We start from the raw sequence: 576,716 nt of genomic DNA, 5'->3' as shown, positions 1-576,716 counted from the left end.
CTTGACTTGTGACTTGACTTGCCCAAGAAAAAAATACTTGGGACTTACTTGGGACTTGAAGGTGAAGACTTGAGACTTACTTGAGACTTGCACATGTGTGACTTGGTCCCATGTCTGACTAAAAGTCATCTGGTTGTGGAGTTATATCTTATTTATTGTTCGGTAGACCCCTGGCATACTGCGGCCGTGGCTTAGAATGGTTTCACTTTACGTTGTGGAATTCGATGGGTTATTTTCCGACCCCTCTTTACGGCATTTTGCCCACTATGTGAAATCAGCAACTTATTTTATATAAACTTGACAGTGTTGTGCTATTGGTTCGCATCATATATAGATGTTAGTTTGCTGTTGGTTTATATTGTATCATGGCATCATGAGAAAAAAATAAATAAATAAATAAATACAATTATATATATATATATATATATATATATCACTTATAGTGTTATTTAGTCATACGCATGTATATTGCATATAAGTAGTACTTACTTAATATATAAATTTAATGATGATGTACCAGGGATTTGAAACACATTATAAACCTATGGTAAGGTTTTCTATACCCCGCTATATTGCAATTTTATTTTGCGCTTGCAAAATCAGAACAGATTGTTGTTGTATACCAGGGGTGTACTGTTTTATTAATGTTGCAGCTAAAAACTCACCTCAGCAAACTACCACCACCCATCTCTTCATCAAGGTCCAACTCGAGGGCTCCTTCTTTTTCAGAAAGCATGTTAAGTGCCTGAAAGACAAGAGCTGTCAAAACTATTTAAGACTCATCCATTCATTCATTTTGTTGATTTGAGAGACTTGTCTGGCACTTTTAACTTGTTGTACAAGCTCTACTCCTAATCAAAAACTGAAACTGAAAAATTTCCTTTAGAAGTGTAATTGAAAAATACACAAGTATTCAACCCTGATCTTCTCCTGCTGCTCTTTCATTCCCACATTCAATTTCTGATCCTGGGAAATTAGATTTAGAATATAAGGCGTATTCAATCCCAAATTGATATCGAGCGTTTTTCAAAATGAAGCACCACATTGAAGACACTCGCCAAAGCTGCAAATTGTATACTTTACCTCCTTCATGCAAGGGAACCTCTTCTCGCTATCCAGCCTGCAGGGAGGTGGAACCTCCAGACCAGCAAGGGGGTCCAATGAAAGAGCATCCAGGAACGGGCTTTCCGTTGGAGTTCTCAGCCTCATAGCAGCAGCCCCTACTTGCTCTGCCAGCACAGTGTCTGAATCCGAAAGGGACCGGATTGGCGGCAGCACAATCGGTACGGAAGACCGTGGTGAACGTGGTGATCTCGGTGAACGTGGTGAACGGGCACCGGAGCATGAACCATTGTCTTCTGTACCCTCGCCTTGGCGGCAGCTCAGGTCCCTCTGCAGCTGACATAGGGAAAAAAGTACTGTTGAATATAATTTTCTTGTCACCAATATTCAACATAAAAGGCTAATGCTAACAAGTGGCAGAAAAATTACATTATCATAAATGAATTACTCAATGTTACATAGCTTCTTTTGGGCTTCAAATAGTTTTATAAATACAGTACCCACAACTTAAATTACTGTATTAATGAAATACAGGATGTATCCAAATGAGTACAGTAGACCCCCGGGATATGATATTGATCATTATGAGGTGGGAATCACAAAGTAAAACCGCTGTATAGCGAAGGATTGTCATGGCCCTTAAAGATTTCCATGCCTTAATTGCTTCCTTATTTAAATATAATCTAGATCGTCAATTGATTACTGTCATAACTTTTTACTGTATGTAATAATGAGTAGACCTTTATATTTTTTGCTAATTCCAAGCTTCGTTTCCATGGTTGTCATGTTTCTGCTTCTCCTTTTAGCATCACTGCGAAGATTGTCATGCCCTTTGAAGACTTAGGGATCGGCGATTGGTTACGGCCATGTAACTTAGTGAAGGTAGCCATTTGTGTGCCTTCTTCGTATTCCTTGATAATTGCTTGCTCCGTATTTCAGCCAATAGAATATTGGCATTTTCATGAGGACGTGATGCAAGCCAATAAGGGACCAGCTATTTAATGACATCAACCAGTAGCAAACAGGCATCTTAGAGACATAAATCATACGCACAAACGCCGCAAAGTTCGAGTTTTAACTTCCCAACTTGTGCAATTTCTTTGTATATTTTGCTAACCACAAGCCTTGCTTCCAATGTTATATTTTTGCTTTTCTTTTTAGCATCACTGCAAGCCTTGAGACCTATCGCGAATACATTCAGTACAAAAAAAACATATTGTATCACCGACTTGCAAAGTCTTTATGAAGCATACAATATTAGATAGATAGATAGATACTTTATTCATCCCCGAAGGGAAATTCACTTTTCCAGCAGCATCCCTAAGCTGAGAACAATCGAAAATAACTGAGAACAATCGAAAATAACACGGGAGCTGCTGGAGTGGCTGCCATTCGTGACGGCGCCGGAGAAACGATTCAATTTGAATCATGTACAAACAAACAAATGAATCATGTACAAGAAACGATTCAATCTGAATCATGTACAAACAAACAAACAATTGAATCATGTACAACAAACAAAATATTTATGTTTCAATAAGTGGAGTGTTAATAAAATGGGGGGAAAATAATTTCTGATACTGATATAACCACGTAAAACTAATTTTAAGTTACCTGTCCAAATGAATGTTGTGCCATCTCACCTTTCCCACTCTCTCTGCTCGCTCCTGAAACTTTATCAAATAGTCCAAAATTTTACCTCATCTTCTCCGCTCACCTCGTCGTCCTCTTCTCCTTCCACTTCGCACTACAGAGACTTATGCTACACGTGCAAATTTCCTCTGTAGTGTTCCAAATTCTGATAATCTCAAAGTCAAGATTGGTGCGTGCATAGCCTAAGCAATGCTGATAATATAAGGTGTCACACCAACACACCCTGTTTTGGCTGCATGTTGCCAAGGAGTCCTTAATATGGAAGCTCATTTAATAATGTATGTTCACTGTTGAGACACTCTATAAGAAAACCCACAGAACCAAGTGACACACAGTGAAATGAAATGCACATAAACATGAGATTTGAGCCAGTTTAGAAGTTTTGATGAATTTATTATATAGAGAATGAAAAAAGAAAGACATTGTGGGAGGTAGTTCAGCCAATAGCATATCGGCATTTTTATGTTGATGACAAAACCAATACCAGACCAGCATTTTATGACTTCAACAAACAACAGGCATTTTAGAAATGTGAATCCACTTACTGTAAGTACAAACACTGTAAAGTTTTAATTTGTTTTGGATGTTTTTGGATATGCGAAATAATTTGTTTTTGATTTTGTATGGTGGAAAAAACGTTAAGAACGTTAAAAAATTAAAATGTCGTATCCAGGGAGTCTACTGTTTAAAAAAAATAGATAAAATACCGCAATCTTTAAAGATCTTATGTAAGACCACGACAATTCAATTCAAAAAACTAAGTTGCCGAAAAACTATTTACCCTCTCCATCTTGTGGTGTAGCTCTCTGGTACCACCATCCCACTCCTGCTTTTGCCGCTCAAACTGTTCCAGGAGCTCGGCCCTCTCGCGACTCCATCGCTTCTCCCCGTGCTGTAACCGCCAGCGGAGGTCCAGCGAGGTGTTGTTGCTCTCGGCAAGAAGCCGCCGGTGCTCCTCACGCTCCTGCTTCAGGGCACAGTCGGGGTCCCGGGACAATGTCTCGCCTTCGCCGCCCTGGGCCTGCCCCCGCGGGCTTCCTCGGGCTTCTTCCTCCACCTGCACGGTACATACTATTATTGTACAGCTTCTGTAAGCATTTTCATTAAGTTCTAAACATAATAATCTAGCGCTTACTCTGAAAAAAAGAGTTAAGGGAAACATACAGTTTAACAGGGAAATTAGGTTTGGATTAGTACGGCAGGGTGTCTGAATGAAAACGACTTTTTTCTGAATTTGACCAGTTTTTAATGTCACATTCTCCCTCGGTGACATACTCTTGATAACGTTTTTTTCACCAGTGCCTTCACTGAAATAAACTGATTTTGGATTTTTTTGTATTTGGGTAAAAAAAATGTAAAATTTACATTATTTTAGGTTGTTTTAACTAGAAAACGTGAAAAATAACACAATTAGCAATATTATCTACGGATGTTCCTCTTTTTACATTAAAGTTTTCGGTAGAAATACATTGGGGATGATATTTAGTATTATATGAGTATATTAGCTGGTTATTTACATTTTAAGTTTAATAATTCTTATTTGACTATATTTTCACTCGTTTTTAGTAAAATAGGAGACACAACACTGAGCAAAACAATCTTATATGGCAGACAGAAGAGGATTTTATTTTTTGGGTATATATATATATATATATATATATATATATATATATGGGCAGCACGGCGGCGCAGTGGTTAGCGCTTGTGCGGCACAGTTCATGTCATGGGAACCTGTCGTGGGTTCAAATCCAGCTCCAGACTTCCTGTGCGGACTTTGCATGTTCTCCCCGTGCCTGCGTTGGTTTCCTCCGGGCACTCCGGTTTCCTCCCACGTTCCAAAAACATGCATTTCAGGTGAATTGGCCGGTCCAAATTGTCCCTAGGTGTGAATGAGCGAATGAGTTGTCTGTCCCTGTGTGCCCTGCGATTGGCTGGCAACCAGTTCAGGGTGTCCCCTGCCCACTGCCCGGAGATGGCTGGGATGGGCTCCAGCCCCCCCGCGACCCTAATGAGGATAAGCGGTACGGCTAATGAGATGAGATATGATATATATATATCATTAGCTGTACCGCTTATCCTTATTAGGGTCGCGGGGGGCTGGAGCCCATCCCAGCCATCTCCGGGCAGGGGACACCCTGAACTGGTTGCCAGCCAATCGCAGGGCACACGGGGACTCACTCGCTCAGTCACACCTAGGGACAATTCGGACCGGCCAATTCACCTGAAATGCATGTCTTTGGAACGTGGGAGGAAACCGGAGTGCCCGGAGGAAACCCATGCAAGGACGGGGAAAACATACAAACTTCGCACAGTAAGGCAGGTAGCTGGATTTGAACCCACGCAGGAGGGTCCCACGACCTCAGAACTGTGCCTCACACGCACTAACCACTGCGCCGCCCATATATATATATATATATATATATATATATATATATATATATATATAGGGATGTGATTTGACCAAAGTGAAATTATCTGAAAATTAGGCGGGGATCTAGCGGGCACCCAACTAGGTCCAGGGCAGTGCCCTGGTGGGGGGACAAGTGGGGCGAAGCCCCCCGGAGCTCATGGGATTTCCGTGTTTTTAAGTACTTTCAATGCACTCAGATGACAAAGAAATAGACAAAAAAACAGCATAAATTTTCAATGTATTTTGAACCATCCCATATAAAATTAAAGTTTAAGTCAACTCAAAATCAGTCACATTAAAAAACATTGGACTGCCTTTGCTTTTAAAAACTATCACTGAGAATATCATCATATCTAACTCATGTGATTACTAAGTTAACACATAAATCATGTTGAAGAGTTCAAATTTCATGAACAAATAATTGTATCATGACCAAATGAAAAGTAACTCATATTAGAACATACCACAAATGTCTTTGTTATAGCAGAAGATGTTATCTATAAATGAAAGTACTGTAGTGGGTTGTACATAATTCACCCACGGAACCATTGTTTAGATAGCGAGTTCCTAGGGGGACTCTTAATTCGGCCGGTTCTAGCCACTCTCGTGTTTGTTTTGTTATTGCCAGTTTAAATGTCATTAAAGCAGCTTTCGTTGGCACCTTTGTTTGACACTCCGCCTACGACTCCCGTCTCTACTCGCTACATTGGATCACGTCGGGGTCACCAACATTTGTAGATAATTCCTTCTCTAACCAGTCCGATTGAAACTTGTTTTTTACGATCTTAGCAATTTCTTTAACTCGCGGAGCATCTTTGCGTTCGATCTCGGACATCTTTCTTTAAACACTCGGCAAAAACGTGTGTGAAATGAACAATGGCATACTCCTACGCCTTTATAACAAGCGCGTTTATTGGTCAACACAGGGACTTCAACCATTCGCAAGTACGTTTCATTTCAGTTACGGAAACACTAAAATGGAATGCTGTCGAGACGAAATCGTTTTTTTTACCAATTAAAAAATCGGAAATTTTAAAATTTTATTTTTGGAGATAAAAAAAGCGGAATTCCGCGAATTAGCGGAAAAATCACACCCCTGATATATATATATATTATATAAATTCTTTTTAATTTAGCAAACCTTTTTATTTCATGATTTGGTAAAAAAGATTTGTTAAAATAGAATAGAACTTATTTTCATTGCAACATGTCAAATGCACAACAAATTAAAAAGTGCCATCCTCATAAGAGGGGAGAGCTCAAAAATATATTTTAGTTTTCCTTTGGGTGATGTAACTTGAGCTGGTACATTGGAGGTAGCAGGTGGATGCAGAAGGGGGCTGGTGACAGCAGATTAAAATCGAAACTGATTTTAAAAGTTTAAGCCTGTGGTGTCACAGGAGATTGCATACAGGTCAAATTTTGATGGAAATGTGAACCATCTCAGAAAAACAGGATTTCACCCAAAAATGAGGTAAGTTATAGGTATGACTGGGTCAAGGCTCGAACCTGTGACCTCCCAGTCCCGGGGCGGGCACCCGACCTTACGTCTGCCACTTTACATCACAAACAGTGCGCACCGCATAATCGGGCGCACCACACAATTTGAAGAAAATCTGAAGACTTTTGTGTGCGCCTTAAAGCCGTGAAAATACGGTAATTAAAATGGATAAAATAGTCCTCAATATGACATTTTTTTCATACCTTTATTCCGAACGGCAATCTCAGTAAATATACTCCGACATCATTAACGTCAACATGTTCACTGTTGCTTTGTGGTATTGGGTTCCTGCGGGGTCAAGCCTGGCTGAGCGGCCATCTGCACGTACCTGAGCGAGCTGGCACTTCATCTCGGCCCATTTCATTTCCCACGTGGCTTTGTCGTTGGCATAGGCCCGCTGCAGTTGGCAGCGCCGCGCCTCTTCCTCACGCAATTCCTCGCGAAACTGCTCCGGCAGAGTGCGGAGTGCCTGCAGCATTCGCCTGTTCTCCGCAAACTGCAAAGAGGTTGGCTGTCAGTTCAAGCTTTAAGTCAGGTTAGCTGCATTAGTCAGTAAGTAATACTTATGCATTCATTCAGTGTTTTTTTTTTCTTACACTGGTTTGTTTTTTAATTTCTCTGTCTTCAGTTTTTGGGATTACCTGTTGCTGGTATTGCAGGTGTCCATCAGGCGAAGGCAAAGCGGACCCGCCGTCATCCTCTGCCTGTTGTATTATACCGCCCAGCTCAGCGGTGCTTGACACCTTCTCCACCTGAATAAAAAGGAACATCCCACCATTAGAATACTGCAAAATAGTTATGACTGTAGCTTTCCTTTCCGACATGCAAGGACAGCGCTATTGTGGCATGAGTTGCATGTTACAGGTTATAGCGTCCCTATTTTATGATATTTTCAATTTTCGATGTGTAATGCGATGTTTTTCAGTCCTTCGTTGCAGCATTTTTCCAACCATACGACATCAACAACAAAATAATTTGCGTGCCCAAAATCCTTGCGTGTTTTTGCATATTTTGTCTCTAGGATGCCTGTTTGCTATTGGTTGACATCATACAAGATACAGATCTGCTATTGGTTGTCACAGCTTCATGGAGAGGCCAATATGCTATAGGCTGAACTCCCTCCCACAATGCCTTTGTCGATTTCGTTCTATTCAAAGTCTCATGCAACAAACTTGATTTTTCATTTTTTTTTTATAAATGAATCTTGCAGTGATGAAAATGGTAGTTATGATAACCATGGAAACAGATCTTGAGATTATCAAGAAATATGAAGAAGGCTCAGGCATCGTTACCCTCGCTAAGGAATATGGCTGTAACCGATCGACTATCAGACAGTTATTAAGAATAAGGAGGCGATTAAACAAAGTCTTCTAAGATCAGTGCAATTCTCGCAAGTAGAAGTTTTAAACTCGTTTTTTTTTTAGTCCGCTGCCTCTTCCTCCCCTCTGCATCCACCCACTCACCCCACTGTACCAGATCAAGTCAAATGTCAGTTTTCCTCTACATGAATTAATAATTTTATTAAAACATTTACATAGACATTACATACAAGTAGTACTTACTATATACGGGTAGTACTTTTTTTCTATGGTTTGATGTCAAGGTTCCTAGAGATTAAGGCAAGTTAAGTCAAGTCAAGTCATTTTTATTTGTATAGCCCTAAATCACGAAGAGTCTCAAAGGGCTTCACAGATTATTACACTATATTACACAGACTATTTTCAACCGACAAGAAGAGTAAGTTATTCATATGCAATGGAGTAGAAGTGAGTTTTAAGTTTAGATTTAAACATTTCCACTGAGGTTGCAGATCGGATCTCAGGGGGAAGAGCATTCCACAGCACCGGTGCCCGGATGGAGAACGCTCTCGAACCAGCAGAACACTTCTTTGCTCTCTGGATCATCAGACGACCGGCACTCTCAGATCGTAAGCTTCGGACCGGGACATAGGGGCAGATCAGATCTGCAACACCGCCACCCCTTTTTAACGTGCGTGCTATATGACTACTCTCGTAGTCTAGGGGAGAAGCATAATTTAGCGCTAAGTACTCATCCGGGCGTAACCACGTTTCACAAAGACCAATACAGTTAAGATTATAATCACGAATAATGTTATCAACAAGTAAAGCTTTTGGAGCAAGCGATCTAATATTTAACAGACCAAATTTCAGCTTTGCTGAATCATTTGACTTAGCTGAACTCTTTGTAGTCTTTGTCGAGATCTTCAAAAGCTGCCGCTGTTGTGGCTTTTCGTGTGGGTTGTCCGGCGAGGAATGAATGGTGGAATTAGTTACATCCTCGCGTCCATCTTGCTGCTTAGACTTCACACGCTTCACACATCTACCTGCACGGCAACCACGCTTCTGTTTTCTGTCCTTACGGTGCCGTTTTGGTCGTTTATTAAGAGGAATAGCCGTCCACGAGGATGCCGGGTCTCTTTGAAGTTCGCTCGGTATATCATAGGCGGTATAAAAATTGCCCGAAAAGTCGAAATTTAGACGCCCACCCAACCGAATAAGTTCGTCCCTACTGTAAGTTTTTCTGGCCGCCATGTTGAATATGTATCAAGTTAAATTCAAAACTTTTTAAGACTTGTTTAAAGCCTTTTGAAATCAAATTTAAGACCAAGTTGACATAAAACACAATCGAAACAGACAAAAAAACTTGTTGTCGGACAGCTACTTCTCATTAAATGTACACTTTCCGGGCATGGTCCAAAGTAAACGTCTCTGTCCGAAGTTGCCATGTGTGTTGTGGGTAGACCTAAGACATGAGTCTGCTCTCATAGGCCCGACTGAAACCACATCATTGTTTCGATAGTTCCGCTATTGTGGTCACACAATCGGGGGTCATCAGTAATTGATTTTTGGAAAAAAAATACATATTTAAGTGCGAAAAAGCAAGGCCAATCAATGGGTATTTATTGGATTTCTAGCCATTAATTGGTAATTTAATGGTTTTTTCGGGAAACGGTTGAAGGTGACGACAGGAAATTTTCTATCGATCCAGGATTGGATGACTCCTGCTTCTTTGCGTCACTTTCTTTCTTCAAGTGCTGACTTTTAATGTGGCTTTCCAAATTGCTCCAACCGGTGTTGCGCGACATCAATCTGCGTGAAGTACTCTCTAACCATTTTTTCCTTCCGTCCCATAACCGTGCGAAGACTAGAATCAATACAGCGTAGTAGTAGTGGTGTACAACGTGTGCGTATGTGCATCCACGACGTACGTGCTTGAGGCAAAACGTGAGCCAATCAACAAGCCCGATTTTTGTCCCGACCAATAAAAAGCTGCTTTGCAACCACACTACGTACGTACAGCTACCGTGTTTCCCCGAATATAAGGCCGGCCTTACTTCAAAATCGTCAAAAATTGAGGTTTTGAAATAAAAATATGTGCGAAACTAATAAATTTTCGCTAAAAATTTCTTAGAAAAGCATTGCCGTTGTTAAATAACGTTGATATTTACGGTTTTCATAGGTAATATGAGCCTCTTATTTGCAGGAAGGTTGAATTTCATTTCTCATAAAAAGCTGGGCCTTATATTCAGGGTGGGTCTTATAATGGGGGAAACACGGTAGCTTACGCGTATGCATGCACTGTCCCGATTGTGCGTGTATGTGACCTTGACCGCATACGAAATGTTCGCGCGGCGTGAAAATTTGCACGTTTGTTGACGCAATCGACTAACAAAAAACCCGAATATTTTCGCAATTAATGGGTCGCAATAATTGATAATTATTTAAATTTTGCAATAAATGGATTTATGAGTTTAAGCAACCATTCCATTAATTGTTCGCAATTAATGGCATTAATTTTTCACCAATCATTTATTGCTGACCCCTGCACACAATGTGCCACAAGAGTAAATTATTAAAAAAGACAATTGATACATGTTACTAAATCTTTCTAGTTCAAACAAACCTAAATCTTATTAATGTGTTGACACTTTTATACATTTTAATGCCAATTAAGGCCTTATTTTTTAGAATAGTAAATTCAATTCCTTTTAAGACTTTTCAAGGATCCGCAGGAACCCTGAATCAGTATGTACAGACAATTATAATGTTTGGAAAACTGCTGCCCAATGAGAATTTAACCTTCTGATCCTCAAAAACAGTTTAAAGTCCTATCCTTTGAGTCAACTGTACTTGTAAGTGCCCCGACGGATCACCACCTTATCGTGGTGGGGCACTTTGTGCGTCTCAATGACCCCTAGAGCTATGTCGGCGGGAGTCTCGTACTCCTGGCAGGGTTACCCAAGCCGAACAGGTCGAAGGGTAGAGTCCAGACTAAGAGTGATCCCAAAAGCTGGTGGCGGCACGCTTTGAGGTGGTTTCCCACAGACCTGGATCCCGGCAGCCGCCTGCAGTTGTAGGAAGATGCCGGTCGTCTAGGGTCTCCCTTGCCACTGGAACCGTCTTCTCTACAATCAAGATAGTGGCGTTGGGGAAAGCGCACCCCTTACGCCACTTTAAAAACCATCATTGCGCAGGTATCTTCTTTTACCTGAGTCCCCGATCACAAAAGTCTGGCGGCGATGGAGTATCCAGTGACGGGAGCAGGTTTGAATGAGCTGGAAGCTCTTAGCTGGACCTCTGCACGTCAGCGGCACAGGGCAAGGGTCGTTAGCAGCTGGGATTGAGTGGCAGCTGTTTCCGGCAGACCCCTGTGCGTCTGAGCAGCACTATTTAGTGGCCGCACTGCTCACCCCAATTGGGGAAAGGCCTAGAAAAGGTGGCCTAAAGATTGCCCACTCAGCACAGTACCCGGACAGGAAACCGCGCCTGTCGGGACATTCCACTATGCGGTCGAAAAACAATAGCATTTAGAATTGCAGCATGGAACATAAGGACACTCCTGGATACCAGTCTGGACAGACCACAGCGCAGAACAGCACTCATTGCCAACGAGCTGAAGCGATATAATGTGGATGTGGCAGCGCTCAGCGAGACCAGACTCCTTGAGGAAGGCTCACTCAATGAAGAGGGGGAGGGTTATACATTCTTTTGGAAGGGATACCCCATGGGCGGACACCATCTTCACGGAGTTGGTTTTGCAATTAAGAACACCCTACTGCTGAAGCTCACAGAGTCACCAGTGGGTGTCAGTGAAAGACTAATGACTCTTCGCATCCCACTTGCAAAATGCAGACATGTCACATTAGTTAGTGCCTATGCACCAACACTGCCATCGAATGATGAAGAGAAGGATCGCTTCTACCAGGAACTCGATGACATCCTCAGTCACATCCCGAGGAATGACAAAATCATGCTGCTTGGTGATTTCAATGCAAGAGTCGGAAAGAACTTGCAAAACTGGGATGGTGTGATAGGTGCCCATGGCATTGGAAAAGTTAATTCCAATGGCATGAGACTTCTTAGTCTGTGCGCGGAACATAACCTTACCATCACAAACACCATCTTCCAACAAAAGAATAAATATAAGGCATCCTGGATGCATCCCAGGTCCAAACACTGGCATCTGATCGACTACGCGATCGTGAGGAGGGCTGACCTGAAGGACGTACTCATTACAAGAGCTATGCGTGGGGCAGACTGTTGGACCGACCACCGCATGATTCTGACAAAGGTCAGAATGCATGTCCGGCCCCTAGCACGTCAGGGTGGTTCAAAGAGGAAGACACTCAACTGTGCCAAACTCTCCAGTAGCGACACCCTTGACAACTTCCGTTGCTCTCTAGCAGAGAGGCTGGCAAACATTGAGCAGCTGGTCATGTCAGAGGCTGGGATGGATGAGAAGTGGACCTATATATCTACCACCCTCTTTGACACTGCAGCCCAAACCGTTGGTTTTAAAACTAAAAAACACCAGGACTGGTTTGACCAGAATGCCGGAGAGATCTCAACCCTCCTGGACAGAATGCACAAGGCACACAGAGCCACCCTGAACAACCCACAATCTCAATTCCATAAAAAGCTATGGCAAGCCCTTCGTTCCGAGGCCCAGAGAACGCTCAGAAAACTGCAAAATGAGTGGTGGATCTCAAAAGCCAATGAAATCCAGTCTCACGCTGATAGAAGCGATATGCACAGTTTCTATGATGCAGTAAAAACCATCTATGGCCCCAGACACTGCTCACTGGCACCTGTTAGATCTGCTGATGGAACATCTCTAATCAAGGATCAGGCTATGATAGTGGAGCGGTGGGCTGAGCATTTCAACACCCTGCTCAACCAGCCCACCCCAGTGGACCCAACTGTCCTTTCAGAACTCCCTGAACATCCTACATTGCCAGACCTCGACCTCCCGCCAACTTTCAATGAAATCCTGCATGCAGTCAAAACCCTGAAAAACAATAAATCCCCTGGACCTGACAACATCCCAGCTGAACTTCTCAAGGTAGGAGGCTACCTCTGTACACGGACACTGTTTCAATATATTTCAGAGGTGTGGAGACGAGAGTGTGTCCCGCAACTGTGGAAAGATGCGAACATTGTGACCATCTTTAAGAATAAAGGAGATAAATCCATCTGCTCCAACAGTAGGGGTATCTCTTTGTTGGCCACTGCTGGAAAGGTCCTTGCCAAGGTCATGCTCCGCAGACTCATCTCTAAAATATCGGAACGCGTCATCCCAGAGTCACAGTGTGGTTTTCGAAAGGACAGAGGAACAGTCGACATGATCTTTGTGACTCGTCAGCTCCAAGAGAAATGCCGGGAGCAGCACAAGGACTTGTTCATCGCCTTTGTCGATCTTTCAAAGGCATTTGACACAGTGAACAGGGACCTACTGTGGCAAGTCCTGAAGAGATTTGGGTGTCCACCCAAGTTTCTCACCATTCTTGCACAGTTCCATTCAGGGATGACGGCCAGAGTGGTAGTTGGAAGACACAGCTCAGAGCCCTTTGGCGTCGAAACTGGAGTGAGGCAAGGCTGTGTGCTGGCTCCAGTTCTCTTCAACATCTTCCTCGTCTGTGTTACAACACTGCTACGTAGAAGGATGGAGGAGCAGGCTGGAGTTACCATCAACTTCAGGGCTGATGGTAACCTGTTTAACATCAGGAGGCTACAGGCAACTACCAAACTGACTTCAGAGACCATCATTGAGCTACAGTATGCTGATGACTGTGCCCTGGTTGCCCATACACCGGAGGCTCTGCAAAACATTCTCTCGGCAGCTGTAACTGCATACACCAGAATGGGACTGACGATCAACACCCAGAAGACAGAGGTACTCTGTCAGTCCAGTGCTGACCTCTTACCAAACCCAATAACCCTCACAGCAGCAGGGCAACACCTGCTCATGGTGCCCACCTTTAAATATCTGGGGAGCATAGTGTCTGACACCTGCTCATTGGATGATGAGATCCAGAGCCGTCTCAAGCAAGCATCAGCATCTTTCGGTCGACTAAGGATAAGGGTCTTTCAAAACAACAACCTTAGACTCCACACCAAAATGCTGGTCTACAGAGCTGTATGCATCACGACATTACTGTATGGATGTGAGGCATGGACTATCTACAGCCGCCATCTGAAGAGCCTCGAGACCTTCCATGTAAGATGTCTTCAGAAGATCCTTGGCATCACATGGAGGGACAGAGTGCCGCACACAGAGGTGTTGGAGAGGGCAGGCAGCTGCAGCATGGAATCCATTATGGCCCAACGCCAACTTAGGTGGCTGGGGCATGTTGTTCGAATGCCCAGCCACAGACTGCCACGCCGTATCCTCTATGGTCAGTTACATCTAGGCCAACGCAGTGCTGGTGGGCAGAAGAAGCGGTTCAAAGACCAAATGAAGAACATCCTGAAGAGATGTCGGATAAACCCCTCCTCACTGGAGGAACTTGCTTCCTGCCGAGACCTCTGGCGCTCCCACTGCTCACATGGAGTGGATTACATGGAGGAACAGCGCATGCAACACCGTGCAGCAAAGCGTGCAAAGAGACATGCTCGCCAGGCCACCCTTGCTCCCCCCAGCACCCCCTTCACATGCTCTGTCTGTAACCGCATCTGTGGATCCAGGATCGGACTCTTCAAACATCAGCAGACTCACAATTAAAAGAAGATGGTCATCATCGAATCGATGGACAACCTCAAGCAAGCACTTGTAACCAAAATGCTCTATTCTTGTTCAGGAAATAAGGCTTTTAAATCGGTTTTGACAAAACAAAAATAACTCAATTTTATAAATAAATTCAAAATTATAAAAGCTTTTGGCAATGAAAAAAAATTAACAAGAGGAATTGTCATGTTACTCCTATATCAAACCAATATTATACAGAACGTATGAAAATTTCAAAGACACATTTGTGCACGGCGGCGCAGTGGTTAACGCATGTGCGGCACAGATCATGAACCTCCTGCGTGGGTTCAAATCCAGCTCCAGACTCCCTGTGCGGAGTTTGTATGTTCTCCCCGTGCTTGCGTGGGTTTCCTCCGGGCACTCCGGTTTCCTCCCACATTCCAAAAACATGCATTTTCAGGTGAATTGGCCGGTCCAAATTGTCCCTAGGTGTGAATGAGCGAGTGAGTTGTCTGTCCCCGTGTGCCCTGCGATTGACTGGCAACCAGTTCAGGGTGTCCCCTGCCCACTGCCCGGAGATGGCTGGGATGGGCTCCAGCCCCCCCGCGACCCTAATGAGGATAAGCGGTACGGCTAATGAGATGAGATATATATATATATATATATATATATATATATCATTAGCTGTACCGCTTATCCTTATTAGGGTCGCGGGGGGCTGGAGCCCATCCCAGCCATCTCCGGGCAGGGGACACCCTGAACTGGTTGCCAGTTCCCCTGTCCACTGCTCGATGATTGCTGGGATGGGCTCCAGCACCCCCGCGACCCTACTGAGGATAAGCGGTGTAGCTGATGAGATGAGGTGAGATGGACATTTGTGTTACAAAAGTCAATTGTAAACTTAAAATGAGTGATTTATTAGATTTGCCAACAACAGATAATTCATGCTGTATGAAGTAATGTCCATGATAGTTTACCTCAGGTTTTTCATCAGTATCGGGCAACGCACTGTCCCTGATTCTAAGCCTCCAATGTGCCAGGATGGACTTGAGCTTCATGTAAAAGATGGCCGTGGTGCGTCGAAAGAGGCAGATTTCTTGCTGCAGAGCGTTTCGCTCTTGAGCCCAAGAAGCTTCCGGACCCTTGAGGAGGCCCGGCAGCTCCAGACGAGGACGCTGAGCCTTTGGGTTTGTGCGCTTATCTTCCTGCTAAAACAAATAGCTAAGTGGTATAAACCATGTGCTAATAGAAAATTGCTTGGAACATGATAAAATCTTTCTACTGGAGCTCAGAGTTCCGCTTATTTGGTTAGCAACAGAATTGGACTGCCTTTAACTTGTTATTGTCAGTATGTAAACCTATAGCAAAATAAATACACTAGACCCTTGGGATACGGCGTCCCCACCTTACGAGATTTTCACTTTACGGTGTGAAATACAATATTTTTTCGACCCCTCTTTATGGCCTTTTTCCCACTATAGGGCAACAACTACAAATTCTTTCAGTGCCCAAAATTCTGAAAAATCTAACTTTGTGGTCTTCCTATGAATGACAGGTTATGTCTCTAAGATGCATGTCTGCTATTGGTTGACGTCATAGAGGATGCTCGTGTGCGAATGATGAAAATGCTAATATACTATTGGCTGAAATACCTCCCACAATGCTTTTGTCTATCCTTATTCACATAAGAATCTCATGTGCTTCGTAAAGACTGTGTATTGGTGAAAACACATGTATTCTTCTGCTGTACTTATTTGCTATGGGTCACAAGGTCTGTAGTGATGCTAAAGGAAGAAGCAAAAAAATGATAACTTTATAAATGAAACTTGGGATAATCAGGAATTCGAAGAAAGCACGAAAATCTCTGCCTCCCGCCAAGAATAAGGGGACATTTAAAGCAAGGGCATATTCTAAAAGCACGACAGTCCTCTGCATCCGCCCAAGACTCCACCTTAGCTCAAGTCACGTCACACTAAAGGTAAATAAAATATTTTTTTTCTTAAAATGTACATTATAATGCCATTTATATATTACACATAGTTAGTGCTTATTTTATACTATTCAGTTATTTTTATGAAGTGGTCTAGGGTACAGAGGGTTCAGAGTTAATTACCAATGGTTTCTATCCCCCCTGCTATATGTCATTTTCACTTTGCGATCCCTACACAGTACAGATTAATGTCGTATCCTGGGGGTCTACTGTTACCTGTTGGTTGAAGTTAATACTGCTATACAAGAAAACAAATTTCTATACAACATAATCCTTTTTTCATACCTGAGGCAAAGAGACGACCGGAGCGTCCCGTTCGTCCGTCGTGACTCTCGTTCTTCGTTCATTATCAAGACGAAGCTGAATATCGAGCGAAGGTGCCTCCCGTTGCTGGGCTCAATAAAGGTGAGAAAAAGGCAAGATGTTGGTTTGTCACATGGGAATATACAGAACTTTTTGGAAAAGGCTTCCAACTCTATGGATGAATTTGTTTGAAATATGTACATTTAGTATTTAACACTTAGAACAAAACAATCCAATTTCATACCAGTAAAACAAAAAGAGGACATATCTTTCTTGTTTTGGGCTAGTAACCATAACCATTGCCACTGGTTGTGTAAACCATGGAAACATTTTGGGTGAGTGGTGGTAACTAACAAGCATACATGCAAGGATCCTGTATGTTCAGGTTAACATTCAACCTAGCCACATTTTGACTGTTTAATCAAAAGGCGGCCATGCATTCGCAGATGTAATCTCCACATTAGGTCTCCACTTCTGGGATTACGAAAGGAGCATATGCATATTTGCAGTCTTTTGTAGACATTCATATTTTGAAATGATGAAGAAACAATAGCTCATTACATAGAGATATGTTATATATTTGTCATTAAAATAATACTCAAGGTCAAGTGTCTATTATTGGTAAGTCATTTATTGATTAATACATACAGTACAATACTGGAATACGGCGTCCCCGCCGTACAATGTTTTCACTTTTGGTGTGGAATAAGATGTTTTTAAGACCCACATAATGGCTTTTTCCTACGATACAGCATAAACCTATTTTAAGTGCCCAAAAACATAAAATTCAATTTTTGGAGTGTTCGTGCGTCTGATTGACATTATATAGCATGCCGGTCTGCTTTTGGTTTGCGTCACGGCATTAAGGAAATGCCAATATTGGCTGAATTACCTCCTACAATGTATTTTTCTTCATTCAGTTAAGAATCTTCTGTAAACGGAGAGAAACAGTTCTTTATTTTTGCACTTTATTAATTCGCTCTGGATCCCAAGCCTTGTAGTGATGCTAAATGGAGAAGCAAAACTATGATAACCATAGAAATTAATCTTGCAATTATTTCGAGATTAAAATGAATTCTATAAATTGAATGGCCCTATCATCATAAATAAGGAGGCGATTAAAGGATGGAAATCTTTTAAAGGTTTGGCAATCCGTGTAAGTGGAAGTTTTAAAATCAGTTTTATTTTTAATTTACTGTTGCCACATCCACCTGATACTCCACTTAACCAAGTCACGTCACACCAATGGTAATTAAGAATTCATATTTCCTTCACATGTATATTACTTTATCTTATACACGTGTATTACACATAACCAGTACTTATATAGTATTTTATATTTTCATATGGTGTAACAGGGTTCTATATGTATTAGCTACCATTTGTTTCTATCCCCCGCTACATGGCAATTTCACTTTTTGATCCCCACCTAAGAACAGACCATGTTTAATCTTGTATCCCAGGATTCTACTGTACTTAAAACATACTTTAAAATGTGTCTTAGGGGGGTGGAAAAATGTTTTCAAAGAGTAATAATGATTTGATGTAACAGTCCAAATGCCCGCAGAGTCCCACAGGTAGAAAAGGGAGGGTTAGTGGAGATAGAATCGGGTAGTGGGGGTCACTGACCTCTGCTCTTAAAACCAGGGACCTGTGGCACCTAGCCAGTCCCGCAGCACCTCCCCTGCTCTGGTTGTTGGGCTCCAGGCCTCGTTCCTGTCTTACGCACCACTCCAGCTCATCCCTCTGACTGGACTGTGAGTGAGGAGGGGTGGGTGGGGTTCCGGGAAGTGGAAAGAAACGGGAATGGGGAATGAGGAGATGGTGGAGGAGATTGTGGTGATGAGGCAGGTGGACAAAAAAGACAAGAGGACAACAAAGCGGGTGAGGAAGAAAGATCTCAAGCGGGACATGTAAAGAAAAATACAATGAATGTCTGATGAATAACAGCAAAAAAAAAGAATAGTAGGGGCAGGGGGCAAAAAAAATACAAAATCGAAAAAGACTACAGTAGAAGAAATAGCGCAAAGAGGAAGACCAACTTAAAGATGACTGCGTATGACAGAGATGAGAAGAGGACAAGAATGAGGATGAATAAAATGGCGGGCTGGAACATCTGAAGGGGTGAAGTTGAGAAGGAAGGGGTCAAGGAGTTTAAGGTGGTTTGGGGGTGGAAAGAATGCAAAAGACTCGTTATGAAGCGCATGCAATGACGGGCGCATGAGTCCAAACCAAAGCAGCGGACTTGAGAAGTAACCATGGAAAAAAATTAAAAGTGCAGTGCGACAAGCGAGCCCACCAATAAGAACAACAAAATGGCCGCTTAACATGCTCATGTAGTGTGGAGCTAGTTAGCATCCGAGTTATCAAGGTATTCATAACCATTAAAAAGCATTTGAAAACTTCAAACTTGGATATCTTAACCCTTCTAAAACTCCCCCACACTTACAATTGAAACTTTACAACAACTTTTAGCTGAAATTTTGTATCTATTTTTTGTCGCATCTTAAGAACACCGCTTTGTGAATAGTAATGCTTTATAATGCTTTATATTCACTAGCGTTACCCACACAGACCAGTCAACTTGATAGTGTAGCATCAAAAAGGAAACGGCATAAGCTCGTCTGATGTCATCCAGGAGGAAATCGGACACGCTGACTGGAGAGGAAATAAAGCTTTGTTGACTCAGCTCAAGTAGATTGGAAGGAGATTTTATTCTTAATCATAATGCTGCCAGTGATTGGACCATTGTCTCTCAGCACGCTTGTCTCTTTCACTTCCCCGGATTAAGTGTTGTAACTGCCTCTGTGGGCCATCCCACAACTTGGAGGGTGAGGGAAAATCCGCCTCAAAGTGTCAATTTCACATTTTCTCTTTGCCTCAAACCGCCCATTTGGAAATATAGATATTAAATATTAAATTGCAGTGGAAAAAAATACAGAGGGGACAGGTAGGCAGAAAGCAGATTGGTAAACTCCTCAAGATAGTCGAGAGAAAAGTTACGGGTTGCTAAAAGAATAGATCAAAATTAACTGATGTTCAGGTGGTAACATTGGTAAAAAATATTGTGTATTTACTGCAAAATTAACTAAAGTCCTTTTTCAAGTTTTTAGGGTTACATTAATTGTTTTTCTGCCTCCAAATCTTTGAAATATGTATCATTAGATAGAGCAGCAAAGAGATAAAAAAAGAAACTGAACTTTCGAGGAAAATTCCTTCTCGAGAAGTTTCATCGTTGGCCCCTATAGAAGCTAAATGGTCTTTTGCCTCTAATCTGAAATTAGCAAACTAACACAAATATTAAGTTGCTGATCCATAATTTATTTCATGAGCCACAATAAAAAAGCATCCACCTCTCCCCACACAAAATAAGTCTTATATCCTGGAACCAGGAAGTGAGCTATCAAATGAATCAACGAGAAAATGATAGAACAAATAATTGCTTTGACTACATTAGTTCAATAATTTTAACTCGACATCTTTTCAGTCATGATGGAATCATAGAACACTATGATGGAAATCCCCTCCAACACTAGAAGACAAACACTGGGACACAATGTACCCCGTGAGCTAACAAACAGGATACTGTATTCTGATTACTTTATATTGTGGTATGAATTGTCCTTTTATTCTCATTTTACTCATAATGTAATTGTTTTGCTTTGCCCATGGAACCAAAATAATACCACCCCATAGCCACTTCCACATATTGTTATCATTAAGAAGTGCCTAAAAGAGACGCAAACAAATACACAAGGCCCCTGGGATACGACCCACCTTACAAAGTTTTCACATTACGAAGTGGAATACAATTACAGTATATTTCCGGACCCTATTTAAGGCATTTTCCCCACTTTATAACATCAACAACCAATTGTATTGTGTGGCCGAAAACCTCCCTGTCTGCTATTGATCACTCATAATATGCTGGTTGGCTATTGGTTTGCTTCACAACATCACGTGTCACCGATCTGAATCACCTGTGCCCGCTCCTTTGGCGTGAACTGCTTCGGACTCCCTGTCCCTATTTAAACCCACGCCTAACTGTCCCCTTTGGTCAATCCATCTGCAAACCTCAGTTCACACTAGGCAAGCCTTTTTCGACCCTGACTCCCACCCTTTTTTTACTCCTGTCTGTCCCCGGCTTTGACCCGTTTTTGATCCTGACCACGTCTACTCTCCCGTCCCGGCTTTCGACCTCTTTTTGCCCCCGACCAAGTCTACTCTCCTTTCCTGGTTTATGATTCGCTTCCTACCCCAACCATGTTTTGCTCTCCTGTTCCGGCTACTGACCCATTTTTCTGTTTCCGACACCGCCATCGCTCGCCACGGAAGAGCCACTTTTGCGTTGGGAGCAACCTGCTTCCCGCGTCCAGCAATCACCCGATTCTGGGCGCAATCCTTTCTCTTTCTTCCAATAAAACTTGTGAGAAACGCAACGCAAGTGGGTCCTGTCTTCGTTCTGATTTTGACATCATGATATTCCATAGTCTGAAATATCTCCTAAAAAGCTTTTCTCTAGCTTCATTAAGTTCAAAACGTTGTTTGCTCCGTAAATACTTTACCAGATACCATTTTTTGGTACCCTTTTTATTTGCTATGGGCCCCAAGCCTTGTAGTTATGCTAAAGGAGAAAGCAAAACATAATAGCCATGAAACAAAGTTTTGATTACCAAGAAATACAAGTACAAGGAAGACAAATCGCCACCCTCGCTATAATGCATGGCCGTAACAGGTCAGTGGGCCTGTCTTTTGAAACAAGGTGATTATAGCAAGGAAATATCCTAAGGGCATGCCAATCCTCGCAGTTTCACAATCAGTTAAATTTTTAATCTGCAGATGCATTCCCCTTGACCCCTTTGCATCCACCTGCTCCTCCACTCAACCAGTTAGTCATGTCACACAAAAGGTAAATACAATTTCATTTTTCCCCTACATGTATATTTATTTATAATGTAATTTGACCATATTCACATATATTAGACATGAGGAGTACATACAATGTACTATTTTGTTATTTTAAAGTTTTTATCTAGATACTGGGGGTTTGGACTGCCTTTACTATGAATTATCATAGGTTTGTATGGAAATTTCACTTAGCGCTCCCCACTTGAAGAGATAGGTAATATAAGCATTTGCGTCTTACACCCCTTTTCAAACATATTACGTAACGTTATTTTGTTGTTGAGTTATTGTTTTTGTTCTGTTTTTATTTTGATGTTCGAATAAAGTTTTCATTCGATCATTCACTTTTTGATGTTTTAATGTAGTATCCCAGGGTCTACTGTACATTATGATCAATCGAGTTACCTTCTCTTGTTCTCAATTAACTCATAACAGTTAACAATTAACTCATTTCCTTTGCCCATGGAATAAAAAGGATTCAGCTGGTAGCCTCACCTTTTTTTTAATCAAAGTGCGTCCAGCCGAATGCAGGCTGACTAAAGCTTGCTTTAGAACTACAAGAGCTGATAGTACAGAATCCACCCAGCTCCACCGGGACCCAGCCAGTGAGCTCCGTGGGAAGCGGGAGGCAATGAGAGCAGCTTTTCCTCTCGTTCTGGGCTGTCGATGAACATTCCAGAAAGCAAACAAGCTCCCTTCATCCTGCAACCTCGCTTTCAAGCCTTTTTGTTTGACGGCACACAATGTTTGTCTCCTTGGTGACGAGGCACACACAAAACAGTGACGCCCGTTAAGAGCCACAAAGATAAGAGGCAGGCCTGTGGAGAAGCCATCCACCATGCAGTCAAAGTTCAAAGATGTTCGGATCGTGGCCAAGTTTGAAAGTGGTGCGTGTGTGCTGCAAGCGAGGCGGCGCTCTATGGGGAGCATGTGCATTGTGCATGGAGATGTAGATGGCGAAGTGGTAGCGGTGGGACGTGATGCGGCAGGGAGGATGGGCAGCGGTGCCAGTGTGGTAGAGCTGGGTGGCTCCTGACAGTCATCTAAATCATAGGTAAGATCTGTCCTCAAAATACCCGACGGTGGCCCGCGGGTATTAAAGTCCGACACAGTCCGAGTGGAGGAGAGGTGATTTGTGATGACAAATTAAAGCCAGGCTTTTGTAACTCAATCTTAGTTAAATAAGACCATATACAAATGTACATCTTTAATATTTCTGTGTCTGCGGTGGTTACATCAGAAATGTCAAACATACCGCCTGCATCCGGATGATTTAATCAGATCTGCCATAATTTCCGAGTCAGTTAAAAATAAAAAAAGCGAGTCCCTAGGTCATTTCTAACTAAAGTTGCGATTTTCTTATAAATGCAAACCAAGTGCCCTCTTAGCCACTAGAGGGCAGTGTTTGATTTTATAGATGGAGAGTATGGTGAGTCTGTTCAGGTGTAAAACTACCTTCACTCATTTGTCAATATAAACCAGTCGTCACATTCAAGGCCAAACGTGAAAATATTGTTTAATTATTGGCTGTGAATAAATGGGTTGTGTTTAAGGCTGCAACTAACGTTTATTTTAATAAACGATTAATCTGACGATTATTATTTCGATTGATCGATGAATCGGATTAAAAAAAAACTATTATGAATTCTTTATTCAAGCATTGAAATTTTGTTGACAATAAGAAAATAATGCACAAAAAAGAATATTTTTCAATATTAAACTTAAAAAACAAATCTGTTTTTGTCAAATAAAAAACAAAATACATACAAATGTATGCTATACACTTGCAAATATATACCTCTTTATTGAGTGCAAAAAAGGCATCTTTGTTGTTTAAATCAATGTTATACACCTGCTAATGTATGAGATAGTCTTTTAAAATGTGCCAGTAGCATGGTTTTCCATATTAACAAGCAAAAAGTGTTGACGTAATTTTGACGGGTTGAAAATTGGGACATGAACCACATCAGCAGTATGTCCTTAAGAATCTAGCGCAGCACTTTAAGAGCGAGAGAGGCAGAGGGACAAAAATTAACAATGACAGGTTGATAACAGACAGATACAGGAAGGAGTTCTTTGAATTTAGATTGCAAGAGTTCGGTTTTTTAGTTTAATATCCACACAGTATACTTATTTATTTTTAAAAGAAAGTCAGCAAAAGAGAAGCCCTGCCTGACCTGAACGTAATATGCTAAGCCCGACCGGCGTCGAAATTCGTGTTGGGCTTGGGCTTAAGATCTTACCTCGGATTCAAATGTGGAATCTTCTATAGCAGGGGTCACAAACTCAATTTACAGAGGCGGGGCACAGTAAATGAGGATGGTCTGTATCAAGTTTCAACAGTAGCGTGTGAATATCAAACTCGTGTGGGTTACACTTACACAATTATATAATGGTAGGGACCCCAAACTATCTGCAAAAGGCCAGCGGGCTGCATGTTGGAGACCCTTGCCTGAAAGACTTTGAAGCTAACAACTAACCGAAGCTGATACCTGCTCCCATTAGCCCTCCTTCATGACCAATTCACCACCTGGTTAAGAGCCCTCATTCCACTAACTAGTACAATCCAAATGTGGTCAGAATGGTCATCATTTTTTATATGAAGGGTTCTTTAATATCTGACACACCTTTGTACCCTTTAGTGGCAGCATCACTTCAATAGGAGACAAGAAGTTAAAACCTTTCCACAATTTCCATGCTGTATAGATCAGCTTGATCGGGACTATTGATCTGAATCCCCCACAGTGGAACAAATTGAGTTTTATCGCTCAATGAACATTATAGTTGCCCCCACAGGTCGGAAGATCCTCACACATCTATCTGACTTCCTTAGAAGGGAAATGGACAGTTAATGGAGTGCACGCTTGTGTAATTTTCTAACCCATATCCGTTGAAAGGTTCTGAGGAAAACTTTTCCTGATCCATTTATCTTTAATGCTTATCATACGGACTACAACAACCAAAAGATTGCCTATTTTGTTTTGAACTTCCTATCGGATGCCAGGAAACCCTCTTGGTTGATGTAGTGCCTTTTCTCTGGGCGCAGAAAGTGGTAAAAATCTGTCCTTGCTTTGCATCCACTCGCAGTATCTACATTTGAACAATTCGATCAGCACACCCATTGCCTTGCACCCTTTACCCACCCTCTTCTTCACATCCTCCAAACCACCACCTGCTGCCACATACGAACCCAAATACTTAAGACCATCTACCTCCTGCAACTTTCCACCATTCAACAAAATCTCTCATCGACCTACCTCTGCACCTCTCAAACACCTCTTGTGTAGAGAGAGTGTAGAGAGAGATTGAAAAAAAGGGAGAAAACGTGACATTATATAAGCATAAGTACCAAAAAGGCAGAACTTAAAAGTGTACTTGGGGAGGTGACGCCATCTGATTTTAGGGTATGCCCCCAGAACTTTTTCCATGTCTGCAGGGTAAGTCATGGCCAACATTTGGGAAAGGAGTAATGATAAAGTTGCAAACTCCAAACTGAACTTACCTGGAAGTCTGTCAGGTCCCTCCCAAAATTTCCAATCGGAGAATCCCGGGACATGGACGTGACAGTGGACAGGAAGCTGCTGGACTCAGTGAGGTTCGGCATCGGGGACAGATCATCTGTCCTCTCCCTTAGACCATCACCGACGTGTTCCAGCTTTTCCACAAAGACGTGTAGTTCCGTCCGAAAAGCCTTCATACGGGTATTGATGGTGTCCAGAACGTGTGAATCACCATCCCCCTGCGAAGCCTCTGGCGTCGCCACCAAAAGCCTGCCTTCTAAGATCAGAGAGTCCGTATCGGTGATGAGGTGATCCACTGATTTTCCGAGTCTATCTGCCTCTCTTTTCACGTTGGCTAAGGATTCGCGTTCCTCCCTGCGACGGTTGGAGAGTTCTATGGCGCTGATCCCATCCGGGGGTCGAATACTGCCAAACCCTGAGGTTGTAGCGGTCTTCTCGAAAAGGTCCTCGGAATCACTCTCCCCACCGATCGGGCCTTCGCGTTTGGGTTGGAGTAGAAGGAGTCGCGCAGCCTCCTCATCCTCGGCTGCTTCTCTCCGGCCAGCATCGCTCTCTGCGTCGCTGTCTCGCGGACTGCCGGTTCTAGGTCCCAGATGTGCCGCCAGGTCGCAACGCTGGACATTGGACAGGAGAACCCGGTTCTCGTACTGAAGCTTCATGACTTTTCCACTGAGATCGTTAATCTGCATCCTGGCAGACTTCAGTTCCTCCATAATCACCCCTCCACCATTAGTGGGTTTAAATTGTCCTTCGCCGCTGTCCTCTCCACTGAGCCCAGAATTGAATTTAAAGCGGTTGAGTTCCAAAGTGAGCTGCCGGTTGTGGTCCTCGATCTCTGAGATGGAGCGACGTAGCAGTTCCGCTTCCTCCTCTACAAACTGGAGGTGGCGGCGAAGCTCGGAGCCTGACTCGAGCACATCCCCGCCATAAGGTGACGAAGGCATGCTGGAGAAGGGCTCCCTCCCAAAGCAGTCGCGTTCGTACTGGCATCGGATGTCTTCGTTTTCGGCACGTAGGCTACGGTTTTCGACCTCAAGCTCTACAATTTTCCTCCCGAGAATGTTGGCCTCTTCCTCAACCAGTTTAAGGCGTAATCGGAGCTCAGCCTCCCGGGTAGAAAGAGGGCCTCCGCCGGAGCACTCGGCCAGTGCAAGGGGACTGTCCACGTCTCCGTAGACCGACTTGTATTTCTGGAGCTCCTGTTCCAGTTCGTCTTTTTCCCGGCCCAGTTTGGCCATTTTTTTACGCATTAAGCCCGACTCCTCTTTCGAGAACTGAAGCTGGCACCTGAGATCTGCGCTGTCCTCCTGGTGACAAGAACATTTTAGATATATTTATAAATGCACATGGTAAACAAATTTAGTCTACTGAAAATGTATTAATTACAGTACACCCCCGGGATACAGTGTCCTCACCTTGAACCTTATTGTGTGCAGTAAGATGTTTTTCTGCCCCTCATTAAGGCATATACCTCACTGTATGACGTCAAATTATACCGTGGTATCTGTGCATATGACGACTTACATCTCTAAGATGCCTATCAGCGATTGGTCCACATCATATAAAATGCTGGTCTGTAAATATCAGCTAAACATTGAAAATGAGATTTCAGAGTAGATAAAAATAATTTGCCAATTTTGAAAATGATTACCTAGTAGCATTTAGAACCATTGTTTTTAAATGGGAAGTGGTTCTTGGACAATGTTATTGCTTAAAATCAGACCGCACACCAAACCTGCTGTTACTGTAAGTGTCCATTAGATGGCACTTATGCACCATAAATAACCAAAGAACAATCAACATTATGTATACAGATTTCTTTTTATGTTTATAATTTTTATAGAAAAATGCGTATTTTGGAATTTCCTATTAACTGGCATAGTGAACTAAAGAAGATTCGTAGTATTTGATATCTCGGGAATATTCTATTGGCTCAACTATCTCCAACAATGCCTTTTTCTTCAGTCAGATCAGAATCTTCTGTACTTTGTAAAGACTTTGAGTCGTTGATACAATACAGTAATTTTGAACTGTATTTATTTGCTATGAGTTTCAAGAATTGCAATGATGCTAAAGAGAGAATCAAAAGATGATAACCATGGAAACGAAGCTTGTGATTACACGAATCATTAGCCTAGCTATGTTGCTAGGACGTAACCAAACTATGATCTGAACTGTTAATGAAAAAGGAGGTGATTAAAGCAAGGACATCTTCAAAGGGCATGCCAATCCTTGCAAGTGGAAGTTCTAAAATATGTTTTTTCTTATTCCACAGTCGCCGTTTCTTCCTGCTTGCATTCACCTCCAACTCTACTCGACCCATTCAAGGCACTTCACACTAAAGGTAAATTTTTAAAAAACATTTTTCCTTTACATGTATATTAATTAATAATATTATTTAACTATATGGCTGGATATTGCACATAAGTAGTACTTACCATGAACATTTTTTTTATTTTAATGTTTTTTTCCTGGGGTACTAGTTACCATAGGTTTCTATCCCCACGATACTACAATTTGACTTTGCATGTCGTATCCCGAGGGTTTACTGTGGTTATTATTGTTTACCTGGGCGGTGGATTTCTTGTCCTTAAATGAGCTCCCTCGTCGCCTGGATGCTGCCTGTAAAACACCCGAAAAGACAAAAAGCAAGTCAGAACATTGCACAGAAAACCAATATATTTTACTCCTATTTCGGTATCGACAGGAGGAGCTGAGAGCAAGAGATAACGCTCAGGAACGGAGATCCGCTGTGAGATTTTATCGATAATCCCATAAAAGACGGAAGCAGAGAAACATTAAACCTCGTCTGGGAGCTTGTGCCACGTTTAACATTTCCGTCTCCAGTTCAACGTCTAGTAGTAGATTAATGTATTTAAGTTGAACCGGGGTTGGGTAGGGTTACTTTAACTTGATTACTTTCAATTACTTTTGGATTACTCCAATACCAAATATGCTAATAAAAGACAAAATAAACTAAATATGAATAAAATTACTAAATTTTGTGCAGGCTTGGGGAGTAACGGAATACATGGAACGGCAAAAATGATGTTGGCAAGCCGTTTGGATTTATTTTCATTTCGTTTCTGTCGCATTTTATGTTCGTTTTGCCGGAGATCAAAGAGATCAAAGCCAGGAGAGAAAGCTTACCACGTGTTGTGAGTCATAGTTTTATTCATATTTAGTTTCTTTTGTCTTTTATTAGCATATTTGGTATTAGAGTAATCCAAAAGTAATTGAAAGTAATCAAGTTAAAGTAACCATACCCAACCCTGCATATAACATAGAATGGAAATCAAATCGTGATCTAGTCTAAGAACACATTTTAACCTTCTTTTCAATCGAGTGAAGCAGGTTCAGGACCCACAAATTTTCATTGACGTGCATGTCAAGAGTGTGAATGACAAAAAGGGGAAATGTACTTCTACAGAGAAGAATATTTAAAAGGGTAACAGGAGGGAAAAGCCTGGTTTGTCGTCCATAGTGGGGCAAGAAAAAGGCCTTTACTCAAAGGCTAGCTTGACAAGATGAAGGAGACGCCCTCTTAGCAACAGGACTAAAACACAATTCAATCTGATTTAGGAATTGGACTCATTTTCCCATGAGTCTAATTGAGAATGGATTTTTCATTTTAAAAAATCTTGGTAGTCCTTCCAGCTGAACTGCCATCCCTGACAGAAGAAGCCCTACAATTTCATTCTATAATGTCAGTAAAGTCCATCCATTCATTTAACATGTCTTGCTGTTCAGCTTGACCCCGGGATATGGCACCCCTGTCTTACGTTTTCACTTTACGGCTTGGGATAAGAGTTTTTTTAGGTCCCAGCATTTTTCTCACAATATGAAATCAACAACAAATTATTTGCAACCCAAAACCTTTGCTGTGTTCGTACGGAAATTTTCCAAATTCTCTTAAGTATGCTATTAGTCGATGTCGTACAAAATGCTGGTCTGCTAATAGTTTGCGTCATTGAATCATGATAGTACAGATATGATATTGGCTGAACTAAATTCCACACTCTCTTGTTTTTGCTCATTTCAGATTCTTGTGTGCTTTGGAAAGACTTCACCGGATAGTTATAAACAATACTGTATTTTTGTACTGTATTTATTCCCTATGGATACCAGGGTTTGCAGTGATGCTAAAGGGGAAGCTAAAACAAGATAACCATGGAAACAAAGCTTTCAATTATCAAGAAATACATACAAGGCACAGAAATTGCTACCCTAGCTAAGTTTCATGGTCATAATAAATCAAAAATGGAGACTATTATTTAAAATGAGGAGGTGATTATATTTGCTTTTTAATTCACCACCCCTGTCTCCTCCCACGTCTGCATCCACCAGCTAACCCCACTGTACCAGCTCACGTCAAATCAAACCACAGAAAAACAATATTTCATTTTTTCTTTACATGTATATTGATTCATAATTGAATTTAATCATAAGCACAACTATTACATTTAAGTAAGACTTACCATATATTATTTTCTTCTTTTATATTTTAAATGAGGTAAAAGGGTTCAGAGTGCATTAGCTATTAATCACAATTTTTATTGCCGATGATACAGTAATTTCACTTTGAAATCCCCACCTCAGAACCCATTAATGTCCTATCCCAGGGTCCTAATGTACCCATTTTGCATTGATCGACACTATCCCATCCATTTATCCATTCATCCATCTAACAGACATCTATTCATTTATCCTGCATCAACCCCTTAACCACACCCATTTATCTATAATCCACCATACTAATGCTCCTTGTTTACCCTACAAAGATTTAGTATTTCCTCCACAAGAACACAAACGCTTAAGTGAAGACAGAGTGGGTCACGCGACGGAGTCGTCTCGCCCAAGTTCTGTTCGACACCCTGCTGAGCATCTCCAACAGGGCTACTGTTCTAGTTCTTTGCCATGGTGACACAGATAATCCGTCTGTCTGGGGAGACGGGGATTAGATGAAGCTTCTCAGGACCCCGAATGACACGGGCAATGATGGCATTACAGTTTACAGTAGTCAGCTAGAAATGTGCAAAGCCTGGTAGGAAGGGTAAGGACAGACAGGGGATATATTATGACGAGATTTGGTTGCACATCTCTGAATGGTTTATGCTGAATTCTCTTCATCACTTACTCGGATGGCTATTTCTAAAAGCAAAAAAGGCCACAGGTTGGCAATTGGATCTTTGCTTAACGAGTCACTAGCAACATTATTATATGTTTGAAATGTAATTTTTTTTTTTTGTCATTCCTTTGTGGGGTAAAGTTATGTTTTCTTGTTTTGAATATGTCTTCCCTGCAATTGAAAAATAAATTAAAAATATGTAACAGGGCTGGGGGCAGTACGGCGGCGCAGTGGTTAGCACGTGTGCGGCACAGCTCTGAAGTCGTGAGATCAAACCTTCCTGTGTGGAGTTTGCATGTTCTCCCCGTGCTTGTGTGGGTTTCCTTGGGCACTCCGGTTTCCTCCCACATTCCAAAAAACATGTATGTCAGGTTAATTGGCTGGTCCAAATTGTCCTTATGTGTGAATGAGCGAGTGACTTGTCTGTCACTGTGTGCCCTGCGACTGGCTGGCAACCGGTTCAGGGTGTCCCCTGCCCACTGCCCGAAGATAGCTGAGATGGGCTCCAGCACCCCCGCGACCACACGGGCGGGTCCAATTGGGCGCCATGGCAACCGTGAGATATTGTATTCCTATATTGTGAGAATGTCTTACTTCTATCTATCTATCTACCTTGGTCATATCCCTCAAGAGGGATGACCGACAGCAAGACAAACACATACAATAACAAAGAAAATAAAAGGGAAAAAAATTGCAAAAAGCACACACAACATTTTTTGGACAATGGCCAACCCAATTCCCCAAACAAGTTAGGCACCTCGGCACCTAAGTTGGTCATGCTTTCATCCCTCCAGATGAAATGGGACACCAGAAAGCAGCCGTGTCACTCGGGTCAGGGTGACACAACACACTCTTTTGTTCAACAGCAGGGCCCGACAGCTTTCACTGGTTTACCCCTGCCGCATCATACGGGTGCCAAGCCCATCCTTAAGAACGCGTCCACAATCCCATGGGATTGTAGAATGTCTTACTTAGCCTAGTTAATCTGAATATTGTCAAGAGGTTTGGCACCCCCACTTCAAATGAGTAAAACTAGACAACCCAGAGTTTGTTTGAAATTTAGAAAGTGAACACTTTGTGTGTTTAAAACAATATTGGGTTCTTATTGTCCTCCTAATGTAAACTCAGTGCATATCTTGTCTGCCATGTGAAAGAGAAAACGTTATTTTTGCCCAATAAACTACACAACGTGGTTAAAATTGAAGCACTTTTTGTAGGACTTTGGTTTCCTCCCATTCTTTTTCAAGGTTACATTGTTCATTTATCTTATATTATGGTTATTTTGTCTTTTCCTAGCATTTTTGGTATTGGAGTAATCCCAAGAGCAAAGAAGTGTTCCGCAGGTTCGAGAGCGTTCTCCATCCGGGCACCGGTGTTGTGGAATGCTCTTTCCCCTGAGATCCGATCTGCAACCTCAGTGGAAATGTTTAAATCTAAGCTTAAAACTCACCTCTACTCTATAGCATATGAATAACCTAAAGTGCTTATGTGTAATAACCTGTGAAGCCCTTTGAGACTTTTTGTGATTAAGGGCTATACAAATAAAAATGACTTGACTTGAAACCCTGCAGGTTCATAAAGTAAAAATACCGTAAGGCGGGGTTGCCGTATCCCGAGCATCTATTCTAACAGTTTTCCTGGGTATTTTGTCAGGGTTTAGCTCCAAAAACAGCAGTAAGACGCTGTAGAGGAGACCACTGCAGCAGTAAGAGTGTCGCCTTGCTGCGCTAATAGGATTTATAGGGGGGAGCGCTCCCGAAAGGGGGCGGGATGGCTGCACAAAAGAAGCTTTTGAGGGCGGCTGGATGCAGATAAAGCTCGCCTCCTAACTCGCCCACAACAGGCGAATAAATGTCGCTAGAAATTATTCCGGAGCAGATTAGAAGAGTCAGATGCGGACTCTAATCCATTTCAGAAGATTAATTAATACCGCTCACGCACTTGAGTCAACGTAAACAGGACTCGGATAATTAGGGCCCGAGCATATCGTGTGCTCGTTTTTTCCAAATAATTTGCCACAATAAAAAAAGAGCACAAAATCGAAGCAGATTGTCTATAAGGGTTAACTAACAAAAACATAAGGCGATGTAAAGCTACTGCATATTTCACGGCTCACGTCACGTAGATCTATATTTAGCTTGCAGCAGCGGCACTAAAAGCTTGGAGTATAGAAGACACCTAAATATACTTCCATTAGGGAAAAGATGCAATGTGACGGAAATTCTATGTTTTGACGCAAGCGCGCTTGTGCGAGAAGCTGACTGCAGGTTGTTTGCGAATACACGTTTTTGTCCCCAAACTTGTATCTTTTTCAAGCGAATTAAGTAACCGAATTGTGAGCTATCTTACTAAGTAGCTAAGTGAATAGCAAACAGACCGTTGAACTAAATAAGACATTAATCAGTTCTGAGGGCGGGATTGCAGAGTAAAATTGCTGTATGGCGGGGTATAAAAAAAAAACAGGGTTGGGTAGGGTTACTTTAACTGGATTACTTTCAATTACTTTTGGATTACTCCAATATCACTAGCTAATAAAAGACAAAATAACTAAATATGAATAAAATTACTAAATTTTGTGCAGGCTTGGGGAGAAACGGAATACATGGAACGGCAAAAATGATGTTGGCAAGTTGGATTTATTTTCATTTTGTTTCTGTCGCATTTTATGTTAGTTTTGCCGGAGATCAAAGAGATCATAGCCAGGAGAGAAAGCTTACCACGTGTTGTGAGTCATAATTTTATTCATATTTAGTTTCTTTTGTCTTTTATTTGCATATTTGGTATTGGAGTAATCCAAAAGTAATTGAAAGTAATCCAGTTAAAGTAACCCTACCCAACCCTGAAAAAAACCTATGGTAGTTAGCCAATGCGTTTGAAACCCCTAGTACCCCAGATTAAAAAAAAAACATAAAAATTGCATAATAGTATGCAGTAAATACAATACTTCTAATGTGCAGTATACAGTGTTACCGTATCCTAATGCCATCTCTGATCACTATTTTGTTAAATGTGAGGTGTTGTTTAATGTTTACTGTGATAAGGAAAATATAGGCTTTAGCAGTCGCAATATCCGCCCTAAAACGGTGTTAGCCTTAAAAGAATTATTACCTACGGTAACTGCAGCCTTCCCTTCGTACACTGGGTCTGTTGACTCACTTACAAACAACTTCAATACTGCTTTGGTAAATGTTCTTGATTCTGTGGCGCCCCTAAAGTATAAATTCCGACCCAAGAAGAATACACCTTGGTTTACTGAAGAAACTAGGTTACTCAAACAAAGTTGCAGAAAAATTGAACGAAAATGGCGCACTACTAAGCTGGAGGTTTTTCGACTGGCCTGGTGTGACAGTTTGCTGAAATATAAAGTAGCTCTTGCCTCAGCTAAAGCTTCGTATTTTTCTAAGATTATTGTTGAACATAAGAATAATCCAAAATTTTTATTTCACACAGTGGCGAAACTTACCAGACAACAACTTAACCCAAATGGTTGCACTCATTCTGCTAATGACATTATGGAATTTTTTAATAAAAAGATTCAACTAATCAGGAATGAAATTTTAAAAGAACGCTCTGTTTCCTCCTCCTATATCAAAGATGTGGAGGTGCTAGGTATGGACTGTGTCAGCGGTTGTTTAGAAACATTCTCCAGTTTCAATGAATTGTCCCTTGATAATCTAACACAGATGGTCAGTAGGGCCAAACAAACTACGTGCCTGCTTGATCCGTTTCCAGCTTCACTGGTGAAGGATCTGTTTGAGATCTTAGGACCATCAGTTTTAAATATTATTAATATATCGCTATCCTCGGGTATTGTTCCTGTAGCCTTCAAGTCTGCCGTCATTAAACCCACGCTTAAGCGACCTAACCTTGACCCAGAAAGCCTAGGTAATTATAGGCCAGTGTCAAATCTGCCATTTCTTGCGAAATTACTTGAAAAGGTCGTTGCACAGCAGCTAAATGACTTCATGTCAGAAAATAACCTTTTTGAAACTGTCCAGTCAGCATTTAGAGCAAATCATTCTACTGAGACAGCCCTTGCAAAAGTAACCAATGATCTCCTTTTAACAATAGATTCTGGTGCCTCATCAATGTTACTGCTGCTGGATCTCAGCGCTGCTTTTGATACGGTCGACCACAACATATTATTGATTCGTCTAGAACGCATTGGTATCTCAGGAACTGTACTCTCGTGGTTTAGGTCCTACCTGTCAGACAGGATGCAATGTGTTAACTATGGCAATATGACCTCTAAACAATCTAATGTCCCTTGTGGTGTTCCTCAAGGCTCTGTACTTGGCCCCCTTCTTTTCAGTATTTATATGATCCCGCTTGGTGACATTATCCGCAAGTATAATATTAGTTTCCATTGCTATGCAGATGACACTCAACTGTATGTGCCACTGGAAAAAAATGGACATTTAAGTTTTAGAAATCTGGAGGATTGCCTTACTGAGATTCAAAGATGGATGTCAAATAATTTTTTACGCCTTAACCCAGAAAAAACTGAAATGTTGATTATTGGTCCAGCTCACTGTCGTCATTTGTTTTCAAACATTACCCTGAACCTAGACAAATGTAATATCACCCATAGTGACTCGGTCAAAAATCTAGGTGTTATATTTGATCCTAACCTGTCGTTTCAGTTACATGTGAAAAATATTACTAGAATAGCTTTCTACCACCTCCGTAATATTGCGAAGATTCGTTCAATGCTGTCCCAATCAGATGCAGAGATTTTAATTCATGCGTTTATTACTTCTCGGCTTGATTACTGTAATGTATTGCTTTCTGGTCTCCCGATGTCTAGCATTAAAAGTTTGCAGCTGGTTCAGAATGCGGCAGCTAGACTTTTGACTAAGACTAAAAAGTTTGAGCATATTACACCTGTATTGGCCAACTTGCACTGGCTCCCAGTCCACTTAAGATGTGACTTTAAGGTTCTCTTATTAACATATAAATGTTTGCATGGGCTTGCACCCTCTTATCTCTGCGATTTGATTTCCCCCTATGTTCCTGCACGGAGTCTGCGCTCGGAAAATGCCGGTCTACTTGTGACTCCGAGAGCCAAGAAGTCTGCGGGCTCGAAAGCGTTCTCCATCCGGGCCCCGGTGTTGTGGAACGCCCTGCCTCTGGAGATAAGATCTGCAACCTCAACGGAAGTTTTTAAATTGAGGCTTAAGACACACTTCTATTCCAAAGCATATGATTGATGCCCACCTTGTATTCTGTTTTGTCCTGTCTTTTTCTGAGGCCTGCCTGGCTGATACGAAGGAGAAGGATGATCTGGGATGGGTCAACGGACCGGGGTCTGACCTGCAGCATGTCAACCCCTGCATTTACCAGCTGGCGTCGTCGTTGATGTCATGCTCTTTCCGGACATTTTCAACATCTTACCTCGTGTTTACTATTCTGTGTACAGTAATGCTAATTGTAATTCACCCTGTTCAATCCTGGAAGGGGGATTACCACATGTGAGGTCCTTTCTCAAGGTTTCTCTTTTCTCCTCACACTGAGGTTTTTGAGTTTTTCCTTGCCCGCATGCTGGTTTGCTGGTTTAAGATCAGGTAATTGTGTAATTTTGTAACTGTAATCCTGTGCAGTCCTTTGAGACATTTTTGTGATTAAGGGCTATATAAATAAATTTGACTTGACTTGACTTGACGTATACGTACGTTTGATCAAATAACATCAGAAATAAATAGAGAGTACCGTATTTTCCGCACTATAGGGCACACCGGGTTATAGGGCGCACCCCCAAAAAATAGTTTTTGGTCCTATATCTTCCATAGATAAGGCGCACCGGATTATATGGTGCTACAATGGGAATGTCGACAAAACAGTCAGATGATTCAGTCAAACTGATTACCCCTTAACATCCCCAAAGCTTGCAAAGAAGCAAATACGTGTCGTAGACACGTGCGGATGCGGTGTCCGTACGATGTCACTCAAATGCATCGTTTCAAATATCATTCGGAAGGTTAAAGTCTTGGGATTCAAGAAATGCCAAACATTTCTTAGTTTCTATTTTCTTTTTCGCTCGCAACTTTACCGTGCATATGACAATAAACACTTGGAATTGAGTTTAATTCACTCAACATCAAGATCGTTCTAAAACAAGATACCGGTAAAATATAAAGCCGCATAGCTCACCTAAGTTCTCACGTTCAATAATGATACGCAATCATGGTCTTCTTACAACCGTGAGTGAAGTAAATCCAGGAGAGTAAATTATTTGCAAATACAGACTAATAAAACATGTTTCTTTATGGTGTACTTTAGCAAGCTTAGCAAGCTTGCTACGCCATTGCTAAACTCGGCCAATTGCAGGGTTTGTTTTGGCCATCTAGCCAATCCGAGGCTCCGAATAACTTCAGCCAATAGCGATCGATTTAACGGATGATTGACACATCTTTTTCGGCCAATTGCAGGGTTTGTTTTGGCCCTCTAGCCAATCCGAGGCTCTGAATAACTTCAGCCAATAGCGATCGATTCAACGGATGATTGATACATCTTTTTCGGCCAATTGCAGGGTTTGTTTTGGCGCTCTAGCCAATCAGAGGCTCCGAATAACTTCAGCCAATAGTGATCGATTTAACGGATGATTGACACATCTTTTTCGGCCAATTGCAGGGTTTGTTTCGGCCCTCTAGCCTATCCGAGGCTCCAAATAACTTTAGCCAATAGTGATCGATTCAAATGATGATTGACACATTGGTTAGCCAATGAAACGCCGGTATATAAATCCCAGCATAAACCGCGGACTACTCCACGTTCGGGGGAAAATCGAGTCGGCGGCTGTTGCGTAAGTTGCGAGACCTTGTGATTTAATGTTGATCCATAAATAAGACGCACTGTATTATAAGGCGCATGGTCAGCTTTTGAAAAAGACTTTTAGGTGCGCCTTATAGTGCGGAAAATACGGTATATGTAAATCTGGTTCAGGATGATACATGGAGTGCAGGTGGACTTCTAATGGGCGTCCCCTGCCCACTGCAGGGGACTAACTGGTCTTTCAGGATCAGAATTCTAGATGATACACAGGTGTTCAAATACTTATTTGCAGCTGTATCACACAAATACATTGTTAAAAAAATAATGCGTTGTGATTTCGAGATTTTTCTTTTTAGTTCATGTCAATGCGGCACAGTTCTGAGGTCATGATAGCCTCGTATTTTTCTTTTCTCTTTATTAATCTTGTCGCTTTTCTCTATATTACTTTTCATACCTTGGAGTGACATGTCTAATCTTGTTGCATACAATGTTTCACAACGTTGATATCAGTGACAATAAAGACTATTCTTATTGTAACTAACCAGTCGTCTTAATGGCTGAGTGGTGGAATAGTTAAAAATCTAACTACCTGAACACAAAACTAACTTTTTGGCTAAGTAACCGAACAACATAAATGGCTACGTAATGAGCATACTAAAGAGGGTCTTAGTTCGAAAAATTTGTAAATCAATGTAACAGTGCCTTGTTGACTAACCATTTCACTTAATAAACGGGTGACTAAATCGCTGACCATCATAATTTGTGGAATAAGCAACACTTAATAGACAGAGAGAGAGAGAGAGAGAGAGATAGAGAGAAAAAAAGAGAGCAAGAAAAAGAAAAGAGAGAAAGAAAGTGAAATAAAGAAAGAAAGAGACAAAAAAGAACAAAAATGAGAAAAAATGAAAGAGGGGGGGAAGAGAGAAAAAAGTGAGAGAGAAAAAGAGAGAGATACTACTACATAAACTTTGCTATTTCAACTCCAATTCATTTTTCTCTTGCGCTTCTCTCAGTGTTGTTTAGGGGACCGGATTAAAATCCTTGGCGGGCCTGATTCGGCCCGCGGGCCGCCAGTTTGACGACTCTGGTATAGAACCTTGGTAACAAACCAATTGACTTACTAACTAGTTAAACATCTAGCTACTCAATTAACTAAGTCATCCCTGTGAGGTTTGTCCGTCTTGGCGTATTTCTGTGCGCATCGTGCGAAGCGCATCAAAAACCGTGCGGATTTGTCAGCGTGACAGGCGGGATGCGGCATTCCCCGAGGTCGCTTCAAGGTCAGCCTCCCCTCCTTCCCCCTCGTCTCCCTAAAGGAGGATGCGAGCGCCTCGCAGACGAGACTGATAAAATGCGAAAGCGCATGAAGGTTTTGACGAAGACAAATGATGCAATCCGTCAGACTTTTGGGGTTCGGAGTAGCGCATGAGCGACAGAAGCGATTATGGATGATGCGCCGTTTCACTCGTTAAAAGTACGCCGTTTCTGGAAAAGTGTGTGTGCGTGTGTTGCACCGACACAAGCTATTAAAGCGGCATTGTGGCAGCCTCTGTTGCGTGTCGGTTACCCCGGCCGAGGTCAGCGCCGGCTTAGGGAGGAGAGTTGTACCCTCCGCGCTTCAAACACACGCACAGGCACACAAACAACATTGTGAAGCATAAACGAATGACAACACGCAACAGGACTTTTTGAAATCAATGGAAATGTTCTCGGAAAGAAACCGAAGCTTGTCGGTGATACGAATCTGAATCTGTTTTAGGACATTCTTATTGTCTATTTACCGAAACAAACGTGTGTGTAGGTGTGTATAGTAGAAGAGAAGGATCGCTTCTACCAGGCACTCGATGACATCCTCAGTCACATCCCGAGGAATGACAAAATCATGCTGCTTGGTGATTTCAATGCAAGAGTCGGAAAGAACTTGCAAAACTGGAATGGTGTGATTGGTGCCCATGGCATTGGAAAAGTTAATTCCAATGGCATGAGACTTCTTAGTCTGTGCGCGGAACATAACCTTACTATCACAAACACCATCTTCCAACAAAAGAATAAATATAAGGCATCCTGGATGCATCCCAGGTCCAAACACTGGCACCTGATCGACTACGCGATCGTGAGGAGGGCTGACCTGAAGGACGTCCTCATTACAAGAGCTATGCGTGGGGCAGACTGTTGGACCGACCACCGCATGATTCTGACAAAGGTCAGAATGCATGTCCGGCCCCTAGCACGTCAGGGTGGTTCAAAGAGGAAGACACTCAACTGTGCCAAACTCTCCAGTAGCGACACCCTTGACAACTTCCGTTGCTCTCTAGCTGAGAGGCTGGCAAACATTGAGCAGCTGGTCATGTCAGAGGCTGGGATGGATGAGAAGTGGACCTATATATCTACCACCCTCTTTGACACTGCAGCCCAAACCGTTGGTTTTAAAACTAAAAAACACCAGGACTGGTTTGACCAGAATGCCGGAGAGATCTCAACCCTCCTGGACAGAATGCACAAGGCGCACAGAGCCACCCTGAACAACCCACAATCTCAATTCCATAAAAAGCTATGGCAAGCCCTTGGTTCCGAGGCCCAGAGAACTCTCAGAAAACTGCAAGATGAGTGGTGGATCTCAAAAGCCAATGAAATCCAGTCTCACGCTGATAGAAGCGATATGCACAGTTTCTATGATGCAGTAAAAACCATCTATGGCCCCAGAAACTGCTCCCTGGCACCTGTTAGATCTGCTGATGGAACATCTCTAATCAAGGATCAGGCTATGATAGTGGAGCGGTGGGCTGAGCATTTCAACACCCTGCTCAACCAGCCCACCCCAGTGGACCCAACTGTCCTTTCAGAGCTCCCTGAACATCCTACATTGCCAGACCTCGACCTCCCGCCAACTTTCAATGAAATCCTGCATGCAGTCAAAACCCTGAAAAACAATAAATCCCCTGGACCTGACAACATCCCAGCTGAACTTCTCAAGGTAGGAGGCTACCTCTGTACACGGACACTGTTTCAATACATTTCAGAGGTGTGGAGACGAGAGTGTGTCCCGCAACTGTGGAAAGATGCGAACATTGTGACCATCTTCAAGAATAAAGGAGATAAATCCATCTGCTCCAACAGTAGGGGTATCTCTTTGTTGGCCACTGCTGGAAAGGTCCTTGCCAAGGTCATGCTCCGCAGACTCATCTCCAAAATATCGGAACGCGTCATCCCAGAGTCACAGTGTGGTTTTCGAAAGGACAGGGGAACAGTCGACATGATCTTTGTGACATGTCAGCTCCAAGAGAAATGCCGGGAGCAGCACAAGGACTTGTTCATCGCCTTTGTCGATCTCTCAAAGGCATTTGACACAGTGAACAGGGACCTACTGTGGCAAGTCCTGAAGAGATTTGGGTGTCCACCCAAGTTTCTCACCATTCTTGCACAGTTCCATTCAGGGATGACAGCCAGAGTGGTAGTTGGAAGACACAGCTCAGAGCCCTTTGGCGTCAAAACTGGAGTGAGGCAAGGCTGTGTGCTGGCTCCAGTTCTCTTCAACATCTTCCTCGTCTGTGTTACAACACTGCAACGTAGAAGGATGGAGGAGCAGGCTGGAGTTACCATCAACTTCAGGGCTGATGGTAACCTGTTTAACATCAGGAGGCTACAGGCAACTACCAAACTGACTTCAGAGACCATCATTGAGCTACAGTATGCTGATGACTGTGCCCTGGTTGCCCATACACCGGAGGCTCTGCAAAACATTCTCTCGGCAGCTGTAACTGCATACACCAGAATGGGACTGACGATCAACACCCAGAAGACAGAGGTACTCTGTCAGTCCAGTGCTGACCTCTTACCGAATCCAATAATCCTCACTGCAGCAGGGCAACACCTGCTCATGGTGCCCACCTTCAAATATCTGGGGAGCATAGTGTCTGACACCTGCTCATTGGATGATGAGATCCAGAGCCGTCTCAAGCAAGCATCAGCATCTTTCGGTCGACTAAGGAGAAGGGTCTTTCAAAACAACAACCTTAGACTCCACACCAAAATGCTGGTCTACAGAGCTGTATGCATCACTACATTACTGTATGGATGTGAGGCATGGACTATCTACAGCCGCCATCTGAAGAGCCTCGAGACCTTCCATGTAAGATGTCTTCGAAGATCCTTGGCATCACATGGAGGGACAGAGTGCCGCACACAGAGGTGTTGGAGAGGGCAGGCAGCTGCAGCATGGAATCCATTATGGCCCAACGCCAACTTAGGTGGCTGGGGCATGTTGTTCGAATGCCCAGCCACAGACTGCCACGCCGTATCCTCTATGGTCAGTTACATCTAGGCCAACGTAGTGCTGGTGGGCAGAAGAAGCGGTTCAAAGACCAAATGAAGAACATCCTGAAGAGATGTCGGATAAACCCTTCCTCACTGGAGGAACTTGCTTCCTGCCGAGACCTCTGGCGCTCCCACTGCTCACAGGGAGTGGATTACATGGAGGAACAGCGCATGCAACACCGTGCAGCAAAGCGTGCAAGGAGACATGCTTGCCGGGCCGCCCCTGCTCCCCCCATCACCCCCTTCACATGCTCTGTCTGTGGCCGCATCTGTGGATCCAGGATCGGACTCTTCAAACATCAGCAGACTCACAATTAAAAGAAGATGGTCATCATCGAATCGATGGACAACCCCAAGCAAGCAAGTAGAACCCCAGGATACGGCTCCCCAGCCTTAAGACATTTCCACTTTTCAACCCCTCTTTACCGCAAGAACAATTTATGCCCTGTATCGAAAAACTAGAAAATTCAAACTTTGTTGTTTTCGTGCATACGAATATCTCAGTCTCTAAGATGCTTCTCTATTGTTGGTCGACGAAATATGAATTGCTGGTCAGCAATTGGTTTGGATGATGGCATCCTTAAAATGTGGATATGCTATGGGCTGAACTACCTCCCACAATGCCTTTCGGTCTGTTCATTAAGTTCAAAATCTTGTTTGCTTCATAAAGACTTTGTGAGTCAGCGATAGATTACTTTATTTTTGTACTGTATTTATCCGCTATGAGTGCCAAGACTTGGAAGTGATGCTATAGGGAGAAGCAAAAACACCATGGAAACGAATCTGACGATTTTTAACAGAAATCACTACCTTTGTTAAGAAATGTATTTCTAAACAGAACGACAATTATTAAGAGTAGGAAAGCAACTAAAGCAACAAAGTCTTGTAAGGACATAACTATCCTCCCAAGTGGAAGTTTCTAAATCTTTTCATTCTATTCCAAGACATGCATCTACCCACTAACTCCACTGTACCATCTTAAATGACATAATATCGAAGGTAAATACAATTTCATTTTTGCTTAACATGTATAATGTTGTTTAATCATATAAACGTATATTATACATTAGTAGTACTTCCTACATCAGATTTTTTTATTTTTATGTTTTTAAATAGGGTAGTGGAAGTTTGGAATACATCAGCATTACCATAGGTTCCTATTACCCCGCTATACGCAATTTTACTTTGCAATCCCCACTTTGGAATGGATTATTATCATATTCCTGGGGTCTATTGTACTTTACTTAAGGTTAAGTCTGGGGTTAGGCAATCAGTTTCAATTGTTACGGTTTGAGTGAGGGGATAGGAAAGCTATTGTGTCAATGGAATGGAACTAGGATACAAAACATAACGGTGTGGTGCATATGTATTTTCGGAATCTTATGCTTTCTTCTTCATAAGCAGATACTAAGGATTTTTAATGTTCATTAGGATATCAAAAAAAGTGTTTCAGGGTCTCAAAGTCAAGATGGACTTAAAAGTTGTTAAGCACTAAGTGCCTTGAAGTTTGAGAGCCTTACGTAGCAGGCTAAATCATCTTGATAAGTGAAGACTAAAGAGATATATAAATCCTATCGTTTAATAATGTCTTAAATGGAAAAACCATAGTGACCTAACAATGAACTTCTTATGTTTAGAAGTTAGAACCACCGGAGTGCTACAAATTCTGAAGACGACAGTCTGAGAATCGAAAACAAACGCCAGCCAAGTGTCATCATTTTGTGACATGATGAAATTGCAAGAATCCAAACAGGAAATGACACAAGCTGGTAAGAGTATCACGACAGAACCAGAACCGAAGCTTTTACCCGAGGAATTTTGTCTCTGGAGATTTCATCTCAAGCGTCACTGTGGGCTGTTGTCACGAATGATCATCAGCTGGTGAGTCGTCTTTGCTGAGATTTCAACTCGCGGCTACTGAAGCCGTCCCTTAAAATGTCTAGTGACAACGATATATCTTGTTCAACGCTAACTCTGAGTCACAGATGCCTCCGCAAGAGGTCCATGATCTAATAAATGAAACGACTTACTTTGAAGACATACCATTATTACACCATCCCTGATCTAAAACCTACATGAGGGCAAGGAAAAACTCAAGAACCTCAGCATAAGGAAAATGAAGAAACCTTGCGAAGGGACCGCACATGAGGTCACCCCCCTTCCGGAATGACCAGGCTGCAATAGATGTTGCAAAAACAATTAATACACATATATCGTCAACAGGAAATAGAGGTCATTCGTAAGCTATAGAATAGAAGTGTGTTTTAAGCCTAGATTGAAACAGTTCCACTGAGGTTGCCGATCGAATCTCATTGGGCAGAGCATTTCACAGCACCAGGGCCCGAATGGAGAACCTCTCGAACCTGCTGATCTCTTCTTGGCTCTTGGGATCACTAGTAGACCAGCATTTTTAAAGCAAAGGCTCCTGACCGGAACAGACACTTTTAGAGGTATAGGTGGAGTCAAACCCGAACGATAGAGCGGAAGAAAGTTACTTTCAGAAAAGAGAAAAGTGGACAACCTTTGGACCAAGTTTCCCTGCCCCCCCAAAGTCTATTTACATGTTTGCATGTCCAAAATGTCCAAACAAATAGATGAAAATAATAAGACAATAGAGGGTTACTTGTGCTGTGTGCCTGGACTCAAAAGGTTTCTAGTTTGGGGGGCGTGCGTCAGTGTTTGCTGCATCCAGCTGGATGTTAATGAGGCCGCCTTTGCACCCTTCACAAGCCTCGTGAGAGTCCCTCTGCTCACAATTACTGTAGTCCCTCACGAGGGTGGGGGGGCCTTGCACCATAGAGGATTGTTTTTGGTGTGTTTGCACCAGAGATCCTCAACTGTGTGGCGTTTTCGCCACCTGAGAGACGCCACGGGGGGGCCCAGATTAGCGATGTCAACAACAAACTCTGGGAAACTGCAAAAAACATGCGGCATAGAATGCAACAATTAAAACAAATGTATTAGGTAAACCGCAACTATTGAGAAAAAAAGGCAACTTTTTCTATCATGTTTTATATACCTGTATATATATACACCGCAGCCATATCCCCCTAGTGGGAGGTGGCTAGAGTCATTTTTGACTCGTTTTGGGAGATTGATACAGAGGAGGGGATTCCCAGCCCCCTCGCTCAACCCAACTGCTGTGTTGGGAATCATTAGGTGACCAAACCCCCCAATTCCAACCCCTAATGCCGAGCGCCAAGCAGGGGGGCAATGAGTACCAATGTTGTAAGTCTTAGGTATGACCTGGCCGTGGCTTGAACCAGCGACCTCCCAGTCTCAGGGCAGGCGCCCTTACTCCCAAGGCCACCGAGCTGGTATTACTCGCCGTATTTATCTGAGTATAACGCGCACTCTAAATTTGGACTCAAAATCGGTATAAATTTTAATTTCACTTTTTCTTAGCTCCAACCGAGCATTGTATATGACAAATGTTGTTGAATATGTGCGGCCATGATTAAAATCATTTATTGAAACTGTACACTATGAACACAATACCAACATAAAATGGATAATGTATTTATTTAACATCCTTTAAAGTCAGATTCATCATTCGATAATCCCAAGAGTTGTTTCACATGTTGTGATTTTTTTTTTGCGTTATTTTTATCCATCAGGACTAATTTGATTTATCCAATTTTCTAACATTCATCTCTGGTACTGTGAATAAAAATAGTCTGATAGTGAGGTCAAATTGAATGCCTTTTTGTATGTCATTGGTAGTCCAGCAGTTAGAGATATTTTTCGACAAATACTACCATAATACCTTTTGTATAACGCACACCCAAACTTTGAGGTTTTCTTTTCTATAAAAAAAAAAGTGTGTTATATATACGGTATGTTTTTTTGGCTTACCTATTGCTAAATGTACTTTTATTGGCCTTTCACTGGATTTGTTAAGTAGGCTGTTTTGTTTTAACATGGTTAATATTTTGATTTTGTTTTATATAGCTTATTTTTACATTTATCACAAATTTTGGTGTAAAGTCAAAAACTCCATTGTACAGTACAGTAGATTCCCGCCAAAGATTTCACTTTACTATGTGAAATAAGATGTTTTTCAGCCACTCTTTACAACATTTTCCCCTCTATATGATAAATTATTTTGCATGCCAACGAATCGTTTTTAAGATGCATGTCTGCTATTGGTCAAAGTCATATACAATGCTTTTCTGATATTGGTTTGTGTCATGGCATCAAAAAATGCCGATATGCTATTGACTGAACTACCTCCCACAGTGCCGTTTTTTTAACCTTGTTCAGAATCTCATACGCCTCGTAAAGACTTTGCAAATCAAGGATACACTACTTAATATTTTGTACTTTATTCATAAGGTACAGGTCCTGAGACTTGCAGTGGTGTTTAAAAGGGACGTAAAAGCATGATAACCATGGAAAAAAATTTCAATTATCAAGAAATATGATTACTTTTGCCTAGGTGCATCATGAAAATACAAATATGTTATTGGCTGAACTCCCTAGTGCAAGTATTTATTAAATGCTGTGTTTTTTCTACTGTATTTATTTGCTATGGGTCCCAAATTGTGCATTGATCCTAAAGGAAGAAGCAAAAACATGATAACCATGGAAACAAAGCTTGAGATAATCCAAAATACAAAGAGGCACACGAATTACTCCCTTATTGAGTTGCATGGCCATAGCCAATCGACAATTGGGCCAATTGTTAAATTAAGGTGGGGGTTAAGGCAAGGGAATCCTCTAAGGACATGATAATCTTTGCAAGTGGAAGATTTGAAATAGGTTTCATTTTTAATCCACGTTGCGGTCTCCTATACCCCTCAGCATCCACTTGCTACTTCACTCAACCAGCTCATGGCATTTCATAGCTTGAAAACTATATGAGAGTAAATTGTGGTGTGCTAAATGTAGCATGTAGCAGATATCTCAAATGAATTTTTCCTTTGAATAAATACGGTATGAGGAAGTTTCTTCTGCAAATATCTCAACACATATTTATAAGCATTTTCCATTGGATGTTTGGTTTTCTATGACATGCGTGGATGTAGTAACATTCCTTCAAGTCACTAAATGTCATTTTTGATAGAGGTCGACCTATTATCGGGCGATCCGATTATCGGCACCAATATTTAGGAACTTGTAGGAAAACGGGATCTGCATTTTTTCTCATTCGGCGAGACGATAATTAAGTCTCATGCAGCCGAGACTCTCTCTTTGCTCCGACTCCTCCCTTTCCCTCCTCCTCCCTTCTGCTACCCACCCCACGGCCTTCTGATTGGATAAGCGACCGGAGACAGAGCCACTAAAGCAGGAGAGAGCTGCAGCTCAGTTAACTTGCCCGACACGCCTATGTTCGTGATAGAAAGTCGTGTTTGCAATTAAGAGATATCACAAAAAGTAACTCCTTTTAGGGAGGTACGTTCAGGTGGAGACTGATAAATTAACTCGTCAATCAAGTGTGCTTTTTATTGATAGCGTAAAAAGCTCGCTTAAGTGGAAGTGATGAGCTCTTACCATAACATCAGTTTGTCAGTCTGGCTCTAAAACAGAAGTGCCCACACTTTTTAAATTGCGAGCTCTGTTTTAGGTTGAGACTCGAGTTGTTTACATGTGACGTAGGCCAATACGTCACTGAGGTCTACAGCCAATTCGTATTACGGCCATCTACTGGACTGGGGTGGAACCTTGCAAGTCCCGTCCAATTTCTTAGGGGACAATCTTCACTTTGCACTCCACTCACCGAGGGGACTTTCCTATGGAGGGATCTCACTGGAGGGTTCTCAGGACCAAGTGAGAGGAATGGGATTGGGCCTTAATCTCATTGCACTCTTTGTTTTAAGTTAGTTTAAGTCAGCTTCGGTTGTATTGTATTTTATTTATTTAGGCTATTGTAAAAAGTTTCAGTTTAAGTTTTTATGTACCTTTAGATGAGTTGCTAATTTTATTTCCTGCACTGTTTTTGGTTTAAGTGAAAGATTAGTCATTTTAGTTGTGTTGAATCTCTAATGTATTTCCTGTTAAATGTTTCAGAAAGCTTTTATTTGAGTTTATGACAAATATTTTTGGTTTCTTCCGTATTAGAAAAGTTTTCTTACGCCAATTTTTAAGCTTTTACAGCAAATGAATATTGGAGCCAAATATCGGTTATCCGCCTCCCCTTGATACATAATCGTATCTGCCTTGAAAATCTCATATTGGTAGATCCCTTATATATAGACATCCTCATGATTAACTTTTTCCAGACCGCCGGGACGCAGAACCTTTCAACCTGCCTTGTAAATCCCAGCAAGTCAAACAATACGACCGTTTCTCGAGTCGACTCAACTTTGCGTCATCCCAAACTTCCGTCAACTTCCGAGACAACAGGTTAAGATATCATTAAACATAAAGCAGCTGAAGCCAGTTCAAAGAAAGTCGTGAAAATGTGGCACTGTACTGAATTATGAATGAGCGGCCTGTATTTATGTTGAAAGGGAAGATGCATGCAGGGTATGTGTGCCACTGCGGCAGGGAGTCTCCTCACTCATTGGTGGAGTCTTTGGCGCACGGCAGCACATGTTAACTGGGTCAATGAGATTCCCCCGTGTTCTCTTTTGCAGCTTTCGATCGGCAATACATATTTTTGACATTCCGCCGCACCAGATGTGAGCAAAAGACTGGAAAGATTCAATGGTGATAGGAGTTATAGAAGATTGTTTTCATATATGTGTGGAAAAAAACTTCAGACAATAATTTATCTTTGTTCACAATCTTAACCATTGATAGTAAACAAAACCATGCATGGACTTGCTCCCTCATATCTTTCAGAATTAATATCCCCCTATGTTCCGGTCCGGAGCCTTAGATCTGAAAATGCTGGTCTTCTAATGATCCCAAGAGCCAAGAAGAGATCCGCAAGTTTAAGAGCGTTCTCGATTCGGGCCTCGGTACTGTGGAATGCTCTTCCCTTAGGTTGAAGTTTTTGAGTTTTACCTTGCCCTCATGTAGGTTTTAGATCAGGGGATGGTGTAATAATAGTCTGTGGTTTGCAATAATCTGTGGTCTGTGCAGCCCTTTGAGACTCTTTGTGATTAAGGGCCATACAAATAAACATGACTTGACTTGACTAATCAACGTTGTCAAAGTCAAAGGAACAGAGGCCCAATCCAAAATTTGACTACAAGACGAGGACCTGACTGATGGATATACTGACCTGTATATACTGTCCTTTGTCCCCAGTTGTCATGGTAACCCAATCGCGGGCCAACTGTAAGTAACTTTCTTCAAATTGGGATTTTGGGGCAGCGGTTATCAAATTGCATACAGAAAAAAAGAGTTTACATGCATGACATAAAAAATAAATTAAAACCTGCAATAGACCCTCAGGATACAGCTTCCCTGCTTCATAATGTTTTTTGGACCCCTACTTACAGCATTTGACCACTAAATGACAACCGACTAATTATTTCCCTAAAACTACAAAATTCATACTTTGCAATGTGGATACGTATGATGAGTTACGTCTCTAAGAGTCATGTCCACTTCTGGTCAAGGTCATATAAAATGGATGTCCCCCATTGTCTTGCATCACGGCCTTATGAAAATGTTGATAGGCTATTTGAAGAAGTACCGTCCTTTCCCCCCCTCTGCATCCAACCATGAACTCCATTGTACCAGCTCAAGTCATGCACACTAAAGATAAATACATTTTAATTTTTGTTGTTGCTATTTATTACTCACATGCACGTACATTACACACAAGTAGTACTTTCTTTGTACTACATTGTTATTTTAATACTTTTATCTAGGGTACCAGGTTCAGAAAGCATGGGCTAAATTACCATAGGTTTATTTTCCCCGCTATACAGCAATTTAACTTTGTGATCCCAACCTTAGAAAAAAATAATGTCCTGGGGTCGAGTGTACTTTGCTGGACTGTATTTAGTTTTGACCTGCCAGTTTAGGGGTTTTTCTGACCTCTTTGGCCCGCTCCAGCTCGTTGTGCAGCGCCTGCTTGGAGATCTCCACCTCGATGATTTTCTGGCGCAGTTCCTCGTTCTCGTCCTCGGCACGACTGCGTTTGTCTTCCACGCTCTCCAGCTCGTTGTGCAGGCGCACCGACACGTCTTTGGCCACCTGAGTTAACCAAGGGTAACACACTTATTCTCAAGTGTAGGAAGTTCGATTTCACATCATCTCATGAGTTTTTTCATAGATGTGAACGAAAAATTGATTTTAGAATACAATTGATTTTTTTCATTGATATTGATTACAACTTTGATTGTAGAGTGTTCACAAGATGAGACGTAAAACACTAAAATAAGATTTAAAAAACATTATGAAAGTAAGGCAATATTTACATGGTAGTGCTTCTAGTCTACCCTAAGTTGTAAGTGCGTCAAAACAAAAGTACATTGACATTAGCAGCAACACATTTCCTGAATAAGAGTAGAGACACACAATTTGAATAGATATGGGTTTATCTATATATATATATATATATATATATATATATATATATATATATATATATATGAGAGAGAGAGAGAGGAAAAGAGAGAGAGAGAGAGAGAGAGAGAGAGAGAGAGAGAGAGAGAGATAAATTCCTCCATCTTGTGTACTTGTTTAGGGTGGTGATAGCCTCTGAGCCTATTAGTCTTTATTAAGGGATCTGTAACCTTTACCAGAGGGCAGTAAGAGGTGGTTGCAAGGGTGATATTGGTTCTTTATAACGTCGCCTGTAATAACGTCCAGACTGGGCAGAGAGCCGCCGATGATTTTCACGGATGTGTTGATGACTCGGTGTAAGAATCTGCTGCATGCTGCCGTGCACCCAACATACAAAGACTTTTTTGGGTGCTAATCTGAATGTCATGAGCTACGGGATTCATTCAAATGGCCCTCAACTCAATGAGAATGCAATTTATCTGAAGTGACATATTATCAGAATTGGAGGGTGGCCAATTATTTGATAAAATCGACCAGGATTGAAAAACATTGGAAATTGATTGACTCAGCATTCACTGAATTTGGTTTTCATCCATCAGTGTCTTCTCGGTCTGACTTACTTTTTCTTAGCGGCTTGAGTAAACACACATTTGTGTATATTATACAAAAACTAAAATTTTGTAATTTATTATTTTCTGTGTCTTTAAAGATATTTTCTGAGTTTAATTTGAGTAAGTTTATTCTGTTTTAAATATTAGACAGCTGCAAATGAGATTAAATAGGATGCCAGTCGTAATTTGGACTATTGTATTTCACTGTTGTTCGTCATTTTGACTATTATGCATTGTTGACACAGTTGTCACTATCGGCCATCAATATTGCTGTTTTTCCACTCCCTTAAGGTGGACCTGCTTTTGTAACCTAGGAGATTTAAAGGAATTTGGCATTTTGATGTTTTTCGTGCAGTCCTCTCCTGTTCTCATTGCGAGTGCAAAACTCTCTCCTTATTTTGAGTGCATTTCCAAAATAACAACTGTTATATACTGTCAGAACCAGGACAGGAGGAGGACCCAGATGTGTTTCTCATACAAACTTTATTTTACGGGAATGGGGCCGTCATGCACTTTAACACAAACACCAGTGATTCGGCGATCGCTTGGCGGAAGAAGTAAGGCAGAAGTCTGGCGTGGAACAACAGGAAGCCAGAGGCCGACGAGATCGATAACAGTTACACGAGCAGATACCGGACAGATGGGGTCGATACTGGACACAGTCAAAACACACGTCTTGCGGGTGCAGAGGTTCATTGGCGGACTGACCAAGGGTGATTGAGAGCACTGGGCTTAAATAGGAGGGCAGCCAATCCGTCAACGAGCCGCAGCTGGCGATGCCAATGGGCAATCGTGACAATATACATTATGGATGATATTTAATTATATTAAAAAAGCCACCAAAATACATAAATTAATTTGATAAAATTACTAATACAAAACTAGAGTTATTTTGATGAAGTACAGCACAATTTTTAAAATGTGAAAATAATGTAAGGAAATTGTTGAATTGTCTAAAAAATTCTAATAAAAATGTATATTAACAAAAGTTAGTACATGACACTCATACATTGGCATTTATTTGTAGAATGCTTATTATGAGAGTTAATCGATGTGTCAAACGATCAATTTTCTATGCGACATATCCTAATAAATGGTCACAAGTGCGATGCAGAGATTTTGTACACTGTAGGCCAGGAGTTACCAACCTTTTTGAAGCCCAGCTTTGATATGCTTTATAAACATGAGTTGTCATGTTATTACTAGGTCATTATTATGTTATTATCGTGTTATTACTAGATTTTAATAATTAGAAGTAGGGTTGAAATAAGCCTAATCAACCACACAAACATAATGCCAAATTTACCATAAAATCATTAAGACCCATCTCCACAGTCTACTGAGGTGTTCTCAAGGGGCTACTCCAGACATAGTGACACACAGACACAGACAGACTGACCTTGAGGTCTTGCTCGAGGGCGCGCAGCAGGTCCCCGTCCACGTGGCCGGTCTGGGCGGCACGCAGGCCCTTCTGCTCGGCCTTCCTGAGGCGGTACTGCAGGATGCGGCAGTTCTTGTTGGAGCGCTCGAGCTCGCGCCGGAGCTCCTGCAACTGGTAGACTTCCTCGTCCATGTAAGTGTCGCGAAGCTCTTCCATCTCCGCCCGCAACTCCTCCGCCTCATCCTGCAATCGTAAAGTGTTTTCTGTTGAATACACTTCATAGATTACAGTTAAATACTTACAATAGTTAATTGTTTCCAATTGGGTCTGGTTCATTAAATTTTATGACAGTTACAGTAGAATCCCTGGTTTGCAGTGTCCCTACTTTAAGATGTTTTACGTCACGATGTGGAATAGGACAGTTTTTCAGCTTCTTGTTACAGCATTTTCCCTACCATACGACATCGGGGCTGGTTGCATTGGCTGGCGCCTAGCAGCTGGATTAGAACTTTTGGAGACCAGGGAAATCCAACTATTTTTATTTGACCAAAGCATCGCGAGGGCTCCAGGGAGGGTGTCGATGTTAATTCTGCCCATTGCTCTGAATGTCAAAGTGAAGAAATTAAATAAAGCGCGGGTAGCCAGGGGGAGTAACTATGTGCAGAAAATTAACAAATGATTCCACAATTAAGACGATTGTTTACGTGTCCACATCTTCATCAACTAGCGCAGCATTCAATATTCACAAAACAAAATTTAATGTACTGTGCGGGTACGATCACAGCAGCCTGGACACATGTTGAGCCTTGCAACTGATCTTAAGCTCTCTTATCTCTTGCACTCACGACAAGGGAATGGAAAGGTGACCAAGTATTGCTACTACTACATGAAAAAAAATCATTATGCATGTCGACTGTCATGATGACTGATTAGTTTGACCTGTACCCGCTCGTTGGGGCCAGCCGCTGTGGGCTGCCTGATTGGTTCCCTGTCCTTTTTAAGCCCAGTCCTTTCACCCGCCTGTTGTCAGTCTGGCAGCGAACCTCTGTTTCTACAAGGCAAGCACTTTGACTCTGACTCCCGTCTATCCCGTCTTTCCACCCGTCCGTTCCTGATCTCCCCGTTTTTGACCCCGTCCACGTTTGCTCTCCCGTCCCGGCTTAAGACCCGTTTTTGATCCTGACCACATATTTGCTCTCCTGTCCCAGCTTTCGACCTGTTTTTTTCTGTCCTCGACACCGCCATCTCCCACTCCGGAAGATCAACTTCCGTATTCGGAACACGATCGGTTGTGTGAGCGGCTTGCTTCCCGCGTCCAGCGAGCACCGGATCGCGGGCGCTGCCCTTCCTCTTTCTATCAATAATATCAATTGTGGTTAACGTTACGCATTTGGGTCCTGATTCCGTTACTAAAAAAAGGTAATTTGATCATTATCGGGCTGACAGTTATCAAACTGAAACGAGCCTAATATGACGTCACAGTTTTCAGCCTGATGGGAAAAATATACCGGATAATTACTCACCTGCTGCAACACTATAATATTCCATCAGCTGAAACTACTTGTTAGAAAGATTCTTAAGCATTTTATGTTTTTGTCGCACTCTGTATATGTTTAACTGCCAGTTTAATTAATTAATATTGACTGCTGCACTAGTTGATTATGATTGACAGCTCTGCAAAAGAGTGACTGCTTTTCGTCCCAATGTGTTACTTTTCTACAAGACACTTCCCCGCTGATTTGTCTTAAATCAGGGGTGTCAAACTCATTTTAACTCGGGGGCCACACGATAGAACAAACATACTCTTGGGGGCCGGACTAGTAGATTAAAGAGAAAGAAAAAGAGAGATTAAGAAATAAGAGAAAGAGGGAGGGAAAAGAAGAGAGAGGGCGGGACAAAGAAAGAGAGAGAGGGAGAGAGTGTGAGAAACAAAATAGATGAAAAGAGAAGTCGTGAGAGAGAGGGAAAGAAAGGGAGCGGAAGAATGAAATCCAAAGAGAAATAGAAAGACAGAAGGAGAGAAAAGAGAAAAGAAAGCGCGAAGGGTAGGAAGAGAGAAAGAGAAAAGAGAGAAAAGGAAAAAAGGGAGTTGGAGCAAAAGAAGTTAAAAAGACACAGAGAGAGAAAGAGACAAAGAGCAACAAAGGAAGAGAAAAAGAGAGTGAAAGAGACAGAGACAGCGAGTGGGAGAAAAGGGGTGGAAAAGAGAGAGAGAGAGAGAGAGAGAGAAAGAAATACAAGTACAGTGTCTTGGTTCGAGGCACCTTTCATTGGCAACATTAAGTTGACATATTTCAAACTGCAGCTTGTTTTTCTCTTGCGCTTCTCTGAGTGTTGTCTCGCGGGCCGCCTGTTTGACACCTGTGTCTTAAATGTAAGAAAGGAACGCGAATGAGTTCGTTTTAATGGCTAGCGTGCCACTTGTACAAACGAAAGTTGAATTAGTTACTTAAATTTGCGTTTGAGGCTTTTAACCAGGTGCATAGTCCGGAATTTACCGTATTTACGGTATTTTTTGTACTGCATTTATTCACACGGTTCTCAAGGATTGCAGTGATGCTAAATGGAGAAGCAATACATGATAATCATGGAAACAAAGCAATTGTCAAAAACAATGAAGAAGGCACATGAATCGCAACCCTCGCTATAAAATATGACCATAACTCATCGTCAGGTGGGACTAATATTAAGCATAAGCGGGTGATTAAAGCAACAAAGACTTTTAGATTGCATGACAAACAAAAAAGCGGTTTTAAAATCAGTTTTAATTTGAATCAGTCATCTCCTAGACCCTCTGCATCCACCTGTAACTCCACTTACCCATCTCAGGTTACACCTATATTTGTTCATAATATAATTGAATCATGTGTACCTATATCACACTTGAGTAGTGCTTACTATGTGCAATTCTATTTTTTTTTTCTGGGATACAGGGGCTTGTATCCCCTGCTATACAGCAATTTTGCCTCGGATTGGATTAATTGTCACAACCAGCACACAGGGTAGACCCAATCGCGTAACGTTTTCTCACAATTTTATTGAAAGAAAGAGGAAGGGCAGCGCCCGCGATCCAATGCTCGCTGGATGCGAGGAGCAAGTCGCTCTCGCAATCGGATTGTGATCCAAATACGGAAGTGGATCTTCCATAGCGCGCGATGGCAGTGTCAGGAACGGAAAAACAGGTCGATAGCCGGGACAGGAGAGCAAAAACGTGGTCGGGGTCAGAAACAGGTCGTAAGCCGGGACGGGAGAGCAGATGTGGTCAGGATCGTAGCCGGAGACAGGTGGGAGTCAGGGTCGAAAAAGGCTTGCCTAGTATACACTGAGGTTCGCATACGGACTGACAACAGGGGATTGACAGGACTGGGTTCAAAGAGTGACAGGAAGCCAATCAGAACACGCCGCGGTTGGCGCCAAATGAGCGGGCACAGGTGAGTCACATCAGTAATCATGACATTAATGCTGTATACCAAGGGTTAGCTACATGTTTTTTGTGGCAAATATGATATCATTTCTCCAAATGTTCAATGGTGGAGCAGAATATTTCATCCTCATTTTAAGCCAGTAATTGTATTAGCGGCATACTGCATTCTTTTGTTCACTGTAGAGGTAAGATCAGGTCTAAAAAATTCAGCCTGACCCGACCAGAGTCACTGGTATTTAAACCCGAACCCGCCATAACCTGACGGATGCACTTGATTTAGTAACCGACCCGAAATAAACCTGAAGCTTTAGTTTGCCGCCAAAGTGAACACTTAGCTTTACTTTGGCTGTGCGATCTTCAGCGCTGAACTACGCAGCTTGGGGTTTATTTGTAGCCGAATCCCTCAATGAAAGCGCTTTACAATGTGCTTCACACTTTTCCCTTTTTACACACTAACTAACTGTGTCAGCCATCCAAGGCAACTACCTTCTTATTGGGGGGCATTAGGGATTCCGTGTTTTGCCCAATGTCAGAACCAGAACAGGAGGAGGACCCAGATGCGTAACGTTTTCACACAAGGTTTATTTTACCGGAATAGGGGAGTCATGCGCGTGAACACAAACGCCAGTGATTCGGCGATGGCTGGGCGGAAGAAGTAACACCGAAGTCCGGCGTGAAAAAAAACAGGAAGCCAGAGGTCGAAGAGATCGATACCACATACACGAGCAGATACCGGACAGAAGGGATCGATACTGGACAGGACGAGATAGACGGGATCGATACAAGACACTGGGGACTGCAGTCAGATATCAAACAGGACGAAATAGACGGGATCGATACCCGGTACTGGACACTGGAGTCAGATATCAGACAGGATGAGACAGGCAGGATCGATACCAGACCCTGGGGACTGGAATCAGATATTAAACAGGACGAGATAGACGGGATCGATACCAGACAGAGTCAAAACACACGTCTTGCGGGTGCAGAGGTTGGTTGACAGACTGACACGGGGTGAGTGAGAGCACTGAGCTTAAATAGGAGGGAAGCCAATCTGTCAACGAACCGCAGCTGGTGCCACACGGGCGCGGCCAAGTGAGGGCAATGAGCAACCATGACACCCAAGGATTCTTCGACATATAACACGGAGGAGCAGGGAATCAAATCGGCGACCTCTTGGTCCCAAGACTAGCGCTTTACCTCCTGACCTACTGCCGCCCCAAAGCAAGCGAGTTTCGGCGACGTGCAGCGAACGAAAGTGAAAGTGAACTAACTGGCACCGAAAAGAAAATCTGGAATTAGCAAAGAGTGAAATGTTTGCCCAAAAACCAGGAAGAAAGTTTGTAAAGCAGAAATGATGTCTGCCGTGAGGGAGTTGGAAGAAGGATGTGGTCTTTTACTTTCACACTGAGGATAAAAATGTCTTTGGATCTAGAGATTTAGAGTTAAACTGATAGTTTGGTAAGCATTATCTAAATAATTACTTGAGTAAAAGTAAGAGCATGCTGTGCAGATCCACCACAAAGGAGGAAAAAAATAATAATAACGAGAGAGAAGCCCGACCGGCCCGACTTAATGATTGATTGAATTCCGGGCCGGGTTCAGGCCCTGGCCCAAGATCTTACCTCTACGGTTATCATACATATCTAATTGTGTCTCTTCTCTTGACCCGTTCGTCAACCTTTTGGCCTCGAGCATGTGGCAGCATCTCATAAGATCGTGGTTCACCTCCTACACGAACTCCTGAGCAGTTCTCAAGCTGTCACGTTAAATTACGCATGGGAGAGCGTTTCCATATTGAAAGGAGACATGGAATATTGGAGCGTCCCGCAGAGATAAGACGCTTAGTTACATCATCGCCGGCAACACTATTGGACCTCCTCTATAATCACAAGCGTGTATTAGCATGTAATCCACAAAGGTACGTGCTATTCTAGTCTCCACTAGCTTCATATTCAATTCAAAACTCTCACAGCATTGGCGGAAAATTTTGCTCATTTTAGCTACTATTTGATTCATAACATTTTTTTTAAATAAAAATAAAAAAGTAGTATGAGCAAAATTGTTTCATATGCGGAAGCGAGGACTTTTGCTCATTTTATATACCTATTTCCAGTGTTTATCACGTAGGGTATATTCGAAGAAGAACCTGTGATTGGCAAAATTGCCGAAGTAGAAACAATTATACAATCAAATAGGCGTCACAGCGGCTGGGTGGTTAGCACACAGCCCCACATTGCAGAGGTTCAGGGTTCAAGTAGAGCTACCGCAACCTCCCCGTGGAGTTTGCATGTTCTCTCCGTGCCTGCATGGGTTTCCTCCGGTTACTCCTGTTTCCTCCCACATTCCAAACACATGTATGTCAGGTCAATTGGCCCGAGGTGTGAATGGTTATCTGTCTCTGTGTGCCCTGCGACCGGCTGGCAACCAGTTCAGGGTGTCCCCTGCCCACTGCCCGAAGACAGCTGAGATGGGCTCCAGCACCCCGGCAGCCTTACTGATGACAAGCGGTGCAGATTGTACACTGCAACTGAAGACAAAACTATTTTAATAGGCTCAAACAGTTGTTATAAAGACGTTATAAAGAACCCATATTACCCTTGAAATTACCTCTGGAAGATGTTACAGACCCCTTAAAAAAGACTAATAGGCTCAGGGCTATCACCACCCTAAACAAGCACACAGGACTAAGGAATTTATATAACAGTACTGCATTTTTGACACTACAAGGCCCCAAAACTAGTCTTTTGTGACATATTTTTAATATATAAGGCAGACTGGACTACAAAGCGCATGGAATTGAAACTACAGTAAGAGCTAAGGTTGCATAAAAAAGATAAATTAATACATTTAAATCAAATAATTACTTGCATAGACATAAATTAACATTATGACATCTGGTTTCACCACTAAAGTTAATTTTGCCACAAACATTTAACAGGTATCAACAAGAAAGCACTCAAAGACCACTCTATGTTTCTCAAGGGCAGAACAGTAACCAGCATGAAGTCTCATTTCACAAAAATTAAACAAGATTACGTAAATTTGTAGAAATTGTTACCATAAAGTGTTCATTAAAGCAAGCACAATATGTTTCATACTTACGAACAATTATTGTCCAAAGCTACAACAAAAGAGGTTTTGCAGTGGCGTCTGAGTTGCAGTCAAAGTTTTGCGCTTCTCAATTAACATTTTAACCACAAGAGGGCACTGGAAGACCACTCTATGTTTCTCAAAGGTAGAACAGTTATTGTATGCAGTATCATTTAATTATTACTATGAATTTACAATTGTATCCACTGTATTTTCCAGTATATAAAGCTCACCAGGCTATAAGGCTTACGTTTCACGTTTATTTTAGTTGTTTTTTATTTTTACTATATATAAATATTTTTTTTCTGGTGAAATTTTAATAATTACTTTTATTATTTTTTCAAAAAAATAATTCTTACATTTAGCTTAATTCTTATGCACCTGCTCCATTCTATTTATTGTTCAGATGATTGTGTTTATGTTAGGTATTTTTTATGTTTGCTATATTTTTTATTATTTTTGAATACCATATATATACTGGTGTATATATATATATATATATATATATATACTTTTCTATTTTCTATTAAAAATTTCATTTAAAAAAATACTTAAAATTAGCTTAATTCTTTGGCAGATGCTCTATTCTACAGATACTTGTGTATATTTCAGGGTTTTTTTACGTTCATTATATTTTTAATTATCTTCTAATACCTTCTTATACACTATTTTCTGTTATCTATTAAATTGTCTTTAAAAAAATGTAGTTTACTACTCGGGCATCTGCCAAATTATATTAAATTTTCGTAATTATTTCCCCCCCTGTTTCACTAAAATAGAGATTACAAAATATAGTTATTATTTTAGCAAAAAAAAGCTATAATATAATGCAGTGAAATAATTAACATTTTCTTATGACAAAGATTAAAATTTTACGTTGAATGTGTATGCATAGTTTACCTTATTCAGTATATTTTTGTGCCCCTAAGCACAGTAGCACTTGTAGGACAGTCTAACAATACACACAAACTCCATCTTACTAAAAAGCCTCATGTGTATTGATAATTTCATTGTGTCATTTTGGTTTGATTTTCCAGCCCCATGGCGAACATGCCACAGTTGTATCTGTCCATATATAGTGTAAGTCTTGTTTTTTCTTTCGGCAAGCCACATACAATCATCCTTTGAAAACACGTATATGCCTTATTTGCCGTCTCGAGGCATGTAAACAATTCATTCGGATTGCTCTAGAAATTAGACTTGTGATCCCAGTCGGACTATTGCCTCCATGCAAACGTAGTCAACATTAACATTGTATGATGTGCATTTGTGGGGGGTCTTGGAGGAGGACCAGCTGTCCCTGCAAGAGGACGCTTGATCCCACACATAGGACATTTGAGTCCTCGGGGACAGTGGACGGCTTTAGCGCCGGGAGAAAAGCTGATTAAGCACTCCCAATGTTGTCACCAAGGCCAAGAAACAAACACACGTTGATTAAAGCTACACACACTAATTGCGTAGTTTGAAAACACAGTGACCCCGCGATACGGTGACCCCACTTTACGACATTTTCACTTTACAGTGTAGGATAAGATGTTATTTCCAGCCACCCATTACGACATTTTCCCAACTGTGTGACGTCAACAAGAAATTATTTTGTGTGCCCATAAACTTTTAAAATTCCTACTATGCTGTATTGGTGCTAATGACAAGTTACATTTCTAAGATGCCTGTCTGCTATTGGTCGACGTTATATCAAGTGCTGGTCTGTGATTGGTTTGCGTCACGGCTTTATGACAGACAGACAGACAGACAGACAGACAGACAGACAGACAGACAGACAGACAGACAGACAGACAGACAGACAGACAGACAGACAGATAGACAGATAGATAGATAGATAGATAGATAGATAGATAGATAGATAGATAGATAGTTTATTCATCCCCGTAGGGAAATTCACACTTCCAGCAGTCTACCCCGTTGTTTATTAACAGATGAACATGATGCCCTAGGGGTGCTTGTAGCGAAGTGGATGACGTCACGCCAGTCCAAAAATTCGACATCCCTGCGGCAGATGGAAAACTTTTCTTTGTGAAAATCCAGGGATACACCACCTCGTGTTAGCTAAGTCCGCCTCCTCTCCGATTCCCCCCGGCTTTTGTGTCTCTGTTTAGTGGCGTTGAAGCCGGATTGCTCCGGGTAGCTCCGGGTGGCTACATGTTAGCGTCCAGAATGCTAAACGTGAGCCACGTTTCCGCAAAACTGTGCAAAAATGTCTTTTAGATTGACTGCCATATATAATTACATATATATATATATATATATATATATATATGTATATATATTGACTGTACATAGATTTTAATATATATAATAATTATAAGTAAGTCTTAAACTATTTGAAGCTATAAATACATGACTTAAAGGAAGGCAGCACGGCATTTGAGTGATTAGTGCGTCCGTGATAAGGTTTTGAGGTCATGGGATCAAATCCAGCTACCAGCCTTTCTGTGCAGAGTTTGCATGTTCTCCCCGTGCTTGCGTTGGTTTCCTCCGGGCACTACGGTTTCCTCCCACATTCCAACAACATGCATGTCAGGTTAATTGACCGGTCCAAGTTGGCCCCAACCAGTTCATGGTGTCCCCTGCCCACTGCCATAAGATGGCTGGGACGGGCTCCAGCACCCCCGCTACCCTACTGAAAATAAGTGGAGCAGATAATGGATGGATGCATAGATAACTTAAAGGAAATAATTGTATATCATGTTACACATACTGTAATCCCTCTCTGCGCTTTATACTTCGCAGCCTCAATGGATCTTAGGTAGGAAAATATTCCGCTATTCATTATCACTGAACTTTTGTCAGACTCTGTGGCTCCTTTTTGACATTCTGTCAACCAAAAAGATAGCTGCACTTGTGCAGCCACAATCTATTATCTCCAATCCCATTTTGTTTCTATCGGCAACCTGCAGAAGGCAATCTTTTCAGGAGTTGTGTCGTTCTAGCCCATGTAAAATGAAAAGCATGACTAGCCGCAATGCATTATCTCCAGTTGACTATTGTTGAGAGCAGGGACCGGGAGAACTCACTTTGGTTTTTCCTAAAGTTTTTTTCTTTGCCCTTAATTCTCTCAGAAATGAGCTGCACTTATACGGCTGCCATGCATTATTCCCAGTCCCATATGCATCGACATTTCGTTCTGTATACACGTGTACTAGAATGACAATAAAGTAGATCTGAATCTGAATCTGAATAATGCTGCGAGCGGGTACTGGCAGAATGCATTTGGCCGCGAGACGTGACATTTTAGCCTGCCTAAGAAAATTATACACAAGTCTCAGTTGACTATTACCAAAAGCAGGGTCCGGCAGAACACATTGTTGACTAGGTTTGTCTCTAAAATGTGCCATTGTGGACAACCTAATAGTAACTGCAACGTTTTGGCCAGGTTCCATTATCCTCCATTGAGTATTGCTGAGAGCAGTGGCCTGGGAGGTAGAGCGCTCGTCTTGGGATCAAGAGATCGCAGTTCGAATCCCGCCTCCTCCGTGTTACATGTCGGAGTGTCTTTGGGTAAGACACTGAACCCCTAATAGCCCCATAATGCAGGTTAGCGCCTTACATGGCTGCACGGCCGCTATTGGGAAATGTGAAGCACACTGTAAAGCGCTTTGGGAAGTCTTGACTTGAAAAGCGCTATATAAATGCAGATCATTTCATTTCATAAAGAACGAATGTGTCATGCATAGCAGCTTTTTTTTCTGTTCTCTCCCTCTAGCCGCGATCCGTTAACCACAGTTGACTACTGCTCAGAGCAGGGGCTGACAGAGCACTTTTTGGAATCTGAATGCTGAAGCGCGCTATTGTGGCCTGCCTAAAATGAACTGCACTGTTTTGGTCGTGATCCATTCTCAGTATTGTTGAGAAAGAGCAAATTTGTTTCATGCGTGGTAGTTTTTTTTCCCGATTCTTTAAGCCTAAATCATCCCCGGATGACTTTAGCTGCGAGCAGAGGCCGGCAGGGCACCTGGTAAAAATGAGGGGGGGCTGGAAGTTTGTGGAGTTTCATATATCGCCTGGGGGTGGGGGTTAGTTCTAGTCCCTATTAACCACGATAAACGAGGTATTAGAGTATCATTCAATGTCCTCAGTAGTCACAGTGAATATCCGTGGTTAATTTTTTTTTTTTTTTTTTAAATCCATATCCTGATACCGCGATATTTTTGCTCACTTTCATCATACCGTCAGAAGCTCCTGTGTAATGCGACTTGTTCCTACCTTCAAATAATCATTCTCCGACTTCAGATCTTCGATTTCCCTCAGCAGATCTTCCTCAGTGCCTTTGAGTTTCTTGTCCAGGGCGGTCCGGACCACACACGCGGCACCCTTGGGGGCGGGATTCGGCGCCAGAGTGGCGGTCGTGGCAGGTGCTTTCATCCGAAAAGGAAGCTCTGCCCCGGGGATGTCCTTATCACTTGAGCCGGTACCAGACTCGGCGTCGCTGCTGGCAATAGGCGCCAGCTCGGAAGGGCAGTCCGAAAGATCCGAACTGCTGTCCGTCTGGCCCACCAGACCTGTCGGCACCCGAACCGGAGAACCATGGCCAACTTGGCTGGGGAACACCGGGAGGAGTCTTCCTTTCCTGGTTTTGGCGAATACGGGACTGTTGTTGCTGGGTGCTTTAAGTTCGGTTCCGGGAAGCCTGCCGGGTTTTCTCCCCGGCCCGGTTTTGGCGCTGATTCGGACAACCGGGGCGGGTTTGTCTCTCACCGCGGTGAGGTTGCGCCTGGAGCCCCGGTTCGACGCCGACTGTTTGCCGAGTTTGGGCGATTTGGGCCGGATGGCAGGCGGTTTGGAGGCTCGGGTGTCCTTCAAGAAAGGTCTGGCCGGGGACGGAACACGGTTCGTTCTCTTTTTCTCTGCCTGGTTCGATTTGGTGTCGAGTCCTCCGGAGACACCGGAGCTCTCCATCATACGGGAGGAGGAAGAGGCGGATGTGAGGGAAAAGGCTCGCTGTTCCGGACCGTCTTCCGAGTCCGGTTCGAGATAAGCATCCTGCGCGGTACCGCGTTCACTAGTCGCTCACCGAGGGTGTCATTGTAGTCCCAGCGGAGGTCTACTGCAGTCACGCCGGATTAAGGAGGGGGGAGACAGGCAGGTGGCAGACACCCCGGCGGGTGTGACGCGGCTATCCTCGGCGTCCGTTTGGGTCGCGGTTCTTGGTTTCCATCCTTGCTAGAACACCTCGACTCGGACCCCCAGACGCGTCAGGTCCGCACTCGCTGCGGTTCTGTGACGCCCGAGATTGAATTAATGGCGCACGCGCAGGTCGTTTCCTCGTGGCTTTGGATACGAGCAGGGTTCGTGTTGTGCGCATGCGCCGTTCACTTCATGCGCAACCTACTATAAATATCAGTTTTGTATTTATAAGACTTCCAACCAAGTAGTTTACCGTTTTAGACATGATTTATTCCGAATTATACTTTTAAAATAGGATTGTGTCCAGAACAGGTGTAACCAACATTTTTATCGCCGAGAGCTACTTTTTTTGTAATCAATAAGCGTTAAGGGCTACCAGTTTGTCATGCATTTCTAAAATAACGTATCAAGTCATCATGCTGTTACCAGATTGTGATCAAGACATACCTGTCAACCTGTACGTTTTTGCCGTACAAAGTACATTTATTATGCATTTTAAGACGTGTACGACGTACAAGAAAATCTGTACGGAAAAAAAAGCAAATTTGTGGTAGTTGTGTAGTGAAAGGAAGTCCCTCTATTTTTAGAGAACCGGCTTTTTCGGCTCTCAAACGGCTCACTTGCTTTGATGCATTATATTACGAGTTATTATGTTGTATAAAGAAGTTAATAAAAAAAAGAAGTATGAAAGGAGAAAATGAAAAAAAAACAGGTTTGTGGTTATCCCTTTAATCAGTATTTTACCAACAATAATTTAATGCAGAAAATGAATCAATAATGTGAATAAGAAAATGTATTAGTCTACTCAATAATATTTGCATGTATTTTTTCCTTCTACTGTGAATGTCCAAGCTACTTAATTTTTGAACTTTTTTATAATAAACCTCATTCATGTCGAGCAACTCAGTGTCTCACAACAAAACATTAATTAACAATATATATGATATAACGAAACACATGTACAACATAACATGTTAAACTACATAAATAAACACGTTTGAAATAAAAATATGGTGTTAGATTTTTTTTGTATTTTGTAAGGGAAAATACGACAGTTTGTAAGGGCATGGAGCCCTGGAGCTTGACAGGTATGGACTTCCAACCAAGTAGTTCACCGTTTTAAACATGATTTATTCCGAATTATACTTTTAAAATAGGATTGTGTCCAGAACAGGTGAAACCAACCTTTTTATCGCCGAGAGCTACTTTTTTTTAATTAATAAGAGTTAAGGGCGACTAGTTTGTCATGCATTTCTAAAATAACGAATCAAATCATTATGTTGTTACCAGGTTTTGATTAAGAGAAGGTTTGAATAAGGCTAACTCAACCATTGAACCTGCTTGTTAGAATTAAAGTTTCCAGAAGTCACAATGACCTGTTACTAGTTATCTATTTTCAGGACCAGTCCGCTATCTACTCAGGTGATCTTTGGGAGCTACATTGTGCCCACGTTGGTAACTTCTTTTTAAGTCTATCCAACACAAACCAAATTTAACCCCCCCTCTGAAAAAAGGTCTCAGACAACTAAATTGGTCCAAATATTACCTTGAAGTCTTTATTCTTAGTCTTAAAAATAACATTTATGTTTAATCGAATTAAAAGGTTTTTTAGGACGAAACAATGATGTCTTTTTAACGTCTTTGCATCCCGTTTTTGCTGGGAGTGTCGCACATCATTGGGAATGTTATATTTTTTCCTATGTAACTCCAACCAGAATTTTTTTTGGTTCCACTATTACAGTATACAGAAACTAGCTTAACTGCAAGTCAAAATGTAGCCCCTCTTTTATTCAACTTTAATTTCTCAACCCAAATTAAGGGTTTTTAACTGAATCTTGTTCTTGTCAAACGATTTTTGCTGGGTGAGTCACATATTTCTATTGCAGCGTACAGTGAGTCAATACAAAAGTTGGTCAGACGCCCTCTGGAGGAAAATCAGACACACTGGTTGAAGACGAAATACTATTCCGTTGACTCAAACTCAATTGGGTTGAAAGGACATCGTCTTTCTGCTATGACAAAAGCATGCGAGATTCACTTGACCGTATCTTATAAAAGTGTTGCGTGTGCCCCAATCCAAAGCTAAAAGGGTTCTGAAAAACTGCCATCAATCTGGTAATAAATATAGACATCTTTAATTTCATTAGTCCAACAATGCCACTGGAGTTATAAATAGCAACAAATCCAAATTGCAGAGGGAAGACCGAACCTCTCGAAAGAGCTCAAAATCGTTTCCGATAGAACAAAAAATTCAAAAGGGTTAGTGGCAAAAAATGAACTCTTGTAAGCTTTTTTGGTAGCTGAAAGCAATGTTTTGGGTACTCTGAGGAGAGTGATGAGCAACAAGAGTTTGAGTATGGATGTTAAGAGGGGACTTTATGAGTGTGTGATTGTGCCGACTGTGTTGTATGGTGCAGAGACTTGGAACCTGAATGCAGATTTGAGAAGGAAATTAAATGTTTTTGAGATGAAGTGTTTGAGGAGTATATTATGAGTGACAAGATTGGATGGATTGAGAAATGAAATTATGAGAGACAGAACTGGAGTCGTAGTGGAACTGAGCACGCGTGTGGATAAGAGAGTGCTCGGTTGGTTTGGACACATGGAGAGGAGCGAATGTTGAAGAGGATCTACAGAGCAGAAGTAAATGGAAAGAGACCAAGAGGAAGGCCGTGATTGACGTGGATGGATGGTGATATGAGTGCACTCCAGGAAAGAGGTCTATATATAGTGGAAGCTAAAGCTCTTGTTGGTGATAGGAATGAGTGGAGAGGTGTTGTGAAAGGATAGTGGGATGTTTGGACACGTTCTAAGGGATGGGCAGGGCACCTGTTTGATGCGGAAGGGGTAAACCAGTGAAAGCTGTCGGGCCCTTCTGTTGAACAGAAGAGTGTGTTGGGTCACCCTGACCCGAGTGGCATGGACGCTTTCTTGTTTCCCGTTTCATCTGGAGGGACGAAAGCATGACCAACTTTGGTGCCGAGGTGATTAACTTGTTTGGGTGTTTGAGTATTTGGGTTGGCCATGGTCGCAAACATTTTTGTGTGTATTTTTTGCAACTTTTCCCTTTTTTTATTTTCTTTGTTTTTGTATGTGTTTGTCTTACTGTCAGTCACCCCTCTCGAGGGATATGAGATAGAAAAGAAAAACTTATTTGTGGTGAGATGAATAATATAAATTGAACATGTACCAACTTTACACATCTGAAAACAAAAAATTCCAATTTAAGAGGATTTCGGACTAGTGTTTTTAAGGCTTTGTGCTCTACTTAAGACACAATACATTCTTAAGTGCCTTTAAAGAAATTTCTCATATTTGGTACAAATTTACACTATGTATGTACCCTCCATAACTCGTTTTTGTGTGTGCAAAACCAGGATGCAGGAAACTGATTACAAAAGAACCCAAACAACAAAATAACATAACATTGTAGAATGTGTGCTTATTTGTTTGTATGTTTCTACTAGAGTAAGCAAAAACATTAATAGTGAACATGTCTCACTGTACAAAAAAAAAACAATCTGTCCAATACTAATTTGATATCAACCGCATACCTGCTACGTTTTCATCATTATTACAGCGTTTTAACAACAAAATTGTGCTTTTTTTTTTCAAGCTGATGAACAGGTAAAGCCGAAGCTGAGTATGGAAGAAGCCTTAAATAAATGAGGGAGGAGAAGCGCTTACTACCTCAAAGGCACTTAGTGTATGTGGGTGCTCAGCAAGTGAGGTAGTCGGTGGGGGGATGAAGGTGGAAGCTGTCTGGGGTGCAACATTCGAGTCGCCGCTGCCCCCTTCTGGTCAGTCTCGAACACTGCACGTGTGAGTGGATGCATGTTGGTTGATCGAAATGGGTTAGGTTTGGTGGAGTGGATTTTAGCAGCAGCGTACGCGAGGTGGGGGCAACTCTGGAGGCACTTCCGGTTCTGGCTGCAGGGACAGCAAACTGCCGGAGAGTTCTTTGTTGGGAACCTCGAGCGGCATCTGGAGTTGAGGAAAGCAAACGTGTGGAAAAATAATCAATGTACATTAAAAATAGCAACTGAAACATGAGTTGACACAAGTAGGGATGGGTGAGTACCAATACAGTAGACACCAAAGTTAAGGCGTCCTCTACTTAAGGATATTTTCATGTTACGATGTGGAATATATTGTTTTTGGACCCCTCGTTACAGCATTTTCCCCACCATATGACAAACAAACAAAAAATGAATTATTCGGCTCCAAAAAGTTATAGAAGTCAAACTTTGTGTTTGTGTGTATGAAGAGTAACGCCTCTAGGACTAATGTTTTCTATTAGTTGATGTCATGTGAAATACTAGTTTGCTGTTGGATCGTGTCATCACAAAGCTGCCGGTACACTATTGGCTGAACAACCTCTCAGAATATTCCATTGCTTTTTCAGTTTAGAATCTTGACATCAAATTAGTTTACCCATGTTTCCTAATACTTCTAGTGATGCTACAGAGAAGCAAAACATGATATAGTTACTCTCACTAAAGGAAATGGCTGTAATCTAAATCGACTTCTTCTAAGGGCATGAAAATCCTCAAAAGAGGTTTGAAAATTGGTTTTAATTTTAATCCACCTTTTACCCGATCTGCATCCACCTGTTAACTCCATTGTACCAGCTAAAGTCAAGTAACAACAAACTAAATACAAAATTGTTTTTAGTTTGCATGTATATTTATTAATAATAATATTTAATTACACGCAGGGCGACACGACAGCTGAGTCGTCAACACGTCCGCGGCGCATAGTTCTGAGGTCATGGGTTGAAATCCAGCAACCAGCCTTCCTGTGCGGAGTTTGCATGTTTCCCCATGCTTGTGTGAGTTTCCTCCCACATTCCAAAAACACGTGTGACATGTTAATTGTTACTCCAAATTGTCCCTAGGTGTGAATAAGAGTGAGTTGTCTGTCTCTGTGTGCCCTGGCAACCAGTTCAGGGTGTTCCCTGCCCACTGCCCGAAGATAGCTGGATGGGCTACAGCACCCCCGCCACCCTTCTGAAGATAAGCGGTGAAGATAGGGTGCAAGTGTACAGTGGGACCTCGCTACTTCGAGGTTCCACGTTCCCGGATTCAGAGCGTCGCGGGTCTAAAAAACAATAATAATAATAATTAAAAATAAATAAATAAATAAATTTAAAAACAAATCTTTTTTTTTAAGCATTTTTGAAGGGGCGTCGCTACTTCGCAGATTTTCACTTTTTGCGGGTGGTTTTGGTCCCCATTAGCCGGGTCTAAAAAATAATAATAATAAAATAAAATAATTTTTTAAAAAGACAAAAAAATTTTTAAGCATTTTTGAAGGGGTGTCGCTACTTCGCTGATTTTCACTTTTCGCGGGTGGTTTTGGTCCCCATTAACCGCGATAACCGAGGGATTACTGTATTCATTGGCAAGTCCAGTGCATATAAAATACCACTCCTTCATCCCCATTTTCCTACCTTGCTCAGAATGTCCTCCACGAGTTTAAGGAAGATCTCGTCCACGTTACAGTTGTCCTTTGCGCTCGTCTCGCAGAAACGCATACCACTTATCCGAGAGGTAAACTGTCACACAAACACAAAGTACAACACTGTATAACAGTGTTCATACGTCACTTCGCAGTTCGACTCTTACGTCTTAGTTGAATCGCATATTTCTTTTCCTATTGTAGGTTTCCACAGATAACAAGTATGCGAAATTATGGTAACACTTTAAAAGTCTTTCTAGACACAAACAAATCGAATAACTTCATTTTGATTCCTGGCCGTTTATTGGAGCAATCTGAGTGAATGTTTTCACATTTTAACAAAAATCAACAAATTACTGTGCTTGTTTGCTTCTAAAGCGTTCTCATTGCTGCATCCCATCATTTTATAAACCTGACTCGCACGTGGCTTGCCAGAAGCATGGGCTTACACTATATATGGATGGCTACATCTGTGGACTTACACTTCATATGGATGGCTACAACTGTGGACTTACACTTCATATGGATGGCTACAACTGTGGACTTACATCATATATGGACATTGATATTTTCATCATTGGAAAAAAAATGGAAATGTCCCAGAGAAATCAACCAATACTCATAAAACCTCTTTAGTGAATAAACTGGAGTTTGCTTGACTCATTCGTCTCTTCGAGAAGTCTGGAGTACTTTGCAGCAAAAAAAATATCCTAGATGAGGAAACCTGCAAGTGCGCATTGATGCACAAGAGTAAACTGATTAACTGTGTTACTCTAGGATATACAGTAAATATACATGGTTCATACTTTGCAGAAAAGCTCCTAGTAGAGGTGGTTATAAAACAGATTACCCGCACCATTTGAAGAAATAGTGTACTCAAAAAGACAAAAACAGACATCATTCACCCTTAATGACTCACTCTTTCTCCTTGCTGTCTCGAAATGACCCGATCACTCTCACAGTCCATCTTGTTGCCCACCAAGAGAAGCTCAGCATCCTCTGAGGCGTACTGACATACAAGGCAAATAAGAAAAACTGTTAACAGAGGTCCTAATCGTCGGCCCAGCAGGTCAGAGACCAAAACTGCAGGATTTTAAACCTTTACAACGTGTTAAGATTTGATTGAAGGTGTGATTTATGACCCCAAGTTTAATTTCATTCCACCCACCAAAATCATAACTAAAACTGTAAATATTAACAGAAGAATTTCGCCAAAGGGTAGGTCAAGTCAAGTCATTTTATTTTTGTATAGCTCTAAATCACAAAGAGTGTCAAAGGGCTTTACAGGTTATTACAGGTGCGGATTCATGCTTTTTAACTCTACTCATTTAGGTAAGTGTAATTCCTTGTTCTCTGGATTCCCAAAAAAGAATGTTGCAAGCGATTGCTTTTTATCATTTAAAAAATGATAGCCAGCGTCCACCCATTTCTTTCACAGGGAAAACACAAAGGTGCTGATGGATGCTTGTAATTCCCTGCTCTACGGATTCCCCTAAAAGAATGTCACAAGCGATCGTTTTCTAATCATCTTAATAATATAGCCAGAACCACCCATTTTTCTCTCAAGCAAACACCGAGTTGCTGATGCATGCGTCTATCTTTTTTCGTTAAGAATATTGTAATTCCCAAAAGACTTCCTAATAGTTGCAAATCTCAGCAGCACATGTGGTAACCGGGGTCGGAATAATTACACAGATTACAAAAATTACACCATTTGTACAATCGCTGCATTGGCAGCCCATGTATTTCAGGATCGATTCTAGGGTGATTTTAGTAGTTTTTAAAGGCTTAAATTGTCTTCTTATTGTACATTGGATGTTTTAAACAGCAATCTGAGTTGCATTTTGTTTCCGGAGAAGAAATGTACAAATATATATGGATTTCATTAAAAATGCTAGGCAAGTTTCAACAGGACAACCCCTTTACTAATTCACCTTGTCAATCATCTTCATCCACTTTGGAAGGTCGTCGAAGGTCTCTTGCTTGGTGATGTCGTAGACAAGGACAATCCCTTTGGCGCCTCGGTAATAGGCCGACGTAATGCTGTTGAAGCGCTCCTGGCCCGCTGTGTCCCTTTACGTCAAACAGATAAGTGTGTCATTATTTCATACAGCCCATGAAACCGATTGGCAATCAATAAGTTTCGTGACAATCAAGTTATTTTTGGAATCCCAAGGAGTCGTATTATGTAATTCACACCATATTTTAATAACATGCAGAGCAAAGAATTCTTGATCCATTTTCAGATTATGTTGCTTTAAGTTTTAATATTTTTAACGTGTTTTTCTAAAATAATACATAGTAAAATTGTCTGATATGGAAGATAGTTTTGCGGATGGGAACCACCAGGCTGTACTTGCCCAAGACAGAGCGAGGGAAGCGGTGCCCCTAAAACCCCAGTGTTTAAGAGAAATTATCATTTAAAAATAAATCTCAAAATGAGAACAGTAGAATTAGAACTTACTTTACTGTCCTTGATATCAATGTTGTGAAACATTGTATGCAATGAGATCAGACATCACACTCCAGAGTAAAACATACAATACAAAGACTTTGAAGAGAAAAAAGATAGAACACTAGGCAAAATAAAAATAAAGTAATTACAACATAGTGCATAGAAAAACTGGCCAGGGTTATAATCATAACGTAATGAATAAGAACGGTGCATTGTAACAATAGTGCAATGAAAATAAGTGCAATAACTTTTAACAGCAGAAAATTAAAAAAATCAGAAACAGAACTCACAAGGTATACATGTATAATTATTCATTTTAATCTTCCTTAAAAAAATAGCCAGCAAAACCATTTAAAATACATTACAATAAAAAAAAACTATGTTAAGCTTATCAAAATAACCAAACTAATAACAAAATTATAAATTGAAATAAAAACAAATATTTGGTCAAACTTGTCATTTTTGTAATTGGTTTGTTTTGTTTTTGTTAACATCAACTAACTGGTAAATGGTTGTCTCCCATGTAAAGCATTTATTTGTATTGTTTTTATCGTTTATGCCAATTAGCTCAATGCTAATGCACATTAAGCATTATATTGAGAATGTTTGTTTTTTAATATTTTTTTCATCACATTTCTTATATTGTACTATATTATTGTATTACACAATGAACTTTATAAAATTAATATGCAATGTACACTAACATCAGAAATGTCATACATAAAATTATCAAAGTACTAATGTATTATAGTATATACTTAAATACAAAATATATGATATTATGTCAATAAAAAATGTAAATTTAACATAAATTACTATACTAAAATAAAAAGTAATCTTAAAACGAAAGAATATGGAAAAACACATCTAAAAATGAAATTAAAGTTCATATAAAATTACATAAATAACTATATAAAATATGAAACGAATGTAAATTAAGGTACGAAAATAAGTATACTGAAAATGATCATAATATATAGTAAAATGAGAAAAAGTACATATTTCCAATGAAATCAAAATGAAAACAAAATCAAAGAACATGAATGAATCATATCAATCAATAAGCTCAAAAAAGAAGAGTATAGCTAAAATGATCAATTTTATACACCAAGCGGAATAAACATTTTCTTTGCACAACAAAAATCCATAATGTGTCCACTTGAAAGGTTTAACACTCCCTTTAAGTGTTACTGTACCTGCGTCAAAGACTAGCTGGTGTGGCCATCCCCTAGAGATGGAGATGAAGGTGCAGGTGGAAGTTGCTCGACATGACAGAACACAAATGGAAGGTAGGGAAGGAAGTGGTGCGTGTTAGCTGACAGGGAAAGAGGAGTTAGTGGCACAAAGGTGGAGCTAACATGCATTAAAGTCGTGAGCGTGTGTTAGATCATGTGACACACCAAGCAAACGTGCACCATATTAAACTTTTCCTCACCAGATCTGCAAACGGATCTTCTTTCCCCTCAGCTCCACCGTCTTGATTTTAAAATCGACTCCTACGTAGAAATAAATGACTTATTTTGGTGTGAATCATTCTTCCGGTATTAATACTGCCCTCAGTTTTCAAGGTTGACACAACAAAAGGGCTGAAATGATATGATGCAGTTGCGTTCGTTTCGAAGATAATTTCAAGAAAAACATTTTGAAATTGGTACAATTAAGCTTAAATTGAACAAATGTTTAAAATGAAGTTGTAGCTCAACAGAAGATAATGCCATGGCAGAAAAGGGAGCTTGTCCTGATGGCAGCTGTTAGCATGCGGGAAAACTATTTTGGGATTGCACAACGATGACAGACTACTGAGTTGTTTTGATCCAGACAATCTACCAGGAACAGGAAATTTGCCTGTAAACATCTCCTTTAACCTTGTATAATGATGTTACTTTACACCAGGAGAAGGAAACAGGGTAACACGGTAGAGTTTGTTGAGTTATGCTAGCAACCATTTTCTTCAAATGTAGATTGTAGTATGGGTATCTGTATGGATGACTACCCAAGATTTGAGTATTGGTCTGAAAATAGTGTGGTTTTGAACATACCAAAATATTGACACACACTAAGCAAATAAACATACAGATGCTCCCCTATTTATGACCATTCGACTTACGAAAAACGGTAGAGGCGGAAAAAAAATTCGGGACGTCAAAAAATATCCGGACATTGCTGCAAGTTAGATTTTGTATTGTGTGCACCTTTTTCCGAGTAGAAGACAGTACTGTAGTGCTTCTTTCCGCCGCGTGGACTTGTGAGAGGTTACCCAGCATCCACCCCGAAGAACAAATCCGGCTTCTACTTCCTAGTTCGTGTGTAAACATTCGGTACTGTATCTCCAGCGCGCTGAGAACTGTGACATTTTTATTGTTTAATATCTCGTGCATCCATTCAATATGGTTGGTGTAAAGTGTAAAGAAGAGGTGAGGTGTTTCTTTTGAAATGAAAGTAGAATAAGAAAGCTTGATGCGGTTGAGAAAATGGTTAGATTATTTTTTTTTTCTGCCACTTTCTACCACGGAGGAGGCAATCGCCTAACCTTTGAAGCTGATCTTCCAAAAATAAGTTAAACTTAACTTTATAGAGCATATTATTTTATTAAATGTTTATTTTTTTAATACAAAACAATACAGGTTCCTTATACAAGCCTTAAACATACTTATATAAATCTTAAACATACAAAATATAGCAGTGAAGCAACTTACGAACGATCATCGGGAACCTATCTCGTTCGTAAGGAGGGCACCGTCTGTATTTGAGACTAGGATGCTGCACCAAAGAAACCCGCTTTTACACCGAATATGAGCAGAGTAAAAATCAATTATAATTATGTTTGGTTCAGGCATCATTATCATCAAGCATCTCGGTAGATCGAAGTGCACCTAGTCAAATTAAAACAATTTTAGGACAAATATGTTAAAACAAAAACTGAAAAACGTGTTTGCACTGAATATTATCTGCATCAAAATCTTTTTCGTTTATGTTTTATTCAAACGGTTTCCTTTTTTACAATTATCTTGTATCAGTATTCAACCAAAATTTGGGTATTGGTCTTGAAAATTGTATCTAGTATCCAGAAAGAATGACATGCACCAAGTCACATCAAAGAAATTTGAGACTAGAATGCAACCAATTTTACACTGAATATAATGTGAATTGAAATTGGTTTGATTTGTGTTTTGTTGAAATGTCAAACTGGTTGAAAATGCATTAAAAGGTCGCCAAAGTTTGTTATAATGATACACGGTTCGTATACATTTTTCACAACCAAATTCCAACACTTTTTTAGGACTTTAAAAGCCAATTTTCCAATTTATTAACTACAGTTAAAAGGAAAAAAATCCAGTGTGAATCAGGCATTTTGCAGCGCCACGAACATATGTGATTTACATATGTGATTTTAATCTTGCGTGTGCATTCATCAGGATTTTTAGATGTTGAGTAAATATCAAATAAATGTGTCTATAAGACAAATCTCTCCCCATATAGGTGTTAAGTAAAACTATGTAGCTTACATTAACAGTTGGAAGACGTTATTCCAATTACAATTTACCACTGGGAAACACTACCTTCATTTTGTGCATGGCCCATATTTGATGCGTAATCAGTGCACCAATTCACATTTCATAATGCCCCGTTTATTATACCTTGCATCCGTCCTCTTGGGCGTGACCCGTAGGAGGCGATGATGATTTATAGGACAAAGCCATACACATTAATGCCAGCTGCATTTAATAACAGGGGAAGAAGAATTGCAATGCCAAAGCGAAGCCTCCAGGGGGCAGTGTCTGCATCATTTTAAAGCAGACTTGTTGAGGAACATGGCAACAATTTCAGGCAATACAAGCACCCCAAATTCAAGTACTTTGAATTATTGGAAATACAACAATAAAATTAGAGCATTTTCAAGGATTTCAAGCAACCCTACGTACCCTAAAGAAGTCTTTATCTTTTTAAGTGAAATTTGGCCTGAAATAATTGTTTGGTGACTAAATTTGGATGTCTCATGAGATAAACCAAAAAAGGTTTGAACTGAAATTGGACCGCGTTAGATGAAATGAGCATCATATCAGGATCATATTGAATTAAACAAACATGAAAGGGACAATTTTTTGACTCAATTTTGATCATATTGTCATGGACTTTTTGAACATTTTTCAGGTTTGCGGCGTCGTTGCTGTCATGCACTTTCTGGGGAATTATTTTTTACATCTTACCTATGTTTTTCTTATTGATGTTCACTATGTTTTGTGTATTGTTACCTAATGCAAAATCTATTGCAGATTACCACTTGTGAAGCTCCTTCTCAAGGTTCCTTCACGTTGAAGTTTTGAGGTCCGCATGTTGGTTTAGGATCAGGGGATGGTGTCTTTGTGGTATGTGCAGTCCACGGAGACATTTTGAGATTAAGGGCTATACAAATAAATACAGTGCGACTTGATTCGTGTTGGATGAAACAAAAACGAGAATGACCATTTTTGGAATACATTTTGACAACAACAGTCTTCATAAAACATTTTGAACTCAACTTGGACCACAATGTTGGAAATAAACCAAAATAACTATTTGTAGACTACATTGGGACCACATTGGATGAAATACATGAAAATGACTATATTGTGGACTAAAGTTGGAACGGTTAGGATGAAATAAACACGAAATGACTGTTTTTGGACAAAAGATGGACCCTGAAATAAACAGAAAATCACTAGTTTTGGACTACATTTGGCAAACTTTGGATTAAATTATCATGGATATTACAATTGCCCTGCGACTGCCTAGCAACCAGTTCTGGGTGTCCCCTGCCCACTGCCCGAAGATAGCTGGGATGGGCTCCATTATCCCCGCGACCCTACAAAGGATAAGCGGTGCTGATAATGGATGGATGGATATTACAATTTGTAGAGTAGAATAAGAACACATAGGTCTAAATAAACACGACAACAACTACTTTGGGCTAAATTTGGACAATTTCGAATATAATAGACGAGAATAACTATTGTAGACAATATTTGGAACACATTGGAAGAAATGAACAGAAAAATACAACTATTTTAGCTAGCCACAGTTAGCTAATTAAGAGACGCTAGCTTAACACAATTAGCATCGATGTAAAAACATGATTTATTTTCCTACGACTGTTTTTCAAGAAACAAAAACTTTTTGGAGAAGTCTTTGCTTCCTTAAACAAACGAGTCCCTCAGTTTCCATTGTACGATTCCAGTAAGTAGACGGTTCCCTCGCACAATTTAACGATTCCAAAAACAAAAAGTCCCCCAAAGGTGACTTTTGACTTGTCCCCTCACCTACGGTGGACTTGCAGGCCTCCGAGAAGGTGGCGTCGGTGTAGCGCTCCATGAGGCTCGTTTTGCCGACGCCTCTGGAGCCGATGATGATGATTTGAAGCTTGAAGTCGGCGGGCCTGGGCGGCGTCTTCCTGCGGCGCGACTGAGCTCCCAAAGCGGGTGACGAGTTCGAGGAGCTCCCGCCGCTGACGCCAACAGCCCTCCGTCGGTTGTCATATCGCGGATCCATCAGTGAATCCACATTAGTAGAGTTTGAAAAATATGTAACCAACTTTGAAACTTTTTACTCGTGTTAACTTTGCGTAGTCCCCTGGGAAGTTTGGGCAACTTCCCTTCGAGCTGAGAATTGTTTTTGTCCGGCCATTAGACACCACAGGGTGGTGACGTCATCAGTATATCTTCGTTTCCGCTTCCGTCGTGCGAGGTTAAATTAAAGCGCCAGTGTGTTACATAGCGATCTCTAGTAGTGTAAAAACACTACACACGTTTGAATACAGCACTAATGGTTCAAGTAAAAATGCATGTACCGTCTTACAAAAATAATTTTAAAGACTTGTAAGTTTGTAATTTGATGATTATATTCCAAAACTTGAGACGCCTGTTTTGGCCGCCATCTTACTACAATGGAAGCCCAAATGATCATTTCGCGACAGTAACTAGTGCCTCTAGCACTTAACAGCCAAACACCACAACCTGTCCTCTGTTTCCTCCTCTAGCCACCAATGAAAGCCATATAAGAACATAATGACAACTATAAGATTAAAGATATGTAACATAGATTGAGTTTGTCTATTTATATAGCCGGCTCCTAATAGAGATTTCTGTAACTAAGTGATAAGATTGGAATGAAAAATAGTTGAATAAAAGGGATGGGAGAAAAATGACACAACTTGCTAAAGTATGTTTTATCTGTTTGTTTTGTATGCCTCTTTATATGAAGAACATATTTGTTGTTTATTTGTTTCTGTAGCTGAGTTATCGTGAGGAACGGGGCAGGGCATATAAGACTAGTCTTTCTCCTTTTTTTTTCACTAAGTGATTATTTATGATAAAATAAACCGTTCAAAAGAACAAAACAAATCCTTATTTTTACAGGCAGCTATGCAATTTAGCGAGGCCAGCGATTCGTTTGGCATCTGTGTTTCTTAATCATCGCAAGCTTTGATTCAATGGTTATCATGATTTTGCTTCTTCTTTTAGCATTACTGCAAGCCTTAGAACCCATAGGGCAGGGGTGTGATACTAATTTTAATTTGGGGCCACACGATAGAACAAATATTCTCTTGGGGCAGGACTAGTAGATAAGAGAGAAAGAAAAAAGAGAAAGAAATAAGAGAAAGAGAGGGAGAGAAATAGAAAGGGTGTGACAAAGAAAGAGAAAGAGAAAGAGAGAGAGAAAGGAGAGAGAAAGAGCACGCGAGAAACAAGAAAGATGAAAGAGAAATAGTGAGAGAGGGGGAAAGGAAGAGAGAAAAAGAGAGAAATCCAAAGAGAAATGGAAAGAGAGAAAGGGAGAAGGAGATAAAAGAGATTGCAAAAAGGGGAGAAAGTGTGAATGGGAAAGCAAGAGAGAGACAGAGGGAAAAGAGAGAGAAAATGAAAAAGGGAAGATAGAACAAAATAAGACAAAAAGACAGACAGAGAGAGAGAGACAAAGAGAAACAAAGAAAGAGAAAAAAAGAGTGAGGGGGGGCGAAAAAAGGAGGAAAGATAGAGAGACAGAGAGTGAGAGAAAAAAGGAGGAAAAGAGAGAGAGAGAGTGAAATAGAGAGAGATAGAGAGAGAGAGAAAAAAATACAAGTACAGCGTCTTTGTGAGAGACACCTGGTTTTGGCAACATCAAGTGGACATATTTCAACCTGCAGCTCGTTTTTTCTTGAGGTTCTCTGCGCGTGGTCTCGCAGGGCGGATTCAATCCCTTAACAGGCCTGATCCGGCCTGCGGGCCGCCTGTTCGACACCGCTGCCATAGGGAATAAGCACAGTACACAAGTACACTATTGTATTGCTGACTGGCAAAGTTTTTATGAAACACAACATTCTAAACTGAATGAAGAGAGAAAGGTATTGTGGGAGGTAATTCAGCCAATATCATAGTACTATTTTCATGATTTGCTGACACAAACCAATAGCAGACTAGCATTTTATATGACATTGACCATTTGTAGAGAGGCATCTTAGAGACTTTACTCGCAGTCATACGCATGAGTATCGGAGCGCGGAAAATCAATGGTTTATTATGTGGTGTAGTGGGGGAATGCTTTTAAGGGGGACACACACACCTTAGTAAAGATCGTCAAGTGAAAACGTAGTAACGTGGGTTAGCCGTATCCCGGGTGGTAACTGAATTGTAGTTGTCATTGACAGTACAGTGGAACCTCGGTTTTCGAACGCCTCTTAGTTCGAACAAATCGGTTCTCGACCAAAAATGTCGAGAAATTCTTGCTTCGCTTTTCATTCAAAAAATTGGAGTTCGAATGCCGGTACGCTAGGGTGCGATGCTGAGCGGCGTACGGGTGTAGATCGGTTAGATTGCCCCCACCCCTCGTGAAGAACTGTTATGACGTGCGCGCGCACTTCTTTTTGCTTTCGCTTTTATTATCGGTGAACGGAGTGTTTTAGCCCCTAATTATGTTTTAGCCCCTAATTATGCCTCGGAGGAACCTTTAAGAGCAAAGCAGCAAAGTTGCTACAGGTGAAAAAAGAAGGGTAGTGCGTACAACTATTGTATTTAAGAAAGAAATAATGGCAAAATATGAAGAAGGTGTGCGAGTTTCCGATTTTGCTATGCATACAGCATGGCTTCTGCTGAGCACCACAAAGGTAAGAAATCCTATTCATAATTCTTTTCTTTATCCTTTAACCGCTCACCACTTTTTGTGGAGACCCGGGTGCTAAATGACCTGTAAACGACCTGATTTTTTTAGTTGTACACGTTCATGTTAGCGTAATCTTTCGTACGGAAGATTACGCTAACGCGAACGTACGATTAGCCTGTGTTAGCTTCATGTTTACGTTCATTGTAAGCGTTCAGGGTGTTGGGACAGATTCAAATGATTTTACATTACTTTTAATGGCAAAAACGATTTTTGGTGATCGACCAAATCGGTTTTCGAACAGGGTTCTGGAACGGATTATGGTCGAGAACCGAGGTGCCACTGTATTATACTCTTGCGTGTGATAGTATCAGAAGATAGCATCTTTTTTTCTTTGGCGGCTTCCGTAGTCTGCGCAATTGCGTGACGTCATTCCCATGTAGCCCTAGCTAATCCAAACACCCCGAAGAGACGAACCTGTCCATTGCACCTCGAACCTTTTTACGAACCACAGGCGCGCTGTAATAGCAATGGCAGCCCAGAAAATCAATGAAGCTCACGAACACATTGCCAAAGCTGAGAAATGGTAAGATCGAGACGCCACGATTCATTTTAAATTATTTTGCTGCTCGCTAGTGCTAGCTTAAAGGGCCATTGTTTTGATTTGGTGCGACACATTGAGAGGTCAATGAATACGTGTCATAAATTTCTCAATAATTTTATTTTTTGTAGTTTAAAGACGAGCTTTACAAAGTGGAAGCCGGATTTTGACAGTGCTGCCTCGGAATACGCTAAAGCAGGTGAGTGATTTCACCTGCAGTACACGGAATAACATGCATTTCATTTATCTTGCTTTTATTTCTTTAAATTAAGCTTAATAAAATAATGTTGACCCAAATACATATTTTAAAAAATCTGTAGAATCTACCTTAACAAGATAAAGATATAAAAAGTGTATTGGGTCAATTCAAATGAAGAAATTAAATGAGTAAATACAGTACTGTTCACCCATTTTTGGGGTGTACAGTCAACCTTCTTTATAACACGGTTCACTTGTCACGGGCTTCACTGATTTGCATCGTTCATCGTGTTCTTCCTTCTGATGGGCTTAAAGGTCTCCCTGCTTTAAGGACACATTGATAAATGGTAAATGGTCTGCATTTTATATAGTCAAGTCAATGAAGACCTCCCAAAGCCAATAGCAGGGTCAGCCATGCAAGGCGCCTACCTGCTTATTGCATTAGGGATTCAGTGTCTTGCCCAAGGACACTGCGACATATAACACGGAGGAACCTGCCACCTCTTGATCTCAAGACGAGCGCTCTACCTCCTGGGCGAATGCCACCCTGATGATTGATGATGACAATCATTGATGATCAAAATTATGATGACGATATAGTGGGAATCTGTAAAACCTTGTTTATACAGTAGGGGTTGTTAAACAAACCTTTGAGTCTGTAAAAAAGGTTTGTTCTATCGGGATAAATAGGCAAAACTGGTCTAAAGTATAAAAAATGCAATGAAATGAATAGTGCAATGAAAATACAATGGAGAGGAATGGGGGAAGACATGATTTCACACGCGTGCTCAGGGTATTATTTATCATAGAATGAAAATAAGAAAAGGGCTATTTCAAATACAGTCCAAATACCAACTCAAACCCCCAAAAGAAAAAGAGTTTATTTGAGTCTCAAGAACTTCACATATTTGCATATACAACAAAAAGGAGCTTGCAGAGGCTGCAGTGATTATTTCAGCCAGAAGATGGTGTCAGGAAGTAGACATTTTGGAAACTATGGACAACGGCTTTAATATTTGTAAAAAATAAATGATAAAGTTTTCTGCGTTACAGATTCTACCTATCATGTTTTATTTTAGGAACGTAACCCCTACGATAAATGAGAGTTAACTGAAGACTACTTACACGACCCGCTCCTTGTTTTGGCAACCCTTGTCGACTGTTTTATTTCTGCAAAGCAATAGTCGAAGAAAAGTGCTGTTTCAGAAATACCACAAAAGTGAGCTCGAATAGAATCAGGATTGTCTTCAATTATCATTGATAACAACGTAGTGAACATTGCTTGCAGCGAGATTAGACGTGGAACTCCAGGATAAACATATCGGGATGGATAGCAAATATTTAAAAAAGAGGGCTCGTAGACTGGCCTTAGTTTTATGTGCATCGGATCAATAGTCCAAGGAAAAATAGTGCAAAAATATTAAAAGCAACAAATTTCTAAAATAAGAGTAGACCAATGAAATAGGAATAAAAGTTCGTTTTTAAAGAATAAATACACTCCTTTCATTTCCAGCCGTGTGCTTCAAGAACGCCAAGCAGTACGAGCAAGCCAAGGATGCTTACCTAAAGGAGGCCGAGTACCAGACAGAGAACAAAACGTATCCTCCTCCCATTATTCCTCTTTTTGGTGCACTTTTTTTCCTGTTTTTTCCTTAATGTGTCTTTAACTTGCCCCACTATAGGCTTTTCCACGCTGCCAAGTAAGTGGCCTTCTTCTTCTTCTTTCAGAACACAAGTAATGATGCAACAGTTTTCTTTGAGGTTTTTGTCATTATTTTCTCCTCAGGGCTATCGAACAAGCTGGCATGATGATGAAAGAGCAGAAGAAGATGCCCGAAGCCATCCAGTACATCGAGAAGGCGTGTATGATGTATATTGAGAACGGGACGCCTGACACCGCCGCCATGGCTCTGGATCGCGCTGGCAAGTCAGTATGACTAACACAAAAAAGCTGTGATAACAATATTTTATTTGAGTGTTTCTATGGCAATAATGAGAAAATGTGTAATGGACACATATTCCCACAGGGTGCCATTATGTCATTGTAGTTCAGATCATTTTATGAATTATTAAAAATATAGTATAAAAAAATACAGAGTAAAAACTAAACTGTAACCCTGATAGCGGTGTGGCTAGAGAAGCGAATCACATAAATATGATACAAGATTTTAGAAAAATGATTTATTTACTTAGAAGTAAAAATTTTGGGTAGAGTAAAAGAACAAAGTTTTTTGGGGATTCTCGGAATTCAAAGACATCAAAACTACTTAAACTCAGGCTCAATTACGCATTCTTCTACCTAATGTTAAAAGACTAACGACATCTACATGAACAAAACATGAAAGTAATAAGACTTAGGATATGGTGAGTACAGAACCAACAGGTTCTAATTGAGCAAGACCTAAAAAAAAGAGGACTCAGGGAAAATACTCGTAGATAGATCAACTACATAATCGACAAGGTAAAGGAACAAAACATGAAAGGAGATGACACGAGAAACATTTCTACACATGGACAAAAAAATGATAATGAATGATAATGACAATGCAGGATATATATGAACAATGAATAACTTAAAAAAATAGAAAGCAGGACAACGCAGCATATGTTGGGGACACTAACTAGCTTTAACTGAACAAAACACGAAGGGAAGACTACAAAGGACATCGTTCTTTAAGACCTTTAAGAGCAAAGTTTTACTGCTCTCACCAAAACACAGAACATGACAATACCATGAAGGTAACCCTGCTCACTTATGTCCCATTTTTTGCAGACTGATTGAGCCGTTGAACCTTGAGAAAGCTGTGGACTTGTACCAGAAGGCGGCTGGTGTGTTCGAGGTACTCGTAAAAAACGCGTCTCATCAAATCAGGGGCCTCATTTATTAAAGACTACGTATGCACAAAACAAGGCGTACGCCGTTAATACGCAAAATTTGGTATTTATACTCTAAAAAAAGTAGTTATAGTTACAACTTTTTTCCAAAAAGTAACTGAGTTAGTAACTGAGGTACTGTGTAGTAAAAGTGACTAGTTACCAGGGAAGGTAACTGTTTTCATTACTTTAAAAATGCGTTGTTGTATGTCAATGAATTTGAAATCCCCTAAGCAGTATTTAAGTCAGTTCTATAGAGAAGACCAGACAGGTAGTTGTGCTATAGAACTTTGAAATATTTTTTACATTTCAACAGCAACAGATTTATCCTACACTTGATGTGCAACAAAAAGAAACAGTAAACAATAAAATAACAATCTACAGTAAACAATATAACCTGCGTATAATAGATTAAATTTAACTCGAATGGTCTGTTGTTAAGCTGGGAATTCCAACTCTTTTTAGAGAACCGGCATTTTCAACTTGCCTCACTGCTCTTTGGCTCCCAAAAGGCTCTTTATATTCTTTTTGTTGTTTAATCCATCTCTTACCATTCATTATGTATTATTACGAATCACTTAAAAAGGGGGAAAATGAAACAAAATTAACACTTACGCGTCAACAGTGAAAAACACCCAAATTAATAATTCAAATAGTTTTACATTTACAAAGAAAAAAACAAAATAATTTTAATATTTTTTTATACTCAACAAATTCAAAGTCAACAGCACAGAATACCTGAAAAAAAGCATTTTGACTAATCACAGGAGAAAAATAGCGACTCTCGATTGTTAGGTAGCCGGTTCCCACTTCTGAGAGAAGCCTCGTAGAGTCATTTCGTTCGCGAACGACATGAATCGGTTGCAGCATTTCGTAGTAAATAGTGTAATCGTAATCGTTATCCAAACCTATTATAGTCGCTATTTTCAATGGTTACATGATCCCAAAAAACATAACAAACTCTGTGGAGAGCTAAACCCCTCGCCGCGTCAGGCGTGTGGGGACACACCTCTGTCGGCGTTCTGCAACCAGAGTAACGCACCGTTTTCGACCGTCTGTAACGATAGCGTAGTTGTGACGGCTGAAAAAGTAATGAGATATAACACCCCGTTACTGAAGAAATAATGCCGTTCCCAACACTGTTGAGTATTAAAATATAATGGTTGTTGCGCAAGACAATTGGTACTGACGCATAACGTTTGTAGTATACATGTCATTCGTTGTATTATAATTTCAAAGAGTGGAATAAAATTACCTGCATCATCTGGGGCCTCAGGCACATTTTATTCTATCCCATCTGTGTGCCCCTCGGCCGCCACTCTACTGACGAGAAACACCCCAATGATCCCCACCAACTTGGGGTAGGCTCCGGGGTCACCTTTCTCCCACCTCTCGTGACACACTCCTGCAATTTAGGACAATCCCCTACTTGGCCTCCACTTTAATGTCGGACTATGTCTTCTTTATTTCTTCCACGTTCCGGCCCTCTGGGTCAGCATTGTTGGCAGCATCTGCCACAGGCATTTCACAATGCTTTTTATGCATTCGTGATGCTAACGCCTAGCCCCCCAGATAAAAATTGTTTTCGACAATCCACCTCACCTACAAGAACCTCCACTACGCGTAAAATTGCGCTTTTTGATTCTTTTCTCCGCTTTAGCCATCTTCATGTTTGGTGCATTTGAATATTTATCAATATGTTTATGCCTTTTATAGGTATAAAGGGAAATGAAATGAAATGATCTGCATTTATATAGCGCTTTTCAAGTCAAGACTTCCCAAAGCGCTTTACAGTGTGCTTCACATTTCCCAATAGCGGCCGTGCAGCCATGTAAGGCGCTAACCTGCCGATATAAACAACACACAATTTCTTAATACGTAGGAGATTACAAGAGATTGACAGCTGAAAGTAGCACAAAACAAAAGTTTCTGTTCTATCACATGCGCCAACTTAAGAGTTGATTGTGATTTGTAAGGAAAAACAGATGTGAGATATGTGTGTGCACTGTTTTATAAATCTGGAAGTTTCCTACGCACAATTTTATAAACGAGACCCCAGGTACGGATTGCCGTCTCATTTCCTGTCTTCTTCAGAACGAGGACCGTTTGCGTCAGGCCGTGGAGTTGCTGGGCAAAGCTTCCAGGCTGCTGGTGCGCTTAAAAAGGTAAAAGGCGACTTTTCTTCTTCGTTGGTAACAAAAAGTTGACGTGTGTTTACTTATAAAGGTTGGATGAAGCCGCCGTGGCTGTGCAGAAGGAGAAGAACATGTACAAGGAGATCGAAAACTTCCCCATGTGCTTCAAGGTGAGCTGAGTTTAGCGTTGTAAAATATTCGAAATTTCATGTTTCATAATCATCCAACTTTTAAAAATGGTCTAAAATAACAGGTTCGAATGAGTTCTAACTGATCATGTTTTTTGGTGTTCAGAAAACGACTGCACAGGTGCTGATCCACCTTCATCGAGGCGATTTCGTGGCGGCGGACAAGTGCGTCAGAGAGAGCTACAGGTGGGAGGCACTAGTGTTACTTTTTTTGTTGTTGTTAATGGTTCAAAGGTTTTCCCGATAATTTAAAAAAATATCTGAATTATTGTGTGACATACATGCAAAAGGAAGGAAGTTATCGTTATCTGAGTTTGGGTTGTTAAGGTGATGAGGCTGTTCTGTGGGAGTTACAATTTTTTCTTGTAATTAGCTAATGTGGCCCAGACTCCCGTGACAACATTAAAATAACAAAAGTATTCAGTAAGTACTACTTATAGGTACTATATGTGTGCAAGATGAAATAACTATTTTAGATAAATGCACCTGTACATTACATCTATGTGCGATTAGGGTTATACAAATAAATATGACTTAAAGGAAAAATGTAAGGTGACTACCTTTGCTGTGAATTGGGCATGAGCTGGTAAAGTGAAGTAATGGGTGGATGCAGAGTGGGGGTTGGGATGATAAAAAAGGAAACAGATTTTAAGACATTCGCTTGAGAGGATTGTCATGCTCTAAGAAGACTTCCTTTCTTTAATTGCATCCCTATTTTGAATTGTAGTCCTCATTATAATAATTTCTTATTGTACTACAAACCCCCAGAACTCTACTTAAAAACATTAAAATAACAGAATAGTATAAAGTAATCCTTATGTAATATACTTGTGATAAGATTACATAAATAGGTAGACATGTAAAGGTAAAATATTTATTTTCCTCTGTTGTGACTTGACTTGGTATAGTGGAGTTTACAGGTAGATGCTGAGCGGAAAGGAAATGTGTGGATTCTTAATAATTCTCACGATCATTTATTGGTTATGGCTACATTCCTTAGCAAGGTACTTATGTGTGGGTCTTTCCCGTATTTCTTGATAAAAGCAAGCTTTATTTTTGGAACCCATTTCTAATAAATCCAGTATTACATTGCACTAACTCTCAAAGTATTTACAAAGCTTATAAGATTCTGAACTGAATAAAAAAAGGGCATTGTGGGAGGTCATTCAGCCAATGGCATATCAGCATCTTCATGATGCGGTTACGCAAGCCAATAGCGGAGCAGCATCTTATGTGACGTTATACGTACAAACAATGCAAAGTTTTATTTTGTATGTTTTGGGGTATACATAAATATATATAGTTTATGTTGTATAGTGGGTAAATTCTGTAAACATCAGACAATAAAACAATTAGAGCCTGCAGCTCTGCTTACTTTGTTGTACCCCTAAGCCACAACAGTGAAACTTTTTTGTTTTGTTTTTTGAGTGCAGTCTGCCCGGGTACAGCGGCAGCGAAGATTGCCTCGCCATGGAGACACTGCTGCAGGGCTACGACGAGCAGGACGAGGACCAAGTTTACCGAGTTTGTAACTCCCCTTTGCTCAAGTACATGGACAATGATGTGAGTCCCTCTCTTATACGGTGCTTTTCAAAATAATAGCATTGCAATGTGACAAACCAGAATATCTCATGTTTTAGTATATTTTCATATTCATTATTTCGTATGATGTCGTGCAACTAAATACTAGGAGTGCTATAGCCTACTCTTTCAGTTTTAAGTTTGTACAGTCATCAGCAGACACTGATGTTTTTCAACACACCCCTTTGGAATGTGCCTATTATGAATGCTAGGTCTTGTTTGTTTAATGAGAATCTACTGCACTTACTGGTAACAACAATCAACAAAAACTATCCTACAAAAGCAGTCAAAACGCACAAACAATGTGTTAAAGCAGTCATATAAATCGAAAAACAATCAGTTTGAAATCTTCCAAGTTTTTAATGTCTAGCTTGAAGCCTGTTGCTGTGTGAATTGTTAAACTGCCATGTGTTTTTATACTGTTTCCTATGTGAAAGACACGCCCTAAGCTGGCTACGGCAAGACTGGAGGGTCAAAAATAGAACACAAAGCATAAGCCAACTATATTTTTACCACTAGGTGTTTGAATGGCGTTGTGGGAGCAGAACACACGTTATAGACTAGTGTGGGTTATACACAACTAAATATGGCTATTATTAATTTTGCTTACAGTACGCCAAGCTAGCCATCTCTCTCCGGGTTCCGGGCGGAGGAGGCAAAAAGAAGAAGGCGGCCTCCGCTCCAGCAGGGAGCGCTGGAGGAGATTCCTCCGCTCCCGCCGAGGATGAGGACGAATACGAGGGAGGTCTCTGTTAGCTGCCGTCCACCTCCTAAACATCTTCCAACTCTTTGCTGTGATGGCCGCCCATATTGTGTGGAAAAAAATAATGTATTATAATAGTAAGCGTAAGACTTGGTGTTGCAGAGGAATTTGACTTAAGTATGAAAGTTGTGTCATATCCGCTCATGTGCATGTCTTGAGAGAAAAAAGTACTCTAATTTATTTGGACTTCCAATAATGCATGACCCGACAAGCGTTGCAAATACAGGATTGAAAGGTCATCCTCTTTGTTTACCTCCAGCATCCTGCGTACGTTTTTTTCCAGTTAGAAAGCATTTCACCTGAAACTGCTGAGTCGGCTTACTGTTTTATGGGAATCAATGGAAGGATTGTTGATATTGTTTTTATTTTTGTGATGTTGTCTATGTGTACATTCCTTAAAGAGTAAATATTGTATCTGATGTATATACAGCATACACATCCAACAATAAACAAACCATACTGTGGCATCTTCGCCCTTATTTTTTCTCTACTATTCAGTAAATACATGTTTGTAGTTGTCCTTACTGAAAAGTACTAAAAAGGGGAAAAAATTGTGAAACATTTGGAAGTTCTAAGAAGTCCTATATAGAATGAAAAACTGAAAGGTGCAGTAAAATAATAAAAAGTAGTGAAAAATAATGAAAAGTTTAAAAAAAAGTACTGAAAAGTATGGGGAAAGTGCAGAAAACTGTAAAACTTTACATAAACTTCAGCTGGCCCATAACTCTGCTGCACACCAAAACCTCCTCTCGCCATCACATCACCCCTGTCCTTCAGCAACTCCACTGGCTCCCAATCTACCGCAGAATCAATTACGAAATCCTGCTCTACACCTACAATGGCTATTCATAACCTTGCCCCTCCCTACTTCTCCCACCTCCTTCACATTGCCACGCCATTCCACACCCTTAGATCATCTTCCTCCCTCAATCTCACTGTACCCCCTGCCCGCCTCAGCTCCATGGGGAGCAGAGCTTTCAGCCGCTCTGCCCCCCCAACTCTGGAACTCATTGCCGCCTGACCTCCGAAATTCGGCGACCCTGTCCACCTTCAAATCCGGACTCAAAAATCACCTCTTCAGACTTGCCTTTTTTGACCATTTGCCTCACATTCCGCCCCGTTTAACTCTAATGTGTTTTACTCTCTCCCACTCATTATCTGCACCGCTTATCCTCGGTAGGGTTGCGGAGGTGGAGCCCATTCCATGTTCAATAGTGTTGATGGAATCAATAATATTAATAACAATCACTAATAACTATCATTACCCAAACAATAATGTATTATTAAATATAATATTTGACAATAATGATTGTTATGAGTCTGCACGGCGGCTGGGTGGTTATCGCCCAGCCATACGGTGCAGAGGTTCAGGGTTGAAGTCCAGCAGCCACAGCCTTCCCGTGTGGAGTTTGCATGTTCTCCCCGTGCCTGCATGCGTTTCCTCCCACATTCTAAAAATATGCATGTTAGGTTAATTGGCTGTCCCAATTTGTCCATAGGTGTGAATGAGCGAGTGAGTTGTCTGTCTCTGTGGGCCCTGTGACTAGCTGGCAACCAGTTCAGGGTGTCCCCTGCCCACTGCCCGAAAATAGCTGGGATGGGCTCCAGCACCCCTGCGACCCGACTGAGGATAAGCGGTGGATGGATGGGATGGATAATTGTTATGATAATTATCATAAAAGATCTACTAGCCAACACCAGGAGTATGGATTGGTAGCAAACACATTTATTCTACTTACACTTAACTAAGGCATTCGACTTTCAAGTAGATCTAAACCAGATCACTACAATAACTTACAAGATATAAAATGCCGAGTGGAACACGGACGTTCCCAATTATATTGTTTTAACGCAGCCATAGGCTCCTACAGTACTTTTGAAAAGGCTAGTTTCCTCTGGGAACTGCAAAGAAATTGTGGTTAATGCACCCATACACAACAGTAAGGTATGTTTTTTTTTTTTTGTAACTTGTGACTCTATAACCGCAATTCAACATACAAATATTCCCTTGCTCTATTCAAACTCGTACTGCTACTTCCTCTGATTTGGGTCAACATTGCGCGCGCATCCTGTGCTGGTCTGATGGTGACGTATATTCGAAATCAGTCTATAAAACAATAAATAACAAAATACTGTAATTCATTATTCTTTTTGAAAACCCAATATTTTAAAGAGAGTAACTCGTGTCTTTGCCACAGTTGTGTTCCTTCTAAATGTCCAGCTTTAACAACATACAATTTTAACCTGTAAAAACTTTGTTTTGTTCAACAAGCCTTGGCAAAACCTTCATTTCAATTTTTTTTTTTTTTTACAAAACTGACATTTGCAAAATGGAGTCTTTTCACAATGTATCATTCGTTATGTTTTATCGTTGGCACAATCTTATTAAAAATAAATATAAAATTCCTTACCTACCCGGAGGTTTTTAGACACCCGATTCAGACCTCACAGGCACACAACCTCCATTAAATACACTCACCTTCTTTCTGTGATGGAATCCAGATATGTGCTAAGACAATGCTCACCGTGGAAACTTTTACTTACGAAAACGTGCTTATTAGGTCTTGTATTGAGGTTATTCGCCACTTGATAAACAGTATATGTATACTTTAAAGCGAGAATACTCGAGTGTTCTCTCCGAATATTTGCTGCCTATTTCAGACACCAGGAGGCGGTATTGTACCTCCGTGAATAAAGACAAGCCTTTCTATTCGCAATCAATACGTTCCGTTAAATAAAGCTATTTATAGTACTTTTAATATGTCGGTCAGTTTTTTTTAACTTTTTCTCAACATTGCGACTCATTCGTTCATTGAATGCAGCATTAGTGGACCCCCTTTTTTAACCCGAAACCTGTGTAGTGCCTAATTTCGACTCCCCTGCAAAATCTCCCCCCACCCCTCGCGTGAACGCGAATTCTGCTGCGCTTCCAACAATAGCGATCCTATTCTATATAATGGGCTTATTAAAACAATAAAGCGAGCTAAATAAAACAATTAAGCGATCAAAGTCTATATAAGGCGTTTACTAAAACAATAAACCGCGATCGTATTCTCCAAAATGCGTTTGTTAACGTTGATGCAAAAGTCACCAACACCGCAGACGAATCAATGTACGCTATGATATCCACGATCACAACTAATTGTACACAAATGGCCTTTATTTGATGTACTATGATAGCCATGTGTAATTTGTTTTTATTGTGAATGAAACCCTGGTTGCATTGGATCCCGCGGTGTAAACAAATCGTTGTTTTTTTTTTTTCATTTAAAATCGGACTTCCCAGCCTATACTGTTTGCAAAGTAAGACACGCTTTAAACCTATTATGTTTTTTGGCTTTGGGATCCAACTACAGAGGAATACCTCCACTTTGTGATGTGTTACTGAATAGGTGTTCGACAAATCTAGGTCGTTTTTAATACTACTATTATTAATAATAATAGTAATATTATGAGAAACGTCTGAAACTCTTCAAAATCACTGTGCTGAAATGAAATTATCTGCATTTATATAGCGCTTTTCAAGTCAATGACTTCCCAAAGCGCTTTACAGTGTGTTCCACATTTCCCAATAGCGGCCTTGTATTGCAGCCATGTAAGACGCTAACCTGCTTATTGGGGGTATTAGGGGTTCAGTGTCTTACCCAAGGACACTTCGACATGTAACACGGACAAGCCGGGATTCGAACTGGGATCCCTTGATCCCAAGACGAGCGCTCTACCTCCTGAGCTACTGTCGTCCCATATTTATCTCACAGAAGGTTACCCTAGAAGTCACAAGTCTGTATCTCAAACAGGGTCCATTTTAGCAGGGGGGAGTCAGATTTTGGCAGGTAAAATGCCTGCCACCCCCCCTGCTAACTCTTGAATAAAAAGTCTGAATAACCCCCAAATCACTGTGCTGACATATTATATAGACATGAGAATTTCCTTTTCATTGTACATCAACATAAAGACCTCAAAGTTCCTGAGACAGAGAGCTTCTTAGCTTTGCTTTCACTCATTTTAGAGCAGAGAAGCTCCACTCACACGAAACCCAAGTACAGGAAAGGAACAACAGGAACTTGTGTGCCAGCCCAATGACATTAGTAGCCATCTGTGAGGAAGTTATAATGTCTCATATAATTCACACTGTTCTGTGTTCATTTTATTGCTACAGAAAGGAAGAGTGGTTGTGAAGCCAAACCAACCTAAAATTTGAAAGGGGAGAATTTTCCCATATGGTAAAACTCATTTAATCTGCTACATTGGGGCTGCACTGAATATGGCCAAATAAGTTACAAAAAAGTGAATGCATGAGTAAGGTTAGTGACAGATACATGTTAGAATTATTTTTCTCATCCTGCATGCCCAAACTCCACCTTGACATGAGCCGCCCCTTGGGGAAATTTCCTGTTCTTCCCGATTAGTCACTCCGGCATCGATTATATGTAGTCGTTCGCAAACCCAGGGACTTCGTATCGTGTTACGAGTGTCACGTGACTTTTTAAACGGTCACCATGTTGGATTTGACAATAAAAAAAGGTACATATACAAATCCATTTCACGTACTTTATGTTTAGCTTTTGACTGACCTCTTTTGCGAAGCTCTACAGTAAACCAGCAATAAAACAGAATGAGGCACCATTTTGGTTTTATTAGTAATTTCCATCACAGCCTTTATTATACACTTTCACATTTCACTCGTATTAACACTTTTTTTTGTAATTGCATTGAAAATGAACAACCAAGTGCTTCTTTCATGCAACTATGTCCATCTGTGCATAGTTTTCTCAGTTTTGATTGTTTCTTTGAAAACTTTCATCGCTTGTTGAAGCTGATTGATTGGCAATGAAGTCCTTTTTTGCCATCTTTCGTGCAGTAAACCTTCCGTAAATGTCATGCGGGTCAATGAAATAGTCAAAAAGACAAACAATGAAGTGTGTGAAGAACGCTTCCTGAGAGATGTGTGTGGTTAGTAAAAAATAAAAACAATAAAAATAACCAAGCCTAACTCTGTGGGCTAAGCTGTATTCAAATGGTACTAAAAACCTAATACATTATTTCAAAAGAATGTAAATCACTTTGTCTTGAAAAGCGCTATATGAATGCAGACCATTTACCATTTACTTTGTAATAAAAACAATGAATACGATCTTTCAGTCCTACTATCTCGTTTTTTACTGTTTTTTCTTTAGATGTAAGATTTAATTAAAAAGCAATGATTTTTGACAAAACATTTCAGGGTTAAAGGTTGGTCACAGATATAATCTGTAATCAAATAACCACAAAACAAATTGAGAATTAAGAGGAAACACAATATATATTTGGATTTGTGTTATGATGAACAAAACTTAAGAAAACAAAATCTTTTACTGGCCTTTTTAGTTGCTCCTCTTAGCCTCTACAGTTAGCCACCACTAGTGATTTGCTCTTTTCAGCTTCTATGCTCCTTTTGATTTTATTTTTTTGCCTCTAAATCTTTTGTTTTCCTGTTGAAGTCTAATAAATAATCAAAGTTTAACATTTACCCCATTTTTTTTATTTTCCTTTTTTATTTGATTTATTTACTCCACATTTTATTCTTCGAAAAATTGGACATGGACTATAGATTTTTTTTTATATAACATTCTCTTAAATGTAATACGTTTATCACGTTAGTAAAATGTTTTACCCAAAACGAATATTATTTGTGTTGTTTTGCTAATGAAAATATTACTTTGAAAAGGCAAAAATAATCCCAAAAATCATTAAAGCCGTTTTATGAGTATCCGAGTCAACATTTTACACAAGATAAGCAGGGTCACCAACCAGGTAGACACTCGAGAGCATCTCAGTAGTGAAAATAGCTCACCAGTTATGGTTCATTGTGATTTTTCTTTAGAAATTTTGATTTCTAACTGGCTTGAGAGATCATTGACCTAATCAGTGTGTTTGAATCCTAATAAATTCTTCCAGAATCCCTTTTAAAATAAGCTTAATGTGAGAACACATGTAAATCGATCAGTTCTCTTTTACAAGGCAGGTATTTAAGTGGTTCACTCTTTCTCATAACCACAACCTGGTAATGTTGGGAAGCAAACTCCTACCCCCACAATAAAACGGTTTAGAGAGGGATGGGCGCCGCCAGGCTGTTCTTGCCCAAGATACACCACAGGAAAGTGGTGCCCCTAAGACCCTGGTGGTTAAGGGACCTGTGAATCATGAACCCTGAATAACATAATAACATTGTAACTATATAGTAATAACATACGTTTTTTCTTTCTTCCCAGAAATGCATATTTAACTGCTAGCCATTTGCGCTAATCAGTGGCAAAAAAAGTAGCAATCCCTTTTAAAAGTGATCCCAGCTCAATAGCATAATTGCCCTTTGAAGATTTTGTGTTATTATATTGTTTTAAAAAGAAGTGAGACAACTGGTCAATTAGTAATATTAAATAAATAACACGGTAGGGCTCAACTCCCCTTGTTGTATGCCTCTAGTTTGTCTAGTTAATCTTTTGCAATAGTAGAAAATCTTACCATTTTCTTTTGTTGTACCGTTTTACCAGTTTCTCTGCAGATTTGAGCAGTGTTTCCCAAGAATTTTGTGAGACCCCGGTGGGTAGACAGTCAAGGGGGGAGCTGGGGGTGTCAACGTTATTTTGATTAACTTCGCATTTATATACATTCAAAAACATGAGTTGTTTTTAACAAAATGAGTTTTGGAAACCCTGGCAGGAACCAATTAAAACCTGGCGGCCTACCGGAGTTTTTATATGGTATGGGAAATTCCATTGAGTCCATTCCATCCTCAAGTTCTCACACAGACATAAGAGCGCTTCCTGAGAAGTTTGCACAAACAAGACAACAAAAAACAACACATCGGTTCAAAGTGGTTCTCCCAAATAAGCAAACATAAAGAGACGTTATGTTGTGTGTTGCAGCCGTCGGTCTTGAAAAACTATTGCACGCTCCCCTGTTCCAAGAATTCCAGTCCGAGAAGAAGAATTGTGCTCGTTTGTTGTGGGAAGCCCTGTTTAGGAGGTCCTCGCGTGAGCCTTAAAACAAAAAAAGCCTTTGAAGGCAGGTTTTTGTTTTCAATAGATTATAAATCTACATCACCAAAAGTTGTCGCTTCATCCGCCAACAGCAGCACCAGCAAAATTTGTGCTCGTAATCGCCTGGAAAATAACGGCGGGTGGAAAAACGCAACCCTTGCCGAGTTCTCACTGAGTCTTCTCTCGCGTCCACTTGATCATGGTCTCGGGCGAGCGGTAGAGGAAGATGAGCTTGGCGTACATGTCCTCTTCCAGGTCGAGCTCGCCCGTTTCTCGCACCAGGAAGATGTCGGTGCAGAGTTTGAGGATGCGGTCCACGTTGGGCAGCTCCTCAAACATGATGGTGTGCGAGATGCCGCTGAAGAACTCGCGCACGAACTTGCCGATCACCAGCACCACCGATGCGTACAGGCCCATGATCCTGGTGAGATCACCATGTCAACATTTTGCAAACTTTCATTTTTTGTCAAAAATCTGAAATGTTGAGCGGGTTTACAAGCCTCGAAAACAAAATTACAATTGATTATCGATAGTTGTTTGTAAAAGTGTGTTGTTCTATCTGTTTAGTCTTCAAATCATAAGAAGAGTAAATGTATATTTTCATATCCAGTAGGTGGCAGCAGATAACTGGTTTTAGACTTACCTGATGAGGGAGTAGGTTGGGGAAATACAGTAAATCCCTAGGCTATGGCGTCCCCACCTCACAATGTTTTCACGTGAAGACGTTATTATTTTCAGACTCTCTTTATGGGATTTTCCCCACTCCGAGACAGACAAAAATGTATTTCACATTGCCAAAAAAGTACTGAATTGCCTTATTGTGATGTTTGTACGTATCACTGTGTGAAGTCGCATGGCTCATATGTCAGAAGGATGGCTGTGTGTTGTTGGACAACATCATATAAAATTCTGCTATGCTATGCTATTAGTTTGCTTTAGAGCATCATGAAGATGCGATAAGCCATTGGCTTAACTCCCTCCCACAATGCCTTCCTGTCTTCTTATTCAGTTCAGAATCACGTGTGCTTTTTAATCACTTTGAGTGTTAGTGAAATACTGAGCTGTATTTTTGTTCTTTATCAGCTATGGGTCCCAATTGCGGGGGAAGATGTTGCCTTGATGCAAAAACAAGATAACATGGGAATAACGCTTGCGGTTATCATGCTATACGAAGAAGGCAGACACGTCGTTAGCCTCACTAAGGAAAATGGCCGTAACCAATCACCCTTCAGAACAATTATTAAGAATAAGGAGGCCATGAAAGCAACGAGGATCCCTACAAGTGGAAGTTTTTAAAATCAGGTTTAATTTCAATCTGCTGTCTCCTCCCACGTAAGCATCCACACATTAACTCCAGTGAATCAGCTCAAGTCGAAGGTATAGAAAACATTTTTTTTTCTTTATATCATTTATAATATTATCTCATCATAGATATATTACATAAAAGTAGTACTTACTATATACGATTTTGTTATTAAATATGTATATGCAATGTTTTACTTTTGGTACTGGGGTTTGGAACGCATTTCTTAATTACTATAGTGCAATACAAAAAAATTCACCCTCGATCCCCACCTCAGCATGGATTAATGTTGTATCCTGGAGCTCTACTATACTTGATTGTTTAGTCTCTAACTTTACATTCTGTTGCTGACTGACTTGAAATGTTGCGATTATTTATTCCATTTTTTTATCATTTTCATTAAAAAGTGTAGGGAACGTTCGTACCCGTAACCAGCCAGGAATCCGAGACTCGGCGGGCTGACTTGGTCGCTGAATACGTAAAGTTCCAGGCGGGCGTCGTAATTTTGTCCTTTCTGGAGTGGACCGCGTTCCGTCTGGTTGACAATCCACCATTCCTGCAACTGACGCTGCGCCGTCTTTACTTGATGCAAGCTCACACTGATGTTCAACATCTTCTCGTCTAAAAAAAATGAAAAACAATTTTAGCTCTTGAGTTGGGCGTCACTGATTGATATTCAGTTAAAAACTGAAGGGGTAAAAACATAGATAAAATAAAAGCTTTTTCTACACTGCAATCAGACAGGAAGTTAGGGTTAATCACAAAACAAAATCTAGCATCCATCCATCTATTATATGCACCGCCTATCCTCACTAAGATCCCAGGGGGTGCCGTAGTCCATCCAGACTATCTTCAGGCAGTGGGCAGGCTACACCCTGAACTGGTTGCCAGCCAGTCGCAGGGCACACAGAGACATTCTCTATTCTTACACGTGAAACACAATCAGTCTCACGAATATTAAAAACAAACAAATGTGTGCTGTCAATAAAAAAAGTAGTGGAGATACCAAACGGATAAGCGAGAGCAAATGCAATAATTCCTCCTCTCCCGCATGTGTAAATCAAACTTAATGTCAGTGTTCTCTTTTGTACTGGATTGAGCAAAACCTGAGGTAAAAGGCCTTGTTGCAAATTTTTCTCTGTGAATTGCTGTTTTTACCCATGTTTGTCTGTGGATTCCTGAACAGAACCCGACATGCCTGTTCTAAAACTGATAAAAATGTATAAACCAAGTTTTCGAACATATAAACACAAACTTTTAACGGATTGGAACGAATGCACCTTACCTTTATAGAGCTGCTCAACAGGCTTGGCGTCCGAGTCACTAGGTGCCCTGATGAAGCGGGGGAAGATGTTGCAAAGCGTCCTAGAAAAAAAAAGAAAAGAAAAAAAACATGAGTGCCATCCTTAGACCAGTGATAAGTTTATTTTGCGAAGGAGATTTTATAGGATACCAGTTCCTTTTTTAGACTATTTTTGCACACTGATGTTCATTTACATACTTGTCGCTATCAGCCAATCATGTGACTGTTCTTTGATTTCTGTTTTTATTGTAACTTTGAAGATTCCTTAAAAAAAGGAGGCTCAGGAGAAAGTGTTAGAACAGGGAATGGAATTCCCTTGTCTAAAGGCTTCTCTCCTGTTTCTCCGAGCAAGTTCAAAACCTATTAATATCTTCTCTTCTTATTTTGAGTGTCTACTAAATTTTAAACAACCGGTCTTTCCGGTGACCGTTTCACTCACACGTGGGATTGACTGTTATTTCCTCTGAGCAGCATGACCAGTTCCCACTTGGTGTCGTTGGCCAGGTTTGTGACCCGTTTGCCGGACGCTTTCTCGGCCTTGGCTCCCAGACTCAGGTTGCGCTGCACTGACCAGGACACGGTGATGGGGAAGTCCTCGTCCAGAGTAAGCATTTCGATCAGGGTGTTCCTGCTGGGGGGGCTGATGGTCCAAAGAGAGTTGGAGCTGCCCTTCAGCTCCGCGATCACCAGGTCGCCCGGCATGTAGCCACCTAGCCACTCCAGCGCCGGCTGGTGGCCACAGGAACAGGTTCACAGTTGTTAACAACTGAGGAGTTTTATATGGCTGATACCAATACAGTAGACCCCCTTACAAGGTCTTCACTTTACAGTGGACTAAGAGGTAGTTTTGGCCATGTTGTAACCATGCAACAATAGAAACAAATTATACTGTGAGCCCAAACACGAAAAAGCCTTTCTTACTCTTACTCTTCTTAGAAATCTGTATTTTTGTATTATATTTAGTCATTATGGGTCTAAGGCTTACAGTGCTGCTAAAGGGAGAAGCAAAAACATGATAACCATGAAATAATAGGTTTATAGAAGTATGAAGAAGGCACACAAATCATGGCCATAACCAATTAACAAAGTTAAAGAGGTTTTTTAAGCAAATAAATATTCTAAGGGCATGAAAATCCTTCTAATTGAAAGTTTTTAGATTTGTTTAAGTATGACATCTCCTCCTCCTATTTGCATTCACCCACAAACTTTACTGTACCAGCTCTAGCCCTGTCACACAAAAGGTAAATAAATGTAAATATTTCCTTTACATGTACATTTATTCAATCGTGTACAGTACATACATTTACAAATAAGTAGAATTCACTGTATACTATTTTGTTATTTTAATGTTTATTTCTGTGGTACCAGGGATTTGGAAGGCATTAGCTAATTACCATGGGTTTCTATACCCCTCCATACGGCAACTACACCTTATGATCCCCACCTGAAAACGGATTTATGTCGTATCCCGAGGTCTACAGCATCGATATTTATATAGTTATTCTCACGGTAAACTCACCTCGTCATCGTTGTACAATTTAACAAAATTGGTCAAATCTTTTTCCGAAACTTCCTGCAATTGTTTCTGCTGAGCGCTCATGGTGAAGATGGGCTGCCGAGGACCACAAAGAAACCCGGTGACTGATTTGGTTTTGTCTTTCACCGATTCGTCGGCCATTTTTCTGACCTGGAAGCCGGCCAGCGTGATCTCGAAGGATACGTCGAGAGGCGGGTTGACCACGCCCGCCACCGACTTGACCAGCGACATGAAGAGTAACGGGAACCAAACGATGCAGATGAGAAGCATCACGATCATCCCGCCCATGCCGTACTTTACCACTTTCTTCTTTTTCTGCCCTCGCGGTTGAGGGTACCTCTGCAAAAAGCAAAGAGGACTTGTTTGCTTGATTATTTTTCTTTGCCTTATCAGTGTCTGAAACTCATGACAAGAAGTTACCGGACATCAGGGCAGACAACTCTGAAAAGTTGCCTGCCCAGCCATAATGTTGCCTGCCCCATTTTTCACAACTTGAAACACAATAAGACAACTAATTGCAAAAAAAAACATTGTTGCAAAGTATTAAGGATTGATAATCAGAATAAATACCAGAAAAACACTTTAAAATTGAGTTTGTTATAAATCTACTTATAACATTCATTGCGTGTATATGACATCGCTGTTTTCCATCTGCCATCAGTATGTACCTGTATTTTTTCATTTTCATTCATGCAATGTTTGCGTCGAGTCGTCTTCTACAAGCCACGTGAACTCCTCTTTCCACGATGCTTTTCATGTACTTTTACGTTTTGTAGCGTCATAAATGTTGTTAGCTTCTTTTATATCTTTCTTCTGGGGCTGAGGTTTTAGCTTGATTCTAACCACTTATCCATTTTTCTTGTGTTCTCTGTGCGTCTACTTTGGAAAATGATATGCAAATGCACGACCTTATAACAGGAAAGTCCAGAAGCACGAAGTTATTCAATGCAGGTTTCTGATTGGCTGCCAAGTATGCAAATTGCCAAACAAACCAAAATTCCAAAATTTCCAAACCAAATGAAGATTTTGAAATCGGAATAAAGCAAACGTTTGATTTTGAAAAAAAAAAAAATCTTGAAAAAGTCGTCAGCCACCCGGGCCGAGATGTTTGTAAGTTGTACGCCCGATGTAAAAGATGCACGCCCCGGGACTCCGGGCACACGTTAATTCAGACACTGGCCTTATGAGGGAAAAACGTCGAATATTCTATATTTTCCCAACTCAAAAAGTATGCCCAACCCTGGAAACAATCCCTTGCTAGCCTGTAACTTTTAATCTATTTAAATAAGTAAATCAGTTAACAAATGACTGCTTTCATGATGCCGTTTGTTCATGCTGCTGTTCCTCGTCTGTTACCCACCATCAACATGGAGTGCAAGGACAATTTTTTTTCATCTCCACAGCAAATTATAAATACTCCAATTGTATATATATATATATATATATATATATATATATATATATATATATATATATATATATATGTATACACATACATTTTTTTTTCTTTCTAAATTATACATAATGTTTGTTTTTCTGCTAAAATAATAGCCCACAGAAAGATTTTTAAATACATTTGTATTTGATTGATGATCAACAATGTTAAATTTAAAAGAATAATCATAGAAGAAATCACAACATGTAAAAATAAAATAAAATACTATAATCAACCAGTTCGGGGTGTCCCCTGCCCCCTGGATGAAGATAGCTGGGATGGTGCAGATAATATATGGACGGAAATTACTATAGTTTTGCAAATTTTAGGAATATTTTTTGTTTCACCAAAATTAGTTTGCTTTGAGTGATGAATAACTTAAAAAATACAATTAATATTTGTATTATTTAGTGTTTTTCTTTCATCAAATATACTCAAATGAAGTAACATTTTAAATACAACGATAATTAACTTATTTTGCAATGAAAAAAAACTTAAAAGGATATTAAAAAAATATATATATATAATGAATGATATATTTCGATTTGAACGAGTATTTTAGTTATCACAAAATACTCGTTCGAATGAAATTTGAAAAAACATTTTTTGATTTGATGAATAACATTTTGTAATTTAAAAAAATAAATGCCAATATTCAAAAAACTATAACAAAAAATATTTTTATAATTTTTGAAGTATTTTTTCTTTCATTGAAAATAATTGTTAAAATAAAGTAACATTTTAAATATATTTTATTGGATTGATGCTCCACTCATTGTGTAATTGAAAAATAATGGGCAAATATGTTAATTTTGCAAATTTAAGAAGTATTTTTTTATTTTATTTTTTGCTAAAAATTAATATTAGAAGAAAATAACAGTTTAAATACATTTTTATTTCATTGATGACTAACTGTATTATTTCTTTTTTTTTTTTAATGGAGTTTTTTACATCGTATACAAACTGTGATATCAAAGTAAAATCTCCATACGAAATATTTTGCTTTACTTAAGCTACACAAGACATAGTCGTGCGGAACATGAAAGTAAAAGTTCAACCAGAAAATCATTTCAAGCAACGCTTGGCAATCTCATTTATCGCTCTGCTTTCAAAATGTCACGAGTGGAATTGGAAGCGGCACCTTTTCCGACTCTCGCCAGCATTTGAGGATGAAGATGTGAGCGTAGATGTCCTCCACGCAGATCCAGCTGGACAGGGACAGAGAGGTGTCCGTCCACACCCAGTCCATCACGGCACGTAGCTCAGTCAGGAACGGAACCATACGGAACCTGCAAACAAGATTTCTTTTTTAGTTTTGTGGGAGGGATTTTCTAGTAATACACAAAGATTAATAGATCCGACAGCGCTTGTTTTCCGTTGATTACAACACGAGGCAAACGACCCTTTTGTATTACAGACAATGCATGGCATGCTAGCGGCTTCATGATCAACTCGACGTGCATTGGATCGATGGGAACAGAAACAAAATTATTTGTTCTACAGTAAGTGTCTTATCTTTATTACACTGCTACTGGGTCGGTTAGTTGTCAACGAGAGAAGTTTTTAAGTTACTGCTGCCGCTTTACTTGCACATTCTTTGAGTACAGTATATCACTGCTCCCTCATCAGCATATGACGAGAACAAATACACGCGAAGGTCGCATTTCATAATTAAAAAATTGTAAATTATGGGATGGGTAAGATGTGCAGTTCGTGATCCGGTTATCAGGTTTGTGAGGTTCGTAGTGTAGTTTCCATATGTTCTTCTGCCGGAGACTCCAAACGGGTGGAGATGGCACCACTTGTTTCATGATTTTGATGTGCTGGGTAACTTATTTCTATATCCTCTATGTACCATTATCTCTCACAAATCTGAATCTATTTCTATGTGTATTTGGTACTGTGATTCGGACTTTCTTATAGATCGCCAACATTTTGCATCCACCCATTAAAGGTTACTTGCGCCTTTGAACACCTTGATGCCTTGAATATAACTCTGTATATAATAATTGAGACCCTTTTCTACTGTTTTTTTGAGATACATTTGCGTAAAAAGGAGGAATTGATACGGCTATGCTATCAGGAATATCAACTAAAGAGTCACTCACTGTAGTTTCAGCTGCACTATTTGCTCTGCATGTGATACATGGGTACCGTAACTATGGTGGGCGTGGCTTGGCTGTCGCATCTAATAATTATCGGGCCGATAACAATGCAATATAAAATGCTTATTATTGGGTAGATAGAAAAAAAAAAATTAGTCACTTAGAGCCACGAGATAATATTCAATCAGCTGACACTACTTTGATGCATTTATGTTCATCATTAAAACATATTTATATTTTCTATAGAAGTAGTATCACAACATAGTAGTTTCTCCTGCAAGGGGCAACAGAGAGCTTGGCTATCACCATTCAATCAGCCGACACGACGTGTCAGAAAGAAACTAAGCATTTATGTTTCTCATTGTACTATACAAAGATCCCTCGGTTTTTGCGGTTAATGGCGACTAGAACCACCAGCGAAAAGTGCAAATCTGAGCGTCACACTTTTTTGGGGGGCGCAAATTCATTAAAGCCAGTTTACCGACTGAGAGAGGAAGAGAACAAATAGAAAACAGTTCAATTTCAAAGATAAATATTACTTATTTGAAATGAGTCAGGTTTTTTTCCCTTCTTTTGGGTGCGCCCTTATTAAATGTTAGAAGCCAAATTACTGACAGAGAGGCAAGAAAGAGAACAAATAGAGACACTCTTTTATTTAAATTTGTTGTTTTTTGTGTTGTGAGGGTCAACTTCATGAAAAATTACAGAGTTAGAGAGCGAGAAAGAGAACAAATCTTAAACCGAGCGTTTTTTAAATTAGTTGATGCTTTTCTTTTTTTCTTATTTTTTGGCCCAACTTAAAAAATTCCGTCAGAGTGCGAGAAAGAGAAAAAATTTGAAAAAGTTCCTTTTTTAAATTAATCGCTGTTTTTTGTTTTGTTTTGTGGTGCGTCCTTATTAAAGCGACTGAAATTTTCTATTTAAAGTTTAAAAGTGCATATTTTTAATTTTCTGTTTCTTAGGGTTTTTTTCAGTGATTTTTTTGGCCTGACTTCATAAAAAACTTGCAGACAGAGATAGAGAGAACAAACTGAATATGGTTGGATAAACACTACGCATTTTAAATAAGCCGATGTTTTTCGGGGTTTTTTTGGGGCCCGACTTCATAAAAAAAACTTGTCGACAGATACAGAGACAGACACAGACACAGAGATAAATCGAAAACGGTTAACATTTTCTTTCCAATAATGGACAAGAAACATTTATGTTATAACAAAAAGAAAACATACCGTATTTTCCGCACTATAAGGCGCACCTAAAAGTCTTGTTTTTTTTTCAAAAGCTGACCATGCGCCTTATAACACAGTGCGCCTTATATATGGCTCAATATTAAATCCGCAAGGTCTCGCAACTACGAGAAACAGCCGCCGACTCCATTTTTCGCGCTGTGCATACTGGGAAATATTAAACGATTGGTAGTTGCCGGGGCTCGTGTTGTATTTGTTTACTAAGTGGCAAAATGGCTACCCCATTAAACTGCTTAATTCATATTCAACAAATACAGTATTTGTCTGAATCCAGGGTTATGACTGGTGAAGATGTAAAGCACAATTTACCTTAAACAAACGCAGAATTATTCAGAATGTCACGTTTGAGAGAGAGAGAGAGCGAGAGAGAGAGAGAGAGCGAGATTCTCTTTCATACGTGCATTTGTATAAGAAAATGGCTCCTGTTAAGAGACACGCGTACAACGCCGAGTTTAAACTCAAAGCGATCAGTCACGCAGCACAACACGGCAATAGAGCGGCAGCGAGAGAGTTAAACTTAAATGAATCGATGGTACGGAAGTGGAGAAAGGATGAAGATAAGCTCCGCCAAGTAAGGAAAACTCAACAAAGTTTCCGTGGCAATAAAGCAAGATGGCCAGAGTTAGAGGAGACACTTGAACAGTGGGTTGTTCAACAAAGAGCGGCAAGCAGAAGTGTCAGTACGATAACTATACGTATGAAGGCAACAGCGCTGGCACAAAAACACCGGACGTGTTGGATGGCCCATTCACTGAGATATGGTCAATTCGAACACAGCAGAAGAAGAATTCGAGGGATTCGTCGATGAGGAGCTTATAGAGTGATCTTTGTTTTTCTTTTGTGTGTTTACGTTTTACATTTTACAGTTATTATGTTATTGCTTTGCACTCGTTGTTTTTGCACATTACGAGTGTCACTTTATTGCGATTGCACTAACGTTTCATTTAAAATAACAGTATCAGACGTTTTTTTCTTTGCGTGTTGACTAAATGGACAAAAAATAAAATGATATGTCGATGTTGTTCAAAGATGTGTCACGAAAATGCTTTACCTCAGAGAAAATAATAAAACGGCTGTTTATTTATTTTGGGAGTGAATGGAGTTGTGGAAAGCTTGTTTGTTAATAAAGTTTGACCTTTTTGAATATTTTGTTGACATTCCCTTGAGCGTGGCAACATCTAGAGGTTGCATAAAGTAACTACATTCTCTACTGTAGTCAAGTCGTCACATTTATTTACCGTAAATAGCCCTTAATCCCAAAAATGTCTCGAAGGACTGCACAGGATTACAATTACAAAATTGCACAATTACCTGATCTTAAACCAGCATGCACTTATAGCGCCTTATAATGGGGTGCGTCTTATGTATGGCATAAGTTTTAAAATATATCATTCATTGAAGGTGCGCCTTATAACATGGTGCGCCATATAGTGCGGAAAATACGGTATATGAAATAGGCCTTTTTCAATAAATAAAATCAAGTTTGCTCCGGCCTTCAGCATTGGCAGCTGCAGTTTTGTGTTAGAGCACTCCAAAGAGTCGACGACACGCGTCTGTTGTGGCCCAAGATTGGCGTACAGCGCAGTTACACAATTGAGAGCCATGTGTGCGGTTGCGACCAGAGAAAATATGAGGTAATGTTTAATGACCCAAGCTCTGCAGACACGTCAAGTTGGATTTTGTTTGTCATCTGTTTTGTTAAGAGGACATTGTGTAATATTAAACCACTAGATTTTGTTGTATTGTGTAGTGCAGTGGTGTCAATATATGGCTTGTGGTCCACATCAGGCCCGCCAACAGATTTAAACTGGCCTCTGAGACAATGCTGAGAGAAGCCCAAGAGAAGAAAAATGAGCCACACTGACCTGCAGTTTTAAATATGTCACTTATGAGATAAAAAGCATTTGCCATTCCTGATCCAGTATATCAAATTTAAAAACCCGTGATGTAATTTACAACCTTTAGGGTTGATCTGCTTTTTGAAGAGAGATCTTGTCTGTTATCAATTTTGGTGGGAAAAGTGGCATTGATAGGTTTTTCTTTGACCTGCCTGATACCTTACCCTTGAAAGAGAAAAAGGTTGACATAATTGTAGCTCTTGGTGAGAAAGTTCCCCAAGACGCGGGTGGGGTAACCGCACCGGATCTGATAGGCCGACAAGCCAAAGTAGATGCACTTGACAAAATACCACATCTGCGCCACATTGTTCTTGTTGAAACGCCTTTGAGTAAGGAAGATGAGACAAAAAAGTCAAAACATTCCACTTGGAGCCGCTAAACAGATATGCTCTTACTTCTCGGTGACTCCCGGCAGGATGAAAAACATCCAGAAGTGGATGCCAAAAACCAGGAAAACCTGAAAGATGACTTTGCCCATGACAGATTTGCGCAGGTAGAGGGCCCGGTCAACCACCATGGTCCCGAACTGGATGAGTACCATCACCAAGAAAGGTCCAGGGACTTGGTCCTCCGACAGGGATGACGTGATGTCTGCCGCCGAGTGTTTCTGCCAGATGACAGGTTAAGTGGGCGAAATAGGGACGCAACCTAACATTGCTAATGCTCGTGGCAGTGTCCTCTGTCCAGTTTTACCTACCCCAAAAGCCCAGAATCCAAAAACAATGATGATAAAGTCCACAGTGTCGGCGAGGAACATGAGCACGTAAACATCGGTCACGGCGCTGTACTCGGGATGGATGAGGTCGTAGAAGAACTGACGCATGGGGACGTAGATCTCCAGGAACCTGAGACGCAGCCGATCAACAAGAGAATTGTAAGGAGAGCAGATTAAAAATGATGAGATTGATTCAATTGCATTGCATAAAAGTGTGTGACTGCCTTCCTACAACCACTGAGTATTTATTTAAAAGCATATCTATGTTGTAAATTTCAGGGAACGATGATGAAATCCAGTGTGCACTGCTTTTGACTTTATATTCTTTTACTCATTCGTATTGGCGTTCTTTACATTCGCCATGTCCATTAGCTCCTCTCTCTCTGCGGTCACATCCTATACACACATGCGCTGGTGCACTTGTTCTAAGGACCCACGTAGCTGCTCGCTTACAAAACATGACTATATGACCAAAAACATAAGTGCAGCGAATGAGACAAGATACAACAAACCAGTATGAACATATAAATTAAATAACATGAAATGATTAATGCAATTTAATACCCTCTTACACAGAATCCTTTCAGGCATCCACCCATTTACTTCATGCACTCATTCACGTGTCTCACATTAACATATACATAACACCTTTTTTGGCTAGAGAGGGATGAGTGTATCTATATATTATATATACAGTATACTTGTTTGTTTGTTTGTACATGATTCAAATTGAATCGTTTCTCCGGCGCCGTCACGAATGGCAGCCACTCCAGCAGCTCCCGTGTTATTTTCGATTGTTCTCAGTTATTTTCGATTGTTCTCAGCTTAGGGATGCTGCTGGAAAAGTGAATTTCCCTTCGGGGATGAATAAAGTATCTATCTATCTATCTATCTATTTATGGTAGAAATTAATCAGAATAGTGAAATTTTCAAGAAACCCTGAAATTTGAGGCTTATTCTAAAGTCAATCACAGCTTTTTGGGACGTTGCTTGGCTCACTTAGTTCAAACTTACTTCTTGACAGCGTAGGCTTTGGCTTTGTAGAGCTGCTCCTTAAGCTTCTCCAGGATCATCTGCTTCTTACTCTTCTGATGCACACTGGCTTCACTGCCATCCTTGTGGCTGCTGCCACGGGACGTCACGCTTCCTGCAGTGACATGGACAGGGTTCTTACCTTTTTTACTTTTTAAGGAGTTCCAAAGCCTATTTCTTTATTTCTCCAATACCATTAACAAAAGAAATCTGTTGTGAATTGTGTATTTTGCAGATCCACAAATATATCTGCGATTTACATACATGATTTTAAATCTTGGGCGTGCATTTATCAAGATATATGATTTTTAGATCTTCTTTAAATAGCGAATATATTTGTAAATCTGAACAATAAGTGTGTACATATCTTTGAGACAAATTTCTGCCCATATAGGTGTTGGATAAAATGACAGTAATATGTAGATTACATTAACAGTTGGAGGAAGTTCTTTCAATTAAAATTTACCACCGGGAAACGCAACTTTATTTTTTTTGCATGGCTTATATATTTCCATAATTGATACGTTCCTAGCACTCATACACATTTCATAGTGGCCTGTTGAGGTGTAGCATGTACTCGTCGACAATGCCATACAAACGAATGCCAGCTGCCGTAGATCACGAAGAAGGAAGAAATGCAATGGCAAATCGAAACCACCAGAGAGCAGTGCCGGCATCATTTTTTTTAACTGATTTTTCACAAAAAAAGGCAACAATTCCAAGCATTTACAAGCACTTCACCCAAAAACAAGCACTTTCCAATTTTTGAAAACACATCAAATGTAAGCATTTTCAAGGATTACAAGCACCCAAAAAAACCTGCATTTTTTTTGTTGCTCCTAAATTTTGTTGCACTTCTTTTTATGTATATGATTACGTCACATATATGTAGATACATATTGGTTTGATGTGACTGTGTCGGCTCACAGGAAGATGCATTATCCTTTTTTTAATGAACATTGCACTATTATTATAACTTCGATTAGTCTCTAAGCACTATGTTGTATAACTTTTTCCTGTATTTTATCCTGATAGTCCTTTATCTTTTTTTCTTCATGACTTGACCTAAAAGTCTTTATTACATGTATACCCAAGAGTGCAATGTCCAATCTTATTGAATACAATGTTTCACAACGTTGATATTCATGACAAAAAGACAAGTGAATTCAATTCAATTGATGCAAGTCGAAATCAAGGCTTCAAATGCAAATCCACAATTTGGTGTAAAAATCCTACTCACCCCGCTTGGCTCGAGCAGACGGTTGCGAGGACCGATGTGATATTTGCGAGTTTCCGCTGGAGCTGTTGCGCCGCTGGTAGGTGGGCTGCTGAGGCTGGTGCAGCTGGACGTGGCCCGATTCCATGGAGGTGCCGAAGTTGACAGAGCGTAAGGTGTTACTGGAGCTGTGCCTGCTCCGTGCAGCTGAGGAAGCGTTGGTAGTTGCAGCTGAGTTGGCTTCCGATTCCCTCTCGCTATCGTCTCTGCGGCTCCCTTCGTCCTCTGATTCGCTTTGACGGGACGCAGCCCGCCTCTCCTTGGGGTTATCGTCGTCCCACAGGCCGTGGCACTGTAATGGCGAGGTGTCAAATTCATTATCGCACTAGGCAAAAACTAACAATTGTCAACCAAATTGTGAGTTTTCTGTTGGTTAATCGCATCAAATATCTGCGTGCTAAAACAAGCGGGCCTGCAAGGGAAGGGCAAATGGGGGAATGTCCGCCTTCCCTTTCCTCTCCACCAAGTCATGTCAGCTATAAAAGGGGATGCACCCACCCCTCAGCCTCTTTTCTGCAGGACGAGGGATGCATGAGCATTTCCCCCCAACCACGGGCCAAGGGTGAAAACCCAACGGCTCGAGATCTTTAGATCGCCGGGTGGTCCACAAATGTATGTAGTGTTTATTCGCTATGGTTATCAAGGCTTGCAGAGATGCAAAAGGGAGAAGCAAAAATATGACAACCAAAGAAACAAAGCTTGCGATAATTGAGAAATAAGAAGAGGGAACAGGAATGGTTACCCTTGCTAAGGAATATGGCCATAATCCATCGACAATCGGGATTACTATTGAAATTAAGGAGGTGAATAATGAAAGGAACGATCCTTGCAAATAAAAGTTTTAAAATCAGTTTTCATTTTAATACGCCATCTCCTTCCCTCTCTGCAGCCACCCACTAACTCTATTCTAACAACCATCAAGTCACATCAAAACAATATGTATCTACACATATGTGATGTAATCATATACATGTATATTACATAAGTAGTACTTACTGTATACTATTCTGCGATATTAATATTGTTTTGATCTGGGGTGCTAGAGGTTCCGAACACATTTGCTAACTACAAAAGGTTTCTATTCCCCGATGTAAGCCAATTTCACCTATAGACCCCCACCTCAGGATAAATTCATATTGTATCCTGGGGTCTACAGTGTATTTACTTTTACCTTGAGGATAGACCGATGGAAGAAGAGCGCCAAAAGCTGAACTAAGTCGTAGTGGACGTATCCATCTTTTTTCTCCACTCCAATGATGTTGGGCGGGTGGTACGGGTTGTCCTTCAGTAACTTCTGGTTCTGGTTGAAGGGAAAGAAGCCAAACTGGAAGAAGTATTTGATGACGATGGTGACCTGACGAACACAGAAACACATGTTGTATCAAGGCATATTCCATCTCTTCAAGTGTTAATGTTTTTTAGGCATGGGATGAAATATAGAAATAATAATAAATAATAAAAATAATGCCGGAAATAACAAATAAAATTGAAATGATGATAATTAACTTTTACTTAGTACCTCGGTATAGACAATGGCAGTCATCCAGTAGCGTTTGCTGGGCCGAGGCACCGACAGCATAGCCCACAGAAAGATGGTGACGGGCAGCACCAGAGTTGCGAAGTTAGCCGACACCATGTGGTTGATAATGATAACCAAGAAGCAAACCATCTCAGAGTGCGCCACCAGCATGTTGTACAAGGCATAGCACAGTTGCAGAACCAGCGGCTGACATTGGTAGAATTTCTCAGACTGGTCCAGTTCCTCGTCATAGAACATCCTAAAATAACAGTTGTGCTTACATGATCACACGATAGTCAAGTAAAAAAAAAAAAAATCTGATTAGTCAAAACATAAAGAGAATTAATTGTGAGGAAGGGCCATGGACTTCCACAGTGTTTTTGTAAAAGAAATCTAAGTGTATTGTTGTTAAATACACTCAATTATAGACCCCTGTTTTATTGTGTCTCTCTTAAACATATTTTCATGTTAAAATATGTAATACAATGTTTTTCTAGACCCCTTGTCAGGGCATTTCCCCCACCAATTACCATCAACAACAAATTATTTTGCGTGCCCAAAAACATACCAAATTTTAACTTTATGATGTTTATGCATCTCACTTTGCTAGCTATGTCTCTATGATGCCTGTAAGCCATTTGTCAACACAATTTGAGATGCTGGTCTGCTATTGGTTTGCACCACTGCATTAATAGATGCCGATATGTTTTTGGTTGGACAACTTACCACTCTGTTTTTTTCTCTTAGTTTGGTTTAGGATCTTGTGTGCTTGTTGTAGACTTTTTAAGTTACAGTAATGTGATACATAACTGATGTTTTTGCACTTTATTTGTTAGCTATGGATCCCAAAACTTACAGAGATACTATAAGGGAGAAGAAAAGACATAATCATTGTAACGAAGCTTGCAATTATCAAAAAATATGAAGAAGGCACACGAACCACTACTCTTGCCTAAGTGCTATTTAATCATTACGCATGTATATTACATATAAGTATTACTTATATGATATTTTGTTATTTATCATTTTGATCTGAGCTTCCAGGGGTTCTGAGCTAATTACCATGGTATTCTATCCCCAAATATACTTTTACTTTTGGATCCCAGTCGCAAAACGATTACTGTTATGTCCCGAGGTCAGCTGTACCTGCATAGTAATCATTGAAATGGTTTGCTATTTCTATTTTTTCAATAATTTCCCTGTGATTTTTGATAAATGAATTGAAAAAAATTGGCTACACCTTTATTTCATTTATTATGTCCTGTTGAAATATTAAATGTGTTGCTGCATATCGCTTTTCATTCTTTTAATGGGACACTGTTTAATATTTAGTGCCGCATAGTGTTACAAACGATCATTCAGTAAAGATAAAAGAAAAAGAGAAATACATTTGTATTTCTTTTACAAGTGTAAGAGAAATACATTTGTATTTCTTTTACACAGTGTAATACACACTTAGGTATGCCATGTTTGCCTGGCATCCAGCTGCCACGCTGTGCTCTGTAGCACTGGCCCTGGCTCGCAACAGACATCTAGCGGTCAAATATTACACACTGGTCCTTTTAATCATGACATCGATATTTTAATCAAGTTAATCATTTGTTGGTAATAAATGCACCTTGTGATTATCCATATACGTATTCAAATATAGTTTTTTAATTATTTACTTGGTCTCAATGTGTCCATTCATTTGGCCGTTAAACAGACTCTACATTGTTGTAAATGGTGTTCTGATTTACTGTTGGGAGGGAGGCCCAGAGACTTTCAAACCATCTAAATGGAAATACAGGGTGGTAGTCTTCCTGCAGGGCATTTCTGCCTGACGCGCCTCCTCCGGCGCCTTTGGAATGCTCGTGTGCCCTGAACACTCGGGCCTGACTGGGTCATCAGCTGGGGACCACCGGTCACTGATGTTTCGCTCCTTTAACCCCAGGACATCTCCCGGTGGTGGAGTGATGGCTGGGAAATCTCCCTGCCAACCCCACTGATGCCCTAGGTGTTGCTTGAAGGCCCCCAGTTCCTGTAATTCCTCAGCAGCCACAGCCAGATCTTTTCCGCCTCTTCTGACAGCTCTTTAGTTGCTCTCCGGTTGCCAGCTCCTGTGCATCCAAGGTCTCTGAGCAGGCGGGAGGTTAAGGAGCCCAAAAAACCCCAGCACCCCACCTCCACTGGGCATACTGTAGTTTTCCAGTCAGCCTCCCTGAACTCGGCTGCCAGGTCTTCGTACTTCGCCCGTTTTCTCTCGTATGCTGCCTCTATTCCCTCCTCCCAAGGGACAGTGAGCTCAACCAGGAGGACCGCCTTGCTGGCTACAGACCACAGCCCAATGTCAAGTCAAGTCATCTTCATTTGTATAGCCCTAAATCACGAAGAGTTTCAAAGGGCTTCACAGATTATTACACTATATTACACAGACTATTATCTGGCCGACGATCTCCCTGGGGAACTGCAACTGCCTTTTGAGGTCAACTTTCATTCTCCATTCGCTGGCGGGCGAGTGAAGCCTTCCAGAGTATAACGGGCGAGGGGCATTGGTGTTTTGGCGAACGTTGTCGCCAGCCCTTGCAAACTGGATGAGGTGATTTGATGGAGGAGCTAGCTGACTGTTTGCCTTCTGTCTATACAACCTTCGACTACCTCTGCCAGCTTCTTTAGGACAGCATCGTGCCGCCACCTGTAGCGGCCTAAGGAAAGTGCCATCTTGCAGCTTGAGAGGATATGCTGAAGGCTCGCAATGATGGTACTACAGAGGGGGCAGATCGCATCAGTGCTGAACCACAGATGTAGATTTTGGGGGCAGGGTAGTGTGTTGTAGGTTGCCCGGATCAGAAAGCTGAGCCTGGCTTGAGGGATCTTCCACCAGGTCGCGCCAAGACAAAGGCCTGTCCATGACAAAGGCCTGTCCATGACCCCTTCCCATGTTGTCCAGATGCCCTGTCTGTTCAGGGAAACCACTTTGATGGTATGGCGTTCCTGCTCTGTCACCACCATCTCTTTCCTCTCCCGCTTGGAAGCCTTTGACCAAAAGAGGGGCACGTTGCTCCAACCAACACCTGCTCGCCCTACTAAGACCCTGCCGACCACTTTGTGATGTTTTAACCTGCCGATTGCCTGGTCGATCTCTTATTCTGCCTTCCACCCTCTTCATGTTTGAACTATGGTGCCCGCTGATCTAACAAGATGATCGGAGGACTCTCTCAAATCCATAACCATCCGGGCCTTCTCCTTCTTGTATCCTCGGCTGATGGAATGCAGCGGCAGTTGGAGTATGTTCCGACCAAAGAGGCCCACGTCTGAGAGGCATCTTGGCAGCCTCAGCCACTTGCCAGCCTATACAGCTTGCTTTCCAGTAAGGAAGGGACCTCACTCACCTTCAAAGGCCACATCCCCTGATGGTATAGTATGTGCTGGTAACGCCATACTTTGTATTTGCCTGGGAGCTGGCTCTGATTGATCCTGGCTAGGCCATCCGCAAGCTGTTTCTTCACAGCCTCTTAGACTCAGATGGCTTGATCTTCATTCTTGCCCAGCCTACAATCTCATCAAAAGACTGGTGTGAAGCTGGGATTTTGGGAAATTTCTACTGACTTAGGCTTTGTTTCTGTTACAGCACTTTGTGTTTCGCCCCTTTAGTATGGAAATGATTGTCAGCCATTTTAAAACTGCAACTGCGAAACAATCAGGTTGTTTTGTACTCACAAGCCCCGAATATTCTTTGTTTTGATCTACTATTTTGAAATACAAAACCTCAATGGAACTTCTCAATTCCATCAGTTATTTTACATGTCACAAAAATGGATGTTAAAGCGAACACGTTAAGAAAAAGTCTGTCCTCCTTAAACCCAAAGCACTTTTTGTACATTTTTTAAGACTAAATTTACAGGGGACGCTATGTTTTGCTCTAAATGGTAAATGTCCAAGAAATAACAAGATTTCTTACTTGTTGAGCAGCAGCTCACTGGCAGTGAGTTCAGTGGTCATGGACGGCAGCAAAATGTCCGAGCGGCTGTCCGAACGGCTGTCTGATGTCATCAACATTCGCCGTCGTCTCCTGTTGCCGTCGTCGCTTTCGTCGTCGCTCATCTCCAGTCGGTCAAAGCTGACCGCCTTGCTGTAACTCGGTGGAACTTCACCATCCGATGTCCTGGAGGCGTCTGTGTCCACAAGCTTGCGGCGTTCTACTCCTTCCTCGCTTTCACTGTCCCCCTGCAGGCGGTTCAATGGAACTTCGTTCTGATGGAAAGACCCCCAGATGACACTCCTCTCCCCGGGTTCCATTTCCTGTTTGTCATCATTGAGGACACACCCCTGCTCAGGTTCTATTTCTTGTGTTGCGTCATCTAGGACACACCCTTCCTCTGGTTCCAATTCCTGTCGGTCGTCCTCTAGAACACACCCCGTTTCAGGTTCTACTTCCTGTTCATCATCGTCAAGAAACTGACCCTCCTCAGGTTCTACTTCCAGTGCATCGTGATCAAGAAACTGCCCCTCCTCCGGTTCTACTACCTGTGCATCGTGATCAAGAAACTGCCCCTCCTCCGGTTCTACTACCTGTTCACCATCATCAAGAAACCTCCCCTCCTCAGGTTCTATTTCCTCTCTGTCATCAGGTTCCTCCTCGCCTTCTCCCCCTTCCTGGCCGGCATCAGCCTCAGAACTTCTGCTAGCTGGGCCCTCGACCTCAAAGTTCTTCAGATCCTGGGATTTCTGAGAAAGACTTCGTTGTTTGTGCTGATGATCTCGCTCGTCCTCCGCTTCTTCTTCTATGGTTTCAGTGGTGCCCTGTCTGGAAGATTTAACTCATAAGTTTTCAAGAAACAATATACAGCACTTACACTTCAAAATAAAAGAAAGCCAGCGCTAAAAATGACAACGGAACTGAACTACAGTGACATAATATATTTACCTCTGCAAAGGAAGTTGGTAAACCATAAGTTACTTATTCAGTTTTTGTAAACTGTTTGGATACCATATGGATCATTTGGAAACTAAATGTATTTTACAAAATGTATCATTCAGTTTGAAAATAATGTGATTCATTTTAAGTCAACATATATATTCAAACTTATTTAAAGTCATCAAAGTTTCATTCTCGTTAACCTACCACAGACTGCTATAGACGTTAAAGATCAATTTGAGGAAGGTTGCCATAAAAAGCTACAGATGTCAAATATATATAATATTTAGCCTCCCATAAACAGTTACAGACATTAGAAGATACATTTTAGCTAGGCTGCTATTAACACCTATAGACCTCAAAAGATCAATTTTAGCTAGCCTGCGATAAACAGCTATAGACAAGTAATTCCTATAGACAGGTGTAGACATCAAATATCCATTTTAGCTAGATTACTGTAAACGGCTAAAGATGTCAGAAATCCCTTTTGGCTAGGCTGCTATAAACAGTTATAGAAGTCAAAGATCTTCTTTAGCTAGGCTGCCATAAACAGCTACATACATCAAAGATTCATATTAGTCAGGCTGCAATAAACAGCTCTAGTCATCGAAGATAAATTTTAGTTAGGTTGCCCTGAACAGCTACAGACATCAAATATCCGTTTTAGCAAAGCTGTCATAAAAAGCTGTAGCTCCTGGCAAGAGATAAAATAATAATGCAAGATGAAATGATACACATTTACATGAAAGAATGAATTAATGCGGAGAGTGTGTGTGTGCGTGTGTTGCATCCAAGGGCGGTTGCACCTGGACACTAAGCTGCTGCCGCTGTCCACAGACGACGTGGACATGTCCAGGCCATACATCTTACGCAGTTTGGGCCGCGCCCGCTCGCTGGTTTTGGGGATGCACTCCGGCATCCCGTCTAGATCCTCCAGTGTGGACTGGCGGGAAAACAAGGTGGTGGCCTCGGTGTATGCACTGAGAACGCCAGGGTGGTTGAAGATGTGGGATGAGATGGCAAGTTAGTGCTCGGGTGATATGGACTCAGAATGACATGGTAACAGTTTGACCGAATGAAGTGTCTGATGAAAAGATCTTGACCCAAACTCTGGGTTTACCTTGACATGCTGTCCCTGGAGGCAGTAGAGGCCTGGCTCTCCATCCGGTAGCCTCGCCGCCGCCGCCGAACCCTGTTGGAGCTTCCCGCCGACTCGTCCTCACTGAGCAGGTCCATACTGGCCTGCCGGGACATGTTGAGCCTCATGGCCTTCTGGTAGTAGACGTGAATGCTTTCCCTGGATGGCACATTTCCCTTACGGAGGTTGAGAGTGGCAGGATTATCAAAAGGGTGAAAAAAAAAAAACGGACCAAAACAATCCAGCTTTTAGGATTGTTTTGTATAATGACACTCACTATTTTAGGTTTTACAGTAAACCCCTGGGATACGACTGTGGTGCCCCTACGACAACAGTTTTTGTTTAACAAATAAGTAACTGTGTTTAAAAGGCTGGGAAATTATATGGGTTCACTAAGAAGTGTTATGCGTGTATATTTTATCTTTATTCCAACTTCATGATGAAAAATGTGAAATAACTATGCTTGCGAGTTCACGCATCACGTCCTGTTTTTGTTTCAGTCGTCTTCAGTAGCGACACACGGCTCACAGGACGAGTGCACGATATTTCTGTCTCCACTGAGTCAAGGACTGCACAGTCCACAATTACACCATCCCTTGATCTGAAACCGGCATGCGGGCAAGGAAAAACTCAAAAACTTCAGCACAAGGAAATTAAGAAACAATAGTAGACATGAATCTTTATGATCTAACTCAGAAGGTTTGAATTTGAATTTGTTGTTTATCTCTTATGGTAGGGAAAATGCCACAAAAAGGGAGCGAAAACACATCTGTTAGGTGAAAAAGTCATAAGGCGGGTAAACGCCATATCCCAGGGTTCTACCACACACTATGCACAACAACGGTGTGAGGTGCTCAAAAGCAGCACAAGGTATTGCAGTGGAGTAGAAAATGCCAGCATGCTGTGTCACCGCCAGCAATGCTCATTACCTTCTTGACCTCCCTCGTGAGCATGCAGCGCTCGATGCGCAGCACGGTGGAGATGTCGATGTACTCTCGGCACACTTCATTCATCCAGCGAGTGAAGCTGTCCACGGTGGTCTGCAGCAGCACCCACGTGAACTTGATGAGGTTGAACACGCGCTTGAAGATGTTGTCTGGACACGGTTCAAGGAGTTAGCATGAGATGGAAGAAGGAGCAGTGAAAGAAATAGAAGAAGCCAACCTGGACCAGAGTTGTTATCGTCTTGATCGAGACTGTCAGACAGTTCGTTTATCTCGATGCCAACGTGAGCTTCTGCACCACACAAAGAGATTTAAAAAGACATTTAAATACTGTATGCCACTAGACTCAAATCCAGCATGGTCCATTTGCTTAAACCAATTCACACCGAGGCCTTTCTGACATTTGCTTGAGTGCACTTGAATGATGTCTTATGGTAATACCAAAACATAACTTTCTGGTAGAAACAAAACTTCTCACAAGTACTGAATTGCATCCAAAGAACACCACAGCCACAGTGAAAAGTTGGGAGTGGAAACATTATGCTTTACGTTTTTTTCTTTTAAAAGATCAGAATGAGTTCTCCATGTGAAGAAGAAAAGAAATGGGGCCATTTATCAAGATATTTTACGTGAAATGTTTTTATCAGCAAGGTTTGGGTCTTGTGCCATGGCAATGATCCCAAACACACTACAAAGAAAGATTTATGGTCCTGGACACCCATAGCCAGTCTCCAGATCTCTACCCTATAGAGAATCTTTGGAGGGAGTTGAATTGACTTGATTTCCTGGAATGCTTTTCTCATTGAGTCTCTTATAGTTGAGATACAGCATTCTTTTGATTTTCGTAGTTATTTCGTTCCATAACCAAGCGTATTAAGTCAACTTCTGCGAAGTAGAGACTATATAATACTGTGACACAATGGTTTACTAGTACATAGTAGAGACAAATAATCAACACAAACTCCAGTATACTGAAAACCTCAGTTATATTTAAGAAGTATTGTACACCTGTACTACTGAATTCATGTTAAAAACTGTTTCAAAACTATTTGACAACTATTATTCAAGTCATATTTGTAAACCCCTTAATCACAAAACGTCTCAGTTTGTCACTTACCCTCCTTTTTGTTTTTCTTGCGCCTGCCTCCTTTGGTGTATCTTTTCCAGAACTTGCGTTTGTCTTTAGCTCTCGCCTTTAGGGCTGCTTTGGGGTCTTTGATCCATGTGCGGTAGAGGAACTGCATTTTAATGCCAGACGCAATATAAGAACAACAAATCAAATGTGCCCTTATGTTGACAGCCACAAACATGCAGAAAACAGAGCAAACAGGATACATGCATTAAATGTTTCAATACTAAACTGTGCAATTGACACATTTAATCACCCAAGAACAATCACAGCAGGCAAAAGGTCGTCACAACCACGTTTACAGTAAAACACTCAATATGGACGCCAGAGGGTTTTTGTAATAGATAATGGCCTTACAAATCCAATGGATCGATTTAGAGCAGGGATTGACAATCTTTTTGATTCTGAGCGCTACTCTTCTGTTACCGATTTGAGCAAAGGGATACCAGTTTGAAACTTATTTCAAATGTAACTCATTACTATGTTGTTACCATATTGTAATTTTTAGAAGCAGGGTTAAAATAGTCTCAGACAACCACTAAACCATCTGCGTTGTATCAGGGCATTATGAAACTTTGTTTATCATTATAGACCTCCAAACAACAGATTTCACACAAGCAAATCCAATCAAACAAAAAATTGTGTGATTATATCAATTATATCACATATAATTTTTCACAAAGGCTTATAACAAAATGTGACAATTACTTAGTCCTTATTTCAAACAAAAGAAGCATTTTTAGGTTTGCAACCCGAATAAATAAATCTACACACATTGGTATCGGACAGGAAAAATTGGTATTGACCCATCCCTATGTGTAAGCATGCATAGACATTCAAAACAGACAGCCGGTGTTTTACCTTTCCTGCCTTTATTACATACTGAAGCACAGTTTTAGGTAGCCTTATGACCGACTTAGGCAAGGCCAGAACGGCCGATACAAACTTCCCGATAGCTCGCTACAGAGGGGGAAGATGTGAGTAGAGAAAGAAGGTTAGCAGGTTGAGGTCGGGATTGAGGTGGACACAATTAGGAGATTTTGTTGAAATGGTTAGTAGAGAGAATAAGGCATCAATGTTTTCCTTAAAGGTTATAAATGTTATAAATACAGTAGACGCCTGGGATACAGTCTGGAATATGTTGTAATTAGGCCCCTCTTTAAGGAATTTTCCCCACTATATGTAACGGGTGTAATAATAACTTTTGTTTTATTGAAATTCCTGCTGAAATATGTGTATGGTTTTTGGTAAGTGTCCTGCAATGATGAGTCCAACAGTGCCACCTGCTGGTATGGGGTAGGGTTTGTTTTGGCTTTTGACATGTGACCGGAAGGCGGGGTTTTGTTGGCAGTCTACAGAGCGAGCTGCCAACGGTAAGACACATCTTTTGGTGCTCCACAAAAAAGTTAATTTTAAACATTAAAACCTCAGCTGGCAAATCTCTTAACATGCACAGTAATGCGATTGATGTTGTCAAGCAGTTTGGATTTATTTTCGTTTTGTTTCTGTTCTACTAAAATGTTAATTCCCCTTGTAGAGATCAAAGAGATCAAAGCAAGCAGAGAAGCTAATATTGTGACTCATTTCATTTGCAGGTAAATTGTATCCATTTTTATACTCATTATTGTTAATATTTATATTTTCTCATATATATAAAAAAGGATGATGTTGGTTAAAATTCAGACTAAAGAAAAATATGTTGAATTCATTGTAAACGTAAAAAAAACACTATACGATCTCTTGTTAAAAGTATCTTGTTAAAATGGATGTAAAAATGTATTGTGATATTCTAAAATGTATTTTATGTAAATTGAAAAGCAAGCTCTTTGATATGCTTTGGGCAGTCTACAGAGAGAGCTGCCAACGAGATCAAAGCCAGCACAGAAGCTAATCACGTGTTGTGACTCATTTCATTTGCAGAAACTGTAATAAAAACCTTATCATCCAGTCCAGCGTGAATGTGGATCTTTGGTGGGGCAGGTACACTGCGGTTACATATACAAAATTTAAAACAAATTAGTCTGCATGCTCAAAGATGCATGTATTTAAAACTTTGCAGTGCTTGTGCGAGTTATTTTCTAAGATGCCGGTCTGCAATTGGTATTAAACCCTAGCTTTTTATTTGTGTGGGTCACAGCATCATGAAAATGCAGATATACAACTGGCTGAACTATATTCCATGATGCCTTTCTCTTCATTCATTCTTAAAGACTTAACAAGTTGTCGGTACAATACTGTATTTTGTGTACTGCATTTATTTGCTATGAGTCCCAAGGCTTGCTGTAATGCTAAAGAAGCAAAAAACATGATCACTATGGAAACAGTCAGCACCTAGCCTGACACCGTACCTTAGAGGGCGCCAACAGGCAGAATGACTGGATGACCACACACCTGTTTATCATGATCCGCACCTTAATCCGGATAGCGGTGTCTAAGGATTGTGCTGGCAGAAGAAGCTGTCAGACCCTAGCTTGCCATTTGATGTTACTATATGTGTGCTTCACATCGATTAATTGTTGACTTCCCAACTTTGCCAGCCATGAGTTTTTTGTTACGTTTTCTCCCCCTCCCATGTGCGAAGTGACATTCGTTATTTCCCTTTGCCCCCCATAAACTCTTATTATTAAGCTTGTGTGTGTACTTGGCTTCATCTCACCAAAACATAACAGAAACAAAACTTGTGATAATCAAGAAATATATAAGGCACACTAGAGGTAAGATCAGGCCTAAAAAGACACCCAGCCCGACCGCTTAACTTGATTTAAAAGACTGAGCCTGAAGGAAACCCGAATGTTCATATCTTATTTGTGAGGACGGAGGGTGATTTTTGCCATCTCCGGGGCCGGGCCTAATATTTTGCCGCTAAGGCACACGCAACATTGACCTCTCTTAGCTGCATGGCTGTAACCAAAAGATGATCAGGACTCGTATTAATCCACCGTCACTGTCTCCTCGCCCCATCACAAGCTCAAGTGAATATTTTTTATAATGTTATTTAATCATATGCACATATATTAGGCATAACTAGTACTTTGTATACACCGTTTTGTTATTTTGATGTTTTCATCTCCTAGAGGGCATTAGCTAACTACAGTAGGTCTGCTATCCCCCGATATTGCCGGCAGACTCATGTTGTATCCCGGGGGTCTACTGTGTGTTAATAAAAAATTGTGATGCACTGCAGAAAAGTACCTGGAAGGCGGACCTCCTCGGCGGCTCCTCGTCTTTCAAATCCTCCTCCTCTTCCTCTTCCTCGCTGTCGGTTTCAAATAAGTAATACTCGCCACTTCTGACCACTGACGAGGACAGTACAAGGTTTTACTTTGGCGGCGCACAGACGACGAGGAAGAAAAAAAAAACACCGAATCGGACGTGACGAGCACAAAGCGCTGATGCGATATGTGTTTTGTCATTTGAGTCCACAGCAGAGTTGAAAAGTGACATGGCTGACTTGTGTCCTTGAACAGAACTGCAAGTAGACTGAGGGTGGGAGGATGCTGGGGACGGGGGTGGCAAAATCGGGAGCAATGGGTGCAATAGCAGACATGATCCATATACAAACAGGTGATCAGCTTTTTAATCTGCTCACTGCAAAACGACCTATTTGAAAAATGGAGGTTTAATGTCTAATGCCATCATTGGCACTGAATGTGTTGAGTACTTAAAAGAAAAACAAAATATCTCAAAAAGTGCTTTTTGAGAAAGCATAACAAAAGGCACATTCAAAATCTAGCTTATTATGTTAAAGTTTTTTCTAAAATATAATTTATAGTGTTTTTTCGCTGAATACCTGATCAACAATCTGTCAAAGCAAACTTTTTTGCTAAAATGTAAACATCAAGATGTTTTTTAGGCTCCAATGCAAGTGGACTGTCGCAGCGAGTTTGCACTAGTTTTTCACACCATATTCTAACAAGGTAAAAATCACAATCAAAAATGTATTTTCTCAATCAGAATTGTAACAACTAATTAATCATTTGACAACTTACCGAAAATAAAATTAACCACCAACTTTTTTCTTACATTGTTTTGACCAGTGTTTCTTAACCTTTTTGGAGCGAGAGCAACACATTTTGTTGAATAAATCTTGAGGCACCATACCTGTTAATATAGTAATAAAACCAATGTAAAAGTGTTCACGTAAAAGTAGTAAATTAAAATGTTTTAAAGTATTCTTAAATTGTTTTTGACAAAATGGGCAATGTAGCCCAAGTTGAGTAATATTAACAAAAATGTTTAACTTAAATAAAATACTAATTACATTTTTACCATTTTTTTAGTACAATGAAATAAATATTTTTGTTATTTAACAGTTGGACATTATTTGTTTTTTTGACAGCATTAGCGCAAATGTCAAAATTATTTGCATTAATTCCTCGTTTTTCGCAGGTGTTGCGTTCCAAAAAGTACCCGGAATAGTCAAAATCTGTGCAGTAGCAACCTTTACTTTTTTACAATTTTTATACGGCTCCAAGAAGAGGTGGATGGTATGAGGATGTCAATGATGACTCTGTAAGCGGATCTACCCAGCAGCATATTTTTTACTCAAGTAGTCAGGAAACTTACAGAGGTGAAAAGTAGATGTAGCAGTATGATACGTCCTGTTTTTTTCATCCTCCCCCCAAAAATACTATTAAGTTTTGTTTTTTTCTGTCAAATGAAAGTGATGTTATGCACAGTAAATAAATAAATTATTTCTCATTTTCTGCTTACGCTACCTTGCTACAGAGTTTCCAGTTTGTCTATTTAACAAACCAACCAAACAGACATAAAAAAACAACAAAAAAAGGATAAGTAAAAAGCTAGGTACACCTGTTGGTTATGCTCATGCTTGCAAGCAAAGAATGAAACCTTTTGAGGCAAAGAGGACTTCATATCTTTGCACGAAAACATCATAAAACGCGAGTGATTCCCTACCGCGGGCTCCTCTGGCGCTCGAAACAAAAGTGCCGTTAGTCCTTTTCCTATTTGCTTCCTTCTTCTCGTGTCTATTTAGGGTCGTCTCATTACTCTACAATACACACCTAGTCAATCTTCAGAGTTTTTACACCTGTTTTATGGCCAAATTCAAGCACTTTCAAGGACTTAAAAAGTCAATTTTTCTATTTCTCCAGTACCATTAAAATGAGAAACCCAATGTGAATGAAATCATATTCCTGTTGTTTGAGGTCACCAAGTACTGCCTGTAGGAAAATGAATGGAATTTTCTGTGCCTCATTCCATTAGTGTTTGCTGCTGTCTCCGTTTGATCTATGTTGTATCAATTTTTCTTGTTCTTTTTCTTACAGATGGCACTTGATGACGTCGAACTGTAGAAAGAGGTAAGTCAATTCTTGGAAACTTCGACTTATGAGTAAACTATGGCGTGTTGGTGTCATTTTTAAGCAGACTTTTTTCATCTTTATTTAATGCGTGGTCTATAGAGTCAGACTGCTGAGTAACATTGCAACAGTTTTAAGCATTTACAAGCACTTCGGCCAAAATTCTAGCCCTTCAACCCTTGAAAACACAACATTAAACTTTAACATTTTTAAGGATTTCAAGCACCTGTACGAACCCTGAATCTTTTAATGTGCGACAGTCAGCCGGCGTCCTTAAATAGACACAGAAAAGGACTAAAAAGGAGCAGAGGACGACGGCCAGTGCCTAAGGGGCCCGGATAGGGAATCCTCGTGGACGTTCTGGTCGAGGACACAAGGGCCGATTGGGAGCGGAGGAGTGAGCAAAAGAGGGGGGGAGGGTTAACCTACTGGAAGCATGGTCAACCCACGGCCTCCACCAGTTCTTTTTTTTGGTCTTGGCTTTGGCTCGCTGCGCTCCTAAAATTTGACAAATGACATCAGTGCATCACAACACAAAGTAAAAAAGATGAAAGGAAGAGTGGCCACGTTAGCTTAGCGTCATCCACACGGAGTCGGGCTGCGGCCATACCCTCGTCCTCCTGCTCGGGAGGGGCCGGGGCCAGCGTCTGCCCGTCTGTCGATTCCTGGGCCATGCTCAGCATCCTTTCCTTGCCGCGCTTGAACTTCTGCTGACGGACTTTGATGCGCTCCATCCTGTGCGCAACGACACACTTAGTGGAATGTGATACACTCCTTTTACTTCATTAGTTTCTAATTGCCTCTAAAAGGATATTGAAATCCTAAAATAGATTAAAGCAGTACAATGTTCAATGCCAATAATGTCAGAATTTTCCTCATCACCGTCTCATTTTTTTCAGTGTACATACATTTGTAACAAATGTTCCTAATATAACATTGGGTTTTTGAAAAGGGAAAAAAAACAAAAAACAAAAAAAAAACCTATAAAGGGGCTGTCCGGAATTTGGAAATATTCTACTCACTGACGCCATCTTCCGGCTTGGTTTATCATTGCGGCCTCTGTCAAGCTACCTTTATTAGTAAGAGCATTTCCTAGACACGCTCCAATAAACTCTTTATTTGGTGTTTTGACTGTACATGAATCAGGACTTTTCTTATTTTGACTATTTTCATGCTGCATTCACTAATGTAAACAGAATAAAAATTGATTAGCCAAGCATGACGTCACTCTCGAACTTAGTATTAATACGTTTATTGCTATCATTTTCTCATTTTTAATTTTAATTATTTTTTTAGCTTTCATTTTTTATACATGTTTAAAATTCAATTCAATTAAGAAAAAAGGGGGGGAAATAATGCAAAATATATTCAAGTATATTTAAAAATAATACAGAATGACTTTTGACAAAGTTAAAAAAATTAAATAAATATCACATTAAAAAAAAAAATACAAGATGCGAAAATATAAACAAATGCTTCCAAATTAAAAATATATACCTATATAAAATAATGAAAATATGATTTTTTTTAAATAAAAAATAGCTAGAAATCATTTTAAAAATACATTTATTTCTGCTCTTGTTTCTTAATGACAAGAGCATAGGTTGAGCTTGATTGGCACTACTTATTATTACTTTTAATTACTTTTTTCTCAATTTTTTTTTAATTTCTTGAAAGAATTTAATGGCTTTTAATTTTGGAACATGTTTAAATTAAAATTAATTGAAAGAAAAAACTATCTCCAGACAAATAAAATAGAAAATCAAATTAAACATCCAATTAAATAGGATCTAACTAAATAGTAAAATAAATATATTTTGTAAATATGAACTTAACTCACACACTGACTATTTTGTAAAATTTGTAAAATGAACATATAATAAACGAACTAAATTAAAAAAGAGCACAAATGAAATGGAAAAACTACCCAACAAAATTTAAGGATGGAATGATACAGAAAAACATTAAATTGGATAGTTTTAAATAAGATGAACTCATATGAGAGTTAAAATAAAACTTAAACAACAAATTATAATGATATGATATTAATGGAAAAAAACTATAATACAATTAAAGGTATATACACAAGTAGATAATACTATAAGGCAAAATGTGCCAAACATGCATTAAGTCCAAAATAACTTATCTGCAATCAATCAGAGTGACTTCATTTTCCTCATGTTGAGGTTTTTGAGTTTTTCCTTGCCCTGATGTAAGTTTTAGATCAGGGGGTGGTGTAAATAGTCTGTGGTTTGCAATAGTCTGTGGTCTGTGCAAACCTATGAGACTCCTTGTGATTAAGGACTATACAAATAAACATGATATGACTTGACATGTGTGCAACAATTTTTTGAGACATATTTCTCCCCATATATGTGTTAGGTAAAATGACAGTATTTTTTGTAACTTACATTTTCAGTAGCAGGAAATTATTACCATGAAAATTATATATCTTAGTTTTTTCCAAGTGCCATATACAAGCATATACAAGCACTTGACCCAAAATTCAAGCACTTTTCAAACCTTGAAAACGCAAGAATAAGATCGAAGCATTTCCAAGGATTTCAAGCACCAATACGAACATTGACACGTGTAATCAACTAAAAGCACAGCTCTGATTGAAATGTAATCATAATTGTAATCTCACTGTCGTTTCAGCTGCTCCACAGATTTGCGTTCTTCCTCCAGGCGTGCCCTCACGGCCTTCACGATGGTGGCCTGGAAAAGCTCGGCGCCCCTGGAGGCCAGGATCTGCGAGGCCCTGATGTCGGCCACCACGTGCAGGAAGTAGTAGCTCATGAAGACGCGGCGCTGCAGCAGCAGGAAGGCGAAGCAGATGCTGTCCCAGATGATGCCCGCCTCGTCGCTGGGCAGCTCGCAACGCTGGTCCACGTCTACTCCGAATAAACATTTTGATTTTTTCATGCTTCCATGTGGATTACTATGTCTGTTCCTCCCCTTGTTAAGGAATTTTTCCCACCATACATCTTGTGCCCAAAAACTTGAATCTTTGTGGTGTTTGTGCGTGTGACAGTTTAAGTTACGTTTTTCTAAAATACCTGTCTGCTATTTGTTGACATTATAAAAGGTGCTTGTCTGCTATTGGTTTGCTCCATGAAGATAGCGATATGCAAAATTCCTTTCTCTCAATTTGTAAAAATTAGAATCTTATGTAGTGTGCTCTGTGAAGACTGTGCGAGTTATTGTAAAACAATAGTTTTTTTGTTCTGTATTTTTTTTGCTAGATTTACAGCAATGCTAAAGGGAGAGCAAATACATGATAACCATGGAAACGAAGCTTTACATTATCAAGAAATAAAAATAAGGCATACAAATCGTCTTTCTCATAGATAAGGTGTATCGCCTTAACCAAGCAACAACCCGGACTGTTATTGAAAATAAAGAGGTGATTAAAGCGAGAAAATATTTTAAGGCCATGACAGAAGTTGGTAGAAACCGGCTTCTTTTGATGGATCTAATTTCAGCAAAAGACGATCAAATCATTTCAACATGTATCTGTATGGCAAGTTTCAGACAATGAAGCACAACTCAAAATGTTGAATTTCAAAATATGTTACGTGTTTAAGTAAATTTAAATGCTCTTATTTTGTTAGCACTACTTTAAATACTTTAGGTTACTATAAGTACTTTAATTGGCTACTTTAGGTTGGTTTTATTTAATTTAATTAATATACGATTTAGGACATTTTGATAAATAAAGGAAAGAAATGAAAGTAAAGAAAAAGTGCTCTAAATTAAAGAAAAACACATTCCAAAAGACAAATATTGCATATAAATAAAATTGTTTCATTTTTAGTCCCCCATCAACGTCCCCTCTCCTCTCTGCATTCTTCTCCACCAGTTCATCATATGTGAAATGTAATTTTTCCTTCACGCGTATTTTTCTTTATGATGTTATAGATATATCCTTTTTTGTTAATTCAATGTTTTTAATCTAAGATACAGGGGACTCTGTGGGCATTTTCTATTTACCATAGGTTTTTAGCACCCACCATACAGCAATTTCACCGAATGACCCCCACCTTGAAATTGATTAATGTGGTATCCAGGGGGTATACTGGAGGTGAAAGTCGTATGTGAGTCTTACTGAGATGTTCCTGATTGGTGTTGATGTTGTATTCTTTGATGGTACAAGCCAAACTGAAGAGCTGGATAAGCCAGCACTTGTTGGGGATCAGAGAGTTGATGTAACCACAAGCCAGGATCTGTCAACAACAGCAAAGCAGAACTAAAATCAACCATTCATTTTTTTACATGGCTGCAATTAAAACAATTAAAATTTCACTTCTTAAACTCGTATTTAACTCAAATTCACATTAAAACAAAGAAGACATTGCATGTGATGGTGCATTCAATTTGGATTACATTTAATGAAAAACATGTGCTACATTGGCTTTTGTGAATAAATGTTATAATGGTAGCTAAAAGATTACATTTTGAAATATATATTTTTTTTTAATGTTGAAACATGAATTATTTTTTTAGCACTATTGTAAGCACTTAAGTCGGCTATTATAGGTTGACTTTATTAATTAGCCAATATTAGTATTTGTTATTTAATTTTAAAATTGGAAAATAATACACAATAATAATAAGATAAATCATCATCATAAACGTCACCATGCATAATTTTCTTAAGAGGTTATAGTAATTTAAAACTACCCAGGAAAATATGCCATTGAAATTATTTTAGCCTCCAAAAAATTTAAAATGTTTTTACCCCAATTGTCAACGTGAAAAAATAAATACAAGTGAAATAAACGTTTTTATTAAATCAACTATGTATTTTAATATCAAATAGACATGTAATACAAATATTCTATTTCTATACAAAAAAAATTTTTTCATTCAACATGATTTAATCCAATTACGTCGAACTAATATTTTATAAGTGTAAAATGTAAAAAACTATATTAACTACCTATTTCAAAAGACAACTTTGGATAGAATTATTATTTCGTAAATACAACTATTTTATAATATACAATAATGTTTCTGTTAAAAATAATTTATTTAAGGGTCCGCAACCAAATTTTGTCCCGACCCACGAGTTAAGCTATTATTTGAGTAAAATCACATAATTTACTGGTATTTAAAGTGTATATCCATCCATCCATCCATCATCTGCACCGCTTATCCTCAGTGGAATGCGGGGGTGCTGGAGCCCATCTTAGCTGTCTTCGGGCAGTGGGCAGGGAACACCCTGAACTGGTTGCCAGCCAGTCGCAGGGCACACAGAGACAGACAACTCGCTCGCTCATTTACACCTAGGGACAATTTGGACCGGCCAATTAACGGGATATCATGTTTTTGGGAATGTGGGAGGAAACTGGAGTGCCCGGAGGAAACCCACACAAGCACGGGGAGAACATGCAAACTCCACACAGGAAGGTTCGATATCACAACCTCAGAACTGTGCCGCACACGCGCTAACCAGTATGTATGTATTCTATTCATATTTTTATATTTATTTTTTTATTGAATTTGTTATTGTTTTGTATACATGTATGCCAGAGAGGATTCTTGTTGTCGTGTCCTACCCAAACAGAAAAGCGCTCCTTTCTTTCACCTCTACTCACAGATAAAATGTTTTTCATGGTGATGACAAATATGTTGTAGGCGATGAGGAAGTCCCAATAATGGAGAATCTTCTTGATTGGCTTGAGCAGGAGCTCGCCGCCAAAAAGCAGGAAGTAGAAACAAGCCACCAGGTAGCCCATGCAGAAAATGCTGATGCGCGTGGTGCCCGTGATGAAGATGATAGTCAGCACAAACCAGAACAGGTAGCTGAACATGATAACCTTTAGCATGTCCAAGTACGACCTGTGTGCAAAACAGAGGTAAGATCTTAATCCCAAACCTGAACAACCCCAAATTTGGGCTGGGTTGGGCCTAAAATGTCAGCCATTACATTCGTGTCGGGCCGGCTTTTCTCTCGTTGCCTTTTAAAAAAAAATATTATACACCTGTTATTGTTCTTCTTTGTCTCTCTGCCTCTCTAGCTCTTAAAGTGCCATGCTAAATTGTTAAGGATGTCCTGCTGCTGTGATTTATGTCCCAACTTTCAATCAACATGACAGACATTTCCCGTCAACTTTTTAAAAATAAATCCGTCAATGATGGAAACTAGTCGCTTAAACTCTGCAGACACAGAAATATAAAAAATGTCAACGTTTAGACAAGGGGTCCCCAAACTGTTTTTCTGTGAGGGCCACAAAACTTTTCTCTTCTCTGATGAGAGGCCGGGGCAAGTTTGTAACAGTAAAAGTGTGACAATTGCAGGATTGCCTAAATGCCAAAATTAATTGTTTTCCAGAAAACAAAAATCAAATAACCCTTCTGGATACTTCAAAGAACACTGTCACAAATTAAATAAAGACACTGTAAATTAAACAAACAAAAAAATAACCATCTCTGGATTCCTTATAGAACAAAAGCCAGAAAATAAATAACACTATTTCTGAAATAAATAATAACCAAATAACACTCTGACAATGCCAATTAATTATATTCTTCTATTCTAAGCATTATAAATGACATATTTATTGTCATTGTAACATGTTAAACCCACAAGAAAATTAACTTTCGTATCTGGTACCGTGACTAAAGATAGTATGATGAGATAAACCCCCATGCCTTTTCATAAGTCATCTTTATCGCTGGTTGTTAGGTGGTAATAGTTTAGCGCTCTCACGGCAGCAACCCAAGTTTGAATCTTGTTACAACCAGACTGAGTTCTTTTTTTAGGTTGGGCATCAAAATGCTTCCAGACTTGGATTAGGTCGGGCTGGATGTTCTAGGCCCCATCTGACCTCTGGTCCAAAAGGTATGATGGAGAGCATGTCCACATATCCGCAAACATGACAGCTTCCATTACACAAGATGGACGTGCCGAAAAAGCCTATTTGGGTTGATCAATTGGTGCCTTGATGGGTGAAAATACCTTTTCCATACTTGAAAGCTATTTATTGAGTTAGAGCACAGGAGGGGAGGAAAAGTGCCTAAGTGGCGCAGTGACCGACAGAGTGTGTTTGCAGATTATGGATTTTAAACCCTCCCTCAAACCCAGTATCCGTAATTTGATCCTGGCGGGTTGCGAAACGGCAATGGAGTAAGTGCAGAGCGTTCGCAGCGTGCTCTCGACCTCGAGGCGAGGTTTTGTTGATGGACGGCGAGTGCGTTAATAAAAGACGTGTCCACTTTGTGCAGCAAAACACGGCAACGTGAAGCGCGTGCGATCGATGTCTGTGGACGAGAAGAGAAGTTTGCACCTTAAAACGCTGCTACAGTTTTAGGTCACATCCATGATCCATATAGACTCTTCGTACTTGAGGTCACGTTGCATTCACAGGAATTATAAGCGCCAAAAAGCAACTGAGCGGATGGCAGTTGGATATAGTAGTTGAATAAGCAGTTGACTTGAAACAAATATCAATAAACACGACAGAAGAATATGACCACGACTTTTTACGATGGTTATTTCTTGCTATAGGGGGCTAGGTTCTAAACCTAATTTGCCCTTTTAATGAAGACAGAAGACGGCGATGAAGATCTGCTATCAATCTGAGTGACTGGCAGCCAGCAAAATACTCCAGGATTTGCAGCAAGCATTTTTTACAGTGTGCATTTGATGTATTTCCGAGCAATTTTATGTTAAGTAGGTACGAGTCACGTCCAAGCCACTTAATGTAGCTACCAATAAGTTAGCATGTGCTACTGTAGCTGAATGTGTCTGACGTCTGTTGTGGATAAACACAATGGCCTATTCAAAAAGACCATAAATGATGACTGATATGAGCAAAGTCTGGTCAGATTAAGATCAAAATTTAGCAGATTAGTAGACAAAATTATCTATGAAATTTGTTCATTCTCTAAATCAAAAGGTTTTTGATCTTTTTGAAGCTAAAAGGTACATTTTTGTTATGATTAGCCCAAAGGGCTACCACTTTGATATGCATTTGTAAAACAACAATTTTATCGATCATGTTATTAGGATTTTGTTACTATGTTATTACCATGTTGTAAGAGAAGTAGGGTTAAAAGGGCTCATTCAACAAGTAAAACATCTGCCTTGTATATGAGCACAGAGCAATTTAAATATGTCAATGATAGGCTAATTAAAAAAAAAAAAAAAGTTTAAAAGATGACCGTATATTTAAAGACACTGATCATTGCAATGAGTTTTCGTGGCAGTTAAAAATCTTATTTTGGGGGGGGAATATGGCAAAACAAAAAAAAGTGGATAAATAATGTGGAAAAATAAAATCACATTTTTGGTTTAAAAAATTTACATTTTATTTTGAGGGGAAAATCATCAAGCTCTACATTTTGCATTGACAGTTAGCTATTAATATTTAATGTGGTTACAAGAGCCGTGACCCGCCTAGCAATGCTCCTAAATATTCTCTCTTATTGGATGGCGATGCGCACAATTTTTCATCTGATTGGTGATCATCACTGGTATTCATTTGCAGTATTCAGGCTATCCGTTCTTTAACCCCTCGTATAAAGTGTATTTACACAAAGTAAGGAAATATATGGACATATATTTGTACTGGCATAACACACCCAATCCATTATGCACATTTCCTTCACTCTGGATATTTTCATGCCGCAAAGCACTGTGGACTTGAAGTCACTCACGCTTGCCTCCAGATAGGATAGCTCACAGTCTATTCTCTGAGTGTAGTCAATGATAATGCGGGGAAATGTAACGAGAAACATATAGCAAGGAGTAGAGCTGCCTCCCAACTGCCCATCACCACCAGGGAAACAGAAGACAGTTCTGTGGACTGGCGCTTGTAAAGTGACGCCTAATTACAACAAAGTATGTATTTATCTGTAGAACCTCATAATGGAAAACAAAATCTGCTGTACACAGAGGACGCAAAGTCAAATGGTTCTATAGGTCGAATGGTAAAGTGACACTGCATCACTTTCTTTGATATGTCACAAAAACTCCGAACAGCAAAATCTTAAGTATGAGGCAGAAGTCGTACCTGCAATGGATAAAGTCAGGGACAGGGTTGTGTACACTAAAGGAAGAAGCATCCAGGTCCCGGCATATCTCCACGTTGTCCCCGGCCATGATGCGCACGGCAGCCTTGTTTTCATCATCAAACACTTGCCTCTGCATGGAGGCGCAAAGCAGCAGCATGAAGTCATCTGGAGAAATAGGAAAAAGTCTGAGCAAGCCTGAATTGGGTAGCAAATATCAAATGATGTGGAAATGCTTGCACATACAGATGAGGAAAGATGGATTGGGCCTGGAGAGAAAATCGGGAACATAAAGCCACTTCACCACGTTGGAGTCCGTGGTGGAGCTAGGGAATCTCCAAGGATAATCTGAAAACCATGCCATTCATTAAAAAGAAGAACTCTTGACAAAAATAGTTATCATACCTTTACAGGCTGCAGGGGGAATCCCAATGCAGACAAAGTATTGGAAGGTGAGCATGCACGCCAGAAAGCAGCAGTACTTTGGCCAGATCTCGGCAATGGCCTTCCTGCGGCGCCGGTACATGACTGTGACGAGGGCAAAGGCGTGCAGCATGGCGTAGAAGTCCATACGCTGTCCAATCACGTTCACACCCAGCAGCAGGCATGTCTGTGTCGAGATGGAAAAATGGAAGTCTTTGCATATTCGCGTTACGCCTAATGCACAATGAATCCGGAAATCTAAACCACTGGTTCTCAACTGATCAGACACCCACCATTTCACCCAAATGACAAGTTGCTACCCAAATCAAGAAAACATTTCCACTCCTCAAATGTATTCAATGAAAAAAGAGATATAGGAGAGTAAAAGAGAGGAAGTTATATTCACCTTTTTCTTAAAAAAAAAAAAGTTTTGTATATACTCGCATATGCATCGGCTCGCTACAACGGGTCAGGTGCAATCGACATTTCGTTCTGTGTACATTGTTACACAGAATGACAATACAAGGAAATTATTATTATTATTATTATTATTATTATATCAACCTACATTGTGTAAAATTGACCCCCTAAAAAGATTTAAAATATCCACATACTAAGTTAAATTCAATATATCAAGAAAGTGTGTACCTAAACATTGATAATTATTTAATTATGTACTTAATAAAGATGAATATACTGGTAAATAGCTAAAAAATGTCTATCAACAGAGCTTTTATCACTCTATTTAGCAATCGTTTCCTTCTTCGACTCGATCGTTGTCACTGCTTTCAGTTTTTCCGCCCCCTTATCACCTGGAATCCATTAAAGATTAAATGTCCCTCGCAAATGTGCCAATTAACTGAACGAGGTAGAAGAGATGTTAATTGACCCTATGTATTTTTTCTTCTTACTATTATTTTTCCAAGTAAAAGCCTGCAGCCCCTTGAACACAGGTCCGACCCACGAGTTGAGAAACACTGCGCTAGAGAAATATGCAAACCACACCACAGTGTATTGTGCCTGTGGTGCGTGTGAGAAATATGCACTCAGAGGAGGCATCACAAGATCACAGAGCGATTTAATCAACAACTTAATCACTGTCTTTTTAAAAAGCATCAGAAATAAAAGAAACCAAGCCAATTATTTGTGTGAGCTAAAATGTGTTATTTTTGTGGGGCGACTTTCCCCCTGTTTCGTTAATTTACCAAAGGTCAAACACAAACTAGAGCATGAAGAGGTTGGGAGGAATTCCCCCCAATATGACTCAAAGATCTCATTTCTAAAATAAATAATTAAATCTGTCATTCATCACAGTTAATAAGTCAAAAAGCCACACGATATGCCAAAATCCATAAAATAGCCCTCCCCATTCACAATATGCACACTATCAGCCTCTGCTCACAGCAATAGTCAACCAAGGATAACGGATCCCAGCCGAAAAGTTGATGTTCGTTTTAGGCAAAAAAAAAAAAGCACAAAAAAAAGAGCCGACAGGCCGGATAAAAGTGCGTTCTGCTGGTCAGCGGTGGCTTTTTAGTTAGTGGCTGCATGGGTGCAGTTCATTTCAGGCGGAAAGATTGGGGGATAAAAGAGCCATCAAATTTGCTCTCGCGGCCCCCACTCTGAGGAAAGCCATGACCAGAGGATAGTGGTTAATGGCCGCACAGTGCAGTTCACTTCAGAGAAAACAAGGGCCGCTAACCATATCTCATGTAGGCGGCAGTAGCTCAGGAGGTAGAGCGCTCGTCTTGGGATCAAGGGATCCCAGTTCTAATCCCGGCTCGTCCGTGTTACATGTCGAAGTGTCCTTGGGTAAGACACTGAAACCCTAATACCCCCAATAAGCAGGTTAGCGCCTTACATGGCTGCAAGGCCGCTATTGGGAAACGTGGAGCACATTGTAAAGCGCTTTGGGAAGTCATTGACTTGAAAAGCGCTATATAAAATGCAGATCATTTCATTTCATTTCATGTAATTTCTTTAGCTTCATAAAAGTCCGCATGCGGTGTCCGCAAAATTAAAATGCTTGCTGTGGATCGCAGTGGGACCGCAACAGAACACATCCTTTCCAAATGCAGTGGGCAATATAGGTTAGCCGGAAGTCAAAGAGGAAAGAAAAATAACCTCTAGTCCAAACTTGTAGAAGAAGTAGTTGATGAAGTATTTGATGAAGCACACAATGCCCACGTCCAGATGTTGGCGAGTCACGTCGTGGAAGATGATACGAGCAGCGGGAGGCGACAACTTGTTTCTTAGGCGGAAGTACAGCTGGTGGCGGTAAATCGTCACCTCGAAGGCCAGCAGGGCCAGGATTAGGAGGTTGTGCTGTGTGCAAAAACACACTTTTTTTTTTAATGTTTTTTTTTTAATCAAAAACTTGCAAGCACAGTGTAAATAGGTGGGAGGCAAGGTGGGTCTGTCAAGAAAGCAAATGATTGTTGGACTGAGATTTACAAAGTGTAATAAATCTGCAAATCTAGGAACTCTGTCGGGACCCATTTTATTCTCAACTTACCCTGATGTATCCCAGCAAGTCGTCCGTCTTTTGCAAGCCCACCCAATTTGCAGGATCCACCAGGCCGCTGTAAAGCAAGGAGCCCTGCATCTCCTTCTCTCGTTCACTGGTGTAGGCATCAGGCTGTCACAGAAAGTACACTTGGACTCATCCAGCGATACTGGCAACATTGATCGCCATGGCAATGGTGATCGTTTCTCACCATAGTGCAATTCTTAGAGTAGGTGAGTGGCTTGATGGACTCAAGCTGGTACAGCATTTTGCACACAATGATAACACATGTCCAGACACTGCACACTTTGGAAGCCAGGGGCCGATACTGGCTGTAAGGCAGTGCAAAGGCCCATGAGGCCAGGAACACGTAGTTTAGCAGCGACACCTGTGTGGTAGAAAGAATGTTACTGTCCGATATGAACCGAACACAAATTACTTTTTTGTACTTTTTAAGCTTTTTACTGATAAGTGAAGAGTCAGCAACAAATCTTGATACATTTGTTAGGAAATGATAGGAAACAGAGTAACTTTTTAGACATCAATTTATACTTGAATATATGCACAATATGTGCTTGAAAGACTCATAGTTGTTGAGAAATGTGTATTGATTATTTAGAAATTTAACTAAAGTGACAGTGTGTGATAATGCACCGCTGGAGGTCGTAGTTAAGAATGGAACTGATGAGTGTGCATTCAAAGAAAGAAACACAATTGAAGCCTTTAAATTCTTTCATTGGAAAAAATGAATTTCAGTCAGGAAATGAAACCTGGTGTTAATCCCCACGAGTGACAACAAAAGCCCAAATGAGCTGGATACACCCGAAGCAGCTGAAAAGAGTAAATAGCTCTACCTCTCGGATGGATACAAGTACAATGTAGCAGGACACAATCTTGATGATGTGGATCTCTAGCAGCCACCAGATGAATAGCTGAAGTTTATGGAAGTACTCCAGGAACTTGAGGAAGAGCACGGTCAGCCTGTCCATCACTAGGTGCCATTTGCTCTTCAGGTCTGGATACGAAAGTGAATGTCATTTATAATAGACAAACGAGTGTTTAATCGTGACAAAATGTGTTACTTTTCTGTACCAGACATACACAAGGTGTACCAAACATGTTTTAATGTTTTGTACTTCTTTGGCAAGTCATTGCTTTCATAAATTTGCTTAATATGTACAGCTAACATAATGCCACTTGAAGAGAGAGGGATTTGTTTTTCTTACCTAAGGGCACATGTGACATGAAATATTAGCACCATTGTATAATGTTTGAAAGTGACGTATTATCACATCATGAATACCGCAATAATCATAAATATATATGCGCTTCCTGCAATATTTATATGTCAGTATTATGGCGCCTATAATAGTTTGTCATTATTTATTATAGTTATTATTGACAAAAAGTCAGATTACAGAAGCTTTACTATTTTTTATTTCTAAACAAAAATAAAGACACACATTAAAGTAATTGGATTTTGCAGGTGTTTACATTTTTTGCCAAATATAACATACAGTTAAAGAGAACCGCAGGTTCAAGAGCGTTCTCTATTCAGGCCCCGATGTTGTGGAATGCTCTGCCCCCTGAGATTCGATCTGCAACCTCAGTGGAACTGTCTAAATCTAGGCATAAAACACACTTCTATTCTATAGCTTATTAATGACCTATATTTTATGTTGAAAATTGCTGTGTATTATTTGTTATTGCAACATCCATTGCAGCCTGGTCATCCTGGAAGGGGATTACCTCATGTACAGTCCCTTCTCAAGGTTTCTTCATTTTCCTCATGTTGAGGATTTTGCCCTCATGAAGGTTTCATATCAGGGGATGGTGTAATAATAGCATGTGGTTTGCAATAATCTGTAGTCTGTGCAGCCCTTTGAGACTCTTTGTGAATAAGGGCTACACAAAAAAACATGACCTGACTTGACTGTAAAGGTTATCGGTATGAGTAGGAAAAAATGTTCTTGTGCATTTCAAGTCAATTATCTTGCATGATAAATGGGAGAAAGAAAGTAACGGTCCTCTCACAGGTGGAGATGAAAAATGTTGCACGTGTTTCTGTCATTAATGTACAAACTTTTGCAATACGTTGTATGCAAGTTAACTTAGCTTCAAAGCTTCCATTTCCAAACTACCACAAAGTTGCTTTAAAGTGATATTGCATAAAATTTAGTGCCTCCTAATGGTACAAAACAACTTCAAAATGACATTGATTTAAATAATGAATAAAAATATATGATCCGTCATATAAAGGTGCATTCCTTTTTAAATACTCGTAGGTGGAGAAATCCCCCTCGGATGGGTCTGGCCTTGATGCGGCGAGGGGGCTTGCGTGTTCCAGTGACCCTGGAGAGCGATACCGTCGGGAGCTTGCTCCTGGTAGGGTCACCCATGGCGGGCCGGTCTCCGGGGTAGGTTCCAGACAAACAAAGACCCCAGCGTGTCGGTACGCTGTGAGGTGGCAGCCCCACCAACCGACTATCCTGCGGAGGGCTAACAACTCACCCAGGAGAAACACACTTTGTTACGAAACTGACCAGAGAAAGAAGCCGGACTGACCAACACGGTAACAGACCCCAGCCTGCCCCCGACCAACGAGTACGGATCGATCTTCGTCATAAGACCTGTGTCGCCACCTGGAATGTCCAGACACTCCTTCGCCCCGGAGCTGCCACCCTGCTGTCCCGAGAGCTCTGTCGCTATAACATCACCATGGCAGGGCTCTGTGAAGTACGATGGCAAGGCAATGGTGAAACAACAGCTGGCAACCATTGCTACATCTGGAGTGGCCCCGAGAGTCGGACCGGCCTTTACGGTGTGGCTCTTGCCATTCCAAAAGCCCTCCGGAGGTCCCTCATCAGCTGGACACCAATAAGCGACAGACTACTGTCTGCTCGATTCCTCCACCATCACGGCAAGATGACAGTGATCGTCGCCTACGCCCCCACCGATGTCGCTGATGAGGATGCGAAGGACGCGTTCTTTGACCAACTCCACCAGGCTGTCAACCAAGCCCCACCACACGACGTCACCATCATCCTCACTGATGCCAACGCCACTCTATCCAGCAATGATCGGTCCCCCGGCTCACCTGTCGGCACCACCTTCGTTGACAGCACAACAAACGACAATGGCAACCGCCTCCTCCTCCTCTGCCACCAAAACAACCTTTGTGTTGCTGACACCTGGTTTCCCCGGAAATGCATCCATCACTGGACGTGGTACAGCCCAGATGGCAGAACCAGGAAGGCATTAGACCACATCCTGATATCACGACGCTGGAAGTCGTTTGTAACCAACTGCCGGGTGTTCAGAGGAGCACAGCTTGGCAACACAGACCATCGTCTGCTGGTGGCCCAGCTCAAGCTAAAGCTCCGAGCCAACCAGCACAAGACTCTGCCTCGCCCCGACTCCTCCCGACTCAGCGACCCCAACATCGCCAGAGACTTCAGCTGCTCCATCCGCCGCTCTCTTGATACCCTGGCTCCTGACAAGCTGACAGACTGGGCGGCCTTCAAGGAAAGTGTCCTCCAGTCTGCTCACAATGTCCTCGGACGCCCGCGATCCTCCCCGAGAAAGCCCTGGATATCAGAGAGGACACTAAACATCATAGACCAGCGGCGTGAGGCCCGACTCCGAGGCGACCTCACAGAGTATCGGAGACTGAATCGCCTGCGCAATGTGGCCATTGCTGAAGATAGGGAGAGGTTTTGGCAGGCAGAAGCCCAACAGCTTGAGTCCGCGGCCAACAACAACAACATGAGCCGCGTATTCAGTCTACTACGCCAAGCCCGTAGCGGCCCACACATAAAGACAGCCCTGGTAAAGGACTCAGACGGCAACCTCATCATGACAGAAGCCAACTGCCTCGAGCGCTGGAAGGAGCACTTTAGCCTCCTCTTGCAGCACAGCACCATCCCGGCTGATCCCACCCTCCTAGGGGCTGCGAGCACAGCACCTCCTAACGACACCTGCTGCACAGACCCTGTAACACCCGAGGAAGTGAGAGCTGCTCTGAAGAAGCTGAACACCAAGAAAGCCCCCGGCATCTGTGCCATTACCGGCGAGATGCTCAAGGCCGGCGGTGATGGCATGGTGGAGTGGCTAACCCGCCTATTCAACCAGGTGTGGGAATCGGAGCAGCTGCCCACCGACTGGACCAGAGGAGTCATCTTGCCCTTCTGGAAATGCAAGGGCGACAGGCTTGTCTGTGGAAACCACAGGGGCATAACCTTACTCTCCATCCCGGGCAAGGTCTTTACCAGGATCTTGCTCAGCCGTGCCCTTCCAGCAATCAGAAGCTGCCGCCGTCCCCAGCAGGCTGGCTTTATGCCCAACCGCTCCACAACGGACCACATCTCTGCCGTCCGTTTGCTGATAGAAAAGACCCGTGAATTCCGTAAAGATCGCCATCTATATATCGGATTCATTGATCTGAAGGCCGCCTTTGACACCGTCTGCCACTCTTCACTGTGGAACATCCTCCAAGCTCTCAGAGCACCACCCAAGATCATAGCCCTGTTCAAGCTGCTCTACAGCAACACAGAGAGCTGTGTCCGTATCAACGGCATTGACTCCGACTGGTTTGCTATCTCCAGCGGCGTTCGCCAAGGCTGTGTGGCTGCTCCCGACCTTTTTAATTGCATCATCGACCATCTGATGTTCAGGGTTAGTGAGCGCATCCCCGGAGTGTCTTTCGGCAACTACCACCTGACTGACCTGGATTATGCTGACGACACCATCATTCTCAGCACTTCCTACAGCCAGCTGAGAGACGCTCTGGGCATTTACAGCGAAGAGGCAGCGCGGCTTGGCCTGCAAGTGAGTTGGACGAAAACCAAGTTCATGTATGTCGGTGATGGACCAGATCCACCTCCCATCCAAATTGGTAGCGACATCGTAGAGCCTGTCAAGAGCTTTGTATATCTGGGGTCCATGGTGACAGACAATGGGGACCTAAAACCAGAGATTCTCCGCAGAAGAGCCCTGGCAGCATCTGCTCTGCAGTCTCTCTGGAAACCACTCTGGCGGCACCAGACCATCGCACGCAAGACGAAGCTCCGCATTTACAACCTCGCCGTACTCTCTATCCTGCTTTATGGCTCAGAAACATGGCCCCTGAACGACACCCTGGCCACAAGAATCGATGGTTTTGATAGCAGGGCTCTCAGAACCATCGAGAACATCAGGTGGCCCCAGCGAGTCTCCAATAAAGAGCTCAGAGCCCGCACGTGCCAGCCCCAAGCATCTTCCTTGGTCGCACAACGCCGCACCCGCTGGTTTGGCCATGTCCTTCGTCTACCACCAGACCATCCGACACGAGCCATTCTCCAGTTTGACCCAAAGGCCGCAGGCTGGAGACGACCACGAGGGAAACCCCGCACTCGATGGCTCGACGTCGTTGCGGGCGACCTCCAACAACACGGAGTTGCCGTAGAGGATGCAGAACAGCTGGCACAAGACCGCCAGCATTGGAAAAACCTGGTTCATCTGGTCGGCTCAACGCACAGGGACGGGACCCCCCGACCTTCGCTGGAGCAATAAGTAAGTAAGTAGGTGGAGAAATGTATATTTATTTGATATATCATAATCCTTACGAAGAGGAACCTGACACAATCATCCACGATCTTGCTGCTATGAGTACCCAAAAACCTTGCAAAAAGTTGGGCAAAAAAATAAGGAAAAATGTGAGAATTGGTCTCTTTTCAGTCGCTTTGGTTTATATTATTCCTTGTGCTTTTTAGCACTCATTTTCAGAAGCACTACACAATACAGCGTCATTCAGTAAGAAAATAATACACAGTGTGTCTTTAAAGCTTTAACCGATCTTCAAAGCTTTGGCAGTCTTATGTGGAAACGTATGTTCAAAACGTGTACTTGAAGCACAATATTATTCTTCATCTCCATAGGATGCTTGACATATTACAGCCTCTGGAGTCCCGAGAACAAAATGTGCTAAACTGGACGTGAGAATGAGCAGATAAACAGATATGACACGGAACCCTCACATTTTAGGGCGTTCCGCTCTCAATGCATATCTGGCAAAGAAAGTACATATGAGACGGACTTCAATAAATTGGATTTGCAAAAAAAAATATTTTTTCTTACTCATGCACAACCCCCATCTGCAATCTGTATCTTTTACGACCTTTGAAAGTGAAGATAAGTATGTGACTTGCAGGTCCCACCCTTTTGTGTCAATGCGTACGCAAAAAAAGACACAGAGTGATTTTGGGGCTTTTCCAGATGTCTTCATCGCATCAACAATTGCTTGGGGGGAAAAAAGGGGAGAAACCAGGTACATGTGCACAATTACAGTCCTGCCTCTTTCTCGCGAAAGTTGGCAATGGTTGAGCCACACCAATCTGTGTTCCAAAAACATTCCAAAAAGGTGTTAACTGTGTAATGAAAGTAACACAAACATATTTAAGAAAATTAAAAATGTTTTTAGAACAAACACAACTTTTTCGTGAATCATCAGCATTGCTTTCATACACCTTTTTCATGGGCAAATGCAAGCACTTTTTAAAGACTTTCAAAGTCAATTTTTTCGAATTTCCCCAGTACCATTCAAAGAAAAAAAATCCAACATTATGCAGGGGTTTTTCTAGCTTTACTTTTGAAAATCATTAGGATTGAAATGAATGGGGTGTATTTTTTACCTTTTTAAAGACACATTTAAATCGAGACAAGTGTCTGCTTTGGATAAATCTATTTGGTTGTCCACCGCACCAACTCAAAGTGGATAAAGTTAAAAAGAATGTCTACATCGGTTCTAAGGTAAGTCAGCATAGCATTCGAGGCAACATATTGTTACTTTGCTGGAGAAAAATATAAAGTTATCTCTAACATTCGGCTGACATTAGCTGACTGCGTTCTACATAACCTCACTTTGTTTACTGGAAGTTCATTGTACTTAGGTAATCATACATGAGTGAAAACAAAGCCTATTTTACAAGTCATGTCAAGTTTGGTTAATCACATTTCTCACCATGCAGTGCATGAACAATGCTGATCCTCTAACTTGTTGTTTAAGATGATGATGCAAAAGAGCCGAGGTCTATCACGTTTACATTGTGACTTGTATACTTTTGCCTGAAGCTGAAGCTTTTCATTGACAAGTTCAACAATTAAATAAATAATACAACCTTCCATTGCGTAGTTCAGGCCCTTTTGGTGACTTAAAGATGGTGTCTGATCTCCCTGGGCCCAAAAAGCATCAATTGCCTCCTGTGACACTTTGGAGTGAGTAAAGGTGGCGGGTTTGGGCAGAGGTCAGTACATTTAGTTCTTTTGAGTAGTAGTTTTAACTAGGTTTGAGTACTTTGACTAGTTTTTGAAGTTGTTCCAAGACGTTTTTACTATTTGGGTTCCTCATATTTACTCTTCAATGGTAGCATATGAACTGTGGACATGGATTTGATCATTTATGAAATCATCCATCAAAAAAAAATCTTTAAAAATAAATAAATAGAAACCACTGCAAAGTCTTCTAAGGCCATGACAATTCTCCAAGGAAAACTTTTAAAAACAGTTAGAATTTTAATCTGCAATCCCCCTTCCCCCCTACTGCATCCACCCACTAACTCCACTGTGCCAGCTCAAGTCACGTCACACAAAAGACGTATGTATGCATGTTCATTTTTTTCTTAAAATGTATTTCTATCTATAAAGCTATTTAAACCTATACATCAATTTTACTTAACAACCCCCACTTCAGAACAGATTCATGTCGTATCCCGGGGGTTTGCTGTGCTCTCAGCATGTTTGCTTGCACAGAAAAAAACATGCAGTGAGTGCTGGGGATATAAACAGAAAACGCCACATAAATATGACAGAGACTGAAAAATGTGCACAAGATGGGCCGCCGCCACTTTTTTGGGGGGCGGTGATTAACTGGTCCACTTTGGTCCAGGAGAGACACGTATGTAAATCATCTGGAAATCCCTCACCCCACAAACTTGTTTAAAAAGGCATCATGAGTTATTTTGAAGTTCACACTCAAATGTAACAAGAGCTGGGAACTGAGTCTGGTGGGACTCACACTTCCTGTGTTGTGCTTAAAGTAACATAAACCTGCATGGGAAGAATCAGAAAAATCTTTTTATGCTGCCTGTCCATTACAACTTTTCTCTACTTCTCTTAAGGGCTGCTCTCCAGCATAAACAACAAAAAAGAACTATTGCATCCACTCAAGGAAAATCATAATAGTCATGGTGATAAAATATATTTTTTGTACCTTACAGTACCATTTTGTACAATCTAGAACTTCTCTGAACTTTTCAGTCTTTTTCAGTATTTGTTTTTGTACATTTTAATACTTTTCCAGCAATTTTGTACTCTTTTGGTACTTAATACCTCTCAAACAGTACTTTTCAAAGATTTTTAGTAAATTTAAGTACTTTTTAATTCATTACACGTATATCACTTTCAGCACTTTTTACTCTCTCAGTACTTTGTCATACTTTAAGCATTGCATTCTAACAGCACAGTTTAGTACTTTTCAGAACTTTTCCGACTTCCCAAAGCGCTTTACAGTGTGCTTCACATTTCCCAAAAGCGGCCGTGCAGCCATGTAAGGCGCTAACCTGCTTATTGGGGGTATTAGGGGTTCAGTGTCTTACCCGAGGACACTTCAACATGTAACACGGAGGAGCCGGGATTCGAACTGCGATCTCCTTATCCCAAGACGAGCGCTCTACCTCCTGAGCCACTGCCTTCCCATACTTTCTTGTACTATTAGTACACTTTTACTACTTTGTAGTATTATTTAGTTCTTTTTTATCTTACTTTGTATGTATGATTTTGTACTTCTGGATTTTTCTTTCATACATTAAGTACTATTCCATAGGTTTAATGACCTATTAGCCTTTTTTTTTTTTTACTAATTTTCAGGACCTTTTAGTTCTTTTCGGTAGTACTTTAACTACTTTAGTCTATTTCAATACTTGTTCTCTTATTTTCATTATGTGGGTTTCTTATACTGCCACTTGAGCGGTAGCATCAGAAAAATGGAGATTATTTTCATTGTTTTTATAAAATCATCATTAAAAAACAATTATCAAAATAAACAAATATATAAATATAGTACAAAGTCCTATCAAAACAAAGTAATGCATTAAAAATGGTGACAAAACACTATATATATATATATATATATATATATATTTTTTTTTTTTTTGCACTATAATGACTTCTGCACCAAATGCAATATTGCACACCCCTTACGATACCAACGGTATCACGATAACAACTGTATGTAACATCCCACATGCCGACATTTCTTGTGTAAATACCATGTAAATTATAACTATAGCCTTATCCCCCTTGTTTTATAATCTTATCTTCTCTGTTCCTTTATTTTCTTGGCTCATACCTCACTGTTAATGTGTAAAACTGAAGTGTCATGCCCAATTTCGTTGTCACAATATGTTAACCCATTTTGTAACAATGACAATAAAGGTATATTCTATTCTATTCTAAAAGAAACTCAAGACTGGATTTTTTGGCATTAAAATGACTCTAAACTCCTAACTTTTTGGGGTCAAAACGAACGTCATCAATTTAATTTGATTTAATGATATGAATTTATTTTGTTCATACCCGAACTCTGTTCCGTGCTGTGTTCCGGCTCAGTTGCTGCACTGCTGAAGCGCTGGCTGTCTTCCGTGCTGGACTGCCTGGCATCAGAGAGGCTGCCGGGCTTGGTATCGCCGGCTGAAGAGGCCGAGTCGTCCGTCACCGATACCAGGATCTGTTCTCCTGGCACCGCCAGCTCTTCCTCTTTTCCCCTGGAGAGGGAAGCTTCTGCAGAGCTGGCGCTGAGCATGGTGAGGTCAGCCAGGCTGCCATCTGGGTGAGCCAGCCTGGTGGAATTTGTTAAAAATATTATTATTATAATTATTATTATGACACACGAATAATATGTGATTATGTAATTCTGCTGAGCACCTATGAGGACTTTCTATATCAGGGGTCACCAACCTTTTTGAAGCTGAGAGCAACTTTTTTGTTACTAATTTGCATTAAGGGCGACCAGTTTGATATGCATGTCTGAAATGACAACTCATCACGTTATTACTACGTTATTACCAGGTTGTAATTACCATGACTTATATCCTTAAGCAACCACTAAAATTTCATGCCAGGTATTACTTTATTTTATTGGAAAAAGTTAGAAGGTAGTTAACAAAAAAAATATTTTTCTATCATTTTAATTATTATTTTAGTTCTTTTAAGAAAAAAAGAATATATATATATATATATATATATATATATATATATATATATATATATATATATGTATATGTATACAAATAACCCTTAAAAACAAATTACAATTTCTGTGAAATCCCAAATTACAGCAAAACTATTAACCATTAAAAAAATTTAAAAAATCAGAGACCACAAGTTATAAGAAAAACATTTACTGTGAATTTAAGCAATATTATAATTACCCGATAAAAGAAAAGTTTAAAAAAAAAAAAAAAAAAAAAAAAAAAAAAAAAAAAAACTGAAACCGGTGCCGGGAATTAGTTTCTAAAGATTATTGACACTGTGCCTATTCCTTAACGAAAAATTGTGTGCCTTGCCTCGAAAAAGGTTAGGAAACATTGTAATAGAGAACCACCACTATTTTGCAATCTTTCAAAAAACAGAAAGGGAAAATATTCAGTTTCTGGAGTTTTATGAAGATCATGGATCATTAACTCTTGCCCCAGGTTGCCTCATAAATACTTTCGCCAAACCCATGCGCATTCATCGGCGTCTTTATAGAGCACTGTTACCGTTTCAACAGCTCAATTATTTTGCCGACATGGCAATGAATTATGATTTACGGCACTCTTTAAAATGCCATTCATGCCCTCATGAGCCCATAAACAGGACAACATACTCACACTCACGCACTGGAGCTGAGCCTATAAAGGCTCCAACGCAACCGTTCAGTATTTATTGAATTGCAATGACATTGCAACAGGCAAGACTGTGTGTCAATCACAAGCAATTGCATTCTAAATATCATTTTGATCACTACAAAGATGCTCATACTTACTTGTTACTTATTTTTTGCTTGATGCTGCTCGTGACAACAAGGTTGCACAGATGGGAGGGGAAGAGAAATCGACAACAGACTGAATGTACGTACGAAACAAATTGTTAAGAGGGGAGGCTTCAGGCTCTTTCAGCAGGTCATTTTGTTTTCAAGCATGCTTGTTGACGGGTTTGTTCAATAACTTTAAAACAGGAACTTTTCTGAGTTAATTAAAGGGCTACAGGCACAATGCATAGTGTAAAACAGGAACAAGAGAAAGACCCATGTCTGTTAGGTACCCCAAAACAAAGTAGAGTTGTTTTATAGCAGGCTTAAGAGTAAGTTTAGAGAGGACAGGTAGGAACCGAGCACCGTTATTTGAGACTGTATTGTTTGAGGAGGTGAAAAAAAATGAATCAGATCATAACAAAGGAAATAACAGATTGAAAGCAGTGACACAGCATTCGCATAGCATGACATTTGGTCAATTATTCACTTATTCTGTTTCCAAACAGCTGAACAGCATTACATTGTGTAAGTATTTTGTATGGACAGTATACCATTTTTTTCATGCAACACTACTATTTCTGCAGCTAATGTTCAGTTTCACCTCTTCACAATAACTCTAATACACCCTCAGAGCGTTTTCCATAAACAAGCAGTACAACTAAAATTCAACTTTAATTTCAGTTTATCAGAAAGAAAGAGTGGAAGAGTCAAAGAAAGAGCAAAGGAAGAGTGGAGGAAACAGCAGAAAGGCAGAGGTGCAGAAGAAAGAATGAAAGGAAGAGCAAAAGAAAGAGCAGAACAAAGGTGAAGGGAAGGAAGAGTGGAAGGGTGGAATGAAGAGCAGAAAAAAGGAAGGGCGGGACAAAGAGCAGAAGGAAGATCATAAGAAAGAGCAAAAAGAGGAGCGGAAGAAGAAGGGCAGAAGGAAGGAAGGCAGGCTAAAGGGAAGAAAGAAATTGCGAATGGAAGGAAGGGCGGAAGGAAAGAAGGAAGAAAGAATGGGAGAAAAAAAACTAAGAAAGAAAAAAGAAATACAAAAAATCAGTAAAAATATGAGAGGTAAAATTTGGAGAAGGAAAACAAAATTAATAAAGCAAAATAGTGTGAAAGAAACAAAGAGAGAGAAACAGATTAAAATAGAGAGACAGACAATGAATAAATACAAGGAAAAGAGTAATGAAGAAAGAGATCAAAACAGTGAGAAAAAATGAGAATTTAAAAGAGGGAAAAAGAAAGGGAGGGATAAAGAGAATATGGAAATGTTTTTGTTTATTTAGTCTCAATTTTGTTTATCTAAAGTTATTACTGAAAATCTCACAAAAACACACACCTCTTCCAGGCTTCGCAAACAACCGTGTTGTGCCCCGAACTCTCGGCATATACAAAGACCAGACAAGCAAAAGGGACTTTTTAAATATTAGTGTTTGCTGCATGTTTGCGTTTCGGAAAAAAACCCATATCAAAAAGAGTCGGTTACTCGACACGTCCGCTCGTGATGTTACCAAACAGGAGAGATGAGTGAGTGTGGAAGGACGCAAGGCAAAGGGACAAGGACTTGACGTGTGATCTGGGAGAATGCTGATGGATGACAAATAAAGCGAGCCTCTTACCCACCTATTCATGATCAGATACACACGCCCGCTGACTTTAGCATGGCTGTGAGAGGAAGAAAAGCAGTGGCGCAGACACAGAGTAAAAGAAAGTCACACAAAATGAAAAAAGGGACAAAAACACCACAAATACAAGACAAAAAAAATAATGGAAAGGTCTAGTAACAGGAAATGCATTATAAACTTCAAATAAGCAAAGGTGCGTAGAGTAGCCAAATATTTTACTCAAGTAAAAGTACCGTTACTCTAGAGTAACTACTCAAATAGAAGTAAAAAGTAGTCAACCAAATAATCACTAAAAATAAACAAAAAACTACTCAAGTACTGAGTAATTGTAGCAATGTATTATTTTTGCAACGTCTTATTTATTGTTTTTTTAAAAACACCATTTAATTAAATCATCAAATCATTAAAGTCTATCCAATAAAAAATACATTACAATTCTATGCAATTGGAAGTCTGTGTACTCAGACAATTTGTTTGGGTGAATCCTCTGTGGATTACAAAAAATATATGAGTGAAGCTCCAAAGAAAATCTTCCTCAGCCTGCTCACAAGGTCCACCTGGTGTTTTTGGGGGTCACTGGTAAAATTTAAATAAAATAATCGAGGTTTCTGACAAAATGAATGCACCTTTGTAGAAACAGACAAATAAGTACTTATGTGGAGGGGATTTAAGTAACAGGTTCAATGTAGCCTATTGTAGCAAAGTAAGAGTACAGTTTCTTCTTCACAAATCTAAACAAGTAAAAATATTCCAAGAAGTAAAAAATGTACCAAAACTTACTCAAGTAAATGTAATGGAGTAAATGTAACTGGATACTACCCAGCTCTGCAAATTGCTCCTTCAGGGCTTTATGCTATTGACTGAACTCCCTCCCAAAATGCTCCATTTCTCCCCCTTTGTTCAATTTAGAAGCTAGTATAATAAACTTTAATTAGTCTACCTATGGGTTCCAAGATTTGCAGTGATGCTAAAGTGAGAAGTAAAAACATGATAACCATGGAAACAAAGCTTGATATAATGAAGAAATACAAAGAAGACGTACACATGTTTACCTTTGCTTAAGGAATATGGCTATAAACGATAAGCAATCGGGACAATAAAGAATAAGAAAGCAATTAGAGCAACAAAGTGGATTTTTAAAATCTTTCTCAGCCCACAGTGGGACATTGAAGTACTCTTTACCACAACTGTCAGGTTGTTACACTGCTTGAAAAAGATGCTGTTTTGCTTCTATCTTTTACAGAGTGTTTCATTAAACAGAAACCCCCCGGGTAACTGCGTTGATAACTTACGATGTTTTCTCGATTCAATGTGGAAAGCAATGTTTTTTCAGCCCGTAGTTAAGGTATTTTCCCCAACATACAACAAAACAAGAAATATTTTTGCTTGCCGAAAAACTTGCATAATTCAAATTTTGATGTGCTCGTGCATATGTCTGTATGAGCTATGTGCCTCATACGTCTCCGAGATGCCTTTCTGCTATTGGTCGACATTGTATAAAATGCTGATGTGTTAATGGTTTGCGTCACGAAATCATAAAGATGCAGAAATACTTTTGGCTGATTTTCCTCCCACAATGCACCATTTTTTTCTCATGGTTCAGTTCAGACTCTCATGTAACATACTCATTTGTTTTAGCTCTGGGTCCCTTGACTTGAAGTGATGCCGGAGGGAAAAACAAGATGATAACAATAAAAATGCAGCTTAAGATAATAAAAATTACAAATATATCAAGGAAGGCAGACGCATTGTTACCCTCGCTAGTTAGGAAATATGGCCATAACCAATCAACATTCAGGACAATTGTTAAGCATTGTTGGCGATTAAAGCAAGAACTACTATTTTCGAAGTTCTATTGGCTGAAGTCATTTCTTTAAATGGTTCAGTTCAGAATCTTGGGTGCCTATAAAAGCTTTGATTTGAATGACACCATACCTGTTTTCCCTGTTTATCCAAAAACAAGGTTACAATGAATTCTTAATCAACAACTTTAAAATAAATTTGAGAACAAAGAAAAAAAGGAAAAAAAAAAACTTATCTTGATACCGTTCCCTTGGCCTTCACAGTAATATATTTATTTTTAACTTTGTGAGTTAGTGTGATACAATACCTTATTTTTAGTACTGCATTAGTTAGCAATGTGTCACACGGCTTGCAGTGATGCAAAAGGAGAAGCAAAAACATGATAACCATGGAAACAAAGCTTGTGTAATCAAGAAATATGAAGAAGGCACTTTTAGGCATTATTACAATTGTTAAGGAATAAAGCCAATCGACAATTTATTTAAGTGCGCATTTCATTAATAACTTGGGTTTACACTTCGTTTTGTATGTGGCTATTTTTAAGCAGTTTTAGGGGGAATCAGCCTCTACATACACCAGGTACACCATTGTACCAGCTCAACGCATGTCACACCAAAGGTTTACATGATGTAATTTTTCATTCAACATAAGTAGTACTTACCACATACTATTTTGTTATTTTATTGTTTTTATTAGTGATACTCGGGGTTTAGAACAAAATAGCTAATTACCATAGGTTTCCAGTCTTTGCCAGCAATTTTTTACGACCCCCACCTCAGAAAAGAATAATGTCCTATCCTGGGGGTATACAGTACTGGCTTATGTCTCAAACATCTCAGTTCAAGAACATCTGAAAGCATCGTTGCAAACCAGCCACTCCAGCAGCTCACGTGTTATTTTCGATTGTTCTCAGTTATTTTCGATTGTTCTCAGCTTAGGGATGCTGCTGGAAAAGTGAATTTCCCTTCGGGGATGAATAAAGTATCTATCTATCTATCTATCTATCTATCAAACAGTTACGAATAAAGAAATGTAAGGACACCATCTCACCTATAGATGGTGCTCTCCTCTTTAGCCACCACTGCCTGCAGGTCGGTGAGCTGCAAGAAGCGATCATGGAAGTAGTGTAAGTGGAGAATGCACACCAGCAGGAAGGAGGTAGGGATGAAGATCCTGGTGAATAGCTCGGCCACTGAAAATTTCTCGAGGCCCAGGTCCTTAAATCTTTAAACAAGGATTAAAAATGTTGTCTGTGACACAGTACATCGGAACCAAAATCGATTTTACCCGTCGTTGTTCCCAGCTGCGTCAGATCTGAACTGGAAGGTGTAAACGGCAATGAGGACCAGCATTGTGTACACCACCACGGACATCCAGAAGTATTTCAGGAGTCGTCGCCACCACTCGTAGTGCACCTAGGAATTACAAAATGGTCTTTTTCACTGATGAGGCACAAAATTGGCACATGTTAAACAGCGGCAATAAGTTGAAAACATACAGGAAACAAGGTGAATAGTCTGAGAGCCACCGTTTTAGTTTGAGAGTGATCTAATTACAAAACGCTCAATTTTTATGATGTAATAATAAGTCGGGACCTCCCGTCTCGGCAGATATTGACTTTGCTATTTAGACGGAGAAAAACAATACAGACGCGGAGTGTAGCCATTCTTTTTTAAAAAGGTTAACATCTTAATAAAAGTAAATTAAAAAATATATACAAAAATGTAAAGAAAAATGCGCCAAAACAAGATCGATATATGCCAGACTGATCTGCTGCTCCAGGAAGTGTCATGTTGAAGTTATTGCTGCAGAAGAGAGGCCAACAATTGAAAATGTGACAGTTCAATTACTTAATTCTTCCCCCGTCTGTTGTTTGTTACACTTATTAATTTATGAAAACCTATAAATGTTGAGTAGTTTTAGTTAACGAAGAAACCGTTCAAGGGGCCACAAAATATCAAATGTGATGGTTCTGTTACCTATTCCTCCCGTTTCTGTCACTTCTTGCAGGCTATCCTCATTACAATGTGGCCCGTCCCAGAGACTGGGATGTCACAGGTTCAAGCCTTGGCCGAGTCAAGCCTCACAACATCTTTTGGGTCAAGTCGGATGATGTTTTGAAATCGTTCACATCTTCAACTAAATGAGACATGCATGCTATCTCCTGTGACTTGTATGCCTTCTCCCGCGGTCGCCCCAAGTTTCCCACAATCAGAGGAGGACACATGACGTCACACACATTGTTTGCAGAGGTACATAGATGCTAACGCCGTAGCGTATCTAGAAATGTAAATGTTGTTGTTATCGTCTTGGTGCTTTCTTTCATGAAAGGGTGTCTTTTCCACCCGGACCAGGACTACCATGGCGCAGAAACTTACAGCGGTTTATAATGAAAATAATGGATTGTCGACGCTTGGGCCAACGGGTCTGCCGGGGCAGTTGTTTGAGCTTTCGGAAAGTGACTCTGAATTAGACCTAAGATTTATGGCCCGAGCCCGAACCCGAACCCGAACCTGAGGCAATTTCGGGCCGGGTCGGGCCTGAAATGTCAGTCATACGGTCGGGTCGGGTTCGGTCCTGCTTTTTTTTTTTTTTTTTTTTTTTAAATTAATTAATAATTATAAATATATGTTCATTAAAAATATATACTTAAACTATGTATGGATACTAGACCAAGGAATACTTGTTATAAAATAAATAATTTGGATAAAACGGAGAAGGAGCTGTAATTGCTATTTAACGGAGCCAGAGCATGCTCTGTGCACGTGACGTGAATGCTGTCCTTGTAGTGGGTTGTACATAATTCACCCACGGAACCATTGTTTAGTTAGCGAGTTCCTAGGGGGACTCTTAATTCGGCCGGTTCTAGCGACTCCCGTGTTTGTTTTGTAATTGCAAGTTTACATGTCATTAAAGCAGCTCCCGTTGGCACCTTTGTTTGGCACTCCGCCTACGACTCCCGTCTCTGCTCGCTACATCCTCTTAATAATCTTCCCCTCCGCAAATTCGCATGATTTTGGCCTGGTATCCCCGATATGGAATCGGACCAACAAGAAGTGAAAGATGAACTAAAGAGAGGAGAACTGACAAGGAAAACACACTCTGGTAAGAGTGAACTGTGGAGCACTTTCAAATTGATCGTCGAAAATGATACAGACACTTGCGTTGGCTTCGCTGTGTGTCAATTTGACACTCAGCGAAGCCAACGCTAGAATCTTAAGGACGTACTGCTGCTGTGGATTATAGCCCAATGATCAAGTCGTCAAAATGACGGACGCTCTTAAATGTTTACGCCGCCTCTAAAAAAAAAACCGTCAATGACAGATTGTCGCTTAATGTAACATCTGCAGTGCAGACACAGAAATATAAAAGATGTAAATGTTTATACAGTTTTATTTAACTTAGGCCTAGATGTTGTAACAAAAGGCAGAGTTTAATTTGTTATCATAAATCACCCCTCCTTATAAATAAAATATGTAATTTCGGGCTCCCCTCGGGCCGGGCCAGAAAATCCAGTTAATTAGTCGGGCTCGGTCCGGGTTGGGTTTAATACCCCTCGGGCCTGCGTCGGGCTCGGGTGCTTTTTTTTGGCCCGATCTTACCTCTACTCTGAATGCAACTCTGAAAGTGAAGAAAGTTAACCTTTTCATGGAGATCTAGCAAAGCTGTTCTACTCAGGAACAGATGCCGAGGATTTTGATGGTTATGTTAAAAAAAATGAATAAAAAAAGAAACTTTGTGGTTGTCAGTAAATGCTACTTTTATAGACCAAGCACAGTGTGAAAAATTTGGAATCACTCCATTCTAAAGATAACAATATGGAATTATGAAAACCAGACAAGGAAATACCACCGTTGGCGTCTATGCAGTTATTTCCTTTTGTTTCTAGCTTTCCTATATGTAAATCTCATTTACTTTAGCAGATTTTGCACAGTTCTGTCACATACATTGCCTCCAACTTCCACTTAATATGTCTTGTTGAGAATTTTCTGTTTTCAAGACATATGGCATTTAGTTGTTTGTCTTGACACCTGCATGTCTTCTTTGGCCTACCAGTACGCTTGAGTTTAACAACCTTCCCATGCGGTTTGTACTTGGTCCAAATCTTCTATAATGCTGACTGTGAATAGCCCACATCCTTGGCATCCATACGAGTAGAGTTACCTTCTTCAAGAAGTTTTAACGATCCTGTCTTTGGTCTCAAGAGACATAACTCTTGTTAGAGCCATGATTCTTGCCAATCCACTTGGTCCAGGAGCCCCCAAGATGTGATAACTGCATTGTTTTTAACTGCTGACTAACAATGAGACCTAATCTAAGCCAGAAAAGAAAGGAAATTGACTGCGTGTGTCCTTATTTTCTACTCAAAATGCACTTATTATATATATTTTTTCTTAGAATTGAGTGATTCCATATATATTTCCCTGTGCTTGTTCTAGAAAGGTAACATTTACTGATCAATGCAATGTTTTTTTTCTTAAATTCTTTTGCTGTTTCAAAATGCCAATATGTTGCACTTTGGAATTACCTTACAATTTTTTTCTGAGTGAGGGCTTGTCCAAGACTGCTGATTCCATAATTTTTGCTAGGGGTTGTATATATATATATATATATATATATATATATATATATATATATATATATATATATATATATATATATATATATATATGTATATATCCATCCATCCATTATCTTCCGCTTAACCGAGGTCGGGTCGCGGGGGCAGCAGCCTTAAAAGGGAAGCCCAGACAACCCTATCCCCGGCCACCTCCTCCAGCTCATCCGACGGGATCCCGAGGCATTCCCAAGCCAGCCGAGACACAAAGTCTCTTCAGCTTGGCCTGGGTCGCCCCCGGGGCCTCCTGCCGGTGGGACATGCCCGAAACACCTGCCGAGGGAGGCGTCCAGGAGGCATCCTTATCAGATGCTCAACTGGCTCCTCTCAATGCGGAGGAGCAGTGGCTCTACACAGAGTCAAGTCATTTTTCAAGTCAAGTCATTTTTATTTGTATAGCCCTTAATCACAAATAGTCTCAAAGGGCTTAAAAAAATGAAATGATCTGCATTTATATAGACTTCCCAAAGCGCTTTACAGTGTGCTTCACATTTCCCAATAGCGGCCTTGCTGCCATGCAAGGCGCTAACCTGCTTATTGGGGGCATTAGGGGTTCAGTGTCTTACCCAAGGACACTTCGACATGTAACACGGAGGAGCCGGGATTCGAACTACGATCTCTTGATCCCAAGACGAGCGCTCTACCTCCTGAGCCACTGCCGCCCTCCCGGATGACTGAGCTTCTCACCTTATCTCTAAGGGAGAACCCAGACACCCTGCAGAGGAAACTCATTTCGGCCACTTGTATCCGGGATCGTGTTCTTTCGGTCATGACCATAGGTGAGGGTAGGTATATATACATATATATAATTTTTTCAAAGGACACCAGCTATGAACAAGACAAAAAAGCTAATAACCCCAACATGTTTCCATATTTAAGCATTGCATTTTGTTTTCTGCCCCTATGGCAAATATGCAATCCATATTCAAATGTGCAACCTTCATTGTAAAGTTATCCAGGATATACAATTTTCTTAAAAAAAATATTATAAATTATATAAATCCGATGCCACAGTTATATCCATCCATATTTAGTGTACGTTTGTGCTTCTGGAAAGCCACAAACAGCACACCTTACTAAAGAGACAGGATTGAGCAATACTGCAAACTTTTGGAGCAAGAGCAAACAAGCTCGGTAGTTCGATAACTTTGGTAAGTAACATGAATAAAATTATCTTTTAATGTCAAAAGTTAAATGCATACAATACTATTTTCTTAATGACTTTGCTTGTGCTTGCCACCCTGATTGGCTGGATTGCAAAGGGCACATATACGGGGACATTCTTTAGTCACTAATTATATAAACGGTTCGTTTGGATTGTTCTAATCAATGCCCAGGAAACAGAATGCAGTTAATCATTGGTTTGAGTGTTGTGAAATGCGAAAATCCACCAAACACATTAAGAGAAAAAAAAATCTGTGATGCACCAATAATGCAAAATTGGAGGGAATGCTGTTCTTCAGTGCCCCAAAACAATGTAAATATGTACCTGGTAAAGTACCACGCAGGAGAGGAACATCATCATGTAGATTATCTTGTACATGACGATGTTGCCCTCGAAGCTGACAAAGAAGAACATGCCGCCGCAGATGTAAATCCAGTATTTGACCAGAAGGGCCATAACCAAGCTGCCCAGCACGTGCATGATGTCTTGCTCGTCCTCACGCTCATGCTCCTCTTCCTCTATAGAAGACACACAAGGTCAATCACTTGTTTATTCCTTCTTTTTGCAATGCCAATTTATTTAGTTTCACCTTTTATCTTTTGGTCCTCCACTTGGACGCCCAAAAGACCCGCCTCCTCTTCTTTTTGCTTCTCTAACCTTTCGGTAAGAGTTTGCCTCAGCAGCAGCCAGAAGCTCAGCAGACACAACACCTAAAAACAAAAGATGTCTGGCTAAATGTAAGGCAAGAATGTTAGTACAATACATTTGCAGATTGAATCTCAGGGGGAAGAGCATTCCACAGCACCGGGGCTCAAATGGAAAACACTCTCAAACCTGTGGATCTCTTCTTGGCTCTTGGGATCACTAGTAGACCAGCATTTTCAGAGCGAATGCTCCGACTTGACCTATTATGTAACTCATTGAACAGAGCAACTAAAGTTTGAGAAAGTCCCTACAATTTTTTTTAATGCAAATTTCAAGAAAAATACTTAACCAACATATGTCTTTGCTCAAATGTGTTGATTGATTTATTTGGGCACAGTATGACAATGACAAAAAAAACATTTTTCTCATTCAACTATTAATTTCTTATGTATTTGTTTATTTATTAATCAATTAATATTTGTATTTATATGTTTGATGTCATTACGTATTGTCATTGTACTTTTTTTTAATCATTTTTTTAATTTATATATCAATTTATTTATCCGACTCGAATCAAGGACAAAACCTACAAAAATAGCTTAGATAACACAAACGTCTCTAGTTTCAACTTTCTACAGCTAACAGCTGCCATGCAATTGAATTTTATACTAAAGAAACTATTCATTTTCTTTCTGATTATTTTGAAAAACACGAAACAACTCATCATTTATGTTTTTTTTAACTAATATAGATCAGCATATTTTTTTAATTATTCATTTTGACCTCTTTGAGTGATATAATGGCTCTCCAAGCTTATACAAACACACATAATTTTCAAGTTCTATATTCACATTAAATGATGTGTGTCTGCTTTGTAAGAAACTAGACTTAGTAGTTGCTTATGCTAGCATCATTAATGCCAATGCTCCTACCAGCGCTGATGCTAGCGTTTTCAGTGCAACATACCAACTGAGATATGCTAGCCACTGATGCTAACGCCAGCAAGAATGATATTAATTGCACACTAAAAGGGATCGCACTAATTCTCCATACGCATTCAACTGACAGCACTAGTAAGCAAGTAATGTAAGTTTTTAAGTGAAAACTCGCTGCTTTTTTGTAAGTTTTGGATGGTGAGGCTTTTAAAAAGATGCAACTCTTTTGTGATTTTTCTTAAACCACCAGGGGCGTAGTAATTAATTAGAATAAACATTTGATATGAGAATCAATGATAAGAAGATGGATTTTTCTTTAACAGAACAATATCCAAAAATCAATTATTTGCTAATCCTTGCTACTTAGTTATAAAACACACACGAAAATCTTAGTCTGATACAAGCTTGGGGGGTTGGAACGCATTAGTCAATTACCATAGTTTTTACCCCTGTTATATGACCTTAAATAAGACAAAATGATACAGACCTTGGAGGAAATCGAATGAAAGTAGTTCCTCTTAGGCACGGAGAGTCCTGGTACGTGTGTTATACCCTCAAAGCTAAAGAAGTATTGCAGGACAATCAAGAGGTTCCCATAGGCCACCATGAAGGGCGACGACAGCATGGCGTAGCGCCGACGGTCTCGCACCATCCACAGCATGCAGGACCAGATGAGGAATACGAAGGTGAGCCACGTGATGTAGGTTATGCTCCACGCCTTAATAAAAACACGGGAGAAATCTTCATATGCATTTGGAACATTTGAATTTCATTTTTTTGTATCAGGCACCAAGCTCACCATCATAGCGATAAGAGCACAGATGTAGCTCTGCTTCATAATGAAGTGGAAGACTTTGACCATGGCACCCACACCTCGCTTTCTAAGGGCATCCTCACTTGACTCGGACTTCTCTTTAGACGGGGATCCCCCCTCCTCAGGAGGAAGGTTCACCTCGTACATGCACAAGTCTTCCTTTTCTGCTACATCGAAAAAATGCATTATAATTCTTTAAACTACTCTTCCAGTGAGGAAACTTGGTATATTCACATGCAAGAAATAACCCGATTGAAAAATTACCCAGTATTCCGATTATGTTGGGCCATGTAAACGCGCGCAGAAATCTGATTAAGGTATGACTATTCCGTTAGCAATGGTTGGCTTATTCCTTTAATTCTTCGATTACTTGTGCATGTATAGGCATGTAAGATCACTTGTGTGCGTGCACATTTTGCCTCATCCGTGATATTTATATGTCGCAAAGTACTGCGGAAATTTTAGGACAGGGACAAATGATACACGCGAATATCTGCTTACTCACTATAAAACTTAATGTGCTGTATATTGGTGGTTTTCTCGGGGACATTTCATTTTATTTTCTGACCCCATGGCGAGAAATGCCAACACTTGTATCCATCTATTTATAGTGCAAGCCACAGTTGTATCCTTCCAGATATATTACAAGTCCCTGCTTGTGGCAAGTCACATGTGAGCACAACTCCTAGGCATAGGACGCAGCAATGGAGCACAATTTTGGAACAAACAAGCACGGTACCAATTTTGGTGGGTGATATAAAGGAAATCTTTATTTAAAGGGACATTGTGTCTTATTTAGTACCTCCAAGTGGTAAAAATAAACATGAATACATTTTTTTTAAAAAGTTTTGATCTGAAGCGTAAGCAAGAATATATGAACTATCATGTAAAGTTAGTTTTTTAAATACTTGTATGTCGAGAAATGTGTATTTAGTTGACATAACAAGAGGCACACTTCAATGGAGCTTGCATGATTGTTTGCCCACTTGTTGCTACTGGTACCAAAGACCAAAAACCTTGCAAAAAAAAATGAGCAAAATAATTGGGAAAAATTTTGCCTTTTGGTCACTTTGAGTCTTTGTTGTTTTTATTCTCGTTTTCCATTGCACTCCACAAAACAGTATCACAATACAATATCTAGAGGTCAAATATTACTTAAATGTAAAAAAAGGCCATTTACAGTACTTAATGACAATGCTCCTGGAATACCTGCAAGCACCATGAATACAGGGTTATTCCTTTGTATCTGGGCATGTAAACGATTCATTTGGATTGCTCCAGAAATTAGACTTCTGATCCCGGTCGGGCTTTTGCCTGCATGTAAACGTATAAACTGTGGGAATTAACCTGGATACTGACCTGTACGCTGATCCGTGGAATGGTCTCCTTTGTAATGGGGGGTAGCATACAGGTCCAAATAGCGTGGACCGTTTTCAGTCACAGTGAAGTCAAAGGAGGTTCCATTAGAGGCAAGCACCACCTGTTTTTTAGTTTTTTTTTTTTCAGGTGACAATGGGCATATGTCACTTGCATGGTTTGTTTAAAAAAAAAAAAAATCTTTTTCCACTTGCAGATACTTTTGCTTGATCAAATTATCATTTTTTTACTTACTCTTCTCTATAATAAATATTATTCGTAAATTAAGAAAATTAATTTGTGTGTTTATTTTTGTATAAAATATCTTTGATATGAATTTATAAGAAATACATATCTTTAGTGGACACACAAATTCAAAATTAAAAAAAAAACAGAGCAAAATAATCCCTATGTAATACAAGAAAATGTAAAAGTAACACAAAGTGCAAGAAAGAACTTAGTTAATTAAAAAAGTGAGGGGGAAGGTAAGTAACCACAAAAGATTATTACATGAATTATTAGGACACAATATTTGGATGAATCTATAGAGAGAATAAATAAAACAGATAAACATAGATATAAAAATAAATAGAGCTAGATAAATAGATAGACAAGTAAATAATAAAAAGCCAGTCCAAAAAACAAGTTGGTTAAAAAAAAGATTTAAAAAAATGGACACAAAAATATGTAACGACAAAAATTAATCGAAGAATTAATAAATATAAATATATGAATAAAATATTCAGATGAATGAATGATTAAATGAATGAATGAATGGTTGGATACATTTATAAAGATAGAAAAGCTAATTGGATAGAGATGGAAAGGTAAATAGAGGTAGATAAATAGGTGGAAAAATAAATATTAAAAAGATTGACATAAACAGAGGTAGACAAATTAACAAATAAATAGATCAAACTGATAACTAGATTGAGAGCACTTGATAGATCAAAATAAATAAAAAACTAGTATCGGCAGGTACAAACATGTGTACTGAAAGAAAATTAAAGGATGTAACATGAGAAAAATAAGTGGGAAATTAATGAGCCAATCCAATCAAAAGACATCTGTATATAATTTGATTTTCATTAGGCAACTCCCAATGTAATAAGAGCAAATACCATTTTAACAAATTAAAAACGAGTATTTGCCAATATTTCCAAACAACTGAAGTAATTGAAGAAAAATAATTCAAGCAAGTAAACAGAGTAATAAAAATGAGTGAGAATAGTAAATGTGTCTGTAAATGATGCTCATGTTACCTCCGATGTACTGATAGCGTCCTGGGTGGAGAGCAACTGAGGAAAAAAGAGCAAATAAGACTCAATTAAGACTACCTTGCACTTTGTATTGTAATAAATGGAAACAGCTCCTTATGGTCATATTATCGGTATCAAACACAATATTTGAATCCGCCAAACATTGAAGCCCCACTCGGACACACATTAGAATGAACCCTTCTGGGAAATCAAACGCACATTTTTCTCATCGGTGCCTTGCCTGGACTCCCACCACATCTGCCTTTTCTTGTTGGCAGAGTTATTTGTCTCGTTTCCGACCAGCTCGTCCTCCTCACATGTGTCTTCCTCTTCGTCATCCTGTAAAAACACAGATAGAGGCCAAGCGGCTTTGGTGTTTTGATCTGATCTACGCTGGAATACTTAAATCTCATGTCGTTTTTCAGCTTTCCGTGAAGCAATTCTGAAACTGCCACATGAGAGCGATAACACAAAGATAACAATACATCCACCTAAAACAAAGTTTGATAAATATTTTCATGATGTTATGGTTACGTGATTGGTGCATGAGGAATGATTGTGTTCCAAGAAATGGTTGAAAAGATCAAGGTTAGAGGTAAGATCTTGAGCCCAGGCCTTGACCCGAAATTTGGGCTGGGTTCGGGCTTAAAATGTCAATCATTAGGACAGGCCAGTCGGGCTTCTCTCTCATCCATTTTTTTTATTTTTTCCCTCCCCTTCATTAAGGATCTACACAGCATGCACCTAGTTTTACTCAAGTAATTATCTAGATAAAGAAAATACTTACCAAACCAAATCAGTTTAACTCAAAATAAATAAATCCAACTTAATTTTGCTTCTCTGTGTTGGGGTTAAGGACGCGCGGGTTCCTTCTTCCACCTCCCTTACGTCAGACATAATTTCTGCTTCTCACCAATAGCTTACAAGCTTTTACAAACTTTCTTTCTGCTTTTTGGCCAAATCTTTTACTATTTGCCGTTTGTAATCTGCATAATTTGATTTTCTTCGCTGTGCCATTTTGTTCAGTTTACCTTTTCGTTCACTGCATGTCACCGAGATGCGCATTTCAGCGCCAAGCCATTCATTTTAACACACTTGATTTGAGGGACTCGGCCTAAGGTAAACCCCAAGCTGCGTAGCCCAGCCGAAACGCACAATTTGGCGCTGAAATACGCACGGTAGGAGTAAATGTTTGTGTTTCCTTTGCGGCAAATTCAAGCTTCAGGTATATTTTGAGGCTCGTTTATCAAATAAAGTTCCGTCGATTTCAGGTTTACATACCCGCGACTCAGGCCGGGATGATTTCTTTAAGCTGGATCTTAACCTCTATCGAGGGAGTATGGTTTCTGCGGGACGTTGACTCAATGCCCAAATTTTTCTTTAAACAAATAACTTAAAAGAGTTTGTGGTATCTCAGTTGGATAGTCGAATTGAGTAGTGTGGGTATACAAAGTCTTTGGAACCAAGGCTAAAGTATGTCCCCTTCCAAAGAAAATGGGTATGGGCAAGAGTAAGGGACACAAGCCTCTATTCAGGGAAATGCGTCTGAAAGGCCCGAGCTTCTCCCAAGTAGTAAGCAGGAAATACAATCTCAATTCTTAGAGTTGTTCTCTTGCCCTCACCAAAGACGTGTAACAGGGGAGAAAGATGAACAAGTAAAAGTGGTTGCATGAAAAGAGAAGTAATGGGATGAAGTATTTGTGAGATACTAACACAAAAAATTATTATACGATAAATTGTACCTTTAAACCCTTGATAATCCGATTATTGAACACACCAGTCAAGTGTGAATTTATGTGCTATCCATGTTTTATGGAAATAATTTTCTATGGTGAACACACAAGCACACAGACACACACACAAGGGATCAATTGATGGATACAACCCTGTAAGTCTTGTAAGAAAGCAAATATTGACCATGTACAAAAAGTCACACACACACACACACACACACACACACACACACACACACACACACACACACACACACACACACACACACACACACACACACACACACACACACACACACACACACACACACACACACACACACACACACACACACACACACACACACACACACACACACACACTAATCTATAAAACCATTACATAAAAACGGGACAGCGCTTAAAGCTTGGATGAGAAAGGTATTTTAAGGAGCGCAGTGGAACGTCCTCCAGACATAATATATTGTGTTGAGACGCTGAGGAGCCTTGCACTCACAAAATGGGTTGGGGTCCCTTTCATATCCTGAAAATACAACAGGTCTGAGGACTTTCTCAATAGTTCGGTAAAATGACATATTATCACTTTTTCTTTCCACAAGAAGCAGTAATTTTCCACAAACTTCATAACGAATTACTTCAGGGTTGTATTATTCTTTTCACAACCATGTTATAGTCACCTAAAAATGAGCAAAAACAATACAGGGATCAGTTGGAGTCTCCTATTGCTGATTTTATCTCCCAATACTTTTGTTCCTGTTTCTTTTCAAGGCAATCTTTCACTCCAAGTCAATTAAATGTGTTATAAATACAATACAAAACGGCTTACTCTGTTATCCGACAATTTTTATTTTAAAAGCTGTTTTTTACTACAATATATATATATATATATATATATATATATATATATATATATATATATATATATATATATATATATATATAGTCATTTACAGACTTTTAATAGTCATTTTTTCTAGTAAAATGAAAATGTAGGACACACGTTTTTTGTAAAAACAAATCTATTAAAAGGAAGCCATTTTTGTTTTGTTTTTTTCAAGTTGTTGTACACTGAATTAAATTATTTATAAGATATTTTTTGTGTTTTTGTTTTAAAAACGAAAGACTTATAATCAGGTTGGAATATTAAGTTGTTTGTAATCTTTTTCAATGAAATGTAAAATATAACACCTGAAATGATTATGGAAGTATTATATTTAGACAAAGATTTGGTTAAAATTGAGTTTATTTTTCTTAGCTTTATTGTATTTTGTTGTTGTTGTAATATTTGAAAAATAAAACAGCAGGGAAAGTTATATTTTGTTCTATTTTTAAGAAAAAAATACATATGTACAGACGCTGCCCTACTTACGAACAAGATCGTAAGTACCGTAAATTGAATTTGTTCGTATGTTGCTTCAGACTATATTTCGTATGTTTAAGGTTTATATAAATATGTTTACGGCTTGTATAAGTAATCTGTATTGTTTTGTACTAAAAAAAAAAAACATTTCATAAAATAATATGCTCTATAACATTACAAAGCAGGCTGAATGATAAAGCATAGTACCGAAAAACAAAGCTACACATTAGGTGTTGACATTCTGTGGTCTGTGAAGCCCTTTGAAAATCCTTGTGATTAAGGGACATACAAATAAACATGACTTGACTTGACTCTAAAGGTAAAGAAAGTTTAACTTACTTTTGAAAGAGTTAGGCGACTTCCTCTTCCGTGGGAAAAAAATGGACAAAAAAAAGCGATCCAACCATTTTCTCTACCGCATCAAGCTTTCTAATTCCACTTTCATTTCAAATCGAATGGCTCGCATCTTCTTTACACTAAGTTTACACCAACGATATTGAATGGATGCACGAGATATTAAACAATAACAATGTCAAAGTTCTTAGCGTGCTAGAGATACAGTGCAGTGTGTTTACACACGGACGAGGAGGTAGAAGCCAGATTTCTTCTTTGGGGTGGATGCTGGGTGACCACTCACAGCACCACGCGGCGGAAAGAAGCACTACAGCACTGTACTTTACTCGGAAAAAGGTGCACACAATACAAAATCTAACTTACAGCAATGTCCGGATATTTTACGACATTCTGAATTTTTTTGACGAATCTACCGTTTTGCGTAAGTCCAATGGTCGTAAGAAGGGGAGTGTCTGTATTTAGGTTTTAAATAAGACATACTTAAAATGAATATATTACCAACTGGCAAATATATATTTTTTCATATTACTAGAAATAATTCCTAACAAAATTGTTATCAGCTTGGTGTATTTAATGTTTAACTGTATTGCAACATTCTTTAAGTCTCTCATCTCATTAGCCACACCGCTTATCCTCAGTAGGGTCGCGCGGGTGCTGGGGCCCATCCCAGCAATCATCGGGCAGTGGGCGGGGGACACCCTGAACTGGTTGCCAGCCAATCGCAGGGCACACGGGGACAGACAACTCACTCGCTCATCCACACCTAGGGACAATTTGGACCGGCCAATTCACCTGAAATGCATGTTTTTGGAATGTGGGGGGGAAACCGGAGTGCCCGGAGGAAACCCACGCAAGCACGGGGAGAACATGCAAACTCCGCACAGGAAGTCTGGAGCTGGATTTGAACCCACGCAGGAGGTTCCCAAGACATGAACTGTGCCGCACATGCGCTAACCACTGCGCCGCCGTGCTGCCTCATTCTTTAAGTAAATAGTAAAATTACAAAACAATAAAAAAAAAAAAAATTTTAAATTTAGAAAAAAATGTATAACAATGAAAATACCGTTCTAGATGAGAAAAATGATTTGACATCCGAACAATACAATTCTATTCGGAAAGAAGATCGTTACATGGTTTAACATTGTCCTCATTTTTTTGCTATGTAATTTTAATCTCTGCTGCTTTTTTGAGGAGTGGGTAAATTTCCGTAAAGGAAATGATATTATTGTATCAGTTTGTTTCTTATAAATTCATATCAAAGAGCTGTTATAATAAAAAAGGGCATCTTTTTTAAAAGTAAGAGGCTTACAGTTAGCTGTTCGACAGGCTCCTGCAGCCATAGGCGGATAAGCGTGGCCAGTGTGTAGTAGAGAAGCAGCAGCATTATAGGGTTGACGAAATGATGCCACTTGCGCTTGGGATGAACAATCAGCTTCCAGGTGCGGCCGCAGTTGCTCTGAATGATTGGTGACATCCCAAAGTACCTGTGGGAGAGCCATATATTAAATATATAATATAAAGTGTAATACCAAATGAGGTACATAACAAAACTGTTTGATTCACAAGTGTGCCATCAAAATGGCTAACAATCACTTTCATACTAGAAAGGTAGGCTATGACAATAAAGCGAAACTTAAAAGATAGTAGAAAAACCCCAAATGTGTAACAACCTGGTTCTGGCGAGTACTGATACAACTCAAGGCTGTATCCAAACTGCAAACTAAAAACACTGCTTGTAACAATGCAGAGACTGAATAACAACTGAATGAATGTATATATCAAGGAGTGAAGTTATGTTTATTTGTATAGCCCTTAATCACAAAAAGTCTCAAAGGGCTACAGACTAAGATACACCTTTCCCTGATCTGAAATCAACATGAGGGAAAGGAAAAACTGAAAAACCTCAGCATGGGGAAAATAAAGATACCTTGAAAGGGTTCATAGTTTTCCCCCTTTAAGGAAAATATCCACCTTTCAGGATGACCGGGCTGCAATAGATGTTGCAAAGGCATCAACAGACAATAAAAAGACATCAACAGCATGAAATATATGTAATAACTGAATGTCCAGTTGACAGCTTCCCGTCACAAAATCTTGACCAATGCAGCAGGTTCTAGATTATGGCCGAAGTGCCAGTATGATGGCTCAAAATGCAGCACCAAGCAACAACCAGGCTTCTTCCTTCCCCATCAGGCACAGTCAAAAGTAAAAACACATGCATACAGATGCTAATTCTTAGCCTGTGTGCCTGTAGGGTTTGTCATTATATGCTGACAGAAGCAAATTGCCCCAAATTGTTCAACATCCACCATGTTTACCACCTTTTACGACGAGAGAAGAACATTATTTTCACAAGGTATGTGCAGTCCAGATGTGAAACAACGTGGTTGTTTCTATATAAACCACAACATATTGTCTCCTGCCTCATGCATAATAAAACAAGCTGGGAGCTTGTACTAGGTGCCCTACAAGCCTGACATTCATGCACTCAGTGGGTGAGCTTCATACATGCATCCAACAATAGATTTGTGGCTGTGTTGTTGCCTTCTTACTGTATCATACAACAAATAAATATTTGCTCTGCTTTAACAGACTCCCCAAATTGTTATCTTGTGTAAAAGGCTCAAAACGCACTCGTGTACTTAGGTAGTTATCTCCTTCAGCGTGTTTTATAGTGCTTCTATCTCCTTGATTTTAGAGAGTGATGAGAAATACTTTGTCAGCTTTTTCTCTGCCAGATTTGAGCTAGATACCTAACAATGCCTTTGCTGTTAAAATTGACAGAAAAAAAAACACAGAATTACAGATGTTCTTTCTTTAGATGATTTGTTAAGGTAAACACGTTACGTGCTAATGAGTACTATAGCAATTAAGAATTGATAACGCTGATTTTTTTTCATCTTAATTGAGTAAACCAGGGGTTTTCAGCTATGTACCCAAGGGCACAAGGTAGCCCCATTAGAAAACCTGAGTAGCCCAGTAGATGGTTCTGAAAACTAGTGATGGATCATTGTGATTTTTCGGGAAATGTAATCTTTAACTGTTATAAGAAATATTTGACATGAACAGTGTTTAAATACATGATCAAGTCTTCCAAAATGATTCTTAAAATTACCTTATAATTTAATTATGGAAATCACTCAGTGCCCTGATACAAGGCAGATGTTTTAGTGGTTGACTGTGCCTATTTTAACCCTACTTACAATAATTACGGTACTAAAATAATAATAACATAGTTATAACTTGATAAGTTGTTATTTTAGATCAAACTGGTAGTCCTTCGTGCTAATCAGTAACAACAAAGTAACACTCAGCTTATCTTCTTACAATCTTGTTTAACAAGTGAAGCCCAGGAGAAGCAACTTCCTAAATATTTTGCGTACTACAATGTCAGCAACCAGGAATTTCAAGAATAATATAGCACCTGTTTGGACCAACTAACTTAATGCTGTTCCCTTTGATGATCTATTTTAAAAGCCTTAAACAATGTTGACCACGAATTACTCGAACATCCATACAAAGTTGGCATGAAAAACTAATCCTAGTAATGCATTGAGAATGATTTAATGCAGAACACAAGCCGTGGTGACTGAGGGTTACCAATTACTACAGTGTAAACGGGATCCGCAGTTTTGTTAAAGGTTTGTGTGCCTCTCTGATTCCACATTTTTGTAAGCCATTAGCTGAACTTTTGCTCATGTTTACATGTTTTACTACAGAGCTAATAATATATAGTTGAGCTGTTTTTATTTGTAAACACAGACTGTGTGACATTCTATTTGTTCGTCCTTCTAAGTCGATTGTTTGGCGCTTAGCTATGTACAGGGAGTTTAATTTACTATAATTACTTTACTTTTGGCCAATATGGGAGTGTGACTCGTTTGTTGCATAAGACTGTGCCAACTATTGCCCTATTACTAGTGATTCCATTTTATTTTCATTATTCACACTCCTGCCCATTAAAAGCTAAAATGGACACCAAAGATAGTGCAGTGAAGCAGGAACAAACTATTTTGCTTTTTAATCATAACCAATTATTTAAAGTACAAAAGTAGAAACAACTTGCTTTTTTTATTTGAATTTTATTTCTCTTAGCAGTTGTATTTCATCTGTTAAATCTTGTTGTCAGAAAAGTTTTTTTTTAAAGCACTTAAAGGCATTTTTTAGTTTTATCAAATAAAATTATTTACAGTCAGCAGCTAGTAATATGCCTGTCAGTTATTTATCATTTTATAGTCTGCCTTTTAAGCAAATGATTATAAAATGTTTTAACTATTTATCCATTTCGTTTTATTATTCCGGTGATGCTGTTTTGGTTGTTTAGTCAAGGGTCACACTTAACTAGGTCCTGAATTGAAATATGTCCTTTGACAATTTTTTCTTTACGAATTTAGACTCAAATGAAGGTAATTTACCCTAACTCGCAAAGCAGTTGATTGGAATGGTTTAATAGTAATACCCTAATACATCTGTCAATAATGATAATAATAATAAGTTAGTTTACAACACATGTAATTAAAAAAACTTGTATCCCTCATTACTGCAGAAAGCAATTTGGAATTATGGTGTTGTAATTTATATGCATGGTCCTCCCTGCACAATAAAACAAATTGATATAGTTCATCGCAGTCCTATTAGATTTATTACTAGTGACATGTTTATGACTCATCACTGTCAGCTCTCCGAGCATGTTGGCTAAACCTCCAAAGCGCTAAGATAGCAATAGTATGTTTTTATTAGGCCTTTTCTCATAAACTACTTTTCTTATAATTAGTCATATGAGATATTTAAAAACTCACTTAAAAAAGGAAAACGTTTAGTAAGATAATTCTATCTATCTATCTATCTATCTACCCTGGTCATATCCCTCGAGAGGGGTGACCGACAGCAAGACAAACACATACACAAAAACAAAGAAAGTAAAAAAGGGGAAAAGTAGCAAAAAACACACACAAAAAGTTTTGGGGGACCATGGCCAACCCAAATGCCCCAACACCCAAACAAGTTAAGCACCTCGGCACCCAAGTTGGTCATGTTTTCGTCCCTCCAGATGAAACGGGACACAAGAAAGCGGCCATGTCACTCGGGTCAGGGTGATACAACACTCTTCTGTTCAACAGCAGGGCCTGACAGCTTTTACTGGTTTACTCTTCAGTTCACTGGTTTATTTTTCAGTAAGAGAAAAATATAGTAAAATCGTTTTTCAAAGGGACATTGTGTACTCTTTGACCACTAGATGATACTGCATTGCGTAGTCAGTGCAACCACAAACAAGTGCTACAAAGCACAAGGATGAATGCAAACTATCGAGACTCAAGGGGACCAAAAAGTACCTTTTTCTCATTCTTTTGCCTGGCCTTTCACAAAGTTTTTGTGTTTTGGGGTACTCTTAGCAGCGAGATGTTGGACAACAACGTCAGTTCCCTCTAAATAAGTTTCATGTTATGGAAGATGAATACACATTTCTTGACTTAAGAGTGTTTAAACATTGCACGTTAATGTGTGATGTGTTTTTGTTTATTGTTCAAATCACTCTTGTTTTTTTTTTAATGAATTAAGTCTTTCTTTTTACCACAACAAGGCAATAAATACACAAAGTCCCCTTTAAGTAAAATATAAATTTTAAAGTGGACTATAATTTCGCTTAGAACATTTAAAAATGTATATTAAATGAAAATATTTTAACAATTTTACTCATTCATCTTAACAAAAGTATTTTTACCCTTATTTTACTAACATAAAAAATTAAGATTTACTTTAGAGAATACCTTTATTTAGCCTTACAATTAATTATTGAACACAACACAAACACTTAAAATGAGCAGAAATGTCTGTCAGGAGAACCCAAACACTTTACTTTGAAAGGTGAACATCGCATTCATTTGACTAAATATTTCTGACTAGCCTTCTTAAAATAAAATAAAAAAAACATCACTATTTTCATTCTACAAATCATAAAAAAAGAGATAAACTTCTGTCTCAAACAACATTGTAAAAAAAGCAATAGCTATGCAAAAAGTTAACGAGTGCCCATCTGCCGCTCGATACTTTTTAAATATTAAGGATCTGACCTGATAAAGCCGTCGTCTGGTGCAACAGACTCCTGGAAGAATTGGAACTGATAGAGGTAGAGAACCACCAAGTGTCCAGCACTGAAGATGGCCATCAGAACGCACATACAGCTGAAGAGAAGCGTGTCGAAAGTGCGGCGCAGGGACCACCAGGTGCACAAAAAAAGGAAGATGAAGAAGTAGACGGCCGAGGTGAGGGATGGAAGCATCATCCCTGGTAACAAATTCACAAAACGGTAAATTTGAACCATGTTTACATTCAGGCAATAATCAGATTGGAAACAAAGTATTGAATTTCTGAAGTAATCCGGATTAATTGATTTTATGCCTAGAGCCAAACGAAAACTCAGTGCATGATACATGACGTTTACGGGTTTTCGAACTATGACCGCGATGAAGTCGTAACGTAATAATGCAAATTGGATTATTGTGACAGCACGGCGGCGCAGTGGTTAGCGCTTGTGCGGCACAGTTCATGTCATGAGAACCTGTCGTGGGTTCAAATCCAGCTCCAGACATCCTGTGCGGAGTTTGTATGTTCTCCCCATGCTTGCGTGGGTTTCCTCCGGGCACTCCGGTTTCCTCCCACATTCCAAAGACATGCATTTCAGGTGAATTGGCCGGTCCAAATTGTCCCTAGGTGTGAATGAGCGAATGAGTTGTCTGTCCCTGTGTGCCCTGCGATTGGCTGGCAACCAGTTCAGGGTGTCCCCTGCCCAGTGCCCGGAGATGGCTGGGATGGGCTCCAGCCCCCCCGCGACCCTAATGAGGATAAGCGGTACGGCTGATGAGATGAGATGAGATTATTGTGAGAGTTTACATGATCGGTATACAGTACCGCAATCCCTCGTTTATCGCTGGTAATGGGGACCATAACCCTTCGTGACATGGGAAAATCTGTGAAACATTTTTGCATGCATTTTTCGTAGTAATAAGCAACCAGGGACAATGGATCATGGTTGTGCAAGTGCGTTTCATTTTATGACAGAAATTTGCTCTGCCAGCCCCTGCTCCCATCAATAGTTGGCAAGGAATAATGGATCGCATTAACCGTGCATTTCATCTTAGACAGGACAGCACGGCACACCTCCGGACAAAAGTGCCTCATTATGGGTTTGGGGATAATGGATCGCGGCCGCATGAGTGCACTTCACTTTTTGGTGAATGGGCCTGACAAAGAATGTGTTCTGCCAACCCCCGCCCGCAGCAATAAGAGATCATGGTAAATGGATCACAGAATGTTTTTCAACCCACAATACGCAGATGCTGTATAAAGCGTTAAGTAACATGGTATAACAGTACTTGCATATTCTAAGTAGCAGTTGTGTATAACATTTTCTTGAAAGCTGAAAATCACAGTTCAGGGTGGTAACGACTATTGAATTCTCACCTGTGGTTCCTAACAAGATGGTCACCACCACCTTTCCCGCTGTGGTGATCAAGTTCCCGATGACCTCCTTCACTTTGGACGCCACCAGCGCTACCAGCCGAAGGATTTTCATTTTGACCCTTTCCTTGACTTCTTCCTCTTCCTCCTCTGCCTCCTCAGCCACGCCATCGTCTTCCTCATCTTCTTCGGCCTCGTAGCCTCCGTCAGAGCCCTCCTCCAGCAGGATGTGATCTTCAAGGCTCAGCTTCTCCACATCGTCCTTTTGGTGATAATGAGAGAAAGGCATTGTGGGAGGGATTTAAATATACATATATTGTACAAAAATAAAATATACTATAAGCATTTGTGCTCGTCATGCAAGTGGAAAAACAAGTTCAGCACCATTGTTGACGATATCATAAAAAGAGATCAGAATTTAGAAAAATTCTTCTTAAAATGAGTGCTACATTAAGCAGAGTCCCAAATACAATTTAATTCTAAATGCAATTTAGAATGTTGGTGTTCCAATGTGAGCATGAAGAAAAGGTCAAAAATCGCACTTGTTCCTCGGCTTGAAAGTGAGCGTTGTCCTGAGCCATGTCCTCTAGCGTTCTCTTCTGCACCAGATTCCGACACAGGAACCAGATGGCTCCGCCCACCATGCACATGCCGATATCCGGTACGAAGATACGGATGCCGTTTCCCGCATCGGCACCGATCACGCTGGGGAGACAGAAACTAAAAACTTGCACAAACCTGCTACATTTGAATGCATCACATCAGTAACAAGCTCTTCACATTTGGACATTTTCTGTTTATTCAAGTGTTTATTGTTTGGTAAATTCTTTGGGTTTGGCACACTAAAACTAAATAGCGTAAACTGGAGATTTTTTCACTTTACAATGTAGAATAATGTTTTTTCATGCCCTCTATCACAAAATTTTTCCAAACAAACAGAAAACAAATATTGTGATTAAGAGCTATACAAATACAGGGAGTGCAGAATTATTAGGCAAGTTGTATTTTTGAGGATTAATTTTATTATTGAACAACAACCATGTTCTTAATGAACCCAAAAGTCTCATTAATATCAAAGCTGAATATTTTGGAAGTTGGAGTGGGGCTTTTTTAGTTTTAGCTATTTTAGGAGGATATCTGTGTGTGCAGGTGACTATTACTGTGCATAATTATTAGGCAACTTAACAAAAAACAAATGTATACCCATTTCAATTATTTATTTTCATCAGGGAAACCAATATAACAGCTCAACATTCACAAATATACATTTCTGACATTCAAAAACAAAACAAAAACAAATCAGTGACCAATATAGCCACCTTTCTTTGCAAGGACACTCAAAAGCCTGCCGTCCATGGATTCTGTCAGTGCTTTGATCTGTTCACGATCAACATTGCGTGCAGCAGCAACCACAGCCTCCCAGACACTGTTCAGAGAGGTGTACTGTTTTCCCTCCTTGTAAATCTCACATTTGATGAGGGACCACAGGTTCTCTATGGGGTTCAGATCAGGTGAACAAGGAGGCCATGTCATTAGTTTTTCTTCTTTTAGACCCTTTCTTGCCAGCCACGCTGTGGAGTACTTGGATGCGTGTGATGGAGCGTTGTCCTGCATGAAAATCATGTTTTTCTTGAAGGATGCGGACTTCTTCCTGTACCACTGCTTGAAGAAGGTGTCTTCCAGAAACTGGCAGTAGGACTGGGAGTTGAGCTTGAGTCCATCCTCAACCCGAAAAGGCCCCACAAGCTCATCTTTGATGATACCAGCCCATACCAGTACCCCACCTCCACCTTGCTGGCGTCTGAGGCGGACTGGAGCTCTCTGCCCTTTACCGATCCAGCCACGGGCCCATCCATCTGGCCCATCAAGACTCACTCTCATTTCATCAGTCCATAAAACCTTAGAAAAATCCGTCTTGAGATTTTTCTTGGCCCAGTCTTGACGTTCCAGCTTGTGTGTCTTGTTCAGTGGTGGTCGTTTTTCAGCCTTTCTTACCTTGGCCATGTCTCTGAGTATTGCACACCTTGTGCTTTTGGGCACTCCAGTGATGTTGCAGCTCTGAAATATGGCAAAACTGGTGGCAAGTGGCATCTTGGCAGCTGTACGCTTGACTTTTCTCAGTTCACGGGCAGTTATTTTGCGCCTTGGTTTTTCTACACGCTTCTTGCGACCCTGTTGACTATTTTGAATGTAACGCTTGATTGTTCAATGATCACGCTTCAGAAGCTTGGCAATTTTAAGAGTGCTGCATCCCTCTGCAAGATATCTCACTATTTTTGACTTTTCAGAGCCTGTCAAGTCCCGCTTCTGACCCATTTTGCCAAAGGAAAGGAAGTTGCCTAATAATTATGCACACCTGATATAGGGTGTTGATGTCATTAGACCACACCCCTTCTCATTACAGAGATGCACATCACCTGATATGCTTAATTGGTAGTAGGCTTTCGAGCCTATACAGCTTGGAGTAAGACAACATGCATAAAGAGGATGATGTGGTCAAAATACTCATTTGCCTAATAATTCTGCACTCCCTGTAAACGTGACTTGACTTGACTATTAAAAGCAAAATATTTTCCACAAATTTACAAAATTCAAACTTTGCTGTGTTCGTGCGTATGCAAGTTGTGTGTCTCAACTTCTCCAAGATGCTGGTCTACTATAGTTTTTCGTCAGATATGCTATTGGCAGAACTCCCTTCCATAATGCCTTTCCCCCCTTTTTGTTCAGAATCATCTGTACCGAATGAAAACTTGCAATACAAGAATGTATTTTTCACTGTATTTATTTGTTACGTGTCCCAAGACAGTGATGCTAAAGGAGAAGCAAAAACATGCTAACCATGGAAACAAATCTTGTTATACAGAAATACAAAAAAGGCACACGTATCATTACCTATGGAGTATTGTGTTGGGATTCATATTAAAAATAAGGAGGCTTTTAAAGCAGGCAAACCTTCTAAGGTTTCTAAGGTTTCATTGGGTGGATGGTAATAAACTTGGAAATCAAAGTTCAGATGAAGAAGTGATTTAAAAATAAGTACCATAAATTCCGGACTATAAGCCGCTACTTTTTCCACAAATGTTCAGCCCTGCGGCTTAGTCAGTGAAGCGGACAATTTATGTAATTTTTCTAACGGCCGCGGCGCTTGAGTATAAAAGGTAAGATTAAGACCAATAGAATATGTGCGCCAAGAAAGACTGCGACCTCTAAGTTTATGCATACGTTGAATGTAAAGTAAAGATACGTTCCGATAATGAGGAAGACGCCCTCGATGGCGATAGTTATGAGGAGGAAGTTGAGGACGATCTACCATGAATTTCACACTAACGGGATGCTTTTTTTTACAGGCACGTTTGATACATTGCGAGCGTGATCCTACTAGCGTGTTGGTACCTTTCAAAGGCACGGTTTGGAATGAAAGTTATATTGTTATTATTTGAAAACGCTCTCGGTGTACCGTCTTTCTTCGTAAATATGTGTAACCATGTATAATATGTATTTGGAACTATATATTTTTGTAATGTATTTATTTTAGAGATTTATTCTGTTATGTGTTCTACGGACGAATCAAAAAGAAGGGGCAGAGCAAACGCGGGCTGATGGGAAGTGGGGTAAAGCTGAATTACCGGTAGATCTGTCTGTTGGCGCAGCGGACAATAGTGGATATATAATTTTCCCACCCTAAACTTTGGAAATATACATTTTGTTTCCTTGGATTACTTTTAACGGGACCCGGACTTTACAAGTCTGCATCATACGTTAATTACGGGTATCATTTTCCATTCATGATGCCGACTGTGGTTCTAGAATTGTGTACTATCTTTGATTTTTGCATTTCGGAGATGGAATACGAGCTTGCTCTGTCCACTCCACGCATCGGCCCGGTATAGCAGTACCTCCGGGAACGGTGCATTCGCAATGATCGCAGCAAGGCTTTAGGGCTAGGACCTTAGCTTGGCCTTTTGGCTGAGAGTAAGTGTCCCGGCTCCTAGGCTTTGTAGCGTATTATGAACTGACCGATAACGGATAATGGACAATGAATAACTAAGATAGATCAATAACCCTTAAAAACCCCCCGCTGGTTAACTACTATTAAAAGAAAATAACTCTGAAATTGTTTAATTTGATGTTGAAAATGTCAGGAAAAAATGATAAAACGTCATATCGTCACGTCATATTGTCAAATATAAAAAAATTGTGAATATGCTTGATGGCTGTGTTTTGCTGCTGTTGGTGTCGGTGGATTTGTTCAGACCGAGGACAATCGACTTTGGCCTGGACGGATCTATTGACACTAACAAAGATGTTATATAATGAAATTGTGAATATGTTTGATTTTCGAGAAGGTTTGTTCAAACCTCACTTTGTGTTTGCTGTTAAAAACGTAATATTGGAATATAATATTGTGAATGTGCTTAATTGCTGTTGAGATTGTCATGATTGTTTTCTGTTTTTAGTGTCAATAAATTTGTTCAAACCAAAATGTGGTTACAATCGTGGAACCTACAGCCTGGTCTGGGTTAATCTAGTGATTGTGTCACAAGTTTGAATGCGTGCGCACGCGGCTTGTACAGAGGTGCGGCTTGTGTAAGTACAAAAGTGGCAAATCACCTAAAAAGTGGTGGGTGCGGCTTATAATCAGGTGCGCTCTATAGTCCGGATTTTACGGTAGTAAAGAAAATCATATATCTATCTATCTACCTTGGTCATATCCCTCGGGAGGGGTGACCGACAGCGAGACAAACATACAATAACAAAGAAAATAAAAAAGGGTAAAAAAAAGCAAAAAACACACACAAACATTTTTGAACCATGGCCAATCCAAATGCCCAAACACCCAAACAAGTTAAGCACCTTGGCACCTAAGTTGGTCATGCTTTCGTCCCTTCAGGAAACGGGAGGCAAGAAAGCGGCCATGTCACTCGGGTCAGGGTGACACAACACACTCTTTTGTTCAACAGCAGGGCCCGACAGCTTTCACTGGTTTACCCCTGCCGCATCATACGGGTGCCCTGCCCATCCCTTAGAATGCGTCTAAACATCCCACTATCCTTTTACAACACGTCTCCACTCATTCCTATCACCAACAAGAGAGAAAGAAAGTAAGAAAGAAATTTATAAATAGAAAATACAAAATTTTAAAGTTGCTTTTTGATATGCCATCTCACCCTCTGCATCCACGACTCCTCTCTACAAGCTCAAGTCGCATCACACCAAATGCAAATGCAATTTAATTTTCCTTTACATGCCTTTGTATTTAAGATGCTAGGTAAATAATGTATTAATAGTAGTTAGTATGTAAAATTTTTGTTATATTAATGTTTTTATCTGTGGTTCCAGGAGCGTTAAAAACGCATTAGCTGATTCCCAAAGGTTTTTATAACTCATAATATGGCAATTTCCCGTCACAACCCCCACCTCAGAACTGATTAATGTCGTATCCCGAGGTTCTACTGTAACAAAGTCGTGCCAACAGCTTTAAAAGCATTGCTGTAAACAAGTGACTAAGCAAAGGGAAAAACGTGCAAATCCAGCATTGAAGAAAGACTTTTTGGGACTTGTTTTTAATTAAATCACTGTGTGTGTGTGTGTGTGTGTGTGTGTGTGTGTGTGTGTGTGTGTGTGTGTGTGTTAGGATGTCTAACAAAAAGAAAACAAAAAGCTAATGCGTCAGCTACAGTAGCGAAGTGAGACTCAAAGATGCCACTTAAGGAAAATGTTTATGAGGATTTTCCCAAATGACTACCAGCTTTCCAAAAGTGTTAATTGCCACATTTTTTTATCATCGAAACCATTGTTTCTACTTCTGTTTTACGACAAATGCAATTCTAAGCTTAATTAAATTGGCGACAATTAAAAAACAACAAAAAAATGATGGTCATCATTGAAATGCTGGAACATTTTTTAGTTAGTATGAGGTTATATTACCTACCTAATTACATTTAGAAAAAAGCTCACATAAAGAAGTTTAATTAGAGGTACGGCTCGATGCGGTACATTTATGAGGGAAAAACTCGTAGTTTATAGCTGGGGTATAAATTGCATCTTTTGTCACACCATTCCTGAAACTTTTATAACAGGTACTTACTGCAATTTTTCTTTGTATCTGAGGAGTGAGCAAATGTTTAAGTATGCATTCTGATATTATTTTTCAACCTAGTACCACCCAATTTTTTTTAATCTTATTCTACCATTAAGATCTTTGACATCTTCCAAATGTATTATGTGAGTTTGTAGTATTTCAATTACTAGAAATACATATTAAAATATAAAAGTTAAAACCCCATACATTACTACTATATATTTAAAAATAAAACAATGTGAAAAAAAGATCAAGTAAAATTTTCATAGGTGGCAGATGGCAAAAAATGTTGCTCATTTAAAATATATTTGATAAGAAAACCTAATTAAAAGAAAGCAAAAGTGTTTGATATGGCAGACAATTTTTAAGTATTATTTTCTGATGTAACTGCAATTTATGCTTGTCTACAAGCACTTACATTTAATTAATAACGATCTATCATAATATATATATTTTTATCTTTAAGTCTTTATTACACGTTTATCCTGTGCCAAGTCAGATATAATTGCAAACAATATACACTCCATTGTAATAAGTGAAAATAAATACAATTATTTTCTATTTTAATCCATCTGTTAACTAAGACTTTCTAGTGGATTTACAGGAGCTTATCCCAGCTGGCTTCAGTCAAGAGATGGGGATAGGCTTTGGACTGGACCATACGCCCTCACACTCAATTCCAATCTTCCCTTAACCTAACACGTATGTTTTAGGAATGAGGAAGGAGGCAGTCATCAAATTTAATGACCACTACTCCCATCTCCCATCATTAATGGCACCAAGACCTCTCCAAGAAGCTTGCCTTAATGTACTTAAAGACCAGGCACAGGGATGTGAATTTCCACTACTGGTAGTGAGGGTGGGGACACAGTTTTGAAAAGTTTGGACATTCCCGGACTCGGGAAGCCGCAACTAACGGGATCAATGCAAACGGGCAGGCAGACATGGCGACGGCCTAACTGGGTTTGGTTTTGATCATCAGCCCACAGAAGGACAGTAAAGTGCTCTTTACCGTCATTGTCAGGTTGTTACACTGCCTGGAAAGTATGTGTTGCTTCTTTCTTTTTTACCTAAGTCCTTCTTAATGCACTGACAAGACAACATGAAGCGGGGCAGGACAATACAGTGTGGAAAAGAGTATTTTGTCATGTTCTCCAATTAAAGATGAGAAAGGCTTGTACAGTAGACCCCCAGGTTTTGGCATCCCAAGCTTACAGTGTCTTCAAGTTACGATGTGGAATTTAATGTTTTTTAGCCCCTCGTTACAGCATTTTCTCCACCATTCAAAATCAACAACAAATTCCACTTTTCAGAGTTAGTGCGTATGACTGTGCGAGTTGCCTGCTCCATAGGTCTGCTACATGTCAACGCTATATAAGATGCTGATCTGTTATTGGACATTTAGGGGAGTACGGTATTTAGGTTTACTCACTTTTATTGCCAGGGATTTAGCTATTGATGGCTATATTTTTAGTTTTTTTTTAAACAGGAAAAATACATTTAGACTGATATACAAGCATTACACAGACTTACTTTCATTGTGTCAAAGAAATGTTGCTTCGATGCCGTTCTACTAAACGTTATAATGAAATCTCTGCAGAAATGTGAGGGGTGTACTGACTTTTGTTACATACTGTATTTGCTATGGGTTGCGAGTTTTGCAGTGACACTAAAGGGAGAAGCAAAAACATGATAACCATGGAAACAAAGCTTGCAATTATGAAAAAATATGCAGAAGGTACATGAATCACTTCACTTGCTAAGCTGCATGGCCGTAACCAATGGATCAGTACTATATTTAAAATAAGGGGGCATTTAAAGCAAGGACATCTTTTAAGGGTATGATAATGCTTCAGTTTTAATTTTAATCCGACCTCTCCTCCTTCCTTCGGTATCCACCCAATAACTCGACTGTACCAAGTCAAGTCAGATCACACCTAAGGTAAATATTTTTACTTTACATATACATGTATTTATAATGTTATGTAATCCTATACACATATATTACACATATGCAGTAAATATTACATACTAATTGATTAATTTAATCTTCTAACTTGGAGTCCGAGTTTTCTACGCACTAGGTAATTGCCATAGGTTTACATCCCCACCATGCTGCAATTTTACTTCGCAATCCCCACTTTAGAACGGATTCTTGTTGTATCCCAAGGAACCACTGTATAGGTTTTTGCTTGAAATACTACTTCTCATGTCTAAGGAGTGGAATAAATACTGAATTGTATCCAAATAAAATACTTAGTGTGAAACATGGGGGCCTAATTTTTTTTATTCTTCCTTAGTTGAGGTATATCTATTATGGCAAATACTGGCTTCTCTTATCTTTTTTGTTTCTATAACAAAAATACAATATGATTCCCCATTTCCACTGAATTCTGTGTAAAAGAAACATGCGATGTTCAAATCCAATTTGCCCCCACCCCGCCCACAAATTACATATCATCGTGGTGTAAGAATTCTCCTCCTGCTGACTCGGCCCTCCACCAAAACATTAGTCAGTCTCTGTGTTCCTGACAAGCAGATTGCTCAAGTGTGTAATATAGCGTACTCGCTAACCTTTAAAGGGAAAATGCCACACTTAAACACTTACCAGCGAACAGCAAAGTACAATCAAACATACCGATAATAATGTCGTTACATGCACATTTGTGGTTGGCTTTGTGCTTACAATCTTACCTCTCAAATCCAATTTGTCTGATGGATTTTTCCCAAGCAGAACCTGCGTGGAGAGAAAATGTTTGGTAAGCACTAATAGGAATTTATCACATGAACAAGCAGCGTACATGTAGCTGGTTCAAGTGTAATAGTGTATCGTTTTATAGCATTTCTGCCCCCAAAGAAAAGTTCATTTGAAGTTTAATTATTTTGTTTTTCACATTTATTTCGAAGGAGACTTTCGGACAGGAAGTGACATCACATTGGAAGCCATATTGGTTCAGTATTTAAACGTTAACATGGCACCATTACCATCTCCCTCTGGTGTTGTGCCTTCGACCACATTGTCTACATTGTCAAAGATAATATTTTGTATGTAGATATTTTGGATGTATTTTACTGACATCGCTAAATTCTTATAGATTTTTGTAATTAATTTGTGGTGTGGTGTCACTTTCACTGTATATTCATTATATGTCAAGGTTTTACTCTATTTTGCATTACAGTGGAACTTGGGCGCTATTTTTTACTCCGCCCTTTATTCTAAAATAAGGTAAACTGCTGCTGAATTGTGTACTACACCCAAGGAGACCAGAACACCAAGAATTGGCAACGCAAACTTTTTGAGTCACGGGATGCATTGGATGGGCAGCACGGCGGCGCGGTGGTTAGCGCCTGTGTGGCACAGTTCTGAGGTCATGGGTTCAAATCTAGCTACCAACCTCCCTGTGCGGAGTTTGCATGTTCTCCCCATGCTTGCGTGGGTTTCCTCCGGGCACTCCGGTTTCCTCCCACATTCCACAAACATGCATGTCAGATTAATTGGCCGGTCAAAATTGTCCCTCGGTGTGAATGAGCGAGCGAATTGTCTGTCCCTGTGTGCCCTGCGACTGGCTGGCAACCGGTTCAGGGTGTCCCCTGCCCACTGCCCGGAGATGGCTGGGATGGGCTCCAGCACCCCCGCGACCCTACTGAGGATAAGCAGTGCAGATAATGGATGGATGGATGGGATGCATTGGGTCAAAACAGTTTGTGTAGGGGCTGAAATGATTGATCGATTGATTGATTTCATACATATATAGTCTGCAATCCGATACCCTGGCAATACATGAGGAAAAAAGACCTATCCAATGTTTCTCAATAAATACACTTGCAGACTTGTACATGCTATATTTTATTTTATATTTGTTTGAAATAGAACATTTAATAAATAGGTTTCGTAACATTGAGAATAATAGCGAAATAATATATTTTGTCCCCAAGCAAAAAATATAATATCCACCGAAAAGCTAAAAAAAATTAGGACCAGCTCAAAAGTTTTTTTTGTGGGAATATAATTTAATATTGTGATAAACAAAATGATTGTATGACAAACAAATAGCAAGTATAGAAAAAAAGTTTTTGGAAGCTGTGTCCGACAAGTAAGCAAGACTTACCATCGTCACGCAACATCATTCTCCAAGTCATTATCAGGACTTTTGGAGAAAATGCCTTTCAAGAAAAAAATCTTTAAGTTAAGGCAGAAATGCTGTTTGTTTATTTATCGGCAATATAGCTTGGACACTTGTGCAAATAGTGCCGTTTTCTAACACAGATTATTCTTTTCAAAACATTTCTCTTAGATTTAAGGTTGCCTGAAATTTTGTCGTTTATGGAATTTGCAAAAATATGTGAAGTCGATGTTTCAAGAAACAATTGCTTTATTTTTTCTACGTTTACTTAGTTTTTAGAATGTTAATTAGGTTCACTATACAATATGCATCATTTTCATTTTTCAATGAACATTTGATCCATCTGGCCCCCACATTTTTTATTTGGCCCTCCACTCTTTAGACTTTGACACTTCACGTCTAATACTAATCAATCACTGATTAATGTCATTCTTACAGGACCGTCACAGATTACTAGTGGTGCGATAACCGATATTCAAGCCAAAATTTGATTTGCATTTTTGTTTTCGCTAAAGGACAAATAAAACCAAAAAAGGGCTTCCGAAAGAACGATGTTGTGTTTATATTATGTCTAAAGTGGAGCTGCAACGATAAATTGACGTTGTCGATGAAAATCAATAATAGAAATAGTCGACAAACATATTCATTGTCGCAGACACGTTTTTCCAAAAGAGTGAGGCATCATACATGATTATCATCTCTGCTATGTTATGCGCAGTAGCGTCTCTGTCTCAAGCAGTAGCGTTTAGGTGGCGTCAACATCAAGTACATGCACCAAAACATCTAAAAGAAGTTTGGGAGCATTTTAGCCGGGAGCATTTTAGCCTGGATATGGTGACTAAATAGACTACTTGCAGTGTTCCTTCTAAGCTGCGCGCTTGCGCAATTGCGCACTGTTCGCACATTCTCAGCGCACAAGAAAATCTAGCCAGCGTGCAAAAATGAGGGCTCAAAATTACTTATTAAGAAGCGACTTAAGTCAAAGTTACAGTGCATGAAGGTAAAACTACACGGGTTCCCTTGACGTTGTGTCCAAAATGCGGTATTTTGTAGTCGAACGAAGTAGAGTAAAGTTAGTAGAGTATGTCAAGAACCGGCTCACTAAAAAGAACTGGCTCTTTCGGGTCCTAAACGGCTCTTCAGGTTGTTTTTGCTTCTTTAATCCCAACATGACCAAATATTAAGTAAAATTATGCACAAAATGACTTAAAGGAAGGGGGGAAGTGAACAAAAAAGAAAAAAATACCAAAATGAAAAAGTAGTGAAAAGCTGAGAAAAAAAGAAACAAAAGGAAGAGAAAAAAAGAAGGAAAAATTTTGAAAAAAGCCAGAAAATTAAAAGAAAGAAATGTAGGGAAAAAGTAAATAGGGAACAAAAAGAAAAAAGTAACAGCTCGGAAAAAATAAACACAATGAGATTTCTTTTTAAAGGAATTAAAAAAAAAAAACAAGAAAAAAAACACCGAAAAAAGAAAAAAAAGTTTGTGTTGCATTCAAATAATTTTCAATTATATCAAGTGAATCTTGTTGCCAACATTGTACTTCCACTAAAAAATGTGAATAAGTACAGTTCTGTATCTTACAACCAACTAAATAAGCCCCCAAAAATGTTAATATTATGCGACAAAATATATCAGGAAATAAAAAGAAATGGATATCTTGTGAAAAAAATTGTAAGAACAAACGACGTTTGTAGGCCGTACAACCTTTGCAATAGTACATGAGTCAATTCATTCAAAAGAGAAAAATAATTTTGCATTGCCGGAAACTCAGCAAAATGTAACTTGATGTCAAGTTTTGGACATGTTTGATAATTAATTATCTTGCCTCACTTGGGATTATGGTTGCTCACTGTTGTTTCAAGCGTTGCTCAACGACTTTGTGTGAACGCTCAGACCCGTGGAAAATTACAGGGAACATTGCTTGCAAAGTATGCAAAGCTGTACTTGTGTATCATGGCAGTACATTGATGATGCACGAACATTTAAAGACAAAGCACGTCGGAGAGTTGAAACAGAGTCTGACGGGTTTAATTACATGAATTGTACTTTTTTATCCATGTATTTCGCTATAAAAGAGAGCTTGAGCATTATGCAAGACTGTGTCTGACAAACACATTTGAAATTAAATTAATATAGTCTGAAGGACAAACGTCAGTTAAAACTGTTTGGTTTTAAACTGTTGAGAATTGTTCCATGACTGTGTTACAGACTTTGCAGTTAACCACTGAATGTACTTCACAAAATGTACATATTTGTTATATTTACTGGTTTACTGCTGCTAATAAGCCTGATTTTGGTTGAAGGATAAAAAATGTATACTTGATTTTATTAGGGGCGGCAGTAGCGCAGGAGGTAGAGCGCTCGTCTTGGGATCAAGGGATCCCAGTTCGAATCCCGGCTAGCCCGTGTTACATGTCGAAGTGTCCTTGGGTAAGACGCTGAACCCCTAATACCCCCAATAAGCAGGTTAGCGCCTTAGATGGCTGCAAGGCCGCTATTGGGAAATGTGGAGCACATTGTAAAGCGCTTTGGGGAGTCATTGACTTGAAAAGCGCTATATAAATGCAGATCATTTCATTTCATTTCATTTCATTATTTTTTTTATCACTTATTTGCCTCTCGCTAAAAATGGACAGAGGTTTATTTATGGATTTATGTCTACTGACCGAGCACTGTGCTTAATTGGTTTTGGATAGGGGATTTTTTTTATGTTTTTCAGTATGTTCAATAAAATATTTATTTTTTATTGTACCCATTTGCCCTGTGTTTATTATCATGTCCAGCATAATCAAACGTGACTGCTTATTTTTCAGTTTGCATTCAAGGAAGGAGATAGTGGACGCTGTCAAAACGGGAGCTCTGCCAAGCTTTTACCAACAAGACATTTCTCTAAAGTTTGTGTGACCCCCCTGCTTTCACGCTATAGTTTGACCCTAGCCAGTCTTTGACTAATGTCATTCAAAAATATGCACCTCCTCCACAGACTCTCCACGGATGAAGAATGCCATCTTTCCTTCCGAGTACTTCAAGTGTTCCTGAACGTCACTGGGCAGCAGTGGGGGTTCACTTCCAGTAATTGACAAAGCTCAGACAAACAGGCGCAACTTTGTTGTGCCGCCGGACGTGAACGCCACAGACTTATGGCGGGGGACTCGGACATATTTACATCTCCTAAGCCTGTTTATTAAGTCTTAAATTGAGTGGACCACAAGTCTGTGGTTCGAGGGGATCATACATAATGCAAGACTATAAGCCACATAAATTCTCTATAGAACAGTAAACACAATAACAATACAGCAGCGTGCGATAAATTCTCTACTGTAATTCAAATCAGTTTTTAAAACATTAAACTTATGCTAAATTTGATTTATACAAATAGGATAATGCATCTTCTAAGGTGGCAACAGTTTGAGTACAACCAGCAAAGAACATTCAATTAATGAAAATAGAGCTTGTGTAGTAATAAAGTAATTAAATATTACTGATTAGAGTACGGGCAGCACGGCGGCGCAGTGGTTAGCGCTTGTGCGGCACAGTTCATGTCATGGGAACCTGTCGTGGGTTCAAATCCAGCTCCAGACATTCTGTGCGGAGTTTGTATGTTCTCCCCGTGCTTGCGTGGGTTTCTTCCGGGCACTCCGGTTTCCTCCCACATTCCAAAAACATGCATTTCAGGTGAATTGGCTGGTCCAAAATTGTCCCTAGGTGTGAATGAGCGAATGAGTTGTCTGTCCCTGTGTGCCCTGCGATTGGCTGGCAACCAGTTCAGGGTGTCCCCTGCCCACTGCCCAAAGATGGCTGGGATGGGCTCCAGCCCCCCCACGACCCTAATGAGGATAAGCGGTACGGCTAATGAGATGAGATGAGATGATTAGAGTACAAAATATTAGAAACAAAAGGAAGTGAAAAAAGAAGGAGTATTTTCTTCCCCCTGAAAAAAATTGTTATATGGCGTAAGAAATTTAAAATGATCAACAAAAAATATTAATTCGGGGAAAACAAATAAGTTGAAAGGTGTGATTCTGGATTCATTACAAATGAACTGATAACTGCAAACCCCATTATTTACATTTACTGATTATGGCTTACTGCCCCATAGTATATCTTAGCACGATACTCTAATCTTTTTAGATGGGATATATGAGTTTTGACCGTTATAATCAGAAATATTAAAACAAAAAAGGCTTGAAATATGTCCGTTTAATTGTAATTTTATTTTTGGGTTTCTTAATAGAATTACTTTTTTTGGGTAGGATGAGTAGAAATTTTATATATATATATATATATATATATATATATATATATATATATATATATATATATATATAGTGATTGTTTTAGCAAGCTAACAGCAAGTCAAGCCATACAGTATTTTTTTACCCGTAGTAGGAACTTTTTATATATATATATATATATATAAGTAAACAAACAAACATTGCATTGTAAAAATTCCATAAAGGCAAAAACAACAACACTGTTTACCAAAAAGCGAGTATGCAAATTCCTTTGAGACGCTTTAGTGACTCAGTTTAAGATGTAATCTAACTATAGAACATGTGTGTTGTAAAGAAACATTTCAAGTGCATTTTTCAGCCTTCTGGGTAATTTCCTGCATTTTCAGTCAATGCCTCCCTTATCTGACCTATTCTAAATCTGGAATTCACCCTTTTCCTTCTGGCTCCGGTGTAAACAAGGAGTCTTCCTCCACACTGAGGAGGCTTTAGAAAACCTCTCCATTTCCTCTTAAAGGGGGAGTAGGATGCCCTCAGTAGCCCCAAAGGGTTGTGCGCTGATCACCGCCTTTCACTCGTTCTCCATTCCTCTGCACTGACTCAACACAGCACTTTTACATTTCCAACGAGATCTGGAGGCTAGTGTCAGAAATGGGTGGGGCTGGCGAAAAAGGGGGTGGGGGAGGGCAACGGTGTCTTATCGTGCCAGAACTGTTGCGTTTTCACGTCATTTTTCTGTCTTAACCACACCTCTGTTGATCTGACTCTACTACTATACATACATACAATAAGTCACAATCATTGAAATCTAATAAATAAAGTAGGGGTACGCAATCACTGTTTTTACCTACCGATACCAATTACTTTTTAAAAACACATGCTGTATTTAAAGAAACAATAAAAACACACACAAAATCCTTTCATACTTATGTGATTCTGATTTTGCAGACACTTGATCCCAAACAATGGTATTAGTGATTGTTTTAGCAAGCTAACAGCAAGTCAAGCCATACAGTATTTTTTCCCCGTTGCAGGAACTTTTTATCATAATGAAATTACTTATTCGTTGGTGCTTTTATCTGAAAGGAGCAGCGCCATAGGCCATAGGCTTAATTCACAAGTAAAGGTAAAACATTAAAATGTATTTTTTTCAAATGTTGGTTTATTTGTGGCTTTCTTGCTATGCCAATAAAAAATAATAAGATGTAGGTTAAACTATTTGTAAGATGGGGAAACTACATCAGGTAAGTTCAGTCAATTACAGCTGTATGTGTCTTACTGCGTATGTGTAGGAAATGTATTGTGCTATGGGAGTAAAACAATTGTCAAAACATGCACACTACAGTTGTTGTACGCCTAGTACAAAAAATTAAAGCATTGTGTTGTGATTGAGACACTCGTTTTCAGACATTTTTGGATAGCTGTCACTCTTAATCAATGAGCTGTCAGTCCTAAGGGGACAGTGTGTATTTGACCACAAATGCTGCTGTATTGTATCGTGCAATCTAAAACAAGAGCTAAAAAGCACAGATCACAAAGTACGAAGAATGCACATTTTTTTACGATAATGCGTGAATTTTTTGCTTATTTTTCACATTTATATTGTTTTTTCTTTAATAAATGACATTGTTTTTTTTTACCACTAAAAGGCACTAAATAATACACACTGTCCATTTACAGTAATTCACACACATACAAAAACACGCAAGAGTACTACAAACAAAATTTAAAAAAAAACTATAAGAGCAAAACTGTACACATCTTGAGCTATGCGACCGATTATGGCCGAGCTTTCCAGTGCCTCGTGCACATTTGTGCAACTACTTCTATGGAAAAAAATATATATCATAATGAGGAAAATAATGCTTGGAATCTTTTTAAAGGGAGAGTGTTTAATATTTAGTGTCTCCGAGTGATACAAAAAACTTTCATCCACTAAAAAAAACCATTGATTTGAATACTAGGCAAAATACATGAACTATCTTACCAATGTTGATTTTTATTGATAAAAGAGAAATTTGGATTCCTTTTACACCATGGAATCGGCACATAGATCGGCGTCATGTTTGTCTGTCATCCTGCCGCAACGCTGTGCCCTGAATCACTGGTCCTTGTTCTTACCAGACAATACAGTGCCATCTAGTGGTCAAATATTACACATGGGAGCTTTAAGTATTGTCAGCTGATTCAATATGATAGAATGGCATCAAATGACTAATTATAGGATCTTCCAGTAAATGTGACATCTATATGTTTAATGGAAAACTGTCGGGCCAAAAATTATTGTGCATCTCTAAAATGCAATATCACCAGTTATCAAAAAAAGAATGAGCTCAAGTGAGTCACAAAGACAATAAGATAAATTACATGTATAATGAATAACTAATGAAACACTATCAGCTATGATTAACCAATGTATAACCTCATCAATCCACAAAGTGAATTGCAATGTACTGCCGAGTGTCTGTTTACCGTGAACAGTGAGCGACATTTCTTAATTACGCTGAGTAATTTAATCTTACAAGATCATTTCTTAATGGAGTTTTCTGCTTTCCTGGCAGCTGAATGAACATTTTCATTAGGTCAATTAGAAGCACTTTTTGGTCGTCTCCTCATTAATCAGTGCTCACAGATTGTTAGCTAGGAGAAGAACTTACTGGAAGTTGTGGGAGTTGTTGTTTTTTTGTTGTTGTTTTTTTAGCAACAAAATTTAATTTTACTCATTTTTTTCTTAATGTATCTTTCTAACAAACTAATATACCCAACAAAAACGTGATTGTAGAAAATGTTAATTAAAACAAAAATAAATAAGACAGAAATCAGATTCATACTTAAAAATAATCATAACAACATAAGTTTTGCGTGATAGGCGAAAGTGCTAACCACTACAACTACTGAAAGATTTACACTTATTTTTTTTCTGAATTTGTGCAATGAATAAGCAGTCGAAAAATATCGCTGACAAAAAACCCAAAACATTGGATGCAACAGAAATTGAACCCAGCTCGCGGCAGTGAGAGCGCTGAATCCTAACCACTAGACCACCAGTAATAGAAAAGGCATTAAATTTGATCTCATTCAAACAATAATTTCACTCACATTCCCTGAAACGAAGGTTGGAGAAAGAAGAAAATAGTCGTCCTAAAGGTATATATAAATGCAAAAAGGCATGACGAGGGAAACAACTCTGGTGTATCTGATGATAAATTAGACTTTGAAGGACATTAAATAAATGCATTGTAGAATTTTATGATGGTATTGTGTTAAAGTTTACGTTGTCAATAAACGATTTTAATCATGGCTGCACAAATTCATCCACGTTTATCACTTGCATTGTATAGTTTGAGCTGAGTTTTAATTTTGTGCGCCTTATGGACCAGTGCACCTTATAAAAGAAACGTATTTCACAAAAGACTGTTTTTGAGGGTGCGTCTTAGAAACCAGGGCATGTTGTAGTCCAGAAAATACGGTATGTATGATTCTAATGGTTTTACCTGGGATATCGGGGGTTTGGAACACATTACCATCGGTAAATGATTGCCGCAATACGATACCTATCGCGGGGGTCTACTGTACAATGAAAAAAATCTTAAACTAAAACAAAAAACAACAAAACTGACTATTAAGCACCATTAATAAAATGTGACCAGAATTCTGACAGCAAAGGGTGAGTTTTACATAGAAAAGCCTTGATGGCCTTTCTCCTTGTTACTTACAGTTGAAGTCAGAGCTGATGGAGTTGCCGGCCAGGAGGCTGTTGACCGTAATCTGATAAACGATGTGCAGCAACAGGAAGGTTACACTGGTGAAGCAGATGGACTGCAGCAGACGCCCTGTGTAGCCTGCACGGGAGCACAAAAACCTTCACCATGAAACTTAAACAGTATAGAATAGAGATGGGCAATTTTTTTTTGTGTCAGAGGTTGCATTGGGTTGAAAAAAAAAATGGCATAAGGGCCAGGAAAAAATAAATGATTGACTTATTTGTTTAGTTTTTTCATCTGCTGAATTGAATCATATACCCGTGCAATACATGAGAAAAAATGTTGTGTAGACCTATTCAGTTTTCTCATTTGCAGTTATGAATAAACAAGCGTAATGCCGCCGGGCATTCTACTTAAGCGAGGTTGTTGGGACCGGGGTTTGTTGAAAATGCGCCATGGAGCCACTAAGAAGGGCCAAAGAACAGTATGACCACATGCTCCTCTAGAGCCGTTTGTATACAAATGCAGGTGTTTATCGATTTTGTCTGTATTTATTGGGGAGGCCTTGACACGAAACCTAGCTAAGGACACTTCCAGAGGACTTAAGTACTACAGCCATTTCGGAGCCTATTAGCAACATACGTACACACAAACATGCACGCAAATAGGGAATTGTTTAACCGTCTACATAGATCTAGACAAGATCTAAACTAGATATAAATGCAGACATCTTAGTTTTTACTTTATAGCTGATAAAATGATTCATTTTAGCAGATTGGTTTTGAAACACTCAGAATAAGAGCTAAATAATATATTAGGTCCCCGTTTTTAGGTACTGTACTACGTTTGATAATGCAAAAATATCAATATGCAATAGGGCTGGCTCAGAAGTGTTTTTTTTGTGAGGAAATTTACTAAATAACAAGATAGATAAAATATATACAGTACATGCATGAACAGTCGAGGTCAATAAATGACGCTAAAGGACAAGGGAAGCTTTCTTTACACGGAATGCTAACAATAACAATAGTGGTGAGGCATAGCCTTCAACCAAGTGGCCAAACTGAGTAGCTAGAAAATGAAACGGTGCAGAAAAAAGTACAAGATGACAAGCGCCGGATGGCTTGATCACAGTACTCAGCTATGGAAGGCAAGAGACATAAAACAATAGAGCAAGTTTTATTTACACGGAGCAGCTAACAAAAAGAACAGTGGCTTAGCCTGCAGAAAAGTGGCTAACATGAGTGGCTGGAAAGGAAACTGAAGAAAAAAGGTTGAAGATGACAGGCGCTAGGTGCCTGAATTACAGGACTCTGCTGTGAAAGGCAAGTGACACTGAATAACAAAGCAAGCTTTATTTACTCTCATATTTGAACAATAACGGCGAGCTATAGCATGCAGCCAAGTGGCTAACATGAGTGGCTATAGAAGGAAGCATAGGGAGAGAAAAAAGATGTCTGAATCACAGCACTCAGCTGTGGAAGGAGAGTGACACTGAAAGACCAAGGATGAGCAGCTAAAATAACAATAAGGACAATAGCCTGCAGCCAGGTGGCTAACATGAAAGAGGGGAACATCTGGGGAAAAAAAAGTAAAGATGCCTTAATCAGTGGACTTGGTAAACCTAACATGCAGGGCTCAGCTGTGAAAGTTACGTGCCTGTCAAGTTTTAAAAGCACCTACAGGCCAAGCTACCTTTACAAAACGGTCATTCGGGAGAACTAAGGTGGTGGCAAAACATGTCAGCCTTTTCAAGTATTGTGATCCACTGAAATTTCCAAACTTACGAGTTTTTAAAAAAAAAAAAACGTTTTTTACGTAGAACTGGTGTTTTTCCATATTATTTGGTTCAGTAGTATTTTATTCAAATACAGTATTTTTACACCACTAGAAGTTGTTATATAACAAATACTGGCACTTTTAAATAAAAAAAAGCATATATTTTCATGAGGTGGTAGTTAATGCGCCCCTTCTGGTGGAAATACGTAATTTGTGGTGGTTAGTGGTCACATTTAATGTTCTGCCCTCAAATACCAGAAAGCTGCCACAGCTGCTGTGCACATGTAAGCACTTTTATAGGGCAGTAACACCCCGACAGGTATTTGTAGAAATGGTTGCTACGAGACTGCACGCAGAAGCCCAACTCCTTTGATGAAGATCACGGGACTCGTTTAAGGTGCGAGCAGGTTCGATCGCTATTAACCCAGAGCTGTATGGAAAAGCATCACCATAGGATCTTCCTGCACAGCTTTGCGTCGATTAGCGCTCCCACCGTCTCCGCCCGACAGGGAGCAACCGGGGCGTTTTACGGTTCCCTGACTTAGGTAAAGCGCTACTAGCGGCTGTAGTTAATCAAATCCGCTTGATAACTTTGAGTAATATGTGCTAATTTGCTATGCAAGTCCCCCTAGCGACACCAAAGTCTAGAAAAGAATGCTTGGAAAATGGATTGTATCAGTAAGGAGGGGTGGGAATCTCTCGGTACCTTTTGATTAGGTTAAGATTGAGGGGCTAAAATAATCAAATATTTATGGAAACATTTTTTCAATATTTTCCCCCTCAATAGAGGTGGGATGTGTATTTTGAGGAGTCCTTAAAAAGTTTAAAATTAGATATTGTGTCTATTAGGTCTGTGTTAACAATGCCAAACTGAGTTCAAAGATATTTTATATTTTTTATCGTATCAGCTTTTATCATTGTCGTTCCGGGTATGGAGCACATTAGGCTGGAGGAAAGTTGTTTTTTTTATTCTAGGATGAAAATGGTGAAAGTAAGAAAAGGACCCTTTTGAACACGGCCCAAATGGCAACTTAAACCCCCAAAAAGATGAAAAAAAGAAACATTTATTGAAGCGCATCTAAGAGTCCCGTACTTGCACGAGCAAAGCAAGCAGCTTGACTGAGGCTGCAATGATGATTTCAGCCAAAAGATGGCATCAGCAAGTAGAATATTTTGAAGTAACAACCCCACCTAGAGATTGCTCGAGACCGCTCATTGCTTGTGACAGCTCACCGCCTGCATCAGCTTGTTCTATTTTGTGCATGCAAACTACAACAGGCAAACATTAAAAAAAAAATCAGCTGTAAAGTTTTTTGTGTGTACCTTCGTTTAAAATTACAGGAAATTTTATTTTATGTGTACAGTAGGTGCTTATGTATCATCAACAGTCCCTCAATCTCATATCTGTCAACCTCAGCCAATTGCTTCCCGCATTGATGGTTGCAATTCCCCTAACTAACCGATAATTAACATTACAAACACAATGCGGAACCTATTTACTGACAGCAAGACAGACTATGCAGAATATTGCTACAATATTAGCAATCAATGATGACATTGTCTTCTGCCATTATCTGAGATTATCCAGATTAGATGAGACTGGTCTTTAAAGAAAAAAAAATCCCATATGAAAATTGTTAGACGGCGTACATCATTTGAAATAATCAAAAACCTATAAAACACGTCCTAATTGACAGGTATGCTGTCTCCTTTGCGAACACGGGGTGGCATTGGCTCAGGAGGTAAAGTGCTTGTCATGGGATCAAGAGGTCGTCGGTTTGATTCCCGGCATTAGGCTATAATTTTATTACTGTATTTTTTGGTTTAGTAACTATTTGAATGCATTTTGAGTGATGAGTACAATAGCTTTTAGGGTTCATGGGATGCTTTTGGGAGGACGGGAACTGACCATTTGGTTTTTAGTTTTTTCATATCGGGAAAATGTGGTCATTACACGGAGTACGAGTACGATTTTGGAATGAATTCAGATCGTATGAAGAGGTAACACTGCAATATGAGTCTAAACCTATTAGATCAGAAGCCTATAGTTTCTAGTTTAGTAATTAATTAAATAGCAATTTTCTATCATACACTTAACTGAAATAGAATTAGATCGAATTAAGAAAATAAAAAGTGCAAAAATCAATTAACACTTTCCTTCAAGGAGAAGTAACGGGCAGTAAACAAAATGCAAAGCGATTTATGCTGTATAATGCAGACAACCTTTTCGCGGGCCTTAACCGAAATCGGCAGATTTCGTACGCGCCTTCGGATAAAGCATTTATAGAACTTTATGTGGGTGTACTTGCACGCGATTATTATTAAATTTCACAAGTAAAACTTGCTTTGAGGGCTAAATTTCCTCATGTTACCAAAACCAATTTTTGAAACAGAATTCTCTAGATTTTCACGGTTAAGTTGTTCCATAACCACCCGTATTAAATTACTTTCCACTGAGTAGGAACATTTTTATAGGAATATTATTTATATTATATTGTAACACAATAATTTATTAGTCAATGCTTCAGGCAAGCAACGTGGGAGCACAACTTGTCAACACACATGATGCAGTAATGGAGCCCTTTTCAATTACTGTACTTTGTTGATTTTGATTTGGGACATGAATTTAATTAACTTTTATCTAATGTCTCAAGGTATATGCAAAAATTAAGATGATTGCGCAGTGATCTCGCTCGTGCCTCACCCGCACTGGCATTGTTCCCAAACTGTATGTACATGGGGTTATTAATTGGTCACTGGTGATAAGTTTATTCTGTGTTTATATTTGGACACCTGCAAAGAGGATTAAGACTTAGGATTCCAGTTAGTTATTTTGACTATTATACCTCACTGTTGTTTGTTGTTCTGGCTATTATGGACTGTTTACGTTATTGTCAATCGTGTATCTGTTCTTTGATAACCACACCCTTTAGGATAGTTTTGATTTTGTAACCTTGGAGATTTAGTAAAAAGAAAGGGTTTAGGGAGGGCTTTTAGAACTGATGCGAATTGGTTATCCACGGTTCGGGTACTTTCCTGTTCTCATTACGAATTCAAAATCCTTTAATGTTTTTTCTCGTTATTTTGAGCTTTGAACTATAACCTTAACAATTAGTCGCTCCAATCAGCACCCAGGAAAGAGTAAGTCGTTCGTATATTGTTTTTTGCGAAAAGGTGTTTGTAAAGTGACGCTGTAATTCTGTAATGTACCTATTGATAGAAAGAAATATCCGGATGCACCAAGGAGATGAAAATTGAACCATGAAAATGTGAAGGGAATCTGTGAAAATCTCTCTTTAACTATTAATTAACACATAAGAGGTCCACTTTGTGTGGTTTGACTTCCTGCTTGTTATTTCAGCTGGAGATGCCTCGGACACGTCCCAGAGATGTCTTAATATTGAGAGCTGTGGGTGTTCTGGTCTGTGTTAAGAGGTTCTATGCCCGGCAACCATTATACAAACCGCACCGGACGTTTTACATTAACCTGACTCAAACGATAGAGTTAATCAAAATAACCACATCGATCATTCATCTTCAAAACAGTCCTCTCGACTAGAGCTGCATACAATTTCATTTTTTTTTCCCAAAACTAAGTCATTCATGCATGAATTTTTTTTGTATAAAATAGTCCTTTCTCCCCTCAGGCAAATTGTATTGAACCAGGGTTGATATCGGATCGTGTTTGCACAATACTAACTTTCCACAAGTGAAATATGTGCCTAATCCATCACATGTGGAAAGGCCTGGCTTTTAAAGGAAGAGAAAACAATGTTAAAGTTCTGATAGGGTCAAATTGAGTCAAAAAATTTGCATAACCCAGGGGTGAGCAAACTACGGCCAGGGAGGCACATACAGCCTGTCTGGCTTTTTAAACTGGCCCACTGAACAAAAAGGTGAGAAGAAATACAAATTCATCTAAACTGTTTTTGTGCCATTCTTGTCCACAGTGTCACTTTTTGGGCTACCTGTTACATAAAAACATATTTTGTAAAACATTGTGGACATTTGAATAATGTGAATGTCATGTTTAAAAAAATTTTTAATTGCAATTTTTTTTCGTGATTTTGCATGTTATATTTATGCTTTAATTTTGTTTCTCAAATGTCATGCAAAAAACAAACAGGCATTTTAAGGTTTTTTGATAAATATGATGAACTTTAGGCTTAAAAAAGGGGCTTAGTGTACTACTTGGTTTTAATTCTTAGTGTTTCAAAATCAATGTGATGAAATGGTTTATTGAAAAACAAATCTAAAATCAAAAATAACATGTACAAATAAATATCTCCCTGTAAATCCATCCATCCATCCATTATCTCCCACTTATCCAGGGTTGGGCCACGGGGGCAGCAGCCTTAACAGGGAAGCCCATACGTCCTTATCCCCAGCCACTTCCTCCAGCTCATCCGACGGGATCCCGAGGCGTTCCCAGGCCAGCCTAGAGACAGTCTGTCCAGTGTGTCCTGGGTCGCCCCCAGGGCCTCCTGCCGGTGGGACATGCCCGGAACCATCCTTTTCAGATGCCTGAGCCACCTCAACTGGCTCCTTTCAATGCAGAGGAGCAGTGGCTCTACAGAGTGCCTCCCGGATTACTGAGCTTCTCAACTTATCTCTAAGGGAGAGCCCAGCCCCCCTGCGGAGGAAACTCATTTCAGCAACTTGTATCCGGGATCGAGTTCTTTCGGTTATAACCCACAGTTCATGACCATAAGTGAGGGTAGGAACGTAGATCGACCGGTAGATCAACAGCTTTGTCTTTCGGCTCAACTCCCTTTTCACCACGACAGACCGGTACAGCGTCCGCATGACGGCAGATGCTGCACCGACCTGTCTGTTGATCTATCGTTCCATACTACGCTCACTCGTGAACAAGACCCCAAGATACTTGAACTCCACTTGGGGCAAGATCTCAACCCCAACCTGGAGGGAGCATGCCACCTTTCTCCGGCTGAGTACTATGGTCTCAGACTTAGAGGTGCTGATACTCATCCCGGCCGCTATAAACTTAGCTGCGAATCGCTCCAGTGAGAGCTGAACATCACAGGCTGAGAAAGCTTACATCACCATATATGCAAGAAACAGTGATGCAAATGCTGAGGCCCCCAAACTGGACTACTTCCCCACCAAGGCAGCGCCTAGAAATTCTGTCCATAAAAGTTATGAACAGAATCGCTGATAAAGGGCAGCCCTGGCAGGGTCTAACTCTCACTGGAAACTAACCCGACTTACTTCCTTCTCCAAGTCCACAAAACACATAGGCAAACTCCTTGTAAATTAATACCTAAATACATTATAAAATATATTTTCCTGATGCCTTACTGAGATATTGGATTGAGACTGTGTATTGACAGATATAAAAATGTAATCAGTTTTGCTCTGGTAAATTCTGTAACGCCTGCATTTATTAATATAAAAAGGAAAATTATTATTTAATATTTGTATCTAAATTATGAATAAATTATGAATAAATTAGTAAAAAATAGGAATTTAAGTATTAAATATATTTTAAATAAATATGTATATTGTAATAATAATTTAGACAATTTAAATAACGTATGAATGATTGTCTTAAATACTTAAATATCTCATTATTTCTTCAGGCATGTAGTAACAAACAAACTTTATAAATCAACCCAAAATAACAACAACAGATGACAGATCGATGCGAAAGCTTTCAGTACAAAAGACTCTTCCACCTAAATAAATTTGGACACTTCTTTTTTTCAATCATTGCTTTCATTTTAGAAGCTGAGAGTAACTTTTTGGATAGTGATTAGTGTAAATGGGTACCAGTTGATATGTATTTCTAATATAACAAATTATTTTATTTCTATGTCGTTAATATGTTATTATGTTATCAACGGGTTGTTATTATTAGAAGTGTTAAAACAGGCTCAGTCAACCACTAAAACATCATGCAAGATAGAAATCTAATTCCCTTTAAAATAACAATGACCTGTCACTGCAGATAAATTTTTAGGCCCAATCTGTGGGCTACTAATATGTTCTTAGAGGGCTACCTGGTTCTGGGGGAATCACGTTGGTGACCCCTGTTTTAGAGGAATACTCCTGGCTATAGGTACTAATGGCGGGCTGATAATTGGTACCGATATTTGGGAATTTGACCAAATCGAAATCAGCATATTATGAAGCTGATTCAGCAGACATTAAGCACAACACTGAGCAACAGCCGAGCAGAGCCTTTTTTTCCCTCTCCTGGCTTCTGTCTCTGACCCAACCCACAACGGGGGGCAGAGCCTCTGAAGCAGGAAGTGCCCACTCTGCACTGTCCGCAGTAACAGATTGGAGTGAAAGTTAGGGCTGTTGAAAATATTTTTCACAATAGCAAATTTTTTTTAAGTGTTGAGTTAATGTCATCAATGTGCAGACACACGGCAGAAGCCTACACCGGAGTTGTGCCTAAATCAGACTCCCCTTCACTTGAAGGCAAACTCGGATTTTTCTATCCTTCTCAGCGCCGCGCTTCCGATAGAATGAGTGTCGCAATCATTGTCTGAAAAATCTGTTTAACAAGAAATATTGGTTGAATAAAAACGAAAAAGCGATCGTTGTCCTTATAACGACTTTAATAAGACATTCAGGCAAACGTCACTGACACTAAAAGTGTTGTCAAAAAAATGTGTTTAATTGTTTAAATTATTCTATATATTAAACATTTCCAATATGAAAATGATATATAATATGCACAAGAGTCTGCCCTTTGTTTAGTGTTAAACATGTCACTATTTTTTTTTCTTTTTACTTTATTTTATTTACCTATTTTTAGATTTTTTTTCTCTGCATTTTTGCAGCACCTTCTCTTCCCCTTGAAAATTGTTAACTTTGTTTCATGATGAAACAGCAAAACACAAAAAAGTTGAACCTTTTATGCCAATTTTGTTAGTAATTATGCAATGTCCAAAAAAAAGGATTACAAAAATGTAAGAAAACGATTTTATAAAACCAGTCTTGGTGCCCTCTGCCAGACAAAATTGGTACTACAACTCTCAGCGTCACAACAGAGTTGTGTGCACTCCTATTTGCATTGATTTAACGTACTTGGTGGCTCATAAATGATTTGATACAACGAATAGATGATCCAATTAGTTGCCAATCCTCTTTATAATTAATATTCATCAATTTTATTGATTTGTTGTTGCAGCCTGTCCCTTTGAGTTAATATTTTCGATTGTGACCAGTATCCTAAGTTTCTAGAGTCTAATTTACCTTGCATGGTGATGCAGGTGGGCTCAGGGAAGAGAGGAATAAGCAGGAGGTAGATGAGGTAGACGAAGGACAGGACGTTGTACCTGAAGAGACAAGCTGGCGACACAAAGTAGGACAGAGCATGAGTACCATTAGCCAAAAGTTGAGTAATAATCGTTTGGAGAAAAAAAATGAACACATTAGAAAGCGCATTAGTCAGTCAGTAAAGTCATTTCCTGTTTTGAGAGTTAAGGATGCATCCTAACAAATGACACATGTGTACTTTGGAGCAACATGTTTGAGCACTAAGTGCAAACTTGCAGGCCAAGTGCAGAAAGGATGTATTGATTGATGACCTGGCTTCAGTCATTAACTGTTTGATAAAGCCCTAGGCCGGATTCGGATGGAGCTAATTTTTCTACGTTCGAAGTAGAGATGGAGCGATAACTGCGATATTGCCATACCTTAGTGACAACGACCGCAGCGCTGTCGTCATTTTACGATATTAAAGGTAATGCTTTAGTTAAAAAGGCTAGTTTGTATTATGTTAAGGGAATTCTAGCACCCTCTTGTGGCTATTTTATTAGTACTGTGTAATTTCATAGTAGAACCCCGCGTTACTGTGCTTCTACCTTACAATGTTTTCACGTTAAGATGTGAAAAAAGATTATTTAGGGCCACTCATTACAGCATTTTCCCCACTATACAACATCAACAAATTATTTTGCATGGCCAAAAACTTAAGTCTTTAAGATGTGTGTCTGCTATTGGTGGTCATTATACAAGGTGCCCTTCGGGCTATTGGTTTATGTGACGGCATCATGAACAAATAGGTACGCTATTGGCTAAAATCCTTCCCAAAATGCCTTGCTATTTCTTTATTCAGTTCAGAATCTTGTGTGCTTTTTAAAGACATTTTGAGTGCAATACATGTAGATCAAAGTGGCACCGCCAGAGAGCGGCTGCCTTTTCCAGCAGCTGCCCTGTCATCTCTCACTTTTTGTGATTTATTGTTTTATTGTTTGCTCTTATCTTCGGTGTTTTTCTTCCCGTTTAACAACTACACTTTGGATGACTTTGTATCCTATGGACATGGGTTTTAGCGCAAAAAAATGCGTTTATTCGAGGAGTCAACTTCCTGCCCTGAAGAATTCTCGTGCCGGCGTGATGAGGGGGCCTATGGTGGAAGAAGAGCCGGAGCTAGCTAAGCGGCTAGCGGCGTTATAAGTCTTCGGTACCATCCGTAATCATGGTAAATGTGAACTCACTACCAAATAAGACCAACGAGTGCTGGTGGAAAACATCGAAGCGCACAGGGAGCGCAGTTGCTGTGTTTTGCGGAAACGTGGCTCACGTTTAGCACCCCGGACGCTAAGGTGTAGCCACCCGGAGCTACCCGGAGCTATTCCGGCTTCAGCGCCGCTATACAGAGACATGAAAGCCTACGGGAATCGGAGAGGAGACGGACTCGCTAACACGAGGTGGTGTATCCCTGGACACAAAGAAAAAGATTTCCATCTGCCCAAGGGATGTCGAACTTTTGGACTGGCATGTGACGTCATCCACTCCGCTACAAGCACTCCTAGGGCATCATGTTAATCTGTTAATAAACAACAGGGTAGACTGCTGGAAGTGTGAATTTCCCTACGGGGATGAATAAAGTATCTATTTATCTATCTATGTACACTATAAAAACTGTTGAGTTGAAAAATAACCCAAGTTTGTGTAAAAAAAAATGACCAAACCAAAACTTGGGTTTATTTGATCCAACATCTTGTGTTGCTTTGCAGACACGGCCCCAATGAATTAAGATTTCATGTATTTGTAAAAGAGTCCATTTAAAACTACACAGTATTGAAATTTTGCTTAAAACAACTTAAACAATATAGTCATTTTTTTGTAAAAAGATTTCAGAACATGGGTCGAATTGACCCAAGTATTGTATTGGTCCCGTTTATGACCCAAGTGTCTTTAATTAGTGTACTGCATTTTTTGCACTGAATTTATTAGTTATGGGTTCCAAGACTTGCAGTGATGGTAAAGGGAGAAGAAAAATCACGATAATTAAGAACTACAAAAAAGGCACACTTCGTGACAATCCTTGCTATTGGAAGTTTTAAAAACAGAGTCATTTTTAATCCAGCATCTCCTCCCCCTCTGCATTCACCCGCTCCACCACTGTACCAGCTCAAGTCACGTCACAACAAAATAAAATAAAATTCTTCCTTTAAATCAGGGGTCTCAAACTCAATTTCCTTGGAGGCCTTGGATCTAGGTGAGGTTGGGCAGCACCAGGGTTTCGACAGAAAAAACCCTGATCAAATAAACCACTTTTCTAAAATATCCTTAAGCCTGATAACAGGGGTTTCAAAATCAAGAAGAGTGGGAAAATTGAGGCCCCAGGGATGATAGTTTAAGGCCCCCACGTAAATAAGAAAGTTTAATGTTGGTGAATGCAGCCCACACGAATTAATAATTTATTACTGATTGACTTTATTTTTAGACTAATTCTTAATGTTGTTGGTTTATTTAAACATTTTTTTATGGAGAAACTAAAATGTAAAGAAATCAATATGAGATTTTTTTATCCTAATGCAAAACCCGATTTGGCCCAACCTCTCCTAAACTCTCACCTCGGCAGGCCCCAAGTAGATTTAGATTGAGTTTGAGTCCCTTTCCCTACAGCATTGTTCCAATTTTTTATACTACTTTCATATCCATCTTGATAACTTTTTGGGAGATCCTTACAAAGATTTTTATAGGTTATAAATCTTTGCTCTACAAATCACCAAGCATGTCGTTGCTAGCTCCCAAAAAATCCCTAAACTGCTCAGAAATGCTGCTTTTATTCATCTTTGTGCACTCAGAGGTCCTATTCACCGTTTGCTTTGGCTCCCTTGCCTGTTTCGAGTTAGTGCTCTCACACTCAAAGCTTAAATCTAATTATTAAGAATATAGAGTACGTCAGCCTGCAGCTAACAGTAACTCCCAAAAAAAAGTTATCGGTTTGAAGAATGTATCTGCAGACGCTTGACCACATGCTTCCCGTCTGCTTTTGGTGACTCACCGCCCGAGGATCCATAAAAAATAATAATAAGAGCCTTTGTTTTTACATATCATATGAATGAAAAAAGAAAGTTGAATCGGGCTTTTGTCTGGTCCCAGGCTTTTGAACAGACGCAAATACAGCGGCAAGACCACAAAAGAGGCGAGAGTTTGGGGCCCAGAAATGTAAACGGATGTTAAGGAGGCGCAGCGCGGCACCGCGGGCGATAAGTGAGGAATTCTAAACTGACTAAAGACCTTTTTATTTTCTTAAGAGAGCCGTATCAAGTCACTCTTGCAGAGTTCAACCTCAAATTTGTCTGTGATGGACTTCAACAACACACAAAAGGTCAAGTCAGCATTATTTTTATCGAATAGTTTAGTTCAGATGTTATTTGTGGGGCTTGACAATTTACGTTTGAAAAAAAGAACCACGCATAAGTCAAAGGGACACTGCATAACATTTGACCACCAGATGTCGCTGTATTGTATTGTGTAATCGAAAACTAGTGCAACAAAGCACAAGGAGAAATACAAACTACGGAGACTCAAACTGACCAAACCACACGATTTTTTCTCATTTTGCCAAGCCTTTCACAAGGTTTTTTTTTCATTTTGGGTAGACGTAGCACCAAGATGGCGGACAACTATGTCAGCTACCTCTAGGTGAGTCTCAGGTTATGTGAAATAAATACAAATTTCTTGATCTACGAGTCTTTTCTTTTTTTTCAGAAGTCTTGGAAAAATTGCACGGTTCTAATAGTTCATGTATTTTTCCTTATTATTCAAATCATCATTATTTTAATGACTATTTTTTTTTTTAAAAAACAACACACAATGTCCTTTAAAGCGTGATTTTAATTGAAAAAGGTTAACAGTTCAGATGAGGGCATCTTTTAAAGTGACAGTGTGAAATAATTTACCACCAGTAGTCACTGTAGCTTATAATGGAGTTGAAGAATCTGAATTCGAAGAAGATAGACTACCAAAGCCCGAAAGAAGCCTAATTTCACATTTTCTTGCGTAAGTAAGGACGAATTTTAGCCAGGGAACAGGACATTAAAGCGATCACCACAGAAAAATGAGCGAGCAGAATGCAATCGGAGCAGCTGAAAAGAGCAAATAGCGGGAGGAGGTCAGACCTGGGGTAAGTGGCTAACTTAAGCGGCTAGCTGAAAAAAGCTACTAATAAGGCCAGTAAAAAAAAATTGCCATTTCAAGAAGACTTCACAACATTTTTCTTTGAATTTAGAAGGTTACACTACATTAGTGCAGCACAGCGGTGCAGTGGTTAGCGCATGTGCGGCACAGTTCTGAGGTCGTGTGATCAAAACCCTGTGTGGAGTTTGGCATGTTATCCCCGTGCTTGCGTGGGTTTCCTCCGGGCATTCCGGTTTCCTCCCACATTCCAAAAACATGCATGTCAGGTTAATTGGCCGGTCCATATTGTCCCAAGGTATGACTGAGCGAGTGAGTTGTCTGTCCCTGTGTGCCCTGCGATTGGCTGGCAACCAGTTTAGGGTGTCCCCTGCCCACTGCCCGAAGATAATTGGGATGGGCTCCAACACCCCCGCAACCCTACTGAGGATAAGTGATCCAGATAATGGATGGATGGACACTACATTAGTGTCAAGAGTGGACCCAATCATTATTTTCTCCAAAAAATAGGTTGATTTATAAAAAAAATTAATCTCCCTAAAATATAGTACGTCTGTTTAAAATAACAACAGAGATAGTGTCAATTTGGGTTGAACTTGAACATATTGGTGCGTTTATTTAAAAATACGTGTTGAAAAAAGCAGCTAGCCGTTGTTGGCAAAGCTGGTGTAAGTGGCTAACTTTAGCAGCTAGCAGGAGAAGATCCTAATGAGGCCAGTAAGCGATTGCAAGTACAGAGCACAACTTCATTTCAAGCAGACCTTTGGTACTGCTTAGTGGCTCCCAGGCGCTTTTTCAAACATGTTTGATGGTGCAAAATGAAATGGTTTCTGTAGGACACAAATATTCTTAAAGTCCTTCAATAAATATAGATTAATATACACAGTACATATATGCAGTACGTGTTGCCTTTTTATATAATGCTTATATAAAGCTTTAAGCTTTTTTTGGTCCAATATGGCTATTTCAACATTTTGGGCTAACAACCTCTGGGCTAGTGGGAGAAGCTACTTAAAATGCCAGTAAAATATTGCAAGAGAAAATCAGAATTTGTCAAGCGTCAGGACAATGAATCGTGGAGTTTATAAAGGGAGGCTAGTGACACTGAAAAACGTAGTAAGTGCAGGTAAAAATAACAACCGGGGCTAGCAAAGTGGCTAACACAAGTCCCTGGGGAAGGAAACAGTGGTAAAAACTGAAATAAGCCTGAATCAAAGAACTTTTCAACCGTTACATCCAGGGCTCACCTGCTGAAGTTAAGTGGCCATTGAGTGCTTAAAGCACCACTAGGCCCAGTTACCTAGTCAAAATGGTCATTCAGGCTTCCGTAGAGGTAAGATGGCCTCTAAACCTTTCAGCTTCGTCCAAGGACATCTCAATGTATGTGGTCACAACCAGAACAGACAGTAGACCCAAACACGTAACGTTTCACACCAAGCCTTATTGAGGAAGCGGGGAAGGCAGGCGCAGGGAAACAAATGCCAGCAATCCGGTGCTTGCTGGGCAGGAGAAGCAGGAAGCTCTCGAGATCGGAGAGTGGTCGGAGGACAGAAACGAGTCAAGCAGCCGGGACGAGAGATCGGAGCGTGGTCGGAGGACGGAAACAAGTCGGCAGCCAGAAGGGGAGATGGGAGCGTGGTCAGAGGACAGAAACAAGTCGAGCAGCCTGGACGGGAGATCGGAGCGTGGTCGGAGGACGGAAACAAGTCGAGCAGCCGGGACGGGAGATCGGAGCGTGGTCGGAGGACGGAAACAAGTCGAGCAGCTGGGACGGGAGATGGGAGCGTGGTTGGAGGACGGAAACAAGTCAGGCAGCCGGGACGGGAGAGTGGTCAGAGGGCGGAAATCAGTCAGGCAGCCGGAATGGGAGATCGGAATGTGGTCAGAGGACGGACACAAGTTGGGCAGCCAGGACAGGAGATCGGAGCATGGTTGGAGGACAAAATCAAGTCATGTAGCCCGAGATGGTCGGGAAGCCAGGGACGGACGAACAGGAAACAGGACAGGATGGGACAAAGGGGAGCCAGAGTCAAAAAGTGCTTGCCTTGCATGTGCGGGCGTTCACTGATGGACTGACCAGAAGTGAATGAGAGTCTTAAGCTTAAATAAGAGGGGAACCAATTAGGAAACAAGCAGCAGCTGGGGCCGAACGAGCGGGCACAGGTGAGGGCAATGGGAAAATCATATCAGTATGTAATATAACAACAAATTTCTGTATCTACGTGTCAACAACATTAGATGGATGTGCTTTGATCATTATTTGACTCAATAATATTTTACTAATATTTCATAAATGAAGTTAGTTTTTTTTTTAAATTATATCATAATGCTATTTTTTTTTTTCAAAACAATACAACACTATACCAATACCAAACAGCCTTTGTTGTTTGGGTGTCGTTGCTGTGTACACAAGGCCAGAGTGGCTGGGAGTTTTCAAAAGAGGTGATGTTAGATGGCTGTCAAAGAGGCTGAAAGGTTGAAAAAATAGCAATGACGTAACGTGAGGATGTGCGCTGCATGGCGACGGACGGGAAGGAAGTGGCAGGTGTTCGAGTCCATGGAACAAAAACATCTGCTAGAGTCTCTCGTCACTCCGAGGGGCCCCTCTTTTATCCCTTGGCTTTAGGAGAAAACAAACTTTACTGTTGTTATTTATTGTTTAATACAAATGTTTAACATTAGATAACTGCATAAGTTTATTTATTAGAGTTTCAATTGGATGTTTTAGCATCCAGACTTAACTGTTTATTGTTTGTCACAGTGAGAAGGGAGTGCGCAGAGCGGTTGATCGAATGTAGCAGTTGAAGTGATCGGCTACCCCTCCTAAAAATTGAGGACTTTGATCCATTTACAAAAACTCAAATAAAAACCTTGAGAAAAATGAAACAAAAAGAAACATAATAATTTTTCTTGTTCTATAACAGGGGTTTTCAAACTTTACACAAGTCTCCTGACGCAAGTGTCCCCACGCCGGTGATATACAGCTTCAAAAGAAAAGTGCACACCAGTGCACACTACCGATGTGCTCACAGACAGTAACCAGACTACAGATGTATAATAACAATTTAAATCACCCAAGTGTTAAATTGTAATCAAAATATTATAGATTTGCCTTTGTGTGCTGTATCATGAGTTATGCAAAAAGGTTCTTCATTTCGTGTCTGAATGAAAAGTGCTCAATTTGGCGTCTAGAGATCTTTATTTTGTTAAACCTTAGGAGGAACACCGGCATCAAGCTCTAGTGAGACGCTTCTATGACGTCACTGGGAATTTAAAATGCACGCAGTAAAGCCCGCTAGCTCTCTTTTCTTGGACTGGAATCCCAGGGTGGCTAGCAAGCCATGCATCTCTCTCTACGTCCCCCTTGCCTGTTTCCAGGACTCAGCCACGACTCGGGCGAGCGAGCCACGCGTTTCTCTATCTCTGTCTTTCTGCCGCAACCAAAACGCGATGAGACTAAAGAAAGAGAGTTTTAGAAGGTTCATTGACGGACTGACAAGGAGAGAATGAGAGCACTGAGTTTAAATAGGAGGGAAGCCCATCAGGCAACGAGCAGCAGCTGGCGCCAAACGGGCGGGCCCAAGTGAGGGCAATGGGCAACCGTGACATCGCTGCCAAATCCCTCCTCTTTTCCACGTTTTAGCATTTGTTAATTAGAAACGCGCAGATTTGTCTTGATGCAATGTTTTCAGTGTTTATTGATTGTTGTGTGTAAATAACGCGTAGTTTTTTTTACTTGATTAATCAATGTATGGATTAGGATAGGTGAGCACTTTTGTAAGCGGACAACTTTAGTGGCTACCAAAAGAAGCTACTCAAAAGGTTAGTACAAGATTAAAGTTGTCAAGCAACAAAACTTTAAATTCCGGACTCCGCTAGGTCAGCTTGACTGACCAGCTGGAGAGTGTAAAAAAAAAAGAAAGTTGAACAATGGACCGAAAATTGCGGTACTACTACTTTGCTTCCTGATTAATCTTTCATCAAGCGAAGGCACTCAGTAAACGTCGAAAACGACCTCATCAATGACATCATCGGCAGTATGAAGCCCCCGTACTGCGCTATACGTTCCACTTCACGTTTCCTCCCGCTTCCTGTCGGCGGCAACGGACAGGAGTGCTCGTTTTGCACTCCCAAAAAACCGTCAATTATTCAAAAGGTACGTTTACGATAAGAGGCAAGTCAATTCTCTCACTGGCAAGCCACATTATTAATTCATGGTGTTAAAACGGCTTTCCACCAATTAATGGAGACCATGCATGACCGCTCAGTGGCTTCTGGAAATAACGATGCGCTGGTGATGTGCTCCTACATTACAGCAAGGACTACGTACTTAATAAATAAATAAATATACAAACAATTGCGGGCGAGGACCACAGTGATTTCCTTGCATATTTGCGGGCTGACCACAAAATCACCAAAAGTAAACATCAATTCATTCAGACCACAGACCACGTGAACAAAACAAAGTCAAACAAATTCACCACTCAAAAACATGCCGCCATGAGTAACTTGACAGATTTATACATTAAAATTGGTAGTACTGCATTTTCACTACTTACTACAATATGGGCTGCCTACACACTTCAATCACTGGATACAGGAAGCAACCCTAGGAAATGGAGGCTTCCTCCATGTGTGGACAAAGATCTGAGCAAATCCAGGCCTGCCAATTAATGATTAATCATTCTGAAATAATTCCTAGAGGCTTGATACTTACTGGTCAGCTGTGCTAAACCCTTTATAATAGTTTTTTAGCAAAAACATTTATGTTATGACAATGAATGAGTTAATATGTGCCTTATAACCCGGTGCGCCTTAAATACTGCAAAATATGGTGGATAAGACTGGAGCTGCAAACAGAACTTGTAAATATGCATTACTACTCAAGGTTTTAAGGTATACCTGCATACTGGAGCAAAAATTGCAATACTAATTGTACAGAATTCTAACCTGGGTCGTGGCGGTGAGGACGCTCACACTTTACAAGTTGTGCCCGAGTAGTAAAAATGAGGAAAGAGATTAGAGCTTAACTCGTGTTCCACCATGTTTTACTCACGGTGCTGGAAACCCTGATTTGCGTCTCCAGCGTGGTGCCCCCATCTGAGGTGCCCGTTTTGATAAAAGCTCACCAGTGCTGGGTCATTGTGCTTTTCTAGTACAATTATGTTTTGGGCGGTTGACCTAATCCATCCTTATTTCCATTAATTAACTGGCTAGTAACCATAGAGTAATAAATTTATAAGATGTTATTTTAAAAATGCATATCAAACTGAGTGCCCTTTGCGCTAATTGGTAACAAAAGGTAGCTATAAGCTTGAAAAAGGTTGAACACCCGTGGGTTTAACAGTTTCTCAAATTCTTCATCTGTGCTTCATTAATGTTGCAGATGACAGAAACAAAGTCTTTCAACAAGATACAGTACAAGTTCTTTAATCACGATATACTTATCAACTATGGCCCGGTGTTGCCAGGCATTCACCTTGGGTTGTTAGGGAGCCAAAAGTGCTTCTTCCCAAAAAAAGAGACGGAATTCCAATTACTAATTGCTCTTTCGAAAAGGACTCAGCGTAGCTAACTGGTGAGCCTAACAACACTCGCATCCCTCGGCTGTAGCAGCTTGCAAGAATACGGCTTCGCACTCAGCCGCCCGGAGCGAATGGCTACGAAAAAAAATATATCTTACCACTAATGAGCACCAATCAACAAACCATGGCCCCAAGTAGAATGCCCGTCACTGCCGAGCCACGGTTCTCAATTTTGTTGGTATTTATTGGGGGGCATTGACACAGAACCTCGCTAAAGACAGTATTACTGTGCAAATGCTCACGAAAATCGATTCAGCCACTTTGGATCCATACCAATACACATATACATGTCATAGGGATTTTAAAAAAGTTTAGATTAGATTAACGGATGCACTATTATATTTTATAAGCTTTGAAGAGGCCACGAATAAATACGGTAGATTGAGCGAGAGAATTGTCTGTCCCTGTGTGCCCTGCGACTGAATGGCAACCAGTTCAGGGTGTCCCCTGCCCACTGCCCGGAGATGGCTGGGATGGGCTCCAGCACCCCATGCGACCCTACTGAGGATAAGCGGTGCAGACAATGGATGGATGGATGGATCTTATTGTAGTCTCAATTTCATGCACCCAATAATCTAGTGCCCCTTATCTTTGAAAATTATATGACAAAAGACTTGTTTTTTTCTTGGTGCACCTTTTAATCCAGTGCACCTTGTATTGTCTATGATATAAATTTGGTCAGGGAGTATTAAACATCCCAGCAACACATCCAGAACTAATGAAGTTAGGTTGAAATTGTGAAGGATTTTACATTTATGCTCACACGATGCAAATGTGACCGCTGAGGTAAATAAACACGCATCCATCCATGTTCAACTTCTCGGAAGGTTCAACATAAGTTGGCAGATTTAAAGCCTGACCTTGTCTGCTTTATTTTTAATAGCCCTAAAAAAAGTAGCAAAGGTCCTTCTTCATAAACAACCTGGAAGGCATCACAACTCCTAAAGTGGCTAAATTAACTCATTATAAATATTATGACTGCGATTGGGTCGAACCAACTTTGATGGACGGAGTCTAAAACCAATTGGATTTTTACAGCTATATTTTTAAAGGTTCACATATGCACTCTGTCATCATATTTTTATTATAGCAATATCATTATCGATTTATTCAAAACTAATCACGATAACATTTCTATCTATACAAGACATTCTTTGTACATTTTATACAGCACTTCCGGTAGTGCTTTGGTGTCTGAAAAGGTGCTAAACAAATACATTTTTATATTATTTGAAGCAAAATTGTAAACCCTGCCACGCATTAAGTACTGTGGCAGTACAATACAGAACTTTTTTTTCCATTCCATTTTTTTGTTTTATAATTTCATATGCTGCCTGGCTGAAAAAGTGAAGCGTGGTGAGTCTCTGTTACCAAAGTATAGAACGAAAGGCATAAAAAGCTTCTCTGATACACATACAAGTTTATTATCTGTTTCTTAACTTTGAATTAGGTTCATCAACAAGGACATATTGTCACGGATCATCAGGCAGTAACGTCATTAGTGGGTCAATTATTTTTAAAAAAGAATAAAGTATATAGATCTATGGAGTCTCAAACCTCAAGACCAAAGATTGTTAGCCTTCAATTAAAAAAACATTTTATATGAAAGTAATGTAAACAAGTGTGTGTATTTGTTTTCACCTTTAACAAATTTCTAATTATAATTTGACCTACATAAACTTATTGAGATCAAAATCCCCCCAGTACACATTACAAAAATTATATTCAAAATAATTAAATAAATGCTTTACAGCATATATTTTAAATAAATTAAAAATTGATCAAATGAAATAAAATATGAAATAAATACATAATGTACATAAGTACATGTTGCATACACATTTAGGGTGGAATGGCAAACCAGTAAAGCAACAAATCCGTTTAAATATGTTTTCGAAATTTTTTGCTCAAGAAGGTGTCATTAGTACACATCAATAAAAATATATTTTAAACAAACAAATGAAATAAAATACTATATTTATTGAAATAGATATATTTTGGGGCCTGGAGATTAATGGGCGCCACCAGGCTGTGCTTGCCCAAGACACACCACAGGAAATGGTGCCCCTACGACAGTACTGGTTAAGGGATCCAACCCAACCAAATATAAATAAATAATATTAAATGAAATACTAAAAGAAAAAATAAATGAGCTAAAGGGAATGTTTTAAGTAATTTTTTCCAACAATTTTTATAAACGTTTTGAAAAAAACAAGGTTGACACGTTGTTGAAAGGCTGCTTTCAATGCAGCTCAGAGACAAACATCCCTTTTTCACTGATAGAAGTGACTTGTTTGGTCATTTTGCTGAAACGAACTTTATGAACACCCAGAAATATGTCTTATTCATGTATTTTTATCCCCTCCATGCAATTATAAACTTAACTGGCGAGATAAACTAGATAAATTGTCTCAAACTAAGCAAGGGTCACTTTTACAAACTGGTATGTAAACGCAACAATAGTACAGTACTGTACAGTAATTTAAATGGCAAAACCAATGAAAATATGTCACTGATGTAAATGAATATCGTATCTCCGTGTTTGGTGGTAAACAAGCAAGTGGGGTAAATTATTTCCCCGAGAGTCACCTTTTCTTAGCAAAATGAATTGAAAACTCACCGGCTGCGAGGCAAGCGGGCAACAACAGCCTGAAGACCAGCCCGCACACCACCTCCGAGGCCATGGCGCCTCAGGGCGGCAACAAACTCTTTCTCCGGTGGTCAATATCTCCCTCTCATTCTATTCTCCCCCAAAAGTTTCTCGAATCCCGGCTGTTACGGGTGTTTGCTCGTCCCCATCACGAGACACCTGAGCGGCGGCTTGTCAAGGCGGCGAGAAGAGTCCGCTCCCAGGCTTCATGGTCACACATCCACACCCGGCAGCTCATCGCCGAAAACGCAACAAAATATTGGTGGGCGTTGGGACCGAGTCATGTTCACCAACCCAGGTGAAGCAACAGGTTGTTGTGTCCAAATATGGTTTATTTGTTGAAGGGCCCAAAGTTTATGAATATATTTTTCTCTTTTTACTTTTCCAGAATTAATGGAGGTCCACCTCTCCTCGCCGTGACGACTGATAAAGATTTTACAATTTTGAGTACGCGCGTGGGGTGTGCTTTGCTTATCGGGAAGGCAATTTGTGACTGACAAGGAAATATACCAATGAAAAGGCTTTCTGAAATTTAAGACTCCGCCTCTTAACGACAATTGGCGGAAGAGGGAAACTAGGGGAAGGGGGTGAGATTAAGAACACTCGTCGTAAAAGTACAGTATAAACAACAACGTCGATTATTGTTTTTTTTATTTTAATTTTTTAACAAAAAAGGTGTTTTCATCCGACTCAATCTAACACACCACAGCCCAAAATATAGAATAGAACAGAAATGTCTTTATTGACATTTATTAAAACAATAAACATTGTTTACAATAAGAATAGACGTGCCACTCCGGGATAAACCAAATATGAATATGTTAAGGATGAAAATAAGATTAAAAAAGACAAGAAAATGAAAATTAGGTAATTTATGAAAATATTTATAAGGTAATACGAATGGCCCAAGTTTTAAGTGCATCAGAAATTGGTAAACGAAAAACAGTGTACTGACATTAGTGGCAACATTGTTAAGAAATCAAATAGAAATATACAATTTTTCTACACAAAACCAACTTAGTTTCTTTTTCTCTCCGTTTTGGGTGTTTAGGGCGGTAAAGTCATGTCAGAGGGTTCTGATTTGCATTGGTATTATAAATTATACTTTGCAAACATTACCTTGGGTCAAAATGTAATTTTGTATGTACTACACTTGTATTTAGCCTGGCTGTATTGAAAATACAGCATTGTATTTGAAGGAAAGTCTTTAAACTGATGACCATACCGTTTTGTGGAACTAAGAGAACAGCGTTATCCAATGGTTGTAAAGGTTACTGCACACGCAGCTGTAAATGTATTTCTACCGGAGACAAAGTAATCTTAACTAAATGTATCATTTTTATTTCAATATAAAGAAGAACAAATAAAATGGATGCAGTAAATATTGTAAAATAGATTAACCAACAAATATACAACGTGTTAAGCAAAACTGTATTTTTATATCGATAAAACTGTATTGCCTTTTAATTAAAAACATGTTTCGTAAGGGAATTAAAATCAAATTGTTCTGAGTATACTTCTCTTTTTAATGTAAAACATGTTATTTTTATATTTATCTATGTTACATGACCTGACTTGACTGTATAAGGCTGAGTCCCATTCTTCGCACTTTCACTCGCTATGTGCCCTAGTCACTCGGTTTGCGCGTTCACGTGAAAATGGGGTGTGTCCCGATACTCTCAAGACCGAGGCAGAAGTGCCCTCAAACCATGTCGTAGCCACTTCAAGACCGAGGGGGCTCTCGACCTCACTTGGCGGCGAAGTGACTACCCAGAAGGCTTTGCGAATTCTCAATATCAACAAACATGCCCGGAAAGGAACCGCACAAATGTAAGTAGTTTTCCACAACCACGCATGTATTTGCAACAAAATGTATTGAGATATCTTAGTTAGACGTAAATGCAATAGAAAATCGTATTTTCGCGTTAAAACACGAACATTGCAAAATCGCTACTTTACGAAGTGCACTAATCTACCAAGGGAGCTGGCAAAAAAAAATCTTCACGCTACAAACTTTAAAGTAGGATAACTGGGCAGAAAATCACGGTTCAGCCCATCCCTGTTTTTATCTTAAACGAGTCGTCCTTTTACATCTACTGTACATGGCCAGTCGCTAAAGGAGCATAGTCAGAATACCGTTCTGAACATAAGCGCTTGTTTACTGCACACAATTTCGGGTGTCGTGTTTTATTTACAATATGATTCTTTCATGTGAGATCAGAATGCATTAGTTTTCATCATGCATTATGAGTAATGTCTCCGAATTTCACGTGGAAATACAGTTGAAACAAACTACTATCACATAGTCCACTGCCTTCTCTGTAAACACATATTAAGTAAACTAATTACCTTCTCAAAATGTTGTCCAAATGTGGAGACAATTCTAAAGCATATGTGATGCTGGCCAATAGAAGGCTCATACAGCCATAAGAATAACATGTCAATTTTGTGTATCTATTCACTATCAAATAATTATCCAGAACACATCCTATAATTTCCTGTCTCACATCAACTTGCTGAGCATCCTATACTCAGTTGTTTTTGTACAATACATCAGCATTAAGTAATTCTTGTTTTTTCCACCCAACCTAAAGGCCACTGTAGAACGTCCCGTGGAAGAGCTGGTCACCATCACAGCTACCACGCCATCCACACCACCGGGCACGTCGTTGGCACCTTCTAATCCGGCGCCAAACCCCAAATCACCCAGAAAAAAAAGGAAGCACGATACACTCCTTGACTTTTTGAAAGCGGAGTCTGCCGGAGTGAGGAAAAGGCTCGAAGAAACTGTGGCCAAAACTGAGCGGTTCCCGTCCTTTTTGGGAAGCTCGTGGACAAATTTCCAGAACAGTGACATCTCTGCAATGTTTCCCTTTGTTTTATAAAAGGATAATATTGTTTTTTTTATTAAGAACTCAATGAAGTTCCAGTTTGTGTTTTCCAGCTTCATGGAAGTATTGGTATATTTTTGTTAAAATTTGTGACACATTATTTACTATTATGTATTTTGGCCCAATGTGAGTTTGTTTTTCTGAAAGTAAACTATTATTTAAGCTGGAGTGATTTGTAGTTGTTTTCTTTCCAACAGTCACATAGTTCACACACAGTATCTCACATCATTATGAAATAAACCACCAAGGTGTTACTCAAAATGAAGATGTTTATTGAATAGTAATGCAGAAAAGCACATAATGCAAATGTGGGTCTGACTTAAAGAGCCTAAATATGGCTTTTGGGCAATTTATTCCATATTAACTGTGGACAATTCTTTGTACGGTGGACCTGGGAACCCTGAAGACCCGTGACACCACACGGTAGGACAGAGCGTGGGCCAGCCAGTACACGTAGATCAGGACCTCCAGCCACGGCCCTGTTCCCTCTTTAGCAGCTCATGCAGGGCCCACATAACCTAACCTTCTTGCTCAACCTTAAGTCCTGAATGAGTTCTGACTCCACATCCAACCATAAGCACAGGATGGGAACATTCCTGTCCAACCTGTCCACGCTTATGGGACAGCCACTCTGGAACACAATAGATAACAATTTAGACATAAAAGTGGGCATAGAAAAGAAAAAGACCGCTTTAACTGTGATGTAAGCATCATGAAAAAATGTTGAAATGACCTTTTTTATATCCAATGACAACTCTTTTGAATTAAATTCCTTATGAACTAAGGTTTTTGGGTCGTACAGGGAAGTTTGGTGACGATATTATGTCAGCTTAAGGGTCAGGTGGACTGTTCTTGTGTTTGTTTACTTTTCGTCATGTCACACATTCAAAACCCCTACTATATGTCATAAAATGGCATTAAGATACTAATAAGTAGATTGCCATTTATGTCTACACAAACATAGGGTATTATGTGAACGTGCATTGTATGTTAACTCTTACTGTATTTGACCGAACGGGTCATTTTTTTTAATGAGTGTACGTACCTTGTAAAGATGAATCAGCACTACATAGCGCCAAAGCTGTCTTCAGTATAGCACATTTCTCCTCCGTTGATTGGAGACACGGAAAAGATGATGAGCTTTCAGGCAATCGGTAATAACACAGCTGTAGCGGGCATTTTTAACGTTGCACGAACTCTCCAACTGACACACTACGTTGAGACTCGAGTTGTTTACATGTGACGTAGGCCTATACGTCACTAAGGTCTACAGCCAATTAATATTACCGCCATCTCCTGGACAGGGGTGGAACCTTGCAAGTCTTGTCCAAACCTTTTCCACTTTGCACTCCACTCGATGAGGGCACTCCTCTATCGAGGGACCTCACTGGAGGGTTCTCGGGGCCGAGTGAGAGAAATGGGATTGGGCCTAAATTTTAACATAAACATTGATTGAAGTCAAGTCAAGTCATGTTTATTTGTATACCCCTTAATCACAAGTAGTCTCAAAGGGCTGCACAGACCACAGATTATTGGAAACCACAAACTATTATTACACAATGCCCTGATCTAAAACCTACATAAGGGCAAGGAAAAACTCAAAAACCTCAACATAAAGAAAATGATGAAACCTTGAGAAGGGACAAACATGAGATCATCCCCCTTCCAGAATGGACCAGGCTGCAATGGATGTTGCAATAACAAATAATAAACAGATAACAAAGTCAATTTATGTCAATGTGACATTGTTAACTTTTGTTGTGTGTGTGCACATGTTACAAGACACATATATGAAAAACAACATGTTACATGTGCACAAATACAATGGAAGTTATCCTCACAACTGACGACATTTGACATATGCACACAGGTGACGAACGTCGCTTGACAACTTCAAGCTACACATGGGCAGAACTTACTTCAGTGAGGGAACCCTATAGTAGACGTTACACGTGCACATATACAACTACACTAAGAGACGCCACAGGACATTGTCAAACTAATCGTCGGCAGACTTTTGGCACTAATGGAAAATTATTTTATACGTAGACAGAGTTATGACACAAGTGGAACCTGTTGTAAAATTGAAATGTGTCACTGCATATACATATAATGGTATAAGTTTTCCACTTATAACTTTACATTAATTTAATCATTTCATCAATATTTTTTCAATGTTTCTATTCATTTAGTCATTATGCAGTCTTTTCATTGTTCTGATCCGTGTTCTGATTTATTGTTCTGGGCAGTCTCATCAAATCACTTACAAAATTCAGCCTGGACTAAGGACTTGCGTGAAGCTGGGATTTGGAGAATTTTCCACTGATTTATGTTTTGCTTTTGTCATAGCCCACTGTGAGCCGTTCCACTGGTGAATAAAAAACAGTGTCAGATATTTTGAAAGCGCACTTGTGAAACCATTGGAACATTTAACTGTACTCATAAGCCCATAATATTCTGTTTTGTTTGTTTCTATTGTAATCAAAACCTCAAAGGAACTACTCTACACCAGCTTTTGTTATACCCGTCGAGTCTTGCAACCTGGATGTTACTAAGTCTCTCCTTCAAATCACACATCAAAGGGCCAAAGTGGTTGTTACACGATAAGCTGTTTCCCAATTATCAAAGTGGGGGTCGGACCCAAACGTGGCCTGATGCTTTCCTCACCCTCTACCTGGCTGTCATCTGGGTCGATAGTGTCAAGCCGTGATTTGTGTCCTGACACGAATCGGGCCGATCCCCACTTGATAGATGTTCATGTTGAGGGCAACGGTTTGCTTTTGATCCATTATTCATCCCGGGCTTAAGAGGAACTTATTGACTTCTTTCCAAATGGACACGACTGGTTAAATCATTGACGATGATTCATCAGTAAATGTGAATAGAATAGAATAGAATAGAATAGAATAGAATAGAATAGAATAGAATAGAAACATTTTTAATTGTCATTGATAACAATGTAGCGAGCATTGCTTACAGCAAGATTTACACGTGGCACTCCAGGATAAAAATCTAATAAAAACAAAATTAACACAAAAATAATACAGCCAATATAGAAGTTCTACCAGTACCCCGTATACCAGGGGTGTCAAACTAATGTTGCTCCCAGATAAAAATATTAACAAATATGGAAGATTAGGTATGTAAAAAGTATAAAAGTATGTAAAAAGTATTTTGAAAAAAATACAGAAAAAGGTATTGAAAAGTATTAAAATGTTACTGAGAAGTACTGATGAAACTGAAATGTAAGACAATGAAATATGTACTAAAATGTATGAAAAACTTTTAAAAGTATTGAAATGTATTGAAAAGTTCTGAAATGCATGAAAATTACCTAAAACGGATAAAAAATAACGAGAAATAAGAAAATATACAAAAAATACTAAATAGTAAAAAAAAGTACTAAAAAGTAAACAAATGTACAAAACGTACTAAATTGTACTTATAAATACTGCAAAGTATGAAAATAAACAACAAGTACAGAAAAATAAGGAAATGTACACTCTGAATTAGTATAAAAAGTACTGAAAGTATGAAATAATAAAAATATTTGAAAGAAAAAAAACATTTTAAAAAAATGGAAAAGGACACAAAAAAAACCCATCGTAATCGTCTTCTCTGATTCAAGTCACGTTTATTAATCATGATAAGTATCAAAGAGCGCAAAAAGCCTGTTTTTCACGCTGTTGACATGAGTATGTGTTGGATTAGGGAGTTTGAGGTTCTAAAGGTGATACAAAAGCTAAGCTTTTCCATGCTGTTACATTACGTAGGTGAAATGTAAAATCGTCCACGTGTTATTAGATTAGCAAAATGTAGTTAGCATCTAACATAAAAACAAATGCTTGACTGCATTTGACATGCACTAGCAATTAGCATGGTTAGCTCAACCTGGCACTAAAATAAAGTTGTACCATTAGGCGGCACTCACCAACACCGATCTTGCTAACCGACGTTAATGAGATAAAATGTCAATGCACCTTGTAAGTAGTTGCACTAGTGGAAGTGAATAACATCAGTTTGTGCTAAGTGATTTCCAAATGCACCTTTAATGTAATTGTACCTATAATCATTAGGGAGCCCCCCACACAGATTTCCAGCATATATGTGTGTTTGTGCATGCACACCGTGGATTAAATGTGATCCATTTCAAGCAGGATACCAAGCTTAAACAATTAAACGAAAGTTTCTTGCTGAAAATGCAAATTCACTAATGGACAGAGATGGGTCCGCTTCACAGACGCACGTGTTACTTTGAAACTATAGAAAAAAAACTCATTCTTTGCGTCACACTTTGTTGTTGTAGTTATCCTTTTTGCCATAAGGAGGCATGCGATTGTCTTAGATTGACGTGAACATTCCAAGATGGCGCCCTACGTGTCGATACTTCCGCTTTTACGTTGTTGTTGTTATTGTTATTTTTTGTTGATTTTAGCCGTCGAAAGCGACGCTCACCTTTTAAATGAACCGTGTTACAAACCCATCAACGATAGCAGGCCACAATTTGTCCGGTAAGTTTGTAGATTTAAGTGTTGGCTATTTTTTGACTTCTAAGAAGCTTGTGGATGCAATTCAGAGGCAACCCACGAGATAAAATCGCATTTACTATTGACATTTTTGCAATGTATTTTTAATTCCAATCTGTTTATTACTGAAGATTTTAGCGTGCTGTTTTCCGTTGGAATTTTTTTTTTTATCGTATTATTTGCACAGATTTTTAAAAAGTTTTTACTAGTCATACTTTTTGCATAGTAATTTTTAAAATGTGTATATTACGGAGAATTTTCGCATTGTATTTTTAAAAAACTCATTTATGAATAATGTTTTTTTTTCCATAGTACCTTTTTGGAAAGAAACGTAAGTTTTTGCGTTGTAACTAAAAAAAAGCCTATTTATTATAGTAATGATTTCTGGATTTTTAAACAGTTTTTTATTGAGAATTTTTGCATGGTATTTTGAAAAAACATATTTATTAATAATGGTATTTTTAAATGTTCTTATAACTGGAGATTTTTGCTTAATATTTTTTAAATTTGTTTTTTATTACGTAGTGTTTTTTTAAAACGTATTAATTAGTAATTATTTTGCTTGTTTTTTAATTTACTTTTTCACAACAGACCATTTTTTATAGTAGTTTTTTTTTACAATTTGTCTATTAACAGTCAGTTTTGCACAGTATGTTTTTTACTTATTTATTAGTAATGATTTGGCAAAGTATTTTTTCTGTTTTTTGCATGCTATGTTTTTTTATTTTATTTACTTATTACTAAAAATTTTTACATTTTGTGAAAAAAAGTATTTACTAATTAATAATTTGCATAATATATTTTTAATCATGAATAAAAATACTTTTGATTATTCGTTTTTATTATATTGAGATACTTTCTGGTTCAGAGACGTTGGATCAGTGAATACTGACGTAAAACAATAAATAAAAAAAATAAAATATCAAAAGGACAAATTACAATATAAAAAAGCACACGAAAAAAAATCTCAATTTCATAAATGTAATCAAAAATAAAACTAATGAAAATTGTGTAATTGTAGTATGTAATTGTAAGATTTGATAATTGGAAGATGCTTTTTCATGTATAATCATACCGTAAATTAATAAACAAGCAACATAAAAAGTTAATAATCAAATTAGCCAAAGTACATTAAAATACAAAATAAGATAAATAATGTCTAATAAATACATATGAAACTACATTTTTATTAATTCTGAATATTACACAGAAAAGGGTCAATTATATCAAGAAATTGTCATTTTAATCAGGAATGGAATGTAACTTTTATTTTATTCTAACTATTTTGTGTGTTTGTGTATTTGGTTGTCCGGGTTTTTGGGTGGAGAAAATGTTCGGGAGTTTATTTTTAAATGTGCATTGAATGTTTTTATCTATTGTCTGAGAAGTGGTATACTAATACATTTTGATTTGATAAATTTCATTTTAGAACCTGACCTCGACCACACGAGTACACAAGAGCATCTGACCTTCCCCGCTCTTGGGACTGGAGGAACGTCGACGGGCAGAACTTCGTGAGCATCACCAGAAACCAGCACATCCCACAGTACTGCGGCTCTTGCTGGGCCATGGGAGCCACCAGTGCCCTTGCCGGTAACTGTGGCGACAGAAAAACGGAATACAGTCGAGTGAAAAAGTATTTGCTCCTTTCCTGATTTCTGTGTTTTTTGCATATTTATCACTCACAAAGGTTTCAGAACATCAAACTAATTTTTGTATCACACAGAGACAACCCAAGAAAATACAAAATACAGTTTTGAAATGTTGATTCCATTTATTAAGGCACAAAAAAATCTAAAGATATCTGTCCCTATGTGAAAAAGAAATTTGCCCTTTAACCTATTAGCAAATTTGGCCACCTTCAGCAGCGATAACAGAAATCAAACTTTTACCATAACTGGTAATGAGTCTATCCCACGCTTTGGAGGAATTTTTGCCCTTTCTTCCCTGCAAAATTGTTTCAGAGCTGCCATATTGGAGGGTTTTCCAGCATGAAATGCCCATCAAAGGTCACAACACAGCATCTCAATTAGATTTAAATCCAGACTTGGACTTGGCTACTACAGAACCTCCATTTTGTTTTTGAGCCATTCAGAGGTAGACCTGCTGGTGTTTTTCACATAGTTGTCCTGCTGCATGATCCAACATTGCTTGATTTTGAAAACATGAACTAATGGCTGGATGTTCTCATTCGGGACCTTCTGGTAAACACCAGAATTCATTATTCAGTCAACCACAGTAAGTTGTCCTGACCCCCGAGGCAACTGAGCAAACCCAGACCATGACACTGCCACCATCATGCTTTACTGTTGGCATCATGTTTTTTTTTTGTTGAATGCTGTGCCATTTTAACACCATATGTAACAGGCTACACACCTTCTAAAAATTAAATATTTGACTCATCAGTCCACAGAATGTTTCTTCAAAAGTGTTGAGGATAATCAAGATGCTTTTTGGCAAATGTGAGACAACTCTTTGTGTTCTTTTGTGACAGCCGTGGTTTTCGCCAGGGAACTCTCCCATGGATGCAATTTTTGGCCAGTGTCAGAGTCATGAACACTGACCTTCTGAGGCCAGCGAGGTCTGCAGTTCCTTGAATGTTTTTCAAGGTTCTTTTGTAATCTCCTGGATGAGCCATTGTAGCACTCTTGTAGTAATCTTAGTTGGTCAACCATTCCTGGAAAAGTTTTCCTCTGTTCCCAGTTTTCTTCATTTGGGGATAATAGCTCTTACATTGGTTCGCTGGGGCCCTACAATCTTGGAGATGGCTTTGTGACCTTTTTCTTACTGATAGATTGAAATCACTTTTTTTCCAATTTCTTCTCAAATGTCTTTAGATAATGGGAATTAATTATCATCCCTGAGATTTTGTAGCCTACTTCACTTTTCCAAACAAAATCCATAAGTTATTTCTTGATTCAACACATGTGGTGCCAATACATTTTGGGTGAGGTCTGTGAAATTGAATTCAGCTTTCTCAGAATTGTAGTTAGTCACAGTTCCTTTTTAACATAAGGCCATGTGCCCTAATAAATTGAATCAACATTCCAATACTGCATTTTGTTTTTCCTTGGGTTGTTTATTTGTGATGTTAAAATTGGTTTGAGGATCCAAAACCATTTGTGAGTGATGAATATGCAAATAAACACAGAAATCAGGCAGGGGGCCAAATACTTTTTCACTGCACTGTTTGTCAAAAGAAACGTTAACTTTTTCGTTCATTTCCTCCAGATCGCATCAACATCAAGCGCAAGGGTGCGTGGCCGTTGGCGTACCTGTCGGTCCAGAATGTCATCGACTGCGGTCGAGCAGGGTCTTGTTATGGCGGGGATGACCTCGGAGTTTACGCTTACGCTCACCAGAGCGGCATCCCGGATGAGACCTGTAATAACTACCAAGCCAAAAACCAAAGTACGATATTAGCTCAGTGTGCTGACAGGTCTCTTGTTGCTAGGCAGAATTATACATCTTAATTTTAAAGGCGGGATGCGTCGTTTGAGGGCTCCTTAAAAGTTCACTTCATGAAAATTGTGAAAGTAAGAAGAGGCCTGTTTCAAATACAGTGCAAACATCAAGCCAAATTGCAAGAGAGATGAAAAAAGAGTTTATTCGAGCACGTCTAAGAAATGCACAAATTTGCAAGCACAACATAAGGAACTTGACAGAGGTTGCAATGATGACACAAGCCAGGAGATGGCAGCCATGAGTAAAAAGTTCCTAATTGTGTCCAGCTTCTTCTTATAACATACAATTAGCGGGGAAACTAAACAATTATATAAAAAAAGCAACATCAGGATTGACATTGGTCTATTTTTTGGGCTATGCAAAATTGAGAATTCCCTCCAAAATATGGAGGGTCCAAAAAACATTCAAAGAATGTTAGGCATACTTTCTTTTTAGATGGAGTGACTGGTTAGTCATCACTTTTAAAATTATGGACCAAAATATGCAATAAGTTAAATGGTAAATTGAATAAATGTATGCAGTAGACTCCTGAGATAAAGCTTTTACACCTCCAGATGTTTTTTTCTTCCTCTCTTTACAGTATTTTCCTGGCTATACAGCATCAACAACAAATAATTTGGTGTGCTCAAAAACTTAAAAATATAGAACTCTGCAGTGTTTGTGCATATGATGAGTGGTGTCTCTAAGATGCCTGTCTGTTGAATGCCGACGTTGTATAAAAATCTGAACTACTATTGGTTTTCGTCATGGCATCATGAAAATATAGATAAGCTGTTGGCTGAACTGCCTCCCACCATGCCTTCCTCTTCATTTGGTTTAGAATCTCGCTTGCTTAGTAAAATGTTTGCATGTTGGTGATACCAAACTGTATTGTATATACTGTATTTATTTGCTATGGATCCCAAGATTTTCAGTGATGCAAAAAGAAGAAGCTAAAACATGATAACCATAAAAATGACGCTTGCAATGATGAACAAATACAAAAAAAAGCACATGAATCGCTGCCATAGGTAGTTGCACGGCTCTCATAAATCATAGATCGGGACTAGGTATTGTTTAAAATAAGGAGGCTATTAAAGCAAGGAATTAATCTAAGGGCATGACAATCATAGCAAATTGAAGTTTTGGAATAAGTTTTAATTTTATACCACCATCTCCTCCCCCTTCTACATCCACCCACTAACTCCACTGTACCAGCTCACATCACACCCAAGGTATATACAATTATGATTTTCCTTTACATGCATTTTTATTTTATTATTATTATTTATGTCCTTTATTCATATACGCATATATTACAAAGACATAGTAGTACTTTTTTAATGATATTTTGTTATTTTAATTTGAGGGCACATGATGTTCGAATGGCGTACGTTTCTATCCCTTTGCCATACAGCAATTTCGCTTTGCCATCCTTACCTCAGAACTGATTAATTTCGTATCCTAAGGGTCTACTGTATTAGGATAACCCATACTTATTGTGTTTTTGTCAAACCCGAAACGGGTCAAAATTAATCATACACAAAACGATGCTGAAATATGTTCATATTAGTATTATTATTGTCGTTATTATTATCAGTGTTTTTGTCCTGATTCTAGATTAGACAGATAATGTAAACCACTCATTAACACTATGAAATGAAATGAAATGATCTGCATTTATATAGCGCTTTTCAAGTCAATGACTTCCCAAAGCGCTTTACATTGTGCTTCACATTTCCCAATAGCGGCCGTGATCTGTGCAGCCATGTAAGGCGCTAACCTGCTTATTGGGGGTATTGGGGATTCAGTGTCTTACCCAAGGACACTTCGGCATGTAACGCCCCTTCTAACCAGTAGAGAACATGCCACGCTTGATTTTTATGATTTTCTTCTCTTTTTTGCTTGGTTACAGTGGCTTATGATTATTCCTTTTCTCCCCAGAGTGTGAGCTTTTCAACCAGTGCGGCTCTTGCGCCTCGGTGACGTCATGCAACGTGGTTCAAAATTACACTTTATGGAAAGTGGACGATTACGGAAGAGTGTCTGGAAGAGAACACATGAAAGCGGAAATTTACGCCAACGGGCCGATCAGGTAACAGGAGTTGATGTCATACCTGTAGCCGCCAGGTGGGGGAGAGAAAGAGCTTAAAATGTACAGCAGACCCCTGAGTGGTGAAATTGTCGTATGATGGGGGTTATGCAAACATCTTGTCATAAGCTAATGCATTCCAAACCCCAGGTCCTCCACTTTAAAAGTGAGTCCACATATTTAAAATTAGTACCAAAATAGTATGTGGTAAGTACTACTTATTCGCTTCGGCTTCGCATATACTAAAATTGGAACTAAAATTATGATTGACTATCATTATAAATGAAGAACCAGTTTTATTGTATTTACCTTTGGTGTTATGTGACCGGAGCTGGTTCTGTGAAGTTACTTGGTGGATGCAAGGGGGGGGGGGCTGTGTATAAAAACCAAACAGATTTTATAACCTCCACTTGGCAGGATTGTTATTCTCTTAGAAGACTTTGTTATTTGAATCTCTCCTTTATTCTTAACAATTTTCCTGATTGTCGATTGGTTTCAGCGACATTCCTTAGCGAAAGTAATGATGCCTGTGCCTTCTTCCTATTTCCTGATAATCGCAAGCTTTGCTTCCACGGTTATCATGTTTTTGATTTTTCCCTGTAGCATCATTGTAAGTGTTTGGACCCATCCCTCATACTGTACATGCTCGTAATTAAGCGAAATTTGGACATATAAAATACAATAATCAGGCTTATATGTGCAGAAAACTACAATAGGAGATAAGACTGGCAACCCCCTGCCCTCCAATAGCCCAAGGTTTTATTCAACACTTTATAATTCCACCTTACGCTTTATGATGTAAGCTGTGTCACCTCACCCTGAGGGTTGCAAACCGGTTACTTACTTTTTGGTGTTGCACTTGGTCTTTTTCAATTGCCATCACAGGCAAGCAAGACTCAAATTCAGTATCCTATAATCCTATAATAATAAATAGTATAATATAATAATAATCATCATTATCAAATCAAATGGACAAAACCATTTCAAAGCAGTGAAGCATTTCCAAGGCTGCATTTTTGTTTTGCTTTTGTTTTCTTTTCTTAAATCTTGCTATTTTCATCATATTTATCCTGTCCTTAATTAAGGAAAAGAATGTTTTTAAAAAGCTATATTTTTTAGGAGTGCTTGGGTTGAATTTGGGGGTGAGCACCCCAAAAAATGGGCTTGTTCCGCCCATTTTGAGTGTCTGCCATGGAACTGCTATTTGAAGATACAGTTGTTTCAAATTTTGTAAAAAAAAAATAAAAAATCGCTATATTAATCTTTACTATCTACACATTTAGGTCAACGTTTTGTACTTAATTTTGTAAATTTAGGGCAACTATAATTTGTTGTCATTGTTGTATGGTGGGTAAATAGCTTAAAGAGGGGGCGAAAAAAAACATACTCTAAAGTGAAAACGAAAAAAAAGGGATGCCGTAATCTGGGGATCCATTGTCATTTAGTATTGTTATTTTTTTGTAGTTGTTCACTGATGGCTACCAAGGGCTTGGAGGACTATTCAGGAGGCATCTTTTCCGAGTTTCACCCCCTCTCGCTACCCAATCATATCGTTTCTGTGGCTGGTTGGGGGGTCGCTGATGATGGCACAGAGTTTTGGATCGTGAGGAACTCTTGGGGAGAGTTTTGGGTAAGGGTCACTTGTTGCAAATGCCAGACTTTTTACAACACCACCTCTTCAATGCCTAAATATATGTTTATTTGTGTGTTCCAAACCAAAATGACCGACTCTATTCCTGTGTGTATTTTTTCCTCACACAGGGAGAACACGGCTGGGCCCGAATCGTCACCAGCGCCTACAAAGGTGGCAAAGGCAACTGGTTGAACTTGGGGATCGAGAAACGTTGCGCTTATGGAGATCCAATTGTCAGTTCTTAGAAGTATTACAGTATTATAACATTTGTTATAGTTTTTTCATATTGTTAGGCTAATAATCAACTATAGATTTACATCTGTTGTAGGGAAAGTGATATGGTTTTTGTGTTTGTTGAGATGTATTACGGGGGTCACTTACCTTTTTGAAAATGAGTACTACTTTTTCGTTACTGATTAGCATGAAAGGCTACCTGTTAAATATGTATTTTTAAAAATAATTTGTGTTACTACTATGTTATCCATCCATCTACTATCTCACGCTTATCCGTGGAGGCAACAGCCTCGGAAGAGAAGCCCAGACTTTCCTATCCCCAGCTACTTTGTCCAGCTCATCCAACGGGATCCCGAGGCATTTCCAGGCCAGCCTAGAGATGTAATCTCTCCTGCAAGTCCTGGGTCATCTCCGGGGCCTCCTGCCGGTGGGACATGCCTGGAACACCTCCGGAAGGAGGCATCCAGGAAAGATCCTTATCAGATGCCCGAGATGCCTCAGGTAGTTCCTCTCAATGTGGAGGAGCAGCAGCGACACTACACTCAGTCCCCCCCGGATGTTCAAGCTTCTCACTTTATCTCTAAGAAAGAGGCCAGCCACCCCGATGGTAATAACGTAAATCGACTGGTAAATCGAGAGTTTAGCCTTTCGGCTCATTTCTTCTTCACAACGGACCGGTCCAGGGTCCGGATGACGGCAGACGTGCACCGGTCCGTCAGTCAATCTCGCGTTCTACCTTACATTCGCTCGTGAACAAGAACCCGAGATACTTGTCCATCTGGGGCAGGATCTCATTCCCAACCCGGGAAGAGCATGACACCCTTTTCCGATTGAGAACCGCTGTCTTGGACTTAGAGGTGCTGATCTTCATCCCGGCCGCTTCACACCTGCCTTCAAACCAATCCAGTGAGAGCTGAAGATCGCGGCTTTAGGAGTACAACAGCACCACGCCATCTGCAAAAAGCAGAGATTCTATGCTGTGGCCCTCAAACCGGACCCCTTCAACAACACGGCTTTGCCTAGAACTTCTGTCCATAAAAGTTATGACCTGAATCTGTGACAAAGAGCAGCCTTGGCAGAGTCCAACTCCCACTGGAAACAAATCTGACTCACTGCCAGCAATGCGGCCCTAACTTTGGCACCAGGCATACAGGGAGGGCCCGCAGAGCCCGGATAAGACTCTCAGGTACCTCATACTAGTGAAGCACTCCCCAGCAGGGCTCCCCTAGAATCACGGTGTGATGCCTTCTCCAAGTCTACAAAACACATGTAAACTGGATGGGCAAACTCCCAAGCACCCTCAAGGACCATGCAGAGGGTGTAGAGCTGGTCCACTGTTCCACGGACCGGAAGAAAACCACACTACTCTTCTTGAATCCGAGATTTGACTTCCTGGTGGATGCTCCTCTCCAGTACTCCCAAATAGACCTTACCAGGGAGGCTGAATAGTGTGATTCCCCTTTGTATTTAATAAATTATTATCAGGTTGTAATTATTATAGGTAGGGATAAATATTTCTAACAATAACTACCTGGTAGTAGCATGGTAAAATGTTAGTTTATAATTGCATATCAAGTTGTAGCACATCGCGCTTATTAGTAAGGAAAAAGTAGTTCTCAAAAAGGTTGGTGACCCCTGCCCTAGATTCTCTGATATTGCGGGGAACAAGAACTTCCTTATATTGGGTATAAAAAATGAACTGTGAACCGGTCAACTGAGGCATTCACTTAATAAAAAGAAGTGCCGACGACACAGCGAGCCATTTGAAAGACTGGCTTTGTGACGGCCATCTTAGCCCCAACCCCTTCACCCCCAGCCACAACAATCTAGTGTTGCAAGAAGAACAAGAACTCGGTGAGATCCAACATCTGGAGAGGAGTAAGGCCTCCGCCCACATTTTTTTCCTGCATTTTGTTCTCTCGAGGCCACCACGTCCGCAAAATCAACAACTCGTTGCTAAACAAGTCAAACTTTCGTGTACCATGCTCAAAATGAACGGAGAAAATCAAAACAACCATTAAAAAGACTCCTAACATTCACATATGTTTCCTGCTGCATTTATTCATAAGAAACACATTATAAAGAAACGATTATTCACTTCTAGTGTCTTATCTTTAAGGTTGCTTTCAAAGTAAACATAAGAGAAAGAGAGACACTATAAAATACGTGTTCTACTTACGACCGATTTGCATGACTGCAAAATGAAAGGCAAAGTTTAGTTAAATAAGACTGGAAATTTAAAATATCAAATTTCCTCCACTGTGGTTTATAATCCCCTTAAATGTGGAGCATTTTAAAGGTCCTAAATACAAGGTCTCTCATGTGTTTAAAAGGAAAATGTCCAAAACAATTCACACTTGAGCATTCATTTGTTTTGTTTTCTACACTACATCCGATTCGGTATTCCTTTTGTATTAACTCATTTTATTTATGAATTTAGACTTATAAAAAATCATAAAGCGCTCATCTTGGGATCGAAGGTTCGATTCCTGGCTCCTCCGTGTTATATAACGAAGTGTCCTTGGGCAAAACACTGAATCCCTAATGCCCCCGATAAGCAAGAAATTACCTCGCATGGCTGACGCTGCTATCGGTGTGTGAGTGTGTGTGTGAATGGGTAAGTGTGAAGCGCATTGTAAAATGCTTAGGGAGGTCTTCATTGACTTGAAAAGTGCTATGTAAATGCAGTCCATTTACATTTAACAATGTTATTAATTTATTTTGTGGGGTAAAAATACCTTAAATTCTGAAATATTTTATTCATATGTAGTAATGCAATTTATGATTTTATTTTGTAGGAAGAAATTACAGAAATTACCCCCCACACACACACACACAAAAAAAAGGTAAATAAAAAATTCATAGTTGATCCATACATAATTGTATGATAACGTCATATTGTTAATTTCTCGTTTTAGATTGTAATATCACAATTCACAACTAGATGTCTGACAGAATATAGTAAAGCTTATGCAAGAGGGCATACTATTTTTTGTAGAATTTTGAATCGAATGCAGGATAAATATCAATCACTAATAAATGATGAATTAATTGAATTTGGTCGGGGACAAAAACAAAAAAAAGTGAAACATTCTTTAAGAGCTAATGTAAAGCGGTCAAATTTTGTTTTAGCCTGTAATAACATCCGTGATCACTAGATGGCCAGAATGATCGAGTTAGCAGGGGGGGTGGGGTGATAAAATTTTCTGCTGTCTTGGAAATTAATGCATGCAATCAATTACTATGAAACTTTGATTTTTTTTTCTGAAAAATGCACAAATGAGCATAAAAAACACAGTCTTATGCTGGTCCATTCTGATTTCCACTTGTTGCTCTCCAGTATCTTAAAACAACAAACTTTATCATAAATCCACCTCGGTTTGCGTACATTCTTTTGCAACCTTTAAATAGCCTTAACTAGAACGCAGTTATGTCTGCGCGGCGGCCACTCCTCCGACATCGTTCTTGGAACAATTGTGGCACATTCCCAACGTTAGAAAAGAACGCAGTTGCTGGTGGAGCTGGTTTGAGCAGAAGCCATTCATTGAACCAATATGGTTGACAGTGCACAACACATAAAACTAACCCGCGTGGAATCTTAAACCCGATAATCCCACTTGGTTCCATCTGCTGCAATGAGCACGAGTGCAATAAGGAAGCCTGTCGATTATTTATCAATTGTACCTTCGACTATAGGCTACCTTACTCTTATCAGGTTTACAACAAGGTGTGACTGAATGCAGATGAATTCTGGTGATAGTTTATGGACAAGTTTTTAACATGGTTGAATTATTATGGAGAGTACATTCTTAAGATTAAAAATCCTAAATAAGTGTTGTGCAGTTGTGGGTGTGATGGTGGATTTGAGGTCATTAAGCAGTGTTTTTACTGAAATCCCTTGTTTATCACAGTTAATGGGGACCTCAACCCCCACAAAGAAAGAGAAATAAGAGATGGAGACAAATCAAAGAGAGGGAAAGAGAGAGAGAGAGAGAAAGAATGGGAGGGAGAGAAATGAATTGAGAGAAATAGATCATCAAAGTGAGAGAAAATAAAAGAGTTGGGAGGAAAAGGGGTGAGACAAAAAGAGAGAGAGAGATACGTAGATCAAGAGTGGGAGAAAAGAGAGAGAATTAGGAGGGAGGAGAAGGAAAATGAGGAAAGGCGGAATGATAGAGAAAAAAAGAGGATGGAGAGAGAAGGAAAGAGATCAATGGTGATAGAAAAGAGGAAGTAGAAAAGGAAGGAGAACAATAAGGGAATGCAGAGAAAAAGAGAAGAGGAAAAGAGAGAAGTCAAGTGAGCTTAAGAGTGACATAATAGAAAGAGGAAGAGAGAGAAAGAGATGAGAAAGAAAGACTTAAGGAAGGAAGATACAAGGAAGACAAATATGCAGAGAGAAAACAAGGGAGAACGAAAAAAAACATACAAAAAAAGGAAGACGGAAAGAAGGAAAATATTTGGTCGTGTCTCTTACGACTCTTATTTTTAAGCCAAGCGGAAGTGCGTCGCAAGTGCGGCTTTACGATCAAAGCGGAGCTCGAGCGGCCGCGCTTGTCTTCGCGTCGCGCTTTTGTTTATCCCGCAACTTTACGTCGGCCGACATCTTTTCCATCTCGAGTGGCATCATGTCGTCGTGGTTGTAACAAAAAGGGAGCAAGGGGAAGACGAGAAGAAATAAGAAGGCAGCGGAGGAGGAGAAGATGCCTCATGGGTCGCTCCATCACGCCATAAGAGGAGCACCATGGCCCGTTTCGGCGTCAGGTGGCTGCTGCCCGCCGCGGTGATGCTCGTCGTCGGGGGGGCCTTCTTCTTCTGCGAGTATCTCATCTACTTCCCCGCCATCCTCAAGTGCGCCTGGCCCCGTCTGGAGCATGCGCGCGGCGACGGTCGCTCGCCGGGTTCGAGTCCGGTTCGCGCTCTGGTTCTGTCCGACACGCATCTCCTGGGGGAAGTCTTCGGACACTGGTTCGACAAGCTCAGGAGGTAGGTCGGGGACGAGTGATGAGGTCGGTCGCTAACGAAACGCCTCTATCAGCTGGCTCTTTGAATTGAACGGCAAGAGCCGGCTCCTTTCGAAACGCACAATGTCTCTTTCTCTCCTTCGCTCTCTTTCTCTCTCTCTGTTCCTTTATTTCTGTTTTTCTTCGTTTAGCTCCCACGTTCCACTTACCCCACTCTTACCCCTCTCTTTTTATATCTCTCTGTATTTCTTTCTCTCTCACTCTCATTGTCTCTCTGTGTTACTTTATTCCACTCTCTCCCTCTCTCTTTATATATTTCCCTTTTTTTCTCAATCTCTTTCTCTCTCTGTCCCTCTCTTTCTCACTGTTCCTCTCTTTCTGTCTTTCCTCACATCACTCTCACTTTCTCACTTTTCATTTTTCTTCCTTTCTTAGTCCCTTTTTATCCCTCTCTGTTTTTCTTTCTCTCACTCTCTTTGTTTCTTTATTCTTCTCCCACCCTTTCTCTTCTCCTTCTCTTTCCTTTCCCTTTATATGTTTCCGTCTTTCTTTCTAATTTTTTAACCGCTTTATTTTTTTAATTTTCTTTCCCTCTCGTTTGGACTTCATTTTTGTCTTTTTCACTTTCTCACTTTCTCACTTTCTCACTCTCTCTTCCTCTCTTTTCATCTCTTTCTTTCTCACATTTTCTCTCTGTGTATTCTGCTGAGTATAAACAATCACAAAGTTTAAATTAGGTAAAAGGGTCACTGGATTTTAAACAATTAAGGCTATTATAATATAGGAGCAGAATTCATCCTCAAAATAATTAATGTGGTCCATAATGTTTTATCAATATTGATAATATGTCATTAAAAAAATCAAAAAAAATCTGATGAACGGTTTTAGAACCGAAAGAGCCGGCTCTTTTCAGTATGCGGAGCTTATTCTCTAAAAAGAGACAGAATCTCCATCACTATTCGAGACACCACCTAGTTGTGTGTCCTTCGTCGGATTGATCGGTGTCATAATAACAAAGTGGGGGGGCTGTGTGCGCATGCGCAGAGAATGGCAGATGGAGCGAGCGTTCCAGACAGCTCTGTGGCTCCTCAGGCCTGAGGTGGTCTTCATCCTGGGGGACGTCTTCGATGAAGGCAAGTGGAGCTCCAAGGAGGTAAGCTCTTGTTTAATTAACTGCGCAATGTGATGTACAAGGGGCTTGGTCCAAAAATAACCATTGTCATTGATGGACATTTATGGAGATCTGAAAATCCAGAGTTACCTGGAATGAACCTAGACTAAACTTCCAGAATATGTCTTTGAATAAATGACTACAGTGAACCTTCGCTACTTCACTGATTTGCGTCATACATCGTGTTCTGCATTCTGTTTGGCTAAACAGTCGCTATGCTCCCTCTTTACCCCGGCATCACATTATGGTTTGCCGGAAACAGTTTTATGTTACGTGCATATTCTCTTGAAATTTCGGAGTACTCTATACATCTATCTATCTACCTTGGTCATATCCCTCAAGAGGGGTGACCGACAGCAAGACAAACACATACACAAAAACAAAGAAAAGAAAAAAGGGAAAAAGTAGCAAAAAACACACACAAAACTTTTTCGACCATTCCCAAACACATAACAAGTTAGGCACCTCAGCACCCAAGTTGGTCATGCTTTCGTCCCTCCAGATGAAACACGAGAAAGCGGCCATGTCACTCAGGTCATGGTGACACGACGCACGCTTTTGTTCAACAGCAGGGCCTGACAGCTTTCGCTGGTTTACCCCTGCCGCATCATACAGGTGCCCTGCCCATCCCTTAGAACGCGCCCATACATCCCACTATCCTTTCACAACACCTCTCCACTCGTTCCTATCACCAACAAGAGTTCAAGCTTCCACTAGATTTAGACCTCTTTCCTGCAGTACACTCATAACACCATCCATCCACGCAATCGCGGCCTTCCTCTTGATATGGTAAATGGTCTGCATTTATATAGCGCTTTTCAAGTCAATGAAGACCTACCAAAGCGCTTTACACTTACCCATTCACACACACACTCACACAACAATAGCGGCCATGCAGTCATGCAAGGCGCCGACCTGCTTATTGGGGGCATTAGGGATTCAGTGTCTTGCCCAAAGACACTATCTCCTTCCATTGACTTTTGCTCTGTAGGTCCTCTTCAACATTCGCTCCTCATTCAAGATATACAGTGATTGATGTCATTATTTTATTGTTTATCGATTTTTCTCGCTTTTGACAGAAAGCTTCTATTGTGATTTTTCTTCAGAATTGGGAAAACGACGTACGGCGTTTCCACAGGATTTTCCGGCACTCTGGGGACACGGAGATGGTGGTCCTGGTCGGGAATCACGACATTGGCTTCCATTATGAGTGAGGACACTGTTTGTAAACTCAATGGAATATTGATTGACAGGGCAATGTTGTGGGCAGCACGGCGGCGCAGTGGTTAGCGCTTGTGCGGCACAGTTCATGTCATGGGAACCTGCCGTGGGTTCAAATCCAGCTCCAGACTTCCTGTGCGGAGTTTGTATGTTCTCCCCGTGCTTGCGTGGGTTTCCTCCGGGCACTCCGGTTTCCTCCCACGTTCCAAAAACATGCATTTCAGGTGAATTGGCCGGTCCAAATTGTCCCTAGGTGTGAATGAGCGAATGAGTTGTCTGTCCCTGTGTGCCCTGCGATTGGCTGGCAACCAGTTCAGGGTGTCCCCTGCCCACTGCCCGGAGATGGCTGGGATGGGCTCCAGCCCCCCCGCGACCCTAATGAGGATAAGCGGTACGGCTGATGAGATGAGATGAGATGAGATGAGGGCAATGTTGTAGGAACTGATATCTTAGCTTAAAGCCCCAGTGTGTATTGGAAAGCAACGCCTAGCGGTGTTAGAAAACTTCATCAGTTGAACCAGGGGTGTCAAAAAGGCGCCCCGGATCAGGCCTGCAAAGGGATTGAATCCGGCCCGCAAGACAACGCTGAGGGAAGCGCAAGAGAAAAACGAGCTGCATGTTGAAATATGTGCACTTGATGTTGCCAAAGCCAGGTGCCTCTCACAAACGCTTTACTTGTATTTCTCTCTCTCTCTCTCTCTCTCTCTCGCTCTCCCTCTTGCTATTTCTCTGCATCTTTCTCTCTCTTTTGCTGTTCTCATCTATCTCTCTTGCTCTATGTCGCTCTTTCTTGCCCTCTCTCTCTCTTGCCTTCTCTCTGGCTCTCACTTTTCTCTCTCGCTCTCACTCTCTTGCTTTTCACTCTCTCTCTCTCTTTCTCTCGATTTCGCTCACCTTTTTCTCTCTCTCTCACTTTTCGCTCTCTCTCGCCCACTCCCTCTCGCTTTCCCCTCTCTCTCTCTTCGCTTTCCCCCTCTCGCTTTGCCCTCTCTTTCTCACTCTCTCTTTCCCCTTCTCTCTTTCTCTCTAATTTACCAGTCCGGCCCCCGAATTAAAATGAGTTTGACACCCCTGAGTTAAACAAAACCCTACTGATTCAAATAATAAGCGCAAACACATGTACTACTGTATCTCAAAAGACCTTTTTTAAAGACTCGTAGGTTTGGTTATTTGTAATAATATTACACAGTAATACCATTTGAAGAAGCCAACATATTTGGTGGGTTTCGTAATACTCTGACCATTTTGTGAATGTGGCCCGTCTTGTTGTGCTTTTAGCACTTAACCACCTGCATGTGATGGTTGCAGAGTCCAAAGATTCAGGCCTCTTGCCCTTTTTCCACTGTTTCATTTTCTAGCCCTTTATGTTAGCCACTTGGCTGCAGGCTATGGCTTGCCACTAGCCGTTATTATTATTATTATCTGCTCCGTGTAAAAAAAGATTGCTTTGTCCAGTAGTCTTTCGTATTGCACAGCTGAGTTCTGTGATTGAGACATATGGTGCTTGTCATTTTTGACTTTTTTCCCCACTTACAGTTTCCTTCTATAGCCATCCATATTTGCCACTTGCCTGTTGGTTATAACTTGCCGCTATTGTTAAAATTAACTGATCCTTGTAAATAAAGCTTCCTTCGTGTCACTCGCCTTCCACATCTGAATTCTGTGACTCAGGCATATGGAACTCGTCATTTCTGACTTTTGATCCCCACAGTTTCCCTCTCTAGTCACCCATATTTGCAACTTGGCTGTAGGTTATGACTCGCCGCTATTGTTATAACTAACTGAGCCTCGTAAATAAAGAATTCTTTGTCCTTCGTGTCACAGGCCTTCGACACCTGAGTTCTGTGATTCAGGCATATGGAGCTGGTTATTTTTTACTTTTTCTCCCCACAGTTTCCTTCTCTAGCCACCCATATTTGCAACTTAGCTCTATAGTTATAATTAACTGAGCCTTGTCATAAAGCTTCCTTTGTCCTTTGTATCGCACGCCTTCTACATCTGAGTTCTGTGATCCAGCATACAGCGCTTGTCATTTTTGACTTTTTCCCCCCAGTTTCCTTCTCTAGCCACTAAAGTGAATTTCCCTTCGGGGATGAATAAAGTATCTATCTATCTATCTATCTATCTATCTAATAATTACCACTTGGCTGTAAGTTATGACTCGCCGCTATTGTTATAATTAACTGATCCTCGTAAATACATCTTCCCTATTCCTTCATGTCACACCCCTTCTACATCTGAGTTCTGTGATTCAGGCATATGGCGCTTGTCATTCTTGACTTTTTTACCCACAGTTTCATTCTCTAGCCACCCATATTTGCCACTTGGCTGTAGGGGATGACTCACCGCGATTGTTGTTAGCTGATCCTTTAAGATAAAACTTGCTTCGTCCTTTGTGTCACTCGAGTTCTGTGATTCAGGGTCCTGACGTTTGAGAATTCTGCTTTGCTCTTGCAATATTTTAGTGGTCTTATTAGTAGCTTCTCCCGCCAGCCGCCAAGACAACAGTCCTGACCAACTTTAGCAATTCACTCGTTTCAGCCGCTCCGGGTGTACTGAGCTGGCTCGGTCTTTTGTTGTTACTCATAGGAATCAACAACAGTTTTTATGTCCTGTCACTGGTTAAAATGTATTCCTGGTCATGCAAAGAATATGGAAGCAGGCTTCTGAATTCTACAAAGCGGTTTTCTTTAGGCTTCCGTAGCTCGTCTCCTTCGAATCCCTGCGCTTCAACCTCAATTCTAAGCTACAAATATCTCAAGTGATGAGTTATTAAACACTGTCCCTTTAACCTTGCTTAACGTGTGTCACCAAGGTGAATCTTGCCTAGCTTTTTTTTCAAACGAATGCCATTTCTTTGAATAGTTATCCAGAGTTATGTTTCTTCCTGTCATACACAGGAAGGAAAGTCAAAGGAAGAAAATCAAATGTGGTTGTGAACAGGTTGAACAAGTCAGCTACGAGCTGCTTGCCTTAAAAAGAGAATAGATAACCCGAGAACAACAAAACTGCTCAAGAGGAAGTGCCAAAGTGTTTGATTGTCAGTTTAAAATAGGACTAACATAGTTCACAAAAATTAATCGACCAAAAAATTCAAGGTTTTAACATTTAAAAAAAACATAAAACATGAAACTCGTTTTATTAAGGGGATGAGGTGGTTGAGTGGCTCTATTAACCGCTAGGGTCTTAGGAGCATCATTTCCTGTGGTGTGTCTTGGACGAGTACAGCTGTGATAATGTTTTTGCATAATTGTTAGCAAGCAAATTTCAGATTTTAAAACATGTTCAAGAAATATCAGGCATGATTCTGCTAAGTAATACCAAATAAAATCCAGCTGCTCTATCAGGCATTTCCTGACAAGTTTGTGGAAGAAACCTTAAAACCTCACTGGGTATTATATAACAACCCCTAATACTCAATTTCATAAAAACAGTATTAATTTAAATAAAATGCATAGACATATACTATTACATAAACAGACTTGAAAATAATGCTCTTAGGTCTAGAAACTTGCCATATTCCCAATATTTCTACAATTATTCCTAGAAAGCATACTACAACAGCAAAAGCTTGATTTAAGACCACGAAGGTATTTGGTTAATAAGGACCATTAGGACACTTGATTTTTAGAATTTGAATTGTTTTTACTGTCATGGATAGCAGTGTAGTATCAGTATTTGTAATTATTATTATATTTATCAATTTTACTACGCGTTTATCCTAGAGTGCCATAGCTTATATCGTTGTCAAATAGGTTTACTACAGAGTTCTATATTGTTATTATTTTTTACCTTGAAATGTATGTTATATATATATAGAATATTTACTTTCAGTTTTGAAATAACTACGGGTACATGACTATTGCGGTTGTTTAAATCTAGGCTTTAAACACACTTATATTCTATAGCTTAAGAATAACCTGTCTGTGTATTGTTTGATAATGTTACATCCATTGCAACCTGGTTATCCTTTTTATTTTCTTATTTTATATCATACTTTAATTATTTTATATTTACTGTTTTTGTATTGTTTGTTAATGCAACAACCATTGCAGCCTGGTCCTCCTGGAAGGGGGATTACCTGATTTGTGGTCCCGTTCTCAAGGTTTCTTCATTTTCCTCATGCAGAGGTTTTTGAGTGTTTCCTTGCCCTCATGTAGGTTTTAGATCAGGGGAGGGTGTAATCAAAGTCTGTAATCTGTAATAGTCTGAGTAGCCTTCTAAGATTAAGGGCTGTACAAATAAAACTTGACACATGGCCCTTTTTAAAAATTAAAGGCATAACAAACCTTTGTAAAAATTTATATTCTTATATTATTTCTTTATTCTTGTTTGCATCAATTTACTGCTAATATGATGTCACTGTTTTCTGAAGCACATACTATTTAGGCCAGACAATGAACATGGATATGTTACACCCAAATCATCTATTTGTATAGCACTTAATCACAAGAAGTCTCAAATGGCTGTACTGACTACAATTGCCCTATCCCCTGATCTAAAACCCACATGAGGGCAAAGAAAAGTTCATAACCTCAGCATGAGGAAATAAAGAAACCTTACGAAGGGGCCACACATGAGGTAATCCCCCTTCCAGGATGACCAGGCTGCAATGGATGTTGTAATAACAAATAATACACATATATTGTCAACATTAAATATTGGTCATTCATTAGCTATAGAGATAAGTGTGTTTTGAGCCTAGATTTAAACAGTTTCACTGAAGTTTCAGTTTCAATCTCAGAGGGCAGAGCATTCCACAGCACTGGGGCACAAATAAGGAAAGCTCTCGAACATGCAGATTTTTTTGTAGCTCTTGGGATCGCTACTATCCTAATATTCTTTTTTTCATCTAATTTTTCTGTGAAGTATTTTATGACATGAATATCCTGGAGTGGCACGTCTAACCGAGTTGTAAATTGCGTACTACATGTAGTTATCAACGACAATGAAGAGAAATTTTTTTTATTCTATTCTAAACGTAGCTCTATGTCTCTCCCTGCAGGATGGACTGGTTCAAGCTAAAGCGCTTTGAGAAGGTTTTCAACGCCTCCTCCACCAGAATCTTCACCAAAAACGGAGTCAAGTGAGTGGTCTATTTTATTTTAGTAATCTTAAATATCGGGATGTGCTAAAGAAATGGTGTCTAATGTGTGTGCTCAGTTTCCTACTAGTGAACAGCATGGCGCTCCAAGGTGATGGCTGCCCCATCTGCCAATCAGTGGAGAAGGAGCTCCTTAGACTCTCCAGGGACCTCAACTGCTCTTTGCAGGCAAGTGAGCGCACAAAAAACAACAACACATGTAAACAAAGTTAGGAATTGTGGGAAACATCAGAAAAACGAAATTATGCATTTTCTTCTACTCAAATGAACCTTTAATCATGATTGTTTACTGGCCACCTTAATTTTAAATATTTCTCCTTTTGCTAGATACATATTTGAATATCGTATCTTAAAAATTGAATATTTGTAATATCATCTATATTATATAGGATTGAATCTAAAGCTGCCAACATAAATGATGAAACCATGAATTCCAGTTCAAAAACTGTCTTGCCCCCTGTTTCAAAATATTAAAATGCTCGTTTTTGTTTTTTGTTTTTAGAGAGAAATATAAGAAACAAAATTTGTACATATGCGCTACCAGTAAACCAAAACAACATTTTGATTATTACTTTGTTAGTGGAATATGAATTATATCGGAAAATCCCAGTTTTAGGATATTTAAACTCTGGCCTGGAGGACTCAACAACCCTTTTCTTCTTTGGAGACTTATGACCCGTGGATTCTACCGGGTTAAAGAGATAGTGTGTAATAATTCACCGCTGGAGGTCATAGTTTAGAATGAAGCTGGCTAGGGCTGCAACAACGAATTGAAAAAATTGTAAAGCGTTGGCAGCTTATTACCTTATTGATTCGTTATGTTGCGTGATTCATGACTCACTAAGCACACTAAACTGCAAAAATAAGTGCATTGCATATTGTTAAGTTATGAGGTTTTAGTACCACTTTTGTCTGGCAGAGGACGCCCTAAGACCGTTTGTAAAAGTATCTCTAAAGAACATCACATCATTCCAAATAAAATCAGTCAAACACTATAAAGTTAACAATTTTCAAGGGAACAGAAAGTGCTGCAGAAATACATAGACAAAAATCTGAAAATAAATTAATAAAATAAAAATAATAATGACATGTTTAACTCAACACAAGGGGCAGATTCTTAAGCATATTATATGTCATTTGCACATCGGTATTATCATATTCAAAGATTATTATTATTATTATTTTTTTAAAGCGGGTTTACATTTTTTGCTGTTTTTTTGCAGAGAAAATCTTTGTTACGTACATGTATCCATTTAAATTGGTTGGTCTTTCTTTGTTTTTGTTATGTATGATAAATCCAAATGTAATATCATATTTAGATAAGGCGGTAGGAAAACAGTATCTTACATATTTGCATGGTTATAACTTACATTTGTATGTATTTTTGTTAATCGTCAGGTTATTTGACAAACACTTGGATTTTTTTTATTGTTTTATATCATAGAATATTCTGTTGTTTTGTGCACTATTTTTTTAATTGCCCAAACTTTAACATTTAAATAGAGGAGGAAATTAACAACTGTTTTTAAAAGATATAAGTAAATAATTGACCAACTCTTTGATTATTAATTTAATTGGTAGTTATAGCCCCAGGGCTGACAGAGCTAGCTGGATACACCCAGAGTGGCTGAAAAGAGGCAAAAGTTTGTCAGAGCTGTTGTAAGTAATTAACTTTAGCAGAAAGCAGGAGAAGCTAAAAACGGGGCCAGTAAAAGATTGCAAGAGTAAACCAGAATCTACCGAGTGTCTGAACCCTGAATCACAGAAATCAGCTTGTAAAGCCAAGTGACACTCAAGGCCAAAGTTGGAGCAGCTAACGATAACAGCGGCTTGCTGCGAGCCAAAGCCTGCAGCCTAGTGACTAACATGGGTGCCTAGAGAAGGAAACTGTAGGGAAAAAGTAGAAGATGCTTTAATGATGGGAGTGGGCACTCATCTTATTGAGAGCTCAGCTGTAGAAGCAAGTGGCCGTTACATGCTTAAAACACTACCGGGACAACTACTGATGTGTATTTTCTCGAGTGATGGCAAGAACTTAGATCGAACATTGTTGACGAAGCAATGAAGACGCTTCTTAGTTACGTTGGAATGAAGATTTATTTAGAAAATATAGCGCGGGACAAACATGAGACCTGGACACACAAAGTAAAAGAAAGGTGGGGGCCAGGCAAAGGTGGACCAAAAATAGAGCAATCGGAAGCAAGACCAAAAAAAAAGCCCTGCGGCTTTTCTGACCATGAGTTTTATTACATGGAGATCTACGCCCTCTTCGGGCAGGGCTAAGTGTCCAGTCTCAAATTCAAGTCCACGAGGATTGGGATCCTGGCACAATAAGTGTAAGAGAAATTATGGTTTAAGTGTGCCTTTTATACTATATTCTATATTTTACACCTAATATATACCCTAAATGTTCATAGATTTCTGTATTGTACTCAAAACCAGTTAGGTTTTCAAGTTGTTCTCAGGAACAAGCACCTTCAGCGTCATGACAAGGTTCCCAAGCCAAAAGAATTTGTCTCTAATTAAAAGCTACAATTCAGACACTTACTGTTAGACTTCTACCTGTTATCAAACAGGTGCACAGAACTCATTTGCTAACCATCTACAACTTAAAGGCCACTGGTTACGTGTCATGATGACTGATTAATTTCACCTGTGCCCGCTCGTTTGGCGCCAGCTGCTACTGGTTTCCTGATTGGTTCCCCGTCCTACTTAAGCTCAGTCATTTCACTCACCTGTTGTCAGTCCGTCAGCGAACCTCTGTATCTACAAGGCAAGCACTTTGACTCTGACTCCCGTCGGTCCCGCTTTTTGCATCCGTTTTCCACCTGTCCGTTCCTGATTTTCTCCGTTTGTCTCCGGCTACGACCTTTTTTTTTTTTTTTTTACCTCGACCACGTTTTGCTCTCCTGTCCCGGCTTACAACTCGTTTCTGATCCCGACCACGTTCGGATCTCCCGACCCGGCTAACGACCTGTTTTTCTGTCCAATTACGCTACGATATCCCGCTCCGGAAGATCCACTTCCGCATTCGGAACACGCTCCGGTCCCGTGAGCGGCTTGCTTCCCACGTCCAGCGAGCACCGGATCGCTTGCGCTGCCTTTCCCCTATATCTCAATAAACTTGTGAGAAACATTACGCGATTGGGTCTACCCTTTGTTCTGGATGTGACAGTATGTTCTGCTCTGGGAAAGTTTGACTCCCAAATTCCAATTTTCTATTGCTCATTTATCATACTCGCACGCTATCTAGCGACCAACATTATAGACTGCATTTCCTGTCTGAACCAATCAGAAAAGGCTACATACTGCTAATTGGCTAGGGCAAAAAACAATCATGGTTCAGCTTTTTAAAAAGGGTAAGCAATAATTAGCCATCATTTGAGCAAATGTAAAGTATCCTTTTAGGAAATAAGAAGTAGTTGCACTCGTCAAAATCAATTACAAAAAAATGGTAGTGAAGTTTGCTGCATAATTCCTCTAACTTAATATTCATTATACTCCTAATATTTTATAAATAATGTTTCTCAATGAATGCAAATAATAAATCAAATAAAAGCTGTCTGGCCTTTTCACAGAACTCTGCAGACGGTTGTGAGGGCACGCAGGCGTATTCTCCCACAGCCCCCATCATGTTACAGGTGAGCTTTTTATACTGAAACTGCAATATTCTCCTTTGGTTTAAGGGAAGGAGAAACGAAAACTTGTTATATAAACATGTGCAAATTCCATCTAAAAACAAGCTCTCGCTAGCTTTTTAACTTTGTCTTACTAGCTACTCTTAAATGCTGCTCTGATGGAAATACTTTAGTGTGGTCTGTGTGCGGTATGATAATTAAAGTGTTTGAAACTGTAGTATTGTCTCGTTCACACACTGTGCCTTTAAGGAACCAAGCAATTAATTAATTTTACTGCGTTTAAAACATCTTATGTTTTGTACCTTTCTAGATAGTGTGCAGAAATTGTATATGCTAACATCCATCCCAACATCTTCTAGAAAGTAATTGTCCTACAGAGGTAGGAAAAATCCATATATATATATATATATATATATATATATATATATATATGGCTGATGCCTAGAAGTTGAATAAAAACTTATGTCGGAAATACGACAGGACAGACTGAACTTTCAGCATTAACTTGACGGGAAATAAAACGCCTGGATAATTTGTACGACAGACCAATTGAAATCTTGTTTGGAGAGAAAAAGGAGGATGGATTTTGTTCACAAATATAAAAAAATTTTGGTGAATAAAACGTGGCTATATTCATAAATATTAGTGCCATTTTATGAGGTCTTATTGATGCTTTTTATATGTATCGCAGAAGCAAATAATGTCTTGTAGCTATAAAATAGTTAGATTCAGTCGTAGCACTACTGAAGGCTTACGCGTGAAATGCATGGCCCACCACTGCAATCTGGTAATAACACAAAAATAGCATAGTAATAACATAGCTCCTTACTTTATAAATACATAGAAAATTGGGAGCCCTTTGTGCTAATCAATACCAGAAAAGTAGCCCTCAGCATAATACCGGTTGGTGACCCCTTTGTTCCATGTTAATAATGATACTGTTGTCGCTTTGTAGCACTACCCACTATACAGAGTTAGCGACGCAGGCTGCACAGGCACGGATTCAGCGCCACCTGGCGATCGCGATATCATTTTCACAGAGAAATACGACGTGTTGTCCAAAGAGGCGTCCCAGAGGGTGAGATCTTTGTCCCACCAGTTGTGAAAAGGCCTCGAAAGCAACTCATTTCTTTTGTTGTCGTTCTCAGCTTCTCAAGTTGTTTAAGCCCCGCCTCATCCTCAGTGGCCACACCCACAACGGCTGCGAAGTCCTTCACGAAGACAAATACCCGGAAGTCAGTGTGCCATCCTTTAGTTGGAGGAACCGCAACAATCCCAGCTTCATTCTGGTGGGTTGGTTCGTTTCTCTTCTTTTTTTAACTAGTTTTCGTTTCTACAAACATTTTTGAATGTTTCTCCACAAATGTTAGCATATTATGCGCTCTATTGTCATTGAAAAAAAGCATATCAAGTTTTGTCATTTGCAGGAAATTTAAAAAAATGTAGCTTTAAATTAAATATTTGATCTTTTAAGTATGTGTTATCAATGCCCAACTGAGCTGTAAGAGCCTTTATTTGTTTTATTTTTTTGCCGCACCTATCTGCTTTTATCTTACTTTATCATTGGTGTTCCGGCCATAAAGCGCATTACTCAGGAGGGGAGGGGACCTGGGGGAGTGATTTTATGCATGTGGTAGCGGTATTCTTTTATTCCAGAATGAAAATGGTGAAAGTAAGAAATGGACTGTTTCAAATACATTTGTAATGCCAACCCAAACCCTCAAAAAGATGAAAAAACAAGAGTTTATTCAAGCATCTAAGATAGACGCGTACATACACGCACCATACATGAACTTGAAAGAGGCTGCAATTATGATTTAAGCCAGAAGATGGCGTCAGCAAAGAGAATATTTTGAAGTTACCTTAAAAGGCAAAATATGTTTTTCTTTCTACATTTTGTATATGTGTTATCTTTCAAATCATGAATCATACATTGTTCGTAATACAGTGGTATGTCTTTAAACGAGCACTTCTAAAAATGGGAACCTCGATATACTAGTGTAATTTGGAAGAAAAATCTTGTCCTGCATACGATTGAAAAGCCAGGTCATGAGCATTCCCAGAGGCTACCACTAGAGACCGCTAAAGACCACTCACCACCAGCATCAGAATTCCACTTTGCATATGCAAACTTTACGGTTCACGGATCCCTTATCCGCATGGGTTGTCGGGGCACCAATGAGGATGCAACTCTGGACAGCCTTCTCTGCTGTTGATGGTCCCTGGCCTGTTCTTGGGTCATGGCAAAGTTGGCACCAGTCTATTCCTTTATGTTGTCGACCCAGTTATTTTTCGGTCTTCTATTTTCTTGCCCCCTTGGGCTGTGCCCTGGAGAATTATCTTGCTCAGGCCTGATGATCGTGTGATATGACTATACAAGTTTCGGTCTGCGCACAGTTGACAACCGTTCTTCGTAGTGTCCAATGTGCCCTCCGATGGTTCCATTGGTCACATGGGCTAAGAGGCTGATGCCTAGTTTCCTGTAGCATCAGATCTCCCTAGCCTGGATTTTCTTTCCGAGTTTTGCTGTGAGAGTCCATGTCTCGCAAGCACAGAGGAAGATGGAAGTAACCAGCACTTGAATGAGTCTGATCTTCGATTTCACTGCTATGTTCTTATTCCTCCAGATGGGTTTAAGCAATATGACGTTTGCAAATATAATAAATTGCGGCTGAGGTCTCAGCTATCCTGGCCATGGTTTCTGGTTTAGAACCTTCTTCTGAAATGAAAGCTCCAATATATTTAAACCTGGTGACAGGTTCTAGCTCTTGGTGGTTGATGTTTGTGGTGATACCTTGGGGATTGTTGGTCATTACTTCTTTGTTTTTTATGTGCTGATTTTCATCCCATACTGGGATGATGCTTTGTACAGACAATTGACTAGATCTCTTAGTTCCTGTTCTTACATGCAAACTACCACAGTTAAACAGACAGCAAGAAATACTATGTAGAATACAATATAAGTAATCTACTATGACGTTGTCATCTACTAACAGTGACCGAAACAATCCGAATAAGAGCCGAAATGGGCAAGTCTAGATTGATAAACAAACAAATCAAGTATAAAAATTGTTATATTGCCCACACAATTTGAAATGATCAAAATACGCAGGACCGGCCAAAGCCTTTATGGGGCCCTAAGCAAAATTATATTTGGGGCCCCCTATTACTTGATAATTTCTATACATGCTAGAACTCATTCCATGTTCTACTCCAGCGGTAGGCAACTACTTGGAGTCATGTGACATGTTATACTTCTTTTTAAATAGATTAGATTCATTAAATTGGTTTTGAAACAACCACGATTAGAGCAAAATAGTATATAAGGTCCCTGTTTTAAGCACTTCATTTGTTATTTAGTTTTGAAGTATTACTGTAGGGTTTTTAGTATTTTTAATTATTTTTTAAGTCAGATCTTTATTGAAGTTCATTTTTTAATATTACTGCAGTTTTATTTCTGTACTATTTTTGTTGTATTTCCGAAGTCATTTTAAGTTGTATTTCCATTGTAGTATTGTTTTAGTACTTCTGTAGTACTTTTGTTGTATTTCGAAAGTAGATTTCATGTTGTAAATCTGTAGTATGTTTGTATTATTACAGTAGTTTTACGATTATAGTATTTTTTGTAGTATTGCTGTAGTATTATAATTTTTAGTATGGTTGTACTATCTTTGTTGTACTTTGTAGTATTTACATATCTGTCACTCCTTTTTCAATGGCGTAGACTACATCACACTTTTCACCGTTACGGGTGCTAACACGTTAGCATGTAGTTTGTATTTACTGAGGCACTTTATATCCCCCCCTTCCAAAAAAGGCATCCGTGTCGCCAGGCAGCTACGCACTGTCCAAATGCTTCTTACCAGAGGAGAGCACCGTCATCAGCGTGTACACCTCGACCGGCGCCTGCCTCCTGCTGCTCGTCCTGGTGCACTGCCTGTGGGTCAAAGGCCTCCTACAATGCTTGAATATTTGCCTGCTCGGGAAGCACAAGTCGTTGTGAAGACTACATTACCCAAAAACCCTCGCACACGGAAACCCGGAAAAGAACGAGCCTTAGATTTGGATGTTTGAAACGTTTTTTTTAAAAAATTAACTGTCTCATTTTGGGCTATTCCGCAACAATGTAAATGCCACAATTTTTTAACAAAAAAGTTTAAGTCTTTTTTAACGACTTCAACTTATAATATACGGAATATATAAAAATATGTGGTTGTCGCATGTGACAACCCAAAAGATATGAATTCGTTTTACATTCCGCGAGCTCGCCACAAGGCGGTGCTTTGCTGTAAGCAAGTCATCGTATAAAAAGGAGTTCTCAAGCTAACAAACCTAGTTTTCAGGACTTTTTCCTGGCTTTCCATAAATTCATTCAAGTTTACTATCTTGTCAATATTATGTAAAGGGTGAACGTTGAAAATGCACACCTTTTGTTTTGTGTTTATTGTCACACATTTTCTGTGCCAAATATTTGTGAGGGTTTTGCCAAATAGGATATATTCCTGGTAATAAATGACTTTAAAAAAACGTGTAGAGGTTTATGACGTACATGCAAAGAAAACTTAATTAAAAATGAGTTTTCTATAACATACACAGGGTTCATCTACCATACCGTTCTGAAAATAGCTCAATAAGTATTGGGTCCTTTTGATTTTCGAGGAAATTTAATTTCTAACCTACCTTAGCCAATTTTAACTTGAGATAATTACAACCCGGTAATGACATAACTTATTTTAGGAATGTATCTCAAACTGGTAGCACCTGTTAGTAACAATTTTTTTAATCTCAGCTTCAAATAGGTTAGTAACAATTTTTTTAATCTCAGCTTCAAATAGGTTGGTGAGTGGTGACCACTTTGTTTTTTGGGGCTACTGCACAGACATTCTATTTGTATGTGTCAGAAAACTGAGGAAAACAATAAAATAGGACTGTTTAGCATCTACAACGAGCCCCGGCTTTGAAGACAAGACATACATATTTATACTTAATTAAGCATCTTTAAAACACAAGATAGTTCTATTAAAATATACAAAAATTCTTGCATTTTTAAGGATAAAAGCTAATTTTTTTGCGAATATATCAGCTTTTTTGAAAACAATCAAAAGTCTTTGGCATCTGGATCTACCCGCTACTCCATTGTACCAGCTCAAGTCAGGTCACAGCAAAGGGAAGTATCATTTCTTAACATGTTTCCATTTACCACAATCTCCTGACACACAAAAGGTCCCCGATTCGAGACCGGGTGAAAACATTTGTTGGCCTGTAGAGTGATGAGCGCCACCAGGCTGTATCTGCCGAAGACACACCAAAGAACGTGATGTGTCCAAGACCCTAGTGGCTAAGGGAAATGATATTTACCTACATTATTTATAAGTAGTACTTACTATTTTGTCATTTCATTGTGTTAATTTACGGTACCGGGGATTCGGAACACTTTAGATGATTACCATAGGTTTCTATCCCCCACTATATGGCAACTTCAATGTGTAATACCCAGCATGGAATAGATTAATGTCATATCGCTGGGGTCTACCGTTTATAAACGTGCGTATAAATATGAGTGTTTAGTGACACAAATATCGAGAGTAAAAAAAAAAATAAAAGTGTGGAAACTGTGCTGTGAAGAATGCAAAAAGCAAATCATAAGAAAAAGAACTCCTCTAACGTGCCTTTTTATTTAAAGAAAAATAAAAATGTCATTTCAACTTCCTTCCCGGACTTAAGCGAGGTTTGCAGTCCAAGTTGACTGTGTTTGCGTGTGGTTGTGTGTTTGTGTAATTTAGCAAAAGAAAAAGGCTGATGCGGACTTGTTTTTATACAAGGAAAAGAGCTCAACTTGTTGGGTGCTGCTCACACATTCATAGTGCCTGTGCCAATATCGCATATGACCCCCGAACCATCCCCCCCTCCCTCTCCCCTCACCACACCTTTTCCAAACATGACCAATATTGCACACGCTCATTTATTCATCTCCATTCTAGACATGCTTTCCTATGTGTGTATGTATACATAATTAGCGTATACATACATAGGTATGTACACCTAGGCACACACATAATTAAACATGTATAATTGTACATATATATTTATATAGACCTATAAATTTACATGTACATACAATTATAAAATTTCTTTGTCCGCACATTCATTCACGCACGCATGCGTGCGCACACAATGTATGTGTGAATCTATGTACACAAGATCTCGCACACACTTAAAAAAAAAAAGAAAAGAAAAAAAAAAAAAGGTTGGTTCCTTTGAAAACAACACCAGGGTGCAATTTGGACACTTTCAATGGATTTCCGATGTGTGTTTTAAAGCTGTAAAATTAATAATATAACAATAATACAATTAAACAACAGGGCATCATGAAAAACCACCCCCTAAAAAGAGAAAAAAAACACAAAAAAATAAAAACAAAAATGGAACTGCAACATGTGGTCCTCACTGCAGGTAAGTGGTTAATTTGCATAATGTATACCGTCGTATGAAAAAGTTTGGACTGCCCTAAGTTTTTCAAGATTTTCCTTTATAAGTAATAAGTTGTTCGGATCAGCAATCTGTTAAATATACTGTATCATATAGCAGACGAAAATGGCGATATTTGGGAAGTGAAATGTTTATAGGAATCATGGAACGTGTGCATTTGTCGGTCGTTTTGAGGCCTCTGTGTTGCCACTCTTCAAAGATGCAAAGACGAACACAACTTGCAAAATATTTACTCGGTGTATAAATTTGGGCATTTTTGAGGATTATTTCTATACATTTACTCCAAAAAAACAACAGCAACCAGATGATGAAGGTGCTGTACCTGAGATAATGAGGCTTCTCCTGCTACTGGTAACCAGTATTATCTGTTCAGTGGTAGGGCATGAGGGTTTGCAAGGCCTTCTCAGCTGGCCTAAAGAATAACTATCATGTGATAGTAACTATATTCTGTCCATCAATACTTGGTAATTAATGACTGATGCTGGGTTTTTTTGTGATTTTCCTAAATGAAACCACAAAAATGGTAAACAAAGAAGACAGTAATTCCAAATTGTCAACTTCCTTCCACTGCTTGCGCTGCATTCAGACGTGTGCTTTCATATTTAAGAATTTACCAATCACATTTCAGCATCATTTGTGGTTAAGCTATAGAAATCTGCCCCTAGGCCTGCAATATTTTATGTGCAGGCGCCCCTGCAGCATAGCATAGCTGCGATGTCGCTGTTGGTTCAACCAATCAAATTTCAAATTGGTTTAAATGTGGACGCCCGAGGGCCGAGAGAAACGTTACTGCTTTTACAAACATAGGGGGCACTGCACAAGCAAATTTAGTATTTTGTGTTGATTTAATGATTTTTTTTCAACCTACAATGGCTAAAAGAGGATGGAGGTTGCAGATTTACTGTCAAAACCATTTTCAAGATGAAACTTTTGAGAGAAGCTAGACATCGTTACGAAATTGCGATAGGAAAAATGTTTTGTCCGCCACTTCCAGGCCCCGAACTACGAGCGCCCTGGCTCGGTGGAGCTTCTTTTTCTCATTGCTGAGAGAGACACGAATTTATGTTACCACCTGTCCATGAATAAAGTTTTCAGTGGGCAAACAACATGATCACTGCTATTGCTGAAATGATGGGGGAAGAGATCAAAAGGGAAGTTTGGGAATCAAGCAACGTTTGTCTCTGTCATGGTGGATGAGACGACGAGAAGCGACCCGATGACATTCTAGGTCGTATCATCTGATTTTTGGTGGAAAATGAATATCTGGGTAAAGTTGTGGCACAGTGCAGCTGTCATGTCTTCTGGATTTTATGGGGTGCAGGCTAAAGTTAAGGAGAGCACACCGCTGGATTTCTGAATTTTTGCTTGACACATCTAATAGCATTTTAAACTCAACAAACTTAAAGTCAACAACACATAATCCCTGAAAAAAACGACACATCACTAATTCAGACTGGAGTGAAGGCCCAAGGGTAAAATTCACGGCACGCCACTGTTTCATGTGGGGAGAAAACCTCTGTCCAAAAAAATGGCCTGGAGAGGGATGGATGCTGCCAGGCTGTACTTGCCCAAGACAAACCACAGAAAAGGGGTACCCCAACAATCCAGGTGGGAAAGGGATCCATGAATCACAATACCATTTTAGCACTAAACACTAAATGTGATTGTTCAGCTCTTTTACCCTTGAACTACATAGACGAGTGAAGCCAATCACGAAAGAGGGTATTTGAGGTGGCCAGTTGAGTGTTTTTCCCTCTGAAAAGTGGCAACATGGAAGCCTCAAAACAATCGTCGAATGCACACTTTCTGTTAATCCGCTGATCCGAACATACCATATTTATTCATGTATAACACGCATTTATTTTACTCTATAAAATAACTCAAAATTTAGGTGAGCGCCATACACCAAGTTTTATGGTAGCATATTAACGTATTTGTGCAATGATATCACTGTCCATGATCGCAAAACATTGGATGCAACGGGAGTCGAAAACGGGTCCCAGCGGAGCCAGTCCTGGATCCAACCACTAGACCCCCAGTGATATAAATAACATATGAAATGGCATTCGAGTTTATCTTATCACATTTTTTAGTCACGATATCAGAGACGAATGTTAGAGAATGGAGAAAACGGAAAGCTGTCCTGGAAGATATAAATAAACGCAAAAAAAAGCATGATTAGGGGAAACAACTCTTTGGTGTATCTGCTGATGAATTGGACTTCAAAGGACATTTAAATAAATTTATGTTGGAACTGTGTTCATAGTTGATGTTATCAATAAATGATTTTAATCATGGCTGCACATATTCATCGTTTGTCACTTACAATGCTTAGTTTAGAAAAAGTGAAAGAAGAGTTTGTATCGATTTTTAATAAAAGATTAGGTATGTTAACTGAAATTGCAGATCTAACAAACCAATGATTTATAAGGGAAAATCTTGAAAATGATCTGGGCTGCCCAAACTTTAACACAAAACGGTATCTTTAGGATTCTTTCTCCAGAAGGTTTCTTTGTATTTTTTCAATAAACAGCAGTTAATTTGAATTTTTCTAAAACCAGAAAAGAAAAATTCTAAATTCTACTGAGAAAGTCCCCTGGACCACCCCCCTTTTGCACAGTCTCCTCGTTTTGCTGGGAAAAAAAACACGTGTTTTTGACATCAAGCTGTACAGCGCGGTCGAAAAAACATTACTTACATCTGAGCTCGATTTTGTTTTTAGTCTGTTTTTTTTTCCTTTTTTTTGTTTGTTTTTTTACAGGTACAGCCATAATCAAGGCACAAAGATCTACAAGTAGATTTGTTTTCTTCTTTTCAATTGAAATTGTACAAAATAATATTACACTTTACAGTCTGTACAGGAGAATTCCACCTTGCACAGTGTACAAGAAAAAAAAAAAAAGAATACATTTTTATCACCCCACCCCGCAGGATGTTTTTTGTGTTTGTGTGTTTTTGGGGGGGTTCGAGTCTGTAGAGGCGGCGGGGCTAAAGTGCACTCGGCAGCTCCTTTTGGGATGGGAAGGAGGCGTGGGGGGGATCCTTACCGTACTTTTTCGTCATCGTGCACCCCCCCTTCTCTTTTCTCCTGTTCTACCAAATGTTTCTTGTTTGAACCCGAAACAAAAGAAAAAAAATGGTGACGTTAATAATTATCGCATTGATGCTACATTTTGTGATCCTCTTTGGGGGGGGATGATCCAAATAATCTTTGAGAAGGAAAACAAGAGGAAACTACCGCAGAATTTGAAATTTTTTCTTCATCCGCACATTCGTTCACACTCGCACACACTCTACACTGAGGTCCCGTAGGTGTCTTCGGGTATCCCAAAAAAATAAACCCCAAAAAAAAAAAAAGAGGAGGGCAAAGAAAAGGAGGTAGCCTGAAGCTTAGTGGAATGACAAAATAAGAAAAAGGAAGAAAAAAAAAAATCAAGGAATCAATTGAACCTTCTGGTTGCGGAGGAATCCGAAAAGTCAAAGGGGGGGGGGAATTTGACACACTTCAGTAGTACTTGATGGTCCTCGGAGGAGGCGGGAGGTCTCATCACAAGAGTTCGTACTGCCGCAGATGCATTCGCTGAATGATGTCCCGGCAGTCGTTGAACACCCGCCGGATGTTCTCTGTGTCCACGGCGCAAGTGAAGTGCGGGTAGCAGTAATGGCGACCGTCGCCGCTCGCCGTGCTGATCCGCTGCCACATAAACGTTTAGGTTGAATACGCACACATGTACAGTTTGTGGCCACTAGAGGTCAGGATAGTATCTATACCAGGGGTCTCCTACGTCCTCCCTAAGGACTGTAAAGGTGCCCGCTGACTTGTTCAAAATATAGCTCACCAGTGCGGGATCATTGTTTTTTTTTCTAGTTAAAGGATTTTTTTTCAGGTGGACTAAGTCTATATAACCCTATTTTTTAAAAGTTAACCTGGTAATAAGATTGTAATGACATAAGTTGACATTGTTCAAATTCAAACAAATTCCAGTTCATGTGCTTCATTGACAAAAAAAATATATTCAAATATTGATGATTATTTTTAAGAAATTAATAAAAGAATAGGATGATAATCTATTCATGTATTAAACAAATGTACCAATTCATCTTTTTATTGATTTTTTTAATAGGAAATACAACAAGCTAAATTCCAACAAATTGAACAAAAATGGGCAGTTTTTTTAGCCAGCATCTGGCTACCGTTTTAGCTTTGTAGCTAGCTATATTCCTGCCCTTTTAGCTGTTTCGCAAGTTATAGTTAGATTTTTACATTTCCCCCCATGCTTTTACGGTAACATTTATTTTTTTAAGAGTTATCAATCTAAATTTTGGCCTAGCTATTTTTTTTCTTTTTTTTAGCTTTTTACTTTTTTTGCAAGCCGTCGAGCTACCTTTTAGTCTTCTACCGGTTTACCTTTCTAGCTAAGTATCAAGCTACCTTTTTAGCTATTTAGCAAGCCTTCTAGCCAAGTTGGTATTTTTGAATTGTATTTCAAACAAAGTGCTTGTTGCGTTAATTAGTAAAAAAAAAGTAGCTCTTAGCTTGAAAGGGGTTTGAGACCCCTGATCTTTACCAGGAGTGGGCAACTATTTAGTTAAAATATTTGGCCATGGGGCCGATCCTGGAGACCTATACCATTTTTTCCATTTATGAATATACAGGCATCTACATGGTATATTCCTTTGTATTTGTTTTTGCATAGATTGTTTTCATCAAATAAATTTTGAAATGCTCACAATTAAAGCAAAAGAATATATTAGGTCCTTGTTTTAACTAAATTTGATACTCAGTTTTGTAGTATTACTGTAGTTGTATTTCTAAAGTATTTTTGTAGTATTTCTGCAATCAGATTTGTCTAGTATTACTGTAGTTTAATTTTTGTAGTATTTTTGCAGTAGTATTTTTGCAGTTCATCTTTAATATTTTTGTAGTAATATTATTAATAGTCGTTCTATGTGGTAAATAAGTTTTTTCTCATGTCATGTTTTTTCTTCTAAAATAACCTCTTAATAAAGTCTATAGGAAGGCTATCCCCTGCCATATGACGATTTCACCTAGCGATCCTTACCTCAGAATTAGTTAATGTTGTATCCCGGGGGTCGACTGTACTTCAAAATCCAATAATTCAATTCAATAGAAATCAATTATGTCTTTAAACTCACAAACTACTTTCAACCCCAATTACTCCAATGAATGTGTGGCATTTGTTTTTTTCAATATTGTTTTTGTGTCTCTTTCCTAATGAAATGCAACAGGCTAAACACGTAATGGTGTCCTGGTCCTTATTGGATTCACTCCATTTTTTTTAAGGTTCCCACAGCTTAGGCACACTCTTAAAGGCCCGACTGAAAACAACATCACCGTTTTAAAAGTTCCGTTATTGTGGTCACGCAATGTTACCATGAAAGTAAATCGGTGAATTATTAAAAAAAACAATTGATAAATGTTACGAAATCTTTTGAGCTCAAACAAATATAAATCTTCTTAACACATTCACATTTTTTAAGACTTTAAGAACTTGGATCTAAGACATTTTAATGCCAAATAAGGCCTTAGTTTTAGAATAATCAATTCAATGCCTTCTAAGACTTTTCAAGGATCCGCGGGAACCCTGATTTTAGTCTATCTTCAACAAAGATAGTTATGAAAATGATAACACAATTTATGTTCCCGTTGACGAACCTCACACAAAGATAGTTTGTCAGCCCGGCGTTTCGTGTTTTGTAACTTACGAGAAACTCGTCTCGGATGAAGAATTTCGCTCTCGTCACTCTCGGGTCCTCGCCGGGTTCGGGAGTTGCTGCAAAAAGAGCAAGTTGACTGTTGTCTTCTTCAATGTGAGGGTGTGTACCACTGACCTTCATTTGGTATGGTGTAGCGAGCGTATTCTGGGAAGTAGTCTTCGATTTTGGATTTTCCAGCTAACACTTTCTCGGCGAGCATGTCCTGCTTGTTGAGGAACAAGATGACCGAGATGGTGCGTAACCACCTGAGGAAAGTGAGGAGGGATGTGAGTCAATTTGCTTTCAAATCAAAGTGCAAAACGAGATCGGGAACGAGACTCGCCTATTGTTCCAAATACTGCGGAATAGGTCCAGGGCTTCTCGTAGCCGGTTGGTGTTATTGTCTTCCCTTATGACCATGTTGTAGCTGCTGCTGGCCACCACGAAGATGATGGCTGTGACGTCTGGATTGTGCAAGAGGGCATAAACGTGAGAAGGTAAATATTTTTTAGAATTAAAACTGTCTTTTCAACACTATCAACATAGTGAACATTGTTTACAACCAGGTTAAAAATGGCACGCCAGGAATATCACGTAATAAAGACTTTCTAATGAAAAATGAGATGAAAAGAATGTCAGGATAAATAGGCAAACACAGAAAAGAAAATCGAATAAAAAAGGCCGGAGATTAGTGTCTGACCGTTAAAGCACTGGATCCATTTTCTCCTTTCGTCCCGCTGGCCGCCAACATCAAACATGCTGTGGGCAGAAGAGAGAAAAACTAAGTTAGGGGCAACACATTACTGCTATTCTGTGGTGACCTACGCTACTACAAGCACGCAACAATATATCTGCCTGTTCACCATTTTATACATTTTTTTTTTTTTTACATTTGTGGATCTGATATTCCATTTTGATATTGTATTTTCATGACAAAATTTGAAAGTGTTTTAGGTTTTATCTACATATATGAATAATTATTTATTACTAAACTAAATCGCAATATCATTATTGAAGGTGGTGTCTTTAACTTCAAAATATTCTACTTGCTGTCCCCATCTTCTGGCTAAAATCATCATTGCAGTCTCTTACGACTTTGTTGTGCCTGCAGGTACGGTGACTTTTTTAAATATGTGAATAAACTCTTCTTTTTCTTTTTTGGCTTTTTGGACTGTACTTTGAAACAGTGCTTTTTTTACTTTCACCATTTTCATCCTAAAATAAAAGAACAATGCCAGCACATGCATGAAATAACTCATATCCCCCCATCTCCCATGCCTCCTTTCCTCCGGGGTAATGTGCTTCATGGCTGGAACACCAATAAATGTAAGATAAAAGCAGATAGGTACGGTGGAAAAAAAAATATAAAGGCCAACTTAGTTGGACATACTTGTAAAAAAGAATTACTTTCAACTTTTTAGTGACACATCAAACTACGCACCCCACCTAAAGACAAATTTCTAATTCTTAAATAATAAGATTAATATAATTATTGAAAACAAATTGTTACAGTGAATGTTATAATGACAAGAAAGATCTGTTTTGACACAATAAAGATCTTTTTTTAAATCTCTAGTTATTTAATGAGTGTGTCAGACTTTTCATGTATTTTCTATCAATTTAATGTGTCACACAAAATTAATGTTAAATGATAACACGTACTTAGCGAACATTATCTTAACCATTGAATATTTTTCAGTCCCTTTTTTACATGTAATATTGCAAAACTATAAATTGTATACACATATGAGTAATTATTTTGATATATATTTTGTAAATATTGTACGTATTTACACACACATACGCAGACCCCCCTACATGTAATTATGTGTTTTTTTTTTTAAATTTGTAACAACAATTATTGAATCATTAGTGTTTTTTGACATAGATGTGATGTATTTTTTCGATCCAAATTATACTCATCAATTTCAATCCTAAACGTTGACATTAAAGGGACAGTGAGTATAATTTGACCTATAAACTGTATTGTGCGCACAATCAAAAATGAGTACCAAAAGGTTTTATGGGTACCCTTGGCACCGAGATGGCAGACAATTATGTAAACTCCCTTTAAGTGAGTCTCATGTAATGTTAAATAAATAAATATTTCTTGGCCTAAAAATATATACATTTGTAAATGCAAGCTTAGACGATAGTTCATGTATTTTTGCTTATCATTTAAATCCATATTGTTTTTTCAATGACATCCGTTTTTCTTTACCACTAGGAGTAGGAGGCCCTAAATAATACACACCGTCCCTTAAATAGCATGAGCATAATTACACCTTAAGATGATCCAACTTACTGAAAGTTGACTTTGTCTACTTGGAACCTCGTCTCAAAAATCCCTGAAGTTAACACTCGGCATCGTAGCAGGTCCTAAAAAAGACAAGGTATGAATTTGTTGGCGTTGCAACAAGAAAATAAGGTAGTGAATGTTGGAACACAAATTTGAGACTATTGGGGGATTTACCTGGTCAGTTGGTGTGTAGTCGCTCTGTCTTACAGAGTCAATTCTGTCGAGGAAACTGAAAAACACAAAAACGATTTCAATGAAAAATTCACACGGTGTTGTCTTAAGTGTACAAGTTCTGAGAACATTAACAAAATGAGCGGGAACATCATATCATTTGCGAAAAAAAAGATTGCAACAACCATTTTTTGGTGTTTCAGGCAAATATTCCATGTTGACACGCTGTGAAAGTAATCCCTGATCATTTAAATAAGTTGCTTGTCTGAAAACCGGGTAATTGAACAATACTGTTAACCTGTTGCAGAAGCTATTGTCTCACCTGTTTTCCAGCCAAGATGCCCATGCTACACTCATCTGCAGGCATTTGATTGTGAATAAAATTCAGGCGAGAATAAAAACCTACAATTTCTGTGTGTTTTCAACTCAGATGACTTAATGTGGGTAGCACTTATTATTTCAGTTTGGGACAAAAACTTCAGTGTTACCTTTCCTTTGGGTATGTCTTGGAATGGAACCTTAAGGAATTAAATGAATTTTTGCCAGATTAGACAATTGTGCTCAATTTGGATAATATTTTTCTTTTGTTTACTTTATTTCATCTTAGCTTTAGTCTAAAAGAAATCAATAATATATTTCAAGTATGTTTTCCAAGCACTGTAATATAAAAAGAAATCTTTAAATGAGAAAAATTCTCAGGTCTGACAGGCAGATTATAATTTAATTAATTTAAAAATAATAATTTTACTCATTTTTCAAATGATGACTTGCCAAATTAGAACATTTGGCTCATTTGTGGAAATAGTTTTCTTGTTTTGACTGTTTGTAGGCTAAGGTTTAGTTTTACAGAATAGTTTCTCAAGAACTATAAAAAAAAATTCTTAGAATAATTAAAATGATCAGATATGAAACACGGCTCATCTTTCAGATTTAAAGTAATGTGAATTCAATAATACATTAATTATTCTATTTTTTTAAATTTAAGATTATTTGGACAAAAATATTTTTGACATTAAAATAATTGGTTCAATACATGTTTTACTGGTAAAAAATAAAAAATAAAAATACATAAAATAAAATGGATCAATTATTTTGTTGATGTGTAGGCATAATTTCTGTCTTCTTTGTCTATTTACATGACCTGTCCCTTTTACATAGCGCCCCCAGTGTTCACAATGAAACACTAGACAAGGCATTCAGGTCAAGCTGTCAAATTGCAATGTAAAAACTTGCGACTTAACAAGGTTAACAGTAATGTATTGTCGAGGCAGGTTGTATCCACAAGGGGGCAGAGCTGCTTAGTATGGTCTATTTTTGGCTTCCCCTGCTCTCTCAGCTGGAGAAATTACATAAGGCAGACAGTGAGGGGATGATGGCATGGGAAAGTTGCATTCACGTCACTGGACAAATAAAGCAGAGCTGAGTTATGAATATTCAGCTCTTGTTAGAATCTTCGAATGACCACAAACAGGACAACCTAAAGCCGTGATATCACTGGATACTTCTGTGTTTTACAAACAGTGTTTCGCAAGACGAGTGTCTAGTGCAGGGGGAGGTAACATATGATCAAATAGAACATTTGCAATTTTTTTCTGCATCGTTCCAATCATTGAACATGCGTAGCCCGTTTTGCACATGTGATGCCGGGACAAGGCTAAATATGCATGGGGTTCAGTCCAGTACTGTTTTAACTAAAGTTAATAATAATAATAATAATAATTTCCTTGTATTGTCATTCTGTGTAACAATGTACACAGAACGAAATGTCGATTGCACCTGACCCGTTGTAGCGAGCCGATGCAGCCGCAGCCAACAGAGGGCGCCGCCGACCATTTTTTAAGTCTTAGGAATGACTCGGCCGGGGCGCGAACCACCGACCTCCCAGTCTCAAAGCGGGCGCCTTACCATCTAGGCTACCAGTCAAGGTGTCACAATCAGGCTGTATACCGCTAAAAATCCTTTATATAGAAGTTCATTAAACAATCTATGTTCACTGTTGAGACACTTTATGATAAAACCCCACAAAACAAACTGTAAACACACAAAAACGCCAGCAAACCACTCAGTGCAATTTGATTAGGTGAGTGGTAGGGATAGGCAGAGCTACAAACACAGCACACGCTGTTACTTTCCCTGGTAACTAGTTACTTTGAGTATAGATTAAGTCAGTCACTAACTCAGGTATTTTTTGAAAGAAGTAGTGAGTAATTATACCTAATTATTGTTTTTAAGTTCTGTGCCCAACACTGAACGTCACACGGTGAAATAAAATGCGCTGAAAAATTGGCTTTTGACTGGAGAGTGGGTTTGGCAGTTTTGTTGAATTTAGTCTTAAAACATATGGTGCGTCTCTCTAAAAAAAATCTAAATATATTTGCTTTCATGGCTCTTTGGGTCCAAAAGTTTATTGACCCCTGGTCTAGTGTGGAAATAACCCAATTTTATATTTGCGAAAAATCATGGCATGAGTACAGTATCTTTGCTATCTTACAGTGATCAGAAGAGTAACAGTAACATTCATCCAAGTTAACATGTTAGAGGAAGTTAGACCTCTATGACAGCCAGAAATCTGGCTTGTTTGTAGGTGACCAAATACTTAGTTTCCACTCTAAATAACTTCATTGAAAATCAAACAATGTGATTTTCTGTAATTTTGTACGCAATCGGTCTCTCATGGCTGAAAATTACAGGCCTTTCTAATCTTTTCAAGTAAGAGAACTTGAACACTTGGTGGTTGAATTCGTACTTAGTTGCCCCACTGTATTTATTAAAGTTTTTTTTGTTTGATTAAACTGTTTAAGATTGTTTTACAAAAAAAACATCGAAATAAATAAAAATATGCAGATAATTTTGTCATTTTATTATTTGAGAATGTAATAACATTGTTCCACTGGCATATAATTTTTGCTAGATTTTAGTATGATAAAAATATATAAATATATATTTACGTGTGTGTGTGTTTTAAATAAAACTAGATAAAAAATAATAATTTTATATCCTTAATGTTTGCTCATGAGGTAGTACAGGGAAAATAACTTGTTTTGTCTGATGTAGATTTTTTAAAATTGCACGGATTTCTTTTTTAATGAATCCAATTCGTAAGATAAAGGTTTATCTTAATTATTTTCTTATTTCCAAAGAAAAAAAAACTGTTAGAACATAGTAAAAACGATTTTTTGTTCTACTGGCAGCGATAATTTTCTCATCTTAAGTATTATTATTATTTCATTTTACTAAAACTAGATTAAAAATATAGTAAAACTTTTTTTTATCCATACTTATCTATTGACGAGGTAGTACAGGGGAAAGCCAGGCAGATAATTAGGTTCATTTCTAATTATTTACATATTTTACAAAAAACAGAGAAAAGGTCAGAAAAAAATGGCAGATAATTTTTACTCATTTCTAATATTATTTTTGTTATTTTCCAGACAAACAAGAGTAACAATACCGTAAAAAAAATTAAAAAATGCAACAAAATTATGAACCAAAATGAATGACCTCCATGGTGACCACAAATTATAAAAAAAAAAACTTAAACTCAAATTAAACCACAAGATTATATACGGTAAAAAAACATGAAACTGGCGCCTGGAATTTATTTTCATACATTTTTGATGGGCGTTGTGTGTTGAGATTTTTTTAATGAAAAAAAAAAAAAGTTTTAGAAACGCCGGGATACTTTATTGAAAACTCATTCAAGCTTCGTATATTTCGATTTTCATGAGGTGAGATAGCACAGACCTAAATAATGATCATTAAAAATGTTCTATACTAGCACTATTCATTTGTCCAGATAATACACGACAGCAGACAGCAGAATCATTTATTTACAGGAAATAAGAAAACGGTGTGGTTGATAAAACCAATTTTCAAAGAAGACCCGGGCCCCCTTGGTCCCGGGGGGCCGCATGCCCTGCCAGATTTCGGCGCTTGATTCGATTGATTGATTCGAGTGATACAAATGATCAGTTTGTTAGCAAACTAGAGGAAGCTCAAACGAGGTTCCCCAAACCCAAGGTCTTAACACGAAATACTGAATGGGGTATTTATTAACATACTGCTCTTATAGAACTTTTACAGAGTGAATTCTAAAATAAAGCAACAGAAGTCATAAATATTCCAACTACAGCCATTAAATGCATGAACAGTTTTGCAAGGATAGAAAATGTTTCAATTCCAATAAGGGGAAACTTTATAATCCAATAACAACTTTATACACAGTATTTACAATGATACAAACAACCTCATGAAAATCTGTTGAGAGACAATAAAGTTACAATTTGAGTTGAATGCAGTAATAGGCTACAGTACTTCATAATTCTCTGCATCACTTCTATGGTCGACCCTCCCAATATGGCTGCCGAGTAGCCAATGGCGGTAATCCTGCTACAGTGGGCTAGCATTCTTATCAAATGGTACAGACAACTTTCAGTTGGATCACGGCCAAAACAATGAGGTTCTTTTTAGGTGGGACCGAATGGTAGGACTCCCAACACAAGTGCCTTCCGCCGGTCCCCGCTTGCAGCAATAAGGTTTTGGGGATAATGGATCAGAGTCAAACAAGTGCAGTTCATTTGAGGCGGGAATACAGTAATGGCAAAAAAACAGCCACCATGCCCAACAAATGTATGTTCTGCCCGTCCTTTCTCACAGCATTATGCGAATGAAGATAATTGATAGCGGCCGCACAAGTGCAGTTCAATTTTAGGTGGACATAACGGCAAAAAAAAACTGCTGTGAGGCTTGGAAAAAAAAAAGCGCTCTGGTAGCCCTTACTTGCAGCTATAGACGATGCGGGGTTACGGAATGCGGAACATTTTTTACATGCAAAGTGCAAAGCAGCGAGGGTTTACAGTATACATCCATATAAAATCCATTCGACTATAGTTGAATGGCCTAACTTACACAAATATTTTGGTACATATTTTTGTTGTTTTTTTTTTATGCTAAAATTCTTGTAACATTGATTAGTAGTTTACAATTTAAGTAGAATTTACGGATTTCCAACCCATTGGAAATCGGTTAGAAGAGAGACATTTTTGGACAGCAACTAGTTCCATTTTGTCTGGGTACAAAGTTTTTTTGTCTACATTAATTCGAAACTTAAATCTTAGCATGCTGTATTTAACCGTTGTATTTGTCACATTTGTTTATAGATGAGACAGTTTGCTCACTAGGTGTTATTTCCTCTCGTTCTGTAAAGAATACAGAATGTGAGCAAGGGCCAAATGCCCCAGGCCATGGGCCCCATGTGGTTGGGGTCACATGTTGCCAGCCATTAAGTTGGATGGGAAAAAAAGGAAAGATGAGTGTGAGCCTCAGGGTCTTGCATCTCTGATCCTGGTGAAACGTAGCACTTTTATTCAAGAAACATTATCAGCCGGCACGGATAGAAACAAATCGGTTTGCTGCGACACTCATGTGTTCATTTGATAATTGGCTTGACTTTTTACAAATAGTGCCGCGTCTTTAATTAGCAGCGCGTTGCGGAGGCTCGATCAATACTTTCCATATTTTGAACTGCCCGAGCCGGAAGCGTAATGGACTTTTTCACTTTAGCCTCCGACCCGCTGGCCAGGGGCCGAACACTGGCAGCGTTACTACACGGATGAGATTTTTACCCCATCGTGGGTTGTGATTTAGAATTACAAAACTGTTAAAAGAAAATGAAGGGTTACACAAATTCGTGGTGCCCTGAAGAAACAGATTAGCTGGTGTGTTTTTTTTTAGAATTTACAACAAGCAAGGTACATTGGGGATTTTGATAAGTGACGAGAATAAAATGATTTTTTATTTAATGTCAAAAGTTAAAGACAGAAATTATGTGCTTGCACTCTAATCTGTTTGAACGAAAACGGTATGCATAAGGAGTTTCTTGTGATATGGCAAGAGAATACTGTTTATAAATAACATACACATACCTGTACAAATTACCCTCTTTATCATTATGTGTCCTTGTTAGTGGTTATTGTCAAAATAAATCCCAGCCACAAAATAACCTAATTTTAAATATATAATTATATATATAATTATATATGTGTGTGTGTGTGTGTGTGTGTGTACGCACACAAAAACACACACATAGATATAAAGGGTTTTTTATATCAACTTGTTATGTAAATAGCCAGATTCAGAGAAACATAGAAAAAAATCACTTCAATCAAGTCTTTAAGGTGAGGTGCGTAGTTTGAGGTGTCCTTAAAAAGTTGAACGTTATATATTTTCTCTATTAAGTGTCAACAATGTTCAACTGAGTTCAAAGAGCTCTTATGACTCATTTTCCATTGCACCTATCTGCTTTTATCAGGCCTGTTTGAGTGAAACAAACCCCCAATAAGATAAAAAAAGAAGAGTCTATTCCAGGGGTGTCAACACTTTTCATTCTTTGAATTGTCTTTAATAAATTCACTCTCCATTAAAAGGTTGCAGTGCTTGGCGGTCAGCTTTGCGACCTCGTAGCTCCCCTTTGTTGCATTTTCATTTGACTCACAGGGTCTCATGAAAAAGCACTGCTGTGCCGTGACAACAGCTTCCAGTTGCTTTACATTTTCAAAGTGTTTATTTCCAGTTACCTTTTTGTAGTCAGCATGTTTCGTCTGCCAGTGTCTCTTGATATTATATCATTGAAAACAGCCACAATCTCTTGGTTAATTAGGCAGGCACATATTTTTCGGATTTCTGTGTAAAAATACTCAAATTTCCACTTGTGCAGAGGCCTTTATAGTCAACTATAACTTTCCTTTTTTATTTACAATCGCCGTGGGCTAAAATTCTCACAGCAAGCCAAGGGCAACGTGGCAAAAGTGCTTCTTCCATCTTCTGGTGAAATGTTATATATTTTTTTGGGTACAAATTTATCTTATACTGCAGTCAACATTACTGGCGGGCCACAAATTAATACTTTTATGATAGAGGCCACGGGACAGTGAGGTAAATAGCTCATATAAGAAACCTTTTATATGATACAAATATGCTAAATTAGAAATGATCCTATAAAAAATATGTGAGCGCTATGTCGGTCAGCCGGGAAGAAATTTCTCAGGGCGTTCATCCAAACAGGAACAAAAACGCTATACGGACAAGATGGATCGGTGAAACAGAGCCATCCATCAGCTGGCTCTGTGGATCGCTCCTAAAAATAGGAGCAGCAGAACGGAGGCACTCCACAAAGTCAAACCAAATCTGGCGTAAACAAAAAGAGGCTGTTCTATGTCAAGGCCGGCGCGTTTCGGCCTTCCTCGTGGCCGTTCTGAGAGGTAGTAAATGCTCTTAGCATGAAACTTCCACGTAAAAGAAAAGAAAAAACAGTTGTGTAGCATCATTTACAGTGTTGGGAATAACAGCGTTATCAATATTTTTTTAGCAACGGGGTGATTTACTTTTTCCGCTGTTACGACATCTAAAGTGGTGGGTTACTTTGGCTGCTGAATGCCACAGGCGCCGTGTCCCCTTTGGCACACATAACTCTGTTTATCACTCTTCTCTGATCGAATCATTGGATCTTCAGATCGTGTCACCATTCAAAATAGAGACTACAACATAGTTGGGTAGCAATTACAAATAAAGTATTAGATAATACGCCGAAAGAAAAGGCGAATGAGAGCTGGTGAGGCAACAGAGTCGTGTCGCTGGCGAACGAAACGGCTCTATGAGCAGTCTTTTGGGATTGGGAGCTGGCTTCCCACTAATCGAGAGCCGGTTCCCTTGGAGACACTATTTTTCTCTATTTTTCTATTTTTTCTATTTCTCTATTTTTCTATTTTTTTTCAGGGATTCTGTGCTTTTGACTTTGAATTTTTGAGCATAAAAAAGGTTAAACTTGTTTTTTATTTGATCTTTTTCTTTGTGGATTTATAAATATTCTAATTCATATTGTTTTTCAGTGCTGACGTTGAAGTGTTGATATTACTTTATTTTGCCCTGTTTTAAGTCATTCTTAATAATACATAATGAATGGTAATATACGGATAAAACAACAAAAACAACCTGAAGAGCCATTTGGGAGCCGAAAGAGCTGGCTGGCTGCTTTTAGTGAGCCAAGCCGAAAAAGAGGGTTCTCTAAAGAGTTGGAATTTCCATCTCTACAATGGACCATTCGAGTTACATTTAATTTATTATTGTTTACGGTTTCTTTTGGTTGCACTTCAAGTAAAGTATACATTTGTTGCTGGTGAGGTGCAGTAAATACGACAGTTACCTGTCTGTTTTTTTCTAGTCAACTAAAATACTGCTCAGAAAACTTCTCTTTTACATACAACTTCATTTTAAAATAACAGAAATAGGTACTTTCTCTGGCAACTAGTTACTTTTACTATAGAAGTAGTCGTGAGTAACTAGAACTAATTGGTTTTTTTACAGTAACGTTCCCAACACTGATCATTTAAAACCAAACCCAAAATCTGATCTGCCTATTTTATGTACTCTGTATTTCCTGTTTTAACTTTTTTTGCGTCAGTTAGGGGCAGGTGCGGTAGCGCCGGGTGGCCAGCAGGAGGCAAAGTTCCGTTTATTCCGCAAGCACAACAGCCAAAACAGCATACTGACCCAGCCTGCTTTGAGCAGCTGGGTTCCCATGGCAACCCCCTGTCGCTCCATACCACTCATCTCTATCGCGCCAGGCCGCTTCGATTGCATCCTGCCGGTCGCATGTCGGAACTGAGCGGGACCGATCATGTTAGCTCAAAAACTAGGAAAGATAAGTTGCAACAATCAGTTTTTTCAGTTGCGTTTGGTTATTTGGGTACCGGTTGATTAAAAATCTTTAAGAAGTCAATCAAAATTATAAATGTATCCATCCATTTACTATACCGCTCAATTTGTATTCAAATCCGTTTGAAGTTTGAACACACTTTTGGAAACCCAAATACTTTCAAATCCAAATTGGAGGCCCCACAAGCTTGATTGGTATCTTCTTCTGAGATGCTACACAATGTTTTTACTACCATTTAAAAAAAATACAAAATGTCAATTTGACCCAATATATTAACTCTGGAGTGATTAGATAACAGAATACTGAATAATTGGCTTATCATCACGAATAGTCTCCGCTAAATTTGCTCTGATGGACGCATTAATTTACTCAAATTCTGATGGTAAATTTGTTTTGACGCTGAACAATGAGTTGAAATGAAAATGAAATGATCTGCATTTATATAGCACTTTTCAAGTCAATGAAGACTTCCCAAAGCGCTTTACAATGTGCTTCACACTTACCAATAGCGGCCGTGCAGCCATGTAAGGCGCTGACCTGCTTATTGGGGGCATTAGGGGTTTAGTGTCTTACCCAAGGACACTTCGACATGTAACACAGAGGAGCTGGGATTCGAACTGGATCTCTTGATCCCAAGACGAGCGCTCTACCCCCTAACCTACTGCCGCCCCAATATGGGTTATATGACATTTGGATGGATGGATAAAAGTAGATATATAATGAACAGATGAAAAGGATGAAGATAGATACATACATATACAAATGCATATATACACATATATTCATAATAATATTTATGGTCACCGCCAGGCTCAAGATAGATATATATGTGAATGGATCACAACCGGTTCAGGGTGTCCCCTGCCCACTGCCCGAATATAGCTGGGATAGGCTCCAGCATCCCCCGCATATTTTCCCTTTTTATGCTCAACAGATTAAAAGTCAACACAAAATCCTCCAAAAATGCACATTGACCAATCACAAAAAGAAAAAAAGGCGTCTCGACGGAACCAGCTGTTGATCGGTGGGATGCCGGCTCTTTTTGTTCATTACCAAGAGCCGACTCATAGAGGCGTTATATTCACTAACGACACAAATTGGGTGCTATCAAATATAGAGCTCACATTTTTTGCAAATCAGCCCTCCTTTGCCCTTTCTTTCAGCGGATTAGTTAACACTATATTCTTATTCGCTATCTAAATATAAGGTAGTCGCTATTTTGAATGATCCAAAAAGACGTTACATAAACAACCCGGAGGAGAGCTGCCACAGGCGTCCTGCAGCCAAAGTAATGCAATGCTTTTGACTGTCTGTAACGGCGGAGAAAAGAATTCGTTAGATTACCAAGTACTGTAAGAATAACGCCGTTATGTAGCCGTTAAATAAATAAGTAGATTGAGGGATCAAGAAAAATAAATAATATAAATACATGCATTGATGGTTGGATACATGGACGGCTTGATCAAAATTGAAAGACAAATGAATGGATCAAGAAAGATATACTGTATAAATGAATGGATAGATCAAGATAGATACATTGTTTAAATGGATGCTTAATCAAGACAGATGCATAAATGAATGGATATATCAAGATATATATGATGAATGGATAAGTGGATCAGGATGGATCATATAAATAGTTAAATCGATAGATATCAAGTCTAAGTTTACCTTTGTAGCACATATTGGCACAAATACTACAGCCCCACCTTGGGCCAAATCGGTATAATTGATAAACATGTTGCCTTTTAACAAGCATTTAACATGGGTCCTATTGGACAGACAATTTACCGTCACAAGTAGCTACCATGACAGTGAATGCCCTTTCATTTTCAAAAGCGCCTTTTCACAAAACAAGGTCCTTAAAGCGCTTTACATTCGACGAATCATTTAAAAATACGTACATCTCACAAATAGGGGATTAACTGGCTTTTGCGATCGCCCGAATACTTCATTCGAATTTGATTGGATGAAAACGATTAAAAGTAGTTTTCCTGCTAATCCCAGCAGATCATTTGGACCAGACGAGGCGATTTGATGATGATTTGATGTGATTAACGCGATCGCACCGGTGGAATAATGCAAGTGATGCCGCAACAAGTTAACTGGATGGACGAGAAAGCTTAACTGCATGCCGAATCGAAGCATACGATTAACTGGAGACGGTTGGACATGTACACTTTTAGTGACTGCCCATATCACCCCCAAAAAACAATGAAACAAGCAGAAAAATAAATAAACAAACTGTCGACTTCTATACAGTCTGGGTTACGGTGTCCAAAAATATTTTCATATCAGACTGTGGAATATGATGTTTTGTCTGCCCCTAGTTACAGCATTTTCCCAAAATACACATTATTTCGCGTGACAAAAAACTGGCAAAATTCAAATTTTGTAGATTGCGCATATGACTGTAGAAATCTAATATTGGTTGACATTATATAAGATGCTGGTCTGCTAACGCTAACGTGTAGCCACCCGGAGCTACCCGGAGCAATCCGGCTTCAACGCCGCTAAACAGAGACACGAAAGCCGGGGGGAATCGGAGAGGAGGCGGACTTGCTAACACGAGGTGGTGTATCCCTGGATTTTCACAAAGAAAAGTTTTCCATCTGCCGCAGGGATGTCCAATTTTTGGACTGGCATGACGTCATCCACTTCGCTACAAGCACCCCTAGGGCATCATGTTCATCTGTTAATAAACAACGGGGTAGACTGCTGGAAGTGTGAATTTCCCTACGGGGATGAATAAAGTATCCATCTATCTATCTATCTATCTATCTATCTATCGGTTTGCAAACAGCTGCAAGAAAATAACAGTAACTTATTGGCTGAATTTCTTCCCACAATACTCTCTTTCTCTCTTCATTCAGTAACTAACTTGTTTGGCTATGGGTTCCAAGACTTACAGTGATAGTGAAGGGAGAAGCAAGAAGATTTAAACAATCTTACCCGTATTAGCAACGTCTAGATCGAAACAAGTGTCTGCTTTGAATAAAGTTATGCGTCAAACACAGCAGCAACTTAACGTGGATAAAGTTAATAAGGATGTATGGATCTGTTCTAAGGGAAGTCAACAGAGTATTTGAGGCAACAAATATTCATTTTTCTGAAGAGAAATATAAAGTTATTCATAACATTAACGTCTCTAATGTAAGGCTGACGCTAGCTAACATTAGCTCTCGGCTGAGTTATACATCATGTTTGTTAACTGTAAGTTCAGTGGCCTATTATGTGCTAGTTTTTGTACGTTGCTAGTTATATGTGATTGTTAACTGTTGTTCAACGGGATCGAGTCAACATCAGATTTCACCAAAAATCAGAATTAAGCATTAAGCTGTGCAGTGTGAACCTAGCCTATACGTTAACTTTTGAAGCTTAGCTTCTTTAAGTTACCTGTAAATAACTAAGGTAACAAATGTTAGCAACGTAAATACTGTAGCACCAAGCTAACTCCTGGTAGCCTACAGATGGTAAAAATGCTTGTCCTAGGAAAATATGCAGCTTCTTAGACTTAGACTAGATAAAGCTTCTCATCAACATTCTCAACAATGAAATCATTAATATAACCCTCGACTGCATAGTTCAAGCCCTTTTGGTGACTTTGAAATCATATGTGAATTTTCCGGGCCCAAAAAGCATCAATTGCCTACTGCAAAATGTCTCCTACTGTGACACTTGCCACATTTCTCTTCACAGAACGTTGAATGTTTGTCCGAGTGAGTAAAAGGGGCAGGGCTTGGAAATAAGTCAATTGTAAAGCACACCTTTCAACAAACCACGGCCCCAATGTATAATGCCCGGGCCACGCTTAACAATTTTGTTAGTAATTATTGGGGGTGTCTTACCTAGCTAAAAACACTCCCAGAGTCCTAAAGTAGAGCTGTGTAGTTTTTCACGAACATCAGTTCAGAGGTTGGAATTTAACCCAAGACACGGCAGAGAGAGCATCAAATCCTAACCACAACACCGGTGATAAAGATGACACATGAAAAGGCAGTCAGTTTTATCTCACCATTACACTTTTTAGTCACTGTACAAAATACGAATGTTAGAGAATCAAGAAAACAAAGTTTTCCAGTAAGATACAAACTCAAAAAAAGGACAATGAAGTTAACAAATCTTTAGTGTATCTGATGATGAATTGGACTTTGAAGGACAATAAATAAATGCATTGCAAATTTTATTTTGGTATTATGTCCATAGTTTACCATGCCAAAAATATTTTTTATAATTGCCGCGGGTATTCAGCAATCTTTGTCACTTACAATGATTAGTTAGAGCTAAGAAAATAAAACAAAAATACGGGCTGCACGTTATACACAAGGGTGCATTTTACACAAACAAACACAGTAGCTACCCTGTACTATTTGATGCTAATGTTTAAAAGGTGTATGCAATTTTAATGTTTTACCTGGAGTACCAATTGCCATAGGCTGTGAAACCCTGCCATATGACAATTTCCGCAACATCAGAACGGATTCATGTGGTATTCAGAGTGTCCTTTACACCTCAAAACCTTTGGCCACTCGTCAAATATTGTGGCATTGAGTGCAATCCCATCATGTTGATATGCGACCATTTTACATCAAGGAGCCATTTTATAATTCTTTAATACTGGGGTCGGGAAATAGTTTGAAGCAAAGGGCCACATTGGGTTAAAAACTTGGGTAAGGAGACCCATCACGTTTTTAAATTAATAAATACATATTCATGCTGACATTTTTGGGTTATATAATGATTTTTTTGTTTGTTTTTTAAACAATTTGATGTTTAGTTTTTAGTATTAATATAGTTCTATTTTTTCTGTATTTTTTTTATTATGAATAGTATTTTTGTATTATATGTATGTAGTACTCCTGTCCCTTCTCAAAATTTTGTCATTTACCTCATGTTGAGGTTTTGAGTTTTTCCCTTGCCCTCATGTAGGTTTTAGATCAGGGGGTGGTGCGATAATAGCCTGCAGTTTGCCTTAATCTGTGGTCTGTGCAGCTCTTTGAGACAAAAAAACATGACTAGTATTTTGGTAGTATAACTGTTGTTTTAATTTTGTAGCATTGCTGCAGTAGTATTTCTGTAGTACACTTTTTGTATATATGCATAGTATTTTTGTAGTATTTCCATAGTAGTATTTTTGTAGAATTTGTTAAGTATTTTGTAATATTCTGCTGTATTTTTGTAGTTTATTTTTTCAGATTTTTTTGGGTCACATTTTTTGTAGTACTATTCTTGTATTACTACAAAAATGCTACAATAGTATTTTAACAGTAGTATTTTTGTAGTATTTTTTCCTTTTCAGAATGAAAACAAAACATGTATTAAGTCCCTGTTTCCGTATGTAGTTTTGCAGTAATTTTGTAGGACAGTATTTCCGTAGTATGTTATCTTAGACACACAAAAGGAAAATGGGGACAAAGTTGACACCAAATAAATTTTTAGCAGCAGTAATTTATTTATACAATTAAAAATTTCGTCATTATGTTTTGACCATTTTTGGGGGGCTGGCCGGAGGAAAAAGCCATTGTCTGTCCACTCTTGCCTTAATAGGTGATTTAGCATCTGGGAATGTGCATGTGTATGATGACACGCAATGTGTTTACTAGCCCAGAATTAAGAGTGGAGCAGGTATGGCGGCAGGGTGGCCGTGGCGGGGATGCGCACACAAAAAGACACACAGAAGCGTTTTGTGTCTCACCTTCTGCTACTGACCTTCCCTTTGTTTACAGCGCATTGCCGGGATACTCCCTTTGATTCGGCGGCGCACACGTGACCCGCTGCCAGTTTCTGCTCTGCAGTACTGCTGCTAAAAATAGCCTTCGCTTGCCCTGGCTCCACTGCTAGTTTACATAAGCTCTAAAGGGGATTGGGGGGAAGGGGCGCAGTGGTAAAAAGGGGGGAGCGATAGGGAGAAAGGGGGGGCTCGGGGTGTCGTATGGACAAACCATTCCACAATCTCTAAGAGCATCCTCGGGCAGTCTGTGCCGTAACACTCGCACCACTGTGATGTTGTGTGTGTAGTCTGCACATAGGAAAGGACGGCGATACCCGCCATTCACCGCATGCCTCGCTCCCTCCTCTCGGTCCTTTAAAATGGAAGCCCGTTTTAACCCAAAAATAAAGATCTATTTATAGCCGTGCTCTCTTTGGCTTGGACGTAAACGTTTTTCTCCTGTTTAGCGCTGGATTGGAAAACAAAGATCGCAAAATTAGAAAGTGATGAAAGAATGAGGTCATTTTTAGGTCGAAAACGTAAAATTAATGATGATGATTATAATAATTGATGGTTTTTAATCACATGATCTACATCCGAGCAACCTAAGTGGGAGGCATCTATGTTGGATGGGTGTATGTATGTTTACATTCTTGTTTTGTCAGACGAGTTCTCCAGGCTACGTTACAACGATAAATGTTCACAACTTGTTATGGTTGGTAGTTTTTACACTTTCATGGCTTTTTGTCTTTCTGTGGAATTATGCTCTTCGATGTCTGAAGGTATGATTTCACAAAGAGTACAGGGCAGATGGTTTGCCTGATGAATACAAGTTTTGTGAAAAGTTAAAAACGAGTTCACTGGGAGTTCAAGGCAAACAGGAATTACAAAATGTAAATTAGGGCTGCAAGGATTAGTCGACGTTGTCAACAAAAATCGATAATAGAAATAGGTGACAATGAATTCCATTGACTACTATTCTCGCCAGATGTTTTTCCAACATCTGTACAGGAATATAATCTCTGCCAAGAGTCACACGGGCACAATAGCGTCATTGAGCATTACCATAAACATCTACAAAGCGTACAAAAATTTCAAAGGTTTGGGAGCATTTTAGCCTGGATACGACCAATAGTAATAATCTTTTTTAAAAAAAAAACAGTTCCTGCAAAGTTTACAAAGCAGACTTTGTCTTTCATAGCAGTAGCTCAATGACGCAAGATGTAAAGCGCATGTTGGACAGTTGAAAGAAACAGTCTGACTCGCCTGGGCAAAATTCAAATAACATTCAAGGAAATACACTTTTGATGACATGCATTGTACATTTTATACGCGTATGCTTCACTAAAAGAGAGTGCTTGAGTATTATGCGAGACTGTGCCTGACAAACGTATTTGAAATTAAATGCATGCATTCCGAGAACAAATGTCAGTTGTTCAAACCGTTTGATTTAATAGACTGTTGAGGATCGTTAAGTACTTTTGTTTCAGACTTTGCAGTTAACCATTGATTACTACTTCACAAAATGCACATAAAAATGTTTTGTTTACCGTGATATTCTGCTAATGAGCCTGTTCTTAATTAACATGGAAAAAAATGTTTACTTGATTTTAATTTATTATTCATTTTCCTTTCCCTAAAAAAATGAACAAAGATCTATTTATGGATGTATCTCTCTACTGCGCCTAATTGGTTTGTACAAATTAGGGATGAACCGTTATGGCTTTTTAAATAAAATGATGACTTACAACACATGGTAAGCTTTCTCTCCTGGCTTTGATCTCTTTGATCTCCGGCAAAACTAACATAAAATGCGACAGAAACAAAATGAAAATACATCCAAACACTTGCCAACATCATTTTTGCCGTTCCATGTATTCAGTTACTCCCCAAATTTAGTAATTTTATTCATATTTAGTTTCTTTTGTCTTTTATTAGCATATTTGGTATTGGAGTAATCCAAAAGTAATTGAAAGTAATCCAGTTAAAGTAACCCTACCCAACCCTGGTGGCGATATAGGAGGAAGAGAGAGGAAAGAAGAGGATGGGTAGGAAGGAGCGAAAAAGAGAGAATAACTGCTTTAAAGCAAAGTTCTCGTCTACTCTTCTTACCCAGTTTTAAATGTATTTAAATTAATAAAAAGCCAATACCAATATCCGACAAATCCCCAAATATAAATGTAAATACGCTGAGAGAATCGAAGAACTGTAAAGATAATTGGTGAATAGCCACAGAAAAAGACTCAGCGCTTTTAATCTTAAAATGGCACCTGGCAGAAAAACTAATATATGTTTACCCAAAACATAGTGAACAAGAAATACGACCAAGTTTCCCTATTCTTCATTCCAAAATGAATTGCGTTTCTGATCACCAACAGTTTACAAAGTGTTCAAAACAGACTCTCACATACGAATACAATTTGGGTGTTGGGTCTGCTTTACTAAGCCTCGATAACCATGTTCATCGGCTTCTCAGCGACAATGTCTTGCTTCTCCCGCCCTGAGAGGTAACTACAGCAAGGAGAGGGAAAAAAAACAACACCTTAAACCTTCCACTTTCATTTCGATAGCCAATAACATAACCGCGTCTGTTGGAGCCATCCAGTATAGGCGAGTGTCTACATCCGGGTATGCGCGTCATACTAAATCTATGAATAATATTACCATATTTTCCAGAGAGTGAGGCACACCCAAATTCCCTTAAATTAGCCATAAACTCGAAAGTGTACCTCATAATCCATTGTGCCTTATATACTGGAAAACATGGTGGATAAAATTTGAAATACATACTTACATTCTTATGATAATGCACACGGTAATTGTTCTGCCTTTGAGAAAGTGAGTGGTGTTTGAGCGCCCTCTCGAAGTTGACATGTGAATTGTTTGTTTCTCAATGGAATCAAAAGAGAGGTGCGGAATATGGACACCAACCTTTAAACACTCATTGCAAATCCTTTTTTGTTGTTGCTTTGGACAATACTTGTCCCCAAGTATGAAACATATTGTAGTCACTTTATTTTTTTGTTTTTGTTTATGCTAACCTTTTGTACATAGTTAGTTTTCTTTGAATTCTTGTTAGCATGTCTTAGCTTAACTTGGTAAAAGGGTCAGCAACCTTTGGTGGCTTTTAAACGGCTTCCCAGTGCTTTTCCAAAAATGTTTGAAAATGTAAAAAGATTGGGGAGGAAAATATATATATATATATACACATATATATATACACACACTGTTTTGTGATGGTTTTCTATAGAAGGAATAACACGACAAAAACATTTTCAATGGTTTTGAAATGCTTTTAAAATATTTAAGATTTACAGGTTTATTGTCATACCACCCTGAGAATGTCCGAACTCAGGAAGCTAAGCACGGTCAGAACTGGTTAGTATGCGGATGGGAGACCCTCTGGCAATACCAAATGCTTTAAATCAGTCATTTGGTGCACGCTCTGCTGCGACAGCACTGACTGTACCCCATCAGTAGGGTCGGTGAAAATGAAATTTCCATAGAGGTACACAATAAATTGAAATATTAATTTTTACATTACTTTTTTTATGTATGAATCCGCTTTTTCTTTTCAATTAAAATTCCGTTTGTATAAGGTTTTTTGCGGCTTCAGACATGTTGGTTGAGGTCATTGTTGGAATAAACAGCCACTGAAGAAAAGTAGTCTGGTTATTCGGGACTAACTGTCGAGAGGATACTTCGGAGGACAGCACAATAACCATTTATGAATGAATTAATTTTAGTAGTGACACTAGATGTTAATTTATGTTTTATAACATAAATTACTCTGATTTAAAAGTATTTTTTTTTCTATTTTTCATGCAACTGTAGCTCTTACCGTAGTTTTCATTCGAGGTGCCTTATTTTTTGCAAAAAAAGATGCAACTAGGGTGGGAAAAAAAAATCAAGTCATGTAAAACTGACAAAGCAAGTAAAGAGGGCTGTGTTTCCATGACAAACCGTACGATACACACAGCGGCTAATCTTGTGACATGTTGCATGGTGCTTCCCAGGGAGGCTTTAGGCTTTTGACACTCAAAGTCAGATGCAGCCATAACGTCGTGTGGTATTTGAAGTCAAGTCAAGTCAAGCTATGTTTATTTGTATAGCCCTTAATCACAAGAAATATCAAAGGGCTGTACAGACTACAGACTACCATTACGCCATCCACTGATCTAAAGGCAAGGAAAAACTCAAAAACCTCAGCTTGAGGAAAATAAAAACCTTGAGAAGGGGCCGCACATGAGGTAATCCCGCTTCCAGGATGACCAGGCTGCAGTAGATATTGCAAGGGCATCAAGAGACAATACAGACATCATCAACATGAAATATAGGTAATAACAGAATGTTGACAGCTTCATGTTCAAAAATCTAGATGATGGCGTAAATCATGTCCAAGTGCTGGTACGACAGCTCAAAACCATGCACCGTGCAGCAACGAACTACATTGTGGGAATTGTTAAGGCTAAAGTAAAGTGCTACAAAATGCTCTACAAAACCAAGCTAGCCCCGTAACGGTGGATCACGTATTTAGTGCAGCTTCATGGAAAATATGTTAACTTATAGGTCCAAAAAACAGTCAAGTCATGTTTATTTGTGACGCCCTTAATCACAAAGAGTCTCAAAGGTCTGCACAGACCACAGATTATTGCAAACCACACCATCCCCTGATCTAAAACCTACATGAGGGCAAATAATACACAGATATTATCAACATAAAATACAAGTTATTCATATGCTATAGAATACAAGTCTGTTTTAAGCTTGGATTTAAACATTTCCACTGAGGTTGCAGATCGAATCTCAGGGGGAAGAGCATTCCACAGCACCGGGGCCCGAATGGAGAACGCTCTGAAACAGAACCATGTGTTAAGGCGTCCCTGCTCTACAATGTTTTCAGGTTACAATGGGGATTATGATACTTTATCGGACCTTTGTTAAAACATGAATTATTTTGTGTGCCCAAAAACTTAGAAAATTCAAACTTTGCAGTGCTTGTTCGTATGATTGTTTGAGTCATAAACTTGTCTGGTATTGGTTGATCATACAAGAAGCTGGTCTGCTACTGGTAGTTGTCGGCATCATTAAGATGCCGATATGCTGTTGGCTAAACACCTTCCCACAATACCTTTATCGCTCTTCATTCAGTTCAGAATCTCAGGTGTTTTGTAAAAACTTTGAGATAGAATACTGTAATTTTTGTACAGTATTGATTGGCTATTGTTATCAAGACATGACATGTTGCAGACCGGAGAAGGGAAAATATGATAACCATAGGAACAAAGCTTATTATTATTATAATAACCAAGAATGCATCGTTACCCTCACTAAGGTATGTGGGCGTGCCAATCAACAATCGTGACAATTATCAAGAAAAAATGGGCAAATAAAGCAACAATGTATTCTAAAGGTATGTCAAGCCGGGCAAATAAAAGTTTTCAAATATTTTTTAATGCTCTTCCGCTGTCTGCCAGCCACTAACTCCACTGTACCAACTTGAGTCATGTCTCACATAAATCAAATGTCATTTTTATCTATATATTTATTATGTCATTTAATCATACACACGCTTGAGTAGTACTTACCATATGCTATTTTGCTACTAATGTTTAATGTGCATCTACGATTGTAACCTCGTGTACTGGGGTTTGGAAGGCATTTGCGAATTACCATAGATATCTATCCCCTACCATACGTCAAATTCTCCTTATGATCCCTACGTCAAAACAAATTAAAAACATATCCCAGACATCTAAAAGTACTCAAATTATAAAATCCACTCAAAAAGATCGGTTTAAAAGTTCACTTTATAAATACACCACCCTGACTACTTGTTAGCCAACCCGTGACTTGTAATTCTTCATGAACCTTTTTTTATCCCTATACAAATAAGGAAATGTTCGTTTTTTTCCGAATTAGGTTAGAATATTTGGAAGTTTTTTCTTTAAATGGCAAGATTTACCGCAAATACGAGAGAATATTTGACCAGAAAGCGGCAATGAGCGAACGTAAATAGGGGTCCCACAGGGAGTTGTAACAACCTTAAGGACAGTGGTTTGTGAAGATGGGAGTTCCACTGCGGTTTCAGTAGATCATGCTATAAAATAGGTTGAAACACACACATCAACGAAAATAATGCGCCTTTGATTCAACATTAGTCAGCTGACATCAGTGTCATCTGATTCCAGGAAAAACACATTCGGAAATCATCTTGCTTGTTCAAGATCATACAAAAACAATTCATTTTTTCACTTTTCGTTTGCACATGGTTCAACTTGATAACTTCTTAAAATGACCAGAGTGAGGAGGGTATGAGCCAATGGGAGCGCAAATGACGCAAGTTTTTTGCAGAACGTGACTTCAAAGCCCAGATGTCAGGAACAGTCTCTAAAGTGCAAATAATCAAAACATTTCCTGCAATTGACAGTAATTGATTTTTACTTGCGGAATGAGACAGGAATAGATTCACATTTTTGCTTCAGGGAGTCTTTATTTTTATGTGTTGCTTAATTGGGAGTTTAACATAGCTTTTGTGAGCCAAGTCATAACGAATTCATATCTTAAAAACAACACACGTGCAAGTTTTATTCCTAGAAAAATGGGTTCTCTTTTGAAGAATTATTGCTGGTACTGGAAAAAAACATTAATTATGTTGTGACAACCCTCTTTTACCCTGCCAGGAATATTGGAGAAAATTTTGATACAGTAGACCCCCGGGATACGTCTCCTTATAACGTTTTCACTATACAGAGTGGGATTTTTTTTTTCGGCCACTCATCACAGCATTTTTGTCCACCATACAACATAAACAACAAATTATTTACCGCGCGTGTTCATAATTAGGCCAAAATACGTCTCTAAGTTACGTACGTGTCTGTTATTAGTTGACGTCTCATATAAAATGCTAGTCTGCTATTAGTTTTGGCATGACATGATGAAAATCCGTTTTAGAACTACCTCACTCAATGCCTTTCTCCGTCTTTATTCAGTTCCGAATCTTGTGTCCTTCGTAAATACATCGAGATTGAGTGTGATTCAATACTTTATTTTCATATGTATTTAACAGCTGAACGTCTCTAAGATGTCTGCTATCGGCTTACGTTATAAGATGGTGGACTGGTATTGGTTTGTGTCATGAAGATGCCGCTATGCTATTGGCTGGACTTCCTTCCACTCTGCTGTACTTTTGTAAATCAAAATCTTTAAATTCTCAGTAACGCATTGATTTTTTTGGGATCAAATTCAACAATTTCAACATGTCATCAATGTCAACATCCGTTACGACACTTTCATCTTTCTAAAAATCGTATAAAATAGTTCCATCCGAGCGACTTAACCTGTGAAGTGGGAAAGAGGCCGTCGTATATAAATACATCGGTCTCTTGGGCTTTTCCGTGAAGAGAAGAGGCTCCTTATTGAGTAAAGCGCCTGTTTGCAAAGCTCTGTTTCGCTCGGCCCTCCAGGGGCCAGAGCCCGGCTGACAATAGCCGCCATTCTTAGCATTTTACTGCCCCAGATGACTGTGTCGCGCCCCCCACCCCTCCTCGCCACACCCGGGGGCTGGTGGCGGGGTCCTGTGACCAGCACGAAAAGAACCAGCAGAAGCCCAGCAGAAGCCCAGCCGAAGAAGACTATGCGGACAGGATTCTACAACTTGTCGTTCCTTGAGACTCTAGTGAACTTCAGATAACAAAATGATTCCATCAACCAATGTGTAAACTAAGATTTAATTTTGTAGATTGCGCTTTGGTAGAATACAGATTCAAATAATACAGTGTTCCCTCGCCATGTTGTGGGTCGACTTTTGTGTCTTCTCTGCGTCGCTGATTTTTTTGTCTATCAATAGAATCCATAAATAAATGTGTACTTTGCAAAATTCTGTCAATTTACAAGCCCCTTTAACACGGCAAACAATCGGAGAACTGCCCCCTGTTTCTGAGCGCTGTTTAGAGCAATCAGAATGAATTCCTTACATCAGTTGTTCTCAACTGGTCTGACTTGAGGACCCACCATCATAACCAATTAAAAGCTGTGGCCCAAATCAAGAAAGGAAATGCCGATTCCCAAATTAACCGAATTGCGCAGTATGGATCAGAGATAGTAGAATACATTCCCATTTCAACAGACTAAAACATGACCAGTAAAACCATCCATCCATCTATCCATCCATTATCTGCACCGCTTATCCTCATTAGGTTCGCGGGGTGCTGGAACTCATCCCAGCTATCTGCGGGCAGTGGGCAGGCTGAACCGGTTGCCAGCCAATCGCAGGGCACACAGAGACAGACAACTCACTCGTTCATTCACACCTAGAGACAATTTGGACCAGCCAATTAACCTGAAACGCACACTTTTGGAACGTGGGAGAAAACCGGAGTGCCCGGAGGAAACCCACACAAGCACGTAAAATGCAAACTCCACACAGGAAGGTTCGATCTCATGACCTAAGAACTGTGCCGCAAACCCACTAACTACTGCGCTGCCGACCAGAAAAATCAAAACGAACTAATAACATTTGCTTTATTGCTCAATCAGCTGCATTTTTAATCAAAACCAAAATGCTTTGCTTCAGTAGCTTCAGCCATTTTAACTGACACAACATTAAATAAAAAAGTTACTTATTGAAATTGCACAAAACACTCCGTCTCTGTGTTTCGCCATGCTTAACATGTGAAACTTTACCAGTCTTTTTCTGTGTTTTGAAATGATGTTACAACTCAGGTTTTCAGGGCGTTATCACCATCTACTATTAGGGAGTGTACATGACCCTCAGTTATTTTTTTCTTCTTCTTAGCATTATTTTGCAAAGGCCCACTGAAAACGTGTCCCAACCCAGCAATTCAGAAACACTGGCTTACATGACTAGTGACTAAGGAATAACTCCTTATACGTGCCCATTGTGACCAGGATGGAGGCAATCAGGAGCGACTTTATTAGCAAAATAGACGTAGTTTCTGCACTTTGACATGAATTAAAAGAAAGATTTCAATCAAGTCATTCACCAAATTCAACAATGTACTGGGCTTGTTTGGGTTTAATGTCCCATATTTGAGTTAACATGCTACTGGACATAAATGAGGCAGCAAAAATCTGAATGAATTTTTTAGCCGAGTAAGTGGTGCCGAACAATCCAGGCGATTAAGGTGAACCTATTTCTTTATCACCACAGCGAGTGCAAAGAATGAGTGAAAATTGCCATAAAAAGAACAAACTTAATAATAAAGTACTACCACATCAAGCGTTACTTCACTGTTAATATTCTTCCTGATCACATCACGTAGGTCAACAGCATACTGATACTTTTGTCTTTTATGCATCCCAAGCCAACTGCAATGGAACCATTTTGGTAGCAAATAAAAAAAGCTGACAATCAATCAGCTGGCAGACACATATCTGTGTTGTTAAAACATATAAATGTGCAACACGCAGATGGCCTCGATAGATTCCTAAAGAGTCGATAGGAACACGTACTCTGGATCTGGCTTGCCTAGAGTTCTGTAAAGACCTTTATATTTTGTTTTTTCACTACAAAGGAACTGTAAAATGTATGGAATTGGGCTTTAACCTTTAAGGTTCCTTTAAAATTTGCCTAAAAGCCTAATCCAAGACGTACCTTAAGTAAATTAAATGCTGTTCTTGAACCGTTTGGAGATGTTGGACAGTTTTGGTCTTTTTTGAAAGGTAACCCACTGAAGTTTTGTCCCAAACTCAAATCATCACTGCAAGTGATAATAACATTGAGTTATAAGAGTTGGAACACATAGAAATAGAATATTTTTATTCTGGCCTAAAGAACTGTTTGCTATCGAATACCTGAGGCGTGTTCAGGAGAGTGAGTGATTGCTATCGCGAGCTATCGCTAGCTTCTGAACGGCCAGTGATTATTGAGCGCTCGCGTGCCCGAGTAATCACGGGAGAAAGACCGCTTACTTTGATTTCCAACATGGCGTCGACAGTGCAGAAGATGGAGGATCTCACCCTGACGAGTGCTGTTGGCGATGTAATATATCGTCTTACATTGCCTGGTAATGTTTGTGAACAATGCAAGACAGGTATGACCCTTCCACTGCGTTTAGGATAACCTTAACTGTGTCAATATGCGAACTGTCGCTCATATCAGCCAACTCGCTCAAAGCAAGCTGTAGAACGAAATCCATTGTACTGTCGTCGGCCATTTTGGATCAGTAAGGCAATCACAGTGAGCGATTACAAAACGTTCAGCAGTGCGCGGCAAGCGATTATCAAGAGACTACATGTCTGATCACTCTCCTGAACACGCCTCTGCAGGTGAGTGTAGCATGGGTATCTTAGTTGGAAAACAGGTGAAACAATAGCTAGAAGCCTTAACTGGACCCTTGTCAAATTCGATCACAATGTGACAAAACTAAACATTATATTTTACACATTTATCCAATGGTTGGTCTAGTTGTTTCCAAAAGTGGGCGTTTGGAGTTAACAGCACTAAAACCTTTGCAACTGTGTATTTTACTTTGGCAAATTTTTAGACTTTTTGAAAGAGTTGTGAATAATTAACTTCTTTCTCCAGAAGTCAATCAATGATCGTGCACACTTACGCATGATAATGGTTTGTAAAAATGAGCCATGAGTGGCGTTCCGCACTTTTATTTTGTGGTATAATTTGAAAACACGGTGTATATCTGCATATTGTTCTGTTCGGAATTTCATTGTCTAACCAATGTGTCAATCATCATTTGATTCGGTTACTACTGACTAAAAAATCGAAACTAAAGGAGGTGAGGTCTGTTTTATCAAAAAAAGGCCCTCATAAGCTAATGCTGGCTGTGGACTGTGAAAAAAGCCTATTATTGGCCGAGAGTGGTGTCAATCAAATGGTTAGAGGCCGACAGCCATATTGGAAATAATTTCATGAGTCCGTTTATCTTAATCAAAGAAAAATAAGAAAACATACAACTAAGGATCCTTTTACGCAACAAATATAAATATATATTTTTTTTAAATCAATTTAGACCAGGGGTCACCAACGTGGTGCCCTTTTCATCATAATTAAAACCTGGTAAAACAGTAACAACTTAGTAATAACCCCAAAACGTGTTTTAGAAATCCATATCCAACTGGTAGCCCTTCGTGCTAACCAGTAACAAAAAGTAGCTCTCAGCTTCAAAAAGGTTGGTCACCGTTGTTCAATAAAATCCCATAGTTTTACGTTAAATAATCTCTAAAATCTGTAGATTCTCTATTTTTCTTAAGTATTGCTCCGAGAGGTCCGCCCCATCTTGTGCAGATGAGCCACTGAGCAGCCCTCCAACCTCTTCAGGTCCAACATTTCATACGAAATTCGTTGCCATGACGACCTCGCCGGGCGACAGGATGCGTCGATAAAGACGGACTGCTTGGAAATGGCAGATCTTTACGATTATAATGTAAATGAGCGCTACCATTACGTTATGTACAAACAAATTGAGAATACCTTTCGCAACGATACATAAAACCTTGCAGGCAAACTGAATTTTGGTGCAATTCATTATTTTTCTTTTTATTGCCTAAACTACCACAGGCAACATCAGAACGCAATTTTTTTCTTCTCGCGTTTCACTTTTGATATTAAATAAACGATGAGTTGCTTACTCTTGCTCTAAAAGTGTGTTTTATTGCTGCATTCCATCTGTTAACAAGTTGTATGTGTCTTGCCAGAAGCATGTAGGTACACTATATATGGATGTATACGACTGCTGTGGCATTTTTGCCATGAAGGCAGATAATAAAATGGAAATGTCTCAGTGAAATCAACAAATACACATGAGGCCCTTTTAGCGAGTAAGATAAACTTTTTGTGTGTCATTTGTCTTTGTACAACAAGTCTCCAAATATATATCATGTATTTTCTAACTTGCTAAAAAAACAATCATTTAATACGCGTGGTTATGGAACTGATAAACTGCGAAACTCAAGGGACCACTGTATTTCCGAGCTGTAATTTCAAAACATGACAGACATTATTTTATGAGTTAAAAATGAAAAGTGATGCTTCTTTCCTTCAAAGTCCATTACATGTCTTACTCTGGAGTGCCTTGTCTAATCTCTTTGCATACAATATTTCACAACATTGATATCAATGACAATTAAGAAAATTCTATTGTGGCAGCTTCATAATCTACCATCTTTGTAGGTCCTAGACACAACTCAAATTATTTTTTCTCTTTTTATAATGCTCTGTGTTTCATTGACATTGCTTTCGCTTTATTCTTTCAATGTTTGACCGGTTATATAATAACATTATCTTTATTATTATTATTATTATTATTATTATATAATAAGACGGGTCAAGTGTATTTCCGAATCTTAAGAGTCTTATAATTCAACATAACCCCGATAACTTATTGTGCTATTTTATGAAATGGCATTTTTAATCAGTGGAAATTTTAGAAAATGTAAACTTGGCGCATAACTCTAAATCCAGGCCAATTTTACCAATGTGGTCAAACATTGCCTCCTAAAAAATGTCTGTTATTATAAAAATAAAGACCATTACTAACTAGAAATGCAATTTGTTTTGTAATACCCCTTACAATAGAGGTTTTCAAATTTTTCCCAGCTGGCGAACATTGGTAGAGGCCAGTGAGCCCACAGAAAGCAGAGGAAAAGCACAAAAAAGGAAGCTTTTGCTGGAAGGCGGGACTTAGAAAAGCCATGTGAGCATCACCTGACCACCCCCCCTCTCCTCTCTTTTCTGCTCTCGGGCATGAGACTTGACCCAAAGTCATATTTATATACAGGAAGCCCGATGTGTTTGTTCGGAACAATAAAAAGAGCAGAAAAAGTAGGGGAAAGAAGTACAAAAAGCATGTTAAGACGAAAGATGAAAGGATAATTTTGGGCTGAAACCGAAACTGTGAAACGTTTGTCCGACAATCCAAAATATAAAAATAATAAAAAGTAAAAATAAAATAAATTACTTAGTTTGAAATAAGATTCTAAAAAGGTACAATATAAAACAATAAAAACTTTCAGGGCTATTAGAATATGCCAATTTTAAGTATTTTGTTCAAAAAAAGGCAGTTAAGTGCTAAAAGACTTTTTGCAAATCATGTTGATGTACTTTTTATGACGAACCCATATTTAATTTTGAGGTAGCATCTGGGAGTTCACGAAAACAAAGGTTTTGGCCCAAAACAAAAATGGGAAAATATGAAACACTTAGCCAAAACCTGAAAATGAACCACACACATCAATGATAAATGAATAAATACATATTTATTTTTCACTGACTTGAGATGATTTTTTTGTTTTTATTATCATTGATATCATCGTTGTGAAACATTGTATGGAAGGAGATTAGACACTCCCGGGTAAAATGTGTTATATGGACTTTTGAAGAGAAAAAGATAAAGAGACTATCAGGATACATAGGCAAAGAGTAATTACAAAGTAGTGCTTAGAAAACTGGCCCAAGTTATATAGTGCAACGTAACGATAGCGCAAACAAAATAAGTGCAATAACATTTAACAGCAAAGAATTTAAAAACCCAAATAAGTCACAAGGTGCCTATTTTAGCAATTTTCTGCATTAGTTTATATTTTCTGTTTAATTTAGCGGAAAATAATAATAATGATAATAAGTTACATATGTTTTCACGTTGTTTTGTGTCCATTTAGGGAGGGGGTCGGCAACCTGCAGAGCAGGACCGGCTCTTTAGCTTGCGCAACTGCCGCTTCTACAAAAAGGTTTATAAATTGAAAAAGAGGGGTAAGCAAAATATAGGTTTTGTTTTAAAATGGTTTCTGTAGGGGGACAAACATTATGGATTTTTGTTTTTATGTTTTCCAGTGCCGTTAAAATGCGTAGATTAAATATTACAACTCAACTCGGGTTGTATTTATGAGCTGGTACAAGCGCGTTTCACCTTGCTCGTTTTTTTCTCTGCTATGTCCCCCGTGTGAGAGCCTAGCCAAGCCCTGCCCCTTAAAGGGGCAATGTCAATAGCCAGGCAGGTAGCAAACCAGCGAGTGTGTGAGTGTGTGTGTGTGTGGTTGTGTGTGTGTGGGTGTCGGAGTGATCCGCCATGGACCCCAAAGGTAAATGGTGAAAAACAACTGCAGACATCAAACAAACTCTATTCAGGTGATTTTATTTTTCACCTTTTCAAAAGGTTGATATTTTATTTTTATAAATGCATGCTGCGTTTTATTCCACTTGCTTTTCTTTTGGTCCAAGTAAGGGGCATATTACGCATGTTTTTTTCCAATCATGTTTTTTTCCAATCTCCAAAATAAAAAATTCTATTATTATAATTATTTCTTAATGAAAATTCTAGACTCTAAGTGACCAGAACACAATATTATTTCGCCTTACTTTTTTGCTTAGCTTTAACAAAAAACGAAAAGAAAAAGAAAAGGAAAAAGGTAAACAAACATAGAATATGGAAAAAAACTAAAGGAAAAAAGGGTAAAGAAAAAAGTGTAACAAAAAAGGAGCGAAAAGAAAGAAAAAAGGAAAAGAAAATATGAACAAATGAAAAGTAAAAGAGGAAAAAAGCCAGAAAAAAAGAAAAAAGGCAAAAAACTGAAAAAACAAAAGAAAGAAAAGGTAAAAATGAAAATAAAAGAAATATATGAATAATAACTTTTTCTCACTGTTTCAATTTTCCTTTTTTTTTATTTTGAAAAAGAAATAATTAAAATCATGCGCAAAAAAAAAATAATAAGAGGTGCTGAGCCTTGGCAACAAGATGGCAGCCAATCATTTCAGCCCACTCTAGGTGGGGATCATCTAATGTGAAATAAATGCCGATTTCTTGACCACCAACTATTTTAAAAAATGCATGTATACAAGATGGTGAACAGAAATATATGAACTATTTAAATTAATATTTTTTTACTTTTTTTAAATGAATTATTTTTTGACCACCAATAGGCACTAAATAAAATACAGTGTACTTTAGTATAGTAACAAAGTTAAACTTGAAGCAGTATCCTCCAACAGAGTAGTCACGTCAGTCTCCGCAGGATGTGCTGCATCCAACTTCGTCATTTTGATAGTGAGCTAATATAGCTAAATTGTTGGCCTGGAGACGGATGGTTGCCACCAGGCTGTACTTACCCAAGACATACCACAGGAAGTGGTGCCCCTACAACCCTAGTGGTCAAGTGATCCAAAGAAAAATACATCATGTGTTCATTATAGAGATTATACAGTACAAACCTTTTATTTTTTTGCGGATTCTGACAAATGTGTCTTTTTTTTTTTGGGGGGGGGGGGGGGGGGTGTTTCAATGTTTTCTACAACAGAGACAAATTCAAGTTAAGGAAAAAAAAAATCAATGCAAGATTTCAATTGAAAGATCAATTTGAGATAAGATGGAACCTATTAAACAACTTGTACCTGATGTCTAAATGACTCACTTTTTAATTTCATTTATTTTATTATCATTTTTTTGTTTGTTATGGGAATATCAATTGTTTATACTTTTTGTGTTATTATATGGTGAGTGACTTAACTCTGTTAAATTATTTCTGTAGTATAAGCATGTAAACATTAGCCAACTAGCAGCAAACAAATACATGGAAGCAGAGGGACACAGGAATTTTTGAGAAAATATATTGTTGGACCAAGTTTGGCTTTTCAAGCCAATGACTTCCCAAAGCGCTTTACAGTGGGCTTCACATTTCCCAATAGCGGCCTTGTATTGCAGCCATGTAAGACGCTAACCTTCTTATTGGGGGTATTAGGGGTTCAGTGTCTTACCCAAGGACACTTCGACATGTAACACGGACAAGCAGGGATTCGAACTGGGATCCCTTGATCCCAAGACGAGCGCTCTACCTCCTGAGCTACATGCACACATTCCCGAGTTTCACTTCGCTGTGCACTTTGGATGTGATGTCATCACAAAAGCCTAATTTTGAAAGCATTTTTTTCCCGCTTTTAAAACTTTTAAATCTCACTTTCGTCCTTTTCAGCAAAAATCCTTTCTGTGCCAAAAAATCAGTGCATCCTTAGTAAAGATCTTGGTTAGGTTTACATTACAATCTTCAGGCGACGTATCAATACAATTATTACAATAAACATGTATAGAATATTACAAAAAGTAAATTTTGTATAAGACAAATCATTAAATGTCGAAGATCTAAAGTTTATGAAATTATGCTACTCTAAAGTTGAATTTATTATTGAGCAAGAAAATAGTCAAATATTTTAATATTCTAAAAAAACATAGCAATATAAAAAGGATAACTATATACATATGACTAAAGTTAATGGTCAAGTACAGAAAAGAAGCATTGTGGAAAATCTGAGAGACTCAAAGTCTGAAGTAAGTCACTGATTAAGTGTGCCTTTGACCGAACCCTCACAGATAAAGCCAACCTTTGGGATTGGGAGGGTTCAATTAGCATGTCCTCCTGCTCACCTACAAGTTAATTCAGACTACAAAAAGAAATTGCCTTTTTTCGGGAGTTGGTGGAATTATCATTAATATTATTATTATTATTATTATTATTATTAAAAACGGCATCCCGGACATCAACGCTGGCCTTGCCACACATTGTACTTATTATCAGTATTTCCAAACAGCATACGGAGTTGTACAACTGCTGTGCAGGTGTCGAGCCAGACCAAAAACAAAAAAACTGTCGTGACTCAGACTTTTGTCCACCTGGACTGTGGCAATTCACAGCAGATAGTTGTTCAATGCATTTAAACATTAAGACATCGGGCTGCAAGTCCTGGACTGCAATACAGAATTCCCTCGATTTCCACGGTATATCTGCTCCACAACCAACCATATTAAAGTGGGGTGTGGAGTTTAAGGTGTCCTTAAAAAGCTTAAAATCATATATTTTTATTCTAAGTATGTGTTAACAACTGAGTTAAAAAAGCCTTTATATACTGTATTTTTTTTTCACCAGGCCTATCTGCTTTTATCTTACTTTTACTCTCGGTGTTCCAGCCACAAAGCGCATTACACTGGAGGAAAGGATGCAGGGGATGAGGAGAGGAGAATGATTTCATGCGCATGCTCGTGATTGTCTTTTCAAATACAGTCTAGATGCCAACCAAAACCCCCCAAAAAGAAAAAGGAGGAGTTTACTCGAGTGCATTTAAGGATTTCACATACTTGTACACGCAACAAAAGGATCCTGGAAAAGGCGACAATCATGATTCAGCCAGAAGATGGCATCAGAAAATAGAAAATATTGAAGTTACGGACACCACCTTTAATTACATCATAAGCGCAGTTTTCCTCATCAAGGATGTTTGAGCTGCAAAGTACTCTGGGTCGAATGATACACGCAAACTCCGGATTACTCAGTAAAAAAGTCTTGCATGTACCAGTGGATTTCTCCAGGCATTTCTGTTCATTTCCTGCCCCGTTGAAACATGTCCATAAATCCATCAGTTTTGAGTGGATGCCACAGTTGTATACATCTGTAGTGCTTTAGCAAGACACATATGAGATCACCTTGTAAACACATAAAACAATGCAGCAATGGAGCTTACTTTTGATGTGCGGAGAACATAAGCAAATTACTTTGTTGAATTTGAATAGTGACGTAAATGAAATCACACTTTATTTAATGTAATAATTCAATTTCAACCAAATCTATTTGCGTAATGACCTCGCTCCGCCCTTGTTTTTCGGAACACTCGCATATTAGGCATGTTAATGAGTCATTTGGATTGCTGTTAAATTTCAAATTTTAGATCCCAGTTGGCTTATTGATTGAGTGTAAACTTAGTCAAAGTCCTGCAAAGGAAAGGCAGATATTTGCAAACAACCTTGGTATTACAGTGGGACCTCGCTACTTCGCGGTTCGCGGCTTCAGAGCTTCGCGGTCTGTAATGGTTAAAAAAAATAAAAGTTTTGTTTTTTTAAGGGGCGTCGCTGCTTTTTTTTTTTTGAAGGGGCGTCGCTACTTCGCAGATTTTCACTTTTAGCGGGTGGTTTTGGTCCCCATTAACGTCAATGTCAAATCCAATTTCTCCATATAGATACTGATGCTATATACAGTAATATGAAAATATAGTTGTTCAGGGGTCTGCTTTTATAATGAAGAGCAGAAATCTGACGATACTATTTTTACGAGGCTGAAATCATAAATTTGAACATTTTGCAAACAGTTGCGCTTTTAGATTACTTGATTTCAAAACAGCTTTTAAGTAGAGCCCAAGGATATGGTGTTTCTACCTTACGATGTTTTGGCGTTATGATTTAGAATACAATAATTTTTCTGCCTCTAACTACGGATTTTTCCCTACCATAAGAAATGTACAATAAATTATTTTGCGTGGGTTTATGCGCGTGTGCCTTTGTGAGTTATGTACATAATACATCTCTTAGATGCTTCATTCCTAGTAAGCGTCATAAGTAGCTGGTCCTGTATAGGTTTGTGTCACGGCTTCACGAAGATGCATTTATTGTATTGGCTGAACACCCTCCCATAATGCCTTTCAGTCTCGTCATATAGTTCAGAATTCTGTGTGCTGGGTCAAGACTTGGCAAGTTAGTGGGTCCCAAGACTTGCAATGATGCAAAAAGGAAGAGCAAAAACATAACGATGGAAAAGAAGTTTGCCATTATAAGGAAATACAAAGAAGGCACAATTCTAAAGACATGACAATCCTCACAAAAGGCAGTTTTCAAATAAGTTTTAATTTTTAATTTGCAATTTTCGTCCCTCTTTGCATCCACCCACGAACTTCACTGTACCAGCTCAAGTCACGTCCTACTAAAGTTAAATACAAATTTATTTTTCCTCTACATGTATATTTATGTGTAATTTTGTTTAATTATATACACATATATTCCATACAAGTAGTAGTTATATGGGGTGCTTGGTGATTGGGACGCCTTATTACCAGGTTTCCTTCCCCCACCATATGACATTTTGAATTTGGGATACTCACCTCAGACCGGATTGATGTCATATCTTGGGGGTATACTGTATATTGAGTATTGAAAACAGCTATTGTTTATTGACCACTTGAAAATATTTTTTCTTCATAAAATACCTGAAGTACTTGGATTGTCTATATCAAAAATACATATAATTGACAACTTCAACAACCAGCGACTACCATACTGACAAATTCCTTTATAGGGTATAGCAGGCTGCACTGGAATGTATTGGGTTATGCAGGTGTACCTTACGAGGTGTCTGGTAAGTGTATTTACAGTAAATGGGGGAGGGGTGTCCTTACATTATGTAGGCCATCTCAGACGTTGCAAATGTCATACACACCACAAGTGCACGCACACCCACACACGAATAATTTTCCAGAGGACAAACGCTCGACCGCCACGCCAAGAACAAACACACGGCTGTCGTACTCGAACATGACAGTAGAAAAAGTTGCGTTTATAGGTCAATAAAAAAACAGGATATTGCAAATTGTGTAACCGGTGTAGAAACAACAGTCCAACTCACTATTGTGCACAGTCGATAAGCTGGTACTCATTGGACCTCTCGAAGCATGCTTTTACCCCTTCGTCGTCCCACAGCTTTTTTGCGTGGTCAAAGAACTCCTGTGGAAAGAAAAAGAAGAAATAGATGGTGAGTGGGACATAATGAGAAATAAATTGAATCTTCTGTGATTTTATCACACCAAAAGACTTCATAAATGCAGCGACATGGTGCCATCGCTAGAGTGTACTATACCTCCCAAACAGTGAACAGGAGGTGTTTATTTAATCAACAGCAAATGGGGGAAGGCACAATGTTGGAAAAACATTTGAGAATGTTTTTAGTATACTGCAATTCATGGAGGTAAAAGTGGATTACATTACAAAACTACTTGGACACGGAAAAACACATATCTTTCGGAACTCTCATTAGCCTTCATGACACTAACATACATAGTGGTGCCTCAGATGTCAAATTTAACTAATTCCAGGTAGGCGAACGAGGTCGGAATTGATGCTTTTCCCATGAGAAATAATGGTAAACTCATTCATTTGTTCTGGCCCATAGGAAAAGTCAAGGTTTTTTTCAATAAAGCCTGCATCTAACTACCCATTTATTCCTAAAAATGGAATTCAGACAAACACTTTGAAAAATGTTTGCTTCGGTATTCACACAGAAAAAAGGGAACTCAAACAAACCTGATCAAACCCAATTATACTCAAACACAGTTGAAGGTAGCAGAGTGACACAAGCAGCCAGACAACATATTGAAAATGTACTCCCATTTTGTGAGTTTTACAGCTTCCCCCAAAAAAATAAAATAAGGGACGGATAAAAAGACTTATGTTGCACAGGCAGTAACAACAATTAACAATTGAGCAGAGTTGCCTTTGAACCGCTGCACAAACATTACAGTTTTTATCCTTATGAATTGTTCAATATTTAAAAGTTACACGTTTAAATATCAGTGAAAATCAGTAAAAGACACCATCTTTACCGGGTGAAAAAACATTTATCATGAGGCGGACTCATCAATCCATCCATTTAGGTTACAAACTGCTTATTCCAAGTAGCAACAATATAAGTTACCAAGGAAACCCCACAACACAGTGGTGGGACCACATTGTCTAAGAGGACGAATTGTTGTGTAAGGATGCCATCTAAAAATAAATCCATCCCTACGTAATGTACAGGATACTTTCTGAAGCATGGATATGTTTTGATAGAGTTGAGGCGTTTCATGAATATAACTATCTTTAAACTTCCTGTAATGATAAGTAATTTTAAATTAACATCTCAAAAACACAAAACATGCCTTTGTTTTTCCCCTTAACCCGTTAGGTTTAGTCGGTGCACTTCGCTCTCCATTTGTTGTGCAATAAAAACCAGAAAAACCTGAATTCTTGTTCCCTTTCATTTACTTTTAGCAGACACTCATGCAAGTAAAAGTTTGTCCAACAACAAAGTGTCATCTCCTCACAGTCATGTGAAAAAATCTCATCTGCAAAATTAGTATTTTTCAATCAAAAGTATCATAGTCGTATCTTCAATCTAACTTTTATGTTGAAAAATAACTCCAAAATTCATTTCCTTCAGGACGAGCAGTGTTTTTTTCTCCCAGCCTCACTGCAATTTTTTTTTCTGTAATACATGACAGGGTTTTGGCATCCATAGTTTTTATTTTATGTTAAGATGTGGAATACGATGATTTCTTTCAGCCCATCGTAACGGCATGTTCTCCACCGTGCGACATCGACAACAAATTATTTTGCATGCCGAAAAAACTAAGAAATTCATGCAAACGTAGAGTTGCGTATCTAAGATGCCCGACTGCTTTTGGCCAACGTCATATAAGATGCTGATCTGCATTGGTCTGTGTCACAACGTCATGAGGTTGACGATAAGCAATCAAATTTCCCCCCCAAAATGCTCCTTTTCGATCTCCAATCAATTCAGAATTTTGTGTTTTGATTTGGTAAACTATGAGTCCCAAGAATTCCAGTGATCCTGAAAAGGAGAACCAAGAAAATAACAATGTTAACAAAGATTGATACTAAAGAAATGTGAAGAAGGCACCCACTAAGGCAGGGGTCGGGAACCTATGGCTCGCGAGCCAGATATGGCTCTTTTGATGATAACATATGGCTCGCAAATCTGGCTCGCAGATTTGGGTTTAAAAAAATTATCGTTTGCTTAAATGCATCCATCGATTTTCTATTGATCATGTCTTGTGCAGAGTTGCAGTTGCACGAGCGATTGTCTATTTTAATTGGATGATAATACCCGATGTTGGCCGTTACTGGGGGGCACAGGTACACGCCCCCTTTTGCGTCCATTGGCACTTGGCCGTTGGTCATTAGCTCAAAGCTAACTCTTCGACGGAGAAGATGGCGAAACGAAAAAAAGATGATAAATATCGTACATTTCAGGACTAACAGTCCGAAGAATTTGCCTTTGTGAAGAGGTATGCCTAATTTGCTATGACAAAATTGCATCGATAAAACAGTCGAATGTTAAGCGGCACTTCGACACACGCCATGCCCCCTTTGCACGGTCTGCTTTTGCAGAGCAATGTGCGCTGGTTGTCAAGAGGAAAGGTGCTCAGCCGTTTTACGGCTTGCCTCAACGAAATACGGATTTTTCTTGAAACGAAAGGCAACGAGCATCCTGAGGTAGCGAAAACTGAGTGGCTCCTCAAGTTTTATTATCTCGTCGATATTACCGAACATCTAAACCAGCTCAACGTTAAAGTGCAAGGCGTTGGAAATACAGTGTTATTCCTTCAACACGTTGTGTTTGCTTTTGAAAACAAGCTGGAGCTCTTGATCAAGGATTTTGAAACAGGTCGCTTACTACATTTCGAAAAACAGAGTTTACAGAGGCATACACAACAAGTGAGCCCGCTCAAAACATCTCCACCAGCTAGCTGGCTTCACATCCGGTCTCCTCCAGTCGTTCAAAGCGCACTTTGGAGAATTTCGTGAGCACTGTGGTCTTATTAAGTTCACCACCCATCCAAACGAGTGTTCACTGAACACAGCTGACCTGAGTTGCATTCCTGATGTATCCCTGGTAGATTTTGAAGCAGAAGTGGCTGACCTGAAGGCCTCAGAGATGAGGATGAGCAAGTTCAAATCACTGAATGAAGAATTGGAAAGAATTGCACGACAGAAAGCGGAGTTGGCGAGCAAGCACATGAGGACAGAACTGGACAAACTTCAATCCAAAGACGAGCTGATTCTCAAAGCTTGGAACGCGCTTCCAGTCACATACCACACACTGAGGCGTGTGAGTATTGGTGTATTGACAATGTTTGGATCGACGTATTCATGTGAGCAGTCATTTTCACATCTCAAAAACATCAAGTCCAACCTACGATCACATTTAACGGATGAAGGCGTCAATGCCTGCATGAAGCTTTAACTCACCAAGTACCAACCAGACTACAAAACCATCAGCAAATCCATGCAGCACCAGAAGACGCATTAATGGTGAGTATTATAACATCATTATTTAAAATAATAAATTAAGACGCTTGTTATGCTCACATTTAATTGAATTCAGTCTTAAAATATATTATATGGCTCTCACTGAAACACATTTCCAAAAATTGTGCTTTTATGGCTCTCTGAGTCAAAAAGGTTCCCGACCCCTGCACTAAGGAATATGGCCACCGATCAGGACAATTATTAAAAACAAGTAGGTGATTAAAGCAACAACGCGTTCTAAGGGCATGACAAAACTGGCAATGAAAGTTTTACCATTAGTTTCATTTAAATCCCGATTAAATCACACCAAAAAATTATATTTTTCCTTTCCATGTACATTATATTTATTATGTTATTTAATCATGCAAGTGTATATTACGTAGTACTTATTATACATTATTATTTTGTTATTTTAATGTTTATGGGGTACCGGGGTTTCAGAATGCATTAGCTTTTCACCATAGGTTTCTACCCCCCCCACTATGATAATTTCACTTCATTATTATTCCCACCTCAGATGAGATTATACTATGCAATGCAGGGGTTCTGTATAGCTTTTACAACAGGCTAAAACAATTCCCATTTAGTAGCACTAAAGTATTATTCTATATTACTTACTAAATAAACGAACTAACAAATTATTACAAAAAATCAAGCATGTCTACTGAAAAGCAGCTTTCAGAAGAAGTTTTATCATGCCATCTGTGTGTATGCACTGACTTGCAACATTCAAACTTGATAGGTTCAGGACAAAGTTAGGCTGTAAAAGGATGAATCAAATCAGTTTCCTTTAAAAAAAAGCATCAAATAATCTAAGTTTAAAGAGTGTATCAGGTCTGCTAAATGAACACGCACTTTGACAATGTTGTTTTGATAGGGCCGATAAAACTAATTGTCTACAGATACGCCAGTTCAGTCAGAAACAGGAACAAACTTAACCATTCAGAAATTCAAAAGGTCCCAAACTTGTAAAACCTTCCTATTTGGACAGTGCACTCAATAATGTTGTCGTATTTTACTCATCATCCTGCAAAGGGACAATGGAGAGCATTATGAGAAGTGCCCCCTCTTATTGATGACTTGAAGACATTTCCCAGGACTGGTTGCTGTGCGTTTGCCATAGCGCAAAGCGATTGGGCTAGCAAACTGCCTCTTGTCCTCTTGTGCTACTCCCTCTCCGAAAACCACCGCATGACCGTGTGCACTCCTTGCTGGACGTGCACTCGTACTGTGCAAAGAAGCTCAAAGTAGCTCCGAACCGGAGGCAGATAAATGATCACATGCTCTAGGAGACATCCTCTCAGCAGATCCGGTGATTGAGTTCAACGGGGAAGAGAACCAATAACTGTTTGCTGCACGCATATATTAAGCGAGCAGACCTCTGCCAAAGCAATAAACATGTGATGACCCTATCTTTTAAATATCATACAAACGGGTACTGGCTAGTGTTCCACTCCAGACCTTTAGGTGGAGCTATTTCCAGAGGTGGTTGGTTTAAGCAGAAAATACAGGAACTGTTTACATCAAATGTCCATATCATTTTTCACACGTAAGTTGAAGACCGTTATTTTAGTCACTCTCACTCCAGCAAAGAAGGAACGAGGACAGATATTCAGAATTTAGAGTAGACCCCCTGGGATACAGTGACCCCACCTTAAGCATTTTCTCATTACGGTGTGGAATCAGATACCCCTCTTTACGGCAATTCTCCAACTATAAGACATAACAAAATATTTCACCTGCTCAAAAATTCAAACTTTGCGGCGTTTGTGTGTATGATGAATTACGTCTCCATGATGCTCGTCTTCCAACGGTCAACGTCATATAAGATGCTGGTCTGCTTTTGGTTTGCATCATGGACTCTTGAAGATGCTTTTATGCTAATGGATGAACTACCTCGCGTAATGCCTTTGTTTCTTTGTTTAGTTTAGAATATTGTATGATTGGTAAAGAGTTAGTGCGATACAATTGTGTATTTTTTTTACTTTATTTAGCAAAAATATGATTTCATGAAAACGAAGATTACAGTTAGCAAGAAACGTGAATATTCGCCAAGGAATATCAGTGTAACAAACCAAGCCATGTTAGGTCAAATATATTTATATAGCTCTTAATCACAGAGGGACTCAAAAGGCTGCACAGGCCCACGTTTCTGGTAGTCAACATCACTTGATGGCTCACCTACAAGAGGGAAAGGAAAAACTACAATAAAAACTATGAAGGAATCCCCCATCCAGGACAACAGGCCGAATTGGATGTTGAGTGGGCATGGATAGACAAAACAATCAACACCAACAATAAACATAAGGAGTGACTAAAATTGTGCAAAGGTTTAAGACAGCTTGGAACAATTTTTAAGAAGAACAAGGCAATAAAACAGCTATGTATGTCTTCTAAGTGCAAGACAATCCTTGAGGCGATTTGAAATCAGTTTTGATTTTAGTTCTCCCTTCTAACTCCACTTTACCAGTTTAAGTCACATCACACCAAAAGTTAAACAACTTTTTTTTCTTCGAATGTATATTTATTTATGTTTTTTTAATCATATACACGTAAATAAACACGAGTAGTACTTATTACATAACATTTAGTTACGTATGCTCTATAAATTGTGCAAATTTCCAAGACAGCCGCAATTGTCAGGATAATTATCAAGGAGTCAATTAGCAAGGAGGTTTTCTAAGAGCATGACAATCCTCACAAGTTTTAAAATCAGATTTAATAGGCCATCTCCCTTCACTTCTGCATCCACCCATTAACTCGACTATACTAGCTCAAGTCACATCACACATAAGGCAAATAAAAATTCATGTTTTTTTTCTTTACATGTATATCTTTGTAGTACTAACTAGAGTTTGACTGATGATCGGGCGGGCCAATTATCAGGACCGATATTTGGGAAGTCGATGGAAATCGGTATCGGGGGTTTTACTTAATTGACGTGCCGATTATTGAGCACAACAATGAGAAACAGCCGAGCATAGCCTTGCTCTCTTTCTCCTGGCTTGTGTCTCTGACGCTATCCACCCTACGACTTCTGAAGCATGAAGCTCCCTACTCTGCACTGTCCGCAGTCACAGACTGTAGACAGGAGCGAGAGTCAGGGCTGCTGAAAACATTTTTTACATTTGCAAATATTTTTCACATTCGCAATTAGCGTACTTTTCTCTCTCTCCAGCCCTTTTTATGACCTCCCTTGACTGAAATGTCAAGGAAATGTCGTCAACGGGCAGCGACGCACACCCGGAAGCAGACAACACCGGTATTGGCCTAATTCTGACTCCCCTGCAAAAGCAGACTCCCCTTCACTTGAACGAGCACTCAGTTTTTCCTATGCTCTTCAGCGCTGCGCTTCCGATAGAACTAGTGTCGCGATCGTAGTCTATATAATGAGTTTATTAAGAAGTATTCATGCGAACGTCACAAACACTAGAGGCGACCCAATGTAACTAAACGCTATAATATTCATAATCACAACTAGTTGGGCATAAATAGGCATTATATAGTGTACTATAGCAGCCTTATTGTAATGTATGTTTATAGTGTTCCAAAGTAGCCTCATTGTAATGCATGTTTATTGTACGAAATTGTTCACTGATCGCTGTAACCAGTGCACCATTGTGAATGAGACCCTGGTTTTATTGGATATCCCCTTTTAAAAAATTGTTTGAATTTAAAAATCTGACCTCCTTACCTACTCATAGCAAAGTAAATCATACTTCAAACCTATTGTAATGTGGCTTTGGGAGACAACAGAGAAATACTACACTTATTAGTCATGTGAAAGATTAGTCATGTTGCGTTGAAGTTCTAATTTAGTTACTGTAAAAGGTTTCACAGAACTATTAAAGTTTTATTTTAATTTATAACAAATATGCTTTTCTTTTTGCATTATTAAAAATTCCTGACACCAATTATTAAGCTTTTACAGCAAATGAATATCAGCTCCAAATATCAGTATAGCTGCTCTTAATACTAACGATCTGTATCGGCCCTGTAAAACCCATATCGGTCGATCCTTAGCGCGAACTATAAACTATTTTGTTCCTAATTTTTATCACGAATTGACAATTGTAATGTTTTTACCTTGGATACCTGGGTTTTGCAATGCATTAGCTAAGTGCCATAGGTTTCTATTCCCTGCGATACAACAATTTCACCTTATGATCCACACCTCAAAACAGATTAAAATCGTATACTGGGGAACTATTCCAAGGAAATATAAGAGACAGCTATAGCGTGACACAACAATGTTAAGAGCATTGAATTACCTTCCAAGAATTTGCAGTAGCACGCGGGCAATTTTTACAATAACGTTGCCGCTAGCTTGTTCATTGGCCTGTTAGGGGCTCATGAACAAGATGAACTCTGTTGTCTTTTGCATGACTTTTCACCAGCACGGTCGACGCGTTAGACCACACAAAAGAACGGGGCCATATTTGCTTTCTTTTCACTTGCGCTGAATAAGATTTACTGATTACATTCTCCTTGCACTGCTTCTTGCCAAATATCACAACGGAGGAGGGGCTCCAAGTCCGAGGACGGGCCGACCTACAGAACGTGGACGCCGGATTTAGGGACGACAACCAAGGGCGCTAATGGTGGAAAGATCTTGGCGGTGGGGGGGTGTAATTGTTGGCGGTTGCAAGCTTCATGTGTTCCTTGGGGCTTCTTTATACAGATGCGTGTGACACGGGGCCTTTGAATAAATGTAGTGTGTACTGCAAAGTCTTACAGAGCAACTGATAACACCAAAAGACCACGGAGGGAATTTGCTTCAACACATTTTTACCCTTTAATGTGATGAGTACAAAGTGGCTAGTCTTGCTTGTGCACATAAAACATTCAGGGTGACCCAAAGATGTCTACAATTTTGTGCGCTTTCTCACGAAAAATTCATTCTTCAAAAGCTCGTAGTCTTTGGGGGCAAAGTCTGCTGCAAGGTTCAGCTCATGTCTAAAGAGCGGTAGGACGTTTTATAACAACAGCAACGGCGATCAGATGATAAAGATGCTGTGTCTGAGTCAGATCAAGAGGGTTTTCCTGCTACTTAACCATGGAAACCAGTACTATATATTTCATGTGGGGGAGCAAATCCTAACCCAAAAAACAACCTGGATAGGGATAGGGGCTGGCACGCTGTACTTGCCAAAGACATACAGGAAGTGGTGCCCTGACAACCCAGGCAGCTAAAGCAACCGTGAACTAGAAAGAAATACACATGGGTGTGTCAGTGGAGTGCCTACCCTCCAATCAAGGGTGAAACTTAGTCCTCTGAGGTATCACGAGAAAGAACGCTTTTCACACTATAATGATGTATGATATGATAATTTGTTGATATAATTTATAGAAATGTCCAAAGGTCTCCTATAATCCTTCGGCCTGAACCTGTCATCCTTTTTTTGTTTTCAGGTGATTTGTTCAATTTGTTATGTGACATTTGTTGCAACATGATTGAAAATAAAAAGATAAATGAGAAAAGAAAAAATACAAATGCAAATTAGCCCTGAAAACTTGTGTGCTGAGAATTACCAAAAGTGCAGCATTTTTTGTTTCAGAAATAAATTGACAAAAAAGGGTGCAAAAAAAAAAAAAATGTTGTGATCACATCAAGTCAAAAGTAAAGGGAGCTGTTTGAAGCTGGCTTTCATTCAGGGCAGAGTTGGTCTGCGACACAGGTGTTTATTTTTCACCTGGCACACGAGAAAGGAGATGGAAAACGATGTAAAAACAGGAGCTCTGCTAAGCTTTTACCAAAAATAAATTTTCTCAAAAATGTGTGTGTCTCTCTGCTCCCACATTTTTGTTACTGGACTTTGGCGTATTTTCACACAATAACACTCCAAAGCTCCCTTACTAGAGCTGATCCATTTATATTCATAAACATGTACTTTGTGTGTTATTCTCTTAAATGATTGGCTGGCACTAACCTACATACAAGAGCTTAATTTACCCTTATTTGTATTTCATATTTCACTTTGGTGAATATGAGAGTGTTACTCGTTTGTTGCATGACCAGTTTCTCTTCTGCTCTCGTTTTTTTTGTCTTGTTTTTTGCCATTGCGACATCAGGTTTGTTTTTTGTTTGTGTTTTCTGGTACAGATATTTTGTGAGTTGGTTTGAGTACACTTATTTTAGTTTGTTTTCGTTTTTGTTCCTGTGATTTGTTATCATACATTATCCTTTTTTTCCCCCTTCAGTTCCCTCTTCCGCTCATATCGGGTCCACACCCCAGATTATAACATCTACTTACCCAAAATAATATATTTAAATATATCTTGGTTTGTATTAGATTGGGCCATGTTAAGATATTCTCACTTGACACATGCGGTGTAAGATTCAGCACTACAAGTGCTACAACTAACTACACTTGCACACAAAGTAGATCGGTGGGCGTGGCTTGTGTGAAGTTGAACCTCACCTGTCACATGACACTGTAACTCTAGCTAAGGGCCAAACAAACCCAAGACAAATGTTAACCCTCTTATTAATTTGTTTGTAAGGAAATTCTTGTTGCATTGCACAGAGCAGGCCAACACACATTATCGACAAGTTTAACATCCAAATAGTTTTCCAGACGGAAATCCAAGGAGCTAGTAGCAAGGCAAGGGTAGCAGTAGCGATAGCGCTTGTTTGCATTGTCAAAGACAAGCACCTGTAACTAAACCTTCAACTCATTTCCATAAAAATAATTACCTAAAAGTCAACATTGTGTTTGCTTCCAGACATGTATCCACTGTACAATTTTTCATTCTTTCCACTTAAAGTCGAACAACAAAACATATTTCCCTCAAAAAAAAGGAATTTGGTGCCACAGAGCTTATCTGTAAACAAATCACTAAATTAAGTACACAGCAGAATAAAAAAAAATACATTTTCAAGTTAGCAACTTACATAAAGTAAGCGACTATAATTTGTCTCAGTACGACAAGAAAGGTTCAACATGGCACCAACATAGAAGAAAAAAATAACCATCTAGCATAAACATAAGGCATCAACAAAACAAATGCAATTAAAAGAACGATTATTACGCTTATGAAAGGACTAACTCAACCTTTTAAATTGGACTGGTAACAGCCAGAATAAAAGTATATTCGGATTTCATAAAAAACGTATATTGGCAATACTGTAATCCCTCATTTATCGCTGTCAATAGGAACCAGAATCCCCCACGATACGTAAAATTCTGTGTACCCGATCTTGATATAAGATCGGGCCTAAGAAATACAGCCCAACCCGACCTGGCTCGCGGGTATAAAAGCCTGAACCAGCCCGGATCTGACCGATTAACTTGATTTTAGGGACCGGGCCCTAAGTCAACCCCAAATTGCATTTCGGCGATGTGCGTACTTTGGCCCCGGAGGGCGCATTGTGGCGGTAAGTACACAGCGCCAAAGTGTTTTACTCAAGTAAAAGTACAATTAATTCACTCAAGTAGAAGTAAAGATTTGTCATCAAAATAATTACTTGAGTAAAAGTAAGTGCATGTTCTGCAGATACCCCAAGAGGGAAAAAAAAAACAGCCAGAGAAGAGCCCGTCCCATCCCGACTTAATGATTGGAAATTTATACCCGACCCGGGCATAAGGTCTTACCTCAAACACAATCCATTAGGCAACGTGTGCCCTGTTGGCCCTCAGCAGCAGAAGTCAACCGGGGTAAATGGATTGCGGCCACACGGGTGCCGTTTATTCTAGGTAATAAGAATGGAACAAAAGAGCCGCCACCCATGTCACAAAGTCGCCCTCTATGCCACCGGAATAGTCGACTGGGGATAATAAATCAAGACCAAAACAGCCCTGTTTATTTTAGGCCACAATCAAACTGTTCAGCAGCTCAAACCAGAATAAATGCGCTCGTTTTAAGCGTCCAGAACAACACACTGCCCGACAAAAGCGCCTTCTGCTGGTCCTCGTTCACAGCAATATGCAATCAAGGATAATTGATCTCAGAGTATTTTGCAACATTTCATAAGCTAAAGTCGAAAAGTAGTACGCGCAAAGTTGCGAGGGATCACAGTACAGACGCTACCAGACTTACAAACGAGACGATCGTTCGTAAGTTGAATTTGTTCGTAGGTTGCTTCAGTGCTAGATTTCGTATGTTTAAGGTTTATATAAGTATGTTTAAAGCTTTGATAAGTAACCTCCATTGTTTTGTATTTAAAAAATAAACATTTAATAAAATAACATGCTCTATAAAGATAAATAAAGTTAAGTTTAACTTACTTTTGGAAGATGCGCTTCAAGAGGTCCTCCTCCGTGTTAAAAGGCGACCGAAAAAAAGCATTGCGACCATTTTCTCAACCACATTAAGCTTCCATATTCCACTTTCATTTCAAAAGAAACGGCTCGCCTCTTCTCAACACTACGCCAACCATATTGAATGGATGCACGAGATATTAAAAAAAATGTCAACGTTCTAAGCGTGCTGGAGATTCATTACACGTAGCACTGTATGTTTACATATGAACTAGAAAGAGTAAGCAGATTTTTTTTCTTCTGGGTGGATGCTTGGTGACCTCTCACAGTGCCACACGCCGGTAGCGACGGAAAGAAGCACTACAGTAATGTCCTGTACTCGGAAAAAGGTGGACACAATACAAAATCTAACTTACAGCAATATCCTGATATTTTTTTGACCGTTTAACGTAAGTCGAATGGTCGTAGGTAGGGGGAGCGTCTGTAGTCCAATCCAAATTCGACCATTCCTGTATGTAAACATACTGATTGTCTGAGTGTAAAAAATATATTTTAAATAAGGATTTTAAAAAAGCAGGCTACTTTTTTCAATCTTCCTGGGTCTTGTCGGGCCATCGTGGCTTGCTAGTTCGGTTGTACTATGTCCGGTCCCTTCTCGTGAGTTTACATGTGAAAATGCCTAGTTGTCCTACGTTTAATGTACTGTATTGTTGCTTGAGAGTGAGGAGGAGAAGGAATGGGAAAAAAAGATCAGAAAATATGATATGTATATCTGATTCAAACCATGTCATGATTTCTAAATTAATTAACAAATGACTGTTAAAATTATGTAAAACATGATGATGAGTTAAAATGATTGATAAACCTTTGAATTCAAGCCCTCATTCATTTTTTTCTTTTCTGTTAATTTTGTGATTTGATGATAGTTGCAACAAGGTATATCTAAAACTACATAACTATATCATGCTACCAGCATACCAGATTTAGCCACTTTTGGCTTGTTACAAATTCTAATGTACCTGATCGTATAATCGGCTCCAGCTTTTATCACAAAAATCTTGCTAGTAGCTTAAATAGTACACTCAGTCCTTTACACAACTGTCGACCTGATTGACAGACTAAGAAATAGACTAAGAAACTCAGCTATGACTTAATTTCAAATAAGGATATTATAAATATTAAAGGTATTCTTCCTTGTCTAGAGAGAGAAAACTAAAGACATTCAGCTTTGTGCTGAAATGGCCAAAGGAAGAACACTCAAGTTTGCAGCCGACCTCGTGAAACAAAGGAAATTGCTGGAGGGGGGAAATTTTATGGTTGGAGGAGGCAAAGGTTGAGAGTGCGGCCAGCGGCAAGATGGTGGTGGCCGCCTTTGCATTCTGCTGCTTGTGTTTGGCTTTCAACAGCCCTAAATGCAGGTAGCCTAGCGCGGAAGATAAACACCTGAACATAATAGTGAGAAGAGTTGAATTTCATATTTTACAAGTGGTTGTCAATACAGATTATTGCAACAAATGGAATTTACAAGTTTATTTGCTCGTCTGTTTAAACATGTTGATGCTGGACCAGTCTTTATTCTGGAGGATAAATGATACCACTGATGCTTTTAAATATAATGTGTATTTTTTAAACAAATTGTTTAAAAAGCTTTACCTCCAATTAAGTTAATGAACCTGACTAATGACAGGGTGCGACAATCAGCTTTTTTTGGGTGGCGGCCCAAATGAGTCCAAATCTGGTGATCTTGTCAGATGCAACCATTTTTATCAATATAGATACAGTACACCCCAAGGTTGCGGCGTCCATGGACGAATACGTTTTCATGTTGGGATGTGGTATAAGATTTTCTTCATCATACAACATCAAACATATATCATTTTAAGTGACCCAAAACTTCAAAAATTCAAACTTGCCTTGTTGGTGAATACGAATGCAAGAGTCACGCGCCTCATATGTCTCTAACATGCCTGTCTGCGATTGGTCGACGTCATCAAAAATGTTGGTCTGCTATTGGTTTGCGTCACAGCATCACAGGGATGTGATATGCTATTGGCTAAACTATCTCCCGCAATTTCTTCCTCTCTCTCTCTTTTTTCAGTTAAACTATTATAATAAACCTGAATTTGTTATAGCCATGGGTCCCTAGATTTGCAGCGATGCTAAAGGGAGCCAAAACATGATAACAATTGCCTTTATCAAGAAATATGAAGAAGGCACACGCATGTTTACCCTAACTAAGGAATATGGCCGTAATCAATCGACATTGGGGATTATTATTGAGAACAATGAGGTGATTCTAACGGCATGACAACCCTTGTACGTGAAAGTTTTTACATCAGTTTTAATTTTACTCCGCTGTCTCCGCCGGCTATGCATCCACCCACCAAAGATGATTAAAATAATCTATATTCATGTATAAAATAGTACTTACTGCATAATTTTGTTACTAATGTTCAATATATACAATCTTAATGTTTTTACCTTGGGTACTGGTGGTTCGGAACACATTAGCTAATAACCATAGATTTCTATACCACGCAGTACAATAAATTAACCATACAGTCTATTGTATTTGCAAGACGTTTGTCAATTTTGTATTGAGGCAACATTCCAAGCAGCTACAAAAAGTATGAAAACGTTACTAGGAATATAACTTACTTTTAAAACAAAGCAATCAGTGATTTAGTTTAGTGACTTTTAAAAGATGGTAAGAGATAAGATTTTCAAAGTAACAAAAGATCCTCAATAAATGTGCAGTTATATCAATACAATAAACAAAAAGGAACAATAATATACAACTATCCTTGTAGTTTCTTCGTAAAAAAGTATGACAAGCCTACTCGTACTATAAAAAAAGCTTCCGGCTTTTGCCGCATCATTTTTAGTATCCATGAAATCATAGCGGCTCAGGTAGCGCTGCACACAAAATTTAAACAATAAAAACTAAAACAGAATGCTGTTTACAACGAACAGCGAGCAACAAGGAAAATGGCTAACCTAGTGTGGCAAATTAAGAATTCCATAAAAGACAGCAGCGAGATATTCATTTTCTCAGCCCACAATTCTGCTGCTGACAACAAAAATAACAACAACAATATTTGCACCGCAGCAGTCTCTCTAAAAAGATAAATAAGTTCCCATCTCATCTGCAGCCACATTTTGCCACATTGCACATCCGGTGTCAAAAGGAGGGGGCGTGAGCCGAGTCGGGAGGGGGCTTTCACACACACATGACCTCGAAACCGAAACTTAAACCTGCGTGCGGGGAAAAACACCTTACCTGTGAGTAGTCAAAGTCAGAGAGAGGTGCTATGCTTTTGATGTATTCGATCCTGAATTGGTCCTCTGGGTTGGCTAGCGAGACAGGGGGTATTAAAGTGCTCATCGCTGACACTATCGTCTGTATGGAAAATGGCAAAGAGAAGAAAAACAGAGTTAGCACAAAAAAAGAGGACTTAGAAGTAACGCAGTATTTTTAAATGATGTAGATCCCCGAATATGGCAACAGTGCCATATGATGTTTTCACTTTACAGTGTGGAATAAAATGTTTTTGGTGTCCTCTTTACAGGGTTTACCCACAACATCAAAAACCATTTTTTTGTGAGCCCAAAAACTTTGCGGTTTTTGGGGATGTGAAGAGGTATGTCTCCAAGATGCCTGTTTGCTATTCGTTGACATCATATAAAATGCCTTTTGAATTATAGCATCAGGAGGATGCCGATATGCTATTGGCTGAACAACTTTCCTACAATTCCTTTCTCTCCATTCAGTTCAGAATATTGTTTTCCACTAGCAAGTAATTGTGCTCATATTTGGTAGTTTTCTTTTCTTTACTAGAAGTATTGGTAAGGATATAATCTAATCCCTCATTACTTTATGGCATCAATGCATCACGGTTTGAAAAATATTCTGTGATTCATTATCCCGATTGTAAATTGCTGCGAATGGTGGGTGTCAGAACTCATTTTTGTCTGGCCTGGTGGCTCTTTTTTGCTGTATAGTCTACCAAAAGTTAACTTAACCCCGATCCAATGTTGCTGCAAGCAGGGAGAGGCAGAAGGCACTTATCGGGGGGCGTGCCGTTCCAACCTGCATAAATTCAATGCACGACTGTGGCCGCAATCCATTATCTCATGATTGTTGATTATTTCTGAGAGCAGGGGCAAGCAGAGAAATTTTTCTGGTTTGCCTTTGCAGACTTTTGCATATCGCAGGGATTCTGGTCCCTGTTAACCACAATAAGCGAGTTATCACAGTATTCAGTTCATCGTCAAATTATGTTTTCGACATATTTCCTTTTTTAATGCAAACATGCTTATTTTTTGTATTTTAATTTAGTTTACTTGAAATATTGGTAAAATATTTTGGTTTTTATTTATTTTTCCGCATTCTGTATGTTATTATTAGATATTTTATCTTAAACTTAAATGTTGAAAATGAATAAATGGATCTATTTTAAATAATACACAAAAAAAGTACTTAGTTCTGTCTTAAATATTATTTTAAACAACTAACATTTTCTAAGGGCTGAATGCCTCAAGATTTATTATAGAATCTAAAAAAGGTTGAAAATCAACTTCATTAGAGCAGTGTGCAGGAGTGTCAGAGAAATTTAGAATATTGTGTTAAAGCCCTTTATTATCGGTAATATAATTAAAATAACCCAAATTTTATACATTCCGTATATATTACAAATCAAGGGAAGAAACTGGCAAGTTTTTTAATTATTTTAACATCCTATAATATGACTTACAGCATTCAGGTATACTTTTGCATGATAGTATTATATCTTAAGATGGTATCTTTTTATTTTTGCAATGAATTTGTACCGTCGGACACCAAAAATAGTTACGCGAATAGAAATGAAGGCAACTCACCACTATAGCATCCTTGACGTTTTTCCGGATGTCCTGGATTTTCTGTTTCTTTTCCCTGCATGGGAAGACAACAATAATTAGCAGGGTATTAAAAGTGTGACGTACAGCAGGGCCACAGGACAACAGTCGCCCCAACAGATTGCCGTCAATTTGCAAGATGGGATGGGAGCGGTCGCTGGAGGTCCTTCTTTCACAATTTGCCTCTGTTTTTGTTGATGCCGAGTATGCGTTCCCGTGACGAGTGTGAAACAGAGGATCACTAAGTAGAGCACCAAGTTAGCAGAGTACTTACTGGTTCCTGGAGGCCAACCGAAGACGCCAGAACAGCGCCAATTTAGATTTCCGACTCTCAACTCACAGAGCAAAACAAATACTGTACCCTCTGGTATTTTAGGCCGATTGTAGGAAACAAATTTAATTATCCGTCAAAAAATGACCAGCTTAAATCGGGTCTTAAAAATGACGGACTGTGGCATTTTTTTTAAAAACTTTGTCGATAATATTTTGAATTTAAAAACAATACTGTGGTCAGGCCTAGGAAATGAGATGCGTTAAATTGTTTTTTGGTCGTCACCAAGGGAGCTTAGTTTCAACTTTTGGCTCTACAAAATGCATCAGGCTTAATCAGAATATTGCTTTTTTTCTCAAATAACAAACCAAAAGACTTCTTTCAAGTTAGACATCAAATATGGGGGTAAAGAAAAGGCGCATCACAGTACAGTATCCTTTTGCCGTTTCACGGTTCGACCTTCCTGTGTTATGTGCATCCGGATTTTATTCTTTTAATAAATTTCATGGATAAATAAGTACTTTGCGGAAGTATTTGTACACACAAACCAATCAGAAAGCTGCCTTCTGAATCCCGGGCGCTGATTAGAGCAATTCAAATTAATCGTTTCCAGGATTTGTGACACCCGAATAACCCCTTAGACAAGCCGTTTGCAAGCAATCTGATCATTACCACAAAAATCAAATGTTCCTTATTCAACATATGACATTAAATAAAAGCCAATTTAATTCATGTCACTTAGCAATTAAACTACTAAGTGAACGTATTCTTTACTCTCGCTCCATACTGTGTTCGATCACTGCTTCCCGTCTGTAAATAGCTTGCAAGAAGCATAGACTAACAGTGTATATGGAAGGATACAAGAGAGGCATCTTTTACATATGGATGTCTACAACTTGGCATTTTTGCCCTGTGGGCATTAAATTAAACAGAAAGGTCTAAAAGAAAATGCAATCAATAAACATAAGGCCTTTTTAGTGAGTAAGCTGACGTATACCTCGTCATATATCTGCACTACATATGCCAGTGCTTTGGGACATGAAAATATCCTAGATTAAGGGAATTACACATGTGCACAAAAAATGAAAAATGAATGTGTATACATGCAAGAGCTATCAGAAAATAAAAAGACTAACCCAACGAGTGCTGCAACAACGAAACAACAAAATCGATTAAAATTGATGATAAAAGCGTAATTAGATCATCGATTCGTTGTATCACATGATTTATGAGCCGCCTAGAATGTTAAATCAATGCAAATTAGAGTGCACAAAATTTTGTTGTGATGCTGGGAATTGTAGTACCGATTTAGTCAGGCAGAGAACGCCAAAACAGTTTTTTTTAATAAAAGCCAAGTTAATTTTTTTATATATAGTACTACATTTAGATAGATACTTTATTCATCCCCGTAGTGATATTCACATTTCCAGCAGAATCCTTGTGTTAAAAAATAAAATAAGAGATATAGAATACAAAAATACCCAATATAACGTGTGGGATTAGGAGCATTTAAATAATGTTCGGAAGAATAGACACTACAATGAAAATAGGGTAGTATGCAAATGGAGGTTGGGGTTTAATGTGGGCTTTTACTTTGACTTATTTTGAACATTACATCATTTACAAACAAAATTGACATGAAAGTTTCAACTTTGTAGTGTTTGACTGTTTCATCATGAAACAAAGTTAACCAGTTTGAAGGGAACAAACAGAAATACAGAAGAAAAACAATCATAAAATAAGTATAAAATAAATAAAGTAAAAATAAAAATAAAAATAATGACATGTTTAACTCTTCCCAAGAGGCGACTCTTGGATCTTACATTCTTTTAATATTGGCAATGTTTATCATATTCCAAAATGTAACCCCAAAAATCAAATTTGTTGACACCATTTTGAAAAGTGGGTTTGTTTACAATTTTGATTATTTTTTGGGGGATAAGAAAATCTACACAAATTGAAATGTATTGCAATGGTCCGTTTCCAGTCGAATTATTGCCTAAACGTAAACGTACTCATTGTATTCTTTCATGTAAACTACACAAACATTTATTGGTTTCCATATTTCAATGAAGATTACATTCAAATAATGACATAAGGGGGAAATACGTAACTGCACCCTCTTCCTAAGGAGACTATAAAAGCAATTGAAACAAAGCCAAGATTTAAGTCAGGTATGTGCCCAATCACAGATATGTGGCTTAAAGCTGCCCTACACAAATGAACTTGAAACCTATTGATACTCTGCGATATGACCTCAAGACAGCAAAATATACCAGACATTGCAGGAATATAACTTAACAGTTTGCTTTAGAATGGGCAAAGTTTAGTACTGATCTATGTGCCGGACTGATCTGGCAGCAGTAATTTCAAACGTACACTTCTTGTACGTGCAAAGGCTTCAACAAAATATTAAATGTGATGTTTCAGTTACTAATCCACCCCCTTCTACCATTGTTTACATGCTAAATATTAAATGTGATGTTTCAGTTACTAATCCTCCCCCTTCTATCATTGTTTACATGCTATCCACATTCAATAATGGAGAACTATAAATGTTTTGGTGGTTTTAGTTCTGGCAAACGCTGCTTGTTTGGCAAAAGGTAAGACATTATTTGCATGAGGTGTAGGTTCCGCTTTGCCTTTGTAATCAGAATACTTGCAAATGCAATTTATACAGGGTTAGTCGTTTGTCTCTAGGCATGTAAACAATATATTCGGATAGCTCTAAAAACCCAATATTCGGTTTCCAATTGGTTCATGTCAGTTTTCATTTTATTCTACTATCAGTCCTATACTTGGAAAGTACAGTTGCTAATGAATCTAATCGATACCTGTACATACCAATCATTTATGCCAACAAATGTGTTCAGGGCATCCACCTCTACAATTTCCCATGCCACACGAACCCAAACTCAGGAACAAACCAACCCTGGACTTCCGGGGACTCTCGATCAATGGTTTCGCGATAGAATAGCTACTTTACGATCGCGAACCGACCGCTGTCCCGATCAATGGCGCTCGCCAAGCCCTTGCAGCAAAAACAAATCATCGATAGGTTCATCCCTCCCCCTGTTGCATCAATGGCAACCTTTCACCCCACCCATGGAATAGGAAGCAGTGAATTTGACATGTGCGTGACACGGTTGTGCTGATCCTTGCGTATGCATGGCGCCATGCGTGGAGAGGCAAGAGAAATGCAGTGAGGTGGATGTGAGGGTGTGTAAAACTAGGGGGTGGGGGTGTTTGAATGGGATGTAACTGCCCAACAGACGCTGCAGTGCCTTGGGAAGGAAGAACCGCTGGATTGGCGCTTGGTGTGGTGTGGATAGTGGGTGATGATGGGTCATGAAAAGACACCTCATATATTCATCCCTCCATCTAATTTATGTAAGGCTATTCAACACTTACTCTGCATTGAAGCCGTTTACGTGGAGGATCTTCATCTGCTTCACTATGGTGCTTTTTCCAGACTCTCCAGCACCTTTTTAAGAAAGAAAGGAATACACATTAGAGGTGATTGAAGGGGGGAGGGTAATTTGGGGAGGAAGCTTTGCATCAAGCATCAATACCCTCCTCCTTTTCCTCCTCATGACATGCTAGCAAGACGCTGCTGTCATAGACGCGTAAGCTAATGAACGAGCAAAATGGGGTAGCGGGTGGGGGGCTTTACTAGCTCACATTTCATCATCCCAGACGACTCTTACCGAGTAATAAGAGCCTGTGCGTGGCTTTATACGCCTGTCGCTCCTTCTGTAACTGTTTCTCGATCTTTTTATTCGCCTCTCGTTGTGCCTTCTCGTCGATGCGTTGGTCTTCAGTCTTGCTGTTGCCCAAACAACCCATCTTCCGTCGCCCCCGAAAAAAAAACCTTCCTTCGCCGATAAAAAGCACACGGCACCCGAGGTGTTTTTCTTTAATGGTCGACTGTTTTTCCTCTTCTTAATGACATTAATAAATAAAAACAAAAAAAGAAACCAATCTCTCGAGAGGCTCCTCGGGAAGGGAGGAATCCGTCCCCCCCGTTATGATTCCTCTTTTAGCCGCAGCCGAACGTCATCCAATCCGCCTGGTAGTTGACGGAGCAGCCGAGAAAGAAAAGAAACGGGGGAGACCGAATAGTGGTCGGGGGAAAGGGGGGAAATAAAAATAAAAATAAATAAAAAGAGAGAGGGGAGGCCTTTTTGTAATGTCCGTGAATGTAGCCAAACGTTGCTATCTCCGGCCCCTCTCTCTTTTTTTTCGCTCTCTCGCTCGGCCTCCCTCCCTCTCCCTCCCTCTTCTATCTATCAAGATTTGTGTCTCCTCAACTCAGCACTGCCTCTCGCTGTGGCACCGGGAAGTAGCTGTGGCCCGCTAAAGCGTTACCCGGCTAGCCCGCAGCGGCTCGCCTCTTCCTGAAAAACTGTGCGACGGAGGCCATTACACGTTTTTTTAGCTATGAAGGAGCTCTGGTAGCGGGATTTCCCATACTACGCTGCGTTAAAAAAAGTACCGTCGAGGTGGACGGTAAATGCGCCTGGGTTCAAATAAAAGCAACGGTATACGTTTGGAAGATACAAAAAACCAATGTCATTGAACGTCTCTGTTCCCTTTTCTCGAAACCCTACGCCCGCCCACTGATGTAGTGGAAAACTACAAAAATGGCGACCAAGTGAGCGACTCCCAAACCCGACCGCAGTGGTAAAAAAATAAAAATAGATGTAAAATAAATACACGAATAAATGTATCAACTTCAAAACAACTAACGTATTTAAAAAATATACATTAAAAATTAATTTCATGAATAAATATTTTTCAGCTCACATAAACCGGCCCACGTTAGGGTACGAAAAATATAAACGTTAGGCCCGACACAGCTGTCGTTGAAAACTACAAACATGGCGACCAAATAAGTGACTTCCAAACCCAACTCCATTGTACATATTATAGAAAATAAAATAAAAATACACTTTGAATAAAAACAAGAATGCATTTTCAGCCTATTGCTGCAGTTGAAAACTACAAACATGGTGACGAATTGAGCGACTACCAAACCCGAGGGCAGTCGTAAAAAAATAAAACTACTGCATATCTTAAAGGTATATTGTGTAATATTTGACCATGAGTTGGTACTTTATTGTCTAATGCAAATGGAAGCCAATGTCAAATGAACACAGCATAGCCGCAAGATGCAGGACACATATGGCGGCGACTCCTAAGTATGGATTCCACTGCGTAAAAGAAACACGCATTTCTCGACCTATATTTATAAAAAAATAACATTGGTTTGATATATCATGTGGTTTTGACTATTAATTAAATTATTTTTTTTGTTTTTTGCTGAGTGAAGTTTATACTACTATGAGGAACTAAAGCTCACACACTGTCCCATTAAATATAAATACAGGTGATTATATTAGCTTTGAAATTGTTTACACACACACCCACGATAGAGTGCTGCAAAAAATAAACCGTTACTGCGGCCCACTTCTGTTGTTAGAAACTACAAACATGGCGACCAAACGAAAGACTCCCAAAGCCAACTGTCGTCTTACATACAGTCTTATAAAAAAATAAACCAAATATAATTCAAATAAATACACGATTAAATACATTAGGTTTGAAACAATTCAAGCATTTACAAAAAAACATAAATTAAAATGAAATTTCATGAATCCATGCTTTTTTTCAGGCAACACATCTGAGGCGTGTTCAGGAGAGTGAGTGATTGCTATCGCGAGCTATCGCTAGCTTCTGAACGGCCAGTGATTATTGAGCGCTCGCGTGCCCGAGTAATCACGGGAGAAAGACCGCTTACTTTGATTTCCAACATGGCGTCGACAGTGCAGAAGATGGAGGATCTCACCCTGACGAGTGCTGTTGGCGATGTAATATATCGTCTTACATTGCCTGGTAATGTTTGTGAACAATGCAAGACAGGTATGACCCTTCCACTGCGTTTAGGATAACCTTAACTGTGTCAATATGCGAACTGTCGCTCATATCAGCCAACTCGCTCAAAGCAAGCTGTAGAATGAAATCCATTGTACTGTCGTCGGCCATTTTGGATCAGTAAGGCAATCACAGTGAGCGATTACAAAACGTTCAGCAGTGCGCGGCAAGCGATTATCAAGAGACTACATGTCTGATCACTCTCCTGAACACGCCTCTGCTGCCCCACATTAGGGTACTCTGAAATATAAACTTTTACGCCGGCCTTAGGTTGTGGTTAAAAACTACAAACATGGCGAACAAGTGAGAGACTCCAAGCCCAATTGCAATCGTACATACAGTATTATCAAAACCAAAAAATTAATACAGTAAATAATAATAACGAATAAAAATAATATTTTCAAGAAAAAACAGAATTAACAAAATAAAAAAGAGTAAATATAATAGCCCCGCGGCCCTAATAAGGATAAGCGGTACAGCTGATGAGATGAGATGAGATGAGATGAGAAATATAATAGCTTATATCTAATTTAAGTATTGCCATTACATGAATATGTAAAATCATATCTAGGATTAGATTTTTTTTTTACTGTCGTTGATTGTATTTAAAATTTGACAATGAAGACAGTGTATTTTATTATATCATATCTAATAACGCAAACCCGCCCACGCTGGTGGTAAATGCAGGTCAGGGTACTTCAAAATGCGACCAAAACCCTAATACATTTCAGCTTATATGTCAATCTGTGAGCAAACATGTTATAAAAAAACTATAAGCAATGGCAAATATATATATATATTTATTTTTAAAAATGAAAACTAAAAAAAGAATAACCATATTAGGTTCAAAATAGTTCATGTTTTGACAAAGCATACATTAAAATGTCATTTCAAAAATGATATCTTACATTTATTTCATATTTCCCCCAAGACCCAAATGTATCTGCTTCGCCTTGTGTGTATGTATGCATCATTTTAAAAGTACTATATTCACTTATGTTCTATTATTATTACTTAATACATATTAAAATGTAGTTTGCCCATGTTTGGAAACTAAAAAAAACAAATTTGTTTTATTTATAAACAAAAAACAATCCTAAACTTAAAGAAACATTTTTAACCTTTTTAAAAACAAACATAATAATCACGACTAAAATAATTTAAATTCATTTGCACCGTTATATAACAATAATATTTATTTTGAAGTTGCTTTACAATGTATTTGATATAACCCCTCTCTTTTGCCTTTTTCTATCTTGGCAGTCAGTCACAATAATTTTATTTAAGACGAGGATATTTTATACCAAAATAATCCACAAAAAAGGAATTTGAAACAAAAGAGAACACCGCCCCCTCTCAAAAACCAAGTCACCAAGGGAAGTTGTTCCACACTGAACTCTAGCGTTCAAATCAAGTACTGTACAACCACATCACGTGTGATTTTACCACATATCGCGAGACTGCAACTCGACATTGCGCAAAGGGATCGATTTGTTTGATAAACGCATAAAATGAGTTTAAGATAACTTAAAAGCAAAAAAAACGTCCACCAATTAAGCCAACTATTGTTATTTTATTGTATACAATTGCTTTTTATCCAGGAACATGTTTTTTAATCAAGGTTTAATCCCCCCGCCCCCAAATCGCAAAAATCATAAATAAATAAAAAGGTTTTCTATTTACCTTTCTACATACCTGTATTTCTGAGAAATATTTGAAATTTTAAATGCAAAAAAAATCCATTACATTTTTTCGAAAAATATAAATTATATCATTCTTATTTTACTAGTATTTCCGACATGTTTTTTTTTTTTTTTTTGCTTTTTAAAAATTATATTTTGAATTTCGAGATAGAAATCAGGGTGGAAGAAGGAGGATTACAAGCAGAAAATGCAGATTTTGATATAGAAAAATATAAATAAAAAAGTAGTACAGTACTTGTAGAGATAGTAGAAGTGGGAAAAGAAGGAGTATAAGTAGAAAAAGTAGAAGTATGAAAAGTACGACAAGAAAAACTTGTCGAAGAAGTTGGAGTACATTAGGTGGAAGTAGTAAAAGTAAAATCAGTTAAGAAGAAAAAGAAGTAAAAGAAGAAAAAGTAGTGGAAGAAGCAATTACAATGTACAATTACAGAAAGTAGAGATATTAGTAGAAGTAAATGAAGAAGAAATAGTAGTAAAATCAAAGTATTAGAAGAAAAAAAGCAACATTTAATGCAGTGCTGTAACTCATGCGAAAAAGTTACCGGACACCAGAGCAGACAACTCTGAAAAGTTGCCTGAGCCATAAAATTGCCTGCCCCATTTTTCACAACTTGAAATACAATAAGAAGGCTCATCGCAAAAAACAAAACAAAAAAAACAATTGTTGCAAAGTATTAAAGATTGATAATCAGAAAATATAACAGAGCAACACTTTGAAATTAAGTTTATTACAAATCTACTTATAACATTCATTGCATGTATATGACATCGCTGTTTTCCATCTGCCATCAGTATGTACCTGTATTTATTCATCTTCATTCATGCAATGTTTGCGTTGAGTTATCTGCTACAAGCCAAGTGAACTCCTCTTTCCACGATGCTTTTAATGTACGTTTACGTTTTGTAGCGTCATAAATTTTGTTAGCTTCTTTTGAATCTTTCTTCTGAGGCTGAGGTTTTGCCTTGATTTCTAACCACGTATCCATTTTCTTGTGTTCTCTGTGCGTCTACTTTGGAAAACGATATGCAAATGTGCGACCTCATAACACTCGGGAAAGTCCGGAAGCAGGAAGTTATTCGATGCAGGCTTCTGATTGCCTGCTGAGTATGCAAATTGTCTAACTAACCGAAATTCCGAAATTTCCAAACCGAATGAAGATTTTGAAATCGGAATAAAGCAAAAAAATATTTTACTTTTTTTTTTTTCTTGAAAAAGTTGTCAGCCACCCGGGCCGAGATGTTTTGTAAGTTGTACGCCCGACGAAAAAGGGGGTCCGGGCAGACGTTATTTCACACACGGTTTAAAGTAAAAGAAGTAGACGTAGAAAAAGTAGTACATGCAGAAGTAGTAGAAGTTGGGAAAGTACAGGTATTAGTAGAAGAAAAAAGTAAGAGAAGTAGTATCACAAGTAGAATTAGTAGTAGTAAAAGTAGACGTATTGGTAAGAGTAGACGTAGAACTACAAAAAGTAGTACAAGTGAATTTAGGAAAAGTAGGAATTAGTAGAAGAAGTGGGAGAAGAAAAAGAGGTAGATAAGGTAGAAGTACAAATAAACAGTACAAGTAAAAGTAGGAAATGCAGGAGTATTGACATAAAAATAACTAGACGTAGAAGTAAAAGAAAGAGAAATAGAAGAAGTATAAGTAGTTGCAGTAAAATAGGAAATATTAGTAGAAGTAGATGTAGAAGAAGTAGAATTAGAAAAACTTGTAGAAGTAGTAACAGTAGAAGTATTAGTAAAAGAAGACGGAAGAAGAAAAAAAGTAGTAGTAGAAAAAGAAAAAGAAGAAGAGCCTTCTGCTTTTAGTAGAAGTAATATGAGAAAAAAAGTAGTAGTAGTAGTAGTAGTAGTAGTAGTAGAGTAAATCAAAGTAGCAGGAGTCAAAGGAGTAGAAGTAGGAAAAGTAGAAGTGTTTTGTATAAGAAGTAGAAGAAGAAGCAGAATACAAATTTGAAGTAGAATAAATATAAGTGGGCGTAAATGTATACAATTAGAAGAATGAATAGAAGTCAAAAAAAGAATAACAAGAAAAAAAAAAAGAAAAAAACATTAAGAACAGGAATATTAGTAAAAATGATGACCCCACTGTGTTGTTTAGGCTGTGGGTAGCACGTAGAACATATTTGAATTGATTAAATTCCAAACAGCTAAGGCAGCCATGTCCAAAGTCCGGCTCAGGGGCCAATTACGGTCCCTGATAAAAATTTTACAGGGCCATGGCCTCTGTCATAAAATCAATAATATGAGACTGGCCAGCAATGTTGACTGCAGTATAAAATACATTTTAACAAAGAAAAAACACAATTTCGCCAGATGATGGCAGTCACACTTAGGCCACATTGTCCTTGGCTTTCAGTGAGAATTTTAGCCCACCCAATTTCCGACATGGCGACTGTAAATAAAAAAAGAAAAATTGACTGTGTTGGCCACAGTTTCCAGTACAACAGGAAATTTGAATATTTTTTTCACTGAAATCTGAAACAATTGCATCTGCCTAATTTGCCAACAGACTGAGGCAGTTTTCAATGAATATAATATCAAGAGGCACTTCCAGTGAAACATACTGAAGACAAAAAGCGAACTGGAAACGAACGCCGTGAAAAGGTGAAGCACCTGGAAGCTGTTATAACGGCACAGCAGCCATGGTGCCCAATTGGCCCCGCCCGTGTGGCGCAGCTGCGGCTCGTTTAGACATTGACTTCCTGTGTGTTCAGTGTTCAGCCCGTCAACGAACTTCTGCCCCACAAGACATGGGTTCTGTCCTGTTTTCCTATCAACGAATTTCTGCCCCACAAGACGTGGGTTCTGTCCTGTTTTCCTGTCAACGAACTTCTGCCCCACAATACATGAGTTCTGTCCTGTTTTTCTGTGATATCTGCAGTCCGGTATTGTTCCCGTTTATTTTTGTAGTGTTTAATTTCGGGTTCCAGTTTTGTTTTCCGTCTATTCTTGGCCTGGTTAGTTTGTCCAGTTTTGGTTCCCATCTAGTTTCTCCTTTTTATTTTCGTTACCCAAATCCATTATCGATCTCGTCGGTCTCTGGCGTCCTGTCCTTCCACGCCAGACCGGCTTCCTAACGTGCATGACTCCCCATTTCCCATAAAATAAAAGGCTTGTGTGAGAACATAACGCGATTGGGTCCTCTATCTGTTCGGGTTCTGACACAGCGCTTTTTCTCGAGACCCTGCGATTCAAATGAAAATGCCACAAGGCGAGCTATGAAGTCGTGACGCCGATCGCCAAGCATTGCACACCTTTCACGGAAAGTGAATTTAATAAAGACTGTTCAAAGAATGCCAGGTTGACTCGTCCGCCCTCACACGTTTTCAGCTTACCAAATCTGGCCTGCTTTCTCAAAAGGTGGACACTCCTGAGCTAACGGGTTGCTTCCTAAACAATACAAAAACGTTCAAAAAGCAGAAGTTTCGTTTTTAAATTCGCCGTCAAATTTCAACGCTTGTGAGCGACAAGACGAGAGTGTCTCTTCGATGAGCTCATGTGAAGTTATGCAACGAGACGATATCGCGCGGTGGGAGAACGGCTCCTTATCTCTGACCGCAGTCCGTTCATTTAATAGCCCGCACCGTAAAAAAAAAAAAAAGCTCTTTAGAAATGAACCAAAAAAAAAATAACGTCGGGCTGATTAGTCACATGAATTTACAACACACGCTCCAGTGCAAATACATAATAAAGCTGTAAAGATAAAAACGGCGGTCACGGAGTCCACCGTCCTTCCGGGATTGTTCCCTTTCACCCTTGCGCTTCGTGGCGGGGCGAGTTGACACCAGTTCGAAATAAAAAGATGAGATCAGCGCTAGCAACAGTTAGAGAGGAAATAATACACATTATCTTTCAAAAGAGAGGCTTCAAACTTGCCAATTGACTTTTTCCATTAAAAAAAAAAAGTTAGAGAAAGCAACCATAAAACGACATTGGATTCCATTTGGCTAGCTTAATGCTAATGCCAACAATTATCCTGATTGTGGCGCTTTTTCCCTATTTTAAATTGTTTTACTTAGATGCTCTGCATATACAATTTTGGTATAAAAATCGTATTTGTTGCATACCTGTCAATCTCCACAGCTCCATGCCCGTACAAACCGCCGTACAAAATACAAAATAATCTTACACCATATATATATATTTTTTTTCCGGAATGATGCATGATGGGAAATCCCCAGGCGGCAGACGCATGCGCACAGTAGCATCAAACCGCTCGCTTCGTTTGCAACGAAAAAAACGATACCGAGATAGAGGCTTCCGCGGCGAACTTGTTTGACTTGATTGATTTGCCGTTACGTGATAATCAGTGTATACTGGATGGTACCCATAATTGACAAATTTGCGTTTTTCCGCACAGATTTTCTCGTACGTCGTACACGTCTTAAAATGCATAATAAACATACTTTGTACGGCAAAAACGTACAGGTTGACAGGTATGTTGTTGTAAGCAATGTTTTACAGTAAGCGTAATGTTAGCTTAATGCTAATGCTTAAAAGCTCCCACGTTCGGACACTTTATGCTATTTTTAGTAGTTTGTCCCTGTTGCTCTGCATGTGTCATGGTTGCCATGGCGCCCAATTAGCTGCGCCCGTGTGAGTCACGGTTGCCATGGTGCACAATTGGCCCTGCCCGTGTGGTGCCAGCTGCGGCTCGTTGAGAGATTGGCTTTCTGTCTATATTAAGCTCAGCGCTCTCTTGCTTCCTTAATCAGCCCGTCAAACGAACTTCTGCCCCACAAGACGTGGGTTCTGACTCGGTCCTGTTTTCCTGTTGATATTTCCGTTCCGGTATTGTTCCCGTTTATTTTTGTCCTGTTTAATTTCGGGTTCCAGTTTTGTTTCCGTCTGTTTTAGTGCTGTTGTTATTTTCTCCAGTCTTTGTTCCCATCTAGTTTCTCCTGTTTATTTTCGATATCCTGATTTGTTATCTATCTTGTCTGTCCCGTCCTGTCCAGTATCGACCCCATCTCTCCGGTATCAACTCGAGCAATTGGAATCAATCTCTTTGGTCTCTGGCTTCCTGTCTTTCCACGCCAGACCGGCTGCCTAACGTGCATGACTCCACATTTCCCGTAAAATAAAGGCTTGTGTGAGAACATCACGCGATTGGGTCCTGACCCTGTTCTGGTTCCTGACAGCGTGTATATTTTTGGTATGAAAATCTGATTATATCTTGTGAACTTGTTATTCTGTTTTGTTTTTTCAAGAATAAGATACATTCATTGAAAACAAACATTAAAATATGAATTTAGTCATTCAAAAAAGTAATAAATAATAAATAAATAATCTATCTCTGTGTTCTCAAAGACAAGCTGTCTTATTCCCACTAAGACAGGAATAAGAATCATAAAAAAGGTACTAATACATAAATTTGTTTTTAATAGTGAATGGTTCATTGATAATCCATCAAAATTTGATGCTAATGTGGTCAGCTGATGAGAAAATAATACTTCATTATCAGAATACATCTTAAATTTGATTCTGGATGGGATATTTTTAATTTCAGCCACTATTCGTATTTTGCTTCTTCGTGAGTGTGTTACCTGTGTTCTCTGGGGCTCCAGGTTGCCTCACCTCCCTTTCTCCCTCTCTCTCTCCTAGCGCTGACAGGTATATACAAATAAATCAGGAGGGCGTTTCGTGTATTTCTTTATAGTTACTGTGGGTAATAGACTTTCACCTGAACATGTTTTTTTTATAGGAAAACTGCATATGTCCATGCTGGTGCTGGGAGGATGACCACACACATCTATGTAAGCTAATTCACTCATTTAGCTAGGTTGGTTATTGCTGGTTCGGTTCAATGCATCTAAAATGAGGACTAATTGTCACAATCACCCGGATCGGGAACACCTGGGTTCAGGATTTGGCGCCAACAGCCAGGACAGCTGCTCAGACAGGCTCGTGACCTGCTGTTGGTTCTGAAGTAAGAGGTGTTGTTGCCTTTGCAGAAGACCTAGTTGCTGTTGGACTTCTTGTTGTAGTGTGGCAACGTCACTTGCAGACTTCTGTACGGCACTCCCGGTCCATTGTAGTCGTTGTAGAGCGGAAGGGGACTCCGAGTTGCTTGGTTCTTCCTTCGGAGAAACGTGCGCTGATCTCATGATGATCCGATTGTTCTGTCAGGCAGGATGTAAGGAAAACTGAGATCACTTGCACTCGTTTCTTGGTTTTTATTGGAAGGAAGGAATGACAAGACGTGAATCTTCGATCCGTTGTTTGACAGATTGTCGAGACTTGACAGGCGGGTGAAGGCTTGGCGGGAATGGTCGCGGACAGGCGTAGTCGTCGTGTTGTTGGTTGGGGCTGGAGAAGAAGGGCGTCGTTGTGTTCGGAAGAGAGATCAGGAGTCAGGCGGGCAGGGCAGGTCGTAGGCAGATTCGGAAACGGGTCAGCAACGGGGATCAGGTAGAAAAACAGGTGGCAGGCAAAGAGTCGGAGGTACGGGCTTTCTGAGCAGATGGCAACAGATCGCATAGTACAATCGGATAAAAGTGTTACCGGAAGCTGGGGATTTAAATGTACAGGGTGCGCCAATCAGCTGTCCTGGCTGTTGGCGCCAAATCCTGAACCCAGGTATTCCCGATCCGGGTGATTGTGACACTAATATCTGTTTATGGTATTGGATGGTAAAATAGTGGATTTACTATAACCATTGTATGACATACTCACACCGTGTTATACCGAAGCCTCCACTGACTCCGCTGCTATGCCGCAAGTGACACTAGCCGAGCCACTAGAGGACTATTTCAGAGACTGCATTGTTCACATTTTTGTTTTGTTTTTATTTTTCATCTATAATTTTTAAGTCTATCCTGTCTTTTTTAAGGAAGAAATAGTTTTCAATGTGTTATAATGCTTCAGCACCCCCAAAAACGGACTGGTTACGCCCATTTCTTGTAAGCTTGTGGATTTATGTTTTTTCAGTATTTACTTTTATTGAACACCAAATGCAAATAAGTGTGAATGCAAGCATCTATTTAACGGCGCTTGACTCGTTTTTCTAGCTTAATACTAATGCTGGCAGCACAGCGGCTGAGTGGTTAGCGCGTGTGCGGCATAGTTCTGAGGTCATAAGATAGGACCTTCCTGTGTGGAGTTTGCATGTTCTCCCTGAGCTTGCGTGGGCTTCCTCCGGGCACACATTCCATAAACATGCATGTCAGGTTAATTGGCCGGTGTAAATTGTCCCTAGGAATGACTGAGTTGTCTGTCTCTGTGTGCCCAGCGACTGTCTGGCAACCAGTTCAGGGTGTCCCCAGCCCACTGCCCAAAGATGGCTGGGATGGGCTCCAGCACCCCCCGCGACTCTACTGAGGATAAGGGTAATACTAATGCTAACAAGCATCCATGTTGTATTGCTTTTATTATGTTTCTTTGTTGTTTATTTTGTCGAGGCTGGTGGTTCATTCTTGTAGTTCTCTCCACCAAAAAGTGAAATGCACCCGTGCGGACAAGATCAGTTATCCAGGATCACAAAAGGACCGGCAAAGCCCTATTTTGTGGGGCCTACCGGCACTTTTTTGCTGTTGCAGGATTTCAGTCTAAAATGAATTGCACTCGTTTAACAGGATCCATTTTCCCCAACACCATATTGCTGCGAGCGGGGACCGGCATGAAGTACTTTTGTCGGGAGGCGTGAAGTTGGTACCCACCTAAAATAAATACAGTTGTGGTCGTGATCCACTATCCCTGAGAGACTATTGGTGAGAGCAAGGACCAGCAGAGCACACTGTTTTTTTTCGGTTTGAGCCGCTGAAGCTCGCCATTGTGGCCGCCTGCAGTGTTTTGGCCGCAATCCATTAACCACTGTCGACTATTGCAGAGAATGGGGGGCCGAGTGAGCAAATTTGTATCATGCGTGCGTGCTTATTTTTGCCTTTTTTTCCCACCTAAAATGAACAGCACCCATGAGACCATGATCCTTTATCCCCAGTTGACGATTGCTAATAGCATGGACCAGGAGAGCATAGGCTTTTTTCAGTTCTGGCTACTGAAGCGGGCCATTGTGAGCCACCCAAAAGGAACTGCACTGTTTTGGCCATGGTGAATTATCCCTAGTTAACTATGAGAAAGCAAATTTTGGTCACATGTGGCGTCGTTTTTGCTATTCTTTCTGCCTAAAATGAACATCGCCCGTGCGGCGGCAATCCATTATCCCTATTTGATTATTGCTGAGAGTGGGGGCCAGCAGAGCGCATGTTGAAAATGCGGAATTTCGTATATTGTCCTCATTAACCGCGATAAACTAGGAATTACAGTAACATCAATACAAATAGTTAACATAATCTGAGTGTAATTAATTTGAATATTTATACTCAAGAAACATTACTACGGTGTACAAAAATAACAGAAACATTTAAAAATAACCATTTAATCCACCCATATACGCATTCAGCCATCAATGTATTGCTTCATTTCTTCATGCAAAATTGATTTAAAAAATGTTCCATATAAAGAAAATGACACAATACACATGATGCCCATGCGTGAGAAGTATTAAGTCTGACTAAAAAGAAATGAGCTCTACATGTTTTAAAAAGAAGATGAATACAAATGTTGAAAAAAAGCACATTTGGTATAGAATAAACCAGAAGCCCTGTGGCAGAATAGGAGAGTTTTGTTTTGTAGCACATCTATGAGACAATATTTTTTTTCTGGGGATTAAAGCAACAAGAAACTTTCGGTTCTATAAGCCCCTAAAAAGCTATTTTATGAGTATCAAGTTGCAATTACTGCCAAATTCATGTAAAAACAGGCAAACAATTTTACAGCATTTGACTAAAAATGCAGCTAATTGAGCAATAAAGCGAATATTATTGGTTCGTTTTGTTTTTTCTGGTCGGCAGAACGGCAGCGCAGTGGTTGGGGCGTGTGTGGCACAGTTCTGAGGTCATGAGATCGAACCTCCTGTGTGGAGTTTGCATGTTCTCCCCGTGCTTACGTGGGTTTCCTCCGGGCACTGCGGTTTCCTCCCACATTCCAAAAACATGCATGTCAGGTTAATTGGCCTGTCTAAATTGTCCCTAGGTGTGAATGAGTCTTTCTCTGTGTACCCTGCGACTGGCTTGCAACCAGTTCAGGGTGTCCCCTGCCCACTGCCCAAGGATGGCTGAGATGGGCTCCAGCACCCCGCGACCCTACTGAGGATAAGCGGTGCAGATAATGGATGGATGGATGGATAGACTCTCTGTTTGCTAGCATAATGCTAATTTTAGCAAGTATCCATGTTGTGGCCAGTGTTCAGAGTAACACATTACATTGGAACATGTAGTCAACTACTTTTCTCGGGAATGAGCACTGTAACGTGTTTTAGTCAAGTTTTGTAACTATGCTTTATAAAAGCAGATATTGTGTTACAATAACTTTGTCAGTTTCCCTTGCATCTGTCAGCAACAGAATGCTGATACAACAATCAAAAGAAGGGTGGGCGTGTTTATATGTACCTACAAGATACAACTGAATATAGTGAAAGTGGCACTGTCTCAAGGCCATAGTACGAGAATGCATAATTTTTACCAACTGATATTCTCCCGACCATATATCCTCACATCCAAGCTGGATTTACAATATTTAAAAAAAATACCGATATCAGGGGGTCAGTTTATATGTGCATATTTGGTTGCCACCAGTAGCGTGAGCACAGAATTTTGTCATGATTGCTGATTCAGGGCACCTGTGACTGCCCAATTGGTGCCGACAGCCTTGAGCGCTGTTTGGTTCAGAGACTCTTTTTAAACCCTCTGCTTCCTCTTGGAAGCCGTCAGACCGTTTGCGAACCTATGCTCCCAGCTAGGCAAGCTCATACCTTCCAAAATTTTCCTGCCCTGTTTTCGCCTGCCTGATACCTGTTGCCGACCTGTTTCTGGACCCATTTCTGCCCTGCTTTGCCATCCTGACCAATGACCTGTTTTGCCCTGTTTCCTGCCTGATACCTATTGCCGACCTCTTTTCTGAACTCGATATCGCCCTTGCTCTCCCGTCCCAGCTAGTGACCAGTATTCCTGCTGCCTACGATTATCCTCGCTCGACACGGAAGTGCCACTTCTGCGTTTCAGCCACCTGCTACCCGTGTCCGTCGATTATCGGATCGTGGAAGCAAGCACTGCTCTCCCTCTTTATCAATAAAACTGAGTAAACAAACGCTACCGGGTCCTGTCTCCGTTTCTGGCTTGTGACAGAATTTGTGGTCAAATGATGATGAATTTGGTCTTTTCTATTTGTCAAATTATTTTTACAATACGCCACGCCAGGAAGAAAAAAAGAAAAAGTCTTGGAAATGACCCAGAAATGGCGAAGTAAATCTGCCATGTGGTTTGAAGACAAAAGACACAATGGATATGGAGTGTCTCAATTATGTTTGTGTGCAAGCTCTCAAGATTCGAAAGCCAAGAAATAAGAAGGGTTTACCACTTCCACAGGTGGGTGTGTGCCTTTTTTCTATTTCTATTATTATGTGACTATTTTCAGACGTTTTAGGGGGTCGACTTCAATGCGAGTGTATCCGGTAATTTGTCACTGGATTGTTTCTACTTTTGGTCCGTGTTCTGAGGGGTGACGCAAATACTTTTTAAATAAAGTAACTATAGTAACTGATCCCTTTTTTTTTCAGTAACGCGCCAAACACTTGTATACTACAGTACTTTAAAATAAATGTTGTTTTACTATATATATTGTAGTACGTTTTTGTGTCACAAGTTAGAACTGACTGTGGAGGGTCAGAAATTGACAAGTACTGAAGACCAACTCTTGCCTCAAGTCTTTGAGTGAAATAACTGACCTTGGAATTTAAAAAGAGAAATATTATTACATGTATCTAGAGAGGGATAATCGAGATAAAAGAGAGATGAAGTAATGAGGTAAACTGAAAACATTGTCCTTTTTGTTTAAAACAACCCCTGAATGATACCAGAAATACATCACGAGTGTGTAGAGTCCATCGGTTGTTTTTGACGCAAGTCCATTGCCAAGCCAAATAACTCACACGAGGTCTTGCCTGGATAAAAACTGGAGGATTTACGTCAAAAACCGTCGTTGGCACTCGATTTAAATATGATTTTGACATCTGTAGCCATCATTGGCATGGGAAGAGTAAGATATCCGGAATCCAAAAGACTTTGCTCTTATTAGGAGTACAGTAGACACGCAGGATACAAAGTCCCGGCCTTATAATGTTTTCATGTTACATTGTGGAATACAATGTTTTTGTGGCCCCTCGTTACAGCATTTTCCCTGCCATACAATATAAATGAATTATTTCGCCTGGCTGAAAACTCTTTATGCATATGACTGTGCGGTTTGCGTCTTTAACAGTGGTTCAAAAATTTGTCTTTGGGTCGGGATGGGAGAAAATTAAAAATTAATTAGATTTTTTTGTAGTTTCAATTCCGATACTTCGGCAATTCATTAAGACTTGGGTGAAAATATATATATATTTCTTTTTTCAAAGCACTAAATTAATGTAGTGCCCCTTGCTACTTGGGTATTCCAATGTCCAAATAGCAAGGGACACTCCTCTTCATTTAAAATACATTGGAAATCTCCAAATCCAACTTGGATATCTTAAAAGTGTATTTTTTTTTGCATTAAATTTCATAAGCATTTTGACAAGTTAAACAAATACAATATAATAAAAAATAAGAAGTAGAAAAACATAATTAGTGGGTAGATTAAATAGCCTGACAGGCCCTATGTGGCCCGTGGCCCACAAGTTGCCCACCCCCAGTCTATGAGATGCCTGTCAGTGATTGGTTGACATTCTGTGTGAGTGGTGTAAAAATACCAGTCTGATATTGGTTTGCATTATGAAGATAATATACAATTGGCTGAACTCCCTCCCACAATACTTCATTCAGCTTAGAGTCTTGTGTGCTTCGTTAAGACTCCTCAACTCTGTGATACGTTACTTTTTTTCCGTCCAGTTTTTATTAGATATGAGTCCCAAGGCTTGCAGTAACACTAAAGAGAGAAGCAAAAATATGATAACTATGGAACAAAGCTTGCGATCATCAAAAATAGGATGAAGTCACACGCATTTTCGCTAAGTTGCGTGGCAATAACAAATCAATGACCAGGAATTTTATTAAAAATACGGAGGCAATTAAAGCGAGGATATCTTTTAAGGGCATGACTTACAAATGGTCATTTTGAAATCAGTTAAAGTCCTCTGCATCTACCTGCTACTCCACCTGACCAGCCCGTCACGTAGAAGATAAATACAATTTTATTTTTAGTTTAAATACTAAAAAAAACGAAGGAAAATCCTACAGTAGTACTTATACCAGCTCAGTAGCCTAGATGGTAAGGCGCCCGCTTTGAGACTGGGAGGTCGGTGATTCGCGCCCCGGCCGAGTCATTCCTAAGACTTAAAAAGTGGTCGGCGGCGCCCTCTGTTGGCTGCGGCTGCATCGGCTCGCTACAACGGGTCAGGTGCAATCGACATTTCGTTCTGTGTACATTGTTACACAGAATGACAATACAAGGAAATTATTATTATTATTATTATTATTCTAAACTAACAAACAAATAAAGTGCTGATACATTATTTTGCTCTAATTGTGGTCGTTTTAAAACCAATTTGATAAGGTTATTCTATTTAAAAAGAAGTACAACATGTCATAGGCGCCCCCGGATTCCAATGAGTTGCCCACCCATGGAGTAGAACATGGATTAAGTTCTAGTACGAACGCAAATTATCTAGGTAATAGGGGGCCCCAAATCTAATGTTGCTTATGGCCCAATAAAGACTTGGGTTGGTCCTGCATTAGCTAATTACCATATGTTCCTATCGCCCGACATACGACAATTTCAACTTGCGATTCCCACTTCTGAATGGATTAATGTCGTATCCCGGGGTCTAATGAACGTGTCCTAAAATATGTTATGCACACACACACGAAAGGGTTGAGAATAAGTTACTTTACAATATTACCACATTATAATATGATATAATTTCACATACATGTCAACCTGTACGTTTTTGCTGTAAAAGTATGTTTATTATGCATTTTAAGACGTGTACAAAAAAAAATCTGTACGGAAAAACGCAAATTTGTCAATTATGGGTACCATCCAGTAAACACCGACTATCACGAAACGGCAAATCAATCAAGTCAAACGAGTTCGCCGCGGTAGCCTCTATCTCTGTATTGTATTTTTCGTTGCAAACGAAGCGAGCAGTTTGATGCTACTGTGCGCATGCGTCTGCCGCCTGGGGATTTCCCATCATGCTTCATTTCGTGGTAGTTGTGTAGTGAAAGGAAGTCCGTCTCTTTTTAGAGAACCGGCTTTTTCGGCTCAACTCATTAAAGAGAGCCGGCTCTCAAACGGCTCACTTGCTTTGATGCATTATATTACAAATTATTATGTTGTATAAAGAAGTTAAGAAAAAAATGAGAAAATGAAATGAATTTAATGCAGAAAATGAATTAATAATTATAATAAGAAAATTCTACTTAATTCTATTTGCATGTATTTTTTTCCTTCTACAGTGAACATGCAAACTACTTACAAAACACGGGCAGCATGGCGGCGCAGTGGTTAGCGCGTGTGCGGCACAGTTCTGAGGTCATGAGATCGAACTTCCTGTGTGGAGTTTGCATGTTCTCCCCGTGCTTGCGTGGGTTTCCTCCAGGCACTCCGGTTTCCTCCCACATTCCAAAAACATGTATGTCATGTTAATTGGCTGGTCCAAATCGTCCCTAGGTGTGAATGAGCGAGTGAGTTGTCTGTCCCTGTGTGCCCTGCGACTGGCTGGCAACCAGTTCAGGGTGTCCTTTGCCCACTGCCCAAAGATAGCTGGGATGGGCTCCAGCTAATGGATGGACGAATGGATGGATAACGAAACACATGTACAATATAACACGTTAAACTACATAAATAAACACGTTTGAAAAAAAATATATATGGAGTAAGATTATTTTGTATTTTGTAAGGGAACATACGACAGTTTGTACGGGCATGGAGCCGTGGAGGTTGACAGGTATGATTTCATTTTAAGAGCGGGGAGGACCAGCCGCGTCCCCCCCAAGAAGACAGCCCATAAATGGCACTAGGCCTCCCTGGAAAAGAGGTTACATCACCGGGCTAGCTACACGCTGCCTGCCCGCTGTCACACGAGCGAAAGAGGTAGAAGAGGAGGGGGACTCACCCAGAAGCAGTAGCCGGTGCGTCTGCTTGTATTCCCGCTTGAGCTCCTTGAGCGCCCGGTCGATGCTCTTGCTGACTTTCCTCGCCTCCTTCTCGGCCTCCTTCTCCTCCATAAGGAGCTTGTCCCAGTTTTTCGCTTTATTACCGCTGTTGTTGCTGCTTTTGTGCGGCAAGGGAAGGCGGCGTCCCCCTCCTCCTCCTCCGCCTCGCTCCTTAGCGGCGGCCGCCGAGGACGACGACCCTTTACCGCCACCGTTTTGAATCAACACGCCGTGCTCTCCGTCCTCCGCCTGCGCGCGGGTCGGCGCAGCGACGGCCGCCGCCTCCGGATGCTGCTGCGACGGCGGCGGCTCCGAGTCCGAAGCGGCGTTGGAGATGGAGCCGCTCAGGTCGCCGAAGAGCCGCGGCCGCAGACTGTAGCACAGCCCCATGCTCAAGCGGATGTGCGCCGAGGGGGATCGCTCATAAAGGAAGAATCTGCGCCAGCGGGCCCTTAGCGAGCCATCGTCACGCGCACGCACACGATGGGTAAGGTCCGTCCGTGCACTAAAATGGCCCAGGTGGGCGCCGACGTTGGCTACATGGCATCGTGCCTTGGAGGGACACCCCCACCCTCCCCGCGACTGCTCAGAAGGTGTGCCCCGCACAAGAGTGCTCCTCTCCCCCCGGTGGGCACCGCTCGTCGCTCGGTCTGCGATCACCTGATCGTGTCCGTGGACACTGCGGGTCCACGCCAGTGTTTACCGTAAAGGGTAGGACCAGGACGCAAATGGGGATTCGTGTTGCGTTATCGGGGGCTGTATTACGGTGGTAAGTAAAGGAACGTACAACGCGCACGAGAAAACGTGTCTTTAAATTTTTAAAGCTGCAGAGTGTATGAAATAGCGTCTCCTAGTGGTGTAAAAGTACTTCGTCTAAAGAAAAGCCCTCAAACACAGTTTTCTTGCTGCAATAGACGCTGTATCAGAAATTAAGTTTTCAGGGGTCATAATAGACAATAAATTTAGATGGAAAACACACATCAGACACATACAAATTAAAGTATCTAAAAAAATTTCAATAATTAATAAAGCCAAATTCATTTTAAACTATAATACATTGTATTTATTATATTGTTCTGTAGTTCTGCCATACTTAACATATTGTGCAGAAGTCTGGGGCAATAATTACAAAAGTTCACTACAGCCCCTTTTTATCCTTCAAAAACTTGCAATAAGAAGTTAGAACCATACACAGGGTAGGATCATACTAATATTTTATTCATGCAATCCAAATTATAAAAATAGGATGATTTAGTAACATTTTTCACTGCACAACTGCTATTTAAGGTCAACAAAAACATAGTGCCAGAAAACATCCGTAAATTATTCATTCGGAAAGAGGGAAATTATAACTTGAGGGGCTGTAGTAAATTCAAAATCCCAAAGGTGAGAACCACCAGGAAAAGTATGTGTGTGTCTGTGTGTGGAGTCAAGCTTTGGAACGGTTTGCAAGACGAGATCAAATGGTGTCCAACTATTCACTTGTTCAGGTTTAGATACAAAGAAACATTCCTGGCGGAATACAGAGATGAGGAGGGTGGGGTATGAGTGGTGCGGGAGATTGGGAATAGTTAAATTATTGTTTTTGTTCTGTTTTCTTTTTTGATGTTCGAATAAAGTTTTCATTCATTCATTCATTTATTCATTCTTTCTTGGGGGCCGCCGTAGCTAAGGTTAGGGAATTATGTTAAAATAAAGGAGTTTATAATTTGTGTGGGGTGCATTTACATTAAAAGGGATTATGTAAGGTTTATTGTTCTATATTCTTTATCAATTATCCATTATCGGTCAAATCATAATACGCTACAAAGCCAAGGGGCCGAGACACTTGCTCTCAGCCAAGAGGCTGAGTCAAGGTCCTAGCCACAGGGCCAGGCAGCGACCAGTGCGGTACTGCAATACCGGGCCGATGCGTGGAGTGGACAGAGCAAGCTCTTATTCCATCTCCCGATTGCAAAAATCTGTCAAATGAAAGTTCCCAAATCCAGAACCACAGTTCATACCGACACAGTCCAAGGCGAAAGATTTATTCGGAATGAAGAGAATTAACTACTGTCACAATAGTGATTAGTGCAACCAAAAACGAGTGCTATAAAGCACAAGAATACAAACTACACTCAAAGTGACCAAACCCCAACACAAAGACAAAAACGAAAAATGGGAAAAAGAAAGAGGAACAAAAAGGTAAAAAAATAACGAAATAATAAAAAGTAAAATAAAATAAAAAAGTTTTGAGGAGTACCCTCAGTAGCAAGATGGCCAACAATTAGTTCATGTTTTGTAAAATAAATGCCAATTTCTCAACCTGAGTATCTTTTTAAATTCGCATATCAAAGTTTGCCTATTTCATAAAATATTGTTATTTTTTAATTGAAGGGTGTTTTTTTCCTCTAAAAGACGCTAGATTAATACACACTGTCCCTTTAAACCTAAATAATATGGCGGGGGCCTCAAACTATAATCCAGAGAGCAACAATTGGTTCGCCCTTTAGTGTAACTCGCCTTCCAAAGCAGTTTCATGAGTCAAGTATTTTCCACTTTTTTATGAGTTTCTTTCTCTAGCCATCCGTGTTATCCACTTGGCTGCAAGTTAGGGTTCGCCACTATTGTGATTGTTCCCTGAACTGTGCAAATGAAGCCTGAAATTTGCCGAGTTTTATGATTCAGGGTCAAGATAATTGCTCTAACAAGTTTTTCCAGAACTTCGACTAGCTGCTCAAGTTAGCTTCAACCACCTCCACTTATTAGCTCTTTTCAGCTGCCCCTGGTGTAACCAGCTTTCAGTTAGTTTTGCCAAGTAGTTTCATTTGGGCTTTTACTGTGTATATATTTTAAATGCTAACACTTCAGCTTCATTCTAAGCTACGACGACTTCTAGTGGTGAATTATTACACATTGTGCCATTAATAATTTCATTCTTTTTGTGGAGTTTCACTAAGACACAGTTCTTCAGACTCCTCCAGATTTTTTTCTCACCTTCACTCACTTGATAGAATAGAAAAAGGATTGTTATGAAAATGTAAGATGTGACAATGTTTATATGATTGATTGAAGAAGTGTCATTTTGGGGACTGGACTCTTATAAGACTTTGGCATCAACCTGTCATCACTTTTTTCTTTTCAGGCATTTTGTTCATTTTGTGATGTGTTGCAACATAACTGAAAAGAAAAACAATACATTAGAAAAATACAAAAAAATAAAAGCACTCAACAATATTGTCCCTACTTTGTAAAATCCCAACAATTTCAGGGGAAATATACACGACAATTTCCGTTGTGTGTGCCTTTTTAATATCTTCTCGAGAAAGTTTCCATGGTTGTCATGTTTTGCTTCTCCCTTTAGCATCACTGGAGGTGTTGGGCCAACAGCAAAAAAAAAAAAAAAAAAAACACACAGTATTGTATCACCAAATCGCAGTCTTTAAAAAAACACATAAGACTCTGAACTGAAAGAAAAAAAAAAGACATTGTGGGAGGTAATTCAGCCATTAGCATAGCAACATTTTCATAATGCCGTAACGGTAACCAATTGCAGACCACCATTTTACATGATGTCGAGCAATTACAAACTAGCATCTTAAAGACGTATCAACATACAGTATTCATGAACACCGCAAAGTCAAATTGTTTATAGAGATTTTATTAAAATGATGCATTGAAAGTGATTCAACAGTAAAGTAAAAGAGGCAAAATAACCAATATTTATTGAACTAATTTAGATATAGTGTTGCCAGAGCGAGTTGTTGTACAGTAACCATCTCCACCAATCCAAAAAAATTGCAAATAAAATTTACGTGGCTTTTTCACCCTTTTTCTTCTTCTTCTTCTTTTTTTTCTTTTTACTCGGTGCGCTTTCATCTTCCATGAGGACTTCTTCATGCGTGAAAATGCGCACTCGCTTTTTTCTCAAAAGGGCCTGAACCTCCTCTGCGGGGACAACAATTAAAAGTCAAAACTGAGAATTGCACAGAACAATGAAAAAATCATTGTTTCCCAAATCATCCAACTTTTAAGTAAAATAACTGTGGTGAAATTATAAACTAAACTTGTAAGTAAGAGAACATTTTGTAAACCTGGCCAGAAAAGTGTAACATAATATGGACTAGGGATGCACTGAATTCTTGGGCCCTAAACAATAACAAAACATGGATGTTCAATTTTAGCAAAATAATTGATAAAAACAAAAAAGGCTTCTGAAAGAACAATGTTGTGATGGCATCTCATCTAAAGTGAGGCGAGCCCTGCGAAGCTAGCTCTCACTCGGGGCTGATTATCTCTCATTTTATACATAAGATGGAGGTCAGAACACAAGCTCAGTTAAGCTTTTACTGTCATATGTTTTAAAAAGTTGGAGTGTCCGCGTTTTTGTTGGCCACTAGCTGTACTTTGGCTAAGGTTACAAACTAACATAACTAGTCTTTCTACAGCATGGGTGTCAAACATGCGGCTCTCCAAGGGATTTATTCTAGCCTGTGAGAAAATGCTGAGAGAAGCGCAAGAGAAAAAAAGAGCTGTGGCTTTAAATATGTCCACTAGTTGTCACCAAAGCCAGGTGCCACTCACAAAGTAACTGAAGCTGGATTTCTTTCTCTTTTCCCCTTTTTTCTCATTCTTTCTGTTTCTCTCTTGATTTTTCTGTCCCTTCTTCACTCTTTCTGTCTTTTTCTCTGTTTTGCTTTTGCTTGGTCTCTTTCAATCTTTTTATCCCTCCTTCTTTTTCTCTCTTCACCCTCTCCTTTCTTTTTTCCTCTTTTTTGCTTTTGCTTTCTGGCTCTCTTTTCTTCTCTCGCTTTTTTCCTAAATTTCTGTTCAGGCCACAGTGACAATGCTTTTTTTCTACCATGTGGCCCCTGAGCTCAAAGGAGTTTCTTTCTTGCATTCTAAAGTTCAGCAGTAAATGATGGATGTTGTTTCAGTCTTTTGGCCAAAGGTTACACTTTTCATTTTGGCCAATGCGAATAAAAGGCACGTCCGATTCTAGGAATGATATCACCACTCTATTCCAACAACAAATGACTCCTTCCTCTTTTCAATGTAGCTCCCAGCAGAATCACACAGAAAAAAAAAATCATACAATGTAATCATTTAGGAATCGAGTATTTGAGCCCCACCTCGTGACGCTGCGGAATTATGGGGTTTATCGCCTTCCGTCATCTCCTGTGGCGCGGAGGGTTTCCACACGGCGAGGCACGTCAGCCTGGCCGTTGTGTTGACTTCCCCCAGAAGTGTGGGACATTCCAGCTCCTGTCAGGCGACATGTCGGGTTAAAGTAAGCGAGCGCGCGACTTGCTCTCGATGCCGACTGACGTCATTCAGACGAAGCTTCCACATTTTGATGAAGCCGTCGTTGGAGGCCGTGACCAGAGCGCAGTCCTCTCCCATCTGGAAACTGGATAATGCTTTCACCCTGTAGAAAAAGAACAAAGCATGTGTTGTTTTCTAGGAAATGAGTAAAGAGAACGTCACAACTTCTCACTTGACTAATTAGCCAATGAGCAGGAAACGGGCGGGTTGAATGCATTTCACATGCACATTTTATGCTAGTTTAGTATATCCTAGGTTTTCAATGTTATATACTCATATATATATATATATATATATATATTTTTTTTTTTTTTCAGCGTAACACAATTGATCTTTCTACTTGTGTGGATTACTGCACGCACACAATTTCCCTCATCAAACTCTTTTGATACGGCAAAGGACTATGAAACCTCTAGTACAGAGATGAATGATCGACGCAAACTCCAGCTTACTAGCTTAAAAAGCCTCATGTGTTTTGGTTGATTGATCTGGGTCATTTCAGGTGTTTTTTTTACCCACCATGTCGAAAATGCCACTGTTGTATCCGCTCATATGTAGTGTTAATCAATGATTCTGCTAAGCCACGTTTGAGCACAATTATTATACAAACAGGAGTTGGCAATGGAGCACACTTTTGAAGCAAGAGCAAACAAGCACGGTACATTGTTTTCCTTATTTTATTGGAAAAACCCAGCTAGTCATTGAAATTTATTTTACATTTACAATTGGGTTATGTTACCTGTCTTCTTTAAACATAAAAAAAGTTAAAAAAAAATCGAGACATGTAAAATTTAAAGATGCATTTGATCATTATAATTTCAATTTAATACTTTGAAATTTTTGCTACAGGCAAAGAATAAATACTAATTTAAAAAAGAGAAATGTGATTGTTAAGTATTGTTCATCTTATTTTACTATAAAAAAAATTAGGCTAGATTACCTGTTTTCTTTAAATATAAAAAAAATGAATAAGTGGAAAAAATGTTCAATAATGTAGATCCTGATTTTTATTTAATGCTTTTCAATTATTATTTGCATTTTCTAAAGGCAAAAATATACATTTTTACAAGACAAATCATTTTGCACCTATTAACCTATTAATCATTTTCCATATTTTACTGGACAATAAGTAATAGATTTAGATGTATTTTATATTGCCATCTTTAGCTACATTAGCTTCTTTTAAAATGTTAAAAAAAATTGATGAAAAAGACATTGGAACTTCTAAAATATATAAATCACAATAAATTCAATATGATACATTTTTTAAAGCAAACAATAAAATTACATATAGTCCCCAGGTAATTCATGTTACCTATTTTGAGTATAATTATTATTACTGTGTTAGAATTTTTTTTTACATGTATAACTTAAGCTTCATTACCAGTCTTGTTCAACAGTTAAAAAAATAAATAAGAAAAGTATGAAATAATTAAAATCCTAAAACTGTAATTAGGATTTAGTATTTTTAGAGTTTGTATTTGACATTTCCTGCAGTAAAAAAACAAATGCAAATTTAAAAAGTCCACAGGCAACCATTTTGCTCGAGTATCCTTTTTCTTATTTTACAGGGGGGAAATTATATATGTATGTATTATATTTTAGGCCACATTAGCTGTTTACTTTAGATGTTAAAAAAATAAAGATATTTAAGAGACAAATGGAATCATTATTCGAATTTCATTATTCTAAAGTTATTTTTATCCATTTTCTACAAGTAATAAAAATAAATAAATAGAAAATATTCATTTCAGATAACTGCATGGGAAAGGTTGAAAAACATTGATCCATGTCAAATGAATCTGTTTATTTTGTACCTGGTTTCATGAGCCTTGAACTCGCGTACCCATTCTCCCTTGCTAACATCACACAGTCGCACTATTTCGTCATCACCTGCAACAGCCAGGATTGAGTTCTGAAAGGAAATAAAAAAATTAAAAAAGGTGCGCGCTCTATGGACAACATCATAGAAAAAAAAACTCTACGTTTAAGAAATGAATGGCCGAGATCCTTTTAGGGTTCTGGAGTGTGTTCATCAGCGAGGCCATCTGCAGGTTGTAAAGGTCGAGTTTGTCCTGGATGACCACGACGTATTTTTCACCGTCCGGAGACCATCGCACGATGCTTGCATCTTAATCAAACACATTTTTACCTCAAACAAGTAGCAGAAATAATGTTTTTTATTTTGCTGTGGGGGGGACTGACTTTGTTTGATGTTTTTGATGAAAGCTGACCGTCCGGTAATGAGATTCCAGGTACTAGGAAGACAACATCAACAATTACACAAGTGAGTTTGATATTTATCACATGTGCAGTAGACCCCAGGCTACAGTGTCCCAAGCTTCTCTCGTTAAAATCTATTTGGGCCCGTCGTTAAGGCATTTTCCCCAATCTACCTCAATATTATTTGGCATGCCCAAAAACTTGAAAATTCAAACTTTAGGGTGTTGGTGCATACGTTTTGGTTTGGATCCCGCAAACAATAGGGCAGGGGTGACGAACAAGTGGCTCTAGAGCCGCATGCGGCGCTTGGCCAATAAGAATGCGGCTCTTTGCCTCATCATATTTTCTATATACTGTGGCTCTTTGCCTTGTTTCATGTTGAGTTTTTTTTGTGTTTATTGAGGGTGGACACTTTCCTTGAAATCAACACAAGAACAAGACTTGTTGTATTGTAAGGAGAGGAGTGTGTTATTGGAAATAATGTTTTTAATTGTGTGTTTGTGTGTGTCTCTGTCATGGCAGGTCAGGCTCTTTGACTCTCAGTTAAAAATTTCGGCTTTGTGTCAAACTTCGCCACCTCTGCACTAGGGTCATAGGGCCACCATTTCCTGTGGTGTGTCTTGGGCAAGTACAACCTGGTGGCACCCATCAATCTCCAGGCATATACAAGTTAAATTTTTCTGACATCTCTAAAATCCCTGGACACTATTGATTGATGTTACAACCTGGTCCACAATTGGTTCACGTTTTGGTTTCACAAATATGCCGATATGCAATTGCAGGGTTCCCCGAAGATTTTTCCATTCAAATTCAAGACTTTTTAAGACCTTTTTCCCAGGTATCGACAAATTTGAAACCAATCTCAGACGCGGGAGGCAGGCGCCGCGTTGTGATGAACCCCAGCGGCACCTGGCTGCAATAGCAGGCACTTTAAAGCCCGACCCCTGCGGACCCAGCGGATGATGTTTGGTTTGCAAGGGCGGCCGGACAACACTGGCACCAAGGGGGAACTAGGGATGGGACTGAAGCAGACTTGAGAAAGACTGCACGTGGTTCGGGGACGGGTAGGGACAGACCCGGGTGCCGAGGTGACCCGCGGGCCACCACTGAGGACAGGACAGAGCAAATAAGACAAGGGAGAAATAAGACATTAAGACATAAGAGAGTTAAAGTTAAAGTGTACTAAAAATGTAAAACCTTATCAAGGCTTTAATTTGTGTCTATCAAATTTGAGACGTTTTCAAGTTTTTAAGACCTTGGGGAACCCTGAATTGGCTGAACTCTATCTCACAATGCCCAAATATAAGTACTGTATATGTTATTGTATCTCACCGAAGTGTTTTATCAGTTCCCACCGTCAGCGCAAGTTTACCAGATGGATGTACAGACAGTGACGTCACATGACCTCTGAAGGAAGAAGAAAAATTGTTACTCCAGATTATATTTGCATTTTTGGTATCAAGTATTCTACACCACAATGGGTTGGTATGTAATACATACTTGGGTTATGGGGAAATTATATGAAGTAAATATGGCTTGGGGTAATTCTGAAAATGTAGGAAAAATCTTATACAAAACACATTCAAAATAAATGAATTTATGAAAGAATCTCTGCAAAAACACAAATAGTTTTGAGGGGTAGTAAGCCGTTTTACTGAAATATTGAGACGTTATCAAAATCTTTTATCATTACAATGGGGAAAAATGTCATTACTTCTAGAAGATTTCCATCTAAATGTTTTCCCCCACAGTCAATTTGTATACACAGGACAATGCCTGGTTCTCTATACATTATCACATGATTTGCAGCCCCTTGTATCATAACTCAGTACTTACTGGTGTGCTTTAATGGATTTAAGACACTCCCATTTCTTGGTGCTCCAGACGCACAAAAGCCCATCTTCTGCTCCACTCAGGAGATGCTGGGAACCGTGAAACTCCAGACAAGTGATGGAACCTAAAGAGTTCACCCTGTCAAACGACGTCATGGTCATTGCAACCGAAAAAAATCGGCCACCACTCACCGTTATGATGCAGCAGAGCGCCATGTTCCACCTTCTTCTTCATGTCGTAGAGGAGCATGGTTTCATCTTTGCTGCCAGTCACCAAAAACCTGTCGCTGGCTGCCACTACAGACACCGATGCCGTGTGAGCGTGATGCGTGAAATTCGCCTTGGCTTTCCATTCCTAAAAACACCACCACACAAAGGTATACAATTTTAGGTACATAGGAGAGGTCGGAGATACAAATAAATCCTGAGATACAGCGTCCCCGCCTTACAACTTGTACACTATAGGGTGTAGAATAAGAAGTTTTTTCATCTTATGTTCATGCCGTTTACCAGAACGTATGATTTTAAAGTTTGCAGTGTTCATGAATATGACAAGTTTCATCCCTAAAATGCCTGTCTTGTCAACGTCAATTTAAATGCCAGTCTGCTATTGGTTTATGTCAGGGAATGTGAAAAACACAGATATAGTTTCTCTTTCTTCATTCAGTTCCGAATCTTGTGTGCTTTGTAAAGACCCTCAGAGTTACTAATACAATAATGTATTTTTTTCACTCAGTCCCGGCTTGCAGTAGAACCCATCTCAAATTTCGGGTCGGGCCTAAAATGCTTAGGCTCAGGCCGTGTTTTTCCCTTGCTCACTTTAAAAAAATTATCTGCTCTTCATGAATGCGTGCGCAAATACTCTACAAGGGAAACACCATGCGCGCCGATGAGTGAATTCGAGCAAGAAAAGGGAACACACTGCTTGTCACTGCGCGCATGCACTCGCAGATCGGACTCAGAAAAGCGGGCAGAGTCGCCCAAAATCACAATTTTTTTCCAGCTCCCTCCTACTCAATCATCAAATCTGAAAGAAATTGGGTTTGCTTCGGGCTCAGTCCCTCAAATTAAGTTAATTTGTCCGCCTCGGACTGAGCCGGGCTGTTTATTTAGGCCCAATCATATCTTTAGCTTGCAGGGATTTCAAACGGAGCTGCAAAAATGGTAACCATCGAAAGGAAGCTTGCGATGATCAAGTAATGCAAAGAAGTCTCACGAGTCGCTCGCCTCGCTAAGTTGCACAGTCGTTAACATTTGACCATCGGGACAGTTAAGAATAAAGAAGTGATTCAAAAAAATATCCTACGAGCAAGTGAATCCGCGCGGTTAAGGTCTCAAAATCAGTTTTAGATTTAATTTACTCTCTCTTCCAGGCGACCAGCTCCAGTCCTGTCACACCAAAAGTAAATACCATTTTTTTTTCTTTACATGTATTTACTATATATATATATATATATATATATATATATATATATATATACACACATATATGTATAAAATGTGTTATTTAATTAGCATGTCCGTGGCACAGTTCTGAGGTAATGGGTTCGAATCCAGCTACCAACCATCCTGTGCGAAGTTTGCTCGGTCTCCCCGTGCTTGCGTGGGTTTCCTCCGGGCACTCCGGTTTTCTCCCATATTCCAAAAACATGCAAAAACGTCCAAATTGTCCCTAGGTGTGAATGAGCAAGTTAAAGGTTGTCTATCTTCTGTGTGCCTTGCGACTGGCGGGCTGTCTTACACTGTTAATAAGGATTCAGTGTTACGCAGAGGCATACTTAAAGACATTCAAATAAATTATTCAAATTTTAGTTGGCGGTGTGGGCGCGATAGGTTTTTCTAGGTTTACCTAGGGGGCGCGTGACAGAAAATAATTAAAAAGCACTGCCGCACTGCAATTTGTCTGCACAAAATATTGATGCTTGGACACCCCCTGTTGACGAGTAAACCCAACCATTATCTGCACCGCTTATCCTCAGTAGGGTCACAGGGGTGATGGAGCCCATCCCAGCTATCTTTGGGCAGTGGGCAGGGGACACCCTGAAATCGTTGCCAGCCAGTTGCAGGGCACACAGAGACAGACAACTCGCTCGCTCATTCACACCTAGGGACAATTCGGACCGGCCAAGTAACCTAACATGCATGTTTTTGAAATGTGGGAGGAAACCGGAGTGGCCGGAGGTAACCCACGCAAGCACAGGGGAAACATGCAAACTCCACACAGGAGGTTCGATCTCATGACCTCAGAACTGTGCCGCACACGCGCTAACCACTGCTCCGTCGTGCTGTCTGGCGAGTAAACATTCAGATTTAAAAGAGGGAAAATGCTCAGAACTATGATGGCATATTTTAATTACAAAATCACGTGAAATACACACTTACGTTTTGGTCGGTCCGGACGCGGTAACCAAAGACAATTTGTTCGTAGCAGCCAGCTACGAGCTCCACGAAAACGGACATGACACTAGCTAGCTAGCTAGCTTGCGCCCTTTTTTACCCAAAGCTCTGCTCCTTTCTCAATGAAACTAAAAAAGTGTCACAACTAGTAAATAAATGTCACCGACACAAAAAGGACATAAAAAATAATCTTAAAGAACGACTAGTAAGACATTTTTCGTGTTCGAGTGCTAACACGTGAGGGAACCAAAACAATCCAAAGCACTCTTATTGCGCGTGCGCGGCTGTAGTCTTCGTCGTCGTTTACTGGCAAAAAACTCCAGCTAACGCCACCTAGTTGTATGGATGTTTGAAAAACAAAACATTGTTCTTCTCGACTTTTTAAATGAACGATATTCCAAATTCGAATAAACAAAATCACAGTTTAAAAAATACATATTTTTTATGTGGTTTTCGTTCATTCAAGCGATCACGCAGAGGGATCCGCCCTAAGGAGGGAAGTAGTATATTCTATAATCTTTCATTGGCACCCCGTTATATGACGTCATATGATAGACAGGAAAAATTCTGCGCACACAACGGTACATTTTCCGCCTCAGTTCAAGGATGTAAGTCAATTGGACGCAAACATGGCAAGACGGTGAGTAAAATTAAACATGTTTTTGGGGGAGGAAAAAGCATTTTAGTTATTTACCATGGAGCTGAAAGTTGTGTGTTAACGATCAGGAACGTGTTTAGCTGTTTTGCAAGCCAAACAAAATGTGTCTAATGTAAACAAGCCTGCGGGCTTAATAGAGAAGTTCTTAACTGAAAGGGGGGAGGTTTTGTTTTTGTGTGTGTGCATTTTATACAAGAACGGGCAAACCGCAAGTTGTTTTGTGCAATGGATGACATTGAGCGTGTCTGTGCGAAGGTCTGCTGATGATTACAACACAAAAATAAGGAGGAAAAAGTACAATTCACACCATTAAAATCATGAAGTAGGTGGTTATGCAATAAGGGGAAGGGATTTTTGTGAATATTAGGTTATCCTTTGCTAGAAAAAAATACGTTTGTCCCAGGTATCTACAAAAGTATGAGTTTTAAAAACGAATGGAAAGGATTTTTGTTTAAAAGAAAGGCTATTTTATGAATCAAATACAAGAAATGTATTATTTTACCTTGTTGTTATTTTTTGGGTTAGAAGCCAACAAATACCATAATCTTACAATTGAATATTAACGCAGTCAATTTTTGCAAAACAATGTTAACACTCTAAAAAGTTATCAAACCTAAGAAAAAGGAAAACTATAAAGACGCATGGCCATCTCTTTATGTGGAAAGTTTAACAGCTGTTCTAGGATTTATTGAATAAGAAATTGCTTGAATGTCAGGAAATAAATAAGATGTTTTAAATTAGCTGTCACCAACATTTTTGAAGCTGAGTTTTTTTTTTGTTACTGTTTAGCACGAAGGGCTACTAGTTCGGTATGTATTCTAACTTGTGTAACTACTCTGTTGTTACTTTGTAATTATTGAATTATTACCAGATTGTGATTATTAGAAGTATGGTTAGAATAGGCTGCTTGTTATGAAGGAAACGCAGTGGTTTGCGTGTGTGCGGACAAAGTTCTGAGGTCATGAGATAGAAACTTCCTTATAAATTATTGGTTGATTTTTTAAAATGTTTTTGCAAGAATCGATCATATGTTCAAATACACTGATCATGTCAATTATCAACACGGTGAAGACCCCAGCTCTGGAAAGCAATCAAAAGAAAAAAAAGAGTACGAAGGGAAAATGTGGGTATTTCCTTGTGACAAAAGTTGCAATGTTAGCAAAAGCTGAAAAAGTACTTCTTTTTTCCAAGATAGTGCTTCAATGTCAGGAAATATTTAGAATAATTGTATAAATGTTAGAAGTCATGTGATGTATTGTTTTAGTAAGGATTAAAAAAAAATGTAAATAAGTGTTATTCTCTATATGAGTGTTTTTCAAGTGGTCGGTTAGGACCCAAAAGTGGGTCACGGAGCTGTTTTTAGTGGGTCGCAGGCCTTTGCCTTGGCAAAAAACAGAGGGTCATTTACACAAGTTAACAGTAGCGGGCGATAATGCCCTGCTCCATCTCCTCTACCAGCTCAGTCAATTGGCTGTCACAAGCAAGGAACAGAGACAGGACCCAATTGCGTTCGTTTTACTCAGTTTTTATTAAGAAAGAGAGCAGTGCTTGCATCCACGATCCGATGATCGTCGGTTACGGGTAGCAGATGGCAGGAACGCGGAAGTGGCACTTCCGTGTCGAGCGAAGGTAATTGTTGACAGCGAGAAAACAGGTCGATGGCCAGGACGGGGGAGCGAAACAGAAACGGGTCCAGAAAAGAGGTCGGCAACAGGTATCAGGCAGGAAACAGGGCAAAACAGTTCGATGGCCGGGACGCAGGAGCAAAAGCAGAAACGGGTCCGGAAAAAGGTCGGCAACAGGTATCAGGCAGGAAAACAGGGCAGGATAATGTCGGAGAGTACAAAAGCTTGCCTAGCTGAGAGCATAGGTTCGCAGACAGTCTGACGGGTTCCTTTCAGAAGACGAGAGATTAAAAAGAGTCCAACAGCCAATCAGGTCCCTCAGTTGTTGGCGCCAACGGGGGCAGCCGCAGGTGCCCCGAATCAGTAATCATGACATCGGCGGGTTTGAGATGGACTACATCTCATTTTATTAGTTTCATTTCTATTTTCTGCCCATGATAACAGGTCTTAAAAAATATATGATAAGGGGAAGAAATGGTAAAAACAGTGACAACAATACAGTTGAAGAAGAAAATGATTGTGAAATACGAAAATGGTGTACGAGTTTCTGCCATTGACGCACTTTTTCTTCAATCAAAGTGGTATCAAAAAATAATTATGCCAACAACTGACATAAAAATCATGTCATCAATTTGACAGATTTTTTTCTTCCAAATTCCAGTCAAGATGCCGATCAAGAATTATCTGAGCTGTTAAATGAACTGTGGCGCCTGGACGTTAACCGTCTTAAGCCGGGGACTGGTTACATCATCAACCCTCAAGTGAGTGGTAACGCTAATGTTTAACTGTATCAATCTGTTGCTCACTCTGTTGTGCATCCAATTGCAGCCTGGTCTTCAGTTTAACTTCAAATACCTTATAGTCTATTCTTATCTCATTTCATAGGGACGAGCGGCATACGTGGCCCAGGGCAGCAACTACGCCAGGGACCGTGCCAGGGCGCCGCTCTTCAAGTACGTCGATGAGGACAAACTGAGGAGCATTGAGACATACGCACGTACGACTTATATTGAATATTATTTCTGCAGGGGAACGAAAATTTACAGAGATGGAAACCCAAATAAAAGCGGTAACATCAACAAGGACTTCTAACAATTCCACATGTTGGCACAAAAATCGATTACCCATGATTTTATTTTATTGTTAATATAAAAAAAAAAGTTTAATGTTTTTTAAATTTAATTTATATTTAAAATAATTAAAAGTGTTTTTCAAGACATAGAAGCCAAAATAAAAGCAAATAAAATCAACAGGGATCTCTAACAATTCCACATGTTAGCACATTTAATTTTGCGTTAAATTGTTTTAAAACAGTTTTCATTCATTAAGAAATATCTCATTTTTAATCTACAAACGTTCCCATTATTTTGCTGTTTTATATCGAAAAAAAGAGTGATTTCATGCGCATGGTCATGGTTTTCTTTAATTGTGGGATGAAAATGGTGAAAGTAGGAAAATGACTTTCAAATGCAGTCCAAATACCAACCCAAGCCCCCAAAAAGATGAAAAACAGTTTATTCGAGCGATCTATGAATTTCACATCTCTGCACGCGCTACATAAAGAGCTGCAATGATTTTAGTCAGAGGAAGGCGTTGCGAATACAATATTTTTGAAGTTACATACACCACCTTTAATTCTTTTCAGTAAACCTAAAATTATTTGTATTTTAGAATATCTTTTGTAAATATGCAAATATTTGAAATTATATTCCATGTGTTTATCAGGATCCAATCTTTCCAATAAATGTTTGACTACAGGTACAACGAGGCATTAAACTCAAAATCCTTTACCCGTACAAATAGCTTTTAATATATCACAAAATGAAAATACTTAACTTTATTAACATTGAGTTTATTTCTCAACCAAAAAAATTAATCAAGGGATCTGTGAACCATTCGAAAAGCTAATCGGGATTTTTTTAATGTTATACTTTATTTGTTGCACTGAAAAATAATATATTATTAATAAAATATTTTTACTTTACATTTTGTTGTGTTCTGTGTTTTACACGCCCTGCGACTGGCTGGCAACCAGTTCAGGGTGTCCCCTGCCCACTGCCCGAAGACAGCTGGGATGGGCTCCAGCACCCCCGCGACCCTACTGAGGATAAGCGGTGTGGATGATGAATGAATGAATGAATAAATGTGTTTTACAAGGATTCTGTGTTGCTTGACTTTAAAGTTGCTTGGTAGAAAAAAAACTTCACTGTAGTATGCTATCATAATATAAAAGAATGATAATTTTAATGATCAATTTGGTGCATAACGTTTTATTATTATTGATAATATGCAATTAAAAGAGCTGACTCTTTTCAGTGAGCCAAGCAGAAAAAGCTGGTTTTCTAAAAAGAGCAAAAATTCCCTTCACTAGTTCAAGTGTACCTGTCCTCTTGGGTGTGACCAGTAGGGGGCGGTGATGCGTCAAATCCCAACGCCCAAATGGGAAACCACCAGACCAGGCCTGTCAACGTCCTTTTTAAGCAGAAGTCATTCGATGCGTGGTCAGATTGCTAGGAAACGAGACAACAGCAGCAATTTCAATCAGTCACAAGCACTTCACCCAAAATCACAGAAGTTTTCAAACTTTGAAAATACAACATTCAAATTCAAGCATTTCCAAGGATTTCAGGCCCCTCTACAAACCTTGATAATATTAAATAAAAGTTTTTTTTCTGTCTGTACACCTCAGACTTCATCAACCTGCTGGACAACTATGAGATGTCTACCGGCGTGTCGGAACGGGTAACCCGAGAGGAGCTGCAGGAAAACCGAAAGTTCCTGGATGCCGTCCTGGAGACGGACGTCATGAAGGTGGACAATTTGCGATGACGAAGCTTGCAGAAACACACACTAGCTAACATGTGTTGTACTTTTTGCACTAACAGCGTGCTCACCAGTACCTTGTTGAGAAGAGACGATCGCCGTCGGACGAGTTGGGCTTCAAGAAGCAACTCTTCGACATTTGGTTCCGCCTCTACCACCGGGACAGGAGTGGAGGGTGAGATTTTGGATCATCACTGTTATAGCGCAATATATTCACTTGCATTTTACTATTCGGTTTTCTTATTAGGACACTGTGTAATCAGTGTTCCCTCTAAACTGCGCGCGTGCGCAATTGCGCACTGCTCGCACATTCTCGGCGCACAAGAAAATCTAGCCAGCGCACAAAAATGAGGGCTCAAAATTACTTATTAAGAAGCGACTTAAGTCAAAGTTACAGTGCATGAAGGTAAAAATACACGGGTTCCCCTGACGTTGTGTCCTAAATGCGGTATTTTGAAGTCGAACAAAGTTGAGTAAAGTTAGTAGAGTATGTCGAGAACCGGCTTCTTCGCCTCGGCTCACGAAAAGGGAACCGGCTCTTTCGGTTCCTAAACGGCTCTTCAGGTTGTTTTTGCTTCTTTAATCCCAACATGACCAAATATTAAGTACCGGTAAAATTATGCACAAAATGACTTAAAGGAAGGGGGGAATAGAACAAAAAAGAAAAAAATCCCAAAATGAAAAAGTGAAAAGCTGAGAAAAAAAGAAACAAAAGGAAGAGAAAAAAGAAAGAAAATTTTTGAAAAAAGCCAGAAAGAAAAGAAAGAAATGTAGGAAAAAAGTAAATAGAGAACAAAAAGAAAAAAGTAACAGCTCGGAAAAAAAACACAATGAGATTTTTTTTAAAGGAATTTTTAAAAAAAAAGTAGAAAAAAAAACACAGAAAAAAGAAGAAAAAGTTTGTGTTGCATTCAAATAATTTCCCATTACATCAAGTGAATAGTGTTGCAAACATTGTACTTCCACTAAAAAATGTGATTAAGTACAGTTCTGTATCTTACAACCGACTAAATAAGCCCCCAAAAATGTTACTATTATGCGACAAAATATATCAGGAAATAAAAAGAAATGGATATCTTGTGAAAGAATTGTAAAAACGAACGACGTATGTAGGCCGTACAACCTTTGCAATAGTACATGAGTCAATTCATTCAAAACAGAAAAATAATTTTGCATTGCCGGAAACTCAGCAAAATTTAACTTGATGTCAAGTTTTGGACATGTTTGATAATTAATTATCTTGACAAACTTGGGATTATGGTGGCTCACTGTTGTTTCAAGCGTTGCTCACCGACTTTGTGTGAACGCTCAGACCCCTGGAAATTTAGAGGGAACATTGTGTGTAATATTTGAATACTAGATGTCGCTGTATTGTAAGTGCAACGGAGAATGCCTGCTGCAAAGCACAAGTAAGATAAACTACAGACACTCAAAGGGACCAAAATGCACCCTTTTCCCCCCCAGTCAAGTCATGTTTATTTGTATAGCCATTAATCACAGGAAGTCTCAAAGGGCTGCACAGACCACTGCAAACTACAGACTATTATGACACCATCCCCTGATCTAAAACCTACATGAGGGCAAGGAAAACTCAAAAAGCTAAGCATGAGGAAAATGAAGAAACCTCTAGAAGGGGCCACCTTCATCGCCTTCTAGTTCTCTACTTCCAAACCACTCTTCAAAGTGAACAAAGATAAACTGCCAGAGAACATGCAAAAATTATTCACTCGAAACGACGGAAACTATATGTTGAGGGGAACTTTAAGATACAAGCAATGAGAACCACCAGGAAAAGTATGTGTGTGTCTGTCGGTAGAATCAGTTTTTAGTTGCACTGCAAAATACAGTGACATCTAGTGGGGGGATAAGGTTACTTGAGATGATCTTTTGCTGCCTGAATTGGTCTAATGTGGCACGTGTGGTCCCGTGCAGGGAGGACTCGTGTGGGTTCGAGCACGTGTTTGTGGGTGAGACTAAGCAGGGCCAGGAAATCACAGGCCTTCACAACTGGATTCAGTTCTACCTACAGGAGAAGCACGGCCACATTGACTATAAAGGTTACAAAGCCAGGGACAACAAAAACACTGTAAGATGCCCTCTAAGTTAGTGTTGTGATAGGGTGCTTATAATTTGTTGTATTAATCCTTTTTCCCTTCACAGCCTGATGAAGACGATCACGTTCTAAACCTGCAGTTCAGCTGGAAAGGCCTGGTCAAACCAGTGGGTGGCTCCTTCGTAGGTGTCAGCCCAGAATTTGAGATGGCCCTGTTCACTGTGATCTTCCTGTTGTCTGACGGAAAGACTACCATCCTGGAAGTCAAGATTGACGAGTACGTGCTGGAACTGGTGGTGCACAGGCACGGGCGCTCCATTGGGTCGTCCTACCCCAAGTTACTCAGTAGTAACCACCGTGACTTGTAACTTGGGTTTTAAAACGTTTCTTTTTTAAATTGGAAATATTTCACCGATGGTCACTAATCTTTTTGAAACAGAGAGCTCCCTTTTTGTGACTGATTAGGACCAAGGGCTACCAGTTTGCTATGCATTTATAAAATAATAAGTTGTCTTATTACTATGTTTTTAGTATGCTAGGACGAAGTTGGAAATTTTAGAAGTAGGGCTAAAATAGTTTCAATCACCCATTAAAACATGTATTAGTGATTTATACGGTTAGGCCCCAGAACTTTAAGACAGACACACAATTTCAAAAAGTTGGGCTTTACATGCAACCACATTGGACTATAAATGAAATATCTTGACCAGAATTGAAGTACAGACTGTAATGTTTAATTCAATTGGTTGAACAAAAACATATGACTGAAAATTAAGGAATTGTTTGTATTTCTTCTAAACACACTGTCAGGTTTAACCCAACAGATGTAAACAAAAACCTGTATACAAAAAAGACACAGAGAACGTGAACATAACTTTTCTTACTTACAAGGAGAAATGACCATAGTCTGCCTATTACAGTCTACTGGACACTCCGAAAAAGTCTCCTTCTCCTTGCCTTTTTATTGTGTTCGGAACGCCCTAGTTTACATAGGGTCTCTTCTGCTAAAGGGAGGGGGGTGACAAAATAAACAGTTGAGACCTGTTTACACAACAACATGTTATCGTAAGCATATTCTATAGTAAACGAAACTAGACGAGCCTTCGGTCAGAGAGGAGTTGAGTGTCACATTCAGCTCCCTTATCTGGCCGCAGCTAGGTGTCGACTGTTTAGTGAACATCTTGTTTCCTCCTTCTTCAAACACAAGCAAGAAAGGCACACAGTATGCAAAGAAGATAATGCAACAGTAGAATAACATATTTACAGTTTAAATCCATCACACACCACAGTTAGAAGCTCATAATAAATTGGACAATTTAGCAAAGTCTCGAGCCCATGGCCAACACCATACACTGGGTTTCCTCCTCCTTGATGCTTTGCCAGGCCTTTACAGCAGCATCATTGAATAGCTGCTTGTTTATGGGTCTTTCCGCCTTAAGCCTCGTCTTGAGCAATTAAAATGCATGCTCAATTAGGTTGAGATCCAGAGATTGACTTGGCCGTTGCAGAATATTCCACTTCTTTGCCCTAATTAACTCCTGGGTTGCTTTGCTGCATGATTTGGGTCATTGTCCATCTGCTCTGTGAAGTGCCGTTCAATTAACTGCGCGGGTTTCTTCTCGCCACTGCAGTTTCCTCCCACATTCCAACGACATGCATGTCAGGCTAGTTGACCGGTCAAAATCGTCCCTAGATGTAAATGAGCCGTCTGTCTCGGTGTGCCTTGAGACTGGCTAGCAACCGGTTCAGGGTGTACCCTGCCCACTGCCCGAAGATAGCTGGAAATGGGCTCCAGCACCCCCACGACCTCACTGAGGATAAGTGGTGCAGAAAATTGATATATTGTGTATATATATATATGGTCGCCTGTTTGGTTCCCTTAACCACACGGGTCCTAGGGGGAACATTTCTGGTGTGTTTTGGGCAAGAACAGCTTGGTGGCGCCCATCCCTCTCCAGGCCAACATTTGTTTCCACCCGGTCTTGAACTTAGGACCTGTCGCGTGTTAGGCGAATGTGCTCTACGGAAACTTTTATATTGTATATATATATATATATATATATATATATATATGTGTAAATAATTATTAATTACATAAAGACAGTCAAAAATCATCTCTAGAAAGGTCCTATGAAAGCACACAACAGTAAAAAACAGTTAACAAAATAATGGCCCTAGAGATCGATACATGTTCATTTAAATGAGTTCAGTAAATGTTGGACCTTAATACTTATTTTGAAAGCACAGAAAATAGGATGACTAATTTTCAAAATAAAATCAGGACCAGTACAAACTGGTCTTCTAAAAACAAAATACTGTATATTTTTCTCAGCAACAAAATAATACTACTCAACTCTATTGATGTTAAATAAAAAGTATCAATAAAACTACCAAAATAAAAGACGCAACACAACAAACCAAAATTATTCACTCGCTACTCAAAAATAAAAAAAAAATGGTAATTCCTTATAAATAAATATGTAGAAATATACAAAAAGAGTAAAAGAAATTGTCTTAAAGATAGAAACAATCCAGTGAAAAAGTCTGGTCCTGGAGCTGTTACATTCCAACCGATAAAAATAGAAACTAAAAAAATGAATTGACACACGTAACCTTAGTAAACAAATGTGAAGAAGCTTTATTCGTTTTTTTGTTTTAAATAATAAAAGCAATGTAATGTTCATGCACATTTAGACTTACAGCAGACATCCTACAGGCTGAATTTGCCAATATGGCTTCTTGCATTGTGCAGTAAGCGCTCCATAGCAGCAACATTTTTTATATTGTGAATCATGGGTATAACTGATGTTAACACATCAAAAATTATTTTTCTTTTTTTGCATTTTGAAGTGTAAACAAACACACATTGGGATCTCCTCAAAGGCAATCATTTCAGCATTAACAGTCATTTGGTTGTGAGTAGAAGAGAACTGTAAAGGTAGACTAAAAATGCAGCTTTATAAAGTGATTAGCAATGTGCCCTTTCTATTTTTGTTTGAAAATAATTAATTGTATCCTCACACTGTATAACATAGGTAATCCAATGTATAACACCTTAACATTCCTTCTTTAACCCTTTTATCTCATCACTGTCCTTTAAAAAATGGCCATGTTCTTGTTGTTTTCCTGAAAAAGTTCGAATGTTACTCGGGAAATTATGCTCTGTATGAATCAAACAATTTTCAGATTAAAATCCCCGCCCCCAAAAAACCAACAACAATTCTAATATTGTTTTAACGAACGTATTCAAATTACAAGATTATTTCTGCAAATAAATGGAGCCCACCAGAGTCCCTTCTTAGTAGTAGTTTTAGTTTTTGGTAGTACCTCAGTCACTGAACTAGTTTTTTGCAAGGCTAAGCATTTTCATTGTTGGTTTGATTTTAGTATACCAACAGTTTTTGTCCTATTTTATATATACATTTATTTGTTTCCCCTCCCAAAGAACATACCACAAAAAGAAAAAATACTTGCATAATAAACATTTGTGTTGCCCAATGCATCAAATTAAGTGGATCTTAATAAGACCCGTTTCAGTAAGGCATTCATATTATTTTCTTTTTTTAAGTATTTTTTTTCACTTTTCACTATTGTCAACATACATAAAAGATTCTGCTCTCAGGTTTCTACCGGACTTACTTAGTATTATCTGTGAAAAGAATTATGTGTGCTAGATTTGCTTATATGATCACACTGACTCTTGGTTATGTGTAGCTTGGCATTTTTACAGCAACATTGATAACTTTGGTATACCTGTATTAATGCATAGACACGCATGACCACCACATAATCTTCTGTCTTTAAAGTCAGAGGAAGTCCCATGCTCGGCCAGCAGAGGTTGTTCAATGACTGAACAGGCCCGAGCAGCGTGATGTCTTACCATTGCGCGATAATTTTTAAAGAGGTCCTATAGGCAGGGGGGAGTGCCTCCTGAGTTTGATGCACGTTCCACCTGGAAAACAATTGAGCAGAGTCAATCTCACTTCGTATCTCCATAACGTGAATTATTACGTAAAGTACTTACATATCAAATGTCTAAACAAGAAGCTTTGAGGGAGAATAAACAAAAATGAAAAGTGATAAGCAAGTGAATGTGTAGCGGTTATCCTGAGCAAGTACCTGTGAATGCTCCACTACCAGCCAGCGGACGTTGCTCGCCTGCGTATCCTGCCCATTCAGAGGCTCCCGGAGACGAACACGGACTTCCACGCGACCGCCGGTAGGTTTGCGGCCATCCATCACCTAACAGGAAAAGGGCCATCAAAATTAAACTTCACCACAATGAAAAAACAGTTTAAGTATAATAGTAGGTCCCACAATCTTTACAATAGATCATCTTACCTCTACTATCTCCCTGATTTCACTGTGGGACTCCAGCTGCTCCAGCTTCACGTGTGCCGTCCCGATGGGCTTATCACTCCGCAGGAAGCCACTTTTGCAAAAAAGGCAGGAAATGTTAGTGGCACGAGGGCAGGTATTAAATAAAATCCTTGTCACATTTGATTTTCTACGTTCCTTTTGGAAGTTTTGAAATGTTAAAACAAGCATTTTTTTTTAGATAAAACTGCATTGTTTGGGTGTTCGTGCCTAATGTGGGCATTTGGCTGTTCGGTTTGGTTTTTATTGCTTATTGCTTTTATTTTGGTGAGCCAATGCCAGGTAACGTTGGGAGAGAAATCAGTTGGGTAGGGTTACAAGGTCCCTACCCAACGATGTGGAACAAAATGTTTTTTGTTCCAGTTGTTCAAGCCTTTTCCCTACCTTAGAACATCACTTACAATTTAATTTGTATGTAACATACTTTGATTAGTTACAGGTCCCAAGACTTGCATTGATGGTAAAGGGAGAAGCAAGAAAATGATAACAATAAAAAAAAAAAAAATCCTTGTTATTATCAAGAAATATGAAGAAAGCACACGCATGAATTAGTACCTTCGCCAAGTGATCCGGCCGTAACCAATTAATCTTCTAAGGACATAATGTAAATGGTCTGCATTTATATACAATACTCAAAGGTGAAAGTTAAATCAGTTTTAGATTGAATCCGCTGTCACCACACCCTCCGCATTCAGCCAATAACTCCACTTTACCAGGTAGTCATGTCAAAAGGTAAACATTTAGTCATTCCTTTACCGTGTTAAGTTATTCATGTTAAAATTATATAGACAAGTAGTACATACATATCATTCTTATATATATATAAATTTTACACCTTTTAAAGTGTTTACCTGGGGTACATTAGGAACAGATTAGCAAATCACAATAGCTTTCAACATCACCGTACAACAACTTCTCCTTATCATCCCCACCTCAGAACGGATTAATGTCATATCCCAGAGTCTACTGAATTGAAGTTCACCAGTGAAGACCAAATGTAATTTCTTTTATCTTGCCCCAAAACCAATGTACTGTTTATTTATTTCAAACAGAAAAACACTGGAGGCCTTAAACATACAGGACTCACCCTTTGTGCAACAACTCCAGCTTAAGGCCTTTGGAAGTCACCACCCTCCTGAAGCCACGATGGTTACGGTTGATTGATAGGCTGAAGCTCTGGTTGTACTCTGGTCCAATTCAATGAAGTTGGTTGTGTGCGTCAAAATGTGAAGAAAAAAACGTGAGTAGTCTCACCTGGACAATTAGTGTTTTTGATGACGTTTGTTTTATGTCTCTGTGGTTGCTCCTGGAGTAACAAACAGTGAAGGAGCGTAAAAAGGAAGGAAATTATGGAATGAAGATAATGAAGATGAGAGACGGCTCACTGTGCTGGGGTAGGGGAAGTCAAACTTGATATAAGCGTCGAGGTCATTCGTTTGGATGCCTGTAGAAGGAAGTTGTATAGGCCTTCACCAAAAGCATAGATAATGTGTGCTTATTTACATACCACTGGGTGCAGGAAGATTCATCCCTTTCACAATAACAACCACCATTTCTGTGCTGCTGAGATCTGGAAACATCCTGAAGTATGCGTAGGGGTAATTAAAATAAGCTGCTATCAAGTAGCAGTTGCATTTTTTAGAATGTTTGCTGACCGAACTGTGTGGAATGTTCTGTCCTCAAAGTGATGCTTGGGAGGAGGAAGACCTTTACTCTGAGACAATTTTAGGACCTCTAGACTCTTCTTACATGACTCGGCCATCTTTTCGAACCTGACACAATCAAAAACCAAAATGTTTATCCAGCGAATGCTGCTAAAAGTCGAACATTTTTCTTCCTTACTTTGTGGTCTCTGTGATATTCCCCAGGTGTGTAAATTGCTTGGAATAAGTCATACATTTCTAACAAGAGACAAGGACAATACAGAAATTAGATCAAAATGAACAAGAAAAAAGCCAAAGAAGGGTTGATCATACAGACCTCACGTTGCTCTTTGAGGATATTGGCCAACTGCGTGTAGAGTTGCTCCGTCTTTTCCGAAAGCCCCACGTCACTGTGGTGCACCAGGACAAAGTCTTCATCCTCGTCACCAGGGGGCGATGGCACCTGTTGACATAATTCCAAATCAGAAATATATAAACCTAGTCCTTATTGAGAGTAGCTGCTCACCTGACTGATATCCACGGATTTTCCACTCCGAGCAGCCTCTACCATGGCTTCCAGACCCTTGGCAATGCGCAGAAAGCTCTTGGCCTGCTCCATGTCGTTTTTTTGCTTAGCGTGCAGCGCTGCCTTCATGTACTGCTTACGGCGGCCTTCTAGGAATGCCAGCTGCTGTGTTGCTGTAATACCGTGAAGAAATAGTAGAAGTAACATAAATAAATGTATAAGTGGTTTAACAGAAGCAGAAAAAAACACCTATGGAAAACAACAAAAACATAAAAGAAATCAAGCAGTGTTATAAGTACTGGAAAAAATTAGTTGCCATTTCGGGGTCTCGATGCATCACAGATTTTTTTTCCATTAAATGTCCCGTGGATAAACACATAATTTGGGAGCAATCCGTTCAGGGGGAGGTGGGCCAGCATTAGCAACCTCATTGTGCAAATGGATGTTGTTTTAACCTATGACATTGAATGAAACATCAGTTCATTCATGTCACTTTCTTTAAAGTGTGCTCATTTGCTGGGTCCCGTGTGTTTACAAGTTGTGGTCAAACATGGCTTGCCAAAATCATAGACCTAAACTATACATGAATGGATACAAATGTGATATCCACTAGATATGGATAAAAACAACTGTGACATCTTCACTATGGAGGCAGAAAATAAAATGGTAATGTCCCAGTATAATCAACCAATACACATTTGTCTCAGTTACAAGTCCAGAGTGCTTTGCGGCATAAAATAATAGACGTTCCTTTGCGGAAATTCACTTTACAAGGGTGATGATGGAGTGGATTAACCGCAGAAATTGAGTGAATACTGCAGCATTATAAGTAGTTGCATTAGGTAGAAGTAAAATAAGTAGTTGAATTTAGTCATAGTAGTAGTAGTAGTAGTGCTAAAGAGACCCCTCGCTAATTTGTGCTTCGATTATCGCTGGTTCGCTGCTTTGCGGATTTTGAATTGAATTGTCTTTATTGTAATTGATATAAAAGTATCGTGCATTTCTTTCTGAGCACACGGGCTACACTGTGTGTGTATTGGCTGGGCTTGATTGTCTGTAAGCGCGACGATAGTCTGGTGTATGCTTTCAGTCACACAGACGGCCGGGGTGGGTTGGCGCACAAATCAATGTCTCAGGACCAAAACAAACTGGGAAGCAAGGCGACAGCTAGCTTTCAGCAACTTGTTACATAGGATAAAAATCTATCGATTAAATCGGACTCGGAGAAAATTCAGAAGAGCGCAAGGAAATGATGATCACCAGCTTCGTGGATTATTATCAGGTTAGAGAGGTGACTGAGGCAGCGCTCAGGGAGAAGGCAATACAGAGGCCAGATCCATTACTGACCTGCAGCTACAACTAGTGTGAAACAGCTACATTTGGCTTGGTTGTATATTAATTATTGTGGAGACTCGGCTCAATTTGAGGGCACCCGATGCTAGCGTGCAGCTCTTCAGTGCTCTCAAAATTGCTTACCAACAGTGAAAGGAAAAGCCCTCCAATTTCATTCTACTTTTGTATAATGATCATTTTAAAAAATAACTAAAATTTTGTGTAATGTGTTATAATTTCTAGATATACAGTTGTTATTTTATTACTGTTGTATACTCCTAGTCTGTAAGTTTGTCCATTAGGGCTTTTATGAAGGTGCAACGCTAGTTAGCGAATTTCCCTTTCCGCGGGTGGTTCCGGTCCCCACTAACCGCGATAACCAAGGGATCGCTGTAATACAAGAAAGGATAAAGTATGGTTTTAAATAAAGAATAAGTTGAAGAACAAATATTAGAGGTGCAGTGGCACAAGGAGAAAACAAGGCCAGTGGAGAAAACATAAGTTGGTTAAAAATATAAAAAGTAGAAGACACACACATAAAGATAGATGGAAAAAAAGTACCAAACTTTAGTAAAAGAAGCAGAGCAAATATTAAAGGGACAGTGTCTAATGTTTAGTGTCTCCTAGCTGTACAAAACACTTTCATTTAGTAAAAAAACATCGATTTGAATACTAGGCAAAAATAACTCATACCACCATGTTTGTCTTGCAAATTGCTGCTACGCTGTATTCTGTACTCGTTCGCATTAGACAATACAGTGCTATCTGGTGGTCAAATATTACGGAATGGGGCTTTAAAGAATAACTTGGAAAAGTACAAGAAAACTTAGCAGAACAGTAGTACAAAGTAGCAGATGTAAAAGTAACACAAGGAACAGTGAAGGAGGTAGACAGGAGAAACATAGTTCAAGGAATTAAAAACAGGAGTAGATGTATTCGAGTTATGAGCAAATCAAAAGTACTAAAGGTCCAAGAAGAATCTGTATTGCAGGTGGGAAAAAATAATTTCGTAAAGGTAATAGCAAATAAAAAGAAGACAATAACTTATTAAGAAGGGTGCCAGGTGGCACAACTGACCTGCTGGGGAGATATCCCTCTTGCATGTTCTCTCAGGCGAAGCGGAAGGAGATCTTCTCCGACCTTGAGACACAGTTGGGACGCTAAGTGTGCTCTTTGGCTACAAAATATACATAAATCATTAGTGTAGCTTACGCAACAAAACTGGAATTTTACTATTTGGAGAATGCATTGGATTGTCCAATTTCAGAGTCCAGACACTTTTCACTTTCACACAGGGACACAGCATTCCTCAAATAATCGTTAATCCCGCCCACCTCTACTTCCTTTTCCACTTCCTCATCTGCACTCTCAACTGCCTGATCAGTAGTGGAAAGCTTGGAAGCAACTTCGAGTGCCGCAAACAATCCTTGCTCAGCCGTTGTGGTCTTCTGGCCTGGGATTGGCGGAAAGCCTGGTCAAAAAGAAACAACAATGATACAAATGGAAATTTCTGACATTACTAGAGAACATTACCTGGCGGAACGGGGAGCTCGTCAAAGTTGACCGGTTTTCCTGCTTTGTGAGATCTGATGGCGCTCTGGTATTGCTGGCGGAGGAGTCATTTAACAAAAATGTGAATTGATTTCAATTGCTCAGCCAAAAGCATACGTCATTCGAACCTTAGCGATGCGGTCATGCATGCGGGACTTGCGCTCGTCTCCGCTGGCTTTGGCTTGGGCCGACGCTTCAGCATACTTTGCCCGTCTCTGTTCCAATGCCTCCAGTGCATCTTTGGGAGCTGGCGGGACTAATGCAGCAATCAAGTTGAATATTAAGGATTCATATTGTTATATATACATAACCTGTCAACAAGCACCTGAAGGAGCTACGACCGTTTGTGCGTCTTGCTTGACTGCTGTGGTACTTTCGCCTGCACCTTTAGACACAAAAAATAAGGAAAATTGTGATTCATTTTAAAATCGACATCATTTATATAGCAGTTAAAACACTCTAGCATGCAAACTGAAGTAAATAAATTTCAATAAACCTGGAGGTGGTGGCAGACCACTTAAATCAACAGCTTGTCCGTTTTTGAGGGCCTCAATCACAGAATCGAACTTCTACTTAGAAAGAGGCAAAAAATTGTTAAGAATCACATTTCATGTATATTAAAGAAAATAATTTCAGATTTACGAAGTATTTAAGACCTTTGATTGGAGGTGCCATTCCATTTTTAAGAGTAAAATTGTGAAAAGCGATTACAAAGGCACTTCCAACAAAAGCACAAGTACGAAAAATTTGCAGTCCAGACTTGCCTTGCTTGTCCTGAAGTAGACCATTGCTTGCTCCGCCTGGCCTGCCTTCTTTGAAGCCAGGGCTGCCATTTTGTACTCTCGCTGCCTTTTAAGTAGAAGTGTCGCCACTCTCTCGTCTGCTAAAAAAAAGCCAGGAAAGGTGAGTCACTTTTTGCAGTCATCTAGGTACTGGACTGAATTTTTGTTAACTGGTTGCCACATTAAACACTGAAAAAAGGGACACCTTTAGGTTCTGAGGTGCAGTGGTTAGCACAGTCACCTGACACACAAAAGGTCCCCGGTTTGAGACCGGGTGGAAACATTTGTTGGCCAGGAGAGGGATGGGCGCCAAATAAACACACCCCAGGAAACGGTGCTCCTCGTCCCTCGTGGTTAAGGGACACACCCATCAACCTTATTAAGCAGTCTGTTAATGCACGTTGAAATTTAGGTTCTGGTTACACACGTTTTTTTTTTTTTTCAATTGGATGTGAAACAACCGATTGATTATTAAATTTATCAACTTCTTTTATCAGCAGCTTATTGATCCTCCCTCAAATTAGAATTAACCTTGATTGTAAGAATTTTTGACTATAAAAATTAAACACGGGCCAATCTTTAATTGTCCCATGAAGACCACTCCTCTTTGTGTTAAACTGAACCCAAATGTTTAGCCGATTTTGGTTAACTACGAAAATGTATTGTCGTGTTTTTTTTTTATTTTTTTGTCATAAAATTCTTTAAACTTGATCGAACACATTTTTCTGCAAATTATTTATAACTTTTGGGGTATCTCTAAAAGACATTACTTTGCAGAAATATGTTTTTTACCCAACTCCCGGCAAATTGCTTTTTCTTTGGAAAATAATGATTTATTGTTTTCTTTTTCATGACACATTAACTTATTTATGAATGTATGTAATCTATATCGGTTTATTGATTTTCATACTGCGTGAATTGAAATAAAATGTTGTTTATTTTGTCTGATTTAATTCAAAATAACGAACAAAATAATCCATTGTTAATTTGAATCAACATGACACTGACCGTCTGCATTAACGCTTGGCGAAGTTTCTGCCTGCGGCTGCGAAGGTTCTACCTGCCCCTTTAAAACTTCTTCCTGGTTGGTTGAAACGTCTTCTTTCTCCTTTGAAGAATCGTCACTCTCATTTAAAATATGTCCCTGCTCCCGTGAAGGGTCTACATGGTCCTTTGGAGGATCTGTCTTCTCCTGAGAAGGTTTAACATGTGATGGCATGGAGGCAGAGGAGTGCTGCTTTTCCTCTTCACCATCAGACGAGATGATCACCGGAGGGGAGGGGAGTACCGAAACGGTACTTGGTGCGGTGCTGGGGAGGGTAGGTCGAGCTCTTGTTGCAACCGGCGGTGGAATCTCTGCCTCGCTGACTTGGCGGCCTTTCTTGACAGCAGCCAGCATGGTTTGCAGCGTCTTTCAGAGCATTAAATGTACATTGACTAAACACTACTGGGAAAATATTCTGTAACCTAAATTTTTTTGAATTGTGCTCACCTTCAGGCCACGCTCAATCCGCCGGGCTTTAGAGCCCTCTCCAGCCGTCTTGGCATTGTGCAGCGCAGTCTTGTACATGGCGAGCCGCTCTTCCAATGTGTGCTGCACACTGCCAGGGACAGATGCCACTGTAGGTGTGCTTGTTTCCTGTCAATATTAAGAGGAAGTGTGGCAATGAAGACTGTCATGCAGTCCTGAATTTTAATCAATACGGTACATCCGCCCGTGCAATTTCACTTGCATTTTGAAGAGGTCCTGTATAACCTTCAAATTTAGTTTATAAATGTAATTTTCTCACTTTGAGTCATGAAACATTTTGTTTAATTTCATATCTTTCTTTGAAAACCCTTACTTTAGGAAGTGTCAACATTTCTTTTTACTTTGTCGTTACTTATACAAAAAAAGATTCCATCGTAAGAGCACGCTGAGCAAAGCAAATACAATACCATCACTCATAGATCTTTACAAGAATGGGCTTAGTATTGATACCAGGAATTGGTGCCAATACCAGCCTAGTTTATGTTATCTATAGTTGCGATGGTAACATACACCACTACACTTCTTGTGATCATTTAACAATCAAGAACCTGGAATTTCAAAAAGAAATGCTAAAATACCATTAAATAAATGAATTTCTAAGGAACAGTATTATGTTGGGAACTATAATGTAACACTCTAAAAATATCAGTCATTTTTTGCAGAGGTTGAGGAATTTCCTGTATCGAGGGAGCTAGTATTGATGACTACTAACTATTTGCCTTTTATTCTTTTCTCTCTTTATAGTCTCTATTACATGTTTACCCTGGAGTGCCTTGTATCATCTCCTTGCAATGCAGTACAGTACAGTGTTTCACAGCTTTATTGTTAAAGACAATTCATGAAGTGCTTTGAGAGGTTGTGTCCCAGAACATTAAGGACACCCTGCCACCCACACTAGACCTCCACCAGTTTGCCTACAGGGCAAACCACTCCACTGACGACGCCACAAACACAGCACTTCACACCGCGCTGAGACACCCGGACCACCGGGGGAGCTACGTAATAATGCTTTCTGGACTTCAGCTCAGCCTTCAATACCATTATCCCGGATATCCTGGTGGAGAAACTCTCTCACCAAGGACTCTCTTCCTCCATCTGCCACTGGATAATTGACTTCCTTTCAAACCGCCCACAGTCCTTGAAACTCTGCAACCACGTCCCTCCCACCCTAACACTGAGCACTGGCTTCCCCCAAGGATGTGTACTAAGCCCCCTGCTATTCACCCTCTACACCTCCGACTGCTCACCGACCCACCTCACAAACACAATTGTTAAGAACGCCGACGATACTACCTTGGTCGGTCTCATCTCTAAAGGGGACGAGGCGGCGTACAGGGATGAGGTGGAGTCACTGACAACGTGGTGTTTGAAAAAACACCTCATACTGAACACCAGAAAACAAAAGAACTCATACTGGACTTCAGGAGGAAAGGCAGGAACCCAGCACCACTCATTATAAAAAGAGACTGTGTAGAGAGAGTCCACTCGTTCAAATTCCTGGGTGTTCAAATCTCTGATGACCTCTCCTGGTCTGCAAACACCAGAGCGGTGGTAGGGAAGGCCCAGCAGCAACTCCATTTCCTGAGAGTGCTCAGGAAAAATCATCTGAAACAGCAGCTGCTGGTGTCCTTTTACAAAGCCACAGTGGAGAGCATTCTGACATACTGCATTACAGTGTAACATGCTGGGTGCACGGCAGCAGACAGGAAAACACTTCAGAGGGTCATCAACACAGCCCAGAGAATCATTGGTTGCTCTCTACCCAGTCTGGAGGACATTGCCTGCTCTAGCTACCTCAGCAGAGCAGAAAACATCATCAAGGACTTTTGACTTTTCTCACCCCGGCCACCAACTCTTTGACCTGCTGCCTTCCGGCAGACGCTACAGGTCACACAAAACAAAAACAAGGGAGCCATTACCACCCTTAACACACACCACACAAAAAACTGAAACTCTTGCAAACACACTACCTCATACAGATGTAAAATTGTATTCATGCCTATGCTCACTTTGCACAATGTTACCTATTTTGCACTATTACGATCCCAAAACTGTATGTAACATCCTACATGCCCACATTTCTTGTGTAAATATTATGTAAATTATAACCTTTATCTTCTTTGTTCCTCTATATTGTGTAAATTATAACATCATCTTCTTTGTTCCTTTATCTTCTTTGTTTTCTTTTATCCTCACTTAAATGTGAACCTGGAGTCACACGTCCAATTTCGTTGTCACAATATGTTCAAGCCATTTGTAACAATGACAATAAAGGTATATTCTATTCAATTCTATTATAATTCAAACAGTCTAAAATGGCCAAAGAATTTACCTCCCGCTTATCTAAGTCAACAGTGCGTACCTGCAGCAAAGATTCAGCAGCAGCCACTGCAGATGAAGTAGTAACATCTTCAGCCTCCCCACCCATTACTTCCTGGAGCTCAGCCTGGGAAAAAACAACATACAATGCTGCCAATGATAAAATTAGATTTATGATGACTCAAGCAACAGCAAAAAAACGAGCCTAACCAGGAGGTCTTCATCATCCTCCAAATTGCCATCATCTTCATCTATGTCCACGTCTCGCATACAATCATCTGCCATTTTGGCAATGTCTTCCATGGGCAGCGGGCCTGAAACCCAAACCATGCAAAATATTAGAAAAATTCACGACATAACTATTGTGATCTATAGCAGACTGTTCACTGCGTGTGAATATACCCTGTGCTCTAAAAGAATCATGAGATTAAATTTGGAAGGGAAATACGTGTTTACCGTACTTGAAAATGACGCCCGAGGTAAAAATGTAAGGCTGACGTTGATGTCTTGTCAAGCAAAATTAGGTGACGATTTTGCGCATAAGTTTTGTGAGGGCGGGGGAAAGTTTGTATACTTTTGTTGTAAAAGTTTATTTTAATACAATCCATGTTTTAGGTTGTTCTAAAAAGTTAACATTTGGTTTATTTTGTTTTTAGAAATCAGCTCAAATAATGAATTGAAATAAAAAATATGTCAATAGTTTTCATGACTGCTGAGGGCGATGTGTGCTCGTTTTGTAGTAGAAAACAAGACATGGTCCCGGTTTTATTGAATACAATTTTTACCACATTTTCAAAAGATTTGAACGATTCACATAATATTTGTTTGTTTTTTTGGGAAATCGGCAAATTTGAGATATAGTGTATATTCCTTTTATATTTTGTCAGGGCACCGCAGCGTGTTTGTTTTGTATTGCAATAAAAAAGTGTTTGGTCAAATAAAAAAAGACACATATTAGTCCTCCTGACCCAAATTGTGTTATTTTTTTAATGTATGTGCTTTTTCACATATACATTACTTACTAGTATTCATTTATTTCCCATTTTGTGTGTGCCAATGTGTATTTGATATTGAGTGGCTAAAAAAGAGGGAGAGGCTTTATTGTACATTAAATGTTTTATGGAACGTGAGTTGCATTTTGGGGTCTGAAAAGTGCTATAGAAATGAATTTCTCTTTTATTTGATTATGGAACTGTCTCAAAAAATAGAAGATAGTGATAGTTATCAATGATCAGTAATGTAATTAAAAACTAAAAATGTCTTAATTTCTAGATTCACTAAAAATAAACTGAAACATTGCAATCTTTTGTTAGTTGAATATTGCTGAATATGGCGGTCTGCAACCTTTTTGAGGCTTTTTGTTGCTTTGTAACGCAAGGCCTAGAGTTTGATATGCACATTAAATAGTAACAACATAGTACAGTGGAACCTTGGTTCTCAACCATAATCCGTTCCAGAACCCTGTTCGAAAACCGATTTGTTCGATCACCAAAATCATTTTTCCCATTGAAAATAATGTAAATCGTTTTAATCCGTTCCAACACCCTGAATGTTTACCTTGAATGTTTAACATAAACATAAAGCTAATTCAGGCTAATCGTACGTCCGCGTTATCGTAATCTTCCGTACGAAAGATTACGCTAACATGAATGTGTAAAAATAAAAAAATCAGGTCGTTTACAAGTCATTTAGCACCCGGGTCTCCACAACAAGTGGTGAGCGGTTCATTGGAAAGGGGGCTCCGTTCCAACACCCTGAAAGTTGGGCTCCGTTCCAACACCCTGAATGTTTACCTTGAATGTTCAAAGTAAACAAAGCTAAAACAGGCTAATCGTACGTTCGCGTTAACGTAATCTTCCGTACGAAAGATTACGCTAACACGAACGTGTAAAAATTAAAAAAAAAAGGACAAAGAAAAGAATTATGAATAGGATTTCTTACCTTTGTGGTGGTCAGCAGAAGGCGCAGGTGGACAGAGGGGTATTCCCTAGCAAGATCAGACACTCGCACACCTCCTTCATATTTTGCTATTATTTCTTTCTTAAATGCAATAGTTGTACGCACTACTTTTCTTTTTTCACCTGTAGCAACTTTGCTGCTTGCACTGACTTTCTTCTGAGGCATAATTAGGGGCTAAAACACTTCGTACACCTATATTAGCCCTCTCTTGGCTGCGGCTGCATCGGGTCAGATGCAATCGACATTTCGTTCTGTGTACATTGTTACACAGAATGACAATACAAGGAAATTATTATTATTATTATTATTAAAAGCGATAACAGTTGGTCACGAAAAGAGCGATCTACACCCGTACGCCGCTCGGCATCGCACCCTAGCGTACGCACTCACGCATTACCGGCGTTCAAACTCCGATTTTTTTGACCGAACAGCAAAGCAAGAATTTCTCGAAATTTTTGGTCGGACTCCGATTTGTTCGAACTGAGAGGCGTTCGAAAACCGAGGTTCCACTGTAATACCATGTTATGCGATGTTATTATCAGGTTAATTATTGGAAGCAGGGTTAAATAGATTAAATCAACCAATAATACATCATTTATTAGAAAACCATGAAGTTCCAGCACTGGTGAGCTATTTCAAGAATATCTCTGCGGGCAAATCAACTGTCCTCACAGGGCTAACTGGTGCCCACAGGCACCACGTTGGCAACCCCTGGCTTACAGCCTACTAGTACACTTCTACATGATATTCTAATATTTTGAGATGGGATATGTACATTTTCGCCCAAAACAGCAATATCAAAACAATAAAAGACTTGCAATATTTGAATTGATTTGTACTGACACCAGAATGTTCCAGAAATCTGAAGAGTCCAGTACATTGCGGTACAACATAAAGGGTCTTTAGTCCCTACTGAAGGCAAGTTGAAAATTCATGACCATGATGCAACATTACTGCACTTTATATACGTGCACTTAAGAGAACACGACACGAATTGATCAGAAAGGTTTAGTTTTTCTCACTTCTTCCCTTGTGTTTGCCTTTCGCCCCGGAAGCAGGCGCTTGGCCACCAGTGATAGCAGCCAGCTCAGCCTCCAAGTCCGGGTCGTCCAAACCTTCTTCAGTATTCATCGTCATCATGTCTTCGGGGTCCATTTCTACGAATAGTCCCATCTGAGCAGCAGAGGACATGATCAGCTGCAGAGTTTATGTAGCGGATCTTTGCGTCACTCTTGTTGTTGTTGTTACCTGCTTGGCAGCGGCGGCGCCCCTACCCTTTGGGAGGGGCTCCCTCCTCTTCTTGCCGAACATGACGTTTTGTTGAAAGTTGCCCGTCAACAAAATTTTACTGAGACGAACTGAAAGACACAAAATGTTCAACTGTGAGCGAATGATAGTCCTGTAATGGTCAGCTTCGCCATTAGACAATTGAAATCATGTGAGCCGCTGTCAGGTGCCTCTCCCCTTAACACAAACACATGCAGTGACGTTAGCCCGGCAGTTAGTAGCAGTTACCTTACTGACTAGCTTCCACGTTTATTTGTGGACTGACAGCGAGTTAGAGACAAAAAAGACACATTAATAACGGCTGAATTGTGCGTTTTACCTGATAGTCTACCATTTTATGAGTGACTACTTTCTTCAGAGACGAACTTGTTCTTCATCGTTTTTTTGGATGTGGTAAGGTAGGCAGGCGTCTAGAAAACTGCTGCTCTCCTCAGGTCATTATTGGTATTACAAATAGAATTTACTTAATTGTCATTGATAACAAAATCATGAGGTTGGTAAGTTGGATCCCCTAACCACGAGGGTGGTAGTGGCACAATTTCCTGTGGTGTGTCTTGGGCAAGTACAACCTGGTAGCGCCCATCCCTCTCCAGGCCAACATACTGCTGGATAAACATGCAAAAAAGACATAAAAGGTAAAAGGATTTTTCTTTTAAAATGCAATTATTAACAAAAAAATATTTACAATAGCGTTTGTACAATAGCTTAAGTTATTAGTCAACGGAAAATTAGTGCAATAAAAACACACTGGTGGGTCGTCAAGGCCTGCAAGGCCTTCCCTGCTAGCGTAAAATATATATACTTATTTAACAATTTTATATTGTCTGTAAGCTTCCTTTAATTCCTTTGTCCCTGGTTGCGCTGCTTCACAGATGTGTGCTTTCACATTTAACCATTTGACCACATCACATCATATTTCAGCTATGACTTGTTGCCATGGTCAGAAATCCACCCGCAGGCCTTCACAATCAGATCTGCATGCCCTGATAACTGACGATGAAAGCGGTTGGTTTAGCTAATCGGATTCCGAGTTGGCAAGTCAGCACCTGCAAGCTGGCCGCGGGAAACGTCACCGGTATCACAAACTATGATTGGCTAGGGGGGGTAACAGAAGAATCACAATGAAAAGGTGCTGAAAAATCATGTCCAAATAATACACACTATAACTTGCATCTCGAGGGACGAAAGCATGACCAACCTAGGTGCCGAGGTACCTTACTTGTTTGGGTGTTTGGGCATTTGGGTTGACCATGGTCGAAAAAAAATTGTGTGTGTTCGATAGATAGATAGATAGATAGATAGATAGATAGATAGATAGATAGATAGATAGATAGATAGATAGATAGATAGATAACTTGCGTAAGAGAGAAAAAAAAGATAAAAGACTATCAGGACAAAAGGCAGACAAAATATTTACAATGCAGTGCTTAGAGAGACTGGTCTAAGTCATAATAATAGTGTAATGTTTGTGAATGAAGGATAATAGTGCATCGTGCAATAGAAATAATAATAATGAAAGCAGAAAAAAAGAAAGGAAAATGAGAAAAGTGAAGAGAAGAACAAAAAAATAAGTCTGTAGGCAGAAAAGAAGAAAATGTCAGGAAAAAAGGGAAAAAAGAAAAAAATGAGAAATCAAAGAAAAAGCAAGGAGAAAAAAAATGAAACAAGGGGAAAAAAGGAAAAAAATAAAATAAAAAGCAAAAAAGTAAAATAAAAATAAGGAGAAATAGAAGAACTATAAAAAATGGGAAAAAAAGAAGAAAACATACTTTTTGGGGGGATTTTTAACTAGCTCATGTTATGCCAAACAAATGCTATTCCTCCCCTTTCGAGTTTTAAAAACATACAAGTTTATATAATAGTTTATGTATATTTGCTTATTTTAATCAATATTTTCTTTTTAATAAATGGTTTTTTACCACCAGGTGGCTCTTTTTGTTACACACTATCCCTTTAAACTTTCAAATTATGGCAGGAGTTTCAACCTGTCATGGTTTTTTTGTTCCCAAAACGCTGATCTACTAATGATCCCAAGAGCTAAGAAGGTTCAAAAGCGTTCTCCATTTGGGCCCTGGTGCTGAGGAATGATCTGCCAGCTGAGAATCGATCTACAACCTCAGTGGAAGTGTTCAAATTTAAGCTTAAAACATATTAACATTCTATAGCTTATGAATAATGTTGACCTATAGGAAGCTGTCAACCGGACATTCAGTTCCTACCTATATTTCATGCTGATGCTGCGGTGTAATAGCAGTCGGTACAGCCCTTTGTGACTTTCTCTGATTAAGTGCTATACAAATAAACATGACTTGACTTTTTAGCTGAATAGTTCATTTTGTGATGCAATGTTTGAGGTTGAAAAAAAAACACAATACAAACCCCACCCAACCAATTTCACCACGCCCCTTTCAAGGTAGCCCCATCTCTTATAAGGATAAGTACTGCTTTACACGCATTCTGTGTTCAGGTAGCTTTCAAATCACATTCTCTACATCATGCAAAGCCTGAGGAAACAACGCTTTAAAAGGAAAGAATCCGTTGAATTCTCATACATTGATTCAGAGGATGAACTCATTTCCGATTCTGATGACAGAGACCCTCTCTATATGGCTGACGTTACTAAAGATTTGTATTCCTCAACTTCTGATGAAGGTGAGACAATTGAATGCTTTGGACCTTTTTTAGTTAAACTATGTGTTAAATTGAGTTTCTTGTTGCAAAATAGACATCTCAAAACCAGATTTTTTTGCAGGATTTTCTTCATTTTCCATCACCGTTTTCTTTTATATTTATGTCTTAATACAACTTAATGAATTGTGCCTAATTCGTGAAAAAATGACTACTACAATTTATTGTTAACTAACTACCCAGAGCATTGTTTTTCAACCTTAGCTCAGGAGGTAGAGCGCTCGTCTTGGGATCAAGGGATCCCAGTTCGAATCCCGGCTCGTCCGTGTTACATGTCGAAGTGTCCTTGGGTAAGACACTGAACCCCTAATACCTCCAATAAGCGGGTTAGCGCCTTATATGGCTGCAAGGCCGCTATTGGGAAATGTGGAGCACATTGTAAAGCGCTTTGGGAAGTCATTGACTTGAAAAGCGCTATATAAATGCAGATCATTTCATTTCATTTCATTTCAACCTTTTTTGAGACTAACTACACTTGAAAAAATACAGAGGCACAATGTTCATCCGCTAATATTTAAATGTGAATTCCTGACGCCGGTTACATCTTTTTTAGCTTAAATGATCATGTTGTCTATATAGTACTATAAATTGTCTTTGACTTCGGAGATTATACGGGTAATTCCTTTTGGTTAGTAATTTCACAATTATTTGAGATATTACTAGAATTGTATATTGATTTTCTAGAAAAAAATAAAATAAATTGTGTGTGTTTTTCCCTTTTTTTATTTTCTTTTTTTTGTATGTGTTTGTCGGTCACCCCTCTCGAGGGATATGACCAGGATGGGTAGGTAGGTAGGTAGGTAGGTAGATAAAGGAAATCAATTTTTCTAAAGTTTCACTCGAGTGAACTTTGGCATGTCGGCGTTATTTTTGGACTAACTCGTTTTGTTTTTTTAATTTAATGCATTGGTCGCGTCAGACCACCGAGGATAATGGCAACAATTTCAAGCATTTACAATAACTTAATCCAATATCCAAACTTTAAAGCACAACATTGAAATTCTAGTATTTTCAAGGTTTTTAAGCCAATTACCAATCCTGATTTTAGATTTATGTGTAAAAGGAACTTATTAACATTTATTTGGTGCAATTGAGACAATTCCTCATCACTACGAGTAAATAAGTATTCAATTTGAATTTTTGCAGATGACAAAGTCCGGGGCTTTCGGAAAAAAAGCCGGACCAAGCAAAACTGCCATCAGTCTGAAGATTTTGGACAGCTTTCCAGCCCACAAATCAAGAGGAAACAAGTAACAAAGGAGGTAAAAGCTTAAAAAAATGAATTAAAAAAAATAGAAAATTGATTTTTGTTTTTACATGCAGTCAAATGTAGTTTCATAACACATTTTTTCAACCTTTTTTTAAATGTTCCTAAAAGCAGCACTTGTTTTTCGACTCAGCACTCTACTGCAGAAGGATTGTTTTGGGATCCAAACGACTGTTGATAAGAGGACAAAAAAGGGAAAATCTCATTAATATTCCTTTCTGTTGTAAAAAAGGAAGATAGTAGCTTTGCACTATAACGATAAGCGTTTGCATTACAGAAGAATGAAACCTATCAGTGTTTTCCAACCTTTTTCAAGCCAAGGCATACTTTTTCCCATTACAAAATCTGTAGGTTAGCTAAAATGTTTAGAAAATAATTCCCCGCACAAGTTTGATGTTTTAAAGTTTAAATTACCGTGTTGCCTAATTTGACAGTTTTTTCAAGGTTTTCTTATCATTTGTGGTCCTCGTGGCTTTGGAGGAAATATAGGTTATTTATTGTGGTTGCTCATTTCAATGTTCATATTGAATTTTACCATATTTCCAAGCAGTTTTTCAATCTAAGATTTACTCCATTTTAATCTCGTTTTTCTAGAGAAAACTTTTTTAAAAATGCTTAAAATGAGCAAGAAATATCATCCCGTGGAACTAATTTGTATTTTACTACATTCTAACTCTTTCCTGTTTTTGAAAAAAAAAAATTATTAATGAAATGAAATAAAATGATCTGCATTTATATAGCGGTTTTTAAGTCAAGACCTCCCAAAGCGCTTTACACTGTGCTTCACATTTCCCAATAGCGGCCGTGCAGCCATGTAAGGCGCTAACCTGCATTATGGGGGTATTAGGAGTTCAGTGTCTTACCCAAAGACACTTCGACATGTAACACAGAGGATCCGGGATTCGAACTGCGATCTCTTGATCCCAAGACGAGCACTCTACCTCCTGAGCCAAAAAAAGAGGAAAATTATGAGCAAGATTTTTTTCATTCTTTTAAATTATCTGATTTTTAGCTACATAAAACAAAATATTAAATATATTTACCTGCACTACATTTGTTTTACAGTTCCACAAAAACAAGTAAATAAATCGTAAATAAAAATACTAATCTGCCACCGCTGACTGATATGTATGAATGTTACAGATACTAGAATAATCAGCTGGAGAAAGAAAAGATACTAAACAATGGCATGCTTTTTTGCAAACATAATACATCATTCCATCCATTATCTGCACTGCTTATCCATGGTAGGGTTGTGGGGGTGCTGGAGCCCATCCCAGCTATCTTCGGGCAGTGGGCAGGGGTCACCCTGACCTTGTTGCCAGCCAGTCACAAGGCACACAGAGACAGACAAGTCACTCGCTCATTCACACCTAAGGATAATTTAGACCAGCCAATCAACCTGACATCCATGTTTTTGGAACGTGGGAGGAAACCAGAGTGCCCGGATGAAACCCACGCAAGCACTGGGAGAACATGCAAACTCCACACAGGAAGGTTCGATCTCATGACCTCAGAACAGTGCCGCACAGATGCTAACCACTGCGCTTCTGTGCTGACCAACATAGTACAGTATTGGGTCATTTCCTGCAGCACATGAGACGAGGTCTTAGGGTACACTAGTTGAAAAACCTTTCTGGATGTGTATCTTTATGAACAATCGTCGATGCAAATTGTTGTTTTCTGCCGTGTAGAGTTTACGTCTGATGCAAGAGGATCAGGAAGATCACGAAGCCTTTCCATTCCACGAGGAAAACGTCAGGACCTTTGCCCACGAACTGACAACTCTCATGATGAAGATTCCACCAGGCCCAGCTTGGAAACACTACAGCAATAAGTTGATGGCGATTACTGAGGAATTTGTTCGTAGACAAAGTGCTCCAAAGGAGAAACCAATTGCAGTTGGTTTGAGATAAGACTGCCGGAGAGGTCGACTCATAGGGCAAGACAAAAAGATGTGAAGAACATACTGCTGTGTACAAGTTTCTCCCAGTGGAGAGCTATTTTCTTAAAAACAATGTGCATTTTTGGTTACTTCATTTCTATTCCTTTTTTTCTCTATTTTTCCTTGTAGTTGATCTTACAGTAGTTAAAAAAGAGGACTGGATACAGATAGTTTGTTATTCTGGGTACTAATACCTCGAAATAAAAACGATTATTGGTCAGAAACCTTATGTTGATACTCGCCCATTCATAAATGTCCTGTAGGAATGTATTTTCCATACATTTATTCAATTTTGTTTACATTATTTCAATTCCTCTTTTGTCTAATTTTTTGTTCTTGATCTAATAACGGTTGCATAAGGGGAACAGATACTGATATTTTTGACATCCTGATGATTGATACATTGAAATAATTGGTCAAATACATTGCTACTGAGTTATGACACTCACTCATTCATCACTCAAAGAATAGGTTTTGTTGTAAAATAAAACTATTTTATTTTAGTTTCTCAATAAGATCCTAGTGACAGTGTGATGCTCCAAGCATTGGGCGGAAAAACAATATTTCAAATGGGGTTACATGCCAGACGGCCCAGAATTTTTTAAATCTGTAATAATTATTTTTCCCATTTGTTTTTTTTTTGTAATAAAAACAAACATTGGTCTGATATCAGGTGTTGATACTCACCCATTCATCGTTGAAAAAAATATATATACATGTATACGCTATAATCTTGCTGTTATCAGATAAATGTGGTCTTTTTAGAATTTGAATTTTGTTATATTTTCCAAATTATTAAAAGTATTTGTTCAGTGTGAAGCTGCAAACATGGAAGAAAAAAAACAATATTTCCAATTTTCTGCAAACAGAAAGAGAACATCCATCCATCCATTATCTGCACCGCTTATCCTCAGTAGGGTCGCCGGGGTGCTGGAGCCCATCCCAGCCATCTTCGGGCAGTGGGCAGGGGACACCCTGAACTGGTTGCCAGCCTGTCGCAGGGCACACAGGGACAGACAATTCGCTCGCTCATTCACACCTAGGGACAATGAAACAATTGTTTTCATACCACTACATTATGTCTAACAAACGTCTCATCTCATTAGCTGCACCGCTTATCCTCAGTAGGGTCGCGGGGGTGCTGGAGCCCATCCAGCAATCATCAGGCAGTGGGCAGGGGACGCCCTGAACTGGTTTCCAGCCAATCGCAGGGCACACAGGGACAGACAACTCGCTCGGCCAATCCACCTGAAATGCATGTTTTTGGAATGTGGGAGGAAACCGGAGTGCCCGGAGGAAACCCACGCAAGCACAGGGAGAACATACAAACTCCGCAAAGTAAGGCCGGTAGCTGGATTTGAACCCACGCAGGAGGTTCCCACGACCTCAGAACTGTGCTGCACATGCGCTAACCACTGCATCGCCGTGCTGCCCTCTAACGAACGTAAATTCAAAATAATGATTAAAAAAAAAAGGCCGTATTGCACTTACTTGCAAGACGACATGGGACAAAAGAAAAAAAAACATGCTTATATGGATGCCGTATTAACATTTCTTCATTCTCTCCTCCACCCAAAATGTAAAATCTCAACATAAAAAAAAACATTAATTTGAAAGGGGAGGGAAGTGAGAAAAATTAACTCTGTTCTGGAAAAAAAATCTCTGATCTTAAATCTTATCAGTCATGATGCGTCGTCATAAGAGAAGAAATGTACCAAATTTGTTGTATTCATATTTATTATAAAATGGCACCATTTCAGTGATAAGTCCTAGCGCCCAGACAAGTTCTGAATTGTGACAAATGTTTTACATGTACTGCAACCACATATTTTTTACAGAAACACACACAAAAAAGAAAATTCATTGACTGAAATGAATCCTTTATTTCTAACAAATGCAGGTCTCAAACACTTGTGGCTCATAGTACAAAAGTAACTTTTTTCCGGATAATAAGGCACCCAAAAAAAAAAAGCTCAAAAATCCAAAAGTACGCCTTATAATCCGGAGCGTCTTATATTCTGAAGGATATCTTGTTAGAAATGCATAATTACAATGAAATGCTACTAGATGCTATGACTATATATTAATGGATCAATTCATTTGAATGGTGAAACCGCATTTCATAAAGTTTATGCCTTGTGTTTTTAAAATTGTCAGATTATTTTTATGCAAAACTAGCTTTTACAGTAGTTTTAATTTTGAGTGCATTGTGTGCCTCATATGAAATATATTTCACACAAGATCATATCCAGTCCAGAAAATACTCTATTTTACGTTCATTGTGATTGCATGATTAAAATGTTTTTTACAATATTTCCAGAACTGGTCACTAGAACATAAAACCCTAATGCATTCTCCACTTGCCTTTTGTTTTATTGCAGAGTTCTTCTGATCATATTAACTCATTCGTATAAATTATGTAAAAACAAAAAATAGTAGCTTAATGAATTGCCATATTATCAAGTGATGGATTTTTTGGACCATGAGGGTTTGTTTTGTAATATTCTTTGGTCGTTCCAAGTGTAAAATATTGTTTGGAAAAAGCACTAATATATGGATTGTCTGATAATCAATTGCTTCATTATAAAGAAAATGTTTGATTAAAATGAATGTGACCTTTGAAGATTGCAACATTTTGTGAGAATGCAGAACCAAAATGAGATATTAAAGATAGTGGGAAATAATGGAACATGAAAATTCAAAAAGGTACGAACAATTCTTAAAAGACATTTTACTGACATATATGTCGACGAACACTGATAATTTAATCTTTTCTTTAATGAATTATTATTCATGTGAAAAGTTTATATATTTATAATTACTTTTATATATTTACCAATTACTTTTGAAAAAGTGTAAGCAGAAAATAATTTGTGAGCTTCAGCTCACGTCTTTTTGGGCTGCATTTTTCAATGACTGATGGAGATAAATGGTCATGAATTCCATCCCATTAAAAGCAATGTGAAATCAAGTTCCATTTGACTACAGCTGGATAGGCTGTAAATGACTTAATAACTACTGAAGTCATGTCCTATAGTAATACCATGCAATCCATCACATATAAATATAATTTTCTAGTCTCTCAAGGTGTGGCAGATACATTATTCCAACACATAACCATGCCTAATCCATGGCAAGTTAAAAATTGGAACCTGAGAATTCCCCTTTTCATACAAACAACTGCCTTGATGTGGGTACCTTTCAAAAACACGACAACGCCACATTCGGCACATTTAGCCCCCCCCTGGCGCCGTTCCCCCACGCACACCTACAGTTGTGCACCCTCTCAATTGCTTTTGTCCTTCATCGGTGCTTTTGCTTGTGTCCCGGATGGAACCGGCCATAGACAGAGAAGAATAATGAGGTGACAAATATGAAGGGCTATGGAGCTGCTGCAAGTCGAGGGGTAAGTGTTCCACGAAAGCTCCACGAGACCCAGGATGAGGACCCTAAAAGCCAAAAAGCAATGTGTTACAATTAGTAATGCAGCAAATTTTGGGGTCATTGCCATTGACACACATCAGGTTTGGTTGTTTCTGGTTTGGACACTTTTGTCAGATGTATTGAGACCGCTTGGTTGTCACTTTGTTCCTGGGTTTTCACTTAATTTTTTTGCATAACGACCTTGGTTCTTGCTTCCCAGCATCACAGGTCCACCCTTGGAATAGATCATAACACTAACTACAGTGAGGAATATAAGTATTTGAACACCCGGCTATTTTGATATTACTCCCACTTAGAAATCATGGAGGGCTCCGACATGTTTATTGTAGGTGCATGACCACAGCGAGAGGGATAAACTAAAAAGAAAAATCCAGAAATCACAATGCATGATCTTTTTTAACAATTTTTTGTGTAATATTGCTGCAAATAATTATTTGAAAACCTGACAAAATGAATGTTAATATTTGTAACAGTAGCCTTTGTTTGCTATTACGGAGGTCAAACGTTCCCTGTAGTTTTTCACCTTGGTTTGCACACACTGCAGGAGGGATCTTGGCCCACCCCTTCACACAGATCTTCTCTAGATCAGTCAGGTTTCAGGGCTGTTGCTGAGAAACACGGAGTTTGAGCTCCCTCCAAATTTCTATTGGGTACAGGTCTGGAGACTGGCTCAGCCATGGTAGAACCTTGATTTGCTTCTTACGGAGCGACTCCTTGGTTTTCTTGGCAGTGTGCTTTGGGTCGTTGTCCCGTTGGAAGACCTAGCCACAACCCATCTCCAACGCTCTGACTGAGGGAAGGAGGTTGTTCCCCAAAATCTCACAATACACGGCCCCAGTAATCCTCTCTTTAATGCAGTGCACTCGTCTTGTCCCATGTGCAGAAAAAATCCCCCAAAGCAAGATGCTACCAACGGCACACTTCAGTCGGGATGGTGTTCTTCGGATTGTAATCTTCATTTTTCTTCCTCCAAACACGCTTAGTGGAATATGACCAAAACGTTCTATTTTGGTGTCATCTGACCATAAAACTTTCTCCCATGACTCCCCTGTATCATTCAAATGGTCATATGCAAACTTAAAAGGTGACACGTGCTGGTTTAAGCAGGGGAAACTTTCGTGCCATGCATGACTTCAATCGAAGACGTCATAGTGTATTACCTACAGTAACCTTGAAAACGGAGGTCGCAGCTCTTTTAAGGTCATTGACCAACTCCTGTCGTGTAATTACAGGCTTATTCCTGACATTTCTTAGAATCATTGGGACCGTCATGTTTAGCTTCTTCCATTCTCTAATCATTGCTCCAACAGTGGACCTTTTTTCACTAAGCTGCCATGCAATTGCTCTGCAGCTCTTTCCGGCCTTGCGAAGGTGTACAATTTTGTTTCTGGTGTCTTTGGACAGCTCTTTGGTCTTCGCCATGTTACAAGTTAAAGTCTTACTGATTGTATTGGGTGGACAGGTGTCTTTTTGCAGCTAACGAGCTCAAACAGGTGTATCTAGATGATACATGGAGTGCATGTGGACTTCTAATGGGTCTTATAGGGTTAGAATTCTACATGATACACAGGTGTTCAAATACTTATTTGCAGCTGTATCACACAAAAAATTGTTCTGTTTTTTTGTTTATCTCTCTCACAGTGGACATGCACCAACGATGAAAATTTCAGACCCCTCAATGATATTTAAGTGGGAGAAATAGCAAACTAGCAGGATGTTCAAATACTTATTTTCTTCATTGTATGTATAGCTCAACAATTTGAATTCATTAACATATACTTTGTGTTTGACATGTGATGTGTTTGTCCTTGTAGGTCTACTGGCACGCACTAAGCTTGAAATGAAATGATGAAATGATCTGCATTTATATAGCGCTTTTCAAGTCAATGACTTCCCAAAGAGCTTTACATTGTGCTTCACATTTCCCAATAGCGGCCGTGATCTGTGCAGCCATGTAAGGCGCTAACCTGCTTATTGGGGGTATTGGGGGTTCAGTGTCTTACCCAAGGACACTTCGGCATGTAACACGGACAAGCCGGGATTTGAACTGGGATCCCTTAATCCTTAAACGATCGCTCTACCTCCTGAGCTACTGCCGCCCCATGATGCTGCATATGTTATTTATTTTTATTATTACTATGGGAGTGTTACTCATTTGTCGCATTGGATTGCAACAACTACCGCGCCGACATCAGCATCATTATCAACTTCTTACTAATCCTGTTTCTCTGTCACGATTCACTCTCCTGTCGGTTACAAGTTAGTGTCCCAAAAATTATTATGTACACTTCAAATAATTGTCATTGTTTGGGTACACATTTCATTCTGATTTTGAGCATTTAAAGTTGTTTAAGTACATGATTTATTAAGATTTTGTGTATTTTAGAATGCGTTGGAATGTATATAAATAAATACCATTACAGTACATAGTATGGGAAAAAATGTTTTGGTACTAATACAATTTGGTGGTCAAACATGGATCCCAGACAGATTATGGTAGAGTACAGATGTATTACTGTATTTAAAATCAGCAGCTACTAATATACCGCTCATTATTTATTATTATACACTAAAAGCAGGTCAGTCTGCATGAAAGGTTCTAAAATGTATTTGGGGGGAGGAATTTTTTTCGGTATTAGCATTTGGGGATTTCGCCAGGTTTTTGCACATTTCGGTTTCGGCCCTAAATTTTCATTTCGGTGCATAACTACTTACAATATAAAAAGTTCCATCATGTTGATCCATTAGTATTGTGGCATACCTAAGAAGATGAGCCATCTTTTTAACTCCTCCACTCCATAGAAGGTAGGGCAGCGTGTGAAAGTACCACACATAGAACTGGTAATGCAACGAGCGACTGAAGCACATGCCGATGAAGTTGGAGGTGAACAAGATGAGGACGATTTGTGTTTAGCTGTTAAGGTCAGACAAAACACTTGGCAAAATATGAGACAATGGGTTAAGTGGGCAACTTTTAAAATCTCAAAAACTAGTTCTGTCAAGCAGTTGAAATATTAAATCACAATTAATAATGTGTCTCATAATTAAAAACACATAAACAAGAACATGAAGGATATGGTTGACTGTGTTCTTCTGAGCTGGTGGTTTCCTCTTGCCAGGTTCCCTTAGAAGTTCCAGTGGGCTTTCTCCAGATCTTGAAAAAAATGTGTTTTAAATTAAGTCGTTTTCCCAACAATAAGGGGTGCTATGTAACAAGCACAAGGTGTTAAGAATATATCGTAGCGGTCATGAGAAAAACGGGTATCCTCTTTTATTGACTTTTTATTGTTTTTCAAATGGCACTGACGATTTGAAACAATGAAATAAAAGTCTTATACGACAAAAAATAAATTCTCAACTTTATAGGCTGCAAATGTACCTGCATTTTAGGTGCATCTGTTCTAATTTCAGGATACTTTATACCGTTGCTTTAAAAAGAAAAATAAGAAAAAAAACTCTTAAAAATAAAATCGTCTCATCTTTTAAATGATTGATAATTTTCATAATTTCAAGATTTTTTTCTATGAAGATTAGAAAACATACTTGCTTAATATTTTTGCTATTTTAAGAAAACATTTTTTTAATGTCACAAAAAAAACAAGTTAAAATATATTTAAACAAATACACTTAAATCAACTGTATTTTTTAGATTGTTGATCATATTGATTATTTTGAGAAATATTTTCAATCAAGATCAGAATAAAATACTTGAAATGAACATAACAATCAAACATTGCTAGATATATTTTCTTATTTTAAAAATTAACTCTGCCACTATATCAGACAAGTTAATATATTATGTAAAATACATTTAAATCAATACGTTTTAATGAATAATTTTTTTTTTTTTTTTTTAAATCTCCAAGAGCTTTCAATAAATACACAATATCCCTACTAAAGAAGCTTAATTTTCTTGATTGTACATAATTTTGCTGTGTTTACAATTACCACTACACTACCTGTAGCACATTTAAAACTTACATTTGGTTGAAATGTATTCTCCACTTATTTTCCTAAAGGACATATCGTCATGTTTCACCGCGATTGCCAGAATTCTACCAACCCGACAGATTTTGTCTCACCTTTTCCAGCGGTAGAGGGCAAACAGCAATAACGTCAGCAGGTGAGCTGCCAGCAGGAGCAAGTGGAAGTAGCGGTTCAAAAAGAGCCACTCGGGCAGGAAACGCCAGTTCACGGTCCACTTGAAAATAAACTGACGTCCCAGGTCAAAAGCCCGACTCATGTAGCCGACGGGATTCTCCAACAAGAAAGGCAGGCCCAGCAATAGCTGTAATATGAATTAGAGATCAAACTCTGCAAGTATGAGTGTATGGTAAGTTTTTACCTGTATGCCTGCGCAAAGACCGAGTTTTGGGATTGTCTTGATTAAACCAAACTCTGACAGCAGGAGGAACAAGAGTCCCGGTGCAAACAGGAGCACGTTCATTTTTACAGACACTGCTAAACTGTCGGAAAGAGAAGAAGACTGGACTGTAAATTAAAAGAATGATATTTGAATTTTACTAATGGGCAACACAAACAAGCAAGTACAGTAGACCCCTAGGATACGACATTAAACTGCTCTTAGGTGGGGATTGCAAAGTGAAATTGCCAAATGGCTGCGGATAGGGAGCTAGGGTATTTAGATAATGCACTCCAAACAACCGTTACCACAGGTTAAAACATTAAAACTGTATACAGTGGCCCCCTACATACGAGCTACTCTAGTTAGAAATTTGAGATATGAGATTCCTCTTAAGCAACAAAAGTGACCAAGATACAAGAGAAAAGTCGAGTTACGAGAATTTCCAGACGCTACAACTTGAGGGCCAAGTGCTGAACACCACTTTTTTTTAGGAAGCTGGGAACGGATTTATTAGTTTTCAGTCATTTCTTATAGGTAAAAATTATTGTTGTATACATATTAAACATTGGAAAAAAATAGAATATAGTAAGTAATTGATATTGTAATATGATTGGACAAGAATGAAATAATATTGAATAAAAAATACACATGTACATGAAAAATGAAATTTTTATCTTCGGCGTGGCTTAAGCTATTACAGTGGAGTTATTGGGTGGATGCAGAGGATGGAGGAGAAAACCTTTTAAAACAGAAATTTTAAAACCAATTGTGGTCATTTTTATGCATTCAGAATTGTGGCTTTCATCGTCCCCTTACTCTTACAATTGTTCCAATTGTCACATGGTTATGACTATATTCCTGAACGAGGGGTAAATATGTGTGTGCCTTCTTCATATTTCTTGATAATTGCAAGCTTCATTTCCATGGACATCATGTTTTTTGCTTCTCGCTTTAGCATCACTGCAGGTCTTGGGACTCAGCTAACAAATAAGGAACTAAAAATACCGTATTGTATCGCACTAACTTACAGGTCTTTACAAAGCAAAGAGATCCTGAACTGAATGAAGAAAGGTATTTTGGGAGGTATTGTGGGACTAAGTTTAGCCAATCTTCATGATTCTGTGACGCAAACGAATAGCAGACCAGCATCTTGTATGACGTTGACCAATAGTAGACATGCATCTTACAGTCAAAATCACCAACGCCAACGAGCTTGAATTAAGTACATTATTGTCATACAAAATAATTTGTCGCGAGCTATGTATGTCTCTTTTCATGAGTGCATCTGGCTTGGAGATGAAATTTGTCTCAGACTTATCTTCTCTGTGTGGTTCCAACATAAAAATGTACAAAGCTGAACTTATTCTATACAAAGACACATCATTATTTTACCATAAGGGTTGAGTCCAGTATATGTAGGACACAGTCTCATCTACAGTTTACTCTCACGGTTGCCAAGGAATCCTCTACAGACCCTTTCATTTGCTTGCAAACGTTAAGTATCTGGTGGGCGGGGCTTAACCTGTACGCAAAAAAAAAAAAAAAAAACATGCGCTGGTCAAAAGACGGATGAAAAAAAGCTGTCGTTGCTGCTAGCTGTCGTCATAGTGTGTGTTTATGTCCGAAAATTGGAGAAAAAAACCTTGGAGATCAAAAATTAAAGCTTTGCGATGCCAAGCCCAATGCCAGGCCATAATGCTTGATATTACCATTTCATGCAGTGAAATAAAATGCATTGAAGAATTCGCTTTTGTCTGGGAAGCATGTTTGAAGGTTTTTTTGAATTTTGTCTTAAAATATAGGGTGTAGCCCTCTTAAAAAGAAGCTAAATAGTTTGCTTTCATGGCTATTTGGGTAAAAAAGGTTCCCAACCCCTTTTGTAGGGTGTGAAAAATGCCAAATTGAAAGGCCCCCCAAAAAAATGCAAATCTGCATCATAACGTGAAAATGTATTAAGGCGGAGATGCCGTATACCGGGGGTCTGTATTTAGAAAGACGACTCTCGCCTGTAAACGGCGCAGCCGGGCGACCAGTGTCCATCGATGAAAAGGTTCACAGCCGCAAACAGCAGCATCATTGCCACAGGATCATTGAACAAACGCAGGACAAAAATAGAGTGGATGCGGTAGGAAGCACAGCACATGAAGAAGAACACATACGGAGGAACCTGGAAATATATACCAGTATATATTTTAGTCTTACATCTTGCTGTCTAGTGTATCTGTGTTGACAAGCTTCCAATGAAATCTGCACATTATAAGAAAACAATAAGAAGTCTCTTACCAGGTCTAAAATACAGTTCCACAACAGGTTAGAAAGTGAGATAAAATGTTTTATAGAGCATTTAGCTTACCTTTTTAGTACGGCAGTATATTCTGAACACCAGAAGCAGCGTGATTAAATAGAAGCCAGCAAACATGTACTGGCCCAGACGGATGTTACTCCCGGAACTGGTGATGTAGTAAAGGCCTAAGAAGATGTACACAAAACCGGCAGGGTACCTGCAAAAAAATGACATTTTGCATTCTGCATTGTTTTAGATATTACTCGCTAATTTAGACTTACACTAAAGGACCAGTGCCTCCTTCAAGCTGGGTATAGTCATAGGTACCATTAATGACTCCTTCCACTTCAGCCATGTAAGCCTGCCAGTCAATTTCAGTGTCTGTGGGACAGAGGGTTTATTAATAAGAACATTCTCAGGTGTGAATGAATGAGATTGTTCAAACCAAATTGTAATTGTATAGGACTTTTTAGCACTGAGGTGCAAGTCGATGCGCTGCATAAACATATTCAGTATTCGATATTCCAACCAACATAAAGGAACATTGAATACACATACAAAATGAGTAATAAAAAAATCTTTAAAAAATAAAACATCTAATACTACTTCGTAGAGGACTCAAATAAATGTTCAAAGATTTGTAGTTTTTCAAGAAAAATATTACAAATAAATATGAAAAATATAAGTAAAAGCTATTTTGATCACATTACCCTGATTTTAGCTAACCTGAGGCGTGTTCAGGAGAGTAATCAGACATGTAGTCGCTTGTTAATCGCTTGCCGCGCACTGCTGAACGTTTTGTAATCGCTCACTGTGATTGCCTTACTGATCCAAAATGGCCGACGACAGTACAATGGATTTTGTTCTACAGCGAGTTGGCTTACATGAGCGACAGTTCGCATATTGACACAGTTAAGGTTATCCTAAACGCAGTGGAAGGGTCATACCTGTCTTGCATTGTTCACAAACATTACCAGGCAATGTAAGACGATATATTACATCGCCAACAGCACTCGTCAGGGTGAGATCCTCCATCTTCTGCACTGTCGACGCCATGTTGGAAATCAAAGTAAGCGGTCTTTCTCCCGTGATTACTCGGGCACGCGAGCGCTCAATAATCATTGGCCGTTCAGAAGCTAGCGATAGCTAGCGATAGCAATCGCTCACTCTCCTGAACACGCCTCTGCATTGGCTCCCTGTTAGCTTAAGATGTGATTTTAAGTTTCTGTTGGTATTATACAAAATCATGCATGGACTTGCTCCCTCATATAATTCAGATTTAATTTCCCCCTATGTTCAGGTCCGGAGCCTTCGCTCGGAAAATGCTGGTCTACTAAGTGATCCCATGTTCGAGAGCGTTCTCCATTCGGGCCCCGGTGCTGTGGAATGCTCTTCCCCCTAAGATTCGATCTGCAACCTCAGTGGAAATGTTTAAATCGAAGCTTAAAACACACTTCTATTCTATAGCATAAGAATAGCTTGTATTTTATATATATTTTATGCTGACAATATCTGTGTATTATTTGTCAGTGCAACATCCATTGCAGCCTGGTCATTCTGGAAGAGGATTACCTCATGTGCGGCCCCTTCTCAAGGTTTCGTCATTTTCCTCATGTTGAGGTTTTTGAGTTTTTCCTTGCCCTCATGTAGGGTTTAGATCTGGGGATGGCGTAATAAGTCTGTGGTTTGCAAGAATCTGTATTCTGTGAAGCCCTTTGAGACTTCCTGTGATTAAAATAAACATGACTTGAATTTTGTGGCGAGATCTATTTTCAATATTTTTCATTTTTCCCAAACCCACTATCTTTTAATAAGAGTTTAGGAGGTTGAATTTGATATTTTAATGAGAAATAAGATTTTTAACAAGTATCTGATTCAATTGTTTGAGTTATTTTGTGGGTAAATGGTAAATGTTTGTACTACTTCATTTAACCTCTCACTGAAGACCTCCCAAAACGCTTTAACGATGTACTTCACACTTACTCATTCACAAACACATAGTAAGTTTTTTTCCCTTTTCATTTTTATCTTACTGAACATTTTGGAAAAAAAAATGTCGCAAGATGTTGTTTTGAAAAATCCAAAAGATGTATTTTTGACAGAAATAGTTATGAGGGATTGTCGAGCGGTTGCGGATGATATGATTCAAAGTAGCAGAGTTATTTTACTCTATTGACATTCCAAATACTGTACACGTCTTTTTAATCTGAAAGGTTTAAAATTAATATAACTCTTTTAAATATTGCTGATTATAGCTTGCAGTTTACTGGTATAAAAACTATTTTTTAATAGCATTGCATAAAATTAAGAACTCTTTATTTTTTAAGACAGTCCTGCAATGTTTTTAAAGTTTAAGGTAAAGAGGACAATAAAAGAGTGTTAAAAATACCTGGACTGTCAATAAAATTTAATTCTGCAGATGTAATAGATTAACCATTTTAGGCAGTTTAGACAAATATGGAAACATTTAACTCTGCAAACTAGTATACCACGCGTAGGCTGAAAAAGCCGCATGACAGGTGGTTGTCTCCGGCGTTCGTGCTAAAGCTAACCTTGTAGCATTCAGATACACCCGTCAAAAGGACACAGTGGCCTAGCATGCTAACTAGCCCCAAGCTACTTACATGCCACTTTCTGAATGACCCACACATTGATTCCGATTTCTAAGAGCCATAAGACGGACACCACTAAGAAAGTATATTCCGTCTTGAAGAGAACTAAATGCTTTTCGTTCCAAAGCGTTAGAAGCGTCGCCCTCAGAGGCGACGCTGACCCGGGAGGCTTTTTCCTCGATACTACGCCAGCCATTGCTAAGCTAGCTGCGGTGCTAACATGGGACTCTCACGCGCATGCGAACTACAGATTTAATAGTGACGTCGTAGGAAAACGTGCGTCACGTGACAATGAACGCACGACAACCTGCTTTCTGTATTTTAGAAATCGGCATTATCATTATTATTATTATTATTATTATTATTATATTTTAGTTTCAGTGAGTTCAATAATAATAGTAATAACAACAACAATGATAATAAAAATGGTATTACGCACTCCTAAAAAGAACAAAACAGTGCATACAAAGCTGCAAGTTCATTGTAAGACAAGGCAAAAATGCAATAAACAAATAATAAGAAGAATAAAGTCATAAAAAGTTGAAATACAAAAGGTTAATGAATGAATTAAAAACATAGTAAAACAAAGCAAAATCACACAAAACGCCTTCACCTGTATACAGCACTCCAGGATATATATGTAATAAAAGCTTTAAAAAATTAGAACAAAATAACACTAGGATAGGCAATATTTACAATGTTTTGCTTGTAGATTGGCCTAAGTAGTGCTTCAGAAAATAGTGCACAAAATTAGCAGCAACATTTTGCAAAATATAAGAGTAACGAAAAATATAAGTGTCTCAATAAACATCGAAGATTTTTTTTTTCACAGTCCTGAGGGCTTGTTTAGGGCGGTTATGGCCCTGAGGAAAACATTTCTTGGGCTGTGTTGATGACTCTCTGTAAGCCTTTTCTGTCTGCAGTCGCAATGCCAGCATACCACACTGTGATTATAAAAGTCAAGTCAAGCCATGTTTATTCACAAAGTAAAAAAAAACAAAAACAAGGTAACTATATGATGAGCAAATAATAATGAGAAATTGAATGCAAAAGGCTAATCAATAAATAAAAAAAGCATGGTAATAAAATGTGAAATCATACTAAAAATATTATAGAGAATATATCTATTCTAATGCTTCCGAATTTTAGACAAGGGACATGTAGCCCCAAGCCTAACACCATCATTATATAATTATCTAATTTGATGTATTCAACCTTGTGTCAAGAATACTTGATATAAGAGAAGAAAAAAGGAGGGGGGGCAAAAGTGGGAGATAGAGGAAGAAAATTAGAACGGTGTACAAGGTTCACTAAGTAAAAAACAAAATGTAATCTTGCAGTTACATGTAAGGTAGCAGGATGTAATAATATATGTGTCAGTAGTTCACAATTCACTGTAATGAAATAATTGCATCTAGTACCAAGGAACAAATGCTTACTATTGCAAATAAGGTGCAAGATTATGAGATGATAAATAGTATTTTGTGTGATAAAAACATAAGGGAAAAAAAGATCTTGCCTGAAATAAAAATATAAAAATAAAAATATAGGAATAAAAATATTTTATTTTTATAAACTTTTTTGTGTGACTTAATGTAACCATTCTTTTTGTTTTTTTAGCAACGCATCTTAAGCCCCAACACTCTTTGCTCTCCTTCCAAGCTATCTTAGCATGCTTCTGCCATGCTTGTTTTTCCACTCACCATTTTGCATTTCCAGGAAAAAGATTTGAATTTGTCACAGAAGGTTTAACAGTCCATTTGCCTGACCTTCAAGCAGACACAGTGTATTCACATGCTCAAGTGACATTATGAATGTAAGTGTGAATTGTTGTATTTTTCTCTATGTACCCTTGGACTATAGTTCAAGTCATGGAGATACCGTTCGATTAAAAAACAGATAGGATAGGCTCCCACTTCAAACTCACCTTTGTGAGGTGTGCAGATTAAGTGGGAAAAGTAAAAATGTAGTTGGTGGATAGATGCAGAGGGGGTACGAAATGGCGAAGAAAAGTCAAGTCATGTTTATATGTATAGCCCTTAATCACAGGAAGTCGCAAAGGACTGCACAGACCACAGATTAACCACAGAATATTATTACACCATCCCCTGATCTAAAACCTACATGAGGGCAAGGCAAAACTCAAAAACCTCAACATGAGGAAAATGACGAAACCTTGAGAAGGGACTGCACATGAAGTAATCCCCCTTCCAGGATGGCCAAGATGCAATGAATGTTGCAATAACAAATAATAAATAGATATTGTCAACATAAAATATAGGTTATTCATATGTTATAGAGTAGAAGTGTGTTTTAAGCTTAGATTAAAAAATTTCCACTGAGGTTGCAGATCGAATCTCAGGGGGAAGAGCATTCCACAGCACCAGGGCCGAATGGAGTACGCTCTCAAACCTGCGGATCTCTTTTTTGCTTCTTGGGATCTCTAGTAGACCAGTGTTTTCAGAGTGAGGACCCGATCATAGGGGGAAATTAAATCTGAAAGATATGAGGGAACAAGACCATGCATGATTTTGTATACTACCAACAGAACCTTAAAATCATATCTTAAACTAACAGGGAGCCAATCCAGGTTAGCTAAAATCGGGGTAATGTGATCAAACTTTCTTGTCTTAGCTAAAAGCCTCGCTGCAGCATTTTGTACCAGCTGAAGGCTCTTGATTTTGGACTTCGGGAGACCGGAGAGTAGTGCATTACAGTAATCGAGACGGGAGGTAACAAACGCATGAATTATAATCTTTGCATCCGACTGAGACAGCATAGGGCGGATTTTAGCAATGTTGCGAAGATGGAAAAAAAGCTGTTCTAGTAATATTCTTAACGTATGTTTGGAAGGACAGATTGGGGTCAAATGTGCCAAAACTGATTTTAAAAATTTAACCTGCGAGGATTGCCATGCCCCAAGAAGACTTTTTTCCTTAAACGCCTACTTATTCCTAATATTGTCCTGATCATCGATTGGTTACTGTCAAATTCCTTAGGCTAACAATGCATTCTTCCTATTTCTTGATAATCACCAACTTTATCATGGTTGCCATGTTTTTGCTTTTCCTTTTAGCATAACTGCAAGTTTTGGGACCCATAGTGAATATACATTACCAAAATACAGTATTGTAGCATAGTAACTTGAAAGTTTATACAAAGAAAACGAGATGTAGACTGGTATTTTAGAGACGTATAGGGCACTTAACCTCGACAGTTTTACATACGAACACTGCAAAAACTTGAATTTTGTACATTTTCAGGCACTCCAAAATAATTTGTTGTTGATGTCATATTTGGAATTCCTTATCTGAGGGTTAACTAATATGATGTTTAAGGAGTGTAGATGAAGAAACTTGAGAAGGGACTGCACAATACACAAAGAGGTAAGTATTAGTTTCAGGAGCGAGCAGCAGCAAGTCAACTGCAGGAGAGAGAGTGGGAAAGGTGAGATGGCACAACATTCATTTGGACAGGTAACTTAAAATTAGTTTTACCTGGTTATATCAGTATCAGAATTTTTTTCCCCCCATTTTATTAACACTCCACTTAGTGAAACATGAATATTTTGTTTGTTTGTTTGTTTGTACATGATTCAATTGTTTGTTTGTTTGTACATGATTCAAATTGAATCTTTTCTTCCGGCGCCGTCACGAATGGCAGCCACTCCAGCAGCTCCCGTGTTATTTTCGATTGTTCTCAGCTCAGGGATGCTGCTGGAAATGTGAATTTCCCTTCGGGGATGAACAAAGTATCTATCTATCTATCTATCTCTATATGAAAAATAACGAGGGGTCGAAAACATCTTATTCCACATCGTAATGTTAAAACATCTTAGCTGGGAACGCTGTAACTCGGGGTTTCACTGAATTTTATTGTATATGGCTGCCTCAGGAGTGAAAACTGCAATAAGTGAACAGCAGAGGGACACAGTCATCTGTTACATACCACAAATGGTCACTGCTAAATGCATTTTGAGAGCCCCCAGACTGGAGCCCCGGAAGCTGTCAAAATCTGGATATATCATTCTGATCAAATGTGCCTGCCTTTTGAGTTGTAAACAGAAATCAGATGACACGAAAGCATATATTTCACAATTAATAAATATGAGTAAAGTTGACAATAGCATAACTCAACTGATTTACATATTTGCAACATTCTATAAAAATTGACAGCTATAGTGCTACATACATTTGGGTGAGTCGAGTACAAGGCGTGCAATGAGATGTTTCATTCTGGAAAATATGTGATTTAAACGGTTAACAACGATAAACATATCCAGATGTGGATGTCCAGAAAGAAAAAACAGGTCGTCCACAAATCCTCCTTTTGTGAAAAACTTTTCACTAAATCCAATTTTTAGCATGTAACTTTTGTTTATCTGATTTGGGTTGACTTGAAGGACTTACTCAAGTGACGCAGTAATTTCCCATTGTGATGGATAAACTGTTTTTGAAATTTCTGAAACGTGGTTATGCAGAGGGGGGCAGAGAACACGACCGAGGACTTTCTGGGAACTCAGTAAGGAACTCATAGAATTGTGTTGCAACGAGCCAAGTACTGTACTGACGTTGTTTATTTTTGCGCCTCCTACCCACCCTTACCTGAAAAATGGGACATTAAAAAATACCTCTGCTGCTTACACAACTTTCTTGTTTGGGAGATTAAAGTTTTCAGGTTGTAAATATGTGTGATAAAAATAAATTGCGAACTATTTTTTTTTAATAAGTCTAATTATGACAGCGTAAGATTGTTTTTTTCCTGGTCTCATCAAAACTGAAAACTTTTATTTTCTATATAATGGCCGCCGCGTGCTGCGTACCTTCTCCGATTCTCGAGTTTGTTTGCAAACAAAGGCAAGCCACGTGGAAGACTTTCCCTACCTGGGGCGTGTAGTTTTAAACAAACCAACTTGCGACGAAGACGTTAACATGTAAACTACACTACCCACAATGCACCAGTGACCAGCTGAGTGGGGGCTCGGGGAAGGAACTTTTTTCCCTTTGACAAGTATAAATAGCTTGTGTGTTTACAGTTGGCTAGATCAGAGTTCTTTGTTCGTGGCATCTTAATTTCTGTGTGTCGAAAATGCGTGGTTGCAAAACAACCAACGTTTGTCCCGTATTTCCCCTTAGTGAATTTTAAAAACACATTTTTTAACTCTTTTCCTTCTAGAGGGTATTTGCCCTGGCCCTTTTGTGTCCACTCCGAGAAGGAAGCTTCAACTGAAAATCATCCAAAGGTAAAAAACGTTAATTTATGATAAAAATCTCGGTTGTATATTTGTATATTCATTACGGTGTTAGGAATAAGTATCCGTAAATCTAAATGCAAATATATTCTTTTTATTTTCTTTTAGTATGGTTGCCAGCCAATCGCAGGGCACACAGGGACGATTGGCACTAGCATGACCCCTTTGTTTACGACAAGCACACGTTTCCTGTATCCCAATGCATCGAACATCAATTATTGAACTTGTTCTTGGTTTATCGTTGAAATGCTTTCACAAAACGGATCTTTTTTCAACAATTCTTAAATCTAAAATTAAATTGGAATAAGCCCCTGAGGGGGGGGAATATTGTTTTCAAGTCATTTATTAAAGCTAGAATTCTGGGCAAAAGGAAAACAGCTTCTATTGTAGACTTATTATGGCTTTTTAAAATTGCAGGCTGATTATTAAAAGGTTATATTTACTATCTATCAATATGCATTTCAACTGGATTATAGCATTGCATTTTTTTATCTTCCACAGTCAAGACCATATACTTCTATACAACTATAGATGTGAAATAGATATAATCACTATATCATTGATTTAAACGTTGCATACATCGTTTACAACAAGATAAAACACAGCCTTCAGGATAAACATGGAAAAATATTTAAATGATACAAATAAGATTTAAAAAAATCAGATAGTTGGGTAATATTTACCAGGGAGTGGCCTTAATCGTGTGTACACCAGCAGCTACTTTGTGCTAAAATAATACAGATTCAAAAAAGGAATCTCACAATCTTGTATACTTGTTTAAGGCTGTAATGTCTCTTGAGAAAATTGTCCCTGAGCTTGGTAGTCTTTGTTTTGAAGGGTCTGGTCTGCCAGAGGGCATCAGGTCAAAGAGGCGGTGCCCAAGGTTAGATGAGTCTGTAATTTTATTGGCTCTGCTGTCGTAGTGAGAGCCGACAATGTTTTCCAGACTGAGCAGAGAGCAGCCGATGATTTTGTGGGCTGTGTTGATAACTAAGGATTATGTTGTTAGTGTTTCACAGGTTACAATTCTCTATGTGGCAGCTACTGGATATTTTTGACTTGTTAGACCCTAGCATGATTCAATTTCCTTCTCTATGAATCTGTTATTTTTGAGAGTTACGAAACTTGGCATGGTTACATTCCAAAGTCTGTGAAAGACAATAATTGAGAAAAAAACGTATACAGTAAATAAATTACCAGGTTCTCAAGCTATTTGTAATTTAACCCCCACCACACAAGTGTCCCTTGGCATGAGCAACAAAAATATTTGTTTCTATTGCCTGATATAAGTAATATTCTACTTAATTCAGGTCTTATGTGTCACTTAAATTCCGTCAATTACTTTGCGGTCCAACCAGTCCTTTTGTTTCGTTGCGGCGCTTGTTTAAATGTTTTTGGCAGGTTAACTTATTTACCTCTCACACGTGAAAAGAGATCAACAGTGTTGAACGTCAGCCAAAGTTTAAAAATAACCCTGCAATAAATGACCTCACAGCAACGAGCTGCCAATCAGCTGCTCCTTCGAGATAAAATCAGAATGTACCACGGATGGAAGTTATATTCAGGTCAAATACATTTTTGAACTACATTTCTGAAGAATTGATTGTTGTTTTTGGAAAATTTGTTTTAAGAGAATGGAGTGCGAGTGTACAACAGCTCTGTTGTACATGAACGGACATACATTAGGATTCTGGATACTCATGTAATCATGATCATATTTATAAAGTATGAACAAGTGTTTGTCAATGACTCATTTGTATTCAATCAAAATAAAACATGAGTGCATTCCTCGAAGAAATCTTAAATCTGAGATTAAAAATGTCGCCGAATATTTAAACCAGGATTCACCAATGTGGTGACCGTAGTCACTAGGTAGCCCCCTGAGTAGCCTGCGGACATGTTCTAGCTCAACTGTAATGGATCATTGTGATTTTCTTTGAAATTATATTTTCAACTAGTATGAGAAACCAATGACATGATCAGTTTCTTTATATGCATGATAAATTGTTCCAAAATTATTCTTAAAATTAGCCTATAATCTATCAATGAAAATCAAATCAATTCCCTTACACAAGGCAGATGTTTTACTGGTTGACTGAGTCTCTTTTAGTGTGCAACCTAGTAATAGTATAATAATAACACAGTAATAGCTATAAGTTGTTATTTTACAAATGTTTATCAAATCGGTGGCCAGTGAGCAAATCCGTAACAAAAAAAGGAGCTTTCAGCCTTAAATAGGTTGGTGACCATTTTCTATTATGAAGGGACTCCAAAACAATTGGTTCTAGAAAAACATCAGCAATTTATTTGCTAATCAGTTTTTGTCAAATGTTGTAACATTCACTTATCACTATGGAGATTCTGGTTCTACATCAAATCTGTGAGGTGTTTTCTTGACCGTTACATCTTACAAGTTTCAAACGAAGTAACGCATCTGTGTTGATTCAACGTTTATGATACAATCTCCCGCCTAGTCTTTGCCCCCCAGAGATGTTTCTAAACAAACCTGATATACATGTAAGCTGGTCTTTCCAACGGTCGTTTAACCTGTCTCCCGCCTCTTTCACGCACCCCATTGTGCTCCGGGGCACAACTGTTTTTTGGTGCCAGTGATGATCTAGAGCAGGGGTCAGGAATCTCTTTAACTCAGAGAACCATAAAAGCCAAATATTTCGATTTTTTTTTCTTTAAAGAGTCACAGCATACATTTTAAAAGAAAATTTATAAAAACCGTTTAACCAGACAAAAGCTTATTCTTCAAAACATTTTATTTCATTGTGTGACGTTTGATGATTCGATAAAGTCTATGAAATAATAATAATAATGCCAGAGCCTGTGTCCCATATAAATATAAAACTTAAAATTTGTCTCCCCCCGTAGTTCTTTTGTAGAAATGTCACAAAATTCTGCAAACTAGAATACCATCATACCTACCTTTGGGGCAGACAAGTAAAGGCAAGAGTCAGAAGTGAGTGCTTGCGCTGTCCAAAGCTCTGCCCATCCTACCGCTCACCCAATAAAATGGCTCTGTGTGCTTTGCTGGCTTTTTGGGTATTTAAAGTTTGTTGTGTGGGTTTTCTTTATAAATTTTCTCAGCAGTGAACATGCCAACATGAATATTTTAATGAGCTTCTATATAAAGGATGCCATATTGATTACAGCATATACAGGGTACTTTGGTCTAACACCTTGACTGTAAACTGTACTAAAAATGTGCCTTATATACACTGGACAATATCATTTAATATGTCAGCGTTGGTCTGGCTTCACTAGGCAATTCACTAGGCTTTGCTCTTTCAAAGTTAGAGATGGCATAGAGAAAATTTCCTTGGCTTCAATTTTGGCTCCCAGCCAGATATACAGCATTTATGAAAACATCCACATAGGGCTTGCGAGCCATAGGTTCCTGACCCCTCATCTAGACAAAGCGACAAAACACACAGAATTTGTTGGAAAATTTACTAGTTCTAAAGGAAGATGACACATGAAAAATTCCCACACGTGGACAGAACAACAACCAAAGTGCCTTGGCGACGGGACCATCAACTAAGATGCAGGCAGACTAACTATCTGGAACATAACAAAAATATGTACAGAAACAGAAAAATGAAGTTTTAGAGGATCTTCAGAATTCAGTTATCAAAGATCAAGCTTGTATGCAAAGCTTCTATAATGCACGCTCAATTCTACATCCCTTCATATGAAGTTAAAACAAAGAACATGACCGCACAAAAAGTACAGAAGAAACAAACCTGACACGACCAAGACAATAACCTTACAACCTTTTCTGTTGGAGCCAGCCAATATAAAGAGCTGGAATCATAAGTTGCTTGTGTGGACACTGATTAGACGCAGGAGGGCGTTCTCCAGCCATTCTGCCCAGAATTGCGCATTTTCAATGGAAATTATTGGGCTTTATCGTGACACCTCTCATCATTTCAAATATGATAAATTGCACAATTGGTGTTTGAAAAAAATCCCCCTCCCCACTGTTCATAACATGCAATATTGCGGTTTAGGTCCTTTTTTTATGAGATCAACTCAAAGTTCTCCGATTTTTGTACAGTTCTTGTTTATCAAAAATGTCATTTACATATGTGTCTGGTTTTGTGCTTTGCTACAGGTCATCTAAAGGTTGCAGCCATGGTGTTGATTTTAGGCAGACGGATGAACCGGGCCGACCCTGGGATCAGCGACTCGCCGGCTGTTAAACGCAAGGTAGGTTGGGAAGAGTCTAGAAACCTCATACGTGCAATTTCAGTTAACCCGCCAAAAATGATTTTATATCGTTAACACAGTGTTAATAAAAATGTGTATTCAAGCCCATGTGTGTTTATAGCGACCCTTAGTGGTGTAAAAATACTTAGTCCAATAAATAAAATACAAATAATAGGCAAAAAAAAGTACTATCTTAAATCTATTTTTAAAGACTCATAGGTTTTATAAAATGTATAATCATATTACACAACTTGAGACGCCCTTGAAGAAGCTGACTTGTTTGGAGGCAATCTTACTTCTACGGAAGCCCGATTGACCATTTTGTTTAGGTAGCTTTTCTTGCTGGTGCTTCCAGCACTAACCGCACACAGCCGAGCCCTGCATGTGATTATCACCGAGTCCCATTATTCAGGTATCTTTAAGTTATTTTCCGCAGTTTCCTTTTCTAGCCACTCATGTTTGAAACTTGACTGCAGGCTATGGCCTGGCGCCTGCTTCTATTATTGTTAGCTTCTTCTTGTAAATACATATTGTCTCGTCCTTCATTGTCACTTACCGTCCATGGCATGCATTTTAGTAGCTTCTCCCGCTAGTAGCTAAAGTTAGCCACATACAATATCTCTGACCTACTCAAGTATTAGTTTTTTTCAGCTGCTCCGGGTATGTACAGTTCACTCATTCTTCTTTTGTAGTTTGATTAACTCCAGGTTTCATGTTCTGTCGCTCACTTTTAATCTTTGCTCACACAAGTAAATGTGTAATTAGGGTTCAATTTTTTTTCCAAGTACTCAACTTTCGGCATCCATTGTGTGTCTCCTCCCTATTCACAAACTTCAGTGCTATTCTAAACTACAAGCACACATAATTGTGAGTTATTACTCACTGTCACTTTATAGAGTTTTAAAAAAACAACCAACAATATTCACAGTATTATCTGTTTTGGCGTTTTACCTTTAATGGAGAGGCCAGCTAAATACACAGGAAATTGGATAGGAGGGGAATGACATGCAGGTAAGAGTTACAAGTACTCAACACAGGATTTTAATTTGGGTCTCCCGCTAAAAGTATTGGACTGAAAGTCGACCCAAAGTATTTCCTAACAATATTACATTAAATAGGGACTATGCTGGTCTAAAAACTGCATTTTATGAATAGAAAAATCTAATTATTGCTCTTAAACTCATATAATCCAACCACAAAATGTTGTCTTTTGACTAGTAAAGACCAGTTTACAACAAATAACCCAGCATGGTTGTGCTCCAGACAGCATGCAAATTGTGGTTAGTCTTCATCTTCACTGGTAGAATGAACGTTTTTATCTCATCTTTATACAAATACAGTATATAAATCAGAATGCCGGCTTTGGACAAGTGGGAACAAACAAAACACATCATTTTTAAGAAATCCTTTGGGTTTATTTTGCATTAGATGGATGTCCTACCCGGACGGAGCTAATTTCCTTTTACGTGAAATTCAACAACTAAACTGTAATGTCGTTTCATTATATTTTGTAACTGGCTCAATGTATAAAGTGAGGGTTGAACATCGGAGGATCTGTTATAGGTGGCTCTAATAATAATGAAGTCAAAATCAATTGTTTGATGACATCATTTACATTTTATTCTGCAATTTAGCTTGCTCCATATATTTTAACGGGTTGAGGTCAATCTCCAGAAAAAGTCACATCCTGTGATAGATAATTGTTCTCCTGATTCCAATGTACCTTCTTCAAAAAATTCGCTTGTTACCCAACACGCGTTTATTTTTGGACTTGCACACTTCTGTGAAATCTTTGTCACTTTTCCCAATAGAAATCGCAAACTGTTGAGTCAGAAATCATCTATAATTTGGTTAATTGGACAACAATGTTCCAAAAAACATGTTATTAGCAATTAGTCACCTATAGGCATTATTTAACCATTTGGATTAGTTGACTAAGTGTTTAAAACCTTAGTCGAGGGGAGTATTTTGATAGAAAGTTTTACATTTTACAATGCACTTGAGCTCCATTTTAACTTTGGATAATTGGACAACAATGTTCCAAAAACACGTGATTAGCGATTAGTCACCTATAGGCATTAATTAACCATTTGGATTAGTTGACTAAGTGTGTAAAACCTTAGTCGAGGGGAGTATTCTGATAGAAAGTTTTACATTTTACAATGCACTAAAGCTCCATTTTGACTTTGAAATCCCTTGGCTTTCATATTAAGGTGTGGGCCTCAAAATATCATTCTGGGGGCCGCAATTGCCCCCCAGGCCTGAGGTTGGGACCACTGGTCTAAAGGAAAGGGGCATCGGTTGGTGAGAAACTTGCTGAGATGGGATTTTCCAGTAATTAAGGGAGTCACATCTTTGATAACAAAACCTGTTATTAACAGACTCAGATGTATTTTGTAGGTAATATTATTAATGTTCAATAAATTGTGATATGATATTTTTCAGATTGCCCACTACTAATGGGACCCTACTTTTAATTAAATGTTTTGAAAACGAGACATTTTTTTCTCAGGTGTTTGAGGTGGACTCCAAGACCTTAGTTAGCCAGGAAGTCTTGGACTTCTGCTCAGGCTCCTCACACTCCGAGGGCATCCTGCAGGTCTTCAACGAGTTCAGGGATTGCCGTCTGTTCACCGATGTGGTCATCAGTGTGCAGGGCCGCGAATTTCCCTGCCACCGGGCGGTCCTCTCAGCCTGCTCCTCCTACTTCCGAGCCATGTTCTGCAACGACCATCGTGAGAGTCGAGAGATGCTAGTAGAGATCAACGGCATTTTAGCCGAGGCTATGGAATCTTTCCTGGCTTACGTTTACACAGGCCGCGCTAAGATCACCACAGAGAACGTCCAGTTCCTCTTCGAGACCTCCAGCCTCTTTCAGATCGCCACATTACGCGATGCCTGCGCCAAGTTTCTGGAGGACCAACTGGACCCGTGCAACTGCTTGGGCATCCAGCGCTTCGCCGAAGCGCACTCGCTCAAGCAGCTCGCTAGCCGCTGCCGCAGTTACGCTCTTGCTAATTTCTCGGAGGTTGCCCAACACGAGGAGTTCCTCGACCTACGCAGGGAAGAGCTAGAGGAGTACATCGACAGTGACGAGTTGTCCATCGGGAAAGAGGAATTGGTGTTTGAGGCCGTGATGCGTTGGGTGTACCACAGTGTGGAACCTCGGAAGCCCTTGCTGAAGGCTTTACTCCATCACGTGCGCCTCCCGCTTTTGCACCCCAACTACTTTGTCCAAACAGTGGAAGGAGACCACCTCATTCAGAACGCTCCCGAGTGTTACCATCTCCTCCACGAGGCCAGGCGCTACCACGTACTCGGAAACGAGATGATGTCACCAAGGACCCGACCACGCAGGTAGTGTTTTCTTTCTTGTTATCGCCTATGTGAGGTAGAACCGGTTTGCGTAGCAGAAGCATGTACAATCGTCTGAAATTCGGAAGAGCATATTTCCATGTGGAAAATTAGCTAATGGATTTAATTGTTTGTACAGCCAATGCCATGACTCGAGATCCCATGTTGCATTGAAAGAGAAATTGTTTTCCTCATTTTCTACATTTAAAAAGCTTAAACTAAACCATCTACAGCAGGGGTCTTAAACTAAATTGATTGGGGGCAGCCAGTGCTAGGGTCTTTGTGAGGTTTTGCCTGCGCAGGATTTCCACAAGATAAGCTCTGAGGGAAAAAAAAATCACTGAAAATAAAGTACAAAATCAATGATTTTCCAGCTGGTTGCCTTCTCTAGGGCCACAGACGTGCTGGAGCAGATCCCAGTTGACTTTGGGCAGTGGGCAGGGTACACTCTGGACTGCTTGTCAGCCAATCGCATACAACCAATCACTCACACACTCATTCCTAAGGACAATTGAGACCCATCACTTGACCTGCTCTGCATGTTTTTGGTATGTGGGAGGAAAACTGAGGACTGAGAGAAAATCATTTCAGGTAAGAAAGAACAAGCAAACTCCACATAGGGAAACAAACCCAAGTCTTTTGAACTTTGAGGCAGATGTGCTTACCAGTCATCCATTTTGCGGTCCAAAAAGAACTCAGTAGGAAAGAAAAATACTAATACAGCTAATTATTATTACTCAAATTCAAATGTGAGTATAGACACTCTTTAACCTTGAACTGTCAGAACATAATTATAACTTTTAACACAAACTGTGTATCAACATTTTTCACGGTAACATTACAGTTTATCTGCATCTTACTGGCTAATAATAATGATAATCATAATGATAATAATAAAACATTAGAGGGTTCAGTTACTTTTTCCTCCCCTTTTGTTTGTTACAGCAATGTTCTACTGAGGGGGGAAAATCTTGCTTAAGCTACTCAACCTTTGCCAGAGGAAATCAACCGTGTTCCGTCTACAGGGACAGAGTTAGACTTTGCTTAACGTGATTTCCATGTTGGCTTTCTTGAGCTGATCACATCTCCTAATGAGCTGAAATTGTTGTTTCCTGTCTCTCGTTGTGTATTCGACTCAAAGATATAAGGTGATAGGCCTTACAATTGCTCTTAAAGCTTCTTCGGATTAAAGAATAAAACACAGCTCAATTTACGTTATTCCGACTAGATAAACGAAAACCCTGTAAGTAAAGAAATTTGACTATCATAACCAGTGTTCCCTCTATGCTGCGCGCGTGCGCAATTGCGCACTGCTCGCACATTCTCAGCGCACAAGAAAATCTAGCCAGCGCACAAAAATGAGGGCTCAAAATTACTAATTAAGAAGCGACTCAAGTCAAAGTTACAGCGCATGAAGGTAAAAAAACACGGGTTCCCCTGACTTTGTGTCCTAACTGCACTATTTTGAAGTTTAGTCGAAGGAGAACATAGTTGAGTAAAGTTAGTAGAGTTTGTCGGGGAACTGGCTTCTTCGGCTTGGCTCACTAAAAGGAACCGGCTCTTTCGTGTCCTAAACGACTCTTCGGGTTGTTTTTGCCTCTTATCTTATAAATATTATGTAAAATTATGCACTAAATGACTTAAAGGAATAGGGGAATAGAACAAAAAGAAAAAAATACCAAAATGAAAAAGTAGTGAAAAGCTGAGAAAAAAAGAAACAAAAGGAAGAGAAAAAAGAAGGAACAATTTAGAAAAAAGCCAGAAAAAAAGAAAAGAAAGAAATATAGGAAAAAAGTAAACAGAGAACAAAAAGAAATAAGTAACAGCTCGGAAAAAATAAACACAATGAGATTTTTTTTAAAGGATTTAAAAAAAAGTAGATAAAAAAACACGGAATAAAGAAGAAAAAGTTTGTGTTGCATTCAAATAATTTCCAATTATATCAAATGAATTTTGTTGCCAACATTGTACTTCCACTAAAAATGTGATTAAATACAGTTGTGTGTCGTGCAACCGACTAAATAAGCCCCCAAAAATGTTAATATTATGCGACAAAATATATCAGGAAATAAAAAGAAATGGATATCTTGTGAAAGAATTGTAAGAACAAACGACGTTTGTAGGCCGTACAACCTTTGCAATAGTACATGAGTGAATTCATTCAAAAGAGAAAAAGAATTTTGCATTGCCGGAAACTCAGCAAAATGTAACTTGATGTCAAGTTTTGGACATGTTTATTAGTTAATTATCTTGCTACACTTGGGATTATGGTTGGTCACTGTTGTTTCAAACGTTGCTAACCGACTTTGTGTGAACGCTCAGACCCGTGGAAAATTAGAGGGAACATTGATCATAACTAAATTTGTACAATGGCATTTTGAAATATGACAACAATGGGCAATTTGTTACACAGACTCAGTAGCTGTAAAAAAATAATACTACGATTAACAGGATGACCACAAAGAAATGTTGGGCGTTGTATTTAATACCCGTAGCCCAATTTACCGCACTTTATTCTGCCATGTTTGGTTGCAGATTTAAGTGATAGGACAAAGTCCAGCACTGATTGAGGTCTGATTAATGAAATTCAAACCAGAGCACATGGCTGGCAGCTGTTCAGCACACGATCAGAGCAGCTGCTCTTTTGAGCCCGATGACCTGCTCCAACGTTTTTTTGAAGTCATGAAAGCTTTGTCTTTTAACTGTATTGTGTCAGTATCCAAGCAGGTTTGTTATGAGCGGGAAGCAAAGCAGGCAGTTAGTCCCTTTTTTTTTTTACAGTTAACCCTCAGGGAGGAATCTTTTCTTCTCTGCTCTTTTCTCCTTATGGCACTGTGCTCTTGGAAAGCTTCCAGGACATGCAGACAGTATCACGTGGATGAAATATTATTAACATGATCCATGTTTGGTCCGGATCTAGGGATGGGAAAACTACAGCCCGTGGGCCACATACGGCCATTAGGGTTTTTTAATCCAGCCTGCTGAACCAAAAGTAGAAATAAAACCTCCTACAAATACAAAAAAATATTGTTGTTTTTGTTCCACTCTTAATGCCCAGTGTTTGTTTCAATTTTTCAAATCCTCCTGTAATCCTTTGCAACTTCGCTCTCCATACTTAGCGGGATCAGTGCATCGCAAACTGAAAAATATTCCTTGATTCATTATTCCGAATTGCAAATTATTGCAGGTGGGGGCTGGCAGAGCACATTTTTGGTGTTCCTGGCGGTGCTATTTTTCTGTTCCGCCCTCTTCAAAGTGAACTACACTCTTGCTGCAGCGACCTATTGTTCCCAATCCCATATTGATGGAACCTTTATCGGTCGGCATGCTGTTCTGGACAGCGTAAATTGAAGTACATGGTTGTGGCCACGATCCATTATCCCCTTGTTGACTATTGCAATGGGCAGGGGCCTAGAGAGCAAATTAGTGTCATGTGTGGAGGCTCTTTTTATCCGTTCTTACTGCCCAAAATGAACTGCCCCGTGCGGTCACAAACCAGTATTCCAGTATTCAACTATGCGAGCAGGGGATTGGCAAAGCGCATGTTTAAACTGAGGGGAGCGCTGCTTCACTGTTTTTTTGTGCTGATTTAGTGTTCTGATTTAGGAAACTAACATGTTTTTATTAGAAAATATTAATCTATTTCTAACCTAATATAACATGTACATGTGGATTTCTGAATGTTTATTCATAATGCAAATGAGAAAACCTGGGAAGATCTACATAGGCTGTCTCAAACGTGTGCACGATACGAACATGGGGAATCCACATTCATCTTCTTGACCGGCATTCTCTGATTAAGCATAACCCAAATTTTGTTTTTGTTGTGACAAAGATTGATGGTAGCCCTTGAAAATGAACTTTGCCTTGGAGATAAGTGACGTGACTCTTTCTAGGAACGTTGTGTCTGTCTTCACTGTCTCATAGTAAATCTCTCACAATGTTGGTATGTGCATGCAATGTTTTACTTTTAGGGCAATTATTCTTTTTCAATTCCAATATTTTACCAATTTATATAGGACATTATTTTACCTGCCACAGCATTAAATACAATCGCCCCACCTACTATATTTTAATGAATAAGAAAATCTCAGTGGATATTAAACCGGCCTTTGAAAACATCAAACATTAACCACTTTCATTGTCTATACACTTAAAAGTGAAAAAGGGAAATTCATGCCAAAATAAATAAAATCTGAATATTTTTTTCCAGCATTCTGAACGATTAGTTCATTTTGCCTCAAACAATTTTGGATTGTATTCAGCAGTTACTTAAACGATTACAAAATTAACTCTGCAATTCTTCCTTCCATTTTAGGGATCAGCACATTTTCAAAAAGTGAATCTTTAACATTACTTATTGAAAAACTAATTTGTTTTACTCCCAACTCGAGCTTAAAGCTATAATATGTCTTGGTTCTAGGTCCACCGGCTTCTCTGAAGTGATTGTGGTGGTAGGCGGCTGTGAGAGAGTTGGGGGCTTTAACTTGCCCTACACAGAGTGCTACGACCCAGTGACGGGAGAATGGAAGTCGTTGGCCAAGCTTCCTGAGTTCACCAAGTCAGAGTACGCTGTGTGCGCCCTCCGCAATGATATACTGGTGTCAGGTAAGAGCCTGGTGTGACCAGATCATGAAATCTGTGCTACAAGGTTTTCTGTTTGTAGGCTAGGTGTGTTTTACCCAAATATAAGAGCTTGGGTGTATCCAGAACAGAAATTAATCCATTTTCATAGTAGTAGCTGCTTTCATTTTTGCAAGTTGGGCAAGTTTGTCACTTCTTTAGCAGTAGTTTTGTGTCTGTACAATATTGCAATGTGCTGTAGACCATGGGGATACAACATTAATTGGTTCTTGGGTCGGGCTCTAGGTGAAATCATCTTATGGCTGATGATAGAATCCTATGGTAATTAGCTAACATTTACCAATCCTCGGTACTCATGTATGAGCATTAAAATTGTATCATATGATCATATATACTAAACATTAGTGCCATATCTAATCTTATTGCATACAATGTTTCGCCACATTGATATGAATGACTATAAAGACAACTTAATTCCATTAGTTAACAAAAAGTAAATAGTAAGCACTACTTTTATGTAATACACGTGTAAATGATTACTTAACATCATAACTGAATTTATATGTCAAGGAAAAATTATGTTTTATCTACCTTGATCAAGTAATGTGAGTGTGACGGGGGGAAGGTAGACTGATTTTAAAACTTCCGCTTGTGAGGATTGTCATGCTCTTAGATTATGTCTATGTCATTGTCAAGTCAAGTCATGTTTATTTGTATAGCCCTTTATCACAAGGCATCTCAAAGGGCTACACAGAATATCGCAAACGACAGACTATTATGACAACATCCCCTGATCTAAAACCTACATGAGGGCAAAGAAAAACTCAAAAGCCTCAATAAGAGGAAAATGAAGAAACCTTGAGAAGTAATCCCCCTCCCAGGATGACCAGGCTGCAACGGATTTTGCAATAAGTCCCAAGCCTTATTGGTTATGGTCATATTCCTTAATGAGGGTAACAATTGGTGTGTCTTCTTCTTATTTCAATCTTTGTTTCCATTGTTATCATTTTATTGCTTTCCCCTTTAGTATCACTGCAAGCCTTGAACCCATAGCTAAACAAATTCAAGTTTGTTACACGCGAATCTGAACTGAACGAAGACAGAAACTGAGGATTTTAGGAAGGAGTTCAACTAATAGCATGTAGGCATTTTAATGGAATCTTCTTAGCGTCGTGAAGCAAACCAATAGCCGATCAGCATCTTCTATGACAGGCAAGATGTATGAAGAATGCAACTCCCAGTCATACACTCAAACACTGCCAAGTTTTCAAGCATGAGAAATAAAGCGTTGTTGAGGTCATACGGTGGGTAAAATGCCAAACCAGGGGGCCTGAAGAAAATGGTATTCCACATCGTAATATAAAAATATCGTAAGGTTTGTTGGGTCTAATGTGTTTGATTTTAACTATCCATCCATTTTTGGGGAGTGGTCAGAACCTGAACCGGTTGCCAGCCAGTCAAAACAAAGACAGACAATTCAATCACTCAGTCTCACCTGAGGAAACCAGAGTGCCCAGAGAAAAACCCATGCAGGGGTGAATATAATAATAATAATAATAATAATAATTTCCTTTGTATTGTCATTCTGTGTAACAATGTACACAGAACGAAATGTCGATACACCTGCCCCATTGTAGCGAGCCGATGCAGCCGCAGCCAACAGAGGGCGCCGCCAATTTACCAATGTTATAAGTCTTTGGTATGACTCGGCCGAGGCGCGAACCAGCGACCTCCCAGTCTCAAAGCGGGCGCCTTACCATCTAGGCTACTGAGTGCAAGCGGTAGCTGGAATTGAACCCCGGATCTTCGTACTGTGGGGATGCGCCTTGATCGCCATGCCGCCCTGATACTACCAAATGATTTTATTTTATTGACTTGGAGTTTCTCTTTAGATCCTCACCCATGTAAAGAATAATAAAACCCTTTGCTCACTCATAGAAATACATTACATCATTTATTCTTAGTGTAGAGCCAAACATGAACATGTTAAATGTGTTTTCTGGTTCCTTGTTTTGGACTAGGCTTGTGGATGTGGATTTTATAATTCTAGGAATAAACCCTCAAGCATAGTTCAAGCTCACACATGCTCAGATGGAAACACTGGACAAAAAACAGAAGCAGCAGATTAGAAAGAGGGGGGAGAAGGCGGGACTAAACTGTGGGCTTCAGTTGAGCGTGTGTCGTGTTTACTTTTTTTTCTTTATGAGCTGACTGTGCCAAGTCCTCACGTGTGAGCCGTCGACTGTATCCCCCAGTATCCCGCCTGGAAAAGTCAACACATGCCTCCTCTCTCTGTCCGTCTCAAAGACACGCACTCACGTGCACGTTTTCGTAAACCCGTTGACATTTTTCTTCGCTATATGAGGGGGAGCATTTCATCGAGCACAGCTGCATTAAGCCCTGGTCTTATATAGCATGTAACCCTGAAAGTTTATCCAGAGCCAGTTATGGTTTCTGTTTCAGGACACATAATGCGTCTTCTAGAACCGGCAACTACACTTTATCAAGATTATCAAGTACAAAAACATGAAACAGTATCTACATTTGCCTCTCCATTTGCATACTTTGTACGTTGCTTAACTGTTATGTCCTCAGGGAACAGGAATTGTTGACATTCTGATCTATTTTCTAACTGCAAATCTTTTATGTAAAACCAATAATTTTTTTTCAAATCAGTTTTTCATGGTTACAAGGCAGCCGTTGTGGTCATATCGTCTAATGACCTTGTGGATTTTCTGAAAATGCTTAAACTTAGAGTTCTTAAAGACAGCAGACTGGCTGTCCTTTAGTACACAGTAGATAATTTGCTCGCTTGGTGCCAAAGACGTTTTTTAATGTCATTCAAAGTGTTTTTACCATATTCCCCCACCGTTTCTTGAATCGATGTTTGTGCCCTTGGTGCATTGCATATTTTATTCTATTAATAGGTTCCATGGATACAGAATTACGGTATTACTTTACAAGCGCTTTAACACGCAAACCAATCGGAGAATTGTCTCCTGTTTCCTGGTCGCTGAATGGAGCAGTCCAAATAAATCGTTGACATGCCTAGGGACTAACGAGTATATCCCTTTACCAGTGGTGGGCCGTGCATTTACACCTAGGCCTTTAGCAAGCTGAATCATTCCAAACCAAAAATAACTGTTTTATGGCTACAGTGGCTTGCGAAACTATTTGGCCCCCTTGAACTTTGTGACCTTTTGCCACAGTTCAGACTTCAAACATCAAGATATAAAACTGTAATTTCTTGTGAAGCATCAACAATAAGTGGGACACAATCAGGAAGTGAAACACACTTTATTGGATATTTTAAACCTTTTTAACAAAAAAAAAGTGGGACCATGGCTTAAGAAGTAGCACTCCTGGCAAATTAAGTTTTGCTGTCTACTTTTATCATGATTTTATATTATTTTTATCACTCCAAACATTTTTTTTAGTCCTACAAAATCAAATTTCTTTTGTTGAGAAGAAAAAAAGAAATGTAGAAAATAATGTTTTTCCTAATATTAATTGTCTGTGTTTTCTCCCCCCGAATATGAAAAACAGATAAAATTAAATTAAACAATTTAAGAAGCACACTAGTGTGTGGGGCTTGTGAATACTAATCCAATATTTTTTTGTTTGGCATTTTCTGTGTAAGCTATTGTCAGGGAAATTATGGTCTAAGTGTGCCTTTTATACAATATTCTATATTTTACACCCAATATATACTTTATACAGTTATATATCTTTGTACGTTTATATATTTCTATAATGCACTCAAAACCTAACTTCCTTAGGTAACCTATCTACAACTTGAAGGCCACTGGCAATTTTCTCGACTCCTATCTATTTTCTAACAATGAACCACTGTAATGTATCACATGAATCATTCAAAGGAATTTGTTAGTAAAAGGTACAGCCTTCAAGTATATTCTTATGTTAGCTTGCCCTCCAGTGGAAGAGTGGACTAAATTATTTCCACGTTTATTGTTAGGTTAGGGTGCCCTTTACTGGCCAGCAGGGTATATCAGACCATGTAACCAAATAAATCGTCCAATCAGAATCCTTTTACATGCACACGGTTTATTCTATCCTCAAATCAGAAAACACGAAGCCGTATAGAAAGGAGGCTCACGCGTCAGCCTGCGGAAGTATTTAATTTCAATTTAAGAACGCAATTCTCCATTGTTAAAATGTGCTTGGCTTTCTGTAATAAAAGAGTTTGATTGTAACTCAAAAGTTTCTTATTACATCCGGACATCGTTTTGAACCTGACAGTTGCGACGAATGATATTTGTGGCTTTTGAATAAAACCCTCAAAAATCAATAGTGCACTTGTCTTTTTAGAATAGCTTACAGTAAATTACATATTCACTGACACATCTGAATCCCTTCCTTTAAATTATGAAGTCAAACTATACATTTTAGGTCAAATTTTTTCTGTACTTTTTATTTGGATGTGACTGGTTATGTGTTTTATATTCTGAGTAATTCACCATCCATCCTCACACCTGGTAAAGTGGGATAAGTTCATATGTACTACTAGTCAAGCCATCTTTATTTGTATAGCCCTTAATCAGAAGGAGTCTCAAAGGGATGCAGAGACCACATACTATTGCAAACTACAAACTATTATCACACCATCCCCTAATCTAAAACCTAGATGAGGGCAAAGAAAAACTCAAAAACCTCAACATGAGAAAAATGAAGAAACCTTGAGAAGGGACAGCATATGAGGTAAATCCCCCTTACAGGATAACCAGGCTGTGACGGATGTTGTATATATTATCTTTTGGGGCTACTCAATTTTAGGGCTCATTGAAACTCTTATTACCTGTCTGATCTTAAGCAACATTTCTAAACATCAAAGCTTTTAAGCTGTTCATTTTAAAAGTATGAATTGAGAAAATGTATCACTCAATGTCCTTTTGTCTGTACTCGTCTTTTCTACATACAGGTGGTCGCATTAATAGTCGGGATGTGTGGATGTATAACTCCCAACTCAACCTGTGGATCAGAGTGGCGTCATTAAACAAAGGCCGCTGGAGACACAAGATGGGGGTTCTGCTAGGAAAAGTAAGTGCTAAATTTGAAATTGTTCAATGGCAGCCTGGTAAAAATGCATCTTTTGACATATATAGTGGTTATTTATTATAAATAACAAATTTGGATCAGGAACCTTGCTTGTGTTGTATATTTTCACTGTTGCTAGACATCTTTTTTATTCTGCACTTTAAGTGACACACAATCACACATTGAGCATTAGCATGATGAGTCATACTTTAAAATGAATAGAATAGGGATGCACAAAAACAGTTTTTTCTTTCAGATACCGATAACCCAAAAAGTCTCTGGTGACTAAAACAAATATCCAAACACTGTTTAATGTATGTTTTTATATTTTATATGCAGCTTTGATAAACATGTCTCCAAAAATTTGTGTTAGAGACTAGAGCTCGATTTTATCAATCAATCAGTTGGACAATACTTACTTTGTAAATAATAACTACAATGACTATGATAAGAAGATTTTGTTATGAGCACCATGATACCGACACACAGAATTATTGGAGAAAGTGCATATGAATATGATTTTTGGGTGTGATCATTATGTGAAAATGTGTAACTTCCTAACATAAAAAAGTGCTCCAATATTTAATGTCGCACATGCCTTGGGATCACTCATCGTTATCTTTGCAATATGCATTTGTAGCGATGTAAAAAATAAAATGTATATACAGATGTTGATGCATAGGGGGGAAACTACATTGAGTAAACAAAATGTTTGGCCAGTAAGGGCATTGCAGATAGTTGAACCCTGCTGGAAAATTATGTAAAGGCTCCCTCCCCAAAGCTTTCAGACTACTTTTTAAAGTCTTGTATGTCACTTCCTAGTCACGCTTTGGAGACATGCTCTGTTTGTGTACCACAAGCCACAGACATCCAAGAATTTAGGTTTTTGACATACTATCTCCTTGCGACCTTGTCACTGCTCTTGAGTGGCAAATAGGAAGTTACTCTAAATTCCTTTGACCAGTGTCAATAGCCTGTGTCTTGCTTCTCTGTGGATTCCAGTCATAAAGACAGTTTGTTTCAAGGAGTAACGCTATGTAATCTTTTAATTGTGTTTGTGTTATGTTCAAGTTGAAAAGCACTGAGTCATAGAATGTGGCTATAAAAGATGTTACAATATTTGTTGATCACTCTACATAGTATATTACGACCAAGAGTACTCACAAAATGTATGGACCAAGATGCAAAACTATTAAGTCGTGAAGAAAGAAACATCTTAAACACGCTCAAATAAACTCTTCTTTTTTCCTCTTTTTGTGAGATAATTCTGCCATCAGTGCAATTTTATTAAAGCAAAAAACCAAAAAGGTTGAAAAATCATAGAAAAAAATAATACATTTGTACACATTGGATGCACTTGAAATCGTTAAAATGACCAATTTTCCTGACAATTTTTCGAAAGGGATTGGAATTTTATTTTAATGTTGTATTTTTTTTCTTTTTTTTCTTCAGTTTTTGTGTTTTTTTGCTGTTTCCTTTATAGAGTAAGATTTTACAAGTTTTTGCTGATATTTCTTTTTCTTCATAAAAAACAACGACACATGATGCAGTATACTCACAGGTTTAAAAATTATAACGCTTTAAATTATGTTTCTGAAGTGCAGTGGTTAGCACTTTCGCCTGACACATGAAAGGTCCCCGGTTTGAGACCGGGTGGAAACAGGGATGGGTGCCACCAGGCTGTACTTGCCCACACACCACAGGCAATGGTACCACCTAAAACCCTTGTGGTTAAGGGGTCCAACCAACCAAGCTAATAAATCATTGAGGGACAATTTAGACAAACCAAACAAAGCCGGATATATATTTTTTAACATGACAAAGAGTTTTTGTGAGTTGTTTTTTTATTTCAAATGGGGCATAATTTGGTCACCACCTGAAAAAGGCTTGGTTCCTTCTTTAGCAAGGGTCACCAACATTTTTTAAGCTGAGAACTACTTTTTTGTTAGTTATTAGCATAGAAATCTACCAGTGTAATATTTATTCCTAAAATAACTTCTGTTTATACTATGTTATTACTTTATTACTTGTATGTTTTTACCAGGTTGTGATGATTAGTAGGAGGGTTTAGAATGGGTTCCAAAAATCTCTTAAATATTTAAGGGCACTAGTGATTTACATATAAATTATAGGCTAATTTTAAAAAGACCTCTGGAAGACACTGTTCACATGGATGATTTTAATGGCTGTTAAAAAACATCTAGAAAATCATAATGACCCATCTGTAGTGAGTTGTTTTCAGTGTGTTTTTACACCTGGTATAAAGTGTGTACAAATTCCCCTGCTTCTTGAGCTAATATGCGACAGTGGCATTTGAAAGCCTTTTGTTTTAGTTTTGAGTTCTGGTTTTCATTTGTAGCCATTGTGCAATGCAACTTATTTTTGGGGGGTTTGTACGTACTAGTAAACAGTCTAGTCACCAAACATTTGACCACGTTGCCATTGTATCAGTCAGTAATCATCGCCACAGAGTGGTGGCACCACTTATCTATGTTTACCGAAATCTATTCTAAACAAATGTGCGTGCTAAAAGGTTTGCCCTATTTACACAAGCCAAACATGATACGGTGACACAGTTAGAACACTAACACAGGAATATTTCTCGTTAAGACACATTCCTTTTACTCTCAGAGGAGGGTCAAGACTGTCTACTTCCTGCGTCTGCTTTTTGCTACATCTAAATACTCTTTTTTTTCGTTGATAACGATCACTTGAACAACTTTGGTTTTGTTTGGAATCTTTTTGTGTTTAGTATCAGCTCATTTTCAATCTATTTATTTAACCATTTCCATCTGCTCTTTTTTTAGTGTTTTCTCACCAGTAAATCTTTGGTTACAGATTTCCACTTAGTGGGATTCAGTTCCTTGTTAGTCATTTCCTTATTCTATTTTCAGTTTCCTCATGTAATTTCCCCTTCAGGGTAAATGACAGAAGCTTGCGTAATAATTACAAGTGAGTTGTAAACAAACCAATCGAGCTGCCTTCAACAATATGGCTTGCTTTTTATAGGTCTTTAGCGGTTCCTCACTAAGGATATAAATTCGCTCTTCAGTGCTATATAGAATAAAGTATATCCCCGGGACATGACTTTAATCTGTTCTGAGGGATTGCTACTGGAACTTGTCGTATGTTGGTGAATATAAACATATGCCAAATAGCTAATGCGCTCCACACCCGCTGTACCCCAGGTGAGAACATAAAGATTGTATACTGAATCTCTAATACCCCCAATGAGCAGGTTGGCGTCTTGCTTGGCTGCATGGCCGCTATTGATGTGTGTGAGTGTGTGTGTGAATGGGTAAGTGTGAAGCACATTGTAAAGCACTTTGAGAGGTCTTCATTGACTTAAAAAGCGCTAAATAACAGACCATGTACCATTTATATATTGTCCATATTAAACATTAGTAGCAAATTGGATATAGGAAGTACTATGTATATGTAATATACGTGCATATAATGAAATGACTTAATAAATAGCTATATATGAAGATTGATTTAGCTTTTGTGTGACATGACTTGAGCTGGCACAGAGGAGTTAGTGGGTGGATACAGAGGGAGGAGGAGAAAGTCGATTCAAATTAATATGAAGTCTAAAAATCCCACTTGCGACGATTATTATACCATCAGAAGTTTGCTTTTACTGCTTCCTTACTCTTTATAATTTTTCTAATCATTGATTGGTTATGGGCATATTCCTTTGCTACGGTAATGATGAGTGTATCTTCTATGTATTTGATTATTTAAAACTGTGACTCCATGGTTATCATGTTTTTACTTCTCCTTTTAGCATCACTGCAAGTCTTTGGACCCATAGCACAACATTTTTTACACAAGATCCTGAGCCGAACAAAGACAGAGAAAGCCATTGTGGGAGGACATTCAGCCAATAGTGTATCGATATTTTCATGACGCCACAACACTAACCAATAACAGACTAGTATCTTACATGATGTCGACCAACAGCAGGCAGGCATCTTGGAGATGTGTAAGGCACGCGACTCGCAGTCATATGCACAAGGACCACACGATTAGATTTTTGTACGAAATTATTTTTTGTTGATTACCTGTGGTGGGGAAAACGTCGTAACCAAGGGCCAAATAAACACCAGATTCCACATGTAATGTAAAATTGCCGTATGGAATGTACTGTATTATATTGCAGACTTAAAATTTACCGAGAGTGCACTTGCACACAAATATGCCTCTGTCCTCTCTATGATCCTCGGCCATAAATAGGTCATGTCCGAGTCATGTCAGGACTTAGCAACAGCTGTTCTCTTAGATCCCTGTCTTATTTTGTGATGATATCTGGACACTCAAAGGAGCGTGTCAACATGCAACAATGGTCTCAAGACAAATGCTGTCTAAAGTCGTGAAAAAAGTACCAGGGTTAGTCAATAACAATAGCCCGTGGGCTGGAGTTTTGCAGATGTCAATCAAGGGTGATGTTTTGAAAGCAATGCGTCATTTATTTTCCCCTCACCAGCTCGACTGGTTTTCTTTGTTGCTCATGTGCAATCACATGCTCGCCTTTGTAATTAAATGAGCTGTTTACCATTTATTTGAAATGGCAGGTATGCTCTTTTCTTAAGTGTTGGGTAGACAAGTGATGTATCCGTGTGGTTGTGTAATTTCCCAGGTCTACGCCGTGGGCGGTTACGATGGCCAAAGCCGTCTGAGCAGTGTGGAGTGTTACGATTCCTTCTCCAACCGTTGGACGGAGGTGGCACCATTGAAAGAGGCAGTAAGCTCACCGGCCGTGGCCAGCTGCGCCGGCAAGCTCTTTGTGATAGGAGGAGGGCCCGACGACAATACCTGTTCAGACAAGGTGGGAAGCAAGTGGCGTCCTGTCTCAAACACACACTTTTTGACTCAAAGTGATGACAGCTTGGTGTTATTTCCTCTTACCAGTAAAACATATTAATGGATGTTTAATACTAGGGACGCACGATAATTATTGGGTCGATAACAGACAAATATGATGTCACACACATCAGGCCAATAGAAAAAAATTGAAAAATAAACAGTTACTTGATGCCCCCTAATATTTAATCATCTAAGAGTACTTCTTGAATAGATTATACGCATTTATGTTCTTCATTAGAATATATTTTTAATTGAATGCCTTTATTGTCATTATACAAGTATAACAAAATTTAGCTCCATCACAAGTGCACACATAAATTGGAATGAGAAAATATGTACAATAAAAAATTTGAGTATAATAAGGTAATATTATTTGTCCAATAAAACCAGTATTGAACTACTGTCGGCTGTATATAAAGTGTCTGAAGAGGTGCAGATATGCAATAAAAATATTTTGATTATTGTTAAAGGTACTTGGTTGTTTCTCCTCTCTACCTCCAAAAAAGGTGCGGCAGCTGCAATATGTGATCACAGATAAGGGATTGCGGTCACACTAGTAAAGTTTACTTTTTGGTGTACAGAACAATAAAAGGAGATACGAGTTCCTGCTGACCGCAAAATGCGATCAGGGATAATGGATCACAGAGTAATACACGCAAAAAGGTGAAGATTAAAGAAGGGGTGTTAAACTTGCGGCCTGGGGGCCAATTTTAGCCTTCAAGATGATAATTTGAGGCCACCTTCTTGATAGAATAGTTTAATGTAAGTGCAGCCCATGCCAATTATGGATTAATTTATGACTGGTTGATTAGTGTATTTTCATTTTAACTCTTAGTGTTTTTTATTTTCGAATTGTATTTTGTGTAGAATTTAAAATAAGATATTTGAGATTCGTAGAATGTTTTTATCAGAGCTTCTCTTTAAGAATATCCGATTAGGCCCAATGTCACCCAGACCATAGCTAGGGCAGTTCCCAAGGAATTTGAATCCAAGACCCCTGGATTACAGTATAACTTGAAAAAATAATTCGGACTATTCATAATTATTGGTGTGTACCTAAGGAAGTGCCCACATGGAGGTTTTTGTTTATACTGTGTTCTTCTCATACTTCCTAGGTCCAATGCTACGATCCAGAAACAGACACTTGGCTCCTGCGAGCTAACATCCCCATTGCCAAGCGCTGCATTACGGCCGTGTCGCTTAACAACCTCGTGTACGTCTGCGGTGGTTTGACCAGATCCATTTTCTGCTACGACCCAGTGGAGGACTACTGGATGCACGTGGTGCATACCTTTGCAAAACAGGTGGGGTTAACTTGTTGATTCACTATAATGTATGTCTCAGTCTAAAATAAATACTGTAATCCCTCACTACTTCACAGTTTGCGGCTCAAGTGCATTGCGGGCTGAAAAATATTCAGCAATGTATTATCTCGATTGCATACTGCTAGAAGCGGGGGTTGGCAGAGCGTAATATTGTCTGATGGTGCGCTCTTTTTTTGCAGTTCTTTTCACCTAAAATGAACTGTATCCAAAAATGCTCTCTGCTGGTCTCCGCTCGCAGCAATATGCGACCGGGGGCTGACAGAGCGCATCTCATGTCATGCTTGGTAGCTCTTTTTTGCCGTACTGTCCACTAAAAAGTGAACTGCACTCGTGGGCCCGCTATCCATTATCCCTAATCTTATATTAGTGCAAGCTCATACTGGCAAAAGGTACTATTTTGGGGATCAGTGCCTTTCTGAAATACATGATTGTGACCGTGATCTATTATCTTCGGTCGACTATTGCTGAGACCAGGGACCAGCAGAGTGCTTTTTTTCCTGGTTCGGGCCACTGAAGCGTGCCATTGGTGGACTGCATTGCTTTGGTCGAGAGCCATTATCCCAAGTCGACTATTGCTCAGACCAGGAGCAGAGAGAGAATAAATTTGTGTCATGGGTGGTGACTCTTGCTGTCTGTTCTTTCCAACTAAAATGAACAGCACTCTTGCAGCCGTGATTAATTATGCCCATTCGAGTATCGATGCGAGCGGGGACCGGCAAAGTGCATTTTTGCCGGGCCTGTGTTTTCTTTCATTGCCACCTAAAATTAACTGCACTCACGGGACCGGCAGAAAAAGCTGTGCCGTTCTGGCCCGCTAAAATGTAATGCATTGTTCTAACATGATCCATTATCCCATTCGACTATTACTGAGAGTGGATGCTGACAGAGCAGATTTGTGTCATTCTTGGTGGCTCCTCTTTTCTGTTCTTTCCGCTTAAATGAACAGCACCTGTCAGGCTGTGATCCATTTTTCCTGGTCACCTATTGCTGAGAGAGCCAGCCAGCAGAGTGCATGTAAAAAAATGAAGGGGCATGGCTACTTCACGGATTTTCAAAATATAGCGTGGGTTTTTTGGTAATCACTAATCAAGGAATGAAAGAACAACACAAATTGTCAAAATGACAATACTTAGCTTAATAAAAGTAACCCCTTTTTCCTCTCACATAGGAAAGCTGCGGCATGTCTGTGTGTAACGGTAAGATTTTCATCCTGGGCGGCCGAGGTGAAAACGGCGAAGCCACGGACACCATCATGTGCTACGACCCGGCCACGGGAATTATCACAGGGGTTGCTGCCATGCCACGTTGCATCTCCTACCACGGCTGTGTCACTATACATCGCTTCAATGACAAATATCACAGGCCGTGACCAGAATATTCACGTGCACGTACGAGTCCACATGTATAACAGTGCATAAACATCACAAACATCTGTCGGGTAATTTTGTCTCGCATGTTATCGTGTAGCAACACTTATTGTGGTGCCGCTAACAGTAGGTTTCAGTCGAATAAGTGCTTTTTTTAAATCACTTGAATTACAAGGTAGAGCAAAGTCAACTATCAAACATTACAGGTATGAATCATTTTATTCATTGATTTCCTAGGAAGAATCCAAGTAATGCCGCATCTATCAGCTATCTATAATTTATTAGCTGTCAGTTATACAGATCCATCAATCCTGATGCTAACATTGTGCACATGGACGCTCATGCTAGTGTCTGTTTTAATACTTAATGTTAAACCATGCGAATTTTGATTTAAAAAAGTACTATTTAAATTAAACATTGTCCAGGACATATATGTATTTCCTAAAAAACAACAATATTATAACAGTAAAACATGAAAGACAAATGTTTGGAAATATGCTAATTAATCACAAAAAACATTTTATTTTAGTAAAACCTAGAAGGAAAATGGTCCAAATGTGCCAACTAGTCCCAAAAAACATTTCTTGAAAAATTGTGATATATTCAGATTGTTGTTAGAAAATCGTGAAATGTATTCACAGACTTTAACTATCAATGGCTAATGCTAGCATTGTAGACACGGAGGCTAGATGCTAATGCTAGATGCTAATGCTATTGTCTTTGCATTAATGCATCATGTCAAACCAATAAACATTTTGATTAAATAATACAATTTAAATTAAACTCTGTCCGTGATGTAAATACATTTCGTAAAAATTATATTTTTACCGTAGGTAATTTAGGAAAAAGTGTTTAGTGATATATATTTTTTTAATTAAACATAAAACCCCAAAGTTTCAAAATGTGCTAATTAGTTGCCACCTCAAAAATTCTTGAAGAATCTTAATAAAATCACAATAGACATCACTTGTTTTTTTTATAATGTATTTATTTTATTTATCCAGATATTTTTCGAATGTTATACATTTTTTAAAACACTTCATTTATAAAATTTCATAAAAAACAAACACTTCTAGAGTTAGCTCCATTGAATTTGGAATATTTTAATGCTTTAGAAAATAACATAAAAAATTACTTTACTTGAATTTTGAACTTTTCAAAAACAATTTACTATTTGAAATGGTTATTTATGGACAGAAAAAAAAGAATTATAACATGTTCTTGTAAAGGACTGCATTTTTATTTATTCTTAAAAGCATAAATGCATATCGTCGCTGCTCTTCTAAAGACATCGATCTCTATATTTTGTGAATGTTTCTGCATGAATGGAATGTTAACAATTAAAGAAGTACAACTAAAAATTCATTAAGATTGAGATGCCTCTTTTTGAAATAGCAGCGACAAAATGAGAAAAAAATCGATAGGTCTACATGATCATTTTTTTCCTCATGCATTGCTGAAATATTGGATCAGTTGAGAGAAAACAAATCAAATCGATTATTTCATTCCCTCCCCTCTGCCAAATTTAAAAACGTTGCTCACCCTGGACAAGAGTGTTTAAAAACAACAAAAATAAAACTAATCAAAACTGTGGACTATATTAATTTACAGCTTCACTATTCAACAATATTCATATGATTGAGATCCTTCCATTTCTTCTATGTACCACTTCGATTTACATTTATTCCCTTTTTTTTACATTATCATTCATATTAATCTCATTACTGGTATTATTATCTCTATAAATAAATTATAAGTTCATGTTTTCTATTTTTGCATTTATGTTTCGCAAATGTGTTAGGATTGTTAAGTAGTTTTATATGTAGCGAGAGGCCTTTTTGGAGACCAAACTTTCTGCTCAAAATATCCGTTGTGCCTGTACATAAGAGTTGACGTTTGCATGACTTTTACTACAATATTTGGACGGCAAACGCTGCTCACACTTTTGCATTAACAAACACGCAATGGAACTCGGGTTAACCGTAGATACCTCAATGTGTGTTTGTGTATTTGAGAGTGGGAGGACGTCCTTGAAGCACTTGCTCCAACATAAGGTCAGTAAATGATTGTGTTTTTTGATAGACGAGATGTTGCTGTGAACATTTTTTTCTTTTTCTTATATTTAAATGTTCTTTTTCTCTTACTTAGAGCCCCAATTGTGCACTTTGAAAGAATCATGAGTTAATTATTTGGTTTCTTCCAATGACGTGGGAGGCCAACGAGAGGGCTGCAGAGATTCTTTTGAGAATTGAGTGTTTGTGTCTGGGATTTCACTTGTGTGTCTGCTCAAAATGCGATACAGCGCTTACTCCGACATAGATTTTTTATTATTATTTACTTTCATACTTGTTTTACTTTTACAGTGTTCCCTCGATTTTCGCAATTAATCCATTCTATACCCACCACATATTAACTAAATTTCATCATATAGAGTAACACATGGAATCTGTTTACGTAATAACTGCATAAATCTAGTTTCGCTCTTGCAGGATATTTTGGTGACACAGTTTGGGACTTGCAGTATAGTGAATAATTATACATGCAAACTCTGGCTTACTCACCAAAAAAGTCTCATGAACATTGGTTGATATCTCCGGGACATTTCTGTTTTTTTTCTGCCCCCAAAGCGAAAATGCCACAGTTGTAACCATCCGTGTAAAATTAACGCCACAGTTCTATCCCTGCATAAATAGTGGATGTCACGGTTTTATCCATCCATACAAAGTGGATGCCATATTCATATCCAGCCATTTATAGTGGATGCCACAGTTGTATTCATCCACATATAGGTGATGTCACAGTTGTATTCATCCACATATAGGTGATGTCACAGTTGTATCCATCCACATATAGTGGATGTCACAGTTGTGTCCATCCACACAAAATGGATGCCACTGTTGTATCCATCTATATAAAGTGGATGCCACAGTTATATCCTTTCATATATACTGTAAGTCAATGCTTCCGATTCGCCACGTACAAGCACAACTTTTAAAGAGCCGGATGCAGCAATGGAGCACACTTTTGGGCCAAACAAGCACAGTACTCGGTTGATGTTAGCGGGTGAAATGAATAAAACACCCTTTAACGAAATCTGCAGAATTACTAAACAGGAAACATACACTATGCACCAAGGACCCAAACGTCAAACTGCGAGAAGGCGAGGGATCACTGTATGATATTTACTTTCATATTTGTGTTTTTATTTTTGTTGTGGGAGTGTTTTTTTTTATTGACCCCATGTTTAAAAAGATCTGGAGAAGATAGGAAATGAGATGAAAACCAACTTTGTCTAAATCGGATTGAATTCTGATTACATTGTGTTTAGTGTGCCTTAAAATAAACCAGCAGGGGAATTTTGATTTGCTTCTTTTATATAAACCTTACAAATTTTTGTGTGATGTTATATTTTGTTGAAATTCCAAAAAACTTTTTGTAATAGTTGACTTGTGTACAATATCAATAAAGTTTATTTTCATTTTGTACCAAAAGCAGTCTACATTTTCATTTTCTCATCTGGATCCAAAGGACATTTAACAATGGCAACAGGTAACCCCCTAAGAAAAGCTAAGTAGCCCGCTGACTCAGTGCTTTCATACTAGGTAGATGTTTTAGTGGTTTATTGTTTCCCTTTTTATTTATTTTATGAGAAAAATAAAACACATTTGAGGATTATTTTCCTTTGTTTTACGAGATAAACAAGTTTATACAGTGACATTTTACTATATTGAGTTTATTTCATGTAAATTTGATTTTGAGTGTTAGTGTTATTTGACTAGAAAAAAAGAAAAGCAAGCTAAAAGAATGGAAAAAAAAAGAAAATTAGAGTCGAGTCACTTCCAGAAAATGTCAATCATTTGATCATTTTAATATTTTTAAGGGTTCATTGTAATTTTCAACTTATTTTCCTCGTGGAAAAAAGGAGATTTTTTTAAGATTTATTTTCTAAGTAAAACAAGAAACAATGAAATAAAGATTATTTTACCATTTTTTTTGCTCGAAAAACAAGTTGATACAGTAACATTTTTCCATAGTATTGAGTTGTTTTTTTGAACGCCTATTTTGAATGTTATTGTTCTTGTTTAGCTAGAAAAGCTAAATTAGAAATTCTATAACCTACAAGAAACAAACAAAAGAAAGTAAATACACTTAAATTAAGAAAATTATAAACTAAAATACTTACCAAGGGCATATTTTTCTCCTGCGTAAAACTTTACATATACAAAGTAAAGCATTGAATCAAAATTTTGTTTACTGTAATTGATGAAAAAATAGTGAACATTGTTTAAAGCAAGATTACACGTTGTACTCCAGGATAAACAGGTAAAAATAATACGTCTTTGAAAAACAATATTGTGATAAGCAATCGTATATTCAAGGGTAGTGCTAGTAGACTGTCCTAATTTTTAAGTCTATCAGAAAATAGCGTGGTGGAAATAGTGTATTGACATTATCAGTATAATTTTACAAAATACAACAGGCAAAAACAGAGAAGTAAAATATGAGGAGGCGCATCAAGGTTGAGAAAACTGCAGTACGTACAGTACGATACAGTACGGAGAAGAATTCTGTGCAACGGTGACCCCTAGCGGAATACTTGGCAAACTACTGAAGCTAGCCGTTTGCAGTTTAGCATTCTTGTCCACATCGAGAATTAGCAATTTCCCCCCCAACTCGAGTGTGATGCATGCCAAATGTAATAATTAAACAGCTCCATGGACACTAAATAAGAACCAACGCGCAACAGAGAAAATCCCTTCCATATCGCCGGACTGTTTAGTAAGTTTATATCGTCTTTTAAAACGCGTTTATGTCGTAAAAAGCCGTGCTAGCTTGTGCTAGCATGCTAACACAGTGATGCTAACCTGCTACACTAATGGAAAAAAAACCGATGCGGCCAACTTTGAGATTGTGAGACAAGAAAACCGTGTTCGACATTTATATTGTGTTTATTATGTTTTGGGATTTAATTTCAAGGTAAATCACAACCTGTGCTCCATGCAAAGGATATAGTTTGTTTTTAAATAAACTCCTCGTGTCTGTATGTACATATTTTCTTCTCTTTCCTTAGAAAAAGAAAAAAATGTCCGGAATTAAAAGGAAAATAGAAGATTGTGATCCAGACTACGAGGACGTTGCACAAGTTCAAAACAGTAAACGGAACAAGGCTGCAGAGTTAAATGGTAAGTGTATTCAAGCCCTGGAGCCAACACTTGACTTTTGCCATGATCTATTTCTATGTGGTTCATTATAATAACAATCTGTCTTCTTTTCCCTTTTTAGCCCGAGATGCAACAATACACAAAATAGAAGCTATCATTACTGAGCAATTTTCTTTGGAAATCAAGAACAAGGAGCATGAAATAGATATCATCAGTCAGGTAAGCTCTCAATTGTCAATGTATCCCTCTGATTCCTTGGCCACATCCATTAAATATTACCGGTAATCTGAGCTGATCAAAACTTAAAACCAATATTTTATATGTGTTTTAAATACGTTTATCATCAAATAACTTGTGTATAAAATAGAATAGAATTGTCTTTATTATCAGCTATTACATTATTTGTACACCGTTAAAAGCGAGATTAGACGTGGTACTCTAGGAGAAACACATTATATAATGAGATCAAAATAAGATAAAAATAATATTAGTGTAGATGGTAAATATTTACATGATAGAAGTTGTGGACTTGCCTGGCCTTGTGTTTGCATCGGTAAATGACATCAACAACTTTTGAGCATGATAATCAATTACGTCAGCGATTTCTGATGGTAGTTAGATATCATATTTTCTAGAAAATCGCAATGGCCTGTCAGGTGTGCCCTAGTTTCAGAACCGGTCCGCGGGCTACTCAGCTGTTCTTATGGCGGCTACCACGGGCACCACGTTGGGGACTCCTGGTGTAGAATTTTTACGATGTAAAAGTGCAAAAAAATGCCTCAAAATGGGGCTATGTCTCTTTCATATCACAGCAATTAAATGTTAAAAATCGTACAAAGTTATTGAAAGATGGCCCGGCTTGTAATGATAAAATATATGAATGAATGAATTGAACTTTATTTCAAATGTGAGAAAAACAAGTCAAAAACGAAAAAGAATATTAAAGTAACTATTTCAAGGAATAGGAAGAAGCATATGCTTATTTAATCCTACCCCTTTGACTTCTTTAATAAATGTGTCTTACAGCTAGAACTCCCGAGTATTTACATATAACTAACACCTCATTAATATGCATATTTACATAGGTTCTGTGGATGCACAGCCACTACATCATCATTATCACCACCGTCACCATCACTATTTTCACCCTCATCATCGCTATTTTGCCATCAACATCATCGCTGTTTCCATACATTTTCAGCATACTATATAACAAGAGTATCTATTATATTAACGATAATTCTCATTGGTGCTCATGGTGACATCTGACTCTTTTGTGGTGTGTGTTGTCCATCATACAAAGTATCTTTGAACCTGCCACCCCCAGGCAGCAGGACCACCCATTGCTATGTGAATTAAAAAGACAAAACACGGGAGCTTTAGCCAGATGCCTCCAGAATCAAGCTACCACTTGTCTGCCCTAGCTATAAGTTGAGCAAAACAGGTCTGTTTTGTGTTTTTATCAAAAGTGATCTCTATGTGATACTCCATTTATTTGGGTATTGTTTAGTTTTCACCATCATCATCAACATATTAATTCACTTCATAAAAAAGACTAACTATATAATTTAAAAGTGATGAATAGGTACAAATTAGGTTTGTAAAAATGTGTTTTTTAAAATTAAATGTCCTTTTAGATAATTGCAGATAGGATGTTCCTAGTTTTATCTGTGTTTTTCTATTTGTACAAAAATAATATTTATTATAATAATTTATTGCATTCAAAGTTACCTTTCATGACACTCAAGGTTACTGAAAAAACATTGCATTAAAACCTAGAGATATAAAACAATTAAAAAAAAATTAAAATCAAAAAGTCATTAGTTTACCTCAAAATGTATTGCTTTTAAGTGTCTATATATGCAAACAAGCTTGTAGCTAAAACTGGTTTGTACAATACATAAACTGTACACTAATTAATAACATTTCTAAATTAATTAGAAAAGTGGTTTGTTTCCTAGCGCCTCAATGAAGCGCGAAGAATGATGGACAAGCTGAGAGCGTGCATAGTGGCCAATTTCTATGCCAATGCTGGCATGACAAAACTCCAGGAGGTAATATCCTCAATTTTTAAACTTCAAGTTGCTGTCCCCCCATACCCCTTCTAACGTTACTGTGTCTGCTTGCAGGGTTCTAAAAGTGACCACACAGTCCTCAACCATCCTGCCATTCGCAAATTCTTGGAGTTTCCCTCCCGTTCCTCGTCCCCTCTAAATCAGGGCTCCGAGACTCCTCCTCTGGTCCAGTCCGAATCTGAGTCTCTATCGCAGCACGGAGATGCAGCAGAAAAGGATGCAGAGGGAGTTTGGAGAGAAAAGAGTGTCAGGCATGAGGGAAGACCTGGTCGCAACACTGGAAAGGTGGGTTCAATTATTGTACAGTAGACCCCGAAATACGACGTTAATCCATTTTGAGCTTGTACAGTGTAGTAGCGGGAGAACACAGAGGTGGAGGAGATGGTGACAGAAGATTAAAAATTGAATTTATTTTAAAACTTCCACTTGAAACAACAGCCACGCCTGTAGTAGAATTGGTTGCATTATTCACCCTCTTTTTCATATTTTTTCACACGATCGTTGATTGGTTATACCTTAGGAATGGTAACGGTGCATGTTCCTTGTTTGTATTTATGAATGAATATATGATGTTTGTGAATGAAGTTTATTCGGCCACAGCACAAAAAAAATAACAGCTCCAAACACTAATTACCAAACGGGAATGACAAAATATTTGCACAAAAACAGCTGAAAAATACAATAATATTATACATAGATTGACATATGCTCAAAGGGAGTTGGCTGAAGCCGAAGCTTTTAAGTTTCCACGTTTTTGCTTCTCCCTTTAGCACCACTGCAAATCTTGGGACCAATATCTAATAAAAACAGTATTGTATGGCTGACTCACAAAGACTTTACGAAGCATACAACATTTTAAACTAAATGAAGAGAAAGACAGGTAGCTCACCCAATAGCATATCGGCATCATCAAGATGCCGTGAAACATCTTGTATAACACCAACCAACCCGTCATACAAAGGAACACTGTAAATTTAGATTTTTAATAAAATACTGTACATTAAAATAATTTACTGTTGCTGTCCTATTGTATTATTCAACTTGTATATTAATAAATATCTGCCTTTTCAACTTATACAATCTTCACCACCTATTAATGTATATATATTTCTTGAATATTTTCATAAGCCTAGGAAAAAATTCTGTTAGTCAGATAGATCCACTCGTCTTTTTGTGATTACCGGTACTTTGATATTTTTTGAACAGGCATTTCGATTTTTGCTACTCTGACAATTTAAAAAAGTAATTATGCTCTTGGACCAGTGCTATTCAATTATTTTCTGTCATCACCCTTAAAGGAAGAAGAAAATGTCTTGGACATAGGTTTGGCGTTTGTGAGAGCCAAATCACAAAAATAAATCATATGTTTCTCGTGAAATAGGCTAGACAGACATAGCCAATATGTTTGTCCTTTGCGTTGGTAGCATTTCCGTTAAAAACGTGGTTTTCACTTAATACGGGTGGGGACGTCACTCCTGTTCGTTCCAAAACCACTGGTTTTCAGCTCGTTAAAAAAAACTAAATACACTCAAGCGTCTTATCAGTGTGATTGGGGTGTAATGTTTTTAAGTTACAACTTAATTTATTTGGCTCTATGCTCTCCGCTGCCAATATTTTTAGACACAGTAAGCACACCGATTTTTTTCCTTGTACATGGTCACGCTTTGTCATATTTCTTTGTCCTGGCTTCTGGAAGGGACTTTATCTCTGTTTCTGTTCGCCTTTCTTCTCATCCCTGTTCAATATTGTTTTCATATTAACACTTTCCAAAATGGAGAGCGCTAATGCTCAGTGTAAACAAGACTTCTTTGCTACGAGTGCACACTCTGCCAGTGAGAGGGCTACTGCCACCTGAAGTAGTGGGGGTGCAATTTCACTTTATTCTTGGACAGTTAAAAAAAAATTTCCGAGGTCACACGAGCCCCATGTTTTGAGAAGCATTGTATTAGACTAAGATGAGGCTTTTTATGTCTTTCAGGACACTTTTGGTGTGCCAAAAATGCTGGAAAATGAGCAAAAGAGGACATATCACACCGCTGGAGATGAGGCATCCCGACTCTATGCAAAAAAGACAATCGTTGTGGGAAATGTTTCCAAGTATGCGACTCACTACAGTTGTAGTTAGTTGATTGTCCCAAGAAAGTACCAGTAATAGCAATCCTAACTTAAGTTTAGTACTGGATTGAATTGAAATGTTTTGATTGTCTTCGATATCAACGTTGTGAAACATTGTATGCAACGAGAATAGACATGGCGCATCGGGGTAAACATATAATAAAGACTTTAAGGAGAAAAAAATGTTAAAATCAGAATCAAAGCCAGAAAAAAATATTTACAATATTAATGAGTGCAATGTTTTTGAAGAAGAAGATCGTGTTTCGTAACAATAGTCCAATGAAAAAAACATTAACATTTTTCAGCAACCATAAAACAAAACAAAAATAAGTGACAGTATATTTTCACATTTTTACGCAATTAACATTTACAGCAACAAAAAAGGAAAAAAAACCCAAAATAAGTCACAAGATACATTTTCACAGTTTTGTGCGCTTGTTTTGTGGTGATGTATTGGGCTGAGAATTTGACATAAGGGCTTCAACAAACAATGATGTACATTTTTAGTTAATCAGTTGATTCCTTTTTCTCAGAATCGAAGGATCACATGCAAATATAATATTTATTATTACAATCCTTGTATTTTAGGAACAAAAATTAATTTACATGGCAACAGAAACTTTTTATTCTCAATTTTTTTCCGAATGTCAACAATAGAAAAAAATTTGATGGATATTTACTACTGATAATCAGAATTTTTGGAGAAATTCTCATCGGAAAAGCGTACATGACGAATGGTAATCTTTTGTGAAACTGGTTATGAACCTATTTCAAAGATTTCATTCACATTTTTAATTTTCTTAGTCGAATCAGTATATATTTCTTTAGGTTTTCTATTGTGTATTACTACCCGATATGACGTCAAATTATCAGCACGAAAGAAAAGATCCCAAGGATTGGGAAAATACTTATTTATTATTTGGTATTGTCTTGGATTTCATTTTTTCTCCCGAGATAAACACAAATCCCTAAACATTGTCTTGTTTTTTGCTCCTTTTAAGTCACACTACAGTATTGAGTTTATATGATGAACACGGAACATTTTTTATTTTTCCTGTGCAGATACATTCCACCAGATAAGCGCGAAGAGAATGACCAATCAACTCACAAGTGGATGGTGTACGTCAGGGGCTCCAGGAAGGAGCCTAGCATCGACCACTTTGTCAAGAAAGTCTGGTTCTTCTTGCACCCCAGCTATAAACCCAATGACTTGGTGGAAGTCAGGTTGGTGCTTAACTATTGCTATTTACAAGTGGTTGCCTAAGGCAGCGAAGCAAGCTTTCAATTAGTGCATGCTCTCACGGATTGCTTTTGTATGTTTACGGGCAACCCTGTTTTTGACTTCCGACCTTAAATCATTAATTTAGCTCATTAGTTTGCCACACCTCTTTCCTAATAGCCACAGTGAATTTCAAGCAGCTAGGAAAACAAGCTAGTTTTCAACTCAATAACTGCAGAGCTTGGTAAAAATAAATCTTTATTGTCAATCTATTGCAAAATTCCCATTTAGAAAATTGAGAGAACAATAATACTAAAGGAAGGACAATTATATTGTTTCAAGTAAGAAATTCTGAGATAATTAACTTATTTTGGGTATTTTTATTCTTATATTACTGGATGTTTTCTTTTTTTTAAGGCATTGTTTCCTCATTGTTTACGATTCAACACAAGGTTAACTTTAGATGAAAATTGAACGCCAAAATAACCCCCAAAAATAAATATGACAATAATATAGTAAGTCTTTGGTCGATACACTGTACAATTTCCATTTGACAAATTAAGAAAAATAAAATTAAAATAAAAAAAATTGTATTTCAGTAAAAAAACATGATAATTTGAACCATTTTAGCTATTTTTTTCTTATTCTACTAGATATATTTTTCTTATTTTTATTTTTTTTATTATTTCCTCACTATTTAAAACCCCCACACAATAATTCTTGCTTAAAGTTGAAAACCAAAATAATAAAAAAAGAAAAAGATATTTGAATAAAATACTAAATATGATTCTTAAAATTAAGTGCAAAATGGTAAATATATTAAATAAAACGAGTATATATATATATATATATATATATATATATATATATATATATATATATATATATATATATCACATTTATTATTTAACTAGTGTAACAAGTTTACCTAATTTAGTGAGGTATGTAAGAAAATAACTAATAAAACTAGCAAAATGATGTGCTAGGAGAACAAAGTGTGATTCGTTTTGGAAAATCTAGTTAGTGAAACCTTGATGGTCATTAAAAGTTGTTCTCCCAAGAGTTCATTCTTGGTTTCGTCTAAAAATCTGTCACAAAAGCCAGGAGTTCATGCTGTCATACTTTGTGCAACATCTCTGAGAAATTGAACTTACTGTGACATTTGGAACCAGAAAGAGTTGGCTTCAACTACATACAACTGACGCCATGTTGCACATTCATTTCACAACTGGCCAACAACATAATTAATTGATGTGACCAATACTTGCAAAATGTAAATGACTCTAGAGCTACTGAATTCTGTAATTTAGTGTTGCAACAACTAATCGATGAACCCCAAAACATCGATCAGATATATTGTCAACAATCATTTGTTTTAGATATATTTTGGGATATCTTTTGGCTTAGAAATGTTTCAAATCCTGAGAATTTGATTTTCCCAGCATTAAATAATATGTTGATTTGTATTTTCCTCCATAACAGTAGCTTGATTATCTTAGTGTTGAAAATTTTGGACACATTAATAAGATTCATATTTGTTTGAACTAAAAGTATTTAGTAACATTTATCAATTGCCTTTTTTTTAATCACTGAATTACTTTTGTGGCAACATCACGTGACCACGAGAACGGAAGTATCAAAGCGGTTATGTGGTTCCAGTCAAGCCTTTTGGAACAGCGCATGTTTTATGTCCACCCACAATACACATGACACCTTCCGACAGATTCGTTTACTTTGGACTATGGGAAAGTGTAAATTTAATGAGAAGTGGCTGTCCAAAGAACGTTTTTCGCCTTGGCTAAAAGCTATGCCAGGTCATATGTAAGAGACAAGATGTATTGTGTGTTTTTTTTTTTTTTTGACTTGGTCTTACAGTTGATTTAAAAAGTCTTAAATTTAACTTGCCTTAAGCTGTAAGAACCCTGATTTCCCAAGTTGGCAATTAATTATTTGGTAACCAAACCTCTTGAAAGAAATTGAGTGCACTCCTGAGTAAAAATATCCAAATTGAGCACCTTTTGGTCAAGTGACTTGTGTTAGGGTCACAAGGTCAACAAGTCTTTTTGTGAATATTTCATTTGTTGCCAAAATAGTTGAGGGAGAACTTCAAGAGCAGACTAAATTATTTATTTCGAGGAAAGGATAAAAGGGCTGTTTTTAAATATTTTTTTGCGGGGGGATTAGCTGGTGAAGCACCTTTTTTTTCTGTGAACATTTTAAAATGTTTTGTTTTTGTGTCTATTCTTAGTGAGCCTCCTTTTCATTTAACCCGTCGAGGGTGGGGTGAGTTTCCAGTTAGGATCCAGATTCACTTCAAAGACCATCGCAATAAACGCATTGACATAATTCATCCGTTGAAGGTATGCTTTTATCCTATTAGGATTGACAAATGATAATTAATCTTCATTGGGATCATTTTGATGTATTGTTTTCTTGCAGCTTGATAGAACGTACACTGGGCTTCAAACACTTGGGGCGGAAACGGTGAGACACCAATTTTAATGTATTTATTTTGTGTTGTTTACTTAAGTAACTTTTCATTTTATATTTTTGTTGAAGGTTGTGGATGTAGAGCTCCAAAGGAATTCCCTTGGTGAGGAATATCTCTTGCTGCCATCTTCATCCAAGGTTTCCCACAGAGCCAACAGTCCAATGACGGGAACCTCAAGCTCTCAGCCTTGCGGACGTTCTAGTTCGCCCATATCGCATAATTCCACTTTTGACAAAGGTACATTTTTTTCAGTATTCAGTAAAGGAGGATTTGATTATTGTCCCTCACCAAAATAGGCAAAGAATGCTTGTTTGCTCTTGGCATAAAAGTGTGCCTCATTGGTGCACTCCATGTGTTCACAAGTGGTGCCAAAAGCATCAATGTACACTATATATGGACAGTGTTGGGAATTTTGCTGTTTTAAACAACGCTATTAGGCAATTGACTTATTTTTTCAGTAATAGGATAATCTAACTAATTACTTTTTTCGCCGTTTTAATGACTACTTACGTTACTTACGTTACTACTTACGTACTTACGTTACTTACTAGTTACTTTTACTATTGATTAGCTCATTTACTTTTTTGAAGAAGTCATGAAATAAAGTAGAAATGTCCCTGATTTATATAAGCGGGTTCCAAAGTTTTGCGAATACTGTATTAACATTTACTAACTAAAATCCTTAATAATACACAATATTCTTTAACTTTGTCCCAGTGTCAGTCAAAGCAGAGACAGGTCGACCAGCAGCGGCCCTCGCTGCGGGCGAACGTACGCCGACACGATCGAAAACTAGCGAAAGATTCACTCTGGATTGCCACGGCAACTCCGCCTTCCAGCCCATCACAGCAAGCTGCAAAATTGTCCCCCAGGGACAGCCCCCCAGTCCCGCCCAGTCTCCTGGGAAATCGTTCCAGCCCATCACAATGAGTTGCAAAATTGTCTCAGGTACACTTCCCTAGTTGTTGTTTTTGTTCTTTTGCTCACTGGGTTGGAGTGTCTATAGCAGGTATGTCAAACCTATGGCCCACTGTAAACTTCTGAGAATGTAAAAAAAAAGCCAGTTTGTAGCTCATTTTGTATCAAAAGTTATGATTCTTTGAATATATTCAATCCCAATGCTCCTTCCTGCCACTAGATATCAGTTAAGTTGTAAAAGAGCTGACGTCATGTTAAAGACAATATTGTGCAGTATTTTCAGCTTTAGTAAGCCCAGCCTAGTTGTTTGATCTAATGATATTGCACGTTCACTCTAATAATTTTAGTTTTTATTTCTTCCTTTTTCAAAGCAGTAATGCGATGAACGCAATCATCTTTTAATTCATAGCTCCCACTTTGTTTGTTTGTTATGTCTATGGTGAGTTTGGTCAAACGTAAAGCTGCATTTACTCAAATGTTAAAATAAACAAATTGTTAGCACTTGATTTGCTCACACAACTGTAAAAATATCACTGCTACTACGTTACATTTCATAAGATATCCCCATTATAATATAAACAATTATTACAAAATCTAAATAAGAATGGGTAGTAAAACGGATTTCAAAGCAATATACTGCTTCAACTTACACATATTTCTATATTTTTATTTCATTTAAGGCCTTCGATTTTCTTGTATAACACTATTCTTACTCACGGTGCCAGAAACGAATGTTAAAGAATGGAGAAAACATACATTTCTGTCTCTTTGCACACATGTGACCTAACCACGTGACAGACAACACTATGGCAGATGGCAGTAAACTGTAGTAAACACTGGGTAAAGTGGGCCACATTATTTTTGTGATGTGGCCATTACTCTCTGTTGTGCCTTATAGTGCGGAAGTTTGTTAAGTTTTTTAAGTTAAAATGAATATCATTACAGAAGTTGTAAAGTAATCGGACAGACTTCTCAGACTGCCATTTACGACAAAACAAAGATACATTTTTTGCAGTGAATGAGTTTATAACACATTATTAAAAACTTACAACATATCTGAACATCTCTTTCCATGCACTTTCTGGCTAACACAGGTTCCCCAATCTCTACACCAAGCCAATCACCGCTGCCTCGTACGCCCACCTCCTCAACCCCTGTCCACAGCAAACAGAGTTCTTCAGCAGTACTCAACAACCCTTATGTCATTGTAGATAAACCAGGCCAAGTGACTGGCGTGGCCTCTGCGTCGGCCACCCCCGCAGGTATGCACTTTACTTCCGAATCGCTGTTAAGTCAACCTTCGGAAATGGTGACTGGTCCACCCACACAAAGTAAAAGTAATTGCTGTGTCTTATTTGAGTTTGAAACTCGAATATGATAGCTTTCTTTCCATGTTTGTTCATTTTCTCCTTTTCAAATGCTACAAATTTAGACGGCACGTACACAGTTGTATTTTTTGTGTGTGACAAGGCAATAGGAGAGATTCTGAATGTGGGGTTTCCATGGTGACAAAGATTGTTTTATGATCATAGCAGGAGGATTGTGTAAATTGGAAATAATAACCGGTACAGTAGACCCTTAGGATACAACATTAATCCGTTTTAAAGTGGGGATCGCAAGGAGAAATTGGCATATGGCAGGTCAGAGAACCGTATGGTTATCAGCTAATGTGCTGAATACCCCCTGGTACCTGTGGTAAAGACATCAAAATTGTCTATACATATGAACATTTGTTACAAAATAGTATATGCAGGGTACCCGTGGATCCTTGAAAAGTCTTAAAGGGCATTGACCTTATTATTCTAAAAATTAAGGCCTTGATTGGCAAAACAATGTCTTAAATTCAATTTTTTAAAGTAATAAAAATGCGAACCTATTAATAAGATTTATATTTGTTTGAACTTATAATATTTAGTATCACTTTTAAATTGTATTTGTTGATAATTCACAGATTTACTTTTGTGACATCACTGCGTGACCACAATAGCAGAACTATCAAAACGAAATTTGGTGTCAGTCTGGCCTTTCAGAGCCGACCTATGTCAACAAAGGGCATTGAAAAGTCTTAAATTTAAATTGCCTTAAGCTGTAGGAACCCTGATATATTAGGTATGCCTTAAATGTAATATAGGTTTGTATGATGAAATAACATTATCAATAAGTGGAAGGAATAAATTGCGTTTTATTTACCTTTGTTCTGATATGACTCGAAGTGGTACAACACAATAGTGGATTTTTGCATAAAGGGAAGAGAAAGCGGATTAAAATTAAAACATATTTTAAAACTTGTGAGAATTGTCATGTCTTTAGAAGACTTATTTCCTTTTAATGATCTCCTTTTTCTTAATAATTATCCCGATTGTCAATCGCTAATGGCCATATTAATTAGCGGGAATAATGATGGGTGGGTCTTTATCGTATTTTTTTGATAATGGCAAGCTTTGCTTCAATGGTTATTATGTTTTTGCTCCTCCCTATATCATCACTGCATGTCTTGGACACATACTAAATATATACAGCACAAAACAATACAGTAGTGTATCAGACTAATTCTCTACAAAGTACACAAAATTCTTACCTGAACCTCCAATAGCATTACGGCATCTTCATAATGCCTTGACGAAATTTAATTGCAGACCAGCATGTCATACTATGTCCACCAATAGCAGGTTACTTGTACATGCATACCCACAAACACAACATAGATTGAATTTTGTAAAAATTCTGAAAGATGTTAAAACCATCTTGTTCCACACCGTAATGTCGTATGGTTGGATCGGCGTATCGCTGGGGTCTACTGTACTGCCCAACTTTTGACAAGATGTGTGCTTATAGGGCCCCAAGTTACATCAACCTCACACGCAACTTGAGATAGACATCTGTGTGAATTAGACCTAAATGCTGTGAGCGAGATGTTTTTTGAGAGAGTTCTTTACCTGTATGCAATAATGTGACACTCATTACAACACTGTTGGCTATAATTCCAGATTGTTATCTGTCATCTCTGCTTTAGTTAAGAGGTAATTTCTCCGTAGGAAGCCCCTCGGCCAAACAATCAGGTGCTCATGGAACACGCTCTCCAGCGCCCAAAGTTCATACAGGCACATTCCTCTCTTCTCGAATGAAAGTGAGTTGAATATTCATTTCTTCAAAATTGTCATGCCAATCTCCTTTTAGTTTAACCACAGGAGTCTGGAACATATCTCTCACTAAAACAGGGTTCACTTTTTATGTACACTGGATTTTTACATTATCGCCATATCTTGCTTTATCTTCCAAAAGCAAGATCCTAGTTTAGCATGTCTCAAATACAGTAGACATTTCGTAAAGCGAAATTTCCGCATGGCAGGGGATAAAAGACTATAGTAATGCATAGCTAAAAACATTAAAATAACTAAATAGTACATCATAAGGGTAACATATTTGTAATACATGTGTGTATTAAACATAAGACATCTATATAAACGAAAAATAAAATGTTATTAACTATTGGTGCGACTTGACTGGTCGCTGGTGGAATGGGAATGGTGGATACATGCATAGCGGCGAAGACACACCAGATTAAACTGAAAACTTCCACTTGGGAAGATTGTCATGCCCTTAGATTTCCTTCTCTAATCGCCTTTTAATAGTCCGGAGTGTAGATTGGGTTCAGCCATGCAACTTATCAAGGGTGGCAAATCGGATGCCCACTTTGTGTTTTTTGATAATTGCAAGCTGTTTTGTATGCTATCATGTTTTTGCTCGGAACCCGTTACTAATAAATGGAGTCCAACAAACACTGTATAGTGTCGCCGGCTCGCAAAATCCTTGCATATCACACAAGATTCTAATCTAAATGAAGAGAGGGAAAGACAATACGAGAGGGAGTTCATTCAGCCAATAGCGTGTCAGCATCGTGAAGATGCTGACACACTATTGGCTAAATATAGCAAAGAATAATCTGATAGATATAATGCCCACACTCACACACAGAAACACTGCAAAATTTAGAACATTTAAGTATTTGGGCACGATCAAAATGTTTTGTTCATGTCGTACAGTGGGGAAAATGTCCTAATGAGGGGCCAAAAATCATCTTATTCCACATGGTAAACTGAAAACATCTGAAGGTGGTGACCCTATTTCCCCAAGGTCTACTGTATTAATAAAACATCTGAAAATTGCAATGTGTATAATAGATGGACTCAATTGTTTCTTGCATGTGTTATTTTTACAGGTCATCATTAAGCAAGAACCAGGAGAAGTCTCATTACATCAACAACAGCAGCAACAGCAGATGGCTTCGACAGTCTCAAACCAGCAGCAACCAGCTGCCGCGGCGTCACATCAATTTGTTTCAGTCAAAGGAGGACACATGATCTCCATGTCGACTCAGAAACAGTCTGGCTGTGGTTCAGGAGCTGCAACAAACAAGGTCAGTGTGTCTGACAATAGCCTAAAATTTAATTATTCAGAAAACGTTACAGACGCATCGCTTATTTGGAACATTTCCTTTTACCAGATGTTAGGTAATCCAGTGAGTGCAACACTTCAGTCTGCAGTGAAGCAAGTGGCCATCAGCAGTGGGCAGATTCTGGTCGCCAAGGGCAACCCCTCTGTTTCCAAGGTGGTTGGTGGCAAGCAGGTTTTGGCTCAGGGGGTAGCAAAGGCCATCGTAAGTGGAGCCAGTGGTGTCTCATGTCAGCAGGCAACAGTCAAAGCAGGCGGGGGTTCAAGCGGCAAAACTGGAGGTCTGAACTGAAAAAATTGTAAAAATGATCCTCTTAGTTAGTCAGTGTGTGGATCGCCTTTTTGTGTGCTTTGTGTGTAGTAATGGCTACTCTTCAACTGCCTGCAAACAACCTGGCTAATCTTGCCAATTTGCCTCCGGGTACAAAGCTCTACCTGACAACCAACAGTAAGAACCCCTCAGGGAAGGGCAAGTTGCTTCTCATCCCACAGGGAGCCATTCTCCGAGCCTCCAATGCAGGTTAGGCAGCTTTTGTCCTATTTTCACTTCACTTGAATGGAAACATTTACAATATGAAGATAGAAATACTGTAAATTAAGCACTCTTGTCACAAACTTTTAACCCTGTGGCTTATGTAATGATGCGGCTTATCCATGCATTTTTTTTTCTAACGCCAGAGGCGCACAAGCAGTAACAGTGAGACAGGTGGAATATGTAACTTAATGTAACTTCGCGCTTTATGCATAAATGAAATTGGCATAAACAGATCCTCATCATGGAAAACGTCTCATTCGAAAGCGCGAGGGCTTACTACCATGTTGGGAATAATTTTACGAGTCTGCTTATTTGTAAACGAAAATAATTTGGCGGAACGAACAGATGACAAGAAGCAACGTCCAATGAAGCAGACATTATTTAGGCGGATATATATTTATCTGTCAGCATTATCGTTTTTTCTGGAGTAAATATTTTACATGGTTGGATTCTATGGATTGTCCTGGAAGTAACGAAGCCATTTTTGCGGAAATCTAAAGAAGTTTAAGACGGCCGGGGGACGTAATGGTGAGTTTTGCCGGCCTTAGAGTTTTCGGTTATCTAGTTTCAGACGGATCGTGATGTTTCATTTTGAAATGAAATGAAATGATCTGCATTTATATAGCGCTTTTCAAGTCAATGACTTCCCAAAGCGCTTTACAATGTGCTCCACATTTCCCAATAGCGGCCTTGCAGCCATGTAAGGCGCTAACCTGCTTATTGGGGGTATTAGGGGTTCAGTGTCTTACCCAAGGACACTTCGACATGTAACACGGACAAGCCGGGATTCGAACTGGGATCCCTTGATCCCAAGACGAGCGCTCTACCTCCTGAGCCACTGCCGCCCCGGGCACATGCGTCTTATAGTCAGGTGTGGCTTATGTTAGTCAAAATGTTTTACCCTTGAGATAGACATGTAAAAATGTTCTAGGTGCATCTTATAATCAGTTGCGCCTTATAATCAGGTGCGTTATATAGTCCGGAATTTACAGTAATACAAAACAGGTGATGCTTGCTTAAGAAAAGACACAATTATCAAAGGAAGACTACTATCGGCAATAAAGATTAGCTTCCTGGCCAAAAGCATTTTACCCTTACTTCCTGCATGCCTTCTCTTGAATTTAATGAATCACTGTCAGCTGAGATTATTAAATTATAATAATGACTACAACCTCTAGAGGGTATTATGGTAACAATTCCATATTCTTTTTTTCTTTTTTACCCTGTGAGTCAAATGTGGTCATCCGTCTCTCAATTCAAGCTGGAGGCTTAACCGTCTAAATAAATAGCCTTGAAATTGATATGAATTGACTCAAAAGGTGGAAGAATCGAGTGTGACAGCCCTTGATGGGTTTTGTTTTTGTTTATCTATTATCCTTTAAAGGTCAGCAATCTCAGAGTGGTTCTTCTTCAGGCACGGGAGGCACTCAGACTTCCTCCGCCTCTTCGTCCAGCAGTTTGCCCTCCAACCTTTCCTACACTTCATACATCCTTAAACAGACCCCCCAGGTGGGTATGATTGTAACACAGACTTGAAATACTGTAGAGATACTGTAAAGATCTGTGAAACAACAATTATCTGTTATGAGGGGCTTGATTGCAAGGTAAAATTGCTGTACGGGAGCAAAAAAAAACATTTTGATGTGTAGCTAGGACGCTTTGAATCCCTGGTACCAAAGATAACATTAAAAATACAAAATAGTTCATAGTAAGTACTAATTATTTGTAATACACATGCATCTTATTAAATAACACTATAAATGAATATACATGTAAAGGAAAAATGACATTTTATTTCCCTTTGGTGTGACGTGACCTGAGCTGGGCCAGTGGATTTGCAGGTGGATTAAAAATGAAATAGATTTTAAAACTTCCACTTGCAAGTATTGTCATAGCCTTAGAAGATGTCCTTGCTTTAGTTGCCTCCTTATTTTGATAATACTCGTGATTGTCAATTGGTTATGGCCATGCCCCTTGCATGCAAAAGATTTCGCTGTTGATGTCATATAGTGGGTAAAAATACCTAAAAAACATCCCATTTCACAATATTAAGTGAAAACGTCAAAAGGCAGAGTTGCTGTATCCTGGTGTCCTACTGTGTTCTACTTGTATCTTATCAGCCACCTTTCACACATCTTAGGTAGGAATGTGCTCTTTGTACAGCTGCAGGACATGCATCATTCATTTCCATCCTCTCAGATGTTTTATTCCAGTCTACAGAAGGATTCTTTCTAAACCTTTGAAGTAGCACTGATCTAGTGACCACTTTTAGAGCGATGTTAGCTTTGCATTGAGCCATCAAATGCACATTTCACTGCTATTCGCTCTGTCAATAGACTTGATACAAATATTGCTGTGGTTCTCCCTCCTGTGGCTATTTTTAGGGCACATTTCTTGTGGGCCAACCATCACAGGGCTCAGGGAAGCAGGGGAGTTCCGGTGCGGCAGCTCATGCTTCGTCATCTTCCTCGACCACTTCTCAGCAGGCCATCAGGGTCACAGCTGGACAGAAGGCTGCTATCTTGGCGCAGGTAGAAAACGTATGAAGTGATGCATCAAACAAAAAAGGATCAATGCAGGAAACATTCTCAGTGCTGCCAAACAATGGAAGAAGACACAGGGAAAATGTTACTGTGGGGAAACACATTAAATGTCTGTGTTTTGACATCAGATGGTTGGAGGCTCCCAGGGGGCTCAAGTCAAGTTATCGGAGGGCTCTGTGAAGACTGTGACAGCGGCAGGCCACTTGTCCAAGCCCGGTATGACTACATTGAGAATGACCGGTGGAGTCATCACATCCACAAGCTCCACCCCCAGCTCGGTCAGCTCTGTGGCACCCAGCAACCAGCAGCCGCAGGTTTTTTTTTTCTACTTGCCTTTGCAAGAAGCTTGTTCAGTCGATGTTATATTATATAAAGTAGCAGGCTTACAAAAAAAGGTTAGGGAAAAAAAGACTTAGCCTTTTAATTACTCTAGGTCCCAAAAAAGTCATTGTGCATAGCTTGTGGCAATTTAAGAGGAATTGGTAAAAGTTTATTTAAAATCCAAGGCAAATACTAGCCCCAATGATTTATACACAAAGGAACACACAGAGTCAGTCAGCGATGTATTCTTTTTGGCACAGTCAATTTAATGTTCTGGACTCTGAAATTGCTTTGTCCCTGTGGATTCCATCAAACCAATGATCTGCAAAGTTCCCTCACTGAGATGCACAACAGCAAGAATTACATAGAAAAGAACAGACAAATAAGTCATCAGAGTAGATCTTTTTCAAAGATTCCCAGAGTGAAAGTAACAAGACAACTTGGTATGGATCCCCAAACATTGTTCTACTATTCAACATATCTGGAATATTTTCAAAAAATTATTATATATGTATACATTCAGTGGGACCGCGGTTAACGGGGACCAAAACCACCTGCGAAAAGTGAAAATCCGCGAAGTAGCGGCGCCCCTTTAAAAAAAAAAAAAAAAAAAAATATATATATATATATATATATATATATATATATATATTTATTTATTTATTTATTTATTTTTTAAAATATTTTTTAGACCCGGTTAATGGGGACCAAAACCACCCGCGAAAAGTAAAAATCTGCGAAGTAGCGACGCCCCTTCAAAAATGCTTAAAAAAAATAAATTATGATTATTATTATTCTTTTTAAATTATTTTATCATTATTATTTAGACCTGCGAAGCTCTGAACCCGCGAACGTGGAACCACGAAGTAGCGACGCCCCCTCAAAAATGCTTAACCCCCCCCCCCCCCCCCCGCAAAAAAAAAAATATATATATTTTATTTAATTATGATTATTTTTTAGGCCCGCGAAGCTCTGAACCCGCGAACGTCGAACCGCGAAGTAGCGAGGTCCCACTGTATATTCTACATGTGATAAAAGTAAACCCAAATGGACAAATAGCAACAAACTGAGAGAAATTATCATTACTCTTTTACACAAGGGATTCACCAAAATTAAAATTTGGGAAGCAAACCTGAAACGTGCATTGACCGGCTTTAAAAGCATAATATGAGATGATAAATAACTGACTTGCATATTTCTAGCTTCTGATTTAAACTACTTTTAATTTAAAAAAAGAACTTAGAGTGGTTAAAAAGAAATTCCTGTAGGGCAACAGATGAAGTCAATCTGATGACAGATCTAAAAATGCAAATAACACTAATGCAAGTTCATTGTACTTTGTGTGAAATGACTGGTTATGATGGAAAAATTAAAAGCCCAAATCTGCTACACTTAAACTATCTATCTCCATTTATCGTCAGGACAGTGAATGGTGACTATTAAATGGCAGACCTGAACTAATGATCATGATGACAATAGTGCGGAAGTAGGGACAGTCTAACCAAACAAACTGTCATACCTGCATATTCATCATAGTAAAATAATGTGAATAAAAATGGATATTATCCTCTGCTCCAGCAAATAAATTTCAGGGACGAAAGGTTTGAATGTCACACGCAAAGTAGGTGTTTACCCATAAAAACTGCTTAGTTGGATATGGTTTGCTCTGGAGTACTGGCATGTAAACAGCAGCCAAAATCTGTCTTGCTTAAGGAAAAGATGAAGGCAGATGGACAGATGAACCTTCGAAAAAATGTCTTGTTTGTAAAAACCTGGCAGAGCTCCCAATTTGAGATCGTCCTCCATCAACTTCCTTATCATGTGCCAAATGAAAATCAAGCAGCCATCTTGTGCAGAAACTCGCACGGCTTGCCTCAGCTTAATCGTGACGTCATCATAACATGTTTAATTTCCGAAGCCTTTTTCGGTATTTATTTTGGTAGAAACAAAAAAAAATCCACATTTAGTCATTTTCGGCAGAACATTTTTTGTAAAAATTTGGTGCAGCATTTACGTTTGGGTTTTAGGACTGTTAGTGATGTACTAATGAACTACATACTTCCCACAGGCTTCCGAAAGTGGCAAGTCTGGATCCCAGTACAACTCTCCCCTGATGGCGGCAAATCAAGCCGCAGTGATCAGTGCGGCTAAAAGTGCCGCAGGTGGCACTGCTTTATCAAAGTCCGCCATGGCTACCTTGGTTAAAGGTGCCGCGAACTCTGCGGCAGTGGCCAAAAGTGCTGCTGGTTCAACTGTTGCTGCGGCAAGTTCCACTAAGGGAATTGCCAACTTGCCTCTTGTCACTACAGCCAAGGGTACGGGTTCCATCGTGCCTGTATGCAGCAGCTCGTCCCTGGTCACAGCAGCGTCACTTGTCAGTGGGATAGCGATGGGAGGAGGAAAAAACACTTCGACCGTATCAGGTCAACTGAAATGATGTGATTCACTATGGGCGTATTGCTCTAATAATATATCTTCATGCAAACACAGGAATGCTGAATACCCACCCTGGAAGTTCTAACCCACAGCAGACTATGTTGAGTATTCCGACCAACCAATTGAAGCAATTGGGTGGAACCAGTGGGTCAGGTGCAATGCAGTACATACACATGCCTCTTGGAAAAGGTAAGAAGCCATCTGTAAGGAGGAGAGAAAACATGGTTTATAAAAAATAATGAAAGTACAACTTGGGATACGACATGAATCCAATTTTGAGGGGAGGATCATGAGGTGTTGCCGGTGTTGTGCCCAAATCCGACTTCTGTGCAAATTCCTCCCCCCCTCGCGTGAACGCGCATTCTGCTGCGCTTCCAACAAAAGCGATCGTATTCTATATAAAACGCTTATTAAAACAATAAAGCGAGCTAATTATAACAATTGGGAGATCCTAGTCTATATAATGCGTTTGTTAACGCGGATGAAAAAGTCACCAACGTCAATGTACGCTTCCGACAAAAGCGATCGTATTCTATATAATACGCTTTTAAAAAAAAAATAAAGCGAGCTAATTATAACAATTGGGAGATCCTAGTCTATATAACGCGTTTATTTAAACAATAAAGCGCGATCGTATTCTTCAAATTGCGTTTGTTAACGTGGATGCAAAAGTCACCAATGTCAATGTACGCTTCCGACAAAAGCGATCGTATTCTATATAATACGCTTTTTAAAAAAACAAAGTGAGCTAATTATAACAATTTGGAGATCCTAGTCTATATAACGCGTTTATTTAAACAAAGTGCGATCGTATTCTACAAAATGCGTTTGTTAACGCGGATGAAAGATTCACCAACGTCAATGTACGCTATGATTTCCGCAATCACAACTAATTGTACACAACAGTATTTATTTGATTTACTATAATATCCGTATGTAATGTCTTTTTTATTGTGAATGAAACCCTGGTTGCATTGGATCCCGCGGTGTAAACAAATTGCTGTTGTTTTTTTCATTTAAAATCGGACTTCCCTGCCTTGTTTGCAAAATAAGACACGCTTTAAACCTTATTATGCTTTTTGGTTTTGGGATCCAACTACAGAGGAATACCTCCACTTTGCGATATGTTACTGAATAGGTGTTCGACCAATCTAGTTCGTTTTTATTACTACTATTAATAATAATAATAGTAGTATTATGAGAAACGTCTGAAAGTTTTCAAATTCACTGTGCTGTCATATTGATGTCACAGAAGGTTACTCTACAAGTTACAAGTCTGTATCTCCAACAGAGTCTGTTTTAGCAGGGTAGTCAGATTTTTCTGCCTGCCCAAATCCTCCCCCTCTGCTAACTCCTGAATAAAAACTCCAAATGACCCCAAATTCACTGTACTGACTTATTAATGCCACAGAAGGTTACTCTAGAAGTTACAAGTCTGTATCTCTAACAGAGTCTGTTTTAGCAGGGGGGGGAGGATTTGGGCAGGCATTTTTGTTGTTTTTTGCCTGCCCAAATCCTCCCCCCCCTGCTAAGTTCTGAATAAAAACTCCAAATGACCCCAAATTCACTGTGCTGTCATATTGATGTCACAGAAGGTTACTCTACAAGTTACAAGTCTGTATCTCCAACAGAGTCTGTTTTAGCAGGGTAGTCAGATTTTTCTGCCTGCCCAAATCCCCCCCCCCTGCTAACTCGTGAATTAAAACTCAGAATGACCCAAGTACTCTTATTTATGCCACAGAAGGTTACTCTACAAGTCACAAGTCTGTATCTCAATAAAAATGTTGAAAGGTAACTAATCTGAAAGTAGTTTCAGGCTGATTTGAATAACGGGACAAATCTGACCTGCTAAAACATTTCTTTTTGCAGGATTGGTTCATACCAGCTCAGTAGCCTAGATGGTAGTGTGCCCGCTTTGAGACTGGGAGGTCGCTGGTTCGCGCCTCGGCCGAGTCATACCTAATTGGTATAATGGCGGCGCCCTCTGTTGGCTGCGGCTGCATCGGCTCGCTACAATGGGTCAGGTGTATCGACATTTCGTTCTGTGTACATTGTTACAAAGAATGACAATACAAAGGAAATTATTATTATTATTATTATTTTACCTGCCAAAATCTGACTCCCCTGCTAAAATAGATCCTGTTTGAGATACAGACTTGTAACTTCTATAGTAACCTTCTATGGCATCAATAAGTCAGCACAGTGAATTTGGGGTCATTTGGAGTTTTTATTCAGGAGTTAGCAGGGGGGGGGAGGATTGTTGTGAGGGTCAAACAGAGTTCCCGGACACAACCGAATGTTTGATCTTATTGTTTAAATAAACGCGTTATATAGACTAGGATCTCCCAATTGTTATAATTAGCTCGCTTTATTTTTTTTAAAAAGCGTATTATATAGAATACGATCGCTTTTGTCGGAAGCGTACATTGACGTTGGTGACTTTTTCATCCGCGTTAACAAACGCATTTTGTAGAATAAGATCGCGCTTTATTGTTTAAATAAACGCGTTATATAGACTAGGATCTCCCAATTGTTATAATTAGCTCGCTTTATTGTTTTAATAAGCGTTTTATGTAGAATACGATCGCTTTTGTTGGAAGCGCAGCAGAATGCGCGTTCACGCGAGGGGGGGAGGAATTTGCACAGGAGTCGGATTTGGGCACAACACCGGGCTTTGTACTTAGGCGAAGTTGTTAGGGCTATGGTTTGTTGAAAAACAAAATGACGCCACTAGGGAGCGCCAAAGAGCCGCATGCAGCTCCAGAGCCGCTTGTACACGCAGATGTTAATCAATTTTGTTGGTATTTATTGGGGGTTGCCTTTACACAAAACCTAGATAAAGACACTCGCAAAGGATTAAAACACAATTGTGTAAATTTTTTACAAAAATCAGTTGAGCGATTTGGAGACTATAAGTCTCACACACACACACACACGCACTCATTAGAATTTATAAAGTAGTTAGATAGACTTACACTAGATGGGTTGGATGTATGTTGAAATATTATAACTAAATGTCGCAAAAATATTTTATATACCTTTGTTGTGACTTGAATAGTTCAATGCAGTAAGTGGGTTGGATGCAGAAAGGGACGTAGCCCACAGATTTAAAAATGTCCTCTTAATATTGTCATGCCCTTAAAATACTTGTTTGCTACAATTGTCTCATTATTAATGAATGTCCTTATCATTGAATGGTTACGGGCGAGCCAAGAGTAGTGATTTGTGTGGCTACTTCATATTCCTGGATATTCCCGAGATTCATTTTCATGGTTAATATGTTTTTACTTCTCTTTCAACATCACTGCAAGTCCCAGGACACATAGCTAATCAAATTCAAGTTTGTTACATGATACTCTGAAACGAATGAAGAGAGAAAGTCATTGTGTGAGAGTTCAGCCAAAAGCATCCTCATGAAGATGTGATAATTGCAGGCTGAAAAACCTTATTCCAAATGAAAACATATTGACCTAGGTAAGCCATATTGCAGGTATTTACTGTAATTCAATTGTGTACTGTGTAATTTACATTAGTACCCGCTCAACTAACATATTCCAACTAACGTTTCCAGGCCAGAGAATGTCCTTTGCGTGAATGACACTCTTTTCCATCGTCACAGTGAAGACAGAGCCGTGCGCTGGCACAGCTGTCACATCCGGTCCGTCGCCCCCAGTTACGGGCCCCATCACCACATCTGGTCACGTTCCTGCTACTATGGTCAAGCAGGAGCAAGGCGCCGATCATTCTATGCCTGACATCGTCAAGTACGCAAAGAAATGTCTAGTATACTATGCATCAGATTGGAAGAGAAAATCGGTGCTAATAAGTTATCTATTTCTTAGCACGGAGTACATAGAGACCATGATGCAACTGCTGACAGCTGTCGTGAAGAAGTTCCCTCTCATTGTGCCAGATAAGTGTAAGAGAGATTTACTGTCGGCTGGATTGAACAACTTGCTAAATTGATTTTTTGGCTCTTTTTCTCTTCCCATTCAGCCGAAGACTCGCATCAGTTTTGTGCCTCTTCAACAGAACAGTATTATTCCTGGAATATTGGAAAACGCAGGGCATCAGAGGTAGATCACGATTTTCAGTTCTTTCTTTGGTTATTTTATCAAACTGTATTTCTTTTCCTAGTAAAGTTCAGTTTCCCACACTATTCAAAAATCCCGGCAGCCGCCAGGGTGTCGTGAAGTTGTATTAGTTTATATATATATAATATATAATATATAATATATATATATATATATATATATATATATATAATGATCGCGAACCTTGCACTGTGTATGTTACGCACTGGTTAGCCGCAGGAAAACAACGCCCCCTCTCCGAGCTATAACGCATATTTTTTATTTCACATACAGTGTTCACCTACAGTGTTCACATACATTGTTCACAGCAGTTGTCTACTCATCCAAACATAATTTTTTCATTATTAATATATTAGTATTAGTCTGTTTATCATGACGATTATATCACTTTGAGGTGTTCATTGTATTTCGTACTTTCTTGATGTATTTATGCACAATTTGCATCATAATGCAAACTACATTAGAATGTGGTGAAAATCAAAAATGGTTATTAAAATTTCCATTTACTTGGAATGTGGAGTATATTTTAATAAGTTATTTTTGAATAGTGAGCTTACTAATGGAACAAAACGAACTGATAACACATTGCAGAATTCTACTCTTTTATGTAGTGTATTTATTTTTGGCGGGGAAGCGTCTAAAGTCAGCAAAAACTTTCTGCTTGCCTCATGTCTTTTCATCTGCTCGGACGTGTAACACTGTCTTAGCTCATCTCTTTCTAATCGTTTCATCGATTCAAAGCTTAAGCACCTTCTGCCTCCAAAAAAGCCATCAGACAAGGCCAGCCCGGAAATTGTGTATTACTTTCCACACTTTGTAATTAGGGACTAAAGAGTGCATCATTACAGTAGAACCGCAGGATACCTCATTAATCCATTCTGTTGGCGGGGAACACAAGGTTACATTTTCATATGGCGGGAGATGGAATTCTAATGTACCTAACAAAAGGGTTGCAAAGCTCTGGTCCTTCAGGAAAAAAACATTGAAACCGTATACATTATATATATATATATTATATATATATATATATTATATATATATATATATTATATATATATATATTATATATATATATATATATTTTAAACACTGGTTACATTGTTAACAGATCTTGATTTTAACTTTCCTTTACCTGTAGGATCCCTGTAATATTCACTTATACTGTCCATAGCTTCAGCGAGCAGTGGCTGTCAAGCGAACCATCCAGAACCTGTTGGACCACACGCCTCGCCTGCAGGCTCTGACACCCCCAAAAACCAGAGAGGTGGTTCATTGGTGTCGGCAGAGGGGCTACACCCCTCCTGACCCTGAACCTCAACACAAGAATGACGACGAGTCCATCGAGGACGTCCTCACGCAGATTGACAGTGAACCTGGTGGGTGTGCCTGGAATGTATCTGTTCCTTCTCCTTTTTTGGAGTAATATATTTTTAGAACTGTCATTTGAGAGAATCAGGGTTGGAATGGTTGAGTTTCTCCTCGCAACGAGCACCAAAAGAATACCCAATAAAATCTCTCTACAGAGTGTCCATCTACGCTGAGCAGCAGCGACGAGCTGTTGCTGCGTCTGGAGCAGATGCAAGCCCTGCTGAAGACTGAGCCTGAGGAGACGGACGACGAGATCATAGACATTGTCACAGTGACGGCGCCGCCGAAGCTCAAAGTCAAGGAGGAGGAGATGGAGACTGACACGGAGCCCAAGTTCTACTTGGGACCTTGCTTGGCGGCCCAGTTCATCAATGAAGCAGCTCAGCAGGTTAGGAAAGTCATGAACGGAGTGAGGCTCGAATGTGCTACCTCTATAATTAGGGGTGGTTCATATGGGGAAAAAGATCATATCGCATTGTTTTTGAAACATGTTTTTTTTTCACCCTTCAAACTTTTTTTTACTCCTTCCACTCTTCCTTTGTTCCTTCTTTCCCTCCACCCACATACCCACTTACCCTTCATTTGTTACATCCACCACCTACCCACTATTCCTTCATTCATGCATTCATTGATTCATTCCTTTCTTCCTCTACTTTACCCACCCTTGACTTCTTCCTTCCATCCTTCCTTCTACCATTGCTTGTTTCCTTTCTTTCTGTCTTTCACCATTACCTTTCCTCTTTTAATCTTTTCTTTGTTCCACCATTGCTTCCTTCTTTCCTTTTGCCCTTCCCACTGTACCTTCCCTCCTCAATTGCTTCCTTCCTCTCTTCCTGTCTTACACCATTATCTCTTACCTTTTTAATTCCTTCCTTCCTTCAACTTTTGGTTCCTTCTTTCCCTTAGCCCACTTACCGTTCCTTCCTTCCTCCATTGCTTCCTTCCTTTCTTCCTGTCTTCCACCATTACCTCTTTCCTTTATTAATCCTTCCTTTCTTCCACTATTTCTTCCTTCTTTCCCTTTGCCCACCCACCGCTCTCTCCTTCCTCAATTGCTTTTTTTCTTCGACCCTTCCTTCGTTTGTTCCTTCCTTCCTTCCACTGTTACGCCCTTCCTTCCACCCAACAACCCACCCTCCCGTCAGAGTCAGCATTATTATCATTGTGTTGCTACAACAAAATAAGGGGTTATACTGTGGTTGGAAAATTATACAGTATAAACATTTTTAGATAGAAAATATAAAGTATTCACCTCTAATACTATTCACATCTAAAATAATGAAACTTACAAAACGGGAATATTGCACTTTAAACTGGGGTATTGCTTATTGTTTTAGTGTGTTGATAGCCTTGGGGAAGAAGCTATCCCTGAGGCTGTTCGTTCGGGCCTTGTGAGATATGAACCGTTGGCTTCAACCCACCTTTCATATCCACATTCCTACCTTGCAGCCAAATTCCCACCACCCTTTAATCTTTCATTCTTTTTATTTTTTGGTAAAAAAAAACTTAATTGATTGATAAAAAAAAATCAATATTGATTTGAATAATAAGCGCAAATAGATCATATTAACCTAATAAATCTTGAAAGGAGGTAGAGCGATCGTTTTAGGATTAAGGGATCCCAGTTCGAATCCCGGCTTGTCCGTGTTACATGTCGAAGTGTCCTTGGGTAAGACACTGAACCCCCAATACCCCCAATAAGCAGGTTAGCGCCTTGCATGGCTGCACAGATCACGGCTGCTATTGGGAAATGTGAAGCACAATGTAAAGCGCTTTGGGAAGTCATTGACTTGAAAAGCGCTATATAAATGCAGATCATTTCATTTATCAGTAAATCATCTCATGTCAGTCTTTTGACGTTTTATAGCCTTGTGAATTTTTTTTTTTTTTTTTAATTTAATGACATCTGTTGGAAAGTGTGATGCGTTTCTTCCCATTCTTTGGGCAGCCAGCGGGCATGTTTTTCATTGCATATCTGGCATAAGTTTGTTTAAATAACAGATTTGACGGACAGGGGGATTTATTTCTGCAAGCTTTATCTGATTAAGCACATAGGAAAATATGATCCTATAAGCTTATTTTGTGCATTTCAGATTGGAATCACCTTCCAGCCAGTAGAGGTAGAGAAGAACCTCTTTGCTCCGGTGATTGAGGACATGATCGTGAAGGTCAGTCACCGTCTATACAGAGCTTAAATTTTCCTTTACTTGGATCGGAAAAATGAATTATACAGTGTGCCCTCAGAGCACTGCACAGCTTACCTTTTGCTTAGCAGAAGTGTGTTCTTTCTTCCTGTGTCTTAAGTGTGTGTGTGTGTGTGTGTTTGTACACTGCAGGCAACAGAGCAGTTGGCCAGTGACATTCTGAGAGAAGCGCTGGCTGGTGCTTTTGACAAATCCCCTCACAACAGGTCAGTTGAAGTGCTCCCTTTACACACAACCTGCTCTAAGTGCACTAGATATAAATAAAAACAGGTTTAAGATTTTTAATTTAAAAATGTGATTTTGAAATTATTTTACAGGTTGTGATATAATTTATATAAAATAATACAAACTGCATAGTTACATTCCCCAGCAGCAGCCTGGGAACATAAAATATTTTTTATCTGCAACCTCAGGGGAAAAACACACTATTATTCTATAGCCTCATGTAGGTTTTAGATCAGGGGATGGTGTCATAATAGTCTGTGGTTTGCAATTATCTGTGGTCTGTGCAGCCCTTTGAGACTCTTTTTGATTATGGGCTATACAAATAAACATTACTTCACTCGACTTGACTATCCCCCACTGATCATGTTCTTTAGCTTACCGGGAACTTGGAAAAAAAAAATATTAAAAATGTTTTGAACAATTGTTTTGTTTTATTTTCCGAATAAAAATGCTGATGTATATTGTACTGAAATCAGGGTAAAATGAGACAACGTTAACCACAAGTTTATTGAGATAAAGAGGAAAAGCAGTGTTCGCGATTCGGTGCTCACTGGACGCGGGAAGCAAGCCGCTCACAGAATCGGAACGTGTTCCGAATGTGGAAGTGGATCTTCCAGAGCGGGAGATCATAGTATCGTAGACGGCGAAACAGGTTGATAGCTGGGACAGGAGAGCAAAACGTGGTCTGGATCAAAAAACGAGTCGTAAGCCGGGACGGGAGATCAAAACGTGGTTGGGGTCAAAAAACAGGTTGCAGCCGGAGACAGACGGGGAAATCAGGAACGAACAGGTGGAAAACGGGTGATAAAGCGGGACATACCGGAGTCAGAGTCAAAATGCTTGCCTTGTAGAAACCGAAGTTCGCTGACGGACTGACAACAGGCAAGTGAAAGGATTGAGCTTAAGTAGAACAGGGAACCAATCAGGAAGCCACTCGACTTGCGGGCACAGGTGAAATTAATCAGTCATGATGAGTTAATACAAAAATGTTTTTAGAGACTGATTTGAGGGTAATTTTGGGCTCAATGGCTATCCGCAAAAAAAAAAAAATCTCAAAACAAAACTCACTGTAGTTCAGAAGCCCGTACAATAACAACAACCGGAGCCATGCAGCCGATTATGTCCGAGCTCTCTGGTGCTTCGCTCACATTACGGAGAGATAGAGAGGAGACACGGCCAAGTTGGGCTACAACTTCTATCGATAATCTAAATATATTCTCACGGGGAACATAAATGCTTTGAATCTTTCCAACCAGCAGAGTTAGCTAACTGGTTATTATGGGGTGGCTTCAAGTGACTAATTGTTCTTTTTTTTCTGTCGGGCCGATAACTGTGATGTTATATATAGCAATTATGGGTCTGTTTACTATTGGCCCGATAAATACAAATTTCTAATAATTACTATTCATCCCTAGTTTTTATTACCACAAGAAATTAGGGTAAAGATAACTTAAAATATATGGTGAAAAGTGACGTGAACTGCAAGGTGTTGCTTATAATTAGTATTTACATGTACGAGAAGTATTCTATATTTTACATGTGGCCACATTTAGCTTTAATTTACGTGTATTAATTTGACTTGGTTTCCTATCAAGGAACTCTATATTATTCGGGTTTAAATGTGAAGACAAGTGCTGTTTCATTTAGACTAAAAAACAATGGATTTATGGTCATCGATTACAATGTAGTGTATGTTGTTTACAATGAGATTTGACGTTTGACTTGTGATAAAATTAAAAAAAATAAGATAAACAATAGAATGTTATGAAAGATAGGTAATATTCCTTTAAAATGTTGTTGACTTTGCTGCAGGGCAGAGATCAGCTACTAATTTTCTGGTCTGTGTTGATAATTCTCTGTAATGTCTACTGCCGTGCACCCAGTCTTTTTTTTGCACTTTTTTTTATTCTTAGAGCTCCAAAAGAAATCACCGCCATGAACATCCACCAAGCCATCAGTAGCATCCCAACATGTGACTTCCTCACCAATGCGCACATGGGCTACCTGACCAAGGACGACTGAGTCGCTTGCAGACGCGTAAATGAAGGAACTCTTAAGAACAAGGAGGACTTCTCCCTGATCCACATTCCCACCGCTAAGGTCCTATTACTTAATGGTCTCGTTGACTTGATCACTGAAGGGCTAGCCATCTCGCTGCTCCTGGCCGCCACACTTAAGTGGCTCTTTCCACAGATAGTTGCACTCTCACTTACCTCATCAGCGGATAATTTTTTTCGGGGGGAATGATAAAGTTTCCTGTCACAAAGCCTGCTCACTACACGAAGCCTGGGCCAAATCGACCGCAGACTGACACTACTGAACCGATTCCAATCCCTCGCATTAACCTTGGAAACAAATCTGCTGTTGCCATGGTAACCAAGGATCCGCTTTCACGAAGTGTGTTGCCCTGCGGAAGTTTTTAATGCGCACGCGATGTGGCGGGTTTTTAGTAATGGCCATGTCCTGAACCCTTTGAGCGACAACAAGAATTGATTCATCAAATGTGGATATTATTTTTATGTATTCCAGTCACCAGTCTCAGTATTTATATCAGTCAATTCATGTTCGACGGTCTTTGTGAGTAATGGAAAAAAGATACTGTTTGCGAGTCTTTTATATTTTTATTCGGAATCATACCGTGATGACAGTGTGTGTGTGTGTGTGTGTGTGTGTGTGTGTTTGCCTGTGTGTGTGAATGTAATAAGGTTTAGTGTCATTTTGGTGTCAGTCTGAGTAAATGTTGAGGCTATTGAACCAAACTGGTAGACGATATCCCATGTTTCAATGAAAACCGCTTAAAAATCAATATTCTTGTAATAAACAATAAAAAATACCACGGAGCATAGTTAAATTGTGTCATACAAAAAAATTGCAAACGGCGCACACCCCTAATTTTAGGAACTGTAATTTGATAGTAATGACATCTTTATTGGTATTTACATCCAGCAATCCATCGCGAGTAAAATGTGACGGTATTCAAATTCAATTTTCGATTAAATACAGTACAGGTACTTTATCTTGAAAAGAAGTGCTGTCAAATTTAAAGCTTTAAATCAAAGTTAAGACTTTTGAACCTGCTTTGATGTATTTACAGCTTCAATATTGTAACTCAAGATAATGCTATAAGCATTTAATTTAAGGGAAATGTTTGAAAGCTGCTTTAACTCCCGAGCGAGTTTCAGCAGTAACTCTTCATTGCCTGAACTCAATTTTCATGGAAAGCTGCTTTAACTCAAGAGTTAAGGCTTTAACTTCAGGCTTTTGGGTTAACACTTTGTTACAGCTGTAACTCTTCATCATTGCCTTAACTCAAGTTAATGTTTTAAAGCGTTCAATCAAAGGAAAACGCTTGAAAGCCTCTTAAACTCTGAGTTAAAGCTTTAACTTTAGGTACAATCACTCTCGAGTTCTGGCTGTAACTCATGAGCATGCTGTATTTAACGTTAATGTTGTAAAAGGGTAACACTTGAAAGCCTTGCTTTAACTCTGAGTTAAAGTTTTAACTTATTGCTTGTGCTTTAACCCTCATGTTACAATTTTAATAGTTTAATTTAGGTTTAAAGCTTTGAATTTTGTCTTTTCCATTGACTATTGTGTAAAAGCTCAAACTCCATTGAGCTTTAACTTCCGGCTTGTGATTTTACACTCGAGCAACAGCTTTAAATTCTAGCTTCGTGTTAGAGCTTTAAATTATGACTTTTCCACTGATTATTGAGTTAAATCTTTAACTCAGGAAATTTTTAACTTTCAGTTATTGCTTAAACTCTAGTTAGAATTTTCAAGATTCAACCCGATGTTAAAGCCATACATTTGGACTTTTCCATTGATTATTGAGTTAAAGCTTTTAACTTTTGACAGCACCTAAAACTAATTTTAAACTGCCAAAACGCATACATATTTACACATGAAGCTGACTTTCACTTTCTTGTCCTGTAAAAAACAAACAAGCTGGTCGCTCACATGCATATTCAATTCCATAGCAACTAGAGCAGGCTTGAAAGGGGCTGGGTCACCATCTGACATCACGCAGGGTTTCCTTCCTGACACGTCCTCTCGTATAGATTCCTCCAAACATTTTTGCATCAGACATTAAAAGGCTCTCGATCCGCTTTGAAAAACGGCCGAAGAGTTCGGCGGCTGCTTCGTCCGGACCAGATGTTCCTGCCAGGGAACACATGAGATATTAAGAGGAGCTCATGGACCATATTCTCCTTTCTTGTAGCTATTATCAGCTCTTTCACAGCAGTCAAATTAGGTCAAAGTGATTTTAACGTCATCACTATGGAGTCTTTTCATGTGAGCATCAGAGAGGCGGCGTGGTGTGTTGGTGGTCCCGGAAGCCCTCGGGTGGGTGCTGAGGGAAGGCGTGATGAAAAGCAGAGTGGTGTGTTAGTGTAGGAGCACACCCCCTCCCACACATGCACACAAACCCAATCTTTTGTGCTTTCAATGCAGCAGCCTGTACTGCTTCTCTTCTCCATGATCACCTTCTCCACATTTTTCTTTTCTGATTTTTTGGTCTTTTCTGTTTTTTATTGTTTCACATTTCTGAAAATATCTTCAGTTGAGCCCCATTACGGCGTCCTTACCCTACAATCTTTCCGTGTTACAATATTAAGATGTTTTTTCAGTCCCATGTTTCGGCATATACAAAATCAACATAAAAGTATTTACTGAGCTTCAACGTCTCCAAGTTGCCTATCCAGTATTGGTGGAAGTCATATAAAATTCTGGTCTACTTTTGGTTTGCGTCGTTACATTATGAAGATGCCGATGTTGGCTAAATTCCCTCCCACAATGCCTTTCTCTCTCCGTTCTGTTTAGAATCTCGTGGGCTTTATAAATACTTTAGCAGTTAGTGTGGTACGATATTGTATTTTTTGCACTGTATTTATTATCCGGGGTCCGAAGACTTGTAGTGATAATAAAGGGGAAAAAAACCTTAATTAACGGGTGACAGATTACTTTTTGTATTATAAGTATTATTTATCTTATTTTAGGAATTCGTTTTAAAAGATCTTTGTAGTAAAATAAAAAAATGACCTAAATAAAATAATTTTTCTTAATCAGATTTTCCTCATTTTAAGTAGCATTTATAGTTTATTAGAAACTCAAGATATGGAGAGAAGACATCAATTAATTTTGAACTTGCAAGGAGAACAGGAGAGAATTGTACTAAAAAACTCACGATGCCAAATTCCAAATCAGATTTAAACGCCTTCTGCTGAGCCCTTTTTCTTAGGTTACATAAAGCAGATTTGCCTTAAAGGGTGTGGTAATCAAAGAACAACATTATTGGCTGTGAACTGTGCATAATAGCAAAAATAATGAACAATAGTGAGGTCTGAATTAACGAACTGGCATCCTGGTGTCCAATATTGAAAACAGAATAAATGTATCATGACTAAAAGATAAACACCATGAAAATCTCATATTTTATTTAACTAAAAAACATTCAAATGGATCAAATAAATAAGAAGAAGAATGAGCAAAATAATCTAACATAGCAGAAGCGTATAATGTTAAGCATTTCTGTGGATTAAATTGCAAAAATGTATTGAGTTCCACTGGTAGACTATTTTGTTCAATTTAAGTAATAGTTATTTAAAAAAAAATGAACAAAATAATGAAATACAATGAATAATACTTATCATTAGCAAAATAACCTGCCATTGGAACCATTTTTTTGCAGTGTAATCCACCGAAAAGCCAAACATGGCTGTTACTGTCTAAAAAAAATACAAGTAACTAAATAAACTACCCTGTAAAACACAATATTAAAAAAAAAACTATCTCATTCATACAGCTTCAAATAACTCATCCTGTCCTAGTTTTCAGCAGCCTGCAATAATGTGAAAGCCCTAAAGAACTAAATTGAAAGTTCAACGCCAGACAAAGCTGAAATAATGGATAAGAAGGTGACGGGATTTGTGCGCCCAACCGGCGACTCATTAGTGCATTGACCATGTTCCAGATTGGATTGGGATAATACTGAGCCGTCCTATACCCCCTCCCCGACTCACTGCTGTTACATTGAATGACCGCTAAAACTGTCAAGAATCTCTTTAAATTTTCATACACTAGTTGCTTGATTGCCTTAATCATTCTGTGATGTTTCCACAAAACACAAACAGAAAAAATACTAATAATGAAGTATATGTGGACTTAATTTACTAATAAGGCATACATTGTAGTAAAATTGATTATTGAAAAAAAAATCTTCAGAGGCATTGAACACCTTTACTCTATTCAATCAACCTGCTTGGTTCCATTTTTTAAAATCCATACACATGCAAGGTCAACAATACCTCAGTGTATTTATGTCTATTTACTATTTTTTCCGGCATATTTTTGTCAAAACAATAATAATTTTTACAGCACTGTAAAAAGACAGTGTGTAATAATTCACTACAAGAGCTTATAATAGAGAAGCCTGAAAGATACCAGATGGCATAATATGAGACCCTGTTCCTCAATTTTACGTGATCAAAATCGTATTCTTGCCAGCGAAAGGACATGAAGGCTTGTGTTTCTTCCCGTTTCGACATCAAAATACAGAGCGAGCTGGATACACCCTTAGCGGCTAAAAAGCTACGACCAGAAGTTGGTCAGAGCTGATGTAAGTAGCTAACTTAAGCGGCTAGCAGGACAAGCTACTGTAGAGCTACTAAATACTACAAATCTTCTGTAGTTTACGATGCCAGTTTATAGCAAATTGCCAGGGTTGGGTAGGGTTACTTTAACTGGATTACTTTCAATTACTTTTGGATTACTCAATACCAAATATGCTAATAAAAGACAAAAGAAACTAAATATGAATAAAATTATGACTCACAACACGTGGTAAGCTTTCTCTCCTGGCTTTGATCTCCGGCAAAACTAACATAAAATGCGACAGAAACAAAACGAAAATAAATCCAAACAGTTTGCCAACATCATTTTTGCCGTTCCAGGTATTCCGTTAATCCCCAAGCCTGCACAAAATTTAGTAATTTTGCAAATTCCAAAATAAGCAATTTCCCTAAACTACGAAAATCAGGAAAACAACTTTTGCATTGCTCATTTTTCTATAGGTTGTTTATACTGTAGTGCATTAGGGCAATCTGCTGGATACAAGTTCAACAGCAAGTTAAGTGTGTGGCTTCTTTTAACTTCAAAAAGGGCCACTAAAATGCTACTTTGAAGAAATCTGAAAATTCTCATTATATTCTTATTATAATGTAACTTCTCGGTGTTTGGCAACTCTCCAAATAAGAAGACCAGTGAAAGATTGCAAGTGCAAACTGGAATTTATCAAGTGTTGGGACCCAGGATTACAATACTCAGCTGTGGGAAGCAGGTGACACTGAAAAGGACAAAGAAAACAGGAAAAAGTGGAAGATGCCTGAATCACCTAACTCGCGAATCTTTTCTTGCATGTCTAGTCGTGAAAGGCGAGTGACACCGACAACGAACACGGTGCAACAATAATAATAGCAGGAAGCTATAGCCTTTATCCAAGTGGCTAACGGGAGTGACTAGAGAAGGAAACTGGGGAGAAAGTAAAAGATGCCTGATTGACAGGCCTTGACGACCTAGACATGCAGGGATCAACTGTGTTTGGTAAGTGGCTATTAAGTGCGAAGAGCCCCCCCTGGGCTGTACCTCTGCAAAATCATCATTCACGCTTCCGTAGTAGTAAGATGGGCGCCGAACATGACGGCTTCCCCAAGTTGTTTAATATGATTACAAATTTCTAAACCTACAAATAGTTTAAGAAATCATGTTTATGTGATGGTACATGTGTTTTTGCTTATTATTTGATACAAAAGGGTTTAAAAAAAAGAAAAAAAGAATACAAGTCTTTTTTACACCACTAGGGGCGCAATATAATATTCACTGGAGCTTTAAAACAACATCAATTCTTTCTTCATTGTCCATTAAATAGCAGTGCTAGAGGGGGCACGGCCAAACTGAGGCAATGGAGGTCAATGCCAGGGCACAAACACATTTAATCGGAGTGTCCCGGTTTACGAACGTAAGAACATTTTGAGGTCAGCTCTCACCGGCTCACAGTATGTGTTGCAGTTCATCCGGATCCCAAGGTGGCTTTCCAAATTGCCCGTCAGAAAATGATTAAAATATCTCTCCACTCGACACATCAACCAAGACAGGCTAGAATTGGATTTGACAGCTCAGTCAATTTGGACCTTTTATATAATTCTATCCATGATGTGCAGGCCTTGTGCCAGGATTTCCCTCTCATTGTTCTGCCATCTTGGCCCTATGCCCTTTTCCCACGCTGCCCTGAAAACGCTAGGGGAACTCCTATTTGGACAAGGGGGAAGGTAATGTTTGAGGAATGACAGCAAGTTTAAAAGAAATTACTTTAAAAGGTTTGTCGATGGATAGACAGAGAGGAAAAATGGAAGTATGGTAGGCGGCATTGTAAAAAAAGAGTTCTGTTCACAGATAATTTGGTTAAATTTTCTGCCAATCCTTATACATTTACATATTTTTATATCTTTACCTTGTTTTAGTACAAGAGATAGAAAAAGCGAGAGAAAGGACGAAAGAGAGGCGGAAAATAAGAGAAATGGAGAGAAAAAGAGAGAGATTGAGCTAGAAAAGGGAGGAAAGAGACAGAGTGAAGAAAAAGAGACACAGAGGAATGAGACAAAGTTAGGGGGAGAAGCACTCCTTATACCATTGTATAATGACAATAAGGGTGTTTATTCATTCATTCAGATTTTGTTTTATTGTTGAATATATCATATTACACAAATATGTTTAAATTAAGTATTTTTTTTCCTCTTGACTACATAATTAATGCAATAGACCCCAGGGATACGGCATCACCAACTTAGTGTGGAATAAGATGGATTTTTGGCCCCACGTTACAGCCTTTTCCCCCACCATTTCCCGACATGAACAACAAATTAGTATGTGCCCAAAAATGTACAGAAAGTTATACATTTTAACTATAACAAGTGATATCTCGAAGATGCCTGTCTGCCATTGGTCGACGTCCTATGAGATGCAAGTCTGCTTTTGGTTTGCAGCACAAGAAAATCCTGATATGCTATTAGCAGGACTTCCTCAACGATGCCTTTTTCTCTCTTTGTCCAGTTTAGGATTTTACTTGCTTTGTTAAGACTTTGCAATTTAGTACGACACATTAATTCCTTTTTTTTTTGTAGTTTATTCGCCATGTGCCTCAAAGCTTGAAGTGATGCTAAATGAAGAAGCAAGAAGATGATAACCGTGGAAGAAAGCTTGTGATAAGTAAGAAATATGAAGAAGACCCAAATTACTACCCCTCCTCAGGAATATAATTGTAACCAATCAACATTCTGGACCGTTATTAAGATAAAAGGGAAGACGAAAACATTTTTTATTTTAATCGGATATCTTCTCACACCTCTGGATCCACCCACTAACTCCACTGTACCAGCTCAAGTCATGTTACACCAAGAGTGAACACATTTTTTTCTTTTTAAAAATACATAGTAATGTTCTGAAATTATATACACATAAGTCGTAAATACCACACAGTATTCTATTTTGTTATTTTGACGTTTTATCTAGGGTATAGGGGGGGGGGTCTTTGGAACGCATTAGCTAATTAGCATAGGTTTCTATCCAACACCCTCCCTCCTACAGTAATTTCACATTAGAAAGGAATAATGTCGTATCCCAGGGGTCTACTGCATTAAAAAAGGAGGTCATGCAGTTAAAACTGATTAATTCCTTCTTTTTAGTTTGTGTACTATACAAGACAGCCAAATATGCTCACCTCGGTCTTGCCATTTATGACGAGTGAGTTGTTAAATGGTCCGGCTTGCTCTACGCTGATGACTGCAGGCCTGGGGACGGAGGCTGGCTGCACGTTGGCGCTAGCGGAGGCTACAGATCTGTGAGCGTCTCCGTTGTAGGCCGCCTGGTAGCTGGTCTCCGGTGGGACGCGGGGGGATTCCGAAGGTTGTGCCTTGCTGATTTTCGACAATGGTCTATCGAAAGAGAAGCGCCCCAAAACGTGATTAGAACGTAATACAGTGGTATGAAAAAGTATGGGAACCATCGCAGAAGATCACATCAACAAAATCTAGAAGTCATCCATTGAACAGAATACAGTTCATTTCCTCAGGCAAAGGTTGTGCGGCTTGAGCAAAAGGAGGCTATTATGAGGGGAACAGTGCTCCATTCAACTGCTGGACTATTTAAGTGTTTAATTTTGTTATCAATTTACAATCAGTTTATCGATCGCATTTTTGTATAAGAATGACGGTAAACCATCAAAGTCTTCGCATTTTTGTATAAGAATGACGGTAAACCATCAAAGTCTTTGCATTTTTTAATTCCTACAGCCATTGTCTGTAAACTAATTTATGCACAGAATATTCAGTATTAAATCCTTCAATTAACTGCTCATCTCAGCTTTTATTTGCAAAACTTTCCTCCTCGGTAATGGCAATCAAATGAACATAACTGATCTATTTCAAAAATCACCCAGATGAAAAAAATTGTGTCTGTTTTTAATGGGACCAACCAAACATTTACTGTATAGGTTTTCATTACGACAGAAGAGAGAGGAATAAGTAACTGAACTGAACATTGAATATCCAATTAATTGTTAGTTTATGCTGATATGTAAGGAATTTGAAAAGGCTTAAATACTTTTTTATTTCACTTTAAAATTTGCGTTTCGGTAAATACCACTCATCTCAAAGTTTCTGTGTGTAAATAAAAAATGCAGACGACAGTTTTGTTCAAAATAATAACAGTGCAATGCGAAAACAGAATATCCCTGGTTCTTACTGTATTTTTCATTGTTACATGCCAAACAAGTTACCAGTTGGTGCAGAAGATTCTCAGAAAACAAACAAGACTCAGTATGATTCAATTGTTTGTTTGTTTGTAAATGATTCAAATTGAATCTTTTCTTCCGGCGCCGTCACGAATGGCAGCCACTCCAGCAGCTCCCGTGTTATTTTTGATTGTTCTCGATTGTTCTCAGCTCAGGGATGCTGCTGGAAATGTGAATTTCCCTTCGGGGATGAACAAAGTATCTATCTATCTATCTATCTATCTATTCATAATAGGCACGCTCTGAAGGCTGTGCAATTGGGCAAATAGTTCAAAAGGGTGTGTTCAGAAAAATAGCAGTGCTGTACAAAGTCAAAACTGTTTTGTATTTACCCGAAAAAATGTAGGGACAAAAGTCTTATATCTGCTTCACCTCCGAGTAAAAAAAATGCAATATCAAGTTACTTTTCAGTTAACCTATCCTAAACCAGACTGTGTCCTTAAAATAAAGGTGTTTACGTGAAAACTGAAGTAGTTTCCCAATGCTTGTTAGATAAGCAGTTCAGATCTGGGGGAAAAAAGGTCCTGGTATGGTCAATTACAGTTTATGTCAATAACTTGTATCACTATGACGAGTAAGACTGAGAAAAACAGCACGTTGACATTTCAAAAAGGCCACGGGCTGCAAAAAGATAATTTTGTTTCCTTTCTGTGTCAAAAAAGTGCATCTTGTTTTAAACGGAATAAATTCACATTCATACATATTTACTGTAAAAATCGAGGTTGTATTTTTGTTCATTCCGACTAAAGAATTTAAAAAGGGCAGCCATTTTGCTACTTGGCTTCCAACATTACAAGTGTTCATTTAACCAATCACAGATCAGTGACAAAATGGCCGCCACTTGCTCTTTATTTCAGAATGATGAGTGTTCGCTAGTTTGTCTGCAAGTTTCTTAAAATAATATATATATACATGGGCAGCATGGCAGCGCAGTGGTTAGCGCATGTGCGGCACAGTTCTGAGGTCATGAGATCAAACCTTCATGTGTGAAGTTTGCATGTTCTCCCCGTGACTGTGTGGGTTTCCCCCGGGGATTCCGGTCTCCTCCCACATAAAAAAACATGCATTTCATTTTAATTGCCCAGTCCAAAATTGTCCCTTAACGATTAAGTTGTCTGTCTCTGTGTGCCCTGTGACTGTTGGGCAACCAGTTATGGGTGTCCCCTGCCCAATGCCTGAAGACAGCTGGGATGAGCTCCAGCACCCCCGCAACCCTGCTGAGAATAAGCGGTGCAAATAAAGGATGGATAAACAAATTAAACTAAGTATCAAACTTTCTGCCGCTATGGAAAATCAAGTTACCTTCCACTAAGGCTCTGCTAATTCAAAAGTTAGTTTTAAAATAAGAGCATTTATGCGAAACCGGAACTAGTGTTTTCCAATGATTGTTGTGTCAAAAAAAAATACATATATTTTTTTAAAGTGGCGTGTTATTTACAGCTTCTATTGATAAATAATAATTGTATAAACATAACAAGCATGAAAAGAAGCAGGGAAAATAAATACAGAAGTAATAAAATAGCAATATCAATAAAGGACATTCATTCATTTATTCATGTATTCATTCTACCTACCTACCTCCCTTTTCCGGTGTTTATAAACAAAATGGGACGGCTTGTTGAGGTTATTTACAGTTTACGTCAATTAATTGTATCACTGTGTCTAGCAAGACTGAGGGAAACAACACTCGGATTGTTTTTAGTGAGAAACTCACGTTTTTTTTTAGCGCCACGAGCTACAAAAAAGACCCTCATGCCTTTTAGGTAAGACAAACTTTATCCGCAGACTAATTTGAGTTCTGAAAAAAAAATGCAACATTGTTACGTCCTACCTGTGGAAGCTGTCCTTCTCCTCCTTCACCTCCAACCTCCCCCCGGGTCCTCCCCCATTACTGATCCAGGGGTACTGGTCCTTCTTGGGAATGGGCCAAGGTTTAAAGTCCTGCTTGTACTGCGTTACACCCGTGAAAGGAACCTCAGGAGGTTGATAGTCCTCCCGGGGCTTGTAACTGGGGGTCCGGACTGAGCCCGTCCGGCTCAGCGACTCAGAGGTTCCTGGGGGTCCAGGCATCTGCGGCCTGCAGGACACCTGCTTGGTGATGGATCTCACCTCCTGTTCGGAAATATCCGAGTAGTTCTGTATAGTGAGTGGCATCGAGAGGTCCGATTTGTCGAACTGGTTCCAGAACCGAGCTAGACAGCAAACTCTGCTGATGCACGGCCATGCCATTTTCACTTTTTTGTAGCAAGGAAGAGAAATAAAAGAGTAAAAAAATAGATTTGCATTCAAAATGAGAGCGCTGCTGGTTCCCGCTCCGCTTGAGGGATTCTGAAAGGGTCCATGTGACAGCAGGGATCTTCTGACGCGCTCTCAATTTGGTGCCTCTACCCTGCAGAGAGATGAGTTCAAAAATATTCAAATCCCACGTTCAAATCGAAGATTTTTAATCCTCACTCTGTCTGCATGTAAATTGGACTTTATTCGGCGATAAAACAGAACATGGTGCACCAGAAACGACTCACTGCATCGATATCTTCGCGTTACATAATTGTGATGCGGCGACCACCATACATGCAGGGGAAAATAATTCCGGAATTATAATTACTATTAAAAGGAAAATATTTAACCTAAAGGAAAAAAGAGGAATCTTTCATAGCTCTGCTAAAATGTAAAGATAATTTAACTCAGGCTACTTTCTTAACCGTTCCAATTATAAATTAGAAAAAACGCGTAGTTTAAAAAGCATTTCTTCCATAAGAGATGTTTATTCACCTCCTATAATATTTTTCATTGTAAAATGAACGTACTGAACAACAAACACTTTAAGTTATATTTCCTTATTAGGGAAAAAAAAAATCCAAGAACTGTATCTATTTACTCCGTAAAACTTTTGCTGTGAAACAACACTGCTATCTGCTGGTAATAAACGGCACTACAATACAGTAAATAGTTTACTTATTTATTTACCTCGTCTACAATTATAAAAATGAATTTACCCATATCCTGTACAGTTAATGCAATATGTTTTACTTCTTTTTAGAATTTAAAAAGACAAGTTACTCATTAAAAGTTTTATTCTGAAATGATCCTCTGCTTGTTTTAAATGGCACTACAACACAATACTGTACGTACCCAGATTACAACACGGCTTCAACGTAAAACGAATATATGTAAATTCAAAACTCGCTCCCAATAATATTACAATTTAATACAGATATAATAAGAATAGAAATATGATGCTCCTTTCCACTTCAAGTATAGTTTTTGGGCTACTCGGAGTTCCACAGTTGGCATTTCGTCGTGACTGTACGAATCACTCCCTAGAATTAAATACACTTGTTTTGCCTTTTCACATTTTAAAACAATTCTTAAACGTTTTTCAGCCATTTGTAAATGTATATGTTGTATGCATTTTTATTTTGAATAAAACACCGCTTACGTATATAAATAAATAAAATTAAAGTAACAAGTGACACATTCGCTGAAAATAATTTCACGCATATAGATCATTGCTCGCACATAAGAAACAACCAATTGCGCGATTAATGTTTAAATATTCGTTTAAAATAATAGGTAATACAGTCAAAACATGTGGGTATGTATTCTTATTTCCTCTAGCCAAGTTGATTCAAAGAGTATTGTATAATTTAACGAGTGTTTGAAAGCACCACAGCAGTGACAAATGGAAGAATTTAAAACAAAAAAATACAATGCAAAACACGTATTCTTTTCTATTATTTAGTTGTTTATTTTTTTAGTACACGTGGCATTACTAGAATGATGTTAATAGATTTGCCGGGCAACAGGCAGAGAACATATTTCTGACCTTATTCCTTACAAGCCTACATTTCCCAGAAGCTCTTGCGAAACTAACTCACGATTGAGCTAAAAGTGTGGCTAACACGTGAATGATTCAATTAAAGGAGTAAGTGCGACTTCTACTCATAAGGTAAGATACTTTTAAAATGCAATGCCTACAAACAAAATCAATGTTTTTATTTATTACATCTAAAATTTTGAGTGTGTCGACTAGTGTCTCAGATGTTGTTGAACAAATAGTGGTTCATTATGAAAACAAAGCTGCGAAGTGAAGGATGAATCCTAAGACTTCTCCAAAGTGTTGGTCTCTTTTAGAAACCATAGGAAATATTACCTCTTCAGCGTCAGAACATTGAAATGATAATGTGTAATAATTCACCACTAGAGGTAGTTGTAGCTTAGAATGGTGCTGAGTGTGCATATGAAGAAGACACACTATGGAAACCCAAAATTTGGCCAAATTTGTCAGCTTACTTCAATATTTTTTGCATGGATTTAACAATAAAAGATTGAGTGAGTTGGAACAACTGAAACGAGCCTACAGCTGGAGTTGATCAGAGCTGGTGTAAGTTGGGAACTGTTAGCTACTGGAGAACCAACTAAAAAGGCCTGTAAAATGTTTTTGTTGGGATTTGTCAGGCGTCAAGACACTCAATCGCTGAACTCCGCTATGGAAAGAGGGTTGACTCTGAAGGACGAAGCAGGAAACGCTAAAAGTAGCGGCTATCGAAAGCCTGCAGCCAAGTCACCATTACGAATACCTAGAGAAGGAAACAATGGTAAAAAGTGGAAGATACCGGAATCACAGAACTCTGGGGTACAGTCATTTTTAGCAGGGGTGTGAAACTCATTTGAGCTCAGAGGACACAGAGTAGAAAAAAAACTCTCACTTGGGGTGGACTAGTACACTGAAGAGAAAGAGGGGGATTGAGTACAAGAGATAGAAAAACTGAGAGAATGGAAGAAAGAGAGGAGGAAAATAAGAGAAAAAGAGAGAGATGGAGCGAGGAAAGAGAGACAGTAACGAAAAAGAGACACAGAGGAAGAGAGAAAGAGAAACCAAGTCGGGTCGAAAGAGAGACAAAGTGAAAAAGAGAGAGCGAGAAGAAACATACAGACAAAGGAAGAGAGAAAGAATGGATAAGAGAAAGAGACAAAGCAAAAGAAAAAGCAAAGAGCAAGAGAAAGAAAGAAGATACAGAGAGTGAGTGAGAAAGTAAGACTGGGAAAGAGGGATAGACTTAGAGAAGGACAGAGAGAGAAAGACTGAGAGTGAGATAAAGACTGAGGGAGAAAAACTGGGGGACAAAGAGTAAGAGAGAGAAAAACCGAAATACACCTCCAGTGGCTTTGTCAACATCAAGTGGTCATATTTAAAATTGCAGCTCATTTTGTCTCGCATGCCAGATTCAGTCTGTTGGCGGGTCTAATCTGGCCCGCAAGGCACATGTTTGAATCCCTATTTTACAGCTTTTAGCCAAATGGCTAGCATGAATGGCTAGAGGACAAAACCATGGACAAAAAGTCAAAGATGCCTGAATGACAGACTCAGCGACCAGGGCTCTGTTGTGTGCCGTAAGCGTTAATTGTTAAAAGACAAGCTACGTTGTGAAATGGTCTTCCCGGCTACTGTTTTTGTAAGATGGCGGCCAAAAATGGCAGCCAGTTAAGTAGTATAATTAAAATGTTCCAGACCAATAAATCCTCAAAGCCCCAGTCTGTAATATTTGACCACCAGACGGCACTGTGTTGTTTAATGCAAACAAAAACCATTGGGAGGATAGTTCATGTTTTTGCAGAGTATTCAAATCAATGTTTTTTTTCCTGACTGAAATATTTTTTTACCACTAGGAGGCACTAAATATTGCACACTGTCCCTTAAAAAAACATGTTAATGATATTTGAATATGTGTGCTTTTTGTTTCAAGGCGGGGTGCATCATCTGTAAACTTAAGCCTGCAATCATGACTTAAAGCCAGGAGATGGCAGCAGAGTACCACATGTTTTGCCTTTATTTCTTAGACACTCTTGAATAAACTCTTCTTTTTTCACCCTTTTGGGGGTTTGTTCCGCCCGGAACAAGCCTATAAAAATAAAATAATAGCAGACAGGTGCAATGGAAAACAAAGCATAAGGGCTCTTTGAACTCCATTGGGCATTAATAACACATTCGCAATAGAGAAAACGGTTCACTTCAAGTTTTTGTGGACCCCTCAAACGATGCACCCCACCCTTAAATGAAAGTATTTTCTTACCACAAGGGGACGCTAGATAACAATAGGGCTTTAAACTATCTTTGGATTGATTATGGACAGTTGAGTGCTACAAGCAAAAAAAGAGAAAAAAAAAAACTAGATAGATAGATAGATAGATAGATAGATACTTTGTTCATCCCCGAAGGGAAATTCACATTTCCAGCAGCATCCCTGAGCTGAGAACAATCGAGAACAATCGAAAATAACACGGGAGCTGCTGGAGTGGCTGCCATTCGTGACGGCGCCGGAAGAAAAGATTCAATTTGAATCATTTACAAACAAACAAACAATTGAATCATGTACAAACAAACAAACAAAATATTCATGTTTCAATAAGTGGAGTGTTGATAAAATATTTCTGATACTGATATAACCAGATAAAACTAATTTTAAGTTACCTGTCCAAATGAATGTTGTGCCATCTCACCTTTCCCACTCTCTCTCCTGCAGTTGACTTGCTGCTGCTCGCTCCTGAAACTAATACTTACCTCTTTGTGTATTGCCTGCATATGGCGACACCCTCTTTCAGCTTGTCTGTCAGAACCTTGATCTAGAGCATCAAGGTGTCAGTGTGTCCCTACAACTGAATTTTAGCGTCTCAGCTTTAAAAAGAAAAGCCCGGAAAATATTTTCGAAACCTGACAGCCCGAAGAATTTAGCAAGAAATGACAAAAATAAGGGTTTTATTTTATTGTAATATTTTCAAATCATGACTTTCTGGTATTTTAATTTTATTCCTAGATGTTCTAAATGTGTTTGATTAACCAATATTGTTATACTACAAAAATACTACTACAGAAATATTATGACGGAAATACTACAAAAATACAACGACAATAATAATACAGATATACTACAAAAATTATACTGTGGAAATACTACAAAATACTTTTAAAGATACAACTACAGAAATATCATGACAGACATAATATAATAAAAAACTACTACAGAATTATGACTGAAATACTACAAAATACGATGAGAGTAGTAATTTAAAACAAAAATAAGACCGGAGAGTAGGGCATTACAGTAATCGAGACGGGAAGTAACAAACGCGTGAATTATAATCACACAAAATACTACAGAAATCCTACAATAATACAACTATGGAGATACTTCAAAAATACTACTATAGAAATACAACAACAATACCACTACGGTAATAACATAATAAAATATACAACTGCAGAAATATCATGACAGATATATTACAATAAAAAAACTACAACAGAAATCTGACTGAAATACTACAAAATACTATAACAGGATTACTATGAAACGAAAATACAACTACAATAATATTACAGATATTTTCCAATAAAATCCGCAGTAAAAATACTACAAAATACTATGACAGTAATACTATAATACAAAAATACAGTCATATTACAAAATCCTACAGAAATCCAACAACGACAATAATACCACTACAACAAGACTATAATAAAAACTACAACCACAGAAGTATTATGACAGACGTATTATAATAGAAATATTACTACAGAATTATGACAGAAATACTACAAAATACTATGACAGTAATATTGTAATACAAAAATACAACTACACTCATTTTACAACATATTACAAAATACTACAGAAATGCTACAAACATACTACTATGGAAATACTACAAAAAATACTATTACAAAAAGATTACGACATAAATACTACAGTAATACTACAAAAACAATACATATATACTACAAAAAATAAACTATGGAAACACTACAAAAATACTACAGAAATACTAGAACATACTGCTAAGGAAATACTACTGTAGAAATACTACAAAATTAAAAGTACAAAACAAAAAAATGCAGCCCTTTGAGACTTTTTGTGATCAAGAGCTATACAAATTAATGACTTGACTTAACGCGTCCTTCTTATTTGCCTGCCGTACCGCTTTTTACCAATAGAGCGCAGTGTTGGTCCATGTTTCCCTTTGAAATCTGAACTCTTCTTGCTGCTTTTGCTGTGCTCGAAGAAAACGGATTGACTCCTGATTGCAAACACATCCATGAAGCTTTTGAACACGTGATAAAAGATGTACTCAAAGTACAACAAAATATCATAAAATTTAGTTTTATTCATATTTCTTTATAAATCTATGCATTTTTAAATATTTTTAAATTTCAAACCTTGCAAGTTAAAAATCCTATAGTTTTGATGAATAATTTCTCAGTATTCATTTTCTTATTTTACTCTTTTCACATTTTAAAATATATTTCTTCCTATTTCACTGTATCTTTCCGCCCAAATTGAGAAAATAATTGAAAAATAAGTAAATAATAAACTTTTCAAGGCCGATCGTTTTTCTACGTCAACTTTATATGAAGTTTTTATATTTCACTTTTCTATTTTTTATTATTCAACTATATTAACCTCCAGTAAAGTATAGTAAAGCAAGAAAATAAAAAACCTCTCAGAGTAGACTTTATTTGATTATTGTATTACTGCATGATCCAAGAGCGCTTGAGTTTAAGGGTACAAACTGATGACCATACGTTCTACTTTACGTTCTCTTTTGGTTAACACCAGAATTCATGTTTCAGTCAACCACAGCAAGTTGTCCTGGTTCTGAGGCAGCAAAGCAACCCCAGACTATCACACTGCCGCAACCATGCTTTACAGTTGACCACATGTTCTTTTTGTCAAATGATGTGCAATTCGTACGCCAGATGTAACAGGCTCCACACCTTCCAGAAAGTTCAATTTTTAAATCATCAGTCCACAGAATGGTTTTCCAAAAGTCTTGAAAATAATCAAGTTGCTTTTTTTTATGTGAGAAGACTCCTTGTGTTATTTTCTGAGAGCAGTGTTTTTTCCTGGGAACTCTCCAACAGATGACGTTTTTGGCCACTGTCTTTCTTATAGTGGAGTCATGAACGCTGACCTTAACAGCGAGCCCTGCAGTTCCTTGGATATTTTCTGGGGTTTTGTAACCTCCTGGATGAGCCATTGTCACATTCTTGGAGTCGTCTTAATTGGTCGACAACTCCTGCGAGGGTTTGCTACTGTTCCTGGTTTATTCCATTTGTGGATAATGGCTCTGACAGTGGTTTGCTGGAGGCCTCAGCCTTGGAAATTGCTTTGTGACCTTTTCAGGACTGATAGATCCCAACCACTTTTTGTCTAATTCCTTCTAGAATTTCTTTGGATAGTGGCGTGTCATTTGTGTTCTTGAGATTTTGTAGCCTACTTCACTTTGTCCAACAGATGAAATTTAAGTGATTTCTCGATTTATCACTGGTGGTGGCAATCAATTTTTGTGTGGCCTGTGGAATTGAACTCACCTTTTTTGAAACTGTGGTTAGTCACAATTACTTACAAAACTGCATTTTGGGTTTCCTTGGGTTGCCTCTGTGTGATATTAAAATTGGTTTTATGATCTTTTATGAGTGATAAATATGCAAAAAACACAGAATAGATATGACACTGTACCAACAAACACAGCAGCAAGCATCCCCACACAAACACTGGATTCTAAAGAGCTATCCTTTATTTTTATCTCCCGAGAGGTTTCGTCTCAGAGGGCAAACGGTGAAAACACGCTTTGGATGGCACGTGCCCGCGTGGGTCTATACGGGCATTCCTACTGTAAAGAGCAACTCACGTGTCTGAGAAAGTCTCAAACCTCGCTGGCGTGCATTTCACGGCTGCTTTCGCTTGTCAGGGCCGTAAATCTGCAGAGAGCGCCGGGTCGGAGGAGACGACATCATGAATTAGTGTCAAGGAGGCTGCACGGTAATGCAAATGCATGCGGTTAGGATTTGAGCTAGACAAATACGCAGTCCGATATTGGTTGCCATAGGAATAGAGGTCATTTTTATTAGGATCTCCAAACAGGATCTCATACATGATTCATGCATGGACATGTCTTTGGTGTGGAAAGAAAGAGACGTTAACCTTGAGGAAGTAAAACGTAGGGATGCACAACAGTTATCGGACTGAAAATGGCCCATTAGTTGGTCGCCTCTCCACTCAACCTCTACATAATGTGCACAAGGCGTTGGAGCTCTATCCCATTCCTCAGTTGTAGATAGTTTCTATAGAGGTAGTTGCAAAACTTGCTCATATTTCCTCTGTTCACCTTCGTAATGTGTGCGAGGCACCGGCGAGCTAGTAGAACTTTTAGCACAACTTGGTCGTGTCTCCGCTCCTCTTCATAGTGTTGGCGAGGCACTGAAGAGTTTACTTAGAAAGATGTGAAGCAATTTTGGTTCCAATTTGAATGTATTTTGAAATTCAGTAGAAGTAGTAGCATCATCTTCTCTACTTCTTCATAATGTGAGCGAGGCACTGAAGAGTTCATCTCGAAAGATTTAAGGCATTTATGTTCCTCATGCGACTATGATTTGATTTTCTGTAGGACTTGTAGCACAACTTGGTCGTGTCTCCTCTCTACTCTTCATAATGTTGGCGAGGCACCAGAGAGTTCACCTAGAAAGATATGAAGTATTTTTGTTCCTCATTTAAATGTGCTTTGAATTTCTACAAAAGTATAAGCACAACATGGTTGTGTCTCCTCCCTTCCTCTTCATAACGCGAGCGAGGCACGGAAGAGTTCACATAAAAACATTTAAAATATTTATGTTTCTCATGCGAATATATTTTTATTTTCTGTAGGACTTTTTGCACAACTTGGTCATGTCTCCTCTCTACCTCTTCATAATGTAGGCAAGGCACCGAAGAGTTCATCCAGAAAGATATGAAGCATTTTTGTTCCTCAATTGAATGTATTTCAAATTTCTAAAGAAGTAGTGGCACAACTTAGCATTTTATCTTCACTATTCTTCATAATGTGCCCTAGGCACTGAAGAGTTCACCTAGAACAATTGAAAGCATTTATGTTCCTCATGTGAATATATTTTGATTTTCTGTGGGACCAGTAGCACAACTTGGGGCTACAGGATCCTTGGGCAAGACCCTGAATCCCTAATGCCCCCGATAAGCAGGTAGTTGCCTTACATGGCTGACTCTGCTATCGGTGTGTGAATGGTTAAGTATGAAGCACATTGTAAAACGCTGTGGTAGGTCTTCATTGACTAGAAAAGCGCTATATGAATGCAGACCATTTACATTTAACTTGGTCGTGTCTCCTCTCTACCTCTTCATAATTTGTGCGAGGCACTGAAGAGCTCACCTAAAAAGATTGAAAGCATTTATGTTCCTCATGCAAATATATTTTGATTTTCTGTAGAAGTAAGTAGCACAACTTTGTCGTGTCTCCTCTCTACCTCTTCATACTATTGGCGAGGGATCGGAGAGCTCACCTAGAAATATTTAAAGCATTGATGTTCATTATTAGAATATATTTTGATTTTCTAAAGAAGTACTAGCACAACTTTGCAGCTTCACTATTCTTCATAAAGTGTGCTATGCACCAGAGAGCTTGGCCACATGAGTCTTGTGGGTCGGAATGTGTAAAGGCTGTTATTAGGCTTGTTATTATTATAACTGTTATCGTTATTTTTGTAGTTGTGGTTATTGTTGCATTTATTGTTATTATCATTATCAACTATATGACTATCCTTATTGTTATTGTTGAACGTTGGTATTTTGCGCTCACCATTATATCATGCAAATTCATCACAATCCGCAGCTATATTTATATACAAAATATTGAGGTGTATAAATATGTTGGTGATGTTGGTGAAATCTAATTAAATGGAGATACAATCACATAGAGATAATTTTTAAAAAGAACACAAAAAATGACATGTTCTGCACAAAACAGACATGTTCTGCACAATTTATAGTTAGGGAAGACAAGTGGGAGCGTGATGCTGGAGGCATATAGCCCAAGCTACCACGTCTATTTTTAATGCGCAGTTTAGGACACTTAGCCTTGGATGGTCCTGCTGCCTGCGGGTGGACCCCCTCTAGCAGCAGGTCCAAAGATACTTTGTATGATAGACAACACACACCACAAAAAAGTCAGTTGTCACAATGAGCACTGATGAGTATTGTTCTTATAATATATTAGCTACTCCTTATTACATAGTATTCCTATTTATGTTTGCATTTGTGGCGGAGCTCAAATTTCGTTATACTTGTATAATGACAATAAAGGCATTTAATTTAAGTGTACTGAAAAAGTATGGAGACAGCAATGATGATAATGATGATGATGAGTGACTGTGCATCTACAGAACCAATGTATATTCATTATGTGTTTTTTTACATGTAAATACACAAGAGATTTAGCTGTAAAACACAATTATTAAGGAAGTTTGGGGATAGGATTTAAAGGCCCGGTCACACAGCCTTTCACGGGCGTATCGAGGCTGAATCACGTCCATAAATTTCTTCCCGTGAAGCAGACGCTGTTGGACGCTTTGAGATCGCGATACAGACGAGATACAGCCGTGCTTTACACGCGGTAAGAAATTCACACGCGGTTGGCCGCGCGAAAAAGTTTTGCGCTGCTCAAAACTTTAGACCACGGTTAACCGCGGGCGGCACACGTGGTACACACGAGGTAAAGACGCGGTACGAACGTGCTAGGACGTGCTACGGCTGCGGCCAAGACGTGGTTACACGCGGGTAGGACGCGAAATTTTAGCGGGTAATCGCGGGTGGAGCACAGTCATAGCACGTTTGTTCTGCGCCTGTATCGCGGTGTTATCACGTGCATTAGCGCGTGTACCGCGTGTAAGCACGGTCAAACACGATGCAGCCGATGTTACCCGCGATAAGGACGCGGAACAGTCACCGGCGTCTGTTTCGCGGGCAGACCACGGGTAAACAGCGGGTTTACCCAATTTTGCACATTTTCCACCGCGCCTGCTTCACGGGCAGAAACTTCTGGCCGTGATTCAGCTGCGATACGCCCGTGAAAGGCTGTGTGACCAGGCCTTAACAAGCATATGTTTCTTCCTATTCCTTTTCGGACATGTTGCGTAAACATTGTTTTTGTTTTTTTGACTTGTAGTTTTGTTAGATGTGTATTCATGAGGTGTTTTTTTTACATGTAAATACACAAGAGATTTAGCTGTAAAACACAATTATTAAGGAAGTTTGGGGGTAGGATTTAACAAGCATATGTTTCTTCCTATTCCTTTCGGACATGTTGCGTAAACATTGTTTTTGTTTTTTTGTTTTTATCATGTTAAAAAAAAAGTGCCATTCATTCATTGTACGGGCTTCTGAATTTGAGCCAGTACTTGAACCTTGTTTTGGTTTTAGAATGTTTTTTTTTGTCACAGGAAAAATAAAGTAAAATAAGCAAATTGATTTTTCCTGTGATTTTTCCTGGTTGCTCTTAACCTCAATAAACAAGGGTTTACAGTACCATGCTCATTTGATGTATTTTACCTACCCAAATATTCCTTTTAATTGTTTTCTTTTAAGTATTTTATTCACATGTTTATCCATGTCGTCACATGTAGTCTTTTTGTGAATAATATCCACTATGTTGTTATCGATAACAATAAAAACAAGTTTATTCATGTATTTTATCTAACTAATTTGTTTTGTCTTATTCCAATTCATTCTTGGCAAATAAATAATTTGTTTTGCTTTATTATCTGTTTATCTGCCATCTGCCATATCATATTTTTTCATTATGCCTTTTGTTTTGTTGACAAAAATGAAAAACCTTTCGTAACCGTTTTTGTGGCAGATTATTTAAAATGTCTTAATTTGATAGATTTTTGTCTGTTTTCTGTTTTGGGCGCAAACTTTAAATTCATTTAGTGTCCCTCTTCATTCCATGTTTTTATGTCCTTGTGCCGCAATCTGTTATTAAGTCAGTCAGAGGGGAGGCACCTGCACTCTCCTTTTTTTGCTGTTGTAGGTTGTGGTGGTGTTTATGAATGAGCCAGGTCCGCAGGATGTGAATGGAAAAAAAAAAGATTAGGGGGGTGGGGCGAAAAGAGGCTTGAATGAAATACCAAATTGAAAGCCGAGAGAGGAATTTTAACGGAATCGTCCCCTTTTTTTCTGTACTTTGTGTACCAGCCAGTGGGGAATCTCCCCTACCTGACTCACCCCTCCACATTAGCTTTTCCTGCGCTAGCTCCGTGCTTTGAATAATAAGAAGGCGGTTGTCCTGGCAACCGTCTCCGGCTGACTGATGGGCACGGTCCTGGTAAACGGAAAACGCCGGTGTGTCTGTGTGTCAATGAGTGTTCTGATGTCGTAGTGGGAGACTCGACAATCATCATCAAGATTTTTTTCGCGTTTGCGCCAATGACGCCGATTGCTAATGTTAAGAGGCCTAGCGCAAGTTAAACACATGGGGTGACTCACCACCTTACGGTAATAATAAGTTAGAGCGGCGGTTACTCACTTACACACAGCATGCAATTTAATAATGCAGCTACTTGATTTGATTAAATATTTGGTGCAAAGCGTTCATTGTGAGGGTTTGCCCGGGCGTCGAAGCACATAATAGCATATTTTTACGATGTGAGGCAGGTAAAGAAGAAGAGATTCATACTGTACGTAAATATGGTTGGGAAAAAACGGGTCTTGGTGCAGTTCCTCCAATAATTTAGGGCATTGGTCCAGTAGACCCCAAGGTTCCGACATCCTAGCCTACAATGTTTTTGCGTTACAATGTGGAATGCAATTTTTTTTGCCCCTTATCAGGGCATTTTTTCCCCATCATACAACATCAACAACAAATTATTACATGTGCCCAAAAACTTTGATCCGACTGTCTGTAATTTTGTGCCTATGGCTTTGCGAATCACGTGCCTCATACGACCCCAATGTTGTGTCTGCTATTAGTGGATGTCATATAAGATGCTGGTGTAAACCCTGTTAAAAGTGAGTTAGAAATGAGTAAATAAAAGGATAATTCGACATTTGAATAAAATATTAAAATTCAATAAGAAATGCATTTTAGTAAATAACTTATCGTATAACAAAATTATCAAATTGATTACTTTAATGATCAATTTGTACTTCCCTGTTTCAACAAAGTTTTGTAAAAAAAGACATCAAAGACATGAGCTTTTGAATTGAATTTATGTGACATTGATATCACCATTATGAAACATTCTATCCAACGAGATTAGACACGGCACTCAAGGCTAAACATGTAATAAAGACTTTAAAGAGAAAAAAAAAGACAATTGACATATAATAATTGAAAATTCCTCGATCCCTTGGACTTTTGGAAATCTCGGTGAGTCGTGAGCCACCCCAGACCAAGAATCCAGCCAGAATCTGAATTATAGAGCCATGCATCATGGTCGCAGTAGGAATTGGAATATTCCTTTGATCATTACTGTTAGTCAAGTCAAGTCAAGTCATGTTTATTTGTATAGCCCTTAATCACAAAGAGTGTCAAAGGGCTGTTTGCTCATTCTCTTTAAGAAAACGGTGATAACCATGGATTTTGAATTCGTTGAGTTGGAAAACATCGGAATTTGGATTTCCTTGCTTGTTTGAGGAACATTCTTTCTGTTCATGTGACTTTTCATTGAAATTTGAAGTGTATTATTGTGACTTTAAATTCTGACACGAAATATATATACCGTATTTTCCGCACTATAAGGCGCACCTAAAAGTCTACATTTTTTTCAAAAGCTGACCATGCGCCTTATAACACAGTGCGCCTTATATATGGCTCAATATTAAATTCGCAAGGTCTCGCAACTACGAGAAACAGCCGCCGACTCCATTTTTCGCGCTGTGCATACTGGGAAATATTAAACAACAATTCTCTTTTATACGTGCAGGGAGACAGCGCCAGGCGACATACGCCACCATCTGTCAGTGGATCGTAAATGCATGGGCTGATATATCAGTCTCAACTGTGGTCCGAGCTTTCAAGAAGACGGGAATTGTCCCCGAACAGCCAGACAACATCAGCGACACTGACTCAATTAATGACGACCTTGATGAAACGGAGCCGGACGTGTTGGATGGCCCATTCACTGAGATGGTCAATTCGAACAATGCAGAAGAAGAATTCGAGGGATTCGTCGATGAGGAGCTTATAGAGTGATCTTTGTTTTTCTTTTGTGTGTTTACGTTTTACATTTTATAGTTATTATGTTATTGCTTTATTGTTATTGTTTTGCACTTGTTGTTTTTGCACATTACGAGTGTCACTTTATTGCGATTGCACTAACGTTTCATTTAAAATAACAGTATCAGACGTTTTTTTTTTTGCGTGTTGACTAAATGGAGGAAAAGTAAAATGATATGCCTTGATGTTGTTCAAAGATGTTAAAGATGTGTCACGAAAATGCTTTACCTCAGAGAAAATAATAAAACGGCTGTTTATTTATTTTGGGAGTGAATGGAGTTGTGGAAAGCTTGTTCGTTAACAATAAAGTTTGACCATTTTGAATGTTTTGTTGACATTCCCTTTAGCGTGGCAACATCTAGAGGTTGCATAACGTAACTACATTCTCTACTGTAGTCAAGTCAAGTCACATTTATTTACCGTAAATAGCCCTTAATCACAAAAATGTCTCAAAGGACTGCACAGGATTACAATTACAAAATTGCACAATTACCTGATCTTAAACCAGCATGCACTTATAGCGCCTTATAATGGGGTGCGTCTTATGTATGGCAAAAGTTTTAAAATATATCATTCATTGAAGGTGCGCCTTATAACACGGTGCGCTATATAGTGCGGAAAATACGGTAGGTTGTTTCGAAAACCCATCAGTGCACATAAATGTAAAATTTGTGACTAATAATAGATTATCAACCAAAATTAATGTAGATGACCGGTCATGAAGCTGAAATAGAAATAAAACATTGTAAGTGAACCAATAATACCCAAAATTAGGACCAGAGTGTTCTTTTTCTAAAATTTATGTTAAATGTTGTCTATTGTCATGTTCATTGTTCATTAATTTACCAGCTTTTGTTCAAATTAATTTCGACTCTGATGATTTCTCTATTTTACCACTCTTCAAACCCCGACGTAGCCTAGTAGCTTTTCTTCTTTCTAGCTAACAGCATAGGTGCTACACTGGTGTGTTGTTGGTTAGCATTGCGACATCATGAATATGTCGATACAGTATAAAAACTAGCTAGCCTCAATTAGTCAGCTTTTAGCTTGAAAAAAATGCACATAATACGTAGCAAAAAATAATTGTTTTGACCAGTGAGAACACAATTAGCTTGATCTGTTAGCTGCTTGCTTTAGTATCTGCATTGATAATTCCGACAGTTGTTTTTAGCCAATCAGAACGCAAGACAGTCAACCACAGACAAGCATGGCATGCTAGCGGCTTCATGATCAACTCAATGTGCATAGGATCGATGGGAACCGAAACAGTTATTTGTTCTACTGTGTTTCATCTTTACCATGCTGCTGTTGGGTCGGTTAGCTATCAGTGAGAGATGTTTGTGATTACTGCAGCAGCTTTACTTTCACTTTCTTGGAGTATTGTCGCTCCGTCCTCGTTAGCATATGACATTAACAAATACAAGCAAAGGTGGTGTTTCGTAATAAAAGTAAAACTTGTAAATTATTATAGCCTCTATATACCATCATCTCTCACAAATCGTGTAGGTGGTACGGGACTTCTGAGTTCGTCATAGATGGCAAACATTTTGCATCCACTCTTCCAAGGTTATTAGCGTCTTTGTACACCTGGATGCCATGAATATAACTACCGTATTTTCCGCACTATAAGGCGCACCGGGTTATAAGGCGCTACAATGGGAACATCGACAAAACAGTCAGATAGTTCAGTCAAACTTATTACCCCTTAACCGAAAGCTTGCAAAGAAGCAAATACGTGTCAGACATGTGCGGATGCGGTGTCCGTACGATGTCACCAAACAAACATTTCTTAGTTTCCATTTTATTTTTTGCTGGCAACTGTGTGGACAGCAAAGTAAGAATTTTATTGTGCAGGGAAACGGGGTTCTTTACTGTGCATATGACAATAAACACTTTGAATTGAATTTAGTTTAAAAATAGACTCATCACAGAAACATCAAGATCGTTCTAAAACAAGATACCGGGAAAATATAAAGCCGCATAGCTCACCTAAATTCTCATGCAGCCATCACGTTCAATAATGATACGTAGCCATGGTCTTCTTACAACCGTGAGTGTAGTAAATCCAGGAGAGTAAAATATTTACAAACAGAGAATAGTAAAAAATGTTTTCTCTATGCCGTAGTGCAACCCAACATGTGATACACATTCATCTTTTTTGGCCAATTGCAGGCTTTGTTTCGCCCCTTTAGCCTATGCGAGCCTGTGTAAATGATAAAAAGGATCCGCCCCCTTTACCTCCGAATAACTTTAGCCAATAGTGACTGATTCAAATGATGATTGACACATTGGTTAGGAAATGAAACGCCGGTATATAAATCCCAGCATAGACCGCGGACAACTTCGCCTTCGGGGGAAAATCTAGTCGGCGGCTGCTTGCTTTAGTTGTAAGACTTTGCGACTTAATATTGATCCATATATAAGGCGCACTGTATTATAAGGCGCATGGTCAGCTTTTGAAAAATATAAGTGCACCTTATAGTGCGGAAAATACGGTACATAATAATTGAGAACCTTTTCTATTGTCTTTTGAGATAGGTTTGCATAATAAGAAAGAAATTATATGGCTATGCTAACAGGAATAGCGACTAAAGAGTCGCTCGCTGCCCTGTTTGTTCCGGATGTAACTATATTGCAACTATGGTGGGCGTGGCTTGGCGCTCTTTTGGATCTATTAATAGTCCTTAATTTAGGGGGTCACCAGCCGCTCCCAACACAACATTAGCAACTAGCACTATTCAACCCATTTTGTGCCAATATGTATACATACGTTTTCAGAAGCATTGTTCCTGATTTCCAAGATGTAAAAGGATTTTTTTTAAATTATAAAAACCATTATAAAATGCCTGGCACAGTTTATCAGTAAGTTTCAAACGTTTAGGAAAGATTTCAGTATGTTAAATCGACATTAGATGGCAGGAATAGCTTTGATCAGATCTTTTTTTCACACACTAAAAAAAGCCCTCACTTTTTAGTTTTGCTTCCTTCATCTAGAGATTGATGTGTGGAGGTGGCCCGGTATGGCGAGTGTAGGTGTAGTGAAGCAGTGTGGTCAGATTAGAGAATATATGGATAAGTATGCTTCAAGCTTTTTTTTTTCTAAAAAGATGACGACGTCTATTTGTCATTTTAGGGACAGGAAGGAAGGACTTTTTGCCCATCGCCACGATGACCGAAATCGTGTAATCAAGTCAATGGAATCATCGGGCACTGAAAAGTTCTTGCAAAGTTCATGCATCTTGCATGAATTAGTCAGTGTTCTTGCAGTATATTATTTTGCAAGCAGAGTGCCCTTGTGTTTATTGAAAGCCTTGTTTAGATAATGAGTCCAAATAGCAAAAATGAGCTGGCAACGGCTTTTCCGATTTGAGAGAAACCTCCAGCATTAATTGAGTTAAGCAGCTTACGTCGCAGACGCTGTCTCAAGCTGTATTAGCATTAGCAACTAGCATTAACAACTACCATCTAGTGTTGCTCAAATAAAACATTCGGAAATTGAAAATGAATGTACTGCAAAGAAATATTATATTTTTGTTATGCGAAGTATTATTTTCTTTGATTTTTCAACGTCATCAGCCTAATCTCAGCACATATTTAGCTTTAGTGGTTAGCTGTTAGCTCTAATATTTTCCAGCATTGTTGTCAGGTGTTGCTTGTTGCGACAAGCATATTAGTAACTAGTGTTGGCAGCTTCTTTCATTTTCATCAATCGATGAGTCCGGTCCTCGTTTTGAAGTTGGGCTGCACAATTTTGGAAAAAAAATTCAGAATTTTCAGATCAGTATTGCAATTTCAATGTGATTTTCAATTTTACAAGAAAAGTTTAAACTTACCTCGAGTTGATGTCCTTCTAGACTGAGAGTATACAATCACTATAGATCTACAAGTTAAAACAGAATTGCAGTTAGATAAATAGTATTTATTATACAAAAGTACAACGAAATTGGAGGGCTACTCCTTTCAGTGTAAGAAAGCTATTTAGGGAGCGGCTGGCAAGCTACATGCTAGCGTCAGGTAACCGCAACTTCTGTAAGGTCATTGCGATGATTAAAATACAAGAGTCACAAATGTAGCGGTTTTCCACAGGTAGTAGCTCAAATTCTTATGTCTCATGGTTAATGGATCTGGCGATGGTGACTTGCTACGTTCGGCAGTGCTGGCTTTAGAGTTGTTAGCTTAGCTGTTAGCTTTCCCTTCAGCGCCGCTTGAGGCAATTCCCGTACGCGATAAAAATCCAGGCAGCACCGGCTGGTCATCAGCTTTTCTTTGCGCTTTTCTGACTTTTCTCAGATTCCGATTTCATAACGTATTTTCAATGTAGCGAGCCACCAAAGCTACGGGCTTTTGATTGGCCGGTGCTGTTAAACCACAAAATGGGACCTTTCTTGTTGGCCAAACACTCCGTCACTCAAATAACAAACTGGAACTCTAAATCCGAAAAAAAAATGCAGTGTTTTGCGGTGACCCCATTGCACTACGTCACATCGCAATATCGATTTAGATTTCAGTTAATCGTGCAGCCCTAGTTTGTAAGTCAACTTTTTGATTCGGCCCTCCGTCCATTTGACTTTGACAACCCTGCCCTTAGTTAACCAAACATCTCCCCGTTAAAAAAAAACCCCAACAACGACGAAGTAAAACAACAAAGCCCCTCTGGCTATTTTAGTGCTTTTGATTTTTTTCCTCTCTAGTTTGCATCACCGCAATTCTAATATCACATCGGAAGTTATTCAACAGCGGCGAGAGATGGACTCGAGCTGCTGTTGCAGAGTCCAATCCTCTGCCTGTTGCCATGACAACCCTCCCTCAAGACAATGTTCATTTAAAAGCAAGTTTTATGGGATCATTTTTACTGTTAATAAAACGACAGCGATGAGTGGAAGAACTGCTATCTTGCCACCGGGCAATAATACCGCCATAAAATCTTGTTATAAGAGTATTGCATAATATCTAGAAAAAAAAGTAATGCATCTCATTTGAGGGACAATCTTTGCGTTTTGGGGAGGAGCTAGGTTTAGCAAGTGTTATAAACAGAAATTTAGAGTCTTTACGAGACCGGGTGGAAACATATGTTGGTTTGGACAGGGATGGGCGCCATCAGGCTGTACTTGGCACACCACAGGAAATGGTGCCCTTACCACCCTAGTGGTTAAGGAATCCAACCACCAACCAGCCAAGAATTGACCCCAAAGAAAAGTTGCAGCAAAAACCTAAAACGTGACATGCTTGGCTGAAACATCCATCCATCCATCCATCCATCCATTATCTGCACCGCCTATCCTCAGTAGGGCCGCGGGGGTGCTGGAGCCCATCCCAACTATCTTCAGGCAGTGGGTAGGGGACACCCTGAACAGGGACAGCTATCTCACTCATCCTCACTTAGGGAGAAATTCGACTGGCCAATAAACCTGACATGCATGTTTTTGGAATGTGGGAGGAAACCGGAGCGCCCGGAGGAAACTCACGCAAGCACAGGAAGAACATGCAAACTCCACACAGAAAGCTTCAATCTCATGATCTCAGAACTCTGCCGCACACGCGTTAACCACTGCGTGGCTGAAACATAAATTAATAAATATATACAAATCTTAGTGGCTTTAAACTTACAGAAACTCAAAATATTTTCTAAGATTCAACAGCATGTGAGACACAATCTGAAAAGGAACCAAATGTATTCGACATTTTATATTGTGCATACAAATAAAAAAAGGAGACATTGCAAAAATATTGGCCCCCTTCGTATTAATAGTTTGTACAACCTCCTTTTGATGCAATCACAGCCAGAAGTCTTTTTGGGTATGTTTCCATTAGTTTTGAACATCTTGAACCGGAAATATTTGCATTTTCTTCCTTACAAAACAACTGGAGTTGCTTTAGGTTTAATGGTGATGAATTTTTAGATCTTTCCACAAATAGTCTTTTGGATTGCGCTCTGGACCTTGGTTTGGCCATTCTAATTCCTTTATTTTCTTAGTTTTAAATCATTACATTGTATACTTTGCTTTATGTTTAGGCTTGTGCTGTTGGAAGGTGAACCTTTGTCCCGTTCTCAGATCTCTCGCAGACTCCAACAGATTTTTAGCAAGAATTGTCCTGTATTTAGTTAGCTCCATCCATCTTCCCATCAACTGTAACAATATTCCCAGTTCCTGCTGATAAAAAGCAACTCCAAAGTATGATGCCCCCCACCACCATGTAACGCTTCGTATTTAGCCGAAAAAGTAAATATTTGTCTTATCTGACCAGAGTACCTTGTTCCATATGTTATTTGTGTCTCCCATGTTGCTTTTTTCAATGACCAAACGGGCCTTTTAATGGTATTTTATCATAACATTACCCAAAGTATGGCTAGCGGCTAACTGAAACTTTGAAGCAGAGGGACACACAAACTTCGGAGAAAATGTCTTTTTAATAAAAGTTGGCCTCAGTTTTCTTTATTTTTCTGAGCAAAATAAAAACATAAGCATGGTAGACCAGCTCCACCCTCAAATGAAAGCCAGCTTCAGATGGCTTGCCTCACCTTAGACATGATGTCATTATAATGCAGTTCTTCCGGAAGCCTTTTATTGGTTTTCTAATTTCTTACAATCTGAAACCAAAAATGTATTTTGGGTGATTTTTGAGCAGAAAAATATTCAGTCTTGAAAATTCACTGCATCCTTAGTCTTCACTATGTCTTTTGTAACTACTTGTGTTAACACAAAATAAAGCACCAACTATGTTTTTTTTTTTTTTTTTTTTTGGGGGGGGGGGGTATTTTTTTATATCAAATTTGTGTGGTTCATGGAGAGTCTTCATTTTTTCTGGTTTAGGTCCTGTGAGGACAAAACAGGCAACATGCAAAAAGAAAGGATTGGGAGCAAACATTTAACTACAGATTTTGGTAAATCCCATTATTGGGAGTCTTTCCAGACTTGGTATTCCCATGCAGATTTAATCTGATGGGGACACACAAACTCTTTTCCACAATGCAATTTTACAGTCTTTATTTTGTTTTTTCTCTCCCCTTTTTTCATTCATTGTTTGGCCGTGATCCATTACTCTGTTTTTGAAAGTTGGGGCCGAGAAAGCAAATTCGTGTCACGCATGGCAGCTCTTATTCCCATTCTTCTCGACCAAAATAAACGGCACCCGCGCGGCCGTCATCCATTATCATCAATTGACTATTGCTGCGAGCTGTGGCTATTGAGCCTGGCGTTCTTTGTGTTTTGCCCTGCTGTCCGTCAAAATATGAACTCCCCTCATCAGGCTGTATCTATTATCCCTGATCACATATTGCTGTATGCGGGGACCGGTACAGTGCAGATTGTTGGGAAGCGTGCCATTCTGACCTGCCTAAAATGAACTGTACTGTTTTGGCCGTGATCCATTACCCCAGTTGACTCTTTCTGAAAGTGTGGACCGAGAAAGCAAATTTGTGTCATGCGTGCCGGTTCTCTTATTCCGTTCCTTCCACCTAAAATGAACATCACCCATGTGGCTGCAATCCATTATTCCCAGTTAATTAAATCTGGGAGCGTGGCCTGCAAAGCACATGTTAAAAATATCGCGTAGGCATCTTCATGGATTTTTGCATATCAGGAAGGATTTTGGTTGATTCTCCGTGATAAATAAGGATTTATAGTAGTCCAAATTATGTTTAACTGGCTCACTTATACCTTTTTGCCGTTTGGGAAAAAAAGTATAAACTTTCCACAAATTGTCTGCAATATTGTATAACCTGAGTGGTTCAAAACCTAGCAAAAAATAGTGGCCTATAATCAAACAATAGGGTAGTTTTGTCCAATAAAATTGTGAGGAGAAGAGCATCACTTAAGACTCATCCCTTCCCTAAAAAGTGTGATGCAGGTTATGCAATCTATTGTAAATAAAGGAGGGGTGCCAAACAGTGCCAGGAAGAGGAAACTCCACCACAGCCGATTTCATGACTCCATTGGACGATTAATCGGCATCAGAATGTTTTTTATCATTTATTCAATTAGTTACAATCATGTTGTCTCTGTGCAAGCCTCAAAACCTGCCAAGCTTATTTTCATCTTCAGGAGCAGACATCTGGAGCGAAGCCCCCCCCTACTCCTTCCTCCTGGCCCTCCCCAATTGATCATCTCATCTCTGTCATGATTACACTTTGCCGCGTTGACCTGCGATGATGTAACCGTTTTTTTGGCTGCGGGCTCTTTTACTCCCCTCCCCGGCCAAGCATTTTATTCTTCATCTTTCTGAAATCTCTTTCAGACTCTGCCGTCGGTATTAAAAGTCTTAATCTGGGTCCTGATGCCATTCCCAGCTCTCGCTCAATAGGCTCAAATTGGTTTGGCCGATGGATTTTGGAATATTCCCAGATGATCTTTGCGCTTTAGTGTTCTGGCCTTAAAATATTATTTAGATTTCACGCTTTATTACACTGTCAAAGAATAATTGTAGAAGGCGGATAGCGTACTACAAAGAGGCGACTTCCAACCATTTATTTGTATTTGTCTCATTCAGGAGCAATGTTGCCTCTAATTTTCCACGGGTCTGAGCGTTCACAAAAAATCGGTGAGCAGCGCTTGAAACAACAGTGAGCAACCATAATCCCAAGTGTGGCAAGATAATTAATTATCAAACATGTCCAAAACTTGACATCAAGTTACATTTTGCTGAGTTTCCGGCAATGCAAAATTATTTTTCTCTTTTAAATGAATTGACTCATGTACTATTGCAAAGGTTGTACGGCCTATGTCGTTTGTTCTTACAATTCTTTCACAAGATTCTTTTTATTTCCTGATATATTTTGTCGCATTTTGGGGGGCTTATTTAGTAGGTTGTAAGATACAGAACTGTACTTAATCACATTTTTTAGTGGAAGTACAATGTTGGCAACAAGATTCACTTGATATAATTGGAAATTATTTGAATGCAACACAAACTTTTTCTTCTTTTTTCCGTGTTTTTTTCTACTTTTTTTAAAATTCCTTTAAAAAAAATCTCATTGTGTTTATTTTTTCCGAGCTGTTACTTATTTATTTTTGTTCTCTATTTACTTTTTTTCCTACATTTCTTTCTTTTCTTTTTTTCTGGCTTTTTCCTAAATTTTTCCTTCTTTTTTCTCTTCCTTTTTTCTTTTTTTTCTCAGCTATTCACTTTTTCATTTTGGTATTTTTTTTCTTTTTTGTTCTATTCCCCCCTTCCTTTAAGTCTTTTTGTGCATAATTTTACATAATATTTGGTCATGTTGGGATTAAAGAAGCAAAAACAACCCGAAGCGCCGTTTAGGACCCCAAAGAAGCCGGTTCCCCGACAAACTATACTAACTTTACTCAACTTCGTTCTCCTTCGACTCGACTTCAAAATACCGCATTTAGGACACAACGTCAGGGGAACCCGTGTATTATTACCTTCATGCACTGTAACTTTGACATGAGTCGCTTCTTAATTATTAATTTTGAGCCCTCATTTTTGTCCGCGGACTAGATTTTCTTGTGCGCTGAGAATGTGCGAGCAGTGCGCAATTGCGCACGCGCGCAGCTTAGAGGGAACACTAGTCAGGAGTCAATCTTTTTCTTTCCTTGTACACAAGCAAAATTGCTAGGAGTTGCCAGGCCGATAGACTATTGGATTAAGCTGCTCAGAGTGGTCAGCGGTCGGGAGCTGCAGTAGCCAGTTGGGCTGCCAGAAGGCAGTAGAGACCCCATGAAAGAAAAACACACAAAGCAGATGTTTAGCAATTTTGTTGGTATTTATTGGGGGTGTCTTGACACGACACCTAGTTACAGACACTCACAGAGGCCTAAGGTACAACTGTGTACTTTACACCAAAATTGGTTGATCTGTTTTGGAGCCTATGAGTCACATACAGCGCACACAGACACGAATCGGGATTTATAAAGTAGTTTAGATTGTAGCAGAAACATATGCTCTCTCAATAATTCAGCTTAAAAATTGACAGATATGCTTGTCCATGTTGGCGCTTTCACTTCCCAAATTTACGATATAAGGTGCAAGAGGCAAGATTCAAGAAGTGTGGGACAAGAGTCAAAGGTAAAAAAAGATGAGGAAAATGAAATATAATAAAGGCAAATAAGATGAGGGGAATATGACAAGGGGCGAGAAACGAGGGACCAGAGCCCAAGGGATGAGACAAGGGACAAAGCAAAGCGCCTGACATAAAGGACTAGAAAAAAAACTGAATGCACATGACAAAGGACAAGGCACAAGACACAAAACAAGAGGCATAGCATGGGGCGCAAGGATATCTTTCCAAATGGAAAAACAACAGATAATGTGCAAAGGACAAGACATGGGACAAAGTCGATGGTAAAAAAATAGGGACAAGATGCAAGTCAGGTCATGTTTATTTGTATAGCCCTTAATCACAAGGAGTCTCAAAGGGGTGCACAGACCACAGACTATTGCAAACTAGAGATGCAACGGTCAGTTCCCAAAATTGCAAAACATGGACAAGTCGAAAGACAAATGCAAGACATAAGACAAGGGGCAAGATATGAGACAAGACACCAGGGTCACTTCCCAACCTGACAAGACAAGGGATAAGATGAAACGACAGGGAAAATTCATGGGACAAGACACTTCCCCAAATGACAAGACAAAAGAGACAAGGGAAAGGACACGAGTAGAGGGACAAGACACAAGGGACAAGACACAGAATAGGAGCAAAGGTCCCCGTCCAAAATGACAAGACAAGGGACAAGACAGTAGAAGTTGCCTATTTTAAATATTATTTTCCAAAATGTCCTATTAAAATGTTTTTTTAATAGCAAAATTAAAAAATATATAATTGATAATACTAAAAAAGTAAAACCACTTTTTTCCTACTTTAGATACATTATTAAAATATCCATTGGTCAAGTAAAATGTATTCATCGTTTTAACAATGTTTTTCTAATTGTGGTTTAAAAAAAACCAACTCATTTCATAATAAGGAAGGAACACACACCTATTTTCTATAGCTTATGAATGACTTATATTTCATGTTGACAATATCTGTGTATTATTTGTTATTGCAACATCCATTGCAGCCTGGACCTCCTGAAAGGGGGATTAACGCATGTGCGGTCCCTTCCCTAGGTTTCTTCATTTTCCTCATGTTGAGGTTTTTGAGTTTTTCCTGGCCCTCTTGTAGGTTTTAGATCAGGGGACGGTGGAATAATAGTCTGTAGTTTACAATAATCTGTGGTCTGTGTAGCCCTTTGAGACTCCTTGTGAATAATGGCTATACAAAAAAACATGACTTGACTTGACATCCTTTAGCCGTAAAATGAGCATATGTGACGCCAACACTAGCCTTAACACTATCAGCAATCACGCTAGCCTCAAACAGATAGAACTTACGAGGCGACCAGCTCAGGCTTTTACTATTGATCGTGTTGACGAGCCTTTCCGCCAATGCTATCGGCCTCATTAAAGAAAAAATGCACTGAATCCAGGCCATATCCCTTAAAGAACGTTTTCCCTGAAGTGACCAACAAGCCCAGGTAAGAGGACTCGAGCTTTAGGCATGAAGACGCGAAGTGGCGATAAGGCGCCGCCAATATTGCTCGCACCGGATGGAATAGAGCACGCTACATTAATCAGCGTCCTCATCTCACCAGCTCGTCTCTGAGGCTGACTCACTCTCTGCTGACAGATGCTTACTAGAACGGCCCGAACCGACTCTTTTGGACAACCGGTCGTCAGTTTTAGTAATATTGTAAAACACACAATAGACAACTTTTTCGAAACGTTATTCATAAATGTAATGTTGATCTTATTTATTTTGTCGTTGTCCATTTTGGGGTTAGTTTTTCATTTTCACTTTTGCATTTTTGGAACATTTACGATTCAAGAAAATCAGGAATGCAAAATTACAAAAAATCTAAAATTGATGCGTCTTTTTCACATCACAGAAATTTGCGAAAAAGATTCATAAAGGTTCAAAAATCCTCTACAGTCGTATCTCTACTTACGAATTTATTTCGTTCAGGGAGTAGATTTGTAACCTGAAAAATTTGTAAGTAGAGGCACCTTTTCAATGTAAATTTGCTAATCCGTTCCAAGAAATGCAAAATAGTGATTTTTGTTTTTTTATATAAATCATAAAAAAGCATCAGAACATGAAACGGATACATGTTAAAATTACAATACCACAAAAAAACTTAAAACAAGAGGCACACAATGTAAAAAATCGAAAAATAAAGGAAATAATAAAAATATTCTCTTTTTAACTGGCCTCTTTGTTTACTGGTCCTCAGCAGTGTTTTTTGTGTCCTGTTTCATAAAGAACTGATCCAATGACATCTGCTATTGCCGACTTTTGATAATACCTTGGAAATGCGCGAGGAGGACGTCATCCTAATGAGCAATAGCCCGACCAGTCAAAACTTTTTCTGGGTGATGAAGTTCCACAAATTCCAAGACTTCATGGAATTTTGCCAAGATGTCTTTAATTTTGGCGGATGAAATGATGGGTGGGTGCTCCGCCATATATTTTTGGCGACATCACAAATACGCATTCCCTTTTCATTCCGTTCAATTATTTCCTGCTTTGTTGCAATGTCCAGAAAAACTCTTTTCCGTTTCTTTTCTCCTTGCTGCTCACTTTTCTGAATGTCGTTCTTGGGGTCCATCGTTAATGTTTCGTATCGCTAACATATAGTACAGTACTGTTGACAGAGCGGGAATGGGACCAGAAGTGGACAGAAAGAGGAAGTGGGCACAAATAATTTGCGGTAGACACAAGATCATGCCGGCACTCACTCATACGAATTGGGGTGCCAGGTACAGTACTGCGGAGCGCCGAAAAGCAGCACGCACGGTACTGGTCTGTTTATTCGTATCCTGAAAAAACATTCCTACCTCGTGGTAATTTTTTTGCTCAGTTTGCTTTTAACCTGAAAAATTCGTATGTAGACACATTCGTATGTAAACGTATGACTGTACTTCTAAGGATAACTAGTGAAAACTAATATCATCATTAACACCGGAAACAAACTTGTTCCTCTTTCCCAGAAACTAGGATTGTCATGTCCTTTGCTGAAAACTATTGAAATTATCTTCTATCTAGAAATAAGCATCTTCTTTTTTGTTGAAAACAAACATCATCATCTTGTACGCTAGAACTATCGTCTTCTTCTTCACCCAAAACTACGATCTTCTTGCCTAAAAACTAGCGGCATCTTCTAAAATGGAAACTAATGTAGTCTTTTTCACTAAGGTCATCTTCACCGTAAACGAGTGTCATCTTATTTTCCAAAATATAGCATCATCATCTTTTGCTCTAAAATTAGCGTCTTTTTCTTTGCTGGAAAACTAGCGCCATCATCTTCCGTGCAGGTCATTCTCTTCATTGTAAACAAGTGGAGAGTAATTGCTTTGAATTATAATCATTTAATTCAGAGTCCAATTTGGTGGTTACCAATTCGGCCAGCAGGTAGTGCTCACGGTTTCCCTCCCTAATTAATTTGACATAGCCTCGTATTATCTCTAGCATTTATCATGAAGAAGAAAATACTCGAAACACATTTTAATCTGCGTATTAAATTATCAATTTTTTGGTTCATTGATATGGGTAATGATTGGTCAGACCAGAAGGAAAATAGTATCGACACACAAATAATGCAAGTGTTTGATATTAATAAACTGCATTTATTTACATGACCAGGAAAACTGAAAAAGAATAAAAGGGCATTGTTGACACAAGCCCTCGCAGTCTTAGAAAACTGGAACGGGGAAAGAAATTCGGTAGAAATAATGAAATAAATGATCTAAACCTGGTTAAGATAATCAACTAATTTCAATGATCAGGAAATATTTTCATTACATGTCTCTTTCATTTTCTATGGTAGAATTAGCGTCTCTGCCAAAAACTAGTGTCATCTTCATTACTGAAAATAAGCGTCATCTTCTGTACCGAAATCTAGTGCAATAATCTTCTACTTTAGCGTGTTCTTCTTTAACAGAAACTTGCGCCGTCACCTTTTATGCGGCAACTAGTGTCTCATCTTCATTAAGGTCTTCTTTGCTAAAACAAGCAACATTTTAATCTTGCCGAAAACTGGCGCCGGCATCTTCTACTCTGGAACTTGTATCTTCTTCTTGGTCAAAAACAAGGTTTTTTTTAAGGGTTATTGTTCTATCTTCGTTATTCATTATCCATTATCCGTTATCGGTCAGTTCATAATACGCTACAAAGCCTAGGAGCCGGGACACTTACTCTCAGCCAAAAGGCCAAGCTAAGGTCCTAGCCCTAAAGCCTTGCTGCGATCATTGCGAATGCACCGTTCCCGAAGGTACTGCAATACCGGGCCGATGCGTGGAGTGGACAGAGCAAGCTCTTATTCCATCTCCGGATTGCAAAAATCAAGCAGACGCTGTTGGGCATCAACTGAACATAAGGTACGCAGTTCAAAAACCACAAGTGTTCACTTGTACCTTTCCTAAAACTACCGCCATCTACTTATTCACAAGAACCAGCATCTTATTCTTTGTTAGAGTCATCTTTTTCACTGAAAGGTAACATTACCTTATTTGCCGTAAAACTCGTGCCATCATTTTCTTTTCTAGATTTCTTTTGTTGCCAAAATGTAGGGTTATCTTCCCTGCTGTAAGCAATCTTCTTCATTGCCAAAAACTAGGGGTGTCTTCTTTGCTGAAAACTAGCGTCATATTCTTGTACTCTTCTTTGTTGCTAAAAACTAGCGTTACCTTCTTTCTGCTAAAAACAACTGTCATCATCTTCTACGCCAAACTATCGTCTTCTTCATTGGAAACTAGTATTATCTCCTTTGCCGAAAACTAGCGTCATCATCCTCTACTCTAAAAATAGCGTCTTTTTTGTTGTTCAGAACTATGGTAATCTTCCTTCTTCTGAAAACAACAGCCATCATCTTCTGCGCCAAACCAGCGGCTTCTTCACTGGAAACTAGCATCATCTTCTTCTTTGCCCAAAACTAGCGTGATCATCTCCTATGCTTTTACTAGCTTCTTCGTTATCTTCGCTAGGGTCATTTTAGTCACTGAAATCCACATCATCTTTATCTTCTTTGCTGAAAACTAGCGTCCTCATCTTTTATGCTGAAACTAGGCATTTTTATTATTCAATAGGGACTTGTAATTCATTAGAAACTAGCAGTTTCTTCTTCTTTCCTTGAAAATAGTGTCATCAGCTTCTGGGCTGGAAACTTGTGACTTCTTCAAATTGAGGTCTACGTAAGTGCACATGGAATTTGTTGGCTCCTACTAACCCATTACATAACGGGCGCTAACGTCGCATAGACCGTTTTTTTACATTTCATTCAAGGAAAGCCACTAAGAAGACTAAAGAGTGTCTGGCATTTTCATACTGGTTGTTCCTGATCTTTTGAGTGTTTCTGATCAGTACCTTGATTTACAAATTTGCTTTGTTCCATTTACTCTGTACCTTAATTCAAAGCCCTGCTCTACTATAAGAGCTTTAAGACCCTTTAATGCTAACTGCACTAATCCAGTAATGAAAGCGTTTTTGTTTTTTTCATCCAACTTTGCTGCATTGATAGTCGTCCGGACTCTGACGAAATATCATCTGTTGAGAGTCGAGATCTTTTTATTCTTGGAGGGATCAATATATGGTATCATCCGTGATGCTCAGAGCTGGAACACACGCATCCGTCAAAGCGGATGATCACGCCAAGGTCGGAAAGGAAAGCATCTAAACAGTGCAGGTGTTTACGAACAAACCCTCAGGTCATTTCCTGAGTGCTTCCTTGAATATCTTCCCTTTTTCCTTTAGGGGATGGTGTTCCCCGCATTGCAGTGGGTTGGATCACGTGAGAAGTGACTGTCTTGTAATGGTATTTGTGGCAAGTGTCAGTTTTTTCACCCTTAGCCATACTGTACTGGACTTCTTTTTTCCATTCATAGAATATTTACTACGCAGGGAGTGCTGAAATGCAAAAACAAACAAATATTACAGAAAAGTACTGATGTGTTTTTTCACATAAGGTATTTTTTAGAAATACAGTTCTTTTTCCACTTCTTAAGATAAATTATGATTATCTTCTTTGCCGAAAACTAGCGTAGTAATCTTTAACACCGGAAACGAACGTGTTCTTCCTTGCCGAAAACTAGGGTAGTCATGTTTTTCACTAAAAACTATCGTCGTTCATCGATGCTATGATTTGGCATCTTCTTTGCCAAAAACGAGCATCACAAGTAGTGTTCTTCGCCCAAAACAATGGCTTAAACTAGGTTCATTATTTTCTACTTAAGAACTAGTGTCTTCTTTCCCGGAAACAAGCGCTATCTTCTTCTTTGACAAAAACTAGCATCATCATATTCTACTCTAGAATATGCATCTTCCTTTTTGCCAAAACTAGCTTCATCATCTTATACTCTAGAACAGGGGTCGCCAACTTTTTTCAAGATAAGAGCAACTTTTGATTGGTGAGAAGGACTACCAATTTGGCATTTATTAAATATGTTAACTATGTTACTATGTTACTACTATGTTATTACCATGTAGTAATACTACAGGTTGAAATAAGCTCAATTAAAAAACACCATTCGAGTAAGAAATCGAATTATCTGGAAAATCACAACGAGCCGTTATATATTTTAAGAAATAGTCGGGCTACTTAGGTGGTCTTACAAGGCTACATAGTGCCAGCGGGCACAATGTTTGAGACCCCTGCTCCAGAGTAAAAGCAGGGACAAATAGGTGTTTTCGCACATATAGTTTGAAATAGGATCATAAGTGTGTGCTTCGAGGGCCTGACAAAGCAAAGGGGTATTGTGTATTTTTTGACCATTAGATGTCGCTATTTTGTGTATATCAGAGGTATTTTTGCAGCTGAGAGCTACTATTTGTTACTAATTAACAAGTATTGATAGACAAAATATACCCTATTTTCACGAACATAAAATCACATAAAAGTCTACGATTCTTTTTAAAATGTGCGGCATGCCCTATCGTGCAGTGCGCGCAGGTGTGTGTTGTAAAGTAGCGGACCTAAAACTACTCGGGGGCCTTTGGGTCGGACGCCCTACGTGAGACTTGGCCGAGTCATAGACTTACAACATTTTGGGGTGAAATTCGATGTTTTTGTGAGATCGTTCACATTTCCAATTAAACTTGTATGCGATATCCCGTGACTTCTATTCATCTCACGTGACGTCACACTTAATTTGACGAAGTACTCATGCATGCTAACTCCGTAGGGTAGCTAGCCATTTGATAGTTATCGTCTTGGCGCTTTAGTTTCATGAATCGGTGTCAGTTTTCCACCCGGACCAGGACTACGGTGGCGCAGAAACTTCCAGCGGATTACAAAGAAAAGAAAAGTTTGTCGACACTTGTGTTAATGTGACTGTTGTTCTCAAAAGCAGGCATCATTTCCGAGGAGCTGCAGGACAGAAAGTGACTCTAAAAGTGAAGTGAACCTTTTAATTGAGCTGAAGAATAAAAATAGCCGGTTACATTCACGGGTAACGGTTCACTGTAAATTGAAGGATAACGCCATGGGGATTGCATCATTAAACTACTCCTCCTCCCACCCTTTCAGGGAACGTAGGAGCACAGCACAGAAAATATGTTTATCAACCAATTGACCGAAAAAAAGCGCGTGAGAGGACAAAAAGCAGCACATTGGGATCATTCGTATGACAACTCTAGCACAAGAATAACATAGTTAGACTGGGAAAATAACAGGTTGTTAGCCGGGACGGGAGATCAAAACGTGGTCAGGGTCAAAATGGGTCGTTTCAGGAGACAAACGGGGAAATCAGGAACGGACGAGTGGAAAACAGGTGACAAAACGGGACCGACGGTAGTCAGTCAAAAATGCTTGCCTTGTGAAAACAGAGGTTCGCTGACGGACTGACAACAGGCGAGTGAAAAGGACGGGGAACCAATCTGGTAGCCAGCAGCAGCTGGCGCCAAACGAGCGGGCACTAACCGGGGCGGTGGACACAAAAACATGTTCATTTACCAATAAACCAGTTAACCTGAGAGGGAGGACAAAAAAAGCGAGCAATTGGGAACGCCAGCAAGTTTTCTCTATTCTATAGTGACGTTTTAGTTGGCCAAAAAGTCCTTTCAATAAAAGACAAACTATAAATCCTTGAAAAAAAGCGCAGTGTTTGAGGATTATACCATCATGCAACCCTAATATTTATAATGTTATTTAATCATATACACATATATCACATGTGAGTAGTACTTATACTGTTTTGTTATTAATGTTGCTAATTACCATGGTAATTAAGTCTTGGGATCCCCTCCTCAGAATGGCTTGATGTCATTTCAGTGGTTCAACTGTTTTTTTTCCAGTTCAGTGTGCAAATGGATTCCCCATTGGCAATTATTTGTTTTTTTAATAGACCTTTTTTGTTCGTTTGCGCTGGCAAACATCGCATCTCATTCTACTAATACGCATCAACTCCGCCAGGGAATTATTGATTGGAGTTGCGTTGATTTAAAAAAAACAAAAAAACAAGTACATATACATCTGTCTCTCACTCTCACAAGGCTTACACACTTTGTCCGACAGCTTTATGATGATGTCCTTGTTGTAATCGCAATGTGATTTTCTTTCTTTTTTAATCTGGAAGTGGCGGCTTGACCTCGGTAAGGACAACACATTCTGCGGTTTGGCCTTTTTGGGGTTTTGTTCAGACGCGGTTAGCCATGGACCAAAATAGAAAGAAAAAAAACGTCATCAGAGATAGCCTTTTAGTGTTTCGCATTTGGCCAGTTGAGGCCGGATACATCCAAACATGGATGTCTTTTCAAAATGGCTTTGATCAATAATCAAAACGGAAATGCATGTACTTTTACATGGTATTCATGACGCACTTGTATCAGTTACTTCTCTTTTTTTTGAAAAGGTGAATCATTCAATGGAGCTGTTTTAAAGACTCTCTCACATACACACACACACAGCTTTCCCCATTATGACCACAAACATGTCCTACCAGTCGAATTATAGTAAGAATCCTGAAAACGGGCCTAGAAAGATATCAAATGCAAGTTTATACACACAGACAGAATCTTTTTTATCTATCTTTTCCGAGACATTTCTTTGACATAATGCATTTTTAGCCCATTATTCTGACCCAGGGGTCGGCAACCCAAAATGTCAAATGAGCCATATTGACTTAATTAAAAAAACCACACAATTGTCTGGAGCCGCACTAAATTAAAAGCCTTATAATGAATGCAACACATGCTGTATGTATCTATATTCGCTATATTAGACTACTAGCAAAAAGGGGTTGTTTAGAACGGCCACCAACACAGTTGTGACCAATTTTCCCTCTAATTTTCCACGGGTCTGAGCGTTCACACAAAGTCGGTGAGCAACGCTTGAACCAACAGTGAGCAACCATAATCCCAAGTGTGGCAAGATAATTCATTATCAAACATGTCCAAAACTTGACATCAAGTTACATTTTGCTGAGTTTCCGGCAATGCAAAATTATTTTTCTCTTTTGAATGAATTGACTCATGTACTATTGCAAAGGTTGTACGGCCTACAAACGTCGTTTGTTCTTACAATTCTTTCACAAGATAACCATTTCTTTTTATTTCATGACATATTTTGTCGCATAACATTAAGATTTTTAGTCGGTTGAAAGATACAGAACTGTAATTAATCACATTTTTTAGTGGAAGTACAATGTTGGCAACAAGATTCACTTGATATAGTTGGAAATTATTTGAATGCAACACAAACTTTTTCTTCCTTTTTCCGTGTTTTTTTTCTCTACTTTTTTAAAAATTCCTTTTAAAAAATCTCATTGTGTTTATTTTTTTCCGAGCTGTTACTTTTTTTTCTTTTTGTTCTCTATTTACTTTATTTCTTTCTTTTCTTTTTTCTGGCTTTTTTCTAAATTTTTCCTTCTTTTTTTCTCTTCGTTTTGTTTCTTTTTTTTTCAGCTTTTCACTACTTTTTCATTTTGGTATTTTTTTCTTTTTTGTTCTATTTCCCCCTTGATTTAAATCATTTTATACATAATTTTACATAGTATTTGGTCATGTTGGGATTAAAGAAGCAAAAACAACCTGAAGAACCGTTTAGGACCCGAAAGAGCCAGTTCCTTTTAGTGAGCCGAGCCGAAGAAGCCGGTTCCCCGACAAACTCTACTAACTACTCAACTTCGTTCTCCTTCGACTCAACTTCAAAATACCGCATTTAGGACACAACGTCAGGGGAACCCGTGTATTTTTACCTTCATGCACTGTAACTTTGACTTAAGTCGCTTCTTAATTCGGGGATGAATAAAGTATCTATCTATCTATCTATCTATCTATCTAATTAGTAATTTTGAGCCCTCATTTTTGTGCGCAGGCTAGATTTTCTTGTGCGCTGAGAATGTGCGAGCAGTGCGCAATTGCGCACACGCGCAGCTTAGAGGGAACACTGCTTGTGACGCTGCCTTTTTAAAAGGGGTGGTGCTTTGGCCTGTACAGTTCTTCTAACTTGGAAGAGGAAGGTTAAGGGGCAAAGGAGAGCAGCCGAGAGGAGTTTTGCATGGCAGTTTAAGCCTGAGAGCCACGACTTCACGTCAAAACACATGACTTTTCTGTGTTCGAGGCGACAACCTGTATTCTGTCCTATTACAACCCGATACCAGTCAAAGAGAGGCAGTTACTTCCCAACCGTGAACTTGTACCAGCTGATCTTCTCTCTTCTCTCACAGTTATATAGTTACTCCCTAGTTGAAATGTAATATTTAATTTTACACATTTATACAGAATTGGAAAATGTTGAAGAGGATTTACAGAGCAGAAGTAATTGGAAGGAGACCAAGAGGAAGGCCGCGATTGACGTGGATGGATGGTGTTATGAGTGCACTGCAGGAAAGGGGTCTAAATATAATAGAAGTTAGAGCTCTTGAATGAGTGGAAAGGTGTTGTACAAGGATAGTGGGATGTTTGGACGCGTTCTAAGGGATGGGCAGGGCAACTGTATGATGCGGCAGGGGTAAACCAGCAAAAGCTGTCGGTCTGCTGTTGAACAGAAGAGTGTGTTGTGTCACCCTGACCCGAGTGACATTGCCGCTTTCTTGTGTCCCGTTTCATCTGCTTCTGCGTTTGGGTGTTTGGGCATTTTGGGTTGGCCATGATCCAAAATTGTTTGTGTGTGTTTTTTTCTTTTTTTTTTTTTCTTTTTCTTTGTCATTGTCTGTGTTTGTCTTGCTGTCGGTCACCCCCCTTGAGGGATATGATCATGGTTGATAGAAAACGTTAAAAGTAACATCATGTTTGTTCTAAAGCTAAAGGCCTACATGCTGCTATATTATATCTCAACACAAGTATGTCTGGTTTGAAATAAAACAGCATCTTCTCAAAGTTTCTCAATGTTCCTCATGCTGAGGTTTTTTTCGAGTTTTTCCATACCCTCATGTACGATTCAGATCAGGGGATGTCTTAATGGTGGTCTGTGCAGCCCTTTGAACAATTTTGTGATTAAGGACTATACAAAGAAATGTGACTTGCACCTAATGAAGTGTCTGGTGACTGACTAAAAGTAAACACTCCACTGATGTCACTGAAATAAAAGAGGCCTGCTGTCCCTGTTGACAGCCTGGCAACAGAAATCCTCGTGACGACCTCGAAATGTGATTCCCCTTCCTCCCTGGAGAGTTTTAAAAAAAGAAAAGCACGCTCAGGCACACACTCATACTGGGAAAACCCGTCGGAAACAATGGGAGGAGTTTTGCTTTTTCGGGTTCCGAGAGATATTTATTCTAGTCATTAGTGCAAAGAGCTACTTCGACATGCATTTATGAAATAACAGCAGTTATCATTATGTGATTATGCCCCAACTGTGTCCTCACTATGTTATTACTATGCTGTTACTATGTTATTACTATCTTATTATAAATATAGTTTTAAGATAAAACACAGTATTTTGGTTTAAAATAACACCAACCTCAATTTATTATAGCTTTTTTTGGGAGTTAATTTTGTAGAATATCTTTGTTTTACAATGTTGTGATTTTTTTGGGTGTACAAAAAGCTGATTCTGTGTTTCTACTATGTTCCTATTATATTCTTAAAAAGTTAAACATGCCCGGTCGACTTAATACTATGACAAAACATGCTCAACCTCAAAAAAGGGCACGAGATGATTACATATATTCTGTATTTTCTGGACTCTAAAGCGCACCTAATAGCCCAAATTGGCCAGAAATTTTAAAGTGTGCCTTATAATCCTGTGGGCCTTATATACCTGAAAAGTGGAAATCCATAGTTACAGTATGCAGTATTATTTTATTTTAACTGCTATACCTTTGAGCAACATATAGAGCGATCTCCGAGTGAACCCTTGTGGTTAACATGTCCGTTGTTTGTTGCTCAAAGAGAAGCAAAGAACTTTAACAGCCGCTCAGACGCCAACTTGCGATAACATTGCAAATCGTCGTTTGTTTGTTACTTGAAGATTTTCGTTGATGGTTACATTTTTTACAAAATTACATACTCTTGTTTAAATTGTTGTTAGCAGTGTCTGAAACTCATGACAAAAAGTTACCGGTGACAACTCTGAAAAGTTGCCTGCCCAGCCATAAAATTGCCTGCACCATTAATCCGAACTTGAAACACAATAACACGACTAATCACAAAAAAACCCATTGTTGCAAAGTATTAAGGGTTGATAATCAGAATATATAACAGAACAACACTTTAAAATTAAGTTTATTATAAATCTACTTATAACATTCATTGTATGTATATGACATCGCTGTTTTCCATCTGCCATCAGTATGTACCTGTATTTAGTCTTCTTCATGCAATGTTTGCGTTGCGTCATCTGCTACAGGCCACGTGAACTCCTCTTTCCATGATGCTTTTAATGTACGTTTACGTTTTGTAGCCTCATAAATTTTGTTAGCTTCTTTTGAGGTTTTGTCTTAATTCGTAACTACTTCTCAACTTTTCTTGTGTTCTCTGTGCGTCTACTTTGGAAAATGATATGCAAATGCACGACATTATAACGCTCGGGAGGTTCCGGAAGATCGTAGTTATTCAATGCAGGCCTCTGATTGGCTGCCGAGTATGTAAATTGCCAAACGAACCGAAATTCAGAAATTTCCAAACCGAACGAAGATTTCGAAATCGGAATAAAGCAAACGTTTGATTGGGAAAAAAAAAGTTGAAAAAGATGTTGGCCACCAGGGCGGATACGTTTTGTAAGTTTTATGCCCGACGTATAAGATGCACGCCCCTGGCGTCCGAGCAGACGTTATTTCAGACACTGTTGTTAAGCTACATTCTAAGATAAGCTAAGACATGCTATCTCTACAGTTAGCAAGCAAATGGGACTTTTTTGTACTTTGTTTTTAAATTTACGGCGACCTTATAAGGTTTACAGTTAAGGCCATTGTTAAAATAAACAGCAAGTAAGGAAAATAAGTTATTCGGGACGCTGTTCACTAGCTGTCTAGCTAGCGAAAGAGGGGATACACCAGAATGAGGACAGCACAGCAACCATAAATGACCAGATTCCGTAATGTTAATTTATGTTCTACAGAATCAATTATGATTTTCAATGTGTTTATTTGTTTATCATGCATTCCTAGCCCTTACTGTTATATTATTTTCATGCACCTTATAGTCCAGTGTGCCTTACATAAAGAATAGATATAAAAGACAATCTTGGAATGCATTTTATAATCCAGTTGCCTTTTACAGTGCAGAAAATATGCTAATTGATTGGCTAATCCTGTGTTTTAACTATCTTAAAACTATGTTATCATAATGTTATTATTAGGTTATTTGCTTTGGCGCAAGAACATGCTCAGTCAAAAAAAAGGCTCTGTGTGCTTACATTTGTTTTTGTTCTGCCAATTATTTGATTTTACGATGGAATGACTATGTTTGGGGCGGCAGTAGCTCAGGAGGTAGAGGGCTCGTCTTGGGATCAAGGGATCCCAGTTCGAATCCCGGCTTGTCCGTGTTACATGTCCTTGGGTAAGACACTGAACCCCTAATACCCCCAATAAGCAGGTTAGCGTCTTACATGGCTGCAATACAAGGCCGCTAGTGGGAAATGTGGAGCACATTGTAAAGCGCTTTGGGAAGTCATTAAATTGAAAAGCGCTATATAAATGCAGATCATTTCATTTCATTTCATGTTATTATTAGGTTATGTCCAAACAAGCTCAGTCAATCTAAAAAAAGGTACTAAATGATTACAAATGAAATGTCAAGGTTAAAACTTGAGATTGTATTGGGATGAAGAAAAGAACACACTCTTGAGTGGGAGATCTAGGTTTTTGATTGCCCTTCCATCGGAGGCGCGTGCTTCCAGAATCGGCTCAGGATGGAGAAACACACTCCGGCTATGGCTAGAGGCTCATTTGTTGGAAAGCACAGGCATAGAACAAAACATCTGATTGGCTTAAGCGAGGTCTTATGAATACAAGAAAAAAATCTGATTGGTTTAGCCAGAAAACACATGTTTAAATAGAATGAGTAATGCTGGTTGCTAAATGGTGTGTGAGCTTAATAAATGAGCAATAAGGCTAGTGAAACTTTGTAACATAAAGGATACAATGCGTCTCTGAAAGAAGTAGGAAGGGAGGCAAGCTCTTGAGCGGGCTTCCCGGCACTAAAGTGAAGGCCATCTTGATTAGTAGTTAGCAGGCCCCAAGAGGGCAACAATTGTTGCAAGAATACAAACAGCACCTGGATATAATCTTTGGCTTCATTAAGCCACTTTTGAGCCTAACATTATACAAAGGCACCTTCAAACTACAATATCCCTTACATAAAATTCATTGGCTAAAAAGATAAATTCAGAAAAAGGATCTTATCAATTTTCTTAAACAAATCACAATTATCGATCACTGGTACGCAAATTTTCCCTACCAATCCTCAGCTACCCAAGAGCTCTTCGGGGGGCTGCCAAGTGCCCACTGACACTGGGTTGGGGATGCCTGAAATGACTTTTGTAATGACTTTGTCTTTACAATATAAATACTTAAATCTTAATCTTAAGTTATTACAAGTGGGGAGAAACGGGCTCAATCAAAGTCGCCCAACTTGTTATTTCAGTCATAACTCTTAAGTTGTGTCCCATTGTTATCCGGTGTGAACAGTAGAACGTCGAAATGTGCATGCGATAAACACGCTCACGCTCTTGTACTATAAAAGGTTTGCAATTAGTAGCAGCGGCTAGGTGATAACAAGCTCAGCCTTGCGTATACAGCCGAGGTGTCGATGCCAGAGAATGTGACAGCTCACACCTGTCTCATATACTGGACTGTCTCAGAAAATTAGAACATTGTGATAAAGTTCTTTATTTTCTGTAATGCAATTAAAAAAACAAAAATGTCATACATTCTGGATTCATTACACATCAACTGAACTATTTCAAGCCTTTTATTATTTTAATATTGCTGAATTTGGCTTACAGCTTAAGAAAACTCAAAAATCCTATCTCAAAATATTAGAATATCATGAAAAAGTATACAAGTAGGCTATTCAGCTAATCACCTGAATCATCTAATTAACTCGAAACACCTTGCGAGGTTTCCTGAGCCTTAAAAACACTCAGCTTGGTTCAGTAAACTAAATCACAAGTATGGGGAAGACTGCTGATCTGACTGCTGTCCAGAGGACCATCATTGATACCCTCCATCAGGAGGGTAAGACACAAAAAGAAATTTCTCAAAGAGCAGGCTGTTCACAGAGTGCAGTTTCAAAGCATATCCACAAAAAGTCTCTTGGAAGGGAAAAATGTGGCCAGAAACGCTGCACAACCAAGAGAGATGACCGCAGCCTTAACAAAATTGTGAAGAAGAGCCGCTTCCAGAATTTGGGGGAGCTTCAAAGACAGTGGGCTGAAGCTGGAGTCCAGGTATCAAAAGCCACAGTTCACAGACGTGTCCGGGAAATGGGCTACAATAGCCGTATTCCCATGGTCGAGCCACTTCTGAACTCAGGACAACGGAAGAAGCGTCTGACTTGGGCTATGGAGAAGAAGCACCGGACAGTTGCAGAGTGGTCCAAAGTCCTCTTTTCAGACGAAAGCAAGTTTTGCATTTCATTTGGAAGTTAAGGCGCCAGAGTCTGGAGAAAGGCTGGAGAGGAGCAAAATCCAAGTTGCTTGAAATCCAATGTGAAGTTCCCACAGTCAGCAATGGTTTGGGGAGCCATGTCAGCTGCTGGTGTTGGTCCACTGTGTTTCATCAAGTCCAGAGTAAATGCAACTGTGTACCAAGAGATTTTAGAGCACTACATGCTTCCATCTGCTGAAAAGCTCTATGGAGATGAGGATTTCATTTTCCAGCATGATCTGGCACCTGCCCACAGTGCCAAAACCACCAGTAACTGGTGCACGGACCATGGCATCACTGTCCTTGATTGGCCTGCTAATTCCCCTGACCTGAACCCCATCGAGAATTTGTGGGGTATAGTTAAGAAGAAGATGAAAGACACCAGACCTGCAAATGCAAATGAGCTGAAGGCCGCTATCGAAGCATCCTGGGCATCAATAACACCTCAGCAATGCCACAGGCTGATTGCCTCCATGCCACGCCGGATTGATGCAGTAATCCGTGCAAAAGGATTCCCAACCAAGTACTGAGTGCATCAATGGACATTTTCAAATGTTTGATTTAGTTTTGCTGTTATAAAATTATTTTTTTACTTGGTCTGAGGAAGTATTCTAATATTTTGAGATAGGATTTTTGAGTTTTTTTCAGCTGTAAGCCAAAATCAGCAATATTCAAATAATAAAAGGCTTGAAATAGTTCAGTTGATGTGTAATGAATCCAGAATGTATGACATTTTTGTTTTTTTAATTGCATTACAGAAAATAAAGAACTTTATCACAATATTCTAATTTTCTGAGACAGTCCAGTATATATATATATATATATATATATGTGTGTGTGTGTATTTATTTATATATATATGTGTGTGTATTTATTTATGTGTATTTATATGTATATTTATGTGTATACACATATATACAAATATATATATATATATATATATATATATATATATATATATATATACACATACATATATGTATATACACAGTGCATCCGGAAAGTATTCACAGCGCTTCACTTTTTCCACATTTTGTTATGTTACAGCCTTATTCCAAATTGTATTAAATTAATCTCTTATCTCAAAATTCTACACAAAATACTCCATTATGACAATGTGAATTTTTTTTTTTTTTTTTACTTTTTTTGAATTTATTAAAAATAGAAAACTAAGAAATCACATTTACATAAGTATTCACAGCCTTTGCCATGAAGCTCAAAATTGAGCTCAGGTGCATCTTTTTTCCACTGATCATCCTTGAGATCTTTCTACAGCTTAATTGGAGTCCACCTGCAGTAAATTCAGTTGATTGGACATGATTTGGAAAGGCACACACCTGTCTATATAATGTCCCACAGTTGAGTGTGCATGTCAGAGCACAAACACCAAGCATGAAGTCAAAAGAACTGTCTGTTGACCTGCGAGACAGGATTGTCTTGAGGCACACATCTGGGGAAGGATACAGAAAAATTTCTGCTGCTTTGAATAATGGAGGCCACTGTGCTCCAATGAGCACAGTGGCCTCCATTATTCGGAAATGGAAGACATTTGGAACCACCAGGACTCTTCCTAGAGCTGGCCGACCTTCTAAACTGAGCGATCGGGAAAGAAGGGCCTTAGTCAGGGAGGTGACCAAGAACCCGATGGTCACTCTGTCAGAGCTCCAGCGTTCCTCTGTGGAGAGAAGAGAGCCTTCCAGAAGGACAACCATCTCTGCAGCAATCCACCAATCAGGCCTGTATGGTAGAGTGGCCAGTCGAAAGCCACTCCTTAGTAAAAGGAACATGGAAGCCCGTCTGGAATTTGCCAAAAAGCACCTGAATGACTCTCAGACCATGAGAAACAAAATTCTCTGGTCTGATGAGACAAAGATTGAACTTTGGTGTGAATGCCAGGCGCCATGTTTGGAGGAAACCAGGCACTGCTCATCACCAGGCCAATACCATCCCTACAGTGAAGCATGGTGGTGGCAGCATCATGCTGTGGGGATGTTTTTCAGCAGCAGGAACTGGCAGACTAGTCAGGATAGAAGGAAAAATGAATGCAGCAATATATAGAGATATCCTGGATGAAAACCTGCTCCAGATTTTGTGTAGAATTTTGAGATAAGAGATTAAATTAATACAATTTGGAATGAGGCTGTAACATAACAAAATGTGGAAAAAGTGAAACGCTGTGAATACTTTCCGGATGCACTGTATATGTATATATGTATTTGTATATGTATATATGTATATGTGTATATGTATATATATGTGTATATATATGTATGTATATACATATATAATATATATATACATATATAACATATATATGCACTATCCAACATGGCGGCGCATGGATACATGCTTGCGGCTCGTTGTCCAGCTAATCTTCTATTTATTGCCGTTCTCTTGTCTTTTTTGCTTTCACTTTTGGACACATGTGTGGCCAAAAACACTTACAGTAGGGACGAACTTATTCGGTTGGGTGGGCGTCTAAATTTCGACTTTTCGGGCACTTTTTATAACGCCTATGATATACCGAGCGAACTTCAAAGAGACCCGGTATCCTTGTGGACAGCTATTCCTCTTAATAAACGACGGCGGCGGCCCCGTAAAGAAAGGAAACAGAAACGTGGTTGCCGTGCAGGTAGATGTGTGAAGCGTGTGAAGTCCAAGCAGCAAGATGGACGCGAGGATGGACGCGAGGATGTAACTAATTCCACCATTCATTCCTCGCCGGACAACCGACGCTTTAAACTCAGCGCTCACGAACGGCCACAACGCCGGGAGCTTTTGAAGATCTCGACAAAGACTACAAAGAGTTCAGCTAAGTCAAATGATTCAGCAAAGCTGAAATTTGGTCTGTTAAATATTAGATCGCTTGCTCCAAAAGCTTTACTTGTTGATAACATTATTCGTGATTATAAACTTAACTGTATGGGTCTTTGTGAAACGTGGTTACGCCCGGATGAGCACTTAGCGCTAAATTATGCCTCACCCCCAGACTACGAGAGTAGTCATATAGCACGCACGCTGAAAAGGGGTGGTGGTGTTGCGCTAATCTCTGAAAAATCGCTCAAATTTAATACACGTACCTCTAATAATTACAAAACGTTTGAGGCTCTTGTGATGCGGTCCCCTCAATTGTCAATTGATGTAATAACTATCTATCGTGCACCTGGGCCATACACAACTTTCTTAGACGAATTTGCTGAACTTTTGTCTGAACTAGTAACCTATGCAGACAACATTATAATTATGGGAGACTTTAACATTCATATGAACTCCCCACACAGTTCACTTACTATTGCGTTTAGTTCTCTAATTGATGCATTTGGTTTTACTCAACTGGTTGACTTGCCAACCCATAAAAATGGGAACACGCTAGACTTGATTCTGACTCGAGGAGTTTTAACCTCAAACATTATGGTGCTACCGTGTACTACTGTTATCTCTGATCATTATTTAGTGACATTTGAGGTGCTAACTAAATGTAGAGTTAATAAAGCTGAGGGATTTAGCGGACGCAATATAAGCACTGGCACAGTTTCTGAGCTCTTTGAACTCCTTCCTGGAGCAGTTGCGTCCTTTCCTAAATACAATGGCTCGATTGACTCACTCATGAATGAGTTCAATACCCCCCTAACTAGTGTGCTGGATTCAATAGCGCCCATAAAACTAAAATCACGTCCTAAAAGACGCACACCTTGGTTTACTGATGAAACTAGAACCCTTAAAAAAGAATGCAGGAAATGGGAGAGAAAATGGCGCGCTACCAAGCTTGAGGTTTTCCATCAAACCTGGTGTGACAGCTTGTTAAAGTATAAAGCGGCCCTTGCCTCTGCAAAATCGGCCTACCTTTCGAAGGTGATTGCGTCTCAAAAGAACAACCCCAAAGCCCTTTTTGACACTGTAGCATCGCTTACAAGGCAACAGCCTATCGCAGACAGTTCGACACACTCTGCTCAGGACTTAATGGTCTTCTTCACTAAGAAGATTCAATGCATACAGGAAGAAATTGCAAAAGATATTGTTAGTACCACACGTATTAAAGGACTGAAATTTACAGATGCACGACAGGGTGGCTGCCCTGGGAAAATGGCCGGTTTTAGTGAACTGTCACTTGATGATCTCAAACAAGTGGTGAATGCGGCCAAACCGACAACTTGCCAGTTCGACCCGCTCCCAGGTTCACTTATTAAAAGTCTTTTTAGCGTCCTTGGGCCTTCAGTTCTAAATATTATAAGTACATCACTCTCCTCAGGTGTAGTTCCAGCAGCTTTTAAGTCCGCCGTTATTAAACCCACACTGAAACGACCCAACCTTGATCCAGAAATATTAAGTAATTACAGACCTGTGTCAAACCTACCTTTCCTCTCTAAAGTACTCGAAAGAGTAGTGGCACAGCAGCTGAATGCTTTCATATCGGAGAATAACCTTTTTGAATCCATGCAATCAGGATTCAGGGCTAACCACTCTACTGAGACAGCTCTGATCAAGGTAACAAATGATCTCCTAATGTCAATGGATTCTGGCGCTTCATCACTTTTGCTGCTGCTGGATCTTAGTGCTGCTTTTGACACAGTGCGCCACAATATCCTACTAGAACGGTTGGAAAAATGGATTGGTCTCTCAGGAACCGTCCTCTCGTGGTTCAAATCCTACCTCTCAGATAGGACACACTGTGTTAAATATGGTGAAACGACATCTGAGCCCTTTAATGTTACCTGCGGTGTTCCGCAGGGTTCAGTGCTCGGCCCCCTACTTTTCAACATTTACATGCTTCCATTAGGTGATATTATTCGCAAGTACAATATCAGCTTCCATTGCTATGCAGACGACACTCAACTATATCTTCCGTTGGAGGAATCTTCCACACTAAACTGTGGAAACTTGGAGGCCTGTCTCACTGAGATAAAAGAGTGGATGTCACTCAATTTCTTGCGTCTTAACTCTGAAAAGACTGAAATGTTAGTCATTGGTCCTTCTAAATGCCGGGACTTATTCTCAAAAACTGCTGTGAACATTGACAAATGTCACATCACACAGAGTGACTCAGTTAAAAATTTAGGTGTCATATTTGACCCTGATCTATCCTTTGAGATGCATGTAAAGCAAATTACTAGAACTGCCTTCTTCCATCTTCGCAACATTGCTAAAATCCGTTCAATACTGTCTCAGTCTGATGCGGAAACAATAATTCATGCATTTGTTACCTCCCGTCTCGATTACTGCAATGCACTACTCTCCGGTCTCCCGAAGTCCAGAATCAAGTCTCTTCAGCTAGTACAAAATGCCGCAGCGAGGCTCTTAACCAGGACAAAAAAGTACGATCACATAACACCGATTTTGGCTAACCTGCATTGGCTCCCAGTTAGCCAAAGATGTGACTTCAAAGTTCTCTTAGTATTGTACAAAATCATACATGGACTTGCTCCCTCTTATCTTTCAGATCTGATCTGCCACTATGTCCCGGTCCGAAGCCTACGATCTGAGAGTGCTGGTCTTCTGATGATCCCGAGAGCAAAGAAGTCTTCTGCTGGTTCGAGAGCGTTCTCCATCCGGGCACCGGTGCTGTGGAATGCTCTTCCCCCTGAGATTCGATCTGCAACCTCAGTGGAAATGTTTAAATCTAAACTTAAAACTCACTTCTACTCCATTGCATACGAATAACCTACTCCTCTTGTCGGTTGAAAATAGTTTGTGTAATATAGTGTAACAATCTGTTAAGCCCTTTGAGACTCTTCGTGATTTAGGGCTATACAAATAAAAATGACTTGACTTGACTTGACTATATATATATATATATATATATATATATATATATATATATATATGCAGGGTTGGGTAGGGTTACTTTAACTTGATTACTTTCAATTACTTTAGGATTACTCCAATACCAAATATGCTAATAAAAGACAAAAGAAACTAAATAGAAATAAAATTATGACTCACAACACGTGGTAAGCTTTCTCTCCTGGCTTTGATCTCTTTGATCTCCGGCAAAACTAACATAAAATGCGACAGAAACAAAATAAAAATAAATCCAAACAGCTTGCCAACATAATTTTTGCCGTTCCATGTATTCCGTTACTCCCCAAGCCTGCACAAAATGTAGTAATTTTATCCATATTTAGTTTATTTTGTCTTTTATTAGCATATTTGGTATTGGAGTAATCCAAAAGTAATTGAAAGTAATCAAGTTAAAGTAACCCTACCCAACCCTGTTATATGTATGTAAGTATGTATGTATATATACAGTATATGTGTATGTATGTATATAGATATAGATATAGATATATATAGATATCTATATATCTATATATGTATATGTATATATCCATCCATCCATCCATTATCTGCACCGCTTATCCCAAGCAGGGTCTCGGGGGTCCTGGAGCCCATCCCAGCTATCTTCGGGCAGTGGGCAGGGAACACCATGAACCGGTTGCCAGCCGGTCGCAGGCCACACAGGGGACAGACAATTTGCTCGCTCATTCACACCTAGGGACAATTTGAACATGCATGTTTTTAGAATGTGGGAGGAAACCAGAGTGCCCGGAGGAAACCCACCCAAGCAAATTGAGAACTTGCAAACTCCACACAGGAGGTTTGATCTCATGACCTCAGAACTGTGCCGCAGACACACTAACCACTGCAATGCCGTGCCGCCATTTATATTTATATATATGTACATGTATATATGTGTATATATATGTGTATACATGTATATATATATATATATATATATATATATATATATATATATATATATATATATATATATATATATATATATATATATATATATATATATATATATATATATATATATATATATATATATATGTGTGTGTGTGTGTGTGTGTGTGTGTGTGTGTGTGTGTGTGTGTGTGTGTGTGTGTGTGTGTACTGGACTGTCTCAGAAAATTAGAATATTGTGATAAAGTTCTTTATTTTCTGTAATGCAATTAAAAAAACAAAAATGTCATACATTCTGGATTCATTACACATCAACTGAACTATTTCAAGCCTTTTATTATTTGAATATTGCTGAATTTGGCTTACAGCTTAAGAAAACTCAAAAATCCTATCTCAAAATATTAGAATATCATGAAAAAAGTAGGCTATTCAACTAATCACCTGAATCATCTAATTAACTCGAAACACCTTGCGAGGGTTTCCTGAGCCTTAAAAACACTCAGCTTGGTTCAGTAAACTAAATCACAAGTATGGGGAAGACTGCTGATCTGTCTGCTGTCCAGAGGACCATCATTGATACCCTCCATCAGGAGGGTAAGACACAAAAAGAAATTTCTCAAAGAGCAGGCTGTTCACAGAGTGCAGTTTCAAAGCATATCCACAAAAAGTCTGTTGGAAGGGAAAAATGTGGCCGGAAACGCTGCACAACCAAGAGAGATGACCGCAGCCTTAACAAAATTGTGAAGAAGAGCCGCTTCCAGAATTTGGGGGAGCTTCAAAGACAGTGGGCTGAAGCTGGAGTCCAGGTATCAAAAGCCACAGTTCACAGACGTGTCCGGGAAATGGGCTACAATAGCCGTATTCCCATGGTCAAGCCACTTCTGAACTCAAGACAACGGAAGAAGCGTCTGACTTGGGCTATGGAGAAGAAGCACTGGACAGTTGCAGAGTGGTCCAAAGTCCTCTTTTCAGACGAAAACAAGTTTTGCATTTCATTTGGAAGTCAAGGCGCCAGAGTCTGGAGAAAGGCTGGAGAGGAGCAAAATCCAAGTTGCTTGAAATCCAGTATGAAGTTCCCAAGGTCAGCAATGGTTTGGGGAGCCATGTCAGCTGCTGGTGTTGGTCCACTGTGTTTCATCAAGTCCAGAGTAAATGCAACTGTACCAAGAGATTTTAGAGCACTACATGCTTCCATCTGCTGAAAAGCTCTATGGAGATGAGGATTTCATTTTCCAGCATGATCTGGCACCTGCCCACAGTGCCAAAACCACCAGTAACTGGTGCACTGACCATGGCATCACTGTCCTTGATTGGCCTGCTAATTCCCCTGACCTGAACCCCATCGAGAATTTGTGGGGTATAGTTAAGAAGAAGATGAAAGACACCAGACCTACAAATGCAAATGAGCTGAAGGCCGCTATCGAAGCATCCTGGGCATCAATAACACCTCAGCAATGCCACAGGCTGATTGCCTCCATGCCACGCCGGATTGATGCAGTAATCCGTGCAAAAGGATTCCCAACCAATTACTGAGTGCATCAATGGACATTTTCAAATGTTTGATTTAGTTTTGCTGTTATAAAATTATTTTTTTACTTGGTCTGAGGAAGTATTCTAATATTTTGAGATAGGATTTTTTAGTTTTTTTTCAGCTGTAAGCCAAAATCAGCAATATTCAAATAATAAAAGGCTTGAAATAGTTCAGTTGACGTGTAATGAATCCAGAATGTAGGACATTTTTGTTTTTTTAATTGCATTACAGAAAATAAAGAACTTTATCACAATATTCTAATTTTCTGAGACAGTCCAGTATATGTATATATAATATATGTATGTATAGATAGATATCTAATATATAATATATAGATAGATAGAACTATGAATAAAATAAAAACTACTACACCAGTAAAGAGTAACTTGACATAACAACTCTATAATAACAATGCACTAAGTTGAAGATAATTGAATCGCTTGAGAGTTTGAGCTGAGAGTTTAAAGTTCACCGCCGATTTTTCGCTGACTCAAGTACGTCGACTGAATTTGTAATTGCGGTAAAAGCAAAAGTGCAACAGAGGTCAAAAGCAAGTGAGTCATTTTTTGGAGCCTTTTACCAGGGAGAAGTTCAGCTGATATTTATTCATAGGGTATAAATCGAAAAGATTGTGACCTACTTGCCGGATATAATGGAAGTATAGGGCTTGAATATTAAAGTTGAAAAGTAGTAGAGAAAAATTGCCTAAAGCGACAGTTTATAAGAATTCACCGCTAGAGGTAATTGTAGTTGAGAATAGAGCTGGAGTATGTGCATTCAAAGAAAACACTATGGACCCCAGAAGACTAGCCTTTTGCAAAATTTAGCAGCATATTTTGTTGCATGAATAAGGATTAAATTCACCGCCAGCAAAAACAACAGACTAAGCAGGCGTGGGATACCAGAAGAGCCTGAAAAGAGTTAATAGTTGGAGTTAAAAGTCGGAGAATGAGGAGGACACATCACGGATGCCTAAAGAATACCACTTCTCAAAATTCGGAACCCTTCTCCCATGATTTTTTTTTGTGAGCTATGATGAACTTTCAGCTCGCAACAGGACATAAAATGTGCTGTTAATACCAGCGAGCGATAACAAAAGACCAAAAGAGCTGGATACACTCGTAGCGGCTGAAAAGAGCCAATATCTGGGGTTGGTCTGAGCTTATGTAAGTGACCAACTTTAGCAGCTAACGGAAGAAGCTTCTAAGAAAGGTAGTGGAATATTTCATTTGTAATTCGTTGGGACTTTGGATTACAGAAATCTGCTAGGTTTGCTTACATGACCTGCTGTAGTCATCAAGAAAAACTGAAGAACGAAGTAGGGCTAGCTAATGTTAGATTATTAAAATTGGTCACTGAGTATGGTGTCACCATAACATGAGTTTTCCAGTGATATTAAGTTTATTATTTAAAAATAACAGCATTACTTCAATAATAGTATTACTCCTTTAGTTGTTATAAATGCACTTATGTTCATCCACATATTTGAATGAAGTATTTGCTTGCTGTATCCTTTCTTATCAGTACTTTCCCAGTGATGGTCTTCCGCCCTTCTCATACAACCTTCAAAATACAGCTGCAACCAGTTTTAACAAAGGGCTCTTGAATAGTTTGTAAGTTCCTTTCTTTGCCTGTTGAAGTCTCATGTTCAATTTTCCCTTTCCTATTTAAGCTGTGGTCAACAAATTTCGATGCCTATTGAGGCGAGCGCACTCCTAGCATCTTGGTAGGGAGGCGTGTCCCATCGACTGGACCAGAGTGCACTCTGATTTTATTTATTTTGAAACTTTGTACTATATGTCCTCAATTGCTTCTCTCTAGCTCTATTTTTTTTCAAAGTTCGAATACTGTGTCTGGTCCAGGAAAAGAAAAGCGGCGGGACATCGCAAGTGTCGTTTTGTCTTCATTAACAATAACAATAGAGGGTACCAGTGAGCTATAGCCTGCAGGCAAGTGGCCAAAACGAGTGACTAGAGAAGGAAACTGAACAAATAAATCTGCTCTTGATGCTTGAATCATGGCGTTCGCTTGGATGAAACGGAAAAAAGAGGCAAGTTCATTGGTGGGGGCGGCAGTGGCTCAGGAGGTAGAGCGCTCGTCTTGGGATCAAGAGATCGCAGTTCGAATCCCGGCTCGTCCGTGTTACATGTCGAAGTGTCCTTGGGTAAGACACTGAACCCCTAATACCCCCAATAAGCAGGTTAGCGCCTTACATGGCTGCACGGCCGCTATTGGGAAATGTGAAGCACAATGTAAAGCGCTTTGGGAAGTCATTGACTTGAAAAGCGCTATATAAATGCAGATCATTTCATTTCATTTCATTTCATTTACTCAGAACAAGTAACAACAACATTAGCGACTAGCATCGCGCTATAGCATGCAGCCAAGTGGCTTACATGAGTGGCTAGAAAAGAAAACAAGCAAAAGTTGAAGATGGCAAGCAGCAGACATCTGAACCATGGGGCTCAGCTGTGGAAGGCAAGTAATACTTAAGGACGAAGCAGGAACAACTTGTCGTGATTACTGATGCGGGGCACCTGAGTCTGCTCCGTTAGCGCCAAAAGCCGCGGACAATGATTGCCTGCTTCCTCTTTTTTAAACCCCCGCCTTCCTGTCAACATTTGTCGGATCATCTGCAAACCTACGCTACACGCTACGCAAGCTTTTGTGTCTCTTGATTCTATCCTGCCCTGTTTTCCGTCTGATTCCCGCTGCCGACCTCTTTTCTGGACCCGTTTATAATTTTTCCCCCACCGTCAACCTGTTTTTTCTCGCTCTCGACACTGCCTTCGCTCGACACGGAAGTGCCACTTCTGCGTTCCGATCTATCTGCTACGTTCATAGTTGTGTAATCTAATTAAACATTTATGAGTATTTAAAAAAATCATATTCATAAGATCACATGTTTTTGCTTATATTATTATTTAATTTTAGTGCCATATTTTTACACCACTAGGGGTCCCTATATAATTCACACTAGGGCTTTAAAGCTTTATCAGAAGCTTCTTCCCCGCTAAAAAAGTTAGCAATTAAAAGTGTTGACGATATCCGCAGATAGTTCCCATAGCAACGGCAGAGATGATTCACAGTCGGGCTGTGAGATCAATTTTGCACCCTGGCGCACCTTTTACGCCAGATTCTGTATGCAGCCTCTGTTTTGCCCTTGAAAACGTTTTCAGCTGCCGGAGAAAAATGAACGCGATGACAAAAATGCTGTTATCTCTTGTACGGTGTGAAATGGAAATCAGGAGTGCTTTTGTTAGCGAAAAATGTTAAAAAGCTCATTTATAAAGACTGTCCGTCCAACTTTTTACGATTCACGTGGACTTCTTAGTTTCTTTTCTGCTCCGTCAAGCTTTTTTTTCTTTTTTTTTTACTTCAACCAACACCCCCCCATTCTCTGCCCATCCCCCTTTTTGGTCCCCCCATACCCACTTTCCTCTTATCTGAGTCAGATGCACTGATTTACAAAAAAATAAAACGCTTGGAAAAAAGCTTGAATCGTGACTGCGGAAAGCATACGTAGGCGTGAAGCAGACCTACATAAAAATGGAGAAAGAAGGAGAGCGAGAGATGGAAAGAGAGAGGAAAATAGAGGGATTGAGAGAAAGAGGGAGAGAAATAGGGAGATAAAGAGATAGAGAGAACAGGAAAGAGTAATAGAAAGACTGGAGAGGGAGAAAGAGACATAAAAGAGAAAGACAGAAAAAGAAAGGGAGAGCAAGTGTAATAAAGACTGAGAAAAAAAGGAGAAAGACCAAGAGAAAAAACGAGACAAAGAGCAAAAGACAAAAATAGAGAAAAAAACAGAGAAAAGTGAAAGAGAGAAAGGGATTCAGAGAGAGAGGGAAGTGTATGGGGATAGTAGGTCGGTAGAAAAAAGAGAGAAAGACTGGTAGAAAGTAAGAGGAAAAAAGAAGGAGAGGGAGAGAGAGAGAGAGAGACAGACAAAAAAAGACTGGAAGAATGGATCGAATAAGCACATACTTCTTCCTATTCCTTTTCAAACATGTTACGTTAACTTAGTTTTTGTTTATTGTCTTTATTTACTTGTAATTTTATTTCTGTTTTTATATGTTTGAAAGGGAAAAAGAAAGAGAGAGCAAGAGAGAAAGAGTTTCAGAGAAAGGGGAAAAATATATGGGGAGAGAAGGGAGGTAGAAGAGAGAGAGAGAGAGAGAGAGAGAGAGAGAGAGAGAGAGAGAGAGAGAGAGATGAATAAAGAGTAAGAGAAAGAGGGGAGACAGGAAGAAAGGATTAAATAAGAACATACTTCTTCCTATTCCTTTTCAGACATGTTACGCTAACTTAGTTTTTGTTTATTGTCTTTTTTTACTTGTAGTTTTATTTCTGTATTCATCATATTTGAAATTAAGTATGATTCATTCATTTTTAGCAAGAGGGAGAGAGAACAAGAAAGTGAAAAAGGAACAGAGAGAGTAAGAAAGAAAAAGTATGAAGGACAAAGATGGAAAGAGACCGAAAGGATGACAAGAAGCAACTTTTTTTCCACTGTTTCTTTCTCCAGCCACTTAGCTGCAGGTTACCTCTCGCTGCTACCCTCCAATGTTATTATTAGCTGCTACTGTTTCATTGTTTAGGGTCACTTACTTTCCACAACTGCTCATGCAAGTAAACGTCACTGAGTTCCATGGTTCCGGGTCCAGACGCTTGACAAATTCTGATTTGCTCTCGCAATCTTATAAGGACCTTTTTTTTGTAGCTTCTCCAGAATCAGCCAGTTTACCAGCTCTGACCAACTCCAGCGATTTTCTCTGTCTCTCTCACTAATTTTGATTTTTTTTTTTGTCTTTTTAGTAGCATCTGCTGCTAGACGCTAAAGTAAGCCACTTCCACCAGTTCTGACCAACTTCAACTATGAACTCTTTTCAGCCTCTGCGGGTGTACCCAGCTTACTCGGTCTGTTATCGCAGCGGTGTAATCCATCTTTGGTCTTGTAAAAAAATATGAAAGTACGCTGACAAATTTTATAAAATGCTATCATTCGGGCTACCATAGTGTGGCTTCTTCGAATACACAGGTTTCAGCCCAATTCTAAGTGACAACGACCTCAAGTAGTGTATGATTACACACTGTCTCTTTAGTTGTCGCCTGGCTGGAACGCCTGCCGGAATTTGTCAAATTCTGAATTTTTTCTTTGTATTATCAAAATTATTAGATTCTAAGTTATAACTTTGTTGGACTACTGTTAATTTTCTGAAAACTACAACTAGAAAGGAATTTAACCCCTTCCACTACCTTTGCATGAGGTTATTATTAAGTTTATAAACATTCAACCTGATTATTTTAGAACAATTAAAAAATAAAGAATAAATTAAATAAAAAAACCACACATTTTAAATCATGTTGTGCATTATTTCCTTTGTCTTTGAATACATTTAGTAATTCATTTTTATTTTTTATGTGTAGCATTTTAGTCCTTATTTATCGAAATAATCCTAGAACTGGACACATCTGATTATATATATATATATATAATTCATTCTTTTCCCAGGCTCCATCTGGCGTTTGAACCTTTTGTACCAGTTGAAAGTGGATTAACTCAATCCACTTCATTCTCTTTGTGACCAGTTTCACATGTTTGTTTTCGCTTGCCTAAATGAATCTACAAATAATAATCATTGGATTGTTATTTATTTATATAAAGTGACAATGACACAAAGAAGGGATAGTATATAATTTGTATACATGACATTTCAATTAAATTTCATATATGAATGTAGTATTCCCTCTCCATTTAGCGGTTTCCCTCGGTGATGATTACAGGGATCCGTCATCACGCAAATGGATAATGTTCCCACATTTAAATTTGACATTAAATTAAGAATGACGTCATTCATGTCCCTCACAAAAATTAACGATATTACCGTCCTTGTTCGCTCCAGAAGTGTGGCCTATTTATGTGTCGTGTGTATTTACAAGTTGCAAAAGTACACGGCTTGCCAAAAGTATAGAGTTACACTATAGGTGGATGGACACAACTTTTGCAAATTCATTGTGCAGCTGGAAAAAGAAGTCAAAATGTCCTGGAGAAAACAACCAATACACATGAAGCTTTTTTGCTCGCGCATCTGATGAGGATGCCTCCTGTTTGCCTCCCTTGAGAGGTTTCCAGGCATGTCCAACCCGCAGGAGGCCTTGGGGACAACCCAGGAAACACTGGAGAGACTATGTCCCTAGCCTGGCTTGGGAACACCTCGGGATCACGTGGGTTGAGCTGGATGGGGCGGCATTTGCTCAGGATCAAGAGGTCGCAGGTTCAATTCCCGGCTCCTCTGAGTTTTATGTCGAAGTGTCCTTGGGCAAGACACTAAGTCCCTAATGCCCCCGATAGCAGGTAGTTTTCTTGCTGCGATCGGTTAGTTAGTGTGTAAAAGGGAAAAGTGTGAAGCACATTGTAAAGCGCTTTGGGAGGTCTTCATTGACTTGGAAAGCGCTATATAAATGCAGACCATTTACATTTACATTTTTCGGTGAAAAAGCCAGTGTTTGCGTGGATCAGTGTTTCCCATTTTGTGAGACCCTGGTGGGTGGACAGTCTAGAAGGGTCAGAGGGGAGAAAGTCCTGTACATTTTAAATTCTTCGATCAAAATCAATAAGGTTGATCTATGATTAATGTATCCCCTCCTATTCTTCTATTCTAAGCATTGTAAGCAATACATTTATTGTCGTAACATGTGAAAAGCACCACGGAATTTGTTTCTAGTACCATGACTAATGATAGTATGATAATGAAATAAAATCTACTCCTTTTTTGTTTGTCATCTATTCTACTGGTACCCTAGTGGTTAGAATTTAGTGCTCTCGCCGCTGTGACCCAAGTTCAATTCCTGTTCCATCCAACAGCAAAGTTTGAGCTAAAAAAAGTGAGGTAAGATTTTATACCGAAAATTAGGGGTGCACGTTATGCACAAGTGTGCGATATACACCATTAAATATGATATGTCTGAAAACACAATACAGTGTAATGTATTTTTAATAATACAAGTTTATGAGACTCTGGTGGGACTAATTAATCCCTGGTAGCCTGCCAGAATCTTCCTATGGTATGGAAAACACTGGTGAATCAATTGTCTCTATACTACAAGTCCCACAGTGCTTTGCAAAATCAAAATATCCTGGATAAAATAAACTTTCTATTTGCATAAGTAAACGGATTGTGCTACGCTATACAGCAATACCTTGGTACTCAAAAGACTCTATTCAATCAAAATGGTAATCGACCAAAAAGAAAGAATATTATTTTCGCTTAAGTCTTCGAGCTGCGAACCAGAACACAGCCAGACGTATGGCCGAAAGTAGAGAATTTCTACAGAATTGGTTCCTTTTATTGCTTTTATTGCCGATAATAAGGGGTCTTAAGAGAGTTGGTGATAAGGGGAAGGAAAAGAGGTAAATAGCAACGATCGAGTTGAAGAAAATAATTGTGAAATACGAGAACGGTGTAAGAGTGTCCGCCATCAAACTGTTATCTACCCATTCAAATAATAGCCTTTATTTAGGTACATGTTTTATTCATATTTAGGGTCACCCAGACAATTTGGTGTTTTTCCATAAAACATTAATTGTATTCATCAAATTAGTTGTCAAATGTCTGTGGCCAGTCTCAGATATGGCTTTTTCTATGCCACTCTTCCTTGAAGGCTTGCATCTCGGGTTCGTGTCTGCGCTATAGAGGTAGACGCTGGTGTTATGCGGGTTCTATTTAACGAAGCTGCTAGTGAAGACCTGTAATGTGTCCATTCTCAAAATAGAGACGCTAAAGTACTCGTCCTCTTGCTTGGTTGTGCAACGGGGCCTTCCACTTCTCTTTCTACTCTGGTCATTGCCTGTTTGTGCTGTTCTCTGAAGGGAGTAGTACACAACATTGAAGGAGATCTTCAGATTCTTGGTAAATTCTTGCATGGAATACCCTTTATTCTTTTTAGAAAACCCTTCCCCCAAAACGGCCTGAAGAGGGATAGGTCCCGCCAGGCTGTATTTGCCCCATGACACACAACAGGAAGTGGTGCCCCCACGACCAAGGCTGTTAAGGGATCCGTGAACTGAGAGATCACTGTGTATATTTTTTCCTACCACACAGAACCTTATGTATCATTTTAGACTGTGCTGCACTTTTTGGTATGTTTATAGGTATTTTGTTGTCGTTACATGTTATTCTTCCGGTGTTTTGCATGAAGGGGATAAGGAATAGAAGGCAAGAGTGCAACATTCTCAGCATCCCCTGGGGTGGAGTCTGCGGATCAGTTAGAGCGTAATTAATATTAACAGCGCAAGTCTATTTTTACATCAGTGCTTTTGTAGTTTTTTTTTTCTTTTTCACATGCACCATCACTCTGCGTGTGTGCGTTGCAACCGTGGGCGAATTTAGTTTTGCGCGCGTGACGGAGGAAGAGAACGGGCGGGAGTTGGCCCGAACAACCTTGCCTCCCACAGACCCAACCGGGAAAAAAGTAGAGCAGTGGAGCACACGTGAGGAGGCGAGAGCGTGGATTATGGCGTTCTTCTCGGGCGCATGCGCAAAACATCTAACGGGAGGATCAAAGGCTGCACGAGCAATATGCTCACGCTGCTGCGGATTCTTTTTATTTATTTATTTGCCTGAGCTTGGTTGCTTGGAAAAAAAATGGGCTCATCTTCTATTTTCTCCATGTGAGGCATTTGAATCGTCAAAACAAATCACTATCTGCCTATGTATTGAATTAAATAGAATTTAAAATCAGCCAAGTTATTCCAAGTATTCTAATTCCTCTCGTCTCACTGTAAACAAGGTCCACTATGTTGTGATCTATGACAATAAAGACTAGTTTTTGTATTCTCTGGTTGATTTTTTTTCCTTTTCAGTCATGTTTCAACAAACATATAAAATAATGAACAAATCATCTAGAAAGAAAGTACAAATGACCGGTTGAAGCCAAAGGTTTAAAATAGACCCGTCCCCAAAATAACTGGATGCTTCTTCTATCGGTCATATACACAAATTATGATATTTTACGTCATTGTCATGATTACTGATGTGACTCAGCTGTGCCCGCTCTTTTGGCGCCAACTGCCGCGGGTTCTGATTGGCTCCCGATCAGTATTTGAACCTAGTCCCGTCTGTCCCCTTTTGTCAGTCCGTCTGCGAACCCCAGTGCACACTAGGCAAGCATTTTTCGACCCTGTCTCCCACCTGTCCCGTTTTTTGCTCCCGTCAGTCCCCGGCTTCGACCAGTTTTTGATCCTGACCACGTCTGCTGTCTCGTCCCGGCTTCCGACCTCTTTTTGTCCCCGACTAAGTCTTCTCTCTCCTTTTTTGGCTTACGACTCGCTTCCGACCCCGACCACGTTTTTACTTTCCTGTCACGGCTACCGACCCGCTTTTCCGTCGCTGACACCGCCATCGTTCCCAAGGGAAGATCAATTTCCGCGTTCAGAGCGCAATCAGAGTACCAGAGCGACTTGCTTCTCGCGTCCAGCGAACATCGGATCGTGAGCGCAGCCCTTTCTCTTCCTTCCAATAAAGGCTTGTGAGAAACGCAACGCAAGTCGGTCCTGTCTCCGTCCTGGTCTTGACAGTCATAACATTTATTAATCCATTTAGAAATGATCACATTGTTTTACTCACGATAAATATTTGGCAGTTTCTGAGGGTTTTTTCTTATCCCATCCTTCACCTTGGTTGGTTGGTTTACTCTCTGATAATATAACGTGTAAAACTTGAAACAAAAAAGTTCCTTCACACTCGTTCTTAATTTTGTTGACATACCTCTGACCAACTTTCGTTTGTGTCTATAAAGAAACGTTCTTGTTTGAGAAAACCGGGATTAAAGTCCTTGGAACAGTTGGGCACAATGAAGTTAATTACTGCCTGAATATTAGATTTAAATATTCACGTCATTTATTTGTTAGTTATACATTTATTATCTATTACTATTCATCATCAGGCTCATTTGTTGTGTGTATACTGTGGAAACATTTGTTGGCCTGGAGAGGGATGGGCACCACCAGACTGTACTTGCCCAAAACACACCACAGGAAATGGTGCCCCTATAATAATAGTGCTTAAGGGGTCCACCCTCACCACAACACATTTATGTCAGTTAGATTACACCATCCCCTGATCTAAAACATACATGAGGGAAAAGAAAAACTCAAAAACCTCAGAATGAAGAAAGTTAAAAAACATTGAGAAGGGACCACACATGAGTTAATCCCCCTTCAGGGATGACCAGGCTGCAACAGATGTTGCAAAAACAATTAATACGCATATATCGTCAACAGGAAATATAGGTTATTCATAAGCTATAGAATAGAAGTGTGTTTTAAGCTAAGATTTAAACGGTTCCACTGAGGTTGCAGATCAAATCTCAGGGGGCAGAGCATCCCACAGTGTCAGGGCCCGAATAGAAAATGCTCCTGAACCTGTGGTTCGCTTCTTAGCTCTTGGGATCACTTGTAGAACAGCATTTTCAGAGTGAAGGCTCCGGACCGGAACATGGAGCGAAAATAAATCTGAAAGATATGAGGGAGCAGGTCCATGCATGAGACAGTCAGAATGAAAGCTGAGATGAGCAGTTTTTAAAATTTTATTACAGAATATTCTGAGCACCAGTAAGATACAAGAGAGGGGCTATAGGATTGATGAGTGTGCACTCAAAATTGGCTGAGAACTACTTGTATACTGAGAGTGAGGTCCTAAGGCTGAGTAAAAAACAAAACTAAGAATAAGCGTCCACTGGTGCTCAACTTGTTTGGGTGTTGAGGCATTTTGGCATTTGGGTTGGCCGTGGTCAATTTTTTTTTTGTGTGTTTTTGCTACTTTTTCCTTTTTTATTTTTATTTTGTTTTTGTGTATGTGTTTGTGTTGCTGTCGGTCACCCCTCTCGAGGGATAAGACCAGGGTAGATAGAATAGAAGAATAAGCTGAAATCTAAAAATCCTTTATCTGAACTAGTTCTAGCAGGAACCGATATGACGAGCCCAAGCCACACCTGATAACAACAACAAAAACACAATTAAAAAAATGAAGAACCCTTACAATTGCAACAGAAAAATGTGGTTAATTAGGACTAAATGAATGACTAAGTTATGAAATGACTGAAATAATAGAGAAGTTATGAATCAAGAAATACAATCATGGCTGTCTGTAATGTTAAATACATAACGATGATAACGTATGTATAAATGTTTTTTTAAAAAAGTTCTGATAATAGTAACATGTTAATTTGATGCCAATCTTGTCCCCGGTGTCCCTAACATTCAAATAGCTAGCTACATTTTTCTTTTTTCCATATGCTATTTGACCATGTCTTTACTTCATTTATCAAAATATTTAAATTTAATGAAAACAAAAGTTCTAAGCTGGCTGTATTGCATTCTGACTTTTTCAATGCATATGAGTGTATATTAGTGCTTTAAGAAGATACATTATTTATTGTTTTTCTTGAATTATGAGCATTTCAATACCAATTTCATCAAATGATTTATTCACAGACATTGCATGTACTTGTAAGAGGCTTCATGATTGTTTTTTCATAAATGCACGTTGTTGATGCTATTCTAGAAGGACTCCATATAGATGGCCATTTTCAAAATTTTTGCCTGAATGGAATGTGCAAAAAAAAAGAAGGATTTTTAAAAAAATGCCCCAAAATAGAGATGATCTTTTTACCCTCGTGTATTGCAGAGGTATCAGATTCAGGACTGTGTCGGTAGATTTTATTTTCCTCCCGGCCCCTTTGCCAAATTTTTGGACCCAATGCCGCCCGCAACTCCAAAGGTTTTCGCAACCCTGATTTATGGGATCCCCTTTTCTGACCATGCCGGAACCTGACGGCAAATAGTGCTACACCCATTAAATGCAATGAAGACATTAAACACAATCTAGAAACTACATGAAATGATTTATGTTTGGATGTTTAATAAAACAAAATATGTCATCTTCACTGTCCCTCCATGCACGTACATGCTAGCTAGCTAATCCGGCACTCTCTTGAGTCCCGGCTGAGTACAGGGAAGCCCCCTTGAGCCAGACACAATCCCTCCGTCCTTGTTTCATGCACGTACTTGACGCCTCTTTGAGACGAACGAATGCATAAGAGCGCCCGTTGAGGCCTAACGTTCGCGGAAAAAAGGTGAAATGGGTGTGCAGCTCATTAAACTCCAAGTCACGGTTTATAAATGCCACAACGAGCTTTGACGAAATGTGTTCACGTTCATCGTTCACTCACATGCCATTTACACATGTATTTAGATCACTTTGCATGCTTGTATTTAACTCAAGAGATTATCGTAGTCCTGATTAATCTCCTGAACATGCAATATCGTGTTGTTAGTTTTTTTTCACGTATTGTACCGTAAGACGTACATTTTTACTGCGTTGAGCCAGTCAAAAGCCAATCATAAATGAGTTGTTTTTGCCAAAATATTTACACTCGTACATGTATATACCCGTAATATTCACTAAGAAAGTATCTATCTCTCAAGCTAGCTATCTAGTAAAGGATCTTATACATTTGACTATAAAGGATTTTATACGATTGACCACAAATTTACATGAATTGAGTTTTATGCAATAGATATTCACTGACTGGGCTTTAGTTCAATGCTATGGCAGGCTGAAATGCATAATATTTTGTCTAGGAAATTTTGATAACAGGACTCGTGGATTTGCTGACGCTGAACGACAGGCGCTGTTGTATGAATGTAGGTTGTGTTTGGTTAATGGAGTCAGATAACTAATTCGAACAACTAGGTAAATGGTACATTATGATAATTAAATTCCAACACTAGTCAAAAAATTGTATCAGAAGACATTTGACAATTTATTTTATGGGTGGGGTTTGTTATCAATGTATTATGTATTCATTTGTTTCTTTACATAAATATGCTGCATCTGCAATATTTACAAACCGAGTATTTTTCCTAATATCTATTCATCCAGCTATCCAGCTAACTAGTTATCTTGCTAACCATCTGGCTATCATCTATATGTCTGTCTATCTAGCTGTTTAGCTGTGTAGCTAGCTTGCTAGCTATTTGTCTAGCTATCTAGCTAACTTAGTGTCAAAGGACAGGCATTGGGTGATTTATTTTATGTGTGGGGTTGTGTCAAAATGTTATCTATGTATTATGTAATGATTTATACTTGTACATAAATATACTACATCTACGATATTTACGATCAGAATATGTTTCCCAATATGTATTTCTCCAGCTAGCTAGTTATCTTGCTAACTATATAGGCATTTCATCCATCCGTCTGTTCGGCTAGCTGTCTAGATTTCTATCTAGCTAGTGATTTATCTTACTAGCTATTTGTCTTGCTATCCAGCCATCTAGCTAAATTAGAGTCGAAAGACAGGCATTGGACACTTTATTTTATGGGTGGGGTTGTGTCGAAAAGTTATCTATGTATTATGTAATGATTTCTCCCTGTACATAAATATACTGCATCTACAATATTTACAAATAGAATATTTTCCTAATACGTATTCATCCAGCTATCTAGCTAGCTAATTATCTTGCTAACCACCTGGCTATCATCTACATGTCTGTCTAGCTAGCTATCTATCTAGCTCACTTAAAGACAGGCATTAAGCCAATTTATTTTATGGGGTCGGGTGATATCTGAATGTTTGTATAATTCAGTGCTTCTCAATTATTTTCCGTCACGGCCCCCCTCGGAAGAAGAAACGCTTTTTTTTCCTCTCTTCACCTGTCTCCTCATCCAGGTTGATTTTTTTTTTTATTGGGGTCACTTGAGAGTCTGTTCTACTTTATGCCTACACTACTTAATGCTCATACTCTGTGCTATATTCTATACAGAGGCGGATTGGAAACAAAATACACTGGCAATGACCGTGCCATTGCTCCCTAGTGTAGTGTAGGTGCAATTGCACTTGATTTTTTTGGGGGAAAAAAAAAAGTTCCCAAGGTCAACCGCGCCAGCACCCCCCCTTACGGAGCCTCTCGACCCCCCCATGGTACGAATATAGGTACGAAAAAAAATAATAAAAGGATGCAAATTGTCATGAAGTTAATAAAGGACAAATATTGAGATTCAAGAGTATCAGTAAAAAGTGTGTTTTTTTTTAAAAAAGTGAAGTGAATCCTATGTACTTATGTTGATTATATGTGGTATTGTTTTAATATCATTGACTACTCCAAATTTGTGTATCCGTTTGAAAGAATGTGGTATTGCAGTGTCGAGACAGTCAAAAGCCATTGATAAATGTGTTGTTTTTGCATTCAGTGAATATGCTGACCTAGAATATTTACTAATGGAGTATCTGTCTAGCTATTTCTTCAGCTATCTAGTAATCTAGCAAACTAACTACCTACCTAGCTATCTATCTAGCTATCTGGCTCACTATTGATCTAGCTATCAAGCAGAAGAAATCTCAAGCTATGGAGATGCAATGCTACTGGAAACTCCTAGGCATCAGCTACTTAGCCCTTGACAAACGAATGGTGCGCAACAACATCTGAGGGAAATTGGACCCTACCAAGAATTGTTGTCAACTGACAGTAATTTCAGTGGTATCGTCACATCACAAGATCATCAGGACTCTTCAAGATAATTTAACAGGGCACAGTCCAAGGAGAGAGGGACACAGAAAAAGAACCAGGCTGACAACATTTAGGAATGGACTGGTCCCAACTTTGCCAAGACCTAAGAACAGACTAGGGTTCATCAACAGTGGAGAAGGCTGTCCAGAGTTGCGTCCTCATTGGTGCCCCGAACGACCCAGGCGGTTAAGGCATACGTAAACCGTGATCAAATAATCTACTTTTCCATCTATCGATCTATCTATTTAGCTATCTAGCCATGTCAGGAAAACGCTCCAGAGGGTCATCAAAACAGCCCAGAAAATCGTCGGTTGCTCACTGCCCAGTCTGGAGGACATTGCCTGCTCTCGCTTCCTCAGCAGAGCAGAATACATCATCAAGGACTTTTCTCACCCCGGCCACTACCTCTTCGACCTGCTGCCTTCCGGCAAGCGCTACAGGTCACACAAAACAAAAACAAACAGACTCAGAGACAGTTTCTTCCCCAGAGCCATTACCACCCTAAACAGACACCGCACAAAAAAACTGAAAAACTCTTGCAAAAACACTACCTCATACGAAAGTAAAATGGTACTCATGTTTATGTCTCTTGCTCATGTTGACTGCACTATGTTCACTGCTCACCTTGCACAATGTTGACTATTTTTTTGCACTATGATGACTATTTTTGCACCAAATGTATATTGCAACACTTACGATACCAAACTGTATGTGATATCCTACATGCCGACATTTCTTGTTTAAGTATTGTGTAAATTATAACTATAACCTTATCCTCCTTGTTTTATAACCTTATCTTCTCTGTTCCTTTATCTTCTTGGTTTTTTACCTCACTGTGAATGTGTGAAACTGGAGTGTCATGCCCAATTTCGTTGTCACAATATGTTAACCCATTTTGTAACAATGACAATATATTAGGTATACTCTATTCTATTCTTCTATCATATCTAGCTAGCTAGCTAGTCAGCTTTCCAGACATCTAACTAGCAAGGTAGCTATCTAGCCATTTAGCTAGTTGGACGAATAGTTGGCTGGATAATTATCAGCTAAAGTTAACGATATATATGTGGTATCGATCTCAATGACTACTCCAAATCTGGATATTGATTTGAAAAACAAAGTGCTATTTAACATTCCTAGTCACGAGTGATCGTCTTAAAATTTACGTCAGTCCGATATCAAGCGGCTGCCAAGTTAATTTCCCAACTACAGGTGGCGCCCAAGAGCAACGTTAATCAATCATTCCTGAATCTGCTCGAACTGCACTTTGGCTGAGCTCCGAAAAGCCCGATCCATATCAAGTGTCCAAAACGACCTTCCCGCTCGGCGCTAATGGCAGCCCAGCCCGTTAACGGCAATTTGCCGCTCCAAGAGACGAGTGCCGCTGATTTAGACCTTGGAGGAATTACTTTCCACCTCCAGACCAGAAAAAAAAAAATCCCGAGGTATTACCGATAGATTGAGGTGTGAACAGAATTAAATCAGTATTCAGTGCCCTACTGTATACTAACTTTTCTGGATTTATTTGAATACATCAAATCAAAAGTAAAAACAGTAGCCCCCGGGATGCGGCGCCCCCACGTTATGATGTTTTCACTTTACGGTGTGGAATAACATCCTTTTGGCCCCTCTTTAAAGCATTTCCCCACTCTACGACAACAACTGTTGAACTCTCCCACAATGCCTTTCTCCTCATTCAGTTCAGAATCGTCACTCTAAAACCGTTTTGTTATAACAACTCAAGTCTGGGTCATAAATGGACCAACCCAAAATGTAACATTATTTGATCCAACAGAATTGTGTTTTGCAGTAACAACCCCCTAAAATTGTTTTTGATATTGTTCTATGCAAGAAAATTCAGCAGGAAAGGGAATTTGGTTTAATATTGGTCACACCAAGGGAGATTGCATAGGATGCCAATTCATTATTTTGGCTATTATACCTCAGTGTTTTTAATTGTTTATCAGTGTTATGCTCTGACATCATTGTCACTATTGGCCAATCACATTGCCGTTCTTTTATTTCCATGCCCTATAGGGCGTATTTTCTTTTGTAACCTAGGAGGTTTAATTGAAAAAGGGCTTTTAGGTTGGAATTTATTTTCTGAGTTTTGCATCTTCTCCAGTTCTCCTTGCAAGTTTGAAATCAATTGATGTATGTTCTTCTTAATTTGAAAGTATAAACTTACCAACTATAAAGTCTGGGTCATGGTATTTAAAAAATGTGGCTGTTTCATGTGAAAGTATCCACAAAACAGGTCGAAATGACCCAAGTATTGAGTTGGTCCCATTTTGAACCCAGGCGCTTTTTAAGTATTGTGTGTTTCGTAAAGAGTTTGTGAGTCGGCTTTACAATACTGTATTTTTTAATGTATTTGCTATTGGTCCCAAAGCTTTCAGTGATGCTAAAGGGAGAAGCAAAAACATGATAGAAACAAAGCTTGTTATTATCAACAAATACAAAGATCACATTGCTTCCCTCTGCAAATTGCATGGCCATAACCAATCGACAATCAGTATTGTTATTAAGTATTGGGTGATTCAGGCCAAAAAGTATTCTAAGGGCATGGCAATCTTGCAAGTGGAAGTTTTAATTTCAGTTTCGATTTAAATCACTGTCGCCACCCCCCTATGCATTCACCCGCTACTCCACTCAACCAGCTTAAGTCACGTTATACAAAATGTAAATAAAATTTCATTAATTCAATACTTACTATGTTCTATTTTGTTAGACCAAGGGGTTCGCAATGCATTAGCTGATTACCATAGGTTTCTATTCCCTGCTAGTCAGCGTTTTCACTTTGCAATCCACCCCTCAAAAGAGATTCATGTTGTCAAATGTAAACGTTTTATCTTAGTTCCTGCGGGGCGCATTAGCCTTGCATTGCCGTAGTTTTTGTTTTTGTTTTGTAATATCGAAATATGTCACTGTTTATTGTAGTATTTCTTTATTTATAAATTTGTAATTTAAGTCAAGTCAAGTCAAGTCAAATTTATTTATATAGCCCTTAATCACAAAAATGTCTCAAAGGACTGCACAGGATTACAGTTACAAAATAACACAATTACCTGATCTTAAACCAGCATGCGGGCAAGGAAAACTCAAAAACCTCAGTGTGAGGAGAAAAGAGAAACCTTGAGAAAGGACCTCACATGTGGTAATCCCCCTTCCAGGATTGACCAGGGTGAATTACAATTAGCATTACTGTACACATAATAGTAAACATAAGGAAAGATGTTGAAAATGTCCGGAATTTATTTAGTGGTATCAATGTAACTTCAGTTGTGTTTTTCTTTGTAGTACCATTGTTAGGTCTATCACTGTAACATCAATTTCAGCTCATGTGAAGATGTGATAAGCTCAAGTCCTGAATGTCAGTTTGTGGGTTAAAGATCACATACGCAAACTTATTTGTGTTAAACAAAATACAAACGATTTACTCTGTAATAGATTTACAATTATATTTGCCCAGAATATTTTAAAAATTTAACACCTCATCTTTTTTCATGTTTTCTATTGAAAACCAACCTCGCTACCAAGGAGAAACGGACAATGAGAAAACACTGATTTGCATCAGTCTCTATACCCCACTATACAGCAATTTCACTTTGCAATCTCCACCTCACAACAGATTTCCTTATCCCGGGGTTGTACTGTGTATATAATACGTCAAATTGCACCACATATTAGAAGCCTTGACGGAAAGACGAGGTCACGGGATCCTATTATGTTCCCCTCCGCTCCATCAAGGCCGAACGTGATGTATTTTTACGTCCACAGAACGGATTAACCCTCTTGAAAGCGCTCAATAATCTGGCGCCGAGCGCAGAACATCCTGAAGAGAGCGGCTATCTCGTCTTTCCAGGTGACTGTTCATCTCCGTTTTTATCTCGGGTAAATTCGTCACCGCTTCGTTTTCCTTTATAATCTTTACCCGTCTTGAACCGCACCGTTGGTGCCTCGAGCAAGTGCGCACGGCCAGATGCGCAGGGATTCCGCTAAGCTAGCGTCGGCAATAAACGTGCTTCTCAAAAGCACGTGGGGACAGAAATAAAGAACAATGGCGGATAGAACTGTATTTCTAAACACTTTTTAGTACACAATGACGGATATAACCGTATCTTTAGACACTCATCTGTGTCTAAGACGTATATGCTAGAATTAGTTTGTTTTTTTACTGAAAACAAGTGCCATTTTTGTTCTTTGGGCGTCTTCTTCATTGAAAACTTGAGTAATCTCCTACACTGATAATTAGACCTTTTGTGTCCCTTATAGCTGCAACAAGATTTCAAGTTAGCTTAGCACTTAGCATTACAGTAACAGCTTCCAAAACGCTCCATAGTCTCATTTATTCTTACAGCGCTTCATCACAAGTCTCAAAGGACTGCAGAGGCCAGAACTACAACATCCCCTAAATAGATGAAGATATCAGTACGATTTAGTGGTTAAATAATGTTAATGCTAATAGCGCGTGGTACAGAAAAATAACTAGCTGTTTTTCTCTGGCAAAAACTAACATGGTCTTTTTATATCCTGGAAACTATTTTTTTGTACATCAAAAACTAGCGTCAAAAACTAGCACCATCTTCTTTACTCAAAGCTAAAGTTTTTGTCTGTTCTGGGATCTAGCATGATCTATTTTATGTTGTAAACTCAGTCCTTCAACATGGAAAAACTAGCGTCATTTAGTAACCCAGAAAGTCGCATCTTCTTTGCCACAAACAAGGATCTTTCTCTGTGCTAAAAGCTTACATCATCTCTGATGAAAACTAGCATTGTGTTCTTGTACGCAGGAGACAAGCTGCTTCATTCTATTCTGAAAACTAGTGTCATCTTCTAACCCAGATTCAGCATTCTTTTTTAATGCTAATGCTAATAAATGCTAGTGATTATATCGAGTTTTGCTACAGACTATGTATCTTAAGCCTAAATGCTTAAAAAGCTAGCTTTGAGAGCAGAAGAGGACAAAATTAAGTTTAGGAAAAATGATTCTGCTAGTATCTATAGTAGAAAAATATGTCACAAATCAATGCCATAGAAAAAATAATTAGTTTGCAATTGTTGGGAATTAATTATCAAAATGTACCGTTTACCAAATGTTTCAAATTAGTTATCTGACTCCATTAAGCAAACACAACCTACATTCATCCAACAATTTATGCTCACTCGTTCCTTGAGAGAAAAATAACCCGGAAGCCGACATTTCCACACGGGGGTGGATTTATTTTTCCTAACAGAAGAACTAAGTGTATTTCATCTGAGACGGCTGAAGAAGTGACGTTGCAGTCTGTGTGAAGCCCCCTTTTGTCTTCCTTTAGCTTTCTCTCATTGGCCCACGTCTCCCCGCAAGATGGCGTCTTGGCTCCTCCCATGGGCGTGCCGAGGAATTGTTTGCGCCCATCGTTCTCAGAACACAGCGCCTTGATGTCTGGCTTCCCAAAACAACACCGCCTGCCGTCCTGCGTCAGCAAATCCACGAGTCCTGTTATCAAAATTCTCCAGGCAAAATATTATGCATTTCGAACAACTAAAGCCCACTCAGTGAAAATCTTCATTGCATTATGAGTCAATCGTATAAAACCCTTTATAGTCAAATGTATAAAATCCAATGGAGAAGACTGGAGTAGATGGAGATGATCCTAGGTTATGGCAAAGATGATTCTATTTCTTTGTTGGAGGACGACGACACTCTTTTTTGGCGTAGAATAATATGCAAAATTTAGTCAATGGAAACAACAGAGTTAGCTTTTATTACAAAAGAAGACAACGTTAGTTTTAGGAGTAGAAGATGAAGGTAGATTTTTTTTAAAGATGATACTAGTGTCAGGCATAGAAGACAATACCACCAGACAAGTAGGTAGTGTCCTGCCTGAAAGAATACGATGATAGTTTTAAGGCATAGAACAGACAACGTTAGCTTTCAGTGAAAAATATGACACTAAGTTTTGAAAAAAAAGAATACCACTTCTGGCCTGTTGTTAGTTTTCCGGATAAAATGAAGCAGTTTGTGTCCTGCAAAGAAGACAATACTAGCTTACGTCATCGGAGACACCATTAGCTTATAGCCCAGAAAAAGATGATGCTTGTTTCTACCAAAGAAGATGCTACTTTCCAGGTTACTACTTTTTGGCATAGAAAGAGCTAGTTAGAAAAGATCATGCTCGAATTCAGCATAGAAGACACCGTAAGCTTTTAACAAAGAACAAGATTTTGGTGAGTAAGATGCTAGTTTGTGACAGGAGTTTCCAGCTAGTGTTGGCTGAGAAGAACCACCTAGTTAACGAAGCAACTATGAAAGGCACACACTACCGGTATATAGCATTAGTGTTGTTTAAGCACCAAATAGCACTGATTTCTTCATTTGTGAAGCGTTCCATAAGCTTTGAAATGCTACATGCTAAGGTAACTTGCCTTACATCTGTTGAAACCTTTTCATATAAAATGGTCATGTAAAGTCTTGCTTTTTTGACCCTATAAGAAAATAAAGGCTCATGAAAGGTTCTGCTATTTTGTCCCCAGATTTGTTGATGCTGAGGGTCAGACATCGTAACAGCTACTTGTTTACAAGCGCGCCATTTATTTAATGACACCTCCAAGCAGAGTAGCAGCAAGCAGCTGTCAGCAGCAGCCGTTGGCGGGCGCTCACTTCACCTACGCACACACAGACACTGCGCTAAACATAAGGAAGAAAGAATATGTTTGGAATAAATACGGAGAAAAAGTGCAATGTGTGCAGTCAGCAAGGCTTAGATTTTTTGGCGATTAATAACATTGTTGCTAAGTATTAAATAGCATGCATGATAAATATTATAGTTAACCGAAATAAATCACTGACTTTAACGGGGATGAGAGGAGCAGCTTCTATCGGCATCTTCTTGCAACCAGTGTTGGGCATGTTACTTTAAAAAAAGAATTTGTTATAATTTCTCACTACTTCTTCCAAAAAGTAACTGAATTACTCTATAGTAAAAGTAACTAGTTACCAGAGAAAGAAACTATTTCCGTTGCTTCGAAAAGAGGCAGTTTGGCAAAGAATTTGAAACTCTCCGAGCAGTATTTGAGTCAGTTGAAGAGTGAACAACAGACAGGTACTTGTGTTATAGAACCTTGTATTTATTGCACCCAACAAACAACAGATTTTTCCTACACATGAAGTGCAACAAATATAACAGTGAAAAATATAATGAAATAACAATTAGCATTAAAAAAATATAGGATGAGTTTGGTAAATTAAATGGAAAAAATGGAAAAATAAATAAAGGTAAAAATACAATAACTAAAAGAAAAGAGAGATAAAAAAGAAAAAAAGAATAACAACATTTTCATGTAAACACATTGACTTTGGAAAACCCAGGAATAAAATAAAATATTTATAAATCTACAAAAAAAGACAAAACAGTTTTAACCCTTTTTTATGCTAAACAAATTCAAAGTCAACAAAACAGAATCTCCCAAAAATGCATATTAACCCATCATAAGAAAAAAAAGGGTGTCTTGGAGAGAACCAGCTGTTGATTGGTGGGGAGTCTGCTCCCTACATTCACTTCCAAGAGACCTTTGGTCTGCGAACGATATGAGTTGGTTGCTGTGGCAGTGACAACAGCACTGGTGCGGTCAAATATAAGGTATACATTATTTGTGCCGCAGCTCACATTCCTGTTTCTTTTGACGTGTTAATAAATATTATATTTGTTTCAGCTATCTAACGTTATGGTAGTCGCTTTTTTAATGGTGACATGACTCGAAAAGATGTGATGGAGAAGAAGGAGAGCGGAAAACAGCATGACTGAAAATGGCGTGAGGTTTGGGAGGACACGCTGCTTTTGACCGTCACTAACTGTAATAGCGTTGTAATGGCTGAAAAAATAATACTTAGATTACTCCTTTACTGAAAAAATAACACAGTTGCATAAAGGGGTTTATTTATAACAATGTTAATCCAACACTGCTTAGTAATTGTTTTCTGAATATGTCAATATTAAATCAATCGTTAAAAAACTGAAAACCCACACCTCAAATAAATTAACTTTGGGGAATATTAGGTTTTTTTTCTCATCCAAGATTTTGAAAAAGGATTAATTTACAGAAAAAGAAACTTGGATTCGGATGGTGTACAGAAACGGAACAACTAAGTATACTTGGATCTTCAGTGTTGAGACAACAAAGCTACTTTAACACTGGCTCAACGACACCATCGCTGCTACATAAGTTGAAACGCTAACAAACTCTAAATGAACAAAACCTGTAAGGAAAAGGACGCAGGATATGTTGGAATACTGACTGGTTCTAACTGAATAAATCACAAAAGAGCAGTTGCATTAATTTCCAATACCAACCAGCTCTAACTGAACACAACATGAAAGGAGGACAACACAGGAAACACAGGATCAACTACACATCCCTATTTCTTCATGTTGAAAAAACTAATTGAACAAACCAGTTAAAAACTTTCCTCATCCAAACAGACTAAACATGCGAGGAAGAAAACGCAGGAGATGTCGGAATGCTAACTAGTTCTAACCAAAAAAAACAACAACAAAAGTACGACACAAGACACATCCCAAACATGGATAGAACAACAACGAGCGTGACATGACCACAAGACCATGAAAACCTAATGCTTGAACTCTACAGCTCTAACTGAACAAAACATGAAAGAGACAGATCGGGACCTGTAGTAATACAAACGGGTTTGAAATGAACCGAACATGAGAGGCAGAAGACGCAGGGAACATTCTCAAAAGTGGATAAACAACAACACAGTTTTCCACCTCAATCAGCTATAACAGAATAAAACATGAAAGAAAGACGACACAATGATAATCCCCACGAAATGAGAGTGCCATGACCACACGACAATGAAATGCAATACTGAAACTCTTGCTCTAACTGAACAAAACTTGAATAAACACAAGGAACAGTAGCTAAATAACTGAACAAAACATGTAAGGTGGACAACACAGGATATTTACTCATAGAACATGACAATAAAGGAAAAATAATACATCATTAAGGAACAATTCATATAACAAAAACACATTTACAAAATAAGAAGGCCATGGCCACAAGACAATGAAATTCAATGCTGGAATACTTGCTCTAACCCAGGGGTGTCAAACATGCGGCCCGGGGGCCAGATCAGGCCCGCTAAGGGATTGAGTCCGGCCCGCGAGACAACACTCAGAGAAGCGCAAGAGAAAAACGAGCTGCAGGTTGAAATATGTCCACTTGATGTTGCCAAAGCCAGGTGCCTCTCACAAAGACGGTGGACTTGTATTTCTCTCTCTCTCTCTCTCTCTCTCTCTCTCTCTCTCTCTCTTCTCGCTCTTTTTCCCCTCCCTTTTTCACTTTCTGTGTCTTTTTTTTTCTCTTTCTTTGCTTCTCTTTGTCTCTTTCTCTCTCTCTTTGTCTTTTTACCTTATTTTGCTCTCTCTTCCATTTTTCCTTTTCTCTCTTTTCTCTCTCTTTCTCTCTCTCTTGCTTTCCCATTCTCTCTTTCTCTCCTTTTTTTCTCTCCTCTCTTTCTATTTCTCTTTGGATATCTTTCTTTCTCTCTATTTATTTCCCCTTTCCCCCTCTCTCATTATTTGTCTTTATCTCTTGTTTCTCACGTTTCATGTTCTCTCTCTCTTTTTTCTCTCTTTTTCTCCCTTTCTTTCTTTGTCCCACCCTCTTTTTCTCTCCTTTGCTTTGTCTTATTTCTTTCCCTCCTTCTTTCTCTCTAATCTACTAGTCCGGCCCCCGAGAGAATGTTTGTTCTATTCTGTGGCCCCCGAGGTAAATTGAGTTCGACACCCCTGCTCTAACCGAACAAAACTTGAATAAACACAAGGATATTTTGGAACAGTAGCTAACTAACTAAACAAAACATGTAAGGTGGACAACATGGGATATTTACTCATAGAACATGACAATAAAGGAAAAATAATAAATCATTAAGGAGCAATTTATATAACAAAAAACGCATGTGCAAAATAAGAAGGCCATGACATCAAGACAATGAAATTCAATGCTGCAACACTCACTCTAACTGAACAAAACATGAAAATAATACAATTATATTTTGGAACAGTAGCTAACTAACATGATAGAAGGACACCGCAGGATATTTACTCACAGAACGTCACAATAAAGAAAAACAATAAATCATTAAGGGGCAATTTAGATCACAAAAAACTCATTTTTGAGGTAAATTCAACTCTTCTTATTCTCAGTATGCAAAATGTAATCTGATTACAATCTCTTTCTCGGATCAGAATTATTCAGATGACTAAAACACAAACACACAAACACTCCCGCTCACGCACATTTCAATATTTGCTGTCAGGACAGCCTCGCAAGCAGTTATGTAATGTTTGCTGTTTGCCGCCGCCAGACGAGCGAGACGCCACGGCAACCGGGCCACTTCATCCTTCTCGAAGTATCGTTTAGTATCGCTCGGTAACGAAAAAACGCAAAAAAGACGACTAGGTACTAAGCACAACCATGGTTGGGCGCTTTCCCCATCTCCCTTGGCTTCCCGGCGGCCGACTCCCGGGTCTCATCCAGGCCCTGTTTCCATAGTGACGGGTTGCCATGGAAACTAGGTGACAGTGCGGCCTATCCTGTCTTCTTAATGCAGATGGGAGCTGTTTAAGGATGGCAAAGTTTCCTTTTTTAGTCGGCGTGTTTGCCCTGGTCAAGACATGATTATATGTTACATTTTGGTTGTGTTTAATTATTATGATTAATATTAAATGAAATTAAAAAAAAAAAAGATGAATTGGATGAGTACAGGTGTGATCTCAAGGCGAAAATGTGCATTATGGACTTTAAAAATGTCTTGGGATCAAGAGATCGCAGGTTCGATTCCCGGCTCCTCCGTGTTATATGTCGAAGTGTCCTTGGGTAAGACACTGAATCCCTAATGCCCCCAATAAGCAGGTTGGCGCCTTGCATGGCTGCACGGCCTCTATTGGTGTGTGAGTGTGTGTGAGAGTGTGTGTATGGGTAAGTGTGAAGCACATTGTAAAGCGCTTTGGGAAGTCTTCATTGATCCGAAAAGTGCTATATAAATGCAGACCATTTACCATTTTTTCCCACGCCCCAAAGTGCAACCATGCTTTTGACCAGTGGGGGCAGCCACTGGTTTAAAGACTCACAACCTCTGCAATGAACATAAAAGACCCAGTTTGCATTATTTAGCAATCTCTAGTGTGTAAGAAAGCATCATTCATTTAGATAAAACAAAAATAATTAGCAAAACGTAGTACACTTCGATTAAATATTGTAGGTTTAAAAATAGAAATTAGATAAGACAACCTATACATGCCTGCTACATAATTTTGAAAAACTCACTAAATGTAAACGTACAAAACATGAAAGAAACGTGCAGACTATGCGGACAAACAAACTAGTTCTACCTTAACCAAACATAAATGCAAGACATTGGGGGTATGTTGGAACAGCAACTGGTTCTAACTTAACAAAACACGGGAAAAAAGTAACATAGCCAGGCATGGATAAACCAGCTACACAATGTCCCAATACTTACTAGCTCTAACAGAACTAAACTTAAAAGTATGACAAAACAAGAGACTTTCCCAAACATGTACATAACAAGACTAGACCATGAAATACAATGCAGGCATTCTGACCAGACATAACTGGACAAAACATGAAACGAAATGACATAGGATATGTTATTATGCTAATTAATACTAACTGAATAAAACACGGACAAAAAGGGGATACAGGCAACATACTCGTGTGAAAAGCACCGTTTCATAACGTTCACCATTATAAACTGACAGAACACCAACCAACTCTAACAGAACAAAACATGAAAGTAGGACAGCAAAAGAAACAGCCCCACATGTGGACAGAACGAAATTTCCACAAGTTGGAACAGAAACTTGCTGCAACATAACACAATATGAAAGGGGGAGGACGCAGAAAACATTCACTGGTGGATAGAACTACATTATCTTCCAACAACAATCAGCTCTAACATCACAACTTGAAAGGAAGAAGACACAGCATACGGTTGAATACCATACTGGTTGTAACTGTACAAAACACAAAAATAAGGGGACACAGGGAACATATTCACGCATAGATAAACCAACTACATAATGTTCCAACACCAGTCAGCTTTAACACAACACATGAAAAGAATAACAAACAGGATATGATGGAATACCAACTGATTCTAACTAAACCAAGCTTTAATCAACTTACCCAGACCCTAAACAAAACATGAAATACAGACAACGCGGGACCTGTTGAAACACTAAACTAGCTCTAACTAAACAAAACACAGATAAAAAAGGATACAGGGCCATACACAAATAACTAAATGATGTTACAACACCAACCAGTTCTGACAGAACAAAAAAAGAAAGTAGACAACACAAGAAACATTACCAAACGTGGACAGAACAACAACGAGAGCGCCAAGATGACGAGACCATGAAATTTTACGCAGGCACTTTAATTTTCTGTAACGTCACCAAACATGTAGCCCCTTCTCACGGTGTCCTATTTTTCTCATGCTGAAGTTTTTGAGTTTTTCCTTGCCCGCATGTCAGTTTCGGATCAGGGTATGGTGTCATTCTGGCCTTCGCAGTCATTTGAGACATTTTATGATTAAGGGCTATACAAATAAATGTGACTTGACTTGAAAGTAAGCCAACAAAGACTATGTCGGAACACTAACAAACTCTGACTGAACAAAACATGAAAGACAGACAACGCAGGATATTATTAAAACCTATTCCTAGTTCACATGCTAAGAACCAGAAAACCCCCGACCTCAATGGACTTGAATTATTCGGAAGCGGATTGTGTGACAGCTGCGAAAGTTCCGCCAACTAGTCACAATGATGGTGCATTTTTTGTTTTTCCCAAAGCAATAATGGAGTCTTTCCTCACCCCCTCAGTCACCATCTGCTGCACTGCAGACAAGGACAAGGGCACATTCCCACTGATCACTCACTCTCCCCAGAGGCTGATTGGAAGCATTCTGCTTTACCTGCTTGGCCTGCAGACATTCCTTCCTTCCTTCCTTCCTTCCTTCCTTCCTTCCTTCCTTCCTTCCTTCCTTCCTTCCTTCCTTCCTTCATTCATTCATTCATTCATTCATTCATTCATTCATTCATTCATTCATCCTTTCATCCATCCATCCATCCATCCATCCATAAATTTCACAAATAGGCTATAGGATTGAGGTCTGGACCTTGATTTTGCCATTGTAACTCTGTTATTTTCTTAGTTTTAAGCCATTCTGTTGAAGATTTTGCTTTATGTTTAGGATCGTTGTTTTGTTGGGATGTGAACCTGCCAGAATCGCCCCGTATTTGGCTCCATCCATATTCCATATTCAACTCTAATGCTCCTCTCTGTCCCTGCTGAAGAAAAGCAATCCCTAAAGCATGATGCTACCACCACCATGTTTGAAAATGGGATGGTGTTTTCTGGGTGATGTGCATTGTTTCTCTTACACCAAACGTAATGCTTTGCATTCAGCCCGAAAAGTTCAATTTCGGTGTCATCTTTCAAAGTCAATTTTATTGTCAATTTCCTCAGATGTACGGTTCATACTCTCCCATGCGCAGACATTGACAACAATAAAGTGCAGATGCACAGAACAGTCATAAACATATATTGATAATAAATGAAAGTGCGAGTGACCTTTCGGCTAATACTAAAGTAATTACGACTGACATACAGACACGACTAGCTGTAAAGTGTTTCAAGCAGCAGCAGTAGTAGCAACAATATATAGTGTCTTGCAAAACTATGTGGCCCCTTTGAACTTTGTGACCCTTTGCCACATTTCAGGCATCAAGATATAAAACTGTAATTATATATTATACATACAATGTTAGAAATTTTGGTTATTGGTCTATCTAAAGACATGACTTGTTCTCAAAAACTGCTCTGAACATTGACAAATGTAATATCACCCAGAGTGACTCAGTCAAAAATTTAGGTGTCATATTTGACCCCAATCTGTCCTTTTAAACACACGTTAAGAATAGTACTAGGACAGCTTTCTTTCATCTTTGCAACATTGCTAAAATCCGTCCTATGCAGTCTCAGTCAGATGCGGGGATTACTTCCCGTCTCGATTACTGTAATGCACTACTGTCCGGTCTCCCGAAGTCCAAAATCAAGAGCCTTCAGTTGGTACAAAATGCTGAGTGAGGCTTTTAACTGAGACAAGAAAGTTTGATCACATTACCCCGATTTTAGCTAACCTGCATTGGTTCCCTGTTAGCTTAAGATATGATTTTAAGGTTCTGTTGGTATTATCCAAATTCATGCATGGACTTGCTTCCTCATGTCTTTCAGGATTAATTTCCCCCTATGTTCTGGTCCGGAGCCTTCGCTCGGAAAACGCTGGTCTACTAGTGATCCCAAGAGCCAAGAAGAGATCTGCAGGTTCAAGAGCGTTCTCTATCTGGGCCTGTAGAATGCTCTTCCCCCTGAGATTCGATCTGCAACCTTAGTGGAAATGCTTAAATCTAAGCTCAAAACACACTTCTACTCTATAGCATATGAATAATCTATATTTTATGTTGATGATATGCGTATTATTTGCCCTCATGTAGGTTTTAGATGAGGGGATAGTGTCATAATAGTTTGCAATAGTCTTTGATCTGTGCAGCCCTTTGAGACTCTTTGTGATTAAGGGTTATACAAATGAACATGACTTGACTTAATTTCTTGTGAAGCATCAACATTAAGTGGGACACAATCATGAATGGGAATACACTTTATTGGGTATTTTAAACTTTTTCAACAAATAAAAAACCGAAAAAGTGGGTGTGAAAATTTATTCAGCCCCTTTACTTTCAGTGCAGCAAACTCTGTCCAGAAGTTCAGTGAGGATCTCTGAATGATTCAATGTTGATCTAAATGACTAACGATGATAAACGGAATCCACCTGTGAGTAATCAAGTCTATATAAATGCACCTGCACTGTGATAGTCTCAGAGGTCTGTTTAAAGTGTCATGAAGAACGAGGAACACACCAGGTCTGAAATAAAGTGCAGTGTAAAATGTGACAAAAGGTCACAAAGTTCAAGGGGGCCAAATAGTTAAGCCACTGTATAGAGGTAAAAGGTTAAAAGATAATAAGATAAGATAGGTAAAATAATATTACATCAGCAAGTTGTGTGCAAGTTGATATACATTCATTGAGTGTTCATTTCTTCTTACCGGGCATGGAGAGAGTAGGTTTGCAATGTTTTATACTTCCTCCATTTTGACATTATTGCTCACACGGTGGTTCAGGAGATGTGTAAATGTTGCAAAATCAGTCATTTAGGTCGACATTGGATCATTCAGAAATCAGCTGGGAACTTTTGGAGTCAGTTGGCTGATCTAAGAAACCAGGCGGCGTATAGTTTTGCAGCACCTAGTATTCATTTTTTTCTTTGTAAATGTAAAATGTTGAAATAATTCGGTTCCACTTCACGATTATGTCTCACACGTTGTTGATTCTGGGAAAACATTTTCAGTTTTTAGCTTTAAGTTTGAATCCTGCATTGTGGCGATATACTTTCGTTATAAGCTCTCTAAATAATTTGGAGTTGGTCAATTTACTGTAGCTGCTGACTCAATTAGTATTCAAGAGCAGGAAGTGGTCGAGTTTTATTATAATGATTCCAAAAAAATGCTTTATACGTTGTCGTCCTCGTTATGGATCCTCCTGAACCTCGCTCAGACTTAAACCGCTGCTGTGTGTGATGTCGAGCTCAAAGATTGACACTAATTGGCTCTTCCTGCTCTTCGTTGCACACAAGGGAGGGTACACCCACAAGAGGGGGTACACACTCAGACAAATTCAGACCCACGTGAAACATTTTCAAGAGGTTGCAGATGTGTGCTATGTAAATGTTTATCAATAGAGCATGGATTACAAATGACTATTAACCCTTGGTGGAGTTTTTTTTTAATGAGTATTAGTCAGCAGCATTCTTGTGTGGTACACAAAGTAATTCAAATCCCTCAGATTTAGAAATGTGGGATTATATTACAGGATTTGAAGAAACATTTTTGTCAAGATAGCTTGTCCTGGCTGTGATTTTAGAACTTAACAAGCACCTAAAGCACACAGCTGAGCCCTGCATGTGATGGTTCCAGAATCACGTGATTCCACTCTTTGCATTTCTAGCCACTTGGCTGCAGGTTATGGCTAGCAACTATTGTTATTGCTAGCTGCTCTGTGTATATAAAGCTTGTTTCTTCCTTCTGTTTCACTTGCCTTTTTGAGTTCCATAATTCAGGCCTCTGACATCTTACACTTTTCTCCCTTCTGTTTTCTTCTCTAGTCACTCATGTTAGCCACTTGGCTGCAGGCTATGGCTTGCCACTTATTGCTATTGTAATTGTTAGCTGCTCCTGCTCTGTCCTTCAGTGTCAACCGCCTTCTACAGCGGTTCATGCAAGCAAACAATGCTGAGTTCCATGAATGAGGTGTGTTTGCCTTTTTACCCCATTTTATTCTCTAGCCAGTCATGAAGAATTCTGTTTTCTTTCACTGGACCTTTTAGTAATTTCTCCTGCTAGCTACTAACATTCAAACCAGCTCTCACCCACTATTTCTCTTTTTAAAATGGCCAGGTCGACCCTCAAAAGAGGCATCACAGAGGCCTACAAGGGGATTGAGTACTTGTTTACTGAAAATGACTCCAGCATGATACGGCATAATAATAAACCTGTTTACGACAATACAACCCTGAGAATGCCCGATTTCAGGAAGCTAAGCATAGTCAGGTACTATTATTACTCTGATGGGAGACCGCCTGGGAATACCAGGTGCTGTAAATAGGTCATTTGACGTACGCTATGCTGCGACAGCACTGACTGTACCCCGTGATACAGTCAATATAAATGAATTTCTTTAAGAGGGCCAGATAAAATGAATCATTATTCTTAAACCACATAACAAATTACAACAGAAGGTGGCAGCCAGAACCGAAGCCTCACTGGCAGAGCAACTACACCTCTTCTTTGTCTTTTTGAGGCAGACAGGAGCCCTGCAGTTGCACCTATAGCCCCACCCTCCAGTACGGCTCCCCTGACACTTCAGAAGCATGAAGTGAGATGGGACAGTAAGCCCCAGGAAGGCGGCAGGCCCCATTGGAGTGCCCGGTAAGGTGCTCAGAGGATGCACCGACCAAGTATTCGCAAAAATATTCAACCAATCCCTGGCGCAATTCCTTCATGCCTTGTCCCCAAAGACCACAGAAGACAGCCTCTAGGATTACAGGCCGGTGGCACTTATGCCTGTTATTTTGAAGTGTTTGGAAAGACCAATCTCCTAACACATCAGGGCCTGCCCGCCCACCACCTGTTTGCGTACAAGGCAAACAGATCAACGGAGGAGGCCATGACCACAGAACCTTACTCTGTGCTGAGCCACCTGGAGCACCGACAGAGTTATGCGTGGCTTCTCTTTTTAGACTTCAGCTCTGCCTTCAACAACATAAACCCAGAAATCCTGGTGCAAAAATTGCTGCATCTGGGCTTCTCCACACCCATCTGTCAGTTTATAATGGAATTTCTAACAGCTCATCCACAATGCATCAAGATCCTCCGCCATCACGCACAGCACCAGCTCTCCACAAGGGTGTGTACTGAGTCCCCTTCACTTCACACTTTACGCATCATACATCACTGATGACACCAAAGTGGTCGGACTTATCTCAGGAGTAGATGAGTCGGACTTCAGGGATGGGGTCAAAAATCTTGCAGCGTGGTGTTCAGCGAACAACTACCCACTGAACAACACAAAAACAAAGGGAATAATCCTGGAATTTAGGAAGGGCAGAGCAGAATCAGCCGGCTCAATATCTAAGGGTACAGCGAGGTAAAGGTCCGCTCTATCCGATTCCTGGTCGGCCAACACCGCGGCAGTGATAAAGAAAGCACAGTAACTCAAATTCCTGTGAGTGCTCAGGAGGTACAACCTGAAGTAGAAGCTGCTGGTAAAATTCAACTACCACGGAGAGCATCCCAACGGCATCACGGCGTGGTACGGAGGATGCTCTGCAACGCACAGGAAAACCACAGGAACACGGCCCAAAAGTATACCGGTTTCAGTGCAATATCCTGGTTGGGTATAGTTTTTATTTCAGACGTAAATACTTTATGTCAGAGCCGAGCACTTTATATTTTTCTAGTTATGAGTCTTTATATTTAAGGAAGCTGGGTGGTTAGCACGCAGCCCCACGGTGCAAAGGTCAGGGTTCAAGTCCAGCTACTGCAGCCTCCCAATATGGAGTTTGCATGTTCTCCCCGAGCTTGCGTGGGTTTCCTCCAGGCAGGCCGGTTTCCTCCCACATTCCAAAAACATGCATGTCCCTAGGTGTATGAGCGAGTGAGTTGTGTTTGTGTACCCTGTGTCTGGCTGGCAACTGGTTCAGGGTGTTCCCTGCCCGCTGCCCGAAGGTAGCTGGGATGGGCTCCAGCACCCGGCGACCCTTCTGAGGATAAGCGGTGCAGACAATGGATGGATGAATGAAGTCTTTATATTGTCTATTTTTTGCCAACTTGAGTGCAACGGTAATCTCGTTGTAGCAATACAATACTAAAACACAAACACAGGCCCCCTTATTTTGTGGTTAAAAAAATCTGTTATAATTTCTCATAGGCACATTGCCCACTATACTATGTTTCTTTTATATATTTGTTTTAGTTTGTTTTGAGGGGGGGAACAGGGGTATATTTTTAAATAAACAACCTATTATTTTGCAGTTCCAGACAAAATGACACATCTTACATTTTATTTTATTGTTTCTTGTGTTTTTTATAGGTGTTTATGACATCTGACCCATTATTATGCTGCTCAAAACAAAATGACCGATTATTTACGTTATTTTATTTAATGGTTTCTGATCTGTGACAATTTCTCATAACATCAATGCCCCACCCCCTTCATTAATTACCCCTCCCACCTTTTTTATTTTCTATTTTGTTAATCTATTTTTTGTTTGGCTGTTTTAAACAAATTATCTATCAAACTTTATTTTATGTTTACTTATCTGAAATTATTTCTCATTAGCATCATTACCCACTTTTTTTAGATTTATTTTTGGGGCTGTTTTAAATCAAATGACCCCTTATTTTGCAGATCAAAACAACATGACCCTTTTTTAAACAAAATTACATAATGATTCAATTAATATGACTGAAAAAAATGACAAAACACTTTGAAAAAAGAGGCATTTAACTTTGACCTGGTACGAAAGTGTGCCAAATGTCTCACTGACTGTGCCAGCCAGCCACTCACGTTCTGCTCTACTTTTTTTTCTATTCCTCTGAGTCCGGGGTGTACAACGAGATTATTAATTACACGTCCGCTGACTCGGTGCTTTCCCATGGAAACAAGGCCAACACCTCCATTTTCCCAGTCGTGTATCATCCCACAAAAAAACATGTTTTAATTCCGATGTAATCCAGCCAAAAATCATTAAAAGTGACCGCTGAGTCCAGGGAATTTCGAGGTGGGAGGGTCTGAGTAAATTGGCCCTGTGTGAAATGTAGTTTAACAATTTAAAAAGTCAAATACCGTAGACCTCTGGGATACAGCGACCCCGCCTTATGACATTTTAACTTTACAGTCTAGAATAATATTTATTTTGGGAGGGGCCCCCTAATGGTATTTTCCACACTATACGGCATATTCTATTAATTATTTAACGTACCAAAAAACTTGTTTGTGCATATGTTTTGTCTCTATGATGCCTGACTCTTTAGGTCAACAGCATATAATATACTGGTCTGCTATTGGTTTCTTTTTACAGTATCGTGAAGATGCCAGTTTGCTGTTGGCTGAACTACCTCCCACACTGCCTTTCTCTTTATTCATTTCAGGGTTTTGTAAAGACTTAGCGAGTCGGTGAAACAATGCTGTTCTTTTTTGTTGTACTGTATTTATACGCTGTGTGTCCCAAGGCTTGCTGTAGTGCTAAAGGGGAAGCAAAAATATGATTACCATGTAAAAAAATCGGACTACTAAAGAGACAAATAAAGAAAATACAAATCCTCAAGGGGCATGACAATTTTCCCAAGTTGAAGTTTGGATATCAGTTTTCATTTTAGTTTGCCATTTCCTCCCGCTCAGTATCTACCTGCTACTCCACTTGACCAGCTCAACTCCCATGACACCAAAGGTAAAAAAATAAATATTAAGAATGTTATTTGATTCAAAGCTAACAAATAATAAATATATTCTAGTCTACTAAGCCATTATATAGCCCACTACAAAATATTTTCTAGGAATACTACAAAAATTGGGAAAATAATCAAACAATGTTTAATTTTGTAGCGAAAATACATTGTTAAAAATATTAAACCGTTAAATTCATAACAAATTGAAGGTATTAATGATAGCTAATTTGCTGTTCGCAGTGATACCATTGTAAACTGGTTTTGACCTAAAATGCCACTCTGGATGCTTACCGAATTTGAAATCTAGATCCATTATGAAACACGAATTTAATCAAGTTTATGCATGTATATTATTTAAAAGTACTTACTATATACAATTTTGTAATTTTGATATTTTTTATCTGGGCTACCGGGGTTCAGAACACATTAACTGATTAACACAGGTTTTTATCTTCGCTTTATGGCAATTTCACCTTGCCTTCCCCACTTTAGGAGGGATTAACGTCGTATCCTGGGGGCTACTGTAAAATAAAACACTCCTCCTGGTCCCCATTAGAGGGAGGTGGGAGGGAAGCGGAGGTTTAGATAATCAAGGAAACACAGATAAAAGCTATTTATTTTCAACGAGAAGGGAAAAAGTTTCTAATTTTAGCTCTGCGCTTTGAGTGTGACATGATAGTGTGTCTTTGTTAACAGAAATCTGAAGACGAATGTTCCCAATCGCATTTCGAGAACTGAAACAGCCAAAGCTTTTCAGTTTTGACAAGTATGGAAGCTCAAGAGTACCAAAATGCACTAAATAAAAGCAACCTTTTTTTTTTATAATAAACATTGTTCTGAATAACAGGCAATTATGTGATAGAGCTATTTGAATTTAAAATAAGGTGTTGTTATTATAGAATACATATGTAACCGCGGTGTACGTGTCCCACCAAAGATCCACATTCACGCTGGACTGGATGATGAGGTTTTTATTATTACAGTTTCTGCAAATGGATGAGTCACAACATTAGCTTTTTCTGCTGGGTCTGATCTCTTTGATCTCTTTGTAGTACTCTGGTTAAACTGACAACAAAGCATATCAAAGAGCTGTCTTTTCACTTTACAGAAAATACATTTTAGAATATCACAATACATTTATAAATCTTTGCATTTTAACAAGATACTTTTAACAAGAGATCGTATAGTGGATTTTTAACGTTTACAATGAATTCAACATGTTTTTCTTTACTCTGAATTTTAACCAACATCATCCTTTTTTTAATGTATATGAAAAATAGGAATAAAAACAATAATGAGTATAAAAATGGGTACAATTTACCTGCAAATGGATGAGTCACAACATTAGCTTTTTCTGCTGGGTCTGATCTCTTTGATCTCTACAAGGGGAATTAAGATTTAGTAAAACAGAAACAAAACGAAAATAAACCTAAACAGCTTGACAATATCAATCACATTACTATGCATGGTGAGAGATTTGTCAGCTGGGGTTATAAAGTTTAAAATTAACTTATTTTGTGGAGCACCAAAAGATATGTCTTACCTTTGTAGTACTCTGGTTAAACTGACAAAACCCCGCCTCCTGGTCACATGTTAGAAGCCAAAACCAAACCCCACCCCATACCAGCAGATGGCACTGTTGGACTCAGCATTGCAGGACATTTACCAAAAACTATACACATATTTTAGCAGGAATTTCAATAAAATAAAAGTTATTATTACACCCGTTACATACACCCCCCTGAAATTCTGCTAAATATGGGAGTGCTACACTAAACAGAAAAAAAATCACATGCCAAAAAGGCAAATACTGATGAAAAAGAGGACACGAAAACTGGTACAGTATTACAAGGAACAAACTGAAGTGCATGTCAGTTCTAAAACTCTCCCAAAAAGGAGTGTGAAAAGAAAGGAGGCGATGAAACTCCTAACTAAGCACAGACTCAAAGATGCCTGTTACATCTCTGAAATATCAAACATTGTTCCTGTAGTTGTAAGTGCTCACATAGGCACAATTCTTGTTTCTTACTCAAGCTTTGTTACTCAAACTGAAAGTGCATCTCTACTGAACTTAAACTAGGAACTAGCAGATATTGCGGACAGAGGATTGTCACCTACCAACTGGTCATTCATCTGACAAATTAGACGACTAGGAGGCCTGATGGACTGGCGGACCCTAAGACCATAACGGTCAGGTTGAGCACAATTAACCTGAGCTTGAAGGTCTGGGACGGTCAAGTCTAAACAGTCAGTATCAGGGGAGTCTGCGTCCGGATGGTCAGTGTTCAATGGGGTCTCATCTGGGAGACCCATACCCAAAGAGATCATGCTTTCAGAGCACTGTGATGGGCTTTCCGTATTGTCACTTGAAGTATGGTCAACATCTTGTTCGGGGATGTGCTGACTTCCTCGACTGGATGTATCAACACTGCAAGAGTCGGACTGGGCATCAGATCTGCTGTCTAGTGAGTTATCCTCTACCTCTGGATGAACTTGCTCTTCACCTGCCTGTATCACCCAGTTTACTGTACGGACATCACTGTCTTCAACCGCGTCAGGTAAATCAGGGCATACATCACTTCCATGCATAGCAGCGTCAGACTCTGAGTGTTCAGATTCGCTGGCCAGATCATCCTCACAGGGCAAGAAGCTAACCGAGAGCAGCAAATTCCTGTGAACTACCTTCTCTTTGCCCGTCAGACAATCCTTGACTCTGTAGACATTGAGATCAGGCTTGACTGATATGACTTCATACGGGGTTGACTCCCACTTATCTGCAACTTTGCGTTTCCCCGGGACACCTCTGTTGGCGATCAACACCCGGTCTCCCACGACGAGAGGTGATCCTTTGGCCCTACGGTTGTACAGCTTGGCATGACGAGTCTGTTCTCTGAGAGTATTCCTCTGTACAATTTGAGCAGCTTCATGTAGATCTTTCTTCAGATGGCGTACAAAGTCAGAGTAGCTGACAACAGCATCATTGGTATTAGCATGTTGAAACATGACATCGACAGGGAGACGAGGGATCCTACCAAACACTAGGTAAAACGGTGCAAACCCTGTTGTCTCATGCTCTGTGCAGTTATAGCAGAATGTGAGCTGCTGCAGCATTTGTGGCCACTTTGCTTTGGGCTGAGGGGGAAGGGTTCTGATCATATCTCCCAATGTTCGGTTGAATCGTTCTGCGATGCCATTTCCCATGGGATGGTACGGAGTGGTATGGGATTTCTGCACCCCTGCCATCTCTAGAAGCTCTTTGATCAGTTTGCTCTCAAAATTAGCTCCCTGATCAGAGTGGATACGCCGTGGGAAACCATAGACAAGGAAGAAATCCTGCCACAGACGGCGAGCAACTTGTTTGGCGGTTTGATTTCTGCAAGGGAAGGCGTGCGCCATCTTGGAGAAATGATCAGTTACGACCAGGACATCTACAGACTTGTTCTCTTGCTCAGCAGTCCAAAAGTCTATACAGACCAACTCCATAGGCTCAGAGGTGACTATGTTCTTGAGTGGTGCACGGTTGTGTGGTTCCGGTGTTTTCCCTACTACACAGCGCTGACAGGATTTGACATAATTCACAACATCACGTTCCATGCCATTCCAGAAGAATCGTTGCCTCACCAGAGACAAAGTACGGTTCTGGCCTTGGTGACCTGCTGAGTCATGTAAACCTTGAAGGACTTTCTGTTTCAATGAATCAGGCACCACAAACTGGAAGATTTTCTTGGCCATGTGAGGATCTTTCCTTATTTTGTAGAGCATGCCATTCTGTATGGTGAGTCTGCTCCAATGCTTCAGTAGTTTCATCACACTAGTCGACTCGACAGCTCTCTCACGCCTGGTAGGTCTCTTGTGTCTATGCACAAAGTACATGGTTCTGCTTATTGTGTTGTCCTGTTCTTGTAAACCAACAAGCTGACTCTGTGGGAGTGCTGTTGACTGATCTCCCTTCTGCAGAAGATTGAAGTTAGCATCTGTTCCCATCACTTGACCCACACCACCAGTGGACTGAGCACTGAAGACAGCAGCAACTTCTTCTGATGTCACAGAACCATTGGAGCCTGATGGAATTGCCCTTTTTACTGACTCGTCTGATGTCCCAGCACTCTCGTCTACAACAGCGTGACAATTGTTGGATACTCTGAACACCTCTTGCACAGTACTGTTGTTCACCCTGTTGACTTGGTCCAAGAGCGAAGTATAGGGCTCGGTAACAAGGCGATGACCCACACATGACCGTACAAATGGCTCACGGCTCAGAGCGTCGGCTACGATGTTCTTTGGGCCGGGAATGTACTTCAGGTCAAAATTGTATGCAGCTAGCTTCGCTACCCACCGCTGTTCACACGCATCAAGTCTTGGTTTGGTCAAAATGTATGTCAGTGGGTTATTGTCGGTCCACGTGGTAAAGTGTCTTCCTTTCAACCAATGGCTGAATTTATCACATACCGCCCATTTCAAGGCAAGAAATTCGAGCCTGTGTGCAGGGTAGTTGAGCTGGGAGCGAGAGAGCGTCTTACTTGCAAAGGCGACTGGTCTGGCTACTTTTCCACCAGGTGGCAGCTGTGACAGGACTGCTCCAATCCCATCAAAGGATGCGTCGACAGCCAGAATAAACGGCGCATCAAAATCTGGGTGGGCCAGAGTGACACCTGTCACGAGGTCGTGCTTCAGTGTTTCAAAGGCGTTCTGGCATGCATCGGACCAATCTGCAGACGTCAGCTTCACTTGACCTTTCTTGCGGGCTCTCTTGCGCTTATGCTTGTCACCAGATTCAGATGTGAGCCTGAACAGAGGTTTTGCCTTCGCAGAACATGCTTCAATGAAGCTTTGGAAATACATCACCATGCCTAGAAAAGATCTGATTTTACTAGGGCATGGCGTCTTGCCATCCGACTCCATTAGATCAGCGACTTGTACGTCATTTATCGCTCTCACTTTCTCGGGGTCAGTCCGAATTCCATCCTCACTGATGACATGCCCAAGAAATTTCACAGTCCGTCTGAGGAAAAAACACTTTTTGGGTGCGAGCTTGAGGTTGTGTTCCTTAAGGCGAGTAAACACCATCTGCAGGCGTTGGAGTGCAACTTCCTCTGTGGGGGCAAACACCATCAGATCGTCGAGGTAACATAATAGGCTCATGAAATTCTGATCACCAAATATTGACATCATCATCCTCATAAATGTTGCTGGGCTGTTGCAAAGTCCCTGAGGGAGCCGGTTGTACTCGTGAAGGCCGAATGGTGAGGAGAATGCCGTGTACTTTTTGTCGTCAGGGTGCAAGGGGACATTGTAGTAGCCTGACGTCAGATCCATTGTGGAGAAAAAGGCATTTCCCCCAAGTGCGGCCAAAGCATCAGCTTGATGCGGTAGTGGGTAGGCATCCTTTATTGTTCTTGCATTAAGCCTTCTGAAATCAGTGCATACCCTTAGTTCTCCATTCCGCTTCCATATGAGAACAAGCGCAGATGCATAGTCGCTAGTCGACTTCTGAATAATTCCTTTCTCTTCCATCTCGTTCAGAGTCGTCCTCAATTTTTCATACTGACTTGGTGGTATACGTCTGTAGGGTAGACGGAACGGCTTATCATCAACAAGGTGGATACGATGTACAAACTCTTTGGCCTCTCCACAGTCCATCTTATGGCGAGAAAAGATTGACTCGAATTGTTCGATGATATGAAGGAGCTTGTCTTTACACTGCAGCGAAACCTCACATGACTTCAGGTCAATGTCTTGCAGTCCCAGAGCTTCCAATGCACGCATCATGTCCTCTTCTGACCTGGGTCGGACCTCTTTGCTCTGTACACTCTGCACGTTGCACTTGACCTCCTCTGCATTGGGCAGGTCTTCCGCTGCGATACAAGGAGACACATCTGCAATTTTCCTGTTTCTTCTCAGCACCACAACTCTGTCCGTGGGATTAAAGACTTTAACAGGCACCCATCCATCTCCCCAGAATGGAGTAACAACTCGTCCGACAAGGACTTGTCTGGGCGCAGCCTTAGATTGGGTTGGCTCAACGACAACTGTGCTGCCCGCTGATGCCCCGGCCAACTCAGGTAACTTGCCCCAAATAACGTACTCGGTCCGTGGATTCAGCGTCACGCAACTTTTGATCTTTACTGTCCCTACCTTGTCTGGAATGCAATCACCTCTCCATCTCTCTGTGTTGGAAAGCATTGACAGGAATTGACTGTGGTTATCGGACAGACCGTTGTCAGGAGTGGAAACTAATCTCCAATAGCCATCAGTACTTTTCAATTGAGTCAAAATATATTTGATGGCATTGCTGCCAAGGATCATCTGTTCTGTCTGGCCTGGCACCACCATTACTGGTATTATCATTTGGCACCCGTAAACTGTGACGTGAATGTCGTACATATCTCTGGGAGAAACTTGGTGTCCACCGCAGCCTACAATGACATAATCATCGGCCGTGTAACTCATCATATCAGGGAATTGCTGCAGGAGGGACTTAGCCGTGTCCTCACTTACTGTACAAGCCATCGACCCGCTGTCCAATAGCGCTCTGAAAGTGGGGCCTTCTTGCACAAGTACAGGTGTGTAAAACAGTTCGTCAGTCTCCGCTATTCTCTGAAACCCCTGAAAGATCAGCTTCTTCGATGGAGGTATCTTGTTGCTATACAACTCATAAATTGATTTATTGTCTTGCATGTCAGGCTTCACATTAGTGGTGGGAGGTATACTCAGTTGATCTGCACTGTTCTCCCCTAAGCGCAGATCAGTTAGTTTCCCTGAGGCAGTGGGACAACTTTCGTCACTGGACAATCACGTCGAGAATGCCCTGGGGCATGGCAGTGAAAGCAAAGGTTTTTGTCTCGGCAATGAGAGAGAGCACTGTGTTCGACTTCTTTGCAAATGATACATGGCTTGTCAGTGAAACCATTAATTCTGTCTCCAGGTCGCCTGGTTGGAGCTCGCCTTCTCCCTTGAAACTGGTTTGAGGTAACACGTATCAGAACCTTCTCCAACATACTAATAACGTCCGTTAGAGAGACATACTGTGGGCTCGAAGTCTGAGGTGGCTCGTGCATGAGGGTTGGACCATGGTTCACCTCAGCTTTGTGTACGGCAATTTCCGCTCTATTCGCAGATTGTTGTAGGGAATCTGCTTTGTAGCTCTTCTCAGCGTGGTATTCATTCAGCACCTCTAGTACCTCACATGCTGACCACTTTTCGATGGTTTTTGATCTGTAAGTGAGTGCCAGTTCCTTGCATGGGCAGTTCCTAATAAACATGCGAGTGACCTCTATTTCAGGGTTGTCAAATGTTTTGCCCTGCTCACTCAAGCACTCAGAGGCAAGGTCAGCTGCTCTGTTTAGTCTCAGCCAGTAGTCATAGGGGTCCTCCTGGTGTTTGGGCAAAGTTGAATAAAAGTCAGCTAAAGGGACAGCAGAGTACTTGGTACAGCTAAAGTGTTTCCTGAGGAGACTATAAATCATGTCAGGGCGGGTATAGACGTCTATATTACTGTTTCTAATGCCAAACCTAACTACATCTTTAGCTTTTCCTCTCAAATGCATTTGGATTTCCTCTGCTTGCTCTTCAAGTCTCACATTACTCTTCTTAATAAATGTCTTCATTAGATCTTCCCACTCATGTAATTTTATTGAGTCTGAGCCATCCCCATTAAATGATGGTGGTTCTTTAACCTTTCTCTGTGTAACCACCTGAACCTGTGTTACATCTGACACATAACCTGGCTTACTCAATGTGTTTGCTACATCTTGTGTGGCAGCAGCGCTAGGAGCTACTGTATTGTGTGACTGTATACGTGAGAAAATGCTATCAGCCAATGTATGTCCTATCTCCTGAATAACATTTGTCATCTGATCAGCTACACCCTCAGAAATGTCACTCGTGCTCTGATTAAACATGTTTCAAATATGTAAATGAGTCAAAATCACAAAATAAATCAGGAGCCTGCGTAACACGTCACTGTATAGCAATTTTAAATACTGTGAGCTGATGGCATCATGAAACAATGTGGCAGGTAGGACAGTCCTCGGTTCGGAGAGTTTGATAGAAGTCACGGGTCACGGCACCAATGTAACCGCGGTGTACGTGTCCCACCAAAGATCCACATTCACGCTGGACTGGATGATGAGGTTTTTATTATTACAGTTTCTGCAAATGGATGAGTCACAACATTAGCTTTTTCTGCTGGGTCTGATCTCTTTGATCTCTTTGTAGTACTCTGGTTAAACTGACAACAAAGCATATCAAAGAGCTGTCTTTTCACTTTACAGAAAATACATTTTAGAATATCACAATACATTTATAAATCTTTGCATTTTAACAAGATACTTTTAACAAGAGATCGTATAGTGGATTTTTAACGTTTACAATGAATTCAACATGTTTTTCTTTACTCTGAATTTTAACCAACATCATCCTTTTTTTAATGTATATGAAAAATAGGAATAAAAACAATAATGAGTATAAAAATGGGTACAATTTACCTGCAAATGGATGAGTCACAACATTAGCTTTTTCTGCTGGGTCTGATCTCTTTGATCGCTACAAGGGGAATTAAGATTTAGTAAAACAGAAACAAAACGAAAATAAACCTAAACAGCTTGACAATATCAATCACATTACTATGCATGGTGAGAGATTTGTCAGCTGGGGTTATAAAGTTTAAAATTAACTTATTTTGTGGAGCACCAAAAGATATGTCTTACCTTTGTAGTACTCTGGTTAAACTGACAAAACCCCGCCTCCTGGTCACATGTTAGAAGCCAAAACCAAACCCCACCCCATACCAGCAGATGGCACTGTTGGACTCAGCATTGCAGGACATTTACCAAAAACTATACACATATTTTAGCAGGAATTTCAATAAAATAAAAGTTATTATTACACCCGTTACACATACTTACTATTTTTTAATCTGTTAATTTATCTTCAATAATAATTCTATTCACAATAATTTAATATGTTATATTTTTCCATTTGAAGGAAATCTTACTTTTCATGAAAATGTATTTAATTGTACACTGCCAAAACGCAATAAATAACAACACTGTTTTGAACAAAATAATACATGATTACTATTTTTCTCTTGATCATAATTAGATATTTCACAATTTTGTTTTCAAAATAAATAAAACCTATGTAATAAATGAAAACATAAAAGGTATCATGTTCTTAAATTTCCAAAAATGGAAATGTTGAATTATGATACAATTTTTTTAAATAATTTTAAGAATAGCAAGCATTGTTGTAAAAATAAATCACAGTAATACATAATTACCTGTTACTAGCCTCATTGTTTTTTTTTAATATATCAGTGTTATCCCTCTTTTGCGGTTATTGGGGACCAGAACCCTATTGTCATATCCTGCACGTGTCAGGACGGACCAGAACAGAGCAGGAGACCCCAGAGCGTTCGTTACAAGTATTTTATTTGGGGAAGCGTACAGGGTTAGCGGGAGACGCGATGACCGTCGAACGTCAGCAGCAACGCCGTGAAGACAACTTCGGGACACGTAGCCAATCGTAGCATGGGACGGAAGCAGGTCGAGTTTACCGGGACTGGACAAGAAGATCGTAGCGTGGAACGGAAGCAGGTCGGATCGGAGGCAGGCAGAATCAGGTAAACAAGTCAAAAATACACAGGAAAATCAGGCGAGTCAAACGGGGTAAAAAGTATCCTCCGACGAAGAGGTCTCCGCGTAGCATGCTTAAAAAGGGAACATAAACCAATCAGGAAGCGCATTCCAGCGCGCCAGATGATCACCCCAGGTGGCTCCACTTGGGTAATCATGACAGCACGGTTGTCATGGCATCCAGCTAGCCTCGCCCCTTGACACCGGCTGAGACGCATTGAACCGATTGTTTGTGGAGTACTTAAACGTTCCTTTTGGGACTGCCCGTTGCCAGGCCATTGCTTAACCTTGAGGAAAACCTGTTCATGCCTGTTTGTACTGAGTAATGCCTAGTTTGTAATTTTGATTACCTTTGAACCTGTTTTGTTTTGTCCTTGGTCTGTTTGTGTGTTGGACAACTTTTATTTCTCAATTAAAGTGAAAGATCGGCGACGCAAATCAGTTCCGACTCCCTGCTTCCTGGTCCGTTTCTTGACACCTATGCAATATGCAAAAATATGCAAAATAGTCCTACTCCCGTTTTTAACATGTGGTCTGCCATGGACCAACTCACAGCAATAGACAACCAGGGCAAATGGATCATGGCCACACGGGTTCTGTTCATTCTAGGCATAAAGAAGGGGTAAAAAATGCATTTGCTTTCTCAGCTCTTGATTTCAGCAATAATTAGTTGGGGATAATGAATCCTGGCCAAAACAGTGCAGCTCATTTAGGGCAGGCCATAATGGCGAAAAAAAATGTGTTTTGCCAGCCCCTGCTCTCAGCAGTTATCAATCAGGGATAATGAATAAAACCCATATACCGTATTTTCCACACTATATGGCGCACCGGGTTATAGGGCGCACCCCCAAAAAATAGTTTTTGGTCCTATATATTCCATAGATAAGGCGCACCGGATTATAAGGCGCTACAATGGGAACGTCGACAAAACAGTCAGATGATTCAGTCCAACTGATTACCCGCTTAACATTCCCAAAGCTTGCAAAGAAGCAAATACGTGTCGTAGACACGTGCGGATGCGGTGTCCGTACGATGTCACTCAAATGCATCATTTCAAATATCATTCGGAAGGTTAAAGTCTTGGGATTCAAGAAATGCCAAACATTTCTTAGTTTCTATTTTCTTTTTCGCTCGCAACTTTACTGTGCATATGACAATAAACACTGGGAATTGAGTTGAATTCACACAACTCATCACAGCAACATCAAGATCGTTCTAAAACAAGATACCGGGAAAATATAAAGCCGCATAGCTCACCTAAGTTCTCACGTTCAATAATGATACGCAATCATGGTCTTCTTACAACCGTGAGTGAAGTAAATCCAGGAGAGTAAAATATTTACAAATACATACTAATGAAACATGTTTCTTCATGGCGTACTTTAGCAAGCTTGCTACGCCATTGCTAAACTCGGCCAATTGCAGGGTTTGTTTTGGCCATTTAGCCAATCCGAGGCTCCGAATAACTTCAGCCAATAGCGATCGATTTAACGGATGATTGACACATCTTTTTCGGCCATTTGCAGGGTTTGTTTTGGCGCTCTAGTCAATCCGAGGCTCCGAATAACTTCAGCCAATAGTGATCGATTTAACGGATGATTGACACATCTTTTCCGGCCAATTGCAGGGTTTGTTTCGGCCCTCTAGCCTATCCGAGGCTCCGAATAACTTTAGCCAATAGTGATCGATTCAAATGATGATTGACACAGTGGTTAGCCAATGAAACGCCGGTATATAAATCCCAGCATACACCGCGGACTACTCCACGTTCGGGGGGAAATCGAGTCGGTGGCTGTTGCGTAAGTTGCGAGACCTTGCGATTTAATGTTGAGCCATATATAAGGCGCACTGTATTATAAGGCGCATGGTCAGCTTTTGAAAAAAAATAAGACTTTTAGGTGCGCCTTATAGTGCGGAAAATACGGTATTTCATTTTAGGCTGGTCAGAATGCCACACCTCCAGACAAGTGTCCTCTGATGGTCCCCGCGCAACCATTTGGGATTGGGGCTAACTGATCGAGGCCATACAAGTGCAGTTCACTTTAGTCTGAAATACTGTAATGGCAAAAAATGCACTTTGCCAGCTGGCTCCCGATTTCAACAATATTCATTCATGGATAATGGATCGCGTAATAATTTTCAACCCACAAAGCGGCAAAGTATGAAGCGCAAAATAGCGAGGGATTCCATAATATTTTAGCATGCTTTGGCTTCCATAAGAATCAGGCCAGCAGACCCAATTCTGAGCAGTGTTCAGTTCTATAACCCCCCCCTCCTCCTCCTCCTCCTCCTCCTCTTCTTATTACCCACTTGAAGCCAATCAACTGCAATGTCATACTTTTCTCCCAACTGGTTAACTATAGTTTCCCAGCTAACAGAAATGAGCCCCCCACTGCTGCCTGTCGTCCCCACTTTTGACCTACATACGCTACCATGACCAGCACAAAACTTTATAATTATTTAATTTTTTTTCCTCATCTCCATGGAAACGTGTGCAACTTGAAAGGCTGGATGTTGTTGTGCGCCTCCACAGCAAGCTGCTGACAAGCCCACACAGCTCGCTCTCTGAAGAAATGCGCGCCATGGGAGTTAGTGTTAGCTTTCAAGTGCTACGAAACACGAGCACAAGCTAAAACATATGTAATAACCCGTAGTTCACAAATAAATTATTATGGATTTGTATTAACTGTGGGAGTTTATTCGGATCCACTTATGGTGTACTGTGCAGTAAACAAATATAGAAACCATAATCTCTCGTTTATCGCATTTAATTGGGACAGAAACCCGGTGTAATATGTGAAAATAGCTTTCAGCTGCCAGCCCCAGCTCACACGACCGAGGATAATGGATTGCATCCACAACCATGTTGTCTATTTTGGACGAGTCTCAATTGCAATGTTCAGCAGCTCAAACTGGAAAAAAACTAACTCTGGTAAACCCTGCTCTAAGAAATAGTCAACCAGGGATAAAAAAGTGCAGTTCATTTTAGGCACGCCTTAAAGGCAGGCATCAGTAGCCTGAACTGAAAAAAGAGAGGTCTGTTTCCCCCTGCTCTCCGCAATAGGTGACTGGGGATAACAGATCTCAGTCACACATTTTAGGCGGGCAAGAACAGCAAGACTCCTGACTAATGTGTCTTCTTCCAGTATCCGATTGCAGCAAAATGTGATCAGGAAAAACGGATCTCCGTTGCGTGAGTGCAGTTCACTTTTTGGGGGGACAAATAGAAAAAAATCAGCCAGTCTTTACAAAAAATGTTCTCTTCCATTTTATGACTTAGGGCTACACAAATAAACATGGCTTGACTGGACTTGACTCATGCTTGCAGCATTATGTGATTGCGGATAATGGTTCATGGTCATGTGAATGCAGTTCACTTTTGGTTGAAAATAAAACGGCAAAACAGGGCCCAGCAAACAAAAGTAGCGAGGGATTACAGTACATAACCAAAAACGGGAAAAGCATTATTCACACTGGGCAGCTGACAAAAACAATAGAGGCTCGTGTCGAACAATAGTCTGCAGCGAAGTGGATAATGTGTGTGGCTAGAGAAGAAAACAATGGGAAAAAGTGAAAAATACCTAAACCTGGGACCCGATGACCATCACACTGGTGCTTTTAAATTTATTCTATATAAAAGAACAAACAATTTACAAACTTTAAATCAAAGGTTGATGTAATGTTAACACTTTTTGCACGGCAACTTCAATTCCACTTCGTGACATTTCCGCGACACTAGACGGGAAAAAAATCCCACATGCACTCAGATAAAAGCAGAAATAAAGAGAGGACAAAGCAGGCCCAAGCAAGCCCTGAAGCGACTTGCGGAAAAAGCGTTGAGCTCACCCACCTCCCCCGTTTTGCCTCCCCCGCCGCTCGCCCAGAAATGGGCACGTTTCTGCAATGCACGTTCCATGCCGCGGGCTGCAATGCAAAACAAGTGCTCCTTGGAGGGAAGGTGGGTGGCCGGCCTCAAACGTTTGACCGGTAAACAAGCGGCAAGATGGCGGGGGGGCCGATTTATCCGAAGTGACATGAAGTGTTTGACCTAAATAACACTTTTGTGTGTGTGTGTCGCTACACGAATAGCCTCACGGTGTGTATTTGTGTGTTTTTTTTTCCTATTTTTGTGATATCTCTGAAGGACAGTCCGCTGAGGGCCCTGCAGGTCGGAGATAGTCCACTATTGTTGTCTTCGCCTCTTAAACGTGTCTGACTGCGTCACGTGCGGCCACAAACCTGACAAATGCTGATGATTATAGAATTATTTTCCAATTAAAGCACCACAATGACATATATAGCAACCCCTAGAGGTGTAAAAATACTCTATTCATTTAGATGAAACACTATTAATACAGATGAAATTCAAACCCACATGTATCTCATAGACATAAGGTTAAAGAATTCATAGTTATACTTCACAACTTGAGGAAGCCCACATGTTTGGCAGCCATCTTTACTACGACTGAAGCCCAAATGACAATTTTAGCTATTGTTCTTGTTAGCTGCTCTGTTAACTAAAATTTGCTTGTGTCATTAAAATAAAACACCATTTATTTTGACACCAAACCAAAATAGTTAGGTGATGTATTTGAAACTATTACACAACTTGAGATGCCCAATAAAGAAACTTTCACGTTTTTTACAACAATGGAAGCCCGAACTACTATTCTTTAAGGAAGCTTTTCCTGGCGGTGCTTTCAGCACTTAACAGAAACTTACTTTCCAAGTACCTGAGTAACGTGATTTAGGTATTTATTTTTATTTATTTTTTTGCTTTTTCCACTGTTTCCTTCTCTAGACACTCATGTTAGCCACTTGGCAGCCAGCTATAGCAGGCTGCTATTGTTATTGTTAGATTCTCCTGCTTCATCCTTCAGTGTCACTTCCCTTTCTCTAGCTGGTCGTGATTCAGGTATGTTCTGCTTTGTTTTCCCAGCAACTAATGTAAACCAGTTGGCTACAAGCTAGCACTATTGTTTTTTTTTTAGCTACTGATGCTCTGTTTTGTTGTCTCATTTCCGTAGCTGGTCATGCAAATGAGCATTGCTGAGTTTGTGATTCAGGTCTCTTCCACTTATTTCCACTGTTTTTGTTTCTAGCCACTCAGGTTACTCACTTGGCTCTAGGCTATGGTTTGCTGCTAGATTCTATTGTTATTGTTAGCTGCTCCTGATTCATCCTTGAGTGTCGCTTGCCTTCTACAGCTTGTCATACTAACAAAAATAGCATAGTTCCATGTTCCCGAATTAAAAAAGACGATGTGTAATAATTAACAAAATGCTTCCATTGTAACTTAAAATGGAAATGGACACAAAAGCTCTAGATAAGTCTCGCCAGCAAAAAGACAAGTATGAGTGCGCTGAATACATTCCGAGTAGCTGAAAAGAAAAAATAGCTGCAGTTAGTCAGAGCTGGTGTAAGTGGCTAACTTTAGCGGCTAACAGGAAAAGCTACTAAAAAGGCCAGTAAAAGATTGCAAGAGCAAACCAGAATCTAGAGTTAGGACCCAGAATAACAAGCATTTGGAAATCTAACTCTGATTTAAATCCTGAGTTCAAGTGATATCCTTATTGCAATTTTTGTTCTAGTCTCCACTCCCTAATTTGAAATATTATTGAAAATCCTAAGACTGACTTGAAACCCTAATTTTGCCAGACCGAGATTTTAATTTGAAAACTCACAACGAAACCCTTGATACGCCTCATCGCATGGACATTAAGGACAGTACTTCTTAACTGGCAGAATGGGGTGGTTCCCTTTTTGAAGAAAGACATTTTTAACCCACGAATCCCTTGTTTATGAGATAATATATGAGATAATACATGATTTTTGATTAATATTTGAATCAATATTTTACACTAGGTGTTTCTGTATACAGAAACCTCCTTCTGTTATCTTTGGTTGATTTTGAATTGAATTGAACTGTCTTTATTGCCATTGATATTAACGTATGGTGCATTGTGTTTAGAAAGAGAGCACACAGCTATCACAAGGAGCGGGTTATATGTGTGTATATTGAGTGGGCGTGACTGTCTGAGTGCGCGTCTGTAACAGACTGTGGTTTCCTGTCAGTCAAACAGCGGGGGGCACAGGTCAATGTGTTGCCACGACCCCCGCCCCGCTGTCCCCCTAAACAAGCCGAGGGAATGAAAAAATATTTAAGCGGGTCGTTACATTGAAAAAAAATCATCAATTAAATCTGACTCTAAAGAAAGTCAGAAGAGCAAAAAGAAATGGTGATCACCAGTGGGTGTTCTGTGGATGTGACTGGGGCGGCGTCGGGGAGAAGGCAATAGCAGTGCTGCTGGTCCGGGTTACTGCTAATGGCTAGGCTAACAATTCTCCTAAGCTGCCGCTGCAGACTTTGTATCTTGCCAACGCCATGAAATGGATGACCTGGAGCTATAACTCGTGAGATACCGCTACGGTTTTATTTAAATCATAGTGGAGATATGGCTCAATTCAAGGACACCCGATGCTAGAATGCAGCTAGCCGGCCACTCTCTAAAAATATTTTCTTGCACTGACAGAGCAAGCCTTCCAATTTTATTTTACCTTTGTATGATGACAATACAACCATTCATTCAACTGTAATTATGTGTTGTGTGTCATTATTTGTAGATCCATAATTGCTCTTTTGTTACGGTAGTATACTCTCAGTCAGGGTTGGGTAGGGTTACTTTAACTTGATTACTTTCAGCTCGGTAGCCTAGATGGTAGGGCGCCCGCTCCGAGACTGGGAGGTTGTGGTTCAAGCCTCGGTCGAGTCATACCTAAGACTTAAACATTGGTACCCGTTGCCTCCTTGCTTGGCGTTCAGCATTAGGGGTTGGAATTGGGGGGTTTGGTCAGCTAATGACCCCTAACACCTCAGTTGGGTTGAGCGAGGGGGCTGGGAATCCCCTCCTCTGAATCAATCTCCCAAAAAGAGTCAGAACTGACTCTAGCCACCTCCCACTAAGGGGATATGGCTGTGGTATATATATATATAACTTTCAATTACTTTTGGATTACTCCAATACCAAATATGCTAATAAAAGACAAAAGAAACTAAATATGAACAAAATTACTAAATTTTGTGCAGGCTTGGGGAGTAACGGAATACATGGAACGGCAAAAATGATGTTGGCAAGCTGTTTGGATTTATTTTCATTTTGTTTCTGTCGCATTTTATGTTAGTTTTGCCGGAGATCAAAGAGATCAAAGCCAGGAGAGAAAGCTTACCACGTGTTGTGAGTCATAATTTTATTCATATTTAGTTTTTTTTGTCTTTTATTAGCATATTTGGTATTGGAGTAATCCAAAAGTAATTAAAAGTAATCAAGTTAAAGTAACCCTACCCAACCCTGCTCTCAGTCGTAATGAGGTATGTTTAACCCGTGTGAGCTTTTCTGAAGATACAACGCTACTTTGCAAATTTTCACCTTTCGCGGGTTGTTCTCGTCCCCATTAACCGCGAAAACTTCTGTAATACACACTGGGGCTTTAAATTTATTTCTTGTTCTTATTGATCTGTAAGCAACTTGCTTTTGTCATCCTTGCAACCATAGCCCAACTTCGTGCAGGGATGAACGCGTCTCATAAATACTTGATAGGATGATTTGCTGCACACGACTGGAAAGGGCACCAGCGTGCGCATTTATGGCCTCGGGAGGCCAGGATATACCTTTCCCGGCTCACCCGTTACATAATGCCGGCGATCTGGTCGGAGCTGAGTCACGGTGAGAGACGAACGATCCCGACTGACCACTGCAAACCAAACGACTCGTTCGAGCATGCGGCAAAACGCATCCAGATGAAAAAAAAACACATAAAGCAGGAGGGGCTCCTGTACAAATTGGCTGATGGAAAGACTTGCGGTTTCAAAGTCAAGTCAGGTCACCATTATTTGTATAACCCTTCATCAAAAAATGTCTCAAAGGACTACACAGGTTACAATGACACCATCCCCTGATCTTAAACCAACATGGGTGCAAGGAAAAACTCATAACCTCAGCAAGAGGAAAATATGAAACCTTGAGAAGGGGCCTCACAAATGGTCATCCCCCTTCCTGGATGACCAGGGTGCAATAGATTTAGCATTGGGTAACAGTACACAAAAAAATATTGAACATCAATAAGAAAAACATAGGTAAGATGTAAAAATTTCGTGCATGATAGCAATGACACTTCGAGCGTGTAAAATTGTACAAAAACGACGCAGCTTCTCATCTCTGCCGCCTCGTCGATGCAGACGTTGACATGCTTTAGGTCGGGGTGCTGGTCTGCTGATTCATCTTGACATGTCCTCCCTCATTTTACCACCAGTCAGGCATTTGGAAAGGACAGAAAAAGAAAAGTATGAGGTGGGCATCGATTATAAGCTATTGAATAAACGTGGGTTTAAGTCTGGATTCAAAAACTTCCACTGAGGTTGCAGATCTTATCTCCGGAGGCAGAGCATTCCACAGCTCCGATGGAGAACACTCTCGAGCATGCAGATTTCTTCTTGGCTCTTGGAGTCACAAGTAGACAAGCATTTTCCGAGTAAAGGCAACATAAGGGGAAATCAAATCAGAGAGATGAGAGGGCGCAAGTTCATGCAAACATTTGTGAGTAAGAGAACCTTAAAGTCACATCTTAAGCGGTCTGGGAGCCAGTGCAAGTTAGCTTATATAGGAGTGATATAGCCAAACTTCTTGTTTTAGTCAATAGTCTCACAGCTGCATTTTGAACCAGCTGCAAACTTTTGATGCTAGACATCGGGAGACCAGAGAGCATTACATTACAGTACTCAAGCCGAAAAGTAACAAACGGATGAATTATAATCCCAGCATCTGATTTTGACAGCATCGGACAAATTTTAGCAATATTCCAGAGGTGGAAGAAAGCTATTCTAGTGATAATTTTCATATGTAACTGAAACAACAGGTTAGGATCAAATATAACTCCTACATTTTTGACTGAGTCAATATAGGTCGCTGTACTAATAGTAGGAAACAACAATAAAGCTAGAATAAAACAAGTAAGTAATAAATAGCAAATCAAATATAGTAGAGTTAAAAGGGGAGGTATGTGACGCAGATGGTCAATAAAAGACAAGTCTGAAGAGGAGATGTTTTGGGTCCGGATTTGAAGGTGGACAGGGTCGCAGAATTTCGAAGGTCAGGCGGCAAAGAGTTCCAGAGCTGGGGGTCAGAGCGGCTGAAAGCTCCTCTCCCCATGGAGCTGAGGCGGGGAAGGGGTATAATGAGATGATAACCCCACAATATTCTAACACATTCCAAACCAACATCAAACTTCGTATCTTGTCATATAAAGTCGTCTAGTGTACATTTTAAGAATCCATTTTGAGAAAGGAAAAATTCCCAGCAAAATTCTTTATTCTGAAATTGTCACACGGAGGAATCCTCGGCGGTCATTTTTTAATGAGGAGCTCGTCTTACCCTCGTCGCCGTGCACCGATTCGGGTCGTCTCAGCCTGGCGTTAGCTTCCGCCACCTCGCTGAATAATTGACGAGGAGCCACAACGTTGCGTGTGCTGCCTTCTGCATGGCAAATCAAGCGTGCTAATGGATAGAAACCTGGCTAAAATAGGAGGAATGGGTGGCTAGCATTTAAGTAAAACGATTGTTATCACGGATCCCTTAACCACCTGAGTCGAAGGGGCACCGCTTCCTGTGGTGTGTCTTGAGCAGGTACAGCCTACCTGCACCCGTCCCTCTTCGGGTCGGTTTTTCGGGTAGGGGTTTGCTCCCCCACGTGAAACCGATGGTACTGGTTTCCATGGTTACCAGTAGAAGATTGATGGTCCGTAGATAGATCTTCAATGTCCCCAAAGGGGAAATTTGGTTTCACAAGTTCGTCAGAGAAACATAAAACAAGGACAAATCTGAACAATGCACAGGACATCACACATGCAGATGACTGGATAAGATGATTACAGACAGTTAAGTGCAACATAAGCAGAGGGGATAAAGCTTTTACTGAAGCGTAACCGCTACCACCTCAGTTCTGTACCTGCAGCAAGAGGGCAACAGGCAGAAGTGATTGTGTCATAGATGGTCTGAGTCTCTAGAATTTATCTAAATCGGGAGTTGCCAACCTTTTGAAGCGGGGAGATACTTTTTTGTTACTGATTATTACAAGGCCAACAAGTTTTTTCATGCATTCATAAAATGTAATTACTTTGTTATTACTATGTTATTATCGGGTTGTAATTATTAGAAGTTAAAATATCCTAGTCAGAAATCAAACTTCCTAGAAAATCACAATGACCCATAGTATATTTTGAGAACCAGCCAGCAGGCTACTAAGGTGGTCTGAGGGTAGCTGGTGCCTGCGGTCACCACTTTGAAGACCCCTGATTTAAATGGTACCTCAATGGTTAATTAAAGAGCTTTTTTTAAAACAAGATTCTCTGTCAATATCAAATGCATTGGGTGTTTTTCACGTCACAGGATATGTGCCTTTTTTTCTTAGACTAAGTTGGTTTTTACTTTTCACATGACAGCAGCAATATTCATGTTCATAAATGTGTATATCTTTCTTTCTGAAATTTTTAATATAACTTTTTGTTAAAATGCAAAAGAATCACTGACATTTTTTGGAATAACAAATGTTTTAATCCAAGAAAAGAATATCACATAAATAAATTCTTAAAAAAACATGGATTGTGTTTTCTGGATTTTTCTTTATAGTTTATCTCTCTCACTCTCCATCTCTCTCTCTTTCTCTCTCTCCCTCCCTCTCTCTATCTATCTATCTATCTATCTCTATCTATCTATCTATCTGTCTATCTGTCTATCTGTCTATATATCTCATCTCATTAGCTGTACCGCTTATCCTTATTAGGGTCGCGGGGGGGCTGGAGCCCATCCCAGCCATCTCCGGGCAGTGGGCAGGGGACACCCTGTACTGGTTAGTTCTAAGGTCTTCGGAACCTCCTGTGTGGGTTCAAATCCAGCTACCGGACCTCCTGTGCGGAGTTTGTATGTTCTCCCCGTGCTTGCGTGGGGTTCCTCCGGGCACTCCGGTTTCCTCCCACATTCCAAAGACATGCATTTTCAGGTGGATTGGCCGGTCCAAATTGTCCCCAGGTGTGAACGAGCGAGCGAGTTTTCTGTCCCTGTGTGCCCTGCGATTGGCTGGCAACCAGTTCAGGGTGTCCCCTGCCCACTGCCCGATGATTGCTGGGATGGGCTCCAGCACCCCCGCAACCATACTGAGGATAAGCGGTGCAGCTATTGAGATGATATATATATATATATATATATATATATATATATATATATATATAATTCCACTGGATACACTCGGATCAGCTGAAAAGAGAAAATCGCTGCAGTTGGTCAGAGCTATCTTTAGCAGTTAGTGGGAGAAACTACTAATAAGTATCGACAAGCCATAGTCCACAATCAAGTGGCTAATACAAGTTCCCAGAAAAGGACAGTGGGAAAACGAGCATGATATGCCTGAATTACAAGACTCTGTGACGTTTGCGTGCATGAGCAGCTGTAAAAGCGAGTGACATGATTAAGGAATCAGGAGAAGTTAATAATAACAATAGCATCTGACGGCGAGAGATAGCTCTCAGCCAAGTGGCTAACAGGAGTGGCTGAAGAAGGAAACAGTGGAACAAAAAAATAAAATAAATGCCTGTATTGGTGACCATCACATGCTAGGTACAGCTGTGTGGGGTACATGCCTGTTTATTGCTAAAAGCATTACTGGCGCGAGTTATGTTCGCAAAATTTTTATTCGGGCATCTGTAGTAGGAAGATGACCGCCAAACATGTCAGCTTCTCCTAAGGGCATCTGAAGTTGCGTATCTCTATTACAAATATCCAAACTATAAGTCTAGAAAAAATGATAACGTGCGTTTTTTTACATGAATGAAGTATTTTTACACAACTAGGGGTCGCTATATAATACACACAGGAGTTTTAAATTATTTTTTTTAGTTAATTGATTTAAATGAAACCCCAGTGAGCATGATTTATACATACAGGTCCTTCCAAAAAAATAGCATTTTGTGATAAAGTTCATTTTATTCTGTAATGTACTAATTAATTACACACAACTGAAGTAGTTTGAGCCTTTTATTGTTTTAATATTGATGATTTGGGCAAAAATAGTAAGGAAAAACAAAAAAACTCAAATTATTAGCATATTTTATCCGACAAATAAAAAAGGCCTTTTTTTTTTAAAATACTCAAACTTAAAATGTTAAAGTGTTCAGTTATGCACTCAATACTTGTTCGGGAATCCTTTTGCAGAAATGACTGCTTCAATGCGGAATGGCATGGAAACAATCAGCCTGTGGCACTGCTTAGGCGTTATAGAGGCCCAGGATGCTTGGATAGCAGCCTTAAGCTCATCATCAGTGTTGGGTCTGGTGTCTCCCGACTTCCTCTTCACAATATCCCTCAGATGCTCTATGGGATTCGGGTCAGGATAGTTGGCAGGCCATTTGAGCACAGTAACACCATGGTCAGTAAACCATTAACCAGTGGTATTGACACTGTGAGCTGGTGCCAGGTTGTCCTGAAAAATAAAATCTTCATCTTCATCAAGCTTTTTAGTAGAAGAAAGCATATAGTGCTTCAAAATCTCCTGATAGCAAGCTGCATTGGCCATGCCCTTGATAAAACCCATGTCCCAACACCAGCAGCTGACATGGCACCCCAGACCCTCACAGACTGTGGGTACTTGACACTGGACTTCAGGCATTTTGGCATTTCCTTCTCCCCAGTCTTCCTCCAGACTCTGGCACATTGATTTCCAAAGGACATGCAAAATTTCCTTTCATCCGAATAAAGTACTTTGCTCCGCTGAGCAACAGTCCATTGTTGTTCTGTTGCCAAGGTCAGCCATTTTTGCCGCTGGTTTCTGGTTCCAAATTGACCTGGGGAATGTGGCACCAAGAGTCCATGTCCTGCACACGTCTGTGCATTGTGGATCTGGATGCTTCTACTCCAGACGCAGTCCACTGCTTCCTCAGTTCCCCCAAGGTCTGGAATTGGCCGTTCTCTGCAATTTTCCTCAGGATCCGGTCACCACCTTCTGGTTGGCCAGCATTTTCTGCCACACTTTTGTCTTCCCACAGACTTCCCAATAAAGGGCCTTGACAGGGCACTCTGGGAACAGCCTATTCGCTCAGAGATTTCTTTTTGTGTCTTGCTTGAGGGTGTCAATGGTGGCCTTCTGTACAGCATTCAGGTCAGCAGTCTTACCCATGATTGCAGTTTTGGGTAATGAACCAGGCTGGGAGTTTTTAACAGCCTCAAGGTCAAGTCAAGTCATGTTATTTGTATAGCCTTTAATCACAAGGAGTCTCAAAAAGCTGCACGACCACAGATTATTCCAAACGACAGAGTATTATCACACCATTCCTGATCTAAAACCTAAATGAGGGCAAGGAACTCAAAAACTTCAACAGGAGGAAAACAAAGAAACCTTGAGAAGGGACTGCACATGAGGTAATCCTTCGCGGATGACCAGGCTGCAACATATGTTGCAATAACAAACAATAAAACTAAAATATATAAAATAATTAAAGTATAATATTAAATTAAAATGAAATCAAAAGTATGACCAGCTTGCAGTGGATGTTGCAATAACAAATAATACACAGATATTGTCCACAGGTAATATAGGTCATTCATAAGCTATAGAATATACTGTAAGTGTTTAGAGTATACTCGTTGATTCAGATGATTAGGTTAGTAGCTCATTTAGAGCTCCTTTTCGTGAAATGCTAATTATTTGAGATAGGAATTTGGGGTCTTAATGCCAAAATGGTTAGGCTAGGGGTTAGGGGTTAGGATTTGGGTTAGGGTTCGGCATGTAACCTTTGGCATAACTTGTTAGCATATAACCATTAGCATGACTCGTTAGCAATAGCAATAGCATTAAGTCATTAGCATATAGCTGTAAGCATAGAATAGAATAGAATAGAATAGAATATGCCTTTATTGTCATTGTTACAACATGGGATATGCTGTGACAACGAAATTGGACGACTCCAGTTTCACATTCGGTTGTATCCGGCAACTCTGTTTGTGAGGGTCAAACAGAGTTGCCGGATACAACCGAATGTTTGATCTTACATTACACATAGTCCAGTGTTTTTCCGAATTGCTCAGTCCACAATTGAATGGATTTGGGAGTACAGTCCATAAACATGCCCGATTAAAGTCGCCGTCGACGATAAAGCTCAGTTGGGGTGTGCAAGCTGCTGTTTGATGATAGCAGTGGGCAGGAGATTTAGCGCTATGCTAACGTTAGCATCCGGTGAAACTGTTAGCGGTGGAAAGTATACAGCAAACACAAAGACCACAGTTAACTCTCCCGGTACATAGAAGGGTCTGCACAATACTGCTAGAAACTCCATATCGAGTGAGCAGTGTGTGTCAATGGTTCGGCTATTATTGTAGCGCGTAGTCTCAAACCCCTGTTTTTACCGGAGTCTTCGTCTCGTTCGAGCCGGTGATGTAATGCGGCGTCCGGACGTTGTTGGTGGCGATCCGCAGCTCAATTCACTCATTGTCCTTTAGCATGCCAAATTCCTTAAAATTAAAACAATAAAAGACCTGGAATATTTCAGTTGGTGTGCTATGAATCTAAAATATATGAAAGTTTTATTTTTATCGTTATACTTTGGAAAATAATGAACTTTATCACAATATGCAATTTTTGAGAAGGACCTGTATATATAAAAGACTATACAAAGACTTGTCATTTTAACATTATAGCATTTACTATTACTAATCTGTTCTACCGTTCTTACGCTTTTGTACAGGAATCTTCCTCATCTCAGTGAACAGTCAATGGTAGTCGAACCGACTGCTTCCCTGCAATTGGCCTTGCGCATGACATCATTCATTCGACATGACATTTTTTTTCTCGCTGTCAGAGTGCCGAGTAAATAATTCATATCCAGGCTGTTTCCCGGTGGGCATAAATCATGCGAGCGGCGAAGATCCACGTGCTCGTCTTGCCCCGATGGAGTAAGTTGTGAGGCAGTTGAGTACCTCTTACCTGTCGGATTGCCATCGATCAATATTGAAATCTAACATTAAAATGAAATATATGCTTGAAATGAAATGCAAAGGTCAAGGTGGTTATTTTTGCATTTTTAGTATAATCAATTATTCAATCATCCCGAATTGCCTTACAGCGTTTGTACCACAATTTAAACCTGGTTTTGCCTGATCTACAGTCCAGCGATAAACTAACTATTTCATACCTGTCAAGCTCCAGGGCTCCATGCCCTTACAAACTGTCGTATTTTCCCTTACAAAATACAAAATAATCTTACACCCTATTTTTTTTTTTCAAATGTGTTTATTTATGTAGTGTAACATGGTATATTGTACATGTGTTTTGTTATATCATATATATTGTTAATTAACATTTTGTTGTGAGATCCTGAGTTGCTCGACATGAATGAGGTTCATTATAAAAAAAGTTCAAAAATGAAGTAGCTTGGATGTTCACTGTAAAAGGAAAAAATACATGCAAATGTAATTAAGTAGAATAGTACATTTTCCTATTTAAATTATTAATTCATTTTCTGTATTAAATTGTTGTTGGTAATACAGTATATAGATATAGATATACATATAGATATACATACATATATATATATATATATATATATAGATATATATAGATATATATATAGATATATATATATAGATATAGATATACATATAGATATATATATAGATATAGATATAGATATAGATATATATATAGATAGATATAGATATATATATAGATATACATATAGATATAGATATCTATCACTTGACATAAGGGATGTTTATATCTTATTATTTCATATTAAAGCGGTACAGCGGCTAAGTGGTTAGTGCGTCTGCGGCACAGTTCTGAGGTCATGAGAACGAATCCTCCTGTGTGGAGTTTGCATTTTCTCCCCGTGCTTGCGTGCGTTTCCTCCCACATTCCAAAAACGTGTATGTCATGTTAATTGGCTGGTCCAAATCATCCCTAGGTGTGAATGAGCGAGTGAGTTGTCTGTCCCTGTGTGCCCTGCGACTGGCTGGCAACCAGTTCAGGGTGTCCGCTGCCCACTACCCGAAGATAGCTGGGATGGGCTCCAGCACCCCCGCGACCCTACTGAGGATAAGCGGTATAGATAATGGATGGATGGATATGCACCACCATCCACTGAGTGGCAGGCATATTTAATCTTATTTATTTTATTCATTCACTTTAAATCATGATGTACATTTTTAAATTCTTTTTTTCTTTGCAATTTTGAACTAGACATAATATATATATATATATATATATATATATATATATATATATATATATGTATATATAATGTATATATATGACGCGTGCAGAAGTGTATATTGTATTAAACATGTTTATATGTGTATTAAAATAAAGTGTTCATATTTGCAATGGAAAACGTCTTATTCCAACAAATATTACTTTTCTTTTTTTACAATTAGCTATACAATATTATAGGTCAGCAAGAAGTGTGTTGCCATGTTAAAAATCTATTATTATGACAGCGGAGGAACTTTGCGGTCAACATACTCTTCACATGGCCTTATGGTGACACAACACACACACACACAGAAGCGTTGTGCAGACAGGCAGGAAGTGCGGTGACCGGGCCACACATGAGTAAAGAGGAAATCATTTATTTTTAATCCCCCCAAGATGTAATTACACGCTATTATTAGGTCTCAGCCGTGATTTTTCACACCAGGCCGTCTTTTCTTTTCAAGATGATAAGAACTGTTTATGTACAAAATGTACCTGGCCTTATGTATGATTTTAACACACAGCTTTTTTGCCACATACATTAAGGGTTTTTGGTTTTAGGATCTTATATAATACTAGACAATTCCCTTGGCTATTGTGAGAGTTGGGGCTGGATCTGGCAGATGTAAGCATGTTACCGTTAGCATGAAGTTTTTAGCATGCAGTCGTTAGCATGTACTCTTTAGCAATAAGCGGATGCCTTAAGAGACAGTATAGAAATCATATCTATAGTAATAACACCGTGTAGTAACCTTTTGAATGGGCCAATTCATTTGTTAGCATGAAGCTGTTAGAATGTATCCATCAGCATAACTAGTTAGCATGCAGCTGTTAGCATGTAGCAGTTAGCATGTAGCCTTTAGCATGACTCGTTAGCATATAACCAATAGCATGGAGCCGTTAGCATATAGCTTTTAGTATGTAGCAGTAGGCATGTAGCTGTTAGCTTGTACCTTTAAGCATGTAGCTGTTAGCGTTGCTTGTTAGCATGTGTCTGTTAGCATGTAATCATTAGCATAACTAGTTAGTATGTAGCCTTTAGCATGTAAAAGTTAGCATGTAGTCGTTAGCATAACTTCTTAGCATTCAGTCGTTTGCATAGAGCCGTTAGCATCTAGCTGTTAGTATTTAGTTGTTAGCATATAGTCTCTCGTGGATCTGGTTACGCATGTAGCCGTTGGCATGCAGCAGTTAGCATGTAGCCATTAGCATAACTTGTTAGCAGTAAGCCGTTAGCATGACTTGCTAACATGTAGCCGGCCCAATTCATTGCCAGCAGAGTATGTCGCTTTTAGCATCTACCTGTTAGCATCAACTTTTAGCACCTAGCATTTGCTCATTTGCCACCCCTGGAAACTTCTCCGGTTACCATGGTGACCCATTGAAAAAGAAATGTGACAATTCGAGACCCATTTGTTTGTATCTATGACTGTTACATGCCTCATCAATTCTAGGATGCCTTTCGTTATTGGTAAACATCATAAAATATGCCGGTCTGCTATTGGTTTGCATCACGGCTTCAAAAAGATGCCCATATTCTAGTGGATGAATTTCCTCCCACAATGACTTTCTGTCTTTGTTCATTTCAGAATTTCGTGCAAAAACTTAAATTTGTTTAGTTAAGGGTCCCAAAACCTGCAGTGATGATAAAGGAAGAAGCAAAAACATCTTAACCATGGAAATGAAGCCTGCGATTATCAAGAAAGTCTCAAGAACGCACATGCATTGTTACCATCGACTGTTTACAGCCATGCATCTTACCAAAGGGTAGACATTTGTGTTCATTTTTCATATTTGTTTATCATTGCAAGGACACAGCAAATACATACAGTACAAAAAATACAGTATTGTCTCACTGACTCATTAATTAAATACGAAGCATGTGAGGTAGAGAAAGGCATTGTTGGAGGTAGTTCAGCCAATTACATTTTATATAATGTCGACCAATAACAGTCAAGTATCTTAGAGACCCAACTCGGAATATGCACGGACACCGCAAAGTGTTTTGCAAAATAATTTTTGTTGGTGTTGTATAGTGAGGAAAATGTAAATAGGGGCCCAAAAAAACATTCCACACCAAGTGTAAATGTCATACGGATCGAACGCCGTATCCTGGGGGTCTTTTGTATTATCAAACACATAAACAGACAATGTAGGAGTCATCGTGGTCATATTGTACAGATTAATATTAGTGTGGTTCATCTCTCATTTTTAGGACTAACTAGTCTTGAACTGAAAAGGAAAAGAGATGTTTTTACTAACTAGCAAAGGCCAATCTTTGCGTTAGCCGCGACGCTAACAAGGCAAACTCACAATTGGGTCCGACAGCAGCTCGTCAACAAAAGCGTGATTAGGTTGAGGGGCGCACCCCGTCAGCCGTGATATCGATCGCCCCGATAGCGTCCGTGCTGTGCTGAGTGAACAACACACTCCGATATTGATGTGTGCACAGCTGCACTTTTAGCACTACGCGGCTAGCCGCTGGAAGCTGCGCACATATTAGCTGCTCTCATAACCTTGTTATTGACAACAAGAGAGGAACTGACTTTGTCCTTCTATGTATCAATTCATAAGTTTATTCTTTTATTCATTTATTCATTTGTTTTTTTATGAACCAGGGTTCAAACGAGTGCTTAAAAATATTCAATTTTTAAAATTTTGGGTGAAGTCCTTGTTAATATTCGAAATTGTTGCCATGTTTCACAACTCAAAATATCACCGACACTGCTCTCTGGTGTCTTCGCTTTGCCATTATATTTGTTCTTCCCTCACGATTAACGTCAACTGGCATTAGTTTGTATGGCCTAGTCCTAGGAAGCGTCTTCATGGGGCGGCAGTGGCTCAGGAGGTACAGCGCTCGTCTTGGGATCAAGAGATCGCAGTTCGAATCCCAGCTTCTCCGCGTTACATGTCGAAGTGTCCCTGGGTAAGACACTGAACCCCTAATGCCCCCAATAAGCAGGTTAGCGCCTTACATGGCTGCACGGCCGCTATTGGGAAATGTGAAGCACACTGTAAAGCGCTTTGGGAAGTCTTGACTTGAAAAGCGCTATATAAATGCAGATCATTTCATTTCATTTCATTCACTCCCTACCGGTCGCAGGTGCATGCTATACCTAAACAGGGCTCTATGAAATGTGTATTAGGGCATATCAATTATGGACATTTCTGATCATAAGAATTATGATAATTCAATTTATTTGGTCCTGAAGGGAAATTCATACTGTACAGAGGTGGTCGGGGGGTAGAGTCAGTGCTGTTGCAGCAGAGCGTGCGCCTAATGACCTATTTACAGCGTCTTGTATTCCCAGGCAGTACTGACCGAACCCGACCCTACTTAGCTTCCGAGATCAGGCGTTCTCAGGGTTTTATGGGACATGCAAAAAAAAAATCAAGGTAGTGTTTCTCAGTGGTAAATTTGAATTATAAGAACTTCCTGCAACTGAAAAAGTAAGCTACATATTACTCTCCTTTTCTCTTACACCAATATGCGGACGGATTTGTGTCAAAATGTATGGTCCAGATCAACATATATATTTACTCAAGATCCAAAATAATATGTCTTGATAAATGCACCCAACGGATTAAAAATTGCATATGTAAATCTTAATGGTACTGGAAAACTTCAAATATTGGCTTTAAAAGTCTTTAAATAGCGCTTGAATTTGGCCATTAAAAAGGTGTTCAAAACTTTATAAACTTGATTAAATAAATACTTTTTTCACATTGGTTATTACTTATTTGACTCTTATTTTTTAATACCAGGCAAGTGTCAATTAAAATAGATAGTACCGTATTTTCCACACTATTAGGCGCACTGAAATATGAGGCGCACCCCAAAATAGTCTTTTGTGACATATTTTTCATGTATAATAGACATTGGACTATAAGGCCTGAAGGAATTAAAACTTCAGTGAGAGCTAGGCTTACATAAAAAATATATAAATACATTTAAATTGAAATAAATTATTTAATAAAACATAAATTAACATGAAACCTGGTTTCAGCATTCAAACTCATTAATTCATTTATAAATGGTTACTGTGTTGTCCTCACGCCACTATTTCTTTGCCAGCTAGACAGTTAGTGAATGATGTGCAACAACCAAAAGAGACCAACGAACAAAAGAGGGAACTCGAAGACCACTCTACATGATACTCAAAAGCAGAACAGTGAACTTGCACTGGCACACCAGATTGTGAACTAAAGAGTATTTAGATCTCTTTGATTAAACAAGAAATAACAAAAAAGAAGTGATAACGTCATTTCCTATGATGCCTATTATGTCTCTCTTTTACAGAACTTAATTAAAACAGGGAATAACAAATCATTGTTTACTGATTGAAAAAATGTTTTATATGACCAAACCATACAAGTCAAGTCAGGTCATGACTAAGAGTCTCAAAGGGCTGCACAGACCACAGATTATTGCAAACCACAGACTATTATTACACCATCCGCTGATCTAAAACCTTCATGAGAGTAAGGAAAAACAATGAGAAAAATACAAACCACTGTAGATAGATTCTGTTTTTACTCATGGACAAGTGCCAGGGAAATTCCCTTGTCCGAAAGCTCCTCGCAAGTTCAAAACCCATTGATGTCTTCTCGGCTTCGTTTGAGTGTTTACTGAAGTTTAAGCTTGAAAAAAATATTTATTGAAACGTTCTCAAAAAATTTACAGAGCCCTGAAAATTGTATTCAGACAAAAAATATTGCATTTTGGTTATTATAAGAACCCCTTTCATCATTAATTGGAATATAACAAGCATGTTTGTACAATTAAAGTAAATAATGTTAACCACAGGAGGGCACTAGAAGAGCACTCTATATGTTTTTCAAAGGTAGAACAGTTACCATATGCAGTATTGAAACAAAAGAGATTTAATTTCCCCCTATGTTCCAGTCCGGAGCTTTCGTTCTGAAAATGCTGGTCTACTGGTGATCCCAAGAGCCAAGAAGAGATCAGCAGGTTCGAGAGCAGCCCCGGTGCTGTGGAATGCTCTTCCCCCTGAGATTCGATCTGCAATCTCAGTGGAACTGTTTAAATCTAGGCTTAAAACAAACTTCTATTCTATAGCTTATGAATAACCTGTATTTTATGTTGACAAAAGCTGCATCTTATTTGTTATTGCAATATCCATTGCAGCCTGGTCATCCTTGGAAGGGGGATTACCTCATGTGCAGTCTCTTCTCAAGGTTTCTTCATTTTCCTCATGTTGAGGTTTTTTTAGCTTTTCATTGCCCTCATGTAGGTTTTGGATCAGGGGATTGTGTAATAATAGTCTGTAGTTTGCAATCATCTGTGGTCTGTGCAACCCTTTGAGACTCTTTGTGATTAAGGGCTATACAAATAAACATGACTTGACTTGACTTGTATCTATGCATTTCCAATTTTCTATGTTTTCTTGTATGTAAGGTACATTGGATTAGAAAGCACATTTTCAAATTTCTAGCTAGTTTGGGGTTTCGCGGTGAACCTTATAGTCCATAAACATGATGCATAAATAACAGAATATGTAAATGATCCTCAAAAATAAGAGGACAATTTGACTCTTTCTGATTTTGCTATATTTTTTATTCAATTAATAACAAAAAGACTATTGTAATTTTAATGAGATGGCTCTGCTAAGCTAACAGAATGCCGTCAGGGGCAGTTGTAGTCCATTCGGTCACAAACAAAGCTTTTCCCGCTTCTTGGCTAAAAAGTGAGCAGCGAGCTTTGATGTGATTCCTTTTTACCACCCGCCGGCCGAGCAGGCATCCATGAGTATTCTTGCCCCTGTTACATAAGCGTTCCACACAGTATTTCATGCCATTACGTTGCCCCGGGGGAGATGGGCAGATAGGCAGCGATGTTTGCTGCCGTCCCCACCGCATCTAATGGCTTCCCGGACGTAACAGTGATCCCTTTCGTTTTATCTCTTTTCCTCGCCGACCCGCTTCAAGGCCCCTGAGAACACTTGTGAAAATGCAGGGGTTTTCTTTTTTTTTTGCATATCTATTTATGCTGAGCGTTTAGGATTGCGTAAAGGTGAGTTCAGGTTGGGATGAGTATCTTTGGGAACATGGCGATATGATACGCACATTGATACACAGAGCAAGATTTGGTACTCCATCCATCCATCCATTATCTGTATCGCTTATCCTCAGTAGGGTCGTGGGGGGTGCTGGAGCCCATCCCAGCTATCTTCGGGCAGTGGGCAGGGGACACCCTGAGATTTGGTACCGCTTTATTAAAATTTGATACTATTTTACATGATGCGATACAATAAGAAACAGTAGACCCCAGGATACCACAGTAATTTGTTCTGGTGTGGGGATTGTCACAATGATGGGGATCTAATAATGTAGAAACAAATTAAGATTTTAGAAAATTATTTATTAACAGAAAAGGAATCGGTATACACAAACAGAATGAGGAAGTTTGCTCTGATCTTCATCATTCCAACACATCAAAGCTACTTTAACACAGGCTCAACTAAGCATCCCTCTACATAATGTCGAAACACGAACTAGATCTAAATGAACAGAACATGAAAGTTACCAAGACGCGAGACACATTGGAATCTAAACTGGCTCACACTGAGCAAAACATGAAAGGACGATGCTGGACTATGATGGAATACACACTGTTTGTAACAGAACAAAACGGAAAAGGAAGAGGACACCGTGTGAACCCTCCCCCAATGCAAATCAGAAGGCTCGCCCAATCTTGAATGCTCTACAGCAAGATATGTTGCAACACTCACTAGCTCTAACTGAACAAAACATGAAAGAAATACACCGCAGGTCATATACCCATATGTAGATAGAACAAAAGCGGGAGTGCCATGATAACAAGACCAGGACATACCCAAATTGGCAGACGAAAGGCATTAAAGCGATGAAAAAAACAAAGTGCAAAATCCCAACTAAATCAAACACAGAACAAAACAGCAAAGATAATACAGAAATCAACAGACCCCATTTAGCTGTTACACAACTAAAGTCCAGTGGGGTCATATGTCTGTTTGAGTCTCTTCTGTCATTTTGCACCCGTCAGCCTATTAGAGGCACTGAAGCTAACTTTCAATTCAAGTGAAGAGAAAGGCCGAACTCCACCAGGGATACCAAAAAACTTGCAGAGAAAATACAAATTGCTTTGTTGGTCACTCCGCAGCCGGGATCAAATTCCCCCCGAGACCAATGACTTATATAAGCGACCCCCACTCCCCCCTCGTGCTGGATGTCCTGCCTGGCTTAATAGAAGTCAAGCTGATTTTTAACCTTGCAGGCCCTTTCCATCCATTTGTCACCATAAAAACTAGGAACAAGTGAGACTCTCTAACAACAACAAAATGGAGAAAATAGAAAAGAAATATTGGACTTCTTTTCCTCTTGGGGGGCTCATTTAGACTAAGTTTTCAGATATAGCAAGAAAAAATAGGAACACATATATCGTTTCACACACAATCACTTATACTGGAGATCTGTGTCATTTCTTCCTCTGTTGGTTAAGCTATTTCTGGGCATTCTCCACTAGTATAAAGCACCTTAAAGCCCCAGTGTGTATTATATAGTTCCCCCAAGTAGAATAAAAATTAAATAACTTTATTTTTTTTAAAGACTTTGTCACAGTTGCCATGGCGCCCAGTTGGTCCCAGCCAGGTGGCGCCGGATTCTGCCGCAGTTGCCACGGCGCACAATTGGCCCCGCCCATGGACACCGGCTGAGACGCATTGACTGATTGCTCCTTGGCAGTCCTTAAACGCCCTCCTTTGAGCCGTTAGTTGTCTGAGCGTCTGTGATACTTCTGTGAAACTTCTAAAAGACTCCTGTTAAACTCTGTATGAAACACCTAGTTCTGTGAATTTGCCTGCGTTTGATCCTGTTTTATTTTCGGCCTGATTTGCTTGATTTTGAACATTCTTTTGTTTGGATTTCTATCCACTTCTGCGACCATCGATCCCCGGATCGAGTGTGAGCGCCCTCCTCCTCTCCCCGATAAATTGTGAGTGTGTTACGCAATTGGGTTCTTCTTCCTGTTTCCTGCCCTGGTCCGTGACAGACTTGTAGGTTCTAAAATTTATAATTAGATTACACAGCTGAAACATTTGGATACTGTCTTACTTCTATGGAAGCTCGAATGCTTGTGCCTGTTGTGCTTTTAGCATGTAACAGCCACTTACCGCTCTCAGCTAAGCCTTTGCTTGTGATGGTTGCCGATTTCCATCATTCAGGTGTCTGCCCCCTTTTTTCCACTTTTTCTTTCTTGAGCCAATGAATACATCTGACAGATAGCGGTAAGCCACGCCAAATATAGTAAGAGTATCTATGTATCACACGTGGAGCAAATAGGGCGG

The 576,716-nt window shown here is 39.2% G+C and overlaps 15 protein-coding genes, 4 long non-coding RNA genes and 2 pseudogenes across 34 annotated transcripts in view; 11 read left to right on the top strand and 10 right to left on the bottom strand.

Annotated features, from left to right (window-relative positions):
- mtcl1 (microtubule crosslinking factor 1) overlaps window positions 1–63,737 on the bottom strand; it is a 75,883-nt gene extending 12,146 nt beyond the window's left edge. For 2 of the 5 annotated variants that reach the window (XM_088346592.1, XM_088346596.1), the window contains exons 1-13: window positions 62,684–63,737; window positions 51,961–52,185; window positions 49,480–49,638; window positions 27,900–27,953; window positions 25,313–26,638; window positions 18,535–18,660; window positions 16,888–16,992; window positions 15,590–15,820; window positions 7,268–7,378; window positions 6,955–7,122; window positions 3,497–3,772; window positions 1,084–1,398; window positions 666–745 (exon numbers count right to left, since the gene is read on the bottom strand). In XM_088346592.1, coding sequence (XP_088202718.1) covers window positions 666–745; window positions 1,084–1,398; window positions 3,497–3,772; window positions 6,955–7,122; window positions 7,268–7,378; window positions 15,590–15,820; window positions 16,888–16,992; window positions 18,535–18,660; window positions 25,313–26,638; window positions 27,900–27,953; window positions 49,480–49,638; window positions 51,961–52,185; window positions 62,684–63,379 — 3,872 coding nt within the window. In that variant the 5' untranslated portion in view covers window positions 63,380–63,737. The remainder of the gene's footprint in view (window positions 1–665; window positions 746–1,083; window positions 1,399–3,496; window positions 3,773–6,954; window positions 7,123–7,267; window positions 7,379–15,589; window positions 15,821–16,887; window positions 16,993–18,534; window positions 18,661–25,312; window positions 26,639–27,899; window positions 27,954–49,479; window positions 49,639–51,960; window positions 52,186–62,683) is intronic. The other 3 variants (XM_088346593.1, XM_088346594.1, XM_088346595.1) reach the window with 3 other exon arrangements.
- LOC148376380 (uncharacterized) lies at window positions 8,453–43,419 on the top strand. 2 transcript variants are annotated; one of them, XR_015851938.1, is made up of 5 exons: window positions 8,453–8,553; window positions 15,653–15,799; window positions 16,893–17,007; window positions 27,607–27,675; window positions 43,182–43,419. It is a non-coding gene; the product is annotated as an uncharacterized LOC148376380 (long non-coding RNA). The 2 variants fall into 2 exon arrangements; XR_015851937.1 differs by having other exon boundaries at window positions 15,653–17,007.
- A 1,983-nt stretch (window positions 63,738–65,720) lies between the features above and the next one.
- Window positions 65,721–77,217, bottom strand: rab12 (RAB12, member RAS oncogene family). Its single transcript, XM_088346597.1, has 6 exons — window positions 76,817–77,217; window positions 72,955–73,015; window positions 70,999–71,137; window positions 69,984–70,073; window positions 69,057–69,161; window positions 65,721–67,588 (listed from the first exon to the last, which is right to left on the bottom strand). The coding sequence occupies exons 1-6, from the start codon at window positions 77,043–77,045 to the stop codon at window positions 67,481–67,483; spliced, it is 732 nt and encodes a 243-aa protein (XP_088202723.1). The 5' UTR covers window positions 77,046–77,217; the 3' UTR covers window positions 65,721–67,480.
- Window positions 77,218–80,044: 2,827 nt separating this feature from the next.
- On the top strand, window positions 80,045–88,438 carry napgb (N-ethylmaleimide-sensitive factor attachment protein, gamma b). Its single transcript, XM_088346591.1, has 11 exons — window positions 80,045–80,217; window positions 80,364–80,431; window positions 81,944–82,028; window positions 82,113–82,130; window positions 82,217–82,357; window positions 83,204–83,270; window positions 85,399–85,469; window positions 85,531–85,609; window positions 85,734–85,813; window positions 87,061–87,190; window positions 87,821–88,438. Exons 1-11 carry the CDS (start codon window positions 80,162–80,164, stop codon window positions 87,962–87,964), a joined length of 939 nt encoding a protein of 312 aa, XP_088202717.1. The 5' UTR covers window positions 80,045–80,161; the 3' UTR covers window positions 87,965–88,438.
- Window positions 88,439–92,597: 4,159 nt separating this feature from the next.
- On the bottom strand, window positions 92,598–211,858 carry piezo2b (piezo-type mechanosensitive ion channel component 2b). 2 transcript variants are annotated; one of them, XM_088346588.1, is made up of 52 exons: window positions 211,436–211,858; window positions 199,049–199,144; window positions 190,055–190,180; window positions 180,676–180,718; window positions 172,442–172,604; window positions 171,903–172,161; window positions 170,513–170,726; window positions 165,751–165,925; window positions 161,214–161,333; window positions 160,998–161,033; window positions 159,739–159,859; window positions 158,365–158,543; window positions 158,053–158,283; window positions 156,575–156,695; window positions 156,310–156,503; window positions 151,490–151,617; window positions 151,253–151,426; window positions 145,346–145,608; window positions 136,591–136,751; window positions 135,948–136,124; window positions 135,746–135,868; window positions 135,355–135,555; window positions 133,213–133,417; window positions 133,054–133,155; window positions 132,810–132,975; window positions 129,390–129,633; window positions 127,898–128,015; window positions 126,437–126,683; window positions 124,400–124,524; window positions 124,219–124,287; window positions 121,661–121,764; window positions 119,330–119,428; window positions 118,457–118,577; window positions 117,560–117,631; window positions 117,325–117,491; window positions 116,378–116,571; window positions 116,064–116,237; window positions 114,301–115,146; window positions 110,361–110,619; window positions 110,013–110,195; window positions 108,806–109,133; window positions 107,548–107,680; window positions 106,516–106,663; window positions 106,214–106,425; window positions 105,983–106,141; window positions 101,710–101,857; window positions 99,284–99,472; window positions 99,116–99,208; window positions 98,036–98,325; window positions 97,579–97,658; window positions 96,719–96,914; window positions 92,598–95,411 (listed from the first exon to the last, which is right to left on the bottom strand). In XM_088346588.1, the coding sequence occupies exons 1-52, from the start codon at window positions 211,497–211,499 to the stop codon at window positions 95,159–95,161; spliced, it is 9,093 nt and encodes a 3,030-aa protein (XP_088202714.1). In that variant the 5' UTR covers window positions 211,500–211,858; the 3' UTR covers window positions 92,598–95,158. The 2 variants fall into 2 exon arrangements, with proteins under 2 accessions (XP_088202714.1, XP_088202716.1); XM_088346590.1 differs by lacking the exon at window positions 119,330–119,428.
- LOC148376376 (U2 spliceosomal RNA) lies at window positions 175,671–175,817 on the top strand (annotated as a pseudogene).
- Window positions 211,859–213,057: 1,199 nt separating the features above from the next.
- LOC148376374 (uncharacterized) lies at window positions 213,058–214,524 on the top strand. The gene is made up of 2 exons (XR_015851936.1): window positions 213,058–213,295; window positions 214,060–214,524. It is a non-coding gene; the product is annotated as an uncharacterized LOC148376374 (long non-coding RNA).
- An 83-nt stretch (window positions 214,525–214,607) lies between these two features.
- LOC148376373 (uncharacterized) lies at window positions 214,608–215,785 on the bottom strand. The gene is made up of 2 exons (XR_015851935.1): window positions 215,402–215,785; window positions 214,608–214,987 (listed from the first exon to the last, which is right to left on the bottom strand). It is a non-coding gene; the product is annotated as an uncharacterized LOC148376373 (long non-coding RNA).
- Window positions 215,786–218,687: 2,902 nt separating this feature from the next.
- LOC148376372 (cathepsin Z) lies at window positions 218,688–228,324 on the top strand. Its single transcript, XM_088346587.1, is given in 6 exon segments — window positions 218,688–218,867; window positions 220,312–220,475; window positions 222,114–222,293; window positions 224,271–224,421; window positions 225,883–226,048; window positions 226,180–228,324. Coding segments are annotated over 6 exon segments (924 nt in total). The 5' UTR covers window positions 218,688–218,721; the 3' UTR covers window positions 226,297–228,324.
- A 2,346-nt stretch (window positions 228,325–230,670) lies between these two features.
- On the top strand, window positions 230,671–248,092 carry mppe1 (metallophosphoesterase 1). Of its 2 annotated transcripts, XM_088346585.1 has the most exons (10): window positions 230,672–231,271; window positions 232,294–232,402; window positions 233,527–233,630; window positions 238,647–238,727; window positions 238,805–238,913; window positions 242,324–242,386; window positions 243,339–243,461; window positions 243,532–243,672; window positions 246,201–247,182; window positions 247,219–248,092. In XM_088346585.1, exons 1-9 carry the CDS (start codon window positions 231,030–231,032, stop codon window positions 246,384–246,386), a joined length of 1,158 nt encoding a protein of 385 aa, XP_088202711.1. In that variant the 5' UTR covers window positions 230,672–231,029; the 3' UTR covers window positions 246,387–247,182; window positions 247,219–248,092. The 2 variants fall into 2 exon arrangements, with proteins under 2 accessions (XP_088202712.1, XP_088202711.1); XM_088346586.1 differs by lacking the exons at window positions 232,294–232,402; window positions 233,527–233,630 and having other exon boundaries at window positions 230,671–231,271.
- Window positions 248,093–248,326: 234 nt separating this feature from the next.
- LOC148376370 (guanine nucleotide-binding protein G(olf) subunit alpha) lies at window positions 248,327–330,197 on the bottom strand. 2 transcript variants are annotated; one of them, XM_088346583.1, is made up of 12 exons: window positions 329,518–330,197; window positions 311,137–311,209; window positions 307,437–307,491; window positions 305,839–305,958; window positions 290,894–290,991; window positions 257,064–257,118; window positions 256,896–256,969; window positions 255,291–255,349; window positions 254,934–255,054; window positions 254,726–254,856; window positions 254,600–254,667; window positions 248,327–252,566 (listed from the first exon to the last, which is right to left on the bottom strand). In XM_088346583.1, the coding sequence occupies exons 1-12, from the start codon at window positions 329,945–329,947 to the stop codon at window positions 252,420–252,422; spliced, it is 1,431 nt and encodes a 476-aa protein (XP_088202709.1). In that variant the 5' UTR covers window positions 329,948–330,197; the 3' UTR covers window positions 248,327–252,419. The 2 variants fall into 2 exon arrangements, with proteins under 2 accessions (XP_088202709.1, XP_088202710.1); XM_088346584.1 differs by lacking the exon at window positions 329,518–330,197 and adding an exon at window positions 311,433–312,294.
- A 2,982-nt stretch (window positions 330,198–333,179) lies between these two features.
- Window positions 333,180–341,692, bottom strand: pak1ip1 (PAK1 interacting protein 1). Its single transcript, XM_088346581.1, has 10 exons — window positions 341,299–341,692; window positions 339,109–339,271; window positions 338,921–339,041; window positions 338,417–338,491; window positions 337,067–337,119; window positions 336,847–336,992; window positions 336,679–336,776; window positions 334,865–334,964; window positions 334,669–334,801; window positions 333,180–333,484 (listed from the first exon to the last, which is right to left on the bottom strand). Exons 1-10 carry the CDS (start codon window positions 341,374–341,376, stop codon window positions 333,348–333,350), a joined length of 1,104 nt encoding a protein of 367 aa, XP_088202707.1. The 5' UTR covers window positions 341,377–341,692; the 3' UTR covers window positions 333,180–333,347.
- A 191-nt stretch (window positions 341,693–341,883) lies between these two features.
- On the top strand, window positions 341,884–350,555 carry LOC148376368 (uridylate-specific endoribonuclease C-like). The gene is made up of 7 exons (XM_088346575.1): window positions 341,884–341,953; window positions 344,258–344,357; window positions 344,482–344,593; window positions 346,286–346,407; window positions 346,482–346,594; window positions 348,352–348,505; window positions 348,580–350,555. Exons 1-7 carry the CDS (start codon window positions 341,943–341,945, stop codon window positions 348,838–348,840), a joined length of 873 nt encoding a protein of 290 aa, XP_088202701.1. The 5' UTR covers window positions 341,884–341,942; the 3' UTR covers window positions 348,841–350,555.
- A 530-nt stretch (window positions 350,556–351,085) lies between these two features.
- cc2d1b (coiled-coil and C2 domain containing 1B) lies at window positions 351,086–366,191 on the bottom strand. Of its 2 annotated transcripts, none has more exons than XM_088346573.1 (26): window positions 366,099–366,191; window positions 365,741–365,850; window positions 365,515–365,665; window positions 362,744–362,847; window positions 362,577–362,660; window positions 360,176–360,322; window positions 359,692–360,094; window positions 358,666–358,784; window positions 358,398–358,470; window positions 358,227–358,286; window positions 358,030–358,157; window positions 357,884–357,956; window positions 357,685–357,821; window positions 357,428–357,527; window positions 355,019–355,191; window positions 354,830–354,955; window positions 354,692–354,750; window positions 354,505–354,621; window positions 354,357–354,430; window positions 354,235–354,293; window positions 354,104–354,155; window positions 353,937–354,036; window positions 352,814–352,904; window positions 352,592–352,714; window positions 352,497–352,519; window positions 351,086–352,424 (listed from the first exon to the last, which is right to left on the bottom strand). In XM_088346573.1, exons 2-25 carry the CDS (start codon window positions 365,801–365,803, stop codon window positions 352,508–352,510), a joined length of 2,628 nt encoding a protein of 875 aa, XP_088202699.1. In that variant the 5' UTR covers window positions 365,804–365,850; window positions 366,099–366,191; the 3' UTR covers window positions 351,086–352,424; window positions 352,497–352,507. The 2 variants fall into 2 exon arrangements, with proteins under 2 accessions (XP_088202699.1, XP_088202700.1); XM_088346574.1 differs by having other exon boundaries at window positions 358,030–358,148.
- Window positions 365,528–372,593, top strand: LOC148376366 (uncharacterized). 6 transcript variants are annotated; one of them, XM_088346580.1, is made up of 5 exons: window positions 365,528–366,177; window positions 366,282–366,414; window positions 368,373–368,431; window positions 369,614–369,729; window positions 371,429–372,593. In XM_088346580.1, the coding sequence occupies exons 2-5, from the start codon at window positions 366,395–366,397 to the stop codon at window positions 371,648–371,650; spliced, it is 417 nt and encodes a 138-aa protein (XP_088202706.1). In that variant the 5' UTR covers window positions 365,528–366,177; window positions 366,282–366,394; the 3' UTR covers window positions 371,651–372,593. The 6 variants fall into 6 exon arrangements, 5 of the variants coding, with proteins under 5 accessions (XP_088202706.1, XP_088202704.1, XP_088202705.1 ...); XM_088346578.1 differs by having other exon boundaries at window positions 368,247–368,431; XM_088346579.1 differs by having other exon boundaries at window positions 365,528–366,213.
- Window positions 372,594–374,363: 1,770 nt separating this feature from the next.
- alg3 (ALG3 alpha-1,3- mannosyltransferase) lies at window positions 374,364–384,606 on the bottom strand. Its single transcript, XM_088346572.1, has 9 exons — window positions 384,398–384,606; window positions 382,055–382,154; window positions 381,843–381,990; window positions 381,496–381,656; window positions 379,469–379,589; window positions 379,206–379,411; window positions 378,202–378,277; window positions 377,885–378,030; window positions 374,364–375,128 (listed from the first exon to the last, which is right to left on the bottom strand). Exons 1-9 carry the CDS (start codon window positions 384,579–384,581, stop codon window positions 374,966–374,968), a joined length of 1,305 nt encoding a protein of 434 aa, XP_088202698.1. The 5' UTR covers window positions 384,582–384,606; the 3' UTR covers window positions 374,364–374,965.
- A 4,808-nt stretch (window positions 384,607–389,414) lies between these two features.
- On the top strand, window positions 389,415–417,896 carry klhl24a (kelch-like family member 24a). Of its 2 annotated transcripts, XR_015851905.1 has the most exons (9): window positions 389,415–389,627; window positions 393,760–393,854; window positions 396,367–397,211; window positions 401,632–401,816; window positions 406,732–406,850; window positions 411,487–411,675; window positions 412,829–413,017; window positions 414,207–417,194; window positions 417,227–417,896. XR_015851905.1 is itself a non-coding variant. In XM_088346571.1 (8 exons), the coding sequence occupies exons 2-8, from the start codon at window positions 393,780–393,782 to the stop codon at window positions 414,405–414,407; spliced, it is 1,803 nt and encodes a 600-aa protein (XP_088202697.1). In that variant the 5' UTR covers window positions 389,415–389,627; window positions 393,760–393,779; the 3' UTR covers window positions 414,408–417,896. The 2 variants fall into 2 exon arrangements, 1 of the variants encoding a protein (XP_088202697.1); XM_088346571.1 differs by having other exon boundaries at window positions 414,207–417,896.
- A 1,132-nt stretch (window positions 417,897–419,028) lies between these two features.
- yeats2 (YEATS domain containing 2) lies at window positions 419,029–449,408 on the top strand. The gene is made up of 29 exons (XM_088346569.1): window positions 419,029–419,184; window positions 419,477–419,588; window positions 419,689–419,786; window positions 421,529–421,621; window positions 421,697–421,927; window positions 423,621–423,739; window positions 424,820–424,981; window positions 427,225–427,336; window positions 427,416–427,460; window positions 427,536–427,704; window positions 428,185–428,415; window positions 429,480–429,647; window positions 431,421–431,512; window positions 432,605–432,802; window positions 432,890–433,118; window positions 433,199–433,357; window positions 434,757–434,881; window positions 435,757–435,903; window positions 436,044–436,229; window positions 438,305–438,659; window positions 438,727–438,861; window positions 442,292–442,436; window positions 442,515–442,591; window positions 442,669–442,748; window positions 443,938–444,142; window positions 444,290–444,522; window positions 446,228–446,302; window positions 446,471–446,544; window positions 448,477–449,408. The coding sequence occupies exons 2-29, from the start codon at window positions 419,489–419,491 to the stop codon at window positions 448,583–448,585; spliced, it is 4,152 nt and encodes a 1,383-aa protein (XP_088202695.1). The 5' UTR covers window positions 419,029–419,184; window positions 419,477–419,488; the 3' UTR covers window positions 448,586–449,408.
- On the bottom strand, window positions 449,244–459,964 carry map6d1 (MAP6 domain containing 1). Its single transcript, XM_088346568.1, has 3 exons — window positions 459,241–459,964; window positions 456,339–456,552; window positions 449,244–450,724 (listed from the first exon to the last, which is right to left on the bottom strand). The coding sequence occupies exons 1-3, from the start codon at window positions 459,636–459,638 to the stop codon at window positions 450,653–450,655; spliced, it is 684 nt and encodes a 227-aa protein (XP_088202694.1). The 5' UTR covers window positions 459,639–459,964; the 3' UTR covers window positions 449,244–450,652.
- A 1,318-nt stretch (window positions 459,965–461,282) lies between these two features.
- Window positions 461,283–528,123, top strand: LOC148376360 (uncharacterized). The gene is made up of 3 exons (XR_015847078.1): window positions 461,283–461,358; window positions 526,064–526,148; window positions 527,602–528,123. It is a non-coding gene; the product is annotated as an uncharacterized LOC148376360 (long non-coding RNA).
- On the bottom strand, window positions 487,717–487,871 carry LOC148376361 (U2 spliceosomal RNA; annotated as a pseudogene).
- Window positions 528,124–576,716: the final 48,593 nt, after the last annotated feature.

The sequence above is a fragment of the Urocampus carinirostris genome, chromosome 1 (assembly GCF_059441175.1).
Source record: "Urocampus carinirostris isolate Australia breed hairy pipefish chromosome 1, RoL_Ucar_1.0, whole genome shotgun sequence".
NCBI lineage: Eukaryota > Metazoa > Chordata > Actinopteri > Syngnathiformes > Syngnathidae > Urocampus > Urocampus carinirostris.
Note: the sequence above shows the minus strand (reverse complement) of the source record. Positions and strands in the feature narration are given on the sequence as shown.

What these genes read in the sequence shown, in the direction of transcription:
- piezo2b (XM_088346588.1), bottom strand. Translation starts at nt 211,499, where the DNA reads ATGGCCTCGGAGGTGGTGTGCGGGCTGGTCTTCAGGCTGTTGTTGCCC. An exon ending in CCTGCGTGGTACTTTACCAG is followed by an intron (nt 151,618 to 156,309) that starts GTACATATTTAC and finishes TGTAATTCCTAG; the next exon opens with GTGCACTACGAGTGGTGGCG. An exon ending in AATAACAGTCAATCCCACGT is followed by an intron (nt 97,659 to 98,035) that starts GTGAGTGAAACG and finishes TTTTTTTTCTAG; the next exon opens with GACGCTTTGCAACATCTTCC.
- mppe1 (XM_088346585.1), top strand. Translation starts at nt 231,030, where the DNA reads ATGGCCCGTTTCGGCGTCAGGTGGCTGCTGCCCGCCGCGGTGATGCTC. An exon ending in TTCACCAAAAACGGAGTCAA is followed by an intron (nt 238,728 to 238,804) that starts GTGAGTGGTCTA and finishes GTGTGTGCTCAG; the next exon opens with TTTCCTACTAGTGAACAGCA. An exon ending in ACAATCCCAGCTTCATTCTG is followed by an intron (nt 243,673 to 246,200) that starts GTGGGTTGGTTC and finishes CTTCCAAAAAAG; the next exon opens with GCATCCGTGTCGCCAGGCAG.
- napgb (XM_088346591.1), top strand. Translation starts at nt 80,162, where the DNA reads ATGGCAGCCCAGAAAATCAATGAAGCTCACGAACACATTGCCAAAGCT. An exon ending in AGGCGGCTGGTGTGTTCGAG is followed by an intron (nt 83,271 to 85,398) that starts GTACTCGTAAAA and finishes TGTCTTCTTCAG; the next exon opens with AACGAGGACCGTTTGCGTCA. An exon ending in ACTTCCCCATGTGCTTCAAG is followed by an intron (nt 85,610 to 85,733) that starts GTGAGCTGAGTT and finishes TTTGGTGTTCAG; the next exon opens with AAAACGACTGCACAGGTGCT.
- LOC148376368 (XM_088346575.1), top strand. An exon ending in CACCGGGACAGGAGTGGAGG is followed by an intron (nt 346,595 to 348,351) that starts GTGAGATTTTGG and finishes GGTCCCGTGCAG; the next exon opens with GGAGGACTCGTGTGGGTTCG. An exon ending in CCAGGGACAACAAAAACACT is followed by an intron (nt 348,506 to 348,579) that starts GTAAGATGCCCT and finishes TTCCCTTCACAG; the next exon opens with CCTGATGAAGACGATCACGT.
- rab12 (XM_088346597.1), bottom strand. Translation starts at nt 77,045, where the DNA reads ATGGATCCGCGATATGACAACCGACGGAGGGCTGTTGGCGTCAGCGGC. An exon ending in GGCCTGCAAGTCCACCGTAG is followed by an intron (nt 73,016 to 76,816) that starts GTGAGGGGACAA and finishes ATTTCTACGTAG; the next exon opens with GAGTCGATTTTAAAATCAAG. An exon ending in AAGATCCGTTTGCAGATCTG is followed by an intron (nt 71,138 to 72,954) that starts GTGAGGAAAAGT and finishes TTTGACGTAAAG; the next exon opens with GGACACAGCGGGCCAGGAGC.
- cc2d1b (XM_088346573.1), bottom strand. Translation starts at nt 365,803, where the DNA reads ATGTTCGGCAAGAAGAGGAGGGAGCCCCTCCCAAAGGGTAGGGGCGCC. An exon ending in GCCAAGCGTTAATGCAGACG is followed by an intron (nt 358,785 to 359,691) that starts GTCAGTGTCATG and finishes GCTTTTTTTTAG; the next exon opens with CAGACGAGAGAGTGGCGACA. An exon ending in TGCATGACCGCATCGCTAAG is followed by an intron (nt 357,957 to 358,029) that starts GTTCGAATGACG and finishes CTCCTCCGCCAG; the next exon opens with CAATACCAGAGCGCCATCAG.
- klhl24a (XM_088346571.1), top strand. Translation starts at nt 393,780, where the DNA reads ATGGTGTTGATTTTAGGCAGACGGATGAACCGGGCCGACCCTGGGATC. An exon ending in TGGGGGTTCTGCTAGGAAAA is followed by an intron (nt 406,851 to 411,486) that starts GTAAGTGCTAAA and finishes GTAATTTCCCAG; the next exon opens with GTCTACGCCGTGGGCGGTTA. An exon ending in ACAATACCTGTTCAGACAAG is followed by an intron (nt 411,676 to 412,828) that starts GTGGGAAGCAAG and finishes CATACTTCCTAG; the next exon opens with GTCCAATGCTACGATCCAGA.
- pak1ip1 (XM_088346581.1), bottom strand. Translation starts at nt 341,376, where the DNA reads ATGTCCGTTTTCGTGGAGCTCGTAGCTGGCTGCTACGAACAAATTGTC. An exon ending in GCGTCCGGACCGACCAAAAC is followed by an intron (nt 339,272 to 341,298) that starts GTAAGTGTGTAT and finishes TGGTGTTTTTAG; the next exon opens with GAATGGAAAGCCAAGGCGAA. An exon ending in CGGCCATTCATTTCTTAAAC is followed by an intron (nt 336,777 to 336,846) that starts GTAGAGTTTTTT and finishes ATTTCCTTTCAG; the next exon opens with AACTCAATCCTGGCTGTTGC.
- yeats2 (XM_088346569.1), top strand. Translation starts at nt 419,489, where the DNA reads ATGTCCGGAATTAAAAGGAAAATAGAAGATTGTGATCCAGACTACGAG. An exon ending in CCAGCAACCAGCAGCCGCAG is followed by an intron (nt 436,230 to 438,304) that starts GTTTTTTTTTTC and finishes TACTTCCCACAG; the next exon opens with GCTTCCGAAAGTGGCAAGTC. An exon ending in ACACATGCCTCTTGGAAAAG is followed by an intron (nt 438,862 to 442,291) that starts GTAAGAAGCCAT and finishes CCATCGTCACAG; the next exon opens with TGAAGACAGAGCCGTGCGCT.
- LOC148376370 (XM_088346583.1), bottom strand. Translation starts at nt 329,947, where the DNA reads ATGGGGCTGTGCTACAGTCTGCGGCCGCGGCTCTTCGGCGACCTGAGC. An exon ending in GCACCGGCTACTGCTTCTGG is followed by an intron (nt 311,210 to 329,517) that starts GTGAGTCCCCCT and finishes TTTCTTAAAAAG; the next exon opens with GTGCTGGAGAGTCTGGAAAA. An exon ending in CGCAGTATTTGGAACAATAG is followed by an intron (nt 254,857 to 254,933) that starts GCGAGTCTCGTT and finishes CACTTTCCTCAG; the next exon opens with GTGGTTACGCACCATCTCGG.
- alg3 (XM_088346572.1), bottom strand. Translation starts at nt 384,581, where the DNA reads ATGGCTGGCGTAGTATCGAGGAAAAAGCCTCCCGGGTCAGCGTCGCCT. An exon ending in GGTCATTCAGAAAGTGGCAT is followed by an intron (nt 382,155 to 384,397) that starts GTAAGTAGCTTG and finishes TCTGTCCCACAG; the next exon opens with ACACTGAAATTGACTGGCAG. An exon ending in TATACTGCCGTACTAAAAAG is followed by an intron (nt 381,657 to 381,842) that starts GTAAGCTAAATG and finishes ATATATTTCCAG; the next exon opens with GTTCCTCCGTATGTGTTCTT.
- map6d1 (XM_088346568.1), bottom strand. Translation starts at nt 459,638, where the DNA reads ATGGCATGGCCGTGCATCAGCAGAGTTTGCTGTCTAGCTCGGTTCTGG. An exon ending in GAGAAGGACAGCTTCCACAG is followed by an intron (nt 456,553 to 459,240) that starts GTAGGACGTAAC and finishes CTCTTTCGATAG; the next exon opens with ACCATTGTCGAAAATCAGCA. An exon ending in TCATAAATGGCAAGACCGAG is followed by an intron (nt 450,725 to 456,338) that starts GTGAGCATATTT and finishes GTTCCCTGGCAG; the next exon opens with GAACATCTGGTCCGGACGAA.
- LOC148376366 (XM_088346578.1), top strand. Translation starts at nt 368,275, where the DNA reads ATGCAAAGCCTGAGGAAACAACGCTTTAAAAGGAAAGAATCCGTTGAA. An exon ending in TTCCTCAACTTCTGATGAAG is followed by an intron (nt 368,432 to 369,613) that starts GTGAGACAATTG and finishes GAATTTTTGCAG; the next exon opens with ATGACAAAGTCCGGGGCTTT. An exon ending in GGAAACAAGTAACAAAGGAG is followed by an intron (nt 369,730 to 371,428) that starts GTAAAAGCTTAA and finishes TCTGCCGTGTAG; the next exon opens with AGTTTACGTCTGATGCAAGA.